This window comes from Sminthopsis crassicaudata, chromosome 4 (assembly GCF_048593235.1).
Source record: "Sminthopsis crassicaudata isolate SCR6 chromosome 4, ASM4859323v1, whole genome shotgun sequence".
Classification (NCBI taxonomy): domain Eukaryota; kingdom Metazoa; phylum Chordata; class Mammalia; order Dasyuromorphia; family Dasyuridae; genus Sminthopsis; species Sminthopsis crassicaudata.
Genome location: NC_133620.1, coordinates 66,700,320 through 67,185,773, shown reverse-complemented (window position 1 = coordinate 67,185,773; position 485,454 = coordinate 66,700,320). Strand labels below are relative to the sequence as shown.

The 485,454-nt window shown below is 35.5% G+C and overlaps 3 protein-coding genes and 1 long non-coding RNA gene across 21 annotated transcripts; 1 reads left to right on the top strand and 3 right to left on the bottom strand.

The window, feature by feature from the left end:
* Nucleotides 1–31,336: 31,336 nt before the first annotated feature.
* Nucleotides 31,337–43,278, bottom strand: TEX35 (testis expressed 35). Of its 10 annotated transcripts, none has more exons than XM_074308470.1 (10): nt 43,084–43,265; nt 42,873–42,959; nt 41,766–41,834; nt 41,272–41,328; nt 40,443–40,502; nt 37,109–37,173; nt 36,673–36,739; nt 36,243–36,286; nt 34,716–34,833; nt 31,337–31,531 (listed from the first exon to the last, which is right to left on the bottom strand). In XM_074308470.1, the coding sequence occupies exons 1-10, from the start codon at nt 43,171–43,173 to the stop codon at nt 31,475–31,477; spliced, it is 714 nt and encodes a 237-aa protein (XP_074164571.1). In that variant the 5' UTR covers nt 43,174–43,265; the 3' UTR covers nt 31,337–31,474. The 10 variants fall into 10 exon arrangements, with proteins under 10 accessions (XP_074164571.1, XP_074164575.1, XP_074164576.1 ...); XM_074308475.1 differs by lacking the exon at nt 31,337–31,531 and adding an exon at nt 33,474–33,738 and having other exon boundaries at nt 43,084–43,278; XM_074308465.1 differs by lacking the exon at nt 31,337–31,531 and adding an exon at nt 33,474–33,717 and having other exon boundaries at nt 43,084–43,262.
* A 22,301-nt stretch (nt 43,279–65,579) lies between these two features.
* CLEC20A (C-type lectin domain containing 20A) lies at nt 65,580–85,239 on the top strand. Its single transcript, XM_074308464.1, has 9 exons — nt 65,580–66,085; nt 68,359–68,427; nt 74,726–75,085; nt 77,601–77,693; nt 79,844–80,467; nt 80,558–80,653; nt 81,763–81,978; nt 83,006–83,091; nt 84,669–85,239. Exons 1-9 carry the CDS (start codon nt 65,725–65,727, stop codon nt 84,747–84,749), a joined length of 1,986 nt encoding a protein of 661 aa, XP_074164565.1. The 5' UTR covers nt 65,580–65,724; the 3' UTR covers nt 84,750–85,239.
* A 339-nt stretch (nt 85,240–85,578) lies between these two features.
* RASAL2 (RAS protein activator like 2) lies at nt 85,579–405,973 on the bottom strand. Of its 9 annotated transcripts, none has more exons than XM_074308462.1 (19): nt 405,740–405,973; nt 253,455–253,582; nt 234,533–234,659; nt 162,806–162,912; nt 135,730–135,839; nt 120,618–120,771; nt 120,076–120,174; nt 117,050–117,604; nt 115,633–115,777; nt 111,812–111,956; nt 111,415–111,651; nt 110,079–110,280; nt 107,522–107,721; nt 105,883–106,744; nt 100,416–100,550; nt 98,410–98,612; nt 97,384–97,471; nt 94,072–94,102; nt 85,579–91,820 (listed from the first exon to the last, which is right to left on the bottom strand). In XM_074308462.1, exons 1-19 carry the CDS (start codon nt 405,939–405,941, stop codon nt 91,678–91,680), a joined length of 3,873 nt encoding a protein of 1,290 aa, XP_074164563.1. In that variant the 5' UTR covers nt 405,942–405,973; the 3' UTR covers nt 85,579–91,677. The 9 variants fall into 9 exon arrangements, with proteins under 9 accessions (XP_074164563.1, XP_074164564.1, XP_074164557.1 ...); XM_074308463.1 differs by having other exon boundaries at nt 107,522–107,700; XM_074308456.1 differs by lacking the exon at nt 94,072–94,102.
* On the bottom strand, nt 356,670–382,793 carry LOC141565430 (uncharacterized). The gene is made up of 2 exons (XR_012489022.1): nt 380,948–382,793; nt 356,670–379,803 (listed from the first exon to the last, which is right to left on the bottom strand). It is a non-coding gene; the product is annotated as an uncharacterized LOC141565430 (long non-coding RNA).
* Nucleotides 405,974–485,454: the final 79,481 nt, after the last annotated feature.

Sequence of the window (485,454 nt, the reverse complement as noted above, 5' to 3'; positions counted from 1 at the left end):
TGCACCATTCAGGTCAGTTTTATTTCTTTCCTTCATTTAATATTAATAATAACTCACATTGTTGGCAAAGAACTGGAGACAAAGCAGCTGTTTTGATTGGGGAATAGTTAAACAAATTGTCACAAATGAGTGTGATGGAATATTATTGGGCTCTAAGATAGTGATGATAAGGCCTAATATTTATAAGCATTTTAAGGTCTGTAAAGCCCATTAATATATGTTATAATCTCATTTGATCCTCACAACAACTCTAGCAGATAGATATTGTCATCATTTTATAGAAAGAGAGGAAAAGGGATTTAGACAGAATGTAGGCAATTTAAAAACTGAATATGTCAATTAAAATCTGCTTTTTAAAATTTTGTTGTTTGGTTGTTTCAGTCATGCCTGATTCTTCTTCATGATTCCAATTAGGATTTTCTTGGCAAAGATACTGGAATGGTTTGGCATTTCCTTCCCTACATCATTTTTTACAACTGAGGAAACTGAGGTAAACAGGGTTAAGTATATACTTATGTCTGAAAATGTCTGAAACTGGATATGAAATGAAGAAGAATATTCCCAACTATAGGTATAGCATTCTATCCACTGCAGAGAAAGTGGTGACCTGCATTGATAGAGGGAATTTTCTCATCAGGGAGTTTTTTATACCCATAAAATAATATATGATTATTTAGCACCTTTAAAGTTTACAAAATTGTATCCCTCAAAACAATCCAGGGAGGTAGAGAAATAAAATTCCTGCCTCTTCAGCCTAAATTTAATGTTAATATCACAATTATTTACTACTGATTCCCACTTCTCTAATATACCCCTTTCTTTAATTCATATACCAATTAATCAATTACTATTTGTGAAGCACTTACTAGATGCCAAGCGCTAAAGATACAAGTACAAGAATAAAACAATTTTTACTCAAAAGAAGCTTATATTCTTTTAAAAATTATTTTTTAAATTACCAAGCATGACTTTCTCTCCCTTCTCCTTTCCATTAACTCAACTAATCATAATCATTTTCTTTTTGACTCATCAGACAATAGGACAGTGGCTCCTTGACTTACAGCTCTCATTTCCTGGAGCTCCACTGCCTGTCAGATAGCTAATCTGGTTTCTCCAGGGACAGAGGCTGAAGAGCAAATAAAGTAGATCCTGGGATGATTTTCCTTGTTTCATGTCCAAACGGATTATGTGTTGTGGTTGTACAGGAATGATGGACAACCTAGAGTCCATGGCATATTTCTGTATAAAAGAAGTTTGGTTCTGTGTCTCCAGATGGTCACCCCTCTATACCACCAACATCAGCCCTAGTGATGACCTCCTCTACCTCTCCCCATTTTCATAAGAGGTCGGTCTATCATAGCAAATTTACATGAAAAATGAGAAATCTCCTAATCTTAACATTCTCTGATAATATAGCCTTTAAAAAAACAACAACACTATTTTTTAAGGGCAGCTAGGTGGTGCAGTGGATAGAGCATCAGCCCTGAATTCAGGAGGACCTGAGTTCAAATATGATCTCAGACACTTAACACTTCCTAGCTGTGTGACCCTGGGCAAGTGGCTTAATCCCAATTGCCTCAGCAAAAAACAAAAACAAACAAAAAAACATATTTAAGAAAATGGAAGTATAGAAAGTTCATAGACCTTGGCTAGCTCAAGGTCATTAGATGGTAATGATTTAAAACCAGGTCCTTACTTTGTGAGGTAAGCATGGCAATTATAATCCTCATTTTATAACTTTTTTTTTTTTTTTGAGGCTGGGGTTAAGTGACTTGCCCAGGGTCACACAGCTAGGAAGTGTTAAGTGTCTGAGACCAGATTTGAATTCGGGTCCTCCTGAATTCAAGGCTGGTGCCCTATCCATTGCACTACTTAGCTGCCCCTATTTTATAACTTTTTAAAAAAGAGATTATGGATTTCCCCAAGTTCACACAACTAGTAAGAGCCTAAAGCAGAGTTCTTTCTGACTCCAATTCCAGCATTCTTGATTTAAAAGCCAAGGTTTTTTCCCATTGTAAGCTGGGCTGCATGAGAGAAGCAATGACATATGTACCTGTGAGTATGGAAGAATGTATGTAAATATGAAATCGTGGTGTGTGTGTGTGTGTGTGTGTGTGTGTGTGTGTGTGTGTGTGTGTGTGTATACAGAAGGGAAAGGTCAGCGTGGGCAGGAGAGCTGACTGCATGTCCTCTCAAACTATAGTGCTAAACAGCAGAGAAGTGCAGAGGAGAAAAAGATGGAGCAGCTGCAGCTCTGGTTCTGGGGGTGGGAGGGCGGAGGTGACCACCTGGGAAGCACTCTTTAGGATACAGTATTTCCCTGAGCTGGTAACAGATGGCAGGGCAGGAGCAATCACCCAAGATGCCGTTAATTGACTGGGTAGCAGACGGGACCCAGGCGTGGAAAGCCTTGCCTCAGCTGTCTGGACAGCAAACCCCAGCCACTGGGAATCTTTAGAATGGCCTCAGATTGGCTGGATCTCCCACAGCATGCGGATGGGGAGCTCTCGGTGCAGACGCAGACTTCTTCAGCTAGCCCCAACACTGCTTGGATCTCACCCAGACTCCATATTTTATATTCAGTGCATCTTTTAAAAGAGAGAAACAGTGAGCACATTGTGGATCAGAAATGCTGGACTAAGAGTCAAAGGGGCTGTGTTTGAATCTCATCTTCCTATGACTCACTACCTTCATGTGCTCTTAGACCAAGTCCCATCATCTGTCCAGGTAGATGGAGGCAGCTGGATTTGAAATCGGAAGGATTCCTGCTTCCCACTCCTTCCAGCTATGTGGCCCTGAGCAAGTTAATTAACATCCTTTCTGCTCTTCAGTTTCCTCATCCATAAAACGGTGGTCCCACCTGCAATGCCAAGCTCACAGAATTGTTGTAGGATTTGAATGACACAAAATACCTTTTTAACTAGGTGAAAGGGGGAGGAGGGGACTAGATGTGGGCACACTTAAGGCAGGAGGAAGGTTGCAAAGTCAGGTACCTACATCACATTTAGGTAACTGTGGGAGCTTGCACAGCCATGGGGGGTCAGCAGTAGGAAGCAGGGTAGTATTGGGTGATAATTGGTTAAATGGGGAGAGAGTGTTGGAGATAGGCCCTGAAAGTGGATATGCAAGGGAAATAGGATACCTCCAAATTCTGCCTCTCTAATTGGTTGCTCCTGAGCATCATGCTATATTTTATTTTTTATTTTCATTTTTATTCTGAGGCTGGGGTTAAGTGACTTGCCCAGGGTCACACAGCTAGGAAGTGTCTGAGACCAGATTTGAACTCGGGTCCTCCTGAATTCAGGGCTGGTGCTCTATCCACTGCACCACCTAGCTGCCCTCATGCTATATTTTAAAGGGAGTGCATGAACAAGTTAATGGAGGATTATTATTCTAGAATACTGGGGAGGAACAAGGGAGTAAATAATACTTAAGATATAGGAATCTGGAATCCAAACAGAGAGTCTCCAATTGAAAGTACAATTACTTTTTAAAAAATTTTTCCCAATTATATGTAAAACTTTTTAACATTTAATAAATAAAAAATTGAGTTCTAAATTCTTTCCTTCTCTCCTCCTCCCCCTATGAAAAGACAAGCAATTTGATATAGGTTATACATGTGCAGTCATGCAAAGCATATTTCCATATTAGTCATGTTGTGAAAGAAAACAAAAACTGAAACAATAACAAACCAACCAAGAAAAATTAAAAAAAAAGTTTTTTAAAAAGTATGCTTTGATCTATATTCAGATCATCAGTTCTTTTCTGGATGTGGATAGCTTTTTTCATCATGAGTCCTTTGGGATTGTTACAACATTGTATTGCCAAGAATAGCTAAGTCATTCACAGTTCTTCATTGTACAATATTGCTGTTACTGCATACAGTTCTACTCACTTCACTTTTTATCATTTATATAAGCCTTTCCAGATTTTTCCCTGCTCATTTCCTAAAACAATAGCATTCCATTACAATTATATGCCACGATTTGTTCAGCCACTTCCCAATTGATGGTCATTTCTGCAATTTCTGCAATCCGGCAGCTTCTGGAGACGACAGCACGCTACATTTGCCACCACAAAAAATTACTGTTAGTATTTTTGTGCAAATAGGTCCTTCTCCCTCTCCCCTTTGGGGATGCAGACTTAGTAGTTCTATTACTGAGTCAAAGGGTGTACACAGTTTTACAGCCCTTTGGACATAGTTCCAAATTGCTCTTCACAATGGTTGGATCAGTTCTCAACTCCACCAACAATGCATTTGATGTAATATGATTTTGTGGTTCCCTGATTTTAGGGGGACTTCTGTTCTAACAATAAATCAGTGAATTCTAAATCTTCTGGTTTTGGAGTCTGCCTCAGGGTCTTTCCACATTTCCAATTTACGGCAATATGTCACATTCCAAATAGACCACTCCTCAATTCATTGCTGATTGATTACCTGGTCAGTGATAATCTGATAAAGGAGAACCAAATTCTGGAGACCACTCCTCCATTCTACTTATGGGCTGTAGAATTATCATGTCAATGATAGAAAGCTGGATAAATGTGTCTCTTTGCATCTGTTTCCTAAATTTTTTTTTCCTTTCAATTTAGTGTGCTTGTAATGGCATTACAATTACAATAAGCTTTTCCCTTTGACTTGGAAATGGATTCAAGCCTGCAAATTCTTTTGAGGCACCTCATGACACCAGTGTATGACCCCAAACTCTTGAAGATCCATTCCCAATATCAACATTTGGTGGCCTGTTATGGGAAGAGTCTGTCTTCCTCTAACTTGATTCCTTCCTTGTCAAGATAAACCCCGCCAATTTTTTCTCCCACAATCCTATAGCAAGACACCTCAAGACACTGGGAAAAGGCTTATCTAGGTCATCATGAGCTTCACTCTCAGCAAGTTTTCCTGGACTAGGGACACCCAGACTGGGAAATTTTTGCAAAGTTCCTAGGGAGTTATCTAGAGTCAGACTTCTGAGGGCCCTATTAGTAAAAACTGATACCTTATCCCTTTTCCTAGTTCACAAAAGAGAAATGATTCATATGAATTGGAAAAATAACCCAATTGCAATTCAATTTGTCTAGGACATTTAATCAGAATTCAAGGAATCTCATTAATTAAAGCTATATCAATTTTAAAATCTATTCTATTTCAATTTTAAGAATTATCTTGTTTTCCAACTATTTGGTCATGTATACATATATTGTATTTAATTTATACTCTAACAGTTAACATGTATTGGTCGACCTGCCATTTTTTTAGGGAGGAAGGAGGGGAAAAATTGGAAAAAAAAAAGTTTTGGCAATTGTCAACGTTGTAAAGTTACCCATGCAAATATCTGGTAAATAAAAACTATTATTATTAAAAAAAAAAAAAAAAAAAAAGAATTATCTTGTTTTCTCCCTGAAACAAAAGGGAAACTTATTTAAGGGAATAGAAACTACAGGTAAAACTATTTGGCTATTACTTAGGAAAATTCTGAAATTGTTAACCAAGTTATTTGGAGTTAATGCCATTATATTTACCTCCAAGTATGAGATATGAACTCCTTTCCCCCATTCACAGAATGGGGATGGGGGTATGTATCAAACATTAGAGCCCACAAAAATACTAAGAATAGTTGGAGTGGGCAACAGTAAGCTCAGCTGCTTCCCTGGGGTCTCTGTCAACTCCCCTTAATTTGTAAACTTGTCAATTTTCTTGAAACCATCAGAGTAAGCAAGGTCATCTGATTTATAGTTTCTAAACAAGGAATGCATTTACTAAGAATCTATAAGCTTGTTTAATGATTGATACTTTACACCAGGATAAGTTTAAACATACAAAACATTATTAATAGTTTTTATTTACCAGATATATGCATGGGTAATTTTCCCCTCCTCCCCCCTCCAGATGGCAGGTTGACCAATATATGTTCAATATGTTAGAGTATAAATTAAATAAAATATATGTATACATGTCCAAACAGTTGTTTTGCTGTACAAAAAGAATTGGACTTTGAAATAGTGTGCAATTAGCCTGTGAAGGAAATCCAAAAACAGAGGGATTGGGAATTCTAGGTAGTGGTTCAAAGTCATCTCCCGGAGTTCTTTTGCTGGGTGTAGCTGGATCATTTCATTGCTGCTCTATTGGAACTGATTTAGTTCATCTCATTGTTGAAAATGGCCACGCCCATCAGAATTGATCATCATATAGTATTATTGTTGAAGTATATAATGATCTCCTGGGCCTGCTCATTTCACTCAGCATCAGTTCATGTAAGTCTCTCCAGGCCTTTCTGAAATCATCCTGCTGATCATTTCTTACAGAACAATAATGTTCCATAATATTCATATACCACAATTTATTTTTTTTATTCATTTTTCCAAATTATCCCCTCCCTCCCTCCACTCCCTCCCCCCGATGGCAGGTAATCCCATACATTTTACATGTGTTACAGTATAACCTAGATACAATATATGTGTGTAAATACCATTTTCTTGTTGCACATTAATTATTAGCTTCCGAAGGTATAAGTAACCTGGGTAGATAGACAGTAGTGCTAACAGTTTACATTCACTTCCCAGTGTTCCTTCTCTGGGTGTAGCTGTTTCTGTCCATCATTGATCAACTGGAAGTCAGTTGGCTCTTCTTTATGTTGAAGATATCCACTTCCATCAGAATACATCCTCATACAGTATTGTTGTTGAAGTGTATAGTGATCTTCTGGTTCTGCTCATTTCACTCAGCATCAGTTGATGTAAGTCTCTCCAGGCCTCTCTGTATTCCTCCTGCTGGTCATTTCTTACAGAGCAATAATATTCCATAACCTTCATATACCATAATTTACCCAACCATTCTCCAATTGATGGACATCCATTCATCTTCCAGTTTCTAGCTACAACAAAAAGAGCTGCCACAAACATTTTGGCACATACAGGTCCCTTTCCACTCTTTAGTATTTCTTTGGGATATAAGCCCAATAGCAGCAATGCTGGGTCAAAGGGCATGCACAGTTTGACAACTTTTTGGGCATAGTTCCAAATTGCTCTCCAGAATGGCTGGATTCTTTCACAACTCCACCAACAATGCATCAGTGTCCCAGTTTTCCCACATCCCCTCCAACATTCATCATTATTTGTTCCTGTCATCTTAGCCAATCTGACAGGTGTGTAGTGTATACCACAATTTATTCAGACATTCTCCAATTGATGGGCATCCACTCAGTTTCCAGTTTCTAGCCACTACAAAGAGGGCTGCCATAAATTCTTGCACATACAGGTCCCTTTCCCTTCTTTAAAATCTCTTTGGGATATAAGCCCAGTAGTAGCACTGCTGGATCAAAGGGTATGCACAGTTTGATAACTTTTTGGGCATGGTTCTAAATTGCTCTCCAGAATGGCTGGATTCTTTCACAACTCCACCAACAATGTATCAGTATCCCTGTTTTCCCACATCCCCTCCAACATTGCTTATTATCTTTCCCTGTCATTCTAGCCAATCTGACAAGTTATACAAAACACGTTAAACAAAATCTCCTATGTAAGTAAAATAATGTATCTATCCTTAAGCTGTGATTAGTAGAATTTACTATTAGAGATCAAGTCTCTTGAGACTGTAATAGATATTCTTTTTGAGTTCTGAATTTGATTGCCTGATCATTAAATCAGAAGCCCACCATTCGAAAGAGAAATGCCACAAATTACTCAGAGAATGCCTTCCTCAAATATTTAGGTGGATGACTTATCTGGGCAAAAGCTGGGAGGGCACAACCTTAGTCTCTGCTTAAGGTAGGATCCTTCTGACTCAGTTTCCCAGTTCTGTTTCTTTGTTGCCCACTTGAACTTGGCTAATTATTACTACATGATCAGCTGTCAAACAGATCTAAGGATGCTTTCCTGTCATGTATGTGCTTTCAGGCTGAAGCCTGTAGGACCTGTTTTGATGCTATTATAATCATGGTCCTGCTTTTTCAAAACTCTTATAGCAAATTTCTATAATCAGAGCAAGTGGCCATTAAAGCCATGAGCCCAGTATAAGTATATAGCTGCAACCCAGCCCTGGAGGCTTCTCTTGCTGCTGCAAAAAAAAAAAAAACAAAACCCAAAATTTTAACTCTCTTGCTTCCTGGAGACAGAAAGTTTCTTTGTCTGAAGGCTCACTTTGCCCACCTCCCACCTCCCTTTTGCTCATTGGGAGGGGAAGCAGACAATCTAATCAGGTTAAGGTTTTAAGACCCTGAAAGCTAAATTAATCTCTTGCCTAGGCCTTAGCCTTTCCTAAAGCCTTTTATACTGTACATTGATGAAAGGTGGGGGCCAGGCCCTGGGGGCCCTGATTCAGCCTCTTGAACCTTTTCTCAGACCCCTTGCTTACTTCTCATAGAAACTTGATATCCTTAGGGTGATCCTCCTGCCTTACCAGAGCCCTTCTAATGGAGGAAGCCTCTAAACTCACCATCAGGTTCAGAGCATTTTTGACACCAAAGTCACCAGAGGCTTACCAGGTATCAGGCTTTCCTGCTAGACACCCCCGACCTGATTCTCCAGATGTGTCACACTCTGCCATTCTGCTTCCTGACAACACTCAGTCAGGTGACATTACAACCCAGCTGGTGAATGGTTTACAGATGGGTCCAGTTTTCTTGGAACTGGGGAAAGGAATGAGAGTGAACATCGATACAGACTCCAAATATGCTTTTCACATTTTGCACGCTCATGGAGCTGTGGAAAGGAAGGGGACTTTTGACAGCAAAAATTTCTCCTATTAAATATGCAAGGATTCTGCTGTCTGTGCTGCTGCCCATTTGTCCCTGACCATGGCACCTTTAATTTTCCAGCTCCCTGACTCTTACTCCCCTTCTTGTAGCTCATTGCAGAAGAAAGGGAACACACCTTTGCTCCTTTTGGGTGGTCTCAAACACCCTCAGGTCAGCTTCTAATGCCCGAGACAAGCCAGTGGGAACTTCTTTCTGACCTCATTAGCTCTTTGCAGAGCCACAATGACCCAGCCTTCACTTCCCAAATAACTCAAAAAGGTGGCTGGGGCACTTAGATGAGCTTGCTTTCTTGTTATTGTCCTCTTTTTGCAGGTGTACCTTTAACAACACTCTGAGGAAGAGATCTTTGCTCCCAGTATTTTCTCTCCAGCTCTCCTGGTGTCACTCTGGGAGCCCCCACCAGTGGGGAGATAACTCCTTACTCTTTAATCAGGCTCGTGGGCAGTGGGGGCATTCAGGACTGTGGGGTGTGCCCTCAGCATCCTCAAGGCAGCCCGCATATATGACCAGATGCATTATTTGCAAAGACCCCATTCCCAAATGTCAGCATCCCCACCCTGGATACCACCCCATTTGTACTAACTACCCCCTTGCCCTGGAGGAATAACTTTAACCTGACTATCCCGTTCTCTTGCCAAACAGGATCTCTTACCCACATAATGATTATAGAGTATCCATTCCAAAATTATTATGGTAAACTCGCTCATAATGCTTCTACACCCCCTTCCTTGAACTCTCGAGAACTAACATTCCAATTAATATAATGTCATGCAATTATACTCATCCTTGGGGACAACTAACTAGGAAGCTACTATAAAACTTGACTTCAGGTACCATCTGTCCCTTTGTCCCAAATGAACAGTGCAAACTGAAAGGGGAAAATGATGCAATATGATTTTGTGGTTCCCTGATTTTAGGGGGACTTCTGTTTTAACAATAAATCAGTAATTCCTGAATCTTCTGGTTTTGGAGTCTGCCACTAGGACTTCCCACACTCTCAATCTAAGAACAGCAATCTGTCTGATTCCTAATAGACCACTCCTTAATTCATTGCTGACTGATGATAATCTGGTCTAGGAGAACCAAATTCCGGAGACCACTCCTCCAATCTCCCTATAGACCATAGAATTAGCATATCAATGATAGAAAGCTGGATAAATATGTCTTTTTGCTTCTGTTTCCTAGCTAATTTTTTTTTTTTCAATTTAATCTGTTTGTAATGGCGTTACAACTCAAGTTTTACATATATCTGGTTGTTAGGATTTTGTCTCTGATGGGAGGAGATAAAAGTAGCAGCAAGAGCAAAATTTTCACTGATTGTTTATATTTAAATTTGAATGGAGGACTTGGAAAGGGCCTTTGAATTCCAGTATTTAGCATAGTGTCTGGAACTCAGTAAGCACTTAATAAATGCTTGTGGAGTGTTTAGTCCAGTCCCTTGTCTGATTCATAAATTCTCCCACCTTTAGTCTCCCAGGCTCTACTTGAAAATTTCCATCACCTCTGAGTTCCCTTGGGTTATCTCTACATCTAAGTTCCCATAATCTGTGAAAGTGATGGGGAACTCACTACTTCCATCTCTAATCACTTCCAACCTTCATCCCAACCTGTTATATTTCTGGATAACTTTAATCGTTGATAAATTGTTTTGTGGTAATTGAATCACTTTAAAAAATACACAGAAGAAAACAGAAAGAATCAAAATTAAAAAGAAAAACACGACTGATTTATGCTTTTATTCACAATCCTTTTTTGCCCTTCTGTGCATATGGAAATGCCACCTATTATTTAATGGTTGCTAAATTCAAAATGAAAATTAAATACATTTTTAAAAAAAATTATTTAAAAGAATTGTTCTTTACATCAAGCCAAAATCTGCTACCCTGTTGATTCTGACCATAAAAAAATTGTTTGGATGAGGAAGGGTGGTTTTTGTCCTTCATTCCTGGAGAGGATCATAACATCAGGGAGGTGATACCATGACAAACAAGTGAATTGGACTTAAGTAAGGGAGGGCTGCTGGGAAGTGGTACCAAATCCACTGCATGTCAGTGACTAAATCAGATGATGGATGAGATAAAGGGATATCAGCTTAGCTTTGTTTGCTGTGAGTCACCTGGTGACCGGGGAGTTACCCTAAACATTGGCTCACTCCCAGTACACCTAATCACCACCTCCTGTTTTTTTGGGGAGGAGCAGGCAGCCTATCAGGTATCATTTCTGCTGACCCCAACAGGACATCTGGCTTTCAGGATTAGCTCTTATAGGCTATGGTTAGAAGAAAATAGGGAGAGAAACAGAAGGGGAGGTCACCATTCTGGAGAGCAATTTGGAACTATGTCCAAAGGGCTCTCAAACTTTGTGTGCCCTTTGATCCAGCAGTGTCTCTGTATCCCAGAGAGATCATAAAAAAGGGAAAAGGATTCACCTATGCCAAAAAAAAAGTTTGTGGCAGCCCTTTTTTGTAATGGCAAGGAACTGGAAACTGAGTGGATGGCCCATCAATTGGGGAATGGCTGACTAAGTTATGGTATATGAATGTTACGGAATATTATTGTTCTGTAAGAAACGACCAGGCCTGGAGAGACCATGAATTGATGCTAGGTGAAGTGAATAGAACCAAGAGAACACTGTACACATCAACAAGGTTATGTGATGATCAACTCTGGAAAGTGGCTCTTTTCAACAATGAGGTGATTCAGGCCAATTCTAATAGACTTGTGATGGAGAGAGCCATCTGTATCCAGAAAGAGAACTACTGGGGCTGAATTGGATCACAGTATAGTATTTTCATTTTTAAAAATTGTTTGCTTGATTTTTTTCTCTCATTTTTTTTTTCTTTTTGGTCTGATTTTTCTTGGGCAGGATAATAAATGTGGTAATATGTTTAGAAGAATTATACATGTTTAATCTATATTGCATTACTTGCTGTCTAGGGCAGGAGGTGAGGAGAAGGGAGGGAAAAATTTGGAACACAAGGTTTTGCAAGAATGAATGTTGAAAACTATCTTTGCATGTTTTTAAAAGTTTTTTAAAATAAAGCTTTTTATTTACAAAACATATGCATGGGTAATTTTTTCAACATTGACTCTTGCAAGGCCTTCTGTTCCAAATTATCCCCTCTTTCTCTCCACTCCCTCCCCTAGATGCAGGTAGTCCAATACATGTTAAATATGTTAAAATATATGTTAAATCCAATATATGTATACATATTTATACAGTTATCTTGCTTTGCATGTATTTTGAAATAAAGAGCTATTATTACAAATTTTAAAAAAAGACAGGGTTTAGTGATTGTCTTTCCTTCTTAAAAAGGACCACAAAAGAGAACTCGGCTCAGGACTCAAAAATCTATAAATAAGAGAGCAAAGCACAGCTATTCCTGAGCCCATGAAGCTGGAGGTTTGCTGGCAATGAAAGATTTCCTAGAATTTGAAGAAGAAATGCTTACAATGGCAGCTAGGTGGCATAGTGAACTGCTAGCTGGACATGGAGTCAGGAGGACCTAAATTCAAATCTGAAAACGAACCTTTACTTGCTGTGTGACCCTGGGCAGGTCATGTAACTTCTGTCTGCGTCAATTTTCTCATCTGTAAAATAGGAATGAAAATAGCATCTACCTCTCAGGGTGATTGTGAGGATTACAGCAAAATGTAGTGAAATTCTATATTAATGCTATCATCATCATCATGACCTGTGTTTTAGTCATGGTTCCCCAGAGCCTTTGGCCCCTTCTTGTCAATGATCTTGGAGTCAGAATGAGAAAGAGGGTTCAAAAAGTGATGGGGGAAGAAGTTAGGAAAAGTTTAAAAGAGCATTTGGAGCTCACAAAGTCCCCTCTAAATGATCGATGGAGGACCACCTGCCCCCAAATATCTTCCTTCCACATTGGCAAAAGCTTTTCCCATTTCCCCTTGTATGTTTGCACTGTCCCAAATTCTACCATTTATGGATTCCTCTGCATTAAACTTCTTGAAAGCAAAGGCAACTGAGAGAGTAAAGGAGCAATCATCTCATTATTGTTATTATTATGCAAAGTAAATTATTTTCCTTACAAGACTTTGTGGTCCAAGACTTTGGTAGCACAGTGAATAGAGAGCTGGGGCTTGAGTCAGGGAATTGAGTTCAAATTTGGCCACAGGCACTTACTAGCTATGTAACCCTGGGAAAGTCACTTAATCCTGTTTCCCTCAGTTTCTTCATGTATAAAATGAGCTGGAGAAGGAAATGGCAAACCACTCCAGTATCTTTGCCACGGAAATCCCAAATGGGGTCATAAAAGTCGATATAACTGAAAATGACTCTAAAACAAGACCTTGTGTAAATTTTACTATGGCCATTTTATATATGAGGTAGATAGCTACAGATCTCACTACTTTCCTCATTAAGGCAAAGCTAAGAAGTAAATAACATCACTCTCTCTTAAATGACTTAAATGACTGACAAGGTTTCTCAGGCTCAGTCCTTGGCAGGATTTGAAAACAGGTCTCAGGATGCTGAGATCAGGGTGCTTTCTCCAGGGCCACTCTGAATAAATTAGTAAAGGGCTATCCCTGCTGGACAAGCCTCTGGAGTTTTGTCTTATTCATTGAGCCAAACCCAGAAATGGGGATGAATTAAACCACACTCTGAATGGTTGTAAAGAGCATGTGAAGCAATGATGAAAAATTCTAGCACCTCTGCCAAGAAAACTCCAAAGGACATCACAAGAGTCAGACATGATTGAAAGCAACTAAACAGCAATAATAAGACATGAGTTCAAACCTTGCCTCATATACTCACTAACTGCATGACTTCAGAAAGATCATTTTATTTTATTTATTTCCCATTTGGAAAAAGGAAATCATAATGACAATTATATCCCAGATTGCTAGGATCAAATATGATTTTATATATGTAAGGGGCATTGTAAACTTTTTTGTGCAAAAGAAATTAGAGCTATTATGAGAGTGACGATCCTGGATCACAAATATAGTCCATTTTGCTCCCACTCAGGTGTCAGGTACTGAAAAATGATCTACTTGGATTGCCTCTCTTGGGAAGGTTCTTTTAAGGGTCATTCAGTTATTTCTGATTCTTCATGACCCCATGGACTATGAAACATCAATGGGGTTTTCTTGGTAAAGCCCATCAAATGCTTTGCCGTTTCCTTCTCCAGCTCTTTAGACAGATGAGGAAACTGAAGTAAATAGGATTAAGTGAATTGCCCAGGATCACACAGTTAGTAAGTATTTAAAACCAATTTGAACTTAGCATTCTATCTACTGTGCCATTTAGCTGGTCTCTCACCTTCCTTTGCTTTGTTGACCACAAACCAGTTTCTGGTCACAGATCCAGAGTGGACAGAAAAAGAAACGGGAGATGGTGATCCTAGATAGGGAGGCCTTAGGTGATGTCCAGAGATAGGAGGAAATTCAGAAGTCAGCAGCAGTAGGGAGACTCAGACTCCAAGACTAGAGCAGTTTTACTTCTAGCTTCTAGCACAACCTGCAAAGGAATAAGTGGGGCAGGAATCCCAGACCAAAGAGAGGCCTTCAATTTGCATTACTCACCTGGAAGGTTGTTGGAGAAAAATACTTTTTAAAAATCCAAAGTGCCTATAACTTTTTTTAAAATTTTGAATCTATTTCTTCCAATTTATGGCCAAAGATCTAGAGAAGATTGTGAAATGAAAATGGATAATTTTGATTATATTAAATTAAAAAGGTTTTGTACAAACAAAACCAAAGCAGACGAGATTAGAAGGGAAGCAGAAATTTTTGGGGAAAATTTACATCTAAGGGCTCTGATAAGGGTTCATTTCTAAAATATATAGAGAGCTGGCTCAAATTTGTAGGAATACAAGCCATTCGCCAAATGATAAATGGTCTAAGAATATGAACAGACAATTTTCAGATTTTTAAGGACTATGCCTAAGTGTGAAGGGATGGGTCTGTTCTCTGAAAACCCCCAGAGCTATGAATTGTAATACACTTGAAGGAATTGCAAATCAGCCTTTACTGACATAGATGTTGCTTGTGAATTGGGAATGAAATAATTTGGAGGGAAGAGGAGGGAGGTCAGAACTGCCTCTCAGTCTCCTTGTATCCTTATCATCCTCTCACATGAAGGGATCTGTTCTGCTGGTCAGTATTAGATCCCAGCAGCCACTAGCAGGTGGCTCCTGTAACATCATATGAAAAAATGCTCTATTGATTACTATTGATTAGAGAAATGCAAATTAAGAAGACTCTGAGATACCACTACATATCTGTCAGATTGGCTAAGATTATGAGAAAAGATAACGATAAATGTTGAAGGGGATGGGGGAAAACTGAGATACTGATAGGTATTGTTAACTGATCCAACCATTCTGGAGAACAATTAGGAATGATGCCCAAAGGACTATAAAACTGTACATACCCTTTGATCCAGCTGTGTTTCACTTGGACCTGTATCCCAAAAAGATCGTAGAAAAGGGAAAGGGACCCACATGTGTGAAAATGTTTGTAGAAGCCCTTTTTGTAGTGGCAAGAAACTGGAAACTGAGTGGCTGAATAAGTTATGGTTTATGAATGTTATGGAATATTATTGTTCTGTAAGAAACAACCAGCAGGATGATTTCAGAAAGGCCTGCAGAGACTTACATGATCTGATGCTGAGTGAAATGAGCAGAACCAGGAGATTGTTGTACATAGCAACAACAATACTGTACCATGATCAATTCTGCATGTGGCTCTCTTCAACATTGAGATAATTCAGGCCAATTACAATAGACTTGTGATGGAAAGAGCCATTTGCATCCAGAAAGAGGTCTATGGGGACCGAACGTGGATCACAGCATACATAGCATTTTCACTCTTTTTGTTGTTGTTTGCTTTTTTTTTTTTTCCCTCTTTCTCAAATTTTTCCTTTTTGATCTGATTCTTGTGCAGCATGATAAATGTGGAAAAATGTTTAGAAGAGTTGCACATGTTCAACCTATATTGGATTACTTGTCTAGGGAAAAAGATTGGAAAAGGGAGGTAGAAGAATTTGGAAAATAAAGTTTTGCAAGAGTGAAGGTTGGGGGCAGCTAGGTGGTGCAGTAGATAGAGCACCAGCCTTGAATTCAGGAGGACCCGAGTTCAAATCTGGTCTCAGACACTTAACACTTCCTAAATGTGACCCTGGGCAAGTCACTTAACCCCGGCCTGGGGAGGGGGGGCGGGAAGTGAATGTTGAAAATTTTCTTTGTATTTTGTATTATGTATTTGTATAAAAATGAGTCTATTCCTTCCCTTTATAACAGAAAATAAAACAGAAAGAGGGGCAAAAAAGCATTTTAGTAAAACTAACCAACCCATCAACCAAGTCTGATATTATAGGGAAGCACTTTGTAAACCTCAAAGTGATATTGAAATGTGAAATGTATTCAGGAAACAAAAGCAGGCCTGGGAACCATTGTTTGGGAGTTTAATAATATAAAAAAATTAGTATTGACACGCAGGAAGGAGAGAGGCAGTCAAATAAAGCATGTCAAAGAAAATGCAGCATCAGGGATGGGGAATCAAGTGCACAATGGGATTGTACACTGAGGCAACGGTCCACTGCTGACTGTACTGGCCTCCTACACGAAATGGAGTATCAGCAGAAATGGGCAGGAGCCACAGCCAGACATCTACTCTGAAAGTTCCAGTCCAAGGACAGCTGGAACATCTGCTTGATGGATAACTTCCATTCCATGTGTCATGAGAATGTGTCCTCCAAATTCTGGCTCACTAACATAATGCCCTTCTGCTGGATGCAAGGTAAGGGTGATGGGTCCCGAGGGACTCATAAGAACCTTGGAGGGTCACAAGTGATGACACTTAAGATTTAAAAAAATATACATATATCTTTGAAAACTTGAAGCAGCTGTAGTGTAGCAAAGAGAATATGGGCCTAGGAATCAGACCATGCATTCAAATCATGGCTCCATGAGTTGAAAGGCACGATAGTATAGTGGAAAGAAGCAGTGGATTTTAGATAAAAAAATCTGGATTTAAATCTCATCTCAGATGTTTATTAGTTGTATGAGCTAAACAAAGCACTTTGCCATCATCCCTGAAGCTTGATTGCTTGAGCTATAGCTTTGAAAACTTGAAGACATGTTGTAGAATTTGAACATAAACTGAAGAAAAGGAAATAGTATGCTTCAGTATTCAGTATTCAGACATCATCTTTTGTCCTCCCTGCCTTTCTTAGTTTTCTTCTACAAAATGATTAATATGGAAATGTTTTACATGATTGTATATATATATATATATATATATATATATATATATATAAGATTGCTTACCATTCCAGGGATGGGGTAGGAGAGGGAGAAATAGAATTTGGAACCTAAAATAAAAAAAAAAAACCCAAAAAACTAAATATTTTTACATGTAGTTGGGGAGATATGTTATTTTAAAAAATAAGCTTGTTTCTTCCTAATATTTGTTTTTGAAGATTTAGAATTTAACAAATACCAAATAAAATATGTATAGTAGAACAGAAAAAGGGGATTATAAATGAACCTGAAAATTTCTTTTTTAAAAAATAGTTTCCTAAATTACATATAAAACTTTTTTATTTTTGTTTACAAAACTTTGAGTTTCAGATTCTCTTCCTTCCCCCATTGAGAAAGCACATATGAGTTTATGAAATTGCAAATTTCTATTGTGAAATACAAGTTAATTTGAAATATATTAGAAAACTGGGATGGGGGAGATCAGGAAAGGCCTCCTGAAAAAAGTGGTATTTGAACTGAGCTTTGAAGCAAATCAGGTATTCTAAGGAGTTGGAGATGGCATGGGGGACAGTACAAGGGCACAGGTAGGAGATGGGATGGAGAAGCCAGACTTCCTGGACTGAAGATTGGGAGAAGGACATAAGGTTGGGAAGGTAGGTTGAAGGCAAGTTGGGAAGATTTTAAATGCTGAACAGAGGAGGTGGTATTTAATTAAATCAAGAAACACTTTTAGTTCTGATACCTCACTGGCCTTTAGGCCATCCACAATTTTGAATCTTTTGGCATTATAGTTTTGACATAGTCTTATTGTATAACCAATAGAATTCCCCATGGAATATTTAAAGTCAAGAGCAAAGCCTTTATTATCTCAGATATAGATTCGTGAGAAGACATGATCTAAGATGAGAAAGGCATGGACGGCTTCCAGGATGAGCTTTTGAAAGGAGCATTCACTTTGATGAGTTTATGGATCCATGAAAGTGCACTGTGTAAAACTTGTGCTAGAAGTGAAATATCCAATCTTTCCCCTCAGGGAATTTACCATCACTTTGAGCAGGTGGGATTTGCATTCAGGCATTCAAATGTAGAAGAATCAAAAATGTCAAATCAGTTAATTGTTGCTGTTTTTTGTCCCTCATTCTCAAAGAAGACCATGATAATATTAGGGAGCGGATGCCATGACATGCAAGTGAATTGGATTTTAGTGAGAGGGACCTGGGCAAAGTCACCTGCCTCACTTTCCCCTCCAGAGCCATCAGGGTCCAGTGGCCAGATATGGATCAAGATGATTGGACACAGTGGGAAACCTTGGTCTTTCTAAGCTACGATCTTTAATAGGTCTGTTAGACTAAGGCAATGCCTTTCTGTGATTAAGACTAGTAAGAATTGAGGCAAAGAATGACCTCTTTTACCTAGTTTGTATATGTGATGTATGGATTCATATCTTTTTGGAGAGTGGTCTCCATGGGACTTTGTCTTGGCTCTAATTTTTTTTAAAGCAATGATAGACAAAATCATGGATAGTAAAATCATCAAAAATGTAAATTACATAAACTCAGATGTGTTCAGGACCATGATGTAGCACATCGCCATAGAGACGGCATAGTCAACATCTCTCATAGCCACCATCTCATAACATATACAGAACTTGTCTCGGGTTGAAAAACTGCATGAGGCAGATTCTTCTATTTTTGCTACTCCCCCACCTCCACGATGATTTCTCCAGCTTCAGATCAACTTTTTTTTTTTTAAATTATTTTCAAAACATATGCATGGATAATTTTTCAACATTGACCCTTATAAAACCTTTTGTTTCAAATTTCCCCCTCCTTCCCCCTACCCCTTTCCCTAGATAACAGATAATCTAATCCATGTTAAACATGTTAAAATATATGTTAAATCCAATATATGTATACATATTTACAATATATGTATATATCTTGCTGCACAACAAAAATCAGATCAAAAAGAAAAAAATGAAAAAAAATGCAAGCAAACAATATCAAGAAGTGGGAAAATACTATGTTGTGGCTCACACTCAGTTCCCACAGTTCTGTCTCTGGATGTAGATGGTTCTCTTCATACAAGATCATCAGAACTGGTCTCATTTCAAGCTCTTTCCTGACTCTTGTCCACATCCTTGGATTTAATGAACACTAGGTCTACTCAGAATAGTATGCTTTTATTCTGTTATATTATGGTTTAGACTACTTCCTCTTTCATTAAGAGCATTCCTTCCCTCTGCCCCAATTTTTCCTCTTGAGTGAGCATTAGACAGAAAGAATAGCAAATATTTTGAGTGACAGAATTAAAATCCTTTTCCTCTAAATTTCAATAAATCAGAACAGTGGCTTGATAATGATAAGCCATAATTATATGGTACTTTAAGGTTTAGAAAATGTTTTCCCCTCTTTTTTTGTGAGACAGGAGGCAAATATGATTAGTCTTATTTTACAGATGAAAAAATCTGAATTCAATAATTTTCTCATGGTGTGGGAAGTGATTCATTTGGACCCCTGGTTTATTCTAATCAGTATACATCAGTTTAATATTTCACAAAAATCATATAGGGATAATTAGTAAGATAGGTTCTTATAGTAGGGGCCTCAAACCTTAATGTAATGTTCATTCTATGTTTATCAATTATGAAGTTCACTTGTACATCCATAAGAATGCTGACAGACATCTCCATCTTATTCTACTCAAATTCCATGTTCAAATCCAGCATGGGTAAGACACCTTGGTTTTTTTTTTTTTTTTTTTTTGGCAAGTCCCCCAACTTAATTTTGTACCTCCAGACCACTTTCTCTTGTCCAACATGAGCAGGTGATCAGTTTATATGCTGCTTTTTTATACTTGAGAAGTAGTGACATTTCCCCTCACTGGAAGTCTTCAAAGAGGGATTTTGTTTAAAAAAAAATTCCCATTGACCTATAAATCAAACTAGGTAACGAGTCCTCTTCATTCAGATTCGGCGTTGTTATTATCTTATACTGTTCAAAATATAAGTGTAATACCATACTCCTACCATATTATGTTGACAGAGTTGATGCTAAAGTTCAAACTCCTTTGAAAAGTGGCATTTGGGGCCCTATACAATCCAGTGCTATACCACCTTTTTGGCCATAACTCAAATTACTTCTCTTCCTATTCAATCTACTCAACAGCCAAGTTGAACTAATTTTCCTCCCTAAATATATCTACTTCATGCTCCTCAAAGCCTAATGTCTGGAATTCTCTTCCTCACCTGTTAAGATTCCTAACCATCTTTTATTTTTTATTTTCTAATAATTAAATAAATTATACAAAATATATTCCCTCCCTCCCTCCTTCCTTCCCTTCCTCTCTTCCTTCCTCCAACTAGGAAATGTTAAGTGTCTGAGGTCAGATTTGAACTCAGGTCCTCCTGACTTTAGGGCCAGTGTGCATGAATTTCCTTATAAATAAAAATAAACCATTTAGCTTTTTGTTTTCAAACCAGATGCATAATTTTCAACATTCACTCTTGCAAAACCTGTGTTTCAAATTTTTTTCCTTCTTCCCTCCTTCCCACCCCCTCTCTAGAAGGCAAGTAATCCAATATATGTTAAATGTGTACAATTCTTCTATACATATTTCCACAATTATCATGCTACACAAGAAAAATCAGATCAAAAAGAAAAAAAATAAGAAAACAAAAAGCAAGCAAACAGCAACAGCAACAAAAAGTGAAAATACTGTGTTGTGACACATTCGGTCCTCACAGTGCTCTCTCTGCTACCCATCTTTTAAAGGAAGGGTCTTAACTCTTTTTTGTATCACAGACCTCTTTGACAGCCTGGTGAAGTCTATGACCCCTTCCTAATTCTCCCTTTTAAATACATAAAGTAAAAAGTAAATACACAAAACATACAGAAATTATAGTGAAAATAAAATTAGAACTTCACCACCACCCCCAACCCTGCCATGCAAATTCGTAGTTCCTCTGAAATTTTTTCATAGATCCTAGGCTAAGAATCCTCACTTTATAAATTAATTAAATTTGCAATTATTCCATGAAGCTTTCATGATAATCCTGGTGCATAGTGAACTTCCCCAAATGTCACAAAACACTTTATTTTTCAATTCCATGATACAATTATCATATGAAATTGTGTAGAATTGTTATCTACGTGTTTTACTCTTACTGGTCTGGGAGTTCATAGTCCTATAAAGGCAGGAATTGAGGGTTCGAGGAGGCTGGCCAGGAGGGAACATCTAAATTAATGAGATCACAGCTTCATTTGACTATAAGGCATTATCTTATTTGACCTTTGCAATATCTCTGTGAAGAACTGGCAAAAGCAGCAGAGAAGGGAGCAAGATGAGTTGAGCTCGACATGAATAATTAGAACGTCTAGCTAGTTGTCAAGACCTGGTGAGCAGGAACCAGCTGTGGGAATAAGAGATACAGGAATCCTGGTGCAGCTGGGTTGGTAAAATAATATAACAATAATTAGCAAAACCCAGGAATAGAAAGGAAATCCAGTGAACATCTATCTACCTGGTGTTTTTGTCGTCGTTGTTCAGTCATTTTCTAGTTGTGTCCAACTGTTCATGACCCGCTTTGGGTTTTGTTTTTTTTTTTTTGGCAAAAATGCTGGAGTGGTTTGCCATTTCTTTTTACAGCTCATTGAGGAAACTGAGGTAAACAGGGTTAAGTGACTTGTCCAGAGTCACATAGCTAGGAAGTATCTGAGTCTAGATTTGAGCTCAGGAAGATGAGACTTTCTGATTCCAGAGTCACCACTCTATACCCAAAAGCAATGTAACACATGTAATGGTTATGAAACATACAGAGAGGACTAATGTTCTACCTCATGATTAACAGGCAGGCAGAAATGAAAAAGAAAAGAAAGACAAAGAAAAGAAAAATGATAAATGACATAGGGCCTGAGGGGAAAACAGGCAAGATGATGGAGCTGTGAATTGATCTAGTTATTTTGGAAAATGATATGTAATTATGTCTCTAAGGCCATGTCCTTAAACTGTGCTTATTCTTTGACACAGTTATAAAACTTCTATCTAGCCTTATACACCAAATACCAAAAAAAAAAAAAAAAAAAAAAAGGGAAAAAACATGTGTATAAAATATTGAAAATAATTTTTTATAATTTATATTTATACATATATAATTTACATTTCAAAGAAATAGGGATGAGAAGAGGGTGTTCATCTACTAAGGCATGGCCAAACAAATAATGTTATGTTGATGGAATACTGCTATGTCATTAAAAATGATTAAATTGGGGCAGCAAGGTGGCGAAGTGGATAGAGCACCAGCCCTGAAGTCCGGAGGACCCAAGTTCAAATCTGGTCTCAGACACTTAACACTTCCTGGTTGTGTGACCTTGGGCAAGTCATTTAACCCCAGTTGCCTCTACCCCTCCCCCCAAAAAAAGATGAAATGGATAGTTTCAGAGAAAACTTGGAAGATCTGTATAAACTGAAGCAAATTAAAGTGAGAAGAAACAGGAGTATAAATTATTCAATAATTTTATAAAGAAAAACAACTTTGAAAAGACTTTAGAACTCTGATCAGTGCATTGACCAACCATAATTCCAGAGGGGCAAAGATGAAGGATTCTATCTACCTGATGGGTAATGGAATCAAAATGCAGTATCACATACATTTTTGCATATGGTCAATGAGTAAATTTTCTTTGCTTAAGTATAATTATTTGTTATGAAGGCTTTCTTTACCTTTCTCCTTTCTATCTTTTCTTTCTTTTTATGGCACAGTAGATAGCCCTAGATCTACAGTCTGGAAGATTTGTATCCACGTTCTATTTCTGGCACTTATTTTTGTTTATTTCTGTTTTCTTAGCTGTAAAATAAATATTCTATCATAGGGTTGTTGTGAAGATCAAAAGAATTTACACCCACACACATACTAGTGCTTGGCAAAACTTAAAGTGCTATAAAATTGCTAGTTATTATTATTCCTTCCTCCTTCCTTTGTTCTCTTTCTTTCATGGGAGGGGAAAATCATAAATAATTATAAATTAATTTTAATTTAAAAATTTATTATCTTTTAAAAGAAGAGAGGGTTAGCTTGATTTAGATCCATTTGATTTAAAGTCATTGAATAGGGAACCTGAGAAATGAATATCACTTCCTCTGTTCACAGAATCACTGAATTGGAGAGGTGAGAGAGACTTGACCAGACATTTATATCAATCCACACCTCAGATATATGCAGTGTTGCAGATCCATGAGCCTACCATTTTTGTACTGGAATAGGAAGCATCTTCTCATATTCTTTTTGGGGCCATGGTTATTCTGAATAATTTTGCAAAAATCATTTTAATTATTTTGTATTAGATAATCTTTCCATTTTTCACATTGTTGTGGCTGTTATGCATATTGTTTTCTTAAGACTTCCTCCATTCTGAATCAGTTCATGTAAATATTTCCATGTTTCTCTATATTCATATTTATTATATCCCATAGCAGAATAATATTCTATTATATTCATGTGTCATAATTACTTCAACCATTTCCCAACTGACTCCTCTCCTAGATATGTTGATGAGATAGAAAAGCAAAAATACTAACTATATCCTTTACTGAGCACAGTATAATAAAATTATATTCAATAAATGGTGATTAAATTCTTCATTTTAAAGAAACTTAGAATGAGATAGTTTATCTTGAGGAATAAGTGAATGAAAATATGAAATATAAAATTGAAATCATCATAACAAAGGAAATAAAAACATGTGATAACATACCAAAACTTTGAGGATATAGTCAAAATAATCTTTAGGTGAATATTTATGTACAAAAATACACTCATAAATAAAAAAATGAGCAGATCAATGAATTAATATGCAACTAAAAAACTGTGGGTCAAAATCAAATTTTAAAAAATCCAACTAAACACAAAATAACATACCAAAACTTTGGGGATATAGTCAAAGTAGTCTTCAGGTGAATATTTATGTCTTTATACATTCATTAAAAAAACCAAACATATCAATGAATTGAGTATGTAACTAAAAAACCATGAATCAAAAAAAAAAAAAATCCAACTAAACACAAAAATAAAATCCTGAAATTCAAAGAACAGAATCAAAATTGACAAAAAATTGAATTGATAGGTAAAACCAAAGTGGAACTGTATATCTACCCAGGTTACTTATACCTCCAGAAGCTAATAATTAATGTGCAACAAGAAAATGGTATTTGCACACATATATTGTATCTAGGTTATATTGTAACACATGTAAAATGTATGGGATTACCTGCCATGGGGGGAGGGAGTGGAGGGAGGGAGGGGATAATTTGGAAAAATGAATAAAAAAAAATAAAAAAATAAATAAAGTGGAAAACTCATTAATTTGATTTTAAAAAAATTCAAAAAAGAAAAACATTTCTAAAATTAAAAATTCACAACAAATGAAGAGGAAATAATGGAAATTATTAGAAATTATTTTGGCCAATGAAATACCAGTGGATTGATAAAAAATGAAATACACACACACACACACACACACATATATAATACCCAGCTTTAAAGAATCAGAAATAAAAAATTTAAGCAACCCAATCTCAGAAAAAGAGGACTAATTCCCAAATGGACACATAACCTACATATAAACTATTAGATAACAAATTATAAGACTAGAGAGGAGATACCTTTGTCAGTTATGGATGGCATCGAAACAGTTCTTAAATAGACAAGGGACAGAGATGATCATAAGAGACAATATGGACAATTTAAGTTACACAAAGTTCCTCACAAACAAAATCAATATAGCTGTAAGGGAATCAAAAAACCCTTGCAGCAAATTTCTCTGATAAATCTAAAATCTAAAGGAGGGCAGAATAAAATAACTAATACTTGGTCTATAATAACTACCACACATAGTAGAAAACAAAAGGGAAATAGATTCAGGAAGACCTGAATTGGAATCCGGCCTCAGATGCTTATTGGCTGTGGGACTCTGGGCCAGTCACTTTTCTGTAAAATGAAGATAATATTAGTATCTTCTCCCAAGGTTGTTGTGAGGACAGAATTTCATAATATTTGTAAAGTGTTTTTCAATTGTTAAATCATTATAAAATGTTATTATTGTTGTTATTGTTATAGTCTTATATATGCCTAGAGCACTGGGGAATTAAGGGACTTACTCAGGATCACATTAGCCTCTAGGAGTCCAAAGAAAGAATTAAATTCATGTCTTCCTCACTTTTAGTCTAACCTCCCTAGTCAACGTACCTTATTAGGCTTATCATTAGGACCGAATAAGGTAAAATCTCTCAAGTTCCCATCAGCTGTTATTATGAGCAGAGCATATTCCCTACCAGCAATATGTGTGTGTGTGTGTGTGTGTGTGTGTGTGTGTGTGTGTGTGTGTGTGTGTGTGTGTGTGTGTGTGTGTGTGAGTGCTCCTGCATAAACTTCCAGATAAGTCTCCAGTCCTGGTTTGGGGAGTGGGGTAGAGATAAGAGACAGTCGTACTAACAGTATGAGCCAGGGGTTTGATCTAACAGAGATAATATTGCCCACTTCCCCTCCACCTGTACCACCATGTCTAATCATGTATGCACAGTGTCTCTACACATAGACAAGACTGTTTTCCCAAGCACCTGCAAATGGAGTTGGAATGTTTGAGGGGGGTTCCATTAAGAGCAGCTGTCTTCCCCAAAAGAAATTAGCGGACCTCTCTGTTCAACCTCATCCACCTTAGTCAAGGGAACATCCCACAACAAATGTCATTTGTCTTATTCTTCTGAACAAAAGACAGGATAAACCCAGACCACTTGGCTTTATTGGGTTGCTCCCAATTCCCCTTTCCTCTCCCTTCAGCACATTATCCACCATCTCACCTGATTTGAACAACAAGGCAGGGCTGGTTTTCTCTGTGGTGCTCTTTTCTTTCTTGTAACTGTGTCAGAACACACACATTTTTACATTCCTTTTTTTATTTCCCACAAACTGGTTTTAATAAACTCTCAAGTTGGGTCAAAGGTTTGTAGGGCTACCATATCTTTATTGCTTAAAATCTCCAATCATTCAGGAACATCAGGTCTTTCAGAAACTCATCATCCTGGGATCAATTCAGACTTGAGCTCATCTGAGCTTTATGGGATTATTGTAAGTCGCTTTTCCTCCCTCCCCCCCAAGGCCCCAGAATGGTAGAACTATCAGAACAAGGTTCTTGGAAAGACCTTAATACTTTTTGTGTTCCATGATAAAAGATAATCTGTAGGGGAAACTCAAATCCCCTGAGTTAAATCATTTCATCAAATTAAGAACTGCAGTCCCAGCTGAAAGGTATTGGAATTGATACTGTTTCCCAGTTTCCCATGTGTTCTCCCCATGATGAATCAACCTTTCAGTCATGACAGGTGCACCAGGGTCAGGTTCCCCTTTTTCCCCAGTCCATCCCCTCCCTAATGCTTGGTCCTGTTCTACCCAGACATGAACAGGATATAAATATACAGGGCTTTACTTCTTCTGCTGCTATATTTTACTAGGGATTCTTGAGGACTTACCCTTGTTTCTGAACCCCCTAACTGTCCTGCCTTGGATTTCCCTTCAATAAAACTTATTTCATGTTTTCTCTAATTCCTGCCTTGTGCTGTTTTGTCTTGAGATGCTCTATTTCCCAATTTCTGTTTAGAAGCATCAGCCATGATCTAGAGTTGGGACTAAAAGTCTTGGCAGCTGCTTCAATCTCCTGAGCTGTGACTTAGGGAATGTAAAATGCAAGGGCTCAAGGAGACTCAAAAAGTAGATTAGGTTTACCTGCCCTCTCAATCAACAATGCCCCGTATGGTCTTCCTATTGGCAACATAATGGACTCACATCGGAGATCCTTGCTTGTCATTGTACTCTACCTTGGAATCTGGAACCAGTCTCAAATTGCATCAAGACAATTCTATGGCAGTTTCCTAGAACCCAGAGTCCACAGCGAAATGTCAGTGTAGGACTTTATTGTCTACTGGTAGTCACATTTATGTATATGCACATATAATATCCAAGATATTTAATGGATACTTTCTATATGTTAGTCCTTGAATAAGCTTCACAGTCTCATCATCCTACACTATTTTTATTAATAAAATTGTTAATGATTTTTATCATTCATTTATTTACTTATAAAATATATTTTTATCCAGATACTTCAGGAAGTCAATTATTATCTATAGTCAAATTTTCTGGATATATTTTCTGTTAGTCATCATAACTTTTTGTTTATTTTAGGCAGAAACTTAAAAAAAATTAATTTGTATTGATAACTTTGGTTTTTATATCTTCTATGCTTCCCAATATTTTTTCCCCATCCACTTCTTCTGCCTCCTTGAGAGTCATGACTTACAAATAAAGGAAAAAAATAATCCAACAGTTTAGCAAAACTAATAAACTCATTGAGAAAGTCTAGCAACAAATGCAATGTTCCATGTCTGTAGATCCCCACATCTGCAAAGAAGTTGATGGAAATGTCTCCTCATATCTCTTCTTTGGGGCCAAGGTTGGTCATTATTATTTCATAACATTCAGTATTGGCTATTTTATCGTTCCTTGATAGAAATATTTTTATTTAATTAATTTATTATCTTATTAATATAACTGAATATATATTTTATTTATATATTATAATAGATTATTAATATATTATATAAATTATTTAATATATTGTATACATTATTGTTAAATATAAATGATATAAATATTTTAATTTAATCTACTTATATTATTTATTAATTATTAATATAATTAAGTATTTATATGTAATTTTATTTATATTTATATTATATATTATTAATATGTATATTATATAAATTTATTTTAAAAAGCATAATGCTTTTCCCTTGCATTCTCAATCAGAATACATTGAACATACTTTTTTTTTTCCCCTGAGGCAATTGGGGTTAAGTGACTTGCCCAGGGTCACACAACCAGGAAGTGCTAAGTGTCTGAGGTCACATTTGAATTCAGGTCCCCCAGACTTCAGGGCTGGTGCTCTATCCACTGCACCAACTAGCTGACCCTACTTTACTTTTTCTTAAGGACTCAAGAGTTGGTGAAACTGATTGGCACAGTGGGAAAAAGTCCTTGATTTGGAACCAGAGGACCTGCATTCAAATCCTTTCTCAACTAATTACTTGTGTGACCTTAGTCTGGCTTTCCTTCTCCCATGGCGCATCCTCCAGGGCTACTTTCTAGTACTAGTTAGGCATTCATTGACTGCGCAAATCAGGGAACTGGAATCCTCCTTGTTCACCATTGACATTGTCAGGTTCTCCCCCTACCTCAATCATTCAATAACCTCTCCTCGTTTGAGGTTCATGCAATGCAGACCTACCACCCAATCAAAAATTCTGATAGTTATTGTCTATAGACCTCCAGGTCACTCTTTTTCCTTCTTCTCTCAATGTCCTCTCTACTTGGTTCATATATTTTCTCTCTTCTACAATACCTGCTGTCATACTGGGAGTCTTCAACATACATATTTCCTCTCCTTCGAACACCCTAACCACTTAATTCCTCAAAGTACCAATTTCACATGACCTATTCCTCCACTTGACCTCACCTCACACAAAAATGTTCATACCCTTAATCTTGCCATCACCCACTTAGGTGTCATCCCAATGTTCAAGAATTCTGAAATCCCTTGACCATTATCTATTGGCTTTGTTTCTCTGACCTCCCTTATAAAACTCTATCCTTTGTCTACAACATAACTTCCATTTCCTTGACTCCCCAATTTTCTCTCAGGCCATCTCCCTTGCATTAAGCATTTTTTCCTCTTTTCCTTATATTGACTCCTTGGTAAATCCATTCAGCTCTAAACTGTTCTATTCTATTGAATCCCTAGCCCCCATTTTTTCATGGATTATGCCCTGTCAAGCCTCAATCTTTGATCACTTTCACCAGCCTCCATCTTGACATCCATATGTGTGCTCTTGAACAAAGGTGAAGAAACTCCTATTTGTTATGTCCTCCACTTGACTCTTATTCTGCTAAGCAGTCCCACTGTACCTCCCTTATCAACCCACTATCCTAATCTCCAGTGACTCCTCCAAATCTTTAAGTCCCTTCTCAAATTTTTCACAAGATTTTCTTTCCACCCTTTCAGCTGAGAACTTCATGTTTTACAGAAAAAAAAAATCCAGGCCATTTGTCATGAACTCTTTTTTCCTTATATTATCAAATCCCATTTGCCACTATTTCCTTCATTACTGTCTCACATGAGAGCCTTACTCCTTAACAAGGATATAATCCCTCTATCTGCTTAAAGTTCCTCATTTCATCCCATTTCCTTTAATAGATTGCCCCCTCTGTCACCCTGAGTCTATCACTTATTTTCAATCTCTCCCTGCCTACTGGCTCCTTGCTTCCTGCATACAAATATGTTCATGCTTCCCTCATTCCTCAAGCCCCTATCTTGATCCTTCCATTTATGATTCTTCTGTCCTTTGTGACTAAACTCCTAGAAAATCTTGTTTACAATGGATGCCTTCACTTTTTCTCCTCTCATTCTTAGTTCTTTATAATCTAGCTTCCCATCTATCATTCCAGTGAATGTGCTCGCTCCAAAATTATCAGTGATCTCTTAGTTGTCATATTCAAAGGCCTTTTCTGAACCCTCATTTCCCCCAACCTCTCTTGAAGGTTTTGACATTGTTAATCACCCTTTCCTCCTTGATCCTCTCCTCTCTCTGGTTTTTGAGACACCATTCTATCCTTATTCTCCTACCTTTCATCAGTCTCCTTTGTTAGATCCTTACCCAGGTCAAGCCTTATAACCATAGATTTTCATAGGATTCTGTTCTAAGCCACCTTCTTCTAGGCTGCTTCATTTCATGATCTTTTAAGTTCCCTTAGATTTAATTATAGTCTCACTGCTAGTGGTTCTCAAATCTATTTCACCCTCATCTATCAGCTGATCTTCCTTCTTGCATTTCTGCTTTTCAGACATTTCAACCTGAATGTCCAGTAGATATCTTAAACACAACATGTCTAAAACTGAAACCATTATTTTTCCCTCTAAATATTTCCTCTTACCATTCCTACTGCTGCAGAGGACAAGTGCTATCTTCCCAATCCTTAAGATTTCTAACACAGATATCATTCTCAACTCCTCACTAACTTTCATCCCTTCATATTCATGCAACCTGTTGTCAAAATCTGTCAATTGTACCTTTGCAGTAGCTCTTGTATGCACTATCATGGTGTGGATCCTCAACACCTGGTGTCTGAACTATTTTATTTCCTCATTCCTCTGCCTGCCTCATCTCTCTGCACTCCGGTCTAGCCATGCAAAATGATTTTCCTAAAGTGTAGGTCTGACCATGTCACTCTCCTACCCAATAAACCCCATTGGCTCCCTAATGTCTCCAGAACCTAATACAAAAAACTCATTTGGCCTTCAAAACCTTTCATAAACTAGCGCTCTTCTACCTTTTCAGTGGAGTAAACTAAAATCTCACCTTCCAAAAGAAGCCTTTCACCATCCCTCTTAATTTTAGAGTTTGTATCAATTTGTTGCTTCTGTCATTACATTGTAAACTATTTGAAATCAGGAACTATCCTGTATGTATCCTCAGTATTTTAGAACAGTGCTGTGCTTGGTACGTAGCAAGTACTTAATAAATGTTTAATGACTGATTGACAACTTCTCTGCCTGAGTTTGTCAGTAGCAATATAATGGGTGTGAACTAAATGACTTTTGAGGTCCCTTTTAAAATAAAAATCTATGATTCTATGATCTATAGGTCTGCCGATTACAGCCCATGTGACTTTAGGTAAACAACTCTACCCCTACAGGCTTTTAGTTTCTTGTTTGCAAAGTGAAGGGTAGTTTAGAATGACCTGTAAGGAACCTTTCCACTTCTAATCTATTTTTATGAATGATAATGGCCACTATTTTAGGTTTGCAAAGCATTTTACAAAGGATGCAGGTATTATTGCTTACATTTCATTGATGAGGAAACTGAAGCAGACACAGTGTGACCCTCTTTTCTTATTGAGGTACACAGAACCATTATTCTCTAATGTCCTAGGTATCTTTATATTTTTTAATTCTGTGTTCCTTTTAGAGTTTTTTCTATCTTTACCATTGTTGTGAAGCTCATGTGAACCTCTATGAACTGTAGGAATGCCAGCTAATATTATTATAGCAAGTTGACAAGGAAAGATGGGACAGAAATTGGGAAATGAAAAGAATTTGTGTGCCTCCCAGGAGCACCCCCCTTTCCTCTTTCCCATCTATTGATTCTTGTTTTCTGTGAGCTTAAAATCAGATGAATAAGAGTATTAAAATTGCTTATGAAGGAAACTTGAAAAGGATTAAAAAACTATCCCATCAACAAAATATGTGATTTTGGGATGTTTATTTTGACTGCTCAGAGGCCTTTCTTCTCATTATCCTTTTTTGAGCTTTGATGTGGACAGGTAGAATTACTGAACTTCTGTATTTCCAGTTTCAATGAGCTGTCATTGTAAAATTCATTTTCACCTGTAGTTTTTGCTGTTGCTGCTGTGGAATACACTCTTTAGTTCCTGGCAACTCTGAAGAGCAAAAGATTAGATCAATTCCTCTCATTTCCCCAATTCCTGGCTCCTCTTTCCCTATCTCACTCCCATAATAATAATAATAATGGACATTTATATAGTATTTTTAGGTTTGCAACATGTTTTATGGAAATCATTTGAGCCTTACACCCATGCTCCATGGTGAATAGCACCCAAAGTGGATGTGCAGTCAGTCATTTAGGGGGCAATAATCCCAGAAGTCTCTCCCCTTCTCAGAGTTGCTGTGAGGCTCAAATAAAATAATCTATGTAAATCGATGTGCAAACCTATTGCTGACCCATCAGCTGTAAATACAACATTTTTCTCAACTTGAATACCAGCATTCTTTCAGATACATTCATCACTGTGACTACCTTAATTACTGTGCTTATATCAAAGATCTATAATTTTAAAAATCACTTATGCAGATAATTACTATAACTTAGTAGATAAATTTTAGAAAGTTGCTTGAAGCATCAACAAGTTAAATGAGTTGCCTGTAGTCTTATAGGTAAGTGTGAGAAGCAAGATTTGAATCCAACAGTTCCTAATTCTGAATCTAGGATTTGGTCCACTTCACCAAGTTGCCAATTACTTCATTTATTATTATCTTTATTACATATTTTTGCTACTCAAGGGAAAAAAGTATAATTGTCTTCTCTCTCTTCTCAAAGATAGATGCTTTAAAGAACAGAGGGCTAGGGCTGAGAAGGCTACTTAGTCATGTTAAAATGTGGCCAAGCAGACTTGATCAACATCAACTGCTCCTGCCTTGGAGGCAGCTGGTGGTTCAGTGGATAGAGCACTGATCCTGAAGTCAGGAACATGAGTTCAAATGTAGCCTCAAACACTAGCTGTATGACCCTCAACTGTAAAATAGAGATAATGGCACCCATCTCCTAGAATTACTGAGACTTAAATAAGATTATATTTGTAAAACATTTGGCATAGTCCCTGGAACATACTAAGTACTATATAAATACTAGCTATGATTATGATTGATTCTCTTTGACCTTTCCTACTCCAGACTGATCCATGTTTATTTCTAATCTATTAACAGATCCTAACTTTCTTCAGACTCTTCAGAATCCTTCAAACTCTGACTTAAAACTTTAGCTGATTTAGATATTTTTCTTTTCTCTGATTTCTTTGTTTTTAAATATTGGCTATTAGTAATACAGCTAAAAGAATACCCAGGAGACTTCTCTGTCAGCTGCTTTTTACCATCACCACCTTCCACCAACATCATAGCCATCATCAACAGCATTTCCATCATCATCAATATATTGTCCATGACCATCACCACCAATATTATCATCACCATCTCCACCATTGTTATCTCCATCAGCACTGTAGTAATACCATCACCACAACTACCAACAGCAATATCATCTCTACCATCACCATCACCATCTCCAACACCATCACAATCAATGTCATCTTTACTAACTTTACTACTAACCCACCACCACTGTTACAACTCTCTCTACCATCACCACCTCCACCACCATCACTACTACCATAATCACTACACCATCAACACCATTGCCATTCACCACTACTGTCACATATACCTTTTTTCCATGAGACTATTCTTATGTTTTTCCCAGGTATCATTTACCTCCTTGAGAACAGGTCTTTTCTGTATTGCATGTTCCTTAGTACTTAGCACCTGATATGTGGTTATTAGGCACTTATTTATTAAATATCTAGATTAGCTGGCTGACTGATTCATTGACTATCTGCTTGTCAAGTTGACTGGTTGACTTGCTGGGTGCTAGTTGACCACCTGACTAGGTGACTATTGAAGAGAAGCAGAAAACTAGGAAAGGGAGAAAAAACAATGGTACCAGCTCCTGTGATAAGACATTGTGTCTGCATATGGTGGAGAGAAATAGAGGCCCTCCTCCCCAAAATCAAAGACAAAGTCACATCTATCTTATGGTAAATGAAGACTTTAATCTCTTGGAGAAAAAAATAGTGGAGGCTAAGAGGGCAGTAAACCCTCTATGTGCAGCTCAAGAAGTGGGGAGAGGATGAAACGAAGGTGCTGATAGGTTCTGCGACTGCATATTGTAGGGAGAGCGTCCTTGACGGCATTGGGATTCATATAGATATAGATCAGAAGGCAGCACCACAGTCCGATGATTAAAACAGTGCCCACGCTCAAAGTGGCAATTTTCCTGTTGTAAGATGGAGTTAGACTGAAGGAGAATGGAGGAAAGGAAAAAGAAGAGAAGGAAAAGGGAAGAAAACAGGAGAGGAAAGAGAAAGAGAAAGGAAAAAGGAGGGAAAAGAGAGCAGGGGAAGAGAGAAGAAATGAAAGAGGGAAAGGGAAATAAAGGTGACAGGAGAGAAGAAGAAATGAGGAAAAGGAAAGGAGAGGAGAAGAGAGGATGGAAGAGGAGGTCAGAGGAGACAAGAGAGAAAGGGAGAGGGAAGAAGAGATGAAAAGGAGAGAGGGGAGGGGAGGAGAGAGGGAAGGGAAAGAGAAGAGGAGAGGAGAGAGGATATGTAGGGGAAGGCATGAGAAATGGTGTATCCCCGATCCCCTCCTTCTCTTCTAGGGCATCAGGGTGGAACTTCGGAATACCCTGAATCTCCCTAATGTTATAATTAGGCATTGGAAATGCCAACTCAGGTTTCACGTCTGGCTGGTCCCATCACTGGTCTCATTTGATCTGATTTTCCCTTTCCCCTTTCAATTTTCTATGTTCTACCTTTCCCACCTCAAAAACAGGAAACTTTCTGTACCCAAGGAGTCTAGATGTCCATGGACATGGCACCAGACATATAACTAGGAATGTGCAAACAGGGTGGTGGTGTAAAGACATAGTTGCTCTGAGGTTTCAAGGCATCCCTGCCAGATCCCAATTTCCCATTTTCCCCATCTCCCTGTGAGCCCAAGAAGTCTCATCTAATTCTAGGAATCTAATCTTTGGGAAGCTGCTGGAGAGCTCCTGCTACTAGAACCCCAAAGGGAATTTTCTCCAAATCCCCCTTTTTAGGGGGCACAGAAGTAGCATACGCAGCAAAATTCTCCATGTTCCCCAACAATAATGTTTATGAATCTTTAGTAAGGATGATTCATAGATATTTATAAAACTCACACAAAGATCTAATGATTTAAAAAGGAGGGCTATTCCCTTTCCCACCCTCCCCACTGCCCAAGAGATATTACCTTCCTGATAATCTGTGCCTTCTTCTCTTTACCCTTCCCTTCCTTCACCTCTCTTTCCTTCTCAAAAATCCTGATTGGAGGCTTAGAGATCTTTTTAGTTTGGTCCAGATCCTTAGGGCTATTGTAAATTGAAAATCAAGGCTAAATGAACAAGGACCCCAACTCCCCCCTTGACATTAGTGGTGGAGGGAGGAGAGGAAGGGGGGTGAGATGCGTTGTGCTGACTTGGGCACAAAACCAAATAGTCCTAAGTATTTCTCTCCCCACACCCCCAGAAAATCAAAAGAGAATTTAATCAGAAAGCCACTTGGAAAGTTTTCTGTGCCTCATTTACTTCTCCAACCCCTTGCCAACTTCTATACACACTCCAACCCAGTCATGATCATTATTGTGGTCTCATGGGAAGAGAAAGAGTTAAGGGAGGGACAGCTGGAATACAGCTAAGAGGAGAGCCAATGATCTGGACTCCTGATCCCCTGTGCCTCTCCCAAGAGGAGATTATAACAGCACAAACCCATTTATAGAGCCTTTGGTGGTTTCCAAAGTGCTTTCTTTATCACCACCATGAGATATGAAAATGCAAAAAATTATTCTTCCCATTTTATAGATGGGAAAGCTGAGGCTCAGAGAGATGACGTGATTTTTCTAAGGTCATATAATTAGAATCAAAGCCAGACAACAGAAGTTTTTTTTTTTTTTTGACCAGATGTACTTTCATTGGCATATGGAATTTCCTCTTTCAATGCAGAGTAATGCTTTCTGAACTTCTTATAGGTTTAGAGAGTTGGCCAAAGTCCTTCAAGGAACAAATGACTTGCCTAGGGGTCACAATGATACTGTGTGTCAGAGGGGAGACTTGGACTCAGATCTTCCTGACTCTTTATCCATTATATCACACTGTCTCTCAGAGGACTAATAAAAAGAAAAAAAGCATAGTTCTTTCAAGTTAAACTAAGAATTAGACTAATTAGACTTATTGTGAGCATGGCCCAAGGTGCTTGAGAAAACCATTGTGGATAAAGTGGTTTCAACTGTCTTACAGACACCCTGGAGTTGTGTGTACTCCTCCATCTTCCTTCCCCTCCTTTTCTTCTCAGGCTTGTATCAGTGATTTAGGCAGGGCTGTGTTAGCAGAATCCATGAGCTTCCCCCCATTCCCCTCCCACATCTGTTCACAGGGATCCTTCTCTACATCCATAAGCAGGTATCTCTTAAAGTTTCTGGCATCCCAAAGCTCTAAGAGATGGCACCATGGACAGTGTCAGACTCAAGAGTCAAAACCACCATGTCTGCAGCACTTACTAGCTAAGTGACCCTTGGCAGACTATTTAACTTTTCTCAGCCTCAGTTTCCTTATCTGTATAATGGGGATAATAATAATGGTTGTTGTGAGGATTAAATAAGATAATATATATAAAATACTTTGTGAACCAAAGCTCTATATACATACTAGCTATTATTTGAATAAGGTTGGGGATAAGTGGGGCACCCCAGGAGAAGAGACCGACCCTTGGTATAGGTGCTTACCTGATACTATTGCAGTTTTTCTGGGAACATGACAAACAATTCTCCTGAATGGATGGAAATAACACAAGACAGATAAATTCCCCCATATCCAAGATGGAACCCCAATCAGAGAGGATTGTAGACTAAGGTAGGATTGGACTATTCGTTGGAAACATCTTCATGATCTTGGAGCAAATAATGTCTTAGAAGTGACTTTGAAGTGACCATATGACTTAATTCCCTCAGATTTAGAGATCAGGAGGCAACATAAAGGGATCAATAAGGCACAGAGAGCAGGAGAAGTGGAGAAAGATGAAGGTGTGGCCATAGTAGTAAGGACACATTGCCAGAAGGAGAAGCAAACAGAGAAAAAAAAAAGAAGAAGAAGAAGAGTGGCAATGGGAGGGAACCTTCAGAGAAGGGACTGGGATCAGGATGAAGTACAACTCACATAATAAGTTTGACCACTAAATCTCTCAGACGAGTCTTTCCCTGTTGCAGGTTGGTAGTGTTTCTTCCTGTAAGGACAAAGAATGATCAGTCTTCACTCAGTGTGTCAGTATCTTCTGTCAGACCCATTAATTTGAGCTTGTGGTTTTTCTTGTATTTTTTTTTCCCAGTGTAATTTTCCTGCTCTATGTGTCACCCCCATGGGAACAGATCCCTCTAAGCATAGAGGGAGGCCATGAACTTAAGATGGATTGAAGCAGATTGATTATAATTCCTTATCAGGGTTTTAGGGCAGTCCAGAATAATGTAGGAACTGGAAGGTAGAATCCTTTTTGTATGTGTGTATGTGTGAAGGTAGAATCCCTTATTTTACCCTACCAGATAAACCAAATCAAGTGAGAATATTTTGGTAAGGGGGAAAAGAGAGTTACACTTACAGCTTTTTGTTTGTTTCTAGCTTTATTAAGACTTCCATCCTCTCATCCATATCCTTCTGCATGTCCTTTAGGAGACAGGGTAGAGAGTTAAGATCTTCCTTTAACACGGGGTGTTTTGAGATTCATTTTCCCATCCCTACATGAAACTTGGTGCTGACATAGAATAGGACCTTGCTTCATGAAAACTCAACAGGATTTTGGTATCTTGTTTTAAAAGAATCTTTACTACATTTCTATGAGGTTAATAGGAGGGAACTCTAATTTCTATCTTTGGATAGATCCCATTGGACAGAGAAGAAAAGAGGCACAAGTTCATGGGTGACTTCAATTCAACATTAATGAAATACTATTGAGTTGTGCGTAGACCTTGTATTGGGCATTGGGATTAAGAAGGAGGATCTACATTATATACTTCAACAACAATACTATATGATGATCAATTCTGATGGACGAGGCTCTCTCCAACAATGAGATGAACCAAATCAGTTCCAATAGAGCAGTAAGCGAAAGAACTCTGGGAGATGACTATGAACCACTACATAGAATTCCCAATCCCTCTATTTTTGTCCGCCTGCATTTTTGGTTTCCTTCACAGGCTAATTGAACACTGTTTTCAAAGTCTGATTCTTTTTGTACAGCAAAATAACTGTTGGACATGTATACATATATTGTATTTAACTTATACTTTAACATATTTAACATGTATTGGTCAGCCTGCCATCTGGGGGAAGGAGTGGGGGGAAGGAGGGGAAAAGTTGGAACAAAAGGTTTTGCAATTGTCAATGCTGAAAAATTATCCATGCATATATTTTGAAAATAAAAAGCTATAATAAAAAAAAAAGGAGGATCTAAAGATTTGATGAGACAAAGTCCCTGCCCCAAGTATAGAAGATTTTGTAATAGTCACCAGGACAGTGACCAAAAGATGAATCTCCTGGTTTTCATGTTCTTCAAGAGTAGAAAGTCTCAGGATGAACAAGATAAGGAACCTGGTCTTGCCTACTGCTGTGCTTATAAGATGGGAGATTTATTTATTCTACAATTCCTACCTTTACTCCCTTGGTGTTTTTATCCATTTTTATAGCTTCGGTTTTCTTTTTTAATAGTAGTATATTCCGCCCCCCCCCCAACTACGTGTAAAAAAATTTCAACATTCTTTTTTCTTTTTATTTTTTTATTTGCTGTGGCAATTGGGGTTAAGTGACTTGCCCAGGGTCATACAGCTAGGCTGTGTTAAGTGTCTGAGATCAAATCTGAACTCAGATCTTCCTGACTTCAGAACTGGTGCTCTATCCACTATGCTACTTAGTTGCCCCCTCAACATTCTTTTTTTTTTAATTTAGTTTTGGATTTTTTCCTTCACTCCTTTCCCACTCCCTTCCCTGAAAGAATAAATAAATGTAGAGGTTATACATGTGTGCAGTCATGTAAAATATATTTCTATATTAAGTCATTTATGGGGAAAAATTGAAATGAAAGAAAGAAAGAAAGAAAGAAAGAAAGAAAGAAAGAAAAAGAAAGAAAGAAAGAAAGAAAGAAAGAAAGAAAGAAAGAAAGAAAGAAAGAAAGAAAGAAAGAAAGAAAGAAAGAAAGAAAGAAAGAAAGGAAGGAAGGAAGGAAGGAAGGAAGGAAGGAAGGAAGGAAGGAAGGAAGGAAGGAAAGGAAGGAAGGAAGGAAGGAAGAAAAAGAAAGAAAGAAAGAAAAGCAAGAAAGGAAGAAAGGAACAGTAACAGAAATCAGTCATGTTGATTGGAGTTCTTGAGTCTTTAAAGTTGTCTTTACAATGTTGTTTTTATTATAGAAATGATTCTGGATGTGTTTACTTGGCATCAAGTTCATTTGTTTTGTTTATACATTTTTACAAGTTTTTTTTTTTTTTCCCCTTCCTTTTTCAATGGAGGTCTAATTCAATATCATTTCTTACTAATCTTCAACCTGATCCCTCTATACATTTAGCCTGTCATCTTCTTATTGGCCTCTTAATGTTTGCTCCTCCTGCCTGCCTACTGTCTAAATCCTACTTGTATTTCCAGCTCAGTTTAAATCTTGTTGCTTCCTGGAAGAATTTTGTGATTATTCAAGCTTGTAATTATCTCTCTCTTCTCTGAATTACCCCCCTATTTCACTTTGACTCAGGATCACATCTTAAATTTAAATGAGTCTCTCATTGGAGGTATTTATTTGCATTGTCTTTCACCTAGATTCCTTCTTCTTGTTATTACCTATTGTGTTAAAAGGGTTCAAATCCTGTCTTACTGTGTTGTTTTAGTCCATGTTATTTTAACATTTATAGCTTCATTTGCAACTTTACCTCTCTATACCCTATGTTGCTTAATAATATAATAATAACAGTTAATTGATTAGAGAAATGCAAATTAAAACAACTCTGAGGTACCATCTCACACCTCCCATATTGTCTAAGATGACAGGAAAAGATAATAAATGTTTAAGGGAATGTGGGAAAACTGGGACACTAATATATTGTTGGTGGAATTGTGAAATGATCCAACCATTCTGGAAAACAATATGGAACTATGTCTAAAGGACTATCAGATTGAATATCCTCTGATCCAGTAGTGCCATTACTAGCTCTGTATCACAAGGAAATCATATGTGTAAAAATGTTTGTAGCAGCTCTTTTGTGATAGCAAAGAGTTAGAAAATGAGTAAGATATCCATCAATTGGGGAATGGCTGAACAAGTTGTGGTATATAAAGGTAATGGAATATTATTATTCAACAAAAAATTATGAACACATGGATTTTAGAAAGGTCTGGAAAGATTTACAGGAACCGAGCAAAACAAGCAGATCCCGGAATACATTTTTCACAATAATAGCAAGAATGTGTGATGATCAAATATGAAAGACTTGATTCTTCTCAGTGGTTCAGTGATTCAAAGCCATCCCAATAAACTTTGGATGGAAAATGTCATCTGCAGCCAGAGAGAAACTATGAACATAGAATATAAACACCACTTCTTTTTTTTTTTTCTCTCTCTCTCATGGTTTTTCTCTTTTGAACTGCTTTTTCTCTCCTAACTTAGAAATAAAAATAATAGCTAGCATCTATATAGTATGCCAGGCACTATGTTAAGCACTTTACAAACATTATTGCTTTAATTCTTACAGCAACCCTGAGAGAAAGGCACTTTTATCATCTCCACTTAAACGTTGAGGAGACTGAAGCAAACAGAAGTGAATTACCCAGAATTACACAACTAGTGAGTGACTGAGGCTGGAATTGAAATCCTTCTTTAAAGCCTTCTTGATTCCAGTTCCAGCATTCTATCCCCTGGGCCACCTAGATGCTCTATGATTTTGTGATTGGCTCACCTTCATAATGTCTACGAGCTCCTGGAGTTTATCAAAATCCTTGTTCATTATATATTTTATCTAATGTGGAGGAAAGAAAAGAGAATTATATGAGATTGCACTTGAAAGAAAGAAGGTGCAATCTCCTTTGAGGTTCTTTTCTAGAGAGAAGAGCAGGGAGCTATTTCTGCACTGAGTATACTCTTGAACTGACCTCAGCAGGAGCATGGACTTGATGACCAAGCCTTTCCTAAGGATTCTGGGTTGCTAGCTGGACTTATTTATATTGGGAAGGAGATCCTGAAATCTTTCTTCCTTAATCTCCTGAGTCTTTTTCAGTGAGGTCTGGATACATTCCCAGAAGCAAAGACCCTAAAGGAGTCAGACTTTAAATCTCAAAGCAGATGGAGGCCAGATCTGAATCCTTTCCCCACTCTCATGTCCTCAGGATGGAATAGTGGGCATATTGATGGACTTGTAGTCAGGAAAATCTGGCTTCAATTCTTGTTTTTGGCTCTTAGAAACAACTGTATGACCCAGAGCATAATAGTGAACCTTTCTGTGTTCTCAGTTTCCTCTTCTATAAAATTAAGGGACTGGAGACAGTGGAATCTATGGTCTCTTCCAGATCTAAATCTATAATTTCCATAAACCTGCTCCTCCTGTAAATGCTTTTGCTCTATAAGCATATTCTATATTCTATGTAACAAATCTAAAGGCTCTGTTATAAACTTTTATACATGTGAGCTTCTTCACTAACTCCCTTATCACCTTTTATTTTTATTTTTTCACCTTTTGGACTTTCTACCTACCCAGTTCCTCCCTGTTCCACAAATCTTTGTGTCATTACCTGCTGTATTTCTTCCATTTTTCCTTTGAGCTCTTCCCTCACCTCCTTTAGTTCATGCTATGGAAATAAAAAGGAGAAGAGGAGTGGAAAGAAATCTGAGCTGGGGAAATAGCCAGAATGAAAGAAGAAGAAAACTTAAGATGAAAGAGGGAGAGAAAAGGTCCAGAATTATAGGAACTCCCAGAAGGCCCTTCCATCTTTGCATAGCATTTGACAGCAATGATCCTCTCCTACTTCTGCCCTCTACTCCTGGATATCCTTTCTTCCTTGGGTTTTTCAAGGAGGGAGAGAAGAGGGCCCCTGAAGGTGGATTGGCTAGAGGACGCTTGAAGAAAATGAAATTCCCCCATCTAGATTAGAAGTGGAAACATATACGGCTTTATTATCTGACTACCAATCCAAGGTCAATTTAGTAACTTCATCTTCTTAGCTTTTCTGAAAGCATCTCCTATCTTCTTCTTCCTCCCCACCCAATTCTGGGCCCAGATACTTGCTTTTAAATCTTGTACTCCTCCTCTTTTTGCCAGCATTATATCCTGTTTCAATCCTTTGCATTCACGAGCCTGTAGGTTAAAACCAGATACACACTGGAAATGGCAGGTGGAGGAGGCCAGTGGAAGCCAGAGTTGGCTTAGTTGCTTCCATATATATATATTCTTCTCTCAGAGAGATGTGAGCTGGTGCCCCTAACCTGGTCAGAAGCAGTTTTCTGGAACTTAGGCAGAACTTTAAGACTCAAAATAAAAGAAGAGATAATTTTCCTTATTTCCTTCCAAGGAAATGGGGATTGAAATTCAGGTTCAAAATAAGAGTCTCTAGATTAATTTCCAGAGATACTCAGTTGACTGGGATGGAGAAGAAAGAAATGGGTATATATAAGGACAATGTCTGCAATTTGTTCGAGGGGTCAAGTGTCTTAAGAGCTCAGAGCTTGTACCTTATTAGTAACAAGTGCACAGAGAAGGTTGTGTTGGTTGGCAAAGAAAGTATAGAGAACATGGGGGTCTAATATAGGTGGTACAGAGAATCTAATGATCCTTTGGTTATGAACATTGGCAAGTGAGGAGGACTGATTGAAGGGCATAGCCATGAAGTTACGCAGTTCTTAAAGAAGAAATTTCTATCTTTTGCCACTGTCGGACAACGGAATGGGAAACATTGTGAGGTAATGAGTTCTCTATACCTGGAAGTGTTCCAGCACAGTATGGCTGATGATCACCTGTCAAGGAACCCTGAGGGCTGTTGTTGAAAAGATTCTTGCATTGGAGGAAGGTCCAACCTCTAAAACCCATTCCAACCCCATGATCCCGATGGAACTCCTGGTCTTATCCCAGTCACAAGGATCACTGAGTTCTTATTCTACCCTGAGCAATCTGATCCTGCTTCAGTGACAACGAGCCGCTGATTGTCCTGCACTCTGTGCGCTGATGGAACGGACAGCAGGGTCATACTTGGACGGAGGAACACCTTCTCTAAAGTGGGGCACATTCAGGCCTGCCTCCCCTTTTCTCTCCTTCTCCCCCCATTCTCCTTCTCCCCCCACCAACAAACAGAGCTGCCTCTGTGGATCCGAAAATAAAACCAGAGAAGAGGTTTCTTACTTGGTATGAAAATGTCTCCATTCCTGTTTGAAGTGGCCTGTGGTTTTGGCTTCGTAGAGAGAGATAGTTGGCGTTTATTCTGTCTGCCTTCAAGTGGGGGGAATCAGAAAAGATTACCAGGTTCTGCAAGGCAAGGAGCCCCTTTCCCCATGACTCAGGGTGCTAGAACCCAGCCCTCAATGTCCAGGGCAGAACCCTTCCCTACTCACACCTTTCCTGTGCTGTAGACAGGGGTCAATGTGTTGCTCCTTGCCTTCATTGCTGGGTTTGATCTCTTCATTTCTGCCTTCCTGGTTAACATGATGGAAAAGTCCAGAGTGTTAACTTTCCAACTTCTCACCACTTCCCCCCTCCCTCCAACCCCCTTGTTTGGTCCACTGGCATGTATACAAACTACTGGGAGGCAGGCCAGCCAACTGTGTGAAAAGTAGCTTGAGGTCATAATGACCAAGATTCATCTACCACTGGATCTTGCCTTCCTGTGACTGACTTTTGCCTCAGTGTTTCAAGCTGAGAGGCTCAGTCTTAGATTAAAAACTCCCTCTTGATAATGAAAGTTCCCTTACAAATCAATGTCCTGGAACTTAAAATAGTGTAAGATAGGGATGGAAATTTTGGATTTCATTGGTGTAAGGAATGGTCATATGAGAATTCTACATTTACCCATGCAGGAAGGCACATTCCCTGAAATATATATACAGTTATCCCTTCATAGTGTGACTGTCCTCATCTTGGTTCTGATATATCGTGGGTGGGCATAAGAAAGTAAATGGGAATTTGGGGGGAATTTTGTGGAAGCTGCAGATAACACAGAAAGGGTTTAGAAGCTCAGAAATAAATAAAATACATGTATTCTATTGTGTAATATCAGCATTTTATTTTTTAATAACATAATACTTCAGACTTTCTTCTCTGATAGGAAGGAAGGGTCAAAAATTTTGTGGATTTTCCAGATTGTGATATGTTGTACTTCTAGCTGTCATGATGTGGAAAGGATAAGTGTAGTCTTAGAGAGTTGGGCACTGAGAATTTCAGTGGCTTTCCCAGGATTACCTAGTCATTACATGTCCCAGGCAGGATTGGAATACAGGTTGTCCAAGCTTCAAGGCTGGCTCTCTATCCAATGTGCACATAGTAGACCCATCATAAATATTTCTTGTTTTTATTTCTCATTGCAGGCAGCAGAAACACCTTAAGATCTGGGACCCAAAGGCCTCCATTTGAATTTTTTAAAGTATCTTTGTAATCTTGGGCAAGTCATGGGTTTGGAGAATCATGGGGATATTAGTAGAGAGTGAACCAACTTCTTCTCACTTGACAGATGAGAAGAATGGAGACCTGGAAGGTTAAGTGGTTATTACCCCAGGCTCACTCAGCTAGAATGAGTATCTTAGGCAGGATTTGAACTCAGATATTTTTTTAAAATAATTTTAAAAATTAATTTTATAATTATAATTTTTTGACAGTACATATGCATGGGTAATTTTTTACAACATTATCCCTTGTACTCACTTCTGTTCCGAATTTTCCCCTCCTTCCCTCCACTCCCTCCCCCAGATGGCAGGCATTCTCATACATGTTAAATATGTTATATAGTATATCCTAGATACAATATATGTGTGCAGAACTGAATTTCTTGTTGCATGGTAAGAATTGGATTCAGAAGGTAAAAATAACCTGGGAAGAAAGACAAAAATGCAAACAGTTTACACTCATTTCCTAGTGTTCCTTCTCTGGGTGTAGCTGATTCTTGAACTCTCAGATATTCCTGATTTCAAGTCAACACTCTAGCCACTTATGTATAATGAAAGCTGTCCCAGACTTCAGTTCATCACCTTAAAATGGACTAGAGCATAGGAGAGAGGAAGGGGATAGGTGAAGATAAAGTCATACTTGGGGCATTTGGGTGATAAAGTGGATTGAGTGCAGGGCCTGGAGTTAGGTTCATTCAGCCTTAAACACCTATTAGCTGTGTGACCCTGGGCAAATCAATTCACCTCTACCTGCCTAGTTTACTCAACTATAAATGGAGGTGATATTAGCACCCACCTCCCAGGGTTATTGGGAGGATCATAAGAGCTGTTAATACAAATGTTTAGCACAGTGCTTGGAACTTACATAAATACTCATTTTTTTCCCCTTCCCTTTCCCTTCAAGGCTGGTTCTTTACTCTATCAGGGGTGACAAACTCAAATAGAAACATATTCCTCTAGGCAGAATATTGGCTTAGAAAACTACAAATTACTGTATTTTTATTTATTTTGTTAAACACTTCCCTGTTCCAGTTACACTGAGAAGTACTGCAGGCATAGGGTCTGACCCTTCTGGACTTTCCACTACTTATTGAATTGAATTAAACCCAGATCTCCCTCTGCACCAGAATGCTTTCCATTTTTGCCACTTTTTTTTTTTCCCCTCAAGCCTCACTTAGTCATTGTGTGGGCCCTGATGGTTCAGAGTGAATCTAAATAGTAATTGTTTCTATTTTGGCCAAAGACCCTGAGGATCTTCCCTTTGCAGATTGATTTTTTTTTTTTTTTTTTTTTGACTAGGTTAAAGAGATTACTCTTTGCTAAATCTTACCTCACCTAAATCACTAAATGGGTGTTGCCTCTGTCAAACTGACCTGTTTAAGACTTTACCTTAAAAAGGCCAAGGTCTCACTGTATCCTGTTATCCTCATCTATATCTGGCCACTGCATCCAGGTGGATTTGAGGGGAAAGTGAGGCTGGTGATTTAGTCCTTTCTCACTTAAATCCAATTCTCTTGCATGTCACAGCATCACCTCCCTGATGATGAATAAAGAACATCATGAGAAAAATGCTAAGGAAGTAGCAACTTTGCCTTCTTTATCTGATCCTTGAAATAATCCTCCCAGGTCCATAATGCCATTCTCATTCTCATTCTCATTCCACAAATGAGCAAATTGGGGACCTAGTGACTTGTTCAAAGTTATAGGGTTTTTTGACTCCAACTTTACCATTCTTTTCATAGCATCATTCTGACTTCATCTGTCTGTCTCTGAATCTCTCTCTTTCTGTCTGTGTTTCTTTCTCTCCCTCTCTTTGTTGTCTATCTCTCTGTCTCTCTCTTCCTGCTTAATATCTTAAAATGAATAAACTTTGAAACCTTCCTGTCAACAATGATGAATTTTGGATAAACCCTACCCTTCCCCCCCCCCTTTTTTTTTTTTGTTGAAAGCATTTATAACTAACTTCATTTTCTTTCCTTTATCTTTTGTATAACTTGTTAGTTGTAGAAAATGCTAATTTGAAGTAACTGGCAGAACAGACTACACAAATTTATTCAAATCACTTATAGCACCACAGCTTCTTACACCTGAAGTAGGGTGGTAACTCTCAGGAAATGTCTCTATGGCATATTTAAATCCTGCCTTTTGCTTCATCCTTTGAGTCTATAGATCCATGTAGATGAAGCCAGCAGCAGCTATGAGGAAAACCCTTTTTTCTTTTTTTAAATTAAAGCTTTTTATTTTCAAAATATATACATGGATAATTTTTGACATCCACTCCTACAAAACCCTGTGTTATAATTTTTTCCTTTCCTTCCTCTTACCCCCTCCTACAATAGACAAAGGATCCAATATATGTTAAACATGTACAATTTTCTATATGTTTCCACAAATATCTTGCTGCACAAGAAAAATAAGATCAAAAAAGAAAAAAAGATGAAAAAAGAAAATAAAATACAAGCAAACAACAACAAATGTTGTGGTCCACATTTAGTTTCCACAGCCCCCTCTCTAGTGTACAGATGGCTCTCTTCATCACAAGACCATTGAGACTGTTCTGAAAAACCTCATTGTTGAGAAGAGCCACATCAATCAGGATTAATCATCATAAAATCTTGGGGTTGCCATGTATGATGATGATCTGGTTCTGCTCATTTCACCCAGCATCAGTTCATGCAGGTCTCTCTAGGTCTCTCTGAAATCATCCTGCTGATCATTTCTTATAGAGCAGCCCTTTGTAAACAGTCAAGCATCATAGAAATTTGAGCTGTGGCCATTAGGATTGGTTTCTCCATAAGCCACTCAAGGCATACTCATGGAATCCCAGCCCCCTTCCACACTTCATCATACCAGGAAGAGAATGGTGGCTGTTGGGAACAACCAGCACCTTTACCTGGAGGCTGGGTCTTCTGGCTCATAAATGGGGCAGCTCTTTTTCCTCTGGCACCCCAAGGAGTTCTTTCTCAAGTTGATTGGTCAGTATTATGAAAATGGTTGACATTGGTATATCATTTATCAATCACCATGAAATATTGGATGAAGAATCACAAGAGACAGATTTAAACCAAGCCACCACCACTGTATGATTAAGGAAGTCTTGGGGAAATCTTAATAGGATGATGTTGATTTTTACCAGGAAGGATGGGGTGAGCTTGATAGTAATGTGTTCCTTCAATATTAATGTTTTACTTTAATTGCTTTGCTTTCACCACCCTAAAAAGTTAACTTGATTCTTGAACAACACACAGAGTCTAAGAAGCAGAAGTTTTCAGAAGGATGAGGATAAATAGGTTAGTGAGAATGTCTGGAGCCTAGAAAATAATGGGGACTATGAGCTACAATCATGCTTCCCCTTAACCCCTTCCCAGAACATTTATTGTAGGCATCCCTGTTCCATCTTTAACTGCCGAAACAATACTGGGACCCTGAATTAGCCCCTTAATGGAATCTATATCACAGTCATATTTCATTCTATTTAAGTCCTTGGGGATTGCATGTCCCTTTGCCCAGAGCTTTTGAGGATATCCTATCTCTTAGGAAATTAGGAAGCATTAATGAAAGTGTTTTCAATAAAAATAGTAAGGCTATAAATGACTTTTCTTCCCAAGATTTCAGAGCATTTCACTTCTATTCTACTCATTCCCTCTCTCTCAGGTAGAGAAAGGGGACAGCTATTATTGCCTGTCCTCTTTCATAGATAGGTAAACTGAGGCCAAGAGGGATAAAATGCCTTGTTTAGGTTCAGCCAACTAGTAGTTGTGAACGGAACTTGGTGCAAAAAGCTTCAAGTTAAGAATCAGGAGAGCTTTCAAATTTATTACTAGCTAGGATTCACACCCCAGTCTACAGACTCCCAGCCTTTTTGTCTATGCTCTAAAAAGGAGCTGAGGCAAACAGGGTTAAGTGACTTGTCCAGGGTCATATGGCTAATAAGGGTCTGAAACCAGATTTGAACACTTACTGCAAGCCCGGCACTCTATCCACTGCACCACCAAGCTGTCCCTCAATGTCTAGAATACTATTATTCCTCTTTTCTACCTCCTGTCTTTCTGGGCTTCCTTTTAGTCTCAGCTAAAGTCTTCTTTTACTGCCTTCTTTTTTATCATACACAAAACACAGACACATCTTGTTTGTAGCTGAAACAAAGCAATTAGTATTCCCTAGCATTAGTATTTAGTTTTCTCTAAATACTCATTTCTGGTAGGTGATTATCTCCTCTTGATGGACTGATATTCAATGGGTAGCATCCTAGATGGGGGCTCATAAACAATGGTACTAGAAGCCATCTCTGACCCTGAGGGGAAAAGTAGTTAGTCACCTTCTGAAAACTCAACCTGCTAGTGCACTAGGAGTTAAGGGAGTAAGTAGCTCTCTGTAATAGCATGGTGGATAGAGTAACAAAAATGGGAATCAGGGGAATTTTCCCTCAGATACTAAAAGCACTACATATGTGACTATAGACAAATAACATACAAGGCACTTGTGCATACAAAAAGGGAGAGATGGTGGAACAGATAGGTGGCATTGTAAATAGAACACTGGGCTTAGAATAAGTTCATGGGTTCAAATCTGAACGGCACAAACTTTGTAATCCTGGACAAATTGTTTAACTCTGACTCGGTTTCCTCATCTGTAAAATGATCTGGAGAAGGCAATGGCAAACTACAACAATACCTTTGCCAAGAAAATCCAGATGGAGTCGTGAAGAGTTGGCCATGACTGAAAAATGACTGAACAACTTGTGTAAAAATACAGTAGTGCCTTTCCTCGTGGAGTTTACATTCTAAAGTGACATGTATTTACATTTTGTCTATGCTCTGAAAAATGTAAAAAATGTAAACAATGTAAAAAATAAGCAATGTAACAGAAATAAGAGGGCTTAGGACTGGAGAAGAGGAATCCCACAAATAATGCTAATCAATACTGGCTTAGTAGCAATGACATGGATTTTAATGGAGATAGTGCAAATTATGTAAAAACATAAATTGTGATCACAGAAATTGAACTTGGTCTAGAGCTCTTATTAGACTTTTCCCATTCATGACTCCCTTTCATCTGAGAAATTTTTACATGACCCCAGGTATATAGGTCTATAAAATAGGTATACAAATCAAACATTTACTGATAACAAATTGTAATTTCACAATCCTCTCATTCAGTTATATAACCCCACATTGGGGTCATGACCAATAATTTAAGAAGCTTTGGTCTAGAAGATTACTGTGATTTTTCCTTCTCTCCTAAGCGCTGGGAATGTGCAGGGATGTGTTCATTTGAAGAAAATCAAGATGTTTTCATAAGGAGTCTCCTATAGGATACTTTGTTCCTAGTACCTTAGGCAAATGGGATGTTTACTTCCAGCCAAGCCAGGAAGCAGGTGCCTGTTTTCTAAATTTCCCTCATTCAAATTTGTAGATCCTTTCTTTAGTTGGTAGAGCTAACAGTACCTTAGGAAAAGAGAGGGCTTTTTACACCATAATATGTTCTGATTTATGCAATGCCCATTTACAGGGTTACTGAATAAATCTTAAGACCAGGATCTAGATTTTTCTTTTTTCTTTTTTCTTTCTTTTTTTTTTTTTTTTTTTTTTAACATTTTATTTATTTATAATTTTTTTATAACATTATCCCTTGTATTCATTTTTAAAAGTATCCTCCCCTCCCTCTACTCCCTCGCCTTGATGACAGGCAATCCCATACATATTACATGTGTTACAGTATAACCTAGATATAATATATGTGTGTAAATACCATTTTCTTGTTGCACGTTAAGTATTAGATTCTGAAGGTATAAGTAACCTGGGTAGATAGACAGTAGTGCTAACAGTTTACATTCACTTCCCAGTGTTTCTTCTCTGGGTGTAGTTGTTTCTGTCCATCATTGATCAACTGGAAGTGAGTTGGATCTTCTTTATGTTGAAGATATCCACTTCCATCAGAATACATCTTCATACAGCATTGAAGTGTACAGCGAGGATCTAGATTTTTCAAGATATAATCACTGATGTCAGTTTTGGCTTCAATGGAAGAAATCCATTTTTTTTCACCTGTTTATAGCAGTGACCTGATTCCCTTAGGATTTCTGCTTGGTAACCTGGCATTAGGCGACCTCTTCATAGGCTCAGTTCCATATTCTCCTTGAGTCTTCCCTGACCCTGCCAGCCCAGAAAATCTCTTCCTTTTTCTGCATTTCTGTGGTATCCATTTTTAGTTCCATTTGATTGGAACATTAAGCATTTGCTGTTTGTTTATAGCTCTAGTACCATTGTCTTGAATTGTTATGTAGCTTTCATATTTTGGAAATGGGAAAAGTGGTGCTATCATATGTCCTGCCTTTTCAAAAGTGGCTATGTCATGGAGTTAGAAAGACAGTTCAAATTCTACCTCATAGACTATGTGTGATCCTCAGTTTCAGTCTCCTCCTTGGGGATGTGGATGATAATAATTGCACTCACTTCATAGGCTTGTGTTAAGAAAAAATGAAATTATATATGAGATTCCAAATGTCTTACTTGCAGATCAGCAACTCATAATTTACAGTCTTTGAGAAGTGACTTATTCGGGGCATCTAGGTGATGGATTGGATAGAGCCCTGGAGTCAGAAGGACCTGAGTTCAAACTTTAAGTGACTTATTCATGAGTGGGTACATAGTAAGTATCAAAGGCAGGATTTAAGCCCAGTTACTCTTTACTCCAAAGCTGAATTTCTTTTCCCCTAGATCATGCTGCCAATAATCAAAGAGATAGTGAATATGTAACTATTTTGACAAGTTTCAAATGCTATAATGTGTAATGGGGTCACTCTAGCTTCTTCCTAGAGTAGAATGTCCTGGCATGGCTTCATTTGTGTACTCCAGTGGGACAAGATGCATGGCAATGGATAAAGCGGACAGAGGGAGGGGACTTCAGAGTGTTGGCAGGGAGAAATGGTAACAATGTTAGCAGGTTGGCAAAGTTATCTACAGGTGTCCCAAAAGTCTTCGTGTAATGTGTCTATGTATGTATACATACATGTGTATATATATATATATATATATATATATACACACACATGCATATATACAAGGTGTCCCCAAAGTTTTAGAGCAATGTGTATATGTATGTTTATATGTAGGTATATATATATACACACATTATATATATATATATGCATACATACAGTGTCTCAAAAGTCTTAGTGCAATGTGTATATATATATATGTGTGTGTGTGCACATATAAATACACATACATCTAGACATACATGTACAATGTTCCAAAAGTATTACTGCAATGTGTATATGTATGTTTATATGTGCATATAGAAATATATACATGTATATGTATACATATGTTAGGGACTTTTCTCCTTCTGAGAATTGCCATGTATGCCATGTCAGCTTGTGGAGTGGGCCCAGGAGGTAAAAAGGGACTTGGCCTCTGAGGTAAGAGATTGTGTCTTATAAATGTTAAAGGTTCCTTGAGATGAGGAGGGGTGTGTCCTCTTGCTAGATCTCTTCTAGGGACAAAGCTCTAACTCCAGGTGTCTCCCTTCTGTGGATCACCTATGCAGTGCTGAGTGGGTTAGGCATGGGGTAATCTCAGAGGAGAGTAAATATAAATGGCCAGCTTTGAATCCAGAGGGAGAGAGAGAGGCAGAGATGTAGAGAGAAGCAGAGATGCAGAGAGAGAGACATAGAGACATATATACATACACATGCTCTTGTACTCTCTTGCTCTTGTTTCCTGCTAACCCCTGCTAAGATTACCAATAAAGAAAGGCTATTTGGCACCTCAAACTCAGCTTGTCTTCATGTGTATCTGGGGAAGATGGATATGTATGGCCCTGGCAATCAGTAGCCTCAATGGGAGGTTACAAATGGCACCTGAACAGGGACAGAGTTGGCCAGGGACCTCATAAGTTTGGATGGTCCAATCATGAGAAGGGAGACGAGACCCCAAGACTGATAGCAGGTCTGGGATGGAAGTTGGGACAGGTTTTTGTTAGGGCCCCAGATCAAGAGGTGCTGAGGAAAGAAGTTTATAGAATAGTAAAGTAAGCCGAAAGTAGATGTGACATCACAGCAAGAGACAGTGGAAAAGAAGTAGGAAGTGGATAGATTTACAAACAGAATCAGATGTATGTTACACAAGACATTGTAGGGAATCAAGAAGCAAGGATTTGGCTAAATTCTTGTCTCATATTTGATAGCCCCCAGGTAAGGACATGGGCCCCATTAGAGTGGAAGAAATTTAAGGAATTGAAAGAGGCAGTTAACACTTACAGAGTTGAATCTCTATATGTTAAGGAGTTGCTGGCCCTCCTAACCTCTAGCAGCATACTAATACTAAATATTTGGAAAACTATTGCTAAAATTTGAGGAGTCTCTGCAATGGATAACTCTTCAGATTTAGCAAAAAAACTTTGTAAACAGGGCCCAGATGAACCTTTCCCTGATTTTGTGGCTCACCTACAGGTGGCTATTGAGAGGTTAGTAGGTGAAGGAGAAGCAGCTGGTTTTCTTATCTGGAAATTAGCTAGAGAGAACACTAATGCCTGTTGCCAGAAAACCGTGTCTTCCTTAGATAAGGCTGCAAGCCTTGAGGAGATGATAAAAAGATGTGAGAATGTTGGCTCCAGCATCTTTCAAATTTGAGCTCAAAAGCTCCTGAGTACGGGTGCTCTATTGAACAAGAACCACTGCTCCATGAGGCAGTGGCTAGACGTCCGAAGGCCTGGGATTAGGCATGCTGGCAATCAGTAATCTCTGAGGGAGAGGTTACAAGTGGCAGCCCAACATGAGGGCAGTGCTTTAAGGATTGCCAGAACCCATAGGGGAAGGTTCAACAGCCTTGTTGAGAAACAGGAAGGGAGGAACGCATAATGGATCAGGGTATGAGCAAGCAAGCTCAAGTATATAAGTTAGAGAGCCAGAGGGGTGGATGTGGATAAAGTCTTACAGGATGGAAAACTAGATCCTATGGAAACATCACTTCAAGCACCAGAGAACACTCACAAGGTCCTTTGGAAGGACAAGGAAGGACAATGGCAAGGTACATCCTTAGTATTTTGGAGAGGGCCGGGATATTTATGTCTTGCGGTCCTGATGGGGAAGGCCGATGGATTCCATAAAGAAAAACAAGGAAAATTGATTCTTCCAGACTCTGAATCATGAAATGCAAACCACTTGATCCACCTGAAATCACCTTAGACCTGATCTTGACATTTGGTACTGGATGTTGCTGCAGCTACCTACAATTCACTCATCTCCCCTCTCCAGTCCAGACTCCATTGGGTAGGGCCAGCTCTACGCCCCTTGTCAGCCTTAAGCAGTCCCAGAAGATGAGACCTTCATCCCTTTGCCACAGATGGGTCTGGGTCTGAACTGCTTGAGGTGGCCCTTTATAGAAAACTTGGGGAAATTCTTCCTTAGCTCCACCTAATACTCTGGTACCAAAATCTGATCAAACATACTTTCCTTCTCATCGCCTATTGTATCTTTGTATTGTTAGTTTTTCTACTTTAAGACTATGTTTTATATGTATATGTATTTTTATACATTTTATCATTTCATTAAGCAAGCTATTGTTAATATCAAAGTTGGTTTTATGAGTGGTCCCTGCTAAACAGAAAGGGGGATATGTTAGGGACTTGTCTCTTTCTGAGAATTGCCATGTATGCTATGTCAGCTTGGGGGGGGCAAGAGGTAAAAAGGGGCTTGCCCTCTGAGGCAGGAAGTTGTGTCTTACAGGTGTTAAAGGTTCCTTGAGATGGTGAGGGGTGTGTCCTCTTGCTAGATCTCTTCTTGGGACACAGCACTAACTCCAGGTGTCTCCCTTCTGTGGATCCACCTATGTAGTGCTGAGTGGGTTAGGCACGGGCTAATTCCAGGGGAGAGTAAATATAAATGGCCAGCTTTGAGCCCAGAAGGAGAGAGGCAGAGATGTAAAGAGAAGCAGAGAGAGATACACAGAGACATACACCCACATCCTTGTTCTTGCACTCTCTTGCTTCCTGCTAACCCCAGCTGAGATTACCAATAAAGCTAGGCTGTTTGGTACCTCAAGATTGGCTTGTCTTCATGTGTGTCTAGGGAAGATTGATATGTATGGCCCTGGCAATCAGTAGCCTCGGTGGGACGTTACATACATACAATGTATCTCCAAAGCTTTAGTGCAATGTGTATATGAATGTATACATTTGTGAATACATAGATATACATTTATATGGATACATATATGCATATATACAAAGTATCCCGAAGTACAATGTATTTTTGTATTTATACATTATTGCATATATAAATGTACATTTACATATACATTTAAATATAAAAAAAAAAAAAAAACAGTGTAGATTTAAACTATTAAAGCTTAATAGTTTATGTATTGTGAGCTGTTATCAGCTGCTCTTGTGGTTTCCAGAATCCAGACACCAGCACCTGGAATTGTTCTCTCTTCATGTGAGAGGATGATGATAGAAAGAGACTGAGAGGCAGTTATTGTTCTCTGACCTCTCTTCTTTTCCCTCTGCCTCCAATTTATTTCATTCCCAGTCCACAAGCAACACCTGTGTCAGTAAAGGCTGCTTTGCAACTCCCTCAAGTGTCACACTCCACAGCTGTGGAGGCTGTCGGAGAATTGACCTGCCCTTTCACCCAGACATGGTCCTTAACAGTGAGCTTTAAGAGCTTAAATTGTACTAAGACTTTTGATACACCACCATGATCATGTTGCAAAACTTAAGGAGGCATATAAATGTCAGAAAGCATTGTTGCTGTTGCTTTTGCTGCTATTTTCCCAACCACCTCCCTCTTTCCACCAGCCCCAATAGTCTTTCTCTATTGCTATACAGCAAGGGAGACAAATTGGACAGATGAAGTCATTGGACTTCAGAATCCTGGGGTAGGGGACAAGAGTTAGAGTGCCCCCCTTACATATTATTATAGTGCTTAAAATGTGTGAAGATATTTTCATATCACTGATGCTAAGTGAAAGGAGAAGAACCAGGATATCATTGTACATGGCAGCATCAATATTATACAATGATCAATTCTGATGGACGTGGCTCTTTTCAATGAGGCAATTGAGGCCAGTTCTCAATGATCTTGTGGTGAAGAGAGCCATCTCTGCCCAGAGAGGAACTGAATGTGGATCACAACAGAGTATTCTCACTCTTGTTGTTCACTTGCATTTTGTTTTATTTTCTTTCCTTTTTGATGTGATTTTTCTTGTGCAGCAAGAGAATTGTATAAATGTTTACACATATTGGATTCAACATATTTTAACATATATAACATCTATTGGATTGCTAGCCATCTGGGGGGTGTGGGGAAGGAGGGGAAAATCTGAACACAAGGCTATGCAAGTGTCAATGTGGAAAAATTATCTGTGTATATGTTTTGAAAATAAAAAGCTTTAAAAATAAAAAATAACAAAAGAAAAAATATTTTCATATCTATTATCTGATTTGATTTTCAGCAGCTTAACCTGCTGGATAGAGAAAAACAGCTTTGGGGTCAAGAGGTTCAGATTCTGCCTCTGTATGTGTTTGTGTACATCTATACATTCATGAGCATGGCCTTGGTAATTCATGTAAGCTTTCTGTGTTCCAGAACTTCTGTAATACTCCAAGTAACAGGGAAGTTTCTGGTCTGCATTGGGGGAGGGTTTCCACACTAGAAAATCCTCACATTCATGAAATCTCAGTCTCAGACCAAGAAAAAAAAATTCCCATTTGATTGATCAATGTATAAGCAGAAGTCTTTAGGACATATAGTAGTACTGAATGATAAGAACATCATAACCTAGATCTGTAAATTAGTACAGATCCATCTGAGAAATTAGCTTGGGCTCAGCACAATAAAAAAAATCCAAGCTAGGGAGTGCTTTTCCTCAGGCCTTGTCCTCATTCCATTAGTGGGTTATCAGGGTGAAGTAGAAGCAAAATTGGGTTTGGAGTCAAAAGAAACATGGACTTGAATCCTGGCTTTGACATTTCCCAGCAGTGGGATGGTAGGCAAACCACATGAATTCTCAGAAGTTTGTCTTCCTCATGTAGAACATCAGGAAAACAATAATAAGAATGATAGCTCATATTTCCACCACAATAAAGTTTAGAAAGATGTAGTAGAAATATATTTTTGTTTTCATTTAAAAAAATTTTGAACTCTGAATCTAAGCATCAAATAAAATGGTTATATCTATATAGAGAAAGACTTGTAAACGAAATTACTAATCTCCAACATGTTAAAATAATATAAATCTCAAGGACAGAGGAGGAAACCTCTCTCAAGAGATTAAGTGGCTTGTCCAGGTCTGCCCAGCAGGGAAGAATCAGCATCAAGATTCATACTGCACTTTTCTGACTATGGCCAGCATCATTTCTACCATATCATTTAGACTATCAGTCTTGTCATGAGAACAATGTAAACTGTTCAGTGCAGTGGAAATGTAGGCTTTTCTTATTTGTATCTGATCTGTCTTCACTGTGATGAAGGAGGGAAGATTTGGTGGCTATTTTGCTGCCTGATTGATTTTTGAGGAGCTATGGCAGGAGGGATAATGTGACTCATAGAAAACCTATGTAATGTATAACCTATATCAGATTGCTTGCGGTCTTGGAGAGGGAGAAAAAGAGAAGGAAGGAGAGAAGAAGGGGGGAAAGTTTAGCACTTGAAAATCTAATAAAAAAATGAATGTTGAAAATTCTCTTTACATGTAATTAGTAAGGAACACCTGGATAGTCCAGCGGATATGGCACCTGCCCTGGAATCAGGAGGTCTGAGTTCAAATCACTTAACACTTCCTAACTGTATGACCCTGGGCAGTCACTTAACCCCAGTTGCCTTGCAAAAGAAAAGAAAACAAACAAAAAAACCCATCAACATGTAATTTGAAAAAAAAACTATTTAAAAAAAGGCCATGTAAACTGCTATCTCTATTTACTTTACAAACAGAGAGGTGTAGGAGCTTGGGATTAGAGTGTAAAAGCCCAGGGTTCAAAAACTGATTTAGATACTTATCAGCTGTGTCATTTTAGGCAAATAAGTTGTATAACTTCTCTGGGACTCAGTTTCGCCATCCTCAAAATGAGGGAATGAGATTTTATGACTTTTAAGATTACTTCTTCTTCTTCCTCCTCCTCCTCCTCCTCCTCCTCCTCCTCCTCCTCCTCCTCCTCCTCCTCCTCCTCCTCCTCCTCCTCCTCCTCCTCCTCCTCCTCCTCCTCCTCCTCCTCCTCCTCCTCCTCCTCCTCCTCCTCATCCTCCTCCTCCTCCTCCTTTTTCTCCTCTTCCCTCTCCTCCTCCTTTTTCCTTTTTGCAATCAGGATTTTTTGTAATCAGGGTTAAGTGACTTCTCCAAGGTCACACATCTAGCAAATGTCAGGTATCTGAAGATCTATCTACAATGCCACCTAGGTGCCTTCTCGTTCTAAATCTATGCATTTATGATCTAAACTAAGATCCTTTAGTTTTTTAAAATTAATTTTATAATTATAAAATTATAAAAAATTTTTTTTGACAGTACATATGCATGAGTAATTTTTTTTATAACATTATCCCTTGTATTCATTTTTCCAAATTTTCCCCTTCCTCCCTCTACTCCCTCCCCTTGATGACAGGCAATTCCATACATTTTACATGTGTTACAGTATAACCTAGATACAATATATGTGTGTAAATCCAATTCTCTAGTTGCACATTAAGTATTAGATTCTGAAGGTATAAGTAACCTGGTTAGAAAGACAGTAGTGCTAACAATTTACATTCACTTCCCAGTGTTCCTTCTCTGGGTGTAGTTGTTTCTGTCCATCATTGATCAACTGGAAGTGAGTTGGATCTTCTTTATGTTGAAGGTTTCCACTTCCATCAGACTATATCTTCGTACAGTATTGTTGTTGAGGTGTATATCTGGTTCTGCTCATTTCACTCAGCATAAGATCCTCTAGTTTGGAAGTAGACAAACACCTATGGTACCTCTAAGTGATATTCATTTATATATGTACATATTATATAGATAGAGACATCTTGTCATTTTTTCACCATTTTAATAGCTTTTTATTTTTACCAAATACAGGCAAAGATAGTTTTCAACAATCACCCTTGTAAAACCGTATGTTCCAAATTTTCCCCCTCTTTCCCTCCCCTTGACCTCCTCCTCCCCAAGACAGTAAGCAATTCATTTTAAATTACACATATGCAATTAAAAAACACATATTTCTATTTTTGTCATGCTGCTCAAGAAAAATCCATCAAAAGGTGAAAGAAAAAACACTAAAAAATAGAAGCAAATGAATAGTAGCAACAAAAATAAGATGAAAATATTATGCTTTGATCCACATTCAGTCTCCACAGTTGACTCTCTGCATGCTTTCCAAATTGTTGAAAAGAGACAAGTCCAAATGATATTCAAGTAAATAGGCAGTTAGTGAGTGCCTCCTGAGTCCTGAGAGTTGGGTGATAAGTGAACAGGAAAGGTAGATGAGCCTCCCTGAGGAGGGCGTGGTTAGCCTCCTTATCATTGTCCCTGAACACCAAGGTCATCCACAGCATCCCATGACTGTTTCCACTCACTTTGACTTTAGTTCTGCAACTGCACTTCAATGCCTGTGGAAGGGAGAGTGAGGCTGACAACACTGTACAACTATGCCTCATTTAAATCCAATTTCATGGATTTAAGTCAAGACATCCCCTGTGGTGCTATTGATGCACTATGAAAATGAAGGACCAACAACAATAGGAATAAGATTTTAGATTTAGAGTCAGGAAGGACCAAAAAGATCACCCCGAGTAAGCTTTAGGAGAAAAGCTAACAATTTTGGTTCTGGATACAATGAATTCATGGTGTCCTAGGAAACACAAAAGAGAAATGGACCAAAGGAAGATGGTGTTCTGGGTCTGTAATCATGTTGATCCCAAGAAGAGATTATGAAATATAATTCCTTCTTCTTGTAGAGAAATGGGGATCTATGTGAGTCCAGTGTTGCATATGCAACCATATGTGCCAGTTTGGGGGAAGATTTTCCTCAGCTGTTTTTGTTTGGTGACAAAGTTTTCTTCCCCCTGAGGTAATTGGGGTTAAGTGACTTGCCGAGGGTCACACAGCTAGAAAGTATTAAGTATCTGAGGTCAAATTTGAACTCAGATCCTCCTGACTTGAGGGCAGGTGCTCTATTCACTGAGCCATCTAGATGCCCCTGTTCTTGTTTGTTACAAAGGAGGGTTCAATGGATGCAGTGGTCAAGTGATATGCCCTGAAATAAAATAAAAATAAAATAAAATAAAACTTGGAAAAAAATGTGATCTGGAGTTAGAAAAGAGAAGAGTATTAAATGATCTCCAAGGGAATTCTGATTGGCTGCTCAGGCCTCTACTTTATTGGACATCTCTTAGTTCTCACCTCTCCTTTTCTTCTCTCATTTCTTTTTTTCGTCTCCCTGGGTTTTATCCTTTTCACTTTCCTAGGCCTCAGGTCAATCCATGTCCTTTAAGGGTCTATTTTGGCTCCATTAGGGTCAAAAGAAGCTACTGTCCCTTTTGTACTATTCCCACTGTTTATATATCTGAAAAATAATGATGGAGGCTGGACTTAGAGGAGGAACCTTGTGGAGTAAGAGCCAGTAACTCAGGCAGCAGCCTCTGCCAGAGGCATGGCTCTGTCCTTAACCAAATCACTTGGTTGTATTTAAACCCAGGTGCCTGCCTCTTGTCAACTGCACAGACCCAAGACTCTAAAAGCCATGTTTGCCAGTGGGCTGCTCTTGTTGTTCTCTACAGCAGGTAAGATTGTTTGGTCTCCTTTTGAGCTCTGACTCTGGGCCAAAATAGGTCTTTTTGAGCAAGTTTCTAATTTCCATAAAAAATGAATGGGATAACTTTTGATAATTAAAGCTGATGATTTTTTAAATTGAAAGGGGCATTTTTTTTGTCTGTTCCTTCACTCTGGAATTATATTAGACACTTTTCCAAAAACAAAGCCTTTCCTTTAAAATAGAATCAATTCTTCTCTATGCAGACCAACTTAAAATTGACTCTAACTGGAGACAATACAAATAGACTAGATGAATGAATGAATGGTTGGATGAAAAGATGAATGGATGGAGACATAAAAAAGGCATTTAAAAATACTATATGCCAGTCACTATACAAAATTTGGGGAATACAAATATAGATAGGCCTTCTCTTCAAGGAGTTTACATATTAGAGAGGAAAACAACACATATAAAGGAGTGGTGGCTTGGGAATAAAGTTCTGGCCAAGGAAAAGATTTTTAACTGGGAATTCATGAATGTTGCTGGAAAAAGATTCCAGATTAATTTTTCCCAGTCAAGTCAAATCAATATTTTTATTAAGTCACAGCTATATAACAGGCACTATGCTAAATTCTGGTCATACAAAGAGGCAAAAACATTTCCTTTCTTGAAAATAATTCTTAGTGAAATGAATAGAACCAGAAGATCGCTGTACACTTCAATGCTGTATGAAGATGTATTCTGATGGAAGTGGATATCTTCAACATAAAGAAGATCCAACTCACTTCCAGTTGATCAATGATGGACAGAAACAACTACACCCAGAGAAGGAACACTGGGAAGTGAATGTAAATTGTTAGCACTACTGTCTATCTACCCAGGTTACTTATACCTTAGGAATCCAATACTTAACGTGCAACAAGAAAATGGGATTTACACACATGTATTGTATCTAGGTTATATTGTAACACATGTAAAATGTATGGGATTGCCTGTCATCAAGGGGAGGGAGTAGAGGGAGGGAGGGGATAATTTGGAAAAATGAATACAAGGGATAATGTTATAAAAATTACTCATGCATATATACTGTCAAAAAATTATAAATAAAATAAAAAAATAACTCAAATCAAATGAGTGAGACAACATGTAAATAATTATGTACAAAAGTTAGAGGTAAATTGAAGATAACCTCAGAGGGAAAGAATTAGCATTAAAGGGGACTAGGAAATGCTTATAGTAGAAAGTGACATGGTAGCTGAGATTTGAAGAAAGGGGAAGTTAGGAGGAAGAGACAAGGAAGGAATAGATTCAGGAATGGGAGACACGATCAAAAGTAGAGTTGAGATAGCCTCTAAGTGAAACTGAGCATTTTCTTCAGTTATGAATTACAAACATTATTCTTAGAAGGAAGCCTTAGGTAGACACAATCTTTGTTACCAGATTGCTCAAATGGTTTAAGAATCCTTATCTAGAGTGTCACAAGGAAGATTAAAAGGATGCCCATGGATATGCCCCATTCAGAAGCAATGGCGCCCATTAATTTGATTTTTTGGGATAAAGCAAGAAGTAGAAAGGGGAATGAGGGATGTGGGAGTGCATTATGGTAGGCAAAATGGCCTTGGGTGGACAGCTAGATGGGATGAGAAGTTTAGTATCTGAGAACGGTTAGTATATGTAATCGGTTGAGGGGGTCAGTTTGTATTTATTTTTGACTCTTGGATGGTAGAATTGACTATTTGTTCCTTTTCCTATCAGGGCCTGGTGGAGATAATCCAGTCTGTAGCCTTTTGATTCCCATCTCTTTTAAAGTTGTGACATCACAGACCAAAGGATTTTTAGAATGGCAAAGGACACTTTAATAATGATCTAAACCAACCCCATAGTTGGCCATTTTCTCAGCTAATTGAAATCCTGAAAAGTTAAAAAAAATCCTGTCCAAGGACCATAATTCAAACCCAAGTCTTCTGATCTCAAATTCGGGGTTCGTTCCACTAAACTATGGGCTGATTTTTAAAATTTGGTCTAAATTCCAAAATTCTCTTCCACCCATACCCTTATCCTTTTCCTTACAAATGTTGCGTGGCACTGATTTTTTAAAATTAAAGTGAATGAATATGGGATCTATTTGGGGAATATTGTGAGGATTCTGGGACACACCACTAGAGAGAGATTCTGAGGGCCAGTTAGTGCTGAGAGAAAATGAAAAGTGTGGGGGAGGTATTCAGAGAAATGGAAAGCAGACCAGAAAAGTCACTCTTGAAAAGGAACCTGACTGTTTTAGAGTAAATGCTAACTCCCTGTCCACACCAAAGCCAAGCCCTGAGAGCAAGTCCTCTAGAGTGTATGACAGAGAGAAGTAATGGAAGGGATTAGAGAAAGAGAAGGGATGTAAACTGGAAAAGTTCAGGCTTTTTAAGAGAAAATGTTGGTACTTTGGAGGGACAAGATCATTCTCTTTTTACAGGTGAATTCCTTATACCAATGCACCCTTTCATCATTCACCTTGCTCCAGGATTGATTACTACCTCCCCCCCCCCAATACACACACACACACACACACACACACACACGGAGACAGAGACAGCTTATCTAGATGGGCAGCATTTCTGGCAGAAATACAATACACACAGAATGCCTTAAAACTAACAGCATTCTTTTGATGCATTGCCTTATTGGATCCTGGCAGCATCTTGTGAAATAAGTAGTATGAATGTTAATATCCCTTGTTTTACAATGAGATAATAGATAGATGGATGGATGGATGGATGGATGGATGGATGGATGGATGGATAGAAGAGGTACGCAGATGGATAGGTGAATTGATAGATGGGTGGATAGATAGATACACAAAAATATAGATGATAGAAGGGTAGATAGAGGATTTAAGTGATTCTGTGTGATAGATATTATGCTAAGTGCTAGGGATCAAAATACTGGTAAGCAAGACAGTCCCTGTCTTCAAGAAGTTAAAATTCTAATGGGGGAAGACAAAATATAGAGGAGAGCTGTAAAACAGAGTTGCTAGGTGCTTGATGATCTTGAGTAAGAAGAGGAGGAGGAGAATAAAAAGGAAGAAGAAGAGAGGTCTCTAAAGAATCAAGTTGTGAGTAAATTGAAGCATAGCAAAAATAATGGCTCCTAAAATATTGGTTTAGGGAAGTGCACCAAGGGACCTAAGGAATTCCATGGTTTGTCCCAGGTTATATAGAGAGAGACTGAAAATTAAGTGTCCTGGTCAAATCCAATATATGCAAACAGCCTCTTCATAAAACCTTTGGCTAATTGCTCTATTTTATTATATCAACAAAGTCTGTGGTAATTTTATTCTTTTTTTCTTTAAGAGTATAAAAACAAGTATTGCTCAAAGCCAGCAAAATGTTCTCAGGGTAGTGAAGACCAAGGGTAAGATCTAATAAACCCAATGTCATATTTTGTTTCTTTGTTTTAAAAATATTTTAAAAATAATTTCTCTCAGGGAAACATGTGTAGAAATGTTTGTGGCAGCCTTTTTTGTAGTGGCAAGAAACTGGAAACTGAGTGGATGCTGTTGGAGAATGGCTGAATAAGTTATGGTGTATGAATGTTATGGAATATTATTGTTCTGTAAGAAACGATCAGCAGGATGATTTCAGAAAGGCCTGGAGAGACTCCCATGAACTGATGCTGAGTGAAAGAGCAGAACCAGGAGATCATTATATATGGCAATAGCAAGATTATAAAATGATCAGTTCTGATGGACTTGGTTCTCATTAACAATAAGATGATTCAGACCAGTTCCAATGATTTTGTGATAAAGCCATTTGCACCCAGAGAGAGGACTGTGGAACCTGAATGTGGACCACAACATAGTATTTTCACTTTTTTTGTTTCTGTTTGCTTGCATTTTGTTTTCTTTCTCATTTTTTTCCCTTTTGGATCTGATTTTTCTTGTGCAGCATGATATTTGTGAAAATATGTATATAGGAATTGCTCATGTTTAATATATATTGGATCACTTGCTGACTGGGGAAAGAGGAGAAGGAAAGGAAAAAATAGAACATAGGGTTTTTTAGGGGTGAATGTCAAAAATTATCTATGTATATATTTTGAAAATAAAAATCTATAATTTAAAAAAGGGGGAAATAATAATTTCTCCCAATTATATGTAAAAACTATTTGAAACTTTTTTTTTTTTTTTAACATTTTGGGTTTCAAATTATTTCCCTGTTTCTGTTCCCTATCTCATCACTGAGATTGTAAGCAATTTGATTTAGCTTTTTATGTGCAATAAAGCAAAAACATATTTCTACATTAAATTATTCTATAAATGAATATACAGATGAAGAAAAAAATGAAAAAAAAATAAGGAAAGTTTAGAAAAAAAAGTATACTTTGGTCTGCATTCAGATTCCCTCAGTTGTTTCTCTGGAGGGCTTTTAGCATTTTTCATCACGAATCCTTTGGAATTATCTTAGATCACTGTGCTGTTCAGACTATGTCATTCACAGTGGTAGTTCCCTGGTTCAGCTTACTTCACTTTGTTCATCACATCATCACATCACATCATTCACATGAGTTCATGTAAATATTTCCTAGATTTAATTAAGCATAACTTTATAGATGCTTTTTGCTTTTACAAGATTTGCCTATACCATCCTTCCCCCAACCTTGACACTCTCTATCCTAGTATTGAATCCTCTTATGAAACAAAAAAAAATGTTCAAGCAAAAACATAAAGTAACTGTGTCTAACAGAGTATATAACACTCCAATCTCATGGTTCCCCAACTCCCTTATGACAACCGAGAAGTTTGTTTTTTTAGTTATTTTCTGTGACAATTATTTATGGTTTTGCTTCCTTTAAGTATTCTTTTCCTCCCTCCTTCCTTCCTTCCTTCCTTCCTTCCTTCCTTCCTTCCTTCCTTCCTTCCTTCCTTCCTTCCTTCCTTCCTTCCTTCCTTCCTTCCTTCCTTCCTTCCTTCCTTCCTTCCTTCCTTCCTTCCTTCCTTCCTTCCTTCCTTCCTTTCTGCTTCCTTTTCACTCTTTTTCTAGATGACCAGTAAAGGCTGATTTCAACCCTGAATTTCTCTGCATGAATCTCTTGGACTGAGTCATTTATTCATAAAACATTCCTAGTGTATGTGCATGGGAGAGAGTATGTGGACATATTAGAAGAGGGTATGTGTAATAGTGGGAGGATATGTGGGGATATTTAAATATTACCTACATTAGAAAGCAGCCTAATGATGCATTGTCTTTTTAGGGGACACATAATAATATAGTCAGTGTCCTTACACCCTTGCATGATTCCCAAGTCAAACCATCTTCGGAAATGATCTTTTCAAACCCTTATACCTTCCTAGGATAGTTTGATTTTCCCACTTGCATGAAAATCTCTCTCTCTCTCTCTTTTAAATAATATAGTGATGTGCCTTAGAGCCCACAATACCTGGGAAAGGTATGCTGAGGGAAAGGGACGGCAGTGACTCTAACATCCTTGGTTGCAGACTGGCCCACCCTTCTGGCAATAGATTCAACTTTTGGCTCCCTTACAAAATGAGTTGAGAAAGTAGGTCCAAAATTAAAGCCAACTTTTGAATTTTTTCCCCCTTTTCTGAAGCAGATATTCTCTACTTTGTTCTAAGGATGGCCATCCAAATGACATCTGGAAGTGTAGTCCTGAGCTTATTATCTATTGACGTAATTGTTCTTATCTCCACCTCCTTCCCCTAGATTCTCAACCCCATCCTAAGAAAAGTCCTAGAAGTGGGATATGTACCAATCTTGGGGTAAGAGCACCCTCTGGGAGAGCAATCTCAGGGACAATCAAGGGGACCAAGATCTTGATGCTAATTTGCTTTCCCATTCACAGCAGCAAGTGACCTGATTATGGGAACTCAGACATTCATAAGAGTGGAGGAAGAGCTCACTTGGTACGAAGCCCGGGAACACTGTAGGATCTACCACACAGACCTGGCCAACATGGAAAGCCTGAAAGGGCTACGGAGTATGCTGGACTTGTACTCTCTCCTAAAGGACAATCCTGCTTGGATTGGACTCTTCTTTGATGTAGAAACTGGGACACTCAGTTGGTCCAGTGGGCCAATTTTCACTACCCCTTTTTGGTTTATGAATCTATCTGAATTCACAGATGGATTCTGCGCTTTGGTGAAGATGGCACTGCTGAACTTAACTCCAAATGTGAAGGCTGCTCTCTGCTCGACCCATCACGCCTTCATATGCTACTATGGTACGTGGTCATTGTCACACAACTTGGTTTGCTCAGTTCTTCAATTGTTCCTGGTACTTGGGGGTCAGGGAATGAGAGAGAGAAAGAGAAAGGGAGGGAGTTAGAAAATAGGAAGGAAAGCTATTGGATAGAAAAGATCTGCTTCTTCCCTGTGAAGTAGGATGGATAGAACACTGGGCTTTGATTCAGAAAGACCCAAATCCAAATGTGGCCTCAGATAGGATATTCACTGTGGGACCTTTGGCCAAAGTATTTAAGCTCTTTCTGTCTTGGTTTGTTCATCTGTAAAATGGGAATGATAATAACACTCACCTTCCAGATGAGTTCTTAGGATAGGCAGAGAATTTTGTAACACTCTTTACAAAGCTTAAAGCTCTATAGAATATCTATTATTATGATTATTTGGCCACAGTCATAATAATAACAACAATAATAACTGAGATTTATATGGATGCCCAAAAGTCAAAGTGCAGTTTTAAGCTTTGAATAACATTAAGACTTTTGGGACACTGTACAGGTATAGTTCTTACTAATTGGAACCCTATAGCAAACCTTTTAGGTAGGTACTATAGATATTATGATTTTCAGTTTGCAGATGAAAAAAAAAGGGAAGGTAAATAAACTTTCTGAAGATTAAATAGCCAGTGTAACTCTCACTATACTGGCCCCAATTGACTGAAGACCAGATATGTTCCATTTCCATCCCTCCCTCAGTCTTTTCCAGTACCCTTAGACAATTAGATAATGAGTGAGTCTCTTGTTTGTGCCATTGGCTCAAACTCTTGCATACTGTTCTTAATTTTAATGGACCAAACACCTTAGTTCCCTTTAGCCACTTAACAGTCAGATTCCTTTCTACAAGATAATACTTACTTCAAAGGCATACCAAGAAGAAATAGTCATACATTCTACCACCAACCAGTAGGAGCAGCATCTCTCCAATGCCCTCTGCACTTAGTTCCTATATAATATAAATCTCATTAAATTCCAATGCCAAAGTATCCCCTCTGGGTTTGGGTCTGGAGATCCTAGCTTCTTCAGACTTGGGGGTAGAGATAGGGGAAGGGTAGAGTAGAGAGGAGAAAGGGAGGGAGGTGGAGATGGAGAAATCAAAGTCTCAGCCAATGAAGAGGGCTGCTCCCAACTATGGGGTAGTCTAAGAAAGTAAGTGTTCTTTCAAAAGTAGGTCCATAGTATCTCTCATGTGTGTACCTCCATCTTTTGAGATGTGGCCATATACTAATTGTCAGAGAAGTTGAATGGGAACCTAGACCTTACTGATTATAGGCTCATTTGCCTGTCCACTAAGCCATTTGTTCAATAATGTCTGACACTGTGTGACCCCATTTGGACTTTTCTTGGCAAATATACTGTAGTGATTTGCCATTTCCTTATGCCATTCATATTACAAATGGGGAAACTGAGATAAACCGAGATTAAAAGACTTGCACAGCTAGTAAGTGTCTGAGGCCAGAGTTGAACTCAGAAAGATGAGACTTCTTGACTCTGGACTCTCAGTACTAAGTTTACTACAACACCACCTAGCTCTCCCCTTTAAGCCTTGCTGTTCCTTAAAACCCTTGCCCACAGGCTACAAATCCTTGGCCCCCATGCTTTATTTTTCCCACTTGGGAATAATCAGGGTTTGAGATTTAAAAAAATATTGGAATGATTTGTTCTTCCTTTTTCATCTACTTTGAGTAGGGTCCACCCTGATTTTTCCCTCCTTTTTGGGGAGAGTGAAAGAGAAAAGATGAAGAAGAGGATAGAAGAAAAGAAGGAAGTAAAGAATGAAGAGAACAGTGTAGAATCAGAGTAGACAGTAGAAAAGAGGCATCCAGAGTGATTTTTTCAATATTGGGAAATGTAAAAGCAAAATTAAAGGCCCCCCAAAAGAAGGGCTTACTTCATCCAAGGAATGGGGAAATGTTACGGAACTTTGGTTGAGGTCCTCAGTAGCCAGGTGGATGTTAGCAGAGAAAGCAGAGAAGCATTGATAGGTTTATAATACTTCTTGAGGCAAGCAGAGAAGAGATCATCTCAGCCTTAAGTGGTCCATTTATTCTTAAGTATGTCTTTGGTTCAAGTAGACTTTTGATTACAGTCCTCCCTCTGGTGGAGGTCTCTGAAACTCTATCTTTATCATAACCAAATATTTCCCCTTTGAAAGATGCACTCATACTATGGATCCTTGCTAACTCTTTTTAAAGTGCTAAATCTTTTTTAGAGTTAACCTACCAGTCTAATCACTAACTCTGTTCCTCTCTTCACAGATCCTGCCATTGGACACCTCATTACCAGAGAATCTTCTCTTAGTGGCCCTACTATCCCACTCACACCAGGTACAGTCCTTTTCTTCTCCTAGTATGATGGGGTTTGGGTTGGTGACTGTGTCCTCAGAGAAATAGGGCTTTATTTAACAGTATGAAGTTGTTGCTATTGCTGTTTGTCCTTCACTCCTCAGGGAGGAGAGACTATGACATACACATGAGGGAAGGCTGTGCAAGGTCACCTGCCTCACTTTCCCCTCCAGAGCCTTTTGGGTCCAGTGGCCAGATATAGCTCAGGAGACTGGAAATAGCCCTGGATGCAGTGGGAGACCTAAGCCTTTTTAAATTAAATTAAAGCCTTCAAGAGGTCTCCCTTAAGGCCATACCCTTTCAGCAATTGAGGCAAAGAATCTCTTTCACCTAATCTCTCCCCATCCCCCCCCCCAAATCCAAATAACTCAATGAATCTGGGATATCTTGGGAGGAAAAAGCAGAGGGAGTTGGGAAAGGAAGTAAAAGGGGATCTTAGACTGAATATTTTTATTCCTTTTTTCTTTCAAAAAGCTGGGGCAACTTATTTTTTTGTCCTGCACAATTTCTGGTTTTTTGATTTCTTGAAATATAGAATTTTAAAGACAGATTTGTGAAAGCCCATTGGGTTTTAAATGGGCACTTGACTTCAGCTAAAGACCCAAATCCCTCTGCTTTTTCTTGAATGGCCTCTGTGGATCATTATGTAGGTTTTGATAGTTTAGAATGAGTATAAAAAAGAACAACTGTTTTCTATTACTGCCAGAAACTGGGAGGGTTGTCTCCTTGTGATGGCAAACTGAGCCATTTTTTGACTTTACTCTCCCTTAGTCCTCAGTTACTGCATGGGCTGAGTCTCAGACAAACTTAGACCTGGGAAAGACCTTACATTTGAAAGACCAAGGTCATCCATTGCATTCTGGACTTTCTCCAGTTTGCCCTTTGTTTTGACACTAGAATTGGATGACCCCAGAGCAGAGAGTGAGGTGAATGACTGAATTTGCTCAGCTGAGTCCATCTTATCCAATTTACTTGGGCAAGTCAATACTTCACCCTTGTGACATCATGGGTTGTCACTGAGAACAAAGTTGAACAACAAATGCCAGGATAGTCATTCCAATTTGCCATATTCTAGGTTTATATTACATTGGCTTAGACTTCCAGCCAGATGCCCACATGGCATCCCACCCATTTCTCTCCTCCTGTTCACCTTCTTTTCGTATCCTTCTCTATCTCTCTAGCTCTCTGGCTACATAAGTTGGGCATCTAAATAGGTGGACCTGAAAAAATGGCACATCCAAGAAGATTATACACAGTCCTAGAATATTTCCTGATCTCAGATTCTGGAATCATGAAACATTAGAAGCTTAAAAGGGCCTTAGAGATTATCTGATTTTTTATCCCCTCACTTTACAGATAAGGAGGCCCAGGGAAGTGAATTGATATGTCAAATCCTTCTGTAAATTGACACAGTCCTTTTTTCTGATTTTGGCTGGATATTCCCTCCATTTCTGGTCTTTAAAATAGGAGCCTGGCGATATAGTCTTTTCGGTTCCAAACGCTCCATGTATCTGAATTTGGCCAGATTCCACCTAGCACTTAACCATGGAATCTCTTTGGAGGATTCTTTTTCCTCATGAAAGCAACAATGGTTGAAAGCCTGGTCAAGGAAGATAAACCCAAACAAAACTAAGCCATTTTTAAAACTTGTGGGAAATCTTCATTAATACTGTCTGCAGGCTCTGTCTCCTGTGAATTTCATTTTGCTTATACAAAGCTCCCACTATGTGCAGGGCTTTGAGATGACATCATGGACCCTATTCTCAGTGGACAGCAGCTTGCAAGGAGATAGAGCATTAAAGTTTACAAAATACTTACAACAACCCTTAAGTTAGACAATTCAAGTGTTGTTACCCCCACTTTAACAGATGAGGAAACTGAGACTCAGACAGGTGTGGGGATTTGCTTACAGCTAGAGGATGGAAGCCTGGGATTATTATAGTTAGCTATGGGAAAGAATTCAGGGTCTTAGAGCACCAGCAATTATATTAGACCTTGGGGATCACTAGTCTCATTTTACAGAAGAGGAAAATGAGTCCCAGCGTGGTGGAGGAATTTGCTCGTGCTTACGTCTAAGTTAGGGCTTAAATCCAGATCTCTTGATTTCAAGTCTACATTCTTCCCATTTTACCCAGCCTCTGAATAATTAAGGGCAAAGGCATATCCATGGCTAAAATGCAGGCTGGAGGGAACAGTATTAGGCAAAAACCCAGACAAGAGGCTCTGAGAAATTTGAGGAGGGGGAGATCATTTTCACTTGGGGAGGGGATAGGCATCCAAAGGACAGAAATCTGATCTGACGTGAGTGCCTAATCATAGAATCTCTTTGGAGGATTCTTCTACTTTCTGGAAGCAATAATGGTTCAGCTTTCTAGTAAATCCCCAAGTCAAGGAGGATAAACCCAAACAGAACTAAGTCACTTTTTTTAACTTAAGGGGATCATCAGGAATACTGTCTGCAGGCTCTGCCTCCTGCTTATTTCAGTTTGCTTATACAAAGTAAAATTTGTAAATCAAATCCTCCTTTGGGCTATAAATCCAGAGAAAGTGCCAACATGCATTGCTACAGGGAATTTTCTCACTCCAGAATCCCCTATATTAATGAACCATAGGGCTAGAACTATCCCTTCCTGATCTATACTATCTCGAGTATATTCTTAATAAACCTTTTTTACTCTTTATAAATAAAAAAGGAAAGAGTAAACAGCTTGGCAAAACTAACCATCACCAAAAGAGAGACAGGATCTGTGATATCCACTGCATAGTTCTCCATCTCTGAAAGACCCAGAGGCTATATTTTCTCAAGTCTCATCTGGGTCAACCATGATCATAATGGTTATTTTATCACATTGATGTGACTGCAGGTCATGGCAGCTGGGATGTTTGCTCTCAGTCCAGTCACTGAAATCAACAGCTCAAGCAGAGGGCCAGCTTTTCACACTTTCCTCAGTCCAATTTACAGATATCTAGATTCCTCTGGAAGGTCTAGCAATGGTATTCTTCCCCCTCCAAGGGAAGAGCAGGTCATCAGATCTCAGTGTGAAGAATATGACCCAGAGTACTTACGCCCAGGAATGTAGCTGTGTCATCTCTCAAGAGCCACTGACCATGGCTGACCAAGCACGAATACAGGCGACCTTTATGTGTCCTGCCTGAGAGGAGCACAGGGCTCAGAACTACTGGCTCTAACGCTTACCAGTTCTCGCATGTGATGATGGGGAAATTATTTAGTCCATCTCAGCCTCGGTGTGTTCAGAACCCTCCAAGTTCCCTAGGTATTGTCTGTAATTGGGATGGGGGCGAATGTGCATCTCCCAGATCATGCAGAGGCAAGTCAGCTTTCCAGCTGAAAACACAGCTGGGGGCCCTGATTTTTTCTGGTAATATCTCCTAATCTCTGACACCGACCTGATCTGACTCTTAGACTTCCCAGCTGGGGAAGTCAGCCTTCGGAAATAAAAAATTCCCCCTCACTGCCAGGTCTGCCACAGTCAACAGCCTGATAGGGAGGAATTCATGGAAAATAATCAACCTGCCCTTGATGATCCCCAAAGAGGCTTAAAATTAGGACTGACCTCATTTCACTCAGTAACAATTTGGCCCAGATAGGGTTTTTTTTTTTTAAACTTTGGAACCACAGTTTGGTATAGATAGAGCAAGGTTTCTAAGTCTTTTTGTGTGTATGTGTGTGTGTGTGTGTGTGTGTGTGTGTGTGTGTGTGTGTGTGTGTACCAGACCCCTTTGGCAATCTGGTAAAGCCTAGGTACCCTTCTCAGAATTGTTTTTAAATGCAAAAAATAAAATAAAATAAAATAAAACACACAGTGACTCTGGGCAAGTCACAATCCCAATTGCCTCAGCAAAAATAAAATAAAATAAAACATACAGGAATTCAAAGGAAAATAATTATGGTGAAGGACAGTTATCAAAATACTGAAAGTTTTGAGTTCACTGACTCCCTGTAAGCGGTCATCAGATCTTTTGGGGGTTCATGCTAAGTTAAGAACTCCTTTGAAGTGGAAAAAAACACAGAACTTAGACTCTGAGGACTTGGGTTTGATTTTTGGCTCCAACACCAGACTTGGGAGTTGGGAAGTTGACATAGTCTATTTGAGTTTTGGTTTTCTTCAGAATAATTCAGTTCCCCATATTGCCTATGACTCATCTATTCTTCCCTCCTTACCCCAACCAGGTCTAGATGTAGGCCAGGAAGAGTGTCAATGAAAATGGAAAAAATTGATTTTGGAGAAGATCTGATGAGGTTTTCTGGAGGCTTCCCAGGCATGATTAACATGGAGAGCTATGAGTGTGAGGTTGGAAAGAAATGGGCTGCATTTGGAGTCAGAAATCTCTGATTAAGATCCCGACTCTTTACAACCGCGACAAAATAATTTCTTCCCTTTGGGTTCCAATCTCCACTTCTGTTAAATGAGGGAGTTGGATTGGGATCAGGGGTTCTTACTCATGCTACAGACACTGGGAAATCTGGTGAAGTTCATGGACCTCAGTTCAAAATAAATTTTTTATATGCATAAAGTAAAATACTTAGGATTACAAAAGAATGAAGGAAGCAAACATTTATTAAGTGCCTACTATGTGACAAACAATGCTAAATGCTTTATAAATGCTTCATTTGATCTTCACAAAGTAGGTGCTATTATTATTCATATTTTATAGTTGAGGAAACTGAGGCAAGCAGGGTCATACAGCTAGTAAGTGTCTGAAGCTGAATTTAAATTTAAATTTTCTTTAATCCAGGCCCAGCACTCTCTGGATTGCACCACCTAGCTACCTCTAGGGTATCATTATATTGAAATATAATTTTCAAAATATTATGAAAACAAGTATGTAGAACTTCAGTTTAAGAGCTCCTGCTTTAAGATGACTTCTATAGTTCTTTCCATCTCTGATACTGTATACTCTACTGCATTACTGAATGTGATCCATCATCCTAGGTCTCTAGCTACAGATAAAGGCTACAAGCCCAAAGGACTATAAAACCACATGTACCCTCTGATCAAGAAATACCATTACAAGGACTGTAACCCTAAGAGATAAGAAAGAAAAAGGAAAAGGACTTAATATGTATAAAAATATTTATAGCAGTTATTTTTGTGGTGGCAAAAGATTGGAAATGGAAGAAATGCTCATCAATTGGGGAATGCTTGAATAAGTTGCAGTATATGCTTGCATTGGAATATTATTGTGCAACAAGAAATGATGATTAGGATGATTTCAGAGAAACCTGTAAAAATTTACATGAATTGATGCAAAGTGAAATGAGCAGAACCAGGACAAGATTGTATACAATGATAGCAATATTACACAATGAAGAACTCTGAATGACTTAGCTATTTTCAACCATACAATAATCCAAGACATTTCTGAAGGACTTATGGTGAAAAATGGTAGAAATAATAAACATCTTTTATTTTATTCATTTTAAAAGCTTTTTCTTTTTTTAAAAAAGCTTTTTATTTTCAAAATATATGTATAGATAATTTTCAACATTCACCCATGTTTTTCTCCTCCCTCCTTCCTCTACTCCCTCCCCAAGATGTCAAGTAATCCAATATATGTACAAAAATACATGTGCAATTCTTCTACACATATTTCCACAATTATCATGTTGGAAAAGTCAAATCAAAAAGGAAAAAAAAAATGAGAAAGAAAACAAAAAGCAAGTAAACAACAACAACAAAAAGTGAAGATACTATGTCGTGATCACACTTAGTCCCCACAGTCCTCTCCCTGGTGGAATCTTAATGCAGATTTTCTTTCTTTTTCTTGGATTTTTTTTTTTTTTGTCAGAATTTTCTTTCACAACATGACTATTATGGAAATATTTTGCGTGACTACACATGAATAACTCCTATCAAATTGCTTCTCCTCTCAATGGAGGATGAGGGAAGAGATGATAGAGAATTTGATCTCAAAGATTTAAAAAAAAAACTAGTGTGAAAAATGGGTTTTACATATAATTGTGGGAATATAAAATAATAAAATTTTAAATTTTAAAAAGAAAGGTTTCGGAGTTCTTTTCAAGTTCTGAACCTAGGATCCTGTGTTATGAGCAATCCATGATCCTACCAGGATTTTTCCCCACCAGGGCACAGCACAAAAAATGTTCAGCCTCCGCAGGGGAAAAGAATTAGGAGAGATTCTGGAGCCTATGGAGCTTCCTGGATTGATAGCATTTTCAGGGATGACGGCCCAGGAGAGGAGACACAGAGTAGCAGGAAGGGTGGGACCAATGACCTATGTGCTCTTCTCTCCCCAGCTGAGGTACGGATTGGTGAGAAGATCTTTACGAGGATTACCACGGAAGAGAAGACCTGGTCTGCAGCCTTGCAATACTGCCAGACACACTATACAAGCCTGGCGGATCTGCAGAGTGTCACTGAGGGGACACCCCTGAACCGTGTCAGCAGTGAAATAGGAGCATGGATTGGTCTCTACTTTGATGGGAATAGCCAGTCTTTGAGGTGGTCCAGTAATTTTGGTTCCAGCATTCCTTCCTGGCTCTCAGTGCCCATGTTTGGGGAAGGACAATGTGCCACCCTGAGACGCTTTGTAAACTATTTCCCCCGAGTTTCTTCTGCGTTTTGCAGTGAACTGAAACCCTTTATCTGCGTTTATGGTAAGTGTCAATCAGCTCTTTAGCCCCTCATTTCTTAAAGTTAGAACCGGAATGTTTGTTACTGTTCATTTTTCTTTTTTTTTTTATTATTATAACTTTTTTTTGACAGTACATATGCATGGGTAATTTCTTTTTACAACATTATCCCTTGCACTCATTTCTATTCTGAATTTTCCCTCCTTCCCTCCACTCCCTCTCCTAGATGGCAGGCATTCCCATACATGTTAAATGTGTTATAGTATACCTAGATACAATATATGTGTGTAGAACTGAATTTCTTGTTGCACAGGAAGAATTGGATTCAGAAGGTAAAAATAACCTGGGGAGAAAAACAAAAATGCAACTGTTTTTTTTTTTTAACTGTTCCTATTTTCAATTACTGAGCGTGATTATCCTTTCCTCTCCTCCAATGAAAAAAGCAAAAAAGTTTAACTCCATCACAAATATGCATTAGCTGTGTCTAAAAATGTATTTGTTTCATTCTGCATCCTGAGTTCAACTTGTCGGTCAGGGGCTGGGTAGTATCCTTCATCATTGGATCAATGGAGCAATTGGTCAAATTTCTTGAGTCTTTATAAATTGTCTTTTACAATGCTATTGTTTCTGTAGACATTGTTTTCCTGCTTTTGCTTGCTTTTCTCTGCATCAGTTCATGTAAATCTTCCCAAGTTTCTTGAAGCTATCTTATAATTTCCTATAGCACAGTAATATTCCACTGCATTCATACATCCCAATTTGTTTAGCCACCTCCCAGTTGATGCATACAACTAGAAAGAGGGGATTGGAGCAGATCCAAGGAATAACGTCCTCATGCGAGGGTTTTCAGAGTGAGAAGAGGAAGGTCTGTTTCCATCTCTTTGAAAGCCGACCAAGGGGGCATCTCTTCTCCCCAGCTCCCAATCTCATTCAACAAAAACCGGAAAGCTAGTGCTGAGGCATTGGGAGAGCCTGCCTGATTTAACCCCGCTTGCATATAATCAGGGTCTGAAAGGAGATGGGGGTCAAGGTGCTACAGTAAGTGCTTGTTGGCATATTGACAGGCTGATAGTGGTTTGAAATGCCTTCCCCATTCTGCCAATTGTCTCTCCCCTATTTCAGTTAGTCTGGCTTGCCTGTCCCATTGGTGACAGTTGGTCAATAAACATTTGTCAATTGTTAATTGCAAGGGGTGGATAGACTTAGTCTCTGCTCTAATAAATCACAACAGTCTCAAGGAAGGAGCAGTAATCTTGGTTAGTTTTATTCTGCCTCTCCTAGACTATAAGTTTCATTAGAATGAGGATGGGTCATATTTAACTTGCATTTAAGAACATTGCTTTGTGGGGCAGCTAGGTGGCACAGTGGATAGAGTACCAGCCCTCAAGTCAGCAGGACCTGAGTTCAAATCTGGTCCTAAGCTGTGTGACCCTGGTCAAGTCACTTAATCCCAATTGCCTCAGGGAAAAAAAAGAACATTGCTTTGCAAAAGTAGACACTTTATAAATATAGACATTATAAATACATATGTGGCATACATAATATAATTATGTGTAATAATTATAATTACATATATTATAATACATATATATTATATACTCTATCTACTATCTACCGAATGAATGGATGAATAAGAACTGCATACAAGTTACTAGGCTCCAAGATAGACTTTGATCAATGCCATAGAAGAAATGCAAAGTATTCTGGGAATTCAAATGAGAAAGATTGCTTCTGAAAACTTCATGGACAGGGTACCATTATAGCTGAACCTTAAAGGATTAATAAGTCTTTGCCAAATAGAGATAAAGAGAAGGGTAATCTTTTATTCGTCACTGGATAAAGTGCTAAGACTTGAATCAGAAAGACAAATTCCAAAGTGGTCTCAGACAGCTGTGTGACCCCTGGCAAGTCAGTAACCTTAGTTTGCTTCATCTGTAAAATGGGGATAAAAACAACACCTCCCTTGTAGAATTGTTGTGAGGATTGAACGAGATAATAATTGTAAGATACTAAGCGTAATGCCATACTGTTACCTTTTATTATTATTATTTATTCATTCATTTGCTCATTCATTTACTCACTTATAAATTACCAATGATATGCATCTGCAGCAATAATTCTTCAAACCAATGAAATGATAAAGCTTCTTTCTCCCTACAAACAAACAAACAAAACCCCTCCCCAACCCCTTTTAAATCCAGACACTTGCCAGTTTTTACAAGAGGTGTTGGGGGTTATACAGATTTTTTAAATGGCTCAGTCCCTGCCCTCAGGAAGCTTATGTTGTGATAGTGCATGGAGTGCGCTGTGACAGTGAAGGAGTACCCACAAACTTTGTTAAGTCCAAGTCAGGCTAGGAGAGCTAGACTAAGAAGCGGGGAATTGGCTGTTTGTGGGTCTCCTTGGAACATTCTTTATCTAAGCTCCAATGGCCTTTGTGTCTCTGGAGGGTCCAGTGTCTCATATATAAGCAGCAGATAAATGAAGACCTCCAATTGTAAGCTTGGTCATCTCTAACTCTCCGTTCTTTTCATTGTAGGTCCTCCGGGCAGTTTCGAAGTCCATACAGAAAGTCCTCTGGGCTCTTCCAGTCTCTCCCCACGAAGCCACAAACTCTCTGTTCTTGGGTCAGGTAGAAACTCTTTCTCCCTTCCCTTTGGGCCCCTCCTGTGTCCTCAGAAGAACTTCCCTGGAATCCAAGGAAGGAGTGAGGCCGGGACTGATGGGATTAGCCACTAAATTGGGGACTGCAGACATGGAGTTATATGTATAAGAATGCTAGAATAGGGGTTACTAACCTTTCTCTCCACCACTGTATCTCTGGGCTTTCAATGGAGCTCTCTATCACATTTATTCAAAACGGAGGGAAATAAATGACATAGTTTGCCATGCACAGTCACATAAGAAATAGTATTAAATAGTCAATCTTTTTTTTTTTTTTTTTTTTTTTTTGCCTAGAAAACACTTATAAAATTTATGTTGCCTCTGAGTTCTGGAAGAGCTTTTCTTTTCTTTTCTTTTTTTTTTAATTAAAGTTTTTTATTTTCAAAACACATGCATGGATAATTTTTCAATTGTCTTGTTATTGTTGTCTGATTGGAAATTGGGAGGATAGAGAGTCAAGAATCAGAAAGAATTCCCAGATTTCATTTCTGTGACTCTGGAGGAAGGATGGCACCATTTAACACACATAGAGAGAGATCAGAATGAAGTTAGATGCTAAGTTTTCCTTTGGACACATTGAATTTGCAAGATAGACAAAATGGCAGTGTCCGGTCGGCAGACAGTTGGAGCAGTGTGACCAAAGCTGAAATGTAAGATTTTCTTGGACATGACTGGGGAAGCAAGAGATGATGCTCATGCCCACTACCTTGTAGCCTTCTATAAGGTACCAGGACATGTGGATATTTCATTGCTAATATGGGTTCATAATTAAGATATTCAAAGTCCCTTTTAACTTTTTAAAGTATCTTTGCACCCATATTCTTTGGGGAGAAATTTTTTTGGGGTGGTGGTAGTAGTCAGATATGGGATATACTTTGTGTTCATTTTATCTATATCTAGTATTTTCTAATCTGTTATATATCCCTCTAGTCCAATGTAAGTTCTCTTAGATTCATAATTCTTTTGTTTTTGCCCCAATACGGGGCTCTTCATAAATGCTTACAGAATCCTTTTGTTGTAAAGATCAACTGATAAGATATACATTTATCTGACTCTTAGCAAGGGGATAGGGTTTGGATCTGTGATTTCATTAGTAGAAAGAACTCCTCCGGTGGAAACTCCTTTCACTGATGAAGCTCAGACACTCATCTGTGGTCTTGGGGGACTTGCCAGAATGGCACAGTCACATGCCGGAGCAGGGACTTCAACTGATTTTGAGGTTGTTCTCTACCCACTTACACAGTGCTGCTACTCTTGTCTCTGTTATCATGTTATCTTCATGACAACCTTGTGAGGTCCCTGGGGCAAATATTAGCCCCTCATTTCAGAGATACACAGATTATAGAGAGAAGTTGGTCAAGGTCGTAGATAATTAATGGTAGGTGTGGAAGCAGAACTTAGTCCAAGGATGACAATGGCAAGTGATGGGCTAGGGAATCAGTGTTGTGACCAAGATCCCTGGGTCTTCCAAAATGCTCCCGTTTCTTTCTCCTTTAGTCTTTTTATGTTCTTCTCTTCTGTATTCCCTACAGTCTGCTACACTGGCCTATTTGCAGTTCCTTGTATAACAGTCTATCTCTTTTTAGTTTGTCTTAGTACTGGCTATCTCCTCCCCTTCTCCAGTCTGAAACACTCTCCTTACCTTAGCTGAACCTAAATTCAAGCTCTCTTTCATGTTGTAATGACTCTCACTAGAATGGGTTCTTAAAATTATTTATTTTAAAAAATATTTCTCTATTATATTTTGAAAATTTTAATAGTAATTTTAAAAAATTGAGTTTCAAATTTTCTGCCTCCCCCCTCCTTCTATTCCTGGACTTCCCAAGAGTTAGAGCTGTCTAAAGTTGGGATAGGGGAGGTGAAAGGCACCCAGGACCAGAGTACTTCAAAGAGGTAGAGGCCGAATACTCTCTTGCCAGGGACTCTTATAGAGGGAGTCATGTTTGGATAAGCATTGGACTAGACCATCCATAGTGTTTTCCAAGTGGTAGTTTGTAGGATTTATCTTTGCCTGGTGCTTTCTGGCACAGGTAGGATGCTACCAGAAAGGGTTAGGGCTTAAAAAGAGATGGAACACTGTCTGAATTGCCACATCCAAGGCTCTTTTTATTCTTTCAGGAAATAGCACCACCTCCAACTATACAACTATAACAGGTTGGGAATTGTCTACATCCAAGCCTCTTTTTACTCCTTCAGGAAATAGCACCACCTCCAACTATACAACTATAACAGGTCGGGAATTGTCTACATCCAAGCCTCTTTTTACTCCTTCAGGAAATAGCATCACCTCCAACTATACAACTACAACAGGTCGGGAATTGTCTACATCCAAGCCTCTTTTTACTCCTTCAGGAAATAGCATCACCTCCAACTATACAACTACAACAGGTCGGGAATTGTCTACATCCAAGGCTCTTTTTACTCCTTCAGGAAATAGCATCACCTCCAACTATACAACTACAACAGGTCGGGAATTGTCTACATCCAAGGCTCTTTTTACTCCTTCAGGAAATAGCATCACCTCCAACTATACAACTACAACAGGTCGGGAATTGTCTACAACCACAGCTGCCCGTCCTGAGCTCCCAGGCAGCCCCTCGGGACCCAAAGCAGTCACATCCCAGGCTTCTGGCTCAGGGATCAGCCCCATCACCACAGGAATGCCTGTCCCCAGTCTGGCCATCACAGCAAGACCAACCACAAGGCTTGGACCCTCACAGAGCCAGCCAGAGCCTGCACCAGGTATCTACCCCCTGGCCTTCTGGTCCAAGGCCCAGCTCTAATCAGAGAGATCTGGGTCATGATCTTCTCTTCTGATTGTTTCTGTTGTAGGAAGTAGCTCTGTCTTTGGAGAGACAGTAGGTGGGACCAGCCAGGGCTTGCTGGCCAGCTCTGACTTTCCAAGGATCTCTCTGTTCCTAAGAGAAGGTAATCCCCCCTCCAAGTGATCTCTCTGTGGCTTTTTTATTCTCTTGTTTTGTTGGGTCCCAATGTAGGGGCTTCTGGGCAGAAGACTATACCTGTTGGTCAGTAGGCAAATGGACCAGGGTGCACTGGGCAGGAGAAAGTTTGGCACAGCACCAAACCAGCATACAGAACTCCCCATTCATCCTCCAAGCTCTAGTTCTGGCTAAAAGGAAACGCAGCAGCCACTATGCTGTGAGGTCCCCTCCTCATCCTCACTGACCAGTCTGAGAAGACATCCCTAATATTAATTACCTTTGTCTCCATGGCCTTGGGCCCCAAATAAAGTTAATCTAAAGTGATTAGGGGCAGTGAGCACTAGCTGGGAGGGAAGTCTCTGAGAGGTGGAACCAGGTACAGAGAAAACTTGCCAATTTTTCCTTAAGCTAGCTCCCCTAGATGGCACAGACATACAGCCTGTCGTGATGGTGATGTGTGTGTGCACACATATAACTAAGGGGTTGGGACGTGTCTGACTCCAGTAACATCAGGCTTCAGGAGCTGCTGGGACTAGCAGCTTCTACCTCTCCAAAGCCTCCAAGAGAATACAAGCTCTTCCAAGGGCAGGAAATGATTAGATGCCTAATAAACACCTGGTGAATTGACTGGATTTGGCCCCAGAGGCCAGAACTAGGGGTGATGGGTGGAAATTGCAGAGGGGACAGATTGAGGCTAGGTAGAAGGCAAAGATTCCTAACAGTTATTGAAAAGTGGGATGGGCTGCTTTAGGAGGTAGAGAGTTCCCCATCACTGGAGTGCATCACCTGCAGAGGGATTTCTATTTGGTTAAGAGCTGGACTAGTCTCATTGGCCTGGAAAAACTCAGAGTTTAAATATTAAAATATTTTTGGATTAAAATATAATTGGAAAATGTTTAAGAAAACAAGAGAAAAAATGCAGCATAAATAATGTTAATTTGTAGTTTTCTAAGTCATCAACGGAACATGATTCCATTTGAAACAGCAGATGAGTCCTGAGATTGCTTCCAGCTTTCGGGTCTGGAATCCACCTTCACTTGGAGGTATAAGGGGGAGGGGTTAGGGCTGAACCACCACATCCTTTTTGTCCTTCAGGAAACAGCACCACCTCAGACTGTACAACCACAACAACCACAGGGGCCAGTCCTGAGCCCCCACGCAGCCCCTCGGGGCCCAAAGCAGTCACATCCCAGGCTTCTGGCCCAGAGACCAGCCTCATCACCCCAGGAACGCCTGGCCCCGCTCTGACCAGCACAGCAAGACCAACCCCAAGGCTTGGGCCCTCACAGAGCCAGCCGGAGCCTGCACCAGGTACCCACCCTGCTCCCCGGCTTTCTCAGGCCCGCCAGCTCTGACCGGAGAGGTCCGACTCCTGGCCATGTCTTCTGCTGGGTGATTCCTGCTGCAGGAAGCACTTGTGTCGCCCAGCAGCTGCTCACTGGTCCCAGCCAGGGCTTGCTGGCCCGTCTGACCCTCTGTGTATATGCATTGATATATGTGGCCCTTGTGACAAAGGTGTGTTTTTTAGAAAACAGGTGAGAAAGAGACAGTGTAGGCTGAGGGGTAGAGTTCTAGATGTGGGAATCAATTCTGTAATGCACTTTGCAAACTTTAAAGTGGTAACGCTAGCTATCATTATTATTGTTATTAATCAATAATCATATTATTAATTATATTACCACTCATATAATAATAATTGTTACTGTCAGGACAGAGGAGGGAACCAGGTATAATGATGAGATAGACACTTGATAAATAATAATAATCACCAGTGTCTATATAGAAATTTAAGGTTTTTAAAGAGCACACACACATTTATATATATATATATATATATATATATATATATATATAATATGTATATATATATATATATATATACACACATACACACACACACACACACACACACACACACACACACACACATATATAAAGATATTTCATTTAGGGCTGTTATTGTCCCAATTTACAGATGAGGTAAATGGAAGTCAGGTAACTTCTTCAGAGTCACTCAGCTAATAGGTGTGGATCCAAAATCCAAGCTGTCCTGGCACCAGGCCCATGGTTCTAACCATGATACCATCTGGCTGCCTATTGGATAGTAAGACTTATCAGAGGAGGGTGGGAAACAGTCACAAAAGAGGCACACCTTTTTCTCCATTTCCTTCCAAAGCCTTCTTGTTCAGCCTGGGGAAGGTCAGTCTTGCCTCCTGCTCGGCACCTGGCAGCATGCTGCCCCTTGAGTCACTTTGTGTGGCCAAGCCCAGGCCCCACTGAGGAGAATGGGGTCCTGTAGGCAGAAAGGCTCATTTGTACCAATTTCTCTTGGGAACAGAGCAAAGCTTTGGGATCCTGAAGGCTGATTTCAACTCTCGAGCTGTCCTGGAATCTGAAGATAGAAAAGAAGAGTTTTTGAGAGAGGTGAGCTCCCACCTTCCCCTTCCCCTCATCGGCCATGGCCATCTCCAGGCTTCTGATTAATTTTATAAGTCGGGGATGTCCAGACCCAGCTTTGCAGATGATGGTCCTGGGGACGAGTCATCAAACAGGATTGTATTGAGTCTTCTCCCCAAAATTGCTGTGCTGCCTCTGCAACAGAGCAGTTGTAAGATAACTTCATGAGAACTTGAACATCCTCTAATTGTAAGGTTTCCAGTGCTTGCTGGCCTAAAATGTAGGAGCTCAAGAGTGGGAAAAGAAGTGGAGAAGCAAAACCAGGGTTGATTTTAATTTGCTGTGAATCCATCTTTTCCAGCTCATTTCGGAGTTGGACAGGACCTTAGTTTATAGATCAAAGACTTGGAGCTACAAGAAGTCTTAATAATCATTTAGTTCATTCCCTTATTTCATAGATGAGGAAACTGAGGTTCAAAGGAAATCATGATTAATAATGGTAGCTTTTCTTGTAGCTCTGTGTAATTTAGACAATGATAGAAGCTAGTTCAGTTTGGTCTAACCTAATATTCCTCACCATGAGGGACTGGTGAGAAAAGTGTCTTTTTTTTATTTTTATTTTTTTGGGGGAGGAAGAACAGCTGGCTCTATATGAGTTTCTCTGCTTTTCGAGATAAAGTGAAATATGCAATCTATACACAAAATTATATGCAAATGTGCACTTTTACAGAAAGCCAGAAGTAATATGACTGAAGTATTGAGTGTAGAATTATGAATATAGCATCAGCAGATGATAGAAAATAGGATCTTTAAATGAGTTTCCTCTGGAATATGGCCAGTCTACCCACATGTAGAATTTCAATATAGAACTGATGGAGGAGGAAGTAAATTGTCATAATTTATCTTAAAGGTATTTTGAATTCTCTTAAATCCCTTAAATCAAAAAGGACTATTTGGTTTGGCCCTGAGATCACTGGAAGCCTGTTTTATCTGAGGCCCTGGAGGCTGTTTTATCTGAGTTCTCCCTTCTTCAAATAGCACTCTGTTTGTCGTGGGTATCCCTTATAGCTGGATGGCTTGGCAGGCATGGATCCCTTCCTGGGTTTCTGCTGCCAGAGATGAAACCTAATTTTCAACACCTGTTTCGGAGGAAAGGGCAGCAGAATTAAAATCAGAAGGTGTGGTTGTAGATCTGGCTGTGCCAGTTATGGGTTTTGTGAACTTGGGCAAATTATAGACAAGGATCTGAGTGGGAAGGGACCTGAGAAATCATCTGGCCCAACCTTGAAGTTTTACAGATGGGGTAACTGAGGCTCAGAGAGACGAAGATGGCATAGGGAGTACTTTAGATCCAGGGCCTGTGACATCAGCTCCAGGTGATGTCTTCTATAGTGCTTTTAGTAGACAAGTCATTCGTAACATTTTGTAGACTACTATACAACATCTAACAATGCATACCCCACCATGAGTTTTTCTCTTACTCTCTGGGATGTTATATATTTTTTCTAGATTTGGATGATGTGCCAAAGGGTTAATTAGGATAATTAATCCATGAATATTCAAAAGGTTGATATATCAATCCCTTTTTTTTGAAATTGTTTCAGATACAAGAAGTCGTAAAGATTATTTTAGGTCATGAGCAATTCAGATTGAAATGGATCAGCTTTGAAGAGAACCAAAACTAGCTCAAGCCTCCTAATTTGGGGCTGCCTTCCAAATATCTTCTCCTACTTAAATGCCTTCTAAATTTATCCAGCTCCCTTCCCTTTAGAAGAATCCTTGATCTACAGATATCGGAAACCTGAACAGTAGTGCTGGACTCTGTAGAAGAGAGCAAGAAAATTGGGGAATATGGGAAAGAATTTTAACTTTTATCCCATCTCTTACCCTCGTAGCTGGGTGACCATAGGTAAATTACATTTTTAAGCCTAGAAAGGTCTCTAAAACACATCTGCTAAGTTACAAAGATGCCATATGTGTTGGTGGAAGGAGGTCCCACACCAGTGAAATTATAATTGATGTATTGCTGTATTTAACCTTGAACAAAGGATGAATATGAGGGATGCCAGCTTTTCCTTTTCCATACAGCTTGCACGTTGAGAGGGAACAGTAATGATAAGGATCCTAGAAATCAATGGACCCCACACTTTGATTTATGAGTTTATGATTTCCAAATGCACTAGGTTCACCCTGGAAATAAAATTTTCTAAGTTCATCAGTTACAAATTTTCTAACAGAATGTAGCATAAATTCTTTAGGAAAAGAATCTCTTGCAGTGAGATTCAATGGTTAAACATCTGAAGGTTGGATCAATATTAACTACCATTTTCTGATAAATGGGATATTTTCATCTCTCACTAAAAGTATCATTTAAATTATTCTTACTATTGACATTATCTTCAGAACCATTTTCCTATATATTTTTTCTCATTCCAGTTTTAACCTTCAAAGTCTGCAAAATTCAGCACTGGAAAATAAGAGATGTTATAGGATTAAAAAAAAAATTACTCTCAAATGTTTAAAGTTAAAGTTTATTTGTATTCTTTGTAGGAATATCAATAAAAGACCTCAAATGTATCTATATCTGTACATGTACAAGAACCGTCAAAAATTATTCACAGAACAAAAATAAATCTTCTTTAGAATAAACCCAGGTAATGAAATGCAGATATGGATCTCACATATGGAACAATCCATGTGCTACTAGCACAAAAATATGGCTTTAAAAATAAAATAAAATCTTGGGTTTTGTTTTTTTTTTTAAGGTGTATTTCTCTTTCATGAAATAAAAAATAAATTATTTAACTTGATCATTGTAAAATAGCCCTGTGTAGTAACACATGCTTATTAAGGCCCTGGAGATGAAAAAAAAAAATCTATTTTTAAAAGGTAATTTCCTCATGGGAGTGACACAGGTTGATGTGCTGTTGTTTCTGAGAGCTAGTTAAAATAAGAGGAAATATCTAAGCACCAGTCAAAAATGTCACCTTCATTATTAGTTTTAACTTATTTGCAAAGAGTGGCTATCAAATGAGTAACTTGTATTCAACCTGTTAAGGAAGAGATGATTTGAGAATTTCCCCCTTGGGAATTTAGAAATGACAAAAAAAGATTTGATTTACACATATAAACATTCTCTTTTCTGATCTTACAAATATATAAACATTATGGTAACCTTGACAAGCCTAGATTTTAATGACCATATCCTCCCACTACTTGACAAAATAACCTGAAGTTCTAAATCTATTTCCAAGAGGCAAATGGGTAAGCTGAAGTGGGAAAAACAAAACGAGGATGGGATTAAAGTAGGTCCTAGAACAGGGCTTCTTAAACTTTTTCCACTCACACCCCCTTTTCACCCTAGAAATGCGGCCTAAGTATACAGGTATATAAAATAGGTGTACAAATCAAACATATGCCAATAATGAATCAGTTAATTTTGCAACTCCCACATTCAGTTGTAAGATTCCATAACAGAGTCTTAAACCCATTAAGAAGTTTAAGAATAGTGTAAGGAGCTGGGTCCTAGAACATCAACAAGAGCTTTTAAACACGTCCCCTTTTGTCTTTGGTTTGCCTACTACATGACAATGTATAACCTTTGTTGGGATGGTTCACTGACCATTTCTAAATTAACTTGGCCCAATAGCAAGGAAGTAACTAGTTAGGTAGGCTTCTTCAGATCTGGCCCAGGCTGATTTTCTGCCCTGAAGGAAGATCTCCCATGGTATCATCCTCTTATTCTTTCAAGAGATCTTGTGATATTCTCACATTGAAAGAGAAACGGGCATTATAGGAGAGAGGTAGAGGCAATCTGAAAAGCTTTATTTCTAAAGATAAGACGGGGTAAATGGGGCATGTATGTATATGTCATTTGCCATTTTTAGGAGGGAGGCATATAATGATGAAATGACGTTAGGACAATGTGACTCAACAGTGATAATCATTATTTTTACAGAATGAAGTAGATATTCCAAAAATGGAGAAAGGTCTTAGAAAACTGTGTTTGTTCTTTGTCGAAATCATCATGTCATACTACTAGCAAGACATTTTATAGATGGTGGGGAAATCTAAACCCTTTTAGCCTTCTTTAAAACTGTGAGTTCTTTGGATTGTAGAGAAGGCTGATATGGATGAGTCTGCATTTAGATCATACATCCTTCTCTGGCTCTTTCTCTCTTCATGAGATATTTATTTCATCTCATGTAAATTTCATTGCTTTGGTCCTTCCTAAAATCAAGAGTGCAGCATTCTCAGCTGGGTACTAACAATAGGAGAATGCTTTTAGCAACAAAGGACAATAATTCAAAATAACAAATGAACCTCTATTTGAAATTTCAAAACTCTAAATTAAAAAAAAAAGAATCATTAAAATAGATACTTGTCATTGTTCTAAAAATGGCATTCTGAAAATTAAATGATTGGTTCTCAGTGTGTGAGTGTATGGAGAGAGGGATGATAAAATGGGAAGGCATTGGAGAGAAATTTCTTATAATTGTGGCAAGTTGCTGTCCATACATACTCTTCAAAAACTATGCCCACACAAAGTACTTCCGAAAGTGCAGAGAATAAGAATTCCTTAGCCTGTGGCATGGGTTCTGGGACAGAAGGTCTGAGCTAGTGAGAGGGTTCAGGTTCATACTGGTGTGTCTCTAGGTCTATTCTGATATATGCTTGACGCTCTGATAGTGGGCTCTTAGAATGATCTAATTCCCTAAATTGATAGAAGGATTGGCCTCTAAAGAACCAAGGCCAGAAGATAATCTTAATGTAGATTGGAATGGAAATTGAGTCAAATAATGCTGATCTTCCCCTGCAGCAGCTTCCTGAATCTCTGATCAAGCTCAAGGAAATGACAGAGTGACAAAGGCAGTGGGATTTAATGACAAGACTAGAGAGAGGCAGTCACAAATCTGAAAACCTTTACTTCTAGAGTTAAGATTGTATTCAAGAGCTTATAATTAATTCTTCATAGCTTTAGACAGCAATCCAAGAGATGAAATTTTACTTTTTCCTTTCAAGAGAGGAAGGACAATCCACTATCAGTAAAAAGGAATAAAAAGCTCCACAGAAAGTTGATCTGGACTGCCTACAGTACCTAAGCAAACAGACCTAATGCTACAGAAAAAAAACACTATGCTACATTTAACTTGCTGCAAGAAACTGGCCCCTAGACAAATCTTTTTCCCCTCACAATTTTTATTGCTGAGACTCACGGAACATTATGAGTTGATGGAATTTTCACTCATTTGGAGACCAGTGATAAGAATATGAAACATGAGGCTCTTTTCCTGAATCATAGCAACATGCATTCAACTGTCTTTACTACTGCCCATAACCTGGGATCACCTACATAGGCACTTTGCAGAATTCCACATCCTATTCAAAGACTATTTTATACCCAACAACAGGTAAGTCAAGAGGAACAAGGAGCATGACATTCAACGAAACTTACCAATTAGCTTCACCACAAAAGTCTCCCTTGTAGAAGGAAAAAAGGTTGTTGTATGGATCCTATTTGGGCTCATAAATGCACTGAAGCAAGGCCATTTACCTTTATGTTGATGTTCTCTATCATATTATCTAACAGAGTTGGAAATGGAAAACTCATAAATATTAAATAACAATCAAAAGAGCAGATACTGTTACCTTCCTGTAGCTCTTTTCTTTTGAGCCTACTGATCAAATGTTGAATGGGTAATATACTTGATAGAAATATTCAGAATAAAAGATTTGGCTGAAAAGACTATAAATGGATAATTTAAATAATTTAAATTTATTTAAATAATCTAAATTTTTAAATGGATAAAACTAAATTTAAATATAATATTGTCAACATCTTTGAAAACAATAGCTATTTAATTTACTTATAATCCTGCTAACTTGGACCCCAAAACATCTGTACTGTCTCTCTCCTTTTCTCCTTCCACATACTAAGTGTTTATTAAGCAAAGGGCTAATATATTCCCATGAGGTTTAGATATTTAATCACAGGATTTGATGACATCAAAACCTTCAGTGGAATAACATAAAGCTAACACTTGCCATCCAGTCTGATCCATCATCTTAAATAAACAGCACTCACCCAAAAACTTAATTCCACTATAGGTAAACTTACAAGCCTTCAAGACATCATCTGTAGTCGGACACACTAGTTTTTGAATCTCAATTCTAGAGATCATCCACAGAACATACTTAAAACCATTAAAACAGACAATCCATTTACCAAGTTTTCTATGGTATACAGCTGCGCAGAGAATTAATTTTGCTAGAGATGAGAACAGCTATGTAAGGAGGATAAGGTATTGGTATTTGGAATTCACAAAAAATTGGGTATTTTTTAAAAAGCAGTACTTTTGAAGCTTGTCAAACAAAACTACCAGAATCAGGTCAGTACTTTCAATATGAAGGAGAAAGACACAAGAAATACATTCTAAGGGGGCATGTGTACAATAGGAGATGAAGTAACATCTGGGAATACATGGATTTCCCAGACTCTTAAATTATGGGGGTTGTGGGCAAGCCAATATAGAGAGAAGCTCCTACTTTAGATCTGTTCTATGGCATTAGGAGTTGGTGAAGGGAGTATAAGGAAGGGGGGGGAGATCACTCAGAAGCACAGATATAAGTTCAGAGGGTTACAAAATACAGACCTGATAGAGAACAAACCTGAAGAGAAAAAGAACGTGGGGTTGGGAGGTAACTATGACTAGGCTGCTCTATCAACCAAGGTTGTATCATAAATGACTTCCTTTTCTCCCCTTGTTTATTCTGATGCTGAAGAAAAAGCTACTACCACCATCCATGGATGCTTACTTCAGGCACGTGGTTGGTCCTTTAGGTTTGTTATTTAAAAAAAAAAATTATATTTTGAATCAAACATTATTGTTACTCATATTAGACACTTCTCTCCCACAACCAAAATTACTGCTAAGACCTGGCTAAAGATAGCAAAGACACTTTGACCTTACTGTATTGACGGTATAGAAGGTTTGACTGTTTCCTATTTGTGCATAGTTATATGTATACTTGTGCAACTATATATGTATGATAACTGTTTAATGTGTAAAATTCTGTACTTTTGTTAATTAAAGATTCACCCAAGATAACTTTTAATACCTCCTGAACAAAGGAAATAAGTAGTTTATGTGATTGTAACAGACTATTTCCTGTAGGAAAGCCATGGCTAAAAAATGTTGAAACTGGGTATCCATAGCAAACCCTGTTATTATGAGATTTAACTACTCCTCTGAAGATGAAGGCTTCTGTGTACAAACAGCTTATCACCCCCACCTCCTGATTCAGTTTCCTTTTGGGAGAAGAGCAGACTTCATTTTTCCAAGTGTGGGAATTCTGATTTGGACTCAGTTCCAAATTTGATTGGGGGCAACATGAGGAAGACGAAGTAATCTGGATAAAACCAATTTGTCACTTCGATAGATAGATAAGAAGCTAAATCTAAATGAACATAGTGATTTTTAAAAGTAGAAAAACATTTATGATATATCTGAAAACCAGAAATTATATAGGGTCTTAATGATGTTTAGTTAGCCCTTTTTGGGGGAAGAGGAAGGAGGGCAGAAACAATAAATCTGCTTGTTTTTTTCCAGATGGAATGTGGATAAGAGATTTGGATGACTTTTGATAACGGAGAATAAATCCTTTTTGGTATGATTGCTCCCATTATGGGTGAGGAGAGGACATTGAAGTGTACAAAGATGCAGGATGGCATTTAGAGACAAATATTTACAGTTCTGTAAACTCTAAAAAGGAAAAAAATACCCTTTATTACAACTGGGGTAAAAAAAATCCCCTATTTAAAACTGGATATTTTCTTTTGTCTATGAAAGAGAAAATCTGTCATAGAGAGAAGGAAATACATTAACTAACAGGAATCTAGACATTATCCCCAAAGTCCAATGATGCTACAGTAACTTTTGGCCTCTGTCCTTGCAAAAGTGGATGCCAAAGGCTCTTTGATCAGATCCAATCTTAGCTGACCAATGGTATAGAATTCTTTTGATTGGATCTTGCTGTGTTTTTTTGTTTATAGAGAGATCAAGGGATCAAAAATGGTTTTCAAACCAGCAGAATAATCCTTTGAAAAGTTAATTCTGCCAATCTGCTGTTGCACTTCAAGGGCTTATATCAGTCAGAAATAATTTCTTTCTATTAAACCCATAAACTCATTTCCTCACTCAGATATAGTTCCTATTTTTCCTTCTCTACCAACTGCAGTGCTTTTAACAAGAGAAAAACAACAATAATAAAAATAGCAATAATTAAAAAGGTAATCTACATTATTAACTTCCTTTGGGTATATTACAATGGCATTTTCTGTACATGGCCCAGAATTGAATTCCTTATGTACAAAGAAATACGGGAAAAGAGCATTAACTCTATAGTCTTAGTCTTATGCCCTGAAGGAGATGGTTTCTTTCACCACTCAATAGTTCCTTTATGTTGCCATTCCAATTTAGCAGCATTCTGTAAACCTGGAGGGCAGGATGAAGGGCTGGGGATAAGGGGATGGGTTGTATTTTCCAATACAAATTTTTTTTCATTCTCCACTGTCTCTTCAGGAGGGCTGGTTAGCAGCTGCTGTTTTTGAATTCACCATTCTCCGTGATGGAAAGCTTGGTGGGGTTGGTGGGAGAGATGCCATTGCGGACCTGCATGCTGTAGCGTTCCTTCACCTGGGTTAGGGCACTCATCAGCCGTGTATTGGCTGAATCCAGGGACACGATCCGCTTTTCCTGCAACAAATACATACACATATGTGGTTTTAGTGAAATTTGCTTGCTATAAGTTTTTTTTGCTTTAAAAATAGCTTTTCTTTACTACGAACAGATTAAAGCCATCATCAACAATTCTGGTGGTTTCTATGAGAGTCAGCCATCTTAATGTTTCCCAGTAAAATGGAACATCTCTGCCTCTTTGTTTCATATTATTTTAAGTCTTTTTTCTCCTTAAGTCTGCTGAGTCTTGATTTATCACCTTTTGCCCCACTTCTTTTTCCACCCCAAGTATGACACAATCTGAATGAACTCTTGGCAACAATGTAGATGTTAAGTCAGAAAGTGGGGTTTCATACCCCCTTTAAAGCTCACATAATGAAGTCTCCTTTAATAGGTATTTATATAGTAAACTGTATTCTTGAATAGCATGCTTTGGGTCAAGGTTGGAAAATGGAAAATGGTGGCAAAGAAAGAAGCACCAGATGTTTCATCTTACAAAGAAAAGATACAAGTGGCCTATGGGTTTTTGATCTTATAGACAACATACTATTCACATTTGAAAAGAACCCATGTTATGCTCCAAATTAAAACAGAAAATGGCGGCAGCCTGAAATCACTAGCAAAGTGAAGATGCGACAGCAACAGAGAGAAGCAGCCGAAAGCTCAGACTAGGAGTTACTTGAAGTTGGGGAGGAAGGTGTGACTTAAAGGTGGATGCCATGGATATAACACATGAAAACAAACAGATAACACAAGGCTCCTAGACCCATTCCAGCTCAGAGTTACAGGAAAGCTATCCAATTGTAAGTTTTCATTTTGTTTTTTGTTCTTTGGGAAAGCTTTCTTTTAGCATTATTTGTTTTTTATTTAGTTGTTTTTGAGAGGGCTAAATGCATGAAGATAAAAAAATAAAAATAAAAATAAAAGGGCAGCTCAAAGTAGGGTCATTAAACCAAATGTTTTTAAGCTGCCATGCCCTTCCTCAAATCAGCACTACAAAGACACTGTAGACATTAGGAAAATGGAGCTAGTTTAGATCCATAGATTTTTTTCCTAACAAAAGAAAATTTTCAGGGGAAAAAAAGTCCTAACTGTTCTCCTGGTCTATATGAAAAATTAAGGTTTCAGGGTGTCAGAGAATACTTTTTGCCTGTAAGGTAAAGTTTAAGTCACAATGAGGATACGCAGAAAGACTTCATTACTAACACAGTACTGAAAGTAGAGACCATTCAAAACTGCCTATATCTATGGCACATGTTATGGAGAGCTACCAGACTGGTTACATAGTGAAGACTTAGGGAAAGACTCATATTCTTGTGGAGAGCTGTCTGGTAAAGCTAGACATTGTGGGGAATATTACTTTCTTATATAGGATTACTTGGCCTGTTAATACATAAGGAGAGGGGAGAGAAAATCTGCTAGTTCACACTATTGTGTGAACTTTCTTCCAGCCTTTCTTCCCCATAGAACTAAGACAGTAAAAATAAAAAAATTAAATTGGAATCACTACCCTATCATGAGTTATAATTTGTTCTGTAGCAGTATATGAGTGATAATTTACAAGGCTAAAGTAATCTGGGTGGAGAAAAATTTTTTACGAAGGAGGTGATTTGTTGCTGTTACCACTGAGGTTAAGCTGTGAATGAAATGGCCACAGTGGCCCTCGGAAATAAAGGGTCATTAAAGTGTGAAAATACTCTTCTCACAGCCAGGAAATATAAAGTACCAAAAGAATATTGTTTAAATTACTTTAAAGGTAAAGTCAATCTTTTCTCCTTAACTTTGAGGTCCATAGTCCTGAATTCCATAATTTTCATTCTCAAAAATAAAATATCTGTATGGATCTTTGATCTCACTGATGAGGAAACTCCATGGTACAGGTTGGAGCCTGTCAACCCATGAAACAAAAATTAAGATGTAGCAAAAACTGAGATCTTGAGTTAAAAAAAAGTGAACATAATTTATGTGGAAGCAGGGGCAAACTGCGCAGTCTACCCCAACTCCTTTATCCAAGAACTGAATATCTCTGAGTGAGAAGAATCCACTGCCAAAATCAAAATAGAATTTTTGAAAGCCAAGTTGAGAAGGTTAAGGATGCTCTGACACTCTCAACTCTGTTTAGATTCAAGGGAAACACAATCAACTCATTCCTGACCCATAGGAATTCAAGTGTGGGAAGTGCCAGGAGCTGGAATGCGTAGGAGGCCAGTGGCCAGGGCCAAGACTAGGTGCTGATCAGCTAAAGAAAGGACCGGGCTGATTTACTTGCCTGTCTGAATAATCTTATTCCCATTTATGACCTGTAATTTAACACAGTGGAGATGTCACTTGAGATATGATTAAGCAGCTTTTATGTTCTCGCTTATGAGTGTGGGGAATGCCTGGGTCTCATTAAGCCTCCGGGGGTCAGGTGTGCAAGTGTATTCTCCCCAAGCATGGGAGCAGTGGCCCATGGCTCTCCTCTCCAGAGTCCCTCATTTTGTCAGGGACAACTGGACCCTCCACTGCGTAGTTACAAAGCTCCTCCTCATGCTGCTTCAGAAACAAGTACTGACAGAACTAGTACTACAGGTCTTGTAAAACTGACTGATTTGTGGAAAGGGAGACTGAATTTAGGATCTGAACCCAAGCCTTTTTGACAGGACTTCAGGGCAATTTAAGCACAGAGTGGGTGGAAGATGACTTAGCAAAAGAGATAAAAGACAAACATGGATATCAGCTAGTTTCCTAGACATTTGCCCAATGGAGTTTTGGGGTAGTGATGTGTCCCCAGCCTAAGTAAGACTCTTACCTATGTAGGTGCTCTCTTTATACTACTGGGAACATGTTTGCCTGAGGGACATCAAGGTAAATGTCAGATATTACACAGTATTGCTCACCTGCACAGGACATTTTCATTCCCAAACAATTTTTCAATTTAACAAGAGTCTGTTAAATTCCAGAAATATCAAGTACTTAGTAGACATGCACAGTACTAGGGAGACAAAGACAAAAAGGAAGTATCCTGACTTCCAGGAGTGTACATTCTACCATTGACACTGATGCCAGAAGAGATAATTTACTTACTCTTGCAAAGCTTTTGGAATGCACTTGATGGTGTGAGTCTGAGGGAATTAATTTAAGGAAGGTATCAGTACATAAGAACCTTTACAGAAAACCCCATGGGATGGTCCCAACTTAAAAAAAAATTATAACTTTTCCATAAGAAGAGAGCATCAACTTGGAAATACTTATGTATTCACAGAAGCTGTCTTTGTAATGGCATTTACAATAAGAACATTTGGCCTTGGCATAAAACAGTTGTTAAAATGAAGTGCAAGAGCTATTAGCACAGTATCTTTTAAAGGCTGGTCTTCTTGTAAAATTAATACTTTTAGGAATTAAGATATTAGGCAGGGATTTCATATAGTGGCTTCTTAATTCCCTTCCAATTCAGATTCTAAGATTTTATTGTTTGAAAGTGTTTATATTTTGACCTATTGTGAATTAGTAATTTACTTATATTTAGCAAAACTAAGATTTTAATTAATTGGTGTCTTAAGAACCAGTGCCATTTTATTTCACTAATTTTAGTGAATGAGGTTTATACCACGGTTCTCTCAGCATTAATAGCATCCCCTTGTCCTGGCTCAAGAGGAAACAGATGGGGCAGGTGGTTTGGAAGAGGAAGCTGTAAGTTAAAATTGAGATTACTAAAATGTCTCCTGGCAAAAAAAAAAGAAGTTTTAAAAACCACTAATATAACACTTAAAAATTTGATTCAGAACAATTATCTTGTATAGGTACTACACAAAAGATCAATTCATTTCTGCATTTTGAGACAAAAGCCTTCTGCACTTTTTCCCATGCCCTTTTGATCATTTTAGGGCAGACAGTAAATGGCCATTTTCAGAGCTTTTCAAGATCTCTAACTCAGATTTCTTTCCCTTTAACCTTTTCTGCCTGTCCCTCTTGACCTATAACCACATACTAAGGCCTAGAAATTGGATGCAGAGAAGCTATCTTCAGCTTCCTTAAAGTCAGCTGAGAGCAGAAAACAATTCTCTCCATGACCCAGCGACTGCTGGACAAACCCACACTTCCAATCTTGCTGCATTCCTGGCCACATTTTGTTTTCTTAATCCTGATTTCTTTCCTTAAGCCTCTGATCTGCTTCTCTCTCTGTCCCAAAATGAGATGACAAAGGGGGCTCTTGCTGGTTGTTGGAAGTTATCTGGCAAGTTAAACAGTGACTTTAAATAAATAACTGTATCAAGCTTCTCTTCTAAGCTATGAGAACTCTAACCACTCATTCACTGCAGAGTTCAGGGCTCAGAATGTTTAGGGGAGCTGCTCTGATGACAAGACAAGACACTGTCCACTCTCCTCAGACTCTGCTTTGGTGGGCACTGTCAGCAGGAGAGCTAGAAGCCACATGATGAATATCAGCTACAAAGCATTCCACTCAGAAATTACCTTTTCAACCTGACTCTCCAATCCTTTGAATGTCTTACTTTGGGAAAAACGGGCTTTGCTTGAAATCACACATGGCAGATTCAGTGAGTGACTCAATGAGAGGTCTAGAACGGATATACTTTCCCTGTGTGATTTATACTGAAAATGGAAGAACACTGGACTCTTCCAGGACACTACAAGGTGAGAGCTACACAGGGGAGGGGGCAGCAGATCTGGAGTATGGCTATCCCTTGCTCATATTTTTATTTCACAGTGACATATGTGATGTCTAATCTAGTCCTAGCATGGGTAAGGGAGTGTGAGAAATGAAAAGCTGACTGAAGCGTTCTCAGGGAGATAACAGGCTCCAGCTGCCAGAGCAGCAATTACCAAGGCTGCACCTGCCTTTTTAGAGAAACGATTCCTTGGACTGGGAAAAAAAAAAAAGGAAGTGGCAAGTTACAAGTATTTCCTGTCTCACAAATTTTGCTCAGAGTACAGATGTACTATAACGCACAGGAGATGCTCTTGGCAGCCTCTGTTCCATTAGCATCCCAGGAACAGGCTGCAGTGGGCAGGGACCCAGTGGGCAATCTCATCACCTCATGTCTTTTGGGGTTACCACAAGAAGTCCTTTAAGCGGAGGGCCAACAAAGAAGGAGAGCCAAGCTGATCCCAAAACGCAGGCTAGGGGAGCAGAAACACAGAGCAGGGCCTTTGGTTTGACTTGTTTTCCCCAGCTATCCTGCATTTGCCATGGGCAAAAGTTTATGGCACAGTGGACGTGACTCACAAGATTGTGAACTTCACAGCCAAGCAATGGTCAGTAGAAGTGGCAAGCCAGACACATGCGGGGCACCTTGGGGATCTGACTACTTGCATAAGTTCATCCCATCATGCACGAGGACAGGTTTCTGGAGTAACTTCCCCAAGTACATTAGCACTGGGGTCTGTTAATGGGTTACTCTTCAGTACAGAGGAGAAAAAATAATGCAGATCATGGAGCTGCCAGATGTGCCTTTAGGGTTGAAAGAGAATGCTGTTGGGAGCTTTTTCAGCATTTGCCCTGGCACTGGCATGGGGGAGAAGGACAGGGAGTAAAAGTTACTATAAACAAATGCCTCAGTCATATCCAAAGTCCTCTTACCTGTGCATCAATTATTTTCTGCTTTGCATCAATAACTGCCTGCATCTCAGCGTGATCTTTCTTCAACTCCTCTTCTACAGCCATTAGCCTGAAGTATTGCAGGAAGAAAGCATTCAAATAATCAAAGAAGAGAATAGATAGTGTGTGTGTGTGTGTGTGTGTGTGTATAAAATGAGAGACTATAGTACTTATTCAAAATATCCCCCCATTTCCTTTAAAATAAAGAGTACTACTATTTCAAAGTCTGATTTTTTTTTTGTATAGCAAAATAACTGTATGGACGTGTATACATATATTGTATTTAACATGTATTGGTCAACCTGCCACCTGGGGGAGGGGGGAGGGGAAGGAGGGGAAAAGTTGTAACAAAAGGTTTTGCAATTGTCAATGCTGAAAAATTACCTGTAACCTGTAAATAAAACCTGTAATATAACCTGTAAATATATAACCTGTATATAACCTGTAAATAAAAAGCTATAATAAAAAAAAAAAAAAAAAAAGAAAAGAAAAGAAAAAAAAAAAATAAGGAGTACTGCTTGCTCCTTTCTGCAGACACAGCCAGAGTGTCTAAATAAAGACAACAGAAGTGGCTTCAGGAAGATCATGTCCAATTCAAAAGTGTTTGGACTGTAGAAAGGCTTCTCTTGCTCAGAGGATTCTCCTCCCAAGTGAAAGCTAACTACAAAAGCCATAGAATTCAGACTCTTCCAAGGCCTCTTTCTTTTATTACTTCTCAGGGAATCATTTTATGATTTGTTTCTTTTCATTTTAAAGAAAGCATATTAAGCAAAAAATTTAAATAAATTTTAAAATTAAAAAATATTTATAAAATATATTTTTAAAAACGAGAAAGACCATTCTGGCTTTTGGGAGGTGCATAAGGCTTCCCACCTGGAAAGATCTTGAGTGAAGGAGTCAAGGGGTAGGCGCTGAGGGCTGGAGGCACACCCCCTTTAAAGGGGCTTTGGGAAAAGGCCTTTTCCCTTGCCTTGACAGCTGACTCCTTGGGCCGCTGGCCTCCCTCACCTGCTAATGATGCTCTTCATCTGGCTCTCCTTCTCTTCCTGCTGCCTGCGGAGACGTTCCTCGCTGTCCTCCAGCCTGGCTTTGTACTCCATCAGCAGCTTCTGCATTTGCTGTTCCTGCACCAGGAGCCGCCTCTCGTACTCCTCCAGCCTCCGGCTCGACACTTTCAGGCGCTCTTTCAACTTGGCGATTTCCTGCTCATACTGCAGCGAAGACGAGGAATTGCATTGGAGAGGAGAGATGAAGTGGAGTTACATTTGTTTTTGAGAGACCAGAAAGACAATCAGTTCCTGCAGTTACATTCCCTATTCTGTGGACCTATTAAAGCTGATCCCAGACTTTATGCAGTATTCTTGCCCATCTCCTGATAGCATATTTAAGAGAAGGAAAAAGAGTATAACATAGCACCCACAGTCATGCTAGGAACTCTGCTTTGGTTTTCATTTACTTATTTTAAAAATATTATCTCAGTTGATCCTCAACAATCCTAGGAAGTAGGTGCTGTTATTGGTCCCCATTTTACAATTGGGGAAACTGAGGCAAAAGTTAAATGACTTGCTCAGTCACACAGCTTGTAAAAGTTTTTCTGAGTCCATGTCAAGTACTTCATCCCCTCTACTACGAGCTGTCCTCATATAATCTTCTAGCATTATTCTACTCATCTTTTTCAAATTAAACTGACCAGTTTCTGCAAACTGCCTGTAATTTTAGTACCATATTCAAGTGAAAGCAAAGATACTATCCAACCTTATAAAAGCTTGTCTAACTAATTACTGAAAACTTGTTAAAGTCAGATAACCCTAAGGGGAAAAAAAGATCTGTATATTAATCATCTATATTATAAGTCTCTGAACTGCCCTTCCCCCCATAACAACAATAAACTAACAGCTAGCATTTAAATAATGCCTTAACATTTGCAAAGTGCTCTATATTATCTCATTTGACTTTTACAACATATTAGACCTATACCCTCCCATACCTTTCTTCTGTATCCTAATATATATTTTGTACTTAATTTTCTATATTGCCTTGTTTTCTTTTTGTCTTTGTATCCCTCAAAGATCCCCCACCACATCCTACTTTCCACTAATGCAATACTTGGCAGACAGCAGACACTTAATAAATGTTCGTTGAATTGGTAAACTAAATTGAATTGCCTTGTAGAAACACTAAAAGTTAACATAAAGTGAATGGAAATGGATAACAGAATAGCATAAACAAAGTATAAATAAGTGTCAAAGGTAGTAAGATTGAAAGGGCTTCAATAAGCAGATATTAAAGCTGAGCAACTCCCAACATAATGGAATTTCATCTGAAAACAGGTAAAAGAGATCTAGGCACCTAGTCTAACTCTCCTCCGGGGAGATATCTTTTTTATGATATCCCTCATGGAGCGGTCAATGCATGACTCTCCATAAACACTGCTAGTGACAGGGATCATCACTGTTCAGGACAAGATCCATTCCAATTTCAAGGAGCTCTAATTGTTGAGAAGACTATCGTACTGGGCTGAAAATTGCCTCCTTAGAATTTGTTTAAAAATAACATACAAATTTACAAATTATTTCATGAATAAATTTATCATCAGTCAATATGAAACATCTGGAGATGGGGCAAGGGAGGGTGCAACAAACAAGTAACCTCTTTACTGGGAGAGAAGCTGGCACAGGAGGGTGGCTTGCTCTAACTTCTATCCAAAGACCCAGCTCTCTGGGTCACAGCGAGTCTGTGCTTCTTTGTGATATTCCTGAACCACCCTCCATACTATGTGATCTGAGCTATTTTTCATGGAGTCATTCACACTCTCCTCATCTTTCTTTCAGACCCAGTTGTGCTCCATTTGTGAGACAGTGGTTCAAAGTCAGAGGTGTAGCCTCTGGATGTGAAATTGCCATTTTTCTGCAGATGCAAATTGACGCCAAGATTACATCTATGACGTTGGCTCAGCCCTTAGCCCCTGCTGCTTTGGGGTACTCGGGTCTGGGAGGATGAACGCTAGACTCTACCTTCTCTGCATGTTTGACATCATCTTGATTTTGCTCGGTGTCGTCTTCATCTTCTTCATACTGCCCATTATTTAGAACCCAGGCTGCTGTTCTCTCCACTGGAGACATTGTGGCAGAGTCTACAGGTGACTGAACCTGCAATAGAAACAATCATGGGGATTTGCCAAAGATTATAAACTGATGTGTTTATCATTTAGCATTTCTTCTTAAAAGAAGTAACTGTGCTCCAATCAATATCAGTCTCTCTACTTTTTTCTCTCAGCTAAATGTGTTACTATGATTCTGGTTCTAAATAATATTCTCTTGCTCAAAGGACATCTAGCTGGTCTTAGACCATGTTTCATGTCTATCAGCCCCAAACATCCTGCCTCCCCCTCCTTGCTGTTGCTTCATCCTCCCAAATAGCAATAAGCCTCCCTCCCTAAATGAGATAATTTGCTCATCTTGGAAGTTTCCCTGACATTCAGTTTAACTGAGTAGGAATTAAATGCAAATTTACTTAAAGAGCTATACCTATCAGGCTCTAGGCCATTCCTCATATCCTCCTAACCCTGAACATCTTGCCATCTGTCCTACCTCCACTCCAGTTACTTCTACTCCTTTTTACCTTTAGCTCTTCAAACAGAAGATTTTCTTCTTTGTTTCTGAAAAGGACATAAACTCACCATTCTACAGCCACCCTATAAAAACACTCTCTTCCTCAGCCATCACTCTTTTTATAGATATAATAGAATGTATTCTCTTACAATAGATACAATAAAATATTACATCCTAATACAATACAATGTAAGTGCCTTCGTGTCAGGAAATGGGTTTACTTTTTATCTTTGAATCCCCAGTGCCTAGCACATAGCAGGAACTTAAAGAGTTTTTTTCATTAATTAGTAAATTCAAAACCACTGTACTGAGTTATTCTATATAACAAATGATATTTTTAAAAAGTTTTAAAAATAGAGTAACTGTTCAGACCATTGTAATCCAGTAACTTTTCCTCTTTACCTTATTAACCAAGCCTAGCTGAATAGTGGCTCATCACTGAAACTATTGATTATATCCAATGTACCAGAAAAATTGGATGAGATGTGGCAGGGAACAGAGGAGACAGGTCTTGGCCTTTAGAGACTTAGTTGTTAGACCAGCTGTAGGCTTGAATTATCCAAAAGGAAACTCTAAAAACCAAGGTTCATTTGTTATTCTCAGTGAATGGTAAAATAGTTTTTTGGATTAAAAAAAAAATGGTTCAAACCCTTGGGTTTGCCAGGTCAACTGAAGAGAATATACAAAAGACACCGAGAGTTCCCACGTTCAAGCTGTATTTCTCACTACTTCCTAACACATAAAACAAACCTTAATTCTGCCTCCCACACCCAAAGTGCTCCTTTGGAAACTATGTTTTTGTCCATCTTTTCACCTGGCCTGCCCTCACAAAATCACAAAGCTGTTAAGTGATTCTTACCTAATCCGTTTCTCTTCTACACCAAAACTAAAAAATTGTCCATTAGTCTTTACTCCTGAGAAGGAATCCATCATGAGATGGACTCCAAGGAAGTCCATCATACTTCTGCATTGCTCTAGTGGCTGGAGATTTTTCTTTACATAAGCCTAAAATTGGCTCCCTTAAAATTCCCATTCATTCTCCCTTTTTTGCCTTTTGGGACAAAGAGTCACCACCCTTCTCACCTGTCAAGGCCTAACTCAATTTTTGACTCCTCCATGCAGGCTTCCCTGATGATTCTGGCTTATAAAGTCTTCTTTTCTTCTGAACTCTTTAAAGAATTTACAAACTCTTTAGAGTATGTTGCTAAGTCTATACACACAATTTAGCTTCTAATTAAATACTGCCCTTTCTCTCTCTAATTGTTTCACCAATATAAACTTCCATCTTCCAGACAAATTCCTTTGGGGCCAGGCTTGAGTTTTTTATTTTTTTGTAGTTTACATTAATATGCCCATAGTAAATGCTTGTAGATTGGTACCAGGGTACTTCCAAGCGATTTGTTTTTCCAATAATGTAAAAATGAATAGAAAATTTTGTTTTCCAACTCTTTTTTAAGTTGAGCAGGTAGCAAAAATTGTTTTTTATCCTAGCTTATAGTCAAAGAAAATGGGGATAATTGATGTTAAAACTTGGAAGACTGTATAGGCTTGTTATGGAAATACAACATGAAAAAGCTTTAGGATATAAGGACTTGACAATCCTTTCTAAAGCATTTTGACTGATACTATTAGTCATATCCTGGCCATTATAAGAGTCATAGAACAAGAGATTTACTAGATGTAAGAAAGACTAGTTGGTTTCAACTTCTTGACAAGCCTGGAACAGGTCTAGTTTGTACATGCAAGTATACCTCACTGCCAAAAATAGGAAAGTAAAGCCCCTAATTAAAAACTTATAATAATCAGCCAAAAAGAATCACTGAATAGTTTGAATTTGGGATAGTTTCATATGTCCCAAAAGAAAAATTTCATTAGTCTTTGTCAGTAGTGTTATGTTTGTCAAGTTTCAACCCTTATATTTAGGTCATATGTTGAATGTGAACAACGGATAAATTTAAAACAGAATATGCCATTTTATGTGTAAAAATGATGCATAAGATGTCAGGGATAAAACAATGACAAGAATGAAAATGAAATCCTTAAATCGGTCATAGAAAGTAAGGGTCAAAATATTGGAAAATAGTTTCTTAAGAATAACAAGGCTGTAGTACAAAATGTTAAGGACAAAAATTCTGTCACTGGAATAGTCTCACTAGAAATTTTGTTCTCCTCCTACTTACTAAATAGAAAAGACTGAAGCCAGTAAATCCTAGCCAAATAATAGTCACTGTTCAGTACTGAGAAATAAGTAGAACTTGCTAAAGACAAAGCTGCCAATAATTATAGCCACCCACGGAACAAACCCCACAAAGAAATCCTCCACATATCAGAGAGAAAAGAATTCCCTAACATAATTTGCAATTAAAAATATGTAGAGGAATTTGTTTGGAAAAATGCTGACTATAGAACTCTTGAGATTCCACAATAGAGCAAAGAATAAGCAAGAAAGAAAAGGATTAAAAACAACAACAAAAAACCCCACTCCCATTCCAATATTCCACTACTTGGGAAACAGGAAATAAATAGGTTGGGTAGAAAAAGGCAGAGTTGACAGATGAGTGGGAATTTCAGCAAGCAAATTGCAGGGGCCATGCTTGGCACTGGTAAATGCTTAATAAATGCTTTGTCATTCATTTTCATTCATTTGTTCATCAACTAATGAAGCTGGCAGGAGTAACTAAAGAACAAAAGGAAAGGAATGTCTTAATGAGTGTTGTAAAACGCTTTGCCAGAGCACCACATCAATCCTCCCATTTGTAGCACATGTACCATAGAGGTGACCATGTTTGCTCACATCCTAACGCTAACTGGAATAGTAGTGAGAGCAAGGAACAGGCAACAAAGAGGATTGTGGGCTGTTTCCAGCTAGCAGAGGATTCTGTGACCAAAAGTTTGTGCAAGCTGATTTTTATGGATAAGGGTTAGGTTTTCTGCAGATCCGTCAACACATATTTAACTTATAATGCAGCTCAAATCCATGAAGTTATTAAAAGAACTAGGCTGAGCTCTGGGTCCTGGGAAGAGGACTTCCTGTGGTTTAGGAGGACCAGTGGAAATTTTCTCTTCCCATTAGATATAAACAAAATTTTATACACCCAAATGGTCTTTGGCACTCTCCCACCTTCTTCCAGATGGTTTTCCCCTGTTAAGTGACTTCATGTTGCCCCAAGCATACCACTGGAAAAGCTTTATCTTACTGGGTAAGCTTACTAGGGAGCCTGTCCCCTCCCCCTTCCTTTCTGTCCCCAAATGTTCCTGAATTTAAGTTCTTTCTCTCTTCTATCAAGTCTGAACTCATAAAATTTCTAAACCCTAACCCCCAATTTTGAACATATTTGCCATTTATAATTGCCTATATTTGAAAAATTACAATTTATAAACAAATAACATGAAGTTTGTCATTGGTTTATGTGGATCTGAAGAGGATATACATGTTGACTTTTTTCTAATATTAACAATTAATTTGTTTTATAAAAAGGATCCTTTAAAGAGATATAAAAAAATGGGAAATGACCCACATGAAAAAATGTTTTCAGCAACTCTCTGTGGTGGCAAAGAATCAGAAATTGAGGGGATGCTCAATTGGGGAATAGATGAACAAACTGGGGTATATAAATGTAATGGAATATCATGATTTTATAAGAAATGATGAGCAGGTGGATTTCAGAAAAACTTGGAAAGACATACATGAACTGATGCTGAGTGAAATGAACAGAACATTGCCCACAGAAACAACAACACTGTATGGATGATCAACTTTGACAGCCTTTGCTCTTCTCAGCAATACAATGATCAAAGACTAAAAGACTCATGATGGAAAATGCTATCCAAATCCAGAGAAAGAATTATGGAATCTGAATGCAGATTGAAGCATACAAATTTCACTTTTTAAAAATTAATTTTAATAAAAAGAGTTCTTGACCTTATGAAATGATTTGTCATGGAATTATCAGTCCCCTTAGGATGTTTTAAAATAGGATTAGACAGAAAAAAAAATTATAAAAATCTCTTTAGGAGCTCATCTTTTTAAAAAAGCAACATGTACCTATATTTTCCAGGTAATAAACTTCTTTCAAATAGTAAAATATGTCCTATTGATTCAACCTGTAAAATGAAACTAACATGAAAGGACTGGGTGTGTTAGCTAACAGTCAAGAGTAGCAGTTCTCTTAATTTTTAGGATTGTTTAGTGTGGGGGTGAATACTGCTTGGGCAAAGCCTATGTAGTGAAATAGCAGTGGTCTGAAAATTCTTAGAGTCTAACCACATGAATTTCTTTAATTTTCACCTCCCTATATCATTGCCTTTACTCCTCTGTGTTCAGCCGTTTTGTTTTTCTCACCACTTCCAGGAAAAAGCTCTAGGGGCCTCTGGCTCCAGAGGGAGCTCTGAAGGAAGGCAGGGCCCAGCAGAACAAACAGGACTTTTAAGATGCGACACTCTACTCCTATAAGCTTGAGAGAAAATTAAGAAGATGTGGCTGACTTATAGAGTTTAAACAACTGAGCTCGCCTGCTGGCTCTTTAGTTTGTTCCATCACTTCCTTTGTGCCATACACCTGACTAATTAACAGTGAAGGACATGACTGTTAAAAGGAGAGAGCCCACTTAGTACTTTGGCACAGGGGGCCCTGAAGAGCACTGAGTGAAATTGCACTCGGTTTGCCTTTCTAGTTCTAAGCCTCCTTTTCTTTACCCAGATATGATCTGGTTTAATTTCTTTCTCAGATTAAGAGTCAGCAGAAACTTCCATCAAGCAAGCACCTTGGTTTTTTTTTTTTAAATTGGATTCCCTAACAACTGGTGTTGTTAGGACCTAGCTAATAGACTATATGGGTTGTTGCAAAATCTGTATTAAACTGTACTCCTACCGGCTGTGTTTGCTGCCGCTGGATCGCTCTCACTTTGGGGACGGGACTTTCTCTGGAGGAGGAGGACTGCTGCCGGGACCTGCTTCCATTCTGTATGGGTTCAGCCACTAAGGCTGCTGAAGCCACTGACATGCTTCCTGTGCTCCGTAAGGAAGCACTGTGTGGCAGAGAGTGGGGGGCTTTGGCTCGGGCGCCCAGCCCGGCCTGGTCCATTTTGCGGATCTGTGCTTGCCCAGTACTATTTTGCCGTGGAAGGGCAAGAGGTATGTGTCTATCAGGTCCTGTGTGCCGCCTAGAAAAGTCTTCACTCTGGGTACTGCGTTTGGCGAAGTCTTCCAGGCTGCTGTTGCTGGGTCCACTGAGTTTGAAATCTTCACTATTACTTTGGCTTCTGGAGCTGGCAGTGCTTAAGTTCTCCAAACTGGAATCCACAGAGGCCTTTGGCATGGATGGGGTGGGGTTGTTGAGGTGATAAACTGGGTTTTGGAAGGACAGGGGTTGGAGGCTGCCTGGCTGGCTCAAGGCAGGATGCAAGGGTCTCCTCACCTGGGGGGCACTCTGTGGGGTACTCTGTGTCTCTCGGAGTTGTTTGATACTGGCCACTTGGGTGATGGAAAGCTGGCTGCCGGTCAACCGCATGGGCACATCCAGCATGATGGATGTATGGTCCATTTGAGCAGCATGAGGGTCCTGAAGATCCATAAGTGAAATGCTCCTGCCATTAGGAAGTCCATTTTCCTTTTCATCTTTTTCTGAATAAGTCATGCTTTGGGAGGATGCCTGCTGAACCAACAGTAACGTTTTACCTCTAAAATAGCTATCTGTGTTTTCTTGGGTTGGAGATTTTAACTTGTGCAAATCGCTGTGAAAAAGAAAGAGATTTTGAGTTACCACCCAGGCAAAAACCCAAGTAATTCACACTAGCCATGACAATTTTCTCTGAGATTTCATGGGACCAATTATTCTCTTTTACACAGTTTTCTCTTCAAATTTGAATTTCACAGTGAGTTGATTTTGAAGATAAAATGTTACATTATTGTGGTTTTTTTTTTCTAAAGGAATCTTACTGCTATTACTTTGTTGTATTTCAAATAATATTCAAATATGTTTTAATCCCTCCCAAATCTCTTGATTTTTAACCTATTATCATCTTCTCCCTAATTTTTCCCAATAGGGCAAAATTTCTCTGTAGATCTTCTAGGTCTTGCCATTCTCTCTCCCCTTCTATGTTCCCCCTTTATCCATGCATACCTAGAATTCAATATATTAGAACTAGAGTTTCATTTACTATAGATCAAATATACTCTTTTGGAATTTACTTTCTACTTACTACTGTTGGGAAAGAAATCAAATATGGGGATAGGGAAGATCATTGAAGGCCCTTCCTTTTCACTCAAGGTAACTTTTCAATCACTCACATTAAACATTAAAACTGAAAAACACGAGAACTAGAGAATAGCCAGCTAGTCTAACTGCATCATTTTACAGCTGAAACCACCAAGGCCCAGAGAAGTAACTGATATATCCACTATATTGGGAGACTGTCCAAAGTTAAGTAGATCTTTGTTTTCTAGAATTTAACCAAATCTCTTGATATTTCATCTATTTGATATTAGTTTAAATCCTCCCTCTTTCATACCTGTCAGTGGGGTCCTCAAATATCTTCTGCAGCCCCGAGGAGAGACTGCCACTGACATTTGGGCTGGAGTTATGTTCAGTGAAACGTCTCAATTGCTGCTGTATTGGTGTAGGATTAGTGAGAGACTTGGTAATATCAGCAAGAACACGAGGGAGTGGTCCCAACTTTGCCACAGTCGCCTGTAGGAAGGAATTTTCACCCTGATTGGATAATAAGCATCGGAACATCCGCCATGGTTTTTTTTTGGGGGGGATGATGCACATTGATGGAGGGGTGAAGGTTGGAAGGAAGGGTAGGTTTTTGCATGTGTGTGTGGCAAGTTCATAATGCATTGTTATGGAGCAGCGTAACCATGGTGACGAGATGAAGAGACGAACAAGGTGTGCAGCGGACATTGAGGAAAGAAAGGAAATAGAAAAGAAATTAGGATTAATGCAAAAAAAAAAAAAAAATAAAGACATGCTAAATAAAAACCACATTGCCATTCCAATTTAAAATGGGCATGCAAAGCAGACTAAGTCTGTGGGGGTGGAGTAGGTCAAGATGGGCTGCAGGAATAAGGCAAACCAAATACCTAATAAAAAGGCATTCAAAAGCTACAGGACCGGCTAGCTGGAGGGAACTTCCAGGGTTAACAAGTCATGTGGGAAAAGAAATGCATGCCGACATACAAGAAGGTGCTGCATTCAGGGGTCCAAGGGAGTACTGGAGGGGCAGGAGGTTGGCAGGAACATCTCATTTTCTATGTATGTTGACTGCCACATTCTACTGCCAGTTGAATGTGCATCAATAAAACAAATCTCTTTACAACAACGTCCTATCAACAGCCATCAGCAGAGGCTCCTAGGGGTAGCCCAGCTTCTAAGGGCTGTCTGGATTCGTGGAGAAGCAGCAAATTTACACCACAGAGATTTTAAACCATCATTCAGACTCAGCTAATACTGTTCCACAAAATACTTCAAACCCTGCTGATGCTTTTTGCAATAAAAAATAATAACCTTTCAGTACCAGCTTTCTTTCTCCTATTTTTTTTTCTCTCTATTACTAGACCTCTGGATTGTTGTTGAAGACCTAGTGACTTTAATGGGGAACAAAGACAAGCTCAACCGGCCTCCTCTAGCTTTAGTTTATGCTTCAAGCCAGGGTTCCCTGGTCTTTTGCTTCACAGACTCTTCTGGCAGAGTAATGAGGCCTATGGATTCCTTCTCAGAATAATACTTTTAAATGCATAAAATAAAGATAACATAGGGAATCTCTTATCATGAAATATAGCCACCAAGATATTTAAAAAGCACAAGTGCATGGATTCCAAGTGAAGAATCCCTTTTCTAAGCAGTCAGTAAACTCTTCCATACTGTTTAAATAAAGAACATACTGCCTCTTTCTCTTCTCACATTTTGCTTATTGATTCTTTTTGATCAGTAGTTAACATTTCAGATATACTCGGGCAGATGTGAAAGCCACAAGGTAGATCCAGAACAGAGCTGATGCTTGTGGATTTTGCCATACACTATTGCTTAAGAGGCCCCAAGAAAATGGTCTTTGGAAATAAATTTTGCAATATGAGGTATCTTAATTTTGCATCTAAATGTTCAAATGTTACTAGAAAATAATTATATAGATCTTCATCATGATAAAGTATATTTGTTTTTGGAAATTATTCTAACATACTACCATATATATTTATATCATATCCATGGTGAACAGACACATCAATAGATAATTATAGCCACAAATCTTACTGGTAACCAAAGTCTACTGAGTTATTCTCCTCTGTGGAGACTGTTTTTCCTGTCCAATTTCCTAAAGATAGGATTGGCATGATAGAATTTAATCAGGAACAGGAGAAAATGTAATTTTCTTTAACCTCCAAGTGGGATAACAGTCAGAAAAAGAAATTACTTAAAATGATGATTGCTTCCTATGTGTCTAATTCACACCTGTGGAGAAACAACACACCTGGATTTTCAAATCCCAGGTGGATTCTGTGGCATTAGCAATTATGAAAGCCATTTTTCTGACTTCAAGGAAATGTATTTCTCTAGTTTGAATATAATTTCCTCAGTTTTATGACAAAATCAACACTTCTGTTTGAAATAACTATATGGGATCCTGATTCACTCTATCATGTATGACTTGGACTGCAAGTTTAAATATTTGATATCAGATGTTTGCTGAAGCACCAAAACCAGCAAACTATAACTTTCACAAACTTTTAAATCCACTATTATAGGTGACACAAGGTTTTTCATTATTTCACCAATATGAGGACACTATTACAAATGCACATACTATGTACTGTTACTCAAAGAGCTTTCTTGTTTGCACCTCTATTTCTTCTGTCTACATAATAAGCACTGTAGTATACACAGTAAGGCAAGTTAGACATTTAGGATGAATCGTTCTATTTACAAACCTGCTTACCACTAGAACCATTGGGCCAAATGTTATCTTTTCAACCAGTGCTGAAATGAGTCACTCTCATGCCATCCTGTATTCAGGTACATTAAGATTCCATATCTCCCATCTCCCCTTTTATGCTTCCAGCCTGCTTTACCTTATCAAGTTGGGAAACAACTTCCCATAATAAGGAATGCAAAACAGAAAGCTCTCTGCCCAGATCAATGTAGCCATCAAAGCCAGGGGTATTTGAGATGGTGTCTGGGTTAGAAATTTCCAGAAGAAAGCGCTTCATTCCACTCCACTCATGTTCTAAGAAATCATTCATGAAAGCCATGTATTCCTCTTTGTTACCAAACCTGAAGCAAAGGGGAAAAAAGATTAATTTTTATGTAGAATATGCTTGTAAAAAAGGGAATAAAAAGGCACATTCTTTTTTGGAGTTAGGAAAGGTTAGAAATCTTCTTAAAATAACACTTTTATCATTTCACTTCTCTGCTCAAAAGTCTTTCATGGTTTTCTACAGATGATAGAATTATATCCAAAGTCTTTCCTTCTCCATCAAAGTCATTCATTTTATTGTCACCCACTAACTCAAAAGGTAATTGTGAGAGTCAAATGAGACAGCACATGTAAAATGTTTGCAAACCTTAAATCACATATAAATATTACTAGTGCTGTCACAATTACTATTACTACTGCTATTACCACCACCACCACCACCATCTTCCTATATGCTTTTCTTTGCCAGTGTTGTTTTTCCCACCTGAGATGCTTTTTTCCACCCTTTCATCCCCAGCCAAATTTTATCCTTCAAAGTTTATGAGTCCATGAAGTCCATGAAGCTCACCACAATTAATGCAGCTAACATTAATTTCTCACATCTTCAAACTCTTTTAGCAGTACTTACTGCCTATATCATACATGTAACATATACATAGTTTAATGAAGGTCTCATGTAAGGTTTCATATCTTTAAGAAGATACATGGTACCTTCTCTCCAGATAGTTTACGGACTTCTCATAAGCAAGCACTATGTTTGAATGCTTCCATGGTGTTCACCATGACATTGGGGGCTTAAGAGATATTCAATAAATGCTGATACAAAATGATGGTTAAATCAATTATAACAATTCCTATAAATATTTTTTTACATGAACACGAACAGTAAAGAGTTGCTATTTAGTGAGAATCTTTTAATGGTGCTGTAACTTTAATCAGAATTAGTTCAACTCTCAGTAAAGATATGTGACTGTGTATATATTTACAGATGAATACAGCAGAGTAGTAGTGGTACCCTTCTGGAAAATTCTTACACATACACACACACAAAATCTGATCATGCAATCCTTCCAGGATTTCTTTTTTATACTAAGGTAGTCTGCGATCAAGCGTTTATATACATTTGTAATTTGTCAATGTTCCCTCCTTCTCTCTCTTTTTCCTTTTTAACTTTAATACTTGAGAGATGTCATTATGTCACCATCACCTACTTGGCAAAATTTGCAAGGTTCTGAATAACCTTGGCAATGAGTGTCAAAGTCCTAGACGTCCGGTCATCAGGATATTCCTGCATAAGGCTGAAAAGGCTGGGGGACATGATAGCCGGGCACAAGAAACGGAGGAACAACGAGGCACTGATCAGACGCTCACTGATATCTTGCTTGCCTCTGTTCAGGCATTGTTGCTTCCAAGATGCAAATACTTCTTTCAATTCACGGGGGAAAACACTAGGGAGGAAAAAGGAAAACCCCAATTAAATATAAATATAAACAAAACAGTGTATGACACAACATATTCCTTTAGTTGGGAAATTTAAAAAAGCCTATAGTTAATCTTATATGCAAATATTTAAGTCATCTAGGCAAAAAATGATGCCCATATGCTCACCAATAAGAGTTGATGATTTTGCAAAAAGCCAGCTCACAGCACATTTTCAGGTTGCTTTGGTGGTCAAACAGTTCACTGGATGAACATTTGCTGGGATCTACTTCACAATTCTCATCTGACTCATACAGAGCCTTGATGAACTCCCCTATTAGAGGGAAGAAGATGACAGATAGCAACAATTATAAGCATCAAAATCCTATTTAGGTTTTCTGTTGGCAATTGTCTTTTGCCCTAGAATTTAGTATGGGGAATTGCTTTTTGGCATCTGCCACAGGCTTGAATGACTGTCCATCAAGGGTAATTGCTCTGAAACCATGTCCTAGGTACCAGAGATATCCTGTCTCTGGCAGAGACTAGATAATGATGTTGCAGATCAGAGGTGTTATTTTTGAAGACCTCAAGCTACTTAATAAACATGAATTCATTAACCATTATAAAGACTCAATATAGTAGACAGTTGGTCAACATTGCTATCACCTTTTAAGAAACATAGACCACAAAATCTGAATGAACTATGACTGTAAGTACTAATGATGGTACCAACAATAGACAAACTGGAGTCTAGTTTCTTCTTGATGTCCTTTTTTCTCCAAGAGACATCTAAAAGTACAGTTAAACCCATCACCTTGGAAGAGTAAGACCTGTGACTATAGATATTCTATATCATTTGTATTTCATGGTAGATCTCTAAGGAAGATGCAAGAATAGTCCTTGTTCCTTTCAAATCAGTTTACGTTCCTTAAGTACCATTGAGCAGAAACAATTTCACGAGAACTCAATGAAGTGATCAAAATCATTTCCCTGGAATCGTGAAGCGCAGTTGTCTTAGGAGGCACATTCTCTATTAACATGATAAGATATTCTTGATATAATTAACAATGTGATAAGGAGTCAAATTCATTTTTAAAAAGCTATAATGGAGAACAGCAAGTATCAATTTTGAGATACAAATTTGCTAAGAGTGATATATGTATGTCTGTATAATTTTTAAGATGTTAGATGCCTAAAACTAACATTTATATTGTTAATTATTTATCTACTAACTCACACAAGGATGATCATATTGTAATGCAAGGAATTCAGTATAAAATGATCTAAGAGAAAGTGGCCCATGTCATAAAATTATGGTCATAATATCTTCTTTTTTTTGGTAATTCTCCAAGGCTACTCAATAACTGATACTAATAACTCACAGTTACTAACATGTACTTTCCATTATTGCTGTTGATAGAAAAGCCAAATAAAACAAATGATTTAAAAAAAAATATTACCATATGCATTAAGGTATTTTAGATTTATTGTTTGAATCATTCTTCAAAACACAATGATAAAATGTTTGATAATATGGATGTTTTATAATAATAACAGAATTTTCTGGATATATTATATTTCCCATAGTGTCTAATTAAAAACACTTAAAATCTTCAAAGATCTATTTATAACTGCTATTGTTTATGGGAAATCAAAAATGAAGTGGGGTTCTTCTTAATAGGTTGTTCAAATGAAAGTCAGTCCTTTGAAAACTCCGGGACTTTTATTACCTTTAAATTTCAATACTTTATTTTCTGGGAATTTTGGGGATTAAACAAAAATATTTTAACATAGAAGTATTTGAAATGAATTCAATTTTATCACTGGAGGTCTTTTAAGTAAGGCCAATATAAGGGAACTCCTTTAAGGACCTGTCTGGTGGAATTTCTTTCTGGGAAGAAAGCTTCTTCTCTGAAATCCATTTTTTTTTTTACTGAGACTTTTAGTTCCTTTAATCCAAGATACATCAAGCATCACTTTGTGCATAAAGTCCTTTGATGCCCTTAACTGATCCCCAGTGGTCTTCCTTTAAAAATGCCTTGTAAAAATTACTTTGCATTTATCTGTGCTCCTTTATTTATATTTATTCTATTTATACCTGTGTAAAGGTATGCCTATAAATATTCTATTTATATGATGTAGCTTCCTGTTTTCTGTCTGATTAAGATGTAGATCCTTCATGGTTTTATTTATTGTATTAGCATCCTCAGTGCCTAGCCCAGTGTCTGGTACATAATATTTGTTGATTGGCTGATTGGATTTTAATCACAAAGGTGAATCTCAACTCCAAGGAACCAGTATGAGTAAGACAAGGCAACAGAGTTTGCATTGCTTTAATCAAAACAGATTAAGACAGTTGTGTGCTATACAAATTTTAAGCTGAATCCTGTCCACATTCTGAGGACATTTTAATCAATACCATTTAGGCACTGAATGCCAAGTTCAGAGAGTTAAAGGAAAAAAGTTTCTGGGAGGAACCTGTCGACATTCTTGTCCATTACATTTTCTAATTAACTGAGGGTTAGCTCAAGATCTTTTGGGGTCAATGTCTACTGGTTATAATAGTATTAATATTAAACTTTATTGGTATGCTTCGTTGGCTAAGCAAGGGCCTTATGCTAACAACATTTAATTTTTCTTAGATGATTAAGGTTCCTCTGGTACTTTATCTAAAGTACAGATTATCTTAGGTCAGTATTGTCTACTGAGTTGACACTGACTTTAGAATACATTCTGGGAATTGCTTTAAAAATACACATGATTTTTGTTTTTCTTCCCAGGTTATTTTTACCTTCTTTCTAAATCCAAGGAACAAAATAACTGTATAAATATGTATACATATATTGTATTTAACATCTACTTTAATATATTTAACATGTATGGGTCTACCTGCCATCTAGGGGAGGGGGTGGAGGGAAAGAAGGGAAAAGTTGGAACAGAGAATTTTGCAAGGGTCATTGTCGAAAAATTACCCATGCATATGTTTTGTCAATAAAAAGCTATTGAAAAATAATACACATGATTGAGGCAGCTAGGTGGCGCAGTTGATAGAGCACCAGTTCTGAAGTCAGGAAGACCTGAGTTCAAATTTGATCTCAGACACTTAACACTTCCTACTGTGTGACTTTGGGCAAGTCACAACCCCATTTGCCTCAGGGGAAAAAAAATTTTTTTTACTTGTCATTTTCCTCCTTAAAAAATTAAAAAACAAAAAAACAAAAAAACCCAAAAATATTTCAGTTGATTACAGAAGATATTCCAGTTGCAGTAATAGAGCTGAAAGGTTCTTCAGAGTTCAAAGACCCAAAGCATAACTGAAGAACAACTTAATTGATGTATCCAGTGAGAGGAATTTTAGTACACACAAAGCACAATGAAGAATCACAAAATAAACAACACAATCTACCTCCAGGAAACTTACCAATGGAGAAAATTACTCCACTGAGAGTAACCATTTTTTTCCACATTGGCCATTTGTGTTATATTTTAAATAAAGTAACAGATCGGTTTGATTACTCAAATCCCTTGTCCTAAGTCTTTGTTAAACTGTTTTATGTCCCAGTAGAAAATATAATCTTCATCATCTATTTAAATTGCTCTTTCTTATTCAAAATATAGAAATACATTTTTATCGCATTCACATGGAAATTTATTTAACTCACCATGTTGTATGAAGGCGATATTGTTTTGTGAACTCAACAATAAGTATTTAGTCAATATATATTTTACTGAATACCTATAATGAACACAGACCTGTTCTAAAAGCTTCATCTGCAGTTTTACAATACAGTTTATAATGTGAGTGCAAAAAGGGACTTATGTAAATTAAGCTGCACAGTATCTTGACTTTAGTCAAAATCAAAACCAAAGGAATAAAGTATAAAAATGAGAAAAAACACTTGACTACAGAACAAATTGAAGATAAAAAGCAACTAAAGTGAGTCTATTATCCCTTTAGGTTGAAATAATAGCAAAAAGACAATGGATATGGATGGGGGTTTGCTTTTTACCAAGTGCATCATGGAGATACTGCTGTCCTACGAGCTTCAGATACTCCTCAATGGATTTGGTGGCGATTGTGTTCTCCCTGAAGATCAATACATCATGCTCTCCACAACGATCCACCTCAGACATCACCAGGTCTGTCAGAAAATCCTGGAAGGGCATGGTTGAAGAAAGCAGAAGGCAACTGAGAAAATGATGCATATTGCAGGAAATCATGTGATTAATGGATGCCCTATTTCTAAACTGAGACTAGTGGAGTCTCTTAGGACTAGAAGACAGAACTCATTTAAGATTCTTTTTTCTTTGTATGAGCCTGGGCAAATCACTTAACTTCAATTGCCTCAGGAAAAAAAAATTCTTTTTTCTTTGCTTTTGAGTGTCAAAGGTGTCAGTTTAGCTGCTATAAGGTGGAAGAGTAAACTAGGAAACTATAAGTATATGACTGTCAAATAAAAAGAGGTAGAAATTATTAAATGATTTTTTTCATTTTACATCAAAATTGTAAACACTAATGGACTTTTATCTAGGGTAATTCAGAACCACAAAAGAACAGCTGATTAATAAGCATCAATAGTACTTTTTTGCTATTGATGAGCAATTTTAAGGAACAAAAGACATACCTAACATACTGAAAGTGAGAAGTATTCCCAAAATTGTGTTATTAAATATCACCTCAAATTACTAATAATAGCACAAGAAAATTCTGGACTACTACAAGTAAATTAAATCATAAAATAGAATAATAATCTATCTATGTATATGTCTGTTTCTCTTCAAAGTTTGCAAAGTACACATGTTGAGGCTCACTGGCACCTATTATATATTCCTAAGAAATATTCAGTTATTAAGTCCATTTTCTAGAAGGGAAAATTGAAGATCACAAAAGTTGAGTGGCCTGTCAACTGTCCTATGGCTGTTAAGTGTCAGAGATGGGATTTAAACACAGTTCTTCCTTATTTCAGAGCCAGCATGCTACATAATGAGGAAGATAGGATTTTAGGCTTCAGGTGAGGTGCTTTAACTACAAATGCAGACCTTTTCCACAACACAGAGAGCTCCCTTGGGGCAATAGGATAGGATCATAGAACTAGCAGAACTTGAACCCAGTTCAATAGTTCTGAGGCCATGCTCTATATTCTGCATGCTCCTTGCTGATGATCAAGTACATGGATTTATTCTAAATGACGTTTAAGAAATTTTAATAAACACTGCTCTTTTCAAGTACAAAATGAATGGTCTCTGTCTCAGCTCAAAGCATTCTCAACAAGCTATTCTAACCCTATGAACACACACACACACACACACACACACACACACACACTCTTATATGTGACATAAGTTGATAGGAAAAGTCCTAGTTGTATAATCATGTCGAGCAGAATTTGCAGTTTGTGGGCCCTCCACTTCCCCTTCTCCACCTACCCTGGCCCTGCCAGTACTCTGAAGAATGTGCACTAAGGCACAAGCCAGCTCTTCTTTGTTCCGCACACTAATCACAGGCTCTAAGACAGAGCACAGCATGGTGTAGTTGCTGGTGACAAATTCGGCAAATTCTTTGTACTGCTCCATAGGTAGAATGGTGATGGTCTGGAAACGCGACTTAATCCGAATAGATGGGCCTCCGGTCTTCCCTTTGTTGGGTGTGGGCGTGCTCACGGGGTACCATTTCTCCACAAACTGGCGGCCAGTCACGCTAGCTGTGGGGATGTTGACAAGTCCTACATAGTTATTCTTGTCCTTTTTCTTCTTTTTTTCCATGTCCTTATAAATGTGAACTGTGATGCTATGGAGGGGGGGAAGGCTGTAAAATTCAAAATGTTCACCCCAGAAAATATTGTCTGCTTTGGTCTTGCTAGTTGTACGAGCAAAAAGGGTATCATCAAGGCACAGCTCACAGAAATACTTCTTCTTGGGGGCCAGGTCCTTGGCTTCGATAATCCACAACCGTAAAACATTCTCGGCCCTTCTACAATTGTCCTGTAATGAAAAAATAAAGCCAAATTGAAGTACTGTTATCTCAGAATCAGAAACCTGTGGTTTAAACCAATCCTGTAGAATTATGAAATCATTAATAATAAACTGAAGTCCTTAAATGCATAGGTGTTAATTTTCATCACGGATATCAAATGATGGCAAGAACTTCAGATGAGAAAAGAAGACCTGGGAATGATTTAGCTAATAACACAATGTCAGAGACTGATGGATTGTATCTTAAAATATAGGGATGATGGACACATGACCAAAAATAGAATGCATTTAACACAAGGACTGGCAAAAATATATTTGCCTGCAACTGTAAATCTAATGAAAAGATGTTTAAACTAAAAAGGAAAAAAGGGGAAAAAAACTTTTAAGTATGTCAACCCGGCTAGATTACAGAGAGAACAGGAGAATAGGAAATCTAGAAATTTATAGGAGACAAAATACATGAAAATAATCTTCAATAAACTCTCAAGTCTCATACTATATACAGCTGTACAAACTATAGATAATAACTAAAGTAAATTGATTTTATGAGTACTGCTGAATCTTGTTGGTTTGAGGCCCATTAGCTGAGATCCTGGAAAGACATACTTATTCAAAAGAAATAAGAGAGCTAAAAAGAGTGGGAAAATGGAGCTGTGATATCTGTCAATAAAATATACTTGCATTTGCAAATCTAGTAACCAGAGCGATAGTATGGTAGACATGATATGGTAAACTGTAATTTATCTGGATGAAAAGAAGACAGAGATACCAAACTGTATATCCCCTTTGATCCAGCTATACCACAAAAAAGTTATAGAAAGAGAAAAAGGGTTTATATACAAAAAATACTAATAGCAGCTCTTTTTGTGGAATCAAAAATTGGAAACTAAGGGGATGTCTTTTTATTGGTGAACAACTAGACAACTGTAGTATATGAATGTAACGGAATGTTATTGTACTTACAGAGATTCTGAGACAGTTTCAAAGGAAATAGGGAAGACCTCTACTAACTGATTCAGAGACAAATGAGTGGAACTAGGAGAAAAATTTACTTAATGACAACATTGGGAGCAGCTACATGATGCTATAGGAGATAGAACATAGACTCTGAAGTCAGGATCTGATTTCAAATACAACTTCAGATACTTTCTACTTTCTAGCTGGATACTAGGCAACCCTCAGCAAAAGAACAACAACAACAACAACAAAAACATAATGATAACTTTAGAGAGAATGAAAAAAACTTAAGAAACTCTGATCAACATATTGATAAATAAATCCAGAAGAATGAGGCTGAAATGTGGTACTCATCTCTAGAAAGAGAAGTGAGGTATTTCAAATGCAGTAGGAGACAAATTCCAGGCATGGCTAATGTGGGAATTAGTTTTGCTGGACTAGGTAGTTATATATTTAGCTTTATTTGAGGACTTTGTTTTCTTTTATTTGTTCAATGGGTATGGGGAAATAATGGGGAGGGACAGTTAATAAAAAAAGCTAAAACAAAGAAGATATGGATGAGGAATTTGGGAATCAGAGGTTTGTTTTTATCTAAATTCACATTTGCCTACTGCTTTACAAATGTTATCTCATTTTTATTTTCATAACAATCTGTGAGGTAAGTGCTATTCTGATCCCTATTTTATAAATGAACTGAGTTAGAGAAAAGTTAAGTGGCTTACTCAAGAGTCTCTTACTCTTAAATCCAATGCTCTGGCTACTGTGCCACTTTTCCATATGAAAGCACAATTATCTAGCTAATCTGCTGTCTCTCTACAAAAAACAGAGCAGTTAATCATTTTTGACTTGCTTTAACAATTTCAGCCCTTCAAAAGAAGGTGGGATGAACAAAGAGAACCACCATTTTGAATTCTAATAACTCTCACCAATAAACAGGAACTGGGTACTGAGAGGAAATGACAGAGACCTAAAGTGAAATGGCCATATCGCATTAAAAATTTGGATTAATGAAGATTATGAAGGCCAGGAATAATCTGAGGATGCATACCAGGTTTTTAATAAGCAGATATCTAAAAGTTCAGGGAAAGATAGATAGGATCCCTGTAGGACATGGGTTCTTAACTTTTTGTATGTGTCCTGGACTCCAGTTGCATTCTGGTGAAATTTATATCTTCTTAGAAATGATTTTAAACAAATGAAAGAAATACTAAATTTTCAGTTATAGATTAGTGAAAATAAAGAGGTATTTTCTTCTCATCCAAATTAATTTTCCCCCTGAAATCTCAACATAGATCCCTTGAGATCTTTGGACTCCCACGTTTAAAAGCTTTTCTTGAAGAATAAATTAATTGAGGATTTATGGAAAACTTTCAAGAATGAATTCTGATGAGGAATACAACATTTCCAAAAGCATTTGTTAATACATTCTGTCTCTAATCAAATGATCATTTGTGGAGTTGTACTGCTTAATCATGCTACCAAGAATCCTTGGAATTGCTAAGAACCCAAGGCCACCATATTACCTTATTGGGTTGTACTGTTCGGCGTAGATTTTCCATCCACTTGTCTCTCTCTGAAGCTGAATTACAGCTGAAACATTTACTTCCACTCAAGTAGGTTACCTAGAACACAACATATTGTAGATAAAGGTAAAGAGACTAGGGCTATGGATTCTTTTACAATGTAGTGGATAATGTCTTCAAATACCACTTATGATTTGGGCCTTAGTGTTTTGAAAAATGTTACACTATAAGAAGACTTTATCAATTCTGAAAAATAATATAATGCAAGTGTGATATTGTTTGTCCTGTGACCTACAGTTGAGAATTAGATGATCTATTCAATTAGGGAACAATAGGCCAAAAAGAATTTAAATAACTTGATTTAGCAAATATTACTTTCTTCCTATTTCTTCCTATTGCATTTTTTGGAGGATATATAGTTTATAATGATCTATTTCTTTAAGATAATCAACTAACCAAAAATTCATTATCACAGTTCTAAATCCAGAAAATCATATGGTAAGCAATACATTTAACTACTCTCTCAATCCTTACTCCTTTACCTCAAAGCAGAAGTCTTGTCCAAGTATGCTGCTGTGCAGTGGTTTTACTGATACTGGTTCTCCTCTGCCAAGGTCCAGACATTCTACAGCACTGCATGGGCTGAGTAAAGATTCATGGGAACGAGACTCTTTTAACTTGGGCAATCCACGAGACCTAAATGATGGAAGGGGAATGATAAAGCATTTCTAATAAAGGATGAAGATGGTTAGTTATAGCCAAAGTGTTAAGATCTACTGTGGTAAGATAATGACCAACATAAAAATGATTAAAGCAAAATAACAGCAAAAGGAGGAATGGGTTAGTAGTTGGTTCGCAAATATTTGTGTTTATAGTATACAAATATGATTTTACATAGTCCACAAACATACAATGATTTTATTAGTCTCTTAAAGTCTCTCCTGTATTTATTATCTTTTTTTTTCTTCTTTATCCCTGTTTTTTAGATGGAGAAACTTAAAAAATTTGGGTTTTTCTGCAAAAAGTTTGACACAAGAGTTCTGTTTCTACCACCTCCCTCTCTCCCCAGGCTATTGCTCTAGTCCCATTTCTTTTAACAGAAGAAATTGCTATCACCTCATTCTGTGTTTTTTTTTTTTTTTTTTTTTTTTTTTTTTTTTTAATTTTTCATGCTAGATTTCCTTCAGTTAATTGGTCCAAATCCCTCATTTAGTCCACAGAAGAGTTCTGTGTCAATCCTGGAATTCTTTACACTATGAAATCATTATTACAGTCAATTTCAAAGTACTGTTCTGAGATGCCATTTCTTAAAAGGACTAACATCACTTCCAGTAGGTGATTTTTAAAGACTTCTTTCACTGATAGTATTTTTAAAAGAAGCACATTGAAGGGAAACTTGTTTAGGTCACCCACATCTTTTGCAAATAAATGCTATTAATCTCTTCCAGAGGAACCAATCTCAATCTTTACTATTAGTGCATCCTAATTGATTTGCTTTCTTAGGTATCAAAGGAATAGCAGGAATTCCCTTCCTTTTAGCATAAGCTGACATTTGATGCTTGTACTTTACCTAGCTTGGAATAATTACTATTGGAATAATATACTATGAAACAGTATTTTAAAATTCTGAGTTGGATGTTCATACAACAATCATTAACATTCATTTATCATAAAACATTTAAAAGATTCCAAGAACAAATTCTTAGTAGCACATATCAGAAGAATTATATTCTACAAATTACTTTATTGTTGAAAACAAATAAACACATATAGGTGCCTCCCATCATTTCCTCTAAGTAATCATGTTAAATAAATGCAGATACTTAATGCCCCTGGAGCTTTTAGACTATGAAACAAGAAATGAGAAACTGGTACTAGAGGTTTTTGTCTCCATCCTAACTCTTATGGAGACTTGGATATAACAATGTAGAGAGTAAAAAAGAATTCTATCCCATTTGATTTTCCACAAAATCAACCACTACTTCAACTCAGGTTTCCCTACATTCTTAAAAATAATGCAAAATTTCTAAAATTCAAATGAATAACACCACAGAATCTCATTAATAATTAAAAATGGCAAATAGAAGAATGCTATCTACTCTGCACATTCACCCCAATCCTTCCTGAAAATGATGGAGGCAGCTGTTAGGCTTTCCTTTCCCCTCAAAACGGATTACAATGGTTACTTGTTACTTGTCTGTTTCAAACCTACCTCCTTAGCTACTGATAAGTGATGCCCACCTATCCTAATGGGATAGAAGGGAAAACCCCTAGCCAGTGTAATTTATGTTGAGAATTTTCCAATCCATTTCACCGAAAATCTGGCTGATGGAAGCTGGCTCCCACCTACCGGGGCTTCTCCATGATTTCTCCCAGCAGGAGTCGCTGAAGTGGAAGTCTAAAGTAATTCCTAGTCCCCTCCCTCCCCCAATTTCTTTTAACAGGAAGGATTTGGGCATACTTAAAATGGAAGCAGGATTAACAAGAGGCTTCTTTGAAAAGTCTTCACATAATTACATTTCTCCATTTTCTAAACAGACTATACATTTTATTTCAAATAAATTAATCATCCACCTACATGAAGCAATTGTACAGCCACCTGGCAGTGCAACCCCAAATCATGGCGGTGCCACATGTCCTGGTCCCCCAACTTGCTTTCTGCACTACATTTCAAAAGCCAAGTCTCTGTTCAGAAGACAGGCCCAGTGAAGAGAATCTTCCTGCCGCCCTTGATTATTGAAAGGTCTTTTTTTTTCCCCAGGAGTTATTTCAAGCCTTCATTAGAAGCTGAGCAGGAACGAAGACTTAGGGAAAAAATTCCAGCCTCATCCAAACAGGCTGGGGAGTGAGCTCCGGTCCTCTCCTTTCCTGCTGCAGGCTGCCTCCTGCCCCTCAGGTAACACAAACAAGGTTCTGGCGTGCCCAGCTGCTCAGGGATGGGCCTGTTGCCATGGTGCCGCACCTACAAGGAGATTAGACCTGGAAGGCAGGAGGGCTCAGGGAACATGCTTGCAAAAGCAGGGAAGCAAGGATTAGGCCCCCACCACCCTCCAGGTTAACAAGTTTATGGGATCTCTGATAACTCTGGGGCTTGAAAGAACTGATTTCCAAAGTGCTAAGAAACAAATCAGAGAAGTAGTATTTAACCATGCTATGTGATGTAATCCAAGCCCAGCCCTCATGCCTTGTATCCTGGTCCTGGAGGGATTACCGTGCTCTACCTTTTATTAATATCTGTTTGGATTCCTCTGCAATTGTCTCCCTCATCTACTGGTTATAAACATTATTTTTACCTCAAATTAGAGAAGCTACACATGAGCTATTGGGGAAAAGGTAAACAAAATCCTTCAAATTACATTTTCAATGTGGATATATTTCTGTTTAATTCTTTTGGTTATTCCTAAAAGTCAATGTTAGCAACCATAGAACAAATCAATCACACAATCTGAAGGAATTAATAATCCAAGATTCTCAATTGTAATAGTCAATAGACAATTCTCTTTTTTATCCAGCATATGAATACAATAAGCTTATAAAGAAACCCATGATTACATTATGAACCAAAAAAGTTTCAACATAAGAAGAAAAGTTATTGATGCTTCTGAGAAGAAAGTGGGAAAGGCAAAGAAGCTAGTTTATTCAAGACTGGACAGTCAGGCAGATACCAGTAAGGGAGGGGAAGATTATGCTTATCTTTCTATTCAACAGCTTAATTATCAAGCTAAAGCAAGACTTAAATGACATTGATCTGCCCTTATTTCATCCAAAAATTTTCATTTTAAATTTGAGTTAAAAAACTCTGAGAGTTTCTGTAGCTTTGGGTGACTGCCCCATTCTATAATTATTTCCTTAGTGAATATTAGGCCTAGGACTATTGGGGTAATAATTTTATATCCAAAATTTCTCATGTATATCTAATTGGTCACCTGGGTCTATATTTCTAGGAAGACAGACAGTACCAAACTTTGTTTTAACACTACTCCCACTATTTAGAGTTTAGATATAAACAGCAAATCTTAATGTACCATAAAATTACTGAATTACTAAAGCCCTTAGGTGATCACCCTGGAGTCAGAAAATCCTGAATTTGGAATCTGCTTTAGTTATTTACTTGCTGTATGATCCTGGGAAGGTCATTTAACCTCTTCCAAATCTGTTGTGAGGATCAAATAAGATAATAATCCTAAAGTGCTTTGAAATTTTAAAGTACAATAGCTTTTTAGCAGGCATTGTTGTTATCCTTATTAGAAGGCTTTCCTTCTTAACAAAACAAAGTATTATAATTTATATTTTCATTCTGACTCTCTCTGGACTTAACTGGGATAATTTTGCTTCTAACTATGGACACAAAGTTCTATATACTTTGGTTTTGAATATCAGCAGAAATAGCAAAACACTTTTATTTCTATATAATCCCAGTGTATAAGTATGCAATAAAAAAAAAAGGAAGGTTTAAAGTCAAGTTGCTTTCATGATCGAGATTGCTTGCTGTTCTTGACCTATTTAAAAGACCAGCTACAAAGAAAAAGCTTTCAATTACTCACCACAGTAGATAAAATACTTCTTTAACCCTGTCCCCATCTGAAATTAAGTCTTAAAAACTAAAAAGATCCTTTGAATGAAAACATACCATTGGACAGACTGATGAAGAACTCTGATTAGTGCTCATAAAAAGGAAAACACAGCTGGATTTTCATAGTTTAACTGCCCAATTAAAAACCATTTCCCCCCCCCCCCCCCCCCAAGCCTTCTGGCATTAAAGGTGTCTAACAGTGAATGCTTAGATGGCTTAGCTGAATCTGCTATATGTTTACTGATTCAGTTCCAAACTCAGGAACATTTTCATTTAAAATGCTTATTGACAACACAAAATCAATGATGGGATCCTGGATTCTAATGTAGAATTTCTGCTTAACTCTGCAGTTAACTGAATTCTAGAACAACTGCAGCTAAAGCAGTAGGCACAGGTGCACTTTTCTAACAGTGCATTGGAGTGTTTCTAGTTCTTAGCTTTTATTGCTAAGGGACCTCCCTTTGCTTAAAAACTGCAGAGAGCAATGAACAAAATGGTCCATGCCATCATTCCAACTTCAGAAACTCAATGAGCTTTACTCTATTCAGTCTAGTGGTACCTGATTCAAATCTTGCCTTTGCAACTTATTCCTTCTATGACCTTAGTGATGAGGAGTAAATGATGAGGAGTGAACTGTGGTCTAAACAAAGATGGGTCAGTTCCTTTTCTCTCTCTCCTTCCTTCCCCAAAATAACCAAGGGCAGGGTAGGCAGCAAAGGAATTTGCTACTTAATGCTGTATGGAAACATAGTCTTTATTAATTAGAATGGAAACACTGGAGAGCCGGTGGGCAAAATGGCTGCATGGTACAAGGCCCATTTTGCAAAAAGTGGATTTTTGAGTTCTCTCTTTTATACCAGAGCACAATCATTCAGTCAGAGAGTGATGTAAATAAGATAAGGATTCTCTTGTTATCTTTTGAGTAGAGACCGAAGTCTCTTCCCAAAAAGGAATTTCCTGATGCCATTTGGCCTATCTGAGCAGATTAGAATGGGAGGCTGTAAAACCCTGGCCATCTCAGATAGCCCAAACTAGTTTGACCACATCAAAGGTCCAAGTCCCAAAGGAAGTTGGAGATCAAACAAGGAATATCAAAGGGCTACTGCCCTCAACACTTAGGAAAAGTCATTTAACATCCTGGTGGACTCAAGTTTCCTCATTTATAAACTGAGGATATTGGAATACATTTAATTCAAGTAAAAATATTTATTAAAGGTCTTCAATGTGGAAGCCACTGAGCAAGCCAGGCCTGTCCATATCTTTAAGTCCATGATTCTGTTTTTGGAAGTCCACCTACCCTATTCTTAAAGAAGATACTGTTTCTAGTTAGAATTCTACTTAAACTTGTTCTGTCTGATCTTCCAATGAGGGTTCTTCTGGTTTGGGAACATATTTACTTCCCTGCTATAATGCCTTTACACCATCTCCCCACCTTCTCTTACTTTGAGAGAGCTCTTTGTTTTCAAACAGATCAAAGATAGCCTCAGTTGCATAAGAACATTAACTCCATTGGTAGAGCTACAGCAAAGAGCCTATTTGTTTATGTTCTGTGTTTATTTTTGCTAACCAATCTACTTTAAATTAAAAAAAAAATTAAAAACCCAAACCAAAGACAAAAAGCTATTTATGGAATAGCTTTAAGGAACCTATTTAAGAGCAGGCAGGACAATGGCCTAATACATCAGAGAGGCTAAAAGGCAGTAAGGGATGGGCCACTAAAGCCTTTATGAGATTTCATATGATTTGTATGCTACACTGGCAAAGGTAAACAGCAAGCACCAAATCCTAAAAATCACAGAATTTCAGAGTGAGAAGAAACCTCAGAGATAAGTTGCTATAATTTATACCTGACTGGGAACAACCTCTAACACAGCTTTTCTTTAAGTAATCCCATATTCACACATATACAACTTTTTAAAAGTAAAAATTAGCTCTACAATTCTCTACTCACAAATTCTATACATATAGGTATTTTTCCATATCACAAGATCAGAAATATAAGGAAACTAAATTACAACATTTTGATATTTAATTAAACAAGTCACCTCTCTTCACCTGTGCCTATATTTAATTTCAGAGAAAAGCTATAGCATTGTCCCCTCATAGAAATTGCCCAAGCCCCTGAGAGGACTTATTCTGAGGTCAAACCCCTTTGACAACTGAAAATAGACCTGAACTCCTTCCTCAATGGTTACAAACTCTTCTTGGATCATACCTTCCACACCCCAGAGATTCTGTTTTTTGATCCTTCCATAGACTAATACATTATTTTTATGTTCTCATTTTCCTCAATCTACTTCCTCCTCCTCACCCCCAACCCCATCAGCAAATTACTCAGGCAGCATAACAGAGTTGAAAGAAAATTCAATTTAGAATCAGAAGACCTAGATTTAAATACTAACACTAGCTGCTTGATCCATTCATCTTTACTAAAGCTAGCTATCATCCCATAATTCTCCTTCCTTGTGAGGCTAATCTCCTTGAGAAGGCTGCCTATAATAGGTGCCTCCACTTCTGGCTTCTGATACCATTTAACTGAAACTGCTTTCTCCAATGTTGCTAATGATTTCTTGAGTGCCAAAAATCCTTGTCCTCTCTGCAGCCTTCAATACTATCAATCACTCTTTTTTCTCTTCTCTCTAGGTGTTTAGGACATAATTCTCTCCCGGTTCTCCTTCTACTTTTCTCATTGTTCTTTCTCTGTCTCCTTTGCTGGATCATACCTGCTGAGTATGGGTGTCCCATAAGGCTTTGTCCTTGGGCTTTTTCTTTTCTTTCCACATTTTATTTTACCTGGGGATCTCCTTGGCTTTTACTGCTTCAATTATTATCTCTCTGATGATAATTGTCAAATTTACTTATCTAGGTGGAACCTCTAGACCTGAATTCTTACATTGAAGATAACTGCCTATAGGATGTCTCAAACTGAATGTCCTTCAGACATCTTAAACTCAACATGCCCCAAACTGAATGCCCTAAGGTCACTTCGCTCCCTAATTTGACCAATACCATGCACAAGCACCTTATCCTCATAGTCACCCAAGTTCACAAAGTAGTTCATTTCCAACTCTTCTCTCTCAGCACTAATAACCAATCTGCATCCAAGATGTATTGATTGTACCTTAGCACTGTCTCCTGCCTGTCCACGCTCCTCTCCTTTGACATGGACATCTCTTGGTGCAGACCCACATTACCTCACATGGGCTCAATGCAATAGTCTGCTTATTGGCCTGCTCACTATAAGTCTCACTCCACTCCAGTTCATTCTCTATCCAGATGGCAAAATTATCTTCCCAGTGAAGGTCTTACCATGTTACCCCTCTACTTAATCAGCTCCAGTGGCTCCCTATTACCTACTGGATCAAAGATAAAATCCTTGGTTCAAAATCTTCATAACCTGCTGTCCCTATCCCTTAGCCATATTCCCCCCAAGCTTATACTATGATCCTGTAATACCAGTCTTCCTGTAGTTTTTGCACATAACACGCTATGTTCTGACTGGGAATTTTTACTGGCAGTCCCCATGCTTGAAATACTCTCTCTCTTCAATTCTTCGGCTTCCTTCAAGTCCCAATTAAAATCTTACTTTCTACAAGAACTGGATAAATTGGTCATCTGCTGAAAGCCAAGAGATCCCCATGATACAGGAGGCTTGAGATTCAGCTCACAAAAAAGACTACAAGTATTAATTTGAGAAAAATTCTCATGATGTCCAAAATTATAATTTTGAGTTCCACTTTTATATTTATAAATTACTGATTTCCATGCCTAATCATTTACTAAGTACTTCTGATTTTTTGCTACAGTATCTGTGATTAGGCTATCATCCTTCTCCCCCCTCCCCTTTTTTGTAGCAACTACATCACTCAGGCACTCATTACTACTTGTCTTAGTGAAATGGTTTCCTAGATTAGATGGTTTCGGAGTTTTCAGTTCAAATTACATTCAGATAAAAAATAACATTTACCAAAAATGATTTTATTCATGTACATCCTTCACTGGAAGAACTTACAAACCTTTTTAGGATAGCTTTCGTTATTCACTCACTCGTACATGATTTATAATAGAATTTTGCATTTATCAGATGTTCTGCTATTTCAGACATTATGTTTTATGTATTAATGTATGTGATTTATTAATTTATGTGATAATTTTGTATTCATTTAGAAACTCTCTAATTCAGGTCATAAGGACAGGGATCACACATTCTATTTTAATTCTTGAATCTTTTGTCCAAAACAAAGCAACAATTTCTACTTCCTTAAAACTCTTAGGTTGTTAGATCAGCAAAACAAAATCCTGTTGTGTGACTTTACACTGCATTTACACAAGAAATATACATACTGCAGCTCACCTGAAACCGAAAAGGGGACTTTACAATGAAGATCAAAAGCCCAAAAACTAAAGGATAAGAATGTATCCTATGCAAAGGAGGTATAAGTCTATACAATAGTATGTCTTTTAATCTAAAGTCAGGGGATGGGGTGCTCTTTGCCATGTTTCAAATAGCTTTAATTATGTAATGGTACAGGATACAATGATACTAAAGCCAGACGCATTTCCTTCAACTATGAATTGAAATGTAGGACCGAGATCTTCATATAGGTTTGAAAACCTCATTCATAAGTCCAGAATGGGAAAAAATCCTGTCTTGATAAAAAATTATGTACAAAAGTTCTGGAAGGTTTAATTGTCTACAAACTTAATGTTAGCCTAGTAAATCAAACAGTTGCTTAAAAAAAGATAATGCTATTTTAAACTGTATTAATGGAAGGATAAAAATAGAATGTAAGCTCCTTAAAAGCAGGGGATGGTTTTTGATTTTGTCTCTGTATCACCAACATATAGCACAATGCCTTGGATATAGCAGGACCATAATAAGTACTCACTGAATTGAAGAGAGTTTTGATTGTTCAGCTATATGGAGTATTATATTCAAAAGCAGGCACTATATTTTACAGGGATAATGACATACTAGAATGCATCTAGAAGGGTGACAGATGAGGAAGAAGTCAAAGATATACAGTACAAAGTTTAATTGAGATATTGTTTTAATTTTAAAAAAGAATACTTGGTTGGGGACATGAATTTTTTTTTTTTTTTAAACCAGAACTGGTGATTGCTTAAGTACTGAGAACTCTATCAGTTACAGTTGGGGACTGTTTTACAACATATAATCTTAGAAAGTTGCTGGGAAAGCTCAAAGATTAAGATACTTGTCCAGGGTCACACAGTCAGTATGTGCCAGCGGCAGAATTTTGAGCTGGGCTCATTCTGCCTTTCATTGAAATCTCTTTGTCTCAATAATCAAAGATCATCAGCATAAGCTTGCTTAAATTTCCTACATTTTCCAAGTGAAGTAAAATTCAAAGATTGATGAATGTTTTTCTAAGTTACACTCACCAATGGGAGCCAAACAGTTTACTATCTCACATGCACAAATCAACAAAGCATTTTAAGACACTTGGTTGTTTTGTCAGGGAATGCCGTAAAGGTGAAAAAGTTTAAAATATTTTTATCATCTGCCACTACACACCTCTCAGATTGGCTAGAATGACACAGAAAGATAATGCAGAATGTTGGAGGGGATGTGGAAAAACAGGGACACTGATACATTGTTGGTGACATTGTGAATATATCCAGCCATTCTGGAGAATGATTGGAACTATGCTCAAAAAATTATCAAACTGTGCATATCCTTTGATCTAGCAGTGTTACTACTGTGCTTATATCCCAAAGAGATCTTAAAGAAGGAAATGTGCAAGAATGTTTGTGGCAGCCCTCTTTGTAGTGGCCAGAAACTGGAAACTGAGTGGATGCCCATCAATTGGAGAATGGCTGAATAAATTGTGGTATATGAATATTATGGAATATTATTTTTCTGTAAGAAATGACCAACAGGATGATTTCAGAAAGGCTTGGAGAGACTTACATGAACTGATGCTGAGTGAAATGAGCAGGACCAGGAGATCATTATACACTTCAACAACAATACTATATGATGATCAATTCTGATGGACGTGGCTCTTTTCAACAATGAAATGAACCAAATCAGTTCCAATAGAGCAGTAATGAACTGAACCAGCTACACCCAGTGAAAGAACTCTGGGAGATGACTATGAACCACTACATAGAATTCCCAATCCCTCTATTTTTGTCTGCCTACATTTTTTATTTCCTTCACAGGCTAAATGTACACTATTTCAAAGTCCGATTCTTTTTGAACAGCAAAATAATTATTTGGACATGTATACATATATTGTATTTAACTTATACTTTTAACATATTTAACATGTATTGGTCAACTTGCCATCTGGGAGAGATGGGTAGGGGGAAGGAGGGGAAAAATTGGAACAAAAGGCTTGGCAATTTTCAGTGCTATAAAATTACCCATGCATATATCTTGTAAATAGAAAGCTATAATAATTAAATAAATAAATAAAATATTTTTATCATCAATTTTGGGCAATGAGAAAATGCCATTTAGAAGGCTCTAGTTTTGATAGCAGTCATAGGTATCCCAGATCTCTGGAAATGTTCATCTGCTTTTCTAGAGTGCGATTGATACTTGATATTCAAATATTGAATGGCTGAGAATGTTACTAGGCCATTGGTTTCTCTATTCTTCCAGCTCCTCTTAGTTTTGACCATATGGCGGGATCATTATAGCAGGAGTGAGAGGAAGGGCTACCATTCAATTCTTCTTTATACCTTGAATGTGGACCAGTAATGGGAAAATACTGTTAATTCTTCAGAATTCTATAAAAGCTAATTCCTTAAATATATGGTTTTATAATTTTGATGGGACTTTATGACTCTCAAGCTGATCAGAGAAATAATTACTATGAGTTTTCACAAATGCTGATAATTTGGAAAATTACACTTCTTTCTTGTACATGTACTCCACATATAGATTTCTGAGTATGTGGATCATTATACATTGATCCTTCAGAGAGCAGCAGTGCCAAATCCCATCAGGACCTAAGTAAGAGAATTTATGATTTGTGGATCATTGGCAAAACAGACCTGGAGCCCTTACCATCTATTCAAATCAATGAAGTCTGCCTGCTTAAAAAGCTCAGTGGTATTTTGCATAGAAAAACCCATGGACCATAAGTAGTAACGCTTATACAGGAAGAGAATAACTTGAAATGTCTTTCTGCCATCCTAAACTAGTACTTCAGTCTATGAAAATAATTTTATCTTTTTTAAAGTGTTACCAGCCCAGCCAATACAGGTTTTAACTATCTAAAGTCCTCCTTTAAAAATCTCCAGACATAATACAATCCCCACTTTAATGAATCAGAAAAGTTGCCTCTCTGAAGTCAGGGAAAAGAAAAAAGACAAAGACAATACCCTGAGAGTCTCAGATGGAAGAAGACTGTAGTTTAATTGATTTTGATTCTCTTCAGTTGAGAATTTCCATCTAAACTGTCCTACTTACCATCGCTATATGCCTATCCTCATCCGAAATTTCATGTATTTGGTAACAAAAAGACATATTTGCTATTGGCCTATGCTTCATTCGTCAAAATTAAGGAAGGGAATTTGATAACATGTGTAAATTATCTGGAACTGGAGATTTATGACTAATCTTTGGTTATACTTGTAAGATTGCCAGTGATGAGCCAAGGTATTCATGAGAGGATTTCAGTATAACAGTTGGCCAGGAAGCAAAAAAGGCCTAATACTTGTTTCTATTATTTTATAATCCACTTAAACTACAGTGAGAACATCCTCAGAAAGGGAAGAGTATGGTGTGTTTTTATGTGGGGTTTTTTGTCTTGTTTTACAGAATCCTGATGCTATACCTCTATAATTCAAATGGTTAACAAGGGCTTTGTAACATATTAAACCTTACTATCACTCTTTTATCGTGCTAAATTTTAGACAGAAAGATAGCTTATTGATTGAAGCAGCACAATATGATGGGCCCAAACAATAAATTCAGGTTAGTGGAAAGGCTCCAAAATAACCCAAGAACACAACAGCAGCTCTCCAAAGACCTGACATGAATATAATTTGGTATCTCAGCTTTATTCTTCCTGTGGACTACTATGAACACATGATGGAATAAAACCAGGCATTTAGTTTGAAGATGGAAGATGACACTTAACGCAAAGTTAAAATGTCCAGTTGTTGCAGAAAGGAGAAAAAAATTAAAAGGGACTCTCTTTGCAAAGGTTTCAAATGCTGAACCACAATAATACATGGAGTTGACTAACCTGCCTACTGCATTTGGGGAAGGTTTCATGGCTGTACATTCTTTTCTCCTATAAAGAAAATTTTCTGAAATGCAGTTATCCCTTCCTTATTGAGACTTTCTCCATTTTAGTTTTGATATATGGTGGGTTGGCATAAGAAATTAAATGGGAATATTTTGGAAGTTTTGTGGAAGTTGTAGACAACATGTGGAAGCCAGCAGGCAACATAGAGCCTATGACCAAATACTTAAAACAAATTTTACAATAAGGTCCTCAAAATATCCTCCATAAAAGAAAAAGAAAAAGAAAAAATTCAGACTGCTTCTGTAGTATGAAGGGAGGCCAGAAAAATTCACCAGATTTTCCAGATTGCAGGGGTGCCCATATGCCCTTATCTCCTGTGATGTACAAGGGATAACTGTATAGTTTAAGTTGTACCATTTCAAAGACTTTATTTTTTGGCAATTTTTAGATTCTAACACAGAGCACTTAGTTTTGCACATGAAGAAAATGATTCATAAATATATACATTTCAAACTGTATATCCCAGAGAAATTTTCAAGTCAACAAGTTTATAACTGAACTCATCTTTTCCCCTAAACTCTCCCCTCTTTCAACTTTCCTTATCACGAATCTTCCAGCATCTCAGGTTTGTATTCTCCAGTTTATACTGGATTCTTCCCTCTCCCTTAACCACTTAGTTGGCAAATTTTGGAATTTTCTTCTTCATAGACTCTCTCACACCTGATCCTTCTCTCCACCTATGTGGCTACTACTTTAGTTCAGGTTCTCAACTCCTTTTTGCCTAGATTATCAGAATAGCTTCCTAACTGGCCACTGTGCCTTAAATCTCTCCCTATTCTAGTCGACTCTGCCCACTGATGCCAAAATGCACAGGTTTGATAACATGAATGCTACCGGCTATCTCTTGGTTTTAGGATAAAATATAAATTCCCAATTCATCCTCTGAACCTTGGTGGACCTTTTTTCCCTTCTCAAAGCCTGCATCCCAACCAGACAGTGGTTCCCCCTCTCATCTCCATCTTCTCATGCCTCCAGACGTGGCCAGGCTCCAGGACAGTAATGCACTCTGCTCCCTCCTGACTTCTACCTCACAGAGCCCACTGTGAGGATGAAGCTTCTCCCTATCTCCCCAACTGCTAGTGTCTTCCTTCTCAAACGACTTTGTATTGTACAACTGTTTATAAATTTGCATCCATTCACTTAATATTTATGCTGTATGCATTTTTTCCCTAGGAACTCTTTGATTAGAATATTAAGGGCACTGTGAGTAGGGATTGCTTCATTCTATGTGCTTGTATCCCCAGTGTCTGGCACATAGTGGAGTAATTGGAAAGTTTAAGAAATACAGAGATAATAGAGAGAAAGAGGATTTCTTTGGTACAGTCTAGAAATATCTGTAAATAAATATTTTTTAAAAACCCTATCATCCATAGAATAGCTGAATGTACAGACAAACTTCTGAGTTTTTCAAACTGGAAGAAAGCTTTAAATACCCCCATGTCTGCCTCTCTATATTTACCAAAAAAGGAAATGAAGCTTAGTGAGGAGGAGCAGACTTGAATCCATAACCTTGGACTGCCAATCTAGTGGGCTGTGCCTTGACTTGCATATCATATCACTTCTTTCTATAAATTTGTAGACCATTAAAGACTCATCATATGGGGGCCGCTAGGTGGCGCAGTGGGTAGAGCAACAGCCCTGAAGTCAGGAGGACCTGAGTTCAAATCTGGTCTCAGACATTTAACTCTTCATAGCTGTGAGATCCTGGGCAAGTCATTTAATCCCAATTGCCTCAGGGAAAAAAAAAAGACTCATATACAAATAGACAAACAGTGAGTCTCATCTTTTATTAGAAATGAGCATTAAGTCTTTGGTGATTTCCATGCTTCATAGAAAAAGGATTTGTTTGTACAGCAAGATGAAAACAAAAACTACAGCCTATAATAGCATGAAGAGAGCTAGAAATATTGGGAATAAATATCATTCCTTTAGAGCCATGCATAAAGTATCTCACATCTTGTTTCACACATCACAGGCCAATTATCACAGATACTCTTGCTTACACACTTAGCTCATGTGCCCATGTAATCTCCAATAGGAAGCTAGTTAAATGCTGTGCTTTTTGTGTTAAGATGGCCCCTTATGCAGTCTTGAGAGATACAATCCAAAAAAATGAAAATAAATAAAACTTTTAATAAATAATAGTAGCACTTCTATTTCTCTAGTTTTCTGGTATTTTTTTTTTTTTTTTTGTGGGGAGGAGAGAAGGCACATTTTCAGAATGCTTTACATACATGGCCTCATTGGAGTCTATGACTCCTGGGAGGTTGTAAGATAGGTAAGATGATGATATCTGTTCCACATCAGAGAATAGTGAAGTTAAGCTAACTTTGTTCTATTACAATAACTAGTAGGTGGTCCATATCAATGTGGTGTGAGGGAAAAAAAATTGGTCTTGGAGTCAGAAGAATTAGATCCAAGTACTGGCTGTGACATTACCTGGGTGAATGGTAAGACTCAGCTTACTCATCTTGAAAATGAGGGAAAATTGGTCTATTGACCTAAGATAAAAGCTGTCGTGAGCAAAATACTTTGATCACCTTCTTCATATCACATAAACATACATTATTATCTGCTGATGTACACTGCATCAGCACATTCTGCTAATTCTTCTGAATGAATTTTTAGATCAGTCATAGATCAAAGACTTAAAAATTCATATGTTTTTACAAATTATATATTTTCCCCTAACATTTTCATGTTGTTTTGTTTATACCCACGCTTAGCAGACTACTCTACTACCCCAAAACACAAAAGAAACATCCTTTTTTCTTCCTAGAAACAAGCTCTTACCTGTCATCTGTGTTGCGAAGTGATGGGAGCCGGAAACTTGTATTCCTGTCAAGTTTTGATTGACTTTTGGTCCTCTTTATGGAGCCTTTCAAGCGCTTGCTGAAGAATCCCTAAAATGAAAAGGCAAAGGGATTGTGAGGTGGTGGAATTCTAAGAATCACGTTTTGTTTCCATTTTTCAGATGCCTCTTTGTAGAAAATGGGTGAAAGTATTTGCAATCAAAATCAACACAAGAGTTTGTAACTTACTTGTAAGTCCAAATCAAATGGTAATTTATTATAAGAATCTTATGGATCCTTAACAATGACTGGTATTATAAATGTATTTAGTTTGTTTTAGCTTTTCCCTTTCATTTCCTTGAGCTTTCTTCAGTCTCCATTCTAGGTGGGTCCATTTTATTGGTTTAATGGAAGATGGACTGGAGTAGGGAGAGACTTAAAATGCACAGACCTTTCAGCAGCTATTGCACTAAATCCAGGTATGAGGTGATCAGGGCATTCACTAGAGTGCTGACGGTGTAAGAGGAGAGAAGGGGTGTATTTGAGAGATATTGGAAAAGTGAAATTGGCAGCCTTTGGCAACAACCAGCAAGAGATTGTAAGCCTGAGGAATTGGGAGGAGAGTATTGTCTCTACAGCAATAGAGAAATTTGAAAGTGGAGAGGTTTTGGTGTTAGACATGTTGAGTTTAAGAAGACTATGCCATATATAGACAAAGAAATCTGAAAAGCACTTAAGGATGTTATACTTGAAGTCCACAGAGAGGTTAGGGGTAGGTAAGTAAGTTTGAGAACCACCAGCATGGAGATGATCCTTAAATGCAGTAATTTAGAGGGAGATGAGAAGAGGGTCCAGAATAGAGCCCCAAGGGACACACATTTGGACACAGCTTTCAGACAAAAACCCAGCAGAGAAAATGGAGGAGCGGTCAGATAGGCAGAGAGATAACTGGATGAGAGCAGGGTTCTGAAAAGCTAGTGAGAAGAAAGTATCAAGAAGAAGAGGGATCAATGCCCCAGACTGTAGAGAGGCCAAAAAGGATGAGTTAAAAAAGAAATCTCTCAATGAAAACCAATCATGTCTTGAAGTCTGGTGGTCACTTGGGAGAATACATGAATATTTCTATATAAGAGAAAAAAGGGGATGCTGGGAACAACAGAGGAAAGGGAAGGTTTTTAAAGTATTTTAAATGTTAATCAAATTTTGTTAAGTGTTTGATGTTTATAAACCATTTGAGTAGCAGTATTACACAAACACATAACTCCAAATAGGTAACTTTCATCAATAATATCAGTTCTTATCTCATTAATCTGTCATTTATTTCTGTGTTCACTTCATATATATCAGAAAAAGCAATGGGAAAACTGAGAGGAAAAAAAATAGTAGGAAAGTCAAAATGGAATTTTCTGCATATTTGCTTTAGATAATCCCTTTATGGTTTAAAACATTTTCTTTGCTTGGAAGTGTTAAATTCTACTTTTTTTCTCCAATTATATAGCTGGGTCTGTTTGTAGTCCATAACACATCTGATAGCCTAATTTTAAAGAATTAAACTGAAGCCATTAGAAGAATGATTTTTCTTTCTATCAGTCAAGACTTTCATATAAATGTAAAATTATGATTTACATGTTTGGAAGGAAAAAGAAAGGATAAATTTACAATTAAAAAAATTTTTAAATAGCAAAAACATACAAAAATTCTCCCCAAATTCCACTTGGTTAAAGCAACTTGGCTGCCATACTTGATTGACAAACCTAAAATGGTGTACTAGTAATTGCTAGATATTCATTGTTATTTGTCAAAACAAAGTTAATAATTAGGAATGGCTAGTTAGAATGGTGTTTTTCTTTGGGACTCAGGCAATGCCAAAAAAAAAAAAAAAAAAAAAAAAAAAAAAAAAAAAAAAGAAAGAAATAAAAAAAGTTGCCAACCATCTGAAATTGGAAAAACAAATCCCTAATGGCCAAACTTTGCTAACTGGGCAAGGCTGGTAACTGAAATATAACTGCTGCTATGCAACTATTCTCAGAAGCCTCAGTGGTGACAATAGGAGACACTGACTCCTTTGTATCCCAGTACTATTGTTCCCTTAAGAGCTGGAGAAGAGGAAAAGTCCTTCATGGGAATAGGGTAAGAGATCTTCTCCTTTCAAATAAACAAGTTAGAAAGAACTGCATTAGTACCCAGGCCTGCTTTCTCATTTAACTATTCATCTTTCATATTAGTGAAGAGGAGATTTAATAATGATACTACACTAACACTAATACATTCATTTAGGTTAAAAAAAGTGAATTTAGCAACAGTTTCAAGGAATGAGGAAAATGTTCTCATCGACCAAAAAGTATCCAGGTAAAGGGGTATTCCATTAGTCACTTTTCAAACCCTTACATATATTTAATTAAGTGGTTGTTTGGTTCAAAGAGACAGTAACTATCCTTGCACGTGGAAAAGGTCTTCTACAAATTATTTGTTCCTTTTCAATCCTCATAATGCTTCATATGAAATCTAGATAGCTTGTTTGTGAGAGATTCAATAAAGGCTGACCCAAATATGATGAAAACTCATTAAGAAGAAAGGTAAAAAAGGATGTGCCATTTTGTTAGGTATACCTTTGAAAAATTGTAAATCTAAGCAGGAAAGAGAAACTTCAATGTAGGACCTTGAAAGAGACTTGTCAGGAAAACAACAACACTAAAGGACATGTGGGCAAGGTTCTATTACTGAACAAAACTTAGTTGGGAGGTAAAACAGTTTTAGAAAAAAGCTTGTTCTTTATGTTGGAAAAAGAGAGTGGAGAAACATGGTATGATTTAAAAAGAAAAAGAGCTAAGGGAAAACAACTGGCTCACAATGTTAAATTACTCAGTTACAGAAAGCAAACATACATTCTGAAGTAATAATCAAATACACCAAACATTTATTGAACGTATAATGAACTTTAAGGGCAACTAGGTGAGGTAGTGGAGTCAGGAAGGCTCATTTTCCTGAATTCAAATCTGGCCTCAGATTCTGGGCAAGTCATTTCACCCTGTTTGTCTTAGTTTTTTCATCTGTAAAATGAGCTAGAAAAGAAAATGGCAAACCATGCCAATTTCTTTGCCAAGAAAATCTTGTGGAGGATCACAGAAAACCAGGTACAATTGAAAACAACTGAACAAAAAAAAAATTATGAACTTAGTGATTTTTTTTGAGGTTTACTCCTCTTATACATGTATAAATAATTTGTATTATATTTAAATGTGGGAACACTTTATTTCTCTAACTATCATTGTTATTTCTTAGAGGGCACAGACTCTGCCTTAATTTTCTGTTATTATCCACAGTCCCCCAAACCTTAAGTACAGTTAATTGCATATGGTAAACATTAAACAATTATTTTTTGATTGAAAAAAGTAATGGTTTTGATCCTCAATGAGATTATAATTTAATTGATGGGATAAAATGAACAAATAACAATTAAAAGACAATTAGGGACTAATTAAAGGTTGTAGGAATTCAGAGTAGGAATTACTCTACAAATATTTAATAAAATGAAAGTAGCTGAATAACATAAAAGGTGAATAATAATTTAATGCTGGTCTTTTGGGCATTGCACTAAATTGTTCCATGATCAAGCATATTGATAGCTTTAAAAGCATTAGTAAACATACTTAAAAGAAAAGGTTGGCATTTGGTAATTTATTCAAAGTACTTATTCAATGTACAACCGTGAATATATGTTTAGGCTGATAAGTCAATGAGGGGGTTGGTAAAAATAGAATCAGAAAAATAATGCTTGTACATAGAGTTCATATTTTCCATGCTAAAATAAAAGAGTTTCCAAACTACCAATGCTAAAATAAAGCCAACAAATGTTTAGTAACTTTCCAGAGTGTAGACAGCAATGTACACTTTGACACTTGGGGATATACAAAATATTATAAGACAATCTTTGGTCTCAAGCAAATTACAATAGACTTAGACAAATAGAGCCAGGGCAACATGGGAGATTGTAAGCCTCATAGCCCTGAAGACCTGCTTTCATGTCCATCTTTGACAAATTGGCTGGATGATTCTGAACAAATCATTTAATCTTTCAGGGAGACCTTCCTCATTTGAAAGTTCCCTACATCAATGAAATTACATTTCTAGTTTCTATATTTATCCCTATTCATTGGAAGATAAGACTACAAATATTCAAAAAAATTAACTACCACTTGTTTTTTTTCAACAATGAAGTGATTCAGGCCAATTCCAATAGACTTGTGATGCAGAGAGATATCTGCCCCCAGAGAGAGGGCTATGGGAACTGAATGTGGATTATTTTTACCTTTTTTGTTGTTGTTTGCTTGCTTTTTTTTCCTTTCTCATTTTTTTCCATTTTTGATCAGATTTTTTTTGTGTGTGTGCAGTATGATAAATGTGAAAATATATCTAGAAGAATTGAGAATTGCACATGTTTATCCTATATTGGATTACTTGCTGTCTATGGGAGGAGGGTGAGAAGAAGGGAGGAAAAAAATTTGGAACACAAAGTTTTGAAAGGGTGAATGCTGAAAACTATCTTTGCATGTATTTTGAAAATAAAAAGCTATTATTAAAAATTAAAAAAATTATAGCAAAAAAATTAACCCCCAATAAATTATTTCAATAGCTCAATGAGCAGGGGTAAGTTTTCATAAAAGTGCATAATGAATTACAGAAACAATAATTACTACAGGATATTAAAGGAAGTTGAGATTTCTGCATGTTGGGAAGCTTAGAAAAGACTGTGAGGAAGAGGGCAGAGTTTAATTAGATATTGAAGAATAGTTGATACACAGGAAGAAAATGGCTTATGCATTTTCAAAGCACAAAAAAATTCATTTTGTTAAAATATTCATTTAGGTACAAAGTTAGTAATAAATAAAATAATACCATACCTCATCATTTTATTTTATGTACTATTTATATAAGCATATATAATTGACACAATAAGTATTTCTTGAAGAACTGATAATGAAGGAGTCCATCTGAATTTGCCTCAAACTATTAAGATATTAAACATATTCATATTAAAAACAATATATTAAGACTAACATGTGAAATGCAAAGATCCACATTTGAAACAATTAAAAAAAAAAAAAAACCAAAGAAATAAACCAAAACCCAACTTCCAACCCCCTTTATGTCACATACACACATAGCCCCTATCACACTAGCAAAAAATGGGCCAGGAAGACTAAAAAAGATTACATATGCAAAAGCAAGATAACATTTATAGGAACATTAGCTAGATTAAAGAGTGATAGGCATTTATTATTGTTGTTTTGAATAAAATGACTACCAATGATGTTAAGTAATTTTTTTCTTTTAATATTTAGTACCACACATTTAATCAGATATACTATACTACTATTTCCCTTTAAAAAGCAATGGACATTATTTAAAGCAAAAATATGAGAGTGGCAAGCATTCATAGGAAAGGGAAAAAAATGATCCAGGTTCATCAGATTTCTGTGTATTCCAAAATTACAAGAAAGACAACTGTGGAATTCAAATTTTGAGATTTTGACAAAAGAAGAAACAATGATAAATTATTATGTTATAAGATTGAGAACATAAAAGGAGTTGCACTAAGCATGATGTTATTTAAACTAGGCATGAGAAGCAACACAGCACAGTGGAGAGAAGGTTCCTTTGGAGTAGGGAAAATACAGATGCCAGTTTGGTCTTAAGACATTTGTGTGATCATGGACAAGTCACACCTTTTCAGGGATAAAGGAAACTCTGTAAGACTGTAGTTCCAGTTCAATTTCCAATTTGCCTCTCCTGAGGAATCTCTTATCCATATTTTTCATTTTGAAAATGCAATTATGTCAGGATTCATTCCCACTCATCCTCCAGCCCCCAAACCCAATAATGAAACAGTAATGCTTGCCGGGGGCTAGGTTCACAGTTCTGTCCAGGATAATCACAACATTTAGCTACTCCTCATGATGTTCTTCTCTATCATATTTATACCATAGAATTCAAGAGATTTGGTCATGTTTAAAGCTCTCAGTGCCTCTAAAGATACATTTATAAACCAACATTACATTTAAAAACCACAGTTTTTCCTTCTATTCCACAATTTGTGGACATCCACGGAGTTTCCAGTTCTTTTTTGCAACATAAAATATTGCTGTAAATATTTTTGTGCACACAAATTCTTTGCCCCTTGCTTTAACCTCTTTAGGGGCATGTGTCTAACATTAATATTGCTGGGTTCAAGGAGAAGGCACAATTTGATGAGACTTTGGGAGTATAGTACCAAAATCATCTAGCTCAAACCAGTCAATAGGGGAAGATTGAACGATGGAAAGGGGATGAGTGAGGGGGCTAGAAATAAGCCAGAGAAGCCAGGAAAGATGTCAGATCAAGGACATACATAAATCTTTTTCTTAGCAGAGAAAACAGAAGCAATTAAGAACTGAATAGCTCTTCCTTCTCTCTTTTGTCAGTTGTCCACATTCCATTCACCTGAAGCAAATGTCCTACTCTTTTGCTTTTTTTTATCCTTTTTTTCCCCTCCCAAAACATGTTCAAAACCCTTGTTATTGTTATTCTTGTTCTTAGCTTCTCTCATCAGCTTTAGCTCGTTCACAGCATTAGCATTCCTGACACAAATTTTACAGGATGGTGACACGATTTTGTAATCATTTGTCCCTGTTATCTTGCTTTCATCTTATATATATTTCATTCTTGAGCATCTCCCATCTTCTTGAACAGACTTCCTCTATAGCAGAGCTTCTTAACATTTTCCTCCTTATGACCCCCTTTCTGCTGAGAAATTTTTGTGTTACCCCAGGTATATAGGTACATAAAATAGGTTCACAAATCAAATATTTGCTGATAATTAACCATAATTTCATGACTACCACATTCAGGTATGAGGCCCCCTTTGTGAACCCCAGTTTTAAGAAGCTGGGCTCTATAGCATCTGAACTCTTTGAAATTTGCTTTCCTCAAATTGATGGTGCATGTCAGACTAGCCTAGATTGCCACTCCTTTCACAAACCATAAGAGAGGAAGGGATCATTTACTTCCAGAGTTCCTGTCATTTCCAGCACTTGGAAATAAATTCTTCCCTTTGTATTACTGAAGATCATTCAGAAAAGTATTTCCCTGTGTTGATTTCTCCCTTTTATTAAAATTGTTTTTGTTTTTCTTCTCTCTCTCTCTCTCTCTCTCTTTCTCTGTAATTGGGATTAAGTAATTTGCCTAGGATCACACAACAGCTAAGAAGTGTTAAGTGTCTGAGGCCAAATTTGAATTCAGGTCCTCCTGATTTCAGGGCTGGTACTCTATCTGCTGCACCACCTAGTTGTCCCCTTAAAATGGTTTCTTATTAATTATTAATTTTTGAAATGTGAGCATCTCAACAAACATAGCAAAAATGAGGATGAATTCTCATTGAAACAACTTTATAACAATTATGTCACAAATACAAGAAATTTAACAAATAGTAACAAAACTACTCCTGTTTTCTGTGTTTTTTTCAAACATATATTGTAATTTTCTGGAGTTCTTGGGACCAGCCTTCATTTCAGTAATCACCAATGAGAATAGCCAGGTGTTAAAGTCCAAATTCTTTATTATCTCCTTGCCTGGAGCCTGGGATAGTTTGATCTCAGTGGAGGAAATGCAGGAGCACAGGCCAGCCATTATGGTGGTATGAGATGGAGTGAATCTCTCTTCTTGGCTCTGAGAGCTTGAGCTCCCACCTCTAGTCCTCTGTCTTCTCCGAGTTTGACCCTGGCTGAGTTTTTCCCAGTTTATATGCTCTATTATAATTAGATCATTTACAGTATACTGAATATAAATCAATCATTATATTACTAGGGAACCATTATTTGTGGTAAGATTAAATCAATCATACTGAACTAGAGAACTATTAATCACCATGCTAAACTAGATAACCATTGTCTTATCAATTCCATTGAGTTAGCACCTTGTAAGAATCTTTGTTTCAAGTACAGAGTCTGGCCCATTAACAATATATTATTGGTATTCTTTTCTTAAAAGAAAAATTTTTATGCATCATTCTTGAATTCTTAAAAAATCTTCACCAGACTTTATTACCCTCCTTGTCTTTAACAAATTCAATACAGCTAAGATTAGAGGAGAAACAGTTAGCTGGGGAAAAAAAAATCTTTACATCAAATTTCTCTGAAAAAGATTTGATTTATAAGATATGTAAGAACTGGATTCAAATTTGCAAGAATATGAGGATTATTCCCCAGTAGTTAATAAGCAATTCTTAGGTTAAGAAACTGAATCTATACCCATATGAAAAAATGTTCCAAATCAGTAAAAATTAGTAAAACACAAATTAAAGCAACTCTAAGATTTCACCTTGTTGTGTCCTGCTTTCTAGAGCCCCCAAGTTGGGGTGACAAAATGTACCTTTGCTTTCTAGAGCCGGGGTGATTAAAATATACTTTCCTAGTGGAGAAGGATGAGGCGGGACTCCCAAGGATGGTGGAAAAATGGAGTCCGTTTATTTCCCCTTTATATAATGTAATAAAAACAACACTGTGTATGTGGGACCACATAAACAACTTGCTATTGTATGTAGTTTGCTATCTGGTATTACTTTGCTTCAATCTCAACACAAGTTGTCAGTGACCCCCTGACTTTTCAGGAAGGCCAAGAGCCCTTGGGGGAAATGGGGAACAGAACCAGACACTGTTAGCAGGTTCCCTCTGGGCTGAAGGATCTTATACTTTAACAGGGTTTCCCCATGGACTGTGACTCTCTATATCACCTCACAACTACAATTGACAAAAAAAGAAAAATGATAAATAATTGAGAGTCCATAAGAGAACAGGAACATGGATGCAACATTGGAGTTTAGGTGAATTAGGTATAGCCACTCTGGAAAGCAATTTTGAATGGTCACAAAATTACTAAGTTCTGCGTGTCCTTTGACGGCAATACTAGGCCTATACCTTAAAAGAAATGAGGAAAAAAAAAAAAACAAAAAAAAAACAAGGAAAAAGTTCTCTACATACAAAAATATTTAGAACAGCCCTATTTGTGATAGCAAAGAATTGGAAGCATTCCCTTCAAATGGCTGAATAAATTATGGTACAGGAGATGAATGTAATGAAATACTACTGGCTGTAAGAAATTATAAAGGACAGTTTTAGAGAAACTTGGGAAGATACTTATGAACTGATGCAGAGTGAAATGAGTAGAATCAAGAAAACAATTTATATTGTTCTGCAATATCAATATTTCAAAAACAAACAACTCTGAAAGAGTTAAAAACTATGATCAGTCTTAATTTCAGAGCAGGATTATGAAGGATGCTCATCTTATGACAGAAAGAGAGATGGTCTAAGATAAAAGATATTCTAAAAGACATGGCATAGTTTTAAACTAAATGAAGTAATATTTCTAAGACATCTTTTATATGCAAAATGAGACGGCTGGAAATTTGTGGGAAAATTTATTTTTACTGATTTTACAAGCAATTAGTATTCTTTTTAGAATCTGGAAGGGAGAGTGGGGGAAGAGGTGGGAAGGAAAAATAAATCACTCATAAACAAACAAAAATACATAGATTTAACTAAATGCCAAAGGGATTTATGACACAAAAAAGAATGAGCCCCAGACATCTATAAAACCTTTCCTGATTCCTCCAACTGCTAATGTTTTCCCTCACCATTTAAAAAAAAAAATTTGTATATCATTTACTCTTTTTGTATTTATATATGAAAACATTGTCTCTCACATAGGATACAAGCTACTTGATAGTAGCAATTGTTTCAGTTTTTGTCTTTGTACTCTTGGCATACAATATAGTAAGTGCTTGTTGCTTAACTGAGTGAATGACTTTTCAATCAATTTTATTTCCTTTTGGGATAGGATTAATGAACTAATAGATGAAGACAACAATGCTCTGGATATACTTTACCTAAATTTTAGCAAAGCCTTTGATAAAATATGTCAAATTTTGGAGAAGTTGGAGAAGATAGAGAGGTACGGATTAGATAATAATATAATCAAATAGATTCATAATGGTTCCCCTCAGTATGAGAGGAAGTTTTCAAAAAAGAACCTTAAGGAATTATATTTAATCTTTTGCTGATGAACATTTATCAATGGCCTGAAAAACTATACAATAAGTAGTAGGCGCCTTAAATTTGCTGACAACACAAACACAACACTGAAAACCAGGCAGAATCTCGAAAAGATCATGAAAGGCTAGAACAATAGGCTGAATCTAGTAAGATGAAATTCAGCAGTGATAAATTTGTAAAATCTTGCCCTGGGGTAAAATATTTATAGGATGTGGTAGACTTGGATGAAAGTGGTTGTTCTGAAAAGGATATGGGGCTTTTCATGGTATATAATCTTAATATGAGTCAGATGTGTGATCTGTTAGTTTTAAAAGCTAATGTAGTCTAGAACTAAATAAAAAATGCTACAGCTTCCAGGAATAGGGAGACTATAGTACTCAGAATTATTAGATTACATTTATTACTTTTATTAGACTATATTTGTGATACTGTCATTATTGCATTCCATATTTAAGAGTATTTCCAGAACAGGGCAACAAAAAAAGTGAAGGGATCCCAGGATCACCTATGTAGGGCTGGAAGAGACGGGAAGCTGACAGTGGTTAAATGACACAGCTAGTAACTATATGAGGCAGAATTTAAATCAAGATCTTTCAGACTGCAGATCTAGTACACTACTTACTGTGCCACTACAGTACATATTAGTCCATGTCATATGAGCATGAGCTGAAGGAACTATGGATATTTAGTTAGAGAAGGGAAATCTAGGGGAAAAGGGAGGGGAAAGGTGGCTGGGCACAAGACTCTGAATATCGGAGGAGCTGTCCTATGGAAGGAGGAGAGAGCTTGTCCTATTTGGCTCCAAAGGACAGAACTAACAGCAATGGATGCAAGTTACAAAAAGGCAAATTTGGAGTCAAGGGCAGGAAAATGTCCTAATAATTCCAACTTTCCAAAAGCATAATGAGTCATCTAAAGAGAGAGTGTTTTCTCTCATTGTGGATGTTCAAGCAAAAGCCAGATAACAATGGGAATTTCTTTTATATATAGGCTGGAATAGGTAATCATTGATGCCAAATTAATTATTTGATCCTATGATATTGTAACTACTCATTTTAATGAATATATTAAATTCCAAATCATCAATAGCAAATTTTCATCCTTTAAGAGTGGATTTGATTTTTAGAAACAGCCAGAAGTCATTTGGATCTATCTAGAGAATGAAGGGTAATAACATTTTTAGTTAAGATGAAAAATGAGATATAATTATAAAACAATGAAAAGATTTTAATGAAGGTTTGTAAATCGGCTACATAGACAATATAATATCAGTTACTATTTATATAACACTATATAGTTTATAAAGTGTTTTTTCTCACAATTCAGTGAGGAAAGTAGTGCAAATTCATCTTACAGAAGAGGAAATTGAAGCTTAGGGAAGTTAAAGGATTTCTATATAGATAGAAAATCAGCATTTAAAATAGCACCTCCTGTGTGCTAGGCACCATGCTAAGCCCTTTACAAATATATATCTCAATTGATCCTCAAAGCAATCCTGGGAGGCAGGTGTTATTATTATTCCCATTTTACAGATGAGAAAATTGAAGCTTAGGAAGGTGAAATGATTTCTCTACAGAGAGGGAGTTTGCATTTAGCACCTACTGTGTATCAGGCACTATGCTAAGCACTTTACAGATATACTCTCATTTGATCCTTATAACAATTATGCTAAATACCCTCTAGTTATAAAATCAGTAGTCATCATTTCCACTCAAGTTTCTGGTTACAAGTTCTTTTCTCCCTATGCTATAGAACCTCCATAAAATAAAATTAAAAACATTTTTGTCCATGCTTGGGAAATTTTAAAGATAGGTTTGATTTACTTTTAGTGACTGACCTACTTACAGAAAATCTGATTTATTTATAAATAGAAAACAAGTGCTTAAAAATAGCAACAGTGAAATGGATTGAAATGAACAATATAGAGCAAAATGATAGTTAAAAGAAAAATTTAGTGTCATTCTTACTTAAAAACAGAGGCAGTAATAGTGAAAACAAGAAGTGACAGGTAATATTGAGGCAAATAAAAAAGCAATAAAAAAGTGCAAAATCTTAGTAATCTAGACAATTTAATATGGGAACAAACAGCCCTGCACTCCTGAATAACTTTGAAGGGATGTCACTGTGATTATGGCACAAAACAATACCCCTGAAAGATCAAGAAAAGGTTAAATTGGGTTTAATATTTATTGTTTAAGAATACAAGGGAATGTGAATTGTGTTTGAGAAAAAAAAAATCTAAAACGTTTCCTTTAAAAGTCTTGGTTTCTAAATAGTAATTCATTTATCAGAAAAAACAATTCTATCATCTTGGTTTTTAATGAAAGCAGATTAATAAGGTGTTGTTGTTATGCTTGATTGGCTGAAGACTAATATAGAATATGCTAAGAATCTCCAGGTTCACAAAATGTATGAATATAAAGAATTGTGGCCTAAAATAAGTAGGAAATATAAGCAAAAAAAGGAGAGCTCCATTGATCTCCAAACCTTTTTGATTATATATTCCTCCCAGTTAAAAAAAATAAAAAAACTGATTATGTACCTTAATGTATGTATATTAATTTATAAATTACATATACATTATTACAGTAAAACCACATATATATATATATATATATAAATTAGAAATTTAAAATAAATGACAAAGTTGAAATAAATACTTTGTTTTATATAATAAGGCTGGAAAGGTAGAATGGGAGCAGGCTGTGAAGTACATTAAATAGGAAATATTTTATCCTAAAGATACTGAGAAATCACTGGACTTTATTGTGTAGGATCATTTTGGAAGTTTTATGGAAATCTGGATTTGAGGGAAAAGACACAGTATAATGGTGTGACCTAGGGTTATGGATGTGAGTTGGAGAAGAATTACAGAGATCAAAATATTCAGATTTGGACAATGGCTTAGATTTGTGGGGATTGGGATGGTGGTTCTCTCAACAGAAACAGAGGTGGGTTTAGGGGAAGAAAGAAAATATGATGAGCTATACAAAGTATATATGAACCTAACCAAATCTGCTCATCCTATGCAATTTAGTCTATCCTAATGAAAAGATAGGAAAGGAAGGGCTCTTTCTGCTGAGGAACAGAAACCAGCCTGGAATTGTTAGCATCTGATCGCCTTGTGGTGCACTGAAAAGTAGGATAGGGATGCTAGGAGGATATGCAGAGAAAAGAGAGAGAGAAAAAACAGAGGAGGTTCTTTTGTTAACTGATAACTGTTCTGAGGAGACAATGTCAAGGGCAGAATGGGAAAGCATATAGCTTGTGCAGCTGGGAGAAGGAGCAGAGTTAGGGAATATTCAGCTATGTAGCTGTTTTAGAGACAAGTCCTCAATTAACTATCTCAGGGAAAGTGGAATATGGCCCATCTTCCTTCCCTCCAATTAGATGATCACATGCCTCCTGGGGAAATGTGAGGGACCCCACTTTGGAGGTCACTGATCTATAGGTACTATCCTAGAGAACACATTATGGAAACCTCAAAAAATAGCAGAGAATGTAGTATAAGGAATAACCATGCATTCTCAGGAGAGATGAACTAGATGAATTTAATTGAACTTTCCCAACTCTAATTTCTAAGCCTCTAAGAATAACAACACGTCTCTAAGAATAACAACAAATTATTTCTTGGAACAGTGGGGACCCCTAAAGACTAGCTGTTGAAAACTTTTATAACCTCTGTTGAAATAAACACATTTGATCTACCTCCTGGAAAGGCTGGTGACAGAAAAGCTCAATATAAATCAATAAAGCAGCCCCTTAAAATTTATTAAGATAGGTGTTTAAAATGTGGCAAAGAATAAAGAATTAAAAAAAAAATTGATGTAAAGATCTTTGGCTTCTCTGCTTGAATTCTAAGCAACAGTTTCAAATTATATGACATCAAATACATAACAATTTTTTTTCTTTTAGCACCCAGGGAAAGAAAAACAAAAATAACAAATCCAACATCTTTATAGTATCATTTCTCTGAGAATTTCAAAGCATTTTCCAAATATTGACTTGTGCAAGGTCAGAGACTTAGATATCTAGTAACAGGAAAATCCAAGTCTTCTAACTACTGCCCTTGTGGAGTTCTCAATGGTCATCTCATACTTAGTGTTAATGATTTAAAATCCTTTCACTGGTCCTTTTATGGACTTGAAAAGATAGAATGACAGGCCCTAGAATCATCAGGCCAGGCAAGATCAGAGGCTCTTTTAAACCATGACTACCTGATAGTAATGGAGTAATAATGCTCCAGTGTCAATGGTCTTGCTGACTGCATAAGATATGAGCTCCAGAGCAGTCAGGAGATTTTATCAAGTTTTGACCTTCACTTATGCAAGCTATACTGGCTGTTGTTTCATTTAGCTAAGAGGCAAATCAAATTCCTCAACATCTGATTACATTATGAACCAGAAGCAAACTAAGCAAACTAATCTCTCAGAGTGAGTATTCATAATACTCACAAAGTTTCTTGGGGAAATTATGCCTATTCACTGCTCCTTATTACTTTTTTATTTGCTAAATGTAAAACTTTTGAAAAAGCATACAATTCAATCATGATGTGGTTGTGATGATCTATAACTATGAACAAAATCTATAAAGAAGATAATGTGTGAATTCTAAGGTAGTAATAGATTAGAGTATCTGATCTTTCTAGCTTTGGATATTTGGAGAACCAGACAATCCTAAGTGTTCAGTGTTAGAATTTTGAATAAATTTTTATAATGTAGAAAAAAAGACATAGCAAATCTGGAATAATTCAAATATGTTGGTGATATTCTGAGAGTAGAAAGTCTTTACTCCTTATCCTCTGACACAAAATATTTCTGCTAAGACCTATCAAGAAAAAACTCAATAGGAGGCTTTGAAATTCATAGTTATAACTACTTTAGCAGCACAGAGAGATGGGATAAAGTCCATTCACCATGATCATTTATGAATAACAACATGCCTCTAGTTTTCTTTTTTATAGGCCATTAATCGCATAATTTACTCCAAGTTATTAAATGATCCTCCTAACAAATATCTTAAATATCATAAATTAGCTTATAAATGAAGCACACTACAAATATCTCCTGATGAGGCGAGGGTGATTTAAAATTTCAATGAAAGGAATAAAAAAAATTTCACTAACTACAGACTTGGGCATTGTTTATGAAATAAGAACATGAGATGATTAAAAGTTTTAAAGACATAAACTCTATTTGGGGGACTACCTTTTGTTTTAAGGGACATGAAACCAATTACTTTAAAATACAGTTGTCAAAATGTAAAAACAAAACAAAACAAAACAAAAACCCAAACCAAACCAAACAAATTGAGAGACTGGAGATTAAGAATACCTATTTAATCAAAGGTATTTATTTGTGGCATAAAGGTAATATAGGGAGCACTGAGTAGGAGTATCTATGGTCAGACCTGAACCTTAAGAAGACAATATAAGAGGCTCATGTTGAGAGAGAATTAGAGCAGAGTGGCTTGGGATACCAGTTAGCCCATCAACAAATGAGTGTTTAGTACTGAGTTCTAAGTACTGGGAATACAAATATAAGTAGAAACACAGTTCTTGCTCTCAAAGACTTTCTATTCTAATATACAAAGACAACAAATGAAAATAAAAGTTGAAAAAAAGAGGGGAGATGAGAAAAACAGAAAGGTGTGCCAAGTACAAAACAGGGGCACATTAGAAAAAGTCCAGGAGAGCAGGCTGGAGATGAATGAGACTTGATTAGCCTGAAGACATTCCTTAAATAGAGGTCTGGGATGAGACTGAAGAGGTAGAAGATACTTTCCAGGGCTGGAGATAGAGACAACATCAGGATGACAGTTTAGGGAATGGTAAAAGGCTGTTAAAAAAGTTCTGGTAAGAGAAAAGAAGAGCCCAAAGTAAGGTGGTGTTTGTGTGAGGGTAGAGAGAAGATATATACAAGAGATATTGTAAAGTAAAACTGCAAGATTTAGTGCTTGGTTTTAATGTAGAATGGTTAGTCTTGGTGAGAAAGGCTACTCCTTTCATTAGAGACCAGAATAGAAAAGGAAATGATAAAAGAATGATGCCAAGGGATTTTCAAATGAGGAAAAGGAAAAGAGGAAGCTCTCGGCAAATAGCATTTGCTTTTGGGGATACGATTTGTGACAAAAATCTTAGCTCTTAGAGAGAGTAGGGAAAAAGGATACTGTGGAAAAACTTAAGAGAAAGGGTTTGGAACAGTCTCTTTGGGAAATAGGATAGAGAATTTATCAGAAGAGTAAAATTATTATACTCTTGTAATTATAGTCTAGTTGAAATTAGATAATTTTGTAGCAGACCTAATCAAGATAGTCGCATGACTTCTTCCAACCCTGTTTGTTCAGTAGTGTGACTAGAGTGGAAGAGGCAAATGATGGGAGCTATTCAGGGAAACAATTTGGCTAGGAAAGAAATAGTGATCTAACAGGAAAGCAATGGGCTTAAGAGTTGAAGATGGCATAGGGAGAAGAATGTGGTAGAGAAGGGGGAATAGCATGGTAAAGCAGAGATCCTGGTCAGGACAAAGAGTAAATTTGGAAGGGAGGGAAGGAATTCCAGAAGATGGTGATCAGTAGGGAGATTCTTCAGAATTTTTGGTAATGGAACCAGAATACTGATGGGGAATAATGACTCTAATCTATGTCCTTAATCCCCATTCCCTGTAACTTTAGACTCTCCAAATTAATAGTCCTAAAATTCTGACCTGATTTGTGTCTCTGGGGAGAGGTGGAAAGTGGGGGAGGCAGTATAGTAGAGAGCTCCTCAGGAAGCCTGCTCACTCACTGCCAGCTGTTTGAGCCTGGGCAAGTCATTCTGAGCCTCAGTTTCCCTATCTTAGGGATAGTAATTGCACCTGCTTCACAGGATTGGCATGAAGTTACAAAGAGGCAATATGTGAAGTACTCTGCAAACATTTTATATTAATTATTATTATTATCAGTGAAGCAGAGAAAAGGAGTAGGTCCTGAGAAATGAGCAGATGGAGGAATGATCTAGGAGATCAGGGCACTCAAAGGGAAAAGGTCACTGCATACGAAGCCACAACACCTGTATTCTGGTTCTGATTGTGCAACTTACTAGCATTAAGTCTATGAAAAAGTCACTTAACATAGCTAAATCTCAGTTTCCTCAGCAGTAAAGGACTAATAATGCTAATACTGTCTATTCCACAGAGTTAAGAATCAAATAAAAGATATGAAGAGTTCTATATAAAACGTCATAAAATCAAAATGACTAATTGAGTGTAGATACCCAAACTAAATATGGTTAAGAGGAGGGTAACCAGCTGCTCTTGATTCAATTCATTTCAAAAAGTGGAGCTTACATTCTATAGTCTACATAAACCAGGGGTTCTCAAACTACGGCCCACCTGCCAGATGGGGCGGGCTGAGGACGTTTATGCAGCTCATCAGGTTATGGCAAATGGGCTGAAGGGCGGAGACAGAGTGTGAGTTTTTGCTTTTATTATAGTCCAGCCCTCCAACAGTCTGAGGGACAGTGAACTGGCCCCCTATTTAAAAAGTTTGAGGACTACTGACATAGACTGTGAGTGTGTGTTCCTGTGTGCAGGTAAATAAAGAATAATTACCAAATAAATGTAAAGTCCTTTAGGGAGAAAGAAGGCATAAGGAAATTTGCTTGAACTAAGTCTTAAAAGAAGTCAGACATGGCTCTTTTCAACAGCAAGGTGACTTAGGCCAGTTCCAATAGTCTTGTAAGGAGAGAATAAATTTGAGAGCTGTAGAAGAGGAAACGGCAACATATTTGACAAATTATTGGACATGGGGGGTTAGGAGTGAAGTGTGGAGGACAATATTAAGGCTGTGAACCTAGGCATCTGGAAGAATAGTAAGTAATGTTCTTGACAGAAAAAGGCAGATTCAAAAGAAAGATTGAGTTTGGGAGAAAATATAACAAGTTTGCTCTTGGAGATATTAAGTTTATCATGAGTATAGGCTATCCATTTTGGAATGTCTAATAGGCAGCTAAGGATCTGAGACCAGAGCTCAGGAGATAGTTTCAGGGTGAATATACAAATCTGAGAATCATCTACATAAAGATAATTAAACCTATGGGATTTGCTGAGGTCATCAAGTAAGACAGTGTCAAGAGAGAAAAGAGTCCAGGAGGATGAAGGCTTGGTTTTAATGCAATTAAAACTATTTGACAGGCAAAGGAGATATAAAACCAAAAATCAAACAGGCTCTACCATCAGGGAGAACAGGTTCTATCAATGGAATAAAATTTAAGTATATACCACAATGCCTTTACCAGACATTTAATAGGTTACAAATTTCTTTAATCTAGATTTTCCTTTTTTTGCACAAAACCAGCTTAAGAGATTTTGTAAAATGCTTTGCTATAAGCTTAGTGAACTATATCTACACAATTTTCCTTAACTACCAATTTAGTAAATCTGTTCAAAATAAAGGAAATAAGGTTAGACTAATATGATCTGTTCTTAATGAAGCTATAATGATTTTTTAATAATTGAATTCTAAATATAAATAAATAAGTGTAAGTACCTTCAGATCGTAGGCAAACGAGTGCTTTAAGCAACTATGTAAGACTAAAAGTTATCAATCTACATTGGTAGAGAAATTTTCCTCTTGTAGAAATTCCTTATACCAGTGACATCACAGATTTAATACCTGGTCTGTATCTTTTTTTTTTTTTTTTCCCCAGGCTGGGGTTAAGTGACTTGCCCAGGGTCACACAGCTAGGAAGCATTAAGTGTCTGAGACCAGATTTGAACTCGGGTTCTCCTGAATTCAAGGCTAGTGTTCTATCCACTGCGCCACCTAGCTGCCCCTGGTCTGTATCTTGAATGGCCGCTTCAATGTAATTTGAAATGAGTTTTCTAGTGAAGTACCCCAGAGCTCATGCTGACTAACATCTTTAGGGGGGATATAACACACCAAATAATAAGAATCAGGAACCAAAAAGATTGTAATAACCTAGAATTTCATAATGAAAATTAGTAAGGATAGATGGATGAATGACTGAATGAGTGAGTGAGTGAGTGAATGAGTGAGTAAATAGAAGTTTCGGAAAATCAGGAATAATGGGTCAAAGACAAATTTAAAATTGATTTAAAATTAATGTCTAGGAAAAAAAAAAAAAACAACAACAACATTCCAACAATTCAAACTATTCAAAAGTGTAACACTTAGTTGGGGAAGTAGAGGGAAGGTTTTTCTTTCCTGAAGGTTTTTAAGCAAAGACTGGATGAACCATTTTAGTGAAAATAATTTTTGAGTAAGGGCTAGACAAAATCACCTACAGAATTACTTTTAATTGAAATTCTTTAGACTTTCCTCTATATGATGACACTCTATACACTTGAAAAGTATGATCCTACTAAGTCTTCTTTCCTCTAGTAATAACCTTAGTTTCTCACATGGATTTTGAGGTCCTTTTATTACCCTGTTTCCACTACAATTTATCACTGTCTATCCAAATCAAATACCTTTAAAATGCTTTAGGACTATCAGCTTTTTATCCTAATTTCATTTTGGCTCATCTTTTTTTGAATGGATTTAGAGTCAGAATTGGGATTAGATTTAGAAGTTATATAAAGGATAAATTGCTTGGTGCCTGGCACACAAGTGCTTTAAAAGTGTTACTATCATATTTTATATACAACATTAATAATCTGTCATGATGCTCTATTCCATTAAGGTCCAGGAACCCAGTCGGGCCATTCCACATTTCCTACGCATTTGGGTGACTATCTTCAAAGAACTGGTTTTGCTTATGTGCATTTCCATTGTGTCCCAGGTACCATGTTGGGCTATATTCACACAGATACTGACATTCCTAGATAGGCACCCTTTCCAGTCATTTATCCTCCACAGGACTTGCCTTGCCTCTATCATACTCCAGGTACTCTCTCAGCCCACCTGTGGGTAAATAGGATTTTCAATGGGAAACCTACATCCCTCATTTCCCTCCCCTACCAAGTGCTTTCAGCTATCCAAGGTTGCCTGATGCTCAGGATAGCTCCATGCAAGGATGAACTCCTATGGACAATGATAATCACCTGAACTTGTTCCTCATTCAATGAGGAACACAATTCTACTCTAACATACCCTGCCTATCCCAGTAAATCTGAATTCCTGATTGCCATTTTTTTTAAAAGTCCTATGATCTCATCTCCCCTCTACTGCTTTCTGGTTCAATTTACCACCTGCTTTTCTCTCCTCCCAACTCAATTCTCAGTTTGTGCTCTCTAAAATGTGTGCTTCATAGGTAACAAATCAGAATTGATCTTAAACCTTTGACTTTCTTACTCCTTCCACCTTCTGGTACTCAGTGAGATCTGGATAGTGTCTGATGGCAGCTTCCCCAGAACTGGTTTGACTTTCACTTAAACTTCAGCTCACTGCTAAAGGTGGGAAAGTTGGTTTATGACTCATACCCCATTGCCATTGCCAGGGCTAGCCACTACCCCTGTATTTAAGTGATCTTTCCTTCTTTGAGACACCATCAATCCTTATTTATAATCCAGAAAGATTCTGGTATTCACTGTCTATACTCTCAGATCTTTCTCTTTCCTACCTAAAAGAATTCAGTGCCATGGTCAGTCAGTCATTGGTCCTCTCCAGCTGCTATCCTTAGACCCGATTTATCACACATATTAAAACTCCCTTAAATACCCCAACTTCCAAATTAGTCACATTATTCATTTACCATGACCTATTTTTCCACGTCATCTCAGCTATACAACAGAGACAGCCTTGATTGTCATCATACACAAATGTTCATGAACCATGAAATTCCTTTATCTAATCCTAATCTATTATCATTCCACCTTTCCCTCTCCTTGTAACTCCTTCATTCCCACTGTGACCTCTACCCTCACTGTTTCCCCGGTCAGACATGAATGGGTACACTCCCTCATTTCCCCACTTTGATCTACTGGCAAATCAGTTCAACTTTACACTGCCTTTTTTCTTTTAGAGTCTCTTGTTCCTTTATCCTATTGAAGACTTTGCCATGCCAACGTCCCACCTTACATTACACTCCACCACATGCTGACTTCACATCTGTTCACATATTGGTGAACAAAGGTGGGGGGAAAGTCATGATATTATATTAACTAGCTCTACTACAAGAAATCCTTTTAGATCTCCCTACCCTATTCACTCTCCCCTGTACCATAGCAGAATTGCCAAACTTTTCTATCTTTCTTTATATCTTTCATGGCTTTTCCCTGCTCCTCCGCCTTCCTTAGTTGAAGACCTTGCCTTCTACTTTGTAGAAAATATTAAGGCCATCAACAGAGAGCTTTTCAGCTCTTCCCATCTTACATTAATCAGATGCCTTTTCTCACTATCTCCTTTTCTCATTCTTATTTCATATGAAGTAATGACCCTTCTCTTTGCTAAGGCAAATCCCTCTACATGGACAAATGATTCTGTTCCATCCTTTTTTTTCTCCTCCAAAAGACTGCCCTCTTTATTATTCCCACAATCTTACTTACCTTTGATCTCTCTCTACCTAGTAGACACTTCCCAAATCTTTTCGAACCTTCCCCTATCTCTTAGCTCCTCAAAACATCCTCACTTGATTGATCCATCCCACAAGTTAATGTCTAATTCCTATCTGCTCTAGTTGCCTCTGTTTCCTTTTCTTTCACTCTTTTCTTACTTCTTGGCAGTCTGGCTTCCAACCTTATCATTCAACTTGAAACTATTCTCTTTAAATTTATTGATGACTGCTTAATTACCAAATCTAATGGTTTTTTCTCAATACTCATACTTTTTGCCCTCTCAACAGCCTTTGACACTATTATCATCCTCTTTTCTTTGATATTCTCTGTGATCACTTTCTTTATTTCCTTTGCAGGATCTTTATCCACATTATGCCCATAAATTATGATTAAGACTCCCAAGGCTTCACTTAGTAATCTCATCAGCTCCAACAGTTTCAATTATCATCCCTATATGTAATATTCTTCTCTAAAATGTAATATTCTCTGTTGAGGTTTCCTTGGGGTCTCTGGAGGCAGCCTTAGTTTCAGTTCAGTAATCACCACAAATGCAGCCAGGGGTTAAAGTCCAAATCCTTTATGGTTTCTTTCCAAGTCTTTGTCTCCTTTCCTGGAGACCTTCTCTCTCCTTGGTTTCCAGAGCTTGAGCTCCCGCCTGCCTTCCCTGGCTTCTGAATCTCCCAGACTGAATCCTGGTTGAGGCTCCTAGCTTATATATGCTCTCAGAAAGGTGTGAATCTTGTGGAACTAAGTACATGTACTGAACTAGAGAACTGTTAAGCACCCTGCTAAATTAGATAAATATTTTCTCTATAATTTCCATTGACTTAGTACCTGGTTTCAAGTTCTGGCCCATAACACCTACACATATGATTCTCAGATCTGTTTATTCAGTCCTAACATCTCTTGACCTCCAGTCTCCCATCTATAGATACCCACTGAACATCTTGAACTAGATGTTTCATAGATATGTCCAAAACCGAACTTGATGATGGTATCAGGATGAAAAAATTATATCAATAATATAGAAAAGTTCAGTTCCATGACATATGGTAGCTCTTATATTATTTGGCTTATTTATTAAGTAAAAAAGAATTATTTTAATATGTAGCTCAATGAAGCCAATTATATGTAGTTGTACTGCCTACCAAGTCTGTCATAATACTTTGCATTAGGTACAAATTTTTATCAAAAGAATGAATTCTAAACAGGGCTTGCTTCATTCAGCTTCTTAATTTTATTCCCAGAGAGTCTGAAAGTTACATAAATGAAGAAGCACAGCACATGTTATAAGTTTATCACTGACTCCCCTTTTAGAAAATCTGCTGAGTGGTCAACCTGTATACAAACAATAAGAGTGCAGGCCTGCTAAGGTTTATTCCTAATTCTCACCTCTGCTTCTACAAAGTGGAAAACAAGAATTACTAAAAAGGAAACTATTTTATTTGTAAGATTAGACCCTTAAAGGTTAAATGTCTGACATCTTATGGTTTTAGTTTAGTTTTTATGTGATTAAACTACCCACTACAGAATTTCATCAGTCACAATATACCCAATTAAGTTTCATGCCTCAGTAAGACAGTAAGAATAGATTAGACAATCTATTTCTGACTTGAAACAATTACACTAATCATATTGTTGCTTATCATATATATACATACATATATATGATTGTGTGTATATATGTGTATATTTCTACAAAAACACACACATATATATATATATATATACACATATATACACACATACACATATCTACATCTATAGATAGATATAGATACAGATATCTATATTAGATATACATTTTGGTCACAGAAACAAAATGATATTTAACTATTCTGGATTTAGACCATTTTAGAAATATTTACATCACTTGCCAGAAGTATCCAAATTGCTTCACTTATTTGGCAGTTTTTTTGTTTTGTTTTGTTTTGTTTTTCCCTGAGGCTGGGGTTAAGTGACTTGCCCAGAGTCACACAGCTAGGAAGTGTTAAGTGTGTGAGACCAGATTTGAACTCGGGTCTTCCTGAATTCAGGGCTTGTGCTCTATCCACTGCACCACCTAGCTGCCCCCTATTTGGCAGTTTTAATGGAAGAAAACAAAAAGTTTAGGGTCAGATGGGATCATATTAGAAGGGATCATATCATCTGGCCCAATGCTCTTATTTTATAGATGAGACAAATGAGTTAGAATACAAAGATTATTCAAAGACAAAGATTATACAACAAATCAATGGTAAAGCTGAGAGAGGAATAAAGTTTTCTGACTCCCAGAAATCCCAGTGGGAATACCTGGACAACATTTTTCCCACTTAAATGAATTTTCCAGATAACAGAAAAATTGTACTGTTAAATGTTCTTTTCTTTTGCAATTTTTGATGGAAATATTTCTAAAATTTATTACACATTTCTATTTTCTTAGAACATACCTTTTTTTCTTAATGATTGCAAATTATTATGTTAAGCAATATTCATAAACTGAATGAAGCATTACAGATCATTTAGCTTAAACTTATATTTAGGAAAGCAAGACCAGGAGACAAAATTTAATACTGTTTTAACCCAATGGTGTCCTGAAGGGCCATTAAGACACTGGTCTTTGTCGTTCTGCTAAATGTATTTAGACTTATTTCCTTGTATAGTTCTCTGTTTTATTTTTCTGATATTTTCATTTTTTTGCTGCCAGCTGTCAGTTTTTGCTACTCTTGGTGTGTGTTATTTTATTTTACATATACTTGTCTGGACAAAAGTCTAAGAGTGATTTGGCTCCTTTTACAGCACCAGAAATATGTATTTTATGATGGCTAATTGCATAGATCTTTTTGTATATATTTTAGGTTTGTAGTTTAATTCTGAATGACTGAAGTTGTCCAAAATCTCTCAATAAGATAAGTAGGCTATTATTATACTTACAACAAATATAAATATATCAGTGTTTTATCATGGCCATTCATTTCATTTTCAAAATAAAACTTTAACTAGTTTTCTGCAAATTTTGTTGTTGAAATATAAATAACTCAGTTCCAATGGAAAGGATACAGATATATAGACTTTAGATTTCATATCTTATTGATTCTAAAGTTATTATTAAAATTTTTTTGGGGGTGGTGGTGATGGTGAGGAGGGAAGCCTTCTCCATACCGTGATTTTTATTTTTGAAGTTGAAAAGTCAACATTTTATCCTAGCATTCTTTCTGTAATTCAATGGAAATTGATTCTTCTTGATCTAAATAAACATTTAACTTTAACAATCCTTCAAAAACACACTCTTGTATGCATGCATGTGTACACACACACACACACACACACACACACACACACAGAGAGGTTTGTTTTATTATATTGTTTTCTGTTTTAAGTAGGATGATATTAGCAAAGGTAGAAGGGAAGAAAAATATTCTTTCAATGATTAAAACATTAGAAATGAGAAGAGATAAATCACTAAAGAAGTGATGAAATAATGTACCTCTGTAACAGAGCAAGCAAGATAATCTTTTGAAAATAACCTTTCAAAAGTAGGAAAAAATCTTTCAAAGCTCCAAATTTTTGTCCTAAACTGAGGAACAAATACTATAACTGCCACTGTACTAAATTTTTTTTAAGTTGTGAAAATATTAAATATAAACAGGTGTTCCAATCATAGTTTATAATGTCTCTGGGGAGCAAAAAGAAATGGTGCTCTTTGGGAAACATATCGATGATTCCTAACTAAAACAATACCAGTTTTACTGTGAAAATTCATTAACAAGGACTGGGTTATTTTAGTACTAATATTAATATCTCAATTTACATAGGGCATTAGTGTTTATAGAAGTACTTCCTCCACATCCCTCTGAGACAAGCAATGCACATATTGTTATTCCTATTATTCAGATGAAGAAAACTTGGTTTTAAAGGGCTAATCAATGTCCCCAGTCAGAATTCAAATTCAGGTTGCCTGACTCCATTTCTATCATACTATGTTGTCTCTCAACTTATATGTAAAAATCTGTGCCATTAACTTGGCAACACTGAAAATGATCCCAATCTCTTAAATATTCTTTTATTAGCAATAATAGCAACAAAATATCACTACTGACTCAAATAAATAATTGATTTTATTTCTGAATGCTAAAAATTTCTATTTTGCAACATCGCTACTTATCTGTCTGTCTATATGGTAGGAAAACAATAAACTGGATTGAAATGATGTGCTCTATGGATTATGCTACTAGGTCCCAGGTGCCTTCTCACTCTGGAACTTCCCTTAGTGTCTGTGGTCTTCTCATGCCAAAACATCCCTTCATCCTTAAGGTTCTCCTCTGTTCCTCCTGGAACTGTATTTTGAGAAGTTCCTGTCTAGCTGTCCTTCATTCCTCTCCTGGTTCTGATTCTGATTTTCTGAACTTTACCCCCAAGAATATCCCCCTGTTGGGGGAAACTCTCTTCTGTTTATACCCACTTTCCAGCTCCCTTTTATGTGTAGTCTTTTCTCATTAATATGTAAACTCCTAGAAGGTTAGGATTTGTTTGCATTTCTATCCCTAGAGCTTAACACAAGTGATAAATGTGTTTATTGACTGACTGACAGATTGGTATACTTCTGGCCCAGAAACAGGAAGACAACTGGTTTTTAAAGTTCAGGCCAATACCTAAAAATCAATGAGTTTAAATTTTCACCTAAAAATTCTCCTTAACCTAGCTTCTTTTTTTGTAGCATACACAAAAAACTCTAGTGTAAGATATTTACTTAATATTGAATCTGTCATAATAACTCATTTCTATATAGTATTTTTATAAGAACTTTCCTCACAACAACCCTGTGATGTTTATGATATAAGAATTTTTATCCCCATTTTGTAGATGAGGAAATTACAGTTCAGAGAATTCCAGTGACTTGCCTAAGAATCATTCATCTGGTAAATGTCAGACTTAAAATTTGAACCCAAGTTTCCAGGTCCATTATATCACACTGCTTCTAATCAATTCAGTTAGTTATTTTCTCTGTAGGCATTCCTCCAGAACTTCATAATGGACAAAAAGTTGTTTATAACATTAAAAAATGGCTTAAGCAAAACAAATAACAAAGACTCAGAGAATTCTGCTTTCAAATCTCAATTCTATCCCAATTTGCCACATGGCTTTGACATCTTCACTGTGTCTATTCTAGTTCTGTGAGTTTCATCAATCTTCTCAGTTGTAGTAGGCAATGTCTAATTAAAATAATAAAACATCAATATACAAAGAAAAAATAAGTAGGAAAAAACCTAATATCACTTGTAGTGCTTCTGACATGTTATAAGTTAAACAATGTTCCTTTAAACATAAAAATTGCATGCAAAGGTAAGTTAGGTATAATAAAGTTAATTTCTTAAGTTGATAACCTTAATACTAGAATTTAAAAGGGGATTATTATACTTTAATGATTTGAGAACATAGGTTGTATTCCTTGTCTCCAAAAATGGAAACAAGCAAAAATAAAGTTGTCTCCTTAAGAAAGGTAGTAAGGACTTACTGGTACTTTGAATGGTGAAGTATTTGCAGCATCCATGGAGTTGGGTTTCTCTGATGTGCTGGTCCCTGAGATGCTCCGTCTTCGTGGGGACCTTTCTGCTGGCACTTCTGAAAAGAGCCAAAGTGAAGAAATTATCAGGACTTCTTTCCTTTGATAAAAGTATAAAATATTTTTCTCACAAATGCTTAAAAACTACATTCTGTGTATATATATATATAATTTGTACACTGCTTATACTATCAAGATTCTTGGTCAGATTAAAATTAGGCCAAAATTAGGGATATGGCTTATCATAATATAAATAAATCTATAACAAAATGTCGATAAATAGTTCTACTAAACACATAACCTACATCTCTCAATGTATCTGTATGCTCTATCTATTTAGCAATGTAGAAGTTAAATTAATCAAATGGAACTGCTGATAGCATGAAAAAAAAATTCAGTCCAGTGTGAATATGATTTGGTGATATTTTGCAGAAAGGTCAAAGTTCAGTACATGCACATAAAATGATTCACAAGAGTGTAAATCAAAAGACAAGAAGGCTGAAAGCAGCAGCTTGGGTAAAATCACATATATGCCTATGCAGATATAAAAATAGATCAGTTTCTCCTGGTTCTCTCAATATGACCTTACTTAAGATCTCTGACTATGATGTCCTAAATCTATGTAAATTGACTTAATAAGCTCCAATTTTTGCAGAAGATATGTTATCAAATTTAATTCAACTATAATATGCTAAGATGTACTATAATGTACTATTTTTAGATTTTTTTTTTTTTTGGTAATCATATCTATGCACATATATACACACACCCAAGAGAGATATACTTATTTATACCTTTATCACAACTGCTTCCCATCTCCAGTTCAACTGACAGACTTAAAGGAATCCAGCTTCTCAGATAACATTAGACTTTCTCAACATGGATAAGAAAAAAAAAATCACATCCTAAAAACATTGTCCTGTGTTATCTTCTGGATCTTAAAAAAAGGGAGTAAATTCTTATTCCGGAGGCTGACATTTTGACTCCTGCTGTTCTCCCTTTAAAAGACAGATGCAGCTTAAACTTCCATTTCTGGCCTCCTGGCCCTTGGGATCCGTGCTACTTCCACTTAAGAGAAAGCCGGTTTTTCCTCTTGCTCCCTCTCTCTTTTCTTGCTCTTCCCCCTCCCTTTCTACAGCTTGCAGAGAACGCCGCGAGAAGAAACACACAGGACTGCAGCTATTCAATCAATCGTTCCAACTGCATATCCTCATTAGTTACTTTCAGGCTATTAAGATACCCAACTGCCAATGCTTCCTCAATTACAGAAAATTTCATTATATTATCCTGATCTGCAACAAATATTTACTGAAATTTATGACCAGTTGGTGCCAAGAAAACATCATTTTATACTGACACTGTAATGCACATAAATCAACACTCCTCCAACCTCACCCCTCTTCTTATTTCCCCCCTCTCCCATTTCCCCCATCTACCCCTTGGGAACGTTTGACCAGTAACTTCTGGCATATTGAACACTGATTTCTCCAGTATTATAAAATCTCTTCTCTAAACTATATTAAAACTCAGCTGAAGCCAAAATGCCAGAGACCCAATTTACGAGCATAATAGATACCCACAGAATGATTAAATTCCACAGTATTATAAAATTATGATCAACTGCTAGTCTTCCAACTTGCCATAGACTAACCATCAGCCATTAAATAAGAATTAATACAATGATCTATTTTCAAAATTCAAGAGTATATAGATTACTAGCAAGCTCTGAAAAACAGCAGTATAATTATTGAAAATTTGTGGACATGCTGCAAAACACTAGATATAAACTAATCAGCTTGTCAAAGCATACTCAGTAAACTAATCAGCTTGTCAAAGCATACTCAGTAAAATGAATCTCAGACTTCAGGACCATGACTCAGCCCACCACCTTGAGCGCTTAGTATAAGCCAAATCAAGATATTAGAGGTAGATTATAAAATATATATATATATATATATATAATAAAAAAAAAAAAAAAAAGATATTAGAGGTAGAAGAGTCAGGGATGGGGAAATCTCACAGAACTGATGCTTCCTGTAATAACTGCCTGAAATGGTAGGTGATATTTGGACACAAATCATACTTAGTAGAAATCAAATGCTAAGCTGCTCTCTTGAGCATTCCTGGGATAAAGTGAAGTTTCACTTCATTAGACTTATCTTTACACACACACACACACACACACACACACACACACACACACACACACACACACAAAAGAAAAAAAACAACTGCTTTTAACAAAAAGAAAAAATGATATAGTACACATTCTTTAAAAAAAAAAGTCATTTTTTCTAAGTAAATGATAACAAGAATAACTCAATTCCATTTTTTCTAGTTGTACTTTTCCGCAACAGCAACATATACAAGAAAACATTAACTGTATTTGCATCAAGATATTAACTATTTAAAATCACCCTGACTAAATAAGAATTTCTATTTCAAAGTCCAAAAAAGCAGGAAGTTGAGCATTTCCAACTTTCCAGAGTAGTGGTAGTTCAATGTCATGAAACAGTCACAATTGTCTTAAACTATAGATTTTAGTTTGGATTTCAAGGGAGAAGAGAAGCTAGATTATTCTGTAATTTTTAACAATTCTAGCTAAATTGGGTGAAGAGGGAAAATTGGTTAAACTTATACAAAGGATACTAAGAAAGAAGTCCACATTATTTTTCTTTCCTTGCCCCAAGAGTTAACATGACAACTTATCTTGAGTAGCCAGCAGGAGATCTCCTCCAATCTTTGAAACACTTAAAAGTTTCTTCATTTTTTCAGAAGATACAAACTAGACAATAGAAAGTCTTCAGAGAAGCATTCACTCTTTAAGAATAAGCAACATCCACTTTGAAATGAAGTAGATAGAGCAGCATCAGCAAGAACACATTAGCAACCTGCTGGATCAGTCACGGACTAAAGTACAGGGTTGCATATTAAATTGGCCCAGCTACCTTTAACTTCAAATCCACAAGCAGAAAGGAAAGCTGCTGCTATGCTCTTAAAGCTGTGTTTTTGCTGAGTCGGAAAGAAAATCTATACCATCTCCACTAGACCAAAATTAGATAGTTGCCTTGTCTCGCCTCCCTCATGCTCTATACTACCATTGCATTATTTTCACCTGCTGTAAAATCAATGTACCTTTCATAGTCACAGTATTAAATTACAGTAATTTTGTGCATACTTCACTTTCAGATGCTGAGGCAATAAACAAATAATATTGTCTCAGTGGATATATAAAAGTCCGAAACTTCTTCTACTCAACCGGGGGGGGGGGGGTATTATGTGTCTGTGTGTATGTATATTTACACAAACACACATGCATATGTATTTTTATATATGCACACACACATATATTTTCTCCTTTCCCCATCTTTGCACTTAAATGGAAAAAAAGGCAAGTGGCCTGAGGGGAACAGTTTGAACTCATGTCTTCATTTTTTTCAGTACAAAATGCAAACCAGATAAGGTGATAACTTACAGAAATGTTAGAAAAATGTAAACACCCCTCTAAGTAGGATAACGTATTGTACAGAACAGAGAATGGGAAACAGAATACAGAAACTAAAAGAACTAGATTCTTTGCCTCACTCTTCCACCAACTCCTTTTCTTCACTGGTTTTTCCTACTTAAAGTGGTATACCAAGAGATTATACCTGTGAAACAATAAGAGCTTTCTGGAAGAAAGTAGCCCTCTATATCCCAAGTGTATTACTAAAATGGGATTTCTTCAACATGCACATTCATCTTCTACTTCTTAGAAGTTGGATATCAGTGTTATCAAGCTTTTTCTTTGACAACTGTCATAGAAAGAAAAGGACAAATGGACAATTACTGGGACAATGACAGTAATAGTGGAAGATATGTCCATATACCACACAAATGCCAGCCTTTCCCTCAGAATCCAATTCTATGCTCATGATTTTCATTCCATTCAATCGTGAAACAAACAAAAAAAGATTTCTAAATTTTTTTAAAGAAAATATTCTTTAGTTGGTAATGCTGGCTTTGTGATTTTTATTCTCTCCTTGCAGAACACTATGGAATTTTTTTTTTTTAAATGGGAATTAATCTGAGAGAAGTGAAGCACACAAAAGAACTTACAAATGCAATGAATGGGAGGTGAGACAGGGAGGGAAGTTAAAATTTTGCTCCTGCCCTTGATACTATCTTGTTTAGAACAACAAAGAGCATAAATTCTTTGAAAATAAGGACTGTTGATATATATATATATAATATACATATGTATTCCCACTGTCTAGCACATTTGGCAAATCGGAGCTTGATAAATATTTGCTGATTGATGTTTAGGTGTTTTAGCACCAGCAGATAGAGGGCTCTAGATACCTCACAGGTAGACTTTATTCTCTAAGAATTGCATTTCCATTTGCTTATAGTATTAAGAAAGTATAATGTTGTTTATTCCTCTTTCCCTGCACAAATTCGAGTATTCAGAATGTCTAGATTTGCCTACTAGCTTGCCTACTAGCTTAAGTATAATCTTCAAACTGCCACTGCCTTGGCTACAAATTTGAGTCCTTCAATTTTTGTAAAGTTATGTGGAATGCTCTTTTCTTCTGAACCTCTTCAATGTTAAGTCCAGAAGAAGCACCTCTAGTTGCTCCTCCCCTTGGAAACTATCTTCCCTGGGTACGCTTCCTGGCATGTTCCTTGCACTCTGGTATAGCTTAATAATGATGCAGTTGCAGACTTTCTCTAATTCTTTCTGGTGATGCTCAAATTTTTCCTCCTCAGCAGTCTGCTTCTTATCCAGCCAGTTGATTATTTCATTACATTTGTCAAAGGTCTTCTGTTTGTCTTTATCACCAATTCTATCTTGCAGTTTCTCATCCTCTATGGAAGTCTTCATGTTGAAAGTGTAAGAGTCAAAAGAGAATTCTTGGAAGACACATTGCCTCTATGTCTTGTATTTATCAACTTCCTGGACCTTATCTTCAATGTATTTGCTCAGATGACTTTCTGAGGAACACCCATAGGTATGGGGGTGGGGAGGATTTCTGTGATCTCAAACTTGCTCTCTCACCTTTGTAAATCTGAAAAAAAGTACACTGTGCTGGTTGTATGAATAGGTGGTTATTAAGATTCTTACAAGGTGCTAAGTCACTGGAATAGATATAATTATCTAACGGTTCAGTATGATTGATCTGATCCTACAAGGAGATGTTATGGGCCAGAACTTGAAACAAGATACTTATGTACTTAGTTCACACCTTTAAAGGAGTTCGCTCATTGGTTCACACATTAGACTTCATATTTTTGGAGAACATATAAAAGGACAAGTCCACTGGGAGAAAAAAGATTAAGGATTTTGAAGGGCACAATAAAGGATCCGGACTTTAACTCCTGACTGCATTTTGGGATTATTGGAACTGAATTGAAACTAAGGCTGCCTCCAGAAGCCCTCTAAGAGATCTGCTCCCAAGAAAACAATTACAATTTAGAGAAAAAGAACATCACAGGTGGTAAAGGTCTGTGTCTGCTTGGTGGGGATGGTGGTAGTACACTTGATCAGAACTGTTATCTCTACCAACAATTTCAATTCCAAGGGAAAGGGGAGTGACATCCCAAAACAGCAAGCCCTGCCCATTCCAAGATTTAGCTCCAGAAAAGATGGCAGCCTGGATAGCTGTCCCAAAGCTCACAGCCTCAACAGGATTAATACTCTTGTTGAGCTCCCTTCCATTCTGTAGTTCTGTAGTACTTTCTGGATTTGGGGGATGCAAGTAGAATCAGCCACCAAGATGATGTCATGAATCTGTAATTTGTCTAGTGTGGTATCCCTTAGGGCCTTTCCCCACAAGGTCCAGTATGCCACAAAAAGGTCAGCATTCAGTTCTTTAAAATGGGCCTGGGTAATAAGAGGTACAGAAGTCAAAACCTTAATAGAAGGAGTCTATCTCACTGCTGGATGCTGGAAGAGATGATGCTGTTTTCACATTCCCAAGTGGTGCACAGACAGCTGACAGCCTTTTGTTCTCACTATGTCCTCCTTGTGCTTTCATTTGAATTCAGTAATGACACAGTCCTCCCTCCCCAGCTGTAGACTTGATTTCAAAGATGCAATCTCCTAACACCGCCTCCCAACACCAAAGACCAACACTGTTCTCTTGGCGCCAACTTTTTTGTCCAAATCATCAGCAATGACAGCAACAGTTGGCTCTCTGATGAGCTGAAGTACCCTAAGGCCGGGGATGGTTTGAACATTTTGGGGACCTGACACTGGGAACTACTGAAGAAGGCTGATACTGTGACAATACCATCAGTGATGGTCTTCCCAAGGCTAACTTCAGTGATTTTTTTTCATCTTGGTCAAGACCATACAAGACACTTCTGGATGGAAACTTTTGGTCTCCCCTGTGTGCTCCACTTGGGCCTCTCTGCCTCAGCCGCTTTCCTGTCTGATTGCATAATCAAATGTGTGACCAAGTAGCATTTGGCCCCAAAGACTATGTCAGTGGGGCTCACTGCAGGATATGTCAGTGAAAGCGAGGGAGCATGGGGTGGTTCTGTGTCCATGGTCATTGGCAAGGATTTCCACTCTTCCAAGTTAGAAGGTAACCCCCCCCCAATGCCAACTGCAGGTCCCTCTGACAAGGCTGCCTGGGTGGCAGAGGGCATAGCTGGCTACTGTCAGAGAAGAAGGGCTGCAAAAGGGACCCCCATAGTTCTTCATAACGATATTCACAGAATCACCAAATTTTAAAGAAGGAAAGAACCTCAGCAGCAATACAGTCCAATACAGTCCAATACACACCTGAAAAAAGACTTCATAAACCACCATCTCTCAAGGCAGCCCTTTTCATTTTGGGGCAATTTTGGGAATAAGAAAATATTTATGGAAATATATATAGAAGAATTGTACATGTTTAACATATACTTGATCACTTGTCATCTAGGGGAGGTAGTGGGGGGAAGGGAAGAAAAATTAGAACACAAGGTTTTGTAAGGGTGAATGTTGAAAATTATCCATGTATATATTTTGAAAATGAAAAGCTTTAATTAAAAAAAAAAAAACTTCTTATGTATGTAAGTCCTTTAAACACTCAAAGAGAGCCATCATATCCTCCTCTTCTTGAGGACAAATATTTCCAGTTCCTTCAACTGGATCCTCACAGGCTACAGATAGAGGACTTTTCACCATTCTGGTTGCCCCATTTTTTATGCTCTTCAACTCATGAATGATCTTTGCAAACTTTGGCTCCCAGAATAGAACATAATTACAGAAAGATTAACAGATAATTCCTGAATCTCTTTCTATCTTAATGTTTTCTAAGAGAGACATAGCTCATTCAAAACCACCCTCTACAACACTGATTAGTAAGGAGTAACCTACCTATACAACAAACATTAACTAAAGAATCCTAGTAAGTTAACTTTGATAACCATTTCTATGATAATTAGCTTTCAGAGAAAATTCTTTCAATGTCTTTATATTGCTGAGGTTCAAAATCAGACCCAGCTTTATCTATCTGTCCACCTCAACTTCCCTAAACAACCATGAAGAAAAAGAGCATTGTGATAGAAAATGCATGCTATTAGAATAGCCGAATTCTGTATTTAACTCATCCAATATTCTCCTTTATTGGTGAATGGATAACTCTTATGAAACAAACATTTTTGGTAATTTAATATTATTATTTAAGGGTTTCACAAATAATTTAAATCTTAGGCTGACATCTTTTTTTTTTTTATTGTTAAAGCTTTTTATTTTTCAAAACATATGAGTGGACAATTCTTCAACATTAGCCCTTTCAAAACCCTGTGTTCCAATTTTCTCCATCTTTCCCCACGCCCTCCCCAGATGGCAAGTAGTCCAATATATGTTAAACATGGTAGAAATATATATTAAATCCAACATATGCATGTTTATATAATTGTCATGCTGAACAAGAAAAAAAGAGAAGCAAAATAAAATGCAAGCAAACAACAACAAACAGAGTGGAAGTGCTATGTGGTGAGCCACACTCGTTTGCCAGGATTCTCTCTGGGTATAGATGATTCTCTTCATCACTGAATAATTGGAACTGGTTTGAATCATCTCATTGTTGAAGAGAGCCACGTTCATCAGAATTGATCATTGTATAATCTTGTTGTTGCTGTGTATAATGATCTCCTGATTCTGTTCATTTTACTTTGCATCATTTCATGTAAGTCACTCCAGGCCTTTCTGAAATCATCCTGCAGGTCATTTCTTTCAGAACAATAGTATTCCATAACATTCATATACCACAATTTATTCAGCCTTTCTCCAGCTGATGGGCATCTACTTAGTTTCCAGTTTCTGGCCACTACAAAAAGGGCTGCCACAAACATTTTTGCTCATGTGGGTCCCTTTCCCTCCTTTAAGATCTCTTTGGGATACAAGCCCAATAGAAACACTGCTGGATCAAAGGGTATGAACAGTTTGATAACTTTTTGAGCATTGTTCCAAATTGCTCTCTAGAATTGGCTCCATTCACAGTTCCACCAACAAAGTATTAGTGAAGCTGACATCTTCTTTAACCTACATCATTTTTAGTATAAGATTTTCAACATTTCAGCACTTGGGCATATACTTTCTTTCTTTCTTTTTTCTTTTCTTTTCTCTTGCTAAGGCAGTTGGGGTTGAGGGCTACACAGCCAGGCAATGTTAAGTGTCTGAGGCCACATTTGAACTCAGGTCCTCCTGACTTTAGGGCTGGTGCTCTGTCCACTGTGCCACCTAGCTGCCCCTATATTTTCTTTTGTCATTTTTGAACTGATTTATTTGTATGTGATTCAATTCCCTTAAGAGCCTTCAATTTTTTTTTTTTCATAGATTGCATTTCATGTTTCTTGCCTATTGCCTATAAAACCTAGCCCAATGCTAACTATTCACAGAATGGACCAAAAATAAAAACCCTCTTAAATGGAATTCAATTAAAAGAACTGTTCATGAATTCATATTCTTCAGCTAAATGAATACTGCAAATTTTTCAATGATTTGCAGATGTATTAAATGGCTTATAATGATTGTGACCCTTTTATAGTAATTGACCAAAGATGCAGTTGTACATGCTCTTGTGAGAGTACATAGAAATGATAATATTCGCCATCATTTTCTTCTGAGTGGTTCTAATTGAACGTACTGTTAAATCTGGGAGAAGAATTAAGAAACTTACTGATTATGATAAAAACTGAATAGAAAGTCCTAAGAAGTTTTTAAAATTTGTCAAACAGGAGTGGTACTTACTTCTAGCATGTTATCTACAGAAAGATCTGGATCTGTAATAGCATGTATTCTATTCAATATTCTAGATAAAAACAAAGAAACAAAGAAACAAACAAACAAAAAAAAACCGGTCTCCTTTACTAATTCTGGCTTTACTAGCATGTGCACCTGATAGTGACTTACAAAGAAATATTTTTATTTTTCAAGTCAATGGAGAAATTAGATTCTGATAAGTTCTCACCTCTATAAAGACCTGGATTAGAAAATGGTAAAAGAGGCAGTAAGAAGAATACTACATTTGTAGCCCCAGGAGCCATGCTCATAGCTCTGTGGCTTCAATCAGGTCATACAGGGCAGTTAAGTGATGGAGTGGATAGGGTTCTGGGCCTGGAGTCAGGAACATCTGAATTCTAATGTGGTCTCAGACACTCACTAGCTGTGTGACCCTGGACAGGTCATGGAACCTCTGTGAACTTAATCCACTGGAGAAGGAAATAGCAAACCACTCCTGTGTCTCTGCCAAGAAAACCCTATGGACTGCAATGGATGATGGGATCATGAAGAATCAGAGATGACTAAATGACACAACAACAACAAAGACTCTACACATCTTTCCCAAAAGGAAAATCATCAACTTAACTGCAACTGGGAAAATGGAATTATGTAAATACCCAGGCAGTTACTTTGTCATATTAGTTAACAACATGTCTAAAAATGTTTTAATAAGTACCCAAGGCAATGTCCAGTATTTTTCTGAATGGAAATGCAATAAACAAAAGCTCTACCAACCAAATTCCCTTTTAATACTTCTGTTGGGAGCAGCTCCTTTAGAAATGTTTCAATGTTGTTCTCGAAAGGGGAATTCTTCAGTCTACTTACAAAACCTTTTCTAGCAATCAATAAAATTTCAACAGAGCATGATAAAAAATTTAACATGCACAACACTGCTTTTTAATGTATTTAAATGTTCATCCATTCATGCAGTTGAATTTCTGGCCTGGACAAAAAAGAAATGCTCAGATTCACTCTATTGTCTTCCTATCCTCCCTCAAATTATTTAAGTGACATTAAAGAAGCAGAAATATGTTATTGACTACAGCTGATTATAAATGGGAGAGTCAGTAATTACAGTGTGGATTTGAAATTAGGACTTTTCTATTTTCTTAGAAGGTAGCCGACAAGTAGACAAAGAAATAAAATGGGAAGGAATTGGAAGTACGATGGTTATAATGCAAAGAAATGAATGGAAGCAGAAACTAGGTTAGTGCCACTTGAGTAAAAGGGAGATTTAATGAGAGATGATAAAACTAGCAGGAGAATGACATTCCTGGAAAAAAAGGAATGGTTCAATTTTTTTTTTCTTTTAGGTATGGTTCCTCAGAGGGAATGGAAGTAGGATAGGAGAAAACTATACCCTGAAATGAAATAACAAGGTGAGATAGATAACATACTGCCTTTACAGAATTGCTATCATGGTAGCTCCCAGATGCTGCTTTATATAAAGACTTCAACCACTATTTTCTCTAGGACAGTTCCTTTTACTTCCTATTTTTTATTGCTTTAAAGCACATGCACTGACAGTCACCACCATTCATTTGCTCTAAGAAGAAAACAAAACAAAAACCACCTCAGAGTCACTTTAATTTCATTCAATTTGTATCACTCAGATTGCTGTATATTTCATTCCAATAGTCTTTTTAAGTTACCAATGCCCCTGAAGCTTCACTATTCAAAAACTTGAAGGTAAGAACAGAAATGTGGATAATTATTAGAGAGGAAAGCCTCTATGTCTCCTCTTCCTTCTCTTTTCCCTGTCCCCTGAGCCCCCTAGGCAGCAAATGGCTTTTTAAAGATTTCCCACACTTGTTACAGATAGTAACTGAATAAATTTCTCTCTAGAAGAGGAAGCAGAAGGAGCCCACACTCTTTCTTAAGGAGTCACACAAAGATACTAGAATAATTTTTTAAGTCCTGTCAGACAGATAGAAGATACTGGGAAAATGGCTGTGTCAACAACAGAGACAACAGGATCATAGATGCAGAAGATCCTTAGAGGATATATATATATATATATATATATATATATATATATATATATATATATATATATATATATATATATATATATATATATATATATATATATATATATATGGAAAATGAAGGTCCAGAGAGCTATATTAGGGGGACCTCTAGCTGGGCAATGAGGATTTGAATTTAATCCTACGATTTTTTTTATCTAGTGTTCCTTCCCTGCCCCATTCTCAATGTTTACATGATTATCAGTAGCTTGAGAGAACAAAAATCCAAGGACCCCTTGAGAAGTTTTGTAGGAATGTTACTGGAGATATTAGAGAGACAAAAATTAAGCTTAATACAGGCAGTCATGTGAAGCTCTCATTTTCTTATCACTTAATAAAGTTGTATTTTCAATAGAATGTACATGATTCATCAATCTGGAAAGGAAAATATTCTACTACTTCAATGGATTTATGATCTCACTGATAGTGGTTTTACCCTCTGGTGGTTCAGACTGAACCCATTTCTGCACATTTTGAGTAATTCTGGGCCATGAACTGTTAAGGGCTTTCCTTGATTTCTCTAAGATATTTATGAAGAGCTTAACAGAGTGCCAGGCACACAGGAGCTTCCTGCATAATTCTTAGAAGCACAGGGAAAGACTTTTTGTAGAAGTCTGGAGAGCTGGAGGAAGACAGAAGGGCCAAGAAGTACAGATTAGAGAGAGAATTCCAGGTAGAGGGAAGAGACAGTGAAAACGGATGCAGTCAACAAATGGGATTGTCTGGTGCAAGGAATGTGTGAGAAGGCCAATGTCACTGGATGGTAGGGTACAGAGAGGGGAGCAAAGTGGATGAGGATTGAAAGGGTCCATTTGAGAGGCCTGGACAGAAGGAGGAGTGATCTCCGACAGAGACTAACCAGCGGGCTATTGTAACAGTCTAATAGGCATGAGGCAATGAGGGTCCGCCTCAGGTCGGATGCAATGTCAAAGGAGAGAAGAGCATGTAAATGAGAGATTTTGTTAAGGAGAAACTTAACTTGATAGTGGGGTTAGAGAGAGGAGCCAAGGAGTCAAAAGTGAATGGCAGGTTCTAAGCCTGGGAAAACAAAGGGGCTCTAGCAATAGTCTGTCTGAGAGATGATGAAGGCCTGAGTAATTCTGTTTGCTCTAAGTGGAAAGTGTACGGGAAGTTAAGGAGGTGAGAATAGTAAGATCTGACGAGGGATGGACCGTGTGGGATGGCTGTAAGGAATCAAGGATTACATCAAGGAGAACAATAGTGGTGTCCCACTGGAAAGATGCTACTGTTCTTGGCAGAAACAAGGTCTTTCAAGAAGAACTGTGCATTTGGAGCTTGTGAGAAAGGTGCACAATGAGGGTGATTTTGGACAGATTATAGTACAGGTGCTTTCGGCACTTCTCTAAGTGTTCTTTAGACAACTGGTGATGTAGAACTAGAGTTCAGGAGATAAATGAGGCTTAGATATACAGATGTGAGAATCATCTTTACAGAGATGACACTTCAACCCATTGGAGTTGAAGAGGCTAGCTGATACAGAGATCAGAGAAAGGGACAATAATACTGTGTGTATACCCACAGTTGAGGGGCACAATATAGAGGAAGGCTAAGAAGGAATAGTAAGAAAATTCGAAGAACCAAGAGAGGAAAATCAAAGTCTTAGTAATGGGGGTGATAAGGCAAGAAGGATGGATATTGAGAAAAGCAAAGATTTGGCACCTGAAAAGTTCTTTTTCTCTATGGAGAAATCAGCTTCAGCTAAGAGATGTAGATGGAAGCTAGATTGGGAAAGGAAATAGAGGCAAAGAACACAAACTACTTTTTTTTCTTTTTTAACAGTTTGGCTAAGAAAAAAAAATAAAGAAAATAGAAGAGACTGGCATAAAGATAGGGAAGTTGATGTCAAGGAGTTATGGATTGAGAAAAAAGAACATTTGCAGTCCAGGCTGCTCTTTTACTATTTATTTATAGTACAGTTCACTGTATTGTCTCTCAAAGATTATATTTGTTTTATATTACATCATCATCATCATCATTATTAGCATTTGTAAAATATGTTAGGCACTTTACTAAGCATTTTATAAAAAACTTTTATTTGAACCTTACAATAACCCTGAGAGACAGGTGTTATCATCCCATTTTAAAGATGAAGAAATTGAGACAGAGGTTAAATGACCTGCCTAATGTCATACAATTTGTGTCTGAGGACAGATTTGAAGTCAAGTTTTCCTAACTCCAGGCATAGTATTTTATCCACTGAGCCACCTAGCTAGCAGCTAAGAAGTCAATGAGCTCATTATAGTTTATTAGACCTTAAAATTGCACTAAGATTTTTAGGACACCCTGTTTAGATAGGTAAGCTGTATCAGTGTATATTCAACTTTGTCTTAGGGATGAGACATTTCATTTTTCCTTGTGAAGAATAAGGGCAAACTCTCTTGAATTGCTATGAATCTCATCCAAAAAACTCTATAGTCTTCTAGGATTTGTTGCAACCTGACCAATGTTATCCACAAAAAGGATCATATATCCACAAAAAGGATCATATAACTTTATTTGTTATTAGTCTCAGAGAGTTGTGGAATAAAGTTATATTTTGTTATTTATTTCAAGGAATCTTATGTAATCTTGAGTATTTAAGTACACAAAATACGGGAATCAAATTTCTTAGAAAGAAGGATTCCTTTATTGGGATATGAATTCTGGTTTGGAAAGCAAAAATGCATAGGGTAGAAAAAACAAGGGGTTGAAAGCTGGGAAACTGAGACAAAATGTCAAAGCTAGAAGTTACTCAAGAGACAGGAATCCACACTCTAAAAAAGAAATCACTTGATAGCACATTCAACAAGAGATTGCTCACTCTTTCTTTGCTTGGAGATACACAACAAGAGAACTAGTTATTTCTTAAAGGAGTCTAATCTATGAACAACTATATCTCTCTGAAATTTCCAGGCACGACTCCTACCTGCCCTCTGGAGTCTACTAGAACAATACTTGAGTAGAATCACCTCATCACTAAGAACTGAACCCAGGAACTCTAAATACCTGCAAGACAGATTACTTTATCTATCTATAGATAGATCTATATCTATCTATCTATCTATCTATCTATCTATCTATCTATCTATCTATCTATCTATCTTCAATTATCACTTTATTGAAGGGCATTATGCCTTCTTGAAAAAAAGGAACAATTAATATTTATGTGTCACCTTGTAAGTTGCAGTTTATATACATTATGTCATCTAAGTATCAACTCTTTAAGGTAAGCTCTACAAACACTTTCTACTTTACAGAGGAGAAAACTGAGACTCAGTGTGGTTAAGTGATTTGCCCAGGGCCATAGAGTGTCAGGGGTGGAAACTAGTCCAGATCTGTCCGGTTCTATAAGCTCTCTATTTGTCTGTAAAATAACTGAAATTTAATTAGCATTTTACAAAATAAATAAATAAATAAATAAAAATTACAGTAATGAGATAATATATATCATTGAGTTTTAAAAATAGGAAGTCATTATATTAAAAAAGAAAAACGGATCAAATACTGAATGTGGTATTTGTTTTCTTTATCCATTTTTTAAAATAGAGAATTTCTAAACTGTTTAATGGAAGCCCTTAATGATTTGCATACTTCTTATGAAAAAAGCTGACATTTGGATTTTGCAGAAGAAAACTTTTCAGTAACTATAGAACCCACTGTTTAGCATGTACACAATCAGTTGTGAGATCTTTAAACTGGCTACATATAGGCTTTCCCTAATCTACAGATTAATAGGTTAACAGAAACAATATTTCTTTTTTCCTTTTCCTCTCTACTACTGGGAAGAAACAGGTATTTAGACTTTGCATTTCTTTTCTGCAAATGATTTATAATGCTTTTGAATAAAATTATTAAATGGTTTGAAATACAATGTGCTTCAGTATCTCTTGGTTTCTGGGTTCAGCAAGCATTCCAAAATGATTGTGTCTCAGTGGACAGAGTCTGGTTTGACTTGGAAGGATCTGAGTTCTAATTTGGTCTCAGACACTTAATTGGCTGTATGACCTAAGGCAATTTACCTAACTTTTTTTTCTTTTTCTTTTTTTCTTCAATTTCTTCATTTATAAAATGAGGATGACAATGGCACTTATACCTCTCCTGGTTATTATGAAGATCAAATAAGAAAATTACTGGAAAGTGCTTAATACAGTGCCTAGCTATTAGCAAGTCTATATAAATGCTAACTAGTATTATTACTTGATCCTGATTATATTATGATTTTTCAAGATCTGTTTTATTTTTATTCCCTAGAAGATATATTTCATTTATGTCAGCAAAGGAAAGAAAGAAGTCTGTCTGTATCTATTTGTCTAATGTGGCTTATGAAAACTGACAAATATTTACTGCAGACTAAATACATACAGCAGAAATAGCTGTGGATATTTCCTGCCAAACTGGTTTATACTTTACTTCAGAGTCAAGTTGTAAAAGGCCTTTGATATAAATGGAGCACTATTCTATTCTTTTAAATAATAGGCTAACAATGCACTCAAGCTAATAAAATCTAGTTTCCTACCAGAAGCATTATATCCCTTAACAATGTCATAAGCAGTTTGTGTTGCTGTGACAACTTCAAAGCTTCTTGCTTTGAAGGGCTGAATAAGGCAGTAAAGGGAGGGATACAGACTGACTACCTCAAAGCCATACTTGACCTGCTATGTTCTTCATATGACACAGGTCCATGAATCCTTTTGATTTTTTTTCCCCAATGTATATTGGATTCAGTTCTTCTCTTCCATTTCTATTTCCTCTACATTTTTATCAGCTTGCTTAATTTATTACATTATCTTCCTCATGGCATCTAGCCTTTCTCAGATCAATATTCCTAAACACTCCTTTTATTATATCATTCCCTCAGCTTGAGAAGGTACAATGGCTCCCAAATGCCTACTGGATCAGTTAAAAACTTCTTACTCTCAACTTCAGGGTCCGCCATTAATTGGAACTACCTTATCTATTTAACTCATTTTGGTTACCCACACAAATACTCTCCTCCAGGCCTTTTAGTTCTTTTATTACCCTGCTATCTTGTCCATTAGTATCACATATGCCATCCTCATTTGGTTTCCCATGTCTTTGTTCATGTTGTTTATTCCAACCAACCTGGTAAAAAGTCCCCCTACCTCTTCTCAGACAAATCAAATCTTACCCTGTCTATTTCAGACTTCAACTACTCTGTGAAATCAAATGTAGAGCTCCTGTACTATATTGATATTTTTCTTTTCTAATATACTATTGTATTTAGACACTATTCTGATCAAATACGTACTTTTTTTTTTTAATTGCTTCCTACTTGTTTAGTACCCAGCTTCTTAGACTGTGGGTCACAACTCCACATGAAGTGTTAGAACAATGTGAGGCTGCAAAATTGTAATTTACTATTGGTAAATGTTTGATTTGTATACCAATTTTATACAACTATATCCCTGGTGTCACATAAAAATTCCTCAGGCAAAAAGAAGTAGTGAGCTAAAAATTTAAGAAGCCCTGGTTTAGTAAATGTCTAGTGTCTTATCTAGATTAGAATAACATCAAAGGATAAAAACAAGATCTATGCTTAATAAGTACTTACCTCAATCACTAAGCATTTTTAAACACCTACTATGTTTCAAATACTGAAATATTTGCTAAAGATACAAAGACAAAAGTGAAAAGTCTCTGCTCTCAAGGAACTCATTTGCAGGGAGATAAGTAGCTAAATAAGTACAAACACAAGAGATACAAGATGATTTGAAATAAGAGCAATAGCAGCTTGATAGCTTAAGAAAGGTTTCAGGGAGAAGGTCAGACTCAACTGAACAAGAGTCTTGAAGGCAACTTGGATTCTAAGAAGCAATAGGGAAGACATTTATTTCCTGGAATGGGGGAGTGTCTGTAGAGAGACAAAGACACAGGAGAAGGGTACTAGGAATGGAAAGGTCAGATTGCCTCAGACAAAAGAGGAATAGGGTCATTTAATTTGGTGCTGTGGAAACACTGATGATCAAATGGGAAGATTTAGATTTGACACTCCGCTCTACTCCATTCTATTTATGATGGAAAATTTTTTTCTAACTTCTTTAAACATGTTATATCTTCTATAAAATATGGGAAATGAGCTCTTGGGGGGCTTTTCCAAATTCGAAACTATATTCTTATGATCCATTCAGCTTGAGAATTCAATAGTCTCAAATTTTCAAATTTTAAGAACCAGAGAAGCCCCAGCAAAATCAATCATGAACCCATTTCTTCATTCAAATCTTTTAATCTTGTACCTAATTCTTCTGTAACAATTTATTCCCAATTGTATGTATTAAAATTCTACCAACAGTGGTGTAACTTAAGTAATTCACTAAAAACTACTCTCCTTTTATTGAGGACTGATTAGAAAATCCAGAAGCTTGGAGTTTATATTTTACTTAAGTGAAATTCCTTGCTCTTTTTGGCCTTGCTTTGTTTACCATTTTCATCCCTCCATAGATGACACATGTGTATCAAATTTTCAGATTATCCAAAGCTGGGGGGGAAAAAAGAATCAGGTGCTGTACAGATTGGTTTTATAGGGTCTAATTAGAGGCTGAATTAAGTTTCATAAGGACAAATGTAAAGCCTGGTATTTGGGTTAAGAAGCCAACTCCTAATGGGAGTAGCTGGCATGAAAAAGACCTAGGGGTTTTCACAGAATGACAGAATTTTAGAATCACCTTCACAGCCATTTAATACAATATAAGACTGTAAAAGAATTCTTCATAAGACACAATAAAAGTAAGCATCCAGCATTTGCTTAAAAATTGCTATAAAAGGAACCTATTAAGTCCCCAAATTTTTCCTTAAATTTGCTTCTCTGAAACTGCCTCTTATTGCTCAGTTCTGCCCTCAAGGTCAAACAGAATACAATAACAAAACACTTGCTTGAACACTGCTATCACATCTTTATCAAGACTCTACCTTCTAAATCTTCTCTTTTCCAGGTTAACATACACACAACCTAATTTTAAAACTTATTCTCATAAAGCAGGAACACCAGATTCTTCTCCATCTTGGCTGTTCTCCCCTTAATACTCTCCAGATTTTCTATGCTAAAAAGTGATGTACAAAATCAACAAAAAACTCCAGATAAGACTGACTAATGGGAAATATAGCAGGACTATCATCACCTCCTTATTCCTAGACAGCATGCTTCTCTTAATGCAACCTAGGGATGCATTTGCTTTTTTGTCTGCTAAATCACATTGCTGACTCATAATAAACAGTGATTAATTAAAATGCTGAGGTATAAAAAGTATTAACCATGATTTGTGGAGACTTTCCTATGTGGCATTTGGGAAGTCCTTTCCTTAATCCACAATTCTATTCTTGACTCAAGACTATGTCATGACTTAACTATTGCTATTTCATTACTGGTGATCCAGTTATTGATACCAATATCAGTTATGGTTTTTTTATTGCAAATAAGTATAAAATGCTTAAAATATTTGGGGATCAATGTGACAAAGCACAAAAGCATTTGGATGGGCACAATTTCAAAGTATTCATTAAATATATAATTTAAATAGCTGCAGGAAAATTAATGATATACTGTATCAACATAACAAAGATGACCATATGACCAAATTTTACAATTTTAATGTTATGCCAAACTATCAAAGGGATACTTTTATAGCAAAGTTTTTTATACCGTGGGGCATGACCCCATGTGGAGTCACATAACTGAATATAGGAATGACAAAAAATTTGGCAACAGTAAAAGGTATCAAATATTCCACTAAGATTTTATTCTTTATATATAAACAAAATCCATTTCATTGGTATGTAAATTTGCTCTCATCTTTAATAAATGGTAAAATTACATGTAAGAAAGAGACTATGTCATGAAATGTGTTAGTTATTTTTTTTCTAATCCATGCATCCTCAGCAAATTTGATAAGCGTTATTTCTTATTAGATTTGAAAGTGTAGGAGAGCTATTAGAAATGCAAAATCCTGAATACACTTAATTGTTACCAGAGACATATCATGAAGTTGAATCATCTGTAAAATCTATTCAGAAATTAAAAAGAAAAAATACAACCAAAAACTTTAGCCCAAAGGTTTTCCCTTACCTTTCTGATTGTGCCATTATTTGTTTAGCCATTCTTTAATAATTCTAGCCTTTTATGCTACAAAAAAAAAAAGGAGTTAGCCAACCACAGGCTGAGGGCTTAATCTAGTCCATTTCTGTTTTTGTTCAGTTAAAAAATTGACAAAGCAAGAATGGTTTTTAGTATTTTAAAATCCAATTAAACTTTATTTTAAAATGTAAAAAGGCTTTCTTAGCTCAGAGGTGGTTTGCTCGTTTTGACACAAGTCACAGTACGCCAGATTTTGGTTAAGTTTGTCAAGATCTTTTCAGATTCCCAACCTGCAAGATATTGGCTCTCTCTCCTAAATTGTCTTCTGTCAATTTGGCAAGCCAGCAGTCTATATCTTTCTCCATGTCACTTGATAAACATGCTAGATGACAGAAGGTCTAGCACAAGTCCCTGGGGCACTACCATAGAGACTTCCTCCTAAGGTGATATGAAACTGTAAATGACTACTTTTGGGGTCTGGCCATCCCAAACCCACTTGTGTATTCTATTATTTAGCTCATATCTTTCAACTTTTCTCACCAAAATAGGGGGACTTATGCTTCACTTAAATTTAGGTAAACATTGTCTCAATCCAAAATGAAGTTAGTATGGTTTGACCTATTATTGATTAAACAAAACTGGCTACCTATGATCACATAAACTCTTTTAAAAATTTAGCTATAGAACAAAAGGTTTGGCAATTGTCAATGTTGTAAAATTATCCATGCATATATCTGGTAAATAAAAACTATTAAAATATTAAAAAAAATAAAAAATATATAGCTATTTTTTGTTCTTCAATCACCTTCAATTCCAAATATATGGTTTTCCCTTACCTTTCTGATTGTGCCATTATTTGTTTAGCCATTCTTTAATATTTCTAGCCTTTTATGCTACAAAAAAAAGTGCTGCTGAAATATTTTGGGTGTGTTTTGTGGGATCTTTTGATCTTTGACATTTTTAGAGCAAATAACTATCAATGGATTTCTTGGTCAAATATATTCTGTCATTTAGCGTAAATCCGTTTTTTTAAAGTGGTAGGAACAATTCACAGTTTCACCAAAAACTATATTAATATGTTTGTTTTTCTACAACTTCTCCAATATTGTCTATTTCCAATTTTTGTCATCTTGGCAACTTTGCTGAGTGTGAAGTAAAGTTTCAAAGTCTCATAATTTGTATTTTTCCCATTACCAGTGATTCGAACCAACTTTAATATGTTTACAATTCACAATTTTTTGGAGAACTTTTATGCATATAGAACATTGGATAAAAGTTGCAGACATGTAGATTTTGATTTAATAATGTTGAATTTATATATGTATCACTTTTGCATTTAGGTTTCAACTTTTAAAAAATATATTCATAGCAAATGAGATCTAGTATCCCACTTAACTATAAGCTTGTTTATATCCTTTATCTCATTAATAGTTCCTTGAAAGATTAGTCTATTTTCACTGGTCTGGAGGTCAAGCAGACCAGAGTTCAAATCTTAAATCAGAGGCTTTCAGATGTGCGATCCTAGACAAGTCACTTATTTGTTTGCCAGTTTCCAAAATAGAGGGATGGGGTCAACAGCAGAATTTACCTAGCAGGGTTGGTATGCAGATCAATGAGATAACATTTGTAAGCCTAGCAAACAAAAGGTGCTATATAAATGCTTATTCCCTTTCCCACTTTCACTCAGTCACTTTCTCTTAAAATAGGCTTTTCCTCAATCCTGATTCTCTGGATTCTCCTGAAACTACATTCTCAAAAGTCATCAATTACCTTCTCCTGACCAAATTTATCAGCTTTTTCTCAGAACTCATTCTCCTTTACTTCTCCAAATGCATTTCAAATTATTGACGACTTTAGCCATTCCTCTCTTACAATCCATGATGTTCTACTATTCTATTTCTTCAGCTTAAACCAATTTTATATTTCCTTTGCTCATCCACTCTAACACCTTCAGATCTGATTCTTGGCAGTTTTTCTTTTTTCTCTCTTCTCTCCACTGGAAATGTGCAACTTCTTAACTTTGTCATTCTTATGTAGAGGATTTTTAAGTCCTTTTAACCTTGACCTTTAATGAGTTTCAGTCTGGCATTCTCTATTTTTCCTGAAAATGCAAATACTGTCCTTTTATTTGCAGCAGATACCACCCTTTTACCCACCCACACTCACCTTAAAGTCGCCAGAATAATCCTTTATGTTTTCTTATTTTTCTTGGTCCCTCCCTAACTGATGAAAGCAAGTTCTCTATTTCATTCTCTTTACCAAAGGTGGCAAGAGTAAGCATCTTGTCTTGGGTACCAACCCTTTATCCAGACAACAACAATAGGGGAATTATGATAATCATAGTATCTTCTAGTAACACAATATAATTACAAATGTTCTTTATATACATATGTTTCATTTCATCCTCATAACAACCCTAAGAGGTAGATGAGGCTTAGTGAAGTTAAACTGCTGCCCAAGGCCAAGATGACAAGTAGGCAAAGGAATGCATGGCTTTTAGTTCTAAGTCAAGTGCTTTTTCTACCAAGTAGCTTATCCTATCAAAGCATGAAGACAGTTTAGTATTCATCATGGACGGAAAGGGAGATCTCTAGACTATGGCACTCTTCTGTATATCTGGGGTCCTTCCACTCAATGGTCATGTCACCCAGGTGGCTGGGAGATTTGGAAGTGAATATATTAGGGATTATATAGACATTCAATCTCTAATGCCATCACTTCCCAAATGTGAGAAGAAAAAAAAAAAGAGAGAGAATCAGAGATTAAGTAACTTTTCTGAGGAGATCACGTAAAATAAGCAAGTGACAGAATTGGAATCAGAACTCAACATTTCCAGCTCTTACACAATAATGCTTCCTCTTATTTCCTAAGTGAAACTTCTAGAACATAAAGAACCTTGTTGTGGGAAGCAGGGCCATGTTCCTGATTCATCTGAATGGATAACCCATTGTTTTCTAGTAACTATGTCCATGTTTCCCTTTACCAGTATGAATAGTCAGGAGTAGAATGCTCAGAGATCAGTAGAATTATTTTCTCAGTAGGTTTCTTCTTTCTCCTAAGAATCAGTTTGAATCAACTTGATTCTAATGATTATCACTGCTTCACTCTATTTCCTTTTTATTACAGTTTTTTTAAAAGCTGAATTTTTTATTTACTTGTTTTTGCTTCTCCCCATACCACAACTTTCAAGGACCTCTTTTCATGAACTCCCTCCCTTTACAAGAAGAGGAACACATACCTCCAACCCTACCCAATACCTTCACAACAATCCCCCAAAAGCACACCTCATAAACTTGGGAGTTTGCTAAACTTTGTGATCATAACGATTCATAAAGACTTTATTATAAATATAGAGAACTGCTTATGTGCATTTCCTATAACAGAAGTTTTTATAAATCTTTCCTGGTTAAACATCTTAGAAGAGAAATTAGAAATTAAAGAAGACTGAAAATATCAAAAGGAATTAATTTTACAGTTGAAAAGTCCTTATAAATCGCATTGTACTTTAAAATTGTTTCTTAACTAAACTTCACAATAATTTCATTACCTTGTCTCCATTTTAAAGATGAGAAAACTGAGTCTTAGAGAGTTTATTATTTTTTCATAGGTTTTCCCAAATTACTGTTCAAAGGGTAGGTACATCTAAGAGTACCCAAAACACCAGAGATAAGAAAAGTAATTTATAGAAAAGGATTAACATCGAAATATATGCACCAGAATCTTCAAAGAATCCAAGAATAATAGATTAGGTTAATGAGCTTATCCAAACTCTAAAGAAGGTAAATTAAGTAGTAAGAGTAAACATTTGAATTGAATAAAATTAAAGAAAATAGAAACTGAGGCCAAGTATCAAGAAGTTTTCCCAATAAAGACAGTAATGTTTATTATGGTTTAAAAATCTCCTGGGGCAGTACTGAGCACTTAATCAGAAATAGAAGATTAGTTAATCTAGTGTATTCTGCCCTTTTCTAAAATAGGTATCCGTAGATAACAGCAAACAGATTTTAAGATAGCCTAGATTTGCATAAAAGGTGTAGAGGGTAGTTGATTTATTTCTCTTACAAAAGGATTCACAATATAATTAATTATATAATTATATTATATATCATATTGTATAATTATAATATAATCCTAGTACATCTAAAATTACTTGACTCATAATTAATTTTCCTAGCATCAATCTCTGTTGACTAAAGCTAGATAAATCAGTATCAATTATTATCAATTTACAAATTAGTTTATAAAATGAGTAAATGATGAGAAATTAACTATCAGGTACTATTTAATCTATTTTACATTCTGAGAAAAAGCATGATATTTTATATACTCTGTATTAAAAGCTGTTTCTTCATTCACATACAATTTTAAAACACAAAGATACATAAGATAATTCCCTTTTTCTTGTGTCAAACCCCACCACCGTTACAGAAAGGCATATGAAAACTGTTATGCTTTGCCCAGAATAAGTTGCCAGAATCCCAGCATCAATCAGCTGGTCACACAGAGCTCCCACTCTTCACTGACACAATGAAACATATACCCTGTTTCTCATTGCTCAGTCAGTGCAGATAGAACTATTCTTACAGATGTCAACAAAACGTTTAGAGCAATTAAACGGATTCACCTTGCCTTAAAGCATTTATTTTATTTTTTTTTAAACTGAGCTAGACTGGCCGCATTCTTTGGCCTTACTCCCAAGTCGTGCTGAGAGTGGATGAAAAGGAAGGAGCAGGGAGCCCTACCGTACCAAGAAATGACAGAAGGCTCTTCTCGTCTTCGGGGCTACTATCCAACCACTCGGCCACATCACCAGGGGAAAGGAGATCCATTCTCCAGCCAGAAAACTTTTCCATAAAGATAACAATTACCGAATGAAGTGGGGAAAGGAGGACAGAGACTAAATCCTTGGGGTCCAACACTTAAGTTCCTGGCTAGGCTCAGAAAATCCTAGATAAAACGTGACCCATCCTCATTCAGCCCGAGACAACAATCTCATACAAAAGGCTTGGGGGGTGGGGTGGGGTGAGGAGTGAGCAGAGTGGAAGAGAAGGTGAGGGTTAAGGAAATAGAGAAAGGAGGAAAGAGAGAAGATTTGCCCTTCCTGTGTCTCGGTGTTAAAGCTTTAGCCTGAAATAGAAAGCCAGGATGAGCCAGAAAAATGACTTGTGATAGGAGAAGCAGAAAATAAAGATACTCAAAGAAAAAGAAATAGGTTCCTACACTGAATCAATTTAGATACCCAGGCAGTACAATAGCCAATCAGTTAAGTGAAACATATCATCAAACAAAAACAAAGAGGAAAAACAAAAACAAACAAAAAAAAAAAACACACACACACAAAGGAAAAAAAAAAAAAAACAGATTCAGCATTTTGTGTTGCTCAGAGAAGAATAATTTTCAAATTTCCTTTCAGGCGACCACCAGAAAAGCTGCATTCAAACCCAACCCTGTTTTAGAGATTACAACAAAATCCCAGCCCCTTTTACGATGGGTTTCTTCAAGCAATGGCAGGTTGATCAATCTGTGAATAGGAAGCTCTCACCCCTCCTTTTCCTTTTCCCTCTCTCTCTCTCTCTCTTTCTCCCTCCCTCCCCCCTCCCACCTTGTATGGCGGCAGCATTGATCGACAATAATGGAATCTGTTACTGACTGCCAAGAGAAGCATTAAGGATATTACAAGTCCTCTTAGTAACGATGTAAGCTGGTGGTCGGAACCCGGAACATCTTTGAATATATGGGTCAATAGCTTTGTCTTTCTAAAAGACAAAGAAAAGGAGTTTGTAGGGCGTGTATATACATGTGTAAAAAGGGAAAATAAGGATTGTGATGAGGAACAACAGTGAGTTAGGGGGTCAGCGTGGGGGCAGGGTTGTCAAGAAATTCATCGGCAGAGCCAATGATTTTTGGTAGTCTTTCAATAATGCCGTCAGAACTCACGCTGAGGAGGAGGAGGTTAGAACTGATTTTATTAGATATGATTTATAGTACACATTTGCATGGTAAGATTTACAACAAACAAGAGAGCTTTTTCAGAGAAAAACCTGGAAGATGAGGGGTTCCGGAAACCGACAAACCACAAATGTCTTTGTCCTCTAGATAGGGATAGAGCTGGATGCTCTCAAAGCAAACTGCACTCATTTAAAGAGACAAGGTCTCTCCCCTCCCCCACCCCTTTTATATTTACATTTTGTTGTCTTTCGTTTAAATAATCGAATTTCTCTTTCCTAACCTATTACTGCTTGCCTGTTGACAAAGCAACAGGGATAAAAATTATCCAGTTTGCTGACAACTGATTAATGCCAGGGCTGTATGGGGAAGCACTGAATTGGAAGTGAAGAGACCTGGTTGCAGTATTGGAGCTTTGACTCTCTATCTGGGAACTCACTAAACATTTTGTGCCTCAGTTTCCTGTTTTGCAACATGAAATTATGTCTACTACTTGAAATAATGGAGCAAATTAGGCAGTTTATATAGAAACCATTCGGAAAGTTTGAAATACTATATGAATACAAGCCATGACCATTATGCTAATGAAACCCTAAAAAGAATTTCTGGGTGTACATAAAAATGTGAATAAGTAGGACTCCAGCTGTGGCCTGGCCAACCCCCCAAATCCCAGTATGGTTACAAATCTGACTAAAGTAGTAGAACTGCATACATAACTAACATCAGAATTCACAGTATTATATTCTAACCCAATTAATATAGGGAATATGTGACAAAAGGGAAGCTGAATGTCTCATTTTTATGGATACCTAACAGAACCATTGAATTTTATATTTCCAAGACACTTCCTAGCTCATCAAATTCTAACATGGCTAATAGATATGGAAGTTATTTTCACAAAATGCTGAGCTCTATCTATCCAAAGCCTCAGAGTTAACGAGGTATTTCAAGACACAGAGGTGTCAAGTGAAATTTCATAGCAGTAAGTGAGGCATTATACTGTGTTCTGCCTTGCCCTAAATCAGAATATAGAGAGGTCCTTTACTTCTATCTTCTTTATATTAAGTTTTCTTTTAACTGCATTGAAATTACCTGAATGAGATAATTCTGCAACAGGTGCCTATGTCCATCTGTTGAAATCTGACTCAATTCTATTATGAAAAGATTACAAGTATCTCCAGTACATATATGCTAACATAATCATTTGAAAGAAAAATTGGAAACCCTCCAATATCCTTTGGTATCTGATACTGTGTCCTTTCACACTATTTAGGGGGCTTGGGGACAACATTTTCAGAAAGGATATGGAAAGGACTTGTGAAATGTTAATGTAATGGTTCAAAAAAACTCATATTGGAGAATGGCTATATTTCCTAATTTGTATTTTGTTACCCAGCAAGTTACAGTCCTTCCACTACTATTCTTGTTTGCCAGGGCCAAAGAAAACTTTCCCATGGTTCCTACCTTCTTTATTCAATTACCTCTTTCATCTTCTGGTCTACAGGTCTCCTCTGGGGAACATTTTCAACAATTTGACAAAAGTGCATATTTTCTGGCAATGCAATCTTATTGAATAGCTGGCATGTAAATTTCTATTTGGTTATGTTACTGAATATCCTATAGCTCCAGTTAGATGGTAAGAGATCTGAAAGGAGGGAAAGGAACCCACATGAGCAAAAATGTTTATGGCAGCCCTCTTTGTAGTGGCAAGAAACTGGAAACTAAGTGGATGCTCATCAATTGGAGAATGGATGAATAAATTATGATATATGAATACTATGGAATACTATTATTCTGTAAGACACAACCAGCAGGATGATTTCTGAGACACCTGGAGAAACTTACACGAACTGATGCTAATAAGTGAAATGATCAGAACCAGGAAATCATTATACACAGCAATAATACTATACAATGATCAATTCTGATGGACGAGGCTTTCTTCAACAATGAGATGATTCAAACCAGTTCCAATTGTTTAGTAATGAAGAAAGTCATTTACATCCAGAGAGAGAACTATGGGAACAAAGTGTGGAACACAACATAGCATTCTCACTCTCTCTGTTGTTATTTGCTTGCATTTTTTCCCTCAGTTTTTCTTTTCTTTCCTTCTTAATCTGATTTTTCTTGTGCAACAAGATAACTGTATAAATATGTAAACATATATTGGATTCAACATGTATTTCAATTTATGTAACATGTATTGGACTAGATATCTGCCAGCTTGGGGGGGGGAGGGAAAAATTTGGAACAAAAGGTTTTGCAATGGTAAATGTTGGAAAAATTACCCATGTATATATTCTGTAAATAAATAAATAAATAAATAAAGATGTGACATCAAAATGTGAAAAAAAAAAAAAAAAGGCCACATACCATCTATGGAAGAACTCAGAATGATAATTAGGTCAGTAAGAGCAACAATGATCAATTCTTTAAATTTATAATTATTCTAGGAAAAAAAAAAAGTTCTGAAATATAACTTACCCTTACATTTTTAATCATTCTCTCTTTGAAAGAGATTATTCAATTTTAATAAGAACAGAGCTAAATGCATAATTCAACACTTTAAAATAGTATCTCAAACCTAAATTCCAAACAAACCAAACTATATATAAATTATATGTTAACCAATGTTTTTATACATTTTGCCTGTCAAAAATGTCACTTCACATGTTTATTGCTACGAAACTAATGAAACTAACTGGCTTTTTATCTCTTTGGATAGATGAAGCCTTATTAATATTCTATGAGGCCATTTCTACCATATGATTAAGTTTTGCTTTTTTTTTTTTCTCCTTAGGCTGGGGTTAAGTGATTTGCCCAGGGTCACACAGCTAGGAAGTGTTAAGTGTCTGAAACCAGATTTGAACTCGGGTCCTCCTGAATTCAAGGCTGGTGCTCTATCTACTGCGCATATGATTAAGTTTAATATACCTGACAAATAATGCTTTGAGATCCTTCAGTGATAAGAGCCATATAAATGCAAATCATATCAATTCAATAAGCATTTATTAAAAGTTTACAATGTTTAAGGCACAGTCTAATATAAAATATAAAGAGAGGATATTCCATTCAAATAAAATACCAGAAGTCAATTCTGATTCAATACAACCACAAAATAAAATAAAAAGTAAGTGGTTGCTTTCTAAGACTAAAGAAAATTTGAATTCCCTATACTTTTAAAGTGTCCTTTCAAAAGAAAATAAAGATGCTAATTTAGCAATTATAGTTAATGAACTGGCAGCTCTAACTTGGTCCCAAGAAACGACTACACAAAATGATAAATGCAGGACCAATCTTAAAAGTTTCTTCCTATATTTAGTATAACTGATTGTAATTATTGCATATAATTCTATTTGGCAATGTGGGCTAAGGCTATATGAACATTAATAATCTGAATGAATTCAGCTTCACTACTATTTTAATCTGTTTTAAAACATTAGTGATTAGCTCAACTGTAATAAATTAGGTTACATAAAATTTAGATAATTCAAAGGTTCTTGGTTTTTTCCTCCTTGATTTGTTTTCCAATTTAATTGTTTTTGCTATAAAGTGCTTTTCATTTTCTATTTTTTTCAGTACTTTGACTTTGTTTTAATATTTTATGTTGCCTTTCAGAGTCATTGACTTCTATTTGATCCATTCTATTTTCAAGGAGTTGCTTAGGCAAGGTATTGTACTTCTTTCTGACAATTCCCTTTCCAATTCCTTCTTCCATATTTTTCATTTCTGTACCATCTGTTTCTCTATGCCCTCATTTTAGTTACACACTTTTAAAACTGATTCAGTACAATGTCTTATTCTTGCCCCCGCCTTGTAGGCAGATAAGTTGTGGCTTGAGTTTGGGTCTGAGTAAAAGTAGAATGCTGTTGGCCATTATCAGACATCTGGAAAGCAATGCTGATTCAGAATGATAGAACTTTAGGCTTTCGGTTAGCCTTGGTTATTCCTCTGCAATCATTAGAGAAAACCAGACACTGGAACTGAGAACCTGCTCTACACTCCTAGATCTGAGCCCACACCTCTGATAGGTACCTCCAAATCTCTCTGCATAGGTATCCTTATCTGTTGACTCTGGATGTGTGACCTAGACCTGGAAAGTGAGCAACAAAGCTATCAGCTAACTGGTTCTAGTTAGGGTATGCTAGTATGGATCTGGGTCCTTCCTGCTGCTAGGTTGCACACAGCCTCTCTTTCTTTAATGCTGGACTATTCGGAGTACCGCCCTCTCCTGACCAGAGCCCGTCCCTAGTGCCCAAAGACCTCTTTTCTGTCTTTTTTTGCTGGCCCGGCTTTTCTTGATATTACCCTATCAGTATCAGTTTTTGTGGGGAGCTAAGCCTTCCTGTTATACTGCCATCTCAGCACCATCTTCTAAAGAGATATTGCCCCACCTTTGGAAAAGAAGCAGAGGATTAGACTTGTATATTAGCAAGAAGGAATATGACTAAGAGTTTAAGACCTTTACTTAACCAATAATAGAAATCGGGGATAGGACATTTGGGATTTCTTTCTTGTTCTTATACTCTACTCTTGTTTTCCTCTTTTAGTTGACCGGAAAGTTAAAGTCTTGGCTCTAATTTTATAATCTCCCCCTTCCCTCTTCCTTGTCTGCCCTGCTTAGGAAAGGAAGAGGCTTCCAATTATTCTAGAGCTTTCTCTCTTTACCCTTGAGTCAGGAAAAGGCTCTGTGTCTGGCCTTTCGATCTTAAGGATGGTGCAGTAAGGGAGCACTGTGGAAAAAATGTTGGATTTGGAGTCAGAAGATGTAGAGTGGAATCGCTGTCGTACCACTAACTACTTGTGCAATCTTAGGAAAGTCATTTGATATCTCTTAAAGCCACATTTTCCTCATGTATAATGTGAGTGAGGTTGGAATAGATAACTTTTAAGGTTTCTTCCAGGTCAAAATCTATCTTCTAGGAATTTTAAGCAAAGTGATTGATTGAAGGCTATGTTTCTGGTAAAAAGAGAAGCAATCAGTCATCTTTTGACTACTGGTGCCCAATCTGTTTGATACGAAGTAGACTAGATAGCATTATTTTGGATACTATATTTGTATTAATGAAGCCTATATTAGCTTTCAGAGAAGACATTAGACTTAACTCTATTGAGTCTAACGTAAGCTAATTCTTTCTAAAGTCAGGATCCCTTTGAGCAGTTTATTTCATTCAACAAAATAAGTCTCTCTGCTAGCTTCATATCAATTATAAATTTAATAAAAGCAAACATGCCATCTAGGTCAACATTTTTAATGCCTTGGATGACTATAACAAGATAGAGAAACAATAAGGGAAAGAACTGAACCCTAAGCATGTCACTTGAACATGCATGTTCACCATAATATTGTTTAGTTCTGAAGTTCTGTTATCCAAGAATTTAAAAATCTACCTAACTCCCCTCATCTAGCACACTTCTCATGTCTAAAAGGATAAAATTTTTTTTAAAAATTTACTCAAATGCCCGCTGAAATCCAAATCCATCAAGCTTATGGTATTCTCTTGATCTATCTGTCTATATCCAGGCAAATGATCTACAGTAAGTAGCATGATTTTTTTTCTTAGTGAAGGCATACTGAATTTTAATAACTGTAAACACATATATTATTCTTCCTCCCATACCTATATACCAATTAAGAACTTCCTGAATTTTCTGAAAGTTTAAAGTTATTTAGAAGATTAGCAAATAATTTGTTCTCAAAATACATATAAGAGTCATTATTTCTGATCAAAAGGAACTGGTTAATCAGGAATTTAGAGCCTGATTTAGTAAATATTAATGTCAAAAGAAATTTGTGAAAAATCCATAATAAAACTAGAGATTAATTTAGGACACTATAAGACATATGAGTTCTTCTGTGGTAACATATCTTAATGTTTCTCTTTCCTTAAACTTATATATTAGATTCAGAATTTGACACATTTATTTCTTCTAGAAGACTGAGACTGAGATCAATTCCCCTTATCCTCATTACTATAAAAGACATCAACAACAGGTAAAAGTAAAAGTTTATCTCTAAGAAAACTATTATAGTCTATAAAAGTAAACTGGAAAAGGGCAGAAAAAGAATAGGCAAAAAGTAAAAACTGCTTGATCATAAAAACTATAAAAATTTAAAGTTCTAAAACATTTTAGAGAGAGGGCAATAACTATATCACTAATAGAATATTGGAGAGGTTTAGTCTGGAGAAGATTTGTGAGAGTTGAGGACAGTATGTGAAGAGCTTTAATGAGGAGGAGAAAGTAGATTTGATCTGCTTAATCTCAGAACCAATAGGCAAAAGCTTCGAAAAGAAATTTTGGTTTAACAGGAGGAAAAACTTTCACATGATTTTACTGAAGCAGAAATGGATTGTTTTGGGAGATAGTAGATTTCTTCTCACCAGATTTTTTAAGCAATGTCTTGAACACCATTCAGGTATGTCACAATATGGATTTTTTTTTCAGGAAAAAACACCGATGGTGGAGTCCAGTCACCTCTGATATTTATTATTTGTGTGCTCTTAAGAAAGTTATATAACTTGAATATGACAGGATTACTTAATGTTCTACAAATATAAAACTAAGATTTATGCATTTAATGTAATACCTACTTTCTTAATGGTTAATGGTTATCTTATTGGTCAATATAGTTAGCTTCTTATCCAGTTTCTACCATCTTAAACCATATTTGCCTTTTGCCTATCTTTCTCCTTTTTCTGTATAGTTTATTTTTTTCTCTTCAAAGATTTTACTTCTGTTGTTCTTTTTGGATGTCATTCTGTTTCTGACGTGCACTTTCAAAGCTTCATATTTATATGGACATATTAGTTGCATAGGCTGCTCTCAAAGTTGTCAAAAATTTAAGCTGACAAATACTAGACACTGTTTACAGCATATAAAATAACTGGTCTACATTCTAATAAACAAAAGACAAAGGAGTTATGTAAGCTGTCCAGAAGCATGAACACAGGAAGGTATTAGATGCCAGATATTTGGAAATTTTTAAAATTTTAGGAAAAACTTGAAATTGGGTAGACAAATGATTTGATAGTAAGGAACAGAAATCTTAATAGAGGCCTAGATGGCTTCTAACAGGAAGAAAGCAAAAGGCAAATCAAATAGAGTAAACTGAAGATAACTGTACAAAGGAGACAGAGGTGAAAATGAAAGAAATAACAAATCATAGCAGAAGGGTAAAAAACTTTGAAAAGAAGATAAGAGGGATGTAGAAGGACAGACTAGAAAATAAACAATTGCATTTTATTTCCTGCAGGATTCTATGGTAGTAATTTGGTGTGGATGTTGCTAGTGAAGAGCTTTAGGTTGAATGATATAGTAATCTTAACATGAAGAGCAGAGTCTGAATAGTAGTGTAACAGATAAAATATCAGTAACCTAGTAGACAGAGCAGCAGATGAATCTAGACATATTAATGTAAGCATATATATTTTAGCTGTAGGATAAAAGAACAGACAACACTTGGAAAGAAAAGAAGCAAGAAAGAGGGATAAGAGGAGAAAACCTTATCAATCTATTATTTTACTATGGTATGTTCTGAGGAGTTCCTGAGGTGACTACAAGAAATCATCAAGTAAGGAGGAGTTTTTCTTTCTCACTTTTCTAAATAATCTAAAACACCTGGTCATACAACCCCTCAAAGATAGAGTAAGGTAAAATGTCTACAGTTGAAAGAAGGGAAGATGCTCATTAAATTTTCAGGACTATGACAATAGTACTTATCATTACTTACTGTAAAATGAAATTTTCAAATGGTCATGTTTTAAATTTGATAAAAATTATTTTTTCTTATGCATAAAAACTATTTTACATTTTCTTTACTAATAGGAACATATCTTATGTATATCTAGTCTTTACTTTATAGGGTAATTATATTTACATATTGGATTCTGTGCCCAAACCCCCTTTCAGAAGAATCTGTCAACTATACCAAGTTGTTATGCATTATGATAATGCAATTGCTGTTGTAAAACATATGATTAAATCAGAGTAGGAAATATGAATGCTAGTGTTTCAGAGAGCAGTGATAAGAGTTTCTGAAAGGCTATTCACACAGTAGCTCTTTTGTTATGAGGATGCATTTCCAAGATTGCTTTCCCAATCTAACATTTCTGCTGACCTCCAAATAAAAAACCCGTGGCTGTATCCATGAAATGGCAAAATTTCAGCACAAGGATAAACCTGATGGCTCCATTTCTGCAAAACCAAAAAGAATTTCAAAGAGAAAAAATTTCAAAGGGAAACACAAGATCATTTCCCTCTATACAACCAGAATTCCAGGAGGTGATTAGGCTCTTTTTAAAGGTCTGGGGAGTGAGACATGAAAAGGACACTCTGAAAATATAATTTTCAAACTCTCTTATTGATAGCTTAAGAGGGCAACATGGCAAGAATGGCAAGAGAATCAAATACAATAGGCTTTAAATTAGCACCTATGTTCCCTATAATAATGACTTAAACTGGAAAAGAAAAGCTATTCTGTTTCAATATTTCACTTATTTAATTCAGAGTGGATAAAAATTAGATTATGATTTCTGTTAGTCAGGAAATGAATTGTCATCAATCAGACTACTTTGTAGCAATAGATAAAGAAGTATGGATCTGTTTGGTCATTTACATTTAATTGGCAATTATGTTACAGTTTTTTCACATTAATAAATGTCCTCAAAATATATGAACTTAGAAAAAGTGGCACTTGACTAAATTAAGGATCACGACATCTATAAAGTTGGAAGGATTGTAGCAGGATAGTGACTGAGGGCTCAAAAAGAGCCCTTCTACTTTAGTTCTCTCTCATGCAGGAAAAAAAAGAAAAATAAATCAAGAATCTCAAAAGAGAAGAGATTTGCTAACAAGAAAAGATGTGATGAGCAGGTCACATTTATTCCAAAATAATGGAAAACCCTCTGGCCCCTCCCACAAATGATCTGGAAATCATCAAAAAGAAAACAAAACAAAACAAAACAAAACAAAAAAAACAACAAAGGAAAATTGAAATCGCTTACTTACAAACCTCTCTGTGATAGATACTAGCTATGTAATGATGGACATGTTACTTAACTTTTTGATGCCCCAGGAATTTACAGATGGAGTCACCAATTTGCATCAATGAGGGGAGGTTTCATAGCAGAAGTTGCCTATACTAATTAAATTATAAGTCTAGACCACCACATCCTATCCCCCCTTCCCACACCTAATAGAAGAGGCAGTAAACAATCATGATTAGAACATGCTAACACTGCAAACATGATAATAATTCCCAAATTAACTTACAGCTTCCCCATTCTGATCAAAAATTTAATGCCACATTTAATAGAATTTAGACAAGCTATTAAGTCTTATAAAGTACAAAAAAATAAAGAATACTGAAGGAAAATATAAACAAAAAAAAAAAGAAAAGAGGACTTACATTCTTAGTCTTCACATTATATAAAAAATATAATTACTATACCATACAATGCAGATTTATAGGTATAGTATCAGAATTTAAATTTTGAAAAGACAGAAAAGAGAAGTATGGGGAAGAAAGAGGATTAACTCCAAAATGTGTCATAGTTCTATTATAAGTCCACCTATAAACATACAGGGGCAGATTTTTAAGAAATAGGCAGGGGCAGCTAGGTAGCGCAGTGGATAGAGCACCAGCCCTGAATTCAGGAGGACCTGAGTTCAAATGTGGTCTCAGACACTTAACATTTCCTAGCTGTGTGACCCTGGGCAAGTCACTTAACTCCAGCCTCAGGGGGGGGGGAAGGCAAATTTGAGGTAATATTAAGAAAAGCTTATGCATAACCTCCTAAAACATGTGTTCAGAAAAAGAAAAAAAGAAACCTAAAATTTTTTTTGCTTGAAAAATTTCTACTTTTTTAAAAAGTCCAACACTTGAAATTTAAGAGGAAGTGACACAAATTTATTATAAGAGCCACTTGTTCTCTAATTATATGAAAAGGCAATTTTCACAACAAAAAAATAAAGTATCAACAATCAAATGAAAAGTATATTCAAAATCTCTAATAATCTCAATGGCATCAAAATAAATCCCATGTGGCTTTCATAAAACTGGCTAAGATAAGAAATGATGATAAAATTTAAAGCTAACTTTATCACGACAAAATATGAAAAAGTTCATGCCCATCCTGGATAGACTGTTTTAGTGGTGAACTCATACTTCCTTAGAGGCCAATATATACAAGTGACTATTATCTTCACACTATTAATAGACATTCTTTCCTTATCCCTTGACTAAAATGTTTAAATTCTTTCCACCCACCATACAGGAAAAATTTTAGTGCCTCTAATTATTCCTTTTTTTTTTTTTTTTTTTTCATGTCTTCCTTGAAACATTCAAATTTTTCTCAAGGATTTCACTCATTTATCTAGGGATCACTTCTTACTTGGCTAGTCCTGATAGTACAATGACCAAAGCCCTGTACTTGAAGCAAAAATATTTGTGTCAAAATACTTTTTCCAACAAAATCTTACTCTATGACCAGAATAAGTTATTTAACTTCAGTCTTTTGATAATATTTCTTTCTTTTTTTTTCTGAGACAATTGGGATTAAGTGACTTGCCCAAGATCACATAGCTAGGAAGTGTTAAATGTCTGAGATCAATCTTCAGTGTTTTTAATAATAAACTCCATTGCAAATTGCCATGTTTTATGTAAGTGTAAGCTATTATTAATTATTGACATCATATGGCATCATTATAAATTAAAATAGAAAAAGAATCATCAAAAATATTTGATACACTGGTTTAAAAAGAGATAGTAGGGGGGGCAGCTAGGTGGTACAGTGGATAGAGCACCAGCACCAGCCCTGAAGTCAGGAGGACCTAAGTCCAAATCTGACCTCAGACACTTAACACTTCCTAGCTAATAAACTCCAAAACATGAAAAGACAGGGGAAAAAAAAACAAAACTCCCTAAATGGCAATTTCTGGGAAAACTAGAAAGCAGTCTGGCAGAAATCTAATTTAGATCAGCATTTTACAAGCATATACCACAATTAACACAGAGTGAATATGCCCTCAATATTAAAGATCATACTACTAAAAAATCAGAAAAGAATAAGATCAAGCTTAGGTTTGGGAGAATTCTTAACCAAAGGAGACAGAATTAATCACAAAATTTCAAACTGATAATATTAATTACATGAAACTGAAAACTACAAACTACAAACACAAAAATAATGAAACCAGAATAAGAAGGTGGTTAATTTGGGATGAAATTTTTATATGAAACCTACCTCCCCTCAGTTACAACACACATTACCCCCCCCACACACACACACACGACCAAAAACAATCACCAATAAATAAATGCACAAAAAATGAGGTAAAAGTTTTCAAAAGAACCTCAAACTATGAATGCTTCAAAAGCTTGCTTCAAAGCACTAATAATTAGAGAAATGTAAATCAAAACAACTAAGATTTTCTCTCATACTTTAAAATTTGCAAAGATGAAAAAATTTAAAAGTAGTATGGAAGGGGTTGTGGAAAGTTAGGCATAATAATGCATTATTGATGGAATTTTGAATTGTAACCATTCTGTAAAGCAAGTTGCAATTATGAGAACAAAGCAATTAAAATATCCAGACTTTATGAGGGGGTGAAGTAAAGATGGCAGTGAGTAGACATATCTTTGTCTGAATTCTTCCTGGCTTCCCTCAGATCAATACCAGATTAGGCTCTGAACTGGTTTTGGAGTGACAAAACCCACAAATATACTCTCTCCTGGTTCAAAAACCAGTGAATCAGCAGATTAGCTGTGAAACATCCAACACAACTATAAAAGGTAAATAGTGGGTCCTTGAACCTCCAAATAGCATGGAACTTGGCCACGCCTACCCAGCACAGGAAGGAAACCAGCAGCACAGGCCCCAAGGCAGAGTGAAGCCATAGTAGTCTATAAGGGAAGGTTGGGACAATCTCCCCTTTGTCTTACAATCAGACCTCAACCTTTAAAAATGAGCAAAAAAGCAAAAAGAGCTCTGACCATAGATAGCTTTCATGGAGACAAGAAAGAACAAACTTTAAATCCCAAGGTCACTAAAGACAAAACATCTCCAGATGAAGCCCCAAAAAGTGTTATGACTTGGATAAAGCTCTCTTAGAAAAATTCAAAAGGAATCTTAAAAGAGAGAAGAAAAATGGGGGAAGGAAATGAGAACTTTGCAGGAGAGTTTGGAAAAGGAAACAAATTATCTGAAGAAAACTCCTCAAAAAGCAGATTTAAGTGAAATGGAAAAAGCAATATCCATACTTTATGACTTTGATATAGTACTAAAATGTATGTATCCCAAGAAAATCAATGACAGAAAAAAATAATTCCATATAGATCAAAATATTTATGGTGGCATTTCTTTTGGTATTAGCAAAGAAATAAAAACAAAGTAAATAACCATCAATTCAGGAATGATTAAACAATGTGTAATATATGCATATAATGGAATATTACTGTGTTGTATGAAATGCAAATATTGTGAATTTAGAGAAATATGGAAAGACTTTAATGAAATGATACAAATCAAGCAAGTAGAACCAGGAAAACAACATATAAAATGAAAATAATATAAATTAGAAAAACTTAAAGTCAAAACTGAATATTATGAGATTATATAAAGGTCAGGGTTGAATCCAACAAAAAGACTGGATATATATCCCTCTGTTTCTTTACATATTTAGAGGACTATGAATGTGGAATACTGAATATAACAGGCTTTTGCTGATCTTTTCCCCTTTATTGAACACACACACACACACACACACACACACACACACACACACACACACACACACACACACACACACAGAATAGCAATGGGAAGATGTAAAGACAAATGTCAATAAGTTTTATTTTTAAAATTAATGGAAAATATTGCATTTCCTGAGATTAAACTATAAATTACTAATTTTTATCAACCTGTTTTTTTTATTCCGTAGATAAGGAAACAGGGTTATTGAGCAAAGATAATGCGACAAAATTAGAATCTGAATCCCCTGACTCTTAAAACTAAAAGATTCTAAGGAAATAGAAAATATGGTTTCTGCCTTCAATGATTTGATTAATATGGTTGGGGAGAAAAAAATAACTTGATAGCATTTATGATCCTAACATATTCATTTTTTTCTGATAACTGAAAATTAATAGGTACACATACCTTGTGCAACATTCAAATATTACCAAAAAAAAAAAAACCATGAAAAAGAATGTCTTCTCAAGAATTTCAAAAATACCTGATGTCCTATATATAATAGAAACTAAATATCTGCTGTACTGAATTGAACTATTTATGACATATTAACAATGGGATTATGAAGAATACTTCAAAGTGGATAACTTGTTTGACAAGATGATTAGGTGCTCTTGATGACACTTGCTGCTGGAGTTCATACTGAAGTAGCATATTTGTTCTGATCTGTCATTAAAAAGTAAACAAAAGATGGAATCTCCCAGTCTCTTTCCTGGTTTCTCTCTCATTCAGCTAAACTGAATTTTCATATTGAATTCTCATAAAATATCATAAAACTTATAAAGAATGGAACTCAAGGCTTGGCCAAATTTCCTTGTGACAATCATCCCATAGTAGAAGCACAAAATGATATAGACTTTCCTAAGACATCTACCTCTCTATACCCTAGTGAGTTCAAACTCATATGAAGTCAGGCTATTGAAAGAAACCTCTTATCAGAACTGAGAAAATTCTTTGATGCCCCTCCTATATGTTTAAAGTGACTGATTCAATAAGAATAGCCCTATTTCTACTATTCATCCTTTTTTTCAATAGTTAGATTTTAAAAAGCTGGAAGAGGGCAGGGATAGAACAGGATAGACAAAAGTCCTCATCTGAATTCTAAACGTTCAGTAGTCTCTCAGTCATCAAGTGTTGTCAACTAAATATACAAAGGCAGTATTCTACATGGCATTGCTTGAGGCTTCCAAACACAAGCTGAGATCATATCTATAATTAAAACATGGAATTTGGATTTGCCAAATCCCTGTCACCAACTGCAATACTTCTAACAATAAAACAGATCCAGATTTTAAGAGTCCATCTTGCCGAGTCATAATTAATTTTGAAGATAAGTTATTTGTTCACAGGAAACACCACCAGGAAATAAACAGGACAATTTAAAGATGGAAGGGATTCTAGGGATTATTTTATCCAATGATCTTACTTTGGAGATGAAAAATGAAACAAAACAAAAGCAATCTTTTTTTGGTTTTGTTTTTCTTTACCATACCTTAAAAAAAAAAAAAAAAAAGTACTCTCTATCCTTTCAATAAAACCAACTGTCATGCAGTCAAAAAGATCAATTTCTAGGTGATGCAAAAGTAGAATTATTTTATATCAAAGAGGTAGTCTTTATATCTAAGAGGTCACATTTAGATTAGGAAAGAATTTGGATAGGAGAACTTAAAAATACTCTGTTTAAAAATACTGGAGATTCTGGTAACCACAATGGATACATTGGTGATATTAATATTAAGATGCATGCCAAATACCCAAACTACCAAGTTCCTCTTTTCTTTCTCAGGAGTAGGTGTGGGTGTGAGTGAAGGAGATTGAAGAAGAGATGGGAACTAGAGGCTGGAAACCGAAGAAATAGATAGCTTTTGGGGTGGGACATACCTAAATAGGGAAAAGGAAAAAGACTGAATAACAAGCAGCTCTAATCATTGCCTATGAAAATATCCTCCAGACCTTTTCTAAGAATATTGGCCATGTTGCAGGATTTTTAGCCTTGTTTTAAAAGTTAATGTGAAAAAAAAGATGAGGGACAGAGCTGAGGAAATGGTCCCTTGAGTTCCTTCAATAGAACACTCGGAACTAAATTAATCTAGCTAAATTTGCAATGTCCTATTTCATATGCAGTCTCTTATGAAATGTATCTACTAGTACCCTTGTGGCAGTTTCCCCCTAAAAAAGCAAAGCCACAATAATTTGGCACTTGAGATACATGAAAGAAAAATAAAATGTTTGCTATAGCAACAGGTTGCAACATATTTAGGAAGGCCTTATTTCAACTGAAGATTTATTTAAAATACCAGTAATATCCTCTTTGACTTAGGAATATGCTTGATATCAAGAATTTTAAGGTTTCAAGTGCAAAAAATAAAAAAACAATTCCTATTCATTTTATATATGCTATTTGTACATATATGCATATGTATAATCACAAAATAATTTATATGGCACTTTAAGATTTTATTAAACTCTTTGTACCTCAACATGCTATCTCATTTGATCTTCACAACCAACACTATGGAAGGTGCTATTATTATTATCCCCATTTTACAAATGAGGAAACTGAGTCAGAGAGATGAAATGTTTTGCCAGCATCATACTAACAGTTTATGAAGCAGGATTTGAACTCAGGGCTCCCTGACTTTGGGCCCTATACCTACACCATGATCTCTACTTGCTACATTACGACTATATTTATAAATCTGTATTCATATTCATACAAATACATCTATTTGTCACATGCCAAATGAAAAGTGAGAGGACATCCAGCTCTTGTCTAAGTACTTATACATATATTCCTAAGTTTATGATTCCAATGGTCATCTTCTTATTAAGAGCTTGCTTAAATAATGGACTCTGCAGTTAACAAAGTTTCCTGCTTCTTCCAAGAGTAGATTCACTTTAAAATTAGGTTTCCAATAGCCATGAGCAGTAATGAAATTTCCCCTTCCTTCTCACTGCCCATCCTAAAGTGTTCTTTTAAAAGTCACAGTAGTATTTATTATATACAGACAATTGAAAACGGGAATAATCAGGTCAAGCTTTGATATAACAGAACACCCCTCCCCAGTGCTTATATCCAAATAAAGCTGATTTGTTCCCAGGAATTGCAAAGAGCCATGACAGATCCTTCTGACAGTGACTATATTGACACTAGAATAGTGTGGTCTCTCTCTTCTCTCTACAATGAATGATTCCAGAAAAATGGAAAGAGCACTAACTATGCTTTGAAACTAAATAAAAATGTATGAAGATAGACAGATGTCTACTGTTGTGGTTCTTGAGTCTTCAAAAGTCACAAAACATCCAATGAATTAACTGAGGTCTGGTTAATACTTAATAGAAAAAAATAGAGTTGAAAATGATAGAATACTGTGAAATTTTTTATGGGCCAACTATAGAAGAGATAAAGGTTATAAAGGGATATTCTCTCCCACCTTCCCAAAAGATAAAACTCTTGGTTATACAAAGTATTTTTTTTTTACTTGTTCAAAATGTAAATCTATAATTGTATAAATTAATTTCTGAAACATAAATTAGCAAGTTGCTTTCAAAAACATTTACAAACTTTTCAGAAAGTAGTATCCATGAGAAAGATGTTAATCTTAAAATGAATATTTAGAAGATTTAGGTGCTTGTTTGTATAAAAATAACATACCATATAACTACCTTAAACTCAAACACAATTCTCTTTCCTCCCTTTAGACAAGATGTTGTGAAAATTATCTGTTAATAACTAAAAGCAAGGGACCAATGTAGATTTATCAACAAGATTTTAATGCAGGATACTGCAATTTAACTTTTCCCAAATGATGTTTGCTGTCTCTGTAGTCAACAAATTATAAGAAACATGTTTTTTAAATTAGGGGGTATAAAAATTAGTGGCAGACAATGTAATGTGCTGTCAAGACTATTGGAAAAGGAGGCAGGAGAACTAGGTTCTTCTATATATTTATATATACAGATAGCTTGCTGCTTGTAGCTGGGCATATTACCTAACCTCTGGCCTCAGTTTTCTAATCTGAAATGAGTGGGCTCAATTAGATGATCCTTAAGGTCCCTTCCATCTTTAAAATGTCATGATTTGCTGAACCAAAATTTCCAGCTTGTGACCTACTGGCATCATAAATTAAAAGTCTAAGCTGTAAAACAAGGAAGCAATATTCTTTTCCCTATCTCTCTCCTGTAAATGTTCTTAACTTTCCCGAGAGAATCAACCTGTTGAATATTCTAAGTGTCACTAATTTATCATGTTCCACAGCGATTCAAGCAAAGTCAATGTAATTTTATTCTGATAGCTGGACAACTGCCAGCTGCTTCTTGCATATTTAGTCTTCCTCAGAGGGAAGAAAAATGTCCTCCTTCACCTAGAAAGAGCATTTACCTTTATCCAATCATTCAGAGTTTTACATGGAAATGTCCTGTGTTCCCAGGTTGAAAGCTTCTGGGAAAATTCAAAATATTGAAATACACACACACACACACACATACACACACACACACACACACACACACACACACACACACACAATATTAAAATGATATGCAAATCTCAAACAGCAATACATTTAAAAAAATATTTGCTTTGCTCTTACTTTGACACTTTCACCTTTAATTTTGTTCCTGGAAAGCTGACAGGTATCCCATTCAAGCACATACTTCCTGTCAGTTGAATATTATAGAAACAAAAACATAAATGTACATAGTCTTTGAGTATTAAAAGCTACAGTTTTCTTTGAGTTCCACAACTACCTTAATTTCAGTCTAGGATGGAATTCCCTCTCCAGTCCAGTTAGAATGGGCTGGCTCAGACTGGGCTATTTCCTTCCTATAATGCCATGGTTTTCACCGCAGTGATCTTACCTGGGGTCTGCATCCTGGGAAGTTGCCGGTGCTTCTACCATGCTCTTCCCAGCATGCCGGCCAGAAACTCCAAATACTCCCTGGCCAGCGACCAGGCTCTCCTGGCTCCTGTGTGCCTCACACTTTGGAATGCAGAAAAGCCAGCACCAAAGCCAGTCAGACCCAATTCTTTCTTTTAGGTCCTCTTGCTAGGCAGAGTTAAACAATAGCCATTCTGCCTTTGCTGGCTCACTCTGAGTACACTGGGTGCATGCATTCTTCCCTGGGAACAGCAATGTGATTTACCAGGCTAGGCACTTCATTTTCCTGTCCCAAGGGGTGGGGAGGTGGGAGGGGGGGGGCGTGGATATGTGCATGGATATTTTAAATAGCGAATTTTAAAAAGCTAGCTCACAATCTAGATATTCAAATCAATTACTATTTTAAAAAATACAATCTTGAATTTTTCAATCTGATAGGCTGATAAATACTTTGTGTATACAAAACTTTTCAAAAATAAGTATCTGGTAAAGATTTAACAGCCAATATGTACATATGGGATTGGAGGATTGGTTTCCTTCCCTCCTGCCCCCCTTTTCATTCATTCTTTTGTGTTCTGTATGTGTATCCATATACATGTATCTTTGAAAAGCATTTTCAAATAAATGAGAATAAGCTATGAAACTCCCATAATTTATGATATTTCAGAGAATCACAATATTTAATTTTATTTTAAAAATAACATGTTTCCTCATAATCAATAGTCTCTTCCACTAAAAAAAAGTACTGAAAAAGAATAATACAAGAACAATTTTGTAAAAATGAAATTAATATATTTTAAAAATCTATATGGTTTCTGGACTTCTCTTCACCTCACTCATGCTCCAATATGTAGAAAAGGAGGTAAAGAAGCAAATAATCCATATTTTGTTACTGGTAAAGAGGATACAAGATGTTATGCCTGGGACTGAGTTTAGCATATCAAGATTGATCACTTAAAGACTTACACTGCTTCCCACCAGACCCTACCTACCACTTTAGGAACTACAAAAGGTGAGATATAAGGCAGGCACAATATCACAATAAATACATACCTAAGGACAAAAAGAAACATATAGTTTTGCAGAGAAGGCTTTCAATTTTTTGCTAGTAGCTCAAGTATTATGGCAGTCTTCTTGTTCTACTGTTGCTGGTTTCCATGTTCTCCTTTTCAGTAATTTTTTCTAGTTCAAATAAGTTTTTTTTTTTTTTTTTAAATTGCTTTAGATTCTTCCTATCAGTTTACAACCTCCCCATCTCCAAAGATAAGACTCAAAGATACTGGAGATGGAGAAGCTACATAGAGTAGAACTAACTGAATGGGTCACATTATAACACAACTTATTATTTTCCTATTAGAGGGATGAAACTTCACTTACCATTAGTAGTTGTAAATAATTTTATATTATTCACTGTGACAAGCTTTATTATTCTCAAAATACTTTCACTAAATAGGTCAATAAATAAGTCATCTTAATTTTCAGGGGATCAAGGATCAACCATTTAACAAATGCCTGACTGTGCTAAAAATTGTGCATATAAAGACGAAGGTAAGATTAGTTCTTTGCCTCAAGAAGCTTATACTCTAATGGGGGAAATAAAAGATAGATAACATCATATAGGTCAATAAAAATAGATATAAGTAAATCCTAAATAATTTTAGGTAGGTCAAAGCACTAACAACTAGGAAAATCAGGAAAAGCCTTCTGAAGAAAGTGGTACTTGAGGTTCCAAGAGGCAGAAGTAATGGAGGACATTCTAAGAATGGGGAAATGTGTCACCAGTCTGTAAAGAGAGTTTGGAGCCAGATTGTGAAGGGCTTTAAATAATTAACTTTTTTTATAAGTCTGTGTTTTGGCCTAGCAGAAATAGGGAAGCACTGAAACTTCCTGAGTTAGGAGAGTGACATGGTCCCATCTGTTCTGTGGGAGTACAAGACACTTGATCTCCTAACTGCATTTTTATTGTCTGCTTCCTATGCCTGGAATTCTCTCTCTCTCCTCATCTCTTAACTTTGTTCAAGTCATAGCTAACATTACACCTTCTCTAAGAAGTCTTTCCCGATCCCATATAAAGCTCGTACCTTCTCTGAGATTATCTCCAATTTTTCCTGTATCTATATTGTTTGTCTGTAGCTGTTTGCATGTTTCCTTCTCTTAGACCATGAGTTCCTTAAGAACAAGGACTTTTTTTGCTTTTCTTTGTATCCCCCAGAATTTGGCACAGTATCTGGTTAAACAGCAAATACCAAATAATTACTTAATTAACTTAATGAGGCTGCATGGAGTTAAAGATTTTTCAAGTGTTTATACAGTCACAAATTATGAAGACTTAAAATAGAATAAGCTAAATTTTATATAGATGATTATCAATAAAGGAGGGTAGTTCTTTGAACATGATAAATTGTTGGATGGATTGGTATTATTGATCTGTAAGTAACCTCACAGGCATGGACCTGAAAAGCTATGACTACATATAAGTATTCTTGCTAAATGTTTGTATATTCTTACTAGATACTTTTGTTTAGTAAAATTTTTTATAAAGTTATCTAATTCATTATTTCAGTCTCCCCAGATCATATACTTGCATTTTAGAATACATACATATATAATCAGATCTATGCTTAGGATTAGCAGTTTGGTAGCAAATGGAATATGGCCTGAAGTAGGTAGATTCTGGATACAGGGAGACCAAATGGATGCTTATGAAAGTAGTGCTGGTAAAAGGAAATAAAGAGCCTGAACTAGTTAAATGGTTCTTTGAATAGAGAGATGATGAATGTTAGAGATGTGGAATTGTTAACATTTGGCAACTGGATATAGGCGAGTAAGATAAGTGAAGAGTGGAAGATGAAGTCTATGCTATGAATGTAATCAGAAGACTAGAAGCATGGTATAGATGATAGTAAGTTTGAAAAAGGAACAGGTGGTAAAGCATCAATTTTGGACATATTAAGCTTAATATATTAAGTTTATAGAACAAGGGACGCAAAAGTAAAATAATTTGCCTCAGTTTACAGTAAAAATTAGTAGCACTATAATGAATCCTTACTTCAATGAGTTTCCATTTAATCACTGTCCTTTGAAGTATGCTGCCTACCAAACTATTTAAAACTAAATATCAGAGTTACAAAATTAGAAGCATTTTTTCCTGACACTGGGAAAAAATAGTATACAAGTTCCTTATAGATGTTTCCACAAATATTATATAAAACTAAATGGAGGAGCAATTTCAAAGTTTGATTTCTACTTTATCCTGTATGTAGATTAATCAACATTTCCTGAAGGCCATATTTAGGCTTCCAATAGTTACTATTTGCTAGCTCTTATTTCTAAAAGGGATAGTCTTAAAAAAAAAAGTTAGTTTCCTTTAACTATGAGAGAAGTTATTAAAGTACAGTGGAAAAAATACTGGGCTTGAGATCAGAAGTGAGTATGGGTCCTGGCTCTGCTATTGGCTATCTGTGTGAACTGCAATGAGTTGTTTAATTTCTCTGAGCCTCAGTTTTCCCATTTGCAAAATAAGGGGACTGAACTAACTGAGTCTAAGTTTCTTTCCAACACTGACTCCCATAATTCCATAAATTCACTAATAATACTAATAGTTAAATATGTAAAACTTAAGGGACATAGGTAGCTATTAACCTCTTTAAAAATCATAATGGAATTTTATATTTGCAACAACAATTACTCTCCCCTTCGCCTGAGGGGCTGGTGGGAGACGATAAATTCTCATATAATCAAAACACATTCCAATAGCGATTCATCATGCCAAAGAAGATAGCATTTGTCTGAATAGACTTTCTTTGCCATAATGAATATTTTGTTAACACTATATACGATATGGCTCACAAAGAATGAGCCAGTAAAAGAAGAGTAATTATTTAGATCTTCCTCTGTATGAACCCTAATGTCGCATTCTTCCCACTGCATTCTTTGTAGACTTGATCCTGGAAAATAAAATCATTGTGTCTGGAATAATCTCCTCTCCAAATTCACCCACTTACTTAGTTATGTCATTAAAATTGCTTTTTACAAACGATTGCCTTGGCATGCTGATGGAATCAAGGTATACAAAACACATGTCCTCTATTTCTCTGTCCCTTGTGTCTGTTCTGTTTTACACACACACATATACACACAAAAACACACCCCCTCGATTATTGTATTTGAAAAATGTGGGGTCTTTTCACAGTGATCTCTAGAAAAATGTAAATTAGGTTCAGGAATTAAAACAAAATAAAGGAAGAAAGATATCTATTATTACAGTTCTTAAGAATGCAACAAGTGCAAAAAGTGTTTGTATCAACTCTTTTTGTAGTGGCAAGGAAATTGGGAATGGTTGAATAAGTTATGGTATATGAATATAATGGAATATTGTTTTTCTATAAGGAATAATGAGCAGTTTGATTTCAGAAAAGCCTAGAAAGATTTACATGAGTGAATCTAAGTGAATACTTACTAAGTGAAGTGAGCAGAACCAACAGAATACTGTATACAGTAACAACAAAATTATGTGATCATCAACTGTGATAAACTTGGTTCTTCTCAACAATATAGTAATTCAAGAAAATTCCAACACACTTGGGATGGAAAATGCAGAGAGAGAAATGTAGAGATTGAATACTTTTTGTTTACTTTTTTCTCACAGTTTTTCCCCCTTTGGTCTGTTTTTTTTTTCTTGAATAACATGACATATATGGAAATGTGCTTAAAATAATTGCATATATTTAACCTATATCAGATTAACTATTATCCTGAAGAGGGAGGAGGTTAAGACAGGGAGGAAGAAAAATTTGGAATATAAAGTCTTAAAAAAAAATGAATGTTGAAAATCATTTTTACATGTACTTTGAAAATAAAATACTATTGAAAATTAAATTTAAAAAAAAAAGAATGCAACTTAAGTTATTGCTTACCTCAGAAATCATGTTGTGGAGCAGCAGGGATAGGATTAGTAGAGAGAAATGAAATTGGAATTTATGTAATGTCAAATCTGAACAAAAATATGACTCTTCCTTGATTTTATGCTATTATAAAGAAGGTAAATGATATGAGAAATTTCCTCAAAATAAATGGATATAAAAAATGTAATAAGAGGAATAGTTTTGTATATTATACACATGTGAATACATATATAGAGACTTATGAAAAAAGGGGAGATAAACAAATAAACCAGAAAAATACCTCTTTCATGGGTTAGCCAAAAGTTTAAAGTATTTTGGAAAAGTGAATGAATAACAGAGTAACAAATAATGATGATAGCTACCCAGTGTTTGAAAAGTTCAGGTCAAGCAGCCCATATTTTAAACATAAAGATGTCTGAATAGTCTTCATTGTTCTGGCAAATACAATGGCAGAAGATAGGTAAAGTTAAATAGTAGTATCATTTCTATATCCTGGGTCTAATCTGAAGGTAATCAAACTTAAGCAGATATAGCAGAATTATGTTGCTAGAAAATAACAACCTCTATCACTGTAAGCTTTTGGTCAGATATAGAAACAAAACTCAAGCAAGACTTTCAGATTTAAACACTTGCCAACATCTAGTAATATTTAATTATCCAGAACTGCCTTCTAATGGATATTATCTCTGGAGATAAACTTGGAAGCCAAGGACTTGCAGCAATACCAATTCCTCCTTCTAAGAAAGAAATTCACACTGATATTCAATAACCATTTTCTTTAGTGTCTGATTTCTCTTAAACAAATTATCTTTTTGCAGCCCTGTCGATTAATTTGCTAACATAATAGAAACATTAATAAATCCCTTCTGTGTGATATAAATAATACATCACAGTCATAATAAAAATAATGACTGATAAAGATATTAAACATTTTTTTGGCTTATTTTCCAAATAATTTTAAATTTATGAGTTACTCTTTCCATAAAATCTATTTTAACAAACAACTGTACTACAGTCACCTTCTGGCATACTGCTGATACAAAAACATATATGCTTTGTATGCAAAATATAATTGCATGCAGCTGAATCCTAGATCACTGATGTTCTATTTTCTCCTTATAGCTATATACAACCACTTAAAATTAAATAGAGGACAAGGATATAATGAAACATAGAGCTAAAATCAAAAACAATCTTAGGAGAAAGTGTCATAGAATACAAAATATTAGTTATACAAAGATGGAAAGAAACAGTCAAACCAAGTTATAGGTCAATTGAGAAATCAAAGAAATAGGTAAACATCTATATAAAGTACTGCAGAATGGTCAAAGTAGAGCCAAAAAAAGAGAAGAAAAATAATTACTGCAACTATATAAATGAAGACAACTTTAAAGAGCAACAAAAGCATTAAAAATTAAATAAAAGTGGTACTGATACAAATGCCCTTAAAAGAAAGGCCAAAACAATTAACTACTATTAAAGTGTAAGATGTACACACTATCCGTGGTAATTACTCTTTTACATTGTTGTGCTTAAAAGTGTTGTATAATTGTACACTGTGAAGGATTTGACTATAAGAAAATTGGGATTTTGATGGTGTGTCAGAATAACGCTTGTCACTTTTTGAAAGAGTTGATTGCTTAGAACTTAAAATGTATTTACTATTAAAGTTTTGTCATCAATTGTGGCTAAATTCCCATGCCTGGCTAGAAATCTATCGACCCTGTATTTATCTGAACAATTGCTTTCTGTGGCACCATTATTATTTTGTGATAGATTATGGAAAGATCTCCATTCAAAAATGGTTGGGTCAACACACAGGGAGCAAGCACACTTTTCAAAGGTAGGTGGTACAATATTTAGTTTGTGAAAATGCCTTTAGCTACATTTGTGGTCAGCAATACTTTGATGAGGGAAGGGGTAACTGAATTTAAGATGGAACTACCAATGCCTGCATCAAAAACTACCTAAGGAAGATCAAACTAGCCCACTGAAAATGGTGGTACTAACAGTTTTCTTATTTTACTTCTACAACTACACCTCCATTAATTAATTAATCAATCAATCAATCAATTAATTGATGTTTAAAGTATATTAGCTACAATAAAGTTTCAATTTTTAATGAAGGAATAGTTGAGAATTAACCATATGAGACTGACCCAATTTTACTCTTCCCCTTAAACCTGTGAGATTAATAAAAGTAGCATAATTTAGCAGTCTCAAAACACATGCATTCTATTTTATAACACCTGCCATGCCACAGAAATAAGAAAAGCTCTATTTTAGAAAGAAATTATTTTTCATAGTTCCTTAGGATCCTAACTTTCTCATTTATATTGGGCTAAGCGAATTGCTCAAGTGGCAGCTAAGTGAAACAATGAATAGAAAGCTGAACCTGAAGTCAGGAAAACCTGAGTGCAAGGCTGCCTCCAACACTTAGTGGTTGTATGATTCAGGATATGTCATTTAATATCTGACTGGCTCAGTTTCTTCATTTGTAAAATGGAGATAATAACAGCTGCTGTCTTAGAGGCTTGTTAGAAGGATGAAATGAGATGATGTTTATAAAGTGCTGTGTAAATCATTAAATCTCTATGTATGTGTGTGTAAATTTAAAAATATATTCCAGTTGTGATGATAATGTATTAGACTATGAATCCTAATTTATAGATTATTGTTTTTAATTTTTCTGAACAGCAAATAGTCAGGAAATAGTTTTTAAATGGTTAAAAGTGTTCCTCTTAATTTTGGAAAACAATTATTTAAAATATATAGAATTCATAACTCATAATAATGGATAAGCTACTTTTCTGGTACCTGGAGTACAAGATCTGCTATCTGGAGATCCCTAGATACTCCTTTGGATTTCTCTGGGGAAAGCAGCTGCAGAAAAAAACATTTTCCTGGTATATTCTCTCACGGGTGTCATGATAATATCCACTGTTGACTCGCAATACAAATTTATTAAACCAGACAAACATAAGCAGGTTATGGCCTCGGGAACAAATCATAAACAAAATGAAAAACAAGGCACACTATTTGATTCCTAGTCACTTCCTAAGTTGTGATTTTTCAAAGCAGAAATGTAATTCAGTTACATGAATGTTGGATTCAGACATTAATTTATTGTGTGCTTTGACTGTAAGCCAAATTTTTCCACTGATCACAAGTTATCATATATTTCCTCTCTTGGCAATGAACATACACTCTGAGCCTACTACTGTTTAGACTAAGACAACAGCTATCAGTGCCAATGAACAACTTGAATATCTTCTCTGAGGAATGTTTGGGTTAAGTTGTCAACATAGTTCCAAGAAAAAACCAACAAAAACAAAAAAGAGAAATTAGATTTTTAATACAGTATATATCAAAAGTCTGAATGAGTTTTAAGCTGTTAAAATTTAAAACTCTATTTTTGAGTTTTTGAGACACACTATTTTCAAAGATTATGCACAATCATTAAAATCCCTGTTCAACATGGTAGGTTTGTGATTTTAACAGAAATTTGTTGTGAGTTAAGATTTGGCCTTAGGTAAAGAGACACTATGTAAAAGAATAATTTCATCTCCTTTTTGCCTACAAATCTAAAACTTAATGATCTATATGGTAATTTAAAATGTCACAGTAGTACACAATAGAAAAAAAAAACAAAACAAGTGAAAACTAATTCAGTAGGTCTATAGACAGAGGTTAGCTCTTTCATAGACAAGGAAGTAGAAGATTAAATTAAATAATAGGTATTTGGATTTTAGGTAGGCATTTGATGCTCTGTCATGGCGTCTTTGTGGATAAGACTGAGAAATACAGACTGGATGAAAAGACAGGTAGAATTATAGTAGGCTAAACAAGTGTGCCTAAGAATATTGATTAATTGAGAAACATAAAAAAGAGTATTTAATGGGATGCAATAGAACTCAGTCCTCAGTCATGTATTACTCAATATTTTTATCAATGAAGTAGATAGACATGAATGGTAAGTGTAATTACTGAATATACAGGTGATCAAAAAAAAGAAAGGTAATTTAGATAAAAGAGTCAGGATCTCAAAATATCATGTTTAGATTGGAACAAGAAGCCAAATCTTAATGAGATAAAATTTATCAGCATAAACAAGTCAAATCTAACAAGATAAAATTGTATCAGAATAAATCTAAATAGCTGTACTTAAGGTTAAAAAAAATCTATAATTTAAGATTGGAAAATAAGACTAGGCAGTGATAATTTGTGAAAGATATCCACGTTGTAGTTAACCACAAGTTCAGTAAATAATCAGGTTTGTTTGCCAAAAAGGCTAATGAAATATACTTTCCACAGCAATGGAAGTGATTACTTCTTTGTTGTAATGCCATGTTTAGTCTGGAGACCACATTTAAAAAGGCAAATTGGCAAATGACATTATCACTGAGAGAATTAACAGAATCATAAGGGAACTTGGGACTATGACATATGATGGCTGATAAAGAATATAGGATGGCAGTCTGGAGAAGGATAGACTTAAGAATACCATAAAAGTTGTCTTTAGTTATCTGAAAGAAAGAGGGGACTGATTTACTCTACATATCAAGTACAACAAGAACTACCTAAAGAGTGATTGCCTTGTAAAGTAGTAAACTTCCATTTGCTGGAAATGGTCAGTGTGAATAATTAATTAGTTAAGGATATTATTATAGAAAGGATCTGAGTTTTAGGTAAGAGTGAAATTGGAAGACATATGAAAACTTTCTGAACTCTGGATTTCTGTGATTTTATGAGTTTAATTCATTTATTCAGTTAACACAAATATCTCCAGAATTGGGACAGGAACTCAAAATTCAAAGTTCACAAACCCCTGAGAAGATGACTTAGAATTAAAAATTTCCATATCCAGGTACTGAAGTTTCTAAGAAAACTAGGCCACAAGTAAACAGTTTAACCTATGGCAAATATCTGACCAGAACAGTACTACAGAATAAGTCAAATTATCTAGCCAATACAGACACAAGTCATGATACTGGTTAGTTACTTTTAACACACTAATGCAATTATGGGGAAAAGTTTCCTAGGAAGTAATTTAAAAATTAAAAAAAAAGAGAGAGAACTATATTTAGACAAAGATGTTTATAGTTAACTTATTTGTAATAGAAAAATGGTCAAAAGCTGTAAAAATGAAAATTTAGGATTATAAAAATATATGAAATACAAAATAATGCAAAGGAAAGAGATGCACAATATAGACATCAATGACAGCTATATAAAATAGAAAAATCTAGTTATATCTATTTATATTGATCATAGGAAATAAAAAAGAATTTAGGATAAGTTATTGATAAGATGACACTGCATGTTTAAGCATACTTTTATCAAAAGTTAAGAGTAAAATGAGCTTTTTTCCTTTGTCCCATAAGTTTAAGAGAGGAAAATATTCAGTTTGGAGCTGTCTTAGCAAAGAATATTAAATACAGTTACAATGTCAAATAGATTAAATTACAAGTACTCATTTGACTGAAGCATACCCAGGTATACTCTGTGTTTTCAGCTCTTTCCACTTTATAGGCATTATAAAATCTATTCTCTTCTAAAGATAAAATAATACTCTTATTTTTAATTTGTATGTGCTATGATTGATATAATTTTATCTGTTTACATATTTCATACATATATGGTGTATTTGTCTTTATATTTTTCATGAATGTTAAATTGAGAAAAGCCCTCCAAATTTATTAAGACCCTATGACTGTAAAACAGACTTTGAATTGTGCTACTAATATATAGTAGGCATTAAATAAATGCTTGTAGAAGTTGAGTGACAAACAAATATGAAATTATATATTTTACAAATACTAGAAGCTTCAAAAAAAAATCAAGAAGTCCTAACCCACAGAAAAATTTCAAATTTCCTGTTTTTTTTTTTTTTAAATTCAAGCCAAATAAGCCCAGTGTCTAAAATAATATATTATTTTCATCGACTGAAAACAAAATAAGTAACTATTTTGAAAAGTTGTTTTTGTAAGGGTATTGTGTGAATGCACAGAACTCTAGTTTATGAATACCTTACCTAGAAGTGTCTGCTGAATTTCTTACTATTCTGTTATCAGAGATTCATATGAAGGAAAAGAGCATAAAAGCCAAGTCTGAGAAGGAGAAATGAAGAGGAAAATTTTCAATATTCAGCCCTAGTAAAACATAACATTCTTCCCTTAAAAAAAAAAAATCACTCCTTTCTCCTTAGTAATTTTTTTAAGTGGGGTGGGGGGGAAGAGAATGAATATATAATCTCAACATAGGCTGGTGCATTGCAGATTCCTTCTTAGACCAGGTCCCATAAACCATCACTTTCTCTGATTTTATAAGATGTTTTTCTCTCCCCCCCCCCCCACCTCATTCTCTGCCTTTTAAAATAAAAGCTTTGACTCCTTTCTCAGGAAATTTCATATACTCACTCCACAGTGAAGACTACTATCCATGCCCACTGACATTTGTTTGTCACAAACTATCTCCTCTTAAAAATACTGCAAGAGCACTAACTAGCTTCCGTTGTTGCAGTTACAAAGAATATTACCAATAAGAAACTATAAATTCTCCACTCTAATCCTCTACCTTTTAAATGTTATATCTTCTTCTGCCAAGTGACCTGAAGGAAGGATACAAATTGCACGTTTCTGTGAAATGATCACTCCTCAGTCAGTTGTACTAGATAGCAGCTCACAGGAACATTGTAATATACCTTCCAAACAGCTGTAAAACTAAATATCACTTTAGAAAGGTTCTGTCGATATGTGAGCCCCAACCTTCTGGTCTGATCCAATCAAATGGTATTGAGGAAGGATTACTGAAGAGCTTAGAAGTCAGCTGATAACAATGCAGTATGAAATTGGCATGCTAATAAACCAGTGTCTTAGTTTTAGGACTTGCCACCTTGCATGCTGAAATATGCTAAAATGATATTTAGTATCTCCTATAAATGATGCTGGGTACTTGGGGAGCTCATAAAACAAACTGAGGAAGGAAGAGACTGAAAGGATTTTGTGATTCACTTCAAACAGACTTCAAATTGAAGCACAATCAATTCAACACAATAAACATTTACTCAGTGACTCCAATATTCAAGACTTTTAATAATAGCAAAATGGTGGAAACACGTATTTGCCTTATGAGTGGAGAAATGGCTAGACAAACATTGCTATATGCATATAATGGAATATTACTGCATTGTAAAGAATGACAAATATGAGAAATTCAAAGAAATACATTGACTTGTAAAAAGTGCTGAAGAGTAAACAAAGGAGAGCCTAATACAATATAATACATAATAGAGAACATAATATAATATGTATATTATATGATAAATGGAAATTATAATATATAATATGAAAATTATATATACATGGTAATAACTTATAAAGCACACATGGGCTTTTCTGGTTCCTCTTCTCTATATATATTATTTCCCTTGGTGATCTTCAACTATCACTTCTAGGCAGATGATTTTCGGATCAATTTGTCCATCCTTAAATCCTCTCCTGACCAACTCCAGTATTGTAGACATCTTAAACTGAATGTGACTAAACCAATTTCTCCTTTCTCTAAAGTCTTCCCTCTCACGGATACCCCATTACTGTACTACTACCCTTCTTACCTAGGCTACATCCTATGCCATTTCCATTTCATTCTCTTTCATTTCCCCCTATCAAATTAATTGTCATTACTATACCTTTTAATACTTTTTGTACAACTTCCCTTCTTCTGATACTGTCACCTCTCTGGTGCAGTCTCAGACCTTGAATCCTAAAAGAGTCTGTGGATTGGTCTCTCTGTGGGCAAGTGTCTCCCCGCTACAATCCATTCTCCACTCAGCTACCAAACTGATTCAATCAACTCCAACGGCTCCCCAGTCTCTCTGGAATCAAATATAAAATCCTCTAGGTTTGGTTTTTTTGTTTTGTTGTATTTTTGTTTTTTATTAAGATCTCTATAACCTGGCCCCTTTTTATATTTCTAATATCTACTTTACCCCATTTCCTATCCCATACACAATGTGCAATTTAGTGACATTGATCTCTTTGCACAAGACACTTTATTTCCTGATAGATATGTGTTTTCATTATTGTTGTTCAAGTCCTTTTCTAGTCATGTCTCATTCTTCTTGACCCTAATTATGCTTTTGATTTAAATTGTTATTTTCTTCTCCAACTTATTTTACACATGAGAGAACAGAGACAAATAACTTTAAGTGACTTGTTCAGAGTCACACAGCTACTAAGGATCTGAGAACAGATCTGAACTAATAAAAATGAATCTTCTTGATTCTAGGCTTGGCACTCCAGTGGGCTGCCACTTAGCTGCCCTCTACCCCAGTGCCTGGAATTAACTCCTTTTCTACATTCCATCTTCCTTGGCTTTCTTTAAGTCATAGCTTTAGTGCCTTCTCTTTGGGATTAACTTCAAATTATCATTTTACACATACATACTCATCTTGATTGTACATGGTTGTTTCCATATGTCTCTTCCATTAGACTATGAGTCCTTGGGAACAGAGACAAATTTTTTTTTTTTTTTTGGCCATTCTCAGTTTCAATAGAGTCCGACATATTTGATGCTTAATAATTACTTTTGACTAACACACCCCATTCTTTCTCTTAACAATCAGCTACTGTTAAAATATAAGATTGCACATACTTTCATATGGAATCAATTTTTTATGCTGTTGTGCTTAAATATTTTTGGCAATTATACCATATGAGGGAGTCAATTTCATAGACATTGAAGTTTTGCATCATATGTCAAAACTATGCTTTTTTATAAAAAAAACAACAACAAAGATTGTTGAGAAGTTGGAATGTATTTGTCTACTAAAGCTATATTACTAATAGATGCTCAAGCTAGTCTATGATGTCTATTTAGCCTATATGCATTTAAAATAAATAATATTTTATATATTATTAGGTATACTTACTTAATCACCATTGAAAAAATTCAGAGTTAGGACTTAAAACACTCAGAATACATCTTCTCTTACTCTGGATATGGTAGGTACTACTTTGGGGCACCAGTAATTTGTCAATACACTATAGTTGCATAAGAGAAGGTAATATTCTCAATGAATTTCTAAGCATTCAAAATTAGAGGTAAAGGAAAACTGCCTCCATTTAGAGTATGACTGGTAAAAGCAGAGATGACCTCTGCTTCCTTTTCCTATGTATCGAGGATCAGATATTTGCAAATTGGAGGATTACTTACATGGCAAACCAAAAGTATTTTACAAAGTTGTAATGATACACTATTGATACATATTTTTGGCTATTAATTCCTCAAGTTCAAAAGTAAAGCACAGATTTCCTTTTCCTTTTGATCCAATCCAAATATAACTGTGGTCACAAATGTGGATAGAAAGAGATTTAGGAAGGGAGATGACCAATGGATCTACATACAGTCTTCCTTAAGAAGAAACACAATGGTAGATGAGATAAAGTTTTAATAATTTATTAATTATTCAGGAATTTAATTAAAATTAAAAATCTGTTAGATTCTTTTGTTTTCTCCAAGAATTTACATTGCATAAACAATATACTCTTCTGCCAATTACTATTTAGCATAGTTTCTTGTACAAGGATTCTCTGATATAGTAATACTTTTCTAATAACTGAAATTATAATTTAAAATTAATGTTTTAGTTTTATGAATCTACTAATCTTTTAGTAGCTATTAGGGAAAAGACACCATATTTCAAAATGATGTCTCACATCATAGCACTTAAAATTCACTCTGTTTATAAAACTGACTTTTCTTTACAAAGTTATCTTAACCTACTTACTGACTTCCTACCTCCTATTTCCTGCCAAAATAGGTTAATAAAAAAATAAGGATGAATTCCTTATTCATAAAAAATGATTTATTTACATGGCCAACATCACTATATCAATGTATAAAACTTAGTAAGACTTTTGTAAAATGTAAATGTTAATATCCTATTAAGATGTTGTGTATTACTTTAATCTTGATCTTAACAAAGGAAGAGTCGTTTTATTTGAATTATATTATCCAGAACCATTTTGGAATGTAATTTGGAATTGTATAAATAAGGTGACTAAAATCTTTGTAACCTTTTTGACCAAGAGACTCCATTACTAGAGGACTGTAAAGAGGACACTAATAAGAAGAAAGTCCCCATGTTAATAACAATATTCATGACAATAATTTTTGTGGTTGCAAAGAACTAGAAACAAAGTAGATGCCCAACAATAGGGAAATGGTTAAAACAAACTGTATTACATAAGTGTAATGGAATGTTACTATGCCATAATGAACAACCAATATGCTGGATACAGAAAAGAAAGAAAACTTTACATACAACATTTATATATACATGGAAATAATTCTTACAACTAAAAATGAATAGTTTAAAATTACAAAGAATCAAGAATGGTCACAGAGAAGAACTATGAGCCCTCCCACTCTGAACTTTTACAGAACTGAAAGGTTCCCAGATTTTTTCATTGCATTTCTTTGGATGATTTTGTTGTCGTCTTCCTCTTTTTCTTGTCCTTAAAACTATTCTTTGTTATATGAGATGGCTATGTGGGAAGGGAATAAGCATTTATATAGAAATAGATGGTAAGAAAAGGATTCCAAGGAGTGGGACCTCTTAGAGAAAAGTATGACTAAATTTAATATCTTTCTGATGACTATTATAACTGCTAACTTTTAAATAATTTGGAATTATTGATCAAAGAAGAATACTTTTGAAGAGATAAATATATTCTAAATTGGGGGCAGCTAGGTGGTGCAGTGGATAGAGGACCAGCTCTGAAGTCAGGAGGACCTGAGTTCAAATCTGGTCTCAGACACTCAACACTTCCTAGCTGTGTGACCCTGGGCAAGTCACTTAACCCCAATTGCCTCAGCAATGAGTAAATAAATAAACAAACAAACAAACAAACAAACAAATAAATAAATGCATCTCCTAAATTGTGGCATATAAAACTCCAATAATATTTTTTAAAAATACATTCCTCAGGACCATTATCATCAGTGAGAAAATGAAAAAGGTTCATCTGCTGACATAATACTTTTCAACTCTATGAGAAGTATAATGAATTAGTTTTTTATTCTTGGGCCTTCTATAATGGAAACAGTCATAATTTATAACTGATCTTTGGGACCACTTTTGGAAATTTATATATTGTCATTCTTTACATAAATCAGGGGTTCTGAACCATTTAAATAATTTGATAGTGTCAAAGTACACACTTTGGGTTGGATTCTGGGTTGGATATATTATCTTGGTATTATTATAATAAAGCAGTTAGTCTTTGATTACATAATGTATCTGATTGTTGGCATTAGACACATGCAGGGAATGACTTACAGATAAATATGTGAAATTGTTTTCCATTTGTATTCCAATCTACCGTTGTGCATTTAGGTCTAAAAGCATTTACCTACATTTTGATCCCTCCTTTCACAGTTCACTTCTTAAAACTAAGGACTATTTTCAGGTTTTTTGTGATTCTAGTGCTTAGTACATTGCATTGCACATAGTAAAAGCTTAATAGATGCTTGTTTAGTAACAAGTTAAGTGCTTACCTACTGATCTTCTAACAGTATCTCTGTTAGAAACCATCAGTCTTCTATCAAAACTCCTTAAGACAGAAAGACTTATTTAATTATCTGCATACAATTTCTTTGCTCAACATTTTCTCTGACTCCATAGTGGATTTTAGTATCTATTCCACTCTCTTTATACAACTGTTAATTGATAAGCTAGTGCTATACTATGCTTGCTGCCATCTGTTTCTCTTTTTCTTTTCAATCATGTTCAATGCTTTATTTCAAGCTGCTCTTCTGATCATCTTGTTAACAATAATCACTTCTTCTCTATCCACTTCTACTTCTATGATGAAGCAACAGAAATTTTTTTGAATATTGACACTTACTGCTGTGATCAAAGCAAAAACATTACAAAATATTTTAATTGTGAAAATGCCCACAGATAAAAAAAAAATTTCTTTTCCCTCTCCAGGTTATCAAGGCTTTCTATTTCTTATTTCTTTAATTAGCTTTAATGTCTGTGTATCCAATTCAGTCCAATAAAGATTTACAAACCCTGGCCATGTGCAAAATGACATGTACCTATGTCATGTATATTTTAGTCTTTTCTACTACCCTAAATTCTCCAAGGCAGAATAAAAAAAATGGATAAAAAATACTCTGATTCAAAACAAAGATAATAGTGTTCTTAAAAAGAATGCTAAGCTAGACAAGAGGCTTAAGTCTTAGTCCTGCTACTAATACTTAATATATATGCTTAATACTATGGCATTGGATTAGTCAGTTGATCTTCTCTAAAACTCAATTTTTTTTTCATTTATCAAAATAAATTGTACAAGCTGATTCCTAAGTATCTTTCTGGTTCTAAAATTCTATACCTCCATAAATTTTTAGGCAGTATTATGAAGAAAATATTAAAATAATGGAAAAGTCCTATTGTTCTAATTTATATAGGGAAAAGATATTTTACAAGTAGCTGGGAGTGTAACTTTGGGACAAGTTACTTAAGTTCCTTAGGCCTCACTTGCCTCATCTATAAAATGAGTGGGTTGGATTAGTTGGCTTCTGAGATAGATCCCTTCTAGCTCTAAGATTTATGATACTATCATTACTTACTAAAATATACACACTAAACTTTAAGAGAAATACATTCACAGGAAGCAATGGAAAAATTCACAATATATTATAATAGGTAAAAACTACAAAGCTTCTCTAGAAAAACTGGATTTTATAAAAATCACTTGAAAGGAGAGTGCTAAAGAATTTTTAAAAATTCTTTTTTTTTTTTTTTTTTTTTTTGCCAAAAAAGCTATTCTGAGGATAAATCCTGAGCACCACTTAGAACACTAGAGTATGTTTTAGCAGTTCTTTTGTTTAAACATAAGGATGAAAAGCTTTAGAAAAGTTTACACAAACTTGTAGTACAAGAAAAGTTACTTTAATGAAGCAATGTTTAACTAATCTTGCTCCACTTATCTGAGTCAAATGTATTTCCCAATTTATCACAACATGTGATAATTGGAATCCAAATTGAGAAAGCTGTGGCATATTTTTTTCCTATTCCAAATTCTTAAGAAAACAAACATAATACAAGATGCATCATAAATGCTCCACCTATATTCACCACATATCAAGCAAAATTAGATCATGGCAATATTTTTAAAGAAATTAGCTATACTCTCAATATAGAGCCAAGAAATATATCAAATAAGACAAAATGTGAATCAAGAATTTTGTAGGCAGTTAGATTGCATAAAAAGTAGAGTACTGCACTTGAAGTCAGGAAGAATTGCATTTGAATCCTGCCTCAGACACTAGAGGACCCCACACAAGCCTTTTAATCTCTCTGTGCCTCAGTTTCCTTAAATGAAAAATAAGGAAATTAAATTTGATGACCTTTCTCAGCTCAAAATCGAATTCTAAAAATCTTCTAAGGCATATAGCTCAAGGTTTTTTTTTTTTTTTGTTTTGTTTTGTTTTGGTATTCAATCATCAAAGGTCTTTCCAAATTAAACTAAAAACATGGAAACTAAAATATTTTAAATATTTCTCTGCTTCTATAGATTAAAAAAGAGACGGGGAGATGGAGATATCTAATCTTTAATTTCTCTGTTTTTGTTCTCCAATTTTTTCTTTTTGTTTTTATCATCTTTAATGCTAGCTACACATTTCTGAGAGTCTTTTCTACTTTCTCTCATACCAGATTTATTTTATAAATTATCTGAATGTTCCAAACAAAAGATATTCTTATCTTTTTTCCTTTCTTATGATAGATTTAAAGTTATTTTTAAATAATATTTGGATCTAGAAGGAACTTTTATATGTCATCTAATTCAACTGCTTCATTTTACAGATGAGAACTTGTCCAAGACAAGATTCAACCCCAAGTACTCGAACTCCAAATACTCTTTTCTTTCTATTACATGATGGTTGTAAAATTGGAAGCATAGACTAAAACCCACTAACATCCCTTTTAGTCTACTTTACTCTTTGGTTTTCAAGAAAATTTTAGACACTACTAAATGTATCTGCTTGTGACTTTTTTTTTTTTAAAGTCTAACCACTTTTAGTAACTTGATTTCTGTCTCAGCTACTAGCCAAAAAGGAATCTACAACGTCTGTAAAAGTCACATTACACAGAGATTGAAACTTACTCATATATATATGCCCATCATATCCAGAGAGAGAAGTATGGAGACTGAATGTGGATCAAAGTATAGTATTTTCACATTTTGTTTGCATGTTTTTTTCCCTTTCTCGTGTTTTTCTTTTTCTTATACTTTGATTTTTCTTGCACAACATGACAACTATAGAAATATGCTTAAAAGGATTGTACACATTAAAATATATCAGATTGCTTACTATCTTGGGAGAAGGGAGATAGGGGATAGAGGGAGAAAATTTTGAAGCACAAAGTTTTACAAAAATGAATGTTGAAAACTATCTTTACATGTATTTGAAAAAATGAAATACTATAAAAAGCATTTTAATTTTCCTGTGAAGTAGCAAAAAATTTAGAATCAAAATTTGTTTGCTGTTCAAATAAGAATAATAATATATTTTCCATTTACTCTCAGTTAATATAGCGCACTAACATAAATGCATTTAGTAATTAATAATCAGAGCCATTAGGGAGTAATACCAGATGTTCTGTAATTCTCAGCTATATTCAACCTCAAGTCTATGTGACACTTTAGTTTGGTCAATTACATACCCTCACCCAAAATAATTTTTATTTAGAAACAACATTAACGGATTTAATTAAATTATGTAATTGAAAATTCTTGATTATATCTGCTGCACAATGTTATTTATTCTTTCTCTAATTTCATTTTGGAAAATAACTTTTCTGAAGGGGATATAATGATTATCCATGATAGGATCCATCCAGGAAAAGGCTCCAACTAAGATGCAAAGATTATTATTCATTTTTAAGTTGTTCCTTTAATGTTTCTGTTTTCTATTTCTGACAGTAATCTAAGTGCTATAAAGGAAACAACAAGGATATCTGACTTTCAACACCAATAAAAATACTACTGGCTAAAGCACCAGAATAATATATTATTTTTAAAAATAGCACAGCAGCATTCTAATATTCCAATTCAGCTAAAGGGAAGAAGAACAAAAGGAAGAGTGGTAGGGAAAAAAAAAAGTTATGCAAAGAAATGAAAGCAATGAAAGATAATAGTTAATAAAAGAATACCAAAAAAATACTGAAGAAAATAATTTAAAAGATAGAGTTGGCAAAATGGAAAAGAAGTATAAAAACTCACTAAAAAAATAGCTTCTTAAAAAGCAGAATAGGCCAAATAGGAAAAAGAGCTCCCTGAAAAAAAAAAATAATTCATTAAAAATTAGAACTGGGCAAGTGGAAGCTTGTTAGGATTATAAGGTGATAACTCAGGTTGTCTGGGCAATTCTCTAGCTCAGAATTCACACCTTTGGTTGGGGCCTTTAAGAGGAGTTTACACCTTTGGACTTCTGAAGAGGAGTTTACATATTTAGAGGAGTTTACACCTTTAAAAGGAGCAAGTTCATTGGCTGTGGGAGTTCTCACAGGCCCCATTGAGTTCTCACAGACCCATTCTCTGGGAGGATAAAAGAGGCAGCATTGAGTCTGGAGAGTCAGTCTGACTGGGATTGAGTTTGGATGGCAGTCTGTAAGGAGAGAGTCTGGATTGGGGAAGGACAAGAGCTGGAGGAGATTCAGAGCCAGGATTCAGGAAGAAGAGGATTCGAGATTCTACCTTTGCTCTGGCCGCAGGCTCCAGAAGCCTCCCAAAGAAACCTCCTTCCAGAGAAGGATTATAACTGAGAGACGACAGGACCTTTACAGAAGCTAATGACTCTGTAAGAGATCAAGAAACAATGAAAGAAAGACAAAAGAATTAAAAATAATAAGAAAAAAAGTGGAATGTATCTCATTGGATGAAAAAACTGTCCTGGAAAATAGATTAAAGAGAAATACTTTAAGAATTATTGGACTACCTGTCCGCCATGTTAAAAGAAAGAGCCTAGATACCACATTTCAAGAAATTAAAAAAGAAACTGACTGCACATTTTTGAACCAGAGGGTAAAATAGATATTGAAAGAATATATCAATCACCAACTGAAAGAGATCCCAAAATAAAAACTTTTATGAATCGTATGGACAATCCCCAGGTCAAAGAGAAAATACTTCAGATAGCTAGAAAGAAACCATTTAAATACCATGGATCCACAATCAGGAACACACAAGATTTACCAGCTACCACATTACAGGAGCAGAGGGCTTAGAATATGATATTTCAGAAGGCAAAAGACTGAGGGACTACAACTATGAATCATCTACACAGCAAAACTGAATATATACTTTCAGGGGAAAAATTAAATTTCATGAAATAGAGGACTTTCAAGCATTACTAATGACAAGATCAGCGCTGAATAGAAAATCTGAATTTCAAACACAAGACTAGAGAGAAGCATAAAAAAAATAACCAAGAAAGAAAAATGTTAAGGAACTCAATATTAAATTGTTTAACTTTCTCCATGGGAAGATGATACGTGTATCAGAAATTCCTTATTGATTATCTGGACTTGCAATCAGGAAATCAAGAATTTGAATCCTGTCCTAGATATGACATAGACATATGGAGCAGGTTACTAAATTTCTCTTTGTTATGGTTTCCTCAACTGAAAAATAGGGGTGTAAATAACAGAAGTGAGCTCACAGAATGATGGTGAAGATTAAATGAGATGTCCATAAAGTGCTCTGAAAACCTGAGTACACCATATAAATGCTAGTTATTTTAAATTTTTTTTTTTATCACACAGTAGAGCTTCCTCATACTCATTAAGCAGTTAGGCAACTAGCTTTTATTAAACACTGATTATGAATGAGGCACTGTGCAAAGCATTGGGATTATACAAACAAGTACAAAAAAAGACAGGAACTAGTTGGGGCAAATAATACTTAAAAGGAAAGTGAAATGGAAGAAAGGAAAAAGCAAAGAATAGCAGAGAAAGTTCAGAGTGTAGAGTGGAGACAAATGAGAAAGTATCCCGAGCACTTTCTTTAATTATCTTTCCATTACCCTCTAGGTGATACTTTTTAAAAACAATTATTTTTTTTTTAATTAGTAAAAAAAAACTTATCTTCTTTCTCTTCCATGTCATTCCCTCCCCCCCCCATTTTAAAAAGGAAGACCAAATCCAGTTACAAACATGCATAATCAAGAAAAATGAATTTCCATCTTGTAAATATATACATCTCATTCTGAACTAAGAACTTTGCCTTTCTATTAAATAGGAAGCATGTTTCATCATGAATTCCCCCCCCTCCCCCTGGAAGCATAGCTGGTCATTACACTAATCACAGTTTTTTGTCTTTACAATATTGTTGTCATTGATAAGTAGTTCTGGTTCTTTGCAAGTTTCTTTGCAAATCTGTATCAATTCATACATGTTTTCCTAGATTTCTCTGAAATTAGTCCTTCATTATTTCTTATACCACAATATTACTCTATCATGCTTAAAAATCATAACTATTCAACCATTCCCCAATTAATGGGTTTCCCCTTAGTTTCCAGTTATTTGCTACTTTGGGGGAAATTTTTTTTTTTTTTTTGGTAGCTCCTTAGTTCCATTATATTTTGCTTAGGGCTAGGTTTTCCCTTAATCTGTTCTTCTTTCCTTTTCATCCTATTTCCCTATAATGGGAAATTTATTTCTGTTCCAACAGTATCTGTGTATCTTTTCTGCAATTAAAAGTGGCAATAAGGTTCAAAAGTCAGCTCCTCCCTTAAAACCTTCCTCCTTATTAGTATCAACTTTACTTTCAATTATGAAAGGTAATTTTCTCTAACCTTATTCTCCTTTCTTCCCTGCCCTCAGTGTATTATTCTTTTCCTAACATTTCAATTTCTTTTAAGATCACCAATATATAATAGAACCACTTCCAGGTTGTCTGTTAAAGTAAACCTCCTGTATTGATCTCAATAATAACAGAGTTCAGAGGGGGCATGGCATATGTAACTCCTCCATATATTAGAATAAACAGCTTATCCTTATTTAGTTCCTTTTTATTGTTCATTCATTTTTATCATTTTGTTTCTCTTGATTTCTATGTTTGAATTTCAAAGTTTCTATAGAGCTTTTCTCTTAGCAAGAATGCTTAAAAACCCTGTATTTTGATAAAGTTCTACTATTTTTCCTGTAGATTTATATGCAGTTTTGCTGGGTAAGGTATTCTTGGATATAAGCCTACATTCTTTGTCTTCTGGAATATAGCATTCCAAGTTCTCTGCTCTTTTACAGAGGTGGCTGTCAAATTCTGACTTTGGCTTCTTGGTATTTGAATTCTTTCTGGCTGACTGCACAATTTTTTTTCTTTGACCTGTAAGTTCTGAATTTTACCTCTAATGTCTATAAAAGTTTTCATTTTGAGTCCTCCCCCCACCCCTTTCCAGGAAGTAGCAAGTGGATTCTATTTCTTTTTTCTTTTTTTTTAAATAAAGCTTTTTATTTTTGAAACATATGCATAGATAACTGACAACATTGACTCTTGCATAGCCTTGTGTTTCAGATTTTCTCCTCCTTCCCTCTATCCCCCCCCCCCCAGATGGCAAGCAATTCAATATATGTGAAATATATGTTAAATCCAATATGTATAAACATATTTATACAATTCTCATATTAAAGTCATATTAAAAAAAGAAAGTAAATGAATAAGAAAACAAAATGCAAGAGAACAACAAAAAGAATGATATTGTTATGTTGTGATCCATATTCAGTTCCTGCAGTCCTCTCTTTGGGTGTAGATGGCTCTCTTCACCACAAGATAACTGGAACTAGCCTGAATCATCTCATTATTGGAAAGAGCCATGTCCATCAAAATTAATCATCACATAATCTTGCTGTTGTCATGTACAATGATCTCCTAGTTCTGCTCACTTCACTTAGCATCAGTTCATGTTAAGTCTTTCCAGGCCTCTCTAAAACCCTCCTCCCGATCATTTCTTATAGAACAATAATATTCTATAACATTCATATACCATAACTATTCAGCCATTCTCCAAATGATAGGCATCCACTCAGTTTACAATTTCTTGCCACTACAAAAAGGGCTGCCACAAATATTTTTACATACGTGGGCCCCTTTCCTGTAGATTCCATTTCTATTTTGTCTTTTAGATATTTCTGGAAAGTTCTCATTTATGATTTCTTAAAATGTTGTTTTAGGTTTCTTTCACTTGTCATTGGCCCTAAAGATAGGCTGAAATAAAAAATTATTTTAATTTTCCTTAATCTTTTAGAAAAATGATAAAATAACAATTTGATCATTATCAAAGCTAAAAACATTTGAGTTGAGATAATGAAATTACATAATGCCTTTTACTATGACAAAATACCATGCTGGCCAGAACTCTCTCAAACTTAGATTGTAAAATTGCTACTCTTTGTTCAAGGAAGATCTTTGCTTTGGATTCCTGGTCCCGTATATACCAAATAAACTTGGTTTGAGGATCCATTAAAAAGAAAAAAAAGTTATTACACAAGTACATTGGATAGTATAGGGAGAAGAAAATATTGTTTCTTATAATTTGATAGTGAAACCACCTGACTGATATATTTCCTCTTTTGAAATGCATATATAACAATGCTCATTTGTTTGTCAAGGTGATATATTAAAGTAACAAATGAAGTTAGGTGAAAAACAAATTCTTTCCCACTATTAAGTATTAGTTGGGACAGCTCTTTAAAATAGGATGTGTTTCTGGTTTAGATAGATAGTTCACTGCCATTATTATATGCTATTTTTATTCCCAGTTATAGCTATGTATATAATTAAAATTATAAAGAAATTTAAAAAAATATATATTACTGATTATTCAGGTTTCCAAGAAACTTAAGATAAAAAAGTGCAACATCAACCATTGTCATTATTAACAATAGCTAACATTTATAAAGTATTTTAAAATTCACAAAAGTTTTCATCTGATTACAAACCAGAATATTCCACTCTGTTTTTATTATCAATCAGTTAGTTAAAAAGCATGGAATTAAATGCTTACTATGTGCAAGGTCAGTTAGATGGGTCAATGGACAGAGTTCAAACTGACCTCAGACATGTGTCCCTAGGGGCAAGTCACTTAAACAGTTTTTGCCTTAATCTACTGGAGAAGGAAATGGCAAATCACTCCAATACCTTTGCCAAGGAAACCCCGTGAATGGTATTGGTGTGTCTCATAACCATTGGGTCATGAAGAGTGGGAGATGATTGAACAACCAAACAACATGTTAGGTCTGCACTAAATGACAGAAACAGAAAGAAAGGCAAAAATATGGACAATTCTCTTAAGGATCTTATTTTTTAATGGTAAAGACAATATGCAAATAACTATGGTTTTTCAGTATATGTAAAGTATAAATGAAGAGCAACAGAAAATGGGAGACTGATACACATGATCTTTGAGATGACTAAATGAACCGAAATTCCAAATTAACCAGAATAGATTATTCTTTCATGGTAATTTTAGAGTCATTTCTTCAATAGTAAAAATACTTTTTTGCAAAGTTCCACTTTTAAAGACATAAGTAAAAACAATCCTTTTTCAAAGGGAACTCTAAAGATCCTAATAAAGGAATTAATCAGCTTCATGAATATCAGCTATTATATACCAGGAACATCTATTTTCTTTTCTATGAAGAGATATACCACTCCTATGTCATACGACTAACAAAATCAAGGATTAGACATTTTCTTCAGTCACAATTAATAATCAAAAGATCCCAAAGGAAGGATTATAAGTCATAGGCAGAGCAATTACAGCTGAATCCAGAGGAAAGTAATGAGTCTTTATGAATCAATAGTTAAGAATGCTAATCTATAGGACCCTCTCTTAACAGCCCTTCACCTATCAGTCTCTATCTTCCAAAAGGACACATAAAACCAGAGGCATACGCTGTGGGACCCACTAAGAGATTTCCTTTCAGCTAAAGAAAGTGTTAGAACACCCATTATGCTCTTCTTTGAGCATCTTACTACAAGAACCAGAAAGTTCATGGTTAAAAAAAAAAAAATCAAAGAAAAGATAACTCTTATAGTCTCTCAGCAAAAGAAAGAGTGAAAGGAGCATAAAGAGGTGGAAAAAAGCAAGGAAAGAAATGAGAGGATGAAGGGTGGAGGTCTGCCACCCAGTGGGAGTCCCATTAAAGAACATTCTCAGGGGCTGCTAGGTGATAGTGGATAGAACACCAACCCTGAAGTCAGGAAGACCTGACACTTAACACTTCCTATATGTGTGACCTTGGGCAAGTCACTTAAACCTAATTGCCTCAGCAAAAAAAAAAAAAAAAAGAACATTCCCATTGGAGAAGTTATATTTTATAAAGGGAAATGAGGCTCTTACAATAGGTCTAATATTGAAGGAATTGGTATACTTTTAGGGGTAACTGGACACCCAGAAAGATGAGGAGAGAACCAACATTTGGATCAAGGGAATCGATTACATAACAAACTGCAAAGAAAATAATCATGGAGGGCAGAAGTAGAACTGAACCACAGGATTTGAGACACAAGGAAATTTCTGTCTCTAGTGCCATTAGGCAATGCTTCTAGTTGCATTATTTCCTTCATAAAGGAATACATCTGAGAGTAAAGTACAACAGAAAAAAAGAGGCAAGATCTACCAAGGCAAACCATAAAAACTGGTGAGAAGAGAGTACTCAAATTTGATATTCCTGAAGCTAAATTCTAGGAATAACAGAGAGGCTAAAGAAGGAATATTTAATCACACCCCAAATCAAAGAATAAAAGCCAGAATATACAGAGAGGGGATTAATAAAGACACAAGGTAAAGAAATTCTTCTTAGAAAAAGATACAGAAAAAAAGAAAAAAAAACAAACAAATAAAAGAAGTTGCAGGGGAATGTAGGAGATGGAAAAAGAATTTTGAATAAACCATTTCAATGAGAAGGGAAAAATTGGAAAAGTAAAGAAATCCTCAGGGGGGAAAAAGAGAAGAAAAAAATTACAACAACAACAAAAAATTTTAGGAAAGGACATAAAATGAGGAAAGGATTTGGAATAAACCATTTAACTGAGAAGAGGGAAAAAAGGGAGAAAAAAATGGGAAGAATTAGATTACTAATTAAAATGAAGAAAGAAAAAAGAAATCAATACATTAAATAATGTAAAACTAGACAAAGGTCTAAGAAAGGAGAAGAAGAGGCATATTGCTGTTGGGACCAAGAAAGCTTATAGGAAAAAGATTGCTTTAAAGTAGATTAAGAAAAAATAATTGTAGGGTCAAAGAACTGACTTCAATGAGGAATAAGAACAAGAAAGTTTTTATTGAGGAAAAAAATGGTAGATATATAAATGAAAGAAAATATAAAACTATTATAACATTAAATGCAACAAGATTTTTAAAAAATCCAATGAAGTGAGAAGAGTAGATAAAATAAGAAAGCAAAATCCTACTATCTGCTGCTTACTAGAAACACATTTATAAACCAAAAACATATATGAAATAAAAATGAGACCCTTCAATAAAATTTACTATGCATCACTTGAATAAACAAACAACCAGGAGTTATAATCATTGTAATCAGACAAAGCAAAACCAACTCAATACCAATAATGAACTTATATGCTCCAAATGGCATGGTAACAGAATTCATAAAAGAAAACTAAATTGTACTGCAAGACAAAGATAGGAGACTTTGATGTTTATTTCCCAGTGACAAATTTAACGGAAAAGAAATAAAAGGCAAAATTTCTAAAAGGCTCATGATAGAACATATATCTTTTCTGAAACTACATGGGAGGTTTACAAATATTAATCATATTATCAAAGTACAGAAATATTACAAGAAATACCACATAGCAAAAATACTACGTGCAACTTTTAAAGATCATAAAATGATAAAAATAGTAATCAATTCTGAACGCAGAGACAAAATAGATGGATCTAATTGAGGACAATAAGAAAATCCTAAATAAGTAATAAATTAAAGAACAGATTATAGAAATAATAATTATATGAAAGTAGATGGTAACAATGAAATAACATACCAAAATTTATAAAGTGTAGCTAAAGTAATCCTTAAAGGGAAATAAATGCATGTGCATGCTCGCGCGCATACACACACACACACACACACACACACACACAATAAAACAGAAAAGGGATGATTAATGAACTGAAAATGCACGTTCAAAAAATTAGAAGTTGAACAAAGAGAAAAATTAGAAAGCCAAACAAAAAAATTCATGAAAAAGAGAGAAATAAAATAAACTGAAAACCAAAAGCTATAAAACTGATAAAACTAAAATTTAGTTCTTTGAAAAGACTAACAAAACTGATAACCCTTTAGTGAACCAGTTTTTTAAAAGGCAAAAAATAAAATAAAAAAACCCCAGGAAATTAATAAGGTGAAATAACAACAAAACCCAAAGAAATAAGAAAAAGAATCATTAGAATCTACTATGCAATTATGTCCCAATGAAAGAGAATACAAAAGACTAAATTAGCCTTGAAACTATAAAACATTATATCTATCAAAATGCCAAATAGAGAATTAAAATAATCCAATCTCAGAAAAAGAAATAGAACTATCTAGAAAGTAACTACCTGCTTCTGATGATTCGAATGAAAGGACCACGCTACTAAAGTTTCAAAGAACTATTAACACCAATGCTACACAACTTATTCTCAAAAACTTAGAAAGCACTCTAACAAATTCTTTTTATGGGACAAATCACAAAAATAACTAAAAATCAGTAAATTTTTTCCTCGGTTTACCAGCTTACCCAGTTTGGCTGCGCCATCTGGTGGGTATTCAGGAAACTGACCCTCAGAGGGGACACTCACAGTTCTCCTCAGGCATCTCCCTTTGGTGGAATCACTCTGTTGCTCCTGTCCCCCCTCCACAGGGATCTAGATTAAATAACAAAAAGGACACTCAATGGTAGATCGTGTTTAATTTATCATTAAGGAAAGAATATTTTGATTAAAGAAAGTACTCAGAAAAACTAGTAGAAAAAATGGCTTTAATAAGTAAGGTCCGCATTGTGGACTCCTTTTTCAGATGTAGGAAGGGCCACTATTGTACACAAGGACAATTATGTATGCAAACTGACATATACCAAAAAACTTCTATACCATGGCCTACAACTATTAAGAAATTAAAAAAAATAATTTTCCAGATAAAAAATGCATAGCATTTCCAAGACAAAACTATATTTTAGTGAAGAAAACGGGCACCATGTGGGCAATGGTTTTTTGAGAGGTTGAGTGTTAGTGAGAATAGTTTCTTTACTGTTAGTTCCTTTTCTGAGATTGGATTATTTAAGATCTGTACTTGGTCTTCTGTCAGTTTGCATATTTGATATTTTAAGGCTTAGTTATTTTTCTCAGTTTTGTTACCATATAATTGGATATATGTACTGATTATTCTTTACATTTCTTCTGATTTTGCTATGATTTCACTTAGTTCATTTATTATTTTTATCAATTTGACTATTTGTTTACTTCTTTTAATTTAGAATACTCAAAGAGTTATTATTTTTACTAGTCTTTCAAGAAAACCAGCTTTTAAGTTTTATTATAATTTCTTTTGGTTTCCAGCTTATTTTTCCTCTAATTTTTAATATCTATTCCTTTGTCCTTATATTATTTGTTGGCTATCTAATAATTTAAAATGCATATTTAATTAATTAAATCTTTTTCTAGTTTTTAATGCAGTTTTAAAAGGGATATGACTTCTTCCCACTAAGTACTTTAGTTGCAACTCCCAAATTTACGTATATTTTTCATTATTATCCTTTTTCTTTCACATACTTAACTGTTTTTACGATTTGTTGCCAACTCATCATTTAAGATCTCATTAAGTCTTCCTTGTATTTATGCCTTTGTGTTCCTCTGAACCAATTATTATTTTTGTGGTGTCATGGTCTAAAATGATCTATTTCTGCTTTTCTTTTTTATATATTTCTTTGTAATATCTCTGTGTCTTAATGATCAATTTTTGTAAAAGTGTTAATGTGGTGCTGAGAAATGCAAATATTCTTTTGCTGTCTCATTTGGAAGAGACAGCAAGATTTTTATTCTAGTTCTTCAGCAATTTGTTCAGTTTTGTGTATTTCCTTTATCTTTTTGTTAGATGTACCTAAAACTTAAAGAAGGATTTTGAAATTTGATAACATTTTGCTGGAACTCTGTCTTCCCAGAAATCAGCTAGAGTCAGGATCACTAAACGTCTTTATTCTTGATCTTTTATGGTCAAGTTCAGAGGTTAGGCCTAGCTACTTCACACACACCTTCCTCCCTCAAACGCCAGGAGAGACTGAGTCAGCTTCTGCGTCTGAATTCCTCTTTCTTCTCTTACTCCTCCCACACATGTCACTTCCCCCTCTTTGTCCCATCAATCAAGTCAGCACAGAGCAGCTGGGGAGGGTCAACCTTCAAGCAAGTTAATAGGGAACTGTCCAATTGGCAATTAGTCTCACGTGCTTCATTATCCAAGTGCATTGCTCAGTTCTAGCCCTTTACAACATTTTGTCTATTCTAAAATTTTATTCTTTGGTTCATGAGCGTTATTTAAACTTTTGTAATAAGTCTCTTTTAAACAAGAGCTTGCTCCTCGCCACTACCTCCCCCCTTTTTTCCTATTGTGTCTTAACCTTAGTAACATATTTGCAGGTGATAAAGAGAATGTTGCCCTAAGGTAGGATTCATACATTTCATTATTGACCTTTACTCCTCTTTTGGTCATATTTGTTCTTTTTATTTTAAAATTTTTTCCCTGAGTCAGTGTGCTCACAGTTTTCTGGGTGTCAGCTGTCCCTGAGAGCACTGATTCCTTTTTATCTTGGAAGCAAGATGAAAGGTCTTCCTAAATACCAAATCACATCAAATTGTACCCACTATAAGGTCCCCAACTCTCCTTATAACACATCTCGTTATATTATGGGAGCACTCATCAGTGGTATTCACTCTAACTACTGAAACAGGATTTCATCTTGTTTCCCTGTTTTTTCAATTCTTCCTTTTGCTTCTTCACTCTCTAGTACAAGAGTTATTATCCCTTCATTCTTAATCTATGGATTAGGATACAGCATGTATTCTCTATGTTCTTCTATTCTTCATGGAATGAAGATATTCATGCATCTTCCATTATGTAATTTCAACTCTTAAAATTAAACATTGATTTACCAGTAGGCAATGTTGTGAGATTTAGTCCATAATGTTACAAGATCTGCTCTCTGTAATCAGTTCTATTTGATCTCTCCTTTCACTTCTGTCTCTTCAAGTATATTCAATGCTCTCTCCCTTATTTATATTTCTTGTTCGCGTTGTTGCTTTATTTCTCCTTGCATTTCCGTTGCTTGGGTTTTGAGAAGGAAAGGCTTTCTCTCTTCAGTACTGATTTTTTTTCTAAGATTGATGTGTATGCCAAGAATGTCTTATCTTTATTTTATATATGGTTAGGCTACATCTTGAGCTTCCTTGCTCAGAAGTCTTTTGTTATTTGAATGTCATTTCCCTTATGTTTGACAATTTTCCTTTGGTTGCTTGCAAAATGCAAAAGAACTGTTAAATTTAACCACTTTTTGTCTAGGATTTGCAGGCTCAGATTTTTTTTTCTGGGTGTAATAAAGAAAGTCATCTGCATCCAGAGAGAAGCCTATGGGAACTGTATGTGGAGCACAACATAATGTTTTCACCACAGTTGTTATTATTGCTATTCAGTTGTTTCGTCATGTCCAACTCTCTGTGACCTTATTTGGAGTTTTCTTGGCAAAGATACTGCAGTGCTTTGCCAATTTCTTTTCTTCTTAAACATGAAGAAATGGAAACTAACAGAGTTAAGTGACTTGCCCAAGGTCCTATGACTAGTAAGTGACTGAGGTCAGAATGAAAGTTAGAAAGATGAGTCCAGCACTCAATCTATTGTGCCAACTTAGCTACCCCAATCAAGCGACGTAATGGAGATTAAAATGGTAGCTCTTGCTGGTTAGTTGAAAATACACACCTATTTATCCATCTACCTCTCTATCTATCCATCCTTGATTACTCAAGTAAAGTACATCCTTATAAAAGATATTATCAAATAAATTGTCTTTCATGAACAAATAATCTTCTTCAAAAAAATTTAGTGGTTCCCTATTGCCTCTATAGGTAAATACAAACTCCTCAGCCTAATACTGAAGGTCCTTTATAACCTGGTCCCAAAAGGCCTTTCAAATCTTATTCATATTTTTCTCTCATAAATATTCTATGTTCTACATAGCTATTTCTTGTATTCAATATATCACAAGATGTTTCCACGGATGTACATGAGCTATCACCTCCCTTTTTATATTTGCTACCTTTTAGACTATTTTCTTTTAAGTATTTCTTTAGGCATTATATTAGAATGAAGCTCACAGAAAGCAAGGGCTATTTTAAAATATTTTAACATTCCCAAAGCCCACCACATAGCAAGCCTGTAATATATTTTTCTAGAATTTGTTGGAAAATGTGGTTTTTAAAATCAATAATATTTTACACTGGTGATGATGGAAATTTATTTAGTGCTTAAAGGAAACATTCTATAGAATATATACTATAATATATATTGTCAATAACAATTGACAATGAAGACTAGTTCATGATTCTGGATAATGTCCTTGATTGTATCAAGCTTTGGAACACTATAAGATCTCATCACTGAGATGCACAATCACTCAAATGAAAAGATTAGTTTAGCCATCAACACTAGAAAACTCAAGCCTATAATATGAAAAGGAGTCTGGTAAGCAAACCAAGTTGCTTTTTCAGTACATTAACATAATATAAGAACTGCATAAGGACAATGAGTTAGGCATAGAATAGAAAGAAAAGATAAAGTAAGATCAAAGTTGGGAAATTGAGGAGTGACTAAAACAATTTCAAGTTTCTTGCTACCCTAAAAGTCCCATTCAGCTATATTGCTACAATGATTCAGTGAATACCAACCCCCCCCCTTCAGAGTTGTCATTGACCCAAAGGACAATGGGACAAAACACATCACAGATTTAACTAAGTTTCAGCATATTACCTGTGACAACTCAGAAATAGTATAAAGAAACATCATCTAGAGACATGTTATCATCAGAAACAGAGGTAGGCTGAGAAGGAGAGGATAACAGATGGACAGTATAAGACAGATAGGTACATAGGTAGATAAGTAGATGTGTGTGATATTTTCAACTAACTGGCAAGACCTACAATTTTGACCTCAGTTAAGTCACTTGATTGGGGCAGCTAGGTGGTGCAGTACAAAGAATACCTTGCCTAAAGTTAGAAAATGTCATCTTTGTATGTTCAAATCTGGCATCAGATACTTACTAGCTGTGGAACTCTGGGCAGGTACTTAACATTGTTTGCTTTGGTTTCCTCATTTGTAAAATGAGCTGAAGAAGGAAATGACAAACCACTCCATTATCTTTTTTTTTTTTTTAATGAGGTAATTGGGGTTAAGTGACTTGTCCAGGATCATATAGCTAGGAAGTATTAAAGTGTCTGAGATCACATTTGAACTTAGGTCCTCCTGACTTCACGCTGGTGCTCTATCCACTTCGCCTCCTAGCTATCCCTCCCCCCCCCCCCCCCGCCCCCGACTCCATTATCTTTGCCAAGAAAACACCCAAATGGATGAGTCAGACATGACTGAAACAACTGAATATCCTTAAAATATAAAAAAGAATTAGTAGGAGGTCTGAAGATATTGTGGAGAAGCTTCATAGAGGTTTTCTCAGAATTGTAGATAAGAATCATAATGGATGGTAAAGTATAAATGGGAGGTAACCTGCATGATTAAAGGAAAAGTCCATGATGACAACATAGGGGTATCTACTGAAGCAAATTTACTTTTCAATCTGAGAACAAAACAAAAACTTCTTGGCATATTTTAAAAATATTTTTATTATAATAGATGAAATATGTAACTGAAAACAGATAAATAATGCTTATAACATTATAATGCTTATAACAGGTAATGAGTCATGTTGTCTTTCGCTACTGTCTTTGCATATGCTGATTGTAGACATTATGAATATATGCTATTTTGATTCTTTGTATTTAGTGGGTGGTTTTTATTTTTTTGAGGAAGTCAGTTTCCCATGAGTTTTCTTCAGAATCTCATTCTTCCTTTTCTGAAAAACTGATTTTTCAAATTGTCATTAGAAAGTAGTGGGAAGACTTTAATAAAACTACCTTTTTCATTAAATTTGAAAAAAAAAAGATAATTACATTATTTTGATTTGAGATTGAATGAGACTACTTTTCATCAAGAGATTTAATACTGAACACTGAAAAATATTTAAGAAAAATTTTGCATACTTTGTCAAATACTCAAATAATTTAAAATGATCACTCATTTATGACAGCCTTACATATAATGAATTTCAACACTTTAGGATATTAATCCTACCAAAAAAACCCCCATTCCAATGCTTCATTGGGATACTGAAAACTCAAGTTCTGAAAAGTTCTAACATTTTAGAAATCCTTCAACAGGGATCCTAAAACAAACTATGTGTACACTTTCTTAGGGCCAGCCTTGCTAAATACAGATAGATTCATCACCAGTTATCACTTGATGACAAATTTCTTTGGACACAGAACTCCATTAAACAAATACAAAATGGCTTTCAATCTTATGCCCTTCCCCACCACTACTACTTCTGTAGAGAATGATAAAGTGGTAGAAAATGGGAGAGATGGTACTAAGAATCACACCATTTTTAGACCACAGATATGTATTTACTTCATTATTCAAATTTTAAATATGAAATTCTTGACCAATGATCAAGTCAACATACTACCATATGAACTGATTCATGTAAAAATAGTCATGCTATAAATGCAAATGGAAAATAAAAGGATATAGCTAAAAGGAACAATTCACATTCACCTTGGAGAGACAGAGAAGCTGGTGGCACTGGGTTATCTTATGTCCAAAGAAAAGAAACATCATTTCATAAGACATCTGGTCATCTTATATTACCTTATTAGGAACCAAAAGGTCACTATAAAAACAGTTGCTGTTTAGTTATCAGCATCTTTACTGTTTAATCACTAGTATCTATTCTTTTGGATAAGGAGAGAGGAAATATTCTACAAGGAACTCAATAAAACCCTCCCAAATACATCAACATCTTCTTTGATATTTGATAACTTCATTATAAAAGTTTAAAAAGAATACAAAAAATATATTGGAAAATATGACCTAGAATAAATTAAAGGAGCATAAGATGTGCAGAATGTACAGAAGCCTTATGCCTGCCAACATGAATATTTTCAAAACATAGACAATTCTTAACACACATCCCCATACATTGAACATTCCCTTCCAACAACAAAAAATAGATAAAGAAAACCAATGAAGAAAAGATCTCATTTCTTATGTAAACTAAAGGAGAGAATTCTTTTTTATAATCTACTCCTCTGGGTCTAAGCTTGGTCATTACAATGAATCTGAATATGAGTTGTTTTCTATTGTCATTTTGCTTTACATTATTTGAGTCAATAAAATACTGTTCTGATTCTGATTGGTATATTGGATAGACCACTGGACTTGGGAGTCAGGTATATTCAAATTTAAATTCTGCATCTATGACTAGCTAAGTGTCCCTGGACAAGTTATGGAACTTCTGGCTGCCTCAGGTCTTCTCAATTGTAAAATGGGAGATAACAATAGCAAAATGAGTAATTTTTTACATGACCAGTATAAAATTTTATTTTGCCTTATTATACATATTTATAACAGAAATATTGTTTTTGCTTCTCAATTTATTTATTTGTTTATTACAGGAAAAAGAGTTTGCACCAAGTTGGAGAGGGATTAAGTGACTTCCCCAGTCATATAACTAGTAAGGGTCAGAGATCATATTTAAATTCAGGTCCTCTTGGTATTCTATCCACTGCAACACCAAGCTGGCCCTCAATTTAATTTAATTAATTTATTTAAAATTTGTTTTTAAATAATAGCTCTCCCTTCCCTCACACTCTCTCTTAGATAGCAAGTGATCCAATATATGTTAAGTATGTGTAATTCCTCCATATATATTTTCTTTTTTTTTTTTTTTTTTTTTTGAGGCTGGGGTTAAGTGACTTGCCCAGGGTCACACAGCTAGGAAGTGTTAAGTGTCTGAGACCAGATTTGAACTTGGGTCCTCCTGAATTCAGGCCTGGTGCTTTATCCACTGCGCCACCTAGCTGCCCCTATTTCCATATTTATCATGCTACATGCTATCATCCTTTGCTCCTCTGCCCACAAGTTGATTCTCTCTTTCACATGACAGCTTAAAGCTTAGAAGTTGCATTTCCCCTTCATCCATTCAGACTTCTCTCCTCTAGACTAAACATCACCAGCTATACTGGCAAGTCTTCTCATGGCATTACCTTAACATCCATTATTCTTCTGATTGCTCCCCTGTGGACTTTCTTTAAATCAGAAATATCTAAGTTTATGGCTACAATACTGCGATACTGCCTGAACCAGATTAAAATACAGTTAGGAATTATTTAATAAAATAAATAAAAATAAAATGTTAATATGTGTTTTTCTAAGTTAATAGGCAACTCACAGAGATCCACAGATTTAATGGCCTTATTTCTAGTGACATTACTGTTCTAGCTTACCAGTGTTCTTCCTAACATGTGTTTTCCCCAAAAGAACATAATCCTTCAAAAATGTTATTTGACCATGGCAGAGAGCTTTTTTAAAACTTCCTTACTTAAACTTCCTTACTCTGGGAAACCATGCCTCTCAATGCAGTCTACTTAATTCCTAATGAGTTATATGAATATCTACAGATTATTTTCATATGATTGACTAAGGTTTCCCTATCTCACACTTATTAGGCTGCTTTTTGGCATGCAATTATAAGACCTGACATTTACCCTATGAAATTTCATCTTATTCAATGCAGCCCACTTCTGTAACCTGTCAAGGTATTTTAAAACCCTAATGCTGTCATTTAGCATACCAGTTATTCCATCCAGCTTTGTATCATCTGCAAATTTGAGAAGCATGACATCTATATCCTTATCTAAGTCACTGATAAAAATGTTAAGAAGCAGTCAAGGTGCTTTGGACATGTGATCCATAGGACAAGAGCTCCTTCCAAAGGTGGAAATACACCTCCAATGACCATTTCTTTCAGTATGGCCATTCAAACAGTACTAAATCTATCTAATTATAAATATATCTATCTAATTAACCTACATTTCTCTATGTCCCTCCTCCCCCAACAAGCCCCAATTATCATTGCCTTGCTAGAACATAAACTCCATGTACAGTCTACTCCTAATCAATGAATATGCCTTGTTAAAAAAAGGTTAGGCTAGTCTTTTATAATTTATTCTTGATGAATAATGGCATTCTAGGATTCTCTTCCCATTCCTGTGGTACCTTTCACGTTTGATAATGATTTCTGAAAGATGACACTGGATTAGAAATCACATTCTCCAGGCCATTCTAGGTAACTTGAACTCATAATTTATTTCTAAAGTCATGCTTCTTTGCTTTGCCTAGTCAAACCCCACTTGTAGATTGCTCTCACCATCTGCCTCCTTCTCTTCCTGTAACTGCTGAACAGTGATGAAGAAGCCATCCAACTATGCTCAGTGTACTACAAATTTAAGTCATCTAAGATCATGTGGCTCTCACTTTAGAAAGACAATGGCTTTTATTCTTTTCTAACTGATTTTCCCTCCAACTACCCTCTTAGGAGAATGTAAAGGGCTAGAACTGAGCAAATGCACTTGGATAATGGAGCAGTGAGACTAATTGCCAATTGAACAATTCTCTATTAACATGTTTGAAGGATGACCCTCCCCAACTATTCGGTGCTGGCTGGCTCAATTAGTGCGACAAAGAAGGGGAAGTGACTTGTGTGGGTGGAGTAGGAGGAGGAAATTGATTCATTCTCCAGGCGGTGGAGAGAGAAGAAGAAGGTATAGGGATTGCTAGATCTAATCCCCTGACTTCGATCCCAAAAGACCAAGAATAAAGATTTTTGGTGATCCTGACTCCTGTTGATTTCTGGGAAGACAGAGTTCCAGCAGGAGAAGATGTGTCACCTCATAGTTTACAGAAAAGTAAATCCCAATAATTTCTCCCCCACATTTCAAAATCTCTTAGTATTAAGCCATTCTCCCACCTTCTCTTTTACACAAGTTTCTGTTTAAGAGATGGTCTTTCTCATCATGTCCAAAGCCTTTTACCTATCTTTGATTCTATCTGTTCCTTTCCATCTCCTTGGGCAGAATGATTCAGAAGGACTCCTTCAAACTCCCATCTCCCAGTCTCCTATCCTGGCTCCTTTCCACCTGGCTAAAGATATACTCTGGTATCTCAAAAAATACACACACACACACACACACATAATACATACACCAATCAATGAACATATGCTAATTAATTTCCTACTATGTGAGAGGCTCTACCTTGGTCTAAGGATGTAGACAAAAGACACAAAATAAAGACAAAAATAAAACAGTCCTTGTTTTCAAGGAGTTTACATTATGTCAAGAGAGTCAAAACATACAAACATACATACAACATAAGGGAGTTTTAAAGGCTCAGTGGGGGCTCACTTAAGGTTTTTTATAGCAGACAGTGGCTAAACAGAGTACCAAGAAAGGAATTCTACATGGCATAAGAGAAGAAGGAGTTCATTCGAGCCAAAAAAGATGAACAATATAAAATAGGAAGATGGAAAATGGTGCACCATATGGGAGAAATGATCTTTCATGCTATTGTCTAGCTTCTCTCATTATCAGCCAGCTAACTTGTAAGTAACCATGATGTTCCAGACACTGTGATACAAACTGAAAGGCAAAAAGAAGTTCTTGCTCCCATGGAAGTTACAGTCCAATGGGTAAATAATATGCAGATAATGATTTATAGATCAAATATAGACAGGATAAGTTGGAGGTAATCCAGAGGGGAAAGGCACTAGAATTTAGGAGATTCTTCTTGTAGTAAGATCAGATTTTATCTGAGACTTTTAAAAAGCCAAAAAAGTCAGGAGACAGAGATGAGAGAGAGCATTCCAGGTATGAAGGATAGAGATAGAGTATTTTGTTCAAGGGAAAACAGAGGCCAGTGTCACTGGATTATAGATTCACCTGATTCTTTCCCACTGGTAAAGATTGGGGGGCAGCTAGAAGGCACAGTGGATAGAGCATCGGCCCTGAAGTCAGAAGGAGCTGGTTCATCTAGCTTTAGACGTTTAACACTTCCTAACTGTATGACATTGGGCAAGTCACTTAACTCCAATTCAGAAAAGGGAAAGGAGGGAAGGGAAGGGAAGAGGAGGGGAGAGAGAGGGAGAGACAGGAACATTGGTGGGGTTTTGCCCACCATGGGATTTTGTATTTGGTCCTGGAAATGACAGGGAGCCATAGTTTATTGTACATGGGGTGACATGTGCTTTATGAAGATCACTTTAAGAACTGAATGAAAGATGGGACTGAAGTGGGGAAGAGATTGTGGCAGGCAGACAAACCAGTAAGTTACTGGTATATCTGATGGGTGAGATAACAGAGGCTGACACCCAAGAAGTAGAACCATCAGACGAGAAATGAGAAATCTTACACAGGTTGACAACAAAATGTATATGTGAGTGTGAGAGTGAGGAGTCAAGAACAGAAGGATGATGGTGTCTTCATAGTAATAGGAAACTTAGGAAGAGGGAAGAAAGAAATGAGATCGGTTTAGGGCATACTGAGTTTAAGGTGACTATGGCATTTCTTCCACTTCCTTTAGGCCACTCAGGTCTCAGTCCCTTCCAATCTGACTCTTGACTTCATCTCTCAGCTAAAACTGTTTTCCCTGGTCACCAAAGATATCTTAATCAACAATCATATGGCCTTTTCTCCATCTTGATTTCTTTGCCACATTTACATTAACTACCTTCTCCTCCTGCTTTCCTCCAGGAGTTTTCATGACACTGTTAATCTCGAGTCTACTCTTACTTGGGTGATTAAGGATTGTCAGTTTCTTTGTTGGTTCTTCCCATTACAGTAGCAATTAAGTATATTCCAAGTGTCTTGTCATTAGCTCCCATGTTTGCACTCCCTAGGTTCTTTCCTATAGGTTCAGTTATCATCTCTATGAAAACAATTCAGTTGTATAGACCCAGCTCTACTTTCTCTCCTGAGGTACAATCACCAACTCCCTATTGGACATTTGGAACTTGATTACCATAGACATCTCAAAACCAATATCAGAGATAATCTAGAGGAGAAAGACACTAGAATCCAGGAGATTCTTCTTGTAGAAGATCAGATTTTATCTGAGACTTTTAAAAAGCCATCCACGTCAGGAGATGGAAATGAGAGAGAGTATTCCAGGTATAAGGGAATAATTTTTTTCTTTTCCCTAACCCTTTCCTCTTATAAAATTCCTAATTTTTGGTCAAGGGCACCATCAGCCTTCAAATCACCAGTGTTAAAAAGCATAGAGCCATCCTCAACTCCTCACTTTTCTTCAACACACATAATCAATCACCTCTTGATTCTACCTCTATAACATCTCTCCCATCAATATCCATTTCACTACTCATGTGGATGACCACTATCCTAGTTCAGGCCTTTATTATCTCTCATCTTTAAGCTCATGTAGGGAAGAGACTATTTAATTTTGATCTTTGTATTTCTAGAACCTGGAAATGTGCCTGGCACAGAGGAGACAATTCACCAAGGCTTACTGGTTGGGAATATTGATAAAATGTAACTCAGTGACCTCATAATCTCTTCATTTCTTCTGGGCATCAACTCTCTATTAAGGATATGCTCTTGTCTTGAACTTTTAAGACCTAAATATTATTCTTTGTTACAGAAATCAAAAAGAAAAGTAAAATAAGATTTGAATAGGTCTCCCTTCTATCCGTCAGCCATTATCATCACCCTATGTGCACTGTTCTTTTTAGAATCTTTTGTTTTTGCCCCAAATAGCTAAAAACAAACAAAATTTCTTTTACGTTACCCTTCACCAACTTATGCTTATTTACAACTCTAAAGCTACTGACAAAGTTCTTATAGGACTGTGACATTTTCATATAGGTCATGTTACAAGTCTTTGTTCCTATCTTCTTATATCTTTTTAAAATCAGGACTAGCCAATGATTTCCTTCTGCATCCACATCCATCTCTTTGTGCAACTATATGCTTTTTCTACTCATCAGTTTTCTTTGGCATCTTCAGAATCTCATTCTTGAAAACATCTTATTGTTCCTGTGCTAAGTTCTTTTGGAAGTCCATAGGACTTTACACCTCTACTTCATAGTCCTTTGAAATCTGTTCTTTGAAAATTCTATTTTTTAAAAGTCAGACAAGTGAAGTAAAAACAGGGTTCATAGGCTGGTAGATCAGGAAGGGATTAATGCACCAGGGGCCATGATGAAGACAAAAGATACCTTCAGAAATCAGGCAGTGGGAAAAGTAGGTCAAGAGAATGATAAGAGACGAGAATTTTTAGAGTTCAATAGGTGATTTTGAGTGTCAGAATGCACTGCAGTTTTTTTTTTTAAACAGATTATTTCCCCAAAAAAGAAAGACAGCTGGTGTAAGCTAAAACCAATATATCTATGCTATAGCTCACACAAAGGAAGGCATCAAGTCTAACGTGAGATACCTGGGGAATATGAGTAAGGAGATAAAGGAAGAGAGGAAACAAATACACACAAATCACAATCACCAGAGAGGTAAGAATAGGACAAGAACTCTGGAGAAACTAGGTATATTCAGGCCTTAGCCACAAAGAACCACCCATACCTGGGTGAAATGATCTTCAGACCATACAATCAAGGAAAGAGACAGGGAGAGACAATCCACCCAATTCACTGCCCAGGATATCTTCCTCCTCCCAACTTGATACTCAAACAGCTAGTGTTTTATCCTACATACTGGGGGTTTTATGGAGAGGGTCAGGATCTCTAGGAGGCAATGTGAAAAAGTTAAATGTGAACCTCCTGCCAGTATCCACCTACAGTTAATTAGGAATTAGCCACGTTAAGAGGAAAAAAGGTGGATGAAGATTGCCTACTATGTTTAGTTTCATTTAAGTACAAACACTACCCTTCAAAGCAAGATGCATATTCCAAGTATCAATTATTGTTTTCTATGGATGTAATAGGATGAGGGTCAGTTTATTTTCAGCAGGAGTTTCCTAAATAGCAGTTAGAAAATTCCAAACAGAAGCAGAGTTTATATTAATAGAAAATGAATCAAATTTATCCTTGTCAAAATGACCTGAGGATATAAAGCCAGGAGAGAGAAATTCAAAAATTCAGGTTTCTTTTGCCTTTTTAAATTGGCTGGTCCCTGCCAGATACTCCATTCCTTCTAATTCTTTTAACTCTAATCTGATTGGCCAAACATCCCTTTTATCTTTCAAAAAGAAAGTAGGATCCAGAAATCTCAACACTCCCCCTCACCACCTCAACCCCCACACTCTTTTTGGACTGGGATGGTGCCAAGCCAGCTGGGGCCTTTGCTGGCATTCAGGCAATGAAGCATATTCTATCACACATGGGCAATGTCTATTTGGCTCATTTGTTAAGCCAGTGAGTCATTTCTCAAGGTGATAATCTTGGCAGGATCTTCTTTATGTATGCTGCCTAGATCTACTCTTCTGCTGTATTCACAAATTGATAATTGGTGTATTTAACACTCCTCCCATGTATACATCCCAAACAGACTTTTTCCATTTCTAACAGGAAACACGCAGGGTAAGAGAGCATTAAAAGATGCCACATACTGACTTAATACCGGAGTGGTGCTAGAGACTAATATAATCCTCCCACATTCCAACAATATGCCTAGCTAAAGATTCGTTTTTAAATCCTCACAGAACCCTCTTAATTGATCTAACGCAGTAATAAGCACCCCATGATTACTTGATTAGGGCTTAAAACAGTTGTTAGACCATTTGAGTTGAAAAGTTTTTAACTCTTTAGTTGAATCTTGTAAAACCAAATTACAGAGATATATGTTTCTGATGATATCCACAGGTAGGTGGGAGGGAGAGGTCTGATAGCATCTCCCTGGAAGCTTTGTACATAATGGATTTCTATCATTTCCTGTAAGCCTAGAGGAATTCAGACAGGATTTTTATAAAATTATCAGAACACTAAACTTGTCACTCCAGAAGCAGCTGCAGTGATGGCTTTACAAAATACAGCTTTGCCAAGAGACTTAACCCACTTTTCCAAATATGGAAAGGGCAGAATGTACCCTTCTGTGTCAGTGCATTCAACTTTTTTTCCAATTCACTTTTATCACTTGGGCAAAGTGTATTTGCGATATTTTTATGTATTTTTATTTTAAATCCAAGTTGGAGGAAATTCAGATTTCTATTCCTGAGCAAATAGAAACACAGAATTAAAGGGAACTTTAGAGATCATTTGTCTAACCTTATTTTAACAAGATCAACCTCTACAACTTAAATTGTCTACCTCAGTATCTTCAATTACAAAATGGAATTTTAAAAAAGCATCAACTTCACAGGATGAGTATGAAGATCAATAAGGCATCAGTAAAAGCATTCAGCATAGTGTCTGGCACATAGTAGACACCATATGAATATTTAGACCTTTCCTTTCCCTTTTCTTATAGCATACCTGAAAAGTAGTTTCTAGCCAAGACATGAAGACCGCTCCTAAGGAGGAAATTGCTATTTCCTTAGGCAACCCAGCCTACTTTGGAAACACCCTGATGGTGGTCAGACCCTTTTTCTTCCATTAAAGATCCTTTGAATCAGAGCTCTGCATCCCTGAAGGGTAATAGGACAACTGCAATCCTCTTCTCAAGTACTGAACTATAGCCACCTGATGATCCTTAAGACTTCTCTTCTCTGAGCCAAAAAACCCAATTTTCTACAATTAATTTTTGTATCACATGTTTTTTTCATTTTCCTTATCTTAGTAGCTCATCTCTAGATGTACTCAGGTCATCTAGGGTTCTACAAAAATATGATGGCCAAAAATGAACCTGATCTAGATGAGGTCTGACCAACGCAGAAAACAGTAGTGTTCTCTCTCTTTCTGGAGTCACTTCATACAGCCCAAGAACATAATCCTTTTCTTGGCTATTTTGTCACATTGTTCCCTGATAATGATTATAATCTGAAAATTATCTGAGGGTTTTGGCAGACTCTTTTCTAACTAGCCCTTTCCTTATCTTGAACTGCTAGAATTATTTTTAAAATTCATCTTGCAAGTTGTCCATTTCAACTGTTGAGAGCTTTCCTGGATCCTCACTCTGTTCCCTAACGTGTCAGTTATTTTTCTCAGTTTCATGTCATGTGAAAATTTGAAAAACATACTCTCCAAGCCACTGAAGAAAGGTGTTTGGGGATATGATAATTTCCTGAGATCTCTTTCCAAGCTGAATGTTCAAATAGCACCAAATCAAATCAGCCTCCAATCCAAGGCCTTTGTTGATTCTGCCATCCCCAGATGACTTGATATTTTCTCATTTATATTTTGGAGTTATGTAGCCTCCTTAAAGTTGTGAATGTTTCCTTTTTGCTTCTGTATTCTCTGTGTCCAGGCTAGGTGACCAAATGATAGTAGGGACTTAACAGGTCCTTTTAGAAATTGAACTTTACTGATTTCACTCTCCTTTGTTAATGAGGACAGACATTATTTTGTCTACCAGTTTATTTTAGGAAGCCAATTCTGCTTCACAGCTAGATGGGTCAGTGGATCTAGCACTGAGACTATATCAGAAAGACCTGAGTTCAAATATGACCCAACACAGTTACTAGTCCTGTTTCAGTTTCCTCAAGTGGAAAAAGTGATTAAAATATCTACCTCCAAGATTGTTAAGATAAGGAAATACTACTTGTAAAAAAAATGCTTAGCATAGGGGCCCCTAAGTGGTGAAGTGGATAGAGCACTGACCCTGAATTCAAGAGGACCTGAATTCGAATCTAGTCTCTTAACTCTTCTAGCTATATGACCTTAGGCAAGTCACTTAACTCCAACTGACTCACTCTACCTTCCTCCCCAAATGCTTAGACCTGGCATATTTTTTGGTTTTTCCTTTCTTCCCTTCATTCTAACCTATCTACCAGACCACTTCAACTTCCATGACTTATTTTCTCAGCTTATAAAATAAGCGATTTAGACTAAATGGTCCTCAAGGTATCTTACATCTTTTAAATCTTATGTTTTTATGTTGCCATCTTTAAAAAAAATTAGATTTACCTGACATTCTTGACTATCTTTTAGTGATTAGTTCTTCCCCTTCTCAAATATTAATAAGCTACATCCTTAATAATGCATTCCAGAATTCAGCCCAGAATATAAGTCAAGCCTACAAGTCTAGAATCTAAAGAGTCCCTCCTATCTCCACAATCTTTTTTTTTTTTTTTTTTTGTAAATCCATAAAATTTCAAATTTTATGGCACACCTCCTTTTATATAAGCATGTTAGTTCTTTTAGTAGCCCAGGGTAGTCTAGCCCAGGGTAGTTAAATGAATTTACTAAGCTTAATTAAGTTCTCTCTAAGCACTTCCTCACTTTGGTATCAACAACACAGCACAAAATAAGGGGAGATAGTAAGTAAAAGGAATTCTTCCTCAAATTTATTTTAAAGAAACACCTTGGGGAAATGTGGTTAGAGACCATTTAATTATATACTAGGAATGTCCAATACCTGAAGTCACTTAACTACATAAAAGGAAATTCCTTAATGTGGTATAATGGAAAGAACAATGGATTTGGAATCAGAGGAACCAGTTCAAATTGAATCTCCACTATTTTCTATCTGTCTGAGCATGGGAATGTCATTTATTCCTGGGGATCTAAGTCTCCTCATCTCTAAAAGGAAGGAATGGGGAATAGATAGCCCCTAAGATCTGTCAGATTTAAATCTATGATACTAACTTGATCTCTAATTAAATAAAATACAGTCAATTTCAAAAACTTAGGGATCGTATTATTTTGTTTCTTCTTCAGTTCATGTCTTTAGGTAAATTCTTATAGCATCTCCTATAGGAAACATGAAGTAGGACAAAAAAAAGAAGTATTTGTATATTCTTAGCAGCTCTGATGAAATGAAAAAGCTAAAGGAATAAACACTATGATATAAATTAGAACATATTATTTATAGATGAAAAGGACTAGCCAAAAACCTACAATTGACAGGAGGAAACTGAGGCCCAAACAAGTAGAGGAAATGATCCAAGTTCATAGACAATAAGTAAAAAGGCCAATATTTGAACTTAAATTACCCAAATCAACTTAAGTTATCCAGTGTATTTTCCACTAGAACAGTTTGGTTAAAATTAAGATATGGTATTATAACTATATATTTCTAAATCTACTTAAACCTCTCTCTTCAACTGCTACAGGCAATAACCATAACTGTTTATATCAATATCCATTCAGAATATTTGCTGTAGGACTGCATGGTGCAAAAAAAACAAAACAAAACAAAACAAACAAAAACCAGCTGCATGAATGTTTGAATTAAAAATATTAGTGATAATGTAAATAAAATAAAGATGGGAAATTAAAGAGTTTCTTCCCCCCAAAAAAAAAATAAAGCAGGTGGGGGGGAGAAGGGGTGGGAGCTGTATATGAAAAACCTCAACCAGGAATCTTCTCTCACAGAATTTACCTGCCTTGAAAAGTATTTGTATGATAAGGAAAGATTCAAACAATAAACATTTATTATCTACAAGCACTGGGAATACAAAAGCAGTCCCTGCCCTAAAGGAAATAACATTCTAATGGAGTAGCAACATACATGTATGTATGTACATATGTAAACGTACAAGTTTTCATAGTCCTGTGACTATGAAAATACAGACTAGAATAAAAGTAATCCTAAGAAGAAAAACTCAAATAATTAGGGAGAGTGAGAAAAGTCTCCTGAAAGATGGTATTTGAAGGTAGTTGGTATAGAAGATGATATTTGAGTCTTGAAAGTAGCATGGGATTCTAAAAGATGAAGGTAAAGATAAAATGTTTAACCAATCTAAACAAAAACAATCCCTAACTATCAGAAAAAAGATAAATTTTCAAGGGAAAATAATCAATAGCAAAAAAAGTATTACCAATATTTAACACTGCCAAAGAAGTTGGTTTCCTTTTTGTTAAAGTATGTTGTAAATCATGTTTTTGCTCTTCCTTCTCCCCACCCTAAATTATTTCTAAAATATTAACTTTAATTTTTAGGGTTATTCTATTTTTGGCTACAACTCAGACATCATAACTTTCTCCACCTTCTTCACTTAATTAAGGAGAATCCCTTCCACCAGTTTCTCTCCTTGTGAAGAGTCTTAGGATATGGAAATGATTGTTGAGTGTTATTAATTTGTGCTTACTATAATATCATAGGCTCTATGTGAAATCAGTGAAGAAATCAGAGTAAGAAATTTCTGGGGAAGAAGATCTTTCTACCAAAGCACATCTGTAAGGCATTATTAAAGACATAATTAAGGTGGTGCCAAAGTCAGTTTTTTAAAGTTTGTCTAGTTCTGCTGTTCTCTAATCCAAGTTTCTCCTCATTTTATTGGGTTGATTCTCCAGTAATTTCACTAGCTCATTACTGTATTAGAAGCAGTGGCAGGTTCCTTGTCGTGTATACTTCAGAACTCCCCCAATTTTTTCCAAAATGTAAACAAAACTTATGTTGTTTATCTCAGGAATGAGAAGTGTCTCCCTTCAGTAACACCCATCTCACCTCCTTCTCTTTGTTGAGCAACACCAACTGGCTATCTGTGAGTATGCAATACTTCCGCTCCCATGTTGTTGTTTCAGTGTAGGGTGACTGGCCACATGACAGACGGTGAGTGGGTGGCCCTTTCACATCTGTATAAGAAAATGAAAAAATAAAAGGCATGACAGCTTGTTAGTATGTCTAATTAGCCATCATTATAAGATTCTCTATCAAAACAAAATATTTAAGAAGGTATTTCTAAATATTAAAAGTTGAAAGAGTAAACTTTATTTGTTGTTTTTTAAAACTCTTTAAAATATGCAATCAATCTGGACAAGGTAGCAAATCTAGGGAGCAACCTAGGACTCAGATGTGAGCTGCAGAGAAGCAGATGGAAACAGATTCATCTTGTATACTTTTTTCTCATTGTGCCAAAATGGAAAAAAAAATTACTATCTTAAATTAAATCAGATAACATTCAAAGTAAAAAAAAATTAAGATAAGACAGATTAGGAATTAAAATAGAAGGCATGCCTGGTGTCAGAAGTACCTGAGTTTAAATAGAGTTTCAGACACTTAGTAGCTGTGGAACCCTAGGCATGTCTGTCTCAGTATCCTCAATTTAAAATGTGGTTAATAATAGCACTCCCCTGCCATGATATTTATAAGGTCTTTAGCCTGGTACCTTGTAGGTGCCTGTTCCTAATCTGGGATCCATAAACTTTTTTTTATTTTAAAAAATATTTTGGTAATCAATATAGTTACTTTGTAATCTTATTTATTTAATTTTATTTATTTAAAAACATTATTCTGGGAAGAGATCCATAGATTCATCAGACCTAAAGGAATCTATGACAGAAAAATGCCATTAAGAACTCCTATATTACAAGGAAGGTAACAAAGTCGGATAGCGATTGACTGTTTGGTTCAATTCAATTCAACAAACACCTTGAACTGTTGCAAACTAGCAGGGAGAGGGTACCAACAGCAATAGCTCTAATACAAAATAACAGTGCAAATTATGTAAGGTCCAAGGGAACCAGTGAAGGGACCAGAGGAATCAGATGAGCATTTGAGCTGAGTGGTATTAGAAATTGCATAAAATATGAGCAAGAGCTCTGGACCTTGATTTGGAAGATCAGCATTCCAATGCCAACTCTTCCACTTAATAGTTTTGTGACTTTGGGGAAAGTTAATTAGCCTCTAAGTTGGCTTCCTCACTGATAAAAAGAGGCTAATAATACTTTTGTAAGAAAGTGCTTTGTGAGCCTATGGTGCTAAAAATAAACGTGAACTATTAATATTATAAGGACCGACAGATTTTCAGCACTTGGAATAGACGTGGGTATAACAGGCATAGGGAGCATACGTGCAAAGTCAAGGATGTAGAACACTGTAGGACATGTTTAAAAGGATAGTATGTACTCCAGTCTGGCTAGAGAAAACAGTGTAAGTGGAAGGTGCTGGTATAAGATAAAGTAAGAGAAGTAGAATTATAGCAAATTATGGCTTAAATGTCAAGTAAAAGTGTCTGAAGGTTGGTCAGGAATAAAAGGGAATCACTGAAAAGCTTTGGAAGAAGAATGACCTAGGCAAATCTATGCTAAGAAAGATGAGTCAGGAATAGGGAATAGTTTAGAAGGAAAAGAAAAGAGACATAGGAAAATGTCAGGAGGTTCTGGTCAAGTGGTAATGAGCACTTTATATGAAGATCTCAGAAATGGAAACACAAATAAGGGAATCAATGACAGGAAGAATTGCTGAGATTCAGTAATTAACTGGATACCAATTGGATAAGAGATGAGCAAGAGGGAAAGATTAAATCGTGTTTTATTTTGTTTTAAACAGCGCAAATTGAATAAATAATGGTGTCAGTGAACTCAAAAGAAAGAGCAGATGGTGAGGAGAAAATAATATTTGTCTGTTCTAGTCATGCTAAAATTTCAAGTATTGGAGGTATATACACCTAGAAATAGCCTATCTATGTAAAGGGCTGAAACTCTCGAGTTAATGCACTGAGGTTGGATAATCGAGCACTTGAGGCTAATTATCAATTCTCTATGAGAATATGCTTGGTAAATGGCCCTTCCCACTATCCTGTGCTGGCCCAATTGTTTGGTGTATACAAAGAACTGTAGGAGGGATTAGAAAGTGGAGTGAGACTAGCCAGAATTACTTCTGAGGGGAAGAAGAGGAGAGGTCACGGAGATCCTGAGCGTCCATTCCCTTCACTTCTACAGCTAAAGACCAAGAATAAAGACTAAGGACTTTTGCTTATCCTGACTCAGTCTGATTCTAAGGTATCCAGCGTGTTAATGCGGTCATCACATATATATAGTTATAAATCCAAAAATGGACCTCAGAGCTAGGGATATAAACTTGAGATTTATCTGAATCGATCTGATTTTTGAAAGTAGAAGTGAATGAGCCTGCCAAAGAAAGAAATAAAAAGGATAGAACTTTAGGAAAAAAGATTCTCTATAGTTCCTGAATAAGTAAAATGAAAGGGAAAGACCCCTGGATCAAGACTAGGAATGGCAGGAAGTAATCAGAAGGGAAGGAGAAGTGGAACAATAAGAGGGTATGGTTGGAAAGCAGAAGTTCTTAGATCTAGTTTGTAGATCTAAAGAAAGAAAGAAGCCTTAAAACCAGCAAGTCCAGTATTAGAATGTATTCCATGATTACAGGTTATTTAGTTTCATCACTTGCTAAGGTGCAAGATTCAATCACACTGGTTGGTATAAGATTGAAGTAGGATGGGAAAAGTTGTTTGAATTAAACAGTTCAGGAAATTGTATGGTCAAGGTGTTAAAGCAATGGTCAACAAGAATTGCTGAACTCCCCAAGGATTATGGCAAAAGATGAGATAAAGATCATATTCTTATTGTCAGGATAAAGTTTTCTGAACTGTTTTTGCCTATGTTGATTGGTCCTAATGGCTCTAAGCTTGAAATTTCATGATTCTATCATTTTGATAAACTTTCCGATAAAATTAACCAAACATTTATTACATTGCCACTAGAGGGCAGAAAAACCTTAAGAACAGTATATACAGGGCAAAGACATACTGTTGTGGTGTGTAATTAACATTATAGTGGATCCTCCAACCTTAGGGAAGATAGAAAGACCACAAAGGGTCTCTCCCAACTATTCTTTTAATACTTATGAGATATCACTTCCAGGTAAAATGATTTCAACTGGGGAAAAAATCATTAGACATACACAATCCATTAAGTAAGACTTTTTGATGATTACATATATATGAATATTTTTAAACACTAGAATCATTTCATTTAAGCTCTTGGGAGATAGACTTATTTTAAATGTATTATTCATTACTATTTGTGGTTGCTGCCACTGGGAATAATTTAGAGTACAGTAATAGAAAACTTAAAACACTCAAGTAGGCAGTAAAGTTGAATAAAAACAACAATGCAAAAATAAACTGAATCATAAGTAGATATAGATGATATATGTTTGAATTTGTGTACATATGATTATTAGTTTAAATAAATATTTCCTGATCTTAATTTTTTAACTTTAAATTTCTTATCCTTCAGAACTCATCTCCAGGAGCTGCTCTCCCGAATCAATGAATTTCTTTTTCATTCTTGCCTTCTGTTAACCTCAGAATTCTCAATGAACTCCTTATTCTCAGGAGTCCTTAATGGAGAATATCTATTCACAAATCAAAGACATCTTTGAAGATATTTGTAGGAAATAAGCAGAGTTTCCTATCTTATTGTTTGAATATGAAAAAGCATTTGATTCAACAGAGCAAACATTGTCTTAAAGAGTTTCTTCTAATAGGGGTTCTCTCATTCATATGTTAAAAATCTTCAAGATTTCTTAAAGACAACAAGAAGGTGAAGAGACTAAGCATCGATTAAATGGCTACAATATGCAAGACCATGCTAAATTTCCTCAGTTCTTTCAAGAGATCTTCAAATGTCACAGATTTGTCGGCTCTCACCACTTTGCCCTCCTCTAGACATTCTGCAACTTATCAATGTTCTTAACACTTCTAGTGATCAGAATTTAAGACTATTTTATAAGATGAATATCACTCGTTTATGGTGAGGATGAGGAAGCCAGACACAAGTGTATGCTCCAGTGGTACCCTTGTGATATCAGGAGAAATCTGGAAGTGTCTAGTCTGTTGGATGGAACTTCTGTGGCAAATGATATGAATAAGAGTTTCCCAGGATGAGCAGGTCTATTTGGGTTGTGATTTTAATCACTATAGAGAACTCCCAAACCCATGAAAGCACATTTCCATTTTAGCACTTGTAAATGTGGCCAATGGATATGGCAGAATGGATAGAGTACTGTATTTGGAGACAAGAATTTCTCCGTGCAGATCCCGCCTGAGATACTAGCAAGATACAACCTCTCTCATCCTCATCAGTTTTTTATATCTGTAAACCTGTTGTGGAGATCAAATAAGATATATAAAATGTTTTGTAAGCTTTTAAAGGGCTATATAAATGTAACCTATCATCATTAATTTTTATTATTTTATCTATCACGATATTCTTTTTTATTATTATAGCTTTTTATTTACAAGATATATGCATGGGTAATTTTTCAGCATTGACCCTTGCAAAACCTTCTGTTCCAACTTTTCCCCTCCTTCCCCCCACTCTTTCCCCAGATGGCAGATAGATCAATACATGTCAAATATGTTAAAAGTATATGTTAAATAATGTAATCTATTATTAGAGAATATCTTAGATTTTTACTTGATGGACTCTTTTCTATTGTTACTATAATTATTTAGATTCTCACCTTTCCCTCCTTCGATCAACAAAGCAAAACAAACTTCCCAAGCCATCCCAAATTGAATTTGTTCAACAAATATCAATGAAATCTATTTAATCAGAACAGTACAAGTGCATAGAAACCAAAACTTCAATAGGTATCATTTTGAATTACATTTCAAAATAAAAGAAAGTCAATGAAGACATAGGGGAATTTTTGTAGCTATTTCTTCTTAATATTGATTCTTCAGAATTTCAATGTTTTTTCTGCTACTCAACTTGAATTTTATGATGATTTCATTTTAAGTTACTCAATGGAATTCAAATTCTTCATAATACTTAGGGGGAAAAGATATTGGGCCTGAACATAACTTATTAAACATAAATCTGAACCCATGCTCTTAATGGTATAATCGAGCCTCAAGGCAATACAGCAGAACTGATTTCTGGGATAGATACTTGAGACAGGTAATGAAAGAAAGAGAGGGCAAAGGACTCAAACACTGCTCTAAAAAGAAAAAAAAATTACAAATTTGGAAGAGAAAAGATTGAATCAGACAATTAGCAACATAGGCACAACCTAATATATTTATTGTCTCCTGATGTGGCACTCATTTGCTGGCCTGAATCACTGCTCTTATAAACACTTTTGATTTGGATTTTGACCATGTTCTTCCCCAGATTGTTTATATCACACCCCTATGAAGCATTTACTTATTCAGGAACAAAAGAGGACACTTCCAAAGTTGGAGCTCCCCCTAGCAGAAAGTAAGCTCCTGAGGGCAGGAATTATTTCACTTTTATATTGATCTTTTTAGGACCTATCTTACAGGATTAAGCTTACTAAAAGCTTATTGATTAATTTGCTTGCAAGACTATCATAGTTTGTTTTACTAAAAATGCACACATAAACTATTCAAACAGATTACTCAAACCACTAGTTAGATTTCTCCCACAACACAAGGAATATTTTCAGGGTCAAGTGCCCAGACTTCTGCAACCTTAAAGGGATGTGCCAACTTTGTATATAAATTTAGTGGTTTTGTGGTCTAGACAAGATTTCATTTGAATGAGTAACTCCCATGTGTAAGTTTGACATGTGAGCTGTACTGCCCACTATAATTTAGCTGAATAGAAAACTTCTGAGCATAACCTAAGCAACAAAACATTAGTAGTCTCCTTCCATGAAATTCAGGGTAGAGAACAGGATAAAGAACTTCTACAGCAATAGACCCTACTTATGTAAACCACTACATAGAATACAGTCATATGCTATTCAAACTTTGAAAACAAAAACTGCATTAGAATTCTGCTTGGGTAATAAGTAATGACTCAAAAAGCAAAACCCATCAAAAACAGAGACTCCTGGGATACAAAGTTGCCTTGTCATTATGAGAACAATGATAAAATAAAGATTATAAATTAAACCCATCGGCTTTCCTGATAAAGTCCTAGGCAGAATCTGCTAATGCTCTTTGGTCTTAAAAGTTCTAAATCACTTTTGATTAAACAGCTGGGCTGCCAGCATATGAAGTCTTCTCTAAATCTAAGTCTATATCTTTTTTTTTTTCAGACCTTTCTGATATATGAAGTCTTCTCAACTTAAAAAGCAAGTCAATCTTATCTGAAGTCCTCTCTATTCTCCTGTATTATCTCCAGAGCATAATAGCATGTATATAGTACTGTTCTAAAGAAGAGAGACAGAGACACAGAAACAGAAAGAGATAGAGCCAGAAAGAGATAGAGACAGAGCCAGAAAAGCATCGTATAGAACAAAATATGGTCTTCAAAAGTGTCAAAAGATGCAGATGCCAAAATAATAAAGACAAATAAAAAAGGATAACAAGTTTAGCAGTTAAAAATTCTATTGGCAACCTTGGAAAGAACAGGGATGTGGTCCAAAGTCTGGATTAGCTGAGTAGAGATTAAAACAAGACATGTAGATTGTAGGAAGTGTGGCAATAAGAGTGGAGAGAGAACTATAAGACAATTCTGAAATGAAGGAGATTTTTGTTGTTGTTTTGTTTTGGTTTTCTTTTAAAGAAAATGGAGATCTAGGCATGTTTTAGGAAAGAGCAAGGGATAAGAAAATCAAGAGGATAAAAGAGAAGAAGGGAGGATCTACATGAAGAATGTACAGTAGTATTATTGGTCTCAAAGTTTAGGAAGAAGCAGCACTTTGCTTTCTAGATAAATGCTCATGACTCCTTGTGATTCAAAAATGGACGAGTAATTATGCAAATTTGCCAACCACCTTTTGGTTATTTCATTGCAAGGTGGACTAGAGAAGAAAAATCAGATTAAAAATAAGTCAGTTAATCTTTCTCAACAGTTCCAACAACAAAAAATTGATATAAAGTTTAAATAATTAGATAAAATTGTATTTGAAAATCATTTGTGGATTTGATTTAAGCTTCCTCATTCCTATTATCAAGGATGATTGAAAGCTGATTCTTGACAATAGCTAAAAATGACTGGCCCATTTTAAAAATACTTAGATAACAATATATTTGTAGAACAAGCAATGTAGAATTTTGTCCTATTTCCTTCACTGATTTTTCCTTGCTTCTCCAAAACCACTCCTACTGGTTTCACTCCTAATTTTGAAATTTTCAATATTTATTTTTAGTACTTCAAATTTTTTAGGAAGATGAATCAAAAGGAAAATTCTTTGTATCAAATTTTGCATCATTTTTTAAAGGGTATTTGCTTTGTTCTCCACGTTGGAAGTTTTATATCTATCTATAGGTAATATCCTAAAGATTTTGTTCAACAAATGTCTATTAAATAACTCCATAAAAAGCATAGTGATGGAGTGAAGACACAGATATTAGTTATACAAGGATAGATACATATAAGTAACCCTTAATGAAAAACAGACTAGGCAGAGATTGCTTGAATGCAGAAAGCATTGTCCATTATTCAATCCCCACCTATCTAATACCATTATAATACAGCATTCAATACAGGTCACTTAGTTTACCAGTAGAACTGCAAGGTCATGTCACATATTCCATCAAATGATAAATAAAAACATGATAATAACTTAAAAGGAAAAAAAATTATATGGCTTCTCTGCTCTGTTAATCTTTCTCTGGGAAGGAGAGCCTCACTGTCACATCATGGGACATAATAGAATATCTAATATGACAGTGTGCCTTTCCTTCTTTCCTCTAGAAAGTCTGTTAGGCATGAGTAAACAGCTACAAAACTTGTGTTCTCTTGGTAAAATTAAGAACTTGTCTCTCTCAAACTGTGATCTCAGAAGGAATATGATCGGAAGGGAAAGGAGAAAAGATCCAGCAAGACAAGTAAGCAATCTACTTGGGAAAAAAAAATGCCAGTCTCTTCATCTATAAAATCAGGGTACTGGGCGCAATGGCCACTAAGTTAGTTTCTATGAGCTCTCAGCCTATGAACCCTAAAAAATGCTTTTCCTGAAGCTTTTTTTGAGTTACTTGGAGCTTAAATTGAAGGAAGTACTTTTGAATTATTACATGTTTTTCTATCCAATATTTTGTCAGTTTGACATGATGGTCTAAAATAGGTAGCAAAATAGCAATATACTTACTACCTTTCAAAGTTAACATTGCACAATAACAGTATGAATGGAGACCTCTGGGAATGAGAGATTCTTGGGAGTGAATACAAGCCCTTCTGCTTCAATGAGTTTCAACTGGTTCTTTAATAAATAGCAGTGGTTTCACATTTCCATTCTCTGTGGCAATTTAAAAGATAAAAATTATGGGAAAAGTATGTGGAGAAGGACTGGGAGGAATGCAAACACACATATATATACAAAGGCACACATTATTTCAAAAAATTATTCTTGACCCTATAGAAATGTGAATTCTGTCAGGCACTACCCCTTTCATATGTGGATATTTTGGTTGCTAAATAAACCATCAAATGAGCATTTTTATAAGGATAAGATCAGTTTGAGAAGAAAACAGACTGTCAAATAAAATACTGAGGAGAAATAAACAGTAATAAGGACTTGGGGGGAAAAAAAGACCTGTCCCTGAGATGGATGTTGGAAGGCAAAGCTTTGAAGAGTTAAAAATGGTTGCTGTGCATTGTTGTCCCTTAGCTCACTTTCATATGTGACTATTTTCAGAGTTTTGAAGGATATATCTGAAAAGCAACAGATCAAATACCTGTTGATAATTTTGGCAAGATCACTTATGGATCACTGAGGACCATCAAACAGAAAGACAGGTTTTTGTTTTTGTTTTTTGAGTTTCACAATATAAATTAAGACCTGAATTATTGGTTGGGGAGAGCCTGATTTGAGCCACTAGAAACCAAGGGAACAAGGATAGATGATCAGATGAGGATAAAAAGGGTTTGAAAAAAAGGAAGTTAATTACAGGAAAAGTCAAGAGTGGACAGGAGACACAAAAGGCAATAAGAGGAACTGCTTACAGAAGTTGGCAGGAGCTTAGCAAAGTTGGCAGTCAGTTAATACATCAGTCAATAAGCATTAATTTGGCACCTATTATATAACAGGACCTGTGCCAAGTTTTACAGAGGCAAAAAAGGTAAAATAGTCATTGCTCTTACAGAACTCATAGCCTAACCAGTGACTTACAAAGCAACAACACAAATAAGATATATACAGGTTAAACTGGGGGTAAGCTCAGAGAGAAGAAACTGAGAGGACCGGGAACAGCCTAGAAAGGTGGGACTTCTGCTGAGATTTGAAGGAAACCAGGGAGGCTGGAGATGAGGCAGGAGAAAGAGTCCCAGACATGGAGCACAGCAACGTCAGCAAGTGGAACGCCACATGGGAGGACTAGCAGGAGGTCACCAACACTAGTCTGGGGAGTCCAAGAGGGGGAGAAAGGCCTAAGAAGATGGGGAAGATTGGAAGGGGCCAAGTAAGGCAGGGCTCCACAAGGCCAACAGACAATTGTACTTTTGATCTCAAGGCTAAGAGGGAGCTGTTGTTGTTGGTAGAATGGGGGACCCACATGACATAGTGCACCTAAGCGATAGGATGATTAATGAGAGCTGAGGGAAGGACGGCTTGGTGAAGAGTCTGAGCAGAGATGCCAAGCAGGAAGCTACAGCAACAGTTCAGACATGAGGAGATGAGGGTCAGCACCAAGATGGCGGCAGTGCCGGCCAAAAGAAAGGCGGAGAGAAGAAAGAAGGGCTCCATCACTGACTGGGTAGGAGGGATGAGAGAAGGAAGAGTCCAAGATGACCCCGAGCTTACAGCCTGCGTGACTGGGAGCACAGCGGGACTTGGCAGTGTAAGAAGTATCTAACAAAGGGACATCCGAAGGGAGATGTCTTAAAGGGCCTTGGAGATGTGAGACCAAGGTTAGAAGAGAGTGTAGGGCTGGCTAAGAGTATCTGCAGAGAGGTGATAACTGAAATCATGGATGCTGATGAGATCACCAGATAAAATAAACAAATAAAATAAAAAGAGAAGACACAGGAGAGATTTATAAGAAAGCTCCATTTTATTGGGCCTGATGTAACTGAAGGGAAATAGAGAAGGGACAGTCAGTGGTTCTCAGACAACCAGAAGAGAGGAGTGTCATGGAAGTCTAAAGAAAAATATGTCAAGGAGAAGAGAGAAATTAATAGTGTCAAAGGCTGCAAAGAAGATGAAGAGAATAAAATTTGAGATAAAAACCATTAGATTTGGCAATTAGAGATCATCAGCAACTTTGATGGGTGCAGTTTTGTTTGAATGAGGAGGTTTGGAGCCAGACTAGAAAGAATTAAGTAAGAATGAAAAGGAAAGGATCTGCACTTGTTTTGTTGGGACACACCATCAATGGGAAGAGAAACATAGCTTTTCAGAAAAATGCCTGGTCAGAGAACAGTTTCTCTCACACTCTCCTATCTTGGTTCACCTGCTACCCATCTGACTACTTCTCAGTTTTCTTTACTAGCTTCAAATCCCACCCCTTACCTGTGAATGTACTTTAGCCTCTGGGCTTAGCTACTGTCTTAAGCTGTTAGATTGATGATGATGATGATGATGATGATGATGATGATGATGATGATGACAGTAATAATAGCAATGGTGGTGATGATGCTTAGTTAACCCAGTACAATTACTGACTGTAGAGCTACATGTAGAGATAATTCTTAGTAAACACAGCACATTGGGAAGCATCCCAAGACATATAGAAGGGAAGTGGAAAAATTATTCATAACCATGTCAATAATGACAGCAGTCACTTAATAAATGCCTATTAACTGACTAAATATAATAATGGCATCTTGATTCATTAGATTCTTTCACTCTAAGGTGTGAATGATCAAACTGAATTACATTAGCTAAAATAAAGCTCTATTTTATTTTTCTTCAGCCTTTTAAAAAATCATTTTTAAAGAGACTTAGGTTTATTCTGAATTTATCTTATTTCTATGGCATAATGTAAAGCAGGGATTCTCAAACTACGGCCCACAGGCCAGATGCAGCCTACTGAGGACATTTATGCAGCCCGCTGGTTATGGCAAATGGGCTGAGGGGCGGAGACAGAGTGTGAGTTTTTGTTTTTACTTTAGTCCTGCCCTCTCACAGTCTGAGGGACAGTGAACTGGCCCCCTGTTTTAAAAGTTTGAGGACCGATGATGTAAAGAATAATGGACTTAGAACCAATGACCCTGAGTTTTGATCCCAGATTTATTAAACATCTGGATGTTTTTAAGACATTCAAAATACCATTGAACCTCAAAGTCATCAGTAAAATTAGGGGATGGCTTAAGTAACCGGTAAAGTCCCTTCCAGTTTTAAATCAATTTTTAGAATCAGATTAGAAGTCACATAATAGATCATATATATTAAAGAACTAGATCTTACAGCCTAACAAGCAAAAACTCTAAGACTATGAAATCTACTTTGTCCAGAAACCTAATGGAATTGTGAGGAAATAAATTCCATCAAAGAGAATGTGTGTGTGTGTGTGTGTGTGTGTGTGTGTGTGTGTGTGTGTGTGTGTGTGTGTGTGTGTATCAAGCACCAAAAATTACTAAGACTATTAGAAAGTGAATGATTCAAATTTTTCAAGACACAAGGCTAATCAGGCCAGAATTGTTCTCCCTCCATCTTTTTTTGGGGGGGAAACTGAAGGATGTAAATCTTAATACTACTAATACAGCTGGTACTATCACTATATGATGCTGTTAAAACCAAAAGTCTTCCTTAGCTAACTACTTTAATTTGCTCCTCTCAAGAGAGGAAAAACAAGGCAGATCTTGATTAAAGGAACCTATTAAATAACTCTTCCTCTGCTGTCCTTTTTGAGGAAGAGCAAGCAGTAGGCAACACATGGCATTTCCTTCTTGTGAGTAACTTTCTTTATTCTATGATTTACAAAATGCATCAGCAAGAGTAGAAGTCTGGGAGTACTGTGTTCCTTCCCCATCTTTTACTAGGATTTGAGGCACAGAGTAGTCATATTAGAACCATCTCCAGAGAAAGACATGACAGAACAGTGTGGATGCACCTGGAGATTAAAGGAGATAAAGGGAATATTTGTCTCATGGTTACTTGTTTGCTCCTTTCAGATTAGTGAAATGTGTTAAGTCAACTCTAGGATGAAATATTTGGGACCTAGGAGTCATGCTTTCATCTCCAGAGGCTTATCCAGGCTCTGCTCTGCTTGTTTTATCTCTTCAGTACTACCTATTCCAAGATTAGTTTATGTTCCAAGGTCACTAAACAATGAAATATCTTAGAATAGAAGAGTTCTGACTGTTATTCGGAGATATGTGAGGAAAAAATGGAGGTGGGGGAAGAGAAATAAAAGGAAACAAAACAAAATAAAGCCAGCCTTCCCAGAAGTTGCCACTTGGGTATTCAATGCTTAATCAGTTCTAAAAAATGAGTAACTATGGTGTTATGACTAATGTCACTATTCATGCTGACAGATAGTAATCACTAAATCACTATCTCCCCTTCAATACCAACAACCATAACATTTCCATCCAAAGGTTACAATTTTGTCCTAAGTTTTTAAAGCAAAAATAAGAAAATATCAACTCAGCTTCCATTTTTCCCATGGAAAAACTATTATATTAATTCAAATGTTATTTAGTAATTATCTTCAGTTAAACAACAAAATAAATACCCTGAAGACCAACTTAATGTAGACTTTGTTTTTAGCTTCAGGATAAGAACTGCAGATACACAGAGAAGGAAAAAAAAAAAAAAAAGCAAACATTTATCAAATGGTTATTTCATATAGCTGAGAATAGTGAAGAAATACCCTCACAGAACATATTAAATAAGACAAATATATTTTTAAAAAGCTAATTTATCAACTAAGTAATTAATATTTTAAAAGTCTTTAACTTTTGCAATTAATAGAATAATAACTTATGGAATTTGCTAAAATAAAGGAAAATAGAAGCATACATAGCCATTAGACACAAAAATAGAAGAAGTTAACTGCTTAAAGGGCAATGGTATGCTGCATTTCATTTTGTTTAACTTTAGTATGACTCCTGAGCTAATAAGTCAACTTAAATTCAGTTGCACCACTACTATTATTGCAAAGTTGATAATACTTATTACCAATGCTTCCATCTAGCATTCTGACAAAGACTACCAAGAAGAAAGAGTCAAATGTCTTCTAACTATAAGAAATAAAATTCTATTCATTGCTGAGAGGGATAGAGGCAGGACAAGTGTGGTCCACATGCATTAATACTGATGGGGAGTGGGAAGGAAAAAAAAAAAAAGAGAGTCAATGTAAGATTTACTTAAGCAACATAGACTTTGTCTTAATTTAAAAAATACAAAAGAAAAAGATAAAATTTTCAACTTCAAAAATGAAACAAAACATTTCTAGTATTAAATGATAGAAATTCACAATTTCTTTTAGTTATGGTTTTCATTTATCCTAGTGGGAAAACGACTGATGTTAAGAATGAATTTCAATGTATGGTTGATTTGTTATATTTAGTACATCTTCCCAAATTAATGTACACCCACACTAGTCTCCTTCTGAACTGAATCTAGTCACTTTTCTTTAAGGACAGCTGCTGTGCAGGGAGAGCCAAATCATTTACTGAAATGGGAGGGAGGGAGGAAAGGAGAAAGAAAGAGAGGAGAAGGAGGAAAAAATAAACAATTTATTACCATTGAGAGATCACTTTTCACATGTTAAGTAATTGGTGACACAGCTAATCCTGTGACATTTTCCTCCCCTAAGGAGGAAAAAGGTAGACTTTATTTTAAAGATAAAATGAACACTACAGCAGCATTTACAATTACAAATAGTCTGACTACTCTCCAGAGCATTAGGTGAAATATTTTCTAAAGTTAAGATATCTTTCTTTAATTTGAGATTGTGTTAAAGGCACAATTCACTGAAATTTTGGGAAATATCACAAGTACACAGGATACCATACTAAAGTTAAACATCAGTTACTTACTGAAGACTGCTACACTTTAGGATCACATTTACAAACCCATGGATGTCAGTGACATATTCCAAAATATTTACAGCAGCACTTTTTATAATACTAAAATTCAGAAAAATCAATAGGAGAATGGCTGAAATAACAACAAACATTTATGTAACTATGATTATTTGCTAGGCACTTTGCTGAATGCTTGGTAATTATTATTTCATTTTATCTTTACACCAGTCCTGGAAAGTAGGTGCTATTATTATCATTCCAACTTTATAGATGAGGAAGCTGAGGCAGAGATTAAGTGACTTCCTATGTTTGAGGTCAGCCTTGGCTCTTTACCTGTTGTTTCACCTAGCTACCCTACAAATCATGATAAATGAATGTGAAATCATATTATTGAACTATAAGGAAGGACAACAATGAGGAATATAGGAATCAAACTTTCTTATAATTACAACTTTCAGAAAATAAGAGTCAGCTGTATTGACAGGTAGTAAGTTCCCTTTCATTAGAAATAAGCTAAATGATCTTTTTCGGGTATAGGCTGCACTTGTTGATCATTAGATCCTGTCAAATTCTGAAATAGTATGATTCTTTGAAAACAAAATTGGGCATGATTATTCTGGAAAACAAATTAACCCAATTTGTTTAATGTGGTTCTTCATTTCCAAGTTAGCTTTCCTTCATTCATGAATGGGCAAGAATGGGAATCCATTTATAGTCTATCCTAGTTCTTTTTCTTCCTCTTCTCTAATACTTGACTTTGATCATTTCACTAATTTACTAAAGGACATGCCAAAAACTCATTTTAATTAGTCTGAGTTTTGACAAATTCATGAAACCTCTGATATGTATAAAAAAGTATTGGAGAACTCTGGGAAGATGGCAGAATAATTTGGTAAATTTCAAGCTCTCCTGATTTCCCCCACAAATAGAACAAATGTGCATCTCAGGGAGCACATAGATTGATGAAAAATCAAGAAGATTAGGGACAGACCAGGGGTCCCTCAGGTACAATTCAACAAGATCTTTAAAAAAATCTTTGGCTGGAATTAACCTGTACAAATACCTCCAAACTACCTCTGCAGATACATCAAGTGGAGACACTTTGGGCTTTCGGGATGTGGCTAGAGCCTCAACAGGAACCCCAGAGACTTTCACCTCCAGGTCTGTTTGTGGAGTTGGGGTTTGAGTCTGGGAAAACTGAGGGAGCCTCAACTGATTGGGAATCCCAGGCCCAGGTATGCTGGGACAAGAAGGAACCAGGAACTGGTGAGTGCAGAGGCAATGGGACAGGGGTACTGCTGGGAGCTCTTGGTTTGGGATTCCTGGAAAGAGTGGAGAGCTGAAGGGAAGCTTAAAGCACCATCCCTCTCCCTTCCACAATTAGAGATGTTTACACTAATACCTCTTATTTAAAAAAAAAATGAACTGGCAAAGAAAGAACCCCACCATTGAAACATATTATGGGAACAGGGAAGACTGGGATTCATCTTCAGAGAAGGACACTTTAGTATTTAAGAAAAAAAAAAAAGCCTCTACCCCAAAGAATAAAGTGAAATGGCTCCCTGCCAGGAGAGAATTTAGAGAATTCAAAAAAGAATTCAAAATTCAAATGAGAGACATTAAGGAAAACTAAAGAAAAAAATTAAAACTATTCAAGAAAAACAAGAAGATTATGAAAAAAAAGTTTGTTCATTTGATCAGGAAAATAATTAATTAGCTAATTAGGAAAGGAGGTACAGCATCTCAAAAATGAAAATAACTCTTTGAAAATTAGAATCAAGCAAGGGGAAGTCAGTAAAATTATAAGGGACCATGAAATACAAAATAAATCATAAAGAATGAGGAAATAGAACAAAATATGAAACATCTTCTAAGAAAAACAACAGATCTGGAGAAAAGATCAAGACAACATAAGAATAATTGGACTACGAGAAAGTTGTGATCAAAAACTTTGACACAATAATGCAGGAAATAAAGTTGTCCTGGAGTAATAGAACATGAGGGGAAAATAGAAATAGAAAAAAATCCACTGATCACCACCTCAAAGAGAGTCTTCATGGAAAACACACAGGAGTATTATTGCCTAATATTCGAAATACTGAAAATACTGAATTTTGAAACCCTAAATCAAAGAGAACATTTTGCAAGAAACAAGAAAAAAACAATTCAAATATGTTGGAGCTGCAGTTAAAATTGTATAAGACTGATGAGCAGCTATAATAAAAGATTGCAGGTCTTGGAATCATATCTACAGACAAGCAAAAAAAAACTAGGCCTGGAGCCTAAAATATCATATCTAGCAAAATTATCTATACTTTTCAGTGAGAAAAAGGACATTTAATGAACTTTCAGATTTTCAGGACTTCCTATCTACCAAACTTGAACTTAAAAGAAAATTTAACATATAAGAGCCAATCTTATCAAAGAGCAATTTTAATGAATTCAACACAAATTTTTTAAACATGGAAAAATTGTTTATTTTTCTTCCCACGGGAAATGTGTACTTTTTGTTTAAGATTTACAACAACAATAAAGAAACTCTATATCAACTCTAAAGAAAGATTGGCAGAGTTAAGGTAAAAATAATAATCATGTTATACAAATGAGGAAGAATAGTCACAGAGGCATTGGAGGGGAGAGGGCTTGAGAGTTCTGAAAACCTATTCTTATCATGAATGAGTTCAACAGGCAATACTACAGATATACTGTGAAGAGCATAATACTCTCCATAATCTATAAAGAAATAAGGAGGGAAGGATGAGTGGATGAGGGAGGCAAAGGGTGAGGGAAGAAAATAAGGGAAGGATGCCTGGATGGGGGGAGGTTAAATAATAGTAAGCCAAGTTATGGAGCATAAAGAGTCAGTATAAATAGGGAAGATGTGTATATATGTGGTATGTATGTGTATATATCTACATATGTATATATAAATTTATCCTTTCATAACTAGAGCCTGTGTGTGGGTGAAAGATGAAATTGGACAAAGGATAAAGTAAATAAAATGTGCAGCAGAGAACAAAAGAATAATTTATAAAGAAATAAAGAAAAAACACAATTTTTCTACTTATATATACTTTCTTAAATTGGTTTATGTTGTCATATATTTTGAATCCTCCCTGATGTTCTGCTGTGCACATGATAATGTTCTCTTTTGTTTTATTTAGTTTTGTTTTGTATTGTTTTTCTATTTTTCTTTTTGCTAGAATAAAATAAATTTTTGGGAAAGAAAAAAGTATTAGGAGAGACATACAAAAACATTAATACACAAATCCTTGTTTTCATGGATTACAATTTAAAAGGGGATAAGTAATACAACCCAGATATACGAGAATTGCTTTTTTATTCCATAGCTCTGGAGCACAAAATTGGGAGAACCAGAAGTTGCAGAGAGGTAAATTCCAGCTTGATAATAAGGAAAACATTCCTAACAAACAACTATCCAAAAGTTGAATGAGTTTTCTCCTTATCAGAATTCTTTAAGCAAAAACTTGATGAATACTTTTGAAGAATACTGTTAAGAGAATTATTGTTACGGTACAAGTTAGACTAAATGACCTCTTTAGGTGGGCTTTCCTCATTTTCAGTAAACTAAGAGAATCTAAATTTAAATAAAAGATAAATTAGGATGTTATTCTTTAGTTTACAAAGCAATGCACAATAGGAGTCCTGTAATATTTATTGTAATGCATCATATTTCCTTATGATATTAAAATATGATATGAGCAAAATAAATAAGAAAAATATTTTAAAGAATACAGCTACAGGACAGAGTAAAAGGAATTTATACTGAAGAAAAGAAAAAAAAAATCTGGTCAAAGAAGTCAGAGAACTAATTCTTATCAGATAAGAATAAAGAGCACAGTAGTGATATGAAAGAAAACCCAAACTAAAGAAGTTAATTTCCCCAGTTCAGTAAGATGGAGTAGAAGGGGAAGGGGAGAGTGTACAAAAAGAAACAAAAAACTGAACAACAGCCAAAAATGTAGCTCAGTTAATGTGTAATTCTGATTACTGACTTACTTTTCCCATTTAATTGTTCTTGCTACATATGAAACAAGGCAGAAAAATTGTTATATTCAAGAAAAGCTCAATCTGCTTCAGTATTAGTTAGATCTTACAATGGGACCTATTATTATCTATCTATTTCAAAGAACACTAGTACTGCACCCATAGAACCTGGGTTCCAATCCCAGTGCTGACTCTTAACTGCTTATGTGACTTTGGACAAATTGCCTACACTCTCAGGGCCTCAGATATCTCAAATGTAAAATGAAGGGGCTGGACTAGATAGGTTCAGATCCCTTCCAGCTCTAGATCTGTGAGTTTATGATCCCATGACAAATATAGAGACAGAATAAAAGAATGGATGTTGGCTTATGCTATCGTATTTTTCGTTATTTTGAAACATCCATTCGTATTCTGAATAGGCAGGGACATACTGAAGCACATTGCTGTGTGGGACGGGGTTAGACCCCCTTACCCAAACTCAGAGGCATCTTCAGATACAAATAAGAAACATATAAACGTCCTTGCAAGGAGAGACCCAAGCACTCCAGGTAAGCAACTTAACACGTGTGTGGGCCTGGCAGGAAACAGTGAATTGATTAAGTGGCAAAAAGGTTCATTGGATGGACTGAAAAGGAAGTAACCATTGTCCAATGGCCAACAAGGCTGTCTACTTCCTGGGACACGTTTCTTCCTGGAGTTTAGACCTAGGGTCTGTCCTGCAATCTCTAAGAAATCTTCATGTGTCCCATTCATTTCTATCCTCCAATGTTCCCTTGTTCCCAATAAGAAAAAAAGAATTCCTCAACACTCAAGGGGTCATGGAGAAAGTATGGCTAAAAAGATGTTTTCCTGAAAAATATTTAGGAGTTTTTGTGGGAAAATAAACTAAATGTTTTGTACTAACATATATGATCTTCATGAAAATATTCTATAAAATCAAATGCAGAGTTGTTTTAGTAAATGGAAGCCCACATCTAGTACTAATCTGAAAACCTCAATCAGCAAATCCTAGTGTCCATTGTTCTCTCAATCTCCAAAACAATCTTCAAAAGTGAGCTCTAAAATTCCTGAAGTAGGTGAGGCAACAGGCAAGAAGCAAATAGTTACCAATAGACGATTTAGTTGCCAACAGAAATAAAATTGAAAGTAAAAAACACACATATACATATGTGCATATGAATAGATATAGAAATATATTTACACACACCTACACATAAGACAGATAAATAATACACAATTATTCCTTAGCACAATCACAACCATCTACTATAATGCTGATATTACATAATTACACAAAGTTCTTAATGGAAGTAAAATTAAGTAGAAGATAGATAAGGCAGATTAGATTGATAATAAATAATTGCCCCTAGAACAATTCAATCATCTGTAGGAGAGCTTAACTTCCCCTTCTGTAGGAAACTTTTCCAGCTAATACTTCTAGATTGTTTGAAGTGGGGAAAGGGATGTATTAGGAGGGGATGGGTATAAAAGGGAAACCAATATGAGGTGGTCAAGATGGCCAATACCTTCTAAAGTACCATAAATGATTTTATACATTTCAGGACAGACTAGTAATACTTGAGTAACTCACCCTCTTTAAATGTCTCCCTTCAAGTTTTTAATCATTTACAAGTCCCAAAATTAAATGCACCAATTAGAAGAAAGTAAAAGAATGGAACATTTGATAAGTGGTTTGGGCATTCTTTTAGAAGACCACTAAATGACTGATCATCTAAAGTCACACTTAAAACTCAAGTTTTAAACATAATTTAGCTGACATTTCTGTAATATAAGGTGTATTTCAAAAACAGTTCAACCTCCAACAAATAAAAGTTCTTGTTAACCTTATAATGTCACCAAAATGCAAGAACCAGTCCGTACAATAAAGTTTACATTTCTAAGAATTCTCAAAATATCCTATAGTTATATTAAGTCTTGACCACGATTTTACCCACATATCAAGAGGCTTCCCAGCACCACCATTCCACACCACTTTTCTGCTAGGCTAAAATTTCAATTTGTTCCATCTACCATGAATTTTGGGATTCCACAAAAGAGAATGAAATCAAAGCAGATTCTTCTCACTTAAAGAGAGGGACAAAGAGAGAATTAAATGGATTATATGTTCTTATTAATGGAGAGTGTCTCTTAAAAAAAACAAAACAATTGAACCTAGTTTTTATAAGCTTATATATATACACACATATATATCTGTCATATTATATGTATGTTTATAAGTTTTTATAAATCATATTTTCATCCCTATGCCCCCACAAAATCCTTGTTTTCCTTAGTAATGGTGTTTCCTTTTAAAAATAAAATATTCCCTTTACTAAAGCCAATTTTTCCCCCCTATGCATTTCCAAAAAAGGGATTTCTCTTTTCCTACTTGGCCTTGAAAACCTGTAACAATTTAATTTTATAAATTACATCATGCTGGGTCAGGGTTGCTCTTCTTTTATTCTCTCTTTAAAGTCTGAACAAGAATATAGCTTAATGTGGAAATATGTATCTAAGATCGTGAAATGTCTTTGCATGTTTTCCTAAGAGATACTTTTAATATTTTATAGTCATGTAACTTTAGGGGTGGGTAATATGGGTTATAAAAAGACTAGTTAGAAGAGAGTGAAATATAATCAATCAACAAGCGTTTATGCATTTATTAAACATTTACCATGTGCCAGGCACACATAACAATACTGAACTCTAAAATCTACTCAAGCCCCAACATACCTATAGCATCTGTGCCCTGGGATTGTTGTAATTATATGTTTATCATTAGGTCTGCAAGTGAAGTATAGAACACAGCATTCCCAAAAGAGCTATTGGTTTAGAATCCTCTTGTGCAAGCAGAGTTGAATCCTATATGAGTGTTTCTCAAAAATACAGTTTTGGAAGTAACAATGAAAAAAGAGATCTTAAACTCATTAAGATAACAACCCATCTCCAACTAACTATTTGGTGGTAGTACTGGTGGAAAAACTAAGAGCCAACTTTGGACTAATACATAAATAGGATGACAACTTCCACTCTCTACAAGACCAAAATAAAAACCTCCTTGGAAATTGCAGAATTTCAAAATTTTAAAAAAGTAAAGCACAAAAATTTCTGGTAATTAAACAGTCTAGTGGTTCTGATAAGGCTATATTCTATAAATAGAGTACGAAAAAGAATGTCATAATACAAAAATATATCTCCTCTCTGTTTCTCCAAATAGTGACACTGATAAAATAAGGAAACGTGATATCTGACAAAAAAAACTTTAAAAAAAATGCCAAAAAATACCACAATGTGGGAGAAATGTACAAGGAGGAGTGGAAATGAACAAAAGGGTGAAAAAACCAAGTATTTAATCTGAAAGTGTAGAAGAGACATTAAAATAAAGTAAAATTTTCTTTACACATTCCAACAGTTATTTTCATTTATGACCTACAGGTTAGGGCAAGAAGAAAAATTACTCATTATCTGAGTAGATAAAAGACACTGGCATTAGGGACACAAATACAATGAATGGAACAATTTTTACTTGCATAGCACTCACATTCTAAAGGGGATACAAGTATCCATATTAATATTTGCAGAATAAATAGTAAAAGAACAGATCCAAATAAATAAAAAAAGTATTAGATTGTATTGTATTAAATACAAAGTTATTTAAAGTTTTAACACAAGGTAGCTTGTGATGGAGGGCATGTGAAGTTGAGGTGACCAGGAAAGATTTCATGTATAAGGTGGTGAGGGTGTTAATTGTTGAAGAGATTCTGTGAGGTAGAGATTTTAAGCATGAGAGATGGTCCATGCAAAGACATGACCATGGGAAGAGAAAGACTGCATGTGAAGTACAGAGCAAAGGCCAGTTTGCTTGGATTGCAAAGTACTGGAAGAGGTACAATGTCCAATGATGCTGGAAAGAGAGGTTAGGGCTGGACTACTAAAAGGCTTTAAAAGTTAAACAGAAGAGTTTATATTTTACCTTTCGGGGAATAAGAAGTTACCAGAGTTGATTAATAGGTGTCACGTGGTCAGGAAAATCACTTTAGCATTAGCAAGGAAAATAGATTAGAATGGAGAAGAATGAATAAGGAGAACCAATTAAGAGGCTGTAACAGTAATCAAGAAGAGAGGTGACAAGGGCCTGAGCTAAAATGGTAGGTGAATGAGTAGAGAAATCTGCTCAGATTCAAGAGATGTCAAGGTAGAAATGGCAAAATGTGGCAACTAACTGGATGGGGGTGATAAGGATGAATGAGACTTTAAAATAATGCTGAGAAATTTAGGAAGCCTAGAAGGATGGCAGTGCTTTTGACAGAAATAGTGAAATTTTGAGAGTTGGTAGATTTGGGTTGAAAGGCAATGAGTTCAATTTTGAACATGCTGGGTTTGAAATGTCTCTGGGATATCAAGTTTGCAAGTCCCAGTGGGCAAATTGATCATGTGAGACTGAAGCTCAGCCTGGGCTGAATATACATCTAGGAGTCATGGTCATAGAAAAGCTTCCTTCAAAACAAAGAAAAACAAATTCCTGATTACTATGACTTAATAACAAGATAATTATTGAACTAAAGTATAATTTATTTTTCTTGTCACATCAAGCAGAAAATGCCTCTTTGCCTAAGAAAAATGAAGCAGGGGCAGCTAGGTTGCACAGTGGATAAAGCACCAGCCCTAAAGTCAGGAGGACCTGAGTTCAAATCTGATCTCATACACTTAACACTTCCAGGCTGTGTGACCCTGGGCAAGTCACTTAACCCTAATTGTCTGGAGAGGGGAGGGGGGAAGAAAAAAGAAAAGAAAAGGAAAAATGAAGCACTTTACCTGGTCCCTAAAGGTAGAGCCTATAAGGTAATTCTTAGCTAATTATTACATTCTCATAAGAGAATCTTGATGTTAACAGAAAACTCAGAGGCCTAAAAGAAGAATTTTTTTGTATAATATAACCACCCAGATATAGTTAGAAGTCTAATGAGAAAAGAACCCACTACCTCTCAAAGAAGCTTTTCCACTTTGGGATATATTTAATTATTAGCAAAATTTTCTCTACATCAAACTTAAAACTGTCTCTTTGCAATTTGCATGGATTGCTCCTAGATCTTTGCCAAACAGAACAAGCCATTTGGTACTGTTTCAAATCATGCTGACACTGCTGTCCCCTCTGCCATATCTTTTCTTTTCCAAGTTAAAGATGTCCTCAGTGACAAAATCATAGGTTAGAAATGGAAGAACATAAAAGACATCTAGAAATCCCAAGTTTTATAGATGAGAAAATAAAGAAGCTTCCCAAAGGGTCACATATGAAGTTGTAAAACAGGGCTTCTGACTCCAAATTCATTATTCTTCCCACTACAGCACACTACCTACATTCATGTCATCATTCAAAAGCCTTTTATAATCCTGATTCTCTTCCTCTTAACATGTTTATCAACAAACCCAGAACGGAACACTAGAGATATGATCTAATCAAGACACAGTATAATAGGATTATTGCCTTTATCATGCCTCTATTCAGCCTGAGTTTGAGAAGTTTTCTTAGCTGACATATCCCACTATTTATTATGTAATCTATTTAAAATCTCACAACTTTTTCCCAGACAAATTAACATTACAATGCCTCTCTCTCCCATACTTATGATGGTGGATTTTGGAAACAAAGTTGAAGGCTTGACATTTATTAACACTAAATTTCATCTTTTCTGATTTGGCACAATGTTTTAACATGTCCAAATCTTTATGAATTCTGACCGTCATTTATTATGTTAGCTTTCTCTTGAACCTTCCTCTCATAAAAAAATAGGTAAGTATGACATTGATGCTTCATTGAGGACAAAAAATTGTTACATATATATCTTATCTCTCTACATATACTTGGTCCAATACAATCACTTTCCCAATCTTCATTCTTTTTAATGCCATTTCTATCTTCTCTGTGAGCATCCTAGAAACTCTGATACTAGAGTACAAGTGTGGTCATTTCACTATCCTTGATGGAGAAAATAATTCATTGAAATTGATTTTTGCGAATCTTTTCCATTTTTCTTTTCTTTGTCATTTTCTTTGCATATTCATCCTGGAATGCCTTCAGGATGACTTCCCAGGTGGAAGATTTGCCAAGCTTTCATTAAACAGAGTTCATCCTCCATTGCTTCACTCTGCTTTATCAGATAATAATATTCATACACAACCCTTATCCTTCTTCATAAGATTTTACAAGTAAGTTTGTCTTCCAACTCTCCATTAAAGTCCTAATCCAATACCTTTCTGTTTACATGAGTATGAACCTAAGTTCTCAAGTAGAGTACAAGTAGTTTCTACCATGCTGGAAGATGTCAGGTGTGACTCTATTAAAAGACCAAGCCTGTTTCCTGAAGACCAGCCAAGTACATCAAAATGGCCCTTGTTGTGTTTCTTTACAGACAGTGACATTAGTGGGGTATAGGGTACTAAAAATAACAAATTTTAATTTGATTCATAGGATTCTAAAAATGATATTCTTTTCCAGTATCAGAGAGTGAACAATATTATTGCTGGAAGAGCTATGTCATATCAATCTTGACATTTTTACTATAAATTAAATCAAAAGAAAGAAGGAAGTTGTGGTTAAACGGAAGGATGATTTACAGATGTTCCTTAGAGAGGGACAAAGAAAAAAGTGAAATGGGTTTTATGGATTTTATCATGAATCCAATGACTATAAGAAACATTATTTCACAGTCAGAATATATATCATAATAAATATTTGCAAAAGGCCTTCATGAAAATAAATGCAGCTTGTACACAAATATTAGCTGTTGAAAATGAGATGGTAGAAAATTTCTATAGAGAATTTGATTGAAATCTCCAAAATAAATTAACATGCTTGATGAGTTTAATGCAAAGTGGGAAAATGGAGATGGAAAACTATATGGAAAGTATTATGTCAGAAGAAAGGAAGGAGAAAGGCTAAAGACTTATAGATTATGCAGAAGTGCTGTGCCTCTACAACATTTTCCTCAACAAAACAAAACAAAACAAAACAAAAATAACTTAAAGATATGGAAAGCATGAAATTCCATCACAAAGAATGAAACTAAGTACACTGTAGCAGACAAAAAAAGACTTATTACTGACATGGAAGTTATTCCCTAAGTCAGTTGTATATATCATCAGAGCTAAATGAAAAATTTGTAAAAAGACAAATATTTTTGGATTTCCATTTCCCCACCTCCAATTACTTGGTAACTTTTCCTTTTCAGGAATCTTGGGAATCAATTCTTCAATGTCCAAAAAATTATGAAATTTTGAGCACACATTTCTTTGTTTAAACTGTTCTGGTTCAACTACTCTTCTTAGCTTTGTTTCCTTTAGTGACACATCTATTTTCCTGAGTTACAAATGGAACTATGATAGCGTGCAAATGTGATAGTCTGCTTCTACAGATTCAATATGAAATATTCTAGTCCTCTGTGGTCATCTAGACTAAATACTATGTGAACAAGACAGCATATGACAAGTGGACATCCAATTCCTAAAGACCTTTAGAGAGATGGAACCCACTGCCTAATGAGGCAGCTTCTGGTTTTCAAATTTTTATAATGAATGAAAAAAATTATGAAGTACTTACTATGTCCTCTTATTCCTTCTCTTTCTCCTCCTCCTCCTCCTCATGTATTGTCTACATGAGGCTCTGTGTTAAGCATTTTACAATTATTCTCTCATTTCATGAATACAGCTAGATGGCTCAGTGAATAGAGAGCTGGGCCTGGAGACAGGCAAACCTAAGTTGAAATAGGACCTCAGACACTTACTAGCTATGTGATTCCAGGTAAATACTTAACTTTGCTTTAATCCGTTGAAGAAGGGAAGGGAAAACTGTATCAGTATTTTTGCCAAGACAACCTCATGACACCATGGTTCACAAAATCATAGAGTCACATATGACTGAACAATAATGCTGAGCACTGAAAAGACAAACACAAAAATCAAGGAGCTCACACTCTTAAGAGTGGAGAAACTATATATGGAAAGTTTTAGTTGCAAGACAGATGGAAAGGTCCTAAGAGTCTTAGGATGCAGCAGCAAAGCAGATGAAAGATAATACTTCTTTTTAAATTTAATTTCCACTGATAATGTATCAATTTTTGATGTTGAACAATTTGGTTGTGCCGTGAACTTACTGGTGAGAAGTTTCTATTCTGGGTCATCAGCAGTTGTGGCTCAGGAGCTGATTCAGAGAAGAGAGAGAGAGAGAGAGAGAGAGAGAGAGAGAGAGAGAGAGAGAGAGAGAGAGAGAGAGAGAGAGAGAGAGAGAGAGAGAGAGAGATAGTGTGTGTGTATGTATGTGTGAGACAGAGAGAGGGAGGGAGGGAGAGAGAGAAAATGAAAGAAAAAAGAAATTAAATTAATTTTAATTATTCTTTACTATAAGGAACTAACATTGCAGTAGGGATAAAGAACATATATGGGAAAGTAATGACCAGGGATAGGTGTTTGGTTTGGTTAGGATGGTCAGTGAGGGTAAAAAGAAGTCAATTATCATGTCCTTTTCCAACAGTAATAGTAGGTGTAAGGACAATATAGATGAGATGTTTAGGAAGAGCTTTCCTTTTTGTCATATTTGCCAATCTGATGAGTATGAGGTAGAACTTCACAGTTAATTATTAGTGGTTAAGAGTATTTTTCCTCATATTGTTGTTGATGGTTTGGATTTTTTCTTTTGAAAATTTTCCAGGTAAAATCTACAAAGCAAGACACAAACTCTCAGAGTCTCAGTTTTCTTCATCTGGAAAATAAGGGAGTTGGACTAAATTAACTCCAAGGTAATTTAGCCTCATATCTGTGTTCCTATGATCTATTATTCACTTGCTATTTAAATTAATCATTATTCTTCATCAAACTCTAATTCAATTTCCCAGAAAAAGCTAAACTAAAGCTACATTCCAACTAAAAATTTAAAAATAATGAGAAAGTAAATTTATTGTTTCCTCAGTAACCATAATTTAAGCATACCATTTTTAACAGCTATTCATATAATGAAACATTAAGGGTGTAAATTTAAATAGATGATAAAAGAAACACAAAAGAAAATGTTCTAACAGCTGTATCAACACCCCCACACTGTACTTATTTAGTACTTGGATTACTAGTTGAGATGCTTTTCTTTTAAGTGTAAGCATATTTTTATCAGGGAATTAATATCGATATGGAAATGAATAAAGTTGTGCTTATGTAGCACCTTCCTTCTACAAATTAGAAAACACTTTCCAAAAGGATCTCCACTATACTGCATGAAGTCTTTTTTTAAAGACAAGTTTGCATTCTAACTTTATATAGAAAAAAATTGAACATAGACACAAAAAAAGATTATACAATTTTCCAAAGTACAAGTGAGTCAGAAGCAAAACTAGAAATAGAATCCCATAACTCCTGACTCCTAGTCTAATGCTAAAGCCACTAGACTACATTTAACCCTTCCCTTTACTGGTTTTAGAATTTGTAACTGCATTAGCTAGAGTACAGCATCTTGAGTTTTCATTATTGCCAATATTGTCAAAATTTGGAATTTAAGAGGAAGGAACTCTTCTATGTGCATGAAGTCATTCCCTAGGTTTTAATGGCTGACAAATGAGCAGCAGTTTTGAAGCCTATTTGTTAAACAGCTATGTTGTCTTTTAATCAAGCCACTGTCTGGAAGACTTGGGTTCAGGCTTTGTTTTGGTTCTGACATACACTGGCTGTATAACCCAGCACAAGTCACTTAACTCCTAAGTGTTCCAGACAACTCTAAGAATATAAGTTGCAGAAGAGTAGTGTGTAAACTCCAAGATTTCCCTGCACCAGCAAAATTACAGATTGAGACAAAAGAGAAATTATCTTGAAAATGTCAATCACTTTGGATTCTCCTTCTATGTATTTAGCCACTCCTTTCTAATTTCCTTTTTTGCATCATCATATAAGTCCCATCCCTTAAGAATTGATGTAACCCAAATCTTTTAGTGATCCACTTCCCAGGACCACAGAGATCATGTCTATACAGATGACTTTCAGAACTATAGATTCAGCACTAATCTCTTTCCTCATACCCACTGTCACATTTATCAGCTGGTTATTGGACTTCTGCAAGTAGAGATCCCCCAGGATTCTTAAGCAAACCCAGAAACAGAATTCAGCATCTCTCTTCTAAAATGTGTCTCTCTCCCTAACTTCCCTATTTCTGTTAAGGTTATCAACATCCTTCATTGTTATTTGACTCAATATAAACTTCAAACTCTTCAATTAGGCAATTAATGACATTAACACAATTAATTCTACTATACTTTTAGTCTTATTATAACCTCCCTCCACTACTTATTACTTGGGTGAACCTAATAAGTTAATTGAACTTCTCTAGACCTCAATTTCATCATCTGTGAAATGTTGTGGTTGTTATTGTTCAGTCCTGTCCAACTCTTTTGTGACTCTCCATTTGGGGTTTTCTTGGCAAAATAATGGAATGGTTGGCCACTTTTTTCTCCAGGTCACTTTATAGATGAGGAAACTGTGGCAAACAACATTAAGTGACTTGCCTGGGTTCACACAGCTTAGTAAGTTATCTGAGGCTGGATTTGAATTCAGGAATTTGACTCCAATGCTCTATCCACTATGCCATCTTGCAATCTATTCTGTGAAGTTAAGAGGATTCAATGAGATGGCCTGTGAGAGCTACAATTTTGTGATCCAATGATTTTTCATGTACCCTGAGGCCTAGTCAAACTGGCTGACATGCTGCTCCTCACCCACAATATTCCATCTTTCAATTTCCAATGTCCTCTCTTTTATTTCATCTTTATCTTGTAGAATCCCTGCCTTCTTTTCAGCCTCAACTCAAGCACTACCCCCTATATGAGCCTTATTTTAATTCCTCCTAAGTTACAACTTCCCTCCTGATTCTCTTCCCCAAAATATATTTTGTGTAGACTATATCTGTATTCACTTAACCATCAGCATGTTATTTCTCCAACATAAGTAAGCATAGACATCTTGTCTTCTTTGTATCCCTTATCCCTGTACAAAATGGGTGCTTAGTAAAAAATTGCTGAATGAATGAATGAATAAATAAATAAATAAAATAAAGAAGCTGGGTCAGATAATCACTAAGGGCCCTTTTCTATTCCAAAATTATATAATTCTTGGTAAAAGTTCTCTCTAGAAAAAAATGAAAAAGACAGGCTTAGAGCATTAGGAATATGAAACTATTAATAGCATCTAATGAGCACTAGCTTCAGTTAGAGATGAGGCACATAGGAAAATGTTCCTTCTTAGTCAACAAAGATACTTCTTTAGGATTTAAAAAAGAGAATGGAGAGATGATTCAGAGAAAAGTGGTCAGAACTGTTTGACAAATCAACATTTGAGATATACTGATCAATCTAAGAAGCAGAAAAATAATGAGGGTCATCAAATTCTCACTTTTTTTACCCCAAGAAAACATCCCTCTCACATTTCCCTTTCTCCTCAAAAAAAAAAAAAAAGTGTTCTTGCTTTTTATTTTTAAAAGACTAGCATTGCAGATAAAGAGTTTCCATAAATGCATGGATCCAATACTCTCCTAGAATCAGGGCAGATTATAGGAGGAAGAAAGAAAAAAATAAAGCACAGAAATCCAGGTTCCTGTGTGTGATGACTCTGAAGATGCCATTTAGAAATATACTGAGACATATGAATAAAACATATATTCTAAGACAAATGTTGAACCTCCATTCTTATAAGAACTGTGCTCATAGAATTACTTTATAATCCTTAGAAACTCACTGATGTATTGCTAAATAGTTATTGGCAGCTGAGTGTTTCTTTTCAATAAATCTTATTTTCATAGCCAATAATTTTAAAACTTTAGTAGAAAATCAAAGGAAAAAATATCTAAGGCTTTAGTGATATGGAATATATAGTATAGTTCAGGAAAAGCTTTAGGATTAGGGCCATAATCCAACAAGTTTAATAAACCACTTGAGAATCTCACTTCTGGTGAAATACCCTTATATAGTGCTCTAAAACTCAAAACCTTTCTGTGTTTGGAATAATAAATGTTAACCTTATTTATAGGCTGCTAGTCTTGGAAATCAAGAAATTGTGGGATTGCAATTTAACCTGACTACTTACATGACCTCCATACCAAGTCACTCAACCTCATTTTCCTCACCTAATCCTCTTTTTCACATTTGAATCTCTTCACAGATTGATCACTTCTCTCTCTTCAACCTTTTATTTACTCCCTTAGACATATTCTACGTTCCAGCCGCACTGGCCTGTTTGCTGATTCTCTCCATGAAGCTCCATCAGCTGCCTCGATTACTTCACTGGCTGTCAACTCCCTCCTCACCCTCAGCAGTTAAAAGTTCTTGGTTTCATTCAAGACATAGCTCAAGCACCACTTTCTCCTGGAAGTTTCTCCTGTTCCTCTCAGCTGCTACTATAGGCCCAGCCAAAGCTGTTTAGTGTCTTATTTGTTTGTACATTTCCTCCCTCCTTCCATTTTGTCTTTGTACTTTATCTGCCCAGCACCTATCAGCACAGTGCTTGCCACTCAGCTGGTACTTAATAAATAGTTATGGGCCTCAAATAAAATACTGTACACAAGTTTTTTTCAAACTTTAAAAGAATACAAATGCCAGCCATTATATATTATTAAATTGATATATTCTCTACTGTTTACCAGTTGATTTTCACCAAAAAGGGGGAAAAATTTAAAGTATGGAAGGACAAAATTATTCGAGTCAACAATCCAATTCACATATTCAGTGCTTCTAGTACAGCAATCTACTTCATGCATCTACTATACAAAAGACAAAATTATATGCCCTATGTAATCCTGCTGCAGAGTGGTAGATTTTGATTGACCTAATACTTATTAATCATGAATATTGTTGATAGTACTGTACAGATCATTCAGAAATATAAACCCTACCCCTCAAACGTAGATCTGGGAATAAAACCCACAAATGCTGACAGTCACTCCTGTGTTTTAACCAACAGATACCACTTTTCTCCAGAACAATAAGCCACACACTAAGAAATATAATATACTCTGTACTTTGCCCAAGGTTATGGTTATCTTCCAACACAAATATAATTGAATTCCAATCCTTAAACTTCAAAATATCTTCCTGTTCATAAAACAATCCCTGAAAGTGCTTCAACTGTATAAGATTGCTTTTTTACTCAAAGTTAATTAAATAAAACATCAGCACTAAATCCAGAAAGTGGTGGGTAGAGAATGGGAAAGGAGATTACAAGACCTGAAATTGAAAATTCCCTATGTGAATGATAGGAAAAATGCCTGTGGTTTACTGACTAAAGCTCAGTCACTAAGAACCTGTATTCAGATGGATATGGTTTCATAATCATAGATTCAGAGGCATTACTCATTCTACTACTCCCCTCAATTCCTCAACAAAGGGATTCTGGCGCAGAGTATGAGAAAATAACCAAAAGTTATCTTAGGGAGATAAAAAATTATAGTCATTTTTTAAACGTAGTACTGTTGTTGTTGTTATTATTGTTATTGTTCTTATTGTTGCTAGGTTCATTTATAATCAGACTATAGTAGTTCTAACAAGAAATGCACCAAGTATCACATCAGACTAAAATATGTATGTCTCTAATGAAGATTCATATTTTAGCTAACTGGAATAGGAAACCATTATCTATGCAATATATAAGCTTATCAAATATCTATGCTTGGCTGTAAAAAAGAAAAAGTATCACAATTATATAATGATGAGATGTTTAGGCACAAAAGAAGGAAATGTGATTTCAGATATCCAATCATTATTTCGTTATTTTTGGATTAGGAAACCACCTATAAAAAAATAAAAGTGAGAATAATAACCAAGTTAGTCATAACAAGGGCAAGGTTAAACCTATAGAGCTCAAGGTGCTCTCCTAGTAACCAAGAATATAACACTATATTTTACTGTTCTTACCCAAAGAACTAAGTTTTACACATCTAGAAAAACCTTGGTAGTGATTTACGATTTAGCTACTTGTAGTGCAATAGATCTTTGATTGCATAGAATGATACAGATTCTAGCCCAAGTGTGGGAATGATACAAAGCTCTATCCTAGGCCCTCTTCTCTTCCCTCTTAGAAGCCTCATCAGCTACCAATGGGTCAACTTATATCTAGGCAGCCATATATCCAGTCTCAATTTCTCTCCAGAGCTCTAGTCCTCCATCACCTATTAGACATCTCCACCTGGATGTTCAAGTTCAACATGCTCTACATTGAATACATCTTAATTAAATTACTGCAATAACCTAAGTGAGCTCCAGCATACCCCTTCTCTAACCCATCCTCCACATTCTTGTTAAAATAAAATTACTAAGGTGTAAAGGGCTGAAACTCTTAAAAAGTGTACTTGAATCAGACAACTGAGCACTTAAGGCTAATTACCTATTGGACAATGATTCTATTAGCATATGTTTGGAAAAATGGCTCTTTTCACTGTTCCGTGCTGGCTCAATGTTTGATGTATACAGATAATCGTAGCGGGGTTTAGGGGGTGGTGTGAGACAAGCCAGATTCACTTTTCTGCAGGACAAGGAGGAGAAAGGTTGGTGGTGAGCCTGTGGCAGTTTGTCTGTCTCCTTCACTTCTCCCCCCAAAGACCAAGGACTTTTGCTTATCCTGGATGATCCTGAGGCCTCTATGGAGCTAGTCCAGACTTTACTCTAAGGCAGAAGTCTTAGCACTCCCCTGCTCAAGAATTTTCAGTTACTTTCTAATTTATTTAATATCTAAAGATTTTCCAGATATGGTTCTAACTTATGAAGGCAGCACAGCACTGTGGAAAGAGATGGATCTGGAGTTAGAGGATGTGGATTTAAATTTTCTTTCTAATACTTTGTGACCTTAGCCAAGTCATAGTCTCTGGATCTTGACTATAAAATGAGGGGGATGCAGTAGATGGCCTCTGAGATTCCTCCCAGTTCTAGATCTAGAATCCAAGCAAAAATATATTCATCATGCTTTCATTTATGCTCAACATTCCATCCAAAGTTCCATCCAAACATATCAACCTTTGTCTTTGTATGACTGGGGAGCCTTCCTTCTCACCTCTGCTTCACAAGATTCCTTGGTACCATCAAATCACAGCTCAAACTATTTCCTAAGGTCTCTAGTTGTTCATGTTTTTTTTTTTTTCCATTCTATCCCTCTCATTACCCCCCCACAATATAGATATAGAGATAAATGTATATCTATATCTACACACACACATACACACACAAACACACATTTATCTGGTAGATATGTATTTGCATATAGGTTGGTTCCTTTCTCCTCCACAATACCTCATCCTCAGGTATTTTCAGAATGGAACACGGAATCTGGCACACATTAGACACTGAATAAATGTTTGTTGAAATGAATAAAAGTTCATTAGAGTGGATTTACATCTCATGTTCAAAGCCTTCCTTAATTTTAAGGAATTTTAATTTTTTTAAATTAAAATTTTAAAGTATTTTTTTAGCATTAATTTTTTTAAAAAGTATATTCAAAATTGGATTTGGAGAAAAATGCTTTTTAGTGTCCCCAGTTCTCTTGGGTACCAGTCTAGACTAGACTAGAATTCGGCAGGATCTTAGTTCAAATCCAACCTCTAACACTGAGTGACCAATGATAAGTCACTCAATCTCTCTGAGCCACAGCTTCCTCATCAACAAATTGGGGTAAATAAGTGTCTCTCTCTTTTTCAGGGGTATTTGGAGGTTCCAATCGGATGCAACGTTGTTTTAAAAAAAAAAAAAAAAAACTTTTGTTTTAAAGTACTATATCAATGTCAGATATCATCATCATCATTTTGACATAAAAGATTATCGAATATCATCTTAATCTATCAGTAAAAATAAGACTGTTTTATAAAAATAAATATTCTACTAATTCTGAAAACATTCACAGGGAATACCTGGATTCAGCAACAAAACAAAATCCATTTAGAACAAGCATGTAAGGGAGACTGCTTTTTCTCTATTCTCTACCAATTCTTTTCCCGACTTCCTTCAAGTCTCAGATAACTGTAAGAAGTGTTTTTCAGTTCTCCCTAATCTTGATGCCTTCTTTCTGAGATTATCTGCAATTTATTTTGCATATATTTTGTTCATACAGGTTTTTTCCCAAGAGTGTAATCTCTTTGACAGTATAGATTTTTAAAAAATTTCTCCTCCTCCTCCTCCTCATTCTTCTCCATCCTCCTCCTTTTTTTTGACTTTTCTTTGTGTTCCTTGTATTTAGCACAATGTCTGGCAAGTGGTAGGCACTTAATAAATTCTAGTTGACCGACTAATTCTGAACAACAACTTCAAATAACACAATTCTGAACTGAACAAACTACAAAGGATTCCCATACTAGTATACATATAAATATATGAGAATCTAAAAAGAATGGAGAGGAACAAAACATTATTAATTTTGACATAACATGAACCTAATATGCACATTTTCCCAAATCACAAAAACATGGTAAACAACAATTTGTTTTTTTTTAAGCAGAAAAATAGCTATCTGCTTTCAGCTTTTATTTGTTTGGTGAGTGCTGCAGCAATATAATGGGCTGTTTACTATAAGAGTAAAATGTCACACTATAACCACACATAAAAAGTATTTTTTTAAAAATACTTTAACAAAGGAAATGGGGGTGAGGAGAGAGAAAAAGAGAAAGAGAGGGAGAGGGGAATGGGATGTTAAGAGATGGAAGGAAGGTGGTAGAGGAGAACGCATTTACATAAAGATTTAGAAGGTCACTATAAAAAGCCACTGAACCATTTAATTCTAGTTCCCTGGTAAGAGAGAGAAGTTAAATGTATTTTAATGCAGGGCATACCCTAAAGGTTCAAACAGTGGAATAAATTAATCATCCCATCTGAATTCTAAACACACGGAAGACTAAAGAACTTAGGTATTCTGGTTTTTATGGGTTATAAGCAGGCAAATAAAACCCACTTTTTCTCACCATTTAAACATGACATTTGACTAAATGAGTTTATGTGTGAATAATAGGAACTTTTTCCTAGTTCATATATGATCAGTTTCAAGCCCGGATGAATAGTGTCCAAAGTCTTCTCTGTTTTTTGAAAATATATTTTTGACAATACGTTTAACAGCAAGTGCTGAGACAAGGAAAAAAAAATTACAATTCAATTCTATAAACCTTTCTTTATTAAACATCCAGTATTTTCAGAGCATTGTGGCTCAAGGTTTAGATAAGACATGATCCTTGCCCTCATGGAGTTTACAGATGAATAGGGCGATGAAGATATGTACATTGACACAATAATACATGATAAGTGCATTACAAAGGAGCAAATTATAAAAGTGCTATGGAAATCTAGGGGGAAAGGTAATTACTAATCTTTTAATATCATGCCTCTTATCTGAGTTATGTGCCTCAGGAGAAACAAGACCTTTTCTAAGGAGTAGAATGTTGCTCATGCATATTTAAGGGACAGCTTAGAAAAATAAATGTGACACTTATGCCAGTCCAACATCAATGGCTCTGGTGTCTAGATGGATGCTCCCCACAGTTCTAAGAGAGGATGGTGTAGTATTGTGGAGGTTAATAAATACACTAAGAAATTACATTTCATAGGACTGACTTATAGCTGGAAGGTTATGTACAGGTCCAACTATTCTAACTAATTTTATAGATGAGGACAGCTAGGTTCAGAAAGTTATTAGTACAGGCAGAGCCAGAGTGCAGATACATTTTCCCACTTCACTATAAAGTCACTGGGGATAGTAGCTATTCTAAAAAACATTCATGTAATCATTCAAGGACTTAGGATTTTTAGTCATTTTGTGTTTCTGACAGAAAACAAAAAGGACAATGGAAGAAAAGCAACAGATTATCAAAAACAGTCATGTACCAGGAATCACTCTGAATTCAAGGCACATAGTTTTTCCAATTTCTTTGTGATATTCCTCTGAAGATAAATAACTCCATGAAAATAATGAAAATTGACGGTTGAACCATTAAAGAAAGAAGTAATGAGCATTTACTTAAAGCATAATTTCATGGTTTTTTTGATCCAAGTTAAGTAAGAGGAATAAACTGAAATGTGTGGATCTGTCTCTATCTAATTGATTATACTTGAGAAATACCTTAAGATCAAGAGTAATTAAAAATAACAGTCTATGAGTTTGAACTAGCTTTCTCCAAAACTAGGTATAACTAGAAGAAAAGAGTCCAGTCAACTGACCTAAAAGAGAAGTTTATTTTTTAATTATTAAATTTAGTCTTGTTTCTTTATTCTATAATTAATCCTCCTTTTTCAGTGAAAATCATGAAATTTTGCATTGCATAATAATCTCAAATCTATTTTTCAGAAAGTAAATTTATGTACTAATAAGATTCATTCCGAAATGCTTTGAGAACTTTAATATAAAAATGCAATTCATCTGTTTTATTAATGTATTATGTGACAAAATGAAGGCAGAATTATATTTTTCAAAGCACTTGAAATATTAAAAATAATTTAAATGTTTCATTTGCTGTTTTTTATAACTTTTAACAAAAGAGGAAATAAAATTTAAGTATCCAAACTGATGGATCAAAGACTCAATTGCAGCTTAAATGCAACAGATGGTGAATATGCATGTCAGAGTATAGTCATTGTTCATGCTGGTATTGGACAACATCTGCTGGGACTAGTAAAAAAGAGAATATGCATGTCTTTGTATTTCTTTGAGGGAATGTCCAGATTTGGTTAATTAAATGGTAAATTGAGTCATGGGTTTCAATTTACAAAAGGATAGAATAAGATAGTCTAGCCATAAAATCAGGTTGCTAGACCTTAAGTATTCTTGCTTCTTGTAATTAATATCCATTATTTAGTATATATGCAGCATCTTGCAAACTAAAAGCTCAGAGGACCTGGGCAAAAATATAATTTTTCTTAGGTAGTCATTATACTTCATATAAAAGAGAGAACAATAGTTAATAACCCCCAAATTCAAATAAATTAAAGTCTGTCAGGCCATAGGGAAAGGATAACATTATTAATAATAACATTTCTATTTCTATAGCAAATACATTACAAAAATAACGTTTGGCAATAGTCCTATGAGGTAGGTGCTAAAATTCTGGGGCCCTACCAAATCAATCAATGAACAAGCATGTATTAGGTGCCAGGCTTTAGAGATACAAAGATACAATTGGGATATAAACTATAGGGATATAATTTCTCTATAAACTAGGGAAGTTTAGGGATATAAACTTCTCTAAAAAGTTTATATACCTCTAGGAAGACAAGATAGTCTCTAAGTAAATACAAAAATACAAGTTAATTGATAATGGAGAAGAGGTGGAGAACAGCAGCTGGGAGTATCAGGAAAAGCTTCATATGTCCTCACTAGAACAGAGTTTTAAATGAAACAAAGGATACTAGAGGAGAAAGCAGATTCTAGATGTGGCATAAGTACAAAGGCAAAGAGTCCGAGGGTAGATTGGCACATATGAAAAACAGTAAGGCTTGCTGGTTCAGCAGGACTGCAGGGTGCAGAAAGGCTATAATATATAGAATAACCCTGTAATGAGAGTTCAAGGGAGAGCCATAGAAGTTTCTTGAGTGGGGGATGGCATAATAAGATTCTCTGGGAATTTGGGGAAGGGCAAGGGGTTTGAGGAGGAATCTGAAATAGGAAAACCAATTAAGAAGCTATGCATGAGTTTGAGAAAGAAGCCTGAGCAAGGTAAGTGGTTATAAGAGTAGAGTGAAAGGGAGAGATATAAGAGATACAGTGGAGTAGAAACAATAAGTTCATCATTTTACAGATGAAGAAATAGAGTTTCAGCAAAGTTAATAAAGACAAGTTGCCCATGGTCCCAGCATTCTTAATAACCACAGAGGTGGAATTTGATTCTAAGTCTTCTTTGACTCCAGGCAAAGCATTAGAGAGGTGCCATTTTTTGCCTCTCTTTGCAACACCAAAGCTTAGTACAATGTTTGGCAACTAGTAGGCATTTAATAAATGTTTACTGACTTTTTTTATCATTGGCAGCAGTGTGGAGGAAAAATCAGAATGGAGAGAGACTTTGGAGAAGGAAACTACTTAAAAAGAAATTGGGATAGACCAGATGAAAAATGATAAGAATACCTGCACTCAGGTGGCAGACTCCAGCTACAAGCAATGGAAGGAAGGGGCCAGAGATGTTGCAGAGTTAAAAACAATAAAACTGGAAGAGTGAGAAGTCAGCAAATGGATAATTTGGAAGAGGGATGAATGAATTTAGGAAGAAGAAGAATGGGTTACATCTAGAGTATAGAATAGAACAAACAACTGAAAAGGTCTTACAGGCAGGTTCAATGAAGAACTAGACTTCTGAGACACCAGGGTTGGGGGTATAAAAATGACAATTAGATACATAGGAGGTGAGGAGGTTGTGAAGGAGCAAGAAAAGTCCTCAAATTGTTAAGGATTTGTCACATAGAAGGCACATTAGTCTTGATCTGTGGAAGTTAAAGAGCAGTAACCTGATTCAAAAATAGGAAAAAGTGTCCTCAGAATAATTAAAACCATTTACAAAATAGAATAAAGTGCCTTGAAGGTATAATAACAACAACATAATCTAGCATCCTGTCAGATGACTGGATAGTCATCCAGCCTTGAAGACCTCAATTGAGTAGAGACCAATCACCTCCTAAAGCACCTCCCTAAAGATTCCACTTTGGGATAGTTCTAATTGTTACTTAGGAAATTCTTCCTGACCTCAAATCTTAATTAGCTTTTTTCCAGCTTCCATTCATTGCTCCTGGTTTTGGCCTGTGGAGACAAACAGAATAAATCTGGTCCAAGGGCAAATAACTGCCCTTGAAACATCTGTAGACAGCTGTCATGTCCCTTAAATCTTCTCTTCTTCAGTCTAAATTCTTTCCCAAGCTCTCTGGGATTTGTTCCTAAGCTCTGAGGGACCCAGATTTAGGGTTCCTCATCTTTCTGATTAATAACCCCTTGCCCCCAAAATGATTCACTTAATCAAGGTGGCTAATCTTGGCATGTAGAACAGATAATACTCCTGGTAAGGTCATACAAGGCCTATCCCCTTACTGTTTCTGAAAATTATTCCCAATTAATAAAGCCCCAAATCACATTAGTTTTTTGGCTGCCACATCATACCCATAGCTCATATTAACCTTTTCAAGTTCACAAAAAGACCTATTTGAACAAATGAGCTAATATTTTTAAAATCAATTATCATACATACTGGCAAATAACAGGTATCATATAAAAGCTTAGTCCCTTGCATTTAGTTCACTTAGCCCATTCCCATCTATGTTTACATTATCTTATACTTGTGGAGTTGATTTTTGGTATCCAAGTTCAGGACTTCACATTTCTTCCTACTGGATGTTCTCCAATTCTCTAATTTGTCAAGATCCTTTTGCATCCTGACTTCTATTCATTTCATTAGCTATCCCTCCCAGCTTGATCTCATTTGCAAATATAATGAGTATATCCTAGTATCATCTTGCTGTTCTGACACCTCTGAAGCACCAAACCCAGCTTTATTCAAAGCACTCCACTGCCAAAGTACCATGGATCCCAAATGACCTACTTTGAGATACCTGCTGCTTATCTAAGCAATCAACCAAAACATTCACTTCATCTGATTTCAGATGGATTTGGAGAATGAATACTTTGTTGAAAGCCCTACAATCTTTTTAGAAGTTTTTGCATTTTTCAAAGTAATATAAAAGAATTCACAAATTATAGCAGATATTTGGGGTATGCCTTTGGCCTACCTTCACTATTCCCTTCTCCACAATCTTTGAAAGCTGCATTTCCCCCTCAACTGATAATGGCAATGGATATTCCATCAGACTTGAGGTAGGGAAGAAGAATCAAGGTAACTGGTGTATATAGTGCAAGCTGACAGGTACAATTCCTAAGTCAGGCACTTGTAATTCAGAGACTAGCTATAAATGTTTGTGTCAAATAAGTAAAAAATTGTGATAGCATTTATATAACATTTTTAGGTTTGCAAAGCACTTTACAAAATATTTTATATGATGCTCAAAAACTCTGTAGTTGCTATTATTATGGTGGTTTTTACAAATAAGGAAATTAAGAATGGCAGAGGTTAAGTGACTTGCCAGCATCATACATTTAGCAAATATCTGAGGTCACATTTGAACTCAGGTATTTCTGATGCCAGTCCCAGTGTTCTATCCATTGAACCACTTAGGTTCCTGTTTAGGAAATCTCATAGGAACACAGAGAAGACGTCATTGAGCCTGAGTTACATATAAAAAGGGTAATCTTAAACATAATATCATATGGGATATGATATGTCAGTCAATTACAATCACTTGGCAAATCACAACGTCCTTCTGAATAAACATAAATAAGTGTCGCTTATTTATTTCTTAGTGGCAGTTGCTACCGAAAAGTCTCTCACCAAGGCTACTCAAAAATGAGGAAGAACATAATTAAAGATTACCAGTCAATGTAGGTGCCAACGTGTACTAGCTCATGAGAGCCAATTGTTAAGTTTTCAGGAATTCTGCAAGCTAATTGTCAAATATAGTCAATGCCCATTCAATGGGGTCCTGTAGCAATAATGTTATTTGTTATTTTAAAAGAACTGCTGTCAACCACAGCAGAAAATATTTCCACTAAAAAATTGTCTACTTTAAATGATTTTGGCTTTCAATGATGAATATTTGAAAGTGAACTTAATTGTATTTTGTTCTGATGGTGATAATACAATCCATCTGGAGTAACTATGAAGTTGTTAGAAATTTTTCCTAAAATTATCATTCAGTACTGTTTAAATCACCAAATGTGATTATCACTTGACAAATCACCATCTTGTGGGGAGAGAGGAAACCAATCCAAATTAATCATTTAAAAATATTTCTAAACAAAATTTATCCTTTTTAACACCAATTTAATAAAGACCAAACCAAAACAGAAAGTAGCAAAAGAACATCAAGTTAAAATTATTATAATTGATCAAGTATTGGGACCAAGATAAGCAGCATGTGGTTTACAAACTAACACTGCTAAATGGCACTCTTAGCTTGCATTATATATGTGCTTTTCTTGTTCTTATTCTGGTTTAGCAAAGATATTAGCTAACATTAATTTCTTGCAAAACCTTGCTTTAATCACTGACATTCTTGAAGAATTTTCTTTACTTTCAAGTGCATTGCAGTCAAGATGAACTAACATTACAAATTACAAAAATTAATCAAATCTACCATAAGAGCCCTGAAAAATTTAAAATGGCCCTGAAAAGCATGAATCTCAAGTTGAGAATTTGATTAAGTCAGAGAAGCTTAAAGACATTCCATTTAACGAAATAACAAATTTAATGGACTTCCTAGGAATAAACTAGGAAATAGAATGCAACATTGAACTTGTTAAATCTGAACTTTTATCAGATAGAAACAATAATGAAAGCATTTCTATATTATTCTGACTTACTGAAACCATCTACTTGGCTTTATAAAAAATGAACTCCACCATGGATAGTTGATTTTAAAAAGTGATCATTTAAGTGAAATTTTGAAACAAGAAATTGGGTTTGAATAATTTTCAGGATTTTATACAAAATTATGTAGAATCAATATTTAAACCTTGAAACTATACAAGAAGGTAAAAGGGTAATATTAACAACTAGGGGATATGGTGGGTAGTGTGATAAACTTGGAGTACAAATCTGGCCTGAGACATTTACTAGCTGAGTGACCCTGCACAAGTCACTTAGCCCTGTTTGCTTCAGTCCCTCATCTGCAATAACCTGGAGAAAGAAATGGCAAACTACTCTAGTAACTTTGCCAAGAAAACCCTAAATGATGTCACAGAAAGTTGGGTACAATTGAAATGAATCAACAACAAAAACTTTGGATTTAGTGGCAGGAAACCCTGAGTTCAAATTCCTCCATACATATTACTATCTGGGAATAGTGAGAATAGGCCAAAGGTATCCCCCAAATATTTGCTAGAATTTGTGAATTCTTTCACATTACTTTGAAAAGTACAAATATCTCTATCTTGACCATAATAGTATGGTCAAGTCACTTAACCTCTGTCAGCTTCAGTTTCTTGATCTATAAAATGGGGATAATAATAGGACTTAAAGAAATATTGTAAGGATGATAAATCTGTAATTTCTGTAAAGAAATGTAAGATTAAATTTTAAGGCACAAGGTAAATGTTAACTACTATTATGACTTTACTTGAGCTCTCTACCAGTTTGAGATTAAGGAGGGAAACTTCCAATTAGTCACATTCTCTCCCTTATGAAATACAGTGGTTCTCAACAGTACCAGTTTAGTTTTATGCTTTACTAGCTTTATCTGACATATCCTGAGAGGGAGAAGAGATTTCCCCAACCATATCTTCCTCTCTGTTAGAAATATTCAGCAAATAAGACCCCTTTCTTTCCCGCTGAGAATATTATTCATATTCATAAATATTATTCAAGAGTTTTTTTGTTTTTCATATTGATGACAGCATGGAATAATTTACTGAAAACCATTTCCTTACTGGTTTACTTTTAAAGTTCCTTCAATCAATTGATAAGCATTATTAAATGTGCAGACACTAATCAAAATGATGAGAATACAAAGACAAAAACAGTTCCTGCTCTGAAGAATTTCAGTCTCTAATGCTGGAGAAAACAGACAATCAATATATTCACAAGATAATTGGCGATAATCTCAAAGAGAAGACAATAGCATCAAGGAATGGGAATTGGGAGAGTTTGGGAGGGAGGAGTTGTTCCAGGAGATTTCTTACTGAATTTGATAAGATGAGACTTGAAGGAAAAAAGGAAATCATGAGTGGAGACAAGAGGGAGAGTATTCCAGGCCTGATGGTCAGCCATGAAAATGCATGTAAAGATGACAAAAGGCTTTAAAAATCAGAGGACTTATATTTTAGAAGTGACAAAAGAAAAGGCTAGATGGAGTTGAAGCTGAGCAAGGGGATGGTATTAAAGCTCTGTGCTTTAATAAGAAACCTTTTTCCTCTGAGTGGAGGATGAAATGGGATGGGGAGAGATTTTAGCCTAGAAACCAACCAACAGGCTACTGCACAATAGTCCAAGCTAGAGAAACTGATGTGAAAGTCATTTGATTGGAGATGATAATTGAATCCTCAGGAACAGATGAGATCAACAACAAAACAATAGGAAGGGAGAAGAATAAAGGAAAAGCGAATCAGACAAGGTTAGAGCCCAGTAGGAAAAGTCCAATTTAGGAAAAGTCCAATTTAGAAAATATGTGACCTGGCTGAAGATCCCACAAGGGAACTGAGGAGTGGTCCTGGAGACAGGAGAAGAACTGAGAGAGTAGTGAAAAGAGAATGATCAATACAAAAGACTGTGGAGAAGTTAAGATGGATGAATGATTAGAAAATGCCATGAGATTTGGCAAGTACAGAGCACTAGTAATTTTGGAGAGAAGACCTCTTCAAATGAAAAGGTCAGACAACAGACTGCAGAGAGTTTAAAAAGACAGAGTAAAGGAAGTGGGAAGCATTGAATGCACACGGCTTTCTCAAGAAATTTAGCCATTAACGAAAGGAGATTTAAAAAAAAAAAACTCAGCTAGCAGGGATGGATAGATCTAATGAAGGTTTTCTGAGGATGAAGAAGGCATGGGTGTATTTGTAGGAATCATATATAATCAATAATAACTGATACCTAATAAAACTGTTATTTATGGTTTGTAGATCACAACAGAAGGATTCAGTGCAGAGAGAATAGAATGGAGTACAACATTAGGTGACAATAAAGAATATATCTTCAACATGCTTGGAACAAGCCTAGGATTTCATTGCATAATTCCTAGTTTTGACTATTACAATAAATTTATTGTTCTCACTCCCTTTCTATTCTTCAAAATGCATGAGCTTAAGTGATCTTAGAGAAGGAAAGCAAAATGAAGGCCTATATTTTAAACCTACTTTCAAAAGACCTATTTTAGATTTCTAAAAGAGAATTTAGCTAATATATTTGAGTCTATCACAAGAGTTCTGGGTCTTCCCTTCCCACTGCTCCCAATACACACCAAAGATTAGGTTTTCAATAAATGAGGGGGAAAAAAAAAGTTTTAAAATCATGGGTATAATTTCAGACTTTAGTTTGAGTTTAAAGCTACTCCCAAGTCAGTAAAAGGAAAGTCTACACTGATTCTACCTACTGGTGCTTTATCTAATCTTTGTACTGAAGAGAATTTCAGTCTACTAAATTGTTAAATGGTTTCCATTGAAAATTATGATGTTCCTTTTCTTTCACCACATTCACACAAAGAGTTTGATAGACTTTACTTAATAAATACTTAACTGCCTTAATTAATCATTACTGATTCTGTAGGGAACTTTGTGTCATCACTATGAAGTAGTTATCAATAAAATTATTCAGTCAACAGATACTTTTACTTATCTACTAATAATTGACACTAAAGAACCTAACATCCTCAATGTTTGCTTTTAACAGATGTTTCTTACTTTCTACATGTGAACTTTTTTAATCTAGCAATTTCCCTTATTTTCAGAAGAAATAGAGGAAAAGGAGAAAGCTGTATGTAAAGATAATATATATTATAATACCTGTCAGTCATCTTCTAAATCACACTGAAATCTGAGCAGAAAGAGATTTTTAGACTTCAGTGTATCACTTGGTGAAGACTCAGATCCCTGAAAGCCTAAATTACTGCAACAGCCTGCTTTAAATCTCCCCACACTCTAATTCATCCTCCATTGAGACAATAAAGTGATTTACCTAAAGCCCAGGGCCAACTATGTCTCTTCCCTATGTAAAAACTGTGGTGGTTCCCTATTGTCTCTAGAATCAAATACAAAATTTTCTGGCATTGAAAGCCCTTCATAACCTAACCCATTCTTACCTTTGTAATCGTTTTATATCTAGCTCCCTACCACCCACTCATTCCAATAACACTGGCTTCCCTGATATCATCCCATGAACAAGGTACTCTGTACCAGTGTCGGACATTTCCATGGGATGTCCCCTAAATCTGTAATGTTCTTCTTCCTCATCTCCATCTACAGGCTTCTCCAGTTTCTTTTAAGTGCCCAACTGAAACTTATCTTCTATAGGAAACTTTTCCCAATCTCTTTTAATTCTAGTGTCTTCTTTATCTTATTTACTTCTAATTATTCTGCATATATCTTGTTTGAACATGTATATTTCCTTATAGTCTCCCCACAGAAGAAGGTAAGCTCCTAGAGGGCAGGGACTTTCCTTAGCCTCTTTTTTGTATTCTCAGCTCTTATCACAGAAAATGGCACATAGAAAACTGTTACTAAATGTTTACAGACTTATTAACTGACTGCTAAGTAAATAACTATTAAATGCTGAATCTGTTCACCCTGCAAGAAGACTGCAGATTTGTACAAATTTACTATTACTACCATTATGTAATTAATATAGCTTACAGAGAGAAAACAAGTGTAGCTTCTATGACAAAATAAATGTATGTCAGAAATAGAGACTCTAATTTTTAATTGCTCCCAGAATATCCTTCATTCTAAACATTATAAAACCCTCTAGACTAGATTATAAAGGAAAAATTATAATATTCACTGTTTTAAATATATATTTAATAATACACAAAGAGGAAACCATAACCTGGGACAGAATTTTCCTTTCAGTTATGACTTATAATTTTTACAGAGGGACAGAATGACATTGGATTAAAACTCAGTGTATAAAGAGACCTTAAACAAGGAATAAGGTAAAAAAAATTGTCAATGTTTTCCTAAAAATAAGGAATATTCTTCTTAGAATTACAGTCATATACATACACAAACATATGGAAAATCATTTAACAGTTGAAATGTCATTCTGCTGTCTGCTTCTACATGTGTGCTTTAGAAGGAAATTGTGTGAATGCCAATTTTTTTTTAAATTATATAATCCAGAGATTATGAGGCTATTGAAATGAAAATCTTCATTTTAATAATATGTTGAAATTTCTTTATGGCTAACATGGATTGAGGTATTATCAAAGTTTCAGTGTTTTCAACAACCATCACAGATTTTTTAAATATCTTAGCTCAATTCTGCTTGATGTAGTAAGCTTGAATAACATCTGCTAATACAGAGGAAGTCAGATAAAAAGTTAAAAAGATTTTTCCTTGGGACTTTAAAATATATTCATCATCAATAAAATAGCACATCTTATAAAATATGTAAGGTATTATATACAGATAAAAGAATGATCTGAATTGGTTCAATTATCTAAACCTAAGAGAAAAATCTGCTTTTATCTGTCACAGCTATCTATCATGAAATTCAATGGTGTAACACTCCAGAAAAAACAAACAAAAAAAAAAAAATTAGGAAAACGGAATGTAAATTAACACAAGCTATGTTCACTTCTTTTTTTTCTATTTTTTTTTTACCTCTCCCATGATTTTTCCCTTTTGCTCTGATTTTTCTTTCCCTACATGATCCATAAAGCAATATATGTTAAACAAAAACAAAAACAACAAAAAAAAAAAAAAAAAAAAAAGCAAATAAGTTAAATGAATGAATGAGTGGATATGTTGATTGAAAAAAAAAAGGCGTAACACCTCCCACATGGTGTTCTATATTCCATTTCATATGGTTCAAAAGTTTACTTTATAAGATTTAAGCAAAATGATAAGGTTGCTGAGTAGTCCAAATATTATCCAGAAATACATGGCCTTCTGCAAAATAATTTCTTTATTTTTAATAATTAATGGGAGAAACTAAGTACTTAAGTACAAACATTTTTGTGGTAATGCTATGGTAATTATAAATCTTTTAAGAAATAACAATCTAAAATTAATTAATAAATTCTTAAGAGTTGTCCAAAAATATTTGTTCCCTCTACTCTTGAAATGCATTTAATATGTGGCATACCTTGATATGGTAAAATTATGATAGGAATTTTTTTTAAATGAGAGCTCCCCAGCCCACTCCACCAATATAATTCTGCAGTATCCCAATCTGAAGAGAAAATATTCCTTAATTTAAAACTAGTGAGCTTATTAAAATGTCTGTAATTCTCTACTATTAGTTATTCACTGAAAAATAAACACAGCAATTTGAAATCAATTTGTGATCTACTGTTTAAAAGGTCTAACTAGTTACAAGATAATTTGTTATCTAAGAAGCAAATTGAGTCATGGAATCTCAGATATGGAAGGGACTAAAAGGTCATTCATTTTCTCTTTATACTTAAGGCAGACATTTTCTCTATAACATTTCCAAAGTCATTCAGTGGTCATTGTCTGAAGACTTCCACTGATGCAGAACTAAATCAGCCTCATATCTGAATACCTCTACCAGTTATCTTTTTTATATCAAGAAGGAATTTGTTTGGATCATCATTCCTAACTGACCCTAGGGGTCAAGCAAAACAAGCCTTATAACTCTATTTCATTGACATTGACATTAGATATTTGAAGATAGTTAATTCTCCCCTCTTTTCCCCAGCTTTAATGTCTAAGCTGATTTACAGTAATTTCAGTCTACCCTTGTTTTCCCCTGTTTATCACAGTATACCTTGTTTTATTGGCTCACTGCTGGGTTCTCCTTTTAGACTCAGCATTCGGGAAAAGCCACTGGACAGAGTAGAAAAAATACCACGAGTGAAATATCCTTCTTGCTCTGAATTTTCTGACCTTCCTGAATTCAGAAGTGACCTTGCAGGTCTGCTACTGCAATGGGGTGCAGGTTCAGAAAGTGATCTGGTGAAAGGAACCCGAAATGACCTGGTGCCGCCACCTTGGCTCGCTGTTGGTGTTCCACGAACATCATCAGAACAAACATTGTTGTGGACTGTTTTCAGGAGGCCCTCAAAGAACTGTGGCTTGTCATGAACACTCCTTTGACTCTGTGATCTCTTTCTTTTGCTCCCTTTCCACTGAAGACTGGGATGTGTCTGCCACCTATAAGCACCCAGTGGTTTCCCCAGATCAGATTCGGTGTACTCGTAAGTCCTCTTCTTACTTTTTGCTGGATGGCACCATTGAAGATTTTTAAAACTAGTTCCACCTCCTATAGCCCCATCGGTAGGTTCTGAAAGAGATCTTTGATAGCCTGCAGGCCAGAGACTTTTCTGCTTTTTAAAGATACTCATTTTCCATCAAACAGCTTTCGACAATTTCTCTAAACTGAATTGTCTTCAACTTTTGCAGCCTTTGCAGTCAAGCCACACTTGTCTGGGTAGCTGAAAGCATTCTATTGCTTAAGCAGCTTTCTTTGTGTGGCTTTGAACCACAGCAGATGTTGCTGTTTAAGGGCTGGTGTCATGTTATTACCCTTTTCCCCCAGATCTCAGAAAATGTTAGCAGCACCCAAAAATCTCTTGTCTGGATCAAACTTTATCTTCAGTTTATGAAAAGGATGAAGATTTCTAGCAGGCCATTTGCACTTCCTGCATGGGGTAATGCTTCTATACCAGGCTTTCAGGAAATAACTTTAGAAAAAAAAAAGAGCAGCTGAAGAGAGATAAAAACCCACAAACACCTTTATGAGCCAATAGTAGTAAAAGTTTTTACCATGCAAATGGTGGTGGGTTAAAAGCAGAATGTGAAAGTACTTAAGCTTACATCCGTGTAAATTCACAAAAATACTTGTAGTCACTGCTCATCATGATGTAGTGCTGTTCACACTATAGACATTTTAAGTTTTGAACAATTTCAATGACATCTATATACACACTCCCTCTAGCAAAGCTTCAACAGGAATTCTGCTAAAGGGAAAATCCTTTAGCTAAACTGAGGAAAAGGTAAATCTCAGGAGAGAGAGTCAAGGAAAAAGCCAAAATGGAAAAGCTGTAATTTAAAACAGCAACAATGTAATTATACTGGAAAAATGGAAAGAACACACAAGGCTGGAAGTAGGAAGAGATGTGGGTGGGATTTTTACTAAGTTTTAGACACTAGTTAAGAAAAGGAAAATTTTGAGGCAAGAACTTGTGGCAACTGGAACATGGGAATAGACATACTTCAATCTTTTCTAAGAGGATAAAGTTTGTTTTGTAAATCTAATTGGGAAAAGTCAAATGGAAAAAGTACTTTTAACCAAAGAAAATGTTTTTTTATTCTGCATTCCCTACAACTTCAAAAACAGCTGAGTAGTTAAAATTTTGTTAAAGTATCTTATATTGAACTAAGAGTTTATATGCCAAATTTTAGGCTACCTCAAAATCTTTAGCTGTCTGTTCACAATCCCCTAATAACAGAGAATTACAATGGGAAGACTAACAGATCAAGGACTACCAATAAAAAATTTATAAAGGCAATCAATTTTACTTTGCAAATTATAGAAATGGTACTTTGGCAAGTACTTTGGTTGTCTGGAAAAGGATCCATTCCTTTGCTATAAAGTATATATTGTTATCTAGTATATTCTTATGTTAAAACATTGGTAAGGGGTTTGCATGTTGGATTTCTAAAGAAATGAAATAAACAAAATTAGAGTTGCTATTTTCTCTATTTAAAAATAAATATAGGCAATATTTACAAAAAGATAAATAACATCAATACAATTATAAAGCTTCAAATTCTCTTCCAATTTTTGTTTATGTATTTATGTACTTTTAAAAATCTTGTAATCAATGAAATATAAATTTTCCCCTAACTTTAATGATGTTCCAGAAAATATTATATAAGTTGATTTTAGGAAACCTATTAATATATTAAATGTATTCCACATTTTCCTAAGTAGGGGAATTTTATTCTGCATACTGTGAAAAGTGAAACCCTTATTTTACATGAATAATCACTTCCTAATTTAACCATACATAAATCTTAAAATCTTATATATTCAGTTTGCATAAAACAGAGCAAGAAAAGTTATACTATTTTATTAGCATATTATTTTGTTTGAACTACATTTTTCATGAAGTTAAGTGATGGGTGTTGACATATGTACAATTCATTTTAGAAATGGATGAAAGTACTTTTTCCCTCTAAAAATCTTCAGACATAAATCAGATTACAAAGCAAACAGAAAAAGACAAAGTGACTGTGAAAGTGCAGTGACCAGTGATCAGAATATGAAAGAGAAAAGAGGCATGGACTATAGAAAGTATGCTTGGGGTAGAGGGAAACAAGAAGATAGAAGGGGGAAATTAAGAGAAATACTTTAACTGGACATCCTCCATGACTGCTCTTAATTGATACTTTTCCATGGAAATTATAGCTACTCTACTGAACAGTAGAAGGAAAATTTAAGGTTACCTTTCCAAACCAAACAATAATAGTAGAAAAAAATGAAAAGAAAGAAATGTTTCCTTACTATGCAGTGGTGCATATTAGCTTATCTGCTAACCTTCAAAACAATTTTCAAAACTTGAATGCAAATTCTATAATTCAGCAGCAGTTTCTTTATTCAGGATATAGGCATGTTACAAAGGACTTTAAAATGTCATCTGATACATAAGGATATGAACATTATTTCACTATAAATGCATTTCTGATATGCTGATGTCAATTAAAAAATAAAATAAATCCCTTCTGTAAATGAAAATTTACAAAAATGATACGGTGTTTAACACAATTAAAGCAAGTTTCATTTAAAGTTAGAAAAATAGAATGAAAAAAAAAAAGACATTGTTAGTCACCTTTGCAAGTCAGTCAGTCAGTCCTCATTATTAAGACCCAGATATAATCTATGTTCTTTTCTCTTTCTAAATCATCACTGCTGCTCCACTGAATCTAACCTTGAAGAAAGTGGAGTCTCCCAAAGGAGAATTTCATCTTAACAGTACTTAAGAAAAGCACAATAAATAAAATATCAGGAGTGAATTGGTAATGGAATAATGTAATGATCATATCCTCATGGACTGGATAACCTCCTTAAATTCCTTTCCAGGTCAACAATTCTTAATATCAGTAAAATGCCAAATTAGTACAAATTTTAAAGAAAGCCTTTAAATTTTTTGTTTCCCTGAAGGCTGAATTGTCTTTGATTTGTTTGAAAAGATTTTAGTAGTTTTAATTTTACACTATCTGACCATGTCAGCCAATTATAATATTCCAATTGGAACTCAATGTTAAGAAAAGAACCTTTTCAAAATAAGTAGGAAATTCAAGTCTACTGAAATGAATTATAAAGACAGTTCTGACATTCACTTTTCATGGGACTGGAACTGAGTGATTTCAGAGGAGGGTTTTTCAAACAAAGGAGTGTGATAGCAAGTTCTTCATATAATTCTCACTCTGATTAGGAAATGGATCTCAGCTAAAAAGACTATGACACATCATAAAACACTCACCAACAAGCTCCCATCAAAGACTGTACTTTCATCCCTTCAACCAGTTATTGTAGCTGAGATCACACATTTATAGTGATGTAACTAAGAGATTTTTAAAGCTAAAATGAACCAGTATAAAATAAAAGGAATTGGAAAACAATAAAAAATAAGACACAGAAGCTGATAGACACCAATCATGGCTTACTAGAAAAGATTTTCAAACTAGGAATAGTAAACCTGAGGTCTAATGATTTGAGTTTGGTAACTTACTAATCTTTTCTATGGCAGTTTCTTCTATTATAAAATTGGATCTAACAACTTTATGGTTTTGAGGAGCTAATGAGATGTATGATTTAAAATTTTAAAGAGTATCAAATACTATATAAATACAAGATTCCTTCTCTCTCTTTCCCTTCTTTCCCCGATATCATCTACACAAATGTTACAATATTTTTTATATCTGATAAACTTTAATTTTCTTCCTGAATACTTGATAATATTTCAAAATAACATCATTTAAAATAATTTTACAGTGAATCTTTTACAAAGAGAATTACCTTCTTGTAATACAGATAATTACCACTTTATTATTTCATATTATAAGGCAGTAGCACATCTGTGTACTTTATAAGTAATAATTTTTTTGCATCTAGAAGTAGGAAATATTATCCTTTTTTTGTATTATGAGCCCTTGTGGCAGTCAGGTAATCGTAAACATTCTTCCTCAGAATAATATTTTAAAATGCATTAAATACACAGGATTACAAAAGAAACCAATTTTATTAAAATATAATTTTTGCAATTTTTTTTAAAGTTCACAGATCCCAAGTTAAGAAAAATTAAGTACAAGAAAAGTACTTTGGATAATAGTTTTATGCAATCTAAAGAATGTTTTTTAAATGTATATAATGTGCTTGACCCTGAGCTAGATGATATCTCAGGAAATAAAGACAAAATGAAAACAGTCAACAAGACATCTTATATTCTACATATTAAAGATAAATCTACTTAGTGTTTTAGGAATTTTTCTGATGAGTTAAGGAAAAATTCTGGTTTCATAGTTTTTAGTTGAGGGGCAAAAGAACAAACCCAAGAAAATTATGGTAAAGGTTAAAAAAGGAGGAAAGATGAAGAGTGAGGATAATACACAAAATATGTGACCAGATCTGCATTGCTGATATAAAATTTAGAAAATTACTATTAAATAATAACATTACCAACACAAGAAACACTATCAAGTAAAATTGAAAACTAGGAAGCCACAAATTGAGACTCAATAGTCACCATAATCATTCTCAAAGCTGGCTAAATAAGGATTCATTGCAAACATGAAATTATCTAGTATCATTGTAAAAGTCTAATGCTATTTTCCCTTGCTTCCTTTATTTTGTGTTTTAATGGTAATAAGTACATTTCCATTTGGTATTTTAAGATTCCTAAGTGCATGTAATTAATAATTTTACAAGAGGGCTTATCCCTGAGATTCATAATTTCTTAAACTTGGAACCAATGATCTCAGCAGCAAAAGCAAAAGGCAGTAAGTGGAAAAAATACAATATCTGGAATCATAAAACATGAGTTCCATTGACAACTCAAAACCTGTATGTACTTTAACAAGTCATCCAACCTGTCCCAGCCTCAATCTTTGCAAGGGCATGAATTAGATGTAAATCTATGATTCTAAAATCTCACAAAAATTGGAACCTGAAAAAAATATTATAGGTATTTATTTTAATTCTGAAATAGTGTCTAATTATTCTTAAAACATTTTCTTTAATCTAAAATTTATGATTTATTATAGTCTTTTAACAGCACTAATGAGCCACTCTGATATTGGTCAAAAACATAATTTAATTCTTAGCATATAGTTAAATTTATCTCCTTATGACCCCAAAGGAACCATTATCTCAAGGCTACGTTGTTAATAGGCAAGAAATTGTTCCTCTTTTTTTTTTCTTTATGGAAAGAATTTGATCTATACTTTTTTATTACTTTTTTACAATTAAAAATACCATATAAGAATAATTTTTTTGTAGAAATAAAAGTTCTGTCCTTTCTTGCTTTTATACTAGTATATTTCACTTATTTTTAAAGTCATTTATAATTTTCTCAGGCCTTAACAGCCATACTGGCCATAGTCTTTCAGGAGCAAATGGCTGAAGGGAAGTAGCAACCCAGAAGCACCGGTACTACGATGCTCTGTAGAAGTGCTAGTGCTGAGCTAAAGAATAAGGAACAGAGGGAGAGAGACAGGTCATCAGGAAAGGAAGGCATGGGGATCAGTGTGGGTGGCAGTGTGTGTGTGTGTGTGTGTGTGTGTGTGTACACAGCCTTTCACTAAGTCAGATGAAATTAACATAGCATTCAGCAAGAGTCAGCTCTGACTACCCAAAAAGTCCATTTGGGTACAGAACTAGGCTGGTGAACTGTGAATTGCTGAATACCTTTTGGTATCCAGATTCCAAGAAAATCACAATCAGAAGAGAGGGAGTCAGGAAGTGAATAAGGAAAATGAGAGGAAAAATTACTGAAAGTATACAAGATATGTGGCAGAAAACTCAAAGATTTTCAACATAAACAAATAAATCAATAGGAAAAATAGTAACAACCAAAAAAAAATGGCCTCCACATCTAGATGAATTCAGACATTTATGAATAAATACTGCAAAAAAGAGGAAAGTAATATAATAAGGATCCTGTGGAATTTAAGGACACTGGGGAATTTAAAGAGACCATGGAACCAGAACACACTGTTCTTCAGTGGTTTGAAAGAGAATGAAAATCATGAGAATGTAATTTTTGTCCTGGAAAGCAAAAATAATGAACAGAACAGAAAAAAAAAAAAATCTAATCTACAATGGCAGGTCTTACCAAAGGAACAAAAGAGAAAACCAAGATTGGGAATATAAATACACAGAAATAAAGTACAACCTAGAAGAGAAGAAAAATACCCTCAAGAATATTAAATGATAGATAACATGATAAGAAAGCAAAACATACTGATCTCAAAGACAGAATGCAAAGAAATAATCTAAGGAACACAGAATTCCCAACAGAACACAATATGTCCCAAAACAAAACAGAAACATTACAACACCAGAAAAAAATTAATAATACAACAGAATTGCCCAAATTTTTGAACATAGAAGATGAAATTCCAATGGGCAGAATTCAAAGATAGCCTACAAAAAAAAAAAAAAAAATCTAATGCTGCAAACTTCAATTCAGAAGGAACTCAGAATACAGTCTTGCTTGCATTTGTATTCCAGTGCTGGCTCACAGTAAATATGAATTTTAAAAATACATGCTTCTCCCTCCACTTTTTTTCCTGCTAAAACAATCTAATCACATTATGACATGCCATATATAAACAATAAATATTCATACAGAATTTCAGACTTGAGAATCAGAAGGTTTGGGTTGTTACCCAGTTCTGACACTAGAGTAGCTATATAGCTGAGCAAAGTCATTTAAACTCCTTGAAATGTGGTCATTTTTTTTTTTTTAATTAGGATAATAATATCTGCATACCTGTTGGGTGTAAATAATAATATTTGTTTGTATTTTGTATACATAAGCAGTTTAGGCTTAGGACTTTTTCCATTGAATCCACTCAAGTAACTTCTTTATATTGTAGGTCACATGAACCCTGAAACTCACAGATCATCAGCCCCCTGTGACTCATCTGAGTGAAGGGTGGTTGGTGAGCAGAGAGCTCCACCTAGAACCACCATGGATAGAGGGCACTTAAGCTAGTCATCCCTAATCTAGTATCTACTCTTTCACTGCCTATTTAGTTTCCTTTTGTATGTTGTCTTCCTCTACTGCAAGTTCCTTGAAGGCAGGGACATTTGCACATTTGTGTCCCCAGTCTTTTGCAGTGTCTAGAGCCTAGAAGGAACTTAATAGTTACTGGCTGACTTCATAAATTTTAAAGTACTATACAAATGTCAATTATAATTACAATGCAAAGTACAAAATTGTAAAGATTTTCATTTTCCCTCAAGATGGTATAAAATACAACAACTAACAGATACCTGCCTACTTGTCAAAACAGACAATTTTGTGTGTAGATTTTAAGGCAAAAACTTATTATGAAGCAGTTTTACATTTAAATGTCTCCATAGTTGGTCCTTTACAAATACTCTCTTATTTGATCCTTACACAACCTTGTGAGGTGTTATTATTCCCATTTCACAGTTGAATAAATTGAGGTAAACAAATTAAGTAATTTGTTCAGGATTATCAAGATAGGCAGTGTCTAAGACTGGATTTGAACTCAGGTTTTTCTGATTGTAGATTGAACATTCTACTGTAGCTGGCTCTGAAGAATCATAAGATTATAAATTTGAAACTCAAAGGTCCTTAAAGGTTGAGTCCAACACTCTCATTTTACAGAGGCCCAAGAGGTTAAGTGACATATTCAGGGTTACACCAAATTTTCCTAGCTCCAAGTCCAGCACTGTTATACATCAAGCCAGAGAAACTTAGCATTTAGGCAAGTACTTTCCATCTCTTGAAATTGTTACAAATTCTCTCTCCTACCAGTAACCAGTGATCAGCTGGAACAAACCATTTCTCACATAGAATTACATGATATGAAAACAGGTACTCTCTTTAAAGTCTAATTCCATTTTTTATTTTATGATCATGAGGAATAACATTTTTCATTGCCTCTTTAACTTCAAAAATGATTCAAAAATATTATTAAATTTTTTGGAAGAGTCTGCTTATTCTATTTTCATCCCTTCTCCCCCAGTTAGCATATCATCAACTGCATCTGAGAAAGCAGTAAGAGAGGAGAGGATACTAACACTGTTTATAAATGAATATTAAACTATGTTCATTCTTATCAAAAGGTGAATTGAAAATGATGTATATTCTAGCCCAATTCAAAAATAGCTTTAAAAACAAGAGTTACTTCAGTTAACTAAAGACTTGTTTTAAAATTTTAAAAGTCTTTGTTTATGCAAAGTTAAGTAATTAGTGACATAACATCCCTTTCCCATCTCCTATCACTAGAGTCCATCTGCTTCCCCCTTAAGCACTTCCTGTTGCAAAGACCACCTCCCCTAGGGTTAGAACTAAAAGACACACCTGACACGTACACAAGTGCTTCTCAGCAAAGACAATTATCTATCTACAAGAGTCAGCTGTAGGGTGCTTTCAAAAGATAAGTGTTTGGAATCAATGATTTTATAAACAATACAAAAATAAGACATCTTGCAGAAGCCAATCAGACATGCTCTACACTCTATGCTCTTCATTTTGAACTGACAGCTCTCGATTGCCAACATCATGAAATAGTTCTTTGGTAAACTTCTGGAAATTTAATATTACTTAACTATTTAGATTGTAAGTATTTGGAAAATAGAAGAAAGAAAGGTAAAATAACAGATATTTGGCAGTCATTAAATTTAAATATGAAAGAGCTGGTCTCTAAATATTCCCTTGGCACCTAGAAAGCATCTTTAAACTTTTTAGTCTCCAACTGGACTACTGCTCATATATTTTAATCATGTTTAATTATTTTGTTGATATATCCTAATATAAAGAACCAATGTTATTTCAAGAGATCCAGGTAGTTGGTTCAATCAGTTTGTAGTTTGGTAGTTTGTTGAATCAGGCTGTCAAAACTAAAATCTTAACTTTTTCCTATCTTCTCTTTCTCACATTTGAAAACCTCATCTCTGGAGAATGAAGGGGGAAAAAAGTTCTTGATTCAAAGTAACATGACTTGTGGTCAGAAGGTGCTAAGGATATCTGTTTGTTTGTTTTTTAAATTAATAATTAAATCCAAGTAATTATTAAATGCCTACAATATATAGTATTATCTATATCATATCTATCTATCTATCTATAAAGCAGGGGAAATAAATGTCATAATAAATTTATAAGAAACATATGAAAAGGATTTATTTTTGCCAAAAGCTTATTTTCCTCCATGTGTTTGTTCTTTGTTTTTTTATAGAAGTTGGAGATTAGGGACAGCTAGGTAGTGCAATGAATAGACCACCAGCCCTGAAATCAGGAGGACCTGAGTTTCAATCTGGCCTCAGACACTTAACAGTTCCTAGCTGTGTGACCCTGGGCAAGTCACTTAATCCCAACTGCCTTAGCAAAAAAAAAAAAAAAAAAAAAAAGTTGGAGATTATTACTGGAAAAATAAATCAAGTGAGGGGAAAAAAGGAAACAGTGAAGAATGGGGAGAAGAAAAACTCAGTTTTAATTTGTCAGAAGAATCATTTAGAAATCTAAATATCTGCCACTAGCAATAGGTATTTCATTTCCTTTTAACTAATCATTATTTAAAGCAACTAATCTTGTAAACAAACATACTGATTTATCTCATAGCATTGTTTACAATTTCTTTCCACAAATGATAAGTTTTAAGATCACATAAATGTATAACATAATTCAAAAATAGCTGTCAAAATAGAACTTACTTCTGCTAACCAGACTTCTTTCAAAAATTAAAGTGTCCTGTAAGCAGATGCATCAATTAAAAAAAAAAATCAGTGACATTCCACTCAACAAGAATAAATGGCACTCTGTTTTGGATAAATATCTTTTAATTTTGTTAAAAATAGTTCTGGATACAGGAGGTAAAAAAAAAATTCTGCATGTAAAATCTTCTATCCCTCTTGGGCAAAGAAGAAAAAGAGTTGCTGCTGCTGTGGCTTCTTTACTATTTACAAGTTGGTTTATCTAACCTGGGATAAAGCAAGTCTTTAACAAGTCCCTCAAAGTGCCTTCTTGAGAGTCACGTAGTAAATAAATAATCAATTATTAGCTTAATTGCACCATCTTTTGTAAGAGAAAGAAAAGATGCTAGATATGCTTAAATACTGAGGAGACAAGAGATGAGAATATGGTGTGGATTTGTAAGGTTTTTGTTCTTATTTTTTATTACTATTTTTATTGTAATGTAGGACTTATTTGGACTAGAGGTAGAAATAAATGTAAATAATCAAATTTATACATTTAATTTTTGAATCATAGCTTACAGTTATGAAACACAAATAGTGTTTTCTTTATCAGAATGCAAATTCTTGAAGGATAAGGAGGATCTGGTTTGCTTGCTTGGTTTCCTAGCATTAAGCATCTAGCTTGGTGTCCAGCATTTGATAAGTGCTTAATAAATGCTTTTATATAGCTAACTAGCCAGAGGCAGCTCATTCCATTTTGGGTTAGCTCTAATTGTTAGGCTGTTTTACCTAAACTCAAATCTAAATTTTTCTTTTGAAACTTCCAACCATAACTTCTAGTTCTGTCCTTTAGGGCAAAAGAGAACAAGTATAATATCTTATCAACACCAGAATCCTAAAATAATTGAATACTGTTGTTATTCTCCCCTCCTCCCCACTTAGTTCTCTTCTTCAGCTTAAATAAACCCAGTTCTTTCAACTTATTGTCACATGACATGGACTCAAGATTTTCAGCTACACTAGCTGCCCTGACCAGGGCACTTTACAGTTTAATCAAGGTCCCCAAACGAATACAATACTCTAGATTCTGACTAGATAAACCTGAGTGACAATGTGACTGTCACTTCTAAATCTATGCCTCTTTTCATGAAGATCATCATTCAAGATCACATTAAGTTTCTTTTTTTGCCTGTCACATGTCATTGTTGACCTACAATGAATTTTACAATATGCTAAAACTTTCAGATCTTTTTCAAACTAACTTGTCTAGCCATACGTTTTGTGGCTGAAGTGGAATTTTGAACCCAAGAATAAGACTATATTTAACTGTACTAGATTTCATATGCTTAGAATCAACCCAATGTCTTAAGAGTATCAAGATCATTTTGGATGCTGATTGTCATCTAATATATTTATTAACTATCACTTTTTTTTCAGGAAATTTGATAATCATACTATTTATGCTTTAATTATCTACTTAAAGTCTTCCAACTGTATTAAACCAAGTGACAATTTGAGAATGTATCCAAAGTTTTAAAGGACTTCAATACAGATAGTTTTCATACACTCACTATACATGTAGTCTAAATTATATCTGTGCACAAATCTGATGCATTAACCTAACTAATTTGCCCTCAATGACATGCTCCAAAAAGTTCTTTGAAACAAAAAGCAGCCATCTAAAATTAAGGATAATTATAAATCTCTGCTGGTTTACCTTTCCTTGATTGATAGTCATAGGTTGGCCTGAGCACCACTTTTAATGGGATTAAGCACAATTTTAATAAATTGATGATTTAGTGATTTAATGAAACTGTTCAAAATATATTTCAGCTTCTTAGCCCCTAAATTGGAATATCACTTTCAATATAAACAAGGCCTCAATGTGAAAGGATCCTAAAGATATGATCTTGTTTGACCCACTAAGGAAGGAGAGCTCTTGATGACAGAGACTGAAATGTCCTCCATTAAAATGGGATCATCATTTTTAAGTATCCAATTCAATGAAATTAATAAGATTGAAGAAGAATAGTAGTGAACAACAAATCCATCCAACAGATCAGACTCTCCTTCAGACTTAAGACATAAAACTTTCTTTGTCCTAAGTAGAATGAAGGGGGAAGACCACTTGAAAAGCCAGACTTAAATAGTCCCAGAAGCCCAAAAAAATCGTTTGAGAATGAAGCTTACTGGGAGCTCTCCTTGGTACTGAGTGGCCCAATTTAAGTCTTTCTTACCAATTCACCAAACTCTGACTATGGCCAAGGCTTCCACTTAAACCCAATAGTCTGACAAATAATGAATTTAATCTTGTCTAATCTATCTCTGGTCTATTTTGATTCAAGCCTCAATTACTTTTAGCATAAGCAATAAAAAGGGAATTTAGTTTGGGATAGTGAAAGAAACTAGTACGTTAACATTTTCTGAGCAAAAGTCTATGAAATTTCATGTCAATCATTGGGAAAAATAAATCTGTTTGAAATGACTTAATTCTGTTTACAAAGGTAATAATAGTTTGATTCTGTTGACAAAAGTAAGGAGATAAATATAATTAGTTATTCTGAATTTTCTGAGGTTCTGTTATCATATATTTAATTTTTAATTGTTTTATTTAATATCTTCTCCCTCAGAGGTAGTTGGATATATATATATATATATAAAAGTAATTTTAAATTTAGATAGCCATCCTTGTTATGTATGTTTGTAACATCAATATCATCTTAATTCCTCACTCTTTCAGTCTACAGAGACAATCAGTTGTCAAATCTTTTCATTCTTCCCTCTACATCTCTTGCATCTGTTCTCCTTTCTCCACTCAAACAACTATCACTCTTGTTCAGAATCTTATCACCTCTTTCCTGTACCACTGTAATAGCCTACAAGTTGGTTTCCCTGCCTCAACTCTCTTCCTGCTTCAATCCATCCTTCTGCCAAAGTGATTTTTCCTAAAAATTCATCTGTTTATATCATTCCACTCTGGTCCTATTAACTCCAGAGTCAACCATTATGTCATTTTACCCCATTTTGTTTAGCTTTTATTTTTGCAAACTTTATAATGTATAATTATTGAAAGTATAATATTAACAATATATAAATAAGCCAAAAAAACCCATCACAAATTGGATATATATACTCAATTTTCATTTTATTGATAATATGTGAAACAAAAAAAATTTAGGAGACCACTGTCTAGACAATGTTTTCCCAGTTGATTAATAAATATATCGTATGAAAGAAAATCAAAAGCTTTTATTAAACAATTAATTGAAATCTGAACAAAGAAAAGAGCAGCAAGTCATAGTAGTATTGTCATTCAGATGCCTGAGAACCTATAGCATGTAATTGTGTAAAGAATAACTATTACAACAGGTGACAATTCAAATAAATCTCTCTACTACCCTTAACTATTCATCTTTTCTAATCATCATCCTTCTGTACACTAAATTAATGATATCCCTGCATACAGAAACACTCCCCAAAGTACCTATTGTCTCTTGTTTTACCCACAAGGCACTGGAAACAACAGACACATATCAATGACACAGAAAAGAATTACACACTGCTGAAGGAAAAGCAAAGCTAAACATCCTGTCACAATAGACAGCATTTATAAAATAGTCTGTCTTTCTTTATAAATAGCAAGGAAAGAAAAAGAGCTTGAAAATGCATTTGGAATAGATGATTAGTCATGTGAAAATTTCAAAACTCTTCATGAAATATTTAGTCATCATCAGGTTAAATCAATCTGCAGCAAAGTCTTACTATTATGAATAAAGATGAACAAAGTGACATTCGAAATTATTTTTTGACATTCAGAAAAGTAAACTAAAAATAGCAGCTTATCAGCTAAAATTGTGTGCCCATTATGAAAGAAAGAAAAGAAAATGAAGTTACACAGTCTTGATGACATTTAAATATGTTTGTGATATATGTAAAATGAAAGTTCAGTTATTAAGAACGGAGTCAATGTGATAAGCTACTATATAGCTTTCAGGATTTTATGCTTCACTCCCCTCTTCCTCTTAAAATATTAAAAAAAAACAGCAAGAGAAGCAAGGAAATAGGATAAAGAGGTACCACAACCACCACTTATAATGTTTTTTAAACTAACAGTAATTAACAGATCTAGATAGAAAAAAAAAAGAAATATGGCTTTTAGCTCAGTAGTATATACAAAATAACTAGCTTATTTTAAAGATCAGATAACCAATGCAACATTAAAAAGTTAATTTAGTATACAATAATCTTTATATCTCACCTTTTGGACACCACCTTTTAATACACTTCAAAAATGAATGTTGCAAAAGTACAAAACAGCTTATTTCAAAGAAGAAATATAAGAAAACATTTCCTTCCCACTCTTTTGCAAAAATGAAAGGTGTGGGGATCAATAGGTTTGCAAAACTGCAAATATTGTCATATTTTTTCAATATATTAATTGGCTTTACCAATTTTTCTCTTATTTTTTCTCTCACTCCTCTTTCTTTTTTTTTTTTTTTTTCTCTTATGACTCTTTGGGGAGCAGGGAGCAGTAATACAGGTGGAAACTTAGATGTTATAGATACAAAATATTTAAACAAAATTTGTTATATATATAATTTGTTATTTTTAAAAGTCATGTGTGATGATTCGCTGAAGCAACAGAGTCACTGAAGACTTATGAGTTAACCAAATGTTTTAGGAAAAACAATTTGGTAATATTGTGAAAGATAGATTAGAAAGTCTATAGACAGGTCAAATAATCCAAGCATGAAGTGATAAGTCATTTGACTTTTTACTGGAGCCCCATACACAAGCTGAATTCTTATGTTCCCAGAAGAAATCTCAGAATGGACACAATGAATCATGCCTCAGCTGTTACTTCACCCATTATCATGGGACTTAGGGTCTCCTCACCCTAAAACATCCTTCTATCATAACTACCCCCTTTTCCCACTGGTGAATTTCTCCCAAAGTCTACATATGGGGCAGGGCTCCAAGCCTCTACTACATTCAATCCTTCTACATCATCTCATCCTCCTCCTATTTTCTAGTGAGCATACACACATGTGTGTGCACATGTGCACATGTAAAGCAATGTTGTTAAAAAGTAAGATCCTTGAGAGCAGAGATGCTCTCACCTTGCTATTCGTATCCCTAGTACTTAGGAACCCTTAATAAATACTGGTTGTCAGGTTCTATAGATACCTGGACAAATGCTAATTGTGGAAAGGAACCAGAATGACTTGTAAGAACCATCAAGATTAAACCTGATCCCATATAACTAAAAGCCTTCAATTCTGGGATACATTTTATCTTGTAAAAAGAAGCAGGGCAATGTAGTGGAAGGAATGCTAGATTTGAGCTTCAGATCCCAGTTCTAATATTTGCCATCTGAGCATGGGTAAGTTATTTAGCCTTTCCAGGTTTCACTTTCTTCACATATGAAAGTAAGGAGTTGGACTCAATGATTTTTCAACGAAGGCTCCTTCCAATGAAAAAAAATATGACCCTATCATTTAATTTCATGGCTCTTAAGCTTTAATGTACTTGTCATATTCAAATTTTGTTTTACATTCATCTGGGTTCATATCTTGCAGTTTCTTGAGGGGATTGATTTATTTATCTTTGCATCTCTCCTAAAATTTAGATAATGTGCCAGACATGCTTGATGAGTATCTTCTGAATAAATTGTTATCTATAACTATAAAGTAATTCAACATGGAAACAGAATGGAAAGACAGTTTCAAAAAGTAAATGTGAACCTGAAAGGTGAAAAGGAAAGAGAAGAAAAGAAGGAAAGGTAGAAAAAGGGATGTAAGGGGGAAAAAAAAGAAAGACACTCTGTCTACTGAAGCCTATTGTAAATGTTAACTTTTACTACCTTCTCAGAGTCTGGAAAAATTACTCAAACACCAGGATTACCCTCACAAGCCAAAAAATACTTCCACTGCACATATTACAGTGTTTTTCAGTACCATTACTAACATGACATATCATTATGGCATAAATAAGGAATTTTCAGCAATATACATAATTACCATTCTTAGGTTTTCCAGTATAAATACCACTAATTTATTTAATAGAAAAAGGCTGTCATGTGAAGTTCTAACTGGCTCTTGTCTGGTTGTGGTGTTGGTAACAGAATGAGAGTGGTGGGATTTCATGGCAGAACTGGTGGAAATACTGACATCCTGGTATCATTTTGTGAACCATTAATAGAACAGAGAAACTGCAAATGCAAAATATTGTATTATGTAAATAGTCAACATTAATGACAAAGATCACCTTTTAAAAATTGAGTTAAAATTCTTCTAATACCAGGGTGGTGGTTGTATAAGTGGGGATAAGAGGATTTATAAACAGGAAATGTTGTGAAAACAAATGCAACAAGTAGGCAATAGATTAAACAGGCAGAATGACTGTAATTGAGGACTTAAGCTAACACTAATTTCTAAGCCTAAGAAGGAGAATGGTGTCCTCAATAGAAACAGAGAAGCTGGTTTGAGAGGAGTTTTTTTTTTGGGGGGGGGTGGGGGGAGGAGAAAGAGGAGATAATGATTTCAGTTTTGGATATGTTCATTGTGAGATGCCTCCAGGACATCTAAATTATGCAAAAAGTGATGCAAGATTAGAGCTCAGGAGAATGATTGGGGGCTATACATATAGGTATATCTAGCAGTTACGTTAATAGATGATAATTTAGCCTATAAAATTGCTAAAATTACTAAAAAAGAAAAAAGGCTTCTTCCCTACCCCTCCATCCCCTGCAACTGGGGTTAAGTGACTTGCCCAGGGTCACACAGCCAGCAAGTATTAAGTGTCTGAGGTCACATTTGAACTCAGATCCTCCTGACTTCAGGGCTGGTGCTCTATCCACTAAACCACCTAGCTGCCCCAAAATGTAATTAATTTAAAAAAATATTTAGACAAATTCCCTCATATAATTGGCTTTCTGAAATAACATTATATATATATAAGTTTCTTTTATGATTCTATGTATTTTGTTTTATATATTTAAAAACATAATTTGGAGAAGGGGTTCATAGGCTTCACCAGGCTGGCAAAAAACAAAGTTGAGAACTGCTACCACCAAAAAAGTTCGATGAAAACAACTCCTACTATAGAAAAAGAAAAAAAGCAGGCTCACAAGACAACCTAGAGAACACTCTATGGGCATAGAGTCATAGACTAAAGAAGATTCAGAAAAGGAGAATGAGAAGGGAGTAGTGCTCAGACAAGTAGGAGGAGATCCTGACAGAGCACTGTCATGAAAAAAAATGATAAGTACCCAAAATAGGAGAAACAATACTGTCAAAGGCTGCTAGGTCAATAGGGATGAGAACTGAGAAAAGGCTCCTAAGTTAAGATGGCTACTAGGATTAGTCATATCAAATGAAAGTTTTTGGATTTTTTTTTTAAACGATAATATGGACAGGTTTTTGGGAAACATAAAAAAGAAAAACAATAGAAAAACTGAATATTGGAGAGCAAGAGAAAGGATAGAAATGTCAATATGTTGGAGAAGATGGGAGGATCAAGGCAATATCCAAGAGTTTGCCTTGGCAAGGAAAAGGGCTTCATGTGAGACAGGAATAAAAAAGGAGATAATGGTAGAAATGTCTCAGTGATGCTGGATTTGGCTCTAAAGTTGCCAAAAAATATGCACAGGAAAGGAAAAGTGGCAAAAGATTTGGAAGATTTCAGATTTCTGTCTTTACTGTTTATCCAAGGAAACAACTGAATGCATAAGTTGCATTTTCCTCCCCCCATTGCTATTTCCTTTGGAAAGGATTAGAGAGGATAGTGATGAAGTATTAAAATCTGAATCCACAGGATGCTGGCACTATACTTGGGGAGAATTCAGGCTTTGCATCACTTCTTGGATATTTAATTACCTTTCAATTTCCCACAGAGAGCCCAATCTCTGTCAGCAGGCACAGCCAGACTGAGTCACAACTTGAGAATCAGGGAAATTTTATAAAGGCATATGGGAAAAACGTATGCCATTTCAAAGTCCTGTGCAGTGTTAGATTTATAGCAACTAAACAGTAAACTGCAAACAAAACAAAACAAAACAAAAAAAAGCAAGAGTGCATACTCTTGTATGTGTCTGTGCACATTTACTTTCCCTTCATCCCTTTCTTCCATCCCTAAGGAAATATTTTTAAAAACCCACATGTGTAAGATGTTAAAATTTCTTACAATGAAAAATAAATTAGTATGAACTAATGAAAATTACCTTCATTGATTATACTTCCCAAAATCTTGCAGGTGTTCCTCTAATGCAAATGGACAAACACACATCTCTGCTTAAATAAGATTAATTGGATAAAGAAAGATCCTCTTTTATCCAAAAGTGAACAGAGTCTTATAATCTGGACTACTAGTATCACAAAGATTTTTTTCAGTAACATATAATACACACCAACATCTGATATTTTTCTTCAAAGAAAAATATTGCTGCCAAAACACATAACTATTTAAGACTTGACAACAAGGAAGACATCATTCATTAGATTCTCAGGAGTAACAACAGATCAATGCCAGAGTACACAACATACTACAACTTCTCTTTTGGAATTCTCTGGCTTCAAGGAGTGTGGCTTACATAGAGAAGAGAAGAAACAAGCCACAAATCATGGTGTTAGAAGATTGGTAGACTTTGCACCTGTAATCACATACAAAACCATAAAAGATAAGAAATATAATTTATTGAAAATGTTTCCTTTCTTAAACCATAACAATTCATAAAACCTAAAATGAATCTTGAGTTTTGTTGGTTAGAAATATGAATCACTACATACCAAAGTCAAAAAGAAACTCAAAGCTTTTATACATAATTTAAAGTATGAAGTCACACATCGAATTTTAAAATAAATACTAAGGAGAGAAAGACCATAAATACTAGAATTTTATAGGTCTTTAGTCTCAGGAATCCTGAGAATCCCGAGACTCCTGAACAATAAATATCTGCATTCTTGCTGGCAATTATTTATATTGCAATTTGTTCTATCCAGGTTCTTGCTTATAAGTGAAACAAGAAGTTTACAATAAGATATATTAGGACATTTATGTGATGCAGTAGATAGAGAAAGGACCTAGAGTCAGGAAACCTGAATTCAAAATCCTGTCTCAGACACTGACTAGTGTATGACTCTGTGCAAGTCACTTAACTCCTTAACTCCTCTGTTTCAGTTTGTTCAACTGTAACATGGGGGTATAATGGCACTTACATTTCATAGGATTGTGGGATTAAATAGATAATATATGTAAACTCTTCGAAAACTTTAAAGAATTATACAAATGCTAGCTAGTATTGTTGTTATGATAACTACATATCCATCTTTGATGCTGAGAAACTGCCTTCCTACTTTTGCCTGAGTTGCTTTATCCTATGACATGTTTGAATATTTCTCAAATGACTCAACTCCAATATATGTATCAAGTATGTGCAAGTGACATTTGCTGATACCACAGCCCCCAAATGCCAGTGATGATTCAAGATCAAGGGATAATAAAAAATTTAATAAATAAGCTACGATCAAGGGAGTATATTTGTAAAAGATCTAAAGGTGAATTAGGGGAAAAAGTACCAGCAAAAAGGACTTTAAGTTTAAAGAAGCTTAAGAGAGAAGAAAAAATCTGCTAAATATTTCAAAATAACTATTAGTAAGAATCAATACATACATGCTTAAGAATGTATCCTTGACTAAGGAGGATGATTTCAAAATTGGAGATGGACAACATTTTAAAGTCAGAGATGCATAATATATATTTCAAGAAAGGCGCATGGATTTTTCAGAGTAAATAGGTTAATGAGAATGCCTTTCATTTCTGACAAAAATTCTAGAACATGTTATGGAAATGGACAGTTTGTGAGCACTTGAAGGGTAAATGATTACCACTACATGCCAGCTTAACTTCATCAACCAAAAGAGGCATTATGTTAGCAAAGAAAGAGACCTACACTTAAAATATTGATAACTTTTATTCAAATAATCCCTCTGTTATTTATTACATTGACACAAGCAAGCTAATTCATTAGCTTCAGAAATAAATGTCTATAATTTATACCTTGAAATAGTTGTGAAGATTAAATGAGATCATGTAGGTAAAAAATGTTTTGAAAAGCTTTAAACATTACATCAGCTATTTTTATTATCTCACTTTATTTAAATTTCAGTAATGAATTTGTCTTTCATAATATTCTTTTCTTTATTTTTAAAAGATATTTTTCTTCACAACATTCTTATCCTTGTATAAATTCTTCCCCAGGTCCTGCTCAATTCTCCATGGGCTTCTATTATTCAAGATTCTCTGAGATCACCTCTTTGGTTATTTCATACGGTACAATATATCAATATTCATATACCATAATTTGTCCAAATAGTCCTCAATTGAACAGCATCCATTTGTTTCCAGTTCTTTTTTTTTACTCTATTAAGAAGTTTGTTTTGATTATAAATATCTTCCCTTCTGCATCTTGACTAGTTTCCCCTTTCAAGTTTGATATATTTGAAAGTAAGCAACTGCGATGGCTTCTCATCTGAAAAAGACATCAGGGCATAGCATCTTGTCACTTTTAATGAGGTGGAATAATTTGACTTGTTGGCTCGAATGACACCCAATCTTAATCAAATGACTTATTTATTCCTAATTTTGAGAAAAGAAGTCTATTTCTAAGTAAGTCTAAGATTTAGTTAAATTCAAATATTTATTAAGTTCTTAAGATATGATGAGGCATTAAGATGAAAGAAAAAAAATCTCATTTTCAATTATGTTATTTGGGATATTGCTAAGTAAGAGAAAAAACATAATTGGAGAATGTCCTATAAGTCATTAAATAATTCAACTTGTCAGACTACTTTACAATACAAAGGAAAGCAATCTGAAATAAGATGAAAAGAAAAACATAGATGTTATGCCATTAAGTTATGCCATGCCCTATAAGAATGGTCAAAAGCTTATCAGCTTTAAACTGAACTAACATTAGCAAATGTTTGTATAGTATGTAAGAGTTCTGGACTGAGAATCGGGACACTAGGGTTTATGTTCCAGATCTGCCACTAACCATTACTAAACTGAGTAACTGTAATAAATTGCTTCAATCCTGTAGGTCTTATATTCCTGGCCCATCAAACAAGGGGCTTAAACAAGATGATCTCAGCAATCCATCCAATTCTAAAAGGGAGTTAGTTGCCAGGTCAGCAGTCGTTAACATTTTCAACTGATCTAGATGACAAAAAGAAAAAAGAAAAGAAAAAGAAAGAAAGAAAGAAAAAGTTTGTTGAAGGTGTAAAATTGAAGAGGTAGTCAAATTCAAATAGAAACTTGTTACATATTGACTTAGAAACCCACAAATTAATATCATTTTTGTTACATTGTATTTGTAACTTGTTAAACATTTCCCAAATAAATTTTTATTTGGTTCCCACTACATTTTTTTGGTAGGTGCCAGCATATAATAGTAGAGAGATTAAGTATCAATTCAAGTAAAGTTAATGAGCATATATTAAGTATCGACTCCAGTCACTATGCAAAATACTGAGAATACAAATAAAATTATGCAACAATTTCTACACTCCAGAAACTTACTTCGTATTGGAAAGATGAAGTAACATGTACATAAAAAATTAAAAACAAGATATACGCAAAGTAATTTTTGAGACTACAGACCTATTATGACAAGGGCCAAGAGGTACAAGGGAATAGCACAGAAGAGTGTATGAGGGAGGAAGGAAGGGAAAGAGGGAGTGGTAGCTGGAAGGAACCTCCGCCAAGACAGCCCACACTGTAAACAAATCACAGCAGCAACAGACTGATACACCCTTCACCATAATAAAGATATTTGATAAACTTCAGAGCAAAATAGGATGGGGAATAATGTAATGAAAGTGAACAGTTCCTCGTACTGCCAGATATTGAAGGCAGGGACAGTGAAGACCCAATCCTCAAAGATGTCAATTCTGTGCCAGGGTTCCCTACTCTGAGCAGATTATCTTCACAAAGGGCAGGAGGCTCAGGAACCACTGTGGTCTTGGAAATATACTTTCTTTGAAAGTCTATCTTTAATCCATATCTGCCAACTTGTTAAATTACATAATTTCTTTAAATATCAATTTCCTCCTATATAAGAAGATGAGAGGGGAAAGGGGACTAAATAATTATTGGCTTTTTTCAGCTGTGATTCTAAGAGATAGCCACTATCTTTTATCTATGATAAAGAATACAGGATTGGAGGGTGATGTGTTTGGGTTTAGGAAGTAATAGCACTGTATTTGAAAACATCAAGACCCAAGTTCCCCATTCTGTCTGTCACTTACTAGCTTAAGCAGATCATCTCTGTTCTCAAGATCACAAAATCATAGCTTAAGAACCAGAATGGATGTCAGAGGCTATGTGGTGTAATCCTGCATGAGGTTCAGAGACATTAAGTGCCTTTCCTAAGGTCACAGAGAGAATAACAGACTTGGTCAGCATTCAGGTACATGTGCTTGGAATTCAAAGTCAGTGTTTTGGTTTTTGTTTCTTCCCCGCCCCACTTTTCTGTACTCAACTGTGTGTGTGTGTGTGTGTGTGTGTGTTGGTACTTAAACTGCTATACCACCTTAGCCAAAGCTAAAGTAGTATTTTAGTTAAAGTATCAAATCTAGAGCCAAGAAGACCCAAGTTCAAATTTGGCCTTGGGTACCTACTAGCTGTGTGACTCTGGGCAAGTCACTTAACAATGTTTTCCTCAGTTCCTCATGTGCAAAAAAAGAGCTGGTATTTTTGACAAGAAAGCCTCATATGGAGTAATGAAGAGTCAGACAGGACTGAAAGCAACCCAACAACATATCTTAGTATCCTAAAATATAAGAGATCTTGATATAATGTCAAACTGTTCAATCAGTACCATATAGTCAGGATGTATACTGAAATATACATTTGAAGTAGGGATGGGAGGATTATGGCCAATTCAGTAATTAGTTTTGCTTTACTATTTGTAATAAGAGTTTTAGCTTCTATTCCTAAGAGGAAAGGAACAGAAAAGAGGGTTGAAAAGACAGAGGAAACAGACTTCTTTTCATTGAAAAAGTTAAAATAAGTTTTATAAGGTTACCATATTTAAGACAGATTACTCAGAATCACTAATAACAAGAGAAATAAGAATTTTTTTAAATGAAGGTTTTTACTTGTACCCAACAAATTGATAATAATGAGAAAAAGACAGGAATGCTCAGTATTGGAGAGGCTGCAGTAAGTCATATTAGTTGATTCAGAGTAATTTTCCATATATGATTAGTACTTTGCAAGTCATCTTTTGAAATTGTCTATTTATATCTTTTGACTGCCTTATCCAAATGGAAGATGACTCTTATAGATTGTTTTTCATTGGAAAAAGATTAGAATCCAGACTCATCAACATTAATGTTCAAATTTTGATTTATGGCATGATTTTAAGTTGTTTTCATCCAATCAAAGTTATTAATGCTTATTTATTTTTAAATGTAGAGAACATTCAAGTGATAAGAAGGCATTGAGATAATTTTTTAGAAATAATAGATTTTGAGGGTTTTTAAAAATAGGCATACCCCACATTTATATTACTTTAAATAAAAAAAAAAAGCACAATTAATTGGCTTAGAAAATTAGTAGCAACTAAAAACAAATAACTATTTTTAATTTCCGAGGGTGGTAGTTGTTCCATCATTTCAATCATGTTCAACTCTTCATGACCACATTTGGGTTTTTTGTTGTTGTTGTTGTTGTTGTTGTTGTTTTGCAAAGATATAAGATTTGCTATTTCCTCTCCAGTTTATCTTATAGATGAGGAACTGAAGCACGGGGTTATACAACTAGTGAATGTCTGAAGCCAAATTTGAACTCATGAACACAAGTCTTTGAACATTGTATTAAAATTTTTAATTTAATTATTTAAAAAATGAGTTGATAAAACAGATATCTGTGGAAGAAGACATGTAAGAACATTACAAAATAGTGCCATTATAACTGTTGTTTGAAATGCCTAGTAAATGCCTAATAAAAAATGACACATTACACATTCTCCCTCATTTAGAAGAATAAAAAATTTCATATTATATGATTTTGAAATTCTACAAAATATAATAATGATTCTAACATATCAATTAAATAATGTCACTATATGAAAAGACAGCTCTGAGGAATGCCAATTTTTTTTTTTAGTGGCATGCTATATTCAATCAATAAATTGATCAATAAGCATTTATTAAACATCTGCTATTTGCCAGTCACTACAGATTAAAAAAAAACACTGTTCTAAAACAACTTACATTCTATTGAGGGAGAAAACATGTACAAACATAAATATAAATAAATATGCATATGCAATAAATGTGAAAATAAAATAAATATAAATATAAATAGGCAGATAGTATATTGAGAGTGATTTGGGAAAAGAAAGGTCTAACAGATGAAAAAATTCCAGAAATCTTGAATGTGTAAAAAAAGTTTCATGGCAAAATTAGGGTTTACATGATATTATTCCCACATCTTAAATAGAAGGCAAGAAAATTAATGACAATTTATGAAGAAATTAGGATACAAAGAAAGCAAAATTAAAATTCATGTCAGTTACAACTTCAGAGTTGATATTTTCAGTTTGTGTTCTATACACTTTTAAAAAATTAATTAGTTAGCTAATTAATTAATTTACAAGCATATGCATGGGTAATTTTTCTAACATTGACCCTTGCAAAACCTTTTGTTCCAAATTTTCCCCACTTTCCCCCGACTCCTCTCCCCTAGCTGGCAGGTAGTCCAATACATGTTAGATATGTTGAAATACATTTTATATCCTCTGACTCACCTTGTAATACCAATTTGTTGTTGATGTTCATTTTTTTTTTTTTGAAGAGGACTAGTGATATCATGGAGTGATAACTTGTGCTGAACTAGATTTAAGACAGAATTGCACAGAGTTGTCAGCCTCACTCACTCTTCCATAATAATCAAAGAACAGTGTCAAAACAAAAATCAGGAAGATCAACAAAAGCTTGGGATGCAGTGGATGACTTTGGTATCTTTGATGTCTAAACTTCAACCTTTACGCATCCACAATACATCTTTTACTGATTTACTGGGTGAAGTGGTGATCCTTGGGATTCTAGATAAGTAGAAATAAGGATTTGATATTTTTACAAATTTGAAGGCAGATATTTCTAAAATTATAATCAGGCCAATAGTGGATATTTTTCAAAGTACTGTTCTCAAAAAGTAGCTGAATTTAGCTTGCAGAGAGACCAACCACTGCTTGCAATTGTTCTTGCAAAATAAATTCCAAAGTTAAGGGGTTCATGAATGAATTCTTAAAATGGCTTAAATACAGAGACATGAGAAGAATATTAACCAGAATTGCTTATTATCTGTTCTTCTTGAATGTTCTAAGTATAAAATCTTCAACACAATCCTATCATTTAGGAAATTAGGGCTAGAAGTATCCAAACTACCAAATATATGGAACTAATTTTATCCTCCTCAGATAGCTACATTAACTCCTGTAGCTCCTATCCCTGTTATTATCTCGTTTAGATGGGACCAATAGGATAATTGCTAAGATGACACATAGTAAATTTAATAGTGCCCACAAAAGTTGGTATTGACCTTTAATACTTTTCATGTTAATAAACCAAATGTTTAATACTAGCAAGTCTCTATTAATTGGAAGTGGACAGAATATGCATTTATGTATGAGTATTTTGGAATGTCTGAGATGCTGTGTCAAACACTTTACAGATGATACCTCATTTGATCCTCACAGCAATCCTAAGAAGTCAGTGCTATTATTGTTCTCATTTTACAGTAGAGCAAAGTAAGAAGACATAGAGTTCTAGTGACTTGCTCAAGGTCACATATCTGGATAAGAATTCAAAACTTGACTTTAGGTCTAGCACCTCTATAATGCACCACCTTTGTGTCTCTATGGTAAATCAATAGTACAGTGAGAAAAAATGACATTCACAGACTTTAAAAAACAATTAAAATCTAAAGATTCTGGGTATGAAAAGGCATAACATGATCTAAATGAATGGTTTTTTTTCCTCAAAGAAACAAAATGTAGAGTTCTAAAGATGTTGCTAATACCTAACTGAAAGAAAGCATTACATTCTTATTCTTATTCTTATTCACACTCTAAAATTCTTAGTTGACAAGGTTTCTTTTTGAAATCTGCTGGGAATAAGGAAAAGAAAAAAGAACTGCAGAAAAAAAACAACTAAATGCATTTTTTTTCCTTTCTCGACCCTTAGATATGATTCCCATGGGACACTGCTTTCATACTTTCAAAAGAATAAAGGGTTCATGAGAAATTGAAAAACTTTTATTAACTTTTTTTAAGCAAATAGAAATTGGTTGTAAATATAGAAAATAAGCATGTATACTAAAACAAGAAGTTTTTTTTTAAATTCACTAGTCACCAAATTTCTGTTGAAGACTTTTTTTTCTTTTTCTTTCTTTTCAATTTTTAAGTGATCCCAATTCCTTTATTTGATGTGTGAGAAATTCTCTGAATTCAACTGAATTTTAAAGCAAAAAGGAAAAAAAAACTAAATATAACAAATCATCATGAAAAATAAATTGTAGGTGCAATCTTAAGCCAGCAGAAAGTGGAACATTTGGGAGTTAGGAACCCAGGTGCTAAACCTACTTGTTAGGACTAAAAGGGCTCCTCAGGGATCTTATAATCTAAACCCCTTGTCCTCCTTGTTACATATGGGAAAGTGAGATGTAATTACAAAACTACAGTTTATCTTTATAACTATACCAGTATATATGTCTATACAGCTGAATTATTAACATTCTATATAAACAAAGGGGCAAGTGCCAGTTGTGGAGTGATGAATCATAGGAACAGCATGTTTACAAAGAATGTATCCAGAAGGAATTTAGTGCCTCTTCAGATTGCTCAGAAACCTCATAAAAAGGAGGCATGAGAAAGAACTAGAATGGAGAATTAAAAACTCACACAGTTGATTAAAAAGGGATTTTTAAATAGCAATAAGAACCAACCTTTATTTTAACTCCAAATATTATCTCTCTATAACTATGTGTGTATAAATAATTTAGTGTGTGTACACGTTACATGCAAATGTTAAAGACTGAAAGGTTTGAAAGGTAAGAAGCACAGAAAATGACCAAAAGTTTAAAAAAGACCAAAAGTTAAAAAGCACAAAAAAAGGAATAGGATAAAGGATATGAGGGGAAAAGATAAGAAGAAATATATTTAGAAAAATAGGTGTCAACAAGAAATAAAGTTATAAGAAAGTTATCAAAGAAAAGGTAATTCTGAGAAAACTAAGAGAAAGATATACTTTTCTTTAAATGTACTACTATACTAAAGAGAAAATCTTTTAAATAACTGCACATGTTGAATACTAAGAGCATTTCAACCCTGTTAAGAAATTTGTTTCTAATTCGTTTTGCTGTCTGTGCTGAATTATGTGTTTTTATTACAATGGAGGGATTAGTCATGATTTAGTTCTTTTCACAAGAGCAGCTGTCAAATTTAACTTAGCAGCTTCTTCCTTTGTGCTCCTGCCAAAACATGTATATTCTATGTCTTACCACACTTTTTTCCAGGGCCAGACAACAAAATTTGCTCTATCAATATTTAGCCACTGCTACAAAATCTTTTTGCTTACCGAAACAACTCTGTATTTGTTTCTTAGTATAAGAAAAAAAACTTCACTCTATTTCATAAAATCTTTAACTACTCAGCCATAACTTTGCTTCTTATAAAATACAAATCAAAAGGCTAGTTTCTATTGACCTAGAATCTCTTTTAAGTAATCAAGTGGCTAAAGATATTGGCTGTTTTCAATTTGCCCTGTCTTAAAGTAAGGGACTCTTAATTAAAAGAAGCAAAGCCAGTGATACAAATTAAAAGAAGGAATAGTGAAGGAAGTTACATACTGGAGATCTTGAGAAGGAAGTGAAATGTATCCATATTCAGTCACTCAATCAAAATGTTACTAATCTATTTTAAACTTGGCATTTTTCCCATAATGTCTAATAGCTCTTTAAAATATAAACTATATTAAGATGGTAATTCTCATACAAGAATATGCAATCTGGTAATTTTTACAATTGGGCTTTGAGTAAAATCAAATATTTACTTATCCATGTTCTATCACAGTTCTATACAATATATTTTTAAAGGATGAAACTAGATTAGCTATATCAGACACTTAAAACTTAGCATAACTTTGTATTCTAAAAGGCATAGGTTTGTGATGAAAGAAATGCTTCTAAAAGTCAAGGTGAGAGCACTGAAGATGTAGCATCACTAAACTGGCACAACATAAGCAAAATCAGAAACATTTATTTGCACAATTTAGCAAGAAGCCCCTTTAACTGGGAGAAGAAAACTTGATCTCTATGGTCAGTTCAATAACAAGCTTCACAATTTTGAAAGTCAGTAAAGGAGTCAATGTCAATTATGATAACCAAAGTGGATATAATTCATACAAGAACTAATCAGTTCAATCACACAAGAACTAATCAACTAAACAGTTGAATCTATTTAATACAAATTTACAAGTTTATTTCAAAGACATATAAAAGCAAAGTACAAAATATAACTCTCAACTCTCAAATCATATATTTTAAATGGCCACAAAGATCTTGAGAAGTTCTGTAAATGGTAACCAATACTTAACAATTATTGGACACTTGAATTAATAAAACTGGAGCTCAAACCCAGCCTCAGACACTTATTAGCTCTGTGTACTCATTTAACTTGTTTACCTCAAGTTCCTCATCCATAAAATGAGAATAATAAAATCACTTATTTCTCAGTGTTTTTGTGAAGCTCAAATGACATAATTGTAAAATGCTTAGCACAGTGCTTGTCACAAAGTAAGTGCTATATAAATGTTAGTTGCTACTTATTATTGTTATTACTATCATTAGGAAATATAAAATTATATTAGAAATGAGGAACTAAGGCACAATAAAAATGCAGCATATATGTCAGAATAGGAATATAATAACTCTAGAAAAGAATGGCAGAAATGTATCAGAAAACAGGAAAAAAACCAAAAGGAGCAATTCTATAATAACACATGTAGAGTGCTTCAAATTGTTTTAACTGCTTTATACACAAGTCTATAGGGAGAACCATTATTTATGTTTCTATTCAAAAACATTTAAGCATAAATTTACCTTTTCTTTTGTACCTACAAGTAATAATTCTACAACAATACAATAATCCTGCACACTAAAAGACACATATAGAGAAGTAGTTCTCCGTCTTAGTTGGGGTTTAGTGATTTTAAAATAAAGGATTCTTTTACAGATAAAATATGCCTTAGCAATATCACAGAGTATTGGATTACATTTGGAAAACTACATGGCACTTAACAATTATCTCAACCTATTACTTGACATAAAACTACATCTTTCTAATGCAATTTTAGTTCTTTAGGTCCCAGCTTCTTAAACTGTGGTTCATGACTATATATGGTATCTCATAACTGAATGTGGGGGGTCATGAAGTTATGATTTATAGTAGTAAATGATTGATTTGTATACCTACTTTATAAACTTATATACCTGAGGTCATTTTAAAATTTTCAGGTAAAAAGAGGTTGTAAGTGGAAAAAGCCTAAGAAGTCCTGTTCTAGGTCAGGTTATGTTGCTGTGAATAAAGGAACACCACAATTTCAAACAAACAAGCTGCAGATAATCCACAAGTCGTGTAGAAGTTTAGTGTATACAAGTACATTACATACTTTCGACAATACCCTTTATAAGTATGAAGGAAATATATGTGTGGAAAAGGAAATGGGAGAAGGGTTAGCATTTGGTTGCATTGATTCCCATAAACAAAAAATACATCTTTGGGGCACTAATAGATACTCTATAGAATATGTATGAGACAATATGGACAGTAGTTACATGGGAGAAGGAGGTGTGGATAGTTTGCAGTATGGAAGGAGAATACAAAGAGGAAGAGAAAAGAGCATCTACAGTCAATCAAACAATAAACATTTATAGCTGCTATGTTCTGGGTATGAAAATATATTGATGAGATACTAGATTCAAAGCAGTAATGAAGTATATCACAAATTTCTTATTAGTATCAAAGTAGGGCCGGTTTCTCAATATCTTTAATAAAACAAAACTCCCTCACTGAAAGGCATCATACCAACAGTGACTATGAAAAGTAAGTTCTGTGTAGATGGTCATTCAGAAACACATACCTAATTTCAAATAAGAAAGAAACACAAGGAAACTGAGGAAACTGAAAAACAAAATGGATTTTTTTTTCTCATCTATATGAAGGCTAGATGTGTAGATGAACAGGAATAATCCCACATTTACTACAAACCACTTTAAGTTCTGAATAGATCACCAAAGTTATGTGCTACTTAATGGAGGGAACAAGCCACTGGGACACGAAGACAAGACACTTAAGTGTCCCATCTCTAGAAGTGAAGGGCCTTAAGTGTTGCAATTTGTTTGTGATAGAAAACCCTAATTACAAACCAATGACAGTACTGAATCTATGAACTCATTTAATTTAGATCATAGAGTTTAATCAAGAGGGAGTATTTCTTCTTCCAACCCAATACTGTTACTCTTTTAGGCTTTAGCATGTAGCCTTCCAGTAATGAAAAAAGGTCATAACCTAATGGCCAACTCTGGCAATTCAAATACATTTCATTAAAACTGATATTATTAATGTGGATCAGTGATCCATGCATTGTTGTCATATGCGATTGTCTTTGTTTCCCCAAAACCAACCACCAAGGTTTTATCCAAAATGAAAGCCTAAACTGCAGATATGGAGGACACTTCATGATTTTGGTGCTTATTCTTTAAATAGGCTGGTCTAAACTTTAATAAATGTACTCTAAAATGTTATTTACAAATTATATACACCATTCCTACAACCTAAGCTATTAAAGTTTAAAAGTGCACATAGACTTTTCAGAAAACTACATGTGTAAGTGGGTGCTTCATCTGTGTTTTCCCCCCATTTTGCCACAGGCAGCATGCCATCTGGATGGGCCAGGAACCAAGCTAACCCTCAGCAGTTTCCAAAGTTGACAGCACAGTCTGGTTGTTTAGTTCACATTGAAAACACACTCTAAATCTGCAATGAACTGTTATTTTAAGAAATTCTCTTTGGCATTTAAAAAACTTTCTCTCCATTCCAAATACAGCTGTCTAATTTTGTAATCCTTTTCTCATATGGCAAATATTTTTTTTCAAATCAAGCTAAATTGAAATAAGTACCACAATATGGTAGAAAGTACATGGAATTAGATCTAGATTTAAACTTGACTCTAATACTTACTAGATCCAGTTACAAACTCAAAGAGCTTTTAGTTTCCTCATCTGTAAAATGGGGATATAAAACCTGTAACTTGATTGTTGTAAGGATCAAATGAAAATGTCATGAAGCCTTATGTAACCTTAAAGCCTTTTATGATTTTTAGGTGAGTTAAAAAAAATAAAAAGCAGTTTGGATATCACTTACCACAATATATCAGGTTCTCTGCTAAATCCTAGTAATTAAAAAACAAAACAAAAAATGGCCCCTGCTTTCAAAGAGTCATTGGGAAGGAGAAACAACTTGTAAATAATTAAGTATATAAAAGACATAATTGAATATATGAGTATAATGGAATAAATGGAAGGTAATCTCAGAGAGAGAGAAAAAAGAGAAGCTTGGGCTTCATAAAATGACTGGATTTGAGGGTCTTGAAAGAAATGAGAGAAAGAGACGTGAGAAGGAAGAACATTCCAGGCATATGGAGCAGCAATGAAAGCATAGGCACAGGATATGCAGTATCATAAGAGAGGAGAAACAAGGAAGCCAGTGCAGCCAGGTTGCAGAATGCATGCAAGTGAGCCAAGTAGAAGACTAGAAAATTGGAAGGGCCTGGATCATTGAGTTTTAAATGCCAAACCTGCAGGAGGAAAAACTGCCTCATGGGGACTTACTGGTAATCAGGAGATGATACAAGCAAATCTGTGCTACTACCACCTTGATGGTGTCCCTAGGACTCTTTATAACTGTCAGCCAAAGCTGAAACCTCAATCTCTAACTAGGATCTCTAGAGTAATTAAAAACTTTCCTACCACTGGGATTCATTATCTTCTCTCAAGAAATATACATATACACATTTTAAGTTTACATACTGAAAGTAATTTTGAGTTTTCATTATCTCTGTTGTCTCCCAGGAAGCCAAGTGAGGAGTTTCTTCTTATTTGATGAGACTAATCATCAGAGAGCAGGCAAGATCTGTCACCAAGACAGAGTGGTCCAAAGTAATAAAAACACTGGATTTGGAATGAACAAGTCTGGGCTCAGAAAAACCAACTTTGCTATTTAATGGCTATACAAATTTAGGGAAGTCATTCAACTTCACCAGGCTTCAATTTTCTCACTTATGAAAATGAAATGATAAACCTGGACTAGATGGCTAATGAAGTACCCAGCACTCAGCTTGTAATTCTGTCCTCCTTTACTATTATTCCTCAAACTTTTCCAGGTAAAACCTGTAAGAAAACGTGGTAGTCCTCTATTACAGTCACTGAGAAGTGAAGATGGTCTCCAGGACACCATGAGAAGAATTACTAAAGTTCTATCAAGGCTGCCCATGAAATGGATGGGGTTTAGCCATCAACAAATAAGAGCACAAACAAGAAACTACACTAAAATAAGTTTTGAATGTGTTTTATAATAAATTATTATAAAAGAATAAGAGACTGTATTCTTTATATCTGCAGTCACTTTTGTCTTCCTCAATTTAAAGTAAGATTGTTGGATTATATGACTCAGACCAACGAGATTCTCTCCAAATCAATGAAAGCATGATTTCTCTCCCAAATTTAAATTTTAAATTCACTAAAGAAGAACAAAATCCATTGTCAATCTTAAGCTGTGCCCAAACAGTAACAACTCAAAACATCTAATATTTCCTATTAAAACAAAGACACCAGAATGAATTTAAACAAGTTAGGTAAAAAATCATTGAGGTTGATGCAGTAGATGTAAAAAACCTTGGAATAAAACCAAATTCACACAGAAGCTCAAAATAGGAGCTTCAATTATTCATAGTTTTTAATCAGTGGGAAAAAGTGACTGTTCCAGGAAGGCACATCTAATCTAGTTGGCTAGAATCTTTTTTCCTTTGATTACAAATTCAGGACCAAATCTTACTGCTCTTGCAAGCTATTCTTAATGTCAAGCACACTACTCTTCTGAAGACTTCCTAAAGAATGCTTTAAGTTAGAACTTTTTTCTCCTGGAAAACAAGAATCAGTCACTTTCTAATTTGAATTTTGTGTGATTAAATTTGAAATAAAACAATTGAACCTAAAGTCCAAATTAGAATTTGCAGAGGAAAAGTGGAGTCTTTTTATTTGTTGCCTTTTGCCCTGTATAAAATGATGAGTTGAACAAGGTCCCCCATCAGTTCAAGATATCAGATCATAACAACATAAAATCAGTCAATCATCAAGTATTTATCAAGTACTACTTTCTATGTGTCAGGCATGTACTTAGGTAATAGAGATACAAAGAAAAAGAAAAAGAAATAAGAAACAATCCCTCTAAGGTTGTTTAATCCAACCTCCTGTCTAGTTTATTTATAACACCTACAAATTTCCAAAGAATGGTCCTTCACACTCCTCTGTGACCAATTCAATAGCAGGGATATCAGTTAAGTAGTTCTTTTTTTTTTTTTTCCTGAGGCAATTGGGTTAAGTGACTTGCCCAGAGTCACACAATTAGGATGAATTAAGTGTCTGAAGCCAGATTTAAACTCAGATCCTCCTAATTTCGGGGCTGGTGCTCTATCTACTACACCACCTAATTCTCCCAGTTAAGCAGTTCTTCAGCTCCGAAGAAGATACAAACAGTCAATTAAGGTAATGTAGAATATAAACACTGGGAGTTAAATGATCTAGGTAGGTTCAAACATCAAATATCATCTGACACTGCTTGTGAAGCAAGTGACTTAACATCTCTGTACCTCAAATATAAAATGAGGGACTGGAAGTTAGTTGTAAAGAAAGTTTCTTTAAAATATTGCCTGGATATGATATATGTGATACATGAATTATAGAATATGATTTTAAATTCACAAAATTCAACAGATATTAAAATTCATAAAAATTCAGAGGAAAATATTGAGAAGCTCTTGAATCAAATGAGTCAATTCCTTTACCACATACAATATCAGTTTAAATAATCTAGGCAATTTCTAGATACTCAGTTTAATATAGAAAGGGAAAAATTCTTAATTATGAACTATGATCCTATTGCTTTAATCCTAATTCATGACTGTTAACTAGGAAAAATGGAAATCTGTTACCTTGGATATATATATTCTTTCAAATGAAGATTTTATAAAATATTTAGTCTCTCCTCTGAATTTTCTGTTTTATTTTCTCAGCAATTTTCCAAAATATCCAATTGCTCAATACAGAATTAGCAAAAATTAGAGCAACACTTAGGCATAGTGATCCAAGATCTTCTTTTATAAAACAGAGAGAAAGGGAGGGTATGTTAAGTATTTTATATTTTCTAACAAGTTGCCTCCACTAATGGAAAAGAACAGTTAAATATGTGGAACTGTTGATTTTGGAACACTCTCCCTTTAACAATCTCTTTAGGTTCTCCCCTGTCCCACAGGCCAAATTAAGCCATAAACAAACCAAGCCTGCCTCCAACTAACTGATCAGCCAAGGCTTTTATGACACAATTGACACTATTTTGGCCTCAGATATGTCAAGGATATTGTTCTGTTCATATGAATACTTTAGTTTGAGAATGTCATGAGAAACTATTGCATTTTACTGAAAAAAAGACAAAACTGAAAAAATGAAAGTAGGCCAAAAATTAGTAAATTATTATTAATAAACTAGTAAGTGAAAAAATTTCAGTAGATGTCCTACTATATACAACTACTTGCAAAATGTAAAGATTAAAACATGTAATGTTTGGGCTAGCTTTCTGGAGGTCCTTCAGACGGGCCTTGGTCTCAGCTGGATAGATGCCTTGAGAATGGTCAGGAATAGAATCTAGTCTAGAGTTTTTATTCTGGTCTAGTCTTGATCTTAGTGGAGGAGTGCAGGAGGCAGGAGAGCTACCAGGAGAATGGTCAAAGATGAAATGTCTCATTTCCAGTCCTTCTCAGCCCTTATATACTTTAGTACAATTACATCATTACAGCATACTAAATATGTGTGAATTAGAAAACTATTACATCACCATACTAAGTACTAAGTATATATGTGAACTAGAGAACCATTATCAATTCCACCGAGTTAACACCTTGTTGTAAGTACACTTCTCCAGAGTTCAGCCCCCTACAAAAGCAAGCCTTTACATTTGAAAAGATATTTTAATGTAGAATTTAGATTAATTTTCTCACCTAAGATTTCTCTTGCTTACATGGTATAGCTTCTCTGTCCCATCACCATGACCTAGTAGAGTGCTCTAAGTTTTGTGAGGTCAAGAACGGTTTTGCTTTCATGTTTACAATAGTACCTAGTACAGAGTCAAATACATAGTAGGTGCTTAGATTTGATAAATCGGAGTTGTATGTCAACTAGAATTCCATTATCTTTCATGTTGAAATAGCAAGGTGTGTGTGTGTGTGTGTGTGTGTGTGTGTGTGTGTGTGTGTGTGTGTGTGTGTAAATAGTGAGGGGGGATTTAAGCTGAACAAAGTTCAGAATACAACAGAGACCAGAACATAGGGATGGGGACTTAAATTAAGTCATCATCATCATACAGGAAAACAATGTGAAAGAGCACGTTAATTTTACTGTAAGATACATTATAAATAACCAAACTTAAAATGGCTCCATGCTAACTCTGTGCACAGTCCCATTTGTACTATATACTTATTTGTTCTTCCCTTCTATACTTATTTTATTTAAATATATTCAAAACTATCTTGCCATCCCAACATATGAACTTCACAACAAACAACTTTAATCACTTATTTAAAAAGGGACAGAAATATATAAATGATTATGTAAGATTTTTTTTTATTAAATAATAGCTTTTCACATCAATTTGCTCCTACAAAACCTTAGAATGGTGGCTTAGAAACTTGAAGTTTTTGGAAAGAGTTCCAATATACTTTGCCAGGAGGCTACTACCATGCTAATAATACTTATTATAACATTCTTCATCCAAAATATTACTGACAAAAAGCCAATAAAAAAAACAGCATAGCAAGCTTTTGGAAACTAAAACCACGGAATTAGTGGTTCTGAAAAAATGGGCAAGAGCTAAGATATATGAGCATTTAACAAGCAGATTCCATTTCCAATTTACATGGTAATTCCACTTTTTAAAAAAATCTCATATTACAAAACAATATTAAATTTGATGAATTCTATATGAAGCGTTTTCAAACCTTTGTGTCATGGACCATTTTTAGTTACTTATCACAAAGTCATAAGATTTCTCAGAATAATATAAATGCATAAAATAAAATGCGTAATATTACAATGGAAACAAATTATATTGAAATACTATCACCGAATAAGATAAAACCAAGTTCATAGATTCCAGGTTTAAAACTGACTATTGAATGTCATTTGATATATAAAGAAGCAGCATATCTTCCCAAAAGATCAGTTGATTGCCACTAAAATAAGTGTTTTGGGGAAAAAATATGATAAATAAGTTAATATTAGTTTAACAGTAAAGTATATACATATATTCATGTGAATATACACAAAGAATGAGAGAAACACCCATTTAACCTATGATGTCATAACAACCCATGAACTGATATTTCTAAGTTAGACCATATAACTGATTAATTTATAGATGAAATGCTACGCTAGTACACGAAATGAACCTGGATTTATATGTCACTAACTTGTTTTTCCATTTAAAATTTCAAATTTTTTCTTATTCATTAGATTCTCCTAATTTTTATTTACTTTGGATTAACATAATAGTATTTAGCTGTATCAGTTTTATCATAGCACTTTGTTTTCATTCTAATACATGGTTAATAAACATTTTGAAATCTGTTGTTTTGATGTCTACCTACCCATTTTTACAGATCTCATAAAGTATAAGAAAATATAGGGAATTCTATATCAATGCAAATTGGCATCTGCTCTGCAATTTCAAATTTTAAGAGTTATTTCAACTAGAGCATTGACAGATTAAAAGATTTTTCTACAGCTACCTAACCAATGTTTCAGAGGCAGAACCCAAGTCTTCTTCAGTCCAAAATTAGCTCTCTTAATATTCTATCCAAACCCAGGATCCTTTACCACATCCACTAGTTGTATTTCTTTACCAGAGTTTCTGATCAATATAATGCTGGTAAAAGGTAATCCTTCCATCAGGCTACCACCATATTCATCTCCAAGTCAAAAGTTAACCCATTATTTATCTACAAAAACATGTCTTCTCGTGTACCCCAAATACCATTATTAGAACTTTTAAAAATGCATACCACCAAAGAACTCAGTGTTCACCACTTGTTAAGATCAGATTTCACAAGCCAATCACCAATTCCATATTCTGCTACACTAATTATGTGAAAAGAATGAACCATTTTATATGTATATGTATATACATATATATATATATATACATATAATTGGCTTCCTTAACTTTATAAGTAATAAAAAAGCACATTCAAAAAAGTGAGAAAGGATCCCTCATAAAGTCATCCTAGAATATAAATCACTATTATTTTTTAAAAATTTCAATTTCTTTCCATTAAGAACTTCCAACAAAAGAATAAACTGGTAATAAACTATTCATATATTTTAAAACCTCAATATTATTATTCATAAAAATATTCAATCATCTTCAAAGATCATTTTTAAACTTCTAATTAAAAATCCATGGGTTCCAAGTTTCCAAGTATTATATATTTTCCAAGGTAATTACCATTGGCTTCCAGTTGTGAAATATTTTTCAAAATGCCATTTGCAATTATATACCTGGATGTTAACACAAGGGCAAAAATGTAAAATTGTTAAGGTTAGAGGTACCCTAATAGTTTCAGTCAGCTATAAGAACAAAAACAGCAAAGTACCAGCCAAGAAAGAAATAAGGAGAAAAATCTTATTATTCTTCTGAGGATCACTGTCAAGAACTAGCTCATGAATTGGGACATATTCTAAATAGACTGTTCCCCACTTAGAAGTTCAAAATTTAGCAGGCAGAACAAGGCACTGTGAGGCACATGCAACCTTTTGAAAAAAAATCTTCAGTGGTAAAATGAGCTTCTCTTGGTCTACCATAAGGCCCTTAATGAACAACTGACAGAGCATTCTAACACATCCGGCTCCACTTGAAAAAGAAAAGAAAAGGAAAAAAAATCAAGATTGGCAGGATGACAGAGAACCAAGCCAACAGGACTTGTCTCCTACGTTATAAAGAACTGTGGGAGGCAGCTTTTGAAATAACATTTTTAAAAATAGCAGAACTCCCTACAAATAGAGTAACAGATTAAAAAAAAAACACATCTCTTCATGTTCTATTTTATACATTAAGGAGATCAGTGATACATTATTAGCAGTTATAGAAAATAATTTCTACCTGTTTTGAAACTAAACGGGCACTTTCCCCAATTGATAAGTGGTCAAAGGATATGAACAGACAGTTTTTACAGGGAAAAAAAGGCAATCAACAAACCATAATGGAAAAAATATTTTAAATTACTAACAATTAGAGAAATGCATATTAAACAATTCAAAAGTACTATCTCACAATGATCAGGTTGACTAAGATGACAAAAAAAGGGAAATGATAATTGTTGGAAAGTCTGTGAGAAAATATGTACATTGATACATTGGTAGAAAACATTGTACACAGCAACAAGAAGATTATACGATGATCAATTCTGATGGACGTGATGGTTCTTTTCAGTAATGAGATGATTCAGGCCAGTTCCAATAGACTTGTGATGAAGAGAGTCATCTGCATCCAGAGATCAATTATGATTAATTAAAAAATAGGAGTGAGAAAATGTTTCTCGAAAGATTGAAGTCATTGTTCCTTTGTGGATTGAGATTAAAACCCAAAATATTATTAGTTCTAGGTCTAGCCTTTAATTGTAATAGTTGAAGAAGAAGAGTCTTTTATTCTCAAAATTTTTTCCTTCATGTTGGTTAATTTTTGGCTATTTGAAACCCCAAAATTTAAAGACTATGTAAATATATTTTCAACATAAACAAGTCACAATTATTTGTTTTTGAATTGTTTTCTAAAACTTTCATAAATCTTAATGAAGTCTAAACAGAACTTTATTTTTATTAATAACATTACCATCCTCTTAGGTAGGCATCAAGCAGTCAACAAATTTTTATTAAATTTTATTAATATTTATTAAATGCCTTTTATGTGCCAGGCAATGTATTAAAATCTATAAATAAAAATATGAAAAAGTCAGTGTGCCTGCCTTCAAGAAGCTTGTAGTCTAATGGAGAAGAAAAGCTGAAAAAGGGAAGGAAAGTGACTAGCATGTGGACATAATAGAGAAGTCCAAAGAAGTGCAGCAGGGTGAAAAATGGCATCTCATCAAAATTTATTCCTTCCCTCCTATTCCTATGGCAGAAATCACTAACTTTTGATTTGTGAAATTATCCATTTCTCTGCCTTCACAATCTCTCACCCCTTAAATTTATCCACTCATTTCATCCACATTTATTCAGTATATATTAGAGTAATTTTTTCTTCCTTTTTTTTTCCTATCCTAAAGAGATCAGAATTACTATTGCTATTTCCAAGCCAACTGCCCTCCTTTTTCAAGGAGTTCTATATCTGACTCAAGGCCTTTCTCTCCTCTCTAATTTTTTTTTCTCCTTTAAATCTATTTATTTATTTGTTTTGCCCTGGTCGCATTCAAAACAATTTTTTTGACATTTGTTTTTAAGATTTTTTTGAGTTCTAGGTTCTTCCCTTATCCCCACCCATAATTAAGAAGCCACATGTCAAGTTATACAAAACATTTCTATAAAAATTGTAAAAGAAAATAGATCTTTCACTCTTAACAAAAATAAAAACTGTCAAGAAAAATTAAGTTTAAAGAAAGAGAGAGAGAATGTTTCGATCTTTATTCAGATCAAATCAATTCCTTCTCTAGATATGGATAAGATTTTTCATTGTAAGTTCTTCAGAGTAATTATAGATGATTGTACTACTGAGAACAAAGTCATTTACAACTGGTCATCTAAGAACATTGCTATTATTTTGTATATAGTAGATTTCATTTTGTTCATGGAAGACTTTCCAGAATTTTTTTTCTTGAGAGCATCCTGCTCCATCATTTCTCAGAGAACAATAATATTCCATCACAAACACATGTTTATTGAGCCATTCCCCAATTAATGGGCATCCCCTCAATTTCTAATTTTTTTTTGTTCTGAGAGTTATGATGAATATTTTTTGTACATGAGTCATTTTCCATCCCCACCCCCAGTTTTTTCTGAATCCCTTTTGGTATTCATGCCTAATAGTGGTGTTGTCAGGTCAAAGAATATGCATGACTTTGCAGCCCTTTGGGCACAGATCAAAACTTTTGATTATTTATCAACTGGGTCATGGCTCTTAATTTTTTTTTTTTTTTATAAATTTGATTCAGTTCTATGTTTGAGAAATGAGGCCTTATCAGAGAAACTTGCTTCAAAAATTTTGTTTTACAATTACTATAGCTAAATGTATTAACCTCACAATCTCTCTCTTTACTTTCACCCTGTCCCTTCTAGTGTTTTGCTACTGAGTATTCCCTCCCCAATATACCCTCTTTTTTTTTTTTTTTTTTTTTTTTTTAACCACCCTTCTATTTTCCTGCAGTGTAGCGAGCTGTTGTCTCTAGAAGCTGCCGGATCGCTCTCTGAGAAGAGATCTGCTGTGTCTACTCAAATCTCTCAGACAGATTCTTCTTCCTGTAGTGAACCATTGTCTCCAGGCAGTTGCTGTTAACTCTTGTCCAAAGAAGTGACTTCCCTTCCTGCAGAGAGCCCCGTCAAGCCTGATGCAATTCAGAGTCTTCCTCTTTCTCTGAGAGTCCTCTTCTTTTATTCTCCCAGAGAATGGGCGTGGGATAATGCAAGGGCTTCTGGGAAGAACCACCCCAGCCAATGAGCTTGCCCCCTCTATCAAGTCAACCTGAGTTCTCACCTTGTAATTGTCCAGAAAACCTGAATTCTCACCTTGTCACTGTCCAGACAACCTCAGTTCTCACTTAGTAATCCTAACACTGCAGGATCAGATAGATTTTTATATCCCTATTAAATATATATGTTACTTTCTATTTGAGCCAATTGTGATAAGAGTAGGGTTCATTCACTCACCCTGTCCTCCTCTCTACTGTAAAAGCTTTTTCTTGACTCTTTTTATGGCATACTTTCACTTCTCCCTTTCTCTTTCTCCCAGTACATTCCTTTCTTACTTAACTTTATCATTAAAAAGAAAGCTTATTATCTCTTCATTTTCAGCTCACATGTATGCCCTGTGTCCAAATATACTAACTGCCATAATGATGATAGCATTCTTATGAATTACAAATATCATCCACCCATGTAGGAATATAAACAGATAAATCTTATTAAGTCTCTTATGGTATCACTTTCCTGATTAACTCTTTATGCTTCTCCAGAGTCCTATGCTTGAAAATTTTCCATTCAGTACTGGTCTTTTCATCATGAATACTTTAAAATCTTCTGTTTCACTGAATGACTACCTTAGCCTCTGAAGGATTATACTCAATTTTGCTAGGTAGGTGATTCTTGTTTGCAATTCTAGTAGCTCCACTGCTCTCCGGAATATCATATTTCGAATGGCTAAGTCTTGTATTATTCTAACTGTGCCTCCACTATACTTGAATTGCTTTTTTCTAGATACTTGGAATATTCTCTCCTTGACCTCTGAGTTCCAAAATTTGGCTATAATATTCCTGGGAGTTTTAATCTCTTTCAGGAAGTGATCAGTGGATTCTTTCAATTTCTATTTTACCCTCTGGTTCTAGAATATCAGGACAATTTTCCTTGATGATTTCTTGAAAGATGATGCCTAGGCTCTTTTTCTGATCATGACTTTCAGGTAGACCAATAATTTTTTAAGTTCTCTATCTCGGATCTATTTTCCAAATCAGTTGTTTTTCCAATGAGATATTTCACATTTTTTAAAACCTTTTTTTCCATTTTTTAAAGTTTTGCTTTATTGTATCTTGATTTTTCATCAGGTCAATAGCTTTCATTTGCTTGATTGTATTTTTAAGGAATTATTTTCCAATTAATTGACCAATAATTCTCATTAGTTTTTTGTATTTGCTTTTGCATCTCTCTCAATTCTTTCCCTAATTTTTCTTCTATTTCTCTTACTTGATTTTCAAAGTCTCTTTTGAGCTCTGCCATAGCCTGAGCCTAATTCTTATGTTTCTTGGAAACTGGATGTAGGAACTTTGCCTTTGTTATCAACTTCTGAGTGTGTGTTTTGATCTTCCTTGTCACCATAACTTTCAATTGTCAGAAACTTTTTTGTTTTCTCCTCGTTTTCCTCCCCTATTACTCTACTTTTAACTCTTTTTTAAAGTAGGGCTCTGGATTTTGTGTCACTGTTATCAGAGATCCTTCTAGGAACCTGACCACAAGCACTTTCTTGCTCTGAAGCTGTTAATTGTGTCCCCACTCCATTGCAGCTGTAAGATCTAGTGTTCCTTAATGGGGGCTGTGCTGAGATTACACACTCAACTCCTGCCTGTTGCCACAGACCCTCTCCACTGACCTTCCAAGTCCTCCTTGATGTCCCTGAGCTGAGAGGTCCAGAAGCCTCCAGCACTGCTGCTGATTTAAAGGTCCTGGAACTCTGGCCGGTTCTGGGGCACAGCCAGGCCAGCATGTTCTACTTAAGTCTTTTTGGGTGTTCTCATGCTCTAAAATTTGTTTAGAATAGTTTAATTTAAAGGAATTTGAAGCAATTTGGGGGAAAGGTTGGACAAGTGCCTACCTTTACTCTGCCATCTTGGCTGCGCCCCTCTTCCCCAATTCTTGTCCTTACTCTAGAAAATTCTAACATTCATGCTGATATTCTCTTCAACACCCTAACCTCTCTATTCTTCAATCTCTTAAAATTCCATGAATTATTTCTCCAACTCTAAAGTAGAGAAAGAGGATCTAGGCCTTTTACATAATACTTTTAGGTTTACAAAACGCCTTAAAAACATTACTTCATTTTATCCTCAGAAAAATCCTGGAAGTACTATTTTTATCCCAATTTTATATATTGAGGCTAAATGACTTACCCAGGGTCACAACAGATAATATCTCAGACTGCATTTGAACTCAGGTCTTTCTGAGTACCATTGTTCTATTTTTCTATTTTATCAATCCAAATGCCCCCAAATTTCACTTCTTTAATCAAAATTCTGCAACTACTTTGTCAAATCACAACTTCATATTATTCTACATCTTATGCCTTACCCATGCTAAACCTATTTATCTCTCTCAAAACAACCTTCTGCTTTTTCCTCAAACTATTATTTCTGCTTTGATTTCAGTTTTCTTCTTTCCTGATCTTGACCATAGAACTAACTCATGCAGGCCCCACTCTCCTATATTCTTAAATCTCTAAATTACTGCTGCTCATCCTTGCCAAAATCCAAGCCTATATTACGTCCCACCATCTGTCTCTTCTGTTTGTGCTTATGAATGGAGATACAAGAAATCACAAAACCAAGGTGATTGGGTAAGCATGAATTAAACTATCTAATCTCAAATGGAATGTCATTATTGCAGCAAAGGATTGTTTTATTCCTCCCTATCTTACTTCCAAAAGAAGCAAGTCCAAACTTTCACTCTCCCTCTCCCCCAGCTTTCTCTAAAAGTTGCCCAAAATCTCTATAGCCTCAATCTCCCTGCTGCATTTGAAACAACTGACTACCTTCTCCTCCTGGACACTTTCCTCCCTGAGTTTAACTGAATTTAACTCTGCCCTTTTTCTGCTCCAACTTGTCTGGAACTCATAAGTCTTATTTTCTGGCTCATTGGTCTATCAATATTTAAATTCTAGGGTCAGTCTTAAGCTCTCTTCTTTTTCACAAGTTTTCTTTTAGTGAGCTCATCAACTTCTATGGTTTTATTTAATTATTATCTCTAAGCAGATGAGTCATAGATCTATATATCTATCTATCCCCAATCTCTTCTTTGAGTTTCAGTCCCACATTACCAATTGACTAACACTAAAATGTACTGGATGTCCTGAAAACATCTCAAACTCAGAATATTTCCAAAACAGAACTTATTCTTTCCCCAAAACCCATCCCTCTTCCAAACTTTGCTATTTCTGTCAAAGACACTACCATTCTTCTTCCTGTTTCTCAAAAATCAAAATCTCAGTATTAACCTTCAACTCTTTCCTCATATCTTATTATTATTAATATCTTATTAGTTGTCAAAATAGGTGTCTCTTTCTCCACAACTGACTGTTCTCTACTCAGACAACTACCAGGTCCTTATCATTTCTAGACTAAGCTATTATAATGGCCTTTTAATTGATGTATCTGCCTCATTATTTCCTGCTATAATGTATATTCCATAAAGATTCCAAAATTATTTTCCTCCAGGGAATTTTACCATCTGTCACCTAACTTTGTGAATTCCAATGACTCCCTATTGCTTCTAAAGTTGTAACTTACTTTTTCTGTTTGAATTTTAAAACACTTTACAATGTAAGATCAACCAATCTTTGTAGCCTAATTTCCACATTCTGTGGTCCAGCCAAACTACTTTTACATTTTAATTTTATTCTTTCCACTTATATCACGACAGTCATTGTGTATTTTTTTCTTGTTTGTGCTTGCTTCACTCTTTTTTTAAATCAGTTTGTCTAAGTCTTCCCAGGCGTCTTAAAAATATTCACATTTTTTTCCATTAGAATATAAGCTTCTTGAGGCCAAGAACGATTTTTGCTTCTTCAGAATTTAGCCAGACAGTAATATTTGTTTGTGATTAATTCCATCATTTCATTCATGTGCCACAATTTAGTGAAACATTCCTCAACTTACTACTTTGTAATAAGAATCCACATTGGAGTTCTATATTATCACCAAAAAAAGACTATATTTTAGTATATATGTGAGCTCCTTTTATCCTTGATCTCCTTTGGATATATGCCCAGAAATATAACCTCTTTATCAAGACATTTTAGTATCAAGACATTTTCGTCACTTATTTAGCATTGTTCAAATTGCTTTCCATTATAGTTAGATCATGTCATAGCTCCACCAACATTCTATTAATGTTGCTTTCTTTACACAACCCTTCTAACATGAACTGTTCCTGTCTTTTGTTACTTTTGTCAAGATGCTATTGATGAAACCTCAGAATTGTTTTGATTTGCATTTTCCTTATTATTAGTGATTTCATGTAATTTTTCATATGATTGCAAATATTTTGCAATTCTTCACTGAAAAATATTTGTTCATTTCCTTTAACCACTCGGCCATTGAGGAATTACTTCTGTTACTATAAATCTGTTCTCTTCCTATCTTCAAAAATAAATTATTTATCAAAGATTTGTGTGCAAACATTCTTCCTTATAAACCTCTTCCCTTTTTAGCCTGATTTTATTTCATGTTAAGGCAGTTATTTATTTTATCTTCAGCAATGGGCTCTATTTCAAGTTTGGTTAAGAATTCCTTGTTATAAGATAGTAATCTGTTTTGCTTCTTCTTCTCTGTAAACTTTGCACATAGAGTAAAAAAAAAAAAAACTGATCTAGTTCTCTTCTATTTTTTTCGATGTTAATAGGTCAGATAGCCATTTTTAGCTTATTTTGCATCTAGAGAAATGGATAGTCCAAACCAAATTCTGCTTCTTTTTCAGTTTTCCTAGTAGTTACTGTCAATAGGGGAGCTTTCTCCCACATAATCTACATTCTCAAATTTACAGAATGCCAAGTTGAATTCAGCTTTATTTCTAATTCTTCCATATCTTATTTATTATACTAATTTACTTAAAAAAATTTAAACGAAATAGTTTTGATATTACTAGCGAACAGTATAAAGGTATTTACTATTTGTATTTCATTCCTACTCTTTTTCCCCTCATTATTTCTCTTGAGATTCTAACCCTCTTGATCGTCCAAATGTATTTCCCTATATTTGGTCAAGTTTTGTAAAGCACACCCTTGGTTGTTTTGTAGAGCATTATATCTATAAATTAACTTAAGTAATATTATCACGTTTATTATATTGGTAAGGCTCCCACTATAAGTCTGAATTTCCTTCCAGTTATTTAAGTGGATTTTTATTTCTTTAAATAGGTTTTTGTAATTCTATCTCTTCAAGCCTCTAGGGTGGCCCTGGTAAATAAGATTACCCCACATTTTATGGATTTCCTAGTTAGTTCAAGTGGAATAGTCCATTCTTTTCTTCCCTCTGGATTTTGCTATGTAGTAATACTGAATTTGGTTGGGACTTTTTTGTATCTGTTACTTTACTGAAACTATTCATTGTCTCAATAAATTTTATTTGATGATTAGATTTAAAGTAAATCTAATATTGTGATCAAGAAATAGTGATAGTATTCTCACTTTTGCTAATGTTTATTCATCAATTTTCTCATCTTAGCTCTAAAAATGTGAACCAAAGCAATGTATCCAAGGACAGAAAGGAGAATATCTTTGTTTTACTTTTATAATGAGTAGGAAATCTCAATCAGTTAATAAACATTTAAGTATCTACTTAATATGCCAGGAGTTGATGTATTCCCCCAAGGGAGGACAGTGATTCTAGTACTGAACTAGCCATCCAATCAGCTTCATTAACTCTGGTACTCCAGCTCTGTGCCATCACTTCTTCTGGCCTCAATTTCCTCATCTAAAAATGAGAACGAAGATAGTACCTATTTCACAGAATCATGGTGAACATCAATAAGACAACAGTCAATATGCTTTGGAAATCTTAAAATGCTATATATATGCTATCTGTAACACTGTTTTCCAGCTTCTGCCTAATTTACTTTGTATTAAGTTATCTAAAATCTGAACGCTTCCTAATAATCTGCAGTATTAGGACTCTTTTTCAAAATTCAATTTTATTTATTTTTTCAGTTCCAGAGTCTCTCTCTCTTCTCTCTTGTCTTGAAGACAAGAAATACAAAATCCATTACAAATACTAAATCATTCAAAAAATTTTCTCCATTTGACTGGTCAAACTCCTTATAGGATAGGGGGCAAGGGAAAAAAGCAAGAAAGGGAGAAGGCAATTTCTCTACCTGGAAGTGAAAGATATTTTTCACCCCGAGTTCTTTGGAACTGTGGTGGGTCACTATATTGATCAGACTTAGAAAATGTTTCCAAGCTGATTATCTTTACAACACTGCTGTTACTGTGTACATTGTCTCCTTTTTTTTTTTTTTTTTTTTTTTTTTTTTTTTTTGCTTACTTTACTCTGCATTACTCCATTTTTTAGTCTTCCCAGGTTATTCTGAAGTCACATCCCACATTATTTCTTACTAGTCAAAGCATGACATCACATTCACATATCATAATTTTTTCAGACATGCTCCAAATGATAGCATCTACTAAGTTCCCAACTCTTTGCCAGCACAAAAAGAACTGCTACAAACACTTTTGTACATAGGGAATTTTTTCTTGTTTTTGAATCTCTTTTGGGTACAGACCCAATATCAATATTTCTGGGTAAAAGGGTATATGCGGTCTAGTAGCTTTTTAAGCACAATTTCAAATTGCTTTTCAGAATAGCTGGACTAGTGTACAGCTTTAGCAACAGTGTATTAGTGTACCATATTTTCCCACATTTACCTTCAGCATTTATCATTTTCCTTTCTGTCATCTTCCAGAGTTTAGTTAAATTCATTCATTTGAAGTGGAAACATAATTATTTTAAGTTGAATTTCTTTAATTATTAGTAACTTGGAGCATTTTTTCACATTACTATTCATAGATTTGATTTTTCCTGCAAAAATGGCCTGTTACCATATACTTTTCAAAAACTGAATCTCTATTACACAAGACTTCAAAAATTTATGATTTCATTCAATTCATACCCCACGAAAATGTGCTTATAAATATTTTAAAAATAGTCCCCTGGGGGAGGGGAGTGTAATGCATTAAACATGCATTAGATCTGTATTCTTAACATTTTCTCCATCACTATGTTAAGTATAGATAATCAACAAAATAATAAACCAAACCCTGGTTTCTAGTATTTGCTAGTATAGGCTAGGAGCTGGCACTAGCACGCTACTGCATCCTCACCTCCACTGAGATATCTACAATTAAGATAATATCTACAATTAAGTAAAATCATATAGTCACAAAATATATCAAAGTACCATAAATCTAATGCTGAAAGGGACCTCAGAAACCATCTAGTTTGATCTCCTCATTATATAGATAAGGAAACTGAGTAATGAGCAAAGAGAAATTTTGAACTCAGGATATCAGTCTAAAATTAGTCTTCTTTCCATCAATCTATGTTTTTCAAGAATTACATTTAAAAAGTTATCACATTGCAGCCAAATTAATAATAAATCTCTTTAAATTCAGCTGCTTTGGCCTCAGATAAGTTTATACCCCATCAGTAAACCTAAACTTAGAGGCAATTTGATGGGATTTGCCAACTTTTTGTTGCACAGTCTTTGCAAATCTACCATCATCTCTATGCTAGTATGAAACATTATGGAAAGATTTATAATGAGATAATTACACAAACTACCTAGTACAGATTAAAGTGTTATCTAAATGTCAAATATTACTCAACTAGAATAATGATCATATTCATTTGCTCTAAAAATGTTTAAAAGGTGATGAAAAGATGAATATTGATCACAGAATGGATAGGAAGCAATCAGAGTATGGAAGTGATATAGTCACACCTACAAAATCAATTTGACAGATGTGTGGAAGATGAATTGTAACAAGCAGAGACATAAAAAAGGAAAAATCAATTAGGAAGCAACTGTAATAGTCTGGTCAAAAGGGGACAGCTAGTTGGTGCAGTGGATAGAGCACCAGCCCTGAAACCAGGAAGACCTGAGTTCAAATCTGGCTTCAGATACTTAACACTTCCTAGCTGTGTGACCTGGGTAAGTCACTTATCCCCAACTGCCTCTGAAAGGGAGCCGGACCAAGATGATGGAGAGTGCACAGATCTTTTTCTGAGCTCTTCCTGCCTTCCCTCAGAATCAAGACTGCATTAAGCCTCTGAATGGATTTTGGGGTAACAAATTTCCAGCAGAAGATATCTTGGAAGGACTTCAAGAAAAGTCTGTCTCAATTGGGCTGGGGAGGAATTGGGGAGGGAGTGTTGACTACTCTATCCTGGTTCAGAAGCCAGTGGATCACCAGATAACCTGATAGAACTACAAAAAGCAAATAGTAAAGACCTGAACCTCAGCATAACCAGAGGGACTTGGCCATACCTACCCAGTAGCACGAACCCCAAAGTAGCATAAAATCCCTATCTGTGGTCCTGTGGAGGAAGCTTGAGAAAATCTCTCATATGCCCTGGGAGCAGACCTCCAACCTTTAAAAATGAGCAAAAAAAGCAAAAAAGAGCTCTGACATAGGTAGCTATTATGGAGACAAGGAAGAACAGACTTCAAACCCTAAAGGCACTAAGGCAAAATGCCTCCAGATTAAGCCTCAAAGGGAGATATAAACTGGTTTCCAAGTCAAAAGGCTCTCTTGGAAAAAATTGAAAAGGTTCTTTAAAAAGTGTTAGAAGAAAAATGGGGAAAGGGAATGAGAGTTTGCAAGGGAGTTAGAAAAATAAATACAGAAATTTCTGAAGAAAACATCTCCTTTAAAAAATATGTGAAATAGGGGGAAAAAACATGCTGAAGAAAACCACTTCTTAAAAAATAGATTTGGCAAAATGAAAAAAGAAAATAACTCCTTAAAAAATACAATTGGAGAAATGGAAAAAGAAAACTGCTGGAACTCTGTCTTCCCAGAAATCAACCGGAGTCAAGCTAATCAAAAGTCTTTATTCTTGGTCTTTTGAAGTCACTGTCAGGGGATTACATCTAGTAAATCTCCACACCACCTTCCTCTCTCTCCACCGTCAGGAGAATGCCTCACTTTCTTCCTCCTACTCCCCTCACACACGTCACTTCCCCTTCTTTGTCCCACCAATCAAGTCAGCACAGAACAGCTGGGGAGGGTCATCCTTCAAACATGTTATTAGAGAATTGTCCAATTGGCAATTAGTCGTACATGCTCCATTATCCAAGTGCATTTGCTCAGTTCTAGCCCTTTACAGAAAACAACTTTTCAAAAAATAGAATTGGTGAAATGGAAAAAAAATCCAATGAATCAAAGTCTGAGAAGGCCAGTGGCTTTAGAGAAAAGAATCAAACATGAAACCAAGGTTTCCATCTATAGTGACTAGTAGGATGATGACATCCTGAAAAGAAATAAGGGAGTTCAGAATAGATATGGGTTTTATGGAATACAGACTGTGACAGATTCAGACTTTAACCCATCACCCATCCGTACCTTCTTATTCCAAGGCCCACCAAAGGGATTTAAAAAAAAAAAAAAAAGGGGAAAAAAAAGGGAAAAAAAGGGGAGATGGTTTCAAATTGGTCAGCCCAGGACACAGAGCCTGCCAAGCAAAGCACAAACGGAACTATTAATAGCTGGCATTTATATAGCATTTTAGGATTTGCAAAGCCCAAGACTGAAAGAGTAACTTGTCCAGAGTTAGTCTAATTAAGTGACCAAAGTGGTATATGCACTCAGGTCTTCTTGATGCTAGTCCATCTAGTAGATGAACTGAATACACGGGAGTGAGTGAAATTTTGCTTATATACCTGCTGGTGCAGGGGTGCCTGCTGAGGTTAGGTTTTAATCTTAGAGCAGAAAAGCAGAGGTTAGGAGCTAGTAGGCCAGAATGAGAGGAAGAAAAAAAGTAAAATGCCAAAGAGGAAGCAGGATTGTGCCGGAGACGTGTCCTGTGACTGGCTACTCTGACGAGAGCTAAATGCAATCCATCTTTGTAACCCCACAATACTTACCCCTTGGGATCATGCCACATTATAACCACTTTGCAGACTACTGCTCAAGATTATAATCTTCTATGTTCCTCAAGCACTGATATTACTGAATCAGAGACCAACTTTGGAAGTAGGTTTTTGTTATGATTTTTTAAAAAAGACTATCCTCTTTACTGACAGTCTAACCAAAAATGACAAGTACTTCATGGATTAGTGAGATATTCTGTTAGATAACGAAACATCTTGAGAAAATAAAACACCATTTGCAAGGAACTGGGAACTGAGTGTATGCCCATCAGATGGAGAATGGCTGAATAAGTTAGGGTATATGAATGTTATGGAATATTATTGTTCTATAAGAAATGATCAGCAGGATGATTTCAGAAAGGCCTGGAGAGACTTACATGAACTGATGCTAAGTGAAGTGAGTAGAACCAAAAGAACATGTACAAGGTTATGCGATGATCAATTCTGATAATTGATGGATGATTCAGGTCAATTCCAATGATCTTGTGATGAAGAGAGCCATCTGCACTCAGAGAGAGGACTGTGAGAACTGAGTGTGGATCACAACAAAGCATTCTCACTTTTTTGTTGTTGTTTGCTTGCTATTTTTTTCTTTTTTGATCTGATTTGGATTACTTGCCATCTAGGGGAAAAGTGGGGGAAAGGGAAAAAAATTTGGAACACAAGTTTTACAAGGGTGAATGTTAAAAACTATCTATGCAAGTATTTTGAAAATAAAAAGTTTTATATATATAAAAAAAGAAAATAGTATTCTTTTCTTTTTTTTAAATTTTGTTTTTTATTAATTTTTATAATTATAAACATTTTCTTTGACAGTACATATGCATAGGTAATTTTTTTTTTACAACATTATCCCTTGTACTCCCTTCTGTTCCGAGTTTTTCCCCTCCTTCCCTCCACCCCCTCCCCTAAATGGCAGGCATTCCCATACATATTAAATATGTTATAGTATATCCTAGATACAATATATATGTGCAGAACCGAATTTTGTTGTTGTTGTTGCAAAGGAAGGATTGTATTCGCAAGGTAAAAATAATCTGGGAAGAGAAACAAAACAAAGCAAAACAAACAAACAAACAAAAAAAAAAACAATGCTCACAGTTTACACTCATTTCCCAGTGTTCCTTTTCTGGATGTAGCTGGTTCTGTCCATCATTGATCAATTGGAATTGGATTAGCTCTTCTCTTATGTTGAAGAAATCCACTTCCATCAGAATACATCCTCATACAGTATCATTGTTGAAGTGTATAATGATCTCCTTGTTCTGCTCATTTCACTCAGCATCAGTTGATGTAAGTCTCTCCAAGCCTCTCTGTATTCCTCCTGTTGGTCATTTCTTACAGAACAATAATATTCCATAACATTCATATACCATAATTTACCCAACATTCTCCAATTGATGGACATCCATTCATCTTCCAGCTTCTAGCCACTATGAAAAGGGCTGCCACAAACATTTTGGCACATACAGGTCCCTTTCCCTTTTTTAGTATTTCCTTGGGATATAAGCCCAGTAGTAGTATGGCTGGGTCAAAGGGTATGCACAGTTTGATAACTTTTTGGGCATAATTCCAGATTGCTCTCCAGAATGGCTGGATTCTTTCACAACTCCACCAACAATGCATCAGTGTCCCAGTTTTCCCACATCCCCTCCAACATTCATCATTATTTGTTCCTGTCATCTTAGCCAATCTGACAGGTGTGTAGTGATATCTCAGAGTTGTCTTAATTTGCATTTCTCTGATCAGTAATGATTTGGAACACTCTTTCATATGAGTGGAAATAGTTTCAATTTCTTCATCTGAAAATTGTCTGTTCATATCCTTTGACCATTGAAAATAGTATTCTTTTCTTCAAATATTTATAACATTTAGTACCATGTTTCATCCTTAAAGGACAAATATTTTACCAGCCACCTTTAAAATTTATCACGCTTTTACTTAGTATTCTTATTTTCCTTCCAAATTCCATGTGAAGAGGAGTTCTTTCAGTCTTTAAATTATGTTAGAAATGTCAATCAGCAATTTTCAATTACTCACTGGAAGTTTCCAACACCCTGAAATTACAAGTCAATACTTAAAAAAAAATCTCCCTCTTCACCTTTATTGTCTTTATGTATGACTTCAACCTTTTCACAAATTGACAAAAGTCAAACCCATGGTTTGTACAATCATTTGGACTATTTACTCTATTTTGCTTTTATGCCAAAATGCTCATAAAGCCAACCCATTGTTAAAAAACAAATATGAAACAAGAAGGGAAAGAACATCCAAGATCATTACTTTAAACTAAACCAAAATGTCTTAAGAAGTACTATACCATTTTGGTAATTTTTCTCTTCTGAATCATTCATGTAAATAAACAGGCCTAATGAAAAACATGATCCAAGAAATTTTCTAAACAACTCAATAGTGGGCAGTAAAGGAAAGTTGATTAAATGATACATTTTAACAAGTTAGCTTAGCATTGTTTACACAAAATTGCCTATTCTATTCCCAAACTCCAAGAATCCGAAGATGGACAATAACCATGGCTGCAGAACTAGAAGGAAAAATCAAAGGTCATCCAGTGCAACCCATACATTTTGCACATGAAGAAACTGAGAACTAAAAAGATTAAGAGATTTGCTAAGGACATATTATTATAAATGACAGAGGTATGAAAAGTTAGCTACTTTGTGCAGTTTTAAAGTCCACATTTTCTTTTTAAAATTAGTTTAAGAAAAACTATGGCATTTAAAAATGCATCAAACAGAAGACCTGCAAACAACCCTTCCTTCAGCAATGCGAAGCACCTTCAATTAACAGAAACATCATTGTAAACGTCTTCCTGAAGACCCATCTTAGGAAGGTAGTAGTAGAAGAGGAGAGAGGGTGGCATAGATGAGGCGTGTTAAAGGTAGAATCCACAAAATTTGGCAAAAGACTCATTAAAGAAGTGTGAGAAAAGGAGAGAATCATAGATGACACATCATCCTGAGCCTGAGTAACTGGGAGGATGATGATGGTGATAAGAAACTTAAAAAGAGGGGAGAGCCTTTTTGCCTGAAGGCAAAAGATCATGGCTTCAATTTCAGACTTATTCTGGGGTAGTTAAAGATGAGCAATGGACAGCTGAAGATTAGAGAATGGAAGTCAGGAGAGAGATTCAGGCTCAATAAATGAATGTGAGAATCATCGTCATAGAGATAATTTAATTCATGGTAGCTGCTGAAATTACTAAACTAAACAGTATTAAGGAAAAACAAAAGGGGGCCCAAGAAAGAACCCTGGGGTATGCCCATGGTGAGTAGGCTTCAACTAGATGAAGATCCATCAAAGGAGATCTGTTGGCAGGTATATGGCACAGTAGATGCACCGCTATGCCTGGAATCAGGAAGATCTGAGTTCAAATATGGTTTCTCATACTTACTAATTGTATAACATTACACAAGTCACTTAACCTGTTTGCTTCAGTATCCTCAAATGGAAAGTGGGGTTAATAATAGTATCTACTTCAAAAAGTTGCTGAAAAGCTCAAATGAGATAACATTTGCAAAGTGCATACAACAGTGCCTGGAGCCAAAGAGAAAAAAGTTAGAGATTTTAATGAGAAGCAAGAACAAACAAATGAAACGCTAACAGACATGCAAGAAGAGGAGCTCCACTATGCCTTCTATCCTTTTGCCACTCTATTATTGGGCTGGGATGAGGAATAATGAGTTCTATTTTGGCCATGTTGAATTTGAAATGTGCATGGGACATCCAGTTCAGGATAGATACCCAAGAGGTAATGGGAAAATATAGTTCAAAATGTGTGTGTATAGTTATACATACATATCTACATATCTTCATAGAGATGATAATTGAACTTATGGAAGAAGATGAGATTATCAAGTAAGAAAATATTGAAAGTGGGGGCAGCTAGGTGGTGCAGTGGATAGAGCACCAGCCCTGAAGTCAGGAGGACCTGAGTTCAAATCTGATCTCAGACACTTAACACTTCCTAGCTGTGTGACCCTGGGCAAGTCACTTAACCCCAGCCTCAGGAAAAAGAAAAAAAAAAAAAAAAGAAAGAAAATATTGAAAGCAAAGAGAAGAGAGACCAAAATAGAGCCCTGCAGGATATCTATAGTTAGCGAGCATGACATAGATGAAGAACCATCAAAGGAGACTGTAAAGAAGGAAATGTCACAATATAACTCATATATTATAAACTTTGAAGGAAATATTTGATGTAATACTTCTGTGAAATAAATAATCTGATATTACTATTCTACCTATAGAATACTAAGGGCAAGTCACTTTCCTTCTCTAGGTCTCAGTTTCCTCATCTGTAAAATGAGTCCTATCTATCTCTAAATCTATGATTCTATAAATCCTTCTAGTTACTCAAAATTCAAAAACTTCATAACCATCCTATGGTAATTCCTCCTCCTTTCCCATCCTATTTCATTTTTCCCATAACCATCCAATTACCCAGTCTTTTTATTCCATGTCCTCATTTTTTTTTAAATTTATTTATCCCTCTCTACTCATTCAAACCTTTTTCAATTCTTGCTTGGACTACTGCAATACCCTCCCCCACCATGGGACACCCTGAGAAAGAAAGCCATCTCCTCTCATCCAAGTCCTTGCTAAACTGCTGTCAAACAGAAGTTTCTACAAAACAAAACAAAACAAAACAAAAAAAAAAAAACCTTGTCATTTTTCTACTTGAAAATCTATAGTAATTCTCTCTTACCTCTAAGAGTATATGTAAATTTATCTGCCTGGCACTGAAAGCCTTATACAATCTAATGGTCATCTACTATCAAACATTGATTTCATATTACTCCTTTTAAAGGCCTAAAACTAGGTATGAATGGAATCCCTACTAGACATGCATTCTCTGCTCACTTCCATTTAGTTTCCTAGTAGTTCATCTCAGGTGCCCATATGCTATGGAACAAGGCTTTTCTGATCCCCTTAGGTACTAATGATCTGCGTGAAATTATTTTAAATTTGCTTATTTGGGTACATGTATCTTATTAGTTAAATGTAAGCTTTTTGAAATCAAAGGCTATTTCTTATTTCTTGTTTCCTCAACAATCAACGTATATAATAATAACCTGTTAACATGTTAATACTAACAAGTATGTTGAACTGAATTATTTAAGGTTATAAAAGGGCTAATCTTTATATACCATTATTCCTTTAATTCACACAGGACTTACAGCTGACAGGACCTCAAAGACTAACTCCTTGATTTGAGAGATAAGGAAATTAACAGATTGACTAGATTGTCCAAAGTCCCAGAAGCAGTATGGTGAATAACCCATATTCCAATACAAGTCTTTGACTCCACATCAGGTGATTTTTTTGCTCCTTAGACAATCAAACAGAGAAGATGCATATGCGACAACAGCTCAAAAACTGCAATATTTTCCTAATAATAAGACTCCATGCCAGCAATAATCTGATCTTAAAAATGACATGTCTAAACCAAGAGTTCTCAACTCAACTTGGAATGTTATCTTTCAAATATAGACAAACAGTCCAGAACTGATATAGAGCAATTTCTTACAAGTGCATTCTCATCTAATTGGCTACACTAACTAAGAGGGTATCCTGTAGCTGGACAAGAGCCAAGCATTTTGGAGGCAGATTATCCAGTGGCACAATTGAGAGAGCAAGTTAGATAAAATTTCTTTTTATATGCAACAGACAATGAAGAAATCAGGCTATACAGATTGATCAAATCTGCAATCCTATGTATTGAAGGGAGGGAAAGAGGCTGGGAAAAGGATTTAAATAGGTTTCAAGGTGGTTCAGATCTCATGCAATGGAGGAAGAACCCCATCCTTTTCACCTGATTAATTTTATATTAATATGGAATAGTATCAGGGCATAAAGGTACTCTCCTACTCTCTCTCAAAAAGATTATTTTTTTAAAAGTAAAGGCAAAGTGGAAAGAAAATTTTAAAAGGACAAAGAATGGCTAGCAAATAAACAGGAAAACAAATAGGAAAGGAGAGAAAGGGAGGGAAGAGAAGAAATATGACTAGAAGGAAAAGAGAGAATATTGAAAGAAAACAAGTCACATCAACAAGCATTTATTAAGGACTTATGTGCCAAGTAACTATATTAAGAGATAGAAGGCTTAAAGAAAAGTAAAAGATAGGCCCTGCTCTCAAGGATCTCACCATCTAAAGGGACAACATGCTGGCAATGATGTTCAACTGAGCTAGAGAGAGAATATATTAGAAATAATCTCAGAGAGGAGACACTAAGATCATTTCCTATGTTCAATATGAAAATATATAGCCAAGGATTGATTAGAAGACACCTTCTATAAGGTTAAATCTGCCCTGAGATGTCATTTAGTTATCCAACTAAGGAAAGATAATAAATAACAATGAACACCTATGATAATAATCGAAGATTCTCTCATTTTTTTTAAGACTAGGGATCAGGGCTGAAGAAGAGAGAATAAATGGAAGACTATGAGGTTTGGTAACCTGCAATTTAAAAAAAATCAAAAGGCAAGCTTCATAGTTGCCTAAATATATAAAAATACATTTATGTATACACACATATGTAAATATACAAATTGGGGTTCAAGTTTAAAATGACCTCAGAGCACTTAAATTTGAAGATATTTGAGCTAAACTGTATACTTTGCTTAGCCTATGACAGAAAACATTTAAATATCTGTGGTTGAATTGAAGGAGCAACTCTTTCAAATTACTATAGTGCAGAGAGTTCCTAGAGACAGGGAAGGAGAAAGAAGCCAGGCAGAGGATGGCATGCCATCTGGCATATAATAAAGAGAAGGATGGGAAGAAAAGGAAGAGAGGACAAACAGGAAACATAAGAAGGGAAGGTGAACAGAAAGGAAATGGGAGGGGAGGAAAGAAGGATAGAGAAGTAAAGTGAGAAAGAAAAAAAAATCCCATAATCTGAGTGAATGATTGAGTGAAAGCCATGGTAACATTGAAGCAGTAAATTTACAAGCATTTAGAAATAAAGTTAAGGTTATTTCACCTGTGTGCACCACTTATTTACCAATTTGACTGCTTACCATAACTTAGTTTGAGACAAGAAGAACTGAGAAGATAATGTGAGGAGAAAAGTAAAACTGTCCATTGAATATAACCAAATAGAATAAAGATGTTGAAGAAATAATAATTTTAAATTAGAACAATTATCCTTTTAAGCAGAATCTGAATCTTGTCATAAAGTTTTGCATTAACCATTTAAATGAAGACATAACTAAATGACTATAAAAGACAACTCTGTTACAACAGTACAAATTATTAAAGTTGTATTGAAAAACATGGACCAGAGTTGGGACAATTAGAAATGACCAGAAGCTAAAGCTGGAATGCATGACCTGTGTTATTAACTAACCTTGGCATATAGGCCTAGATCTTTATATAGACATCTCTACCCACAGCTTAGCCTGACATACTTCATGCTGAGAGAAGGTGGGTGTGAGAAAGGTTACTGCCATCCATCACTTTGAAAATTAATAGCATGATAATAGTTAAGGGAATAAAGGTACAGCACTGTGTGAACTTATGTCAAATACAATTCACCACCAAAAAGCGTAGGCAAAGTCCATTCATAACATTCCCTTCCCAAGGCCACCTACAAGTTAACTCATTATCCAAATGCCAAAGACAGCAGCATGCACACATTCTCAGCCAATAAGTCACTGCTATAAAAGCTGCATAAACATTTCCAGCCCAATCAACTATTAATAATAGAATGAGACAGGAAAACAGTTTCCAAGTATCTCATGGATGAATAGAATTCCACGGCTTTGAAAGCAAAATGTAAAAATGTTTCCAACATATATTTTTAGTGCATCTCATAGAACAAATATGTTGTTGTTTTTTCTACATACATTTTAGGAGAGCAAAAAATAGAAAATGTAATCTGCTTGAATAAGGAAAGGAAGGATATAGTCTCAGAACAATTCTTAAGTCGTGAACTATTAGCACTTAAAAGTTACATAAAGGTTTATAGACTACATTGCCTTTGGTTTTCAGAACTTAATGTCAAAACCTTTCCAGAACTTTGGGTTTTGGGGAGGCAAAAATTGGGCAACTTATGCCTCATTCAGGTATGGATATGAGCCATATTTATTGAAACAAAAATAACTTAAAAAAAAACCTGACTCCTCTGAAGGCCATTTCATGACATTATTTAACACATTAAATGCTATATATAAATCATTCATGACTAATGGTTCTTCCCTCAAAGAATTTACAAGATAACTTAGCCAAAGACAAATAAAGAATGTTTGTTCACTGAACATTTGTAACAGCTGTTGGAAAATACATAATTATCTATAGAATCTCAATAGAAGCAAAAACTATTTTTCTTCTATCTTATAGAAAAAATCCTAATACTATCACTGATATCAATCAATCAAAATACATTCTCAATTCTTTTAACCCAGTCCAGTGAAGTTAAAAACCCCCCACAAACATGCTTGAAAAAATATCTCAACAGCCATTCATATTGAAAATGAAAAAAATGAAGCAATATTAAAGTTAATTATTCTTTATTTAAAATATTCTTTCTTTTCTTCATCAGAAATTCTAATTTAGCCTCAAGAAAGCTGAAAAAATTAGAGTACAGTCCTAGTGATACTTGAATACTGTGGTGATACTGTAGGTCTGTTACATGAGGAGGAATGGTTTCATTCCTTCTACTTGTATCCACAGTGCTAAGCATATAATAGATGCCTATGAAATTCTTGCTGGTCAACTGACCGAGTGACCAGCTCAGTTTAAAAAGCCTTGGATTTGGTACCATGTGGTTGCAAGTGATTAATTTTTGGTCACCATAACATCCAAAGTCTACTGAATCATCATCATAAAAGTTCACATTTGTATAATGCATAAAAATTTACAAAATGCTTTTCTCAGAAAAGTAACATACCAGGTAAGTATCACAAGTTTTATTATACCTATTTTGCAGATGAGGAAATTGAAATTAAAAGATACAAAATGATTTGTCAAGTGTCACACAGCTTGTATCTCAGTTAGAATCTCAACCAAGGTTCTCCTGGTTCCAAATCAAGTGCTCTCTCCACTATATCAAGGGTTCTTAAACTTCTTCCACCCACAACCCTTTTTTCACCCAATTAATTTTTATGGGACCCTGGATATAAAAACATACAAAATAGGTATAAAAAAATAAAAGATTTACTGATAACAAGTCATACAAATATCTATTTTAAAAACAATTCTTTGGTATACATAATTTTGCCATTTATTAAAGATAAAAGCAAATTTGCATTCTAATGAGATGAATGTGCTTGTTTTTACATAAAGAATTAAATCTTGGTGAAATACTTGATACCTTTTACTTTTGCCAAATTTTTCATGACTCTGACAACCTGTTATGCAACCCCGTATGGGGTCACAACCCAATTTAAATAGCTTTGCATTATATAATTCTATCATCATCATCATCATCAGAACTGGCATTTGCATAGTTTTAATGTTTATGAATACTTTATTAGGAAGGAATAATCAGCTCTACAAAATCACAGATTGACTAAGTAATGAATCTGTTAAGTTTTCTTAGTATTTTATACTCAAATTGAAATCTTTATTTAAGGAGACCTCTGAGAAGCGAGCTCTACTGACAAATGAGCACAGATTTTTTTTTTTTCTTTTAAGTCTGTTTTCTTCTAAATTCTGCATAGTCTTCAACCTACCTTAACTTTTGGAATCATTTTATTTTACTAAATGGGTCAAATTAAAAAAAAAACCTGCCATACAAAGTACCTGGTTTCAATTAGGTTATTTTGCATTTGACATGAGCTTTTTTAGTAAAATCTTATATAGAATAATTTGTTTTCCACTGTGAGTTGGCTGTGAATAGGCACATTTAAAATCATGAAACACTGAAGTTGAAAGGAACCTAGAAGAAAATGTTCTATAAAATTGCCAAGATCTCAGTAGACATTGGTTCAGATCCTGCCAAGATCAAACATTCCAAATACCCATTTTACAGATGAAGAAACTCAAGTCAGCAGAAGGAAAGAAGAAATCTGCCCAAGATCAAATCATAATTCAGTGTCAGAACTCAGGCTAAAAGCCAGGATTCCTGAATGCCAGGGCAATGGATTTTTCAAAATTACTGAAATTTCTTTATACATGAAGCAAAACATGATTTTTAGTGACTTTAAAGTGTAAAACCATATAAAGAATTACCACACAAAATATACTTCCTTGGAACTACTTCTAGGAAATTGAACCGAAATTTTACTTTATTTCACAAAACTTTAGTTCCTTAAAAAATAAAGAAGTTACGCAATTTAACTACAAACAAGAATTCAGACATTGATTTACTATGAGACTCAAATCTAGATAAAACTAAGAAAGAAGGATAGTTCTTGAGAGAAGTTGTAAGTACTCAGTAACAAATTCTGAAAGCAGCATTGTGTTAAGCTATTTCAGCAAGGCTCATTTTTAATACAATGTTTTCCAATTATAGATAAGTATGAAATCTTTATCATTTCACAAAATGTTCATTATTATATTTTAAAATATAAACTTGAGAAGTTGGCTTTTCTTCTTTATTATCTTGGGACACAATCAGTATGTCTGGTTTCCCAACCATCCTTAACTCCAGAGGTCCAATCTGTAGAAGTTTACAGAGACTGATGTAGGTTCACAGTATGATTTGGATTAGGAAATAATGATTGATTTTACTAAATTATACTCATTTTTTAATTCTCCTTTTATGAAATGATTTACAAGAAACCTAATCTTAGTAATGCCTAAAATGAAAATCTATAATTTATGCAGAATTATGAACAAGTGCTTTGAAGATTTTTGCAATTTTTTTGGAAAAAGATACCAGTGTTCTAAAGATAAATATTATTCATCTTTACATGGCCTATTATCAAACCTCTCCAGTACTGACTTCCAATAGCACATTCCTAAGCGATTTATAAATGCTGATTTTCTCATCAATATTTTCTTCTTTATTTCATCCCCAAAAGGACACGGAAAATCATCTATAAAACCTGAAGAAACACAAAGTCAAGTGCAGAAGGCACAAAGCACTTATTCTTAGAAATAAACAGCAACATTTCAATTGAGTAGTATACTGACTGAGAAATTTAAATCAAGACTCCAATTTGAAAAAGGTTTGTTTCTTCTAATGAAACTTCTGCTATATAGCTGAAGCCTTATCCTTATCTTTCTCCTGAACTTTCCTAAATTTTCCAACTTGGAAGGAAATCCAGAATTTCCAGTAGAGTTTAGTGAATTAATCAACATCATCATTCTCAAGTATCATTTAAAAGCATTTTTAACCTTTTAAAAATTAATTTTGGGGAACAGCTAGGTGGTGCAGTGGATAGAGCACCAGCCTTGAATTCAGGAGGACTGGAGCTCAAATCTGGTCTCAGACACTTAACACTTCCTAGCTGTGTGACCCTGGGCAAGTCTCTTAACCCCAGCCTCAAAAAAAAATAATAATAGTGATGATGATGATGATGATATAATAATAATAATAATTTTAAATAATTTTAATTTTAATATAATTTATTCTTGTTACATTTTAAATTACAAACTCCCTTTCTTCCTCCTTCCTCAACCCACACTATAGAAGGCTACTATTTGAGATGTGTGAATATAAACAGTATATATTTGTAAAATCGTACTATGCATACTTCTATTTATCAATCCTTTCTCTGGTGATACATAACATCTTCCTTCTAATGTCTTCTGTAGTTGATTTAAATATATATAATACTCAGAATAACTTAGTCTTTCACAATTAATCTTTTAACAATATTGCTATTACAGCATACGACCTTCTCTTTGTTCTGCTCATTTCACTCTTCATTATGTAATACAAGCTTTTCCATGTTTTTCTTAAATTAACCTGCTCATTATTTCTTACAGCATAGTAATATTCTATCATAATCATTTACCACAACATATTTAATCATTTCCCAACTGATGGGCATTCCTCAATTTCCAGTTCTTTGCCACCATAAAGAGAACTCCTAAAAGGTTCTTTTCCTTTATCCCTAATCACCTTGTGAGACCTAATAGTATTTTTGCTGGGTCAAAAGGTATACACAGTTTTACAACTCTTTGGAAATAATTTCAGATTACTCTCCAAAATGATTGGATGATTTCACAGTTCCCCTAAATATTGTCCCAATTTTTCCACATCTCCTCCAATATTTGTCATTTTTCCCTTCTTTCATTTTAGCCAATATCATGATGGTATCTCAAAGTTGTTTTAATTTCCTTTTCTCGAATCAATAATGATTTGAGCATTTTTCACATGACTACATATAGCTTTGATTTTTTTTCATTCAAAAACTACCTGTTCTTATTCTTTTTATCTATATTCGATTGTATTTTTAAATTAATTTTGTTAAATATTTCACAATTACAAATTTGATTACAATTTAATTGGGTTGTACTCAAAGTGCTCCTGGCTGAGTATGTGATGCCTTTGTCCTAGAACACCGTAATTATTATCAGTATCCAAATAATTTTTTGTCATAATTTCTAAGTTTATTTTGCATTCAGAAAAATAGTTTTTTTAAAAGTAAAATTTTGGGATGATTAAATTTCTGTCATATCATTGTATTGAATATACTAGGTATTTAATAGATACTTGTCCTCATGTGAAATATCTGTAGACAGCAGAAAATAAGTGGGAGCATACTTGCCAAGACAAACTTAGGAACTACATGAACATAATTATAAAGCACTTTTAATACAAATAAAATTAGATTTAAATAATTGCAAAAATATCAATTGTTCATAGGTGGGCAGAAACAATATAATATAAATGATAATTCTACAACTAATCTACTTATTCAATGCCATCCCAGTTAAATTATCAAAAAAATGTTTCATTGAATGAAAAAAATTAATTTATATTATTTCTATAATGTTATGACAATTTAAGTAATGGTTGTCTGGACCATGGCTTAAGATATAGAAAAGCTGGGATCTTTACCAGGAATACATTAAACAAGAGATGTTCAGTTAGGTTTTGGTCATGTCCAACTATTTTGTTGACCCCATTTGTGGTTTTCTTGGCAAAAATATTGAAGTGGCTTGCCATTTCCTTCTCCAGCTCATTTTGCCGATGAGGAAATTAAGGGCAGAGGGTTACACACAGATTAAGTGTCTGAAAAGATTTCAACTCAAGAAGATGAATTCTCCTGAATCCAGGTCCAGGATTCTCCACTGTACCACCTTGCTGTCCCAAACAAGAATTAGTAAAGAGGGCAGCTGGATGGCGCAGTGGATAGAGCATCAGCCCTGAAGTCAGGAGGACCTGAGTTCAAATTGGATCTCAGACACTTAACCCTTCCTAGCTCGGTAAGTCACTTAACCCCAATTGTCTCAGGGAAAAAAAAATTAGTAAGAATGTATCTTCTTAAGAGTATCAAAAATGGAATTGAAAGGGCTTAAAACTGAAAAGGAGAGGGAAGAAAGAAAATTGCTATTAATCTGCAACCAAGCAATAACCACAGAGTCTAGCTCAAATAGAAAGAAAGCAGTGGATGCTCAGAAATTCACAGGAGATAAAAATCAAAGAAAGGAGTAATACAACAAAACCCATGGATTCAGATATTTAGTAAGAAATATTCAAATTATAAACAAGAAATGTGAGAAATCCTAAAGCAAATATGCACATTTTTATTTCACAGGTACCACTAAGAAAGATTTGGTGGGGTTCAACAATGAATAGAATTTTTTTTAAAGTATACCTTATTTTGCAAGGGTAAATGTTGAAAATAATCCATGTATATGTTTTGAAAATCCAAAGCTTAATTAAAAATATATTTTTTTCTTTGGAGAAAAAAGTATATCTTATTCAAAAGCAGTAGGACTAGATAGAGTTAGAGAAGGAATGAAATAACATTGTATAAGAACATATATTTATAAGGAAATTCCGGAATCAAGTGAAGTACAGTATAGTGAAAACCAAGTGGTTGAACATAAACAGATGCACAAACAGATTAACTACTACTGACCATCTAGGCAGAAAGAAGAAATAAATGACAAGTACAACAAAAAGAGCAAAAGGAGAGAGGTATAAGGGCAGTTATGGGACACTTCAATTATGCAGAAATCCACTGACCTCTCTTTGCCCAAAGAAAATTATAAGGTAGCTGAATAATTGTTCGGCTTGCCTTTAATGATAATTTAGTTCATCCTTCAAAAAGGCAAAAAAAAAAAAAAAAAAAAACTACCCAAAGAATCTATAAAATGGAGGGATTGATGGCCTTTGTGGTCCCTTCCAGCTCTATAATCTTATAGAACTGTTGACAGAAAGATTGGATATAGGCTTTAAAAGTCTTCCCCAAAAAATTCTATTTAACCAATAATAGAAAATGTGTGTAATTTTAAGGGGAAAAAACATGCAAAAGAAATGGCAACTCACTTCAAATTCCTAACTTTTTAAATCAAAGAGAGGTGATAGAAAGGGACAAAATTTAGTAAATAAGATTTAAATTTCAAGATGAAAGAGAATAAGGGGAAGGGGAAACAATGGCAGTAGTGTATCTCAGGATATCTGCAGAAGTACTATTTTTTTTTTCAGACCGAAAAGAAGAGAAAGGATTGGGTTGCAAAAGTAAAGGTTAATCTTTGAATTCTATAATATTAAAACTAGAAGTGACCCATTTGTCTTTAAAATAAATAATCAGAAAGTTAAGTGATAAGCAAACAGATCATAGACCTATGATAATTTTTTTTTAAATCAGGCTTTGCTCTATGGTTTTACATAGACATGCATGCTAATTTCTTAAAAATCTTTCAGGGGACTATAATTTCTCTCTTGACAAATTCAACTTCAAGCAATGTTTTATTACAAAGATGAAAACTGCTAAATTAAAATCAGTTTGCAGTCAGAATCATGCTATACACCCAAGAACTGTAGGAAAGCCTGGACAATTGGTTTCATATTCTGGCTATTGGCCAGAATTTGGCAAAATTCTTCATAATTTTAACCCCTTCCTCTTTTTTTTCTGCTTGGGGTTAAGTGACTTGCCCAGGGTCACACAGCTAGGAAGTGTTAAGTATCTGAGATCAGATTTTAACTCAGGCCCTCTAAATTCAGGGCTGGTGCGCTATACACTGCACTACCTAACTGCCCCTCTTCATAATTTTAATAGAAATAAATGACCATGAGCATTCTAGAATTCTAAAAGTAATGGAGATTTTTCCTATAGACAAAAAAATCTTAAAAGAAATATTTAAACTTTTGCCCTTTTCTCCATACATCATATATAAATGGGCAAATAAAAGCAGTCCAACTAAAGAATTCTCTATTTACCATAAGAAATTTCTGTTTCTGTCTCTATCTCTGTTTTTTCCCCCTTCTCTCTTTATGGGACTGTTGGATTTTTATAATCTTCCAGAGGAGATCAATGCTCTTGACATTGTATAGGCAGTACATCAATTCCAAATGAAAATCCCTAAAATTCCAGATGATTTAATTATACAATATCAATTGGAGAAGTATTATGGGCTTGTCTATGAATTTAAATTATTTTTTAATCTTTAATACACACATAATTAGTTTAAAAAGAACTCCAAAATATTGTTGCACTGTTTAAACAGAATGTAACATAAAATTAAGAAAGAAGCACTTCATTTTGTTTTTATAGCACCTTTACTTTAAGAACTTTGGAGACTAATTTATTTAATAGACCTTAATCCTAATAAGATTTTTTGTAAAGTGAATGTTAAAATGCCATTATATTTCACTCTTCCCTGCCTTGACCCACCAAATCCTTCCTAATCACATTAATATAATAATTATCAACAATACTAAAGGATAACAGTAGTTTGGAAACTCAGAGAAAAAAAAAAGATACCAAACTTCCCTTTATTTGGAGCGGAGGTGGTTCAGTAAAGTACTGGACTTGGAATCAGGAAGCCTCCTGGGCTAGCTATGTGATCTAATCCTGCTTGCCTTACTTCCTCATCTGTAAAATGAGCTGGAAAAGGAAATGGCAAATACATTCCAGTATCTTTGCAAAGAAAACCTCCAAATAGGTCACTGAATGTGAATGAAACAAATGAACAACAACAAATCCCTTTATATACCCCCATATAACACACCAGGTATTGCAAAGAAGTTTCTTCAAAAAAAAAAAAAAAATCTCATACTGCATTTTTATTGTATTGGGGCAGAAAGGCAGCCTCTACCTGGGATGTCTATTAATACTATAAACAAACTATCCATAACATAATACACAATGATTCAAATTTCCAAGTTCTATTGAGTGACAAATGCTAAAACAACTGAATTTTTGCTCCTTGCAGAATACTGGGGATTAAATGGCCTAAAGGAAAATTAAGAACATTGGACTATGTTGTTTTAAGATTAAGTAACCTCCTCCACATTTGCAAATCTGTCCTGTTGCTAACAGTGCTGGCAGATTTACTTATGGCTCACACAATCTGACAAATATGAACCCAAAGCCAGATGGCAGACTTTTTTATTTCATGCCCTGCTATGTTGAGAGAAGAAAAAGAAACCAAAGCACAAGAAAGGGAGCCAAATGCCAAAGGCATGCTTGTTAACGGAGGACAGGAAGACCTATGGAAGGAATAGAAAAGGAGATGGAAAGAAGGTGAAAAGCAAATATTGAGCACCATCAATTATAAAAGTGGAATTTTAAGATTTCACACTTCTTTCTCCAAAGCTTTCCAAAAAAAATTACATGAAGCTCTGTATTGCAATGAATAAACTCCCTACCCTATCACTACCACCACCACAAAACTTTACAACCAATAGTAAATGAAAGCCAGAATTTAAAATTTTTTGCAGCACTGTATGTAAATTCTCTTGAGTCAAGTCAACAAGATCTTATTATGTGCCTGTTCCAATGCTAAGTTCTGATAATACCAAGAAAAGGCAAAAAAAAAAATAATAAAGTTGTCCCTCTTCTCAGGAAGCTCACTGAAAGAGACAACATGCAATCTACTACATACAAACAAGATTAAAAAAGAGAGAGAGATAATCTCAAAAGGAAAAGCATTAAGAATACGGAAGGGAAGCAATGTCTACTGCAGAAGGTAGGTTTTAGCTGAGACTTAAAGGAACCCAAGAGGCACAAAAGAAAAGGGAGAGAGTTCCAGGAATGGAAAGAAGACTGAGAGGGGAAAATAATTTATTAAGCACCTCCTATTATTAAGCATTTATGAGACTGGGTAGTTAATATTTAGGTTGCCAGGTCAAGAGTCAGGAAGATCTGAATTCAATTTAAACCTCAGATACTAATCTGGACAAGTCACTAAATCCTATCTGCCTCAGTTTCCTTATATGAAAAATGAGCTCAGGAAGGAAATGATAAATGACTCCAGTATCTCTGCCAAGAAAACCCCAAAAGGGATCACAAAGAGTGAAAATGACAAACCATAACATAGTGCCAGACTCCGAGCCAAGCACTTTAAAACATTCTCTCATTTGATGCTGGAGAGTTGGTTAAAGTGTCTACAATCCAGAAACTGAGTATCTTGTTTGAGGAATAGCAAGAAGGCCAATGGCACTGAATTATATGGAAGGAAGTAAAGTGTAAGAAGACTGGAAAGACAGAAAAAGGTTACCTTTGGAAGAACTTTAAAAACCAAACAGAAGAATTACTTTGTCATTGGTTATGGGACAGAAGAATGGCTTAGTCAGATTTGTACTTCAGGAAGATCAATGTGAGTATTGAATGAAAGATGCTCTGGGATAAGGAAAGGCTGTAAGCCGGGAGATCAACCAGAAGGCCACTGCAATAGCTGAGTGTGAAATGAGAAGGCCTGCAGCAGGACTGGGGGCAGTGTCAGTGGAAAGAAAGGGGCTTGTGATGGAGATGTTAGGAGCCTAGAATAGACAGGACTTGGCAGTTAATCATCTGTGAGGAAAATGGTGAGAGTAAGAAGTCAAGGATGACAGTTGGCTTTCAAGCTTGATACAAAAATTGGAAAGTTAGGAAAAGGTGACAGTTTGAAGGATAATGAGGTTAATTAGCAGAATTTGGATTTAAAACATGTATGAGATATCTAGTTTGAGAGGTCCAATAGACTGCTGGAGATGGAAACCAACAGTCAAGAAACAAGTTAGGGCTGCATAAGCAGGTCTGAGAATCATCTAAATAGAGATAATAACTGAATCCATGAACACTGATGAGAGTCTACATGATAGTGTCTTCTGTACTGTAAAGATATTCCATAAGATACTCATTTCCCACTCTGGGTACTGTAACTGACCCCATCCCTGGTATGCACTCTTCTCCCTGTTTCTCTCTCTCTCTCTTCCTCCTCCCCCTTTTACCTCCTATTTTCTTCCCTTTCCCCTCCCTTAGTCACATTATAGGGACATAATGTGTTCTTCAAATACAAACCATTCAATCAAGGAATACCATAAGGAAATATCTGATTAACAGTCAATACATATTAAGTGCCTATTACGTTCCTTCTATGTGCTAAGGACTGGGGATACAAAGAAAGGTATAAGACAGTCTCTGCCTTCAAGTAGTTCACAATCTAACTGGGGAAGACAATACATAAAAAGAGGCCAAAAGGGGTTGAGGGAGGAAAAGGAGAGTACCTGGCTGGTGCTGCATTCAGAGTGGGAAATGATCTGGGGAGGTACAAGTTTCAGGACTGATTAGTTCTAAAGATCACAAAATCCAAAAAGTGAGCAGGAAGGCAGATGATGAGGTGAATTCCCTTGTTGCCTCATTCAAAGAGAGGGTCTGGGAAAAGCTCTCTCTCTCTCTCAGATATCCATTCCCCAATCTCTCCACCCAGAGGGAGGAAAAACCTTCAGGGTTAAGAGTTTCTGAGGATGTATCAGTTTTAAAGTCGACATCATCTTGCAGAATTATGAATTTCTGAAGATGAAATCAAGGAGATCACTTAGGTGAGAAATGATGTTAAACGGTATGAACAGCAACTTAGACAAGTGCAATCATACATTGTTCTTGCCTTCATTGTTGAAAACATTCTCTGTTGTCTGTCAGTTATATTACTAGTTTCCCTGTATAAAATCGAAGCAAAAAACAATAACCAGTCATACACAAAAAGGGTTGAAATGAAATTTTTCATGTGAATTTTCAAATAATTCAATATTCACAATGACTGTAATTTAAAAGTGGCTACATTAGATTCAGAAATTGCTGGCTTAGATTTGCACAAATCCTAGAAAAAATAATACTTATGTTGTGTTAAAATAAAATGAAGTAGCAAAGATTTTTCTCTAAAAAGTTATAACAGTTCATGTTAACTGAAGTCAGGATCAATCACTATTACCATTACTAGTTTTACTAAGTGCTATCACTACAATAAGTTCTAAGTCAGTTTTAAGTCTTGATTTTTAAAAATACTTTCTTCCCATTCTTTTAGGAGTACCACAACACACATCCTTCAAAAAAGATTATATCATTTTATAGGTAAAGAAACTGAAGTCCAAAAATACTGACTTATCCAAAGTCACATATCTAATTAGTAACAAATTCAAGAATAGATGCACTTGGTTAGTATGGTGGATTGAATACTAGATGTAAAAGAAAGCTTCAGGCACTTACTTGTAATCCTGGACAAGTAAGTCGTTAACCTCTGTCTGCCTCAATTTTCTAATCTGTAAAATAAGGATAATAATAATATCTAATACCCAGGTTTGTTGAGAGGATAAAATGAGATAATGTCTACAAAGCATTTTGAAAGCCTTAAAGAATCATATAAATGCAAATTATTTATCATTATGATTATGATTATTAAATCTAGGCAATTGATTTCCCTCTTCTTTTTACCTCAAACTTTATTTTAGGACATCTATTTAAATTTCAAATTATGAATTATAAGATAAAAACATTTTGAAATTTATTTTGGAAAGAGAATCCTAGCAAACTTTAAATAGTTAAAATAGTTTAGGAAGTATTAGTTTCAAATCTTAACAGTACATGAAAGTTGGGGTGGGGGAGGAGGGAAAGATCAAAGTAGAATCGTGATAATATTAGTTCCCAAAAAAAGTCAATTGGCTCAATAATTCATTTCGAGTCTGATAGATACAAATATGTATAACCACATATACATATTTATTATATGTATTATTCAGCAAACATTCCTCAAGGTATTAGATTGGAAATCAAACATGCTTCCTAGAACCCTGGGATCTACAACTAAAAATACCACAAATCAAAAGCTGGAAAGGACTTCAATACTCTATTAGCCCAACACTTTCATTTTAGAAATGGGGAAAATGAGGTGTAAAGTTCACTGACTTGCTGAAGATCATATAGATAGTAAGAAATAGAAATCCAGCTCTAGACTCCAAAATTAATAAGTCCACTAATAAGTATGTATGTTTTTGTGTGTATGTTTCTATTAATCAAGGACTATAGCTCCAGAGATACAAAGAACTTACCTTCAAAAAACATACACTGTAATGGTGGAGACAACATGCAAATAACTAAGGAGATGTAAAATACATACAGAAAGCTCCTGCTGTAGAAGATGAGATCTGAGTTTGGTCTTAAAGGAAGCCGGATAAACTATGAGGCAAAGGTAAAGTAGTAAAATATTCAAGACACAAGAGACATTTATTAAGCTGTCTACTCTGTGCCAGCCATTATGCTAAGCACTGAGTGTATAAAAGGAGGAAAAAGACAATCCCCTCCCCTCAAAGAGTTCACAATCTGATGAGATAATAAGCAAACAATGTGTATATACAGGCTATACAAAATGCAGGATATTTGGAAAATAATTAAAAGGGAAAGAAATGGAATTAAAAAGGATAAGAGAAGGCTTCCTGTAGAAGTTGAGATTTTAGTTAGGAATTAGAATTCCAGGGATAAGAGGACATATAAAAAGTACATATAAAAAGAATATTATTCTACCAGGTGAGATGGTATGTATATGTGACTATAATACAACTGAAAGAGATAAATACTAGAAGTACAAACAATTCTATAGGATTACAGGAGAGGCAGAAACAAATTCTCACTGTGGAAATTATATTGAAAATGGCAGGGATGGTGGTGTTTCCCACAAGATTTTTGTTGTCATTTTGGAATTGTCAAACATGAACATTTCCATGCAAACATTTCAATACAAAAAGCACAGAAGAGGAATTGAAGCCATAAATTTCTACTACATACAGCTTTTTAAAAGTATATGATAAAACTGAACATGTTGGTCCCAAAGCTGTCCTGCTTGTCTGAATCTCTATCTGAAATTCTCTTCTGTTCATTTTTTTAAAAAACGTTTCGTTGATCCAATTTTCTATTTCACCACATTATGGCATTCCCCAGAATGCCATTTTAACCCCATCCTCACCAATAACTTTTCCTCTGTCCTGTTCTCCAAAAACCTCCTTTGTAACAAAATCCATCTCATTCTGTACTTTTATGATATTACCTCTCTTTCAAGAGATAGGAAGCATGCTTTCATCATCTTCTTTTGAAGTAAATGTTTCACTTTAAATAAGTCTTCCTGTAGTTCTCTGAATCTGTCCTTTTCATTATTGCATATGCCATGTGTTTAGGCATCTCTCAATTAGTAGGAAATCCCTTTGCTTTTAGTTCTTTGCTAAAATCAAAAATGCTACAACAAAATTTTTTGTAACCTAAGGATCTTGTTCCTCATTTTTTATATTCTTAGGCTAAATTCTTAGAAGAGTTTCAATAATTCAAAGAATATGCACAGTTAATGATTTTGGGAGGTAAAATTCAAGTGCTTAACAGAATAGTACCAATTCACAGTTCCACCAAAGTGTCATGTCATTGTGTCTTTCTCAGATAAGTTCTTCTCCTACTGTCATTTTCCATTTTTTTCACCTTTGTTAATTGGATGGCTGAGGTAAAATCTTGTTGAGCTACTGGGAGCCACCTGACAATGGCTGCTGGAGATCCAACCCAGAATGGATGTCCTCGTGTGAGAGGATGATACAAGGAGACCGAGAGGCAGTTGCTGTTCTCTTACCTGAGAGACCATTGCATTGTCTGACCTCTCTTCCCTCTGCTTCCAATTTATTTCATTCCCAGTCTGCAACACCTGTCAGCAAAGGCTGCCCTGCAACTGCTTCAGATGCTATGATTCACAGCTGTGGAGGCTCTTTGAGAATTGACCTCTCCCTTAACAATTCCCCCTTTTATGTTTTTTGCTGTTATTTTCCCCCCACAACATGGTCCACACACTGAGGATTGCAAGCAGAACTATCATCTCTGGATGGTTGTAGCAGGTATTGATCTTGTAAGATATCTTTTTTGTGATTATAGCTTTTTATTTACAAGATATATGCATAGGTAATTTTTCAGCATTGGCAATTGTAAAACCTTCTGTTCCAACTTTTTCTCTCCTTCCCCCGACTCCCTCCCCTAGATGGCAGGTTAAATATGTTAAAGTATAAGTTAAATACAATATGTGTATACATGTCCAAATAGTTGTTTTGCTGTACAAAAAGAATCAGACTTTGAAATAGTATACAATTAACCTGTGAAGGAAATAAAAAATGGAGGCAGACAAAAATAGAGGGATTGGAAATTCTATGTAGTGGTTCATAGTCATCTCCCAGAGTTCTTTTGCTGGGTGTATGTAACTGGTTCAGTTCATTACTGCTCTATTAGAACTGATTTGGTTCATCTCATTGCGAGGCAAACTTTCAAACAGAAAAGAGGACTATAGTCAGAACAGGCATTTAAGTCTCTCATCAGTCTCCTGGCTCAGTCCTTTGATGTGTTGGCCCATTTAATTACCCTGACTAAAAAAAAAGTCTTAAAGGGGCTCTTCTTCCTTTCCCGCGGGTTACTGAAGGAACTCTGGAAAGATCCTTCTCACAAACAGTTCTGGAATGCGGTTGGTTCTTTTTGTAATTCTTATGCTTTTTTGCCCCATGTTTGGCGCCATATCAAGAGCCACCTGTCAGTGGCTGCTGGAGATTCAATCCAGACCTGCAGAATGGATCTCCTCTTGTGAGATGATACAAGGAGACTGAGAGGCAGTTGCTGTTCTCTGACCTCTCTGACTGAGAGGCCCTTGCATTGTCTGACCTCTCTCCTCCTCCCTCTGCCTCCAATTTATCTCATTCCTAGTCCACAACACCTGTGTCAGCAAAGGCTGCCCTACAACTCCTTCAGATGCTATGATCCACAACTGGGGAGGCTCTAGGAGAATTGACCTGTCCTTTAACAAAATGTGAAGTTTGTTTTAATTTGTATTTCTATTATTAGTGATTGGGAGTATTTTCTCACATAATTAAATTCTTTTCATAACTATTCATATTTTCTGATCATTTATTTATTAGGGATAGCCCCTTTTCTTATGTATTTTAATCAATTCTTTACATAGCCTAGATATATCTTTATCTCTTAATTTGTGGCAAAGATTTTCTCTCACTTTAGTTTTCTCATTTAACTATATTGATTTTGCTTATATAAAAACACTTCAACTTTATATAATCCAAATTACTCATTTTATCACTTTTTATCCTATCTGTTGATAAAAAGTGATAAAATGAATAATTTGGATTATATAAAATTCTCCCTGTTCTAATTTATCATGATGTAAGCTTTTAACTTTAAGTTATGTACTCATTTGGAGCTTACTGTAATATATGATATGAAATGTTGGCCAATATCTGCCAGACAGCTGTCCTATTTTCTTAGCATGTTTTATTAATGAACACTTAACCCAAAAGTTGTAGGTACTTAGGCTTATTCATAATATACTATTATATATACTATTATGTTCATTTCCTTCTTTTTTGCTATATATCTAATTGGTTTCAATGGTCAAGTTTTCTATTTTTATATGACTGACAAATAGTTTTGATAATTACTTTGTAGTACTATTTGAGATATAGAAGTGTTACAACATTTCCCCTCCTACTTTTTCCTCATTGGTTCCCTTAAATTTCTTTAATTGGAATAAATTTTTTTTTGTTCTGTGAAATGAATTTTTGTTATTTTTTTCTAGTTCTATAAAGTAACCTTATCATAGTTGATTTATATGACAGAAAATTAGTAAATTAATTCAGGTAATGCTCTTCACATGGCACTAATGCTCTCTAATCCAGTCTTCTTTTATTTCTGCAGAGTATTGTTCAGTTTTAGTCAGAAAAAAACTATTCATCTCTATAGTGAACTCCTAAATTTATACATTCTATACTTGTTTCAAATAAATTTTTTTCTATCTCTTCTTGCTGGTCTTTTTTTTTTTTTGTAATATACAGAAATGCTGATGCTATACATATGTAGGTTTAATTTATATAGATACTTTGCTGAATTTAGTAGTTGATAAATTTAAATCTCTCATATTCTCTGAGTCAATCACTTCCAAAAAGCAATATTTTTGTTTTTTCTTCCCTCAATTTTCTTTTCCTGTTATTATTATAGTGAACATTTCTAGAATGATATCAAATAATAAAGGAGATAGTGGACATCCCTGTTTTATTCTTGGTGTTACTGGAAAAACTGCTAGTATTTATCTTTTACAGATAATGCCATCTCTTAGTTTTAAAGATAGTACTTACCATGTGTTTCTTAATAAGATGGGGTTTATGTTTTTTTAATCTTTGTATTTTTTAACATAAATAAGTATCTTGTCAAAAGTTTTTTTCTATATTAATATGATGTAATTTTATTATTACACATCGGAATGGTTTATTATACTAATTTTTCTCTTTCCTCACTTCTTCATTAGTGAATTCCTTTTTCCTTCCCATTTCTTCCCTCTCTTAAAATCACCAAAAAAGTTAAAAAAAAAAAAAAACACCAAAAAATCCCAAGCCTTATGTCTTACTTAATCTCCTCGGTGACCTTTGAAGATATGAGGAATATTAAGAGACATCTGTCTTTTCTTTTAGAATATTCCCATTTAGAATATAAAATGGTCATTAGCCTCTTATAACTGTTCAATGTATTTATCTAAGTTTCTTTTGACTTCCCTGTATTTCATAGGCCTTTTGTTTGGTTTGATTTGGAAATGCTTGAAAGTCTTCTATTAAAAGGCCCTTGTAATAATATATTCAGTCTTGGAGGGTAAGACAACCTACATCTTTTATCTTTGGAATATTCCAATCTTTTCTCTCCTTCAAAATAGTCTATATGCCCTTGACTGTGGTTCCTTTTTATTAAAACTCTTTTGAGGTGCTTGCAGTAATTTTTTTCTTTGTCCTTTAAGCTCTGGATTTGTGCTATAACATACCTGGGAGTTTTCAATTTGGAGTTTCTTTAAGAAGATAACTCTTGAACTTCTCTTGACCTCATAACATCTCTTCATTGTGTTCAAGATTTCTACTATTTATTCATGGCTCTGGCTTCAATTCCTGGTTTGGACTTTGGAGCAGGGCCAAGTTTCATCCTTTTGTATATACCTGGGGTAGCTAGTCCCAGTTTGGAGCTGATCTCAATTTCCTGAGCTCCTCCTCCTGGCTTCTGTCTCCCTTGATAATTTTTATTTGCAAAGCATTGGCAAGTTCCAAATTCTACTGTATTATCCCAAGCCGTAACACTTCAACTTTAAATCATTGAGTTTGGGGAAAGAGTCAGGATTTGACATCTGATTACTTTCCTTTTAAGTAACCTGAATTGTTGAAATATTAGGATCATTTCATGATAATACTATATAAAATAACTATTTCACCAGTATGCCAGAGAGTAGAAAATGGAAATTAGGAAAGAACATATATTTTGCTTTTTAATCATGATATAAGGTTATTCTTAAGAAACTTATGGACCATTCTGGAGAGCAATGTAGCACTATGCCTAAAGGATTATCATACTGTGCATACCCTTTGATCCAGCAATGTCTCTACTGAGCTTGTATCCCAAAGAGATCATAAAAAAAAAAGGACCCACGTGTGCAAAAATGTTTGTGGCAGCCCTTTTTGTAGTGGCAAGAAACTGGAAACTGAGTGGATGCCCATCAGTGCTAAATAAGTTATGGTATATGATGTAATAGAATATTATTTGTTCTATAAGAAATGATCAGCAGAATGATTTCAGAGAGACTTACATGAACTGATGCTGAATGAAGTGAGTAGAATCAGGAAATCATTATATATGGCAACAGCAAGATTATACAATGATCAATTCTGCTGGATGTGGCTCTTTTCAGCAGTGAGGTGATTCAGGCCAGTTCCAATGATCTTGTGAGAGAGAGAGCCATCTATTCCTAGAGAGACAACTGTTGGGACTGAGTGTGGATCAGAACATAATATTTTCACTTTTTCTTGTTGTTTGCTTGCATTGTTTTCTTCTTTTTTTTTTCCTTTTTGATTTGATTTTTCTTGTGCAGCATGATAATTGTGGAAATATGTGTAGAAGAACTGCACATGTTTAAACATGTATTGGATTAATTGCTGTTGAGGGGAGGGAGTGGGAGGAAGTGGAAAAAATTTAGAACAATGTTTTGCAAGGATGAATGTTGAAAACTATTTATGTATGTGTTTTGAAAATAAAAAGCTTTATATATAAAAAAGAAACTTGGGTGGTTTAATAAGGTGAATTTTTTTTAATATCTTGGAAAGTAAAGGGATTTTATTCAAAATATTGAATTGAACTTTGAACCACTCTACAAGACACTAATCTTTGGCACATTTTAAATTCAAAGGCTATGGAATTCTGCCCAATCTTTTTCAGAAGAAAGAGGAGCCTAATTAGAGAACTAGTCCCTAAGTTTTAGTCTCAGTTCCGTAATATATAATTCAATAGTATAGAAACATTTTGGAGATGACATGAACTTCCTGTATTTTTTTTAAAGATAAGTTACTTGAACCTAAGACATTACATGTGTTTTATTAATTTCTTGTCTCTATTTAAAAATAAGTTGATGAATTCCACCATGCGAACAATCTTTTTAAACAGCCTTTAACATACTCAGGAAACTGAAAAAAGATAATTCTTTGAAAAAGGTTTGAAGGCTCAAAGTCAAAGGTTGAATCTTTTGTTGTTGTTGACATTTCCATATTTCTTCTCCAGCATTTCCACCTAATCTATTATTTGATGAAAGATACTTAAGAAACCATTGTGCAAGATTTTCTATATATAGGTCTTATTTTTCTTCTGACTATTGTTTGTCATGGTCTCTTAGCAGTTAGAAAACAATCTTTTTCCATCTTAATTTGGTCTTTCTACATTTGGCAAAAATCTGTTCTCAATTCAAAAATGCTGAAATTTTCACATCTTTTTTTATGAACTTACTTTCTTACTAATGCATGAGGCTAAATCACAATCCAAAGAATGTGCAAGTTAATCAACTACTGCTATAAATTCAGAAACAATGTAGCATGTAGACCAATTTGTTTATGACTAACTATAGTTTTATTTCCCCTCAAATTATTGACCGATTTCTTAAAATTTGAAAACATATAAAAATATAAAGAATGGTCTATCAATCACAATCAATATAGGTTGATTAAATATGTAAAATTTCCCAATTGTACTCTTTGGATTCAATTCCACCATAATCATCTTGCCTCCCTGTCTCACTTGCTATCTCCAAAAGCTTATCACCTGGAAATTCCTCTGAAAAGCTGCATCAGTTTTGGTGCTCATATCTCATCAGGTCCTCAGTAGACTGTCACTGTGGATGAAAGGCTGGAGAATAAAGCAAAAAATCCCCCCTTAAAACCTCATTTAAAAAGTGGTTAGAAGTCCAGCCAAGTGCTCATTTCCCACCAGCTTCGCTGTTTAGATTTGACTCTGGCATCCTGCCTGCACTGCCCTACCCTTTCTATCCTACACTGTTCCCCAACTCCACCCCTTATTTTAGATATCTTTTTTCTTGTTCTCACCCAGTTAATTATAAGCTCTTTGAGGACAGGAACTGTCTTTCTTTTTCTTATTTATATTCTCAATGTTTAGTTCACATGACACAGAGCAGGCACTTAATAAATATTACAGCATTTATTAATATGATATAGCATTCTATTTTATAATTGTCCTAAGCTTCATAGCATTACATTATGCACACAATACCTACATTAGGTATGTGCTATATCACATAAATTTTTACTTTTTTTAATCTTTGAGTTCATGAGTGTGTTGAAATTGGTGCAGATAAGCAAGTTTTCCATAATTTATGATTTAAAAGAGTTGCCTACACACGGAGCAGTTATTTATTTATTTATTTTTGTTATTCAGTCATTCGGTCTTATCCAACTCTTCCTCAGCCTAAGACCCATAGCACACCAGGCACTTCTGGACTGAGGGGTTCCTCACAAGCATCCAATATTTTTAATACTGTATATGAGATTTACTTGACAAAAATACTGGAGGTATTTGCCATTTCTTTCTCCAGGGGTTAAGTGATTTGTCCAAGGTCAAACAGCTAGTTAGTATCGGAGATCAGATTTGAATTCTGATCTGACTCCAAACCCAGTCCTCTATCTACCATCAGACAGCAGGACTATTTAATCTAGCTGTCCTAGGAGATTAACTAATTTGTCCTTTACTAAACATCCAATATGTATCAAAAACAAGATCCTAAGTCTGAGGGAACTTAGAAGAAATGGGTTCAATCTCAACCTAATTCTTCCTAACCCCTTGGCCAAGCTTTTAGTTAATATACTAGCCTGCTGCCATCATCTTCATCATCATCATCATCAACATTTTGAAATTGAAAAAAATTATTTCCACTCACTTGATCTCACAGTCATGATTTTCAAATGCTAAATGTAATAACTACTGATTTGACAATCATTTTTTATTTATATTTTGCAAATTTAAGGCTTGAACTCACTTCCATAACAGCATACTTTGCTTATTAGTGATTTCTTAAATGGAGGAGGAAAGGTTGTTTGTCAAGAAACAGTAACATCTGTAAAGAAAGACAAAACGTTTCTGTTAAAGACACAGTGTTTTACATCCAAAGCTTATCGGGATTCACTTGGAACACTGAACCACTGAGAAGAACCAAGCCTTTCATAATTGATCATCGTATAATCTTGCTGTTACTGTTTACAATGTATTTTGATTCTGCTTGTTTCACTAAGCATCAATTCATGTAAATTTTTCTGGACCTTTCTAAAATATTTGTTCACTATTTTCTATACACAACAGTATTTCATTACTTTCATATACCACAACTTATTCAGCCATTCCCCAATTGATGGGCATCTACTCATTTTCCAATTCTTTGCCAGCACAAAAAAGAGTGCAACAAACATTTGGCAATGTGTCCTTTCCCCTCTTTTATGATTTCTTTGGAATACAGACCCAGTAATGGCAGTGCTGGGGTCCAAGGGTATGCACAATTTTATAACCCTTTGGGCATAGTTCCAAATTGCTTTCCAGAATCATTGGATCATTTCGCAACTCCACCAACAATGTATTAGTGTCCCAACTTTCCCACATCCCCTCCAACATTTATCATTATCTTTAACTGTCATCTTAACCAATCTGAAAGGTGTGAGGCAATACCTCAAAGTGATTTTAATTAGCACTTCTCTAATCAATAGTGATTTAAAGCACTTTTTTCATATGACTATAGATGGCTTTAATTTCATCTAAAAATTATCTGTACAAATCCTTTGATCATTTCTCAGTTAGGAAATGACTTGTATGCTTTTAAATCTGACACAGTTCTTTACATATTTTAGAAATGAGAGCTTTATCAGAAGCACTAGCTGTAAAAAATTTCCCCAGATTTCTGCTTCCCTTCTAATTTTTGCTTTGTTGGTTTTGCTTGTGCAAAAAGCTTTTAATTTAATGTGATCAAAGTAATCCCATTTCATAATGTTCTCTAGTTTGTCTTTGGCCATAAATGCCTCCCCTTTCCAAAGATCTGATCTCTTACTCTCCTAATTTGCTTATGATGTCACCCTTTATGCCTGAATCATATACCCATTTTGACCTTGTTTTGATATGGAGTGTGAGATGTAGGTCTATGTCAAGTTTATGAAATATCATTTTCCAGTTTTCCCAGCAATTTTTTAAAAATAGTGAGTTCTTCTCCCAGAAGCTGGAATTCTGGGGTTTATTAAATACTATATTACTTTAGTCACTGATTATTGTTTCATGTGTATATAACTATTACATTGATTCGCTACTCTATTTCTTAGTCAAATGCTATATGTTTTTAATGACTGCTGCTTTACAATATAGTTTTGGTTCTGGTGCTGTTAGGCCACTGATCTCTGGTTTTTTTTCCCATTAATTCCCTTGATCTTTTGTTCTCCCAGATGAATTCTGTTATTATTTTTTTTAGCTCTATAAAATAATTTTTGACACACTGAATGGTATGACACTAAACTAATAGACCAACTTAGATAGAATTGTCATTTTTATTGTATTAGCTCATCCTACTCATAGCCAACCAAACATCTTTTAAAACCAAAAAAAATACAAATGGAGCTAATGTTCCCAGTCACATTTAGAGAGTCCTCTCTAAATTATTATTAAGGTAGCACAAGGCAATAAGTAATTTCTTAGAGATGATAATAATAATAGATATCATTTGTACAGCATTTAAAAATCTATAAAGTACACAGGGAACTTTAAAAACTGTATTCTGACTATTTTGAAATACCCAAAGGGAATCTAAAAAGTAAGAGTCAACTGCTTTAAAAAAAAAAAAAAAAAAAAAAAAAAAAAAAAAAAAAAAAGCAAAATTATGCTCCAGGTAAATCTAGATGACAGCATTTATCAAAAAAAAAAAAAAAAAAAAAAAAAAAAAAAAAGCAACTGTTATAGCTGAAGACAGTAAGATTTACCCAATTCTTTTAGCCTAGGCCTTTGAGGCTCTAAATAATTAAAGCAATAATATACTGGGTTCAAGATTAATTACAAATAAGGTTTTTACCTTCTGTCTATATTGAAAATCTATACAATTACCAAAATGATTTTCCTAACACTCAGGTCTCATCATGTCACTTTCCTACTCAATAAACTTCAGGGTTCCCTCTCCCCATCATCTAACAAACTTTGGAAGAGTAAAGGATAACTTTAAAGGGGATTACAAGGCAGGTGAATAGTAGGAAATACATTCACTTGGCACACTTGCCCATTCCGCATTTTTAAGTAAACTTCAAAAACAAGTTGGACAACAATCATTAACAAACTATTCCATTTTAAGTACAGTTTCAGGTTCCTCCCCAGAAACACAATGATCCAAGAATGTTCTTTTGCAGAATAGAAATTTCCTAAACAGGGAATTATAATAAATTTACTCTTATCTTTCTCATGTAATCTGAACGGTACCATTATTGTATAATTACTCAATAAACATTTAGCAGTAAAGACTATTACATAACTATCTGATGATACTGATGGTAATAGTAATTAATATTCATATACTTTAAAAGTTTGCAAAGTGTTCTAATATATCATCTCATTTGAGTCTCACAATAAATTTGTGAAATTAAGTAATACAGAAATTATCCCCTTTTTATAGTTGACAAAACTGAAATCTCATAGAGGTGGAGGGACCTTGCTCAGATGACAACATAGAACATACATGGAGGAGTGGCTGTCAAACAGTTTTGGTCTAGGATGGTGAATGGAACATAGAACTCTCCTTTCTAAAAGCAATGGAAATATTAATTTGACTACTGTTTACAGAGGCAGAAATGGCAAAGATGGGGAAAAGATATAAATCCTGCTGAAGAGCAAATATCAACTGGTATGTAAACTTTTAGGTGAATTTGTATTTACTCACTAATCAGGTCATCTCAGTCTATGTTATAAGTCCAAAACTATTATATTAACTCTGGAATAATGGGTATACTAATTATAATAATTGTTATTATTATTAATGCTAGAATAAAAAAATTGAATAAATGGTTTCTGGAGATTTGAGGATGATGTTTCAAGCAAAGAACAAAAATCCATAAAATAGTGGATAGAGTGACAGGAGCTAGAAAAAAGGTGAATCAAAATTGTGGAACAAAATGGAGAGCTTATTTTGGTATTAAAATGTTCCACATGTAGTAAATACAAGGTGTTCTAGAAAGGTTTTCAGACACTCCATATTTGAGATTCTTCAATATAGACCAATTTTTATTTGATACTTTTAATATTAAATAATTTTAATAACAAAACTATACTAAGACTTTTAGGACACCTGTATTATTGCGGAAGGAAATGTTGCTAACATCAACATTTTATTACAAAACTTCATTCACATTGTATAGAAAATGCTCCTTTAGCTTTGAAATTTTACTCTCTTCTGAAGTCATAAAACTTTTTTAAACTCATACAAACTATACCATCTTAAGGCATTTAATAATCCCATTGCCTTAACATATTTCTTGAATTACTATTCTAAATTGGGGGGGGGAAATTAATTTAACTTTTGTTAACTTTATGCTTTGTCTTTTCAAAAGGGAATATAGCACTTTTCCTATATATCTCTCTCTGTTCCCCAATGTCCAGCACTATTCCATAAATATTATCTTACTTGTGACTGAAAATATGCAGATATGTTAATGTTTCCCAAATAATTTTCAAATTACAAGAAAACCATAACTCTATTCATTCAAAAAAAATTTAAAGCAATTCTTCACATCTTTCTTTGCCTCAACCATTGTTATCATATCAAATCTTATTTTTCAGCCACTTGGGGTCTTCAGAAAACTTCCAAAAAATTTAAATGGATAACTATATTCATAAAAAGAAATACTAAAACACATTCTAGCTTCTAGTTCACATTTCTGCTATGGTAAAGAGCACTAGCCTACTGGAGAGAATTACATGAACTGATGCTAAGTGAAGTGAGTAGAACCAAGAGAACACTGTACACAGCAACAACAAAATTATATGATGATCAGTTCTGATGGGTGTGACTCTTTTCAATAATGAGATGATTCAGGCCAATAGACTTGTGATGGGAAGAGCCATCTGTCTATCCAGAAAAAGAACTGTTGGGACTGATTGTGGATCACAGCATAGTTGGGTTTTTTTCCAACTTTTTTGTTGTTTGCTTGCTTTTTGTTTTTTTTCTCATTTTTTTTTCTTTTTGATCTGATTTTTCTTGCACAGCAAAATAAATGTGGAAATACATACAAAAGAATTGTACATGTTTAACATATTGGATTACTTGCTGTCTAAGGGGTAAGGGAAGGAAAAAAAAATTGGAACATAAGGTTTTGCAAAGGTGAGTGGTGAAAACTATCTTTGAATGAATTTTGAAAATAAAAAGTTATTATTCGATTTTTTTTTAAAAGACAGCCTCTTTGTTTCAAACTTCCATAGGATTTTAATGCAGTTTGGAGTTTTTTTTTAAACTAAAGAAGTAATATCTATGATGGGTAGTCAAATCAAAAATATAGACACAAGGTGGAAGGGATGTGAGAAATCATTTGTTCTGTAATAGTTTTTTTGGGGGGGGTTTGTTTTTTAAATCAGGTTTTCAGAATTAGTGAGTAAACAGACAAAACTGAATCACCAGGATGGAGGAGGTAGATAGGTATGTATGTTTGGAAAAGTTAGAAAATTAGAAATAAAAAACATAAAAAGCATACTAAATGACAGATAAAAGCCTAGTATTTAATAAATTCTCATAGAGCTGACAATTTAGGCAAATGACTCAATAACCATTTATAAGTATCAACTGTGTGCCAGACAGTAGGACACAAAAATAATGAAACAAAGAGGTCCTATCCTCAAGAAGCTTATATTATATTGGGGTTTTGTATTCTGTATATGCACATATATAAGTATACATAAAATAAATAATATGAATATCAATACAAGAGGACAGGGTAGTAGTAAAGCACTAGAAACTGGAACAGGATCAAGAACAGCTTCACATATCATATATAATATATAATACAGATTATATAACTATATAAAATATAGATAATATAACATAACAGACTGTGGTACTTAAGTATTCTAATTTAGCTCATGTTTATATGTAAAAAAAGGAATCCTTAACTGCTTAAAAGTTAGGTTAGAAAATATCACATATAAAAACAATAGAGGAACATAAGAAAAACATAACACACTTCCCTTCCTATCCCCCAAACTAAAATGGACCAAAAGAAATCAAGAAAAATTTGACAAGCAAATTGTTTATCAAATCAAATAACTAAAATATTATTTACCCTTCATAAAAGGAAACTAGAAAATTTGGGGAAAAATTTGGAATGAGCAGAAGGATCTTATGATATATGTTCTAATTTAATATATAGGCAGGCACCACTCTATTTCCCTTTTATCTCTTTTAAAATGCTCTCAAGACTAGCCAGTATCAAAGATATTAAAGAGGAACTAGGACAAAAGAGCTATGAGATGAGAAGGATAGGCAAAATTCAGTGGGGAAATAAAGTTTCGTCTAGAAAACACTTCTCACTAAGAAACTCTTTATCCATCTGAAAGATAGAAAAAAAAATCTCTAGATAGAGAACAAGGTTGGTCATATATGCCAAGGGTCATAGCTGCATAAATTAAACATGTGAAATACAAAGGATGGCTCTCTGGGTGAAGTGAAGAAAGGGATATATGGTAAGAATGTAGCAGATATTAAAAAAAAACAATGGAAATTTACTCAAAAATGAATAAAATATATGAATACAAAGTAAATGTGGTTATATATACACCATAATTTTAATGTTCATAAGGTTCCAGATTTGGAGTTGAAAGAAATGATTTAGTCCAATCCTCTAATTTTAGAGATGAAGAAACTATTGAGGTCCTGCCCAAAGTCATATTATAAAATATAAGAGACAAGCATTATGCATCTTATGGCCTACTAATGGATCAGCCAAATCATCACAAATTTATAGGAAGTCCTCATTAGTTTTAAAAAAGAAACTCTTAACTAAACATATATTTTTTTTGGTCATAAACTTTTTTAAGCTTTTGAAAGAATAACCTGATGACCACATCACCACTGATTTTTCTCTTTTCTATGAAGATCTAGGGTTAAATCAAAAATAATAATTTTACTTCCTTTTGTGATTCTCAAGTAGCACTGGGGAACATGTTTGTGTTTTCCATTCCCTTCAAAAAACAGAAGCAAATTCTTCCCAAATGGACCAGAAATTTCAAAACTCTGAAGAACATGATAGATAAATTTTAACTGTCAGGGACAATTTAACTCTATCTTTTGAAAAGCTTTAAGTAGACCTCAAAAGTACAATAGTAGTACAATAGTGTATCTGTTAACTCCTATGGACACTATGGTTCAGGAAAGGGAATAGACAAGTCACAAGAGAAAAAACTTGGTGAGAAATAATTTCTTAAGGCAAAAGATAATGACAGATTTTTTTTATTACCTCAGTGACTATGTTATCTTCACTTTTTTTAGGTGTTTTATTTAATGTTTGTAATTCATTATGTCATCTACCCTCAAGATATTCACATACAGACATACATACAAAGTTTTAGGGAAATTTTTATGAGTGTGTTTTAATTATAATTCATTTATATTGAGAACCTCTCATTTGATTCCATCAGATTGTGATCTTTTCTTCTACAAAATGGCCATTTTTAAAGACAAATTTAAAAGATGTTATAGTTCAAGAATTGACACATTTTTAAGAAGACAAATTAAGATTTTAGTTTCAATCCCTTGGCACTGTCCCAGTAATGTAGAAAGCAGACTCTTTCCTGTAAAAGATCTCTATGAAATGCAATGATGTAATCTTATCACTTGAAAAACCAGAGTTTTTTTTTTTTATCCATACATTGTTCAAATTTGTTTCTTTATCTAAACTCATTTTGCAAAATGATTTTTTTAGTGACTTTTTTCTTTATAGTCATTTGTGGGGAGGATCTTCTACTCCCTTGTAGTAATGCAGACAATTAAGCAAAAACTCTTATGAGAACATTACACAATATATATAATACTCTGTCCCAGTAGATTCTCCCATCTCCTCTATGAGGAAGAAGATATTGTTTCATTGTGCATTAACTATTCTCAGAAAACATCATTAATATTTTTACTCAGTCAGGATTTAACTTGTTTTAGTTTTTTAGCTTACAGTATTCTTATCCTTATGTATACACTCTTGATCCTAAACTAAGGCCCCAGTTGCATATATATAATATTGGGTAAATTTTTTGGATGGGGAGGGAGCTTTGGAGGAATTAACTGACAGTTATGTAAATCAGGAAAGGTTTCATATAGGAGGTGATGTTTTAAACTGAGTTTTGAAAGAAAGTAGGGATTCTAAGAGGCAAAGGAGGAGAATGAATGCATTCTAGGCATATCTAGACAGATGGGAAATAGCATATATCTGAGGTATAGCAAGAAGGGCAGTTTGGTTGGAGAATGGGGTATATAAAAGGGAGTGATGTCCAATAGACTTGGAAGAGGAAGTAAAAGGGTTTTAAAAAGCAAACAGAAGAGTTTGTATTTGAGCCTAGTGTAATAGGGAGCCACTGGAGTTTATTGAATAGAGAAGCAAACTAGTTCTGTGCTTTATTGATTTGACAGCTATGTGGAGAACAGATTGACTGGGGGAGAATCTTGAGGGTGGAAAAACAAGAGAGGGAGGGAATTTAATATTCAGACAAGAGTTGATGAATGCCTGAAATTTTTATGGTTGTAGTTGAGTTGAGCTCAGTATAATTTGGGGCATGAAAGTACACGATATACTGTATTCTAACAATAACTTCTTTTTTTTTTTCAGAATAAAAAAAGTTCTCAATTTATTAAAGGTCCTTTTCCTTCCATAGGATATTTAGCTTCACAGAATAAGTTATTCTGAATATCCTTCAAGTAGTTAGTTCTTCCTCTTTTGATTTTTGTAATATTGTTTCTATTCCAAGATTACATTTCATATATAATAAAAACTACCATGCCTTATGGGATGCTTAAAATTTATACTTTAATATGTTTACCTTTGGTTTGGATGATTGTAACTTTTTGTATTGCTTTATTAATCTCAAGTAAATCATAAATTTGAGGAAACCCACAGCCTTAATATTATTGAGATATGGTTTTTTTTTTTAAATCTGAAATAGGAGAGAGGTAATAGTTAATTGAAAACTTTTTTTTTTTTTAAAGGGCATTTCCAGTGTTAATTGGCACGAGAGCTTTGATCTGCTGTTTCCTACCTGGGCTGATTTGGATCTCTTTCAGCAACATGATGGTTCACTGTTCTAGGAACTCACTATACTGATGCCAAACTCAGTGTGGATACCTGATTGGCATAGCCCACTGTAACTCTGAACTCGGGAGCTCAGGGAATCTACCAGCCTCAGTCTCCCTGATTGATATCTTGGATGCTGGCATTCACCACCATGTTGATGGCTAGTTTGTATCAGTCAACAGACCCAAGAGAAGATGTAACAAAGATTTTCAAAGTCTAAGAATGACTTGGTCTTTGTTGATTTGGAACTTAAATAAGACCTTCTAAAATGATTTCTGTTTTAATAGTAATACATTGTGGGTTTTGAAGAATTCCAGTCATTTGATTGACATGTTACAAGACTATACTATGTTTTTATTATATTTTCATTGAAATTGAACAACCCTTGCCATGGCTATCCTGAGGGAAGATCTTTCCCCCTAAAGCTGCTTCTCCTTCTAACATTATTATTTCTACCTAGACATCTCTATTCAAGTGGTAATCCTGTGATTTATTTGACCCCTCTCTCCCAGTGTCTCCTCACCTCATGAGGCAGATAAGCAGTGAAATGGGTAAAACACTAAGTATGGAATCAAGCAAATCTAGGTTCAAATCCAATCTTGAACATTTCCTGAGTGACCTTGGGCAAGTCACTTAATCAGTGCTTCAGTTTTCTCAACCATAAAATGGGGATAAATAGCATCTCCCAAGGCTGTCTGGAGGATCAAGGGATCATGTTTAGGAAGCACTTGGCACAGTGTCTGGATAGAGTAGGCAAAGATCATGTAATGTGTATTAGAGCCAAAAATGTTGAAATCTTTTCCCACATCTTAGTATAGAAGCACCTGGCACAATGCTCTCAACCTGCAAAGTGTAGATGTTGATACAGATAGGGCACAGCCTTAAAATCCTGCACTCTGCTGATTGCCCTTCTCTGGACAGACAGCAATTTACCTTCAAAACTATGGTACCAAACAAAATGGTCCAGATGTACTCTTACCAAATAGGCATGCAAGAGAAATATCACTTTCTTATTCTTGAAGACTATGTTTCTTTTAATGCAGTCCAAAAAGACATTTATTTCTTTTTCTATTAGATCATATTGCTAATTCATATGCTGACTTTATAATCCACTAAAATCATCAAATATTTTTCAGACAAATTGCTGTTTAACCATGTCTCACATAACTTGTATTTGTGAATCTGATTTCTGAACCAATAGAAGACTGTATTTGTTTACCTTTACTCATTATCAAAAATTCACCCTTCTCCTGAACTTTCCTGTTACTGTTGAAAGCACAATCAATCTTTTACTTGCTTACATTCACTTTGGAATCATTTTCAAATTTGTATTCTCTTCCACCCTGTCTATACAATCAGTTGCCAAGTCTTGTCAATTTTACCTCCATAGTTGTGAGTCCTCTTCCCTTAATCTCTACTCACATGACTGCCACTTTAAATCAGGTTTTCTATCATCTTTGCTGATGTAATCATCAAACGTTGATGATGTAATCATCATAGATTACAATTACCTCCTCATTAGTGTGTCCTAGCCTCAAATCTCTCCCAATTCCAAACTCTTTCAGAGCTACAAATGTGACTGTGATTTTCACATTTCACATTCACACAACTTCAAGTCAAACTATATAACTCCCCTATTCAATAAACTCAAGAATTTAACAAACTTCATATTACCTATAGGATCAAATATAAACTCTATTTACTATTTAAAGCCTTTCACAACCTCTTTCCAACTCCCTTTTCAGACTTATTAAATATTAGTATCCTTTACAGACCAGCCAAATTGCTTTCTTTCTATTCCTTGCACAGTTATTCTATTTCTAGCCCATGAGCCTTTGCATGGACTATCTTCATGCTTGAAATTCACTTTCTCCTCACCTGTACTCTAGTTTTCTCTTACATGAAGCCTTTCTTCAGGCTTTCTTTAACTACTCTGGCCTTCCCCATCAAATTATTTCTGATATATTGTGTAAGCACTTAGACATATGCTATTAACTTCTCCAATAGAATGTAAATTCCTTGAAGTCTGGAACTAGTTCACCTCTGTCTTTGTATGTCCCTGGCACAGAAGGCTAAATAAGTGATTACTGATTGCTGGATTGTATGAGTTCTCAAAGATCACTGAGAATGATTCTATGATCATCTCTTTATAGTCCTGGTATATAATAAATCTGGCTTTGAAGTCATGAACTCATTTAAGGTGTTAAGATGTTCCTGAGTCAGTTAATAACAGTTATTAAGTATCTATTATATGAAAAATTATGCTAAGAACTGAGGATACAAGTAAAATATTTGTCCTCAAGAAGCTTACAATCTAACAGGGAAAGACAACACACAAAAAGAATATGAAAAAGATGGGAAGATAGCTGGCATTGGGTTATCATGAAGTCCAGAGCAGTATTTCCAGGTGAAAAATTAAGAGATAGATGCCCTGCCCTGGGCCCTGTATTCTTTTGAATGAAGGACTGAATAAGAACTGTCTTCTATCCACTCTTTTTTCTCTACAATCTTCCCCTCCTCTTTGGACATTCTTTGTGGCAGAGTTTGCTCTTCTTTTTCTAGTTTGAAGATGTTTCTCCTTACTGGAAAAACTAAATAGGAACTGAGTAGTTTTGCTTCTTTACCTAAGCATATTTCTATAACATCATTCCAAAAAAGTGGTCTTATTCCTGCCATGATTATCTTGCTGTGAATCATTAATATTTTTTCTATAAGCTCTAGTTATTTCTCTTTAGCCTTGCTATAGATTTTGCTTCTAATTTCAAAACCAAATAACAGCTTGCATGTTCATGTAGTTCATGAACTTACTCTACTTTAGAATTAAAGTGTTTTACCTAAAAACTTAAAAGCCCAACTTTTCAACTAAGTGTTGAAAATGATTAATTTTTAGGCAGGCTATACTGTGTTTTCAGGACAAAGGGAAACTCAAAGAGTTTTTCTAAGGCACTTTGGAAGCAATGGAGTTGCCATTTCCTGTCATTGCTTTAAAAAAAAAAAAAAAAGATGCTGAAAATTGCCCGGCAACCTATTATTAGTGAAATGTTTGCTGAATAAGTTTGAAATCTTAGGAAAAGTTTGGAAACATTAGCATGCTTTGGTTACAATCTCATTCTATCGTCAAACAGTGCGGAGGGGATTAAAGATTGGGATTTCAGGCAATATATGGGGAGGGAGGAGAAGAGATGACAAAATAGTTGAAAGCTTTGTATATATGAAGAAGGCCCATAAAAGTGCAAAGAAAAATAGGATGTTTGCTTCAATTACACTTAAGTCAAAACTGAAGCAAGGAAACTGGCATGAGTATTTGTTTATGTTTATATATAATTGATGGCAATAGTGATAAGAAAGTATGCATCAATATATATTTCAGCAGTTTTTAAAAAATAGCATTTGTTTGGAATAAAATTAATCGATAAAAATGATTTGTGTAAAGGCAAAATGACTTCCAACTGCAAAAATATTTATAGTGTTCAAATAACTTTCAATAATTGTTCAAACAGAAGTAGACTGCTACTTGTCAGGCAAACTTTATAACTGTTTTTAATAATAATAATAATAATAAATTCAGTTTATATATAGGTAGAGGATGAATGGCACTGTATAAGCAGATTCTATAAGATTAGCAACACAACTTAAAATTTTATCTAAGCTACCTTTTTATTTGTCTGTGCATTACCTTCCATAGATCAGAGGCTAATGTTCAAACTGAACTGTGGGGTATTAAAAATACAAACAGAAGTCAAGTGCTCTTGAGGCAAACATGATGTATGTAGCAGAAAAAGTATAGGATACACAATCAAAGACCTGTATTCAGATGCTAGTTCTCTGGCACCTAGTCTTCGTCTCAGGAAAACTCTATAAACTATCTCTAAGATCCCTATAAGTTCCAATCAAACAATATGTTCTCATTCCCCCCACTCCATCTCCTTTCATATGTATGCATGTGTATATGTGTGTATGTGTCTGCGTACATATGCATATATATCACAAATAGTGAGTCTGTACTTATATAATTGGACTTTATTATAACATATACACATAGTTTTTTATTATTTATGTAGATGTTTTCCTCTAGTAGAATATAAACTCCTTGAGGGCTGTTTCATTCTTACCTTTTTTTCTCCAATACGTAGTACACTGCCTAAAACATAGTAAGCAATTATTAAATGCCAGCTGAATTGGACAAAAGAATAACTTGTCTTGGGGATCTGGAATCATTTAAAAAATATATGAAATTAAACCGTCACACTAACTTAGAACATTGTTCAATTTCAATGAAAATATAATAAAAACATAGTATAGTCTCGTAACATGTCAATCAAATGACTGGAATTCTTCAAAACCCACAATGTATTACTATTAAAACAGAAATCATTTTAGAAGGTCTTATTTAAGTTCCAAATCAACAAAGACCAAGTCATTCTTAGACTTTGAAAATCTTTGTTACATCTTCTCTTGGGTCTGTTGACTGATACAAACTAACCATCAACATGGTGGTGAATGCCAGCAACCAAGATATCAATCAGGGAGACTGAGGCTGGTAGATTCCCTGAGCTCCCGAGTTCAGAGTTACAGTGGGCTATGCCAATCAGGTATCCACACTGAGTTTGGCATCAGTATAGTGAGTTCCTAGAACAGTGAACCATCATGTTGCTGAAAGAGATCCAAATCAGCCCAGGTAGGAAACAGCAGATCAAAGCTCTCGTGCCAATTAACACTGGAAATGCCCTTTAAAAAAAAAAAAAAGTTTTCAATTAACTATTACCTCTCTCCTATTTCAGATTTAAAAAAAAAACATATCTCAATAATATTAAGGCTGTGGGTTTCCTCAAATTTATGATTTACTTGAGATTAATAAAGCAATACAAAAAGTTACAATCATCCAAACCAAAGGTAAACATATTAAAGTACAAATTTTAAGCATTCCATAAGGCATGGTAGTTTCTATTATATATGAAATGTAATCTTGGAATAGAAACAATATTACAAAAATCAAAAGAGGAAGAACTAACTACTTGAAGGATATTCAGAATAACTTATTCTGTGAAGCTAAATATCCTATGGAAGGAAAATGGACCTTTAATAAATTGAGAACTTTTAAGAATTTCTGATGAAAAAAAATCAGAGATAAGAGGAACTAAAAAAATGCAAACACCAGAGTCCAACTAAAGATATTTTTATTTGAAGCAAGATAGTTGTTATACTTAGAAATTTTAGGATGAAATCAGTCTGTGAAAAAATTACTTTTTTTTTTCCACAAAAAAAAGGTAGATTTTTTTTTCTTACCTAAGGTGAAGGAATGAATATTATAGTTGAGGCTATATATACAATCTAGTACTTGATAGTTTTAACTCCTGTTTCTAGTACCTCTATTGAAGAATTTCTAAAGTAGTAACTCCTTTGTGGGATTCATAGCATACTCCAAATATATATTAATTTTCTGCTGTTTCTATTAAACAAAACTGATTTTCTTCAGTGTTACTGCAACTGCATTAAGAATATATTCACTCTAATTTTATTCTGAAAAAAAAAAAAGAAGTTATTGTTAGAGTACAGTATATCGTGTACCTTCATGCCCCAAATTATACTGAGCTCAACTCAACTACAACCATAAAAATTTCAGGCATTCATCAACTCTTGTCTGAATATTAAATTCCCTCCCTCTCTTGTTTTTCCACCCTCAAGATTCTCCCCCAGTCAATCTGTTCTCCACATAGCTGTCAAATCAATAAAGCACAGAACTAGTTTGCTTCTCTATTCAATAAACTCCAGTGGCTCCCTATTACACTAGGCTCAAATACAAACTCTTCTGTTTGCTTTTTAAAACTCTTTTACTTCCTTTTCCAAGTCTATTGGACACCACTCCCTTTTATATACCCCATTCTCCAACCAAACTGCCCTTCTTGCTATACCTCTGATATATGCTATTTCCCATCTGTCTAGATATGCCTAGAATGCATTCATTCTCCTCCTTTGCCTCTTAGAATCCCTATTTTCTTTCAAAACTCAGTTTAAAACATCACCTCCTATATGAAACCTTTCCTGATTTACATAACTGTCAGTTAATTCCTCCAAAGCTCCCTCCCCATCCAAAAAATTTACCCAATATTATATATATGCAACTGGGGCCTTAGTTTAGAATCAAGAGTGTATACATAAGGATAAGAATACTGTAAGCTAAAAAACTAAAACAAGTTAAATCCTGACTGAGTAAAAATATTAAATGATGTTTTCTGAGAATAGTTAATGCACAATGAAACAATATCTCCTTCCTCATAGAGGAGATGGGAGAATCTACTGGGACAGAGTATTATATATATTGTGTAATGTTCTCATAAGAGTTTTTGCTTAATTGTCTGCATTACTACAAGGGAGTAGAAGATCCTCCCCACAAATGACTATAAAGAAAAAAGTCACTAAAAAAATCATTTTGCCAAATGAGTTTAGATAAAGAAACTTAAGTTTAGAGGGATTAAGTCATCTGCCCAAAGATACTTTGCTAATAAAAGGCTGGGTCAGTACTAGAACCTAAGTCTTCTGATACTTCTAAAGCTTTTCATAAGGGGAAAAAATGTAAAAGAAACACTGGTTTCTAGGTTTGCTAGAACTCCTCAGAACATCAATAGAAAAATTTTTGTAAAGAACAGGAAAAAAAGCCCGGGGAGGGGGAAGGGAAGGAAAGTGAACAGTTTGAAAACTACTATTAACACTAAATTTATAGACCTTCCTTAAAAGTATAGTCAACCAAGACCATACCTAAGCTGAAAAGAAGCTGGACTTCTAAATGTTTTGCACAGTGCTCAAAACATACATAAGTTTATGGGTGATTAATTCAAGTAACTAAAGAATAGTGCTAGTCAAAGTTACTGTAAGTAGGACAATAATGTTTTCTATGCCTCTAAATCTCAGTCAGTAATTGGGATAATGTATGTCAGTAAGTGAAAGAAGAACCCAATGATAAGAATAAAAATATCATCTTTAATGAAAGAATAATTAAATGTCTATACCCTATTCATGATGAGTTAGTATATAAAAAGACATCATTGTTATAATTAGAATACTATGAAGTTTGATGTCAGCTAAATAATTTAATAAAAGTACCGCCTGAAATCTATCTGAAAGCATTCCAAAAAGGCATGTTACACCACAGTAGGAAGATTTAATTGAATGAGTCATACAGAAATGGAAGGAGAAAAATGCTATTAGGTCATTTCCAAAGGTCTAAATATTACGCAAAAAGTGCTCAAACTTGCTTCAATGACAATTTCAAATCCCAAGAGCCTTTTAGTGAACAAAGAAAGTGGGGGAAAAAAGATGGAAAAGATCTACTCAGGCATCTTTTCTATATCTTGAAGGTCATTGCAGGGTTATTCTCATCACTGTACTTTCTGGGTGTTTTGTCCACTTTTGTTTTGAGTATCCTAGGTAACAGTGCTTCAGTCATTTCCTGTAAAGACTGTGAATGTAACAATCTGGCATTTCTCACTGTCATCAAGTTTTCCTGACCTTCAGTTTTAGTAGTCCATTTCTCTAAGGGAAGCAGTGGGGCTTGGATATGTGTGTGGGGGGGGGGGGGAGTTGAGAGGAGCTGGTAATCAGTAGGCTGGGGTATTTGAGGTTGAGTTTCCAACCTTACTCAGATAATTTCACCCTTGATCTTGGGAAGACACAATCCTTACCATGTCTCTTCAATGTGTAAAGGGAATAACCAACATGGTTATTTCGAAGAAAGATCAAGTGTTACTTACTTCTTGCTTTAAAACTTGTTTTTAACAATTAATTCTACTATCCTGACTTCATTTATCAAATGGGACCAATATTTGTATTATCTACTTCATAGACTTATTGTAAAGTACCTTGGATCGGGAGACTGAGAATTTGTTTGGATTCTAGTTTTGACTATGACTGCGTGATGTTGAGTAAATTACTTCCTACTCTTTGTTTCCTTAGAAAAGGAATTTAGAAGGCTAAATTCAATAATTTTTCAAATCCTTTACATATCTGAATTTTATGATCTCAAAATATTATAGAAATGTGAATTATTTTTTTTGCCACTATAAACAAATCTTTCCTTGTTTCTACCTTTTGCAAATAGCATTTGGAAAATCACACATCTCAATGCAATATAGCACTAAGCATTCAGAATCATAAAATAACAATGGTAGAGCTTAAAAGAAACCTTAATGATTTACTCCCACTTCCTTGTTATACCTGAAACTATGGCCCAGGATCATGAAGTGATTTTTCTCAAGGTCACATCTCTAAGACTAGCACTCTCGTCTCCTGATTTCCCAGGCTTTCTACAAGATAACAAGCAGTATCTCCTAAATGCCTTAAATAATTCATTTCAATTCTCTCTCCAAATCAGCTCCTCCAGACATTTAAATTGTATGCTAAAAATTTCTTCCTTATCTGCTCAATAATAATGTATCCTATAATGAAGAGAATATTCACAAGGGCACTTTTAGAGTTATTATACCCTGAATACTACATCAATTTACACAGGCTTTTAATAAAACTACTAAAAAAGGCAATTGGGACAGAGGATGATGGCCCATGCCCTGTGACCCTGCTGCCAGGGAAGCTGAAGCTAGTAAATCCCTTCAAATTGGGAGTCCTGACATGGATCTATGCTAAAAAGTTGATTGGGTAGCCAAGCTAAACCTGGCCCTAATACAGTAAGAACCCAGGACAAGGAGCCTAGGTCAGAAACAAAGCTTCTATGCTACTCAGCATTGGGACAGGGGCTGTAAAAGATCTCTGCACTTTCCAGCTTGAGAAAAATAAAGAAATAATCTGAAAAGAAAAGAGAAAGAATATAGGGAAGAGGTAACTGAGCAACACCTACATCAAACTTAAGCAAATATATTAGAAACTTCTTTAGAAACTACATTCCTAAGATCAAAACAGACAAATAATTAATATGTGGTAAGGGAAGATAGGATTCTCAATCTCCTGCCATCTGAATGAAAAGTAAGAAAAGTCATTTACTTAATTTTCCCCTTGAAGGTAAATCATTAATGTGATAAGGAGTATGATTGACTTGAATATCATATCCTAATAATTGAAGCCTTGTATGTGATCTCAAGGGATCAATTTCTATTTCCTTTTCTTCACACATACTAAAACCACTGTTCTGAGCCACACAAGACAATTCTCTTTTCACCTCCCGTTTATGTAAGAAATTCATGCTGCTTGGTGGTTGCCTTCTCCCTGGGAAGCTTTATCTATTGGTACTGTGAAATACTTAGGGATACCTTGGAAGGAAAGGTGTTTTTACAAAACACCAGAAATTATTTCTCTGCCAAGCCAGGGTGAAGTAATTTCAGTAGTGCCCTCAGCACAGTTCCAGCTCCTCCTGTTTAGCAAGACTAAACACCTCTCTAGTTACCCACAGTTTTAAAAACTATTTCAGGAGAAAGACATAGAAGAACAGACAGCTGAATGCTTTGTAGATTAAATTAGCCATTTAATATTGAGTACTTTCATCTATTTAAAAAGTGATCAAATCATTGAACACCATTAGAGAGAACTGTCACACAGACTTTTGCTTAATGCAATCTCTTATTTCTAGTGCTACAAAACTTATTTCCTATAAGTAACTCATTTCTAATGCTACAAAACATCACTGACTTGCCACCACTTTCTTGTTAACTTTCTTTATAGTCTATTATCCTTTGTCACAAAATTTTATTTTTCCTGTCTTCCAAGCACTATTTTAATAAAAAAATTTTTTTCTCCACACAGCAAAGATACTATTTTAATATCATATCCCCCCAAAAGAAAGAAAATCCAAGTACTTTTTAAATTTTTCTAAAAAGATGAAAAGAAATCCTTGTACTCTATCCTGTAAATAAATAGGGGACATCTAGCTTTTAGTAATAGTCATAAAGTTAAAAGGAAGATATCTCAGAAATTATTCCATCCAATTTTCTTTTTAACAGAAAGGGAATATGAGGTCTAAGAGATCAAGAGGCTTAAATGTCTTACCTAAGAAAATACAACTGACAAAATTTTTCCACATGGAGACACTGTTCCATGTTCCTTCATTATACATATATATATATGTATATACATATATATATATATATATACGTATACATATATACATGTATACACACACAAATACACGTATATACAAATAAACATATATGAAGTCACCTGAATAAACTTTTAATTTTATTTGTTAAAAAAAAAGTCATTGAGCCATTAGAGAAAAGGAGCTAAAATATATTTTTAAATCCATCAAATATAGATTAATGTAATTCAATTCAACAAATATTTTTATTATTATATGCAAAGCATTATTGCAGGAATGGAGGAAAAATAAATACAAATAATAACTAAAAGAAGTTATGATCTAAGAATGTACATTTGAGAAATATATGCCACAGAAATATTCTGGTTAAATTTCTTTTAATTTCCTCAAAAGGAAAAATGGGGTCCATTTGAAGCCTATATTATTTAAAATAAAGCATTTGCTTAAACAGCTTCAAGGTTCTCTCTTATACAATAAGAAACTAAATACCTGTTGTGGGATAACAAATTGAATTAAAGTGAAAATAAGAGAGAAATTTGTTTAACACAAAATTAACAAAAGGAGTATTCAACTCCAATGACTTGACTAAATACATAATTCTAAATAAAGATACTAAAAATCAAATTTTTCATTTGAAAAATTCCATTAATATTGTTGAGAAATTGGTTCCAGCATTGTTTTTAAGCAGGAAAGAAGAAAAAAGAGGGGGACAGAGGCCTTGACTGAAACAGTATAAAATAATTTATTTTAACATTAATAACAATTATTATTATTATTTTAAGTACTAGGGTAGTGCTAATGCACAATGGTGTTTTTCCAATAGAATTTCACATATCAATGTATTATTGGAAAAGTATCAAGTAGATTTTAAGATACAATATAAAAATGATTGAGAGGCTATGGGGCAGCTAGGTGGCATAGTGGATATAGAGCACGGGCCTTGAATTCAGGAGGATCCAAGTTTAAATCTGGTCTCAGACACTTAACACTTCCTAGCTGTGTGACCCTGGGCAAGTCACTTAACCCCAGCCTCAGGGGGAAAAAAAAGAGAGAGAGAGAGGCTAAATAAAAATGTTCAAAGTCCAATTTTTAGAATGCAATATAAACATATAGTACATTGCTCATAACCAATATCAGGGCAATCAATGTTAAATCCTAAATCACAATTAGTTTTCTTTCCAGACTTGTATTGATATCAACCCTAAAAAATAAACACAAAGCCAAATCTGATTCTCCAACCTCCCCTCCACTCCCATGATGCATGATCTTTGAGTTAATCCATAAAACAATGTCAATATTTCATAGCAGACAATATCTTTGCCCTACCAAAACTAAACAACTCACATGGGGAAAATCTTATCAAATTCTCATCACACTTGAAGAACTTGCTACAATGTTACTAATCATTTTTTCTTCCATGTACTGAAAAAGTAGACCCAGATAAGTGTGCAGGTCAAAGTGAAGCTGATGACTTTTTGTACAGCTCACCCTCACTTAAATCCAATTCATTTGCATGTTATGGTCCTACTTCCCTGATGTCATGGTCTTCTTCAAGAAGGAAGGACAAACAACTGCAGTAACTCAAATGTTTCCAAGAGTTTCCTTTACCAATTATTAATAAGCCATGTAAATATAAAACAATCAACTATACGAAAAAATAATTGCACCCCTTTCTCCTTAATTGTTAACACACATGTCATTTCTAGATCTTATTGATTCAGTTTTTCAGGTAATTACCTTTTACTTCTAATCATCCAAGAACCAAAGAACACATGTGTATAGACATATTTTACTCAAACAGCTGTTGCATAATGACTGCAAGTAGTACTAATTACTGGTACTTCAAATTTCTGCTGTACAAGATCCTTCTCTTGCCATGAATTCATGGTAAAGTAGTCAATTCTAAATATTCTCACTGCTTACCAAAATGCACAGACAGTGAGGCTAACTTTGCCCTCCTACTTTCTTTATTGAGACAGCTAAGTTGATGTTTTTTTTTTTTTTTCCCTGCCACTGACTTTGCTTTCAGACTATAAATATCTGAAAAATGCTGTCCATTTGATGCTCTTGGATTCTGCATCCATATTTAGCTATTTGTGGTATGCTTCAGTTTAAGCTACTTTACTACCCACGAGTTCAGTCAGGTTGAAATCCAAATGATCAAGGGACAGATGGACCAGGATCACTGCTCACATCAACCAAATGAATAACAATTTATGGTTAAGAAAGAGTTTAAGAAAGTTTTTTTCTCATCTGTGTCTCAAAAATGTTCATTTGTTTCTTAAAAACAGATCTTTTTTTTTTTAAATCACTGAGCATATGTAAAAAAAATAATAATAATCCAAACTCTGGCAGTACATAAAACCAAAACAAATTTACTTTAAACAAATCACTAAACTTGCCACTAATAATTAGAAAACAGAACACTATCTTTACATACCAAGAAGCCAAAAGATTCTGCTTTGTAATTTATCATGATATTCTCTCTTAAAGAGAAGGCATATTAATTTTTATTCTCTGATCAGCCTATAAACATTATGTATATGTTTCATTAATAAACTGATATCAGATAAAAGAACTACATTCCAGAGGATGTGAGTCACATTAACAAGAGACAGTTGGTACAGCTCCTTAATGTATACCCAGGTTGTATTTGTCAAGAGGTCTGGATTTTGACTGGACTTGCATTCTGGCTCTGCCACTTCTACTAGTGTGACCTCAGTTACAATAATTTCATCTCTAAGACTCTGGGTTTATTCATCCATAAAATAAGAAAATTAGACTTTACTTAGAAGGTCCCTTCCAGAGTCAATAATACTGAAAATACTATCAAGGTAATCCTATCTTTAAAACCCACAGAAATATTTAAACTGGGGCTTAAAAAAATTGCCAGACCCCTCCCCCTCTGCTTTCTCTACCTCCCCCAAAATTTATCTTAAGCCACCATTTCCACAAAATGTTCCTTCATTATTCTAGCCAGAAAGATCTCTCTCAACTCTGAATTTTCCTATTATCTTGACTGTATTTATTTTATACATTTAAACTTCTATTTTGTATCATTAAATTAAACAAGCATTTATTAAAAACCTACCATCATAGTTAATTTGAATATATTCTTTCTCCCTCCTACTAGTCCAACAGTTAGGCCAGTAGGACAAGAATGTTGACTTGCTTTTTACTTTCCCCTATGCTAACCAAAAAGTACCTCATTTTAGAGATGCTTAAAAAGTTTTTCAAATGAATGAATAATTTTATAGCCATCTCTAGACTTTTCTCTCTTAAAATTCAGTTTACTAATGTACAGATAAAATTCCTGCCTCAGAACTTCAGATAATACTAAAATACCGAATAGATTACAGCCAGTCCAAAAGTCAAACCTGCTTGTGTACAAGGCTAAATTAAAAGTAGAAAAAATATAAGTTAATTTTAGGTTTAGCAAAAACCTCAGAGATCATCATCTAGTTCAACTACCTGATTTTGATGAAGAAACTACGGCCCAGCTAAATTAAGAGACCTACCTAGGTTGATAATGACAGAGTGAATACCCCGAGTCAAGGCCTGAACCCAAATCTCTTCTGACTCCAAGATCAAATTGTTCTCGACCTATAACACTTGCCCAGAGTATCAAGGTTTAGTGACAAAATTAGGACTAGACAGAGCTAAAGTGTCCTGTAGGAAAGTTCTTGTGTTCTGGAAACTATTCTTGATCCCTAAATTTCTTGAAGTCTTATTTGTAAAGATTAAAGTGTGATTTACGTTTACAGAAAAATCTCTTTGATCTCAGTAAAAGGGAAAGACACATAGATGTTCCAACCAAACAAAGATTGAAGGTTCAAAAAAACAAAACACAAAACACTGAATCATTCATTAAGAACTTATTATAAGCCAGGAACTTTGGATACAAAGACAACAACAAAGCAGAATAACTGGCCTCCAGATTGAGGAAGTAATTTTATTTTCTACTCTATTAGTTAAATTAAAAGTTTCTCAAAGGGCAATAAAACAGACAAGCACTATTTGGAGAAATATACCAATTAAGTACACCTTACCTACCTAAAAACCTAGGTACCTAGAAACACATAAATACCATTAAAAAACAACAACAACAACAACAACAAAAACCTCAAAGGCACTAATTACTGAAGGTCTCACACTATCTGACAAAAACTGATAGAAAACCTGAAAAGCTATCTGACAAAAAACAGGTACAGATCAATGTTTCACAGAATGTGCCAAAATAAGCTCCAATTGGAAATATGACTTAGAGGAGCAAGGAAGAAATTACTTTTCTTATCTATGGATAAGGAAGTGTTTGTGATCAAGCCATGAATAGAAAAATATAGATGACATCATAAACTCAAATATAGCTTGTGGAACCTTCAGATTAAGCTACAAAAAGTAAAGCTTTAACAAAAGTAAAGAAGGGTCCAGAATGACAAATTTGGTAGTAAAGAATATAATAGGACTAGAAAATGTACAAAACTAATTCCATTAGTTTATGATGTAAGAATAAATCATAATGGATTGAGATACCTATGACATAAAAATGAATGAAGCTAATAGTATTTTTAAAATATTGTAATGTACAAAAACTGAACCTTGGAAACTTTTTTTCTGCAGTTTTTTTTTAATGCAGCTCTAAAAGTGGAACTTCCTCTACCAATATAGATAACACTTTCTCAGGAATTTAAGAGTCTTAGAGAGTTGCCTGAGGCATTGGAAGATTAAGTGATTAATCCAAAGTCACACCGTCAGGAAGAGTAAAAGGAGAAATTTGAATGCAGGTCTACTAAAATAAACAGAGGCTAGCTCTATATCCACTAAATCCCCAAAATAATTCTCTTGGAAGCGTTGGCAACCTTGGGAATGTTAAGGAAACATGGCATTCCATACCAGAGAATAGTTATCACTAGATCTTGAAGATCGGCCAGAATTGTGATTCTCTCTCTTCCCCTAAAGTAAATAATTTTGTTAAAGCACCATACCGGGGTAGCTAGAGCTGAGAAATGTCACTAATCATCTAATTGTCACTTACACTCAGATTCTCATCAATCCCAGCAAGAAATGAGTACCTGAGTAGTATTAGCCACAGGACAATTCAGGCAGTAGAATTTCTAATCTCATTTGTTTCTAACTCAAATTGGGATCTTAAGTAACTCTTCCTACAGTGTACTTCAATTCTTTCAGTGGCAGAATATACTATTAAGTAAAAGATGTAAATCCCTGCTACCAAAAGATACAGATACAGATGTTTAAGATTCATTTAAATATCTACATGAATATAAAAGTCTTGGAACCAAATGAATTAGCCAGTAAAGTTCAGTTACTCGAAGAGAGTCAGGCTATCCCCGGCAGGGAGGGATAAAGGAAAAGGCATTCTGTACTTGTTTTTGAATATCACAAAAGGCTTAAATGCTCAGGACTACAGGAGAACATCGTTTAATATCTTTAATCCCGTGGGTATTTTAAATTGTCGCTTTGTACTCGGACACCTTATTTATGCCTTTTGTGCCAAAGAGAATTAAGCGATTACATCTAGTCATTTCAATATTCTGGAAGACTACTGTACGTTTTAAAAGCAGCTCTTCCCGACTGCCAGTCTATAAATCCTTGGGCTATGGATTTTTAAAACCACTATAGCTTTAATGATTCATTCGATTCTTGCTTATAAAAACTCGACTTTTAATTAGAAAGGGTGACTAATAATTCAGGGAGAAGGCTAAAAGGCCACGTTTAATCTCTTCATCGAATCGTTATAGAAATGATTACCCTGCTACTGTGCAGTGAGAATGCTACACAACGGCTCAGTCTGAAATCTAATCCTGGCTGTCCGGCACATCCGCACAGTTCGGGTGGAACGGTTGGTTGGCTGGGCAGAATGAGACTGGAGGCGGGGTTAAAGGGAGCAGCACCAGTCAGTTTCCATGCAAACAGAACCAAATCTGCTCAATTTCGGGTCCCTCTCCTTAGCGCTCATTCTTTACTAAATGTTCCCCCTCGCTTTGTGGCAGCCGGCCGGACGCCTCAGCAAGTGAGCGATTTAGTGGGGAAAAGGAGTCCAGGATTCCTCTTCGAGTTCAGCCCTTCGGCTCTGCCGGGGTCGGGTCTAGGAAAGAGACCGTTGAATGGAGGGGGAAGAGCATGGATATCCTGCCAGCTTTCTCTCGGGGATGCTTTTCCCACCACGCCCCCTGGTGTGGGGGTGACAACCCCTAAAGGTGTTAGCAGTCCAAGCCTCAGAAGTGTCTGAGAGAACTTCTCCCGTCACAGTTCTGGATCTAATGGGACAGGAGAGGGGGCAGAGAAACTACCCTCGGGGCGGGGGGGGGAAGAGGGGGAGGGGGGAGAGATGCCCCCGGAGGGGGACGGGATGGGGAGGAGGGGGAGAAGGAGGAGAGGAGGAGGAGGAGGAAGAGGAGGAAAGGCAGCCAGTGCCCTCGGCCGGAGCTCTTACCATACACCCGGACCCAGCTCTGCTGCTGGCACACGGACTCCAGCAGAATCCGATCCAGCATGCCCCCAGCCACGGCGCTGCTCAGGGGGACGCCCGAGTCCAACTCGTCGGGGGGCAGGGGCGAGTCCGAGTCCAAGCCGGAGTACGCGTCCGGCCAGGACAGCGCGTCGGCGGCCCCCGCAGACGACGGGGAGAGCTCCATGGCGCGCCGGCGGCCGCAGACGGGGCGCCTGCACTCACCTGCGGCCGGCACGCGCCCCCGCCGGGCGGCGGGGCTCAGGTGCGCCGCGGGGGGCGGGAGCCTGTGGTCCGGGGGCGCCGGCTCCGGCTCGGCCCCTCCGCAGAACGGGCTCCGGCCGCCGCTGCCTGGCGGGGCTCGGCTCCCTCCTCCCGAGGCCGAGGGCCCCCGAGGCCCCGGCTCCCTCACGCTCGCTCCTCAGCTCGCCTCTCCCAGCCCGGGCCGGCTCTCAGGCCGGGGCGCCTCCTCCGGGCTCAGCAGAGGATCCTCCGGGCTCGGCAGCGGCGGGCGGCATCCCAGGGTGATAGACCCGAGCAATGGAGGACCGAGCGCCCGGCCTCCTGGGCAGGCTGGGAGAGCCGAGAGAGGGAGGGAGGCAGGCTGGGGAGAGGCGGGGAGGGGCGGCCGCCCGGAGGCAAGGAAGGCAGGAGCAATCGGAGGCGGAGTGCTTCACCTGCGTGCCCCGCCCATTTTCCAGCCTCCCCTCCTTCCCCCGCCCTCCCTTTCCCTTCCCGGAGCTCCTTCTGCTGCCTGAGACTCTGCGGGTGAAGCGAGGCTGGAGGGCTGGGCTGCTGAGCGAGAGGCGCGCTGCACTTGGGGGAATAAAAAGGAGCTGTCCTCCTTTAGAAACTAACAAAAAACCGCAACTCCTGCCTCCCCGAGGGGAGGGACTGTGGATAAAGCAGCCTCATTACCCATGCACAGGGGGAGCTGGCAGCTGCGTTAGGGCTGGGAGATAGGAGCGAGGTCCGCTCTCTTGACCCTGTCTTTACAGAGGCTGGGCTTGTCATCGGGCTTGAATAGCGTGATTCAGAAGCGCGGTGTGGATGGATGGTCCGGCTGGAACTAACCCACGAAAGAGACAAAAGCACATGATTAACCAAACACTTCTCTCCCCTTTGCCTTTGCAACCAGCGCTTGGCTTTTTTCTTTTTTTTTTTTCTTCTTTCCTCCAATGATGTCACTTGCATTTTGGTCTTGGCTTTAATTTTTATGCCGTCAGTTTCATCTAAGGAACTGATTTCAGCGGTTATTTGTGTGATTCCCTAGGACCATTTCGGTAAACCATTCAATAATGAAATGAAAAGTTAACAGTGAGAAGATTTTTTTTTTTTTTTTGGCATTTTTTAAAACTCACTTTGATTTCTGTTTTTCTTTCCTATGTAAAGGAACTGGTCAATAAATAGTCAATTTTATTCTGGATTGTTAGTGTCCTGTTTGGACTTATCTGGTTGAATGGGAGGAAGCACTTGGATTTCCTCCAAACTTTGTCTTAGAATAACAGAAACAAACAAACACATAAAAAAACCTAAAAGATAGTTTAGAAACCAGCTACTCTAACATCTCATTTTGCAGATAAGAAAGAGGCATATTTATTCTGTGCAAAGAGCAGAAGACTAGGATTTAATGTTAGATTCTTCTACTTTACTAACCACCTCACTTAACTTCTCCTCTGTAAGATGAGGATAATTATAGAGGCGTTATCTACTTCAAGGAGTGGCTTTAAAAAAAAAAGTTTTATAAAACTATAAAGTGACTTTAACATATTTAACATGTATTGGTCAACCTGCCATCTGGGGGGGAAGGAGGGGAAAAATTAGAACAAAAGGTTTGGCAATTGTCAATGCTGTAAAATTACCCATGCATATAAATGGTAAATAAAAATTATTAAAAAAAATAAAACTATAAAGCGTTCTATAAAAGTGAGCAATCCTGGCTATGAGGAAATGTGGAAAGGTTAACTGACTTGCCCCCAGTCACAAGCTCATGAATGAAACAGTTAAGCCTAGAACCCATGTCTCTTTCCTGATTTGTGTGTGCATACATAAACATACATATAGATGTTATTTTTCAGTCATATCCAACTATTCCTGGTCCCATTTGGAGATTTCTTAGCAAAGATTCTTGAAGAGTTTGCCATTTCCTTCTCCATCTCATTGAAGACACGCATATATGAAACATGAGCATAATATACACAAATATAAGGCTGTTTGGGGGAGGGGTACACAAGCCGCTGGAGAAATCAGAAAGGCTTCTTAGAGAAAGGGCATTTGAGCTGAATCTCCAAGAAAACAGGATTCCCAGAGTCAGAAAAGGTGTGAGGCAGAAGATGCAGAGTTGTGTGTGTTCATAGCAACAAGTAAGCCAGCATGGCTGGTTCCCATGCCCAAAGGAGAGTAATTTGTCAGACCACCAAAGACCTGAATATCAAACAGAAAAGTCTGCATTTTGATCTTAGAGGCGATCAGAGACACTATAGATTATTGAGCAAGAAGATATCATGAGACCTGCTTTTAAGAAAACAAAACAAAACCAAAAAAAAAAAAAAGAAAAAAAGAAAAAGAAAAAAGAAAAAAAGAAAAAAAAAAGGAAAAAAAAAACACTTTTCACCTGGGTGGAGATAGATTAGATTGGAAAGAGCTAGAGTATGGGAGACCAAATGGAAGATTATTGCAATATTCCAGTTAAAAGATAATGAGGGCTTGGAGTGGGAGCTCTGTGGGGGGGGGGGGGAAAGGGGGGGCACATGCAAGTGATGTCACAGAGAAAAAATGAGAAGATCTGACAACTGCTTTCTCAGCTGGTAGTGCACCCCTTCTCCAAACTCTCTAGTACACAGGTCTATTTTATACTTACAAGTTGTCTCCCTTAGTGAATATGGGGCACGGGTGAGTGAAAGTGAGAATCAAGCATAACACTGAGGTTGCAGACCTTCAGGACTTAAAGGCCTCAACAAAAATGGGCAAATTCAGAAAAGGGTTGGGTTGGGAGGAGGAAGATAATGAGTTCTGTTTTGAAAATGTTGAGTTCCAAGGTGCCAAAGGGACAACCATTTAGAAATGACCCAAAGGCTATTCATGATGTGGAATGGAGCCCAGAGACTAGAGATAGCTAGGCTTATAGATCTGTGAGCCATCTGCATAGAGATAGTAATTGAACCCAAGAGAGTTAATGAGGTTACCAAAAGATGGTGTCAAGAGAAAAGGCCCAGGGCAGGCCTTGGGGTACATCCACAGTTAGTGGGTGTGACATAAATGATGAAAAGGCAAAGGAGGTGATAGACTGGCAAGAGAAGAACTAGGAGAAAGTAATGTCATTAAAAACCCTCCAAAAGGAAAGAATATCCTGGAGAAAATAGTCAACAGTGACAATAGCAACAGAGAGGATAAAGAGAATGAGATTTCAGAACATTTTAGTTAGTGATTAAGAGATGAATGGTAACTTTAGTGAAAATTCTTTCATTGTAGAGGTGATGGTAGGAGCCTTATTTCAGCAAAGTGCTAAGAGAGTGAGAAGAAATAGAAGCATCTGGCATAACATGATTTTTTTTTTTAAGGAGTGTAACTAAAGAGAAAAGTACAGAATCATAGTATGAATAATGAGATATGCTGATTTTTTTTTTTAAGAGATGGGAAAGATTTAAGCATGTTTATAGGCAGCAAGAAAACAACTGATAGATAAAGATTGAAGATTAGGGAAAGTGAGGATGATTGAGGGGGCAACCTGCTGTAGAAAGTGGTAAACCGATGGGATCAAGGGTGCAGAGTTAACCTTAGGTGAGAAGCCATGCATCTTTATCAGAGACTGGAGGAAAGGGGAAAATTCATGGGAATGATGTCAAGGGGTTGTGAAATGAAGAGAGGAGATGAAGAAGTTCTTGCCAAACAATCTTGTTTGTTTGTTTTAGTAGCGTATGAGACAAGAGCTTCAGATTAAAGGGTGAAGGAAAGAGGTGCTGTTAGAGGCTTGCAGAAAGATTTGGAACAATCATTTCAGAGAGAGAGAAGCAATGTGAGGATACAATTAAAAGGAGGTAATGTAAATTTGTGGTGGATTCAATCGGTAAGCAAGGGAAGCAAGACGTTCTAGATTTGAGTACTACTTCTACTACATATTGGCAATGTGACCTTGGGCAAGGCATTCAAGTTTTCAATGCCCCAATTAGCTTTCTAAAACTTTCTAATTGTGTAGCAGTTATTGATCTGCATAAGTAAAGAGATTTTCCTCACTAAAAATTTCCCATCCCAATCAAAACCAGATTCTTAGGCTTTCCCTCTTCCCCCACCCAATAAATAAGAATATTTAGCTTTTTCATAGCGTGTCAAATTTTCTATTCAGACATTTCTTTGTCTTAGGAACTTCTGACAAATATAAATTTCTCTATTTTATATCTTAGCTGATATTCCCTAGTACTGCTTTTGCTTTCTAAATAGTCACATCTAACATAAAAGTCACATTTGGGACTCTTGTTATATTAGACTCTAAATGTAGAGATTTCACTGTCTTTGATGGTAAAAAAGAGTTTCTTATAAAAATCTTGTTGATTTTCTATCTTATCTTCAAGTTTTACCTTTCAATGCCTCTAGGATACCTGTGCAATGTTTTCTTTTTTCTCTACTATTTCTTACTATTTTATGAGGGCATACTGCTCATAATCTCCCCTGATCTTTTCTCATAAATTTTTACAAATGAGTTTCCATTTTAAGTTAGTGTTGTCCTTATCTGCTATATCTTTCACTGGCAGTTAGTTAAAGCTTTACTGCCAGTTAAAAGCTTTACTTTACAGAGCTGCCTCTGTTTTTAGGTTTCTTCAGATTTCTAGAACTAGCAATTCACTTTCATTGATTAAATGAACTGATCCAACCATTCTGGAGAACAATTTGGGATCAAACTGTGCATACTCTTTGACCCCGTGGTACCAAAGGGATCATAAAAGGGGGAAAGTTGACCTACATGCGCAAAAAAAAAATTTATAGAAACCATTTTTTGTGTGGCAAAATATCGTAAATTAAGGGGATGACCATCAACTGGGGAATGGCTGAACAAACTGTAATTATGAATGGAACAGAATCATAATGTGCAATAAGAAATGATGAATAGGCAGATTTCAGAAAAAACTTGGAAACACTTATGAACTAATATAAAGTGAAATGAGCAGAAACAGGAAATCCTTGTACACAGTATTAGCAACATTATGTTGATAATCAGTTATGATTTACTCAGCTTTTCTCAGCAACACAACAATCCAAGACAAATACAAAGGACTTGTGAAGGAAAATGTTATCCATATCCTAATAAAGAACTAATGGACCTTAATGCAGATTGAAGCACATTCTTTTCATTTACTTTATTCTTTCTCGTGTTTTTTTCCCTTTTGATCTTTTTCTTCTTTATAACTATGATTAATATGGAAATATGTTTTACATGATAGCACATGTATACTGTATTGAACTGTTTACCATCTTTCAAAGAAGGGAGGGGAGGGATAAAAATTTAGAACTCAAAATCTTGTAAAAAATGCTAAAAGAATTTTTGACATGTAACTTGGAGAAAATTTTTTTTAAAAGTTTCTTGAGAACAAGAATTGTTTTTAAAAAATGAATTACTATATAAAATTATTATATTCTATGGCATTGACTTTTCCTTCATCCATTCCCATTTTGGACATCAATAACTCTCTCTCTCTCTCTCTCTTTTTTTTTTTTTTTTTTTTTTTAGGCTGGGGTTAAGTGACTTGCCCAGGGTCACACAGCTAGGAAGTATTAAGTGTCTGAGTCCAGATTTGAACTCGGGTCCTCCTGAATTCAAGGCTGGTGCTCTATCCACTGCGCCACCTAGCTGCCCCCTGGACATCAATAACTCTCAAACAGAAGTTTAAATTATTTTAATTGCACATATCTTTTTCTCAATTTCAGTTTTTTCTAAGCATATTAATTTTTATCTTTACTCTAATAAGTTGATCTGACACACTCAGATCATTTAAAAATAACTTTCATGTCAAAAAAAATGGAAAAAAGGCCCACATGTACAAAAATGTTTATAACAGTTCTTTTCATGTCATCAAAGAATTGGAAACTGAGAGAATACCTGCCAATTGGGAAATGACTGAACAAACTGTGATATATAGATGTAATGGAATACTATTGAGCTATAAGATATGGTGAGAAGAAAAACCTGGAAAGACTTATATGAACTGATACTGATTTAAGTGAGCAGAACCAAGAAAACATTGTACATAGTTACGGCAACATTGTAAAATGATCAACTCAGATAGACTTAGGTCTATGGGGGAAATAAAAATTATGCATAAATAAAGTTCCTTAGATAAAGAGGTTCCTTAGTAGTGATCTGTACATGACCCAAAATTATCAAAGCTGAGAGCTTTCTATATAGCCAGCAAAGTTATATGCCCAAAATATTGATGTAACCCTAGGTTCCCCACAACCTCCATTCAAACTTTTTAATCACAAATATATATTATGTACATGTTATATTTCTGTCCCCCCATCTCAATAGAATATAAGCTTCTTGAACACCATCTATAATCAATGCCTCCATTTCCTTTCTTATTCTCTTAACTCTTTACCTCTTGACTTCTGGCCTTACCATTCAACTGGAAATTCTCTGTCCAAAGTTAAAAATGATCTTTTAATTGCCATATATAATGACCTTTTCTCCATCTTCATTTTTCTTTTTATAGCCTTTGACTCTGTTAATTATCTTCTCCTTGATATTTTCTTTTTTTGACTTCCATGATGACACTACTCTCTCCTTGTTCTTTTTCTACTTGTCTGACAGGTAGAACTCCTCAATCTCTTTCATTGGATCTACAGCCAGATAACACCTAGGGGTCAATCCTGGGCTCTCTAGTCTTCTTCCTCAAAGCTATTTTACTTGCTAACCTTATCAGTTCCCAAGAATTCACTTATCATCTCTATACTGATGATTTTCAAATATATTTGTCCATCTCTAACATCTGTCCTAACTTTCAAATAAGAATTATAATTTTTAACTACCTTTTTAGGTATTTCCACCAGGATGTCCGGTAGATATCTTAAAGTCATTAAGTCAAAAACAACTCATTATCTCAAACCTTTTCCTTTTCCTTATTTCCCTATTGTAATCAAGGGTAGCACCATCCTCCCAGTCACCCAGGCTTGCAATCTTGTTATCATCTTCTCCTACTGTATATCCCATGTGTATCTCTCAATCATGAAGATATTTGCTGATTACACATTATGCCTAGAATTCTCTCCTCCTTATCTCTCTCTTCTAGTTTCCTCTAAATCCAATTAAAATATTGTCTTCCAATTCCAATAGACTTGTGATAGAATCCCAATCAGAGACTTCTAGAACTATGGAGACTAAATGTGAATAAAAGTACAGTATTTTCATTTTTTTGTTGTTGTTTGCTAATTTTTTTCTTTCTTGTGTTTTTTTCCCCTCCCTTTTGATCTGATTTTTCTTGTGCAGCATGATGAATATGGAAATGTGTTTAGAAGAATTGCACACATTTAACCTATATTGGATTGCTTGCTGTCAAGGGGAGGAAGAAGGAGGGAAGGAGGAAAAAGAATCTGGAATACAAGGTTTTGCAAACATGAATGTTGAAAACTATCTTTCCATGTATTTGGAAAAACAAAAAGCTATTAAAAATAAAAATAAAACACTACCTTTTATAAGAAGACTTCCCTAATATCCTTTAATGCTAGTGCTTTTCCTCTCTTGATTATTTCTAAATAATTCTATAAATATCTTATTTGTACACAGTTAATTGAATGTTATCTCCCCTCCTTGAAATGAAGGACTTATTTTGTCAGGTGTATTTTGTTTTGTTTGTTTTTGTCTTTATAACCTCAATACTTAACATAGTGTCTGTCATATTACAGATGCTTTAATAAATGCATTGATTGATAGTCCAAATCTCTCTAAAGTAACAATTTATTTTGCCTTTCTCCAATAGAGAAAGGTTTTTGTTTTTTTTTTTTGAGGGGGGCAGATGGGGGGCTTTATATTTTCAATACTTAAGATGAGTGCCTGCCATCTTATATATACTTAATAAATGCACTAACTGAAGTGTCCCTAAAGTTTAAATTTATTTTTCCTTTTTCCAACATCGTAAAAGAAATCATTAAAACTTCTATGAACATTCATGTTTCATTGTAAAAACAAATTCCTTATTCGCCATAAATCCCTGCAAACCTCAGCTTTAACCCTTGCAAATGACTCCTGTTATCTTTAGCTTGGTTTTCCTTCAGAATAAGAATTCCCAAATTACCAAACTTCCTTCTCCCCTAGAGAAAAGAAAACAGGTTTGTTGTTTTTTTTTTCAGTTAAAAAGCATTTGATTCTCTAGTTTCTTTTCCTTTAGTTCACAGTTTTCAACAGGTGAATTATAATTGACCTATAAACCTTAAAGCTTGACTTCAATAATTTCCAAAGATAATAGCCACCTACTCTCTCTGAAGCAATTTTAAATGTTAACACATCACCCCCTTTCCCAGATAGGGCTTCAGATCATATCTCAGATACAAGCCTAGAAATATATGAACCTGTGAACTTTCTTTCAATCTAGGCCACCAATACATAAGAGGCCCGTCTATCCCAAAAGAAAACCCAATTTTCCATAATCCTTAACAGCATTTCTCTCCTGGATGTACTATTTTGGGACTTCTCTGATCGACTCCATGAAGCCCTCATGATGAATACTTCATTCTCCTCCCTACCCCTTACTTTCTAGTTTCTTTTTCTGTTTTTTCCTCCCCCATTAAATTGTAAGCTCCTTGAAAGTGGGAGTCTCTTTTCATATTTATATATTAGTGCTTAGCACAGTTCCTATATAGTAAGAACTTAAGAAATACTTATAGACTATTGACAAAAAACAATGAGGTAAGAGAAAGGAATCCATTCTATAGCAATATTTTTCAAAAGTGATCCAGATCAGTAATAATTAACAAAATATATGTCAAAACAACTCTGAGATTTCTATCTCACAGTCACAAGATTGAAAACAGACAAAAAAAAAGAAAGAAAAATGAGAAATATCAGAGGGATTATGGGAAAAACAGAAATGCTAATTCATTTTAAATGGATCTATAAATGGATCCAGTCATTATAGAAAGCAATCTGAAACTATGTACAAGAAAATCACTAAATCATGCCTACCTAGTAATTCCACCAGTAGGCCTGAAAGATCAAAAAAAAAAAAAGGGAAAGAGAGCATATGTAGCAAATTTATTTATATTATTATATTAGCAAATCATTTTGTGGTAGCAAAATGGAAAGTAGGAGAGTGGACATCAATTGGGAAATGGCTGAACAAAATATGGTATGTAAATGTAGTGGAATGCTATTGTAATTTGAAATAATGAAGTAAATTCAGAGAAACCTGGGAAAAATTGTATGAAGGAATATAGAATGAAGTAAGCATCAAGGGAACAATTATATAATAACAACAATACTGCAAAGATAGATAACTTTGACTTAGCTGATCAACACAATGGACAAAGACATTTTGAAAAGACTGGGAGAAAAAAAAATGACACATAACTGGAGTTTATTTGGCCTGACATAATACTTGTAAAGTTGATTTCTTGAACCCTTGTTAAACTTTATATTTGTCTCTATTAAACTTAATTTTATTGGAGTCAGGTAAATGTTCTAACCCAGCAAGAACTTTTAAAAATTCTATTACCTGATGTTAGTTATACTGTTACCTATCTTTCCCAGTTTTGTGTCAGCTACAAATTTAGTAACCATGCTTTCCATTCCTTTATCTAAGCCATTGATAAAAATGTTAAATAGCAGAGATCCAAGCAGATTCCTGGTGTGGCACTTTAATGGAGACCTGCTGCCTAGTTGACATGAAACCATTAATATCTACCCTTTGGCTTCAGTTATTCAACCAGTTTCACCTAATTGCACTTTCCTGAAGCCCAAATCTCTCTGTTTTTTTCTCTAAGAATAACATGAAAGTCTTTTTCACATGCTTCAGAAAAACCTGGGCAAACTATATCTACAACATTTCCCTGATCCTGATCCAACCAGTTTAATAACACTGTCAAAAAAGAAAACATTATTCTGTCCTAACTTGTCTTTGATGAAGTCTTGCTGTCTCTTTGTGATGACTTCTTTCTTTTCTAGATGTTCACTAGTCATCCCTTTTTAATAATGTACTTTAGAATTTAAATAGACATTGAAATAAAGCTTCTCTGGCTTATAGTTTTCAGATCCATTCTCTTCCTCCCCCCCTTTTTTTTTTTTGAAAGAAGGAAAATTTGTCCTTCACCAATTCTGTAATGCTTTTCTAATTCTCCATTGCAAAGTAATATTCTCCTAATAGAATTCTGCTTCACCTATCAAAGGGTGCTCAGGTAAGGAATAAATTACAAGAAAAAAAGCATGGATGAGGCACCTGGACTTCCCTTTACAGATCTGTATGACCTCTGGATGTTCTTAGGGGATTTTTCAAGAAAGCAATTAGCAATAGAGATATATGATGAATTTGTATATAAATATGCAACAAACTCTAAGAACCACAGCAAATTCTCTCCATATCAAGAGATACTTTACCCTCCAAAATTCCAATCTTAGGTAATAATTACATTTCTTCCAAACTAGCAGTTTCCAACTTTTGCAAAGAAGAGAAAACACAGAATTACATGAGTGAAATCTGATCAGATTAAATCCCACTTTTGATGTAAGCAATCCTGGTTTACCTTGTGTGAAAATGACAGCCTTCCTGGACCTCAGTTTTTATTTTTATCTATAAAAGGAAAGGAGCTTACTAGATGGTCTCTGAAGTCCCTTCAAGCTTTAGACCTATGAGCTGTAATGTATACAAAATCCTTTGGAAATCTTAAAGCTTTATATACATAACTCCTGGTTTGCTAGACTGGGAGTAATGCCAAGGAGACTCAAGATGCTGTGAGTATCTATGGCAACTGAAAAGACTTTCCTAGATTTCACAGGACCTTGAAAGTTGACCTTGAAGTTGAGAATTCTGGGAAGAAGAGAGAATAGGAGAGTCCATTTTAGCTGAGACACATAGGGGTTGTGTTGAAGAACAGTCAAAGTAAGGCACCTTACTATTCCTTCTTATCTTAAACAAAGTATATGGTACAAATTACTACTGATGGTGACTAGAATCAAGTGGCTAAATTAGAAAGATTGACAAAAATTGACTTGAAGGCACTGTGAGAGAAGAAAAGTCACTGAGTTATATTGGTGCGATATGTAGACATCATATGGGGTCTCACATAGACATCAAGGCTGATCTGAAGACCAAGTGCTGAGGATGACTGGAAAAGCAGATTGAGGGACATTTGTTGAGAGAGAGAGACAGAGAGAGAGAGAGAGACATAGAGACAGAGAGAGAGAGAGAGAGAGAGACAGAGAGAGAGACAGAGAGAGAGAGAGAGAGAGACAGAGAGACAGAGAGAGACAGAGAGAGAGAGAAAGAGAAAGAGAGAAAGGAAAGGAAAGGAAAAGAAAGGAAAAGAAAGAGAGAAATAGAAAGAGAGACAAAGAGAGATAGAAATAGAGACAGTGGCAGAGAGACAGAGACAGAGACAGACAGAGAGAGAAATAGACAGACAGAGACAGAGAGACACACACAAAGAGAGAGAGAGACAGAGAGGGATGGAAGGAAGGGAACAACAAAGGGGAGGGAGGAGAGAAGGAGGGAAGGAGGGAGAGAGAAGGGAAACAGAGAAAGAGAGAGACATAGAGAAGAGAGAGAGTGATATACAGATAGAGTGAGACAGACAGAGACAGGAGAGAGAGACAGAGAGACAGAGACAGAGAAGAGGAAGAGATGGAGACATATATGTATGGAAGTTTGGCATATGATCAGAAGATATCTATGTGGGGAAGAACGAACAGGGGACCAAATCATGATATTTTGTAAGGTAGAGCATAGAGAATAAGAACAGGAACTAGAGACAAGGAATTAAGATCTTTTCCATGGACAAGTCAGTTAGAATGGGAGTCCTAGTACTCTCATTACATACCCATAATTCTGTGGTCTGGGAGCAATCTGGGAAATAAAATCTTTCGAGGAACTTTCAACTTCTCTCAGCAATTTATACTGAAGTGTTTTATTTGGGAACATTTATATATGCCTTTGGAATAACTTATATAAAGACTAGATTCTTTTGGGAACTATAAAAAAGAGAGGTTTTATTTGCTTTGAGAAAGGTACTTATATCTTTTTTTTTTCCCAAGGGATTATGGAGATGGCTGTCTCAGGGATGGTCCTCAGTACACTGCAGAATTTACCCAAAGATTTCCATGACAGAGCAGTCTAAAAATCAAATAATCACCTCATTGCCCAATTGCCTATTTGGTATGATCTAATTAGTCTCCACTAACAGAAATGATTTGTTAGAAACCACAGTAATGCTAGACACACTAGGGTTTCAGTAAAAGGAGATATTACCTACAGACTGTTCTAACACATTTTAAGGAGAAATATATCTTCTTGTGTCTATTCAGTGGGTATTTTTGTCCTAGAATATAGCTTTAGTAGAACTATTAGATAAAGAAAACCCAGGTATCTGAACTTTCAGAAATGGGTGATAATAAGCCAAATAATGTCAAACAGAAGGCATGTGGTTTCATTGTTATTCTTTGCTGGCAGGGAATACAGGTAAAAACTAAATGACACAATTAGTATGTCCCCATCACTAGTTCAATCTACAAGTTTTTTTTTTGTTTTGTTTTGTTTTGTTTTTGTTTTTTGGTAAATAGTATTTTTTTCCAGTTACATGTAAAGATAGTTTTCAATATTCATTTTTTAAAAATAATATCTTGAGTTTACAAGTATTTAATTAGTACCTACTAGCTTTTAGGTATTATGCTTGGTGTTGAAGATTCAAGTAGAAAGAATAAACCATTCCTACTCAAAATTAACTTATTTGCTCACATCTCCTTATACAGAGAAATAGATGGCACAGGGCATAGGATGCTGGACTTGGAATAAGGAAAACTTGACTTTAAATTCTGCCTCAGATACTTGTTATGAGCCTCTGATGTGACCAAAGCTCTCTGTGAAATTAATTTCACCATCCATATAGGCATAATAATAATACCTTCCAAGATTACTGTTATATCAAGTGAGATAATATTTAGAAAGTTCTTTGCAAACCTAAAAGCATTTCTTTGCTTCCACATGGCATTGGTTCTGAGTGCGAATGTCAATCAATCAACAAGTATTTATTAAGCATTTATGGCAGGCACTATATAGGCACTGGAAACTAAGACAAAATTTAATCTTTGACTTCAATTAACATATCAGAGGAGAGAAACATACATATAAATGTAAATACCAATAGATAGACACACCATAAATAGAAGATAACTTTGGCAAGGGAGAAGAAAGGAAGTACAAGTAAGTGAGGCAAATAAGGAAATGTATCTTGTGGATCATGACTCTTGAACTGTGTTTTGAAAAATCATAGGAATTCTAAAAAGGAGATATGAGGAGGAAGTGAAGAACTTTCTATCTACAGTGGATAGAAAGTGCTGGCTCTGGAGTCAGGAAAATCTGAGTTCATATCTGGCTTCAAACTCTCACTATTTGTATGACTTTGGGAAGGACTTTTTATTTATTTATTTTTTTGCCACAGATTGCTCATGTATAAAATTCAGATAATAATAGCACCTACCTCCCAGGGTCATTGTAAGGATCAAGTGTGATATTGGTAAAGTGCTTGGTAAACCTTAAAATGCTATATAAATATTAGTTGTTGTTTTTCCAGATAAAGGCATGAATTAAGGAAAAGAGACAGAAATGAAAAGCAGAGAGCTATATGAGCAATAGGAGGACTGCCAGTCTGACTGGACTATAGAGAGTGGGAGGAAGAAAATGCATAAAGAGGCTGGAGAGATAGGTTGAGATGGTTTGATGGGAAGGACTTTTAAGCTACAAAATGAGGGCTTTATCCTTCATCCTAGAGGCAACAGAAAGAGAGAGCTACTGGAGTCTGTGGAGTAGAGGGATGACATGGTCAAAAATATCCTTGAGGAAACTCCTGGCAACTGTATAGAGAATGAATTGGAGTAATTAGAGACTTGTATCAGGGAGAACAATTAGAAGACCCATGTAATAGTCTGAGTTAGACAGTATGAGTAAAGAGAAGGAGTCAGATGAGAGAAATGTGGATATAAAAATGGGTAGGATTTGGCATTCGATTGGATATGTTGGCTTAGAGAGAGAGATAGAGATCAATACTGAAGTTGTCACCCCGAGTGAATGAGAAGAATTGTCTTTGTTGTTGTTTTCCATCCAATGACTGGAGGAGAGAATTTTCTTTGAGTAACAAGAAAGTTCAGAAAAAGGGTGAATTTTGAAGAAAAGTTAAGTTGTGTTTTGGACATATGAAATTTGAGATCTCCAGACTGAGATTTACAGTTTGAGATTTACAATAGACAGTGGTAAGGGGCTGGAGCTTAAGAGGCTAAAGATCTGGGAGTCATCTATATAGAGATGATAATTAAACCCCATTGGAAGTGTTGAGATTCCCCAATAAAGAAAATTCCAAGAGAAGTTCCTAAGCATTAAGTTCGGTTTTGTTTTTCTTTGCATCCTTGGTGCATTGACATGTACATAGTAGGTATTTAATAAATGTTTGTTAAAGTAAATTAAATTAGGAATAAGGTCATAGAGTTTAAGCTGGAGAGTCATTCATTTAATGGATGAAGAAACTGAGATTTAAATGAAGGTAAGTGACTTACTAGACCAAAATTAGAGCAGAATTAGAAGCCAAGTCCTCTGACTACAAGGCTAGTACTCTTTCTACATTGTACCATGCTGCCTCTTGTGATTGTCACCCACCCTTGAGTTACATATCTATTTCATGATATTAAACAACTCAAGTCCCAGAGCAAAGCACATGGACTTATGGATGTATTCAGAGGGTCTTCTGAATAAATGTTATAGCTTTATTGTAATGTTATTGTGTGTCCTTCATTTTTGAAGAGGGACTGATGACGTCATGGGGTGGTCTTGACATATGTGTGAATTTTCAACTGAGACGGAATCACCCTCTCTCTTCCAGTCACTGATGTCCAATGATCAGATACAAGCAAGCACCAACTGTGGAATGCCGGGGAAGCAGTAACTGACCTTAGTGTCTTCCACATTTAACCGGGCTCCGAGCACTCTATAGCACCTGCTTTAGCTGCCTTAATGGCTTGTGGAGCAAACTTTCTTATCTAGTCATCATAAGCTTGGGATAGACAAAACTCATTGTTAATGTAATGACAGAAAATTATAAGTACCAATTATATTAAGGACTGTTTCTTAGTCATCCTAACTATGTCAAAATTCCTTCAATATCCTTACATTCCTATCCTTAAGATAATGAGATTAGGGTGAGCTGAACCACACCCTAGGTCCCTTCACCCAGGAATGTTTCCTTGGGGCGATCCCAGCTCAAGCTGGATCTCAGCTTCTAGTTTTCTTGTCCCTTCCATTAGGATTCCATCACGATGGGCAAAACAGCTAGAATAAAGTGGCTTTCCTTGCTTGGATTTTCAAGGACCATTGTAGTCTCATAATCAGTTCTTGCTTCTTCATGCTATCTGTTTTTAACATTATAAAAATGTTTTCATGGATCTCTGGGAAAATCTCCCCAGGGGACAGATTTACTGCTCTATTATCTCAATTACAGATGCTTTATTCCTCAACTCTCAATTTTCACTTATTTCACTTATTTCAATCCTGGACAGGGTAGACATCCCCCTAACTCATTGACAAGTTTAAGACAGTTACCCTCAACCTGGTAAACCATGCTACAGCTTTTTGATACCATAGGTGACAGGTGGGTGAAGGCGGACACCAAAAGTAGATAAGCAATCCTGGAAAGAGTTTGGCAAAATTTCACACCATAGGTGCTAGTCCTCCCTGATCCTCCCATGCACTCCAACTTCTTAATTATATAGGCTTATAGAAATATGTATTAATTCTAAGAGATAGAGGTGAAGAGGGAGTGCTAGGTGACACAGGAGATAAAGTGTTGGACCTGCAATCAAGAAGCCCTGAGTTCATATCATTCCTCAAACACTATCCATGTGACTATAAGCAAGTCACTTAATCTCTATTTGCTTCAGTTTGCCCATCTGTAATAATTGCATAATAATAGCATCACCCTCCCAGAGTTGTTGGGAAAATAAAATGATATATTTCTAAAGTATTTTGCAAACTATTAGTTCATTAACAGCCTGACAATTCTTTTGAAAACATAGTCAAGGTGAACCCAGCACCCACCCTGGAGTCAGGAGGAGCTGAGTTCAAATGTGGCTTCAGACATTTAACACTTATTAGCTGTGTGACCCTGCCCAAAATACTTTGCAAAACAACAACAACTGAAAACAAGCAAAAAACAAAAAACAAAAACAAATCATAGTCAATTTGTGTGGGTTTCCACTGTAGATAGTCTCAGGGAACTCTAATTCACAACAAAATTCCAGGGGATTCCAGAAAATAGAAATTCAGTTGCTATTGTTAACAGTCATATACTATCTACTCGTCAGTGACCACTTAGAAGGGACAATTAAAGGACAAAGGCGTTTCTGCCCTGTCATTCTATATATTTGCAGCAGGATTAGGGATGTTACACATTATTTGTCTATGCCGGAATCCGTATACAGTACCTTCCACATACCAGTGTATGGATACATTCATTGAATTTATTTCGGAGACACTCTAGCAACACAGAAATTGTCTGTTCTGTCATTTCAGCACCCAACAGACCTTGATACAGGCCTACCAATGTACCTGAAAATATATTAATAGATTCTAGAAGTATGAGAAGACATCCCAACCTACCCCTTTGTAAAGGATCCACGGATCTTACACATTGCACATGTTTTCAGACTTTTTAAATGTATCAACCAGTTGAAATGACTCTTTTTTTCTTCTCTAAAAATACTATTTATCACATGAGATGTCTCTCCAGGAGGGGGAGGTAGAGGGGATATAGATGATATAGAAAAGAAAAAATATTACTAAAACATTAAAAAAAAATAGAGAATAGAAGCCCCCTTGTTGAATTTAGCTAGCCAGATTTTGATTTTTGATAGATTTTACTGAGGGTCATTTAGCATCTCCCAATATTTCCATCCCATAACACAAATTACAACTACATTTTTATATTTTTTATATTTTATATACATTTTATATTCTTTAACTTAAATACGAACATCCTCCAGGTTTGCTAGAATGATTACATGGTCAATAAGAGTTAAGGGAGCTCAATTCATTATTTATAAGCAGCAGAGAGACCAGTTTTGTTGCCTAATAGAGTATGATTCTGAAGGCCAGGCATGAAATTAGTTGGAAGATTACATCTTGATATTTGCTACTTTCTTTCACCTGGAAAAGTCTTTTGGAGAATCTTTTATTCTGAGAAACAAGAAGAAAAACAATAACCTCCTTACCCAAGAAGAAAGGGTGAAACTTGTGAAGGATAGATGGTGGGGATTTAGGAGGCGTGGATCACATTAAAGTAAGAATCAAGAAAATTATCTAAGCAAGCTGTGACTGTTAAATAAGCAGGGATACAGGAGCCCAGCTGGCTCTGTGCTCCAGAATATATATATATATATAAACTTTACTGGACCCGATAAATATTTCAGCCAGCTCTCCCTGGCCTTCAGGAGTAAAGTGCTTTGGAGAGCTCAGCTATGGTGTTGTGAGAGACTTTCCTGCAACATATAAGAAATTGGGAAGAAGAACTGAAAGTAAGGTTCTCTTAGTTCAACTGTGGTGGTCTGGGCTTTCCCCTGTTATCTTCCTAGTTTTTTTCTGTGTGTGGCCCCTATTTCTATGCCTTTTAGAAAATAGGCAGCCAAGCACTTGTTTGCCATCTGTGTTACACTGGGAATCTTGTGTGGTCTAGAGTTGGGTCCCATACAGTTTGAGAGTTAGGCCACAGAATATACAAAGTAGGGACTGAGAACTGATGAAATTAGATCCTTACCATAGAGCCCAATAGTCTATCTTTATAGAAAATTGTCCAGAAATAGGTATATTTGTAGTTGGCCATAATATCTGTTATTTCAGAAGACATTATCTTAGTTGAATATTTCTCCAGCAAAATCGTTTCAGTTCTCTGCATATTAATAGGTTTTAAAGTATTTGTGCCACATACTTGGCCCTATGGTTTAATTTTAGCAAAATTGTACTTTTTTTTTTTTTTTTTTTAACCAAAGGGCCAAACAGAGACATCAGAGAAACATCTGGTCTGATTTCATCAGGGTAGCAGCTAGATTTCTATTTATACACAAGTGCAGCCTTCTCTTTGTAGCTCTCAGCTGTTCCTCATTGCTCAGTATGTTCCCTTTTTCAACCTTGTCTGTCCCTCATCAAGATAGCATCTTGCACCCTCGGATATGTAAGTAGAAACCAGTATGCTAGCCCCCTTCCTCAAATTAGGTCTCCATTCCCCGGGGGGACTTATGTTTGAAAGAATTCATTTTCCTACTCTCTCAGCTCCTGTTTCGAGGGAAGGATAGTGAGATTCAATTGTTTGGGTAGCTGCCATCTATTCTATTTTACCAAGAATGTTTGAAAACTTTTGGGGACAATGAAGTAGGAAGAAGGTTGAGAGAAGATAAATGGAAACTGAGTCTTTAATATTAGTCAGGAAAATAACATTTCTAGTCAGAGTACATGAAATTAATTCGGAAAAGCTGAGATGCATTACCTTTTCCTTGAATGTGGAAAGCTAATGGTGATTTTAATGTAGGAATCAGTTACCATAGGCAATGATTACTAATGCATCTTTTATTATGTCCAACCGAAAATCTGATACAAATTTAACGGCAAGAATAACTTTTTTCCAGACAATGTTATCATTCCCAATCTTTCTAATTAATTCTTAAAAAAAAAAAACAAAAACACTACAAATCATCATTGCCACTTCCAGCCCTACCTTAAAACAAAGAATTATGGTAAAGCAAATAAATTTACACATTAGATATGTCTGAAATTGTATGTCTCATTCTGTATATTTAATTCACTGTCTTTCTACTGAGAATTAGGAAGCATGTACAGAGAAATAGAATCAGACTATTCTATAGTGTCCTATATTCAGCCTGTTATTTTCTTTGTCCATTTTTCCCCCCTTGGATAAAAGGGAGGACAGAGGTAGGGGAAAAACTATATGACAATATGATAGAGGGGGCAAATACCATTAACAAAACCATGAATATAGATAGGATGAATTCATCTATAAAATAAAAGAGGGCTTTCTATAGATTTCATAGGCAATGTCATTTTCTAGAGCGTAAATATGGAATTGGCCTTTTAGGACAGATAACTTACTTTTTTTAATGAGAAAAACAATCCTGATCTGAAGTACTTTCTTCTCAAGTAAGTGTGAATTTTTCTCCTGCTTTATATTTCCAAATTTAATCATGAAGAAGATATCCTGTGAGATCTCATTCAATGTAAACCCTATTAAACCTGTTTTTCTTGAATACCAATCAATTGACACCACTGAAAAGTTTAAAATAATGATGGACAGACCAGAAATGAATATTCTTCTCCTATGGATCTTTTTTTAGAGGCAGTAATCCTGAATTGGAAATGGTAAATCACTGGAGAGTCTTTGCCAAGAAAACCTCAAATAGAGTCATGACTGAAAACAGCTGAACAACAGCAAACTTGATTCTAGGAGGTATATCGGTAAACCAAACGTTTTGGTAAGTATAACCAGTTTGAACTTGGTTGAGGATAGATCTAGCAGCAAACGGGGCATATTATATGAATATCATTTTAGAGCTGAAAGGAACCTTTAAAGGTTATCTAGATCTACTAGTTCATTTTAGAGAAAAGTGACTTGCACAAGAGTGACTTTTCTAAGTGATATAAGTAACATATTATTGATGCAGGTCTTTAGATTCTAAATCTAGAACCCTCTCCATTATACACCTTTCAAGAATATGCAGAGATTCATTAACAGAAGGTTGGACACATTAAAAAGTATTGAATTCTTTGAATGAAACTCACAAAAATGGAAAATTCTCGCTCCTCTGGGCTTTTTTCAGGTCTCAGCTAAAGTTCTGCAAGAAGCCTTCCCTAGTTCTCCTTAATTTTAGTGTCTTCTGAGGCTATGCCCAATTTATTGTATATCTAGTTTTTTGTACATAGTTGTTTGCATACTATCTCCCCCATTAGATGGTTCCCTAAAAGCAGTCTTTTTTACCTTTCTTTGCATCCACAGAATTTTAAAAATATATATTTGGTATATAATAGGCCCTTAATCAATGCTAGTTAATTGGCTGTTATTAGGATTTCTTAACCTGGGTTCCATGGATAAATTTCAGTAGATTTATGAACTTGGGTGGGGAAAAAATGACATCTTGATTTTCACTGTCCTCTAACTGAAATTCAACATTTTATTTAATTACTTCAAAATATTATTCTGAGACAGAATCCAAGATACAATATAAGGACCATTTCTAGACTAAGATGTAGAGAAGTTATCAGTGTTAATGCAGAACACTCATGGATTCTCAAAACACTGAATAATAATAAAACAGCACAAAATAATAAAATATACTGCATTATACATAGTAGAGAATATTTCTTTTTCAGTATTTTTGACTTTATGTTCTATTTAACTCTTTTATCCCCCCTTTAAACTATATCCTATTTAGAAAATAAATTTATTATATATCCCTTTTCTAGTACATATTTTACATTATATAGCTATCTCTTCTACCTTGACTTTCCCATCAAGGGTTAGCATAAGAATTAAATGGGAATTTTAGGGGAGTTTTATGGAAGCCCCAGGTTATGTACAAAGACCAGCAGATGACATAGAAAAAAATTAGAAACTCAGAAATGCATAAAATATATATACCAACATATTTTACTTTTAATACCATAACAATTCGGACTTCTCTTGTACAAAAGGAGAGCCAAAATTTTTTGCACAAATTTTCCAGACCTTTGGGGTTGAAAAAGGGGGTGGGGTGCATTGTGCCCTAAACTACCCCCTTCCATAAAGTGGAAGGGATAACTGCATTACACGAAACTAACTATAAATTGTACCATATTGATTTTTTCATGTTGGATTATAATCCATGACAACAGAAATAATCATATTGATTCCTCTTTCTCTACTAGAACCGAAGTGATTTTTACACAGAGTACATTGAATACATTTGTTGAAATTCAGATTAACTCATTTCATTTCCTGCCTACACTTTGGTGAAGGAACAAACAAACACTGGAGACCAAATGTCAGGCAGCAGAGAGGAGGAAAGGAAGCCAAAGTACTAGGATAGACCATACGTGATTAACCTGTTCCTGAATTGCAGACAATTAGCTTGGGCAGTGCAAAATCACATTAAAGAAACTTGGCATATTTGGTTTGTTTTCATGGATGATCATGGTGATCGTATTAATCTTGTTTTCACAAAATCACTGAATTTCTAAGTTAGAAAGGATCTAGAGATCACCCAATTCAACACACATGCATCGATTACATATATAATATATATTTGAGTGTGTGAATTTATATATGGATGTATCTGTGCAATATATGTATCATATATCTGTGTATATGTGCTCACATGCATATGTGCACACACATACATAGAACACTGCACATATATGTACATATATAAGCATGTATGTGTACATGAATGTGTATGTTTAAGTGCATATATATATATATATATATATGTGTGTGTAGGTGGGAATATGCCCATTTTTCATAGGGGTATACATAGTGCAACACACGTGTGCATTATATTATATACACACAAGTATTATGCCTGCATGTTCATACATGTGTGCACATATGCACAATGCACATACATAATACATATATACATAGTCTATGTGTATAAAAATAGATACAATGGTCCAAGACCATTTGGGCAAGGAGGATCCTGGAAGGACTGGGGTTACAGGAAAGACATCTTATAGAAAGTGGTTCTTGGGCTGAGTTTTGAAGAAGAGGGAATTCTAAGATCCAACTCTCACCAAACCTTCCCCCAAACCACCAAACTCATTTCTGGGGTGAGATCTTATCTGCTATGCTGTGTTTGTTTTCCAATATCATTATTGCAAACTGAGTCATCTTCAGGAAAGTCCTTGAAGTCTCTTCAGAGATCACTGATTTGGAGCTCACTAGAAAGGACATTAGCTGGTCAAAGGATATGAACAGATAATTTTAATCAGATAAAATTATCTGTTCAGATGAAGAAATTGAAACCATTTCTATTCATGTGAAAAGGTGTTCTAAATTACTATTGATCAGAGAAATGCAAATGAAAACAAATCTGAGGTACCACCACACACCTCTCAGATTGGTTAAGATGACAGGAAAAAATAATGATGAATGTTGGAAGGGATGTGGGAAGACTGGACACTGATGCATTGTTGGTGGAACTGTGAACAGATCCAACTATTCTGGAGAGCAATCTGGAATTATGCTCAAAAAGTTATCAAACTGTGCATACCCTTTGATCCAGCAGTGCTACTACTGGCCTTATGTCCCAAAGAAATACTAAAGAAGGGAAAGGGACCCACATGTACAAAAATGTTTGTAGCAGCCCTTTTTGTAGTGGGCAGAAACTGGAAAATGAATTGATGCCCATCAGTTGGAGAAAGGCTGAATAAGTTGTGGTATATGAATATTATGTAATATTATTGTTCTATAAGAAATGACCAGCAGGATGAATACAGAAAGGCCTGGAGAGACTTACATGAACTGATGCTAAGTGAAATGAGCTGGACCAGGAGGTCATTATACACGGCAACAAGACTATGAAGATCAATTCTGATGGAGGTGGTTTTCTTCAACAATGGGATGATTCAGACCAGCTTCAATGATCTTGTAATGAAGAGAGCCAGCTGGACCAAGAGAGAGACTGTGGGGACTGAGTGTGGTTCATACCATAGCATTTTCACTCTTTTTGTTGTTATTTGTTTGCATTTTCTTTTTTCTTTTTTTTTTCCTGTTTGATTTGATTTTTTTTTTTTGTACAGCAAGATAATTGTATAAGTATGTAAGCATGTATTGAATTTAACATATATATTTTACCATGTTTAACATATATTGGATTACTTGCCATCTAGGGGACAGGGTGAGGAAACAAAAATTGGAACACATAGATTTTCAAGAATTAATGTTGAAAAATTATCCATGCATATGTTTGATAACAAAAGCTTTAATTTAAAAAAAAGGACATTAGAGATGATCTAGTCCAATTGCCTTATTTTAGAAATGAAGTAAAATGTCTGTCCTGCCTTACCCAGGTTATTAGTTATTTTTCCTCCTCTGATTCCCCCCTCCCTTTTTTGGGCTTGATGTCTCTTTCTGTCTGTCTCTCTCAAGCTCATTATTTTTCTTTTCTCAAATTTCTACTACATAATAGTACTTCTGCCACACCAAAACCAGACAGAAGATAAAAGTTTATTTCTTGTTTCCCTAGAAACAACTCATAACAAAAGGAAGAGGAAAAGAAATGAACAATATGGTATAACTCATGACTTATGGCATTTAAACCAAAGGGGTATATGTTTTACACATACTTTTTGGTTATAATCACCTGTTTATTGGTCATCTAGACTTTAGCCTTTTCCCTCTTTGATCACTTACACAACTGTCAACTCATCTGGATTTTCTGTCTCTTTTACATGGCACTCAATTTCACATTGCTTTTACACTGGCATTTCTGCTTGAAATTCTCTTTTTACCTTCTCCTCATAAAATCCCTCATTTATTTATTATTCATTTAAATTTATTTATATTATTATTATTCATTTAAATTTATATTATTATTAATTTAATATTTTGCTCAGTTATTAATATGTGCTTATTTATTTATGGAGTTAATCAGGGTTAAGTGACTTGCTCAGAGTTACACTGCCAGTAAGTGCCTGAGGCTGGATTTGAACTCAGGTTCTTCTGACTCCAGGTCTAGTGCTCTATTCACTTTACCTCCTAGCTATTTCATCTACTATTTCTTATTTTTTCTTTGACCTATTCTCCTTATTTAGATTTTCATTGTTAAGTCTCCATTTGGGTCTGTAATTTTGTATTATTTTTTTCAGTTGATTAAAATTTTTATTGTGTTATATTCTTTAAGGGTATTTTCCATTTTTTAAATTTCTGTGCCCTAAAACACAGTCAGTGTTTTGTAGAAGTTTCATGTGGTGCTAAGAAATATATAAATTTTTAAACAGTCCCATTTAGAAGATGCTATATCTTTTATCTCTGATTTCTCTTCTCCTGGGGCAAGATGAGTCAATGTCTTTAAGAGCCTGATCAGTACAGATTATACCTAGTGTAATGTCTCCCTCTCCCATTATGGAATATTTCTCTTCTCCTAAGGGAGTATTCTTCACTGGGATCAACTCCCACAACTGAAATGAAATTTCCCTTTCTTTGCATTTAATACCTTCCTTTAAAGCCTCCATATCTATTTTCTTGTGGGATCTTATCTTTCTGAGAGATTTCTGAAGTTATTTTCCTTTCATTTTTTTGGAGGGACACATGTACACACATATATATGTATACACACACATATATATTTAAGGCTATTCATGTATATTCATTTTTTACATATTTCCAAAGGAGTCATGTTAGGAGAGAAAAATAAGATCAAAAGGAAAAATCCATGAGAAAGAAGAAAAAGACAGAAAAAAAAATGAAAGTAGTATGCTTCAATCTGCATTCAGCCTCCATAGTTCCATCTCTGGAGGAGGATGGCATTTTCCATACAAAATTTGTTGGAATTTCTTTGGATCACTGGATTGCTGAGAAGAACTGTCTGTCATAATTGACCATCACACAGTCTTGCTGTTGCTGCATAAATGTTTTCCTGGTTCTGCTCACTTTACTCAGCATCAGTTCATACATGCTTTTTCCAGGCTTTTCTGGAATCAGCTACTTATCATTACTTATAGAACAATAATATTCCATTTTTTCACATACCATAACTTATTTAGCTATTCTCCAATTGATGAACATCCATTCATTTTCCAATTCTTTGCTACCACAAATATTTTTTGCTACATATGGAGTCTTTCCCCTCTTTTTCCCTTCATTGTTAATCTTTGACTTGTTCAAGAAGACAACACATAATCCCTCTCTATTGGCTTTTCTTTACCTCTTTTATCCTCCCTCGTTTCTTCAATTTGGTCCCACAAAAGACAAATAAGCTAACACCAACAATAACATCCATTTACCTGTAGTTCTGGTTTTTGTGAGATTTAATCCTTGATGTTTCAGGTCTGATTTTTTACTATCATTTTTCCTTTCTGATTTCCACTTTTGCTGTTGTCTCCTTGTGTACTTTTAGAAAGAAATCTCTTAATAGTCTCATTGTTGTTGTAGTTAGCCCTGGAGTTGGTTTTCTCTTTTTAATTTTTTCTTCACTTTTTGGGGAGTAATTTATTTTGTTATCTATGCTTCCTTGGTTGCTATATTTGTTTAACCTGTCTTGTATTTATATTGTCTAACATGCTTAAATAGGAAATAATTTGTTTGTATATGATTTTCTTTATAGGAATACTTTAAATTTCTCATTTTATAGAATATCCATTTTTTTTTTTTTTTTTTTTTTTTTTTTTTTTTTTTTTTTTGGTTAATGGCTCAGATTTGATCTTGAGATTACTTTGCTCTTTGGAATAAATTCCATTTCCTCATTCACTTTCTGGTAAGTGCAACACAGTCTTGTACAATTTGAATTTCCTTTTCTTTATATTTAATAATCTTTTCCCTGATTGCTTGCAGAATTTCTTATCAATGGAATCATTAAATTTAACCACTATGTTTTGAAATTTGCAGTACATGTTTGCTGAAGTTATCCTACAGATTCTTTTGATTGCAACTTTATTTTCTTTATTCAGAAGTACTAGGCAGTTTTTGTTTATTAGTTAGTTTTGGTATTATTTCTTGCATTATGTTGTTTAGGTTTGTTTTTTGTTTGTTTGTATTTAACTTGCCATTTTCTTCTGAGAGAGCTATTATCCTTAAGTTGATTCTACATATTATCTTTAAGATCAATATGTTTTGGTATGTAGATCATGGGTTTATTTTTACTTTAGTGTTATTTCTTTTTTCTTCTCTTTGCGTAGATTGTCTATTATTTCTGTGTATTTGTGTTCCCAACCAGTTGTTTCCTTTTTTCTTTTTTTGGCACTTTTAAGGTTTCCTGTTCTATCCTTATTTTTGTTGCATAGAGCATGAATTCTGCTTTTGTACCTTTTTTTTTTTTCTTTCTTTCTCATTTAGTCATTCAGGAATATCCTTCTATAGCTTTTGGAATCCTTAAAGTCTTATGACTCAGCAAGTGTTGGTTTTCTATTGTCTTGCAATATTTATTCATAGATATCTGAATTCATTTGACTGATCTTGAGACAATATTCCCTTCTGTTACTAATAAAATCAATTGATTTTTCTGCTTCTGTTTAATGATTTTATTTGCGTTTTCTTAATCCTGAGATCTTTAGTAATTTTAGTCTTTCCCCCCTTATGTTTCTACCATTAAGTTTGTGACTTTTTGTCTTTTGATGTCAGTTTTTCCTGGATCTGGACCTAGGAAAAAGTCATCTTATCTATCTCCTAGTGCGGGTAATTCATGTTTCACTGGCCTTGCTCTTTGCCCTAGTAATTGTTAGGATGACAAAACTATCCACAGCTAGACTCTGGTTTCCTTTCCCTCAGAGCCAGAACAGTGCCACGCATACAGTGTTTCCTTGCCCCAGTTTACCTCTATTTCCGAATTTTCTGGGGATATTGCTGTAGCACAGTGTACTACTATTCTGCAGCTCTAACTAGAGAAAACTTCTGCTTTGGTTTTCCATAGCATTGGAAAGAACGGGGGTGATTACAAAGGAATGTTCCAGTTTGAAAAAGTTGCAAGGGCAGTTAGATATTCCAGGGAAGGGAAACCACAGATGCTGAGAAAAGTGCCAAGATGAGATAGTATGGCTTGGAGAATCAAGGACCAGAAATAGAATGGGAGGGGAATACTGAGAGGGTAGGAGGTTTGAAGAAAGTATTGAATCCACTTTTTTTTATCATAAGATTTTGACAAATAGCTTTTCAAACATTAGTCATAAAACTTTACCTCTATAAACACTCTTTAACAAATACACAATCATTCAAGGGAAGAGTGATCTCAAACTTAAGAGTACAATGGTAGTAAAGCATACTTTTAGGGGATACATGGAAAAGATAACTCATGATTTCTGTTAATGTAGTCCCTACTTATGCAGCTCCCTTTGGGTATACATAGTCTTTGCTGGATGAGTCACTTAACTGGATTCCTCTAAATTAGTTCTTCTCCATTCTTCTCAGTTGCCAAAGGCAGCATTCTTTAAAGTTGCTTCCTCAAACATATGTTTCTCACTATCTGTGACTTTGTTTCTGTTCTCTCGATTGTTCCTTGAACACTCAAACTGACAAACTTTCACACTGATAAGTGTGGTATCTCTTTCTGGGCAAGTCACTGCTAAACCCCATGACCAACAGGCAAGGGACGAGATTGAAATCCCCATTTCCCCTCCCACAAGAATTTCTCCCAGAACTCTCCAGAAGTGGCTGGAACTCTCCAGGACTTAGTGATTTAAATCCTCCAGGGATGTGACTAATTTGTTCTTTCAGCAGTTCTCATTATTCCTTTCTGATTCATTCAAGAGACTTGTTCTTACCTCATAAAGAGTCTTTGTTACCACGTTAAAACCTTATCCTCTGGGACTAAATCCTAGGACTATATCAGCAGAGTTGAGACTGGGAAAGAGAATCACACTCTCTCCTTTACACCTTTAGTTGTCTTTTCCCCCTTAGGATGTAAGCTCCATGAAAAGAGAGAAGGTTTTATTCTTTGAATGCATATTTCTAATACCTGTTTGCTGCTTGGCACATAGTAGGGGCATTATAAATGCTTATTAGTCAGTCTTGTCATTTCCCTGATCAACAACTGTGATTGGTTCCCTACTGTCTATAACATAAAATGCAAACTTATAACTATTTGATCATTAACAATCTTGAACCAAACTAACCTTCCAGAATATTTTCATATTACTCCCATTACACACTCAACCTTCCAGTCAAACTATTTTCTATTTCCCACACATGATATTCCATCTCCCACATATATGGCCTTTATTATAGAGGACAAAGTGTTTTGAATACCTCATATGATCTTCTTTCTTGTCTCTTAGGATTCCTAGTTTTCTTCATCAGCAAAAACCCTTTGCTGATGATATCTCTCCACCCCCAGCTGTTGGTATTCTGCTTCTCTATCCCCCAAATTACTTTATATATGTTTTATTCTTTCATTTTATCCTTCACTAGAAAGCAAGATCCTTGAAAGACTGAGATATGTTGCTTTTGTATCCCTGATACTTTTGTTGTTGCTCAGTTGTGTCCAACTCCTTATGATTCTATTTCTTGGCAAGTGCTTTGCCATTTCCTTCTCTAGTTCATTTTATAGACAAAGAACTGAGAAAACTGGGGTTAGTTGATTTGCCCAGAGTCTGAGGACAGATTTGAACCAGAGCTGGTGCTCTCTCCACTTCGACATCTAGCTGCCCGTGACACATTGAAACAAACTCTGGGTAGATAGTAAGGTAAAACTCAAGTTGTTATACATACCTTCAAAGAAACTTTGCAATATTCCAAGGATTGGTGGAACCAGCAAAACCATAAATAGCTTTGGAGTTGAGAAAAGAAATAACAAGCACATTTGAAGGACCTCCTCATCACTCAGTTAATAAACATTTATTAAATACCTACTATGTGCTAGATATTTTGCTAAACTCTAGGGATACAAAAGCAAAAGCTTTGTGAATGGCCAAATGGAGAAAGAAGTGCACTTACAGTGTTCTGTACACAGATGAGAACCAATCACAGTTTTCAAGTGAGTTACTGTCTTGGGTGTTTGGATGAAGCAACACTGATGCTACCTAAATTGGCAAATCTGTCAATCAGATTTGAAATAAGAGGCTCAAACATCCTTTTTTTTTTTTTTTTTTTTTTTTCAAGAAGCAATATCTCTTCTAGAATAAGAATTTACAGCTTCTTTTCAATTATCTTAAGCCCTCACCACTCAGCAGTCCTTAGATTCTTGGTTCCTTTGCCTCCAACCCAAAGGACTATTCCAGTCTTTCCTTCCCTGTACTCCCACTTTATCTTCTCATCTCCTACTTTACTGAAATTGGGTCCATTAGAAGAGATACTCCCTCACCTTTATCCTCCCCCGCTTCATCTCAAAGTATCTCTATCATCACAAATCTCCTTTCTTTCTTTTCATCTCTCTCAGAGGAAAAGGTATTTCTTTTCTTTTCCAAAGCTAATCCCTCCACCTGTGCTCTCAATCTTATACCCTTTTTGTCATTATATCCTGCCTCCAGCATCTTTTATTTATCTCTCTTCAATGGATCGTTTTCTTCTACCTTCAAACATGGACAGATCTCCTCTATTTTGAAAAAGATGTCACTTAACCCTGCTTGTCCCTTCCAGCTAGTATCCTATTTCTCTTTTGACTGCCAAACTTCCAGAACAAGAGGTCCAGACCTGACTATGAAAACATAAATGGAAAGAACAAGAACAGAACAATCTAAACTGTTTTCTGCAAAATTATAATGATGCAGCTTTGCCCCAAAGAAGAGCTATGAAAAAGTACCTCCTCCCTGCTTCTTTGCAGAGTGGATATGGAACACTACTGATATTATCCTGCTTTTTGATATGTTGAAGAGATGTGCTGAATTGTTTCCTCCTTTTTTTTTTTTGTTACAAAGGATTGTTTTTTGGGGGGAAAAGATGTATATTTGGCATTGTTAATGAAATAAAACCAAAAATTATCAAAAATGTATTTCCATAAAGGAGATTCATAAAATCTCTTCACAACTTTGACCATCTGGCTTCTGCCACTAAAGCATTCAACACTGACTGGTCTGAGTGGAAAGTGTATCCCCTGCTTTTGGTGTCCCTTTCTCTCTCTGATTAGAGAAGATTAAGGGTGGACATAAGGAGCTCTACCAGATTCTCCATTTAAGAAAGGTGCCTACAACATTCATCTCTACCCAAACTGCTCTCCAGGATTTCATCATTGTCTCCAGAAACTGATGCTCCTGCAAGACCACATTGACCCTGAAGTCAATATCTCCTCAGAATCCCCTGTCTCTAGGGCCTTTCCCTCTCTCTGGTTGGAGAGGCTAAAAAAGCCACTTTGTCATTTTCCATCTGGCTGTAGGACTTCATCATATACCCTTCCTTCCACCTTTTTCAATTTCTCTTTATGTATTGTCATCCTCCATTAGATTATAAGCTCTTTAAGGGTAGCAACTATCTTTACTTCGCATCCCCAAATGAAATATTACAGAATTTCTTTGAATAACAACTTGAGAATCAGACCTGACTATTTACCCAACAAAGACCAAGTGGATGAAAGAATAATACTTAGATTATGATGAACATGGATGGGCTTATCCATCAATATGGATATCTGGAAAAACAGTACAAGTGGAAAATGAGTAAGTCAAGAATTAAACGGTAGACAAAATTGCCTGCAGGAAATTGCAAAGCTCCTTTAATAACCTCAAACTTCCTGAGGAAACAAAGACCTATCTTTTTTTAATACCAACATTCTACCATTGTTTTATGACTATAAGTCATGAAATACAACAGCTTCTGAAAAACTGAAAATGAATATCACATAGAGGATAATGGAGAGAAGAATTAAAATGAATATGTAATAATAGCTAGTATTTTTATAATCCCTTAAGGTTTGTAAAATACTTTAAAAGTATTAACTCACTTTATCCTCATTACAACCCTGGGAGGCAGATACTATTATTATCCTCATTTTACTGATAAGGAAATTGAGGTAGAGTGAAAATTACTCAGGGTCATATAGTTAGTAAATGCTTTAAATTCAGATCTTCTTGACTTCCAGGCCAGCATTCTATCCTTTATACTACCCAGATTCCCTCTCCAGGGTGTGCTTGAGTGAATATTAGCTATCTACAATATATTTGAAGAACAAAAGTAAAAGAGATCAGGAAAAAGGTTGACACGAAGAGAAGAGGGAAACTGTTGTCAGGTGAACAGATAGTCCATATGTTTCAAGAGAAAGCAAAGAAGGCCTCCTAACCGTGCTGAGTGGACCCTCCATGGCAAACCCAAGGGAAGATGTGGACAAGCACTTCAGAGAATGGGAGGGAACAGAATATGAACAATCCCTTGTCTGAAAACTCTCCAGGGATATAGATAAGCAATGTGCTTGTAATTTATAGTGTGAGAGAATTGGCCATTGAAAGGGTCAGTATTTGTGTGGGTATGTGTATATAAATATATATATGTGTATATATATATATATATGTATTAGCACACAGTAGGTGCATATATATGTATATACACATACATACATGTATAGAAATAGCTATTTGTAGAAATAGCTATCTAGAGATCTTTCTCTATATATGTATGTATATTTCTATGTATGTATGTATGTATCTATATTAGGAATAGGGTAGAACAGCTCGATAGCACAGTAAATAGAGTTCTAGGCTTGAAATCAGGAAAACTTCCAGATACAGGTGACCCTGGACATGTCTTAATAGACTTAATCCTATTTGCCTCAGTTTCCCCATCTATAAAATGAGATGGAGGGGGAAATGATAAATTAATCCAATATCTTTGACAAGAAGACACCAAATGTGGTGTGGAAGAGTTGGACAAGATGGCAAAACAACAAATCAAAAGTAGGATATTAATCCAGATTTTTTCCAACTCCAAGACTTGTTCTTTACCCTTCATACCACACTGCCTCTCTCAGGATACCCTCAGCACACAACGTATAGTGTGGATTTGAGCTTTGCTTCACTCTGTCCTTTTTTGATTTATTTTCTAGAGGAAACTAGACCTAATCAGGCATTACAGATTGGCTAGATTCAGTGGTGAGATTTCAGCAGTGAGTGCAGGGCCCCCAAACTGGTTTAAAGAGAAGGAACAATAGAGCTGGGTAAAGGCAGAATCCAACTGATAGAATAACACTGATACACGGCTAGATTCAGTCCAAAAGCAGCAATTCAAAAAGAGATCGAGTTGACTCAAAGAGATTTCAGAACACCCTAAGGGAAAGAGAAAAAGTTGGACCCGACACAGTGAAAACATGAAACTTTAAAAAAAAAAAAAAAAAAAGGAGGGCACTTGATACTTAATCCCTATATCCCTTTGTTTCATGTCAGCTGTCAGCCTCTGCCAGGGATAGCCAGTGACACAGAATTTTTATCTCCCAAAGAAGTGGCAATGCACTATGGGAATGACCCTGATAGCTCAAGCTACAATACAATTTTAATCAATGTTTAGTGTTTTGCATTTCAACAGTAGCCCTTATCCTTACATTCCAAAGCAGTTCTTAAATAAGTATAAAGCAAAACAAACATTATTTCTATAGTGGATGAAAGACAGCCCATCCTATTATGCCCACATAATACACATTAGAACAATTCCACTTGCAGGGGCTGAGGCAAAATAAAAAGTAACCCAGAAATCTCCAATCCAAACTAATTAGTCTCTCCAAATATATATGGCACTATATATGCACATTCATACTAGCTGATCTCTAGATTAGTCAGAGCAAAGTCCTATTGAAGCCAAGGTTGGCGGTTAGTTTTGCTCTTATTCTGGGACCATAAACTGCAATTTTTTCCCATCCCCCTGCCTGAGACCACCTGTCTTGCAAGGGAATGGCATCTGTCTCAAAGAGGACCAGGGTGAGAAAAATGGAGGAATCCTTGCCAATTGAGCACCACTCCTGAAGAAGAAATTCAAAGCATGTGCCCTCCTGACTATGAGGACAGCCCATGACATTTCTGTGTTCTGTACTCTAATAAGAGTCTGCTGGTTTTATTTTCAGATCCAACAAATGCTGTTTTGAAAGGAGCAGCACTAGGAATATCCCTAAAACCAATGTCCAGAATTGGGTATTCCACCTAACAAAATGCGCATGTATTTTCAGTATAAATACTAAATACTAAAGTGGGGGAAAAGGGGTGGTCTCTGTTCATTCTTGCACAATGGCTTCCAGTGGCCAATTGAGTTGCTGTTTTACAAGTCAAAGGAAGGCTTTTCCAATTCCCAGCACTGCTCACACCACATGGTACTTGAGAAGTGAGCTGTACTTCTTTGTTTCTTGTGACCTGCTGAGTAATACAGGGATTTTTTTTTCTCCCTATCAGAATCAAGCTGTCAGTCTTCAGGATTTTGAGGAGGGCAGGGGCAAGTCAGCATCCACCTCCAAACTCTGCAGGGAGTTCGGAAGTAAAGGCTCATTCCTGTCAGAAGAGTCTGTAGGTGTGAGTCAGGCACACAGGGAACAGCAAAATTGAGTAAGAAGGTGCCATTTTATAGTCAATTTTTTCAACCACCACCGCACAGGAATAAATAGCTGAGAAAATGATCCAGGATAAAAGAATGATCCAGCCAGGAGTGAGGCAGAATTAAAAGAAAAAAAAAAAACAAAACCCAAACTTCTTTAAATACTGTTTCGTTATTAGACTTCTTTCCTTTTACTGAATGATTTTAGTTACTGGAAGAAGCATTTCATTGTTAACAGAAAGCACTGATAGCCTTGGGAACTAGCTAGATTGGGCTTTGATTCTATTTCTTTAATAACTACTTGTGCTATTGACTTGGCAGGTGAGTATGAATGAGTGGATTTAGCTTCTCTTGATCTCAGTGTAACCCTGGATAAACCATTTAACTTCTGTTTGCTTCAGTTTCCTCATCTATATAATGGGGATAATAATCATGCCTACCTTGCAGGATTAATGTGAGGATCAAAGGAAATGACATTTGCAAGGCTCACTATATAAATACTAGTCGTTTGTTGTGATTGTTATCATGATCAGTATCACTATTATTAATAAACCTGGAAATTAGGAATTATGACTTTTATCATTAAATCATGCAGGCATATAATCCTTAAATTGGCTTTTTAACATTTCAAAATATATGAACTGTGTGATCTTGGATAAGTCATTTGACTTGCTTGTGCCTTACTTTGCTCAATTATAAAGTGAAGAATTTGGGCTTTATGTTTTGGGAGGTCCCTTCAGGCTCTAGATTTATGATCCTATAATCATAGAATAAGAGGGGTATCAGAGTGGTGAGGAATCTACAAATTATTATCACATGAGTAATAATTGAAGGAATTGGGGATTAGGGACTTGTTCTGGAAGAAGAGGATGGAAGTGGGTCAGGAAAGGAATTAGGATTAAATGGATATAAATTACAGTTAACTGGGAGATTTTAGATCAAAATAAGGCAAAAAATATATGTTATGAGGCAGTGAGTTCCCTGTCAGTGTCTTTTTTTTTTTTTTAAATAATAGCTTTTTATTTTTTTCAAATACATGCAAAGATAATTTTAAACATTCATCTTTGTAAAACCTTGTGTTCTAAAATTTTCTGCCCGCCCTTCTCTTTTCTCCCTTCCCATTGAAAGTCTTTAAACTGAAATTAATTAGCAGCTAATTGAGGATATTTCTTCACTCAAGGACATTTATACCCTCTCACTGCATCTATTCTAATCTCCAAACTGGACTTCTTTTGAGACCTTGCCTAGGAAGAACTAAGACACTCAGTTCTGAACTTCCTGGAACTTTTTATCTGCCCTTTGTCGTTTTCTATCTTCTGCTCTTAGAATCATAATCAAATATACACATTCAATAAGGAAGTCAATGGAATTGTTCTACTCATCATTCCTTACCCAAAACTCCATGTACAGGCTATTACTTCCCTATATATGTTGTCTTCCCCTTTTAGAATGTAAGTTCCTTGAGGGCAAGGATTCTTATCTTTAATTTGTAACACAATGCACATTATTAGAGTGCTCAATAAACGATATTTTATTCATCCTTTTGAGGGACCACACATCAAACAGGAATTGTTCTAATTATAATGTCTCATGTACCTTCCAATTCTGAGATCTTATGAGTCATAATTCTATTTTTACTATATTCATCTTCATTCCCTCTTCTTTCCTTTCCTCCTTCCTTGATCTTCTGGTTAGAGTGGTGAAGGTTGTCACTAAGGAGAAGAATCAGTTATTCTGTTTTATGTTCATACAACTACGTTCACAAACTATCTAAAGTATTGTTCACTTACTTTTAAATTTATTATATCTCTAAATTTGTTAAATAATATCACTATTTCTAAATTGTCAACTGATAAATATCCAATATTCTCATGGTGTATACTTCGTCCACCACTGCTGGTTACAACTCCTGATTGACTCATTCTGGATGAGTCTTTTTCTTTCTCTAAGTCTTTCATAGATGGCTCATAGAGAATTCATGATTGTGTATGTATAATTTACATCGATTGCTTACTGTCTTGGGGAAGAGAGAGGTAAGAGAGGGAGGGAGAAAAAAATTAGAACTCAAAATCTTACAAAAATTAATGTTAAAAACCATCTTTACTTGTAATTGGAAAAATAAAATACCATTAAATTTTCTTTAAAAAAAAAAAAAGGATATTTTAAAGGAATTTATCTGGTTCTTTTCATATTTCATGGATGCCAGGACAACACTTGGACTGTCTATCTGGAATCCCTCACTTGATAGATAAGCCAGCCATCTCCTTTTTAGTGTTATAAACTTTGATGTCTTTCCCACTACTTCTTGGGTCTAAATAATCATTGATAATACATTACAGCCTACACATACAACCTACTTGTGCCTATCATGTTTCTTTCCATTGTTTTTTAAAGTAATTATTCTGGGGGCAGCTAGGTGGTGTAGTGGATAGAGCACCAACCCTGAATTCAGGAGGACCTGAGTTCAAATCTGATCTCAGACACTTAACACTTCCTAGCTGTGTGGCCCTGGGCAAGTCACTTAACTCCAACCTCAGGAAAAAAACAAAACAAAACAAAACAAAAAAGTACTCCAACCATTCTGGAGAGCAATCTGGAATTATGCCCAAAAAGTTATCAAAATGTGCATACCCTTTGACCCAGCCATACTATTACTGGGCTTATACCCCAAGGAACTACTAAAGAAGGGAAAGGGACCTGTAGGTGCCAAAATGTTTGTGGCAGCCCTTTTCATAGTGGCTAGAAGCTGGAAGATGAATAGATGTCCATCAATTGGAGAATGGTTGGGTAAACTATGGTATATGAATGTTATGGAATATTATTGTTCTGTAAGAAATGACCAACAGGAGAAATACAGAGAGGCTTGGAGAAACTTACATCAACTGATGCTGAATGAAATGAGCAGAACTAGGAGATCACTGTACACTTCAACAATGATACTGTACGAGGATGTATGCTGATGGAAGTGGATTTCTTCAACATAGAGAAGAGCTAATCCAATTCCAATTGATTAATGATGGACAGAACCAGCTACATCCAGAAAAGGAACACTGGGAAATGAATGTAAACTGTTATTTTTACCTTCTGAATCCAATTCTTCCTGTGCAACAAAAAATTCTGTTCTACACACATATATTGTATCTAGAATATACTGTAATATATTTAACATATATAAGACTGCTTGCCATCTGGGGGAGGGGGTTGGGGGAGGAAGAGAAAAAATCTGAATAGAAGTAAGTGCAAGGGATAATGTTGTAAAAAATTACCCATGCAGATGTACTGTCAAAAAATATTATAGTTATAAAATAAAATAAAAATTAAAAAAAATAAAGTAATTATTCTGGAATTATGATGTTATGGAATTATGAATTCTTATTCTTAATTATGGAACATCATCAGGAGAATGTAGAATGCATCTTTTTGACAGCATGGTATCATCAAAAATAACTAAAATGCAATCCCTTTCTTCAATTTTGGGCCCATTTGAATCCATCTGCAATACCTGACTTAGATGTATATAATGATAGTCTAAATCAACAAGTTGCTAGCCTGACCACATGTCAAACCTGGCCTCAAACATTTGCTAATTATCTGATCTGGGTCTTGTCACATATCCCATTTGCCTCAGTTTCCTCAACTGTAAAATGGAGATAATTACAATACCTAGCTTGCAGGATTGTTGTGAGGATCAAATGAGACAACATTTCTAAAATACTTAGCACAATGTCTGGCACATAGACATTATGTAAATTATATAAATACTTATTATATAAGTAAATATATTATATATAAACATTATATAAATATTTATTCCATCCCCCTTTTCCCTACTTCATAGTCTCAGTAATATCCTGATGGCGAGTACTCAGTGGATAGTATTCATAAATATAGTTCAACTGTTATCACAATCAGCTATTATTATGGAGACACTAGATCTGTTCCAGTTCATGCTTATTTGTTGTCATCTTTCCAGTTACACCTTCAAAAACCTTATCAGTTCCTCCTCCTAAACTCTCTGTGAGCTTAATTTTGACTCAATTGCTTGGCAATGCTTTGTGAATTTATCTGTTCATGACATTTCATCATATTTATGCTTGATGATCTTACAAATGATCTTATACTCTAAAGTAGTGATGCTAAGTTAAAAAAAAAGGAGGGGTAATTTTTGCCTTAAGGGAGTTTTCTTGTTCTTTGCCGATCTCCTTATTCTGACATCTGTTTTGGTTAGTTGTCTTTTAGAAATGGTGATAGCCATAGTAAATGCTTTTATTTTTGCCCATTTCCCACTTAATTGAATAACCTTTTGAAAAAGATCAGATTTCAGCTCCTATAATCACATTCAGTGTCTTTCTTTTTAAGTTGACATTTATATAGCACATTAAGGTTGTCAAAAAGCATTTATATACACATTCTCATTGGATCTTCACATTAACCTGTGAGTTAGATATTTCTATTTTATACATTAAGAAGCAGAAACTCAGAGAGATTAAGTGACTTATCGAGTCACGTAGATAGTTGGAATTTTAATCTAGGTCCACTTAACTTCAAGTTCAATACTTTGTTCACTCTGCTATTGATTTTTTAATTTTTAAATATTATTATATTTTTCCAAATACATGCAAAAATAGTTTTCAACATTCACCTTTGCCAAATGTTGTCCTCCAATTTTTTTCCCCTCTCATCTCCAAGGCAAGAAATCTACTATAGGTTAAACATGTGCAGTTCTTCTAAACATATTTCCATATTTACCATGCTGCCCAAGAAAAATCAGATCAAAAGAAAAAAAAAAAAACATGAGAAAGAAAAAAAAAATAATCTGCTATAGATTTTGAGTTTTGTTCTAAGTAATTATCTGACTCCAATCTCATATTGTATTGTGGAAGTAACCCTGGTTTCTCAAAAGCTCTACTAGTGGGTTGTAACTTCCAAGCAAATAAAGCACAGCATTTGCATTTGCTGTCCAATGCTCAGTCTATTTTGGTATGGAAAAGTTGGTTACAATTACAAGATGATAACTTTTTTTTTTTAAAGCTATGGTAATTCCTAGAGATAGGAGTTGGACATATGATTTAGTTGATAGCACCAAGATTAGGAAAGCTCAATACCTCCTCTGCTTCTTATGATCTTAGAGAGATGCTTGTGACATTGAGATCAGACTTTCCATGCGCTACATAGCCAGTATACATTAGAAGCTGTACTTGAACACAAGTGCTCTTGGCTCTCAGGCTAGTTCACTTTCTATTCCACCATATTGCCTCTCTAGTGACCCTTAAAACATAAAAATACCAAATGGCCCTTAGTACTATGCAGTCTCTTTCTGTTTCAGCCTTTACATTGATGAACTGAAAGAAGACATCACACTGTTCTTAAACTATCTAAAAAAAATTTTGTTTAACTGTTAGTTCTTTCAATGCACAATTTTCATGCAATTATTGGTAATATGTTTTCAGGAAAATTTAAAGAACTGAACCACATCTGGATGGATATTCTTGCTTTAAATGAAATAAGAAATTATAGAAAAATGGAAGGACAGCTGACAGCTTTTAAGTGGCAAAAACTGTGTTGGAGGAAGATGCTTCAAGTCCTAATGATAAGCATAAATAAATAGACTATTATGATGAAAAGTATAGAAAATGTAACACACCTTGTTCTAGAGAAGATAAAGGAAGATCCTTTAAACGAATTCAACATATATCTTGGTAGTCAGTGCCTTCAATTCAGAAAAAAGCAAAGGGAACAATGATAAAAATAATGTAGCAAAACATAGTTTAGGATCACAAAATGAAAAAAGATAACTATTTTTTATTTTACTGTTTAGAAATTTTCAGCCTGTTTATTTCATGAATAATAAAATGGTATAGGTGATGTCTTTTGACTCAAGCATTAATTGGATGTAAGTGAGGCAGAGTTGTATTTTTTCTTCCTGAGTCATTGGAATGCAATGGCAAGACAAATGTCAAGATGACAGTGGTTTGGAATGTGGTGATGACTTTGGCATTTTTAATCTTTAAGCAAGTGCTAAGCATGTAATTCCTTCTTCCCAATACTTAATGTTCTTTTTTTGGTTTTGTTTTTTAAATTTTATTTTTAAGGTTATACACATACATTAATTTTTTGCATATTTCCTTATGAGTCAGGATGAGAAAGAAAAATCAGAACAGAAAGGCAAAACCATGAGAAAGAAAGAAAAACAGAAGGAGAAAAAAAGGTGGAAACAGTATGCTTTGATCTGCATTCAGTTTCCATAATTCTTTCTCTGGAAATTAATGGCATTTTCCATCCAAAGTTTATTGGAATTGGCTTGGATCACTGAATTGCTGAGAAGAGCTAATATCACATGATCTTACTATTGCCTGTGTACAAAATTTTCCTGGTTCTGCTCACTCCACCCAGTGTCAGTTCATGTACGTCTTTCTAGGCTTTTCTAAAATCAGCCTGTTCATCATTTCTTATAGAACAATAATATTCCATATTATTTCCATATGCCACAACTTATTCAGCCATTTCCCAATTGATGGGCATCCACTTATTTTCCAGTTCTTTACCACCACTAATAAAGCTGCTACAAATATTTTTGCACATGTGGATCTGTTTTCTTCTTTTTTGATCTCTTTGAGATACAGATCCAATAGTGGCTACAGTGTGTATGTCTACCAGCTTAATAGTCTGTTGTAACAAATTGGTCATATTCATCCATTCCACTAGGGAAGTCTTTGCATGTTTGGGATAGACATCCCCCCAACTCACTGAGGGATTTGAGGCTCATTAATTATCCTCAACCTGGTTTATTTAGCCCATATGCCAAAAGAGTTTACCTGGGTATGGTTGCTGCTCATGCTTCAGCTTCTTGGAGCCACAGATAAGAACTGGATGGCCGGTGAACACAAAAGGTGGATGGTTAGCCTCGAAAAGGGCTCAGATTCTCATACCACCTTCTTCCCTGAAACCTATACACCCCTTTTTTTTTCTTTAGAAGAGAGATAGAAAGTGTTGGCTATAGCAACCACCAAATAGCATCCCCACTAAATGAACTTGACTATATTTTTGCAGACAGAAAATAATTGGCTTTATTTTTCTAAAATTATTAGCAAAGAATTATGTCTTTGAACATAAAATAAATATCAATGAAACAAAACTCTTCCAAAAATTATTTTTTAGCAAGAACCCTGCTCATTCTAAATGAATAAGGAGTTAGCCTTTGTCCTCCAATCTCTGGATGTGGTCAGCACTGAACAAAAGTCAACCCTTTTGGTTGGTCTTCCTAAGAATTAGTTAGTAATTAAACTCTCCAGTTTATTATGAGAGAATTTTTTTTAAATCAAAGGACTGTTACATAAGGTTACATAAGGTCTGCCTCACTCGACACTTTTTTTTTTTTCTCTATCATAGGAGATAGCAACTTGACCTATGGTTTCACCAGTACCAGGAAATTCTAGATAAGGAGACTCCATTTACCATTGTGGATCAGCACCTTCTCTGCTACTGATAAGCTTAAGAATTGTCTAGAGCAGAGGTGTCAAACACAGGACAACATGCCCTAGTTCCCCAGGAACAGATGAAAATATAATTAGGAAATATTCTGCAAAACAAATATACAATAAAATAGATGTAATGTGTGAATTTTAAGTCAAGATGATGCTACAAGGATTCTTATCTTTGGTTTAGTGGCCCCCATTTCTAGCTAACTTTAATACTACTGGCCTAGAAATAATAACTTGCCTAGGGCACTAAAGCCAGTAGGTCTGGATTTGAATCCAGATCTTCCTGTTTAAGGGTCCAGTCCATACCTACTCCAGCATGTTGCCTCAATTATTTTATACTACACAGTTGAAAAGTTAGTTGAGTAGGGCAAGGGTATCAGGAGCCCCCAGAAGTGATGAGCAGCTGCTGGACTCAGTCTTTGGGCAAACAATCGGAGCTTGATAACCCATTCACCCTTCCTTGTAGGACAATGCTCTAATTAGCTGCAGCACATTGCCCGGGAACAACAGTTCTCCACCCCTCACAGGAAAAGCTTTCACAGGAGATATCTCATTGGGGAAGCGAGCCAGGCACACAACAGGAGGAGGAGAACATACAGGCTGTTCTGATCTCTGGGACACACACACACACACACACACACACACACACACACACGAATTCTCAATTCTCTAGGCAGTCTCAGAGGTCAATTAAGTACAGTTTTCTCCATTTCACTGACTTGTGCTTAACCACCTAACTGGAGGTGGTTCACTTGGCCATCCTTCCCTTCCCTTCATCCCATCCTAATTACAAACTCAGTGGGACTTTGGAACTGGTCGGCAGGAACAGCTTTAAGTAGTATAAGGGGCATTTGGGGGATGGTGGGAAGGGATCTGAAAGCTCTGATGGTAACAAAATGGCACCTATTTTTCTGAGACTGCGTTAAAAATTCCTGGGAATGGGGATCCTTGAATTATACATCTCTGTGCTTCTGCTAGTGGGAACTGTCAGTTATGAACCCAACAATCAAATAGGCGGAGCAGCCTTGCTGTCCTGCTGGGGAGTCATCCAAAAGATGATGGAAACATGCTGGCAAGGGGTGGGGGGAGAGTAAAATGAAGCTGGGGGAGGGAAGGGAGAACAATACCTGTGCATTCCTCTTACCCCACTAGTAGCCCTCTTGGGATTAAAGAGGACTTTGGACTTCAGTATTCTTTTCAATAACATGTTCCCTTTTTAATTTTTTTGTTCCTGAAGAGGAAAAAAAAATGGAGAAAAAGGATACTTGTCAGAGTCTGTTTCTTCCTGAGTAAGTTCACTTTGGCGGGAAAGGAAATCCAAGGGCTGAAATGTTCTATTTTCGGACCGACAGGCTCCAGGCCCCTGAAGACATTCTCTGACTGTCAGAAATGCTTTCTACTTTCTTGAAATGTAATGCAATTTAATTCTGTAAGTATTTATTAAATTTCTTAATTATGTAATTAATAATTATTTATTAAGTCTACTAGATGCAAGGTACTATACTAGCTATTGCATTAATATATTATATATATTACATATATGTATATATGTAATATATATTAGTATATTATATATATTATTATATTATATTATTATATATATTAGTATATTATATATATTTATATATATATATATATTAGTATATTATATATATATATAGTATGAAATACTGGGGAACTTTTGTCTTTTGAAACCCTCTTCATAAGCTCCTTCTTTGTGAAATTAGATTTATTTACATAGAGCCTGAGTCTGAACTCTAGTATACCAACTTTGTAGATGAGCATAGGCCTCCAGGTTGAATCTTAAAATAAATTAAGCAATGATATATTTAAAAATTAGCCTAAGGACAAGTAAGAATCTCAGTACACTTAAATGGAGAGCATTTATTTATTTATTTTTTAATGCACTGACATCCTACAACTTTAGTATTCTGAGGTTCAGTGTTATCTGGAAGGTTAGTAATTATGCCAAGTGAAAGTAACATGTCTAGATGCTCAAACAGCAAAAATTTTCCCATATTTGCTACTTTTCCATACCAATTCATTTTTTTTTTTTCCTTCTTGAGGCTGGGGTTAAGTGACTTGCCCAGGGTCACACAGCCAGGAAGTGTTAAGTGTCTGAGACCAGATTTGAACTTGGGTCCTCCAGACTTCAGGGCTGGTGCTCTCTCCACTGCGCCACTTGGCTGCCCCCATACCAATTCATTCTTAAAGACAAAATATTACTTTTAGGTGTGTAGCATTTGAAGGATGATGTCCTGGCTTCTTTTTCTAGCCTTCTTTAAAAGTTCAGCTGTCAAAGGCCCCCTTAATGTCAAGTTAATGGAACATTAGAACTGGACAGAGATCACCTACCTCAATACCTTCCTTTTCATAAGATCATAAAACAATCAATTTCAAGCTAGAAGGGACATTAGAGATCATCTGAGCTAACATCCCCAATTTTACAGATGAAGAAGCAGGAATCAAGAGATTTAGAGTGACTTACATTTAGGTAGTAAGTAACTGGAATGAGTTTTCAACCCAGGTTTTCAGATCCTTTTTTTTTTTTTTTCTTTCTTTCTTTTTTGTCTGCTGAGGCAATTGGGGTTAAGTGACTTGCCAGGAGTCACACAGCTAGGAAGAATTAAATGTCTGAGGCCGGATTAGTCTTGCTGACTTCAGGGCCAGTGCTCTATCCTCTAGCTGTCCTTATGCAGGACTATTTCAGTTGTAACATTGTCAGAAAAAGGAACTGAGGTTCAGAGAGGTGCAAGATTGCTTTATGAAAACCCATCTGGAGACCCTATAAGATCAATATCAAAGGCAAGCTATTAGTTGGGTCAAAAAAACTAATGTAGTACTAAGAAAGTTATTTTCCAAATTTAAAGCAGCCATTTTGCTAGAAAAGTAGGAATAACTCCGGGACTAACCAAACAAGGTAAATTGTTACAGTCACCCCCTTAAAACTAAGGCAGCTAAGTGGCATGGAAGGTAAGTAGAACTTTGTACCTGGAATTAGGAAGATACTGAATTCAAATCTAGCCTCAGGGACTTACTAGCTCCAGGACTGTAGATAAGCCAAGTTATTTCAGTTTCCTCATTTATAAAATGTAAATAATAAAAACACCTAGATAGTTTTTGTTCCTAAGCACATTCTAGGCTGTCATAAATGCTTGTTCTTTGCCCTGCCCTCTTGGGACCTTGGGATGAGTCATTACTGGTTCTAGCCTGAAGCATCAGTCTTTTGACTCTTTCTGTGTTTGGGAATGTTAGGAACCAGGTGGATGGGAATAGGCAGCTGATATGGCTCAATATATATAAGTATAAGCCAGGAAATGGGTATCAGAAGTCAGAAGAAGTAGACAAGATCAAAAGATTGAGGTCTGTAGAATCCAGAGTTTTGAGACCAAAAAGGGACTCTAGTCTACTAGGTTAGAGGATTTTAAGTAGGAGCTAGATATGCTGAAAAAAGCTGTGCAAGAAAAATTATGACAGAATCGTGGCTTTTGTCCTTTGAGTTCATAGTGTCACTTTGGGAAATTTACTGACTCTCTTGGTTTGCTCATCTGTAAAATGAGAATGTTGGAGTAGACTAGGACTTTTTATGTGACCCTGAATATATAAGTATATAAAATAGGTATACAGATAAAAGCCCCTCTTGGGGCTTTGCTATCTTAAAATTCTTCCAACACTAACATTCACTGATTCTAAATTGGGCATTGATCAATAAGTTCCACTCTTCCATCTCCAGCTCCTTCCCCTCATGCTGTCGAAACAGACCTGAGTGAGGGGATGTGAATTTTAAAAAGTCTCTTCTTGAAATCCAGTTTAATCTATTTTTGAGATAGAAGAGAGGAGATACTGGATCCAATGGACTTATTGATTTGCGTTACAGAGACTTCATGTTCTATTTATTTATTAAGTCTCTAGGCTAAAAGGAGTGCTGGAACATTGGCTACTAGCATTCTAAAAGGGAACAGAAGGGAGGTCAGTCCACACACTTACATAGTCCAAACACAACAAAAATGGCTGCTGAGGAAATCTTGTAGACTATGAGCTGGAAATTTGGTTACTGAGGTCAAGGGTGAATAGCACCCATGTTTATTTTTCCCTCTCCTTCAAATACTCCCAATTCTTGAAGGCCTACGTAAAAAACATAACTCCTCCACAAAGCCTTGAGAGGAAATATGTGATAATGCGAGAAGTGTTGGACTTGGAATCAGAAGTATCTGAGATTAAATCTAATCTCAGACACTTATTAGTTGTGGGACTGTGGGCAATTCAACCAATATAAGTCTCAGTTTTTTCATTTGTAATAATGATGATAATACCTGGATGTACTTATTTAACAGGGTTGTTGTGAGGAGCAAAATATAGAACATATGAACTTTGCAAACTTTAAAAAAGCTCTACAAATATCAGCTATTGTTGTTATTATTATTGTTTTTTATAGAAGCATTACTGAACAATTAGGTGGCACAGTGGATAGAGAACCAGGTTTGAAGTCAGGAAGACCCATCTTCCTGAGTTAAAATCTGTCCTGAGACACTAGGTATATGACCCTAGCCAAGTCACTTAACCCTGTCAGTTCCTTATCTGTAAAATGAACTGGAGAAGGGAATTGCAGTCCCATATTTTTGCAATATAACTCCAAATGGGGTCATGAAGAGTCAGACATGACTGAAATGACTGAACAACAAAGTTGTATTACCAGTTTAGCAGCATTAATGAATGGTACTACTTATCCTATTACTGAGTCATTGCCTAAATAGGTTTTCCCAGTATTAAAAAAATTCTTTTTTGCTCTGGGGAGTAGTGTTAAGAGATGAGTAACTTTCTTTACCATTGCATAAGCTCTGAACCCCCAGCTAGAGATAGTGGTTCTGGCAAAATACCTTGGCTTTGCCTCTATCTATAAAGAGATAACTATTTTCTGATAATGTTTTCTCCCTCAGGTGTTTTCTTCCAACTTCATTCCCAGTAAGCAGAACCCTGACTAGCTATTGAGACAATATAAACATTTAAAACAAAGAAAAGTAAACAAACCTCTCCCTTTTCCCTAAACCACTAACTAAATCTTTTTGATTCTCATGAAGGAGCTCAAAGACAAGAAGATATTAATGTGTGTGTGTGATTTAGCAACACATATTTCTGTTACCAATGATTCCAGGCAATCACCCAAGGTCTTGATCTCTTTGCGGCTCTTGTCTCTGTCTGATGCTTTTTCTTTCTCTAGCTCCATGTGTCTTCTATGCCCCAATTTTTCAGACTTTTGTTCATGTCAGAATCTTAGTTATTTTTGAGCCTATCACCTAGACCTAACAAACTGAGTTTTAAAAGGTCATCTGGGTTTATTTTGATAGGTACAGTGGAACAGATTACATATACTATAATCAAATATATGATAAATGCAAAGATCCAAACTTGTGGCACAAAAATTCATTATTTGACAAAAACTGCTGAGAAAACTGGAAAAACAATATGATAGAACCTAGGTAGAGAGCCACATCTCACACCAAATACCAAGATAAAATCAAAATGGGTACATGATTTACACATAAAGGGTGATATAAGCATTTTAGGAGAGCATAGAATAATTTACTTGTCAGATCTATGAATGAGGGAAGCATTTCCCTAGAGCTACAGAGCATTGCAAAATATCAAATAGATAACTCTGACTATATAAAACTAAAAAGTTTCTTGCACAAACAAAACTAATGCAACCAAAATTAAAAGGAAAGCAGACAAAGAAAAATTTTCAATAAGTACCCCGGTAAAGGCTTCATTTTTCAAATATATAGAGAATTGAGACAAATATATGAAAATATAAGTCATTCCCCAATTGAAAAATGGTCAAAGAATATGAGCAAGATTTTTCAAAAAAAAGCAATGAAAGCTATTTGCTCCAAATAGATGTGGATTAGAGAAATGTATATTCAAAAAACTTTTAGATACTACCTCAACCCTATCAGATCGGCTAATATGACAGAAAAGGAAAATGATAAATGTTGGAGAGAATATGGGAAAAATTGCAATACTAATGCATTGTTGGAGTTGTGAACTGATAGAACTATTCTGGAGAGCAATTTGAAACTGTGCTCAACAGACTATAAAATGGTGCATACTCTTTGACCAACAATACCATTGCTAGATCTATATCACCAAGAAATTTTAGAAAAGGGGAAAAGGACTTACATGTACAAAAATATTTATAGTCACTCTTTTTGTGGTGGTTAAAACTTGGAAATTGAGAGAATGCCCATCAACTGGGGAATGGCTGAATAAGTTGTGCTATCTAATTGTGATGGAATGTTACAGTGCTATAAGGAATGGCAAGCAGAAAAACCTGGAGACACTTAACATGAACTGGCAAATGGAAGTAAACAGAACCATGAAAACACTGTACACAGTATCAGCAACATTGTACAATGATCAACTATGAATGACAGCTCTTCTCAGCAACACAATGATTCAAAACAATTACAAAGGACTAATGAAAGGACTAATGAAGGACTAATGAAAAAATATGCTCTCTGCTACCAGAGGAAGAACTGATATCATCTGAATATAAACTCCTTCTCCCCTTCCTCCATGACCCCCTTTCCCCCCCTCTCTCTTTGACTTTCTGTCTTTTTTTTTGTACAAAATGACTAATATAGAAATGTTTTATATGATTGTTTATGTATAATTATATCACATTGTTTACTTTCCCAAGAAGGGGAAAGAAGAGAAAGGGATATAATTTAGAATTCAAAAAAACTTGGAAAAAAACTAAACAATTTGACATGTAATTGAGGAAAAATGAAATATTATTTAAAAAATAAAGGTCATATGGAGATAAATCCTGCAATTCTTTTTTTTTTTTTTTTTTTTTTTTTTTTTTGCTGAGGCATTTGGGATTAAGTGAGTTGCTCAAGGTCATCAGCTAGGGAGAGTTAAATTTCTGAGGCCAAATTTGAACTCAGGTTCTCCTGACTTCAGAAGTGGTGTTCTAACCACTATGCCACCTAGATGCCCCAATCCTGCCATTCTTTATCCATTTTTGATTGATTTAGCAATGCCTTTCAATGGGATCATTTGGTTGACTGTGTGATAAGCATTTCCATATCTGGTGTTATCCATGATTAGATCACTGAAAGACCAACTTCTTTCTACTAGTCACTCCAACCAATGCTGCTATTTCTCATTCTTGATTCCATATTAATGTATATTGTGAGATAGCTATAGTATAGTGGAATGTAAAATATATGTGGAGTTAGAAGTTGTGTGTTCAAAACCTGACTTTAAAATTAACCAGGTGTTGGGCAATGAATTTAATAGGTTAATAACAACAGTATTATCTTATTCACAGATTTGTTGTTGATGTTGTTGTTTTTAATAAAGAATGAATCTCAAAAACTTTCATAATATAAATGTCAGTTATCACAATATTCATCATGGTGTTTAGGATCTTAGACATTGGAATTAGAAGGGATTTTTGAAATTATCTAGTCTTACCCTCTCATTTTTTAAACTTGGGTCACCTGCCTCTGAACTATTAAACTATACTCTTGCTGACACCATGATATTCATGTATATCTGTTCCAGGATCTGTGTTATTCTGGGGAGCATCCTAGAATTTGCTGTGAAAGTGTCTTGAGGCTCAGTGAGATTAAATGATGTGCAAAGGATTAGATAGCTGGTAAATTTTGGAATTAAAATATGAACCACAGTAAGGTCTTCTACCCCCAAGCCCGCCTTTGGCTTTGCTGCTGGATTGCAATATCCCTGGTTATTTGCAGGTTGTCCTTTCCTTTAGATTGTGAACTCCTCAAGAGGAGGGACTGTATTTTACCTTTCTTTGCATTTCCAATGCTTAGTACAGTGCTTGGCACATAGTAGGCAGTGAATAGACATTTACTGCCTGACTAACATTTAAGATTTTATTACATATTATCTATTCGTGCATGTAAGCCTTATATTCTAACAATTTTCTTGAAGGCAGAGAAACTATTTTTGACTTCCTTTGTTTCTCCTCAGGCACTTAGCTCAGTGGTGGGTGCCCAATATTAGGCACTCAGTAAATCCTTAAATAAAATTGAATTGACTGCGGCAATGTAGCATACACAAAAGAAAGCATGTCAATCAAGATCTGGTGATGTGGCAAATCCACCAAGTTCCTGAAAGGTAACTGGAGTTTCATGCCCACTTAGCTTCCACAGCCATAAAATATATGGTGGAATTCACCCTAGGAGCTTGGCAGCTGTTTGATTATGACATAAATTCAGTAGAAGTGATGTTCCAGGGTGCCCTCTAGTGATCCACTATGCTGCAACATCTCTGAGAACAAGTTTCTCTAGGAAGGCAGTTTGAGAAGATTCTGAATTCATCTACACTTCTGCCATTCACCCTTGGTTGACCACTGTGTATACATATCAGCTAGTTGCTGCTACTATTACTGGGGGTGTGTATATATGTGTGTGTGAGAGAGATTGACAGACAGACAGAGATAGAGAGAGATACATAGAGATAGAAAGACAGAGACTGAGACAAGAGATGGAGACAGAGATTCAGAGAGACAGAGAGACACACAGAGAGAGACACTAGGCTTTTGATATATAATACAGTCTAGGGAAATTTCATAGGATTTAGTGGAATGTAAATTTTGAGTTCCTGACCAACCACAAAAAATTCAGGATCAGAGCTCTCTCAATTCAAATCAACACTTACTATATTTCTACCATGTATCAGGCACTATGTTCAGCCCTAGATATACAAAGAAAATGATGAAGACATCCTTTCCTTCTTGAAGTTTACATGGTTATGTACATTATTAATGTACATAATTATTAATTATGTACATAATTAAGTAGTTAATCTAAAGCATATCCCTAGTGATAAAAAGTGATTTCAATAAGGAAAGAGTGATATTAACCAGGAGCATCAGAAAAAGCCTTGTGTAGGAGGAAAGCCTGAACTGAGTAGGGCTTTTAAGCTTTTCCACTTGTAATCCCTTTACACCAAAGACATTTTAACATAATTATGGATATAAAGGCCTATAAAATAGATATGCAAATCAAACATTTAATGATCATAAATCATAATGTCATGACCCACACATTCAGTTATAAATCTCCATATGGGGTCCAGTCCCATAGTTTAAGAATCTGGGCTCTGAAGGAAGTGAGGTCTTCTATAAATGGAAGGTGAAGGAGAACTAGATTCCAGTCATGGAAGGAAGAACTTAACAAAAAAAAAAAGCATGGAGATGGGAAAAGGAATGTATTATATGGGGCTATGTATAGTTAGTGGACTAGCAGGAATGGTATGGAGAGCTCCAGAGGCTCAGAAATTTAAAATAAGAATAAAATTAGGTGGGAGCCAAATTGTGGAGGGTGAGTATTCAATTCTAGAGGCCATAAGGAGACACTGAAGATTTTTGAGATGTTGGTGGAATGATATTATCAGATCAATCTTGTAAGACTGTTGATGTGCAACTGTGAAGGATTTAGCTATTCTCAGCAAATCAGTGATCCAAGACAATTCCAAAGGATTCATGATGAAAAATGTTATCCATCTCCAGAGAAAGAACTAGTAGCATCTGAATACAAATTGAATCATACTATTTTTACTTTGTGTATGTGTGTGTGTGTGTATGTGCATTTGTGTGGCATGTATGTGTGTATGTAAGTATGTGGGGTTTTTTTTCCCTTTGGGTCTATGTTTTTTTCCACAATATGACTAATAAGGTAATAATGTTTCACGTGATTGAATGGGTATAACCTATATCAAATTGCTTATTGTCTCAAAGAATGGGAAGGTGAAGGAGAGAGAAAGAAAATTAGGAACTCAAAATTAAAAAAAAAAGAATGTTTAAAATTATCTTTACATGTAACTGAGGAAAAAATAAAATATCCTTTAAAAAAAAAAAGACCCTTGATCTGGCAATCAAGTGGAGGATGGATGGGTTGGGGAGGGGAGGAGCTGGAGGCAAGAAAAGCTGTTGCCAAGTTATTTCAAATGGCCCAACTAGGCTAGAGGCTATGTGAGTTGAAAGAAGAGACCAACAGACTCAAGATATGTTGTGAAGGTAAGTTTTGTCTCCTTTTTTTAAATTGCAAATCTTCAACAAAGAAGGATTCTCCATTTGGGCCCATAATATAGAGCTGCTTAAACAGTATACAAATACCTCTTTTACATTGAAAGGTTAAGGGGTATGGTACCCCTCTGATCTGAAAAATCCCTCCCTTTGTACCAGAAAAGATGTATGATTTTTTCCCTTTACTTTTATGTGGTGTTTACAATACCTTATTGCAAAATTTGGGATAGATAATTGGTCATAAGTTCTGTGTCATCTGCTGGCCTTCACGTGATATCTGGTGTTGAGGGACAGGTCAATTTTCCAAGACCCTCCACAGCTGTGGATCCTAGCATCTGAAGGAGCTACAGGGCAGCCTTTGCTGACACAGGTATTGTGGACTGGGAATGAAATAAATTGGAGGCAGAGGGAAGAGGAACACAAAGGCCTTTCAGTCAGAGAGGTCAGAGAACAGCACCTGTCTCTCAGTCTCCTTGTATCACCTCCCATAAGAGGGATCCATTCTGGGTTGGATCTCCAGCATCCACTGTCAGTGGCTCCTGTGTATTCCAGTGGCTCCTGTGTATTCCAGCAGCTCTCCTATGTATTCCAACATATCCTGATGGTTTTCAAGTCCTGCAACAGTCTTATCATGTCTCAGAGACAAAATGTAATGTTCTGTTGGTTTTCGGTATGTCTTTGGAACAGCCTTTGTTCCAGCAGAGTAATCATCACGAGAATACCCAGAGATAAAGTCCAAATTCTTTATTATCTCCTTCAAAGTCTGTCTCTTTCACCTTGGGCCTGGCTAGTTTTCTGGAGGTCCTCTGGAGTCTTGGTTTCAGTAGGGAAGTGAAGGAGAAGAGCCACCACAATGATGTGAGATAAATGTCTCTGGCTGAGTTTGTCCTAGCTTATATACTCTATTATAATTATTTCATTTTAAGTGTGAATCTTGTAGAACTATATTAAGTACATGTACTGACCTGGAGAACTATTAATCACTATGACAAACTAGATAATCCATTGTCTTATCAATTTCACTGAATTAATGCCTTGTAAGAATCCTTGTTTCAGAGTTCTGGCCCATTACAATCTGGGGCTTCCACAAAATTCCCATTTAATTTCTTATGCCAACCTACAATATATCGAAATGAAATGGGGAAAGTTATGATGTAGAAGGGATAACTGTATAAATTCATTTCTTCAAAAAATATTAATGCTACTTAACAACAAAGTATACCAAAACATCCTTCCTTCCATTTCAAATGATCCAAAATGTAACTGCATCCTTAGTATCCTTAGTATCTCTCTCACTCTCTGTGTTACATTCTGGAAAGAAACAGCTTCCTTAGCACAGTACCTTGGAACATAGTTCATGCTTAATAAATGTTTGTTCATGACTTGTCTTGGGAATAGAAATTATGACACAAGGATTCTGATCTGGATTCTACCACTATCTATACCATTTGTATGACTGCAGGCTTCAATTTCCTTATATGGTAAATGAAAGAAAGGGTTGGATTAAATAGTTCCCTAAGCATCCTTTAAATTTTATTATTCAGAGAAATTCTACTCCCAGAATCAAAGAATTTGGAAGTCACATGGAATCCATTTACCATCTAGTTCAAATCATAATGTCATCTATAGTAAACCTTAAATATAGTCTTGACTTGAAGATTTTCAACCAAAACAAACTGGCTACTCCCCAAGTGAGCCCATTTCGAGTTGTAGTTTAGTTGTTCCATTCCTTTTGACTCTTTGTGACACTATTTTGTTTGTTTGTTTGTTTATTTGCAAGAATACTGCAATAGCTTGCCATTTCCTTCTCTAGTTCATTTTACAGATAAGGAAACTGAAGTAAACAAACTTAAGTGACTTACCCAGGGTCTTACAGCTAATAAATATCTAAGGCCAGAATTGAACTCAGGAAGATGAGTTTTCCTGACTCCACAATTAGCACTCTGTCTACTTTGCCACATAGCTGCTCCCATTTCCAGTTGGATAACTCTAATTCCCAAATTATGCCTCTTAGGAGCTTTCGTTCCTTTTTTCCTCCAGTCCAAACAGAATTCCCTAATATAAATTTTGTATCTGAAGCCAATCTCTTTGCAAGACATCAACTATGTCATTCTTCCTCCAAGCTTTATGCCTTTGTTCGTGCAATTCCCCTTGCTTGTAAGACCTTTACCTCATCTCATTCCTACCTTTATTCAAGTGTTACTCATTTTTCCCTTGGAGGCTCAAATTCAACCTCATTTGGCCTTTTTCATCCTATTGTTATCCTCTTCTTTTCTGGACTCTCAAAACCCTTACTGCCTGCTTTATTCAGCTGTGCTTTTAATTACATTGTTTTGCTTTGTTATTCCATCATTTAATTTTGTGTGTCCTATCTCTGCAATTTAATGTTAAGTTTCTGGTAGATACATTTCTTTTGTTCCCCTTCTGAGACTAGCAGAATACAAGACACAGTAATAAATGGGAAAAATTGGGAGACTAGATTGATACTAACAAAGGAAAGAGTCTGGGAGTGTGATGAAGTGAGAAGTCAGCTTATAAAGGGTTGAAGAATGAATGAATGGTGACCTAGTGGAGGCACTGAATGGAGATTATAAGTTCTACGAGTTTAGCTAAGAGAGTTAGAATGAACGACGTGTCAAGGGAAGGGAATTTTTATTTAAGGATAGGGAAGAGTTGAGCATAATTTTTTTTTGTCAGTAGAGAAAGAATCAGTAGAAATGGAGAGAATGAATTTATGAGAGAAAGAGAAAAAAGAAGCTCTTGAAGACAATAGTAAAGGAAAGGATCAAGGAGGCAAATGGAAGGCTTTGGCCAGAGAAGGAATAGCTCAGATTGGAGCAAAGGAAGAATGCATGGGTAAAGATGTAGAGAAGTTTTATGGTGTGTAGGAGGGGAGATGAGAAGGTTCATGACAGATGGCTTCAATCTATCAGAAGCTGCTGCCTTTATTGGAAGCTAGAAGCACACATACACACAAATCTATTTGTTAAGCCTGAGAAAGAGACCAATTATTCATTTGAATCCTCTAGTTTCCAATGGCAGTTTTTGAAAAGATATCTTTTGATATGCTAACAACCCCTAATGAAGTCTTAAAAAAAAGGGAGGGAAGGGACCCTAAACTTTCAAGTGAAGAATAGACTTGCCAGTCCAAGCACAATCAAACTATAGCAATTGATTGGATTTTTAGCTATTTGGTGGTCATTAGTCACAATTGAAAGCCAGAGTGAGTTTTCAGAATTTTAATGCTCAGAAATGGGTGGTAGAATTCCCTTTCTACATCCCAATCCTTTTAGCTTTGACTCCGAAAAGGGTACTACATCTTTAAAATAAAACAAAGGCCTGATTCCGACTGATTTAAACCTTTGCTCACTTGCCTGTCAGGAAAACTTTAAGCATAGCCTCAGAGAGCTCCTAATGAGAAATCTCATTAAAAAGTCATCTGAAATAGGAAAACAAATTGGCTGCATAACTCTGCCCACTCTTTTCCTCCTCATTTCCTCCTTCCCTTCCCAGACTCCAGAATTATAAATGGCAACATGGAGTGAGTCATCAGGTTGGAAGACAGGCACATTCTAAATGGGTCTGTCTTTCCCCTGCTGCCTTGATGACATTTGTCTTGCTTCACGGGCTGACTCCAATGTTACCCAAACAGCAGGAGGGAAATAGACATAATGATGGCCTGCCTAAAAGCTTTGATTTGGGGTATTTAGGTGGAACTTGGGCTTGTAATTGGTGAGTGCTCTCATTCTCTGATTTCAGAGCCTCTCCCTTGAAAGCTGGCAAAGCCCAAAGTATTTATACTTGGTGAAGGATAGCTAAAGTTGCCTTTTTTGTTGAGTATATTTTTGTAGACTTGGGGAGGTTTCCTTAGGTATGTTACTTCACAAAGGCAAGGATCCTTTTCAGACTTGCCCTGATTACAAGGCTCCTTATGAGATCTGTCCCCCTTTTCTCCTTCTCAGTGAGGAAAGCTGAGGTAAATCTGGAGGGTCACTGACTAAGGGTAGGCTTCCTGCCTCCCAGAACAAAAGGAAGTGGTGATGGCCATTGTTCAGAGGAAGGGATACTTTTTTCTTCTTTTATTCTGGGGTATACAAGAGGAAGGTTCTCTATTCCAAACAATCTTTCCACACCTGGCATCCTGGATAATATTTGTAGGAGAGAGGAAATCCTTCCTGTAACTTAACTGCTTTATTTTGCATAACTCATTTGGACAGTGGATTTTTAAAATTTATCAATCTTAAGATTTGATTCTCCCTTGTTGTGAACACAAATGCTTCATAAAGTGCTAAACTATGAGGTGGCCTTTGCCAGTGCATACATCTACTTCCTGATCTACTTGTATTTCATTCTCTCTCCCCATTCCATTCCCCTTCTCCTTTTTCTTCTTTCCTTTTCTCTTCATTTCTTTCCCTCCTCCTTTCTTTACTTATTTCCATCCCCTCTTCTTTATTTTCTTTTCCTCTTCCCCCTCCCATATCACTTTTAAGAATTTTTCTCTTCTTTTACTCTTTCTCTCTCTGGTTTTTCTCATTTCCTCTCATTATAACTTTAGTTATGACCTTCCAAGAATAAACTAAGTTTTCCTATCAACCAAAGCAATTCTTCCTGTGATACTAGAGCACAACAGGAAGCTAGAGGTGTATATTTCAGGGAAGATGGCAGGAAAGACGCCAGAGCCTAACAAATGTGTTTACAAACAATACCAGACAGACATTTTTCTCTTTACATTGTTCTGTTGGTTCATTGGCATTTGATGAGGGTACAATGATAGTTCCACCATGTCATTATTTAAACTTGGCATCAGGAAGACAGAATGTCATCTCATAGGCAACAATAACTCACATCGATAGAATTGTAATTTTTTCCCCCCAAGGCTGAATCTCCCTTCTCATCAACAGTTTAGATGTGAAATGCTGTGACTACTCATGGGTCAGACCTCACTGTTGGTCAGCATGCATCTGCTGCCCAGTATCAATGCCCTTCCTAGGTTAAGCTCATCACTGCTAATGTCATCCATATTGCTAACTCAAGCCTTGACACCTTTTTTAGTCTTTCCCTTTTTATTGGAGAGCTGGAGGGAGGTGTACCAAATTCCTGCCAATGCCTTCCTTTATAAAGGGCAGATACTAAATTCTCAGATCATTGGATTTTGTGTTTGCTGCTTTACTTGGTATAGATGGTATGGGATCTTGCTGGGTGTCTCCCTTCCTTTTTATCCCTCCATCCCTCTCTCCCTATGTTCCTCTTTTTGTATGTTGTATACCCAAGTAGACTGTAAGCTCTTCGAGCGTTGAGACTGTTTTTTTGTTTTTGTTTTTGTTTTATAATTCTGTACCCAGTTCTCAGTGCAGTATTTGGCACGTAGCAAGTGCTTAATAGATGCTTATTGAACTTGGCTCAGGTTGTAATTTTTGTGATTTAGGCAAATCACTTTATCTCTTTAAGTCTTATTTTCCTCATATATAAAATGGGCAATTTGGATAAGATTATCCCTTAGGTCTCTTACATTTTAAAATTCCAAGATCAAAGACTCCCTGTCTTTTTCCTGAAACCAAAAAGCAGTAGAATAAGGAAAATAAAGGCCAAAGAGAGAAGGGGAAAAAATCCTCATTTGGACAAGAAGAGAATGTATTGTATTTTTGGGATATTTTGATATGATAAATTTGGACAAAAGTGAGAATGCATACTTTAGGCAGCTTTAGATACTGGATAAAATAAGAGGTTCGTGTTGGAGATGTAGCTTTATGAGTCATTTAAACAAAATAGATAACTAAAGGTTGGAGAATACATATGAATAATTATTCATGTAAGTCACAAACATTTCTGGAATAGTTTAAAGTATGTAAAATGCTTTGTATTTGTTAGCTATCTCACTGGAGGCTCACAATAGTCCTGTGAAATAGATAATACAAGTAGAATATAAAAAAGAGGAAAGTGGTTAAATGAATTGTTTTTAGTCACAGTTAGTAATTGTTAAAGGCCTGAATCTAGCACTCTTCACATTAGACTGTGCAGATTCCCAATGAATGAGTTCTCTAAGAGAACAGCCTCAGAAGACAAGGCTTTGAGAAATGATGATAATTAAGGGGTAAAAAGAGGAAGAGATGCCAGGTGATAATAAGTCATTATACTCTCTATTCCACAAGGATCTTTTTTTGAGCTTTAGAGCAAATTAACATTTTTTGAAAATTAAAATTACCATCTTATGTTTTCTTTACCTAAAATTACTTTAATAACAAAAATTAGCTCTTTCCTCCTCCAGAACAAAAAGCCTTGACTTTCTATTTCCCCTTTGCCAGAAAGTCCTTTATGGGCACTTCTCTGAATTTACTGCTGATATGGCAGTCACTTGACTGACTGGATTCCTTGGATACCTGAAGCATCCAAAAGCTTCAATTTCCTGACCCAGAAAGCCCACATGGAAGTCGATAAAACAAAAAGTCACTGACCATCCCAAGCAACTGTCTTCAACTCATGAGGAGTTAATGTGTGCCATGCAACAGAAAGCAAGTGTCCACTGGGGGGCAATCAAGGGCCAGACAGAGGTGGCCCACACTAACTGGATTGTCTGGGGAATGCAATGGAGAGAGGCTAGAATTTGAGATCCTCAGGGATCTCAATCTTTAGTACTTAGAGTACTGACTGAGAAATAAGAAGTTTAATAAATAATTGCTGACTTAGTGACCCAGGAAAAAATGCCATTTGCGTGTTATTCTTGTGGGCAAAGATTTTTCCCACCTATTACTTTCACAATCTTCCATACTTCCTCATGGTAGGGTCTGTACATCTCAGTCACCAATTTCTGTTGTTTCTTCCTCGAAAAAGTCTCTCACGTCCATTCTATTCCAGTTGCTATCACCTTAGTCTAGGCCCTCATTATTTTAGGTTCAGATATCAACAGAATCTTCCTAAAATGATCTCTTTGCCTCTACTCTCTCTGCTAAACTCACCAGATGATTCTTCAAACAGACCATTGATATCACATCACATCTCTTGAAAATCCAGTGATCCATCTTATTATCTATAAAATGAAGTCTAAATTTTAGCCTTCTCTTCCCAGAATGTAATTGCATCTGATTTTTCTTTCCAAACTTAGCTAGCTGGGGTATGGTAGTAAGATGAACTAACTGGCTAGCAGGGCTGCTGATAATTATTATTTGTCCCCCAACCTCTTTGTAGATTGAGACTAGTCTTCCTCTTGAATATTTAGACACTTCCTTAATTACTCTTCTCTGGCAGTGATTGTCTTCTCAAACCAAGTCTAGAAATATGGTAGAGATCTTGATTCAGTGTCAGTCCCACTAGATATTAACCCCTTTAGAGTCTGCTGGCTCATTGTTTTTGGTTCTCAGTATAAGTAATTTCTCTACCTCTGAGCCCGCAGGCAGTACTGGATAACGCAGGAGTAAAACATTAGTTTTAAGTCTATTTCTGTCTCCTGACATTGTCTCTTCTCCAACTGCTTCTACTTAAATGTATCTCTAATGATATAACCAGATTAGCAATATGAATGGTTAATAGCATCTATCAAAATTATTCTTTTAAGAAGCAAAGTAGACAGAAAAGAAGGAAATGATGAAGGAAGAAAAAAAAGAAAGAAGGAAAATTTTAAATTAATTTTATGATTATAAATTTTTTGATAGTACATATGCATGAGTAATTTTTTTAATAACATTATCCCTTGTATTCATTTTTCCAAATTTTCCCCTCCCTCCCTCTACTCCTTTCCCTAGATGACAGACAATCCCATACATTTTACATGTGTTACAGTATAACCTAGATACAATATATGTGTGTAAATCCAATTTTCTTGTTGCACGTTAAGTATTGGATTCCAAAGGTATAAGTAACCTGGGTAGATAGACAGTAGTGCTAATATTTTACATTCACTTCCCAGTGTTCCTTCTCTGGGTGTAGTTGTTTCTGTCCATTATTGATCAGCTGGAAGTGAGTTGGATCTTCTTTATATTGAAGATATCCACTTCAGAATACGTCCTCATACAGTATTGTTGTTGAAGTGTATAGTAATCAAGAAGGAAATATTTAATTTTAATTTTTAAAAATTATATATTTCAACCTTTCTATCACTCTCATGACAATTGAGAAGGCAAGCCATATGATAACCATTATATATAGGAAGTCATAAAAATTGGAAACAAACATTTATTAAATGCTTACTGTACGTCAAGCATTATAAATAGACTTTTAAGCAATAGTCTCTTGAATTCTTTAGGCATATGCCTTCTTGGAAAAGAAAAGAAAAAAATAGAAAAGAAAAGAGAGTCACAGCTTTGGGTTTTGCCCTTTGGGTGAGTTTCAGCATCATGAGTTCCACACAAAGGTGTCTTGTGGAGGCAAAAGCTCCTACTGCAGTTCTTCCTTCTCCTTCATGGTGATTGTCCTCCATGGTTCCACTCTCTCAGTTCTGCTCAGCTTTCCAAAACTTCTCTTTTATATGTGCCCAAAGGACAGGACAAGTCAGACTGTCAGTCAGGTCAGGAGCTCTGCCAGTCCTAAGATCAGGGTAAAACTGTAAGTTCTAGAATGGGAATTCTGGAAGAGTTCTTCTGCCCAAGTAGCAGATACTCATCTGTTCTGTCTTTTTCCAATTATATTTTCTCTAGAATTAACATTCTCTTCCAGCCAAGCTACTTTCCATTCCTGTGGTAATCTTATTTATGCAAGTTGGTCATTTTACCTCTGAGTTTGTCTGAAACCTATCTGTCACCTACGTTCAAACCCAACCTTTCTATATTTTCCCCAATTTCTGTAGCTCACCATAATTCCCTTCTTTGAATTCCCGAACTAACTGTGTAAGTCACTCACAAATCAACAAGTATTTATGGAATAATTGCTTTGTAAGTGTTACTGTACCAGACATTACAGAAAACACAAGAGAAAAATAAATCACCCCTCTCAGCCCACAAAGAACTTCTAATACAATACAGTGTACTTAACATTTTAAGATTTATAGGATGTATTCTAATGGAAGTGGATATCTTCAACATAGAGAAGAGCTAATCCAGTTCCAATTGATTAATGATGGACAGAATCAGCTACATACAGAAAAGGAACACTGGGAAATGAGTGTAAACTGTTATTTTTACCTTCCGAATCCAATTCTTCCTGTGCAACAAGAAATTCGGTTCTACACACATATATTGTATCTAGAATATATTATAATATATTTAACATGTATAAGACTGCCTTCCATCTGGGGGAGGGGGTTGGGGGAGAAAGGGAAAAAATCTGAACAGAAGTAAGTGCAAGGGATAATGTTGTAAAAAATTACCCATGCATATGTACTGTCAAAAAAAAGTTATAATTATAAAATAAAATAAAACAAACAAACAAACAAACAAAAAGATTTATAGACATTTTTTCTGATAGCAATGAAGTAAAGCAAGTAGTATAAATAATGAGGAAAATGAAGCTCAGTGAGGTTTAAATGACTGGCTATGGTCAGATAAGTAGCTAAATTCAGAGAGGCTCATCAATCAAAAAGTTGGCCACTAGGAGATGGATGAATTTGAACAAAATAACCACCAAGAAGGCACAGCTCTCCAAAGAATGTACATCATGTCAAAGGAGAACTTTCTGTGTATTCCATGAAGGGAGACAAGGACTTTTAGAAACTAGAATCTGTGAATTCTCCAAATTTGAACCCATTTTCTTTTCTTTTCTTTTTTTATTGAAGCTTTTTATTTTCAAAACATATGAATAGATAATGTTTTAACATTGATCCTTGCAAAACCTTGTGTTCCAAATTTTCTTCCCCCTTTCCCCCACTCCTCCCCTTGATGGCAAGTAATCCAATATATGTTAAATATTTTTTTAAAATGATAAATCCAATATACATATGCATATTTATATAGTTATTGTGCTGTACAAGAAAAGTCAGATCAAAAAGGAAAAAAAAAGGAGAAAGAAAACAAAATACAAGCAAACAATAACAAAAAGAGTGAAAATGCTATGTAATGATCCATATTTAGTTCCCATAGTCCACTCTCTAGGTGTAGATGTCTCTCTTCATCACAAGATCATTGGAATTGGCTTCAATCAACTCATCGTTGAAAAGAGCCACATCCATCAGAACTGATCATTGTATAATCTTGTCATTGCCATATACAATGATCTCCTGGTTCTGCACATTTCACCTAGCTTTTTTCCTGGGCTTTCTATATACTTGGAGAATATCATGTCACAGACTTTCATGAGGTAAAAAAATTAATATTTTATTCCCCTCAATTACATGTTAAAACAGGTTTTTACTTTTTTATTTTTTAAAATTCTATCCTTCCCTTCTTCATATCTCCCTCCCATCCAAGATGTTGAGCAATCAGATATAGATTATACATATGCAATCATGTAAAACATTTCCATATTAATAATTTTGTACAAGAAGACATTTGGATGGGAGGGGGAGATAAGGGAGTGAAGGACAGAATAAAAAAATAGCATGCATCAGTCTGTATTTAGAAAGTATAATTTTTTTCTCTGCATATTATGTTTCATTATAAGTCTTTTGTGAATGTCTTGGATCATTATCTTACTGAGAATAAGTCATTTACAATTCTGCATCATACAATATTGCTGTTACTGTACAATGTCTTGGTTCTACTTACTTCACTTTGTATCAGCTCATGTAAGTCCAGATTTTTGAAATTATCCTGCATGTCATTTCTTATAGAACAACAATATTCCATTATAATCATATGTCCCAGCTTATTTAACCATTCCCCAATTGATGGACATCTCTTCAATTTCCAGTTCTTAGCCACCACAAAAAACAGCTACTGTGAATATTTGTGTACTAGTAAATTTTTGTAGAAGGTTGAAACTCAAAAAGGTATGCTTGAATCAGACAATCAAGCACTTAAGGCTAATTACCTATTCTATGTGAGACAATAACATTATTAGCATATACTTGGATAAATGGCTCTTTTCACTTTTGGGTGCTTGCTGAATGTTTGGTGCCTAATCATAGGCATGTTTTTGCCTAATCATAGGCAAGGATTGGAGGGTGGAGGGAGAGAAGGCAGAGGCACTTGGCAGCAGGATGAGGAGGAGAGAGGCTGGTGATTCTGGACTCCAGGATCCAGGATTTTGCTTGGCTGCTTCCTTCAGTTCTTCCCCTAAAGACAGAGGACTTTAATTCATCCTTATTCTGACTGACCCTGAAGCCCTCCAGGGAGCTAGCCCGTACTCTACAGGTTTTTCTTTGCTTTTTTTGTGGGCATAGATGTTAGGATTACCAGGTGAGAATTCAAGTTGTCTGAACAGTGACAAGGTGAGAACTCAGGTTGTCTGGACAGTGATAAGGTGAGAACTCAGATTGTCTGGACAATTACAAGGTGAGAACTCAGGTTGACTTGACAGTTGGCTGGCTCAGACCTTTGGTTCGGGCCTTTAAAGGGAGTTTACACCTTAGGAATTCTAAGAGAGGCAAGTTCATTGGTTGTAGTAATGTTTCCCAGAAGCCCTTGCGTTATCCCACACCCATTCTTTGGGAGGATAAAAGAAGGGCAGCATTGGGTCTGGGAGGATGGACTCTGGGATAAAGTCTTGACGCCAGGCAGGCTGAAAGGAGACCAGTCTGATTTGAGAAAGGACAAGAGTTAGAGGAGATTCAGAGCTCCCAAGAAACCTGCTCACAGAGGAAAAGATTTTATAGATCTCCTCCCAGAGAAGGATTATAATTGAACAGATAACCAGACCCTCACAATTCAAGAACTTTACAAATTGGCGCCCAACGTGGGGCAAGGACTTTTGCTTATCCTAACAAGGACTTATTCTGAGCCCTTCAGAGGAGCTAGCCCAGACCATCGCACGCAATTTTTGTCTATCTCAGTAAACAGTCACTTCTTAACATTTGTAACTTTATAACTTTTGTAATTTCAAGCATTCTTGTGATTTTATTGATAACTTGATTGTCACTTTTGGATTGATAACTATGCACATTTTCAGCTATGCACAATATAAAAGAAATGAGATGTATGATACCTACAAGTTTGTGGATCAGCCAGCAACCATTACTAGATTCTTTACTTACTGGTATTGGTTATCCCCCAAATAAAATGGAAGTCCTTTGGGCTCTAAGTCCAAGTGTGCAAAGTTAATGATATGGCTTACTGATAAAATAACAATGTTAGATAGATTTTGTGCTGAAATGATTGACCAGCTTGCTAGAAATATCAAGTCTGCTAATTCCACCATCAACTGCAGCCTGAAGGTGAGATGTCAACTTGCTTCTTCTATTTGCCTATACGCTAAGACCCATGAGGTCTTATGGTTCATGAAGAAGATATCTCTGACATTATTTCAAATTTTTTGTGTCCTTCATGATCTCTGACATCTATCAGCAGTGAAGGGCAGTGTCAAAGGTGTTGTTTGGACTTCTCTAGTCTCCTATCTTCTGACAGCACCAACTAAAGTCCCAGCAACTTCTTTTAGGTTCTCAGAGGGCAGACAAGGTAGAGAGGTCTACAGCAGTATCGTAGTTACAAAAATGCACTCATACCTTCTGATACCTTCTGTAGAAGGTAAGATTCAGGTTAAGATAAGGATTTTATTTTTTGTACAGTATTTATGATATTGTAGATTTCATATGTTATGAAAAGTAAATATTGTCTGAAATCAGGTTTTTTTTTTTTTAAGTTAAAATGTTAAAGTGAATATCTTCAACAAAGAGAAGATCTAATTCAGTTCCAATTGATCATTGATGGACAGAATCAGCTACAACCAGAGAAGGAGGACTGGGAAATCAATGTGGGCTACTTGCATTTTTGTTTTTCTTCCCAGGTTATTTTTACCTTCTGAATCCAATTCTTCTTGTGCAACAAGAGAACTGTATGGATCTGCACACATATATTGTATCTAGGATATATTATAACATATTTAACATGTCTAATACCATCTAGGGGAGGGGGTGGAGGGAGGGAAGAGAAAAGTCAGAACAGAAGTGAGTGCAAGGGACAACATTGTAAAAAATTACCCATGCATATGTTCTGTCAATAAAAAATTATAATTAAAAAAGATATTATTTTTATATTTTTCAATTTGTTTTTCTTTTTTTCTTATAAGAATTAAAATATACTATTTAAAATATGTCTTTAATATCAATATTGATTTATTTCCTACATGTTCTTTACACTTAATGTAATTTTCTCTTGAAAATCTCTTTATATTTTGTTGTTTTCTGATTTGCCTGATAATCTAATTATATGTCTTTGATTTTTTAATGTATTTTTAATAGTAGGATTTTTAAACTTGTTATTCTCTATAATTTCAATAAATCATTTATTCAAATTCAAAAAAAATAAACAAATTAAAATGTTAGCATAAAAGGTCACAGAATTGTAGGGAATTACTATCAAGAAAAGATATATTATATACCAACTTTATTTTGTGGGATTGAGCTTTATGGGTTACTTCATGGAAAAGTGTCTTATCAGAATCAGTATTTCATTATAAATGTTTGCAGAAAAATACATTTCTGCAATCTCTAGGGGAAAACTCCAATATTTGGTGGTTATGGGAACCTAACCCCTTATTTCCCATATGTTACATGTATCAACATTCACATTTTTGACTTTTGCATCATTTTCCAGGAACATTATGACTATGAAAGTTGAGGATTGATTGTACTCCCTTTTCAAAGCTAATTAAATCAGGATCACTAATTGATAGCCAATATATATTTCTTTAAATAGTGCTAGAAAACACACTGGCAGGGGCTTATGAGTTATATGGTAGTACAACTGTAACTGTAACTCTTAGGAGAGATCCCACATTTAGGTTCTGGGTAGTCAACTTTTCTTTTTTTTCTTTCTTTTTTTTTTTAATAGTAGCTTTTTTTTTTCAAAATATATGCGCTTACCCTTGTAAAACCTTGTGTTCCAAATTTCTCTCCTTCCCTTCCCCTAGATAGCAAGTGATCTAATATATGTTAAACATCTACAATTCTTCTAAACATATTTCCACATTTATAATGGTGAACAAGAAAAATCAGATCAAAAAAGAAAAAAAATGAGAAAGGAAAAAAAAGTAAGCAAACAACAAAAACAGTGAAAATACTATGTTGTGATCTACATTCACTACCCATAGACCTCTTTCTGGATGCAGATGGTTCTCTCCATCAGAAGTCTATTGGAATTGGCCTGAATCATCTCATTGTTGAAAAGAACCAAGTGTATCACAGATGATCATCACACAATCTTTTTCTGTCTTCTTAGCCAATCTGAAAGGCATGAAGTGGTAACTCAAAGTTGTCTTAATTTGCCTTTCTCTACTCAATAGTGATTTAGAGCATTTCTTTCTTTCTTTCTTTGTTTCTTTCTTTTTCTTTCTTTCTTTCTTCTTTCTTTCTTTCTTTCTTTCTTTCTTTCTTTCTTTCTTTCTTCTTTCTTTCTTTCTTTCTTTCTTTCTTTCTTTCTTTCTTTCTTTCTTTCTTTCTTTCTTTCTTTCTTTCTTTCTTTCTTTCTTTCTTTCTTTCTTTCTTTCTTTCTTTTCTTTCTTTCTTTCTTTCTCTTCTTTCTTTCTTTCTTCTTTCTTTCTTTCTTTCTTTCTTTCTTTCTTTTACAAAAAAAGTTACTTGCCCAGGATCAGGAAGTGTTAAGTGTCTGAGGTTTAAATTTGAACTCAGGTCCTCCTGACTTCAGGGCTGGTGCTCTATCCACTATGCCACCTAGATGCCCCTACATTTTTTTATATGACTAGAAATGGCTTTAATTTTATCCTCTGAAAATTGTCTGTTCATATCCTTTGTGGGTACCCAACTTTTCAATGTCAGTATGAATCAGCAGAATTGTCTCAAAGAAAACATGCTATAACATAAACAAATAACAAAATTACTGAGAAGAGGCTATATATAGGGGAGAGATGTCAGTCTTTCTCTTTTTTTTAATTTGCAGACCCCCCTTGTGACGCGCAACCCTCCCCCTTCTTTTTTTTTTTTTTTTTTTTTTTTTTAGGATCCCTCCCCCCCTCCCTCCAAGTCCCTTCACTTATTCTCCTTTTCCTTTCCCCTTTTCCTCTCCCCCCTTGTCAGTCTTTCTCTTAAACAAAAAGTATATTTGAGTTCATTTTGACCAGGTAATTTTCTATTTTCCCTTTAACAATCACCAGTTTTGCCTTAGGTTACAATCAGAAATTGAGGATATGAATAACAGAGGTTATGAAAAAGTTGGAAAATAGTGGAGGTAATAATGCTGGTGGCAAAAACAGATATATTGATCTTAAAAAGAAGACATAGCAGAGAGCAGAGTAGAAAACAAACAAACAAAAAACACCAGCTGGAACAATCCAGAGAAATTACAAGGAGGACACTGGAAAGACTTTTAACTAGCTATGTGATTGTAGGCAAATCTTTTAGCTTTTCTGAGACTCATTTTCCTCATTTGCAAAATTATGGGACTAAAATAGATGGATAAAATATTTTACCTTCAAGAGCAGTTAGATGGTGTATGAGTTAAAGTAATGGGTCTAGAGTCAGGAAGACCTGAATTCAAATCTAGCCTTATACACTTATAAGCTGGGCAAAGCACTTAATCTTGTTTGCCTCAGTTTCCTCATCTGTGAAATGAGCTAGAGAAGGAGAAGGCAAATTGCTCCAGTATCTTTGCCAAGAAAACTTCCAAATGTGGTCACAATGAGTCTGAAATGACTAAACAAGAAGAACTTTATCTTCTATGTTTCCTCTTTTTACCACAGAACCCAATTGTGGTTTCAGAGCACTTTTTAAACATGTCGGTTTGATAATAATTTGATCATATCACAGTATATTTCTAAATCCCTTCAGCCATACACAAACACAATGAAGACCTATAAAGAATGTCACTCTCTTAAAGACTCAATAAATCAGATAATGAAGGATCCAAAGAAAACACATTTACAGTATATAGCAAATAAAAAGCCCAGTTATAGAATACCATGACAGAGTTCTGCAGCATAATGCATCTCAGTGCAAACTTCCCAAATGTCCTAATGCTAAGGTAAAACTCTGCCATTTTCTCCAGTGGACTAGAAGCATCTTGGTCTGGGTCTCATATACATTGCAGCATCATTACTTCCCAATGGGAGGCTGACTTTTTTTTGGCATAGTTGTAAGTGACTAATGTCGGTTCTGTCCTGAACAACAGCTGTTCCCAAATTCTGCAGCTTCTCTGGAAAACACAAATTCCTTCTTTGGCCACATGGGAAGCAACTAAGGAAGCAGCAATTCTAATTTGCTATCAAGGGATCTACAAAGTCTCTTCCAATTGTAAAATTCTGTGATTATATGATTTCAGAGCAAAAGGACCTAATAAACTCAATCATCCCTGTTTCCAACACTAAATTGGGAAATAATGGAACCAACAGGATCATAGCCAGAGAATCATAGCACTATGAGTAAAATCAGTGAGAGCCAAACTCCGTAGGGGATCACTGTATTACAGGGGAGTATAACAAAGTCATTAAGAAAAGGTTAGATTATATTCAGAAGACTTTTTGTTAGAGGGAAATAAAATAGATTTTAAAATTGTGATTCTATGTATAATATAATAATTCACATTTACATATTGATTGTCTTAAGTTATTTATGCCCACAATTACCTGTGTTTAAAAAAGTAATATACATATTATAATGTAATCATTCTTACTATATAGTACCTACAATATACCATGCACTTAGCTAAGTGTTTTATAAATATTATCTCATTTGTTCTTCACAACAACTCTATGAAGTAGGTGCTATTGTTATTCTCATTTTACACTTGAGGAAGCTGAGGCAGAGATTAAGTGACTTGCCCAGCATCACACATGTAGTAAGTGTCTAAAACTAGTTTTGAAATCTTATTTTCTTGACTCCAGATCTTATGATCTATCCACTGGGCCACCTAATTATAATATTACCCAGGAAATGAATGAGTGGAAAAGAAGATAGACCAGTCATAAAATGAAAATGAGAGAAAACAAATAGATAGTCCAAGTATCATATTCATAGCCATAGCAGATTTTAAAAAATGAAATGAAATTTTTTTTAGTTAATCAAAATCTAGCTTTCCTTCTTTCTACCTTTTTATTTCCAATGGAAAAAAAAAAGCCAAACAAAACCTTTGTAACAAATTTGCATAGTAAAGCAAACAATTCCAAAAACCAAACCAACAATGTGTTGTCTATGAGCAAAAACCAAACCAAAACAAAAGCATTTCTTAATCCCTTAATCCATTACCTCTAGGTAAGGACATGAAGAGCATTCATCATGGGTTTCTGGAATAGTGGGTTGGTTGTGATATTGATCAGAGTTCTTAAGTTTTTCAAAGTAATTTATCTTTTCAGTGTTATTATTTTAAAAATTGTTCTCTCCATCTCATTTTGGATCAATACATATAAGACTTTTTTTTTGAGACTGTTCATCATAGTATTCTGTTACATTCCTTTACTATAATATGTTCAGCCACTCCCCATTAATAGACACCCTCTTAGTTTTCAATTCTTTACCACAGCCAGAACATACACACACACACACACACACACACACACACACACACACACACACACACACACACACATTTTTATTTTTTAACTTTGTTCTTTTTGGGGGCATAGCAGTCAGAGTAGTTTAGAGGCTTAGATGAAGATCTGAATATTTTGAATAAGAAACAGCAACAGATATCACATAGGAAAAAAAGGTATAGATTGGTTGATAATTATTGCTATTTTTCAGTCATTTTAATCATGTGCAACTCTTCATGACCTGATTCCAGAGACCTGGCACTCTGTTCACTGAGCCATCCAGCTGCCCCAAAGATATAGATTCATTTTTTTTAATTAAAGCTTTTTTATTTTCAAAATATATACATTCACCATTCCAAAACCTTGTGTTCCAAATTTTTTTCCTTATATGTTAAACATCTGCCATTCTTCTATATATATTTCAACAATAATCTTGCTACACAAGAAAAATCAGATCAAAAAGGAAAAAAATGAGAAAGAAACAAAATGCAAGCAAACAGCAACAACAAAATACTATGTTGTGATCCACATTCAGTTCCTATAGTCCTCTCTCTGGATGTAGATAACTCTTTTCATCCCAATATCATTGGAAATGACCTGAATCGTCTCATTGTTGAAAAGAGTCATGTCCATCAGAATTAATCATTGTATAATCTTGTTGTTGTCATATACAACGATCTCCTGGTTCTCCTTACTTCACTCAGCATAAGTTCATGTAAGTCCCTCCGGTCTCTCTGAAATCATCCTGCTGATCATTTCTTACAGGACAATAATACTCCATAACATTCATATACCATAACTTATTCAGCCATTCTCCAATCTAAGGGCATCCACTCAGTTTCCAGTTCCTTGCCACTACAAAAAGAGCTGCCACAAATATTTTTGCACATGAGGGTTCCTTTTCCTCCTTTATGATCTTTTTGGGATTCAGACTCAGTAGATTGGATCAAAGGGTATGCTCTTTGGGCATAGTTCCAAATTGTTCTTCAGAATGATGAGATAAGTTCACAACTCCACCAACAATGTATTAGTGTCCCAGTTTTCCCACATCCCCTCCAATATTTGTCATTATCTTTTCCTGTCATCTTAGCCAATTTGAGAGGTGTGTAGTGATGCCTCAGAATTGTCTTAATTTGCATTTTTCTGATCAATAGTGATTTAGAGCACAGAAGTGACATCTCATCCAGCCCTTCCCTACACCAAACCCTCATCTTTCATATCAAGTCTCTTGCTCACATTCAGAGATGAGGTCTATAAATACAAATGCACATTAAGTCTCAATTTTAGTATTGGCACATTTTTGTAGTTGACTGTTTTACTTTGGAAACTCAATTTCCTTTGATCTCAGCTCCCTGAGAACAGGAATTACTTCCCTTTTCCCTTTTTATTTTCTTTGCCCAGCACAGTGCCTGGTACATTGTATGTGCCTGTTGTTTGATTTTTTTGGAAGTAATGATGTTTCTTCAGTGTCCTTGCCTTGCTAGGCCATAGTTGCTGATTTCTGCCACAGTTCCAGATAGTCAGATACTTCCTACAATGTTGCTACATTCTCTACCAATCAAAGGTTGAGGGAAACAGTTTCCACAAGTTCTCTTCAGCCTACATGTCATATTTTGAGCCTTTGGCTCCAGGTATTGTTAAGAAAAATGTTGCTCCACCTGGCCTTCCAGCCTGTGTTGCCCCTTGGCAACTTTGACATTTATGACAGTACTATAAATTGCATCTTTCCTCCCTCTCTCTCTCCTTCCCTTCTTTGCTTCCTTCTTTCCTTTTTAAAAACATGATTATATTAAGGATCTGTGATTCTGACCACACAAAGAACTAATTCTTGGTATGGGAAATATTTCTACTTAGGTGATGAAAGTTCTGGGATTTTGTCTGAAGTACATGTTAAGTAACCTGCTCAGGATCACATTGTTCCTAAGTATCAAAGCCTGTATTTGAACCCAAGTCTACCCAGTTCAAAATCCAACACTTTATCCATGCTTCATTCACTTAAAAATGACAAAAACACAGTTGTGTTTATTTCCTACTTATTTGAATTGTTTCCTGATTTCTCCCTCACCCTCCAATCCAGATATCTTCTTTGATGTCTTCTGTATATTCCTTTCCAAGTGGCTTTTTCTTTACTTGCTTTCTTATAACAAAAATTACTTTGACAACCATAGCAGCCATTAAGAGGTGTACCTGTACAGTCAACTTTGGCAATTCTTTCTTTATTAGAATGTCAGCTCTTTAAGAACCAGACTATTTTTAATTTAATTTTTTAAACATATTTCCATACTTGTCATGTTGTGTAAGAAAAAAAATAGAATAAAAAGGGAAAAAACCATGAGAAAGAAAGAAACAAACAAAAAGGTGAAAAATACTGTGCTTTGATCCTCATTCATTCCCATAGTTCTGTCTCTGGTTGCAGATGGCATTTTCTATTCCAAGTCAATTAGAATTGTCTTGAATTATCACATTTCTGAGAATGGCCAAGTCCATCACAGTTTATCATCACATAATCTTCCTGTTACTGTGTACTGTGTTTTCTTGGTTCTGCTTGCTTCACCCAGCATCAGTTCATATAAGTCTTTCCAGGATTTTCTGAAATCAGCCTGCTCATCATTTCTTATAGAATAATAATACTCATTATGTTCATATGCCATAACTTATTCAGTCATTCTCCAGTTGATGGGCATTCACTCAATTTCCAGTTCCTTGCCACTACAAAAAGGGCTGCTAAATATTTTTGCAAATGTGGGTCTCCTTCCCTCTTTTATGATCTCTTTGGGATACAGACTCAGTAGTGAGACAACTAGATCAAAAGGAATGCACAATTTTATAACCCTTTGAGCATAGTTCCAAATTGCTTGCCAAAATGTTCCAGTTTTGCCACATCCCCTTCAACATCTGTCATTATCTTTTCTTGGCATCTTGTTAATCTGAGAGGTATGAGGTGGTACTTCAGAGTTCTGACTGTTTTTTTTAAAAATTCTTTATATTTACATTACTTACAAACTACATGATAATAGTAAATTCATAATAAATGCTTGATAGTTGATTAAATATTGCAATTAATAACTAATGTCAAGTTGTTTTCTAGTTGTTTGGAATGGAAAAATGAGTAGAAGAGGATAATCTTCCTTGCTCTTCTTGGGTTCTGGTCAATATAATTGGGCTCAGAAAAGAATGGTTCCTAATGAATAACATTGACTGGATTGAGGACATAGCCTTCTATTATGAATAAGGCAGGACCCCTTTGATTCAAAACTGACTCCTTGCTTAGTTTATGGGGAAGGACACTTCCAGTGATCTTCATACTGTGAGAAAAACTAAAACCTAGAGAAGCTAAGTAACTTTCTCAGGTATGTCAAGCTCGATGTTGAGTAAGCCTACCAACTAACATGGTGTAGTTAACATGAGCCAAGATATAGCTTGCCTCTTGGAGGTGATCTAAGGTGCAAAACTTCAATAAGCCTTTTGAGGAAAACATGAGAACTATCTAATATTTGTGGGCTTTTTAGACCTCAAGGAACCCTTAGATCCAGTTGAGCCACTTCCATCTGAGGCCATCAATCTTGTTTATAGGGAAACAGGAAGCTAATGAGAAGTTATGCTTGCCAAATATACTTGTGTGGCTGCTCAAGTATGATATAGTTTATATTTTGGTGTAGGTCCACTTTTTGGAACACAATTGAATATAACTAAACAATTGGGGCAGCTAGGTGGTGCAATGGATAGAGTTCTGGGTCCAAAGTCAAGGAAACTTTTCTTTCTGAATGCTAGTTGTATGTGCCTAAGTAAGCCACTTCACTTTGTTTCTCCTCACTTTCCTCATCTGTAAAGTGAGCTGGAGAAGGAAATGGCAAATCATTTCTTGTCAAGAAAACTCCAAGAGGGATCATGAAGAGTCAGGCGTGACTGAAGAATAACAGCAACCTTTTGGAATTCCTCTGCAAAGAGTTTAGACAGGTGCAGAGGGGGCAGTGAGTTGTATGAGCACGTTCAGTTGGCACCTGATTCAGTGGATAAGTAATAACTTAGCCATGTCTGTTAGACTACCTGGTAGTTCTATTGATAGAGAAACTGCTTGCTTGAATACCCAGAGTGATACTTTGCATTGATCTAGTTCTGAAACAATTGACATAATTTTGCAGGGACTGGTATACTAGCCTTGTGGTTCAGAAATGGCTGTAAGCAGGACAAGAATCATTCCCAAATGCAGGAATATTGATTTGGACACCTGGATGCTGTAGGAAAAGTTCCATCAGTAGGATCAGAAAGAATGCCCCATTGAACTCAGGAATATAGCCTGATGGATATTTCTGGAAAAGGGTGGTAGACACAAAATACTGCGAGTGCTCCTTCTGGTATTAAGGAGCTAGGAGTGGGAGTAGTCTGATTTTACTAGGAAGCAAAGGATATATCTCTGATCTCACTCCAGTCTTGTAACATCCATTTCTATATCCATCTCATGTTATTAAGTGATAAGACATCCAGCTAGTGACTAATGGGTAGATGATTAGACTATTGAAACAGAGCACCACAGGTGCCATGGGAATGAATGGCTCAAGATTGGCTCAGGCTTATCATCCCTCAAATCTCTTCTTGAGGGAATAAGTAACTTAGTTGCTATCACCAAAGTAATCTATATTTAGAAGCAGGTATCAAAGGTTAGCCAACCCAGTGATAGCTTCAGTCATGGCTCTGAGAAGGAAAAAATTAAACAATAATGTCCTTAATTAACTGCCTGAGTATGTCCACTAAATCTCAGGATCAGCCTCTTCACTGATGGTTTTGGTGGCGAAGGACGAGGAATAATAATTCCAGACATCAATGGGACAAGATGGTGGCCACGGACAAAAGAATTCAGTTGGGATTAAAAAAAAAATAGGGTTCAAGTGCCAGAATAAGAGAGAATCCTAAATCAAATATACAAAAAGGGAGATTTGAGAAGCACTTTTGAGTGATAGGAATTCAGGGGACAGAAAAGAAGTAGTAGCAAGCAATCCAGGAAACATTGAATGCCTTGATCTAATACTAAATTCTAAGACTGTTATGGTGAAAGGCATTTGACTTAGGAAATATTCAGATCTTCCTTAGCATGACCTTGTGGCTGATACTTGTGTTACAGTGGCCCTGAGCATATCAACAGCTGTTCCAGACCAATACTGCCCATGAGGTAATTGTTGGAGTCTTATCAACACAACTGAAGATAGCTTTTTGTGGTGGTAACTCTCAACAAGGAGCAACAGTGCAAATATGACTTTGAAGACTAAATGCAATGGACTATGGATGGGGTTTTACGAAATTACATTTAACTATTTTGTATGTATTTATTAGCCTTATTTTTATGCGACATCTTTTTTCCCCCACAAATATTTGTCTTTCCTATTAGATTGATAATAACTCATTCTAGGACTATTGCAATAGCCTGCTGGTTTTCTCATCTCTTTCCCATTCCAATTTATTTTCTTCTCAGCTGATAAATTGATTTTCCAAAAACATGGATCCGACCCTATCACCCCGTTATTCAATAAACTCCATATTTTTTTTATCATCTGATCATTCCAATAATGTTTGACTCTTTATGATTCTTTTGGGGGGACCCTTCAAGACTCCATTTAATTTCTTGGCAAAGGCACTGAAATGGTTTTCTTTTCCAGTGAATCTGTCTTTGTCAGGTAATTAGACTTGCTGGATTGGAACTCAGGTCTTCTTGACTCTAGATTAAGCACTCTATCTACTTCTGCCACCAGCTACCTCCAAATCCTTATTACCTCCAGGATTAAATATAAAACCCTCAGTTTGGCTTGCAAAGTCTTTTATAACCTGTCCTCTTCCTATCTTTCTAAGTCTTCTCCTTAGTACTTTCCTTCACATATTTTGAGATCCAACAACTTGTCTCCTAGCTATTATTTGAGCACTATACTCCATTTTATAATTCTTATATAATTCTATATAATTTAATTTTATAATCCATTTTTGTTTGCTGTTTCCCAGCCCAGACTTCTGTCTCTCATCTGTACCTCCGACCATCAAGTCTCAGTTAAAATCTCACCTTTGTAAGAAAATTTTCCCAATCCTCAATCTTAGTGCTTTCCCTTTGAGAGTACCTCTAATTTATCCTGTATATACCTTATTAGTATGTGGCTGTTTGCATGTTGTTTCTCTTTCTTCTGCTTCTTCCTGCCTTAGAAAATGAATTCCTTGGGGCATGGATTGTATTTGTTAATTTTTTTTTTAAAAAGAAAGATGCAGATAAGGGACTAGATCTATGATTTTATTGGTATAGAGAACTCAGAGAAGGAAGTTCCCAACATCAAGGAAAGTCTGCAATTTTCTACAATTTAATGTCTTTACCTAAAACAAGAAAAGATTAAATAACTTTCCTAAGGTAACATAAAGAGTATAAAAATGGTTTAGCAAAACTAACCAGCAAATAAAGCCAGTGTGATTTTATATACCATTCTCTACACCCACAATCTCTCGCTGCTGGAAAGAAGGGAAGAATAGAGCTTGATCATTATAATTTCACAGCATTGAATTTTTATTGTTTTGCTTTCCATTTATATCACTGTAGTTCTTGTATATATACTTTTTCTAGTCTCCTTATTGTACTATATCACTTGATATGAGCTTTCCCATACCTTACTATATTCTTCATATTCATGGTTTCTTACACCTTGGTAAAATGTCATTACCCTTCATGTACTACAATTTATTTAGCTATTACCCAGTCACTGGGCATCTGCTCTGTTTCCAATTTTTGCTTCTGCAAAAAGAACTGCTCTAAATATTTTGATATATGTGGGAGTTTTTGTTACCAACCTCCTTGGAGTATATGCTTAGTAGTATAATCTCTAGGTCAAAAAGTAATTATGTATTTATATAGCGTGGCTTAATCTATTATTTTCAAAACATATTTTGTTAACCTGGAAAGTTATATGAACTGATACAAAGTAAAATGAACAAAACTAGGAGAACATTATATAAAGTAATTGCAATATTGTAGAATGAGCAATTGTGATTGACCTAACTATTCTCAGTAATATAATAATCCAAGATAATTCCAAAGGACTTATGATGAAAAATGTTATCTGCCTCCAGAGAAAGAACTGATGGAGTATAAATGCAGATTGAAGCATGCTTTTAAAAAATGTATTTTTTTCACAACATGACTAATATAGAAATATGATTCATATGACTGCACATGTATAATGCATTTCAGATTACTTGCCTTCTCACTAAGGGAGTGGAACAGAGGGAAGGATAAAACTTGGAACTCAAAATTTTAAAAATGAATATTAAAATTGTTTTTATATGTAATTGGGAAAAATAAAATATTTTAAAAATGAATTTTTATTGATAGCTTTTGTTTTTATATTGCTAAAATTTCTCTTTGTAACTCTCTTCTTCTTGGTCCTAAGAACCATCCCAGATAATAAAGAATATTTATTTTTATTTTTATCATTTTTGGAGGCAATTGGGGTTAAGTAATTTATTCAGGGTGACAGAGCTAGTAAGTGTCTGAAGCTGAATTTGAACTCAAGTTCTCCTCACTCTAGGGATGTAACTCTATTCAGTGTTGCATTGAGCTGCCTCAGAATGATATTGGGAAAAAGAGGGAGAGAGAGGGAGGGGAGGGGAGAGAGAGAGAGACAGACAGAGACACAGAGATACAGAGAGACACAGAGACAGACAGAGACACAGAAAGATAGAGACTGAGAGAGACAGAAGAAGAGACAGAGAGACAAATAAATAATAATAATATATATATATATATATATATATTATATATGGGGAAAGATGGAATTTATGTCACTTTATTAATATAAACATGTTTTTAAGAATGATTGGCCACCATTCAGTTGACCAGCAGCCTGGGGGGAGGATGGTACTTTCTATCCTGTCTTTCCACAGCCTTATCAGTATTGATTATATCCATGATTATGTCCATGTTTGTCACTTAGTTTTGAGCCTCCTTAGAAATGTGAACGTATACTGCACAGTTACTTGGTGGTCGTCTTTCATTCTCAAATAGAACCAAAAATGGCAAGTTACAGTGTGTCTGGCTGTGGCTGATCAGATCAATATGAGCTTGGGAGTCTCTACCACAGGTTGGGCACAAATAATCCATGTGAACATCTGTCTAACCCATTTCTTTATCTATAAAGTAAGAGTGGAGAGAGTTGGACCAGAAGGTTTTCAGGTTCCTTATAACACTATGGCCTTAGCCTTCGGTATCCCTTCTCAAAGAGACTTTATGCTTTTTCCATTCCGTCATGGTCTTGCTGCCTACAGTTTTACTTGCCAAAAGTAATGCTGTTTAATGACAGACTCAAGTGCCTTACTTGGAGCTTATTTGTCTATTATATTCCCTGAGGCAGTTAATAGATGTAGTAGATGGAATACTAGACTTGGGGGCAGAAAGAGCTGAGTTCAAATCATATGCCCAGAAATTTGTGGGCTGTGTGACTCCATAAGTTGCTTAAACCTTCTCTTCCTGTGCTTCCCTGTTTATAAAATAGGGCACAGTGAAGTGAATGTTGAGCCCAGAGGTAAGACCCTTCTTTCTGAGGGTGAATCTGGTCTCAGGTGCTTACTGGCTTTGTGACTCTGGGCAAGTCACTTAACCCTGTTTGCCTCAGTTTCCTCAACTGTAAAATGAGCTAAAGAAGAAAAAGGCAAATCACTTCAGTAACTTTGCACAGAAAACCCCAAATGCGGTCACAAAGGCACACACAAATGACTGAGCACAACAACAATAGCACCTAGCAAGAGTTGCTAGGGAACTAGATTCAGGGTCAGGAATGTTTGAGTTCAAATTCACATTAGAGCTAGTCAGACTAGCTCTAATGTATAATAAATATAAATAAATAAATAATCCTGAACAAGTCATTTAAGCTCTATCTGCCTTGTTTCTTCATCTGTAAAATGGAAATAATAATAGCATTGACCTCCCAGAATTATTGTGAGGATCAAATGAGATAACATCAAGTAGTTTACAACTTAAAGTACTATTTAAATGCTAACTTTTATTAAATGACATGTTACAACCTAAAATGTGATGTAATGAATTGTAATCTATTGTATCATATATATAACATAGCATAATATGACATGTGATATGACATATTTTAATATGACATGCTTTGCAGATCATCAAGTGCTATATCAGTGGTAGCTACTATTATTTCAATCCCTAGGTTAGCCAGTTTTCTTTGTAATGGTAAAGTATAGAAGCATCTTTTTATTTGTAGACACAACATGTTCCAAGGTCACCAGAATTCACTAAATTAAACTAGACTTCATATCAAGGAGAGGAGGAAAAAAATATTTTCCATTATTAGTCAATTTTAAGATTCTTCAAAAGGTCACTTGAAAATTATTTAGGATAATTGAGGAATCAGAAGAGTTCCTATTTATATAATGCTTTGAAATTTATAGAGTACTTTCCTGATAATAACCCTGTGAGATAGGTAAGAGGAGGATTAGGATCCTTTTTTTCCATGAGTGGAACTGAAACTCAGAAGGGTTAAGTCCAGGGTCATAAAGCTCATATCCTAGACAGCTCTGACTTAATGTTTCTCATTCTTTATACTGTTCCACACAAACTCTCATATAATGAACCATCTTGGACCTTTGTTCTCAGAGTCTCATGAACATAGACACTTTTGACTTTGGCAATAGAGTTTCTCAGACAATTGTAACTCAATAACTAACAATCCCACAGATCCTTCCCTTAAAATGTAAGTGTGAGTAGATCGAGGGCAAAGATTTGAGGTATATATTGATTTTTTGTTGTTCAGTTATGTGTATATCGGTCCCTATCCCCTACCCTTGCCCAGTGGTGGGCTTGCAAACATTGCCATACTTTTTTTAGTTCTAAAGCCTTTTATTTGTAATTCTCTTGCAAGTTGGTCTCTGGATAAATTGCAGTCTCTACACATTTTCTTTTCCTACATCTATAGATATAAGTCATCAACTATTCAAAGACTTAAACTAGCATGGAGAATTGACAGGAACCATGAAAAATAGTCTCAAATCCTAGCTGCAAATTCTTTGGCAGATCCGGGTCTCCTTTTTGAGCTTATTTAGAGTTATGTATCCCGGAATTGCCAAGATTATAATAGATCTTATGTATATAGCTTTATTTGCCTAGAATATGTTCTTTTTATTTTTTCATTTTAATAGTATTTTTCCAATTACATGCAGAGATAGTTTTCAACCTTCATTTTTGTAAGATTTTGAGTACTAAATTTTTTTTTCTCTCTCCCTCTTTTACCTCCCCCTTTTCCATGACAGCAAGCAATATGAATATGTTCTTGCTAACACTAGCCAGGTGTTTCTTTTCCTAGTTGTCCTTCGAGGGTGGAATGCTTTACCTCCTCATTTCCACTGCCTGGCTTCCTGGGGTTCCTTCTTATTTCAGCTAAAATTCTTTTTAAGGCGATCCTTCCCCAATTCCTCCTAATTCTAGTGTCTTCCTTCTGTTGTTTTCTTTTAATCTTTTATATACTTTGCTGGCACACATCTGTTTGCTTGTTGTCTCCTTTCGAGCTCCTCTTAGACAGTGATTACACATTGCCTTTCTGTGTATCCCTAGCCATTAGCACAGTGTCTGGCACACAATACATACTTAATAAACACTTACTGACTTACTGGTGAGTGATCTGGTATCAGGTTGCAGCTGTTCCTCTCAAAGAAGGAAAATAATGGCTTTGTTACATAATGCCATTCATCATCTTCTTGAGACCACTTCTCAAATCCCATTCAATGCTTTTTAGACATTACTTTGTCGCAGAAGGACAGGAAATCAGCAGCTAATGCTGCCGTTAGGTCACAGGCGTCCATTTCTCTCCCATCTGTGAAGTTGCTTGTTGGCAGTAGATAAAATCAGGGAAAACTAGAATTTTTCTTAGTATCAATTGTAGGAGGACTCAAGGGTTTCACAGGATAACCAAGGAAAGAAATGTCAGTAGAGACAACCATATTGTTCCTAATCCCTAGTTCCACCCTCAGTTTTTACAAGTGTCTACCTGAAGCTTTGTGCAACTCTTAGGAAATTTGCTTATTCAGGATCTAATTGCAGGATCAGTAAGAAAAGGGGAACATTTTCTATTGGAAAGAGAAATGTAATATATCGATAGACTCAAATGGAGGCAGAAGGAAATACAGACCCTTGTGTTAGTCTGGGCAGGGAAGAGCTGGTTTAAAACAACAATAACAACAAAACACTTTCCCAGAAGGTATTAGGAGAGAGAACTCTTAGTTGAGAGTAACCAAAAAGAGAGAAGACACTCCATTGT

Excerpts from the sequence above, each read along its gene's own strand:
- CLEC20A (XM_074308464.1), top strand. The coding sequence starts at position 65,725 with ATGGGAACTCAGACATTCATAAGAGTGGAGGAAGAGCTCACTTGGTAC. Across the intron at positions 66,086-68,358 it reads CGCCTTCATATGCTACTATG|ATCCTGCCATTGGACACCTC; the intron begins GTACGTGGTCAT and ends CTCTCTTCACAG. Across the intron at positions 81,979-83,005 it reads CCAGCCGGAGCCTGCACCAG|AGCAAAGCTTTGGGATCCTG; the intron begins GTACCCACCCTG and ends TCTTGGGAACAG.
- TEX35 (XM_074308475.1), bottom strand. The coding sequence starts at position 43,173 with ATGTTAACCAGGAAGGCAGAAATGAAGAGATCAAACCCAGCAATGAAG. Across the intron at positions 42,960-43,083 it reads CTGTCTACAGCACAGGAAAG|GCAGACAGAATAAACGCCAA; the intron begins GTGTGAGTAGGG and ends CCCCACTTGAAG. Across the intron at positions 37,174-40,442 it reads AGCTCGTAGACATTATGAAG|GACATGCAGAAGGATATGGA; the intron begins GTGAGCCAATCA and ends TGTCTCCTAAAG.
- RASAL2 (XM_074308454.1), bottom strand. The coding sequence starts at position 301,680 with ATGAGTATCTTTAAAAAGCAGAAAAGTCTCTGGCCTGCAGGCTATCAA. Across the intron at positions 120,772-135,729 it reads CTTCGCAACACAGATGACAG|GTCTCGTGGATTGCCCAAGT; the intron begins GTAAGAGCTTGT and ends TCCATCATTTAG. Across the intron at positions 120,175-120,617 it reads GACAAGACTTCTGCTTTGAG|GTAACCTACTTGAGTGGAAG; the intron begins GTAAAGGAGTAA and ends GTTGTGTTCTAG.